At 37.1% G+C, this 431,149-nt stretch overlaps 32 protein-coding genes, 7 long non-coding RNA genes, 4 other non-coding genes and 7 pseudogenes across 59 annotated transcripts; 21 read left to right on the plus strand and 29 right to left on the minus strand.

Moving 5' to 3' along the window:
* Positions 1-14,921: 14,921 nt before the first annotated feature.
* Positions 14,922-17,980, minus strand: LOC145239084 (uncharacterized; annotated as a pseudogene).
* A 4,918-nt stretch (positions 17,981-22,898) lies between these two features.
* Trnas-gga (transfer RNA serine (anticodon GGA)) lies at positions 22,899-22,972 on the minus strand. The gene has a single exon. It is a non-coding gene; the product is annotated as a tRNA-Ser (tRNA).
* A 2,955-nt stretch (positions 22,973-25,927) lies between these two features.
* On the minus strand, positions 25,928-34,350 carry LOC145239085 (uncharacterized; annotated as a pseudogene).
* On the minus strand, positions 27,951-28,024 carry Trnas-gga (transfer RNA serine (anticodon GGA)). Its single transcript has one exon. It is a non-coding gene; the product is annotated as a tRNA-Ser (tRNA).
* A 2,343-nt stretch (positions 34,351-36,693) lies between the features above and the next one.
* Trnas-gga (transfer RNA serine (anticodon GGA)) lies at positions 36,694-36,767 on the minus strand. The gene has a single exon. It is a non-coding gene; the product is annotated as a tRNA-Ser (tRNA).
* A 2,956-nt stretch (positions 36,768-39,723) lies between these two features.
* LOC145239086 (uncharacterized) lies at positions 39,724-42,772 on the minus strand (annotated as a pseudogene).
* A 3,293-nt stretch (positions 42,773-46,065) lies between these two features.
* LOC145239087 (uncharacterized) lies at positions 46,066-47,192 on the minus strand (annotated as a pseudogene).
* Positions 47,193-51,094: 3,902 nt separating this feature from the next.
* On the minus strand, positions 51,095-53,138 carry LOC145239209 (uncharacterized; annotated as a pseudogene). The gene is made up of 2 exons (XR_013862242.1): positions 52,337-53,138; positions 51,095-52,001 (listed from the first exon to the last, which is right to left on the minus strand). The product of XR_013862242.1 is annotated as an uncharacterized LOC145239209 (transcript).
* A 3,016-nt stretch (positions 53,139-56,154) lies between these two features.
* Positions 56,155-56,915, minus strand: LOC145238452 (uncharacterized). Its single transcript, XM_080101640.1, has 2 exons — positions 56,747-56,915; positions 56,155-56,478 (listed from the first exon to the last, which is right to left on the minus strand). Exons 1-2 carry the CDS (start codon positions 56,804-56,806, stop codon positions 56,206-56,208), a joined length of 333 nt encoding a protein of 110 aa, XP_079957766.1. The 5' UTR covers positions 56,807-56,915; the 3' UTR covers positions 56,155-56,205.
* Positions 56,916-57,120: 205 nt separating this feature from the next.
* LOC145239088 (alpha-(1,6)-fucosyltransferase-like) lies at positions 57,121-58,779 on the minus strand. Its single transcript, XM_080102370.1, has 4 exons — positions 58,717-58,779; positions 58,032-58,269; positions 57,463-57,691; positions 57,121-57,313 (listed from the first exon to the last, which is right to left on the minus strand). The coding sequence occupies exons 1-4, from the start codon at positions 58,777-58,779 to the stop codon at positions 57,121-57,123; spliced, it is 723 nt and encodes a 240-aa protein (XP_079958496.1).
* Positions 58,780-62,272: 3,493 nt separating this feature from the next.
* Positions 62,273-78,185, minus strand: LOC145239089 (uncharacterized). The gene is made up of 22 exons (XM_080102371.1): positions 77,917-78,185; positions 77,341-77,484; positions 76,684-76,854; positions 76,282-76,419; positions 76,001-76,216; positions 74,421-74,651; positions 72,401-72,505; positions 72,162-72,332; positions 71,864-72,033; positions 71,501-71,711; positions 71,253-71,256; positions 66,949-67,013; positions 66,210-66,302; positions 65,676-65,810; positions 65,296-65,433; positions 65,021-65,236; positions 64,650-64,877; positions 64,272-64,376; positions 64,037-64,207; positions 63,660-63,832; positions 63,335-63,545; positions 62,273-63,227 (listed from the first exon to the last, which is right to left on the minus strand). The coding sequence occupies exons 1-22, from the start codon at positions 77,950-77,952 to the stop codon at positions 63,105-63,107; spliced, it is 3,255 nt and encodes a 1,084-aa protein (XP_079958497.1). The 5' UTR covers positions 77,953-78,185; the 3' UTR covers positions 62,273-63,104.
* A 1,659-nt stretch (positions 78,186-79,844) lies between these two features.
* On the minus strand, positions 79,845-83,014 carry LOC145239587 (uncharacterized). Its single transcript, XM_080102950.1, has one exon. The coding sequence runs from the start codon at positions 81,122-81,124 to the stop codon at positions 80,327-80,329; it is 798 nt and encodes a 265-aa protein (XP_079959076.1). The 5' UTR covers positions 81,125-83,014; the 3' UTR covers positions 79,845-80,326.
* Positions 83,015-88,460: 5,446 nt separating this feature from the next.
* Positions 88,461-93,257, plus strand: LOC145238557 (uncharacterized). Of its 2 annotated transcripts, none has more exons than XR_013862145.1 (2): positions 88,461-88,535; positions 92,984-93,257. It is a non-coding gene; the product is annotated as an uncharacterized LOC145238557 (long non-coding RNA). The 2 variants fall into 2 exon arrangements; XR_013862144.1 differs by lacking the exon at positions 88,461-88,535 and adding an exon at positions 88,550-88,601.
* Positions 93,258-101,617: 8,360 nt separating this feature from the next.
* LOC145238387 (uncharacterized) lies at positions 101,618-103,624 on the plus strand. Its single transcript, XR_013862113.1, has 3 exons — positions 101,618-101,732; positions 101,821-101,900; positions 102,059-103,624. It is a non-coding gene; the product is annotated as an uncharacterized LOC145238387 (long non-coding RNA).
* Positions 103,625-114,226: 10,602 nt separating this feature from the next.
* Positions 114,227-117,313, minus strand: LOC145238328 (uncharacterized). The gene is made up of 3 exons (XR_013862097.1): positions 117,200-117,313; positions 117,038-117,117; positions 114,227-116,885 (listed from the first exon to the last, which is right to left on the minus strand). It is a non-coding gene; the product is annotated as an uncharacterized LOC145238328 (long non-coding RNA).
* Positions 117,314-121,951: 4,638 nt separating this feature from the next.
* On the plus strand, positions 121,952-126,467 carry LOC145238454 (uncharacterized). The gene is made up of 6 exons (XM_080101643.1): positions 121,952-122,838; positions 123,422-123,559; positions 124,126-124,287; positions 124,901-125,028; positions 125,314-125,464; positions 125,770-126,467. The coding sequence occupies exons 1-6, from the start codon at positions 122,790-122,792 to the stop codon at positions 125,940-125,942; spliced, it is 801 nt and encodes a 266-aa protein (XP_079957769.1). The 5' UTR covers positions 121,952-122,789; the 3' UTR covers positions 125,943-126,467.
* Positions 126,468-127,933: 1,466 nt separating this feature from the next.
* On the plus strand, positions 127,934-133,744 carry LOC145238453 (uncharacterized). Of its 2 annotated transcripts, none has more exons than XM_080101641.1 (10): positions 127,934-128,090; positions 128,479-128,769; positions 128,863-129,003; positions 129,290-129,394; positions 129,668-129,817; positions 130,114-130,311; positions 130,928-131,116; positions 131,301-131,428; positions 132,376-132,526; positions 133,392-133,744. In XM_080101641.1, the coding sequence occupies exons 1-10, from the start codon at positions 127,955-127,957 to the stop codon at positions 133,562-133,564; spliced, it is 1,662 nt and encodes a 553-aa protein (XP_079957767.1). In that variant the 5' UTR covers positions 127,934-127,954; the 3' UTR covers positions 133,565-133,744. The 2 variants fall into 2 exon arrangements, with proteins under 2 accessions (XP_079957767.1, XP_079957768.1); XM_080101642.1 differs by having other exon boundaries at positions 129,668-129,811.
* Positions 133,745-133,975: 231 nt separating this feature from the next.
* Positions 133,976-144,999, plus strand: LOC145239090 (uncharacterized). Its single transcript, XM_080102372.1, has 9 exons — positions 133,976-133,985; positions 135,272-135,432; positions 138,752-138,902; positions 139,194-139,340; positions 139,888-140,085; positions 140,225-140,410; positions 140,926-141,053; positions 141,493-141,643; positions 143,842-144,999. Exons 1-9 carry the CDS (start codon positions 133,976-133,978, stop codon positions 144,012-144,014), a joined length of 1,305 nt encoding a protein of 434 aa, XP_079958498.1. The 3' UTR covers positions 144,015-144,999.
* A 1,297-nt stretch (positions 145,000-146,296) lies between these two features.
* On the plus strand, positions 146,297-155,653 carry LOC145239091 (uncharacterized). Its single transcript, XM_080102373.1, has 12 exons — positions 146,297-146,342; positions 146,789-146,932; positions 147,289-147,462; positions 148,274-148,401; positions 148,589-148,739; positions 149,013-149,177; positions 150,257-150,384; positions 150,867-151,023; positions 151,570-151,707; positions 154,232-154,362; positions 154,644-154,794; positions 155,399-155,653. Exons 1-12 carry the CDS (start codon positions 146,297-146,299, stop codon positions 155,569-155,571), a joined length of 1,686 nt encoding a protein of 561 aa, XP_079958499.1. The 3' UTR covers positions 155,572-155,653.
* A 390-nt stretch (positions 155,654-156,043) lies between these two features.
* On the minus strand, positions 156,044-178,408 carry LOC145237805 (uncharacterized). 2 transcript variants are annotated; one of them, XM_080100792.1, is made up of 22 exons: positions 178,214-178,407; positions 177,836-177,979; positions 177,350-177,544; positions 176,867-177,016; positions 168,801-168,871; positions 166,804-166,935; positions 166,316-166,472; positions 165,726-165,845; positions 164,937-165,106; positions 164,312-164,408; positions 163,787-163,927; positions 162,746-162,906; positions 162,064-162,241; positions 161,218-161,290; positions 160,998-161,101; positions 160,263-160,534; positions 159,086-159,198; positions 158,676-158,777; positions 158,098-158,297; positions 157,571-157,672; positions 156,513-156,658; positions 156,044-156,441 (listed from the first exon to the last, which is right to left on the minus strand). In XM_080100792.1, exons 1-21 carry the CDS (start codon positions 178,253-178,255, stop codon positions 156,551-156,553), a joined length of 2,832 nt encoding a protein of 943 aa, XP_079956918.1. In that variant the 5' UTR covers positions 178,256-178,407; the 3' UTR covers positions 156,044-156,441; positions 156,513-156,550. The 2 variants fall into 2 exon arrangements, with proteins under 2 accessions (XP_079956918.1, XP_079956919.1); XM_080100793.1 differs by lacking the exon at positions 157,571-157,672 and having other exon boundaries at positions 178,214-178,408.
* LOC145237629 (uncharacterized) lies at positions 171,408-176,822 on the plus strand. Its single transcript, XM_080100566.1, has 9 exons — positions 171,408-171,975; positions 172,404-172,574; positions 172,779-172,920; positions 173,388-173,556; positions 173,989-174,141; positions 174,567-174,806; positions 175,638-175,785; positions 175,860-175,991; positions 176,214-176,822. The coding sequence occupies exons 1-9, from the start codon at positions 171,408-171,410 to the stop codon at positions 176,273-176,275; spliced, it is 1,785 nt and encodes a 594-aa protein (XP_079956692.1). The 3' UTR covers positions 176,276-176,822.
* A 117-nt stretch (positions 178,409-178,525) lies between the features above and the next one.
* Positions 178,526-184,126, plus strand: LOC145237807 (dihydropyrimidinase-like; annotated as a pseudogene). Its single transcript, XR_013862038.1, has 12 exons — positions 178,526-178,718; positions 178,821-178,940; positions 180,098-180,286; positions 180,700-180,865; positions 181,375-181,488; positions 181,855-181,930; positions 182,035-182,191; positions 182,407-182,539; positions 182,679-182,830; positions 183,092-183,250; positions 183,378-183,466; positions 183,775-184,126. The product of XR_013862038.1 is annotated as a dihydropyrimidinase-like (transcript).
* Positions 179,740-184,495, minus strand: LOC145237808 (uncharacterized). The gene is made up of 4 exons (XR_013862039.1): positions 184,312-184,495; positions 184,120-184,220; positions 181,349-181,540; positions 179,740-180,295 (listed from the first exon to the last, which is right to left on the minus strand). It is a non-coding gene; the product is annotated as an uncharacterized LOC145237808 (long non-coding RNA).
* A 96-nt stretch (positions 184,496-184,591) lies between these two features.
* On the plus strand, positions 184,592-192,844 carry LOC145237806 (dihydropyrimidinase-like). Of its 2 annotated transcripts, none has more exons than XM_080100794.1 (13): positions 184,592-184,773; positions 184,871-184,990; positions 185,491-185,679; positions 185,947-186,126; positions 186,962-187,075; positions 187,404-187,479; positions 187,773-187,929; positions 188,114-188,246; positions 188,889-189,040; positions 189,727-189,885; positions 190,199-190,287; positions 191,040-191,123; positions 191,198-192,844. In XM_080100794.1, exons 1-13 carry the CDS (start codon positions 184,672-184,674, stop codon positions 191,290-191,292), a joined length of 1,650 nt encoding a protein of 549 aa, XP_079956920.1. In that variant the 5' UTR covers positions 184,592-184,671; the 3' UTR covers positions 191,293-192,844. The 2 variants fall into 2 exon arrangements, with proteins under 2 accessions (XP_079956920.1, XP_079956921.1); XM_080100795.1 differs by lacking the exon at positions 184,592-184,773 and adding an exon at positions 185,170-185,211 and having other exon boundaries at positions 184,925-184,990.
* A 6,854-nt stretch (positions 192,845-199,698) lies between these two features.
* Positions 199,699-201,974, minus strand: LOC145237809 (uncharacterized). The gene is made up of 3 exons (XM_080100797.1): positions 201,810-201,974; positions 200,248-200,332; positions 199,699-199,944 (listed from the first exon to the last, which is right to left on the minus strand). The coding sequence occupies exons 1-3, from the start codon at positions 201,901-201,903 to the stop codon at positions 199,788-199,790; spliced, it is 336 nt and encodes a 111-aa protein (XP_079956923.1). The 5' UTR covers positions 201,904-201,974; the 3' UTR covers positions 199,699-199,787.
* A 922-nt stretch (positions 201,975-202,896) lies between these two features.
* On the minus strand, positions 202,897-212,704 carry LOC145237810 (protein argonaute-2-like). Its single transcript, XM_080100798.1, has 19 exons — positions 212,390-212,704; positions 211,717-211,915; positions 211,393-211,513; positions 210,292-210,473; positions 209,787-209,923; positions 209,450-209,595; positions 209,058-209,221; positions 208,582-208,717; positions 208,052-208,153; positions 207,740-207,808; positions 207,417-207,536; positions 206,935-207,062; positions 206,555-206,625; positions 206,203-206,362; positions 205,840-205,930; positions 205,298-205,492; positions 204,720-204,956; positions 204,052-204,251; positions 202,897-203,755 (listed from the first exon to the last, which is right to left on the minus strand). The coding sequence occupies exons 1-19, from the start codon at positions 212,577-212,579 to the stop codon at positions 203,638-203,640; spliced, it is 2,766 nt and encodes a 921-aa protein (XP_079956924.1). The 5' UTR covers positions 212,580-212,704; the 3' UTR covers positions 202,897-203,637.
* A 446-nt stretch (positions 212,705-213,150) lies between these two features.
* Positions 213,151-220,145, plus strand: LOC145237811 (calcyphosin-2-like). Of its 3 annotated transcripts, XM_080100800.1 has the most exons (15): positions 213,151-213,168; positions 213,547-213,622; positions 213,942-214,185; positions 214,249-214,407; positions 214,495-214,549; positions 214,679-214,758; positions 214,877-214,978; positions 215,309-215,496; positions 216,069-216,236; positions 216,743-216,901; positions 217,290-217,432; positions 218,566-218,720; positions 219,109-219,190; positions 219,258-219,392; positions 219,451-220,145. In XM_080100800.1, the coding sequence occupies exons 2-15, from the start codon at positions 213,564-213,566 to the stop codon at positions 219,627-219,629; spliced, it is 1,908 nt and encodes a 635-aa protein (XP_079956926.1). In that variant the 5' UTR covers positions 213,151-213,168; positions 213,547-213,563; the 3' UTR covers positions 219,630-220,145. The 3 variants fall into 3 exon arrangements, with proteins under 3 accessions (XP_079956926.1, XP_079956925.1, XP_079956927.1); XM_080100799.1 differs by lacking the exon at positions 213,151-213,168 and having other exon boundaries at positions 213,483-213,622; XM_080100801.1 differs by lacking the exons at positions 213,151-213,168; positions 213,547-213,622 and having other exon boundaries at positions 214,129-214,189.
* A 393-nt stretch (positions 220,146-220,538) lies between these two features.
* Positions 220,539-225,251, minus strand: LOC145237812 (uncharacterized). The gene is made up of 2 exons (XM_080100802.1): positions 222,633-225,251; positions 220,539-221,409 (listed from the first exon to the last, which is right to left on the minus strand). The coding sequence occupies exons 1-2, from the start codon at positions 222,926-222,928 to the stop codon at positions 221,139-221,141; spliced, it is 567 nt and encodes a 188-aa protein (XP_079956928.1). The 5' UTR covers positions 222,929-225,251; the 3' UTR covers positions 220,539-221,138.
* A 1,662-nt stretch (positions 225,252-226,913) lies between these two features.
* Positions 226,914-232,490, minus strand: LOC145238421 (ras-related protein Rab-37-like). Its single transcript, XM_080101574.1, has 4 exons — positions 232,306-232,490; positions 231,858-232,026; positions 231,258-231,451; positions 226,914-229,449 (listed from the first exon to the last, which is right to left on the minus strand). The coding sequence occupies exons 1-4, from the start codon at positions 232,375-232,377 to the stop codon at positions 229,210-229,212; spliced, it is 675 nt and encodes a 224-aa protein (XP_079957700.1). The 5' UTR covers positions 232,378-232,490; the 3' UTR covers positions 226,914-229,209.
* A 1,450-nt stretch (positions 232,491-233,940) lies between these two features.
* Positions 233,941-238,112, minus strand: LOC145238420 (very long chain fatty acid elongase 4-like). Of its 2 annotated transcripts, none has more exons than XM_080101572.1 (6): positions 238,001-238,112; positions 237,412-237,599; positions 236,948-237,028; positions 235,661-235,832; positions 234,796-234,923; positions 233,941-234,469 (listed from the first exon to the last, which is right to left on the minus strand). In XM_080101572.1, exons 1-6 carry the CDS (start codon positions 238,050-238,052, stop codon positions 234,293-234,295), a joined length of 798 nt encoding a protein of 265 aa, XP_079957698.1. In that variant the 5' UTR covers positions 238,053-238,112; the 3' UTR covers positions 233,941-234,292. The 2 variants fall into 2 exon arrangements, with proteins under 2 accessions (XP_079957698.1, XP_079957699.1); XM_080101573.1 differs by having other exon boundaries at positions 234,377-234,469; positions 234,770-234,923.
* A 1,696-nt stretch (positions 238,113-239,808) lies between these two features.
* Positions 239,809-241,890, minus strand: LOC145238595 (uncharacterized). Its single transcript, XM_080101811.1, has 3 exons — positions 241,738-241,890; positions 241,219-241,365; positions 239,809-240,666 (listed from the first exon to the last, which is right to left on the minus strand). Exons 1-3 carry the CDS (start codon positions 241,820-241,822, stop codon positions 240,173-240,175), a joined length of 726 nt encoding a protein of 241 aa, XP_079957937.1. The 5' UTR covers positions 241,823-241,890; the 3' UTR covers positions 239,809-240,172.
* Positions 241,891-246,672: 4,782 nt separating this feature from the next.
* Positions 246,673-272,406, plus strand: LOC145237401 (putative phospholipid-transporting ATPase IA). 3 transcript variants are annotated; one of them, XM_080100249.1, is made up of 29 exons: positions 246,673-246,832; positions 247,827-247,938; positions 248,686-248,779; positions 249,041-249,140; positions 249,431-249,529; positions 249,920-250,006; positions 250,398-250,541; positions 252,902-253,035; positions 254,919-255,087; positions 255,531-255,636; positions 256,124-256,251; positions 258,309-258,475; positions 259,099-259,171; positions 259,732-259,877; positions 260,036-260,138; positions 260,427-260,592; positions 261,372-261,463; positions 261,879-261,968; positions 262,738-262,941; positions 263,624-263,836; positions 264,269-264,415; positions 264,717-264,827; positions 264,887-264,961; positions 265,312-265,513; positions 265,979-266,040; positions 266,365-266,421; positions 266,528-266,724; positions 267,299-267,400; positions 270,262-272,406. In XM_080100249.1, exons 2-29 carry the CDS (start codon positions 247,857-247,859, stop codon positions 270,497-270,499), a joined length of 3,588 nt encoding a protein of 1,195 aa, XP_079956375.1. In that variant the 5' UTR covers positions 246,673-246,832; positions 247,827-247,856; the 3' UTR covers positions 270,500-272,406. The 3 variants fall into 3 exon arrangements, with proteins under 3 accessions (XP_079956375.1, XP_079956376.1, XP_079956374.1); XM_080100250.1 differs by lacking the exon at positions 247,827-247,938; XM_080100248.1 differs by lacking the exon at positions 246,673-246,832 and having other exon boundaries at positions 247,659-247,938.
* A 221-nt stretch (positions 272,407-272,627) lies between these two features.
* LOC145237406 (1-acyl-sn-glycerol-3-phosphate acyltransferase epsilon-like) lies at positions 272,628-275,746 on the minus strand. The gene is made up of 7 exons (XM_080100256.1): positions 275,570-275,746; positions 275,059-275,168; positions 274,861-274,972; positions 274,461-274,622; positions 274,101-274,221; positions 273,778-273,892; positions 272,628-273,428 (listed from the first exon to the last, which is right to left on the minus strand). The coding sequence occupies exons 1-7, from the start codon at positions 275,674-275,676 to the stop codon at positions 273,001-273,003; spliced, it is 1,155 nt and encodes a 384-aa protein (XP_079956382.1). The 5' UTR covers positions 275,677-275,746; the 3' UTR covers positions 272,628-273,000.
* A 921-nt stretch (positions 275,747-276,667) lies between these two features.
* On the plus strand, positions 276,668-285,760 carry LOC145237405 (protein O-mannosyl-transferase TMTC1-like). Its single transcript, XM_080100255.1, has 18 exons — positions 276,668-277,186; positions 277,474-277,580; positions 277,645-277,828; positions 278,114-278,276; positions 278,581-278,751; positions 279,100-279,224; positions 279,292-279,395; positions 279,994-280,189; positions 280,393-280,555; positions 280,925-281,048; positions 281,499-281,682; positions 281,761-281,846; positions 282,305-282,552; positions 282,917-283,052; positions 283,454-283,601; positions 283,915-284,058; positions 284,291-284,476; positions 284,867-285,760. The coding sequence occupies exons 1-18, from the start codon at positions 277,064-277,066 to the stop codon at positions 284,942-284,944; spliced, it is 2,670 nt and encodes an 889-aa protein (XP_079956381.1). The 5' UTR covers positions 276,668-277,063; the 3' UTR covers positions 284,945-285,760.
* LOC145237407 (uncharacterized) lies at positions 284,649-286,381 on the minus strand. Its single transcript, XM_080100257.1, has 3 exons — positions 286,056-286,381; positions 285,762-285,823; positions 284,649-285,684 (listed from the first exon to the last, which is right to left on the minus strand). The coding sequence occupies exons 1-3, from the start codon at positions 286,258-286,260 to the stop codon at positions 285,532-285,534; spliced, it is 420 nt and encodes a 139-aa protein (XP_079956383.1). The 5' UTR covers positions 286,261-286,381; the 3' UTR covers positions 284,649-285,531.
* A 1,859-nt stretch (positions 286,382-288,240) lies between these two features.
* LOC145237402 (protein O-mannosyl-transferase TMTC2-like) lies at positions 288,241-334,663 on the plus strand. Of its 3 annotated transcripts, none has more exons than XM_080100251.1 (15): positions 288,241-288,529; positions 298,908-299,045; positions 299,315-299,454; positions 299,611-299,703; positions 299,940-300,205; positions 300,750-301,139; positions 304,697-305,222; positions 305,532-305,745; positions 306,671-306,778; positions 307,602-307,745; positions 310,518-310,665; positions 331,972-332,173; positions 332,585-332,788; positions 333,337-333,521; positions 333,950-334,663. In XM_080100251.1, exons 1-15 carry the CDS (start codon positions 288,435-288,437, stop codon positions 334,115-334,117), a joined length of 3,021 nt encoding a protein of 1,006 aa, XP_079956377.1. In that variant the 5' UTR covers positions 288,241-288,434; the 3' UTR covers positions 334,118-334,663. The 3 variants fall into 3 exon arrangements, with proteins under 3 accessions (XP_079956377.1, XP_079956378.1, XP_079956379.1); XM_080100252.1 differs by having other exon boundaries at positions 305,547-305,745; XM_080100253.1 differs by having other exon boundaries at positions 305,550-305,745.
* Positions 311,445-324,712, minus strand: LOC145237404 (uncharacterized). The gene is made up of 9 exons (XM_080100254.1): positions 324,557-324,712; positions 322,315-322,496; positions 321,678-321,841; positions 318,918-319,009; positions 316,247-316,391; positions 315,249-315,532; positions 314,741-314,869; positions 313,390-314,257; positions 311,445-313,010 (listed from the first exon to the last, which is right to left on the minus strand). Exons 1-9 carry the CDS (start codon positions 324,639-324,641, stop codon positions 311,993-311,995), a joined length of 2,967 nt encoding a protein of 988 aa, XP_079956380.1. The 5' UTR covers positions 324,642-324,712; the 3' UTR covers positions 311,445-311,992.
* A 1,699-nt stretch (positions 334,664-336,362) lies between the features above and the next one.
* On the minus strand, positions 336,363-337,978 carry LOC145238368 (ubiquitin-fold modifier 1). The gene is made up of 4 exons (XM_080101513.1): positions 337,888-337,978; positions 337,684-337,740; positions 337,254-337,351; positions 336,363-336,944 (listed from the first exon to the last, which is right to left on the minus strand). Coding segments are annotated over exons 1-4 (258 nt in total). The 5' UTR covers positions 337,890-337,978; the 3' UTR covers positions 336,363-336,843.
* An 83-nt stretch (positions 337,979-338,061) lies between these two features.
* On the plus strand, positions 338,062-355,439 carry LOC145238366 (cilia- and flagella-associated protein 337-like). 3 transcript variants are annotated; one of them, XM_080101511.1, is made up of 27 exons: positions 338,062-338,493; positions 339,019-339,289; positions 339,543-339,640; positions 339,862-339,915; positions 340,234-340,317; positions 340,382-340,447; positions 340,733-340,906; positions 343,092-343,199; positions 344,109-344,303; positions 344,854-345,018; positions 345,471-345,540; positions 345,810-346,028; positions 346,324-346,472; positions 347,757-347,908; positions 348,157-348,201; positions 348,709-348,811; positions 349,268-349,454; positions 349,889-350,049; positions 350,614-350,756; positions 351,059-351,126; positions 351,375-351,605; positions 351,955-352,182; positions 352,661-352,800; positions 353,198-353,332; positions 353,869-354,026; positions 354,615-354,823; positions 355,142-355,439. In XM_080101511.1, the coding sequence occupies exons 2-26, from the start codon at positions 339,076-339,078 to the stop codon at positions 354,805-354,807; spliced, it is 3,540 nt and encodes a 1,179-aa protein (XP_079957637.1). In that variant the 5' UTR covers positions 338,062-338,493; positions 339,019-339,075; the 3' UTR covers positions 354,808-354,823; positions 355,142-355,439. The 3 variants fall into 3 exon arrangements, with proteins under 3 accessions (XP_079957637.1, XP_079957636.1, XP_079957638.1); XM_080101510.1 differs by having other exon boundaries at positions 354,615-355,439; XM_080101512.1 differs by lacking the exon at positions 348,157-348,201 and having other exon boundaries at positions 354,615-355,439.
* Positions 343,487-343,560, plus strand: Trnas-gga (transfer RNA serine (anticodon GGA)). The gene has a single exon. It is a non-coding gene; the product is annotated as a tRNA-Ser (tRNA).
* Positions 355,440-355,925: 486 nt separating the features above from the next.
* LOC145238369 (uncharacterized) lies at positions 355,926-357,360 on the minus strand. Its single transcript, XR_013862108.1, has 2 exons — positions 357,210-357,360; positions 355,926-356,768 (listed from the first exon to the last, which is right to left on the minus strand). It is a non-coding gene; the product is annotated as an uncharacterized LOC145238369 (long non-coding RNA).
* Positions 357,361-358,040: 680 nt separating this feature from the next.
* On the plus strand, positions 358,041-359,946 carry LOC145239572 (mannose-6-phosphate isomerase-like). The gene has a single exon (XM_080102922.1). The coding sequence runs from the start codon at positions 358,135-358,137 to the stop codon at positions 359,350-359,352; it is 1,218 nt and encodes a 405-aa protein (XP_079959048.1). The 5' UTR covers positions 358,041-358,134; the 3' UTR covers positions 359,353-359,946.
* A 2,017-nt stretch (positions 359,947-361,963) lies between these two features.
* LOC145237412 (spermine oxidase-like) lies at positions 361,964-373,472 on the plus strand. Of its 2 annotated transcripts, none has more exons than XM_080100264.1 (7): positions 361,964-362,032; positions 363,410-363,695; positions 364,998-365,097; positions 366,656-367,327; positions 367,581-367,758; positions 370,266-370,359; positions 371,818-373,472. In XM_080100264.1, the coding sequence occupies exons 1-7, from the start codon at positions 362,009-362,011 to the stop codon at positions 372,156-372,158; spliced, it is 1,695 nt and encodes a 564-aa protein (XP_079956390.1). In that variant the 5' UTR covers positions 361,964-362,008; the 3' UTR covers positions 372,159-373,472. The 2 variants fall into 2 exon arrangements, with proteins under 2 accessions (XP_079956390.1, XP_079956391.1); XM_080100265.1 differs by lacking the exon at positions 361,964-362,032 and adding an exon at positions 363,284-363,343.
* Positions 373,473-373,533: 61 nt separating this feature from the next.
* Positions 373,534-380,052, plus strand: LOC145237413 (uncharacterized). Its single transcript, XM_080100266.1, has 3 exons — positions 373,534-374,087; positions 375,147-375,263; positions 379,129-380,052. Exons 1-3 carry the CDS (start codon positions 374,074-374,076, stop codon positions 379,493-379,495), a joined length of 498 nt encoding a protein of 165 aa, XP_079956392.1. The 5' UTR covers positions 373,534-374,073; the 3' UTR covers positions 379,496-380,052.
* A 9,159-nt stretch (positions 380,053-389,211) lies between these two features.
* On the plus strand, positions 389,212-390,738 carry LOC145237414 (uncharacterized). Its single transcript, XM_080100268.1, has 2 exons — positions 389,212-389,560; positions 389,947-390,738. The coding sequence occupies exons 1-2, from the start codon at positions 389,302-389,304 to the stop codon at positions 390,162-390,164; spliced, it is 477 nt and encodes a 158-aa protein (XP_079956394.1). The 5' UTR covers positions 389,212-389,301; the 3' UTR covers positions 390,165-390,738.
* Positions 390,739-397,739: 7,001 nt separating this feature from the next.
* On the minus strand, positions 397,740-405,979 carry LOC145238155 (motile sperm domain-containing protein 2-like). Its single transcript, XM_080101234.1, has 6 exons — positions 405,862-405,979; positions 405,451-405,603; positions 405,142-405,228; positions 404,462-404,671; positions 402,076-402,239; positions 397,740-398,499 (listed from the first exon to the last, which is right to left on the minus strand). Exons 1-6 carry the CDS (start codon positions 405,977-405,979, stop codon positions 398,452-398,454), a joined length of 780 nt encoding a protein of 259 aa, XP_079957360.1. The 3' UTR covers positions 397,740-398,451.
* On the minus strand, positions 405,970-407,024 carry LOC145238157 (uncharacterized; annotated as a pseudogene).
* Positions 407,025-408,904: 1,880 nt separating this feature from the next.
* On the minus strand, positions 408,905-410,422 carry LOC145238156 (uncharacterized). The gene has a single exon (XM_080101235.1). The coding sequence runs from the start codon at positions 410,058-410,060 to the stop codon at positions 409,383-409,385; it is 678 nt and encodes a 225-aa protein (XP_079957361.1). The 5' UTR covers positions 410,061-410,422; the 3' UTR covers positions 408,905-409,382.
* Positions 410,423-412,263: 1,841 nt separating this feature from the next.
* LOC145238718 (uncharacterized) lies at positions 412,264-414,367 on the plus strand. The gene is made up of 2 exons (XR_013862170.1): positions 412,264-412,295; positions 413,026-414,367. It is a non-coding gene; the product is annotated as an uncharacterized LOC145238718 (long non-coding RNA).
* Positions 414,368-415,327: 960 nt separating this feature from the next.
* Positions 415,328-417,485, plus strand: LOC145238330 (uncharacterized). The gene is made up of 3 exons (XR_013862099.1): positions 415,328-415,464; positions 415,536-415,606; positions 415,750-417,485. It is a non-coding gene; the product is annotated as an uncharacterized LOC145238330 (long non-coding RNA).
* Positions 417,486-431,149: the final 13,664 nt, after the last annotated feature.

Raw genomic sequence — 431,149 nt, forward strand, 5'->3', positions numbered from 1 at the left:
TTATACTTTGTACCTCTAAATATACTACTGATAAGAAGCAGAATCTTTTTTACATTCTATTGTCTGCGGGAGATTCCTTAGGTGACAAAAGTTTTTCAGCATAATTGGGATTTGGGATTTAGAATTTGTGTGAAACAACTAAACGCCATTTTTTAGTGGGAATGGGTTTAGTGTCTTGTTGTTGACACTGCGTTTGACAAGGCATAAAAATTAAAAAAAAGGAAAATAGCTTTTAGTTTTAATAACCCACAACAGATTTACATTACATACGTATTGAAAAAAATACAATAAAGGGGGTTTCAGGCGTTTGAAACGGACTAAAATATGTTAACTATGTAGCTAAGACAATCTAAAGAGAATTTCCCAAAGCGAAAAGAACCATACGAAAATAAGTTCCACAAAAATTTATTTTTAAGCGCTGTGATAACATCAGCGTAAGCATGAACTGCAGTCTACGGTTTCACGTCATACATATGGCTGGGATCAGGTTCACTTTTGCGCTTCTTTTCCAACGGTTTATCTGTAAAAACATCAACCACGACTTTAGGCTTATACCAACGATGTTCTCAAATACTCCAAGTTCAATACCTTCATTTTTGCTGTGTTTATTTTTTCTCTTACTTTTCTCCTTGACTTTTACGTCTTGATATTTTTGCTCCTCCAGGGCAACTTGTTGTTCTGTTGGAAAGCTTCTGTACGTTGAACAGTATGCAAATAAATTCGTAATGACAGCGAGAAATTTTCACACTGATTAAACGTTGGTTTAATTGCTTACGTGTATTGTTTTGTCTTACAGTATAAGACACAAATTTTAATTGGTTCTCTTACCTTACTGGGGTTGGATCACTTTCATGGTTCCTGGTTTCGTCGCCTAAAACTTTTACCGATTTGCCGTTGTTTTCTGTTGTAAATTTACTATCGTTCCAGTTTATCAATTCAACTTCCACCTGAGATAGTGTTCCCATCTTTTCCAGCACCCGAAATAGATAAAGTCTTCTGTTGTCCCAACTGTAATAGTACTTGTCATGTATTGCAACTTTGATATTATCGAGCGCACCGTTAATGGATATTTCGCCTGCTGCTATACTGTCTATCATCTTATTAACGTTGCGATTCTCGTGCATCTCACTATTTATGGTGGCCTGAGTAAACCTAATGTTTGACGGTTTTAACCAGATCGTATCCCCGACAGACATCTTGACAAGGTTGTTCACAGATAACTGACAAAATGTCCTTGTTCAATGTACTGAACGGACCGAAGAACCATTGTTCCTGAGGGGAATACCCTTCAACAAAACAATGGATTTATTTACACCCATCTCAAATGACTGTGACTTATCAATACCCTATTACGCTGTCACACCTTCGTGCTCGCAAAACGTATAGTATACTTGGCGTAGTTTAGTAAAGATTTTATATTCTAAACGTGTCAGCATTTGGAAAAAAGCTGTTAGCAGGTGGAAATAAAAAAAAAATTAATGACCCTCTAGCAAATGGGACTCATATTTAACGTTGTTTTATTGTTCCTACGATTCGTTGCATAAACCATATCAGTATCCAACAGAACCAACAGAAACGTACGCATGTTTTTGTCACATTACTTCCCATTTGTAGCACAATCGTTTTACAAGTTACCTTTTAGATCGAACGTTATATCAACCTCAATAAGCAAGAAAACAAAATCTTTTTTGGGTAGCAATGATTGTTTCTGTATGCTGTTAAAGCAGAGACGGCAACGTGAAGAATCATATGGAAAAATATCATAATGATTGTATTGTAAGTACAAATATTTGGAACATACAGTATACACATACGCAATTACACGTACAATATCAGTTGTTAATTTAAAACTCTGTCATAGACGGCAGATGCAGAGAGGCGGTCACAATGCAAAACGCTATGTACTTAAATACTCCGTTCAATTTTATGCTCGAAAAACCATTTAGTGATGCATGCAACCTTTTTTTCCAAAAAAATACGAGGAATGTCACAGACAAATACCCAGTCAAGCATTGCGTGTGTTCATTTTGGTGCTGGATGTAAAGTGATTACTGTTGAAATTAACATTTTGCATGTTCAGCAATGCTTTGGTTGGCACCATCGAATATTCGGTTTACCCAAGACTCCATCGATAGTTTTTTATATGGTTGTCGATATATCCACACGATTATAGACGATATAGCATCAGGAAAACTGTGGATAGAAACTGCCTTTGACAACATCAGAGTTGCAAAACGTGATGGAAAGTATTACAGTTTGGACAATAGAAGACTTTACATATTTCGTGTGTTGGAAAAGATGGGTAAATTGAGACATGTGGAAGTAAAAATGACCAATCGTTGGAACAGTGAGAAGTTTACAACACTAGACGACGGCTATTCGATTGAAGTTAGAGATGATTGCACCAGGGACCACACCTTTGAGAACCTTCTTCCACCGCGCAGGTAAAATCCAAATTATTCAAAATGCGGCGTTCGTTTTTCATGTCTCATACAAGTGTTGGTAAGTAATACAATTAGGCGGTTATATTTTAGGTTTTTTATTGTTGGTGACAATTATGCTACAGTAACGTTTTTGCATTTTTCGCATGTTATGGTCAGATTGTAAAGTTGACGTCTTGCTTTACAGTACGCCAATGAAAACGGAAAAGAAAGCCGAAGTCAATACGACAAAAGTGGAAGAAATTTGCAATGACAAAAGTAAGTCTCATTCAGTCAGATTGCACATCTATGGGCACAGTGTCTAAAACCTGTTTAAGCAAATTTCACGCGTAAAGAAACTAAACTTGCATTGAAACGCTCCATAAAAAGCTAGTTTCAACAAACGAAACATGGGATAGGTTAGTTACGATAATAAAAAGTTTTCATAACAAACCAGGCGTCGCGGTGGATAATGCTGCGGCTTCATTGGATCGGAAAGAGCCATTTTTCGCCAAACAGATTGAACACAGCGAAATCATTGAAGATGAATTGAATGCAGCATCAGGGAACAAAACGGTTGAATGTACAGAAAACAAACCAAGTGACGTTGACAACGAATCGGGCTCTTTTAAAGAAAATAAAGCGAGTAATGTCACAGGAAACGAAGTAAGTGAAATTAAAGAGAAAAAAACTGCTGCAACTACGGAGAGCGCCCATGATATAGCCAAGGAGGGGAAACATAATGATGCCATAAAAAACGAACCTGATAAATTGTCAGTGGACAAACTCGACGGGAGTGCAGAAAATACAGTAGGTGAAAAGGTTACGAAAATCGAGCAAGATACATTTACGCTTCAAGATAATAAACAAGTAAAGTTCGCGGTAATTGAATCTGCATCCGAATTAGAACCGGTTCCAGTTGCAAAAAGCATACTGCACGAATTCACAAAAAACAAACCGGACATAGTTTTAGATAAAGAGGACCAACAAGTTTGCGACTCCCTGGAATCGGATACAAACTTCCAGAAATCGGAACCAGATTCTTTGGAAACTGCTAAGGAACCTCAGAATTCGGACATAAACTTCCAGGAAACGGCTGAAAACCTCTACAAATTGAATAGTAACTTTCAAAAATTGGCTAAAAACCCACACAAATCAGAAGAAAACATACATGAAAATTTACTGGATTCGGATAAAAACTCACAGGAGTCTAAGGAAAACCTACATGAAACGAATGAGAACCTTCAGGAACCGGATAATATCCCGTTGGAACCGGATGCAATCCAAACGACTGAACCGGATATTGTAACTATTACGACTAAAATTAGTCAAAAATGCTTTGAGCTAAACAAAGTGCAAACCTTCATAGATAATAGTGCAACCTGTTTGGTATTCGATGGTAAAGAGTCTGCTGACGTAGATGGCTTAGAGAGCTCCGTCACCGAGTTTGAAAAAAATGATGACGGATCGCCAGAAGCAAAACGGAGAAAAATTTGCTACGAAGATTAGTTAAAGTGACTTATCAAATCTCTATGTAGTTATTCTTGTACATACATGTTATTTGTAGAGGTTTTGTATAGCATTGCCAGTTTAACGTGTATATAGGCCCAATTTATCGCGTACCTAATGATCAGTTGCACTGATATGATTTATTTTGCTGAGGAAAAGAGCGCGTGACGAAATAATAGCAATAACCATAGAAATATGCCCGGGTTTGCCGCCCCTTAACAGCCATAGCGAAACAGAACAGTGCACACCTTGATTGCCTCGCCCACAGCTACGCCTCAAAACACATTAAAACCCATTTTGTGACGGTCGAACTCCCGTTTCGGTGTCGGGTATTTCCCTTTGAAAACAAAAAAGGACGAGCAATGTCACAGACAAATACGCAGTGATTTAGTTAGTTCACTCGTTATGTTTCAAAGACGGTTGGATTTTGGTAGTTTGGCGAATAATATGGTTTGGCTGGCACCATCGCAAATTAGATTTACCCAGGACACTATTAATCGTGAATTATACGGTCATCTGAATGTTAACGATATGATAGATGACATAGCGGCCGGCAGAAAGTCAGTTACAACCGAGTTCGAAAACATCAAAGTTGCAGAACGTGATGGAAAGTATTACAGTTTGGACAACAGAAGATTGTACATCTTTCGTGTATTGCAAAAGATCAGAAAGCTAGAACGTGTGGAAGTAATTATGAGTCCTTGGAACAGTGGGAAGTTTACAACAAAAAACGACGGCTATTCGATTAAGGTTTTAAGAGATAGGACTAGATTTCACACTTTTGACAACCTTTTGCCTCCACCAAGGTAAAAATGTTTAAAATGTCCCTTAAACATTTTTGTGTTCGTCTGATTTAAACGGGTGTCTTACTTGCTTTGCAGTACGGCAGTAAAATTTGAGAACAACGTTAGCAATGACGGTACAAGACCCGAAAAGCGCAAAATGGAACAAAAAACGATTGTCAATAGTGAGTCGAAATCAGTCGAACATACTGTGTACATAGATGTTAATTGCACTCATTTTAATTTCACTAACTGAAGGCACTAACCTTACACCAAAACGGTCCATAAATAGCCTGGTTTTGACGTACTTAAAATGGGATAGGTTTGTTACGATATTAAAAATGTTTTTTGAACCAAACCAGGCGTCGCGTTGAAGAGAGGTGCGGTCCCACAGGAGTGGAAAAAGACGATTGTCGCCCATCAGACAATCGAACGCAGCGAGATCATTACAAATGAATTGATTGCTACATCGGGGAACAAAACGGTTGAATCCTTAGATAACAAGCCAAGTGATGCCAATACCGAATTGGTTACAATCAGAGAAAACGAAGCAAGTTATGTCACAAGCAGCAAAGCGAGTAAAATTACAACGAATGAAGGTACGGATTCTACAGAAGACATGGCTGCTGCATTTGGAAAAGGAGCTGTTGAAATACAGGACGTCCCAGATATATCCAACGAGAGGAATTTAAATTATGCCATAAATGACGAACCGGGTAAAATGGCAGTTGGTGAGCTAGATGCCACTACCGAAGACAAACAAGGTGATGACGTCACCAAGGAAGAACCGGATATGCTCACTGCTAAAGAGAACGAACTGGTAAAGGCCAAGACATATAAATCTATATCCGCAAAGTTGGAACCGGTTCCGGCTTCGAAAAGCGAACTTCATGAATCCATAGAGAAAGAACCGGGTACAGATGCAGATAAAGAGAACAAACAAATTTGCGTCTCCAAGGATTCGGATACAAACTGCCAGGAATCGGGTGAAAACTTCCAGGAATCGGATATAAACTTTCAGGAATCGGATAAAAACTCTCAGAAGTCAAAGGTAAACGCACAGGAAACAAACGAGAGCCTTCAGGAGCCAGATAAAACCCACCTGGAACCGGATCAAAACTTCCAGGAATTGGATGTAAACCCACACGAACCGGATGCAATCATAACACATAGTCCGAAGATTACACCAACTATGGCTGAATTTACAGAAAAATACAGTGAGTTTAACAAAGTGGAAATGGTGATGGATAACAGTAGAACCCGTTTTTCATCCAGTAATGATGTTTCAGCTAACGTAGATATGTCCAAGAGTTCTGTCACCAAGTTGGAAAGAAATGATGACGGACAGCCAGCAAAAAAACGTACAAAAATTTGAAACGAATAATAGCTAAAGTGACATGTCCAAATCTATTGTACATACATGTTACTTCTATAGGCCTGTACTCGTATTATCGCCAAATTCTGTATGTATATTAATGATCAATTGTACCGATTTATTTTATTTTGCCTGGCAAAGGATTGCAAGGCGAAAAGTAACAGTAATAAAGTAGAAATACATATCGGTGTTGTCTTTAGCCTATTCTGTGCTCCTGTATACATTCCAAACAAAAAAATAACTCTATTTGGGCGAATATGAAAAGATAGCAAAAATGCAACGGAGAGTTGCGGATGGTAAATAGATTCCAGTGTGGGACTTTCAATAATAATTAACCCAGTATGCCATTGTTGCGGAATTCCACGAATAATAGTTATTTTGGTTTTATTGCGTCATCTGTTGGTTCACACATTATCTGACAATGGCAATTCAAACAGATTTCAAACCAAAAGTTGATACTTGGCCAACAAACGAATTCGGTGTGCGTCATTTTTTTGCCTGAATCAGTCAGTTATTTTAAAGATTAGGTTTCGGGCGAAGAGTTCGTTGCGATTCCGCCGAAACCGAATCATTTACGAATACAGATTTAAAGCGCACAACATTCCTTTGTCTGCTTTATAAGGTGCCATACAACCTTTAAATTACGCAAGAACAAAATTCGCGCCATCTATTACGATTTTTAAAACATTATTGTTTTTGCCCACTCTAGACATAACGTCAATAATTGAAGCAGGCTGGCGAACATGACGTAGGTAACCTTCAAACCTATAGACCTAAAACGAGAATTAAACACAATTCTTCTGTAAACATCAATGTTTATCTGGTAGTAAAACATGTGTTTGAAAAACATGTACATGTCAAAGCGTATAGCGAACGGCTTCGCGTGATATTATGGATGATTTGATTGATTCCGAATTTGCTGGGCTAAAACTACCGAATGTTCGGTTTCGGTGCGCACCCGATTTAGCGGATGCAGGGCATCACCACGTCAAATATAAAAAAAAACGTAAATAATTTTGTTGTTGATAGTTTTAAAGCAGTGGAAGAAATTTCTTTTTGTTTTAATTATCACAACAGAACGTTTGAATTAACAAAAAAAAACAGTTTACAATACTTTTTAAATAAATGTAGACTGGAAAATATCGGAAAGTCAAATGAACGACTGCGTGTTTTAAGCACATTCTTTCTTAACTATTCCGTCTAATGTTGATTCCCTGTCGTTGCTTAATTAGAACTAACAATGATCGTTTTAACATGTCATTGAGTATGTTTGTGGACACTGTGGCACAATGCAAAACGTGGCCTAAAGATGGACAAAATAACTTTGTGCAAAGCGGTGGGTGAGTAAAGAGAAGGTTACCAGTTGTTGCTGAAAACGAAACCTGTACCAATCGCACTCGCGCATTGTTCAGACAAGACACCCTGGGCGAAACCCAATTCACGGTGGTACAACACTTGTTTCGATAACGGGTATTTCCCTCGAAAACAAAAAAGGTCAAGCAATACCACAGACACAACATTGTGAACGGTTTAGTTTGTGCGTTGGTGTGTTCTGTGCACTGTTGGGTTATCAACTTGGGCACTATGGTTTGGTTGGCTCCATCACAGATTAGGTTTACCCAGGATACCATCCATTCGGAATTATGGGGTCGCAAAAATGTCAACACAACGATAAACGACATTGCGTCAGGTTCAAAGTCAGCTTATGATTTCCAAAACATTAAGGTTGCAAAACGTGATGGAAAGTACTACAGCTTGGACAACAGAAGACTTTACGTGTTTCGGGTGTTGGAAAAGATGGGAAAACTGAAAGAAGTGCCAGTAAATATGACTTCTCTATGGGAGAGTAGTAAGTTTACAACAAAAAACGATGGCTACTCCGTTGAAGTTAGAGATGGTTCCACTCGGGATCACACCTTTGAGAATCTTCTTCCACCACCTAGGTAAAAAATTAGTTTTAATGAACGTATCGGCTACTAATATATGAAACTGAATACACCTGTTACTTGAGTAAAATATAAATATATATTATTGCTCATACTAAAGCAAATTGGAACATTACGTGTTTACATGTCTTTGTTAAACTTTAGATGTTTGTGATTGTTATTGTTAATCATTTTGCAACTTAGTACAAAAACATATGATATGTAAGTGTAAAGATGTATCTTTGTGTGCTCGCGGGCTTTGGTTAACGCATGTCTGTTACTCCCAAGCTTTCCTTGTTTTAAAACAGTTGATTAAAACATTGTGCTTGATACGTTTTATTTAAGCGGGAACGTAATTATTATTGGGAACAACACTAAGGTATTCATGCCAGACAACGGCAAACTCATTCATACGTATCTCGCCTACGTTGTGCCTCACGGAAGTGGTGACAAGCTTGTTTGCATCCTTAAGCAGACGCGACGTAACATAATAGTGACTCTTTGTGTTGCAGTCCACCAGCAAAAGAGGAAAGCGTAATTGACAATGACAGCACTGAAACCAGTTCACTGAACAGCGAAAAAAACTGCAATAACGAAAGTGAGTTGGTCCAGTTTTATGGGGTTAAACATTTGGAGGCATGGGCGCCGGCACATAGGGGCGAGAGGGGCATGCCTATGTGTACATAATTAATTAATACATTAATCTCTCCATGTAATTAATAATTTGTCAAAATTTGTCCGCCTTCTTGGAAAAGATTCTGCCGGCGCCCTTGTTTGCTATTCCAAAGGACAGACCCTGTTTAAACACACATTAATTGGGGCCTTTCATATAGTTCCTGCCTAAATAAATCATAAGTAGATCGCTTTAAACTTACTTAAATTTGGATATAAACTTATGTTAGGTATTTTGTGTTTTTAATCATACCAGGCGTCACTGTGAAGATCAGTACGGAGCATAATGATGAAAACGGGCTAAGTGTGGTCGAGAACAGCGTAACCAAAAATGATGACTCTGACAAAGTGAATGAGAACAACATTGGTGAAACCATTGAAAACGAGTCCAGTGGTGTTACCGAAGAAGTCGAAGCGAACCTTATTGCGGATAAAGAAGCAAGTGAAACTGCAGTAAACCGAGAGGTCATTGTTGCAGAAGTTAAAACAGTTGGATTTGAAAAGGGATCAGTAACAGAAAGCGATTTACACGAAGCAAGAGAGAGTCGACTGACTGATGTCATTGAAAACGAACCAGATAAACTGCCAACGAATCAAATCAGTGAAATTGCAAAAGGGAATCCAAATAAGATAATGGCAGACGAACCGGGTGGAGTTAAAGAGGACGAACCGGATGCTACTGGAGAAAACCAACCAGAGAAGGCCACGTTAATGGAACCTGAATCCACAGAGTCGAAATCAGAGCCAGACACGAAAGGTAAATCGCATGAAGCAATTAATAACGAACCGGGAACAAGTGCAAATTCAAAAAAAATCAATAATGGCGTTGTAGAATCGGAAGGAATTTATGTGGCTTTGGATGAAAAATTCGGAAAATCTGATAAAAACTTCCAGAAATCGGAGCAGAAAAACACAAAGGGATCGGACGAAAGTTGCAAAGAATCTGATATAAGCATCTCAGGTTTATATGATAACTTTCAAGGATCGGGTAACAGCTTCCAGGCTGCGGATGAAAACTTTAAAGAACAGAATGAAAGCAGTGAGGAGCCAGATGCCAATAATCAGATGCCGGATCTTTTCACATTACTGGGCATTAAAAAGAAGATAGCAAGTATTGTAATTGAAAATGGAAAATATTATGTACTAGGCGAGGGTGAATCCCCTAGTGACCTAGATGATTCTACTGGCACCGTCACTGTGTGGAAAAGAAAAGATGAGAATTGCTCTCCTCCAGCAGCAAAGCGAAGAAAAACTGATGATGATTATTAGCTCAAGTAACTGTGGATTTGTTCTTGTAAATACGCTCTACATTTCGAAGCCCAAGTTGCAAATAATTGAAAGAAGTCTTGAACTAGTAGTATTGTGTAACTATGAGACTTTGCTGAACAATTACACTTATGTTTTTGTTTTAAATTATTTGTAGCATTGTATTTCTGTAAGATTTTGCCGAACAACAACACTTTAAACAAGTTTTGAATTAGTTGTAGTATTGTGTAATGGTGAGATTTGCTGAACATTTACACTGATGTCTTGCGATTCCGCTTTAAACCTTAGTGGTATGTTTTCTTTTCTAAATCGTTTTCATTTTGTTTGTGTGAAATTTTTGGGGACATTTGTCTTTATCACCACTTAGATGCCGACCAAAAGTAGTGAAGTTCTTTGAAACTAGTCAATCTCTGAGAGGTCTGTATTGTTGAAAGCAAAACCCTTTGTAACGTTTAGCCACCGATTATTGTGCGATGGTTACAGCACCCTGCGACAACAAAGAGTGGTGATACTTTGGTTTCGCGATTGGGGCTTCCCCAAGTCCACGTGATCTTTTGTGACGTTTCAGGTTTACAAGGTCGGCGCTTTAAAAGTGACGTTGCATATCCAAATAAGGGCATTCATTCCATTGATATTAAATGAGTTTATTTAAATGAGTTCAAGTGCAAAACGGATTTTACAAATAGTACGAACAACCATCGGTACGCATACACTTTTTTAGCGATATTCTATGGACAAAATCTGGATAGAAATATTTATTCCGATGACAGTAATTTAAAGTTGTAACATACAATTTTTGAAACTATAAATTGCAAAAACTACCAAGAAACATTTTGAAAATACGAAGTACGAAAATCAATTTTACGAAATAATGCAACATTCTATTTTGTTACGAGGTGTAAAATTGGGTAACCTGGGCTTTGTAAAGTTAATGTCGACATCTGATCTTGGCTGAGCTGGAATAAAACTTTCATTGCCAGTCACAAACGAGTTCCTCGACCCCTTCTTCCTGTATATTTAACAAATATAGCCTATGTTTCCCTACAGTTTGTTAAAGTTAAATGTATTAATCCCACAGCAACGTTAGAGGTTTGGTACTGGTGTCAGTAAGAAAACTATGGTCAAATCAAAAGCACTACAAAACTTAGCTTAGACTATTTAAAACGTTCAGCTTAAATTCTGCTGGATTATTATTAATATTACTTTACATCAGTTTTTTGGACCAATCCTGGCCCCACAAGAGGTGGGTGCAGCCGGTGCGCTACACTAGAGCACATAACAGTCTAAGGTTCCCTATCTTATTGGTTCTAAGAATATCTATTGTTTCTGTTTCTGTAAAGCTGAACCATTTTGGTGTAATTGCTCAGTTTTGTATTTTGGCTTTCTCTTTTCATATAAATGAGGGCCAATCGAGTTATGGCCAGTCTTCAAATGGGGGCAAAAAATGTCAAGCAACAACACATGTTTTCCCCTCCAGGGCTCTGGATCAAGATAAACAACCTTGATTATACTTAGTATATCTCTACACCGCCCAGATGCAGTGATGGAAGAACCACCACTTTTCAGCGGAACGATCTGGTTTTTATCCCGAAATATTACCCTCAATTATAACTAAGCAACAGAAATAAAAACCGGAATCGAAGACTACGTCAAAAAACTATACACGGATCAGTTTATAAGTTTAATGAGGAAAAACGGCCAAAATAGACATAAAAGCGACATACTTTATTATTCAAACTTTCGGCAAATACATGCTATCATCATTGATTTTGCGTCAATTAGGGCCGTTGAGAGTACGAACCATACTCAGGTTTCTAGCAGAAAGCTGTTCCGACAATATTTTTTACCCGTTTGGCTTTTTTACCACTGCCAAGATGTCATTTGAGCGTCCTATATCATTTTCATATACCGTTGTTAAATTTTATCCCTATGTTCTTTTGACCAAAGGTGTGTCTAATTTTTGACGTAATCTTCACTAAGATAATCTACCTTAGTTGTGGAGAATTCATGGTACGGTCTCTTGAAGTTGCTGAGATATTTTGCGAACTTCCAAGCTTGTAAATGTGTTCTTCATGCTTGCACTTTCTAACAGAGGCGCTGTAAGCTTCGTTGTACGTTTTCAGTGTGCTGCATTGACAGTAAAACACAAGAAACTTTAATTCTTACGTGTTGGGCAATTTATGCAAATAGGGCATATGTCGTATCCAGAAATTAAAAAAATAATAATGTGGCGGAATTGGGAAAACGCACAATTGCACAAAAGCCTTAAACGTTCAAATTACAACTTAAAAGGGGTTTACAAATTATGCAACTGCACCAGTCATCTAAATCGTACTCTGTGTTAACACTTTTAACATTTGGTCTTATTTTGGTTGGAGTGAAGAAAATGTTCGTTGTATTGTTTTTCGTGTCATCCAAAGCCGAATCCAACATCGTAATGTTATAAGTAAGGCGATTATTTTTTGACCTAAACAACGAAAAAAATTTGACCTACAAATTGATAATTTTGACATATTTTGACTTTAAAAAACAATTCAAGTAGTTAAATTACGCATTATTGTTCAAAAAGTTAAAATATGGCTTGGCTAATCTAACTAGAGCGAAAGAATGTGCAAAAGTCTAACAGAAGGGCAAAAATCTGAACACAGACCTAACTTATTCTGAAAAGGGAATGAGCTAATTAAAAATCATTGCCAAAAAACTGCAGCTAAGACACAACGAAAATTATTCAATACATTTGTCTAAACGAAAGATACATGAAGTATCTAAAACAAAACCGAAGCTAGAGCTGCACCTAATCTCCAGCTGCCGTAAAATGACTTGGGACCTACCAAAACTTTGCACGTTTTGAGGTGTGTTGAGCATCACGCCATATCAACCTAATTATTTCACTCACTTGATGATTTATGATTCGCAATAATTAGGCAATGGGCCAATTATAACAGTATAAAGTAGGCTACAAGATGTAAAACGAATAGTTTGCTGGCAGTGCAACCTCTACAAAACCACGACAATGCAGTTTGTAAACGATTTTACCTTTGTAAAAAATTTTGACTTTGTAAAAAATTTTGACAAAATTTTGACTTTTTTTGACAAGTCAAAAAATAATCGCCCTAGTTATAAGTAACGTAAATAATGTTTCATTGAATTCTAAGTTTAAAGGCATCACTATCAATCGGAGCTGTTGTCCAAGTGTCAACAAGAAAATGAGTTTTGTAAAGCCACCTTCGGCTGATTCAAGGCGTTTACTATCTTCTAATTTAGATGAAAAACGTTTATGTAATTATTAGAAATGTATGACTAAAAATGTATTAGGTTGCAGTTTACATTGATATTTTTTACATTTAATGTATTTAGTACAAATGGTTACGTACGTATTTTCAAACAAAAATTCAGTTTGATTATAGTAGGTTTATAAATACCACACTTTCCTCTGTCGTCGCTTTTATTTAATTGGTTTGCTTTACTCTGTAAATCGGAAATTATACGTGTCTTTTGTGATTTAATAGGGTAAATTACTGATAAGTAACTGACTTTAAAGCAGGTTACACCTGCGCGCAACTGATCTTAGTACCCAGAATAAGTTTCCACGCTTATTTAAATATCTGGCATGACAATACGCACAGTTTGACATTGGATGAGCTACACCAGTGGTTCCCAACCTTTATTGACGAATTTCTCACTTAACAAAGAAAAACGTTCTCATACCTCCCCAATAGACAACATAGTTGATGCTAAACCATACAAAGAAATTAAAAAATGGGTCCTTGATTAACTTCACAGGTTACATGTCCAGAACTAAAGTGTCTATTTACAAACCACATGTATTAGTAAATTCCTCCCCTCAACTTTCAAAATTATCCAAGGGTGGAATTCTACCCCGGTTGGGAACCATTAAGTTACACTATCCTTTTGAAGATAAGCCACACAATCAAACAAATTAGCTCATATTGTGTGCCTTTTATGGTACTTCAACGTCTAACATTGTCTTTTGTTTCATTTTTACTGCAAGTTTACTGGCTTTTTTCTATTACTTTTGCTGTGAAAACGTACCTGCTGCGTTGCGAAGAACTTACAGCCTTTTCAGAAGATGGCCTTGAAGGCGTAGAGTAACTTCGCAATCTTTCAAACGTATGCTCATATGTCCTTTGCTTGTAACCTCTCATATAGATGCTGTAACCGTCGTTGTTTGTTGTGAACTTGTCAGACACGAAAATTACATCAATTTGTCTTAGCTTTCCTCTCTTTTCCAGCACACGAAACACGTAAAGACGCCGGTTGTCCAAGCTGTAATACTTGTTATCTCGAATGCAGACACGAATTTTTGGAAAATCTGATGCTTTCATTAAACCTCTTTCGATTTTCTTTATAGCCTCATTGACACTTCCACCATGCGTGAATGTATGTCCAATGGTGTCTTGAGTGAATCTAATTTCGCTTGGAGCTAACCGTATTTCATTATTACCGATATACGCCATTTCCAAAACATAAAATCATCTGCAATCTTTTCTGACTAGATGTGATCCAACTTTGAACAGTCGTAGGTAAATGAATCCTCAGCTAAAAACCGCCCACCATCAGATACAAAGTTTTCTTATTAAATCGTCATAGACCACTTATGTGTAAAGAGGGGGTATGACGTTTTTCCTGTTGTCAGTGTGAAGATCGCTTCAGTCCAGAACAAGCTTTTGCATATGGTGGGCCAAGACAAAAAACATAACGAATAATCTGTCAGTTTAATGTTAAAACCGGTAGTACCGGTTTCGTTTTAGGAAATATCCATGTCACTATTTGGTGGTGAAACTGGCGTTTAAAACATTTTATATTGTGTTATGACGTTATAGGTTATGATAAACGCCAGTTATGAAAGTTAAGTACTTTCGTAAAAGATAAACTTACCAATACTACGTGTAGTGCATTGTAGAAGTCACATTTAAAACTGACGTTACACTTTATAACGTTTAGCCACTGATTATTGTGCGATGTTTACAGCACCCTGCGCCAACGAACAGTCGGTGATACTTTGGTTTCGCGTTTGGGACTTCCTCAATTTTTCACGTGATTTTTCGTGACGCGACAACCATTCAGGTTCACCGGAGGTTGGACACTTAACTGTGACGTTTGCAACCTTTGACAAAGCAACTCCATTACGTTAATAGCATATTTTTTACTGCGTCATGACAATAGTTGCGACACCACTTCGAAGAAATAATATTTCTCTAGTAATTGTTAAGCAAGCAACTGGAATTTCTACACAATGGAAATAAGACCACTACGAAAATAGTAAAATGGCAAAAGCTGTGTCAAACAGCTCTTAGTAGTAAAAAAATATGCAACTTTATAAAGCTTGAATGTGCAATGCGCAACATGGAAAAACAAAGCCTACAAAATAATGCAACTACAGCACTTTTTTGGTTTGTTGTCAATCAACTTGTCAAAATGAGTCACATGTGTTCTTGGCTCTGAAGCCGTTGGGTCGATGTCAACTATATATGAATTCTTCAAATTCCTGCTAAAAACAGGAAAAATGTGTTTTATTCATTTGCCAAACTTGTTGCATTTGTCGAACAGTTTAGATCAGAGTAACCTTGATTGTTTGAAATTCTTTTTTGTTAAGTTTACATAGACTTAACGCGGCTATTATATACTGCGTCTTTAATACTTTTGTTGAATTTATAATATGAAATACCTTGAACGTGAAGAACTCACAGGCGTTCTTATAGCTTTTTCACTTAAAGGTACTGAAATGCTTCGCAATCTTTCAAACGTGTGCTTGTAGGTTCTTTGCTTGCGACCTCTCACATTGATGCTGTAACCGTCATTTTTCGTCGTAAACTTATCAGAGTGTGGAACTCGAACTACATCAATTTGTCTCAGTTTTCCTCTCTTTTCCAGCACACGAAACACGTAAAGACGCCGGTTGTCCAAGCTGTAATACTTGTTATCCCGAATACAGACACGAATTTTCGGAAAATCTGATGCTTTCATGAAACCACTTTCGATTTTCTTTATAGCCTCATTGACACTTCCGCCTTTTGTGAATGTCTGTCCAATGGTGTCTTGAGTGAATCTGATTTCACTTGGAGCTAACCGCATTTCATTATTACTTATAGACGCCATTTCCATGCAATCAGCTGCAATCTGGCTTTTTTGACTGGCTGACACCCAACTTTGAACAGTCGTAGTTAATTTCAGTGCTATCAAAATAGAACTACTAATGAGGCATATTGTGACGTTCTTCCTATCGTAATGTTGTGTGATTTACCCAATCCAAAGTACATAGTTTTGTCATAGACAACTTATGTGCAATGAGTTATTGCGTGACGTTTTTCCAATACGGTTTCGACTTTCCAAGTCGATATTGTCCCGTTTATGATTTTGGGTAGTAATAAGAATGATATTTGAAGCAGTAGCCCTCACGCAGAGAAGATGCCATTGAATTGTAAAGTCAAACTACTTTCGACATCACAAAAGAAAATATGAATTATATAGAGACCTTGATTCACACCGAGTATTATTCAAGAAATAGACATTGACAACCAAATAAATATTTACTTGAATAATTTAACAAAAAGCAAATCATGGTGTGTTTAAAAATCGTGTTTATCTTTCTACTGGCACTGCATAATTATCTCAATAGGACATCATAGCAATTATACTTTAGAACGTCCTACCACATACTAAACAACGGTGTAATATCCTCGACGAATGGCATTGTACATTTTATAACTTATTTTGCAATTTTGGGTGCACTTGGAGCATCGGTGATTTGTTTGTTGCTTTTAGATAGAAGATACCAGGCTAATGCAAGAACTCCAAGCCCGGCCATTAGCTTGACTTTGAATGACCAACCGCCAGAGTCACTGCTGTCTTTGCGAGAGGAGCCGTCATCTTGATTAACATAATACTCATCATGATGGACTTTGTAATCAAAGTGACACGTTTGGTAACTTTGGTAAAGTTCTGAGTCATTGTAGTAATAGTTTACGTCATAGTGGCAAAGTGTTTCGTCACAAGCCCTTGCTGACGAAACATTCCCCGTTTGTACTGGTATCTCAGGCTGTGATGATGTTTTCGGTTTCGTTGACGTGTTGCCTTGGTTACTCCTGAAGGACGAGTTTCCATAGTTACGGTCGTTGGCGGAAGATTTTTCAGATCGGTTTTGAGATCTAAAATGTATAAAAAAAATTCGGTAATCATTATAGGGAGCAAAACTTGGGTATTGCATGATAAAGATACAGTTATTCGTTTGTAAAATTGAATTTTGTCTTTTCATTCGGTCAATTTGACAATAAATGGACAGAGCTGTCGCATTTTACGTTGCAGTTAGTTGCGTACTTTTAATAAACGTTGAAAATAAAATAACAAGTGGAAATGAAAGCAAGACAGGCTACAAAAACAAATATCTTCACAACAGTATATTGCAGTTATAGCCTTATTGTTTACTTCATTGCACATTCAAACACTTGGCGGTAGAAAAATGCATTCGGAATAAAACTTAGGAAATATTTAGCTTTGTGGGCAGGAACTTGACCGAATGGTCTGGCGCGCCTGACCTACATACAGACATAAAAAAACTGATCGTGATTCGTCCCCGGGAGTGTCCTGGGTTCGAACCCCGTGATAAAAAGCAATATTTAGCTTAGTGTTAAATTGAACTAACCTGGTACGGGTTTTGAATGTGTGAAGTTTTGTATGCTCTCCTCGAACTTGAACAGACTGTCCGTCGTTTTTTGTTGACCATTTAAACTCGGGTAAGTGATTTACGAAACGAACAGGGATGCTGTTTATTTTGCCTTGCTTTTGTAAAACACGAAACACGTAAAGTCGTCTGTTGTCCGCGCTGTAATACTTTTCGTCGATTCTTGCGACTTTAATAGGTTTTATATCTTCAACCTTTAAGTCGCCGCAGCCAATTTTATTGATCAGATCATTTATAGGTTCTCCATTTTGGAAGTTTGCAGCTATGGTGTCCTGGCTAAACCGTATTTCGGACGGCGCTAGGCAGCACACATTGTCACCGGCTACCATTATTTCTTCTTTGCAATCGATCTATTTTTGCTACACCCGCTTTTGGATTTAAAATTGACAAAACGTTTTAACATGTTAAATAAGTCACAAGTTTATATTGTGTGCATTGCAAGTAAACAGGACAAAAACACAAACGATCAAAGAATGCCAGGCACTTTCCTTTTCGACACAATTGTTTTGCTAAAAACTCAATTGCCAGTGCTATCTGCTTCCTAAACGTCAAACCACATACAGCATGTATTCTTTTGCTGCTTTAATTGAATGAGACATAAGGCAATGCAGATTGCGCGATACATGCGGAACAAATGTAGCTGTAAGTCTGTAAGGGAACAAGACCAACAACAACTAAATGCCATGCGATACTAATGTTTTGCAGTGGTATTAAATTAAGAAGCTACTGCTTAATAATTAATAAATGGTGTTTGTTTTGTTGACACAGACACCACGAGTCGATAAAAGTTCTTCAAACAAAACAACATTTTCTATTTGCTTGTCAGTCAAATGTACACATATGCTTAGGGCAGTGGTTCCCAACCTATTTCGACAACTTCCTTCCCTAACAATTTAAAACATTTTCATTTCTCCCAAATATACTACATAGTAGATGCTAAATCATTAGAAGATTTTTTATCAATTTCGCGGGTCATATTCCCAGAGCTTAAGTGTCTGTTTACAAACCACATGTAAAAAAATCCTCCCCTCAAGTTTTAAAATTCCTCCCCGGTTGGAAACCATTGCTTTAGGGGAACTCTCTTCGTAAGATACGGTGGGTGAATTTACAAATTTACTTCGAATAGTTGAGGTTAGATAACACACTTTAGTGTTCTAAACGCCATTCAAATAACAAGCAGCAACAAACAAGTGCATTAAAATCACCAAACATGCCAAAGTAATCTGATGGCGAAATTTCTGTAATTTATCTCCCAATTGAAAAAACGACTTTCTGGCAATAACATAACGGTTTTTATTTTTATTTTGATCACTACATTACATTTCTGCATCGGTCCAGCTTAAAACCGGCAGCAATAAAGTAAGCTATCATACATGGTCCTTTACTGCCACCTAGGCCCAGACTCAAAATGACAAAGTTCTTCCAAAACACGTCAACCACTGAAAGACTTGAATTGTAGAAAGCGAAACCCTTCAAACCGTTTAGCCACTGATTATTGTGCGCTGGTTACAACACCCTGCGCCAGCAAACTCTCGGTGATACTTTGGTTTCGCGATTGGGACTTCCGCAAGTTGCTGCGTGATCTGTTATGACGCGACTGTCATTTAGGTTCACCGAAGGTTGGGCGTTTTAACTGTGACGTTTCTAGCCTTTAACAAAATACATCTATTCCATGGTTTGTGTATTTTGGGAATTTGCAGAAACAATATTTGTCATTCTTTGCTACTAGTATACTACAGAGCAGGTTTAAGCAACTTAGGTTTACACAATGGTGAATAACACTATTATGATAAATGTAACGAAATGGTGAAAAGTTGTGTCACAAACTTATGGTAGTAGAAAAAACATACAAAATTGTTCAATAAAGCTTGAATATACAATGAGCAACATAAAAAAACAAGCCTACAAAATAACGCAGCTACACCAGTTGTCTGGTTCTTTGTCCATTGTGTCATATTGAATCACGCTTGGCCTTGGTTTTGTGAGAGTGAAGTCAACATTTGACCTTGGCTCGGTAGGAGTGATGTCAACATTTGACCTTGACTCCGAAACAGGTGAATCGACGTCCGATTCCAAGCTTTCCATATCAACCACAATTGAATTTGCCGCATTCATGCTTGAAATTGAAGAAATATTATACTTTTATGTGATGCCAAAATCTTATACCTTTGTTAAAAGAATGTAGTTTACCTTTGTAAAGTTATATGATACAATAGTATGGCTACAAGCGTAGGCTTTTTTTTAGAATTTGTCACATTTTGCGCGACTTAAAATCTACTTTTTTGTAGAGTATTTTTTGTAGAATATATGTTAATGTAGTTAAAAGACATTTTTTTCGCAAAAGTGACAAAAGTAACAAAACACAGACAAAACATTTTGACTTTTCAAAATAATCCATTATCCTGATGAAGGTGTATTGTACGGCACGTCAAAACGTCTAATATGTCTTGCAGCAACAGCTAAAATACAAAACATACCTTGGAAGTGAATAACTTGCAGGTCTTGTGGCCAGTTCACTGAAAGGTGCTGAAATACTTCGTAATGTGTCAAACGTATGATCGTAGGTCTCGTAGTGGCGTCCTCTCACATCGATACTGTATCCGTCGTTGTTTGTTGTAAACTTGTCAATGTATGTGACCCTAACAACACCAATTTGTCTTAGCTTTCCTCTCTTTTCCAGCACACGAAACACGTAAAGACGCCGGTTGTCCAAGCTGTAATACTTGTTATCCCGAATACAGACACGAATTTTCGGAAAATCTGATGCTTTCATTAAACCTCTTTCGATTTTCTTTATAGCCTCATTGACACTTCCGCCTTTTGTGAATGTCTGTCCAATGGTGTCTTGAGTGAATCTGATTTCACTTGGAGCTAACCGTATTTCTTTATTGCTGGTATACGCCATTTCCGAGATGTGCAACCAACTGCAATCTGATTTTTCTGACTGGCTGACACCCAACTTTGAACAGTCTTAGATAATTTCAGCGCTATCAAAATAGAACTACTAATAAGGCATATTGTGACGTTTTTTCTATGGTAATGTTGTGTGATTCACCTATCCATAGTACAGTTTTGTCATCGGCAACTTATGTGTAATGAGTTATTGCGTGACGTTTTCCCAATATGGTTTCGACTTTCCAAGTCAAGATTGTCCCGTTTATGATTTTGGGTAGTAATAAGAATGATATTTGAAGCAGTAGCCCTCATGCAGAGAAGATGCCATTGAATTGTAAAGTCAAACTACTTTCGACATCACAAAAAAAATATGAATTACATGGAGACTGATTCACACTAAGAACTATTCGAGAAAGAGACATTGACAACCTAATAAATATTTGCTTGAATAATTTAACAAAAAGCAAATCATGGTATGATTAAAAATCGTCCACTCTGGGTCCGCAAGACACTTTGCCGGAATATAAAACTCTGAAAGCACAACTTTCCAAATTAAAAAAAAAAACACTTGCCGGGAACAATTGCTTGCAGTTGAAAGCTACCACTATTTCTTTGCGTTATTCGAGGAAAACAATGGTTAAATGAAGTGAATGTGTTTTACTATTATCTATTATTTGTCACAAATTAAACAACGGTATAAAATTCTCGACGAATGACCTCCCACATTTTACAATCGCTTTCGCTGTTTTTGCTGCACTTGGAGCATAAGTGGTGATTTGTTTCTTTAGTTTATCATATAAGATACCAGGCTGAAGCGAGACCGCCAATCCCGAAAATTAGCTTGACCTTTAATGGCCAACCAGTCACTGTATTTACGCGAAGAGCCGTCATCTCGATTAACATAATAGTCATCATGATGGACTTAAGTAATCGCAATGATGGTAACTTTGGTAAAGTGCTGAGTCATTGTAGTAATAGTTAACGTCATAGTGGTAAAATGCATCGTCATATGACCTTGATGACGACAGAATCGCGTTTACTGGTATTTCGGGCAGCGATGTTGTTTCCAGGTTCGTTGACGTGTTGTCTTGGTAACTCCCGAGGGACGCTACGGGTCTTTGGCGGGACTTTTTTCAGATCGTTTTTGACATCTGATATACAAAACATACAATTCTTGAGTTAAGCAAGGTGCTCTGATCAAACACTAGGGCGAAACTTTTGTATTCCATGATAAAGATACAGATAAAAATTAGGTTTGGTCTCCATTATCGATCAATTTGACACTAGACGAATTCAGTCATTCTTTTTTAATAAATGTAAAAATAAAAACATACGTCGAAATAAAAATAAGTTAGGCTTCAACGAGCAACAACAAAAGAACCAAATTAACCTGCTGCGCTTACATGTATATTTCCAATCCCTTTTTTGCATCACCTTCGTTAAGTCTCCCCGAAGAAAACAATTAGCAAATCGGCTGGTTCCGTCGAGCATCTTATTCCCTGCTTTATTACGATCGATTGCGAGATCTCAGATGGTAGTTCGCTGTGGAAGGTGCTGCTTGTCTTCGACAGGGCGTCTGATCTAAAAAAAACCTACGGCAGTTTTTTGCTCTTTTGTATGTGACCAAGTTATCTAGTTCGTTTGGTATGATACAAAGCGGTTAAAAGCAGGCCACTGAGGTAAAGCAAAAACAAAAACACACTGAGGTAAAGCAAGCAGCAAAAAATATAAATGACAAGTGTAATTTGTTTATAGGGGAACAGCTGAATTTCTGGTAAATGTGAGGTCGCGGGGGTGTTTTAGTTATTTAGGGATCGTATTGCCTAAAATAGGTGCAATATAACTTTTTTTGAAAAAGAACGAGCGTGACAAAGACTTGATGTCGTGTAATTATTCTTCCTGTGCTTTTGGACCTCGATGGCAAATTGATCTCAAGGCGATTACGGTGCTTACCCGGGCATCAAAATAATTTAGTCTGTCAGCGCTTCTGGTGTTGTTAATGTTTACTGACGTAGTAGGAATGAACAGGGAGTTGCATGTAGTAGGCATTAGAATGAAACAATTTGATCACCTCGAGTTTATAAGTGTCTTTACAATTTGAAAAAACGCAATTCATGATATAGTGTGGTAGCCCGACATCGGTACGTGCTGCGAGTGATAGCTTGCAGGATTGATTGTTACGAAGAAGGGGGCTTTAATTAATGCGAGGTAAAGGGAATGTTTTTCTTTATTATTTAAGTTTAAGACATCCCGTGTCTTATTATAGTACGCCAGGCTCATTAAAGGCGTTATACAGAACCAGGCCAGTCTTCCAAGCATTCCCATATGGCAAGGCTCAGACTAAAAAAATCTAGCCAGTGGTGGGACTCGAACCCACGACAGGAGTCTTTCCGGGACTCGCGCTCTACCAACTGAGCTACACAGGCTGTGTTTTATATAAATATAATGTCGTCAGTTTTAAATCGAGCTAGAGAAAAAGGTAAAGGCAACGATTCACATTATGGGAAATTTTGTTTTAGTTAAAGTAAGGAAAACACCACCACTACTACCATCCCCCGCAGGAGTTGTTAGTATTGGGAGAAACTGTTGTCCAAAGTAGTCACTGCAGGCTTGTGATAGTTTCGTTCCAAAACACCCAGTGTTGTTCGCAGTTTGACTGGTCGTTGATACAAACCCAAGGTATTTTGGATGCGTCGATCGCTGAATTTGCTGCAAACCTATGAAAATCTAAAACCCTTGCTTGTTAAAACGCTTGAAAGTACAAAACAGTAGATAGTTTACCTTTTTCAGGCAATAAACTGTTGTGCCACATCCAGTAATGATAATACATGTTAACAAGCATTGATGACGCCATGTTAGTCATGTAAAAATATATTCAGTGGTTGTCAAACGCACATCTACCAGTTTTTGTTGCCATGCGTTATGTCGTTTTTTTATTAGTTTGGTCTTTTCATGTTGTTACTAAGTGTTGTCAAGGGAGTGTCAAAAAAAAAGAACCCACGCATCCGACAACAAACCACCGAAGGAGGTATTCGAACTCATGACCCCTTTTATAAAATAGCCTTAATAATTTTATTTTTTGTGTAGTGTTAAAAGTTTTTTTTTACCATTTGGTTGCATTGCCCTGTTTTTGTTAGACTAGAAGTATATTTTTGTCATTTGCTTGCATTATTCTGTTTTATTAGATTAGAAGTATATTTTTTTAACCTTGTTATTTGAAATCGTATTTTAGAAACAACATACCTTTGTTGCAAAGCATATGAAGAGTTATCTTGCAATGTGTCAAACGTATGATCGTAGGTCTCGTAGTGGCGTCCTCTCACATCGATACTGTATCCGTCGTTGTTTGTTGTAAACTTTTTAGACGAAATATGTGAGACACAAATTACATCAATTTTGCGTAGTTTTCCTCTCTTTTCCAGCACACGAAACACGTAAAGACGCCGGTTGTCCAAACTGTAATACTTTTTATCCTTAACGCAGACACGAATTTTTGGAAAAACTGATGCTTTCATTGAACCCCTTTCTATTTTCCTAATAGCCTCATTGACACTTCCGCCTTTTTTGAATTCGCGTCTTATGCTGTCTTGAGTGAACCTGATTTCACTTGGAGCTAAGCGCATTGTATTGTTACCGGTATGCGACATTTCTGAGATTAAAAACCCAGCTACAAACCTTTTCTGACCAGCTAGCATCCAACTTATAACACTTATAGGCAACCTATGTGCAATAAGGCGTGGTGTGACGTATTTACTATTTTAATTTTGTGTGGTGCATTCATCGGTAAAAATGTTTAGTCATAGGCAACCTATGTGCAATAAGGCGTGGTGTGACGTATTTACTATTTCAATTTTGTGTGGTGCATTCATCGATGAAACGGTTTGGTCATAGACAACATACGTAATGAGGCATAATGTGAAGTTGCTTTTAATACAGTTTCGACTTTTGTAGTGACAAGCTCGGAAATTTTTTTCTTTATCTGGTATAGTTGAAAGTAATATGAATGACACTTAAGTCGTCGTTTGTACGCGGAGAAGATCGGAATTGTAAATGTAAATTGTAATTTGTAAAATTTTGTAATCTTTTTTTCGAATTGTAATTTTTTACTACACCATGACAAGAAAATATGAGTTATAGCCTATGCAGTGGTGAGATTTAGCCGGTTCGCACCGGTTCTATAGATCCGTCACGCGTAATTTTATGAGATCAGCGAGCGGTTAGCATTACTGGTTACTCTCAATGGAAATATAACTTTTTGTAACAGAACCGGTTGAAAAATTTGACTTTTGTGATATAACCGACTGACAAAAAATTTCAATCTCACCACTGGCTATATGGAAACTTTACTTTGCATTAACACGTATTTAGTAAAGGGACATTGACAACCAAACCCATATTTATTTGAAAAAAATCAATTAAGAAGCAAATTGAGATGTGTTTGAAAGTCGTCCACTCTGGGTTCTATAAGCACAACGTTCCCAAAATTGCAAAAAAAAATTATATTAAGGGGGAACAATTGTTGGTCAAAAAACAACAGTGTTAGCAAGTAAATGAGTTTTACAAGAATTACTTTTTTCCCTATTTTTTTCATAGATTTCTAGTGCCAATGTACTAATCTCATCAGAGACATCGTAGAATTTAACATCGTATCACATACTTAACAGCGACGCAAAAACCTTGACGAATTGCCTCGCACATTTTACAATCTCTTGAGCAGTTTTTGCTGCAATCGGGACGTAAATGGTGATTTGTTCTTTCCTTTATCATAGAAGATACCAGGCCAAAGCAAGGCTACCAAACGCGACTATTAGCATGTCCAATGGTGTCTTGAGTGAATCTGATTTCGCTTGGTGCTAACCGTATTTCATTATTACCGATATACGCCATTTCCAAAACATAAAATCATCTGCAATCTTTTCTGACTAGATGTGATCCAATTTTGAACAGTCGTAGGTAAATGAATCCTCAGCTAAAAACCGCCCACCATCAGATACAAAGTTTTCTTATTAAATCGTCATAGACCACTTATGTGTAAAGAGGGGGTATGACGTTTTTCCTGTTGTCAGTGTGAAGATCGCTTCAGTCCAGAACAAGCTTTTGCATATGGTGGGCCAAGACAAAAAACATAACGAATAATCTGTCAGTTTAATGTTAAAACCGGTAGTACCGGTTTCGTTTTAGGAAATATCCATGTCACTATTTGGTGGTGAAACTGGCGTTTAAAACATTTTATATTGTGTTATGACGTTATAGGTTATGATAAACGCCAGTTATGAAAGTTAAGTACTTTCGTAAAAGATAAACTTACCAATACTACGTGTAGTGCATTGTAGAAGTCACATTTAAAACTGACGTTACACTTTATAACGTTTAGCCACTGATTATTGTGCGATGTTTACAGCACCCTGCGCCAACGAACAGTCGGTGATACTTTGGTTTCGCGTTTGGGACTTCCTCAATTTTTCACGTGATTTTTCGTGACGCGACAACCATTCAGGTTCACCGGAGGTTGGACACTTAACTGTGACGTTTGCAACCTTTGACAAAGCAACTCCATTACGATGATAGCATATCTTTTACTACGCCATGACAATAGTTGCGACACCACTTCGAAGAAATAATATTTCTCTAGTAATTGTTAAGCAAGCAACTGGAATTTCTACACAATGGAAATAAGACCACTACGAAAATAGTAAAATGGCAAAAGCTGTGTCAAAAAGCTCTTAGTAGTAAAAAAATATGCAACTCAATAAAGCTTGAATGTGCAATGCGCAACATGGAAAAACAAAGCCTACAAAATAATGCAACTACAGCACTTTTTTGGTTTGTTGTCAATCAACTTGTCAAAATGAGTCACATGTGTTCTTGGCTGTGAAGCCGTTGGGTAGATGTCAACTATATATGAATTCTTCAAATTCCTGCTAAAAATAGGAAAAATGTGTTTTATTCACATGCCAAACTTGTTGCAGTGGTCGAACAGTTTAGATCAGAGTAACCTTGATTGTTTGAAATTCTTTTTTGTTAAGTTCACATAGACTTTACGCGGCTATTACATACTGCGTCTTTAATACTTTTGTTAATGTTATAAAATAAAATACCTTGAACGTGAAGAACTCACAGGCGTTCTTATAGCTTTTGCACTTTCGGGCAGCGATGTTGTTTCCAGGTTCGTTGACGTGTTGTCGTGGTAACTCCCGAGGGACGCTACGGGTCTTTGGCGGGACTTTTTTCAGATCGTTTTTGACATCTGAATACAAAAAATACAATTCTTGAGTTTAAGCAAGGTGCTCTGACCAAACACTAGGGCAAAACATTTGTTTTACATGATAAAGATACAGATAAAATTAGGTTTTGTCTCCATTATCGATTAATTGGACATTATACGATTTTAGCTATTCTGTTTTAAGCTGTATGTAGCGTATTTTAATAAACGCAAAAAATAAAGAAAAAATACGTCGAAATAAAAATAAGTTAGGCTTCAACGAGCAAAAGAACCACATTAACCTGCTGTGCTTACATGTATAATTCTAACCCCTTTTTGCATCACCTTCGTTAAGTCTCCCCGAAACAAACAGTTAGCAAATCGGCTGGTTCCGTCGAGCATCTTATTCCCTGTATTACGATCGATTGCGAGATCTCAGATGGTAGTTCGCTGTGGAAGGTGCTGCAGCACAAGCATGCTTGTCTTCGACAGGGCGTCTGATCTAAAAAAAAAATCCTACGGCAGTTTTTTGCTCTTTTGTATGTGACCAAGTTATCTAGTTCGTTTGGTATGATACAAAGCGGTTAAAAGCAGGCAACAAAAACACACTGATATAAAACAAGAAGCAAACAAGATATAAATGACAAGTGTAATTTGTATATATGGGAACAGGTGAATTTGTTTGGTTTCTGGTAAATGTGAGGTCGCGGGGGTGTTTCATTTAGGGGTCGTATTGCCTAAAATAGGTGCAATTTAACTTTTTTTGAAAAAGAACGAGCGTGACAAAGACTTGATGTCGTGTAATTATTCTTCCTGTGCTTTTGGACCTCGATGGCAAATTGATCTCAAGTCGATTACGGTGCTTACCCGGGCATCAAAATAATTATGTCTGTCATCCTTTCTGGTGTTGTTAATGTGTACTGACGAAATAGGTGTAAACAAGGAGTTACATGTGGTAGGCATTAGAATGAAACAATTTGATCACCTCGAGTTTATAAGTGTCTTTACAATTAAAAAAAACGCAATTCATGATATAGTGTGGTAGCCCGACATCGGTAAGTGCTGCGAGTGATAGCTTGCAGGATTGATTGTTACAAAGAAGGGGGCTTTAATTAATGCCAGGTAAAGGAAATGTTTTTCTTTATTATTAAGACCGGTCTCCCAAGCATTCCCATATGGCAAGGCTCAGACTAGAAAAATATAGCCAGTGGTGGGATTCGAACCCACGACAGGAGTCTTTCCGGGACTCGCGCTCTACCAACTGAGCTACACAGGCTGTGTTTTTTGTGTAAATATAATGTCGCCAGTTTTAAATCGAGCGAGAGAAAAAGGTAAAGGCAACGATTCACATTATGGGAAATTTTGTTTTAGTTAAAGTAAGGAAAACACCACCACTACTACCATCCCCCGCAGGAGTTGTTAGTATTGGGAGAAACTGTTGTCCAAAGTAGTCACTGCAGGCTTGTGATAGTTTCGTTCCAAAACACCCAGTGTTGTTCGCAGTTTGACTGGTCGTTGATACAAACCCAAGGTATTTTAGATGCGTCGATCGCTGAATTTGCTGCAAACCTATGAAAATCTAAAACCTCTGCTTGTTAAAACGCTTGAAAATACAAAACAGTAGATAGTTTACCTTTTTCAGGCAATAAACTGTTGTGCCACATCCAGTAATGATAATACATGTTAACAAACATTGATGACGCCATGTTAGTCATGTAAAAATATATTCAGTGGTTGTCAAACGCACATCTACCGGTTTTTGTTGCCATGCGTTATGTCGTTGTTTATTAGTTTGGTCTTTTCATGTTGTTACTAAGTGTTGCCAAGGGAGTGCCAAAAAAAGAACCCATGCATCCGACAAAAAAACACCGAAGGAGGTATTCGAACTCTTGACCCCTTTTATAAAATAGCCTTAATAATTTTATTTTTTGTGTAGTGTTAAAAGTTTTTTTTACCATTTGGTTGCATTGCCCTGTTTTATTAGATTAGAAGTATATTTTTTAACCTTGTTATTTGAAATCTTATCTTAGAAACAACATACCTTTGTTGTAAAGCATATGAAGAGTTATCTTGCAAAGTTTTAAACGTATGGGCGTAGGTCTCGGACTGGCGACCTCTCACATAGATGCTGTAACCGTCGTTGTTTGTTGTAAATTTGTCAATGTAGGTGACCAAAGTCACATAAATTTGTCTTAGCAACCCTCTCTTTTCCAGCACACGAAACATGTAAAGACGCCGGTTGTCTAAACTGTAATACTTGCTACCCTGAACGCAGACTCGAATGTTTCGAAAACCTGATGCTTTCATTAAACCTCTTTCGATTTCCCTAATAGCTTTATTGACACTTCCACCACGCGTGAATGTCTGTCCTATGTTGTCTTGAGTGAATCTGATTTTACTTGGAGCTAAGCGCATTGTATTGTTACAGGTATGCGACATTTCTAAGATTAAAAACCCAGCTACAAACCTTTTCTGACCAGCTAGCATCCAACTTATAACACTTATATAGGCAACCTATGCGCAATAAGGCGTGGTGTGACGTATTTACTATTTTAATTTTGTGTGGTGCATTCATCGGTAAAAATGTTTAGTCATAGACAACCTATGTGGAATAGAGCATAGTGTGACGTTTTTACTATTTTAATTTTGTGTGGTGCATTCATCGGTAAAAATGTTTAGTCATAGACAACCTATGTGGAATAGAGCATAGTGTGACGTTTTTACTATTTTAATTTTGTGTGGTGCATTCATCGGTAAAAATGTTTAGCCTATGTGGAATAGAGCATAGTGTGACGTTTTTACTATTTTAATTTTGTGTGGTGCATTCATCGGTAAAAATGTTTAGTCATAGACAACCTATGTGGAAAAGAGCATAGTGTGACGTTTTTACTATTTTAATTTTGTGTGGTGCATTCATCGGTAAAAATGTTTAGTCATAGACAACCTATGTTGAATAGAGCATAGTGTGACGTTTTTACTATTTTAATTTTGTGTGGTGCATTCATCGGTAAAAAATGTTTGGTCATAGACAACCTATGTGGAATAGAGCATAGTGTGACGTTTTTACTATTTTAATTTTGTGCGGTGCATCCATCGATAAAACGGTTTGGTCATAGACAACATACGTAACGAGGCATAATGTGAAGTTTTTTCTTATACAGTTTCGACTTTTGTAGTGGTAAGCTCAAAAATTTCCGGTTCTATAGATCCGTCTCGCGTAATGTTATGAGATCAGCGAACCGGTTAGCATTACTGGTTACTGTCAATGGAAATATAAACTTTTGTAACAGAACCGGTTTTAAAATTTGACTTTTGTGATATAACCGACTGCCATAAAATTTCAATCTCACCACTGGCTATATGGAGACTTTACTTTGCATTGACACGTATTTAGGCAAGGGACATTGACAACTAAACCCCTATTTATTTGAATAAATCAACTAAGAAGCAAATTAAGATGTGTTTTAAAGTCGTCCACACTGGGTTCTATAAGCACAACATTTCCAAAGTTGCAAAAACAGACTTACTTTTAGGAGGAACAATAGTTGGTCAAAAGAACAAAAACAACATTTTTAGCAAGTAAATGAGTTTTACAAGACTTAATTTTTATGTTTTTTCATAGATTTCTAGTGCCAATGTACTAATCTCATTAAAGACATCGTAGAATTTAACATCGTATTACATACTTAACAGCGATGCAAAAACCTTGACGAATAATTGTCTCGCACATTTTACAATCTCTTGAGCAGTTTTTGCTACAATCGGGACGTAAATGGTAATTTGTTCTTTACTTTATCGTAGAAGATAACAGGCTAAAGCAAGGCCACCAAGCGCGACCATTAGCATGGTTTTGAACAACCAACCACTAGAGTCACTGTTGTCTTTACGGAGTGAACGGTCATATTGTTTATCGGAATGGTAATAGTAAGGGGCTTCGTAATGGTGTTGTGACTTTCGGTAACTATGGTAAGGTGCTGAGTCATTGTAGTAAAATTTCGTTAGAGCAAGAAGTTTCACCTCGTAGAGTCACATTTCTGGTCTCAAACAGTATTTGCCAACGAAATGACTTTAACTGACACTTGATTACGTAGGTCGCCCATATACAAATGCATATTAGGCTCGGAATGTCTTTTTATTTGATCGTAACATTGGCTTAGCGATGTATGCATTTGTATATGGGCGACCTACGTAAACAAGTGTCAGTTAAAGTCATTTCGTTGGCAAATACTGTTTGAGACCAGAAATGTGACTTTACAAACTGAAACTTCTTGCTCTAACGTACATCTGTGCCAATTTATAGAAAAATATTAGGCTCGGAAGGTCTTTTTATTTGTTTCGTAACATTGGACTATGTACTGTGTATGCATTTGTATATATGCGACTTATGTAAACGAGTATCGGGTAAAGTCATTTCATTGGAAAATACTGTTTGAAACCAGAAATGTGACTTTACAAGCTCAAACGTTTTCTCCCATACCTCAAAATGTCGATTTGTACGTACCTTGACCACTCTCTATGGTTTAAAAAAATAAAAATGAAAAAATATATTTGGAAATTGTACGCAGTGGTGCGTAACGCTTATTAACAATTTTCGCACTTACCATTTCGGCGAAATGATGATGGTTCCAAACTGCAGTACTTGTTTGTTCCATAATTCCATGACGGCAGTGTCACCGTTTCTTTACTTTCCAAACGTTGCGATGACGTTTCCGGTCTCGTTGACGTGTTGCCTTGGTAACTCACGAGGGACGCGTTTCCATAGTCACGGTCGTTGGCGGCAGATATTTTAGATCGGTTTTGAGATCTAAAATAAAAAATACAGCTCTTTCGGTAAGCACTAAAGGGAACAAAGCTTTCTAATTAGATGGTAAAGATACAGTTATTCGTTTGTAAAAATGAGTTTTGTCTTTTCTTTCGGTTACTTGGACAATAAATGAACACAAGCGTCGCATTTCACGCTTCAGTTAGTTGCGTACTTTTAATAAACGTGGAAAATGAAATAACAAGATAGGCCACAACAAATTTATTATCTTCAAAACAGTGTACAGTATTGCAGTTGTACCCTAATTGTTTGCTTTGGTGAACATTCAAACACTTACCTGGGCCGGGTTTTGAAGGTATGAGGCAGCGTATGTATTCCTCTTACTTTAACAGACCGCCCTCTGTTTTTTGTTGTCCGTTTTATGTTAGGTAAGTGATTTACCAGACGAACAGGGATGCTGTTGATTTGCCTTGCTTTTGTAAAACACGAAACGCATACAGTCGCCTATTGTCTGCGCTGTAATACTTCCCGGCGATTCTTGCGACTTTAATAGGTTTTATATCTTCAACCTTTAAGTAACCGCAACCAATTTCATTTCGGACGGGGCCAGGTAGCACACATTGTCACCAACTACCATTATACCTTCTTTGCAATCAAACTATGTTTGCTACACCCGCCTTTGAAATAAAAGTTGTCAAAAAGTTTAAACATGTCACATATGTCACAATTTTAATGTTGTGCATTACAAGTAAGCAAAACAAAAAGAAAAACTATCAAAGAATGCCAGGCACTTTCCTTTTGGACACACACAGTTGCCGAATAAAAACTTGGCAGTGCTATCTGTTTCCTAAACGTCAAACCACATACAATGTATCCTTTTACTGATTTGATTTAATGAGACATAAGGCAATGCAGATTGTGCGAATCCATGCAAAACAAAATCTAACTGTAAGCCTGTAGGGAAACAACACCTGCAACTAACTAAATGCCATGCGATACTGCACTTTTCAGTGGTATTAAAGAAGCTAGACTGCTTAATAATTAATAAGTAGTATTTGTTTGGCTGGCACAGACACCACGAGTCGATAAAAGTTCTTCAAACAAAACAACATTTTCTATTTGCTTGTCAGTACATATTTTCTTAGGGCAGTGGTTCCCAACCTTTTCGATAAATTCCTACCTTAACAATACAAACCATTTTCATTTCTCCCTAACATATTACATAGTAAATGGTAACTTTAATCTTTGCATTGCATTTCTGCATCGGTTTCCAGATTAAAACCGGCAGCAACAAAGTAAGCTATCATGCATGGCCCTTTACTGCCACCCAGGCCCTGACTCAAAATTACAAAGTTCTTTCAACACGTCAACCACTGAGAGACTTGAATTGTAGAAAGCGAAACCTTTCAAACCGTTTAGCCACTGATTATTGTGCGCTGGTTACAACACCCTGCGCCAGCAAATTCTCGGTGATACTTTGGTTTCGCGATTGGAACTTCCGCAAGCTGCTGCGTGATCTGTTATGACGCGACTGCCATTCAGGTTCACCGATGTTGGGCGCTTTAACTGTGACGTTTTAGCCTTTAACAAAAGACATCTATTCCATGGTTTGTGTATTTTGGGAACTTGCAGAAACAATATTTGTCATTCATGGTTACCAATATGCTATAGAGCAGGTTTAGGCAACTCAAGTTTAAACAGTGGTAAATAAGACCATTAAATGTAACGAAAAAAACTACTAAAATGGTAAAAGTTGTGTCAAAAACTGATGATAGTATCAAAAACATAAAAAAATTTGCAATAAAGCTTGAATATACAATGCGCAAGTACATAGCAAAAAAAATGCCTACAAAATAATGCAACTACACCAGTTGTCTGGCTCGTTGTCCGTTGTGTCATATTGAACCACTCTTGGCCTTGGTTTTGTGAGAGTGAAGTCAACATTTGACCTTGGCTCGGTAGGAGTGATGTCAACATTTGACCTTGACTCCGAAACAGGTGAATCGACGTCCGATTCCATACTTTCCATATCAACCACAACTGAATTTGCCGCATTCATGCTTGAAAATGAAGAAATATTATACTTTTATGGGATGCCAAAATCTTATACCTTTGTTAAAAGAATATAGTTTACCTTTGTAAAGTTATATGATACAATAGTATGGCTACAAGCGTAGGCTTTTTTTATCAGAATTTGTCACATTTTGCGCGACTTAAAATCGACTTTTTTGTAGAGTATTCTGTTAATGTAGTCAAAAAAACATTTTTTTTCACAAAAGAGACAAAAGTAACAAAACACAGACAAAACATTTTGACTTTTCAAAATAATCCATTATCCTGATGAAGGTATATTGTACGGCACGTCAAAACGTCTAATATGTCTTGCAGCAACAGCTAAAATACAAAACATACCTTGGAAGTGAATAACTTGCAGGTCTTGTGGCCAGTTCACTGAAAGGTGCTGAAATACTTCGTAATGTGTCAAACGTATGATCGTAGATCTCGTAGTGGCGTCCTCTCACATCGATACTGTATCCGTCGTTGTTTGTTGTAAACTTGTCAATGTATGTGACCCTAACAACACCAATTTGTCTTAGCTTTCCTCTCTTTTCCAGCACACGAAACACGTAAAGACGCCGGTTGTCCAAGCTGTAATACTTGTTATCCCGAATACAGACACGAATTTTCGGAAAATCTGATGCTTTCATTAAACCTCTTTCGATTTTCTTTATAGCCTCATTGACACTTCCGCCTTTTGTGAATGTATGTCCAATGGTGTCTTGAGTGAATCTGATTTCACTTGGAGCTAACCGTATTTCTTTATTGCTGGTATACGCCATTTCCGAGATGTGCAACCAACTGCAATCTGATTTTTCTGACTGGCTGACACCCAACTTTGAACAGTCTTAGATAATTTCAGCGCTATCAAAATAGAACTACTAATAAGGCATATTGTGACGTTTTTTCTATGGTAATGTTGTGTGATTCACCTATCCATAGTACAGTTTTGTTATCGGCAACTTATGTGTAATGAGTTATTGCGTGACGTTTTCCCAATATGGTTTCGACTTTCCAAGTCAAGATTGTCCCGTTTATGATTTTGGGTAGTAATAAGAATAATATTTGAAGCAGTAGCCCTCATGCAGAGAAGATGCCATTGAATTGTAAAGTCAAACTACTTTCGACATCACAAAAAAAATATGAATTACATGGAGACTGATTCACACTAAGAACTATTCGAGAAAGAGACATTGACAACCTAATAAATATTTGCTTGAATAATTTAACAAAAAGCAAATCATGGTATGATTAAAAATCGTCCACTCTGGGTCCGCAAGACACTTTGCCGGAATATAAAACTCTGAAAGCACAACTTTCCAAATTAAAAAAAAAACACACTTGCCGGGAACAATTGCTTGCAGTTGAAAGCTACCACTATTTCTTTGCGTTATTCGAGGAAAACAATGGTTAAATGAAGTGAATGTGTTTTACTATTATCTATTATTTGTCACAAATTAAACAACGGTATAAAATTCTCGACGAATGACCTCCCACATTTTACAATCGCTTTCGCTGTTTTTGCTGCACTTGGAGCATAAGTGGTGATTTGTTTCTTTAGTTTATCATATAAGATACCAGGCTGAAGCGAGACCGCCAATCCCGAAAATTAGCTTGACCTTTAATGGCCAACCAGTCACTGTATTTACGCGAAGAGCCGTCATCTCGATTAACATAATAGTCATCATGATGGACTTAAGTAATCGCAATGATGGTAACTTTGGTAAAGTGCTGAGTCATTGTAGTAATAGTTAACGTCATAGTGGTAAAATGCATCGTCATATGACCTTGATGACGACAGAATCGCCTTTACTGGTATTTCGGGCAGCGATGTTGTTTCCAGGTTCGTTGACGTGTTGTCTTGGTAACTCCCGAGGGACGCTATGGGTCTTTGGCGGGACTTTTTTCAGATCGTTTTTGACATCTGATATACAAAACATACAATTCTTGAGTTAAGCAAGGTGCTCTGATCAAACACTAGGGCGAAACTTTTGTATTCCATGATAAAGATACAGATAAAAATTAGGTTTGGTCTCCATTATCGATCAATTTGACACTAGACGAATTCAGTCATTCTTTTTTAATAAATGTAAAAATAAAAACATACGTCGAAATAAAAATAAGTTAGGCTTCAACGAGCAACAACAAAAGAACCAAATTAACCTGCTGCGCTTACATGTATATTTCCAATCCCTTTTTTGCATCACCTTCGTTAAGTCTCCCCGAAGAAAACAATTAGCAAATCGGCTGGTTCCGTCGAGCATCTTATTCCCTGCTTTATTACGATCGATTGCGAGATCTCAGATGGTAGTTCGCTGTGGAAGGTGCTGCTTGTCTTCGACAGGGCGTCTGATCTAAAAAAAACCTACGGCAGTTTTTTGCTCTTTTGTATGTGACCAAGTTATCTAGTTCGTTTGGTATGATACAAAGCGGTTAAAAGCAGGCCGCTGAGGTAAAGCAAAAACAAAAACACACTGAGGTAAAGCAAGCAGCAAAAAATATAAATGATAAGTGTAATTTGTTAATAGGGGAACAGCTGAATTTCTGGTAAATGTGAGGTCGCGGGGGTGTTTTAGTTATTTAGGGATCGTATTGCCTAAAATAGGTGCAATATAACTTTTTTTGAAAAAGAACGAGCGTGACAAAGACTTGATGTCGTGTAATTATTCTTCCTGTGCTTTTGGACCTCGATGGCAAATTGATCTCAAGGCGATTACGGTGCTTACCCGGGCATCAAAATAATTTAGTCTGTCAGCGCTTCTGGTGTTGTTAATGTTTACTGACGTAGTTGGAATGAACAGGGAGTTGCATGTAGTAGGCATTAGAATGAAACAATTTGATCACCTCGAGTTTATAAGTGTCTTTACAATTTGAAAAAACGCAATTCATGATATAGTGTGGTAGCCCGACATCGGTACGTGCTGCGAGTGATAGCTTGCAGGATTGATTGTTACGAAGAAGGGGGCTTTAATTAATGCGAGGTAAAGGGAATGTTTTTCTTTATTATTTAAGTTTAAGACATCCCGTGTCTTATTATAGTACGCCAGGCTCATTAAAGGCGTTATACCGAACCAGGCCAGTCTTCCAAGCATTCCCATATGGCAAGGCTCAGACTAAAAAAATCTAGCCAGTGGTGGGACTCGAACCCACGACAGGAGTCTTTCCGGGACTCGCGCTCTACCAACTGAGCTACACAGGCTGTGTTTTATATAAATATAATGTCGTCAGTTTTAAATCGAGCTAGAGAAAAAGGTAAAGGCAACGATTCACATTATGGGAAATTTTGTTTTAGTTAAAGTAAGGAAAACACCACCACTACTACCATCCCCCGCAGGAGTTGTTAGTATTGGGAGAAACTGTTGTCCAAAGTAGTCACTGCAGGCTTGTGATAGTTTCGTTCCAAAACACCCAGTGTTGTTCGCAGTTTGACTGGTCGTTGATACAAACCCAAGGTATTTTGGATGCGTCGATCGCTGAATTTGCTGCAAACCTATGAAAATCTAAAACCCTTGCTTGTTAAAACGCTTGAAAGTACAAAACAGTAGATAGTTTACCTTTTTCAGGCAATAAACTGTTGTGCCACATCCAGTAATGATAATACATGTTAACAAGCATTGATGACGCCATGTTAGTCATGTCAAAATATATTCAGTGGTTGTCAAACGCACATCTACCAGTTTTTGTTGCCATGCGTTATGTCGTTTTTTTATTAGTTTGGTCTTTTCATGTTGTTACTAAGTGTTGTCAAGGGAGTGTCAAAAAAAAGAACCCACGCATCCGACAACAAACCACCGAAGGAGGTATTCGAACTCATGACCCCTTTTATAAAATAGCCTTAATAATTTTATTTTTTGTGTAGTGTTAAAAGTTTTTTTTTACCATTTGGTTGCATTGCCCTGTTTTTGTTAGACTAGAAGTATATTTTTGTCATTTGCTTGCATTATTCTGTTTTATTAGATTAGAAGTATATTTTTTTAACCTTGTTATTTGAAATCGTATTTTAGAAACAACATACCTTTGTTGTAAAGCATATGAAGAGTTATCTTGCAATGTGTCAAACGTATGATCGTAGGTCTCGTAGTGGCGTCCTCTCACATCGATACTGTATCCGTCGTTGTTTGTTGTAAACTTTTTAGACGAAATATGTGAGACACAAATTACATCAATTTTGCGTAGTTTTCCTCTCTTTTCCAGCACACGAAACACGTAAAGACGCCGGTTGTCCAAACTGTAATACTTTTTATCCTTAACGCAGACACGAATTTTTGGAAAAACTGATGCTTTCATTGAACCCCTTTCTATTTTCCTAATAGCCTCATTGACACTTCCGCCTTTTTTGAATTCGCGTCTTATGCTGTCTTGAGTGAACCTGATTTCACTTGGAGCTAAGCGCATTGTATTGTTACCGGTATGCGACATTTCTGAGATTAAAAACCCAGCTACAAACCTTTTCTGACCAGCTAGCATCCAACTTATAACACTTATAGGCAACCTATGTGCAATAAGGCGTGGTGTGACGTATTTACTATTTTAATTTTGTGTGGTGCATTCATCGGTAAAAATGTTTAGTCATAGGCAACCTATGTGCAATAAGGCGTGGTGTGACGTATTTACTATTTCAATTTTGTGTGGTGCATTCATCGATGAAACGGTTTGGTCATAGACAACATACGTAATGAGGCATAATGTGAAGTTGCTTTTAATACAGTTTCGACTTTTGTAGTGACAAGCTCGGAAATTTTTTTCTTTATCTGGTATAGTTGAAAGTAATATGAATGACACTTAAGTTGTCGTTTGTACGCGGAGAAGATCGGAATTGTAAATGTAAATTGTAATTTGTAAAATTTTGTAATCTTTTTTTCGAATTGTAATTTTTTACTACACCATGACAAGAAAATATGAGTTATAGCCTATGCAGTGGTGAGATTTAGCCGGTTCGCACCGGTTCTATAGATCCGTCACGCGTAATTTTATGAGATCAGCGAGCGGTTAGCATTACTGGTTACTCTCAATGGAAATATAACTTTTTGTAACAGAACCGGTTGAAAAATTTGACTTTTGTGATATAACCGACTGACAAAAAATTTCAATCTCACCACTGGCTATATGGAAACTTTACTTTGCATTAACACGTATTTAGTAAAGGGACATTGACAACCAAACCCATATTTATTTGAAAAAAAATCAATTAAGAAGCAAATTGAGATGTGTTTGAAAGTCGTCCACTCTGGGTTCTATAAGCACAACGTTCCCAAAATTGCAAAAAAAAAATTATATTAAGGGGGAACAATTGTTGGTCAAAAAACAACAGTGTTAGCAAGTAAATGAGTTTTACAAGAATTACTTTTTTCCCTATTTTTTTCATAGATTTCTAGTGCCAATGTACTAATCTCATCAGAGACATCGTAGAATTTAACATCGTATCACATACTTAACAGCGACGCAAAAACCTTGACGAATTGCCTCGCACATTTTACAATCTCTTGAGCAGTTTTTGCTGCAATCGGGACGTAAATGGTGATTTGTTCTTTCCTTTATCATAGAAGATACCAGGCCAAAGCAAGGCTACCAAACGCGACTATTAGCATGTCCAATGGTGTCTTGAGTGAATCTGATTTCGCTTGGTGCTAACCGTATTTCATTATTACCGATATACGCCATTTCCAAAACATAAAATCATCTGCAATCTTTTCTGACTAGATGTGATCCAACTTTGAACAGTCGTAGGTAAATGAATCCTCAGCTAAAAACCGCCCACCATCAGATACAAAGTTTTCTTATTAAATCGTCATAGACCACTTATGTGTAAAGAGGGGGTATGACGTTTTTCCTGTTGTCAGTGTGAAGATCGCTTCAGTCCAGAACAAGCTTTTGCATATGGTGGGCCAAGATAAAAAACATAACGAATAATCTGTCAGTTTAATGTTAAAACCGGTAGTACCGGTTTCGTTTTAGGAAATATCCATGTCACTATTTGGTGGTGAAACTGGCGTTTAAAACATTTTATATTGTGTTATGACGTTATAGGTTATGATAAACGCCAGTTATGAAAGTTAAGTACTTTCGTAAAAGATAAACTTACCAATACTACGTGTAGTGCATTGTAGAAGTCACATTTAAAACTGACGTTACACTTTATAACGTTTAGCCACTGATTATTGTGCGATGTTTACAGCACTCTGCGCCAACGAACAGTCGGTGATACTTTGGTTTCGCGTTTGGGACTTCCTCAATTTTTCACGTGATTTTTCGTGACGCGACAACCATTCAGGTTCACCGGAGGTTGGACACTTAACTGTGACGTTTGCAACCTTTGACAAAGCAACTCCAATACGTTAATAGCATATTTTTACTACGTCATGACAATAGTTGCGACACCACTTCGAAGAAACAATATTTCTCTAGTAATTGTTAAGCGAGCAACTGGAATTTCTACACAATGGAAATAAGACCACTACGAAAATAGTAAAATGGCAAAAGCTGTGTCAAAAAGCTCTTAGTAGTAAAAAAATATGCAACTTTATAAAGCTTGAATGTGCAATGCGCAACATGGAAAAACAAAGCCTACAAAATAACGCAACTACAGCACTTTTTTGGTTTGTTGTCAATCAACTTGTCAAAATGAGTCACATGTGTTCTTGGCTCTGAAGCTGTTGGGTCGATGTCAACTATATACGAATTCTTCAAATTCCTGCTAAAAACAGGAAAAATGTGTTTTATTCACATGCCAAACTTGTTGCAGTGGTCGAACAGTTTAGATCAGAGTAACCTTGATTGTTTGAAATTCTTTTTTGTTAAGTTCACATAGACTTAACGCGGCTATTACATACTAGGTCTTTAATACTTTGTTTAATGTTATAAAATAAAATACCTTGAACGTGAAGAACTCACAGGCGTTCTTATAGCTTTTGCACTTAAAGGTACTGAAATGCTTCGCAATCTTTCAAACGTGTGCTTGTAGGTTCTTTGCTTGCGACCTCTCACATTGATGCTGTAACCGTCATTTTTCGTCGTAAACTTATCAGAGTGTGGAACTCGAACTACATCAATTTGACTCAGTTTTCCTCTCTTTTCCAGCACACGAAACACGTAAAGACGCCGGTTGTCCAAGCTGTAATACTTGTTATCCCGAATACAGACACGAATTTTCGGAAAATCTGATGCTTTCATTAAACCACTTTCGATTTTCTTTATAGCCTCATTGACACTTCCGCCTTTTGTGAATGTCTGTCCAATGGTGTCTTGAGTGAATCTAATTTCACTTGGAGCTAACCGCATTTCATTATTACTTATAGACGCCATTTCCAATGCAATCAGCTGCAATCTGGCTTTTTTGACTGGCTGACACCCAACTTTGAACAGTCATAGTTAATTTCAGTGCTATCAAAATATAACTACTAATGAGGCATATTGTGACGTTCTTCCTATCGTAATGTTGTGTGATTTACCCAATCCATAGTACATAGTTTTGTCATAGACAACTTATGTGCAATGAGTTATTGCGAGTCGATATTGTCTCGTTTATGATTTTGGGTAGTAATAAGAATGATATTTGAAGCAGTAGCCCTCACGCAGAGAAGATGCCATTGAATTGTAAAGTCAAACTACTTTCGACATCACAAAAGAAAATATGAATTATATAGAGACCTTGATTCACACCGAGTATTATTCAAGAAATAGACATTGACAACCAAATAAATATTTACTTGAATAATTTAACAAAAAGCAAATCATGGTGTGTTTAAAAATCGTGTTTATCTTTCTACTGGCACTGCATAGACTTTCTACTGGCACTGCATAATTATCTCAATAGGACATCATAGCAATTATACTTTAGAACGTCCTACCACATACTAAACAACGGTGTAATATCCTCGACGAATGGCATTGTACATTTTATAACTTATTTTGCAATTTTGGGTGCACTTGGAGCATCGGTGATTTGTTTGTTGCTTTTAGATAGAAGATACCAGGCTAATGCAAGAACTCCAAGCCCGGCCATTAGCTTGACTTTGAATGACCAACCGCCAGAGTCACTGCTGTCTTTGCGAGAGGAGCCGTCATCTTGATTAACATAATACTCATCATGATGGACTTTGTAATCAAAGTGACACGTTTGGTAACTTTGGTAAAGTTCTGAGTCATTGTAGTAATAGTTTACGTCATAGTGGCAAAGTGTTTCGTCACAAGCCCTTGCTGACGAAACATTCCCCGTTTGTACTGGTATCTCAGGCTGTGATGATGTTTTCGGTTTCGTTGACGTGTTGCCTTGGTTACTCCTGAAGGACGAGTTTCCATAGTTACGGTCGTTGGCGGAAGATTTTTCAGATCGGTTTTGAGATCTAAAATGTATAAAAAAAATTCGGTAATCATTATAGGGAGCAAAACTTGGGTATTGCATGATAAAGATACAGTTATTCGTTTGTAAAATTGAATTTTGTCTTTTCATTCGGTCAATTTGACAATAAATGGACAGAGCTGTCGCATTTTACGTTGCAGTTAGTTGCGTACTTTTAATAAACGTTGAAAATAAAATAACAAGTGGAAATGAAAGCAAGACAGGCTACAAAAACAAATATCTTCACAACAGTATATTGCAGTTATAGCCTTATTGTTTACTTCATTGCACATTCAAACACTTGGCGGTAGAAAAATGCATTCGGAATAAAACTTAGGAAATATTTAGCTTTGTGGGCAGGAACTTGACCGAATGGTCTGGCGCGCCTGACCTACATACAGACATAAAAAAACTGATCGTGATTCGTCCCCGGGAGTGTCCTGGGTTCGAACCCCGTGATAAAAATCAATATTTAGCTTAGTGTTAAATTGAACTAACCTGGTACGGGTTTTGAATGTGTGAAGTTTTGTATGCTCTCCTCGAACTTGAACAGACTGTCCGTCGTTTTTTGTTGACCATTTAAACTCGGGTAAGTGATTTACGAAACGAACAGGGATGCTGTTTATTTTGCCTTGCTTTTGTAAAACACGAAACACGTAAAGTCGTCTGTTGTCCGCGCTGTAATACTTTTCGTCGATTCTTGCGACTTTAATAGGTTTTATATCTTCAACCTTTAAGTCGCCGCAGCCAATTTTATTGATCAGATCATTTATAGGTTCTCCATTTTGGAAGTTTGCAGCTATGGTGTCCTGGCTAAACCGTATTTCGGACGGCGCTAGGCAGCACACATTGTCACCGGCTACCATTATTTCTTCTTTGCAATCGATCTATTTTTGCTACACCCGCTTTTGGATTTAAAATTGACAAAACGTTTTAACATGTTAAATAAGTCACAAGTTTATATTGTGTGCATTGCAAGTAAACAGGACAAAAACACAAACGATCAAAGAATGCCAGGCACTTTCCTTTTCGACACAATTGTTTTGCTAAAAACTCAATTGCCAGTGCTATCTGCTTCCTAAACGTCAAACCACATACAGCATGTATTCTTTTGCTGCTTTAATTGAATGAGACATAAGGCAATGCAGATTGCGCGATACATGCGGAACAAATGTAGCTGTAAGTCTGTAAGGGAACAAGACCAACAACAACTAAATGCCATGCGATACTAATGTTTTGCAGTGGTATTAAATTAAGAAGCTACTGCTTAATAATTAATAAATGGTGTTTGTTTTGTTGACACAGACACCACGAGTCGATAAAAGTTCTTCAAACAAAACAACATTTTCTATTTGCTTGTCAGTCAAATGTACACATATGCTTAGGGCAGTGGTTCCCAACCTATTTCGACAACTTCCTTCCCTAACAATTTAAAACATTTTCATTTCTCCCAAATATACTACATAGTAGATGCTAAATCCTTAGAAGATTTTTCTAATGATTTTTCGTATTCCCAGAGCTTAAGTGTCTGTTTACAAACAACATGTAAAAAAATCCTCCCCTCAAGTTTTAAAATTCCTCCCCGGTTGGAAACCATTGCTTTAGGGGAACTCTCTTCGTAAGATACGATGGGTGAATTTACAAATTTACTTCGAATAGTTGAGGTTAGATAACACACTTTAGTGTTCTAAACGCCATTCAAATAACAAGCAGCAACAAACAAGTACATTAAAATCACCAAACATGCCAAAGTAATCTGATGGCGAAATTTCTGTAATTTATCTCCCAATTGAAAAAAACGGCTTTCTGGCAATAACATAACGGTTTTTATTTTTATTTTGATCACTACATTACATTTCTGCATCGGTCCAGCTTAAAACCGGCAGCAATAAAGTAAGCTATCATACATGGCCCTTTACTGCCACCTAGGCCCAGACTCAAAATGACAAAGTTCTTCCAAAACACGTCAACCACTGAAAGACTTGAATTGTAGAAAGCGAAACCCTTCAAACCGTTTAGCCACTGATTATTGTGCGCTGGTTACAACACCCTGCGCCAGCAAACTCTCGGTGATACTTTGGTTTCGCGATTGGGACTTCCGCAAGTTGCTGCGTGATCTGTTATGACGCGACTGTCATTTAGGTTCACCGAAGGTTGGGCGTTTTAACTGTGACGTTTCTAGCCTTTAACAAAATACATCTATTCCATGGTTTGTGTATTTTGGGAATTTGCAGAAACAATATTTGTCATTCTTTGCTACTAGTATACTACAGAGCAGGTTTAAGCAACTTAGGTTTACACAATGGTGAATAACACTATTATGATAAATGTAACGAAATGGTGAAAAGTTGTGTCACAAACTTATGGTAGTAGAAAAAACATACAAAATTGTTCAATAAAGCTTGAATATACAATGAGCAACATAAAAAAACAAGCCTACAAAATAACGCAGCTACACCAGTTGTCTGGTTCTTTGTCCATTGTGTCATATTGAATCACGCTTGGCCTTGGTTTTGTGAGAGTGAAGTCAACATTTGACCTTGGCTCGGTAGGAGTGATGTCAACATTTGACCTTGACTCCGAAACAGGTGAATCGACGTCCGATTCCATACTTTCCATATCAACCACAATTGAATTTGCCGCATTCATGCTTGAAAATGAAGAAATATTATACTTTTATGGGATACCAAAATCTTATACCTTTGTTAAAAGAATGTAGTTTACCTTTGTAAAGTTATATGATACAATAGTATGGCTACAAGCGTAGGCTTTTTTTTTAGAATTTGTCACATTTTGCGCGACTTAAAATCTACTTTTTTGTAGAGTATTTTTTGTAGAATATATGTTAATGTAGTTAAAAGACATTTTTTTCGCAAAAGTGACAAAAGTAACAAAACACAGACAAAACATTTTGACTTTTCAAAATAATCCATTATCCTGATGAAGGTATATTGTACGGCACGTCAAAACGTCTAATATGTCTTGCAGCAACAGCTAAAATACAAAACATACCTTGGAAGTGAATAACTTGCAGGTCTTGTGGCCAGTTCACTGAAAGGTGCTGAAATACTTCGTAATGTGTCAAACGTATGATCGTAGATCTCGTAGTGGCGTCCTCTCACATCGATACTGTATCCGTCGTTGTTTGTTGTAAACTTGTCAATGTATGTGACCCTAACAACACCAATTTGTCTTAGCTTTCCTCTCTTTTCCAGCACACGAAACACGTAAAGACGCCGGTTGTCCAAGCTGTAATACTTGTTATCCCGAATACAGACACGAATTTTCGGAAAATCTGATGCTTTCATTAAACCTCTTTCGATTTTCTTTATAGCCTCATTGACACTTCCGCCTTTTGTGAATGTATGTCGAATGGTGTCTTGAGTGAATCTGATTTCACTTGGAGCTAACCGTATTTCTTTATTGCTGGTATACGCCATTTCCGAGATGTGCAACCAACTGCAATCTGATTTTTCTGACTGGCTGACACCCAACTTTGAACAGTCTTAGATAATTTCAGCGCTCTCAAAATAGAACTACTAATGAGGCATATTGTGACGTTTTTTCTATGGTAATGTTGTGTGATTCACCTATCCATAGTACAGTTTTGTCATCGGCAACTTATGTGTAATGAGTTATTGCGTGACGTTTTTCCAATACGGTTTCGACTTTCCAAGTCAAGATTGTCCCGTTTGTGATTTTGGGTAGTAATAAGAATGATATTTGAAGCAGTAGCCCTCACGCAGAGAAGATGCCATTGAATTGTAAAGTCAAACTACTTTCGACATCACAAAAAAAATATGAATTATATGGAGACCTTGATTCACACCGAGTATTATTCAAGAAATAGACATTGACAACCAAATAAATATTTACTTGAATAATTTAACAAAAAGCAAATCATGGTGTGTTTAAAAATCGTCCACTCTGGGTCCATAAGACACTTTGTTGGAATGTAAAACTCTGAAAGCACAACTTCCCAAATCAAAAATCGCACACTTGCCGGGGAACAATTGCTTATCAGTTGAAAGCTACCACATTATTTTTTGCGTTATTTGGGGGAAGACAGCGGTTAAATGAAGTGAATGTGTGTTTATCTTTCTACTCCCATTGCACAAATGTCTCAGAGGACATCATAGCGATTATACTTTAGAACGTCCTACCACATACTAAACAACGTTGTAATATCCTCGGCGAAAGGCCTTGCACATTTTATTACTTCTTTTGCAGTTTTGGGTGCACTTGGAGCATTGGTGGTTTGTTTGTTGCGTTTAGATAGAAGATACCAGGCTAATGCAAGAACTCCAAGCCCGGCCATTAGCTTGACTTTGAATGACCAACCCCCAGAGTCACTGCTGTCTTTGCGAGAGGAGTCGTCATCTTGATTAACATAATACTCATCATGACGGACATCGTCATCAAAGTGACACGTTTGGTAACTTTGGTAAAGTTCTGAGTCATTGTAGTTATAGTTGACGTCATCGTGGTAAAGTGTTTCGTCACAAGCCCTTGCTGGCGACACAATCCCCGTTTCAACAGGTATCTCGGGCTGCGATGTTGTTTCCAGTTCCGTTGACGTGTTGCCTTGGTTACTCCCGAGGAATGCGTTTGCATAGTTACGATCGTCGGCGGCGGATATTTCAGATCTAAAAAAAATTAAAATGACATTTTTTTTCGGTAAGCACTAAAGGGGGCAAAACATTGATATTGCATGATAAAGACACAGTTATTCGTTTATAAAAATGAATTTTGCCTTTTTTTTGGTCAATTTGACAATAAATGGATACAGCTGTCGCACTTTACGCTGCAGTCAGTTGCGTACTTTTAATAAACGTTGAAAATAAAATAACACATGGAAATGAAATACATTCAAATAAAACCTAGGAAATATTTAGCTTTATGTTATCAACTGAACGAACCTGGTCTGACTTGTTAATGTATGAGGCAGCGTTTGATCTCCTCTTACTTTAACAGACCGCCCTTCGTTGTTTGTTGTCCATTTAACCTCGGGTAAGCGATTTACCAAACGAACAGGGATGCTGTTGATTTTCTCTTGCTTTTGTAAAACACGAAACACGTAAAGTCGCCTGTTGTCCAGACTGTAATACTTTTCGTCGACTCTTTTAATTTTATACTAGGTATATCTTCAACTTTCAGGTAGCCGCAACCAATTTTATTGATCAGCTCATTTACAGAGTCTCCATTTTGGAAGGTTGCTGCTATGGTGTCCTGGCTAAACCGTATTTCGGACGGTGCTAGGCAGCACACATTGTCACCGGCTACCATTATATCGTCTTTACAATCAATCTATGTTTGCTACATCCGCCTTAGATTCAAAATTGACCAAAAGTTTAAACATGTCACAAGTTTATATTGTGTGCACCGCAAGTAAGCAGGAGAAAAACATAAACTATCAATAAATGCCAGGCACTTTCCTTTTCGATACGATTGTTTTGCTAAAAACTCAATTGCCAGTGCTATCTGCTTCCTAAACGTCAAACCACATACGGCATGTATTCTTTTACTGCTTTAATTTAAAGAAACATAAGGCAATGTAGATCGCGTGAATACGACAGGCGAAACAAATGTAGCTGTAAGGAAACAGGACTAGCAACAACTAAATACCATGCGATACCAATGCTTTGCAGTGCCATTAAAACTGAACTGCTTAATAATTAATAAATGGTATGTGTTTTGTTCACACAGACACTTTCTGGCAATAACGTAACGGTTTTGATTTCTGTTTTGGTCACTACATTACATTTCTGCATCGGTTACCAGATTAAAACCGGCAGCAACAAAGTAAGCTATCATGCATGGCCCTTTACTGCCACCAAGGCCCTGACTCAAAATTACAAAGTTCTTTTAAAACACGTCAACCACTGAAAGACTTGAATTGTGGAAAGCGAAACCTTTCAAACCGTTTAGCCACAGGTTATTGTGCGCTGGTTACAGCACCCTGCGCCAGCAAACTCTCGGTGATATTTAGGTTTCGCGATTGGAACTTCCGCAAGTTGCTGCGTGATCTGTTATGACGCGACTGCCATTCAGGTTCACCGATGTTGGGCGCTTTAACTGTGACGTTTTAGCCTTTAACAAAAGACATCTATTCCATGGTTTGTGTATTTTGGGAATTTGCAGAAACAATATTTGTCATTCATGGTTACCAGTATGCTATAGAGCAGGTTTAGGCAACTCAAGTTTAAACAGTGGTAAATAAGACCATTAAATGTAACGAAAAAACTACTAAAATGGTAAAAGTTGTGTCAAAAACTGATGATAGTATCAAAAACATAAAAAAATTTGCAATAAAGCTTGAATATACAATGCGCAAGTACATAGCAAAAAAAAACAATGCCTACAAAATAATGCAACTACACCAGTTGTCTGGTTCGTTGTCCATTGTGTCACATTGAATCACTCTTGGCCTTGGGTTTGTGATAGGGAAGTCAACATTTGACCTTGGCATCGAAACAGTTGAGTCGACATTTGAACTTGACTCCGAAACAGATGAGTCGACGTCCGATTCCATACTTTCCATATCAACCACAATTGAATTTGCCGCATTCATGCTTGAAAATGAAGAAATATTATACTTTTATGTGATGCCAAAATCTTATACCTTTGTTAAAAGAATGTAGTTTACCTTTGTAAAGTTATATGATACAATAGTATGGCTACAAGCGTAGGCTTTTTTTTTCAGAATTTGTCACATTTTGCGCGACTTAAAATCGACTTTTTTGTAAAGTATTCTGTTAATGTAGTTAAAAAAACATTTTTTTCACAAAAGAGACAAAAGTAACAAACACAAACAAAACATTTTGACTTTTCAATATAAGCCATTATCCTGATGAAGGTGTATTGTATGGCACGTCAAAACGTTTAATATGTCTGGCAGCAACAGCTAAAATACAAAACATACCTTGGAAGTGAATAACTAGCAGGTCTTGTGGCAAGTTCACTGAAAGGTGTTGAAATACTTCGTAATCTTTCAAACGTATGGTCGTAAGTCTCGTTCTGGCATCCTCTCACGTAGATGCTGTAACCGTCGTTGTTTGATGTAAACTTGTCAATGTATGTGACCCGAACTACATCAATTTGTCTTAGCTTTCCTCTCTTTTCCAGAACACGAAACACGTAAAGACGCCGGTTGTCCAAACTGTAGTACTTGTTATCCCTAACGCAGACCCGAATTAGTGGAAACTCTGATGCTTTCATTAAACCCCATCCGATTTTCTTTATAGCCTCATTGACATTTCCACCATGCGTGAATGTATGTCCTATGTTGTCTTGAGTGAATCTGATTTCGCTTGGAGCTAACCGTATTTCAGTATGACTGGTATACGCCATTTTCGAAATACAAAACCAACTGCAATCTTTTTCTGACTAGCTGACATCCAATAGTGAACGGTGATACACCACTTATGCTCAATCAGGCATAGCACGACGCTTTTCCTCTTGTGATTTGTATTGTGTATCCATCGGTAAAACAGATTCGACTTAGGGAGTTTCCAAGTCGCGATATGCTCGGAATGTAATGCTCTGTATAGATCAGCGGTTCCCAAACTTTTTCATATTTTTTTCAAAACGGTCCCTTTGCCATTATTTCGAGGGCTCGCGGTCCTTAAGCCTAAATGTGTATTACATAAATACGAAAGTTGATTACACTATTTTAACTAGTTATGCAAAATTTGCTCATAACAGTCATCCAAAGACAGCATGTGACATCACAAACAGGACAAAAACATTACGATTGTGCGCGAACAATTGCATTTTTGATAGTTGTCATTAATAAAGGCGATTGTTTAGCAATAGAGACAGTCGATTCTCAATTCTACTTTGATTTAAACTTATTTAGTGGCACAAACTGACGCCAAATAAGATTATAGAATTACTTCAACCGCTTCGCGGTCCCCCCAAAATTGCCTCACGGACCCCTAAAGGACCGCGGACCCCAGTTTGGGAACCGCTGGTATAGATGATGGTGTTGCGTGTTTTTATGAATAATTCTTGAGATCCGTCGCTTTCACGCAAAGACCATGCCGTTAAACTAGGGTGAACTGCCCTGCCAAAAATCAAGACAAGCAACTAATAAAAACCATAAATAAAGTAGTTCTGCTACAGAGTAGCAAGCAGAACTAAAATTGTAGACCCCCGAAAAATTTTTGAAAAGACGACGCCCGAATCGGTCCCGAAAGTTGGTAAAATGTGGCTTGATGCCAAATGTAAAGTCAGAATCAATTCAAGCCCGTTCTATTGCAATAACAACGCAATAACCCGATTTGAAAAAAAGCCTTGCCCTACTTACAACTCTGCACTTTTATTCAGTGAGAGCTATTCCAACTAGAGGCGGTGACAAGCTTTATATCAATTTGAATATTTTAGCAAGAAGGCAAACCATGATACATTGCCAAATCGTAAACTATGATGGATCTGGAACCATCTTCTTTGGAATGTGAAAGTCTCTGAATGCACATGCTTTTCCAACACAGCTTTAGTTTGAAAGCATCGAGCCAATACATGGTAAGCTGCAGCCAGTGGACACTGTTTCGGGGCTATATTGACTCATATGGCCGATCTTTCGTCATAAGCTGCGCTACCATAACCTGATAGGTACAGAGTGATAGGTACAATACAGTGTGTACTGCTTTAATTTTCTTTACGACTTTACGGTCCAAAATTTCCGCAAAAAAACGAAAGTTTATGCAGGTAATTACACATCTGATGCTGTGTATTATTCACAGACAGAGATTGACTGGACTTGAACATCATTTATCGTAATTATGGCGATTATTTTGTACAGCTGTGAACAAACGATAGACCAACAATCGAATTTAAGACAAATCTCAATATTTGACATCTGAATGTTTGCAAAAACTTAAAACATTGACTTTGTATGTAAATAGATTGGCGTTTTGTTGTTTAAGTTGAGTTGATTGCCGTTTGGTTGCAATTTTTCGTCCTAAATATATAGGCTATGACTAAACCTTGCATTATGTTGCGCAACGACAACGTTGGTGAACAAAAAGCATACAAATATCTGTTGCATTCACTACGATCTTTTGTTGCCGGTCCGTGGATTTTTTTTAGGTTTTTACCGGTCCAGTGGCGTAGAAAGGTTGGGAACCACTGGTCTAAGCCAAAGGTAACTTTATTTAAAACCTAATGTAGAATACAACCCCACTGCATTTGATATCATTAGAATTATATTACCATGAAACTACAGAATTTAGCACACGTATTGACAATATACACACGAAATACAGCGATCTACAAAACGTAAACGCGAAATACACAGTGGAGTCTGTTACTCCAAACTCTGACACTTAATATATACTGAAAGAGAGTCAGTAATATTGAAAATAAGAGGGCAAGACATTTACTCAAAATAAGAAGTAGCCAGTTTACAATAGCATTATTAATGGGGCCAACATTTCTAGATAATTTCTAAAACGTGCGAACCAAATCTGGGCTTGTCCACCAACATATTGCAAATTTTCCTTTAACAGATATTGGGTGTTATGTCGTGACATGACGTACCAAATGCCATCAAGCACATCATAGCATTTATTCTTCATAACATAGTAACACTTACTTAACAACGACGCAAAAACCTTGACAAATGGCCGAGCACATTTTACAATCTCTTTTGCTGCTTTTGCTACAATCGGAGCGTAAGTGGTGATTTTTTGTTTAATTTTAGACACGAGATACCAGGCTAGAGCAAGGCCACCAATACCGATCATTAGCTTGGTTTTAAACGACCAACCACCAGAATCACTGCTGTCTTTAAGGAATGAACGGCTAGATCCCAACCTATTACTATGGTAATAGTCAGAATAATATGCTTCGTAATCGTAATGAGACTTTCGGTAGCTCTGGTAAACTGCTGAGTCATTGTAGTAATATTTCACGTCATCGTGGGAAACTGTTTCGTCACAATTCGTTGATGACGACATCGCCACTGTTTCTTTACTTTTCAAATTCTGAGATGATGTCTTCTGTCTCGTTGACGTGTTGCCTTGGTAACCCACGAGGGACGCGTTTCCATAGTTACGGTCGGTGGAGGCACATTTTTCAGTTTGCTTGCAAGGTCTGAAGTACAAATAAATTTATTTTTTAGATAAGCAAGATCCATTTGACGATGAACTTACACTTATGCTGCCGTATTTTACACTGTGTATTCAGTCGTGTACAGTTACTGAACGTGGTAAAAACAGGGCCTTTGACATGTTACAAACTTTAAACTAATTATTGACAGCAAGAATCTTCAAAAGCGAAGATAATCTGTACTCTCATTAGTACATTTAAAGCCTGTGCTGCAATTAGCGTTTAATTTGGTTTACAATACATTTAAATGGTAGAAAATTGCCCAAGGGCTAAAACAAGTGGATGGAGCCTTTTGAAATGTGTTATTCGGCTAAACTAACCTGGTACGGGTTTTGAATGTGTGAGGTTTTGTATGATCTCCTCGAACTTGAACAGACCGTCCGTCGTTTTTTGTTGTCAGTTTTACCTCGGGTAAGTGCTTTACCAAATGAATAGGGATACTGTTGATTTTGCCTTGCTTTTGTTAAACACGAAATACGTAAAGTCGTCTATTGTCCTCGCTGTAATACTTTTCGTCGATTCTTGCGACTTTAATAGGTTTTATGTCCTCAACCTTTAAGTCGCCACAACCAATTTCATTGATTAACTCATTTATAGAGTCTCCGTTTTGGAAGGTTGCTGCTACGGTGTCCTGGCTAAACCGTATTTTCGACGGGGCCAGGTAGCACACATCGTCACCAGCAACCATTATATCCTGTGGTCAGCTAAAATTAAACACCACATACGTGTCACAGGGCTATGATTACAAGTATACGCGACTGCACCACTAAACACAATCCAATGAAAGTCAGGTATATTAACTTAAGATACATTTCCCTTAAATACACCATTGCCGCTGTTTTCAAACTACACAAAGGCTTCATACTGCTTTAATTAACTGATTGAGCAGCACGGGTCTGTAGAACTCAACACTACTTTTTCAGATACACTTTACACAAACTCTTACAGCTGTTGTGCTTACATGTATGTTTCCAACCCTTCTCCCTTGCCTCTGCCTTTGGCAAGTCGCTCCGATGAAAACTGTGCGTGCGTGTGTGTGCGTGCGTGTATGTGTGTGTGTGCGTGTGTGATGTGCGTTTCTGCATGCGCATTTTGACTGAGACCGCAAGCACAAGTCGAGAAGAAATGAATCAGCTGGTTTAATCGTTTTCACATTATAATTTCTTCCTAATTGGTGCTTTGATCAAAATATTTGTAAAGTTTTAATTCTCCTTCGGGTTTGAATGCGTTTGCTAATTAAATTGGCAGTTAGCTGGTCAGCTAAAATTTATCGTAAGTCTGTTCCAATAAAAATCTTACAACACCACGAAAAACTTCTCACGTTTGTCAAAAATCTACCGGCATTTACTTTTGGACCCGGTAAGTTTTAATTTAGATGAAAAATAAATTAACGTGGTAACTATGCATTGCTTCGATTTGTGAATTTTTTTGCAGTATTTTTATCGTTGTAATTTCAATTTTATTGTGGAAATATTATCGCATAATTTTATAAACTGATCTTTTTGCACTGATGATAACAACAGTGATTGTGAAAACAAGGTAATGCACACCCAAACATTCATCCCTTGGGCAGTCCTGGATTAACCATTAGGCAAAGTAGGCACGTGCCTACAGGCCAGTCAAAAATCCAGGCCACTTTAAAATCAGTAGAATGATTTGGCAACACTGATAATTCTAATTTTTAAGTTGGCAATCCTGATTTTCGGGCCACTTATAAAATGTGCCTACAGGCCAGCAGACCCTTAATCCAGCACTGCCCTTGGGTTCAGATAAACCTAGTAAGAAAAATCATCAAGGTGTAATTCTTTGCCCAAAGACGGTAGCGGTTCTGTTGTCTGGCGTTTAAATGTCTCTTGGGACTATTTTATAAGGTCGAACAAGACCATTTCTTTTAATGAAGACAACCGCGATTCTATAGTTTTTGGTCATTTTCAGATTTGGGGTTTCGCTTTGGTCTGGTATCTTTTATCTATTAGGTTGATAGATAATTATCTAATAATTAGGCGATGCCATCAACGCTCCAAGTACAGTGGTAGAGATTGTGAAATATGTTACACCATTTTTGTACGAGTTAAATCGATATTATAAACCTAGCAGGCGAACCTTTGTTGAACAAACTCGTGTACAATTTTTACTTGACAACTATTGTGTGATTGTTTGACGGATTGTGGTCTAAAAACGCTACTTGCGGTGATATCGCAGTGATAACTGGGTTTCCAATACCAGTTAACATCTTGTAGTATTAGTATAAGACTCAGTACTTAATCACAAACATATTATAACGTTAAAATTAACCCTAGTTTCAGTTACGCGATAAAGCAGCGATAAGTACGACCACAAAGTGTTTTCGCAGTCTCCACGTAAATGCTTTGTCAACCATGTAAACCAGCAGATCGCTTATTAAACAACTTTTGTGTTACCTGACAAATAACGGGACAAGAATTTGGAAAAACCCTAACGCGAAACTGAAGTATCGTTGGTTGTCTGGTCGCAAGAACTGATCTGTGTACGTTGTTATACGCTTCAATTGACTCTTGCTTTGATTGTATTGTTCCCAGTAAGAATAGGTACCTATTGAAAAAACGTTGCTGCTAGCTCTCAGTTCATACAGCAGAATGGCATACAGCAGTCACAAGGTGATTCGAATTGCTCCAAGTCGAATTAGATTCACTCATGAAAGCATTGGAAGCATCTTCACCTCTGGTAGCAACGTAAATGAGGCTGTAGAGAAAATTGAAAATGGCGAAATGGAAGTTTCTGATTTCCCGAAAATTCGAGTCTGTGTTCAAAATGGTAAGTATTACAGTTTGGACAACCGCAGGCTTTACGTGTTTCGTGTGCTGGAAAGACGGGGAATTTTGAGAAAAATTGAAGTAAGACTTGCTGAATACGATATAGACGAACTTACAACTACCAATGAAGGCCGTAGTGTTTTCATGAGAGGTGGCAGGACATTCAAACACACGATTGAAGCAAAACATCGCAAGTAAGATTTATTTGAAACAGAGGTGGCCAACCTGCCGCCCACCGATATAAAGCGATATTCTCCATATAGAACATAAACCGCTATAGTCAGGTGATTTGTTCTTTAAGCTTGCTACTAAACATAATTACTTAAATGATTTGAAACTGAAGGTGCTTTATGTGAGCCTTTAAGATGTACATAATTTAAAAATATGTAAAATATAAAATTATTTTTGTGACATGAGACACAACCAAGAACCTCTTGATTGTAATGCACTTATAGCACAGAACGTTTGTCAATTTCAGGACTAGAACAGTGCAACGGGTGTGTTAGATATTTTGATTAAAATAAAATGTAAAAAAAATAATAATCTCGGTAGATAAGCAACTTTGACATACTAACCTGTCAAGCTTGATAATGAATTTCAGGGCTACTGATTTCGATGATTCCGAGGATTCGTCAGACGAAAAAAGGTTTTTAAAGCCGTTGTCCAATAAGAAGCATCCAAGTGCTCTTATATCTTCACGGACAGGTTATGGGAGCTGCGTTAAAAGGGATGAGGCTGCTCCTGTTAATTATCGCCAGCCTACTGTACAAGTGGTAAATGTTGTACAAGTAAAAAGGCATGTATATCAGCAGCCCCCTAGCGTACCTGAAGCTACACAGTCTAGTACTTGCTGCTGTTGTGTGATTTTGTAGGATGGTTGTGTAATCTTTTTCGATTTTAGTAAGTTCACGACTGTGATGCATATATTTATTGTTTAACGTGAAGTTTTGTTTTCTCGCTCTTTGTACTTGAATGTTTACGGTTTTGTTACTAACGCGCTTTACCATAATGCACATCTAAGTTCAATTTGTACAGGTTCGTTTATTTAAAAAAAAATAGAAAAAAACAGTCTTCGGGCCTGACATTGCACTCTGCTTCAGTATTTTTCAAAATTAATTTAACTATCTAAGTAGCCAGCTGCTGGACCTGACCTAATAACAAACAGCCTTAAAACGCCTTGTTCAAAACCAATTGTCTATTATTGTCTTTCCTGAGGCTTCTATGTATAGGTTTGTCAAACTTTCGGGGCTAAACGGGCTTCTCACAAACTTTCGGGTTCGGGCCGGGTTTCGGGATTGTACTTTGGGAGGTCGAGCTTCAACTTCGGGCTGTTTACAACTCTGCTATATTCAACATTTTTTGTTTTTACTGTGGTGAAAAACACTAAAAAATAATAATTACACTTTTGTACAATTTTGGCTAAACACATTAATAGGCAAAACATTAGTGATTCTTCTTATGTGGTAGTAGAAATGTTTGAACACTCTTAACATACTGCCTTCTTTATAACGAAACTCTTCTTCTTGAGTTTCTTTTTCATTGCCAAAATTTAATAGCTTTCGAAACTGCACGACGTACGGAACATTTTTGTAGACCTCTCCAAGTGGTGTGAATCTTGTTGATGCATCAACATGAAGGATTTGCATCAGTTCATATGCAATGCGGCAAACCTAGCATTGAAAACATTTCTTATTTATCGATTTCACATTTTATGTAAGAAAACTTTGTCAGTAACTAATGCAGAGCTAAATGAACTATTTTTTGTTACTAAGAAGCTGACAAGTGCAGCATAAGCAGGCAGGCAACGGTGCATGTGGTTCGATTTTTTGCCGGACTTAGTGCTGAGGCTTTGTAGCTCAGTTAGTAGAGCGCCAGTTCCAGAAAGGCTCCTGAATTTCACTAACACGTGTTTGCTCGACGAGTCAATCTAAGACTTACGTTTGAGTTTCCGTCGCACACGAGATGCGAGCATTTCGACAAGAGATACATATCAACCATGACTCCCAATAAACCCTCGTTCTCATTTCGGCGGGCTTTGATTTCTGCAAATTCCGACGCCTCTAAGTTGTTGAGGAATTCATATTCAACATATCTTCCATGTAATACTGATGTTTAGATGAAATGCTTTACAACCAGTTTAAGTCCAATGTAACGAATACATAAAATATGAACAATATAAAGTGATTATATATGCTCGAAAAAATAACAGTGTAAGATATTGCATAATTACCCACTCATAATTGTTTTTAGTGCTCTTATAAAGTTTACCATTTCTTTGGCCTTATAAACAACTTGGTTGATAACCACTGTACTTACTTTGCCCTCAATGCTTCAGCATTCTTTTTGCTGTCTGTAGCGAGAAAAATTCTTCTTCTTTCAAGCGGTTTTTCTCCTCTAAGAATCCTTCGTTGGTCAAAAACTTCAAACCAAGCTGCAACGAGCTCCATGTACACATTATCTTCGTATTCGTTTATTGCAGCTTTGTCCGTCCGGCGTACATGCAATCTATGAATATAGCTTACTGGTGTGAACCATGGCGCTTTAGTTTAGAAACGTTTTCTTAATCAGGAAATTTGATTCACGCTTGCTTCATTCTTGGAAGTTCTGACAAACAAAATCTTGTTTGTCATGTTCAATTTTGTTATTACCCTTACCCAAGTATTGGAGTCGAGAAGTTTAGCTGTTTCTTGACCATCTTAATTTCTTGTTGTAATCGTTCTGTGGGTCTCATAATGTACTTGACAATTTGTCCTTGCCACCAAGCTACAGGAAAGCCATGGAAAGATTGAATGTATGGGGCGACATCTTGCGGAAGCGAGGTGGTTGGAAAAACACTGTCTTCTATCCACAGGGGAGCATGAAAGGCAACTAAAGGCAAAGATGCTGCAAAAACAGTGCAATATTGTTTATTTTAAAGAATTGCTTGCCATAGTTTAGTAATAGTCTGAAACAAAGTGTTATTGGTGCGATTCTGCGCAAATTACATTATATTATGATCCCCCAGTCTTGATGTTTATAACTACTCAACGTTGCACAGCTATTTCCGAAAAGGTGAATGCGCGGTTGTGCTGCTACGATTTGTTTTCCCCACAAAATAAACTCAACTTACATTTACAACTTGCAATAATAAATAAACAAAAGTTATGATTGCCATATTTGCTTGCTCGCCCAACCAAGTATATGCCATTAAAAACAGATAAGGTTAAATAAGGTATCCACTTACATGATCCTTTGTCCAATAAAGGCAGATTCCATGCCTTTCCGGGGTCAACAAAGCACTTACTACCGTTCATTAAAACATTTTTGTAGTAATTGCCACGTTTGTAGTGAAATAAAACCACACGATTTGTCGCCAGGCCGATATGGTAGCAAGCGGTCATATGATGAACCATCCCACCAAACCCGTACTGGTTTCTGAGCAGACAGACTAACTTCTTGGCTCCGTCGCATTGGTTTGGATTCTAAATTCAAAATGGTAGGTTTGATAATTCGGAACATACCCACATTTTTTAACAAACATATTTCTCATGTGTATCCTGAACAAATTTTATTACAATGTTTTAACAACTGCAGCCGTGGTCACTGTAAAAACATATTTTTGTTTTGTTGGATATGTTTATACAAAAAATAATAGATTTAAGTTTTTATGTTGACACTAAGATTTGCTTTTGGGGGGCGGTGTTTATCCAGTGGTGGGACTCAACTTTTTTGTCTGTCGGTTCTATTACGAAAGTCATATTTTTCAGCCGGTTGCAAAAAGTCCAATGACAGTAACCAGTAATGCTAACCGGTTCGCTAATCTCATAAAATTTCGTGAGTCGGTTCTACAGAACCGGTGCGAACCGGCTAAATCCCACCACTGTGTCTATCCCTACCTGCAACTCGTACAATCGACTTTATATCTTTACCGAGAGCTGATCCACCATGTTTCGTCGGGTACTTTCCCGTAACTGTATGACGTCGTCGACCATGTTCATAGCCAAACTTTAAATCGGTAAAAGTCTTGTTTATTTAGGGATCAAATATGTCCGAGTTTCAAGTTTTGGATTTGTAATATAACTCTACTTATCTTAAAATTTATAATCATGGAAACAAAAACAGTCTTAAGCTGCAGACAGCGCACACTGTTTCGACCTATATGGTCTCATCCCAGTCTGCAGAGTGTGGCAGCTGCACGCGCGATTTTTTTTTTGAAAAAAATTTTTGCACGCTAAGTTTTGGGGTTTGCACGCGAAAATTTTGCACCAAAGGCATTTAATTGGGCTGTCTTGACCTCTTTTACTTGCTTTGCGCCTGCTGAAATTGGTCTTGCACGCGAACTTACGGGTCGTGCACGCGCGCACGCGGGACATGTAGGTCCTGCACGCACGAGATCTCGTCGGGAACTGCCATGTTCTGCAGACTGGGTCTCATCAGTGCAGCTGGTGACGAGAGATCAGCCGTATTGGCTAGCTGCACTGATGAGACCTTATAGGTCGAAACAATGTGCACTGTCTGCAGCTTATCATTCATTGGCTCGATGCTTTTACATCTTTGCAAAAACAGTCTTATTTTTAAAATGAGTTATTCTTTTGTCTACTTACTTCGTTCTAGATTGAAATTCATTGGTGTAATTTTTCCTTTTCAGCTGAAGTTGGAGATTAACCAGATGCTTGTTTAAAGTAAACAGTAGTTCGGGTGTTTGAGGTTCTATTAAAAGCAAAGATACGTGCTTGATATTGATTCAGTACAATACAAAAAATTAATGTATTGATCTTCAATTTGTTACAACTGCCAACTAAAGTGCACTTTTTTACACCTTGCTTTTCTAGCTGATTGTCATAAATTCATAACTTGGATCATCCCAGAAGCGTTTCTTGCAAATTGGCGATTCCCTACTATATGAAGCTGACATGTACAGTGCTTGTGATTCGAATTTAGGTGGACTTCTACTGAGCCTGTGTAGCTCAGTTGGTAGAGCGCCAGCCACGGTAAAGCTGTTACCACCGCAATCTTCATTTTTTATAACCAATGCCTTTTCGTATGGGGTTACTTGGACTACGGATTGGATTCGGTAATACGCCTTTTGTGGCGAAAATTATTTTTGCAGGATTTGAACCTGGGACGCCCCCGGGAACGAATTGTGATCAGTTATTTTAAATGTCTCCATATGGTATAGGCGCACTGGACCATTCGGCCTAGTTCCTGCCAGTCAAAACTTATTCTCCGTAAATTTAACTGCCCCACCACGTACGATTGTTTGTCGCCTTAGCCTCGTATTAGTCCATCTTCAATTTGTCCCCCCGAAGTTCACCCCAGTCGTGTTTACCACAATGCTCCAAAGTTACACTTCCTTGAACCCCTTAATAGCACTATTCCATCTCAGCGTTGCTAAGGTACGTATGACCTTCAACGAGCAGTTGTGCCCTCTATATTTGCCAACGTTATGTAGCTGTTTTCGGTATGATTTTTTCGGTGTGGTTTGGTGCTATTATGTCGAAAGTATTTTTTTGTTTCTTTCAGTCCATGATAAGTGGAATAAAACATGTCTCATGTAGCGAATGCTTGATTTACCTGTTTCGGATGGGGCTTTTCTAATTTCCTTTTTCAAACACAGACCACCATGTTTTCTGCTTATTCTCCATCGCAAGTCACTGAAAAAGTGATGTACACATTTTAACGAACAATAAAACCCATTTGCAGTATAGCAAGGCGGTCTAAATGACATTCAACTCGAAGTCGCCGTCAATTGTAAGTCGCATAAACTGAAAGGTAAAAAAAAACTTAGGCCGTGCCTTAAATTCAAATAAATACGGTACTACATAACAAGTTTGTAAACAGTCCTAGGATTAGGCCTGTGTGAATTTTCATTTATTGCGCCCAAGACCCGTAGCCTAAATACTTAATTTGTAAGGTTATGTGACTTGTCAATAGGCTAATTGAAGACATTTGTTGCATGTTTTCGCTAATCACGTATTTGACATATAAAGCGTCTATGTTAGCACCTAAAAGTAATGTGGTTATCAAAGATACGTTTTTTAAAAAGTGTAACACATTGTCTTCTGTACTTGCTCCATTTTTGTACATAACATATGTTGTCACATTTCTACAACCACCACTGTTTTAATCAAATATAGGCTACTTGAAGTTACAGCTGCCAAATTGTTTTAAACCAAATTGTGGTGGGGTAAACTGAGTGGGTTTGTATAAAATTTTCGGTCTGATTTTTAACACTTACCTTGTCAATGTTGCAAACAATATCAACAATTCAATGGAAACTATTACTGCAAGAACTCCAAGCGATTTCAAGACATTATCTGCTAGCGCTCTGGTGTGCATTTTCCATTAACGGTTAATCAATTTTATATCACTTTAGCCTCTAAACACGCACAGGTTCTGTTGCAAATAGCAGCAGGTGTTTGATTTAAACGTGAACTATAGCGGTAAACGAAAAAAAGTCATATACATCCGATTACTATCATCGTTCTCATATCACATTAACATTTCACACCTTTCTCACGATTTTAACCCGGTCGCATTAAACAGGAAATCATCTGTTTGTTGCCGTCGGTTAATGTTTAAAGCGGCCTGAAATTGAAACCCGAACGCCGAACGTACCAGCCTGAAGCCGGATCCCAACCCGAATCCCAGAGCTGACCCGCCCTAAATTTGTTTGTTCAAGTGTAACAGTTTTTAAAGCATATTTTTTGTCGTAAAAAAACATATCGTCATTACAGTTTTGCTTTGATTTTTATGTTTTGCATTGTTGCGCGACGACCAAAAATGCGGGAAAACTGACTTGGAAGTTTTGTTGAGTATTTCTGTGTTTCTTTAATGTGTGAGAAAATATCTTTGTTGTTTGTTTGAAACATTTCCTTTCGATCTTCTGGAACAATGCTTATTTTCAATTAGTATAAACAATGATAATTGTCTTTTACGTATATGCAAATGTAAGTTTGTAGGATAAATGTTTTTTTTCCAAAAGTTTGTGCACTGAAAAAGGTTGAGAAGCTTAGAATATTGTGTGAAAATTTCAGTATCGTATCTTTTTTCAACTTTGGTGTAATTGCAATTGTGGGCTGGTTTTACTAAGGTGGAAATAACTCCATCCTTTTTTGGTGTAGTACAGATCTGTACAATTAGTTTAAAAAAAACAGAATAGCTTCAACTGTATCTGTACTTGGAACAAACTACCTCCAATCAGCAAACAACTCACATCAACATAACTACTCTTTGTCTCCCACTATTTGGAAGTTTCAATCAGTTAAGGTAACGGTTTTTGATTGGAAGCATACAGTCTCCATGGTGATAATTTGTTTTAATTGTATCCCTTACATGTTAGTCAGCTTCGGTACTTGTCTATACTGTGTTTTGTTCTGCGTATGAAGTTTTTTTTGCTTGGTAAAAAAACAAACACAAATAACTAAGAATGGAAAACATATTCAGACTGAATCAGTCAATGAATGTATATATTTACAACACATATATTCAACCAACTGGCATTTTTAGTTCCTGTAAACCACAGGATTAAAAGGCAATAAAAGATAAATAAAACACAACAAAGTTAAGTATAAAAAATGTTAAACCGATGCCAATGGTTGGAGATGGTGATTGTTGATGACCATGCTGCCTATTGGTCGGATCTGATACTGTTCAATTCAAACATATAGCTATACAATGTAAACAATTTGAAACAATGAATTAGGATGGTACATGCTGTAGCTACAGACATACCTCATCCCTTCAGGTAAATTCTTGAACTAATTACTTTTTTACTTAGTAATTTCCTAGTAGCCTGCTTGCAAGTTCTAAGTAACAATAACGATGCTAAAACCAATACATGTTGTAACATGTAGATGTTTATTTTCAATATGTTTTATGAGTACTGACGAGTTATAGTCTAATACGAGATCTTATATCTAAAGCATTTATATGTATTGTGTCAAACTTGTAATGAAATAAATAAAAGCACTACGTACAAATACAAATTGCATTGTAAAAGTTGTAAAACTACAGTGATTCTAAGTGCAAAATTGTTGGCAAGAACAAAACTGATTTCGTTTTCGCAGTTTAACACACAATGAATTTAGATTTCCAACAGTACTACATCCACAAAAACAAATGTGCAAAAAAGGCAACTACTAAACCTTAGAAAGCAAGCATTATGCATGCTTTTACTCATGAAACAAACAGTACTTCGCAAAAAATCAGCATAAAATATCTTTGCAAAACAAATTTACTTAAAGTGCCCCACTATTAGTGAATCCTTTCTGTAGGATTTTTGTAAAGCTTTTATTTAAAAAACAATTGAACACAGCTAAGTCTTGATAGATGTTGTAGCTTTGGGTTTTGTCAGTTTTTGTGGTTCTTTGTTTGTCATTCCCAACAGGATCCAATGATTTTGATACGTGCTCCATGCTTTGGTTATATCTGAACCATTCTGAAAGAATTCAGATAGGGGTTTAAAACAATCATGAATCTTTTGCATTACTGGTAAACCTAAAATCGGTCTAAATTCAGTTGTATATATGCCATTTATGTTTTTACCGTGCAAAGCATAAGTTGTTTTAGGATTTCTTCCACAAAATTTTTAGTCTTTCCTTCCCCATGAAGAGGATATGATAATTGTGAGATGTATAACATTGAAATCCCAGTGCTTTCAGCATTCAATACTGGAGCAATTAATTCAGCTAGGTACTGCCATATTTTTGGTGTATCAAGTTCCAAATCAATAGCTTCTGTAACTACTGAAATAATCCTAAAATACATAAAACGATGTCAGTATTGTAGACAATCATCAATGTTAAGATGTTTGTAAAGCAAAAACTATGCATGTTGTTTAATTTAATTATATTTTCAATTTTTTTTTTACCCTTTGCAATACTCATCTACAGAAATTGTGTTGTTTGTCAAAAGATAAACCAACAAATTTGAGACACTTTTTCGTGAAATTTCACTGTGTTCCAGTGACATTTGCATTGCCACTTCCACAAATGTATGTTGTGTTGTTTTAGTTTTAAGTTGTTTTAAACTCTTTTCTGCTTTCTATGAATGAAAACACATGAATTTAGATTTTTTTGTTTTATGCCACAGCCAATTAAAATATTTGCTCCTTTTCTGTAGGTGTAGTGAAAAGTATTTTTGCATTATTAGTCTTTACAATATAAACAGTATATATATTAGCATAGAAGCTGAAAGGATTAAATGCAGAGAGCCCTAAGAAATTAGGACACCAGCTGTACTACTTACTTTTATGTGAGGTGTGTTGATATATTCCTCAATTATATTTTCATATTTTGATTGAATGAAAGTTTTTATACTTGTTGAAGCATTTTGGCACTGTTCCAGTTTAGCTTTAATGTGCATTCGTTCCAATATTTGAGGGTGGGGTAATGTTTTTTGGCTAGGCACCCAATCATTCTAAAGATAAATAAAATTTCATGACAGTTGCTGATCAGACATGCTAGCAACTAATAAATACAACCAGTCTTAGATCCATAACATCCTGAAGCAGGAACCGTACTCGATTTGATGTTTTTTTTTCATTGATAATTTTCCTAATGTGTTGAAAATATTGATCCATTCTTTGCTAAAAGAATAAAAAGATTGGTACTGTATATTTATTTGAATGCATGCAAAATACAAGCACATATAAGAAACCAAATGTGCAAGCATCTCTAGGGAATGAACTGCTGATAAATAGAAACTTTAGCAACATGCAGCAGCAAGTAAAGATTGTTCTTTACAAATATTAGTCTATTGTCGTACTGTATTTGGTAGTTACCGAGAAAAATAAATTTCCTTTCTTGTCAAGTATCACACAGATTTCAAGACAAAAACAAGTAAAATTTCATTGACTTACTTTTCCCTTATGGTCAAAATATTTTCCAGCTGTCTTTATTAAAACAACTAAACACTCCAGTGAGTCTTCATCTTTTCGTCTGCACAGAGCCATAACACAAAGGTGGATAACTGATCTAGTCAGCATTGAAAGTTTAAACAATTCTCCTATGAATCGTATATTTCCCAACATGCGTTTCTTTTCCTTCATTTCAGCAAGCCAAAGGTCTTTTTTTATCCCACCTTTTTCCTAGTGACAAAATATATTGTGTAAGATATTGTTTGTCAAAATTGTTGGACCTAGAAGTTCAAAAGTTTATTGCAACTGCCTTTAAATTTGGGAAACAAAATGTCGAAAAAAGTACTAGGTTTTTCAGCATGTTAATAATGTACCTGGGCACTTGCATTTGCTAGTTTTTCTCGCAACATTTTTAGAGCTTCATCATTTGCCCTGTCTTTTTCAAACTCCCGCTGACATCTGGTAACCAATGTTTTTCGAAATTCAAGAGTTGAACCTGGATTGCTACTTGAAGTCGTGGCTATTTGGAATTGTGACTGAGTTCGACAAAGGTTTGCATAGGCTTTACTGTACAAGGGCTCAGTAATTGCCTAAAAATTAAAAAAAAATTGTCATGCACATGTATTGATCCTTCTCAACCAACACTAACCTTCTCAAAAATTAAATCAACCACACCCCGCAGTCTAACCTCGGTGTTGATTTCAAGTGTTTCAAGTTTTTCCACCAAAGATTGAAAATTCTGAGCAGTGAGTTTATTTAGAATTGATCTAACTTGCTGAAGAACATACTGTGGGAAAAAAATAATGTTGACAGTATTGCAAAATGCATGTCAAGCATTTCAGAATTGACTTTTCACCATGACTTTGACTTACATATCTTACAACACTTGTAATGTAAATGAACACCAACTGTGTTTTCATAGGGAACTTTCATAACTGCTTCTGAGTTTAATTTTCAACTATCTTAATGCTTTGATGCAATACGAACTAAAAGACTTCGTGCTTTTGTATGATGGGTACAAGTACTTACATCAGTTTCAAAATCCTCATTAGAAAATTCATTTTTATTCATACTCCTTGGTTTCCAGGGATTATCTGATCTCTTCAACTCCTGTTCAGTCTCAATTGATTGCAGTTGGCCAGATATCGTTCTCTTGGAGGTTGCCTTAATTTTAAGTTGAACACTGTTTTTAAAACCTTTGAAGTTTTTAAAAAATGATATAACATGCACTGTTTCACGCCTAGGGCAAATAGCAATATTCAACTACACATTGAAATGAGTTGGTCTTTTAAACAGTTAATGTTGTAGTTGCTTAAAATTTAGCTTTTTTTTAAAAAAAGACAGTGTTACTTTCAGTTAGTTGGATTTGGTGTGTTGTATTAGGGCATTACCAACCTTTATAATTAAACAAAATGCCGTGGGTGGGTATTAGACAAAGATTTGTCCTGACAGGTGAGCATGGTAACAATCTACCTTACAAATGCCAGCATGTTTGAACATACAGTTTACAAAAGTAAAACAAAGCTACAACTTGAAATTTTTCAGTTGTTTTATCATACTCACTGCTCCAAATGCAACTTCTTCAACTTTTGACGATGCACATATATTTTCTTCCAAAGTGTCATTTGTGACATCTGTGTCAGTGGTTGGTAATTCCTAAAATTAATGGTATTTGTAACAATACTTTTGTCCATCCCCTTTAGTTAGCAAATGAAAACGAGTAAATTTGCAAACATTCCTTTAAGTTGAGTTTATCGCTTGGTGAAAGAAAACATAGTGGCACAATAGCATTAAAACAATCATGAAGCCGGAAATAGCTGTGTAACGTTTAAATGTGAAGACCACAAAAAAGTGAAGGTCATAATTGGTGGATAACAACTCTATAGGTACTGCTAACGGTTGGAATTGTTTGAGTTTTAAACAGTATTTTTTATCAGTATGAAAAAGAAAATTTTATGCATTGGTAAATTTTGGTTGAATATTTCTGCAAATGAAACATGCAACAAGTTATTTTGCAATTCCTATCACTGTAAACCAAGGGTGGGCAAATTGTGCAATGTATTTTACATTGTATGAGGCATTTAATTGCAAAATAATGAAGGCAAATAATTTTTCTGCTTCTGATATATCCATCACAATGCTTATTAATGTAGTTTGTACTCAGCTGGGTTGTCACAAAACAATTTGTTGTCAACTATAGTTTAATTTTACAAAAATGTTTGCCCACGGAATTGTGTTTACTATGATGTCTTGTTTTATTTTGCTTTCAAGTAACCACAATCTTTGTTAAAAAGTAGCATACCTCTGAAACATTTTCCATGTGCTCTGGAAATGTTGTGGATTTTTTGGTGTACATCACCTTTTGTCCTCATAGCACACTAACAAATGCTATACTTTCTGTTTTATAAATTAAAAATTTACCAGGCAAAATAGAACAAGTGGTATTAAACATAACATATTTGTTAAATAACATTTTTGTTATTCATACTATGCAACTACTCGGTTTAATCCCACGAGCATCCATCACCAGATATTCGTTTTTTCTCAATTATGTTTTCTCAATTACAGGGTGCAAGAGGCATATTCAACCAGCCTTTTGATGATGGAGTGTAAACTGTTGTTACGGTTGAGGGGATTACCGTACAACAAAACTCTCGTCTCACTTCTATTTGGTCATGGTCTCGCGAATTTGTACAATTTTGATTCCTCTCCTGTCAGTAATGCAATGTGGTAAATACTTAGACAGAAAACAAAAACCTACTTGCGGTTCTGAAATGTACTTCAAGGCTTTACCGCTAAACTATGTAGTTTGTTTGCTGCATTGCCGAGTGGTTAGCGCAAGCGTCTTGTGTTTACAAGATTGTGGGTTCGAATCCTATCTCGGTCGCTTGTTTTTCTTTGAGGAAGAAACTTGAGTGACAGTCTCCAACCAAATTGAAGTCACCAACTTCCCAATTTAAAGATCAAATAAAAAATTATTTGACAGGCTTTCAATAAAACAGGCAGACAAGGGACCGCATTTTTAGAGGTACTGAACTAAAGCTTTTGCGTTCGAATAATACAGGTCCGCTTGCTAACCCATTTTTGTCACGCTACTTAAAAATATTCAACCAACTCTTCTTGATGCGACCAAACTCGTTATTAGTGTACCATGCGAACATGTGGCTTTCAAGAGTACCGACTGAAACGGATATGTATTTTACCGTTGAGTGGTGCCAAGGTTTAAATAAAGCACAAGTTGTCCAACCCATTGGTACGCGCTAGATGGACGACATTTTGTGTCCATACCAATAAAGCAAGTTTTAGGGAAAACTGTGACTTTTTTATGGAAGCCGTCCGCCGTTAAGAATGCCCTGGGTCGAATTTTCGCCCCTTACCCCCACTGCTATAATGAAAGGCACTACATCAGTCTCTGACTGCTGATAAAATGTAACAAACAATTGTTTGTTTTTTTCTCATAAGTAATTGTCACAAATTAAAAAAAAATTGTGATGTAAAATTGCCAACACCGCAAAACAGCTTTCTGATCAAAATCTTGTAAAAAAAACACAAACATGCGTCATATTTTATCTTGTTTAACAAAACAAAAGCAAAATGAACTCCGGGTCCAGCTCATGCTCCAGGAAATACAGACTTTCAAGGGCTCTCACTTCCAACGGTAAAACAAATAGTATTTAAATGCATAAAATGGCCACAAGACAACAAATTAAATTCTACACCAGAAATGTAGGTTTATATATGTTTGCAATTCATATATTCTATGTTCTATTTAATGGTTAGCATCATTTGCCATAATTACAACTGATATGCATTTAGCACTTTATTCCAATTGGATCCTCACATTTACACAGCACTGCATACAAAAACGAATGGTTTCCCACACACATGTACATGCAAAGTGTCAAAGGTAATAATAGCGTGCATATATTTTTTATGATAGAGAAGACAAACAGGCAAAATGCAGGAAGAGTATTCTCTAAATTTAACCCTAAATTTAATTTCTAAAGGTTAAAAACTTCTTGTCCACATCTTTTTTACATCCTTAGCTTTGTAAATAAGAACAAACTTAATAATGAAAACATGCATCGGATTCAAGTGTAAACATTTAAAACATTGATTTTTTTCATACTTAAAACATTTGTTGCTTTCCACATTTATGTTGTACATGAAAACCCAAATAGTATTAAAAACACGGGCAAACATAGGTGCAACAATGACACAAACTCATTTTGACAAATATTTTGGACTGTAAAAGTAATCACTAGGCTGATCAGGCTAAAATTATAAACTACTAACAAGAAACACCCTATAAATGAATGTTTAAATTTTTAGCACATTATTATGGTGTTTATGACCCAAAGGACCTGCAAACCTACAGGCAAATACTTGGGGTAAAGGGGTGCAAAAATTAATGAATTTAACTAACATTGACAAAATGTTCTGAAACACTTTTCAATGCACCAACCACTAGTGTTCGAAAGCATTATTTGTCCCCTTCAGAAATAGATAAGGAGACTTATAATTAACCATTGCTGCAAGAAAATCATAATAAAACATCTTTGCAATGGGCTAACATAGGGGTGTCCAACCCGTCGATCGCGATCGACTGGTCGATCTCGGACTAATATCAAGTCGATCGCGAGGGATTTAGAAGTAAAACTAGAAAGGTGGTTGTCTGATACACTTCCATTTTATATATTCTATACGATATTTACCAATTTACTATACACATCATTTGATCTACACATATGATTGTTTTTGCAAGCAAAAACGAATGGGTCCCCACACGCGCGTTTGTGCGGATTTACGGTAAACAAACGTCCTGGTTATTTTTAGATTCTTAAGGAAAAACTTAACCAACTTTAGCAATAACCCAACTTTAAAAGTTTTATCTGTATTCTTTTTGCATCATTATTGTCATATAATTACAAACAACAATAAATAAGAACGGGAAAAATACTTTCAATCTAATCTCATGCTTTGACCTTGATATTGTCGTTCAAGGTCAGTTTTTAAACACAATTTTCCAAAACTGAAAATGTACTTGATAACTTAATAAAACCACATAGCATAGCTGCGCAAAAACAGCTGATTTCTAATCACCAACACGACTGTCTCGTAAAACGTCCGTCCGGATGTCAAGCTGAGCACTCCCGCTGCATTCGCCCGCCTTAATCGTAAACAAGTGAATTACTCCCTTGAGAGTTGAGACTTCTATCTGACTGACAGTGTACACATATAATGGGCTGTAATAGTAACTATTTGGCCGATTAAGGCAAAATTTTAAATACTAAACGAATAACCTACTGCAAACAATTGTTTGACATTTCAGCACATTAGGGCTTGTATTTCTGGCCTAAAACTTATTATTTTGGGGTTTAAGGGATAAAAATGGGTGAATCCAATAAAAAGTTACAAAATTCTTTAGAATATCTTACATTGCACCAACCAACAAAGCATGAAACTCTCAGATTATGTACTTTAGTCAGTACAGCTATTTTAATTGTTTTTCGTTTTGGGGGCCTGTGGGTGAACCGCTGGGTCGTTTGAGGTCAAACTTTAGGAGGATCAAATTTGGATTAATAACTAACATCTGTGCAAATTTGAATAAATTTAAAGCACTCTTTCTTGACCAAACGCATTCAACAAACCAGCGTTAGACAGAAACGAATATTTTGGGGTTTAAGGGGTGAAAATGGGTAAATTATTTTTTGAAGTACAAAATTCTTTGAAATACCCTATATTGCACCAAACAACAAAGCATATAACTCCTAAATGAAGTACTTTAGTCAGTACAGCCGTTTTAAAAATTTTACGTTTTGGTGGCCTTTGGGTGAACCGCTGGGTCATTCGGGGTCAAACTTTAGGGGGATCAAATTTGGAATAATAACTAACACGTCACACGTGTATAAATTTGAAAAAAATTGAAGCACTCTTTCTTGACCAAACGCGTATCACAAACCAGCGTTAGACAGAAAAAAAAAAAAAAAAAATACGGACAAAAACAATATGTGTCCCCTTCGTGGAAGGGGACCCACAATTATGAGGAACGTGGTTGTAAATACATGACTTTATTATGCGTATTAATCATTAGGATATGTTGATATGTTCACACCACAAGCATTCAGAAGGCGCTTTGTTATGTCACAAAAGTAATAGTTGTATGAGTAATTGTTGCTTTGTACTGGTAGTTGCTCTGTTATACAAATGGATCAAGCTCATTGCACTGTACAAACAATAAAACCCAAACCACGATAAAAAAATAACAACAATCGGAAAATGCTAGTTATCCCTTCGTAATATACACACAATCTTGCATTATATTGCTAATTTATAATGGGATGGTAAATCTGAAAGTTCGACTACCTTAAAAGCCAATCTTGCGTCGAAAAAGGTTGGACACCCATGGGCTAGCTGTTATAAAATTCTTTCTGTAGGATTTTTGATATATTTAAATTTACAAAAAAACGGGTAAAGATGGTTCATTCTTGGTAGATGTTGAAGCCTTTAGGTTTAGTCATTTTTTTCCAGATGTGGTATTGTTTATTGCTGCCAACTTGCTTCAATGATTTTGATACTTGTTCCATGTTTGCGTAGCATCTGAACCATTCTAAAATAAATAAAATTGACATAAACTAAACAAAATTATGCAAAGAATGTATTGCTGAAATAGCAATTTACTGTTGACCAGCATTCAATTAAAAACAATGGAATTTAAAGACGTACTTATATTAAAATGATTAATTGGTGGTCAAATACTAGTTTCAGTGTACTGTGCCAATTCTGTTATCTCTACATTTAAAATAAGTCTAACTTTAGTGTTAAAATGCCCTACGCCTATATATATTTCTTACTTTGCAAAGTGTAAGCTGTTTTAAGATTTCTTTGACAAAAATTTCGGTTTTTCTTTCCTCTTGTAGGGGATATGACAATTGTGAGATGTATAACATAGAAATCCCAGTGCTTTCAGCATTCAATACTGGAGCAATTAATTCAGCTAGGTACTGCCATATTTTTGGTGTATCAAGTTCCAAATCAATAGCTTCTGTAACTACTGAAATAACCCTAAAATGCAAAAAGGTGTATAGGAAGCAAAAAATCATTAAAGTCATGCAACTATTTGAAAAGCAAAAACTATGCTTGTTGTACATTTAATTTTATTTTTTATTTTTTTACCCCTCTTGTCGAAGGAACAAAATATTTTCCAACAAACTTACCCTTTACTGTACTCTTCCGGAGAAACAGTGTTGTTTGTCAAAAGATTAACCAACAAGTCCGAGGCATTTTTCCGTGACTTTTTACTGTGTTCCAGTGACATTTGCATTGTCACTCTCACAAGTGTTTCATTTGTGAGTGTTTTAAATTTGTTTAAATCCTGTTCTGCTTTCTAAACATGAATGCACATATAGTTAGTGATGCTATAGCAACGAAGGGTAAAGATTTGTGTCCTTCCATCATTTTTTTGTCCAACATTAACATTATAACTATTAGGGTGATGACAGCGTGCCAACCTACTTTTATGTGAGAAGTGTTGAGATATTCCCCAATTATAGTTTTATACTTGGATTCTAAAATAGTTTTGATACTTTTTGAGAAGTTTTGATCCTGTTTCGCTTTGTATTCTTCACAGATTTGTTCTATTGTTTTAGGATGTAGGATGCTTTTTTGTCGAGGCACCCAATGATTCTATAAACAAATGTAAAGGGCAGTTGCTGGTCAGTATAGCAATAACAATGGCAACATTCAAATCCAACCTTTTTTAAATCCAAAAGATCAAGAAGAAGGAACTTGACCCGAGAAGACATTTTATTTTCTCGAACAATTTTCTCAATGTTTTGAATATACTGAGACATTCTTTGCTATAAGTATTAAAACTTGGGTTATGCAAAATAAGGAGTAACCATCTTAAGTGAAACAGCTGATGTATTTGAACTGTTACACCAATTCAACAGCAAGGAATGATTGTTGTTCATTACAAAGTTGCCAGTTTCCCACTAGCCCCCAAAGAATAAAATATATTTGTATGTTACTGGGCACCACAAGCCAAAGATTTCTGTGGCGCAATAGTGTTATAAGGGCAACCAGTTGTATGTTACTGGTTTGTGGGTTGCTTGGTGGACGTTTTTTGCCATGGCAGTCAGGGGGTTGTTCGCTTTATAATACGGTGTAGCTGCAGCGAGTTTTGGTATCATCCACCAATTGTGCCCTTTACTGTTTTGCGCTTAATAACGTTTTAACGTTGCGCAGCTATTTCCGGCTTGGTGATTGTTTTTAGTGCTATTGTGTCGCTATATTTTCTTTCACCAAGCGAAATAAACTCAACTCAACTCAACAGCCTTATGACGTCAGAAGCATTAGCAGTTTTTGGTAAAAACACCTTTAGTGGTCAAAATTTTAAACATTTGCAGATTGGACTGAAAGTTTAAAGTACTATTAATTGAGTCATTGGGGTTTCATATATTTTTAGTTTGTGTGTCGAACCCCATTTGTTACCCTACTACCCCCCTAAATCGGTCAGTTTTTTAAAAACAATGTCGGAATTGGCTGTAATTTGGAAAGCTTGCAGAATTTACCATTCATAGAAGCTGATTGTTTTCTTTAACCTTGTAGTCCTAATTTCACCCCACTAGCTCCCTAAAATGGGTGAGTTTATTAAACAGTGTCGGAATTGGCTGAAACTTGGGCAGCACATGGACTATGCTATTTGTAGGTTTCGATTGATGTGTTTTACCTTGTAGCCCCAACAATTTGAACATTGTTAAAAAGCCCATTTTAGGGGCCAGTTGGTTAAATTGTGTGGCTACAGGGCAAAACACACCAATTGAGGACTTATAATAGTATGTTCAATAAACTTTGCAAATTTCATTTAGTTCCGACGTTTTTTAAAATTCACTTAATTTAGGGAGCTGGTGGGGTAAATGTTGGAGCTATAGGGTAAAACACAACAATCAACATTTATAAATGGCAAATCCTACAAGCAATCCAAATTTCATTCAATTCAAACGTGTTCAGAAAATACACCCATTTTGGAACAAATGGCATATTCTACAAGCTGTCCAAATTTCAGCCTATTCCGATACTGTTTAATAAACTCACCCATTTTAGTGGGCTAGTAGGGTAACTAATGGAGTTTGACACACAAACTATAAAAATATGAAACCTCAATAACTCAATCAATAGTACTGCAAGTTTAAAATTTTGACCACTAAAGGTGTTTCGAGCAACAACTGTTATTGCTTCTGACATCATAGGGCTATTAACAACCCCCTAATCCGCCAAGCAACCCACAAACACAAGTAACATATGACTGCTTGCCCTTGTAACACCATTGCACCACAGAAATCTTTCGTATGTGGTGCCCAGTAACATACAAATACGTTTACAGTTTGGGGGCTTGTTGGGTAAATGTTAGGGCTACAGGGCTGAACACAACAATCAACACCCATCAATGACATACTCTACAAGCTATCCAAATTACAGCTAATTCCGACACTGTTTTAAAACTTACCCATTTTAGGGGGATAGTGGGGTTAATACTGGGGTAATCAAGACAAACAAAGTGGGTTGCACATCTACATAACTATATCTACCAGCTGTGCAAGTTTCATCCAAACCCACCAAACATTTGATGGCAAAACAAGTCAGACAAACTTCGGGAAGAAAACAAACAAATCGAATAAAATCAATATGTGTCCCCTTCAGGAAAGGGGACCCATAATTAATGACTTGGCTTTGTAAAATGGTAAAAGAATAGGATAAGTTTCATCAAATTACCTTTCCTTTAGCATGGTCAAGATCCTTTCCAATTGTTTTTAATAAAACAGTCAGACATTCAAGTGAGTCTTCATATTTTCCTCTGAACAGAGCAATAATACAATTGTGCATGATTGTTTCTGTCAGCATTGAAAGTTTAAACAATTCTCCTATGAAACGTATATTTCCCAATGTTTGATGTCTTTCTTTCATTTTGGCAAGCTCAATCTCTTTTTTCACTATTTCTTTTACCTAATGACATAATATTTTTAAGTTGATCTGGATTGTCAAGTGTTTATTGCAACTGCCCTGCATTGGAAAAAATGTAGAACTACAAAATGAAAAATGCAAAGTTCCACAATTATACTCATGTTAGAAATCAGGGGCGTATCCAGAAATGTTTAAATTAGGGATGGGAGGGGCCAACATTTTAATTGCTGATTTTCCTAACGCTCTTTTATGTGTCTTGTTCTGCTTCACATATTGCTTTCATAAATGTGCTACAAATTAATAGTTGTAATTTACATGTCAAACAGTCAGGAGTTATTTTGTTGCCTATTCCGTTTGCCGATTTAAACGCCGTGTCAGGCAACAAGGTTTATTGTCCAGTACAAGACTAAAACCTGAGCAACTTTGGCACTTTCTACAGTTCAATGGCACTAAGGCTAAACGGCATCAGCTTCTATTATTACACATCATTAAATCGACAAAATGAAGCTTTAAAGTTTGCAGAAAACGCCACTACTCTCTAACTTTCTACAGCAAAACTGCAGCAGCAAGATAAGTGTGAGTGTCGTGTATATGAAATATTATTGTTGCTTTATCAATACAGACGGAAAGCACTAACCATCTGTTAAGTTGAAAAATTAAGGTCACAAATGCTCTAAGGTTTGTTGCAAGAAGGCATCAAGTGTGTCAAGTTATTGGCCCCCAGTGGGGCCACGAGCTGTGTTCTGGGGGGCCACATGAGTATATTCACCAGAAACACCCACAAAAAGCCATTTTCTTTTTTTAATGCGCATAACTAAGTGTGCGTTGTAAATAACTTTATTCCTAATTTAATCGACTATTTCACTCACTATTTGCCTATATTAAGGTTTTTCGCGATTACGTATTCTTTTTTACTCTATTCGACCTGTTCAACCCCGAAACTAGTACCGAATTCAAACACGGGTTGCCATTTCATTTTTTAAGGGGGCCACAGGACTTACAGGGTTACTTGAAGGGGGCCACAAGCCTCAAAAAGTTACGTGTAGGGGGCCATGGTCCACGTAAGGTTGGGAACCACTGAACTACACGTATATTAAAAATTGAAACATAGTTACTTAACAATGATCAAATATTTGCAACAAGCAACTACATATTTGGCTTTTTAAGCAATATAACACCAAAGGCTTTGAATCGTTTTGTTACTTTTAAAATTATTTAAATGCAAAATCAGTTCAATTAATTTCGAATTTAGGGCAGTTAGCCCTTAAAAATCCAATATCCAAATCATTTTCATGATTTTTACGTTGAGACAACCTACTCCCTGTTATTAGGCGGCAGAAAGCAGGACAATTTGGGTGTTATCTGGTGGATAAGCCACTGTTAAGAATTACCTGGGGACTAGTATTTGCTAGTTTTTCCTGCAACATTTCTATGGCTTCTTGATCCATTTTGTCTTTTTCAAATTCCCGCTGACATCTTGTAAGCAAAATTTTTCGAAATTCAACAGTTGTGCCCGGATCGCCTTTTGAACATGTGGCTATTCGGACTTGTGACATAGTTCGACAAAGATTTGCATACGCTTCACCATATAAGGGCTCCGCAACTGCCTAAAAAAATTTTGGATTGCAATTTGATACATGCACCAGCATTTACCTTTTGAATCAGCACTAACCTTTTTGAATATTAAATCAGTTGTACCCCGCAATCGAACCTCAGTGTTGATTTCAAGAGTTTGTAGTTTTTCCATCAAAGGTTGGAAATTCTGAGGGGTAAGTTTATTTAGAATTGATCTCACTTGTCGAAGAATATACTGTGAGGAACATCAGTACTGTCAGTAATGCAAAATTTGTTTCAGGCAGCTAAAAAAATTTGAGTTTGTTTTACCTGGTGAAAGAGATTTATAGTCACAGGACACAATTATAAAATCATTACTACATGTGCTGCAGTTACACCGTATTTTAAACTATTACGTGAGAGAGTACTACTACCTAAGATATCGCCTATTACAAAAGTCAAACTCTTACACATTGGCTGATGCACTCTCCGCTTATGTATAGGCATTATAAAAACTTACCTCTGTTTTCAATGCTTCACTAGAAACATTGGCTTCATGTTTATTTGTCCTAAGCTTGTTTGGCTTCCATGGATTGTGTGATCTCTTCAATTTTACTTCTGCTAATGCAGCAAATTGTTTGAGTTGTTTTTCGTGATCAAGCTTTTGTTGAGTGCAGTGCTTACATGTGACCTGAAATGTTGTAGATCTACTTTGGGAAGTTGTCTAAATATACATTTAAATTTTTTAACATGCATTGTTGCACTTTTACTTTTGCTGATACAGCAGGCCTAGGATAAGTTGCAAAATCAACTTCCCAGTTTATAAAACTATTTGTCAGCTATACTTAACACATAATGATTAAACAAAATCTAGATTACATGTGTTTTAAATTATTTCCGATACCCTGCACTATTAGGTCACTGTTTAAAAATAATACAAATAAATGTATATATCTTGTACTAAACTATGTCAACAGACTTGTGTGCAAGGACACACAATAAAAGTATTAATGGTTAAATGAAGTTATCAATCTTTTAATATGAATTGTTTGTCTGAATCTTATTGCAATTTCCTTTTTTGTTGGTCCTACAAAGTTTTAATTGCAACCAGTAAAAAAATGTTGATGTTGTACACATCCAGTAAAAAAGTTTTTGTTTCAGTTTGAAAAAAACTCACTGAAGTTTCTTCATCTGAATGGGAAACTGTTACAGCATCTGTAATTGTGGAAGGTTTATCTCTACCGACCGTTAGAACTTCATTCGTCACATCTTTGCCAGTGTTTGGATCCTGAATGATAACTTCCTTTCGTGTTGAAACAGGCTGAATATAACAGGTATTTTTAATAAGGTGAAAATTTGAGAAGCAAACATATTTGAATAGGTATATATTCTTGTAAAGGTTATTCAACATTGGCAACAAAACAGACATTTTAAAACCACTGTTCAAACTGTTGGGTTTAAAAAAATCTACAAAAATGTTATCATTGTTTGCTTGCATTGTCTGAAAATTAACAGACTGATGTTAATTTATGTTAAATTAAGCTTTTCGACACTGCTATTTTTCATATGATACTATTTTAAATCAAGTGTATTTGCATATGATTATATCACCCCCCTCAGGTTTTAAAACTTACACTCAGTTTAGCAATGAAATAAGAAATGTGTTTTGCAATGCGAAATATTTCTGGTATAGGGCTACTAGTAACTATTGTAGCTGACCACTACTACTGTTCAAAAGTTGCACCTATTATACCTGATAAGGAAACTCTTTTGAAGTCATTTCTTGCATTTCTTCTAAAGCCACTCAAGAAATCCTAACTTATCTACTTTTTCAGATATACTTTAAGAGCCAGACAATAGCACAAATGTGAAAAATGTACACAACGCACTCGGGTTAGTTTGAGCCTAAGTTAATCATTTGCCATGACTCATTCCACTGTTATTTAATTATGACACAGGAACGGCGACTGTGTAAGTTTTACTTGCGTATACACAAGGAAGCTTACAAAATAAGGTTAATTCATATTTTAGATTACAGTCAGTTTCTCAGTAAACATAGTTTTAACTTTATATTATGTTTCTGACATTTAAAAAGCCACAAAAACTAGTCAAAATAGTACAACCTCAATATCATTTTATTTCAATCAATAAACACCTCCCAATCCTAAGCAACAAAAATGAAATTTACAAAAAGGCAAAAAACCATTCAATCGCCGAATACCGTGGATTCGCTTGAGGGGATTACCCGCCAACAAATCACTGTCGCTAAGTTTGTTTTTGGTTAATTGAAGTTCTATACTTTTTTATTTTTTGTGTTCGGTGTTATCTGTTGCAAAAATTTTAATAAAACTTATACAAAACAAAAACAACATTTTGAAACGTCAAAAACTCCCATGTGATTTATAAACTATAACGCAGCCATTGTAGGCTAAGTGGTAATACGTCTGTCTTTAAACAACTGCTGATAAATACACAATGCCGTTACGTCAAAATGGTTTGGGTTTGTAAAAAGTTGACGCCACTTTTTTATTGCAGATTTATCAGGCTGAGACCAATGTGTTTGTTGTGGCGATTTTTTTGACCGTTAGATGGCGCTTGTAATCTAAAAATGAGTGTTTAGTATAGGGCAGGAACTTGGCCGAATGGTCCGGCGAGGCCTGACCCATATGCGGACATAAACAACCTGATCGGGATTCATACCTGGAAGTGGCCTGGGTTCGAACCCCGTAAAAAAATGTTCCATATAATACATTGCGATCTATTTTGTTCAGTTTCGTTGCCTGTCTATCGGTAGTTATCCTCCATAAACTACAATCTGCCATAAAAGTTTATTCAACTAAAACAATGCTTGAGTGTATTCTTACTGTCGGGCTCCATAGCCTACTTTGGGAGTTTTTTGTTGGTTATGCTTTTAAATCTATGCTAAGTGGATTTTTAATCGAATTTAACCAAACCAATTAGTGCTGTTAGCAACTACTCTGTAATTCTTTTTAGTTTTTACCTATCATTCATTAAAATGCTAGATAGCAACGGATAAAATTGCCAAAATGCATTATTTAAAACTTACACCACTATGACGTCACAGACCTAGCCTCGTTTGAGAATTTGATTATTGTCGTGCAATGCCGACTCGAAAGCATTGTCGCTTCGTTCGTGGTCTGCGTAGCGTTAATAATTTATGATCTTGTCATCAGATCCGCAGTTTCTGAATTATTTATTGCGGAACGAATAATAAAACTCTTGTCTTAACTCTTGAAAATTAGAACTCCATGCTGCCTTGTTTTCTAGCATAAAATGTGTAAAAAATTCAATAGCCATTGCAATATTTTTAAATGCTATTTTTTTGCTGTGTTTAATTTTTAATAAGTTTGCTTGGATTTCGGCTGCCTGAATTTAGATAATTCTGCTAAAAAAAGTAAACAGCAATTGACTGCACTCTGGCATTTTTAAACTCCATTTTACATATAGTGTACTGCATTTACTAAATTGGCTTTTGCTTAACGTCCCTAAAGTTTAAACCGATGTATGACATTGGAAACTGAATAAGATAAATATCAAATGCTAACAGTTCTGCTAACCAATGCATATGTAAGAAATATATAAAAGCTGTTACCCTGTGCTGTGGAATCACCCAATACTTTGGTAACACTGTTTTCATCATCGAACAACAACAAACAAAGCTAAGTTTTTTCGTGTTTATTTTCAAAGAAAAAAACAAAAGATGAATAAGTAAACGTAGAAAGGTAGATGAAAGCAACACATAGTGGGTGAACCTCTGTGATAATTTTACACCAAACAGTCTCCAATGAGCTTAAAAAATCGCCGAAGCACCACTCTATAAAGCGGATGACAGTTTTTAAAAAATAGCAGCCAACGACATACACCAGTGGTGTACGTTTTTCTGCGAAAACGTAAGGAAGGACAACAAATGCACCGATTTTTGAGTAGCAGTATACAAGGGTCAAAGTTTAATCCAAATTCACAGTGCCTTTTTGACCCCCGAAATGTCGGCGCTTCTGTAATGCATTGCACAGGTGTTTGGTCGTGCGGCAATAAGACCTCAATACTGATCTAGGCCCAGTCTCGAGCGGTCACGCCATTTCACGGGGCAAACATATAGCCCTTGTGTGTTTTGAGACTTGAACAAAGTCCGCACCACTCTATCACCGTTGTTTGCTGTTGCTGTATGAGCGCAATCGAATGCCGAGACTATTAAGGCTGCTGCGGCGTCCTTCGCGCATTTTTCGTCTTTGCGGCGCTTTTAAAGTATCTCCTGCGCCGTTAACATCGCCTTCACCGTCTTCTTGTTCATCTAATGTTGGTAAAACACTAGAACCTGGAACATAACCATCCGTGATCCCGCCGTAGCCGCTGACTCCGCCTTTAGTCAATTCTGTAAGTAGTTCAACCCATTCGTTGCATTGTTCTTGTGAAGCCGCCTTTAAAGTAATAGCGCTGGAACCATCTGCATCGTCCATGTGGCGGCTTTGAACAATCCAAAACGTACAACCGTCTGCGTTGTCGTCTTCTTGCCCGACTTGACAGCACCGCTTAACGGCACAGTTGACAAGTTTAACGCAAGCTGCGGGCTTAGCGTACTTCTTATTGGAATCGTGGATGACCAAATACGGACTCGCGGCTTTGGTGTATACAGCAACTTTTACCAAACGAGGCATTCTGTTGTCGCAAAAGCGTTGAGCATTGTTGCTTTGCGGAAGATTGAACGGCATTGGTTTGTCTCTTCCTGGCATGCTGAACCCACGGTTGTTTGTGTTTTTCAGATGCGCCAGTCTATGGTTGACAGTAGGGCGTGGGAGGTCCAGTGGGACTTTGCTGTTTGTGTTGTAATTGTTGTTGTGGTGGTAAAACGCACCACCGACACCGGAGCACAGTGTAAGATAGCCGATCTTCGCCTCGCCATCATAGTTTGTTGTCTCATCGTCCATCGCTGATAGAGTCATTATGATTCACTTAGTTTTGCTAGTGGTTAGTAATAAGCTTTGTCTATAGATGCTTTGTCTGTAGAAATAACAATATTACGTCATTAGTTGACCTGTTGATTTGCGAAGACAAATCATAGTAAACAACACCTTTCCGCCTATCTTTTTGCAAGGCCTCAATGCAGGCATCTTTAACACCAGTAACGGCGATTAGACTTGCATTTGCCTTTTAATTGCAACAAACATTTAATGTTTAGGATTGATTTGCGTCCATCTTACAGCCATACATCTATATGTATTAATCCAATTGCAACAAATAAGTGGCTGTCCGTTTGCATGCGTTTGTAAGTTAAAATCCTGTTTACAAAAGCCTTATCGCCTTGTGTTTACCACCTTATAACTTTAGTTGAACGTATAAGCGAACTTCAACACAAGAGACACCAGCAGGGTCTGACACATAACAACAACAACTTTACCAAGTACGTGCTATTGTCCCCATATTCATGGCTACTTTGACTCGTAAAACCTCTAGCAAGGGCAAGCTCTGTCTGCTTTGTGTCAACAAACCGCGAGACTGGTTGTTGCCGATTTTCGCGAGGTCAGATTTTGTATCAATAGGTCTGGTTACAGTTCCTCAAAGCGTAAAAGAATCTCTAAAGTTTCCCATGCTGTGTAAGCTTGGTGAAATCTATTCAACATCTGGAAGTTGTCAATCACTTTTCAAAACCGCTAAACCATGCCTAAGTTTCCCAGCGTAAATTGCGTAAAAAATGGTTCAAAATTGTATTCGACTCCTTATCAATTGAACGTGAGAGCTTCGATGCAGTTGAATGCATAAAACTTGTTTACAAACACGTTTTCGACAGCGTAAAGTCGTGAATGCAGCAAGCGCTAAGTATGTCATCAGGAAAGAGTTGACGTGTGTGTGCTGCACATCAACGCATATTGCTGAGCCTGTAAATATGCTTATCTTGTAGAACGTCGATTTAAGCAGTGGCGTATGCGCATGTTACAAAAGTATTTGACAGTAACAAGGCTCTCATGTTAGTCCGCCACATTGTTAAAACGACAGCTGTGAAAAAAGTGCCCGTTATCTGTGTTTTGACAAAGTGGTGCGATATATTAACATTACTAACAACACTAAATCAGATTTCCTTTTAAATTGCTACCGTTTATTGTTTACCAACCTAAACTGACAATACACCAACGTTAAAAGCGTCTTGTTTTAACCAGATGATACATTCATGCACCAAGAAGTTCAAATTTAATAAAACCCTGCTGTGCGCTGAAAATAACTTCAATATTTAAATTCATAGAAAGTAGATAACCCTAAATACATTCGTTCCACCGATTATGAAATGTGAGTATTGTATAATGATTTCTTAATACAGCACCGAATATTTCTGCAAGTGACAGCTAGCTTCTTAATCTAATGACGATTATACCATTGACATACTAACGACCATGGCAGGGTTAGAGCGTTTAGGAAATTACCGGATACAAAAGCCCAAAACTTGTCAATGCACGTTACACTGACGTTTTAGCTCTGCTTACATGGTGTTGTAACCAGAAAACTAGTGCTAATATGGCGTTAAAGGGATTATCAAGCCTAAAGTTTTTACAATGTGCCAAGCTAAACTGAAATCTTGTTTAACAATACTCCTGTTTGTGGTTCTGTCCCAGCTGTCCCAGTTTTCCAAACAGGCAACAGTTACAATTTATCTGCTTAAATGTGTCTGTAACTGTCACATTTTCACACGTTTTTAGCACTATTACTGCTTTTCAACAAAATGTTGAAACCTTTAAGTATCATGTACACATTTTAGACAACAACAAAGCTTACTAAACAATCTAAATTCTAAACATTCTTATACTCAGGCCAAACTGCTATGTTGCCATACTCTTCACCTCAGTGCTGTTGGTTTATCAACTGACGCCTCTTTCTTTCCGTGATTTGGTTTTATACTGCGGAACAAGCCATTGTGCGCCTTTTCCCCTCCCACGTGCTCTTTTCCTCTCGTTTGTTTCTTTTATTACTAGCCAAAGAGCACACAGACAACACTTCTTGTTGCGTCATAAGCGTACTGGAAGAGAGCATTGTTGTGTACTGGGTTGGGATTCGAAAGTGCATTGACTTGTACGTTAGAAACCAATGTTTGTGTCTTCCACCTAAAAGCTGTTTGCAGTCTATTCGTCGCGTTGTATTGATTGTTACGTCACAATGCGGCGATTGGGGAGAGAGTTCCCGTCGCACCACTCGAAGCGCTGACTGATGACATCAAAATCTCGAGAACCCTACGTAACAAAGCATACCGAACCAATCCAGATCGATTCAGGGTTTAGTCATACCGGGTTTATGTAAACAAGCGGTTAGGCGGCGTTTCCCGAGCTTTATTTGTTTTGCGGTGCTTTCGGCAAAAACATGTCCCTTTGTGAAACATTCGATTGATTTGTCCTCTGGGAAAAACTTTCTACCCTCCATATTTATTGCAAAATGTCGAACGATTGTTCTGCTCGAAATAGGTTTAGAACGTATACCTTCACCTAAATATGTTGGCTTTTTACGTCTGTTTGATCCATTATCCTACATTTGAGTATTTCTACAGAACATATCCGTGTATAATGTTCCATAATTGTTTTTTGTGCAATTTGGCTCATTTAAGATATGAGGGCTAACGTTTCTCAATGTAAAGTTTCATGAATTATTATTCGTCACATAATATATGCACGACAAAAGGGTTTCCAAAGTTGACCCTGTTGACACTCACGAATCACATTAAATTTTTATCACCGGCACCAAGGGACTGGCAGAAGCTACTGTTTAAATCAGCAAGTAAATTCAACATGGTACACATACATTTTTCATAGTCGTCTTTTAAATGTCTTTTCCAGGCCTAGAAGGCGATCAAACTCGGAGATGTTATGGCGTAAGGATCGGTTGTGGATATAAAAAACTAAGCTGCGGCAAATACGGCAATTAAAACTGGCGCTTCCTGGCCAACCACCGATCTTTACTTGTAGATTTACCCGCCTAATTACCACCTATGCCTGATAACTAGCCTTCATCGATGTGAAAATTAATAACGGCTACTTGTTAGTAGAGAATGTCGCCTCAAGAGGCTTAATTCGGTGCGAACAAGGCGCGTATTACAGCAAGCGGGCCGGGTTTAAGTGTTTTTTGGCCGGCGAACCCCATTATTATGGACCTGTTGTGGCCAGCCGAGGCACGATTGGGATTTTATTATTGGCCCAAACCTCTTGACACGTGGAGAATCATCAGTCTACTTTGGCCAGGGCTTTGTGGGTCGCTGAGTGGTTACGTTGTTTTGTTGACGCGTTGATCTAGACAAGACAACACCCTATCAATTGTAACTTACTAACGCTTAAACGCACAAGCTTATTCATAAAACATAGTTTTGATAGCCAAAAAAACTCTTTTTTCTAAAAACACTTTAGCGGAACACTGCACTAGCTACATGTGTACAGACTTTATAGTATGGTAAAATAAGCTTTACACGAAAATAAGTATGAATTTATTATTACCACCCTTGTACATAAAAACCGTTAACCTTCGCAACAGCCCCACATGCATTAATCGAATCATTTTGCGGTTTAGAGTATCCTGCATTTGATATCATGTATATCAAATTATTTAACGGAAACTCAGCTTGTCGTTTAACCACTAGAACACGTTCTCGCTTAAATTTATATAGGTTGTGGCGATGTTAACAACAGGATGTGCAGTTTGCACGTACATTACATCCTGTGTTATTTTGCCTAATAAAATTTGCGGGAACGCGTAAAAACGAAAGCCGGCGTTGGTATTTCTTAAACAGGAAGACGCATTCAAGCTGTTCGTGCTCTGATGAAATTAATATATGTCCCCATTAAATGAAATCAATATAAGTCCTTTTAAATTACACTTCAACGCTATTATTACTACTGGCATTGTTACGTAACAATAAACGATGTGTTGACGTTTCACGCGCGCTTACGTCATTGACGTCACCCCGATGCCAGGTCGAAAGGCAACGTTTAAAGTCGCTGTAACGAGCTGTTAACTGTAGGCTTCCGGTCGACTTGGAAAAAAACGTAAAATCGATTTTCTCCTAAGGCAACTTTTATTGCGGTGGTGGCAATAAAATTCGAAGATGATTATTATTGCGAAACAATTGGACTTTCCGGATGACTTTAACACTATGGGATGTGCTTTTTACTGTTTGATGTTTGTCCAATTCCGAGTCACTTTTTATAGCTTTTGTGTTGCTGATAAACGTAACAGTTTAATTTCAATTCGTGTTATATCAACCCTATAAATAGGGTAAAGTAATCCTTGTATATTCTTTTCTTATATTTCTTAAAAAAACACGCGTATGATTTATTCATTTAAATAAACGCTTTAGTTTAAAGAATAACAAAATCTCCGAAATACTGTATTTTCTTTAGGAGTTACCAATGCAAGCGCGTAAAGTGTTTTAAAAAAGTATATTTACAGAACCCAATGGTACTTTACACTGTCATCAGAAACAATGCCATCAGAAACTGATACAAATATTCGATCAAAATACCATCAACCCCAATCAGCTTACTAAGCAAAATACTCGCAGAATTAAAAACTAAATTACTTGCTTCTAATCATTATATATGAGAGTGGAGTTACAATAAAATAAGCTGTCGTGTATATTATTTCTTAAAGTAGCCCTTTGGCCCTGCCCTTACAACACGTGAAGTGATTTGATGGTAATAAACTGCCCTACTTAACTACGCAATTTGCTAATAGCTGCGTCCAGATAGCAGAGGGCTGAGCTGTAGAATCGATTTATCTATAACGGCTTAACCCCCTTGTTCCAAAGACATTTTAATTTTTGTGTTAAGTGTATGAATGTAATGCAACAGTTACGTTGCTTGAAATTTGCTTACACCAAATGTATAGGTTTCTGGTACAATGCAAATTCATAGTATGGACCTTCTGCAAATTTGTAGTATGGTTTTATAACTTACACATTTATATAGAACGGATAATTACATCGCAATTTCCCTTACTAAAAACGTTGCAGTGAAAACAAAACAGCCCAACAAAATACCATACGTTTAAACTTGTACCCCCCAAAAATTGTTAGCGTTTTTTTTTGTGTGCCAACGTGTTTATGGTCCCCTTTTTGCGACGATCATATGCTGAAGAATTGTTGCAGTAAGAAAACAATTCAACAAAATAACATTATTTGAACTTGCACTTTAAAACATTGTCGTTGTTTTTCTGCGAAACTTGTTGACTTTGCATCAGTTTACATTTAAAATTCATTATACGCCTGCTACTACACGACGCCTATCGACCGTTTTTCAATTCCATGACCCACCAAAGCGAATTACACGAAAACAGATCGAACCCGGTGGGATTTTCCGGCTGCAAATGACACTAAAGTGAACCTTCCCTTTTCTCCTTACGGTTTGGCACATTTGTGCAAACGAACGGTTGTTTGTACAAACATGCCTTTGTTGACTTAGTGAACTTCACAACAACACTGTTTACCCGTCATTAACGAATCTTGTCAAATACCTTATAACCCTATGACGGTATTCTTTGGAATAATATTGTAATGACGCGATATATGTGTGTCTCAAAAAGGTCGAGTGACTTACTGTTTTTTATGAACTTATCAATTAGATCACAGTAGCCTATTTACTATATTGCTGGAAACTTTGCAAATAAGAATTTTACCATTAAATAGTCACGTTTTTTTCAAACGATTTTGTCAAATATGCTAACATCATCATTAAAAGCATACCATGGTACAGCAACCATCAAATTAAAAAATAGCATTTTTTCACTTCGGCTGGGTAACTTTTAGCAACTACAAAAACATTTTTAATATACAACGTCAGCTAAGTGCATCTCAACAGCTTACTGTGCCTGAAAATGGATTTTACCTAGTTTGGGAATTTCCTTTGGCACGTGACACCAAATTGCACTTTCCCCTTGTCTCCAAATCGCACTTAGGGCCGCATCAGCAACAACGTAAACAACACGTGAAACCACCGTATCCTGTGACCTGACACATAGGGGTCAGGATCATTAAGCTGATGACTCAGAGTTAACTTTAACTTGTTGTGCTTGCACAGAGGTTAAATATGATACCGAAGTTTACGTGGTAAACATTAACACGGTAATGGTTTTTGTGGTGGCATGTAGTTGGCACAAAAACAAGAAACAGTCACGTACCGCACGAGGTGTCTGACACAGTAAGATTTGATTATCTTGAGATACATTGTTGGTACAGTTGCGTAAGCGCATCAAATCTAGCTGTGTTTATCTACGAAAATAGTTATTAAAACTTGCTGAAATACGTTGAGTTGAGACATTAATTAGCAAATAATTTTCTGTTATTTGTTTCCTGTTTAGGACTGACGATGCCATATATTTGGGCGAAATCGATTTCCAAAGTGTTTCGCATAAGAAATATACAGACTGATTTAAGTGTGTGCTGAATTTGTCAGCTAATTAATGTCTATATATGTGACTGGAATCGTCTGTTGAGCAGCCGTGGATCAGGTCGATTTCTGTATTAGTACATCGATATACGTTGAGTTGAGTTGAGTTTATTTCCCTGGGCAAAATCGTAGCAGCACAATAGCGCTAAAATATTCACCAAGCCGGAACGCAACGTTCAGACGTTATAAACGTCGTCCGCAATACTCATCATATTGGCCTCCAAAGGATATCTAATTGAATCCTTTGGGATAAATTAACCCCCGTTTGAATCTGCTTTGACATGACTGCTCTTACGGGCATAACGTCAGAATTGTAATTGTGACGTAAAAGCGTACCTCAGATAAAAAATTTAACGTGTACTAAGTATGAATTTTTATCATTTTCCCTACTGATAAGATCAATGTGCCCTTTTGTACGTACGGTTGAATAATTGATTGGCCATTGTTTGCAATGTGACCCCCACAACCCTTCAAACGTATTGTTACAAAAACAATGGCCATGACTCTAAGGGGAAATGACGTTGATTAATGTCGCGTCATTATTTCATCACAATGCAATTACATCAGCGGTACGAAACGAAATTCTTATGCCAGTGGTTCTTAAACTTTTTTTTGTTGCGACGACCCTGGAAAAGTTTTCTGGACTTGCGACGCACCAGCAAATAAAAGTTAATGAGGAAACTTATTATTAAAGTTATGTTTATTGATACAACAACAAGAAGCCACGAAACGCAACTATTCGTCGACGCCCTTGGAAAACTAAAACGACGCACAATTTGAGAACTACTGTCTTATACAATGGAAATTAGCTTCGTAGCATTTTCGTTTTCAATTATTTTGCACCTGCCCATTCCTATGTAGACTAACCCAGATTTTTCTGGTTGCAGACAAGAAACAAAACCGGTTTCAGCCGGTTCAATTGGGACAGTGTCGGATGTGGCAGGTTTGAAATGATTGTTTACAATCATATGACTTCTATATTTGGTGAAATTCATCCATGCATCTTTCTGTAAGCTATTGAGCTTTCCCACCGAAGACAGCTAATCATTTTAGCAGGTGCAGTTAATTTACATTGTGGCAAACAGCAGATTAAATTCGTATCTAACCTACGAATTTAATCTGCTGTTTGCCACAATGTAAATTAACTGCACCTACTGGCAAACAAGTCCAATTATTACATATTTTTGAGCTGATTAATGCGCCTGATGCTAGTTTTCGGCGATCTTACAAAATGTGGCTAGAATCAAATACGAATTATACTTGTAGTTAAGCATATTTGGTAAGAAACAAAGCAAACTCACTTTGAGTGAAGCACATGTGCGGCCCTCGATCCAATTTTGATACTTATAATTGGCCCTACAGTAACAAAGGTTGCCCACCCCTGCGTTATTCGGTCAAATTCTATGCATTCATGCCGTTTGTTTCTCAAGAAAACTAAACGCTTTCCAAATTCTGATAGACCACCTAAATATCAAAGCATAACGTTTTGTGTGCAGTATTGGTACAATTTGGCAAACCGAAACGCTAAGCCGTAATATATTTCCGATAGACTGTGCCAAGTTAAAGTCATCAAAAGAAAAAACTTCCCCAAATTCACAAATCGAATGCAGTATACTTTATCTCAACCTTCCTAAAACCACCAGTGACCTAAATTAAACGAACGACAAATCATAACAAAGGCAACGCAACCAGGCGCGTTTTGTCTAGAACTAAAAGCACACCACACAGCAGTTCATGTTCAAAATCCAAATATTTTAACACTTATATGCACTGGTATACCGCAACCCATTGCTGACGGGTTTGGGCGGAAGGCAAGGCCCCATACTTATGTAACACAATAGTGACGGACGTGTTTTGCAGTAAACAGCGGTGTATAGAGATCACACGACACGTGCAAAGCACTTCACCGGTTCAGTTGCAGGGTTGTGGTTGCGCTTGTTGGTTCAGTTAATGCGTTGAGTTCAAAAGCCGCTGCTTTTGGTGCAACCCTAAACGCGAAATGGAGGACGGGTTTTTCGTCGAAAAACCAACTAAAAAAGACTTAATTCCGAAACGGTTTACATAGTCCCAAAACTGTTGAAATCATTATAGAAGATTTAACAGTTGCTTTCCATGGTGTAATCTGTAATGCATGCTGTTGTTTTTTAGAACAACACTAAATGGACTTGTTATATATTACAACGGTAGTTACTTTTAGTAGTCAGTTTACAATGCGAAAGCTTTTAAGTCAAAAACAACTTGTTTTTTTTCATACTTTTATTGCAACTGCTACACGCGGTCACACCTTATCAATTTTCCAACAATTGTTTCTATGTTTAAATGCTAAACTTGTTTAAACTATCTTAGAAACAACGAATGGGTTTTAGGGGTAAGTTTTGTCACAGCAGGAGTACTTGTGGGTCAACAACGTGGCCACCCCTAGTTTAACCAGCCCTCATTTTCCATCTTGGGTCAAAAATTGTTTGTAAGACTTCACGGCTAAAGAAGACAGATTGACTGGTATTTCTCCTATTGCTTTGTTTTACACGGACGTGCGAATCAGGAATTTAGCTGGGTGCAATGAGTTACTGCTGTCATTTCCGAAGCGTTCGTGCTTTCTCCATAGTGGACCTCACGCGAAGGCGTTGAAAGAAGGGTTTGTTTGTGGTGGTTAGACCCGCATACCTTTGATAGCGCATGTTGTTCTTAAAAAATCTAAATTAACGCCATTCCGGTTTGTATTGATTTGTGTTTGGCATGATTTCTACCCCACCGGTAACCCCCCTTTCTAGATTAATTAGTTGTTGTTGTTTTTTCTATTGGTGTTTAAAATAGTAATGCAGATATACCCGACCGGGGGTTACACTAAAGATGTCGCGGCGAGCGTGAGAAATTTTCTCATACCAACAACAAACATAGTAAAACAGAAAAATTTGAATGCACCTCCTGTGTTTTTTTACTTTTTATTGGAAATTGAAATACAACTGAAACTCACCAGGAAATATTGCACAAAAAACCGTGAAAAAATGCCATTAAAATTGTATTAACATATTACATTTGCAGGCTGTTCAAGCTGTCTCAAAATTCTAATTACTTGGCATCGAAACCGAATTCTTTCTGGTTTAACGCGAGCAAGGTCAAAAGATTTCTCTCTAACACTCACACTTAATTGCAATCTGTCGAAATAATTTCGTTAAATTCACGACTGTCAGAAAAGTGCTGACACTGGCAATTACGCCACTTATCTTGAAACCAAAGCAAGATGTATCTGTAGTTTGCAGCCTAATTTGTAAGCTAGCATGCGGTGACACCATGAATGCAAATCGCTGCAATTTTACTGCAAGTGGAAACGTTCGAAGCGGTGACCCAATTTTTGGGTTTAGCAGTAAAGTTTCGAAAAATCATACGGGTTAAATCTTTCCCTCGAAATTGCCCGAATAAACTTAACAAGCAAGACTCAAATACTCCAGGATGTAACACTGAAGTTGTAAGTAGGCCCTAAACTCAAATCATTTGCAATTTAAAGACCCAAAGTTGGTAAAACTGGAAAAAATGATGCCTAGTTTCAAGTTAGGCTAAAAATAAGCCCATTTATTTAAAATTAAGCCCCGACTTAAAAAGCTCGGCTTGACTTTACAACCCTTGTTAATAGTGCGAAAATCATTGCCCGTAAACAATTTTATGGTGTTTTTGCACGTGTTCTGGATCTATTAATTTCATCCGTAAAAGCCAAACAATCCACATTAGAAGTTTTTAAACAGTCCATAAGACCAAACATCACATTTTAACTTTTAAATTTTCGTGGTAATTTAGCCTTGTTGTGTTAATTCAGTTCACAGTTCAGCAAAACCTAATTAACTCGTGACGCCAGCAATCAATGCTAACAAACTTTTAGTTCATTAAACACGCCATGATCCCGTATTAAGACCCTGACTGACAATAATTGCATGAGACACACGACTGACAAATCGACAGACATACAAAGCAACACAAGCTCTGAAATGCACAAAAATTTCCCATGTAGTAACTACTACTTGGTCAATTGGAAGTTGACATGAGTCCACATTGCGTCAATTGGTTCCGGCCTGAATGGCAAGTCGGGCAAATTGGATTTTTCTCAGGCCCTAGGGAGCGATGGCGTAAATAATGAAGTCATTGGGCAAATTTTGTGTCTGGTTCCATGCAAGACGCGGTATGTGGGCATTCCTAACGGGGCAGGGTTAAAATGTGTCAAGTCATTTCTTGATTAATCTTAAAATACTGCTTTATACCGGTATGGCCTATGACTCAACGCAGCTTAAATACGCTTTGCAACATGTTAGAGAGGGAAATATATTTTTGGTCTTTTTTTCTTGGAATAAATTGAGCTATAATATTATTGCATTAACACAATACATAAATGCCATGTTTGAACATTTGTTATGTGAGCTTTCAACTCAAATTTAAAATAGGCCAAGTCAATAACCGACATGTTTTTGCACGTAATCTGACGCAACCTGTAAACTCTCCCTTGGCTACTTGAGGTGACGTCAACTCCATGACGTAACCATGAAAGGCGTGAGCCGTCTTAGCCGTTAGTATGAATAAAAAAGCATTGGTTTTTCGTTAACCTTTGCACACTTTGGCAATTTGTCGCCGTAAACCATTTCTGTTTTGTAACGTAATATTTTTTACCACTGTCATATTTTATTTCTGGACAAGTCAAATTTTAACCGCATTATTTTGATACACCATAAGTAAATGTGATTGTGTTCAGTGTATAATTTTCTGTATATTTTGAATATGTGTGAGTCAGTGGTTCTCAAACTGTGTGCTTCGAAACATACGTATGCAGATATGGATTTTTTTTGTATATACTGCGGGTGTGCATGGCAACGCTGAAACCTAATTTCGATCTCATTTTTAACCATAATTACTCTTACTCTTCAAATTAATCAGGCTAAGTAAACTTTTAGTAAACTATTGCGTTTTTAGCTTGTACGGTTAACGCTAACCGAAAGTTTTAGCTATTGTTCTGCAAGCTGAAAACGGCCGAGTATATACACTGCATACTTGATTTGAAACATAAGTGGGCCCGTTTGCTGCAAAAAAGCGTTGGAATAAATTTAGGCAGCTAGAACATTATATTGTTGCCGCTTAAGTTCGGTATCATTTCTCCTTAATGGATCTAAGTAAGCAGCTTGGTGAATTCTTTCCGTAATATTGACTAATTCTAACATGAAATCCACACTAAATAAACTGGTGCCAATGTAAGTTAATAGATTTTGAGCATTACCTTTTTTCGGAGGGGTGTTTTAAAATCACCAAGCTGTCAATGGGGCGGTAGCCTACAGAAAAAATGTCGAGAAAACTTGCTACAGAGAAACAATCTGTTGAGGTGTAAACAACTAAAAACCTTTTTAATCGACACAGCTTCGATTTGTCTGATAAACCGCAGTTGGTGTTTGGTTCAACCCAAGTAAGATCAATAAAGCGAAATGCCCTTCTACCGGAAAGCAACGGTCAACGATTGATCTCTAGGATGGCGTCGACGTCGTTGTCAAGCTCAGATGACGGATGGCTGCATTTAAAAGTGCTCGACCACAACATGTTTACCGAGTTTGCCTCGTGGAATCTTGGTGGGCCTGGAGAGCGCTTGGAAAACACGTTCCAACCTTCAGATTAATAAACATGGTTCTGTTTTTAATCCTTGTGATAAATGATCTTGCACGCGCAATATTTCAAGTCGAAATATTTTGTTCATTGAATGTTTTGGCAATATGTATTGAGACCGACCGACAAAAGCTACCGACAAATTTAAATAAACAATCTATAGTAGCCGCATAGTTGTATTAACATGTAATAGGTATATAAATGACAAAGTTTGATTTTTTCTTGTTGATTTTATGTAATCTATTCAAATAAATGCAAGTCGTTCACTTTTTGCGGTATTTATGAACAAAAGTTCAACAATCATAGCAAAGCGTAAATGCGTAGCCTATGTTGGAGTTATAGTAGTTATGTACTTATTTTGTTGCCTAAGAATTTCATCACTTAACAACAAAATATTGAATTTTAAATCTGTAATTTAATTTTGAAAACTTACCACTCGATTACATCAAATCATTCATTGTTATAAATGGTTAAAATTCAGTATGTGAAGGCATTTGCCTGCCCGAGACTGGCTTGCTGTGAAACATTCAAAGTTTGTTTTGCAACAAACCTGATGAAACCGGCGACCGCCTTGTGTGAGCACGATGGTAGAGATAAAATATTTGATTGGAAACGGAATGCCAGTTCACACGTTTGTGGTTCCACCCATGGTTTGTTGCAGGGTTAGTCGCGTTAAGTTCGAATAAAACAAACTTAATTCGAGCCTGACTTTACACTTAGCATCATTTATGCCGCTTTTTAACAACTTTCGGGCCGGATAAGGGGTTATTTAGTTTGGGTCGGGTTTCTGGCTTGTATACTTTTGGATTCGGCGGGCCCTGCTAATTTTAGAACTGATTTGGTTCAAATCGTGCTCATAAAATATGACGCCAAACCCAGAATTTATTCCGGGTTAAATAAACTCTTCCAAGTTTCAATATATGTAAAACCCTTTTAGGGGATTATAATAAACATAGTAAAGATGATTTTTTTAACTGCATTTGCTACCTGAAAATGTAAAACAGCATAAAATTGCGTTAACCGCATTGTAGGCTATAAGCTTTTAATGACAATTCACATCTTATTAGCCTTAAATTTTTTGGATGGGGCCAATAACTTTATGCGTGCATACATACGCAAATTAACTAACAGATTTTTTATTACAGCGTCCAACATTTAAGATTTCAGGACGTGTAAAATATCTTAACAATTTTAATATCAAATGCATTTCACTAAGCCTTTTCTTTACCGCGTTTTCATATGATTTACATATAATGAAGCAACAAACAAGAGCTGGAAAAGTCTTCCCTGACCACAAAACCTCAGGAGTTTGAAGGGCAATGTTGGTTTGCACTGCACCTGTTCAGGGTTTTTTTAAGGTTTGGTTTGGGTGACCGCTAAGTAGTTTTAAGAGACCGCAAGTGTTTCATTTAAATACCAAAAAATAGCCATATTTGCTTAAACGAATTATTTTGGGAAACCGCTGGAGAAATTTGGGGGACCGTATCGGTCCCCCCAAACACCTTAAAAAAACACTGCACATGTTATTTACGATAAAAGCGGTTGTCAACCCCGACCTAATCTGTTCATTTTGGAGAATTGAGGCCCAGAGGGAGCTATGACTCAAATCAGGAAGTCATTGGAAAAGGTTTGCCTGAGTTGATGCAAGATTGGTCTGTAGCGCTAATTCGTGCAATGTCGTAATGTTGGTAAAATTTAACCAAAAAACGTAATGCTCGTTACCAATTTAATCTCGCGACTATTTTTAAGACGTTTGTTGCAACATTTATAGTGGATGCGAATTTATTTTTGTGCGCTATTCTTGGAATAAGCTAAGTATGGTTGTGTTATAAATCTCGTGACTATACGACAAACTGCACTGTAACAAATCCAAAATTAGTCGTGTTTAAATAGTAAGGTATTTACCAAATCTTATGAAAGTCAGAAAAAAATAAACAATTCTTTTAGAAAATGACCTGCAATGATGTAAATTGTAAAAACATACCATGAAATTACCAATTACCTTGGACAGATTTAAAGACTGCCCACTTTCAGCTTAACCAAAATCCATTTTACAAAACAAACGTACCGAAAAAGGCAGTTGCTTGTGGCTTAAACCAGCTAAGGGGCGCTAAGCGTTATTCAAACAGACCATGATTACGTCGTCCCGTCGTGCTATTGTTTGCTCACAATAACCCAATTACGTCATCGGTAATTATAGTCATACGCTTCGGTGGTTTTTGTTTTGTATTTTGTCTCTTTTGTATTTTTCCTGGAAATATACAAATTTTTCTCCAGCTCTAAACCTATTGTTACGTCATATTCTATTCGAGTGTAATTCATAAACTGTGCCATTGTTCTATAATTGTGACGTACATAACTCTGTTTATGGTACAGAATGACTCAATTGTTCTTACTCTGCGCGTGATTTGGCATAATTACATATGCAAGTTTTATTAGAAACTATATTACCACACCAGTAATGATTTAACCAATTTGAATGCCGTAGTAATTGCAACATAAAAGACTATACTTTTGACAATATGGTCGGAATAATAAAAAATTCAAAATGGTAAAGGATGGAATCATAAAAAATTCAAATGGTAAAACATAGTCAAGCAAAAAATCTTAGTAAACCGGCCCTATTGAAGCCCACAGTAATTTAAAAGGTATTTTACCCACCAAGATGATAATTAAACAATCCATCACATTTGTAATAATCCTCAGTTTCCAATTAACAAAGCTTAAGTGATTTGAAAACCCAATTTCACAAACATCAATCAAATGGAGCATTTAAAACCCTGCAGTAGCCAAAACCATATTTGGCAAACAAGACAGCTGTTTAATATTGCTAGTGATTTGTTTCATAACACTAAATACACCATGTCCAGTGTTTGCTTACAGCCCAGTGGTATGATATCATTTTCGTAAGGGACACGCCAATAAGTCAGCTGACTTGTAACGTTATCGCTGATCACCCTGTGTTGCGTGTAAAACGAGAAGCGAACGAATGACGTATGTACCCTGCCCATATTTGGCAAATACAGTGTTTACTTTCGCTGACACGATGCTATGGAATACGACCTGCTCAACATAGCACTGGTTTGAAAATTTTCCAGGGAAGTTTTTAATTTGTACTCTACCCAGGATTTTGCAAGTTGCTTCAATTTGGCGCAATTTTATAATCAGGTCCATTGCAGTGGTTCCCAACCGGGGAGGAATTTCAAAACTTGAGGGGAAATTACCTTTTTTAAATACTGTCTGTAAATAGATACTTAAGCTCTGGGAATATAACCTGTGAAAATCTGAAAAGACCCAATTTTAAATGATCTTTGTATGGTTTAACATCTATTATATGCAGTATATTAGGGTAAAATAAAAATGTTTTGAATTGCATAGAGAGGAATTCGTCGAAAAAAGTTAGGAACCACTGGTTTAATGAAACATTGCTCCCAATACACTACATCTAACCCACTGAACCTAAAGCTGTAGTAATTGTTTCAAAATCGTTAATTGAATGCAAAAGTTATGTGTGTGTTAATCCAAAAGATTTTAGGATACAGCACAAAAAACTTTTGACCCGAAGGTGATGCTGGGCCTTCACACACAAACTTAGCTATCAGTTGGTCGCAAGGTCTATGGCCCATACGCGGAACAAAACATACGAATAGTAAAATTGTACCCTGGAACATATTTTTGCCTAAGGAAAACAGTTCAAAACTAGTTTTATGTTGTATTATTATCAAGGGTATATCAAGAACATTTTTTACTTCATTTCAAATTATTGTTTTTGTATCAAAATATAAACAATATTACAAAAGAAATCGTATGGTAGACATCGCATGTATTTCTAACTTTCGAAAGCTGATGTTACATTAGTTTTTATGATAATAATTTCATAGCCAAAACCGATCAATGCTATCTATAATTTAGTTCTTATGTAAAACATAGGTCTATGTTGCGTCATAAGGAATAGCGTCTATCGCACTATTACGTAACAATAGTATTCATGAACCAAAATTGACGTCATTAAATTGGGTGCAATTGCGATAATTACGCATAAGCTGTTGGAATAATCGATATGTTCTAAATTTAAAGGATTGTATGACGTCACAATATAAACAAAGCTTTCTCATCAGGTGACGTAACAAAACGAAATATTTGTTTCGGTCTTCGTTTCTATGGGCCGCAGTTTGTTTAGATGTGAGACAACACAAATTTACAAACGCAGTTTTTACAATATAAATGGATGATTCTCAAAAAGGTTTGTTTTATCACTTTAGAAAACAAAGACTGGATAAAATAATTGAAATAACCTATCTTCATTTTCACTTGGAGAATATCACCAAAGCTTAAGACAGCATGTTCAAATAACTTTAAAATTTGTAGAAACGTTTCACAAAGCAATGTGTCTGATTGCAAAAAAATCGCTCAACGTCCAAAAAGTCTTTAAAATCTGCACTTTAGCGGCATCTAGCGACGCGCTTTGTTGCAATGTTATATTTCAGAGGTAAACTATGGACCTCAGATTAAGAAATCTTTTTCGGGTAGACATAGTTTTACAATCCTTTCAGGTATTTACTACACTGCTCTCTCCAACAAAACGAGAATTAGAAATAGATTTTTAAGCTTTATCGGTGTTCTCTGTCTTTCTACTCCAAAATCACATAACGCTTTATAATACAGTGTAGCTGCTGCGCGTTGTGCCATTATCCACCATTTGTGCCCTTCATTGTTTCGCACTCTATAACGTTTTAACGTTGCGCAGCTATTTCCGGCTTGGTGATTTGCAATTGTGGGGCTATGCTTACATTCACCAAGCGAAATAAACTCTTCTCATTATCTCAATTAGGATCAAAATCAGGAATCAATTCATGACAAACAGAGAAACATTTTTTTTCGATTTTGGTTATTTCTACTTCAAGTTCTTCATATTTTCAGAACCACAATTATATTATTGTTACTATATGAGGAAACGCATGACCGCGTTTTTCATCAAGTAAATTTAATATTTTAATCTACTTATTGTATTTTTACATTAAAACTTACAAATTTAGTTGATATATAAGGTAACGGTTAAATGTGTTGGAACGTCAAAAGGGCCAAGGGTCGTGCCGCACGTGTTTGTGATCAATTCTTTACAACAACATAAGGGTTTAAAATTTCTAAGTTATCGACAACTTTATTAATTAAGAATTATAAATTTTTGTTGTTAATTGTCGCATTTAAACCTGAACTACAATCGAATAACGTAACGAAAATTAACGTAAAATTTACACTAAAATGAATTCTTTTTTCGAAATAAATCACCAAAAATTTTGCTCCCCAATTGTTTTCTTGTGTCACATCAGCAATTGATCCGCATGACTAGACACAACCAATCAGCGATCTTTAAGTTTTTTTCCCGTGCCAAAGTCATTCCTGACAAAGTCATTTGTCTCGTGGTGTTTGAGGCGTGCGGAGGTGGTAGCATCAAGAAGTAACAAGGTAAATCCAAGTTCTGTTTCATTCATTTTACCACATAATAGGAAGTATTGCGATAATAATGTTAAGCATGAAGGTATTGGTAATTATGTGTAAACTTTTCATAGCCATGGGGCTTTGTTTTTAATTAGAGTTGTGTGGCATATTTGAACTGGATTATAATTATAAATATGTACTACGAAAATGTTAGATAGTTAAGGGCGTTATTTATAAATCAATTTCTTTGTTGTCCTAAAGTTACAAACCTAAGTATATAATGTTGAAAAGGATGGGGTTATTTGAGTGCACTAATTTATTCCAAACTAATGTTTTGTTACATATTTTATCTGAATCCTCGATATGTATAGAAAGCTAGGTAATTAATAGCATTTTTTATAAATAGCATTGCCTTAGTTATGCTGGGATTACAAGCCTAACCTAAACAGCAACTATAAAAGCTAGCAAAACAGTTCCTTGCACAAGGCTGTGGCAACGCGCTTTGGGCTTTGTGACGTCACACATGTAGGTGCGCTGTTTGAAATCGGCGCCGATTGTGAAACCTGCTACGCGCGTTTATGCTTAGGGCCTTTGGATGATCACAATTAGTACCACAGTCTGCACTTTACATAACTTCTACTTTGTTTACAGAATCCGAAGTTCTTCTACTCTACAAACCCGTCAACCTTCATTTATCACCATTTTCTTCAACTTCAATTATTAATTTGTATGTAAATATAGGAGTCTGTCGTGGGTCAACCGGGATAGCGGAATTGTTAGGCCTAACTTAGGTTAACTGGCGCTAGGGTTGAGTGACCTATTCTTTGTTCGAGGTGGACCCGTAAAGGACGTCTTCCTCGTTCAAAGAATGGTCCAAGTCTGTAGGAGTGCTACCATTTCAGCAAGTTGGCGCTAGGGCTAGATTTACAGGGGCACTCATTAACTAAGGTTAGGTTAGGTAACATAGGTGGGGTACGTTTGGGATTCGCGCGCCACGTAGGGACCTATCTTAGATCGATTTTTAGTTAGGTGTGGTGCGTTGCTAAATGGCTTTAGCTAAAATAAGGTGCGCATAGAAACACGGTCTTGGCATGGCCTCCACCGCATTGCATTGGCCGCGGTGTAGGCAGGACCTAGTAAGGACACAGCTACTTTCAATGAAGACCCAGGCTCGTGGGTCCGAGGGGGCCGGCATAGCATTTTGCCCGAAAAGTCCTGTGAGCCACCCTGATAGGGCGCAAACTGTTGTTAATTGTTTTTTCCAGCCCTGCGTTTGCGTAAAACACTTGGGTCCTTGCGGGGGGTCTCGAAGGGCAAGGGGCAGTGATATAGTGTTTTTGAGTTATACGACTTAAACGTCACTGTCTCTTTAAAATAAAACCTCTGCGCCTATGCTAACTGTAAAATTAGGGACGTTGTGGATTTTTTTCGGGTTTTGGCCAGCTTGTATTATCCATGCTTGTACATCCGTTTCAAAGTTTTCTTCACTAAGAAGAGGCTGCGACTTGGATATCAGACATGTGATTTAATAACTCATGTTATTTGCAATATAGTTTTTACAATAACGAAAATTTTTGCCGAATAAAAAGTCCCCATTTTCCCTTTTTGCTGGTCAAACTTATTTTTGTGTGGATTTTATTTATTACATATACTTCAGTTTCGTTTTCCTGCTTGACCCGGCCATCCAGTCATTTTGGGGCGATGGCATTTTGGGTGGTTGAAAACACGACAGACTCACTTTCTATTTTTCTAGGCTAATTTGCGGCGGTTGTATGCTAAACAGTTAGTTGAGGCAAGCTTGTATTGTGTACTTTTACGTCGGCCGCGCAGGGAGGATGGCGGTTCGAACGTTTTTGCAGGTCCTTATCCAACGAATCAGACGAACAATCTGTCTGTGCCGAAGATAAACGACAATTTTACGGTTTCTTTGGCAATTCTTTATCGACATTAGTATTTTTTAAACAAAAAGTGCAATTACATTTGTCTGTCGTTTTCCCTCTTTCATCAACAAAACTGTGTGCGGAGTCCACTTTTTCTATCCTTTCATTTCCTTTTAAGTAGACCAGTTCTTGGGGGGTGTTGTGCCTTTTTACATCAGCCGACAGGTTCTTCATGTTAGTGTTGTGTATTTTTTTATCGCCCGTCGCTCGCTTTAACCGCGCGAACCGCCATCGTCAAGAGATAGAACGAGAAAAAGTTTAGTAGTCCGGTTTTGCTGTTGTTCCCACCCAGGTCAACTGATATTAAATTGTAAGTTTAATGTTATTTTGCTCGTTAAATTCCAGAATCTAATTGTGTTTGTGTTTTTCAGAGCAGGAGTTACAACATTGGCACTGGGATAAAATTTATGTGAAATATGCAAAACAACAAATTGCAATTCAGGATTCGTCGGGTATTCTGAAATATGTGTTGTTATTGACCTCCTGTTTTGTTTTACAGCAAATAACCTTTTTACATTTTTATAGGTTTAAACTTGCTATGTTTTTGTTTTTCAGGTTTTAATATTTTTCCACAGGGATAACGATTTGCTTTGTTTTTCAGATTTCGAAAACCTTTGTTAAATCAAATCTCCTAACCCTTTGTTTTGTTTTTCAGGTTTTGATTTATTTTCACATTTTATCTTCAAAACCTATTTTTCTGATTTAAGAGTTTGCATAAACTTAACATTTTACTTGTTTTGTTTTTCAGATTTGGGATTCACTTTTAAAAGTTGTAAAAACATTTTGCTGTTTTGCAGGTTATAGGAAAAGAAGCATGTTAGTTAAGTGTTTTCTTTTTGCAGGTTTAATCAAACTTTGTTTTGTTCACAGATTTAGGGTTTTTAGGAATTCCTCATGTTAAAATAAACAACATTTTAAGACTGTCATAGACTCTTTTGTTTGATAGGTTATTTTTAGTAATTAACCTTTTTTCTCTTTTGCAGGTTTACCAAACTTGTTTTTGTTTTTCAGATTCCTAAGGCTTTAGTAGATTTAGAAAATTAGGTTTTCCGTTTTACAGATTCTACTTGGCATATGACTGCTGAAATATAAAGTAATAAGGAAAAAACTGGCATTTGGAAAAAACAAATGTAAGTATGTCGACGTTTATTATTGCTCGCTTTTATGCCCCCTGATATACCTAAACACGTGTTTAATAAATTTTCATTTGCTTTTCAGATGCTGAACCCTTGAATGACGTCATAGGTCGAGCAAGCAAACGACGAAGATCAAAACAATATTTTACACAAAGGCAAAAGGTAACCAAAATTTATACAGGTTAATTATTTAGGAATCATATCGAAGGTGTAAATAAACATTAAACCTATGTTGTCTGTCTGCATAAGCCCTTTGGCTTGCATTTAACGAACGATATTTGTTTGGTTCAGTGTTTAAAACCAATTTCTTTATTTTTCAGAGACATTTCCCACTACTTTGGTATCCGACAAAGGGCAGCCCTCATCGCTGGAATTGCCCCCTGACGTCATCACCCTCGTTCTGGCAACACCCAACGCAACATCCTACGTCATAGTGATGAAAATCGGGTGACGTCATCGACAATCCGAACGTGCATTTCATTTCGCCATCGCAACATATTACGTCACTATGTCGAAAAAACGTGACGTCATCGTCCCCAGGAGACTTTCTGCTGTACCGAACTCTTACATCACAGTGACGTATGTTTCTGACGTCATGTGTATGCAGACGGTAGCGAAACTGCTTCAACAATTTTTGACGTTTAAGTTCGGACTATTGGTTTTGATAACAGCGCAGCGTGTGGTTTTTGTCGCGATGTGTTTATGTGCGTTTTATTTGTGCCAGAAACGATAATTAGAGCTTTTTACAGATATGTAATTTAAACATGCATGCAACAAGTTTATGTGATGTTTATATGTATTGTAATTATAATTTGCTAATTTGAAATGGTATTCTATTCTATTAATTTTTATTCATATCGACTGATAAACCGAAATAATTTCTCTATATTTAAATCACCAATACTTCTGTGTCTTAATTATGTTTCGATGATTGGTGTTTAGTGGTTGATATTGTGCATAGGCAAACATTGCATGAAATATCGTAATTTTTTTCATAGCCCTTAATTTCTGTTTATATCGCGATCATGGTTCCGCTGGAGGCGCTATGTAGTTATGTTTAGAATATATCTTGTTCGGTCAACTAACACATTATTAAATTGTTACTAATTTGCCAAATGTCGATTACTGCATCGATGAGACGTAATATCATTTAACCAAAGAATAAATTATCGCTGCTAGGCATAATATGCTTGTAATTCATTTAACCGAATCACCACTAAAATGGCGCTTTGTAAACTTGCTCATTTATACTTTTGTTTTCACAAAACCGTTGCTTTAAAAGTTTTGTGTATCTCTGTTTAATTGTGCTTGTGCATGTATTACATGGAATTTATGCATATTATCGCTTACTGATTATTGACAATGTTGTGCTTGATACGTCTAGTTCGCACTGCTCTTTGCTGGTATACTACCTTTATCATACGTGTGTGGCAAAAACTATCCAACGTGTAACTTAGTGTAAGCGCTGCTATTAACCAACATTGCAACATAACAAAATTAAACCAAAACTACCCAGCGGTGTCTTTTGCTGCTTTTATGTATGTGCCATATCGTCGTGGTCTCCTGTTTTGTCTGTTATCGATTACAACTTGTACGTTTTACTTTGCTGGTCTCGAGGCTTATTACAATTGTATGGGAACAGTGTTGTAATTTTGTCTTTAAATTATCATCGGTAAAGAAATTTAAGCAATGTTTGTATATCCGTGACAAAATTTTATGTTAGGCGAACTCTTAGTCAAGCTATACTATCTATGTAAGTATTGTGTTTGAATTTTAATTGCGCGGTTTGCTGCTAGTCTGAATACTGTTTATGACAAACACCTTTCTTTAATATATATATTGCATTTGTTTTTTTGTCGCGAACATGAATATAAGTGAAAACAAGGTTTTACTTTTCTTTATTGGGAACCTGCTATAATATTATGGAGAAGATAAATGTCAGTAGGGAGTTATGATTAAATTATACTGGTTCGTGCCGGGTTAGGGCTTCAGTTTAAATTAAACGGGACTGAATGCACACGTGGTCACATGTACATTGTTGTTTCACCTTGGTATACGTTACTTGAAGGGATCCAATTTCCAATTCAGTTATTTGAGAGATTATTTACTTCACAACTTTGAAGTATTTGGTCCTGTGCAAGGTATGGTCAAAAACATACAATCCATGATAATAATAAACTGACAATTAATTTAGACAGTGACAGTTGAAATGAAATATAACACACAGACGTCCTTTATTACCTCATTTTTCTATTTACTTGGAATGTAAGAAAATTAAAAACAATTTTCAATAAAACTTTGTGGGTTTTTCACTTGCTTTACTTCATTACTTTTGATGCTTTTCTGTACGATGCAACAAGCTTTACTATTGAATCATCAGCTAAAAATGGACAAAGAGAATGAAGATGCGTGTTACTAAGAAACGCTACTATACAATAAGCAATAAAATGCAGAGAATGATTTAAGTTTTTTATTCTGATTTTACTGTTGTGTAATATTCAGTCGAAGTTGCCTTTTACTCAAATACTGCAATCATATTACCTTGCAAATAGCCATTACTGGACAAGTTAATGTTTGTTTGTGTTGTGTATAGCCTTAGGGTTTTTTCAAAAATCGAAACAAAATATTCCATTTAAAAACCGGTTTGAACCGGTTTGGAGGTTCGGTAGGAGGCAGAAACCAGTCAGAACCAGTTTGAAACTGGAATATTCCGGCGAAAACCCACCGAAAACCGAATTTTTTTTCGATTTTTTGACCTCCAAAAATCGGAAAAACGGAAAGGCTATAGCCTTAGGGTTTTTCAAAAATCGAGTCAAAATTATCGATTTTAAAAACCGGTTTAAACCGGTTTGGAGGTTCGGTAGGAGGTAGAAACCGGTCAGAACCAGTTTGAAACTGGAATATTCCGACGAAAACCAACCGAAAACCGGATTTTTTTTCGATTTTTTGACCCCCAAAATTCGAAAAAACGGAAAGGCTGTAGCCTTAGGGTTTTTTCAAAAATCGAGTCAAAATTTTCGAATTTAAAAACCGGTTTAAACCGGTTTGGAGGTTCGGTAGGAGGCAGAAACCGGTCAGAACCAGTTTGAAACTGGAATATTCCGGCGAAAACCCACCGAAAACCGGATTTTTTCGATTTTTTGACCCCAAAAATTCGAAAAAACGGAAAGGCAATAGCCTTAGGGTTTTTTCAAAAAACGGCTGAAAATTTTCGATTTTAAAAACCGGTTTGGAGGTTCGGTAGGAGGCAGAAACCGGTCAGAACCAGTTTGAAACTGGAATATTCCGGCGAAAACCCACCGAAAACCGGATTTGTCTTCGATTTTTTGACACCCAAAAATCGAAAAAACGGAAAGGCTGTAGCCTTAGGGTTTTTTCAAAAATCGGGTCAAAATTTTCGATTTTAAAAACCGGTTTAAACCGGTTTGGAGGTTCGGTAGGAGGCAGAAACCGGTCAGAACCAGTTTGAAACTGGAATATTCCGGCGAAAACCAACCGAAAACCGGATTTTTCTTCGATTTTTTGACCCCAAAAATTCGAAAAAACGGAAAGGCTATAGCCTTAGGTTTTTTTCAAAAATCGGGTGAAAATTTTCGATTTTTGAAAACCGGATTTTTCTTCGATTTTTTGACCCCCAAAAATCGGAAAAACGGAAGAGCTATAGCCTTAGGGTTTTTTCAAAAATCGGGTGAAAGTTTTCGATTTTAAAAACCGGTTTAAACCGGTTTGGAGGTTCGGTAGGAGGCAGAAACCGGTCAGAACCAGTTTGAAACTGGAATATTCGGCAAAAACCCACCGAAAATCGGAGTTTTCTTCGATTTTTGGGGGTCAAAAATCGAAAAAACGGAAAGGCAATAGCCTTAGGGTTTTTTCAAAAATCGGGTGAAAATTTTCGATTTTCAAAACCGGTTTAAACCGGTTTGGAGGTTCGGTAGGAGGCAGAAACCGGTCAGAACCAGTTTGAAACTGGAATATTCCGGCGAAAACCCACCGAAAACCGGATTTTTCTTCGATTTTTTGACCCCCAAAAATCGAAAAAACGGAAAGGCTATAGCCTTAGGTTTTTTTCAAAAATCGAGTCAAAATTTTCCATTTTAAAAACCGGTTTAAACCGGTTTGAAGGTTCGGTAGGAGGCAGAAACCGGTCAGAACCAGTTTGAAACTGGAATATTCCGGCGAAAACCCACCGAAAACCGGACTTTTCTTCGATTTTTTGACACCCAAAAATCGAAAAAACGGAAAGGCTGTAGCCTTAGGGTTTTTTCAAAAATCGGGTGAAAATTTTCGATTTTAAAAACCGGTTTAAACCGGTTTGGAGGTTCGGTAGGAGGCAGAAACCGGTCAGAACCAGTTTGAAACTGGAATATTCCGGCGAAAACCAACCGAAAACCGGATTTGTCTTCGATTTTTTGACCCCAAAAATTCGAAAAAACGGAAAGGCTATAGCCTTAGGTTTTTTTCAAAAATCGGGTAAAAATTTTCGATTTTAAAAACCGGTTTAAACCGGTTTGGAGGTTCGGTAGGAGGCAGAAACCGGTCAGAACCAGTTTGAAACTGGAATATTCCGGCGAAAACCCACCGAAAACCGGATTTTTCTTCGATTTTTTGACCCCCAAAAATCGAAAAACGGAAAGGCTATAGCCTTAGGGTTTTTTCAAAAATCGGGTCAAAATTTTCGATCTTAAAAACCGGTTTGAACCGGTTTGGAGGTTCGGTAGGAGGCACAAACCGGTCAGAACCAGTTTGAAACTGGAATATTCCGGCGAAAACCCACCGAAAACCGGATTTTTCTTCGATTTTTTGACCCCCAAAAATCGAAAAAACGGAAAGGCTATAGCCTTAGGGTTTTTTCAAAAATCGAGTCAAAATTTTCGATTTTAAAAACCGGTTTAAACCGGTTTGAAGGTTCGGTTGGAGGCAGAAACCGGTCAGAACCAGTTTGAAACTGGAATACTCCGGCGAAAACCCACCGAAAATCGGACTTTTCTTCGATTTTTTGACACCCAAAAATCGTAAAAACGGAAAGGCTGTAGCCTTAGGGTTTTTTCAAAAATCGGGTGAAAATTTTCGATTTTAAAAACCGGTTTGAACCGGTTTGGAGGTTCGGTAGGAGGCAGAAACCGGTCAGAACCAGTTTGAAACTGGAATATTCCGGTGAAAACCAACCGAAAACCGGATTTTTCTTCGATTTTTTGACACCCAAAAATCGAAAAAACGGAAAGGCTACAGCCTTAGGGTTTTTTCAAAAATCGGGTCAAAATTTTCGATTTTAAAAACCGGTTTGAACCGGTTTGGAGGTTCGGTAGGAAGCAGAAACCGGTCAGAACCAGTTTGAAACTGGAATATTCCGGCGAAAACCCACCGAAAACCGGATTTTTCTTCGATTTTTGGGGGTCAAAAATCGGAAAAACGGAAAGGCAATAGCCTTAGGGTTTTTCAAAAATCGAGTCAAAATTATCGATTTTAAAAACCGGTTTAAACCGGTTTGGAGGTTCGGTAGGAGGTAGAAACCGGTCAGAACCAGTTTGAAACTGGAATATTCCGACGAAAACCAACCGAAAACCGGATTTTTCTTCGATTTTTTGACCCCCAAAAATTCGAAAAAACGGAAAGGCTGTAGCCTTAGGGTTTTTTCAAAAATCGAGTCAAAATTTTCGATTTTAAAAACCGGTTTAAACCGGTTTGGAGGTTCGGTAGGAGGCAGAAACCGGTCAGAACCAGTTTGAAACTGGAATATTCCGGCGAAAACCCACCGAAAACCGGATTTTTTCGATTTTTTGACCCCAAAAATTCGAAAAAACGGAAAGGCAATAGCCTTAGGGTTTTTTCAAAAAACGGCTGAAAATTTTCGATTTTAAAAACCGGTTTGGAGGTTCGGTAGGAGGCAGAAACCGGTCAGAACCAGTTTGAAACTGGAATATTCCGGCGAAAACCAACCGAAAACCGGATTTTTCTTCGATTTTTTGACCCCAAAAATTCGAAAAAACGGAAAGGCTATAGCCTTAGGTTTTTTTCAAAAATCGGGTGAAAATTTTCGATTTTTGAAAACCGGATTTTTCTTCGATTTTTTGACCCCCAAAAATCGGAAAAACGGAAGAGCTATAGCCTTAGGGTTTTTTCAAAAATCGGGTGAAAGTTTTCGATTTTAAAAACCGGTTTAAACCGGTTTGGAGGTTCGGTAGGAGGCAGAAACCGGTCAGAACCAGTTTGAAACTGGAATATTCGGCAAAAACCCACCGAAAATCGGAGTTTTCTTCGATTTTTGGGGGTCAAAAATCGAAAAAACGGAAAGGCAATAGCCTTAGGGTTTTTTCAAAAATCGGGTGAAAATTTTCGATTTTCAAAACCGGTTTAAACCGGTTTGGAGGTTCGGTAGGAGGCAGAAACCGGTCAGAACCAGTTTGAAACTGGAATATTCCGGCGAAAACCCACCGAAAACCGGACTTTTCTTCGATTTTTTGACACCCAAAAATCGAAAAAACGGAAAGGCTGTAGCCTTGGGGTTTTTTCAAAAATCGGGTGAAAATTTTCGATTTTAAAAACCGGTTTAAACCGGTTTGGAGGTTCGGTAGGAGGCAGAAACCGGTCAGAACCAGTTTGAAACTGGAATATTCCGGCGAAAACCAACCGAAAACCGGATTTGTCTTCGATTTTTTGACCCCAAAAATTCGAAAAAACGGAAAGGCTATAGCCTTAGGTTTTTTTCAAAAATCGGGTAAAAATTTTCGATTTTAAAAACCGGTTTAAACCGGTTTGGAGGTTCGGTAGGAGGCAGAAACCGGTCAGAACCAGTTTGAAACTGGAATATTCCGGCGAAAACCCACCGAAAACCGGATTTTTCTTCGATTTTTTGACCCCCAAAAATCGAAAAACGGAAAGGCTATAGCCTTAGGGTTTTTTCAAAAATCGGGTCAAAATTTTCGATCTTAAAAACCGGTTTGAACCGGTTTGGAGGTTCGGTAGGAGGCACAAACCGGTCAGAACCAGTTTGAAACTGGAATATTCCGGCGAAAACCCACCGAAAACCGGATTTTTCTTCGATTTTTTGACCCCCAAAAATCGAAAAAACGGAAAGGCTATAGCCTTAGGGTTTTTTCAAAAATCGAGTCAAAATTTTCGATTTTAAAAACCGGTTTAAACCGGTTTGAAGGTTCGGTTGGAGGCAGAAACCGGTCAGAACCAGTTTGAAACTGGAATACTCCGGCGAAAACCCACCGAAAATCGGACTTTTCTTCGATTTTTTGACACCCAAAAATCGTAAAAACGGAAAGGCTGTAGCCTTAGGGTTTTTTCAAAAATCGGGTGAAAATTTTCGATTTTAAAAACCGGTTTGAACCGGTTTGGAGGTTCGGTAGGAGGCAGAAACCGGTCAGAACCAGTTTGAAACTGGAATATTCCGGTGAAAACCAACCGAAAACCGGATTTTTCTTCGATTTTTTGACACCCAAAAATCGAAAAAACGGAAAGGCTACAGCCTTAGGGTTTTTTCAAAAATCGGGTCAAAATTTTCGATTTTAAAAACCGGTTTGAACCGGTTTGGAGGTTCGGTAGGAGGCAGAAACCGGTCAGAACCAGTTTGAAACTGGAATATTCCGGCGAAAACCCACCGAAAACCGGATTTTTCTTCGATTTTTGGGGGTCAAAAATCGGAAAAACGGAAAGGCAATAGCCTTAGGGTTTTTCAAAAATCGAGTCAAAATTATCGATTTTAAAAACCGGTTTAAACCGGTTTGGAGGTTCGGTAGGAGGTAGAAACCGGTCAGAACCAGTTTGAAACTGGAATATTCCGACGAAAACCAACCGAAAACCGGATTTTTCTTCGATTTTTTGACCCCCAAAAATTCGAAAAAACGGAAAGGCTGTAGCCTTAGGGTTTTTTCAAAAATCGAGTCAAAATTTTCGATTTTAAAAACCGGTTTAAACCGGTTTGGAGGTTCGGTAGGAGGCAGAAACCGGTCAGAACCAGTTTGAAACTGGAATATTCCGGCGAAAACCCACCGAAAACCGGATTTTTCTTCGATTTTTTGACCCCAAAAATTCGAAAAAACGGAAAGGCAATAGCCTTAGGGTTTTTTCAAAAAATGGGTGAAAATTTGCGATTTTAAAAACCGGTTTGGAGGTTCGGTAGGAGGCAGAAACCGGTCAGAACCAGTTTGAAACTGGAATATTCCGGCGAAAACCCACCGAAAACCGGATTTGTCTTCGATTTTTTGACACCCAAAAATCGAAAAAACGTAGCCTTAGGGTTTTTTCAAAAATCGGGTGAAAATTTTCGATTTTAAAAACCGGTTTAAACCGGTTTGGAGGTTCGGTAGGAGGCAGAAACCGGTCAGAACCAGTTTGAAACTGGAATATTCCGGCGAAAACCCACCGAAAACCGGATTTTTCTTCGATTTTTTGACCCCAAAAATTCGAAAAAACGGAAAGGCCATAGCCTTAGGTTTTTTTCAAAAATCGGGTGAAAATTTTCGATTTTTAAAAACCGGATTTTTCTTCGATTTTTTGACCCCCAAAAATCGGAAAAACGGAAAGGCTATAGCCTTAGGGTTTTTTCAAAAATCGGGTGAAAGTTTTCGATTTTAAAAACCGGTTTAAACCGGTTTGGAGGTTCGGTAGGAGGCAGAAACCGGTCAGAACCAGTTTGAAACTGGAATATTCCGGCGAAAACCCACCGAAAATCGGAGTTTTCTTCGATTTTTGGGGGTCAAAAATCGAAAAAACGGAAAGGCTATAGCCTTAGGGTTTTTTCAAAAATCGAGTCAAAATTTTCGATTTTAAAAACCGGTTTAAACCGGTTTGGAGGTTCGGTAGGAGGCAGAAACCGGTCAGAACCAGTTTGAAACTGGAATATTCCAGCGAAAACCCACCGAAAACCGGATTTTTCTTCGATTTTTGGGGGTCAAAAATCGAAAAAACGGAAAGCCTTAGGGTTTTTTCAAAAATCGGGTGAAAGTTTTCGATTTCAAAAACCGGTTTGAACCGGTTTGGAGGTTCGGTAGGAGGCAGAAACCGGTCAGAACCAGTTTGAAACTGGAATATTCCGGTGAAAACTAACCGAAAACCGGAGTTTTCTTCGATTTTTGGGGGTCAAAAATCGAAAAAACGGAAAGGCATAGCCTTAGGGTTTTTTCAAAAATCGGGTGAAAGTTTTCGATTTTAAAAACCGGTTTGAACCGGTTTGGAGGTTCGGTAGGAGGCAGAAACCGGTCAGAACCAGTTTGAAACTGGAATATTCCGGTGAAAACCAACCGAAAACCGGAGTTTTCTTCGATTTTGGGGGGTCAAAAATCGAAAAAACGGAAAGGCATAGCCTTAGGGTTTTTTCAAAAATCGAGTCAAAATTTTCGATTTTAAAAACCGGTTTGAACCGGTTTGGAGGTTCGGTAGGAGGCAGAAACCGGTCAGAACCAGTTTGAAACTGGAATATTCCGGCGAAAACCAACCGAAAACCGGATTTTTCTTCGATTTTTTGACCCCCAAAATTCGAAAAAACGGAAAGGCAATAGCCTTAGGTTTTTTTCAAAAATCGAGTCAAAATTTTCGATTTTAAAAACCGGTTTGAACCGGTTTGGAGGTTCGGTAGGAGGCAGAAACCGGTCAGAACCAGTTTGAAACTGGAATATTCCGGCGAAAACCCACCGAAAACCGGACTTTTCTTCGATTTTTTGACACCCAAAAATCGAAAAAACGGAAAGGCTGTAGCCTTAGGGTTTTTTCAAAAATCGGGTGAAAATTTTCGATTTTCAAAACCGGTTTGAACCGGTTTGGAGGTTCGGTAGGAGGCAGAAAGCGGTCAGAACCAGTTTGAAACTGGAATATTCCGGCGAAAACCAACCGAAAACCGGATTTTTCTTCGATTTTTTGACCCCCAAAATTCGAAAAAACGGAAAGGCAATAGCCTTAGGTTTTTTTCAAAAATCGGGTCAAAATTTTCGATTTTAAAAACCGGTTTGAACCGGTTTGGAGGTTCGGTAGGAGGCAGAAACCGGTCAGAACCAGTTTGAAACTGGAATATTCCGGCGAAAACCCACCGAAAACCGGATTTTTCTTCGATTTTTTGACACCCAAAAATCGAAAAAACGGAAAGGCTATAGCCTTAGGGTTTTTTCAAAAATCGAGTCAAACTTTTCGATTTTAAAAACCGGTTTAAACCGGTTTGGAGGTTCGGTAGGAGGCAGAAACCGGTCAGAACCAGTTTGAAACTGGAATATTCCGGCGAAAACCAACCGAAAACCGGATTTTTCTTCGATTTTTTGACCCCCCAAAATCGAAAAAACGGAAAGGCTATAGCCTTAGGGTTTTTTCAAAAAACGGGTGAAAATTTTCGATTTCAAAAACCGGTTTGGAGGTTCGGTAGGAGGCAGAAACCGGTCAGAACCAGTTTGAAACTGGAATATTCCGGCGAAAACCAACCGAAAACCGGATTTTTCTTCGATTTTTTGACCCCCCAAAATCGAAAAAACGGAAAGGCTATAGCCTTAGGGTTTTTTCAAACATCGAGTCAAACTTTTCGATTTAAAAAACCGGTTTGAACCGGTTTGGGGGTTCGGTAGGAGGCAGAAACCGGTCAGAACCAGTTTGAAACTGAAATATTCCGGCGAAAACCAACCGAAAACCGGATTTTTCTTCGATTTTGGGGGGTCAAAAATCGAAAAAACGGAAAGGCTATAGCCTTAGGGTTTTTTCAAAAATCGGGTGAACGTTTTCGATTTTAAAAACCGGTTTGAACCGGTTTGGAGGTTCGGTAGGAGGCAGAAACCGGTCAGAACCAGTTTGAAACTGGAATATTCCGGCGAAAACCCCCCGAAAACCGGATTTTTCTTCAACTTTTTGACCCCCAAATATCGAAAAACGGAAAGGCTGTAAGCCTTAGGGTTTTTTCAAAAATCGGGTGAAAATTTTCGATTTTAAAAACCGGTTTAAACCGGTTTGGAGGTTCGGTAGGAGGCAGAAACCGGTCAGAACCAGTTTGAAACTGGAATATTCCGGCGAAAACCCATCGAAAACCGGATTTTTCTTCGATTTTTTGACCCCCAAAAATCGAAAAAACGGAAAGGCTATAGCCTTAGGGTTTTTTCAAAAATCGAGTCAAACTTTTCGATTTTAAAAACCGGTTTGAACCGGTTTGGGGGTTCGGTAGGAGGCAGAAACCGGTCAGAACCAGTTTGAAACTGAAATATTCTGGCGAAAACCCACCGAAAACCGGATTTTTCTTCGATTTTGGGGGGTGAAAAATCGAAAAAACGGAAAGGCTATAGCCTTAGGCTATGGCAGGGGTGGAGAACCTGCGGCCTGAAGGCCGCATGCGGCCTTTTAGGGCACTAAGTGCGGCCTTCGATGTCAGAATACAATTTAGGATGTTGATAATACACACTGCACCAGGCACTAAAAACTAGACAGATACGTATTTTTCGATCTTTATTCCACATTACTATTTGATTGGTTCTAGGTCAGCGGTTTTCAAACTAGAGCCAAATTGTTGCGTACTGGTACACAAAGCGATTTCCGTAGTACTGCCAAGAGACTAAGGTTCTACAATCTTACCTGTGTTGCAAAAGAACAATTGTTTGCGCATATTCGAATGTCTTAAACTCGTCTGTGATGTGACAAGCTGCTCTAAGATTGATATTGATAAACAAGCGAGTTTCTGTGTTAATAAAATCCTGAATGTTGTAGTGAGGGTGGATATGTATGTAGTGACGAATTTTATTTAGCTTGGACCGTCCAATAGCACATCAACCATTCTGTAAGTCAAAAAAGTAATGCCACTGTCCTTGGCCTGAGAAATAGTCTGTGCGGCCTGAACGAGGGTCGATAAACCGTTTGGCGGCGTTTACAAACAAAAAGTTTCCCCACCCCTGGGCTATAGCCTTAGGGTTTTTCAAAATCGGGGCAATTTTTTCGATTTTCAAAACCGGTTTGGAGATTTTGTTGGCGACAGAAACCGGCTAGAACCAGTTACCATTTGTATATACTGTTTTATTTAATGGTTAACCACATACACATTTGCAAATCCTAATTTCGTTCCCATTTCAAACTCTGTCTTGCGGTTTATTTATTATTTCTATTGATCTTTTCATGATTTGATTTCGTTATCAGTACGACTGACTTAATTAAACAACTCTAGATTTTGTGCTTTCTTTTTTTTACAACAATGTTTACTGGAAAAGATTATGTACTTAAAAAGCAATATATTTGGTGAATAAGGTAAATAACGATTTTGAAGCAAAGAAAATCGGTCGCAATTGAATGAAGTTGTTAAACTTGACCTGATAATAGTTTACAACCACTAAGCATTGTGAATTGACATCATTTAGTACAGAAAAGTAAAAACCACAAAAAAATCTTTAAATTACGTGATGTTTATTGAGTTGAGTTGAGTTTATTTTCCGTGGTGAAAGAACTCATAGCGACACATTTGCACTAAAACAATCACCAAGAAACAGCTGCGTAACGTTAAAACGTAATGGAGCGCAAAACAGAGGAGGACACAACTGGTGGGGGATATTATTGTTTAACAAAATAAAAGCAATTCGCTGTAATAAACTTCGTCAGCATTTTCTGTCTAAACAAGATACTGATGATTTATTAATGTGTCAAATTAGCATCAAAAATCACCAAACTTTAGCGTCTAAAAATACGCTGCATGAGCTCGGTTAATATTTTTGCCTGGAGTTTTATTTCCTGTGTCCCCTATTTCCTAATTGAAGATCTAAACCTATTTACAAAGCCGGATTGAATGTTGCACCGTTAAGATGCTTTAGTGTTTATCTTTCTTTGACCATGATTTTACAGTGAAGCAAAACTGGCATTGTCTAAACTCAGCATTAAGTTTTCCAGTTTCATAGAAACAGGCACAAAGTTGTAAACAGGCTTGAAATGTGGGACCAAACCTATAAGTACCAAATCCTATCCCGAATTTGTGTAAAAATGCCTATTTATTCCCTAAATTTACATTTATCAAGGTGAAATTATGATGCCAGTTTCAACTAATTTGAAGTCAGACCCAAGAAATTATGTTTTATTTTTATTTAAACTTAACAAACTCGGCAAGAACATGACCCTACTAAGTATGGTAGAGCTACTGACGGAGTGCCTCCTAGGAGATCCAAAAGTGCTTAATTTTTAAAACGGTATATCTCAAAAAATGCTAACGGTTAGTGCTATTAGGGTCGGGGTAAGGTATTAGCATTTAAAATTCAATAAAACTAACCCAAAAAATTAGTTACTAATGTAAAATTTTTAAACATTTGCATCTTAAACCAACCCTCTTTAGCCGCTAAATAAATAATTCAGCTCTTTACGCCACCTATCGAAAATTAAGCACTTTTGGATCTCCTAGTTAGCACTCCGTCAGTAGCTCTACCACTAAGTATTGGTGAACTACATAAAGATAAATTATTTCGGTTTACCAGTCAGTATGAAATAAATCAGTAAAATAAAATACCGTTTCAACTTAGCATAATAGATTTAAAGTGGGTAAGAACATAGGCGCAAATAAAATTCAAACACAACTTTTTCATACAGGCACATAACACTGTCATGTAAAGTTCGACTAAGAGTAAACATTAAATGTTGTCATCTTATAATTCACACGCAGGATTTATAAGCATCGCATGACTTGTGTTACTTTAATGATGATGACATGAGTTTTGTTAAAATATTTCAAAGACAAAACTACGACATTGTTACCATACAAAGGTAAAGCCTTGGGACTAGCAAACTTTAAGTTGTAAAAACAAGCTGCAATTGTGGAAGACAACATAAGACATCACAGATCACAAGGCGCATGATACAAAAACAACAAACGGTATTGAGAATTATTTGCGGTTCATATTGTTACGTTGCAATGATCGTGAATAGCAATTATTACACTTCACTTCACTTCACTTTGGTTTGGTTAGTTTAGCCACACAAGCAGCAAAGAGCAGTGCAAGTTAGACAAGTAGTATAGAAACCGCATGAAGCACATGTAAAAAACAGCTGAGACCAGTAAGAAAGCAGTAACATGTACGAGTTTAAATAAATGATGCACAAGTCCAACTAAACAAGAGGTAAACAAAATACCCTCGAAAGCAATTGTTGGGGGTGCAAACTAAGTCTAAATGTGCCAAGTTATGAAGCGCCATTTTAGTTGTGCATTCGGTTAAACGAATTACAATAATTTATCCCTGACAGCGATAGTTTACAGATTAGTTAAAATGATATTACGTCACAGCGATGGTTTGCAGCAAACTTTACAGTAATCAACAGCTGGAAAATTAAACATGTGATTGCCAAACCAGATATGTTGTGCACATAACTACACAGCGCCCCAAGCGGAACCATGGTTGCAATATAAACAGAAAACAGGAGCTATAAAATAAAACATGCATGAATGCAAATGTTAAAACAAAACATGCAAAGTACACCCATGCGAATAACCACTAAATACTAATAGCCAAAGCACAAATGTATTGGTGAACTACGGTAAACTACATAAGATAAATTATTTCGGTTTAACAGTCAATTTGAAAGGAATCAGTAAAACAGAGTACCATTTTAAATTAGCACAATAGATTTCAAGTAGATATAAACATTGGGTAAAAATTAAAGGTTTGTTGACACGGATAAATGCAAGGTTAAATAACATATCTTTCGAAAGCCTCAAAATATTACGTTTCTGGCACAGCTAAAACGCACATCATTAAAAATACGACACTTTCTGCACATTTGCGCTGTTGATGAACAACTACATCAATTTGTAACAACGCTGTGTTAGTGTTTGCAAGCTCTCGTGCGAACAAGCGATAAAATCTTGCACTATCTAGTCAAAATTGTTAACCAACAGCAGTTTCGCAACCAGCTGCAAACACATGATGTCAGAAATATACACCATTGTGACGTAAAAGAGCAACCCAGCAGAGCGTCACCCGGGGCCGATGACGGAATAAGACCGTACCATGACGTCACGTTCTTACGCCATAGTGACGTAACGTCGCTGGTTCGGATCGTTGATGATGTCACATTATTTTCGTGACAGTGGCGTGGGAAGTTGCGATGACGAAATGAAATGCTGCGTTGGATGTTGCCAGGACGACGGTGGTGAAGTCAGGGGGAATTCCCGCTGCCGTTCGTCGGACACCAAAAAGTACTAGAGGACGGTCTCTGAAAAATAAAGAAGTTAGTTATACTCTCTGAACGAAACAAATCAGGTACGTTAAATGCACAAATTCTGCCTATGCAGACAGAAAAAAGTGAAATGTTTATTTACACCTTTGGTGTAATTCCTATAATTAACTTGTATAAATTTTGCTTACCTTTGGCCTTTGTGTAAAATATTGTTTTGGTCTTCGTCGTTTGCTTCATCTACCTATGTTATCATTCACTGCTGCAGCATCTGAAAAATCCAAATGTTTTAATCACTTGTTTAGGTATGTACATACATTAAAGCAAGCCATAATAAACGTCGACATACTTACATTTGCTTTTCCAAATGCCAGTTTTTTCCTTATTACTTTATATTTCAGCAGTCATATGCCAAGTAAAATCTGTAAAACAGAAAACCTATTTTTCTAAACCTACTAAAGCCTTAGGAAGCTGAAAAACAAAAACAAGTTTGGTAAACCTGCAAAAGAGAAAAAATGTTAATTACTGAAAATAACCTGTAAAACAGAAGAGTCCATGACAAGTGATTAATTTTAACTTCAATCCCTAAAAACCCTAAATCTGTTAACAAAACCAAATTTGGTTAAACCTGTAAAGAGAATAAAACCTTTAAAAAATGCTTGTTTTCTTATAACCTGCAAAACAAAACAAGTTTTTTACAACTTTAAAAAGGTGAAACGTAAATCTGAAAAACAAAACAAGTATATTGTTAAGTATATGCAAATTCTTAAACCTGAAAAAAATAAGTTTCAAAATATCCATTGTTATAGATGTCCAAAACCTGAAAAAAAAAGTAAGTGTTAGAAAATTTGAATAATTTTAAAAACATTTCGGTATCTGAAAAACAAAACAATTTGTTAATGCTGTGGAAAAAAATTAAAATCTGAAAAACAAAAACAGAGCAAGTTTAAACCTGTAAAAATGTAAAAAGGTTATTTGCTGTAAAACAAAAACAGGAGGTCAATAACAACACATATTTCAGAATACCTGATAAATTCTGAATTGCATTGCATGGTTTTGCAACAGTTTTTGAATTTGTTTTTACATTTTTCCATATTTTTTTAAAAACATACAAAACCAGTACTTAGACGGCAATCCTGAAAAACAAAACCACAATTTGAAATTCTAGAAATTAGCGAGGTAAAAAACATGAAACTTACAATTTATTATCAGTTGACTTGGGTGGGAACAACAGCAAAACCTGACTACTAAACTTTTTCTCGTTCTATCACTTGACGATGGCGGTTCGCGCGGTTAGAGCGAGCGACGGGCGATAAAAAATACACAACAATAACACGAAGAACCTGTCGGCTGATGTAAAAAGGCACAACACCCCCAAGAACTGGTCTACTTAACCAGAAACAAAAGGATAGAAAAAGTGGACTCCGCACACAGTTTTGTTGATGAAAGAGGGAAAACGACAGACAAATGTAATTGCACTTTTTGTTTAAAAAATACTAATGTCGATTAAGAATTGCCAAAGAAACCGTAAGATTGTCGTTTATCTTCGGCACAGACAGATTGTTCGTCTGATTCGTTGGATAAGGACTGCAAAAACGTTCGAACCACCATCGTCCCTGCGCGGCCGACGTAAAAGTACACAATACAAGCTTGCCTCAACTAACTGCCCTGCATACATCCGACGCAAATTAGCCTAAAAAAGTAGTAAGTGAGTCTGTCGTGTTTTCAACCACCTAAAATGCCATTGCCCCATAATGACTGGGTAGCCGAGTCAAGCAGGAAAACGGAACTGTAGTAAGTAAATGTAATAAATAAAATCCACACAAAAAATAGGCTTGACCAGCAAAATGGGTAGGGCTTTTTATTCGGCAAAAATTTTCGTTATTATAAAAACTTTATTGCGAATAACAAAGGTTATTTAATCACATGTCTGATATCCAATTCGCAGCCTCTTCTTAGTGAAGAAAACTTTGAAACGGATGTACAAGCATGGATAATACAAGCTGGTCAAAACCCGAAAAAAATCCACAACGTCCCTAATTTTACAGTTAGCATAGGCGCAAAGGTTTGTTTAAAAGGACAGTAACGTTTTAAGGCGTATATCTCAACAACACTGTGTCACTGTCCTTGCCCCACGAGTCCCCCCTCAAGGACCCAAGTGTTTTACGCGAAGGCAGGGCTGGGAAATTTAGCAACAGTTTGCGCCCTATCAGGGTGGCTCACGAGACTTTTCGGGCAAAATGCAAAGTCGGTCTCCTCTAGCCCACGAGCCTGGGCTTTCATTGGAAATAACGGTGTCCCTACTCCGTCCCGCCTACACCGCGGCCAATGCAATGCGGTGGAGGCCGTACCCAGACCGTGTTTCTATGCGCACCTTATTTTAGCTAAAGCCATTTAGCAACGCGCCACACCTAGCTAAAAATCGATCTAAGATAGGTCCCTACGTGGCGCGCGTATTCCAAACGTACCCCACCTATGTTATCTAACCTAACCCTAGTTAATGAGTGCCCCTGTAATTCTAGCCCTAGCGCCAACTTGCTGAAATGGTAGCACTCCTACAGACTTGGGCCTTTCTCTGACCGAGGAAGACTTCCTTTACGGGTCCACCTCGGACAAAGAATAGGTCACTCAACCCTAGCGCCAGTTAACCTAAGTTAGGCCTAACAATTCCGCAATCCCGGTTGACCCACGACAGACTCCTATGTTTACATACAAATAATTATTGAAGTTGAAGAAAATGGTGATGAATGAAGGTTGACGGGTACGTAGAGTAGACCAACTTCGAATTCTGTAAACAAAGTAACATGTTAAGTATATAGTGTACACTGTGCTACCAAGTGTGATTATAAATCTACAATACGGTTGAATCCAAAGGCCCTAAGCATAAACGCGCGTTGCAGGTTTCACAATCGGCGCCGAATTCAAAAAGCGCACCTGCATGTGTGACGTCACAATGCCTAAAGCGCGTTGCGACTGCAGTAAACTGTTTATTTGGCATTTATAGTTGCTGGTTGAGTTAGGTTTATAATCCCACAAAAACAAAGAAGCAATGACAAACTATTATTCTCTATGAATTATTATGCAGTTAAATTACTACACTTCAGTTCAAAAAAACCGCATGCTTTTCAACGTTATGAACTTCGGTTTGTAACTTTATTTCAACAAAGAAACTGATTCATAAATAACGCCCTTAACTATCTAACATTTTCGTGGTACATATTTATAATTATAATCCAGTTCAAATATGCAACATAACTCTAATTAAAAACAAAGCCCTATGGCTATAAAATGTTAACACATCGTTACCAATAACTTCATACTTAACATTATTATCACAATACTTCCTATTATGTGGTAAAATGAATGAAACAAAACTTGGATTTACCTTGTTGCTTCTTGTTTCCACCTCCGCACGCCTCAAACACCACGAGACAAATGACTTTGTCAGGATTGACTTTGGCACGAGAAAAACTTAAAGATCGCTGATTGGTTGTGCCTAGTCATGCGCGTCAATTGCTGAATATGACACAAGAAAACTATTGGGGAGCAAAATTTTTGGTAATTTATTTTGAAATAAAAAACAACCAAAAGGTTCATGTTGTTAGTTTTAAGATCATAAAATGTCAATTTCTCCCCCAACAAGTTGACATTACATTCAATAAATTAAACAAATTCGATTACACTTATTTCATGCCAACACAAGTTAACAACAGAAAGCTTAGATTCAATACAGTCGCTCGAAAATAAAACGGGAAAAAAATCAAGCAGTACATCCAATAGACGGCAAATTCCTTGGCTTCAACAAAATCAGTTTCATGGGAAAGAATATATATTTCAAACATAAAACTGACTGATCTTGTTTAATCCAAGGATTTTGCCGTTCATTAGTTTTACTCTTTTAAAGTAGAAAAGGGCAAACAGTGATCGTCAGTTTAAGCCTTGTGATCCATTACTAAAACTATCGTTCTCGAAACAATAAAGTAAACGTTGCTAAAATTGTGCTTGATGTGGAATACAAAAACATACTTTTTTCACGGGATTTGAACCCAGAACACCGTGAACGAATTCGAAATAGTTTTTAACGTGTGTTTGAGGGCCAGGGAGGCCGGACCATTCGGCCAAGTCCCTACCTAACTATAGCTGCAAACAGCGACTTTACGCGGCCGAAAGAACGTCCAGGACAAACTGGTTTAAGCTTTGCTTTTCGGAAAAGTAAAGTTAAAGCGACGTGTTTTTCTGTAATTTGCAAGTAGCAAAGTCATGGCGGACGGAAAACCACAAAACGGAAAAACTGTTTCCAAGCCGTGTTTCCGCACAGTAGACTTCTAAGGGGTTTTCTTGCTTGTTTAAAATGCAAAACATGTGTACAATACGACGAAATTCAAGTTTATTTGCATACTCTGTACATGGAAAATCAAAAACAATTCGATAAGGATTTGATATTTGGTCGTTCCAGCGTTGTAAGCAGGCCTAAAATTGGGGTCTGGGATCAAAAAAGGTAAATCAAGGACCGTATCAGACCCGATGGTTATTGAAATTGTGGCACAAATAAGGCCGAGTGTGACGTCAGGCCCAAATCAAGCCTTTCTTGCCAAATTAAGCCCAAACCCGACCTTAAAAAGCGACTTACAAACACAAAGGGTCGTTACGACTGCCCTTCGTCTGTGGAATGTTGGTTGATCAGAACGCAAAAGTTCAAGCGGTGTGTAGCGAGCATGAACAGTGTTGACTTTACCGAAGGTTCTTAACCATGAGTCATTTTGCCAAGTGACTGGCTAAGTGAGTTGTGAAGCGTGTTGTAGCAAACGGGAAAGTCGAATATCGTTGTAATTCTATTAGGGCCTGAAATCTTTTTTATGCTTACCAGAAATGTTGTAGCACTAGAACGACACAATGCGTTTCTTTGTAATTGCATATTATTTGGGCTTTTTTGGCATTTATAAAGGCTTTGGAAATTGTACTTGATTGCACATTTAATATCTTAGATTCCAAATATTCCGCTACGAAAAGTTTCTGTGGTGTCCCATTGCTTGCTGTCGTAAGTATGTGCTTAATCTGCCAAATGGTATATCTGATGTTTATTGTTAAGTGGTACTGAATGCCGATCTAAAAATATGAGTTCCAAAATGTTTTCTAAGACCAGATTCGTCCGCAAAATTAATTTTTGTATCTTATTTAAAGTCTATTTGTCAACTGAAACTTATGTGATAACATGTGGTCCCATGCGGCACCATTTTGTACCACGCGGTGTCTGCGGTGTTTAGAACCATCGATTATTGTTTTCAACTGAGACTTGACGCAGTCGGCAGAACGTACGGGTCAATCGAGTTCAGTTTTTGTTTTTCAACAAGTCTTGTCGAGTTAAAGCGAATTGTTTTCGCAGTTATCGAGCTACTTGGTCGTCGCCGGCGGAAAACGACAAAAGGGAAAAACTGTTTCCACGTCGTGTTTTCTTCATACATTGTCAGAGCTTTGTTTTTCCCAAATGCCAGACATGTCGATATATTAGCTGTATCTTGAAGTATTTCATCGCTTTAGTTGCGTACATTCTATGGGATGGAGGTAGGATGTCTAGTACTGCGCAAATAAATTTGACAAGATGTTTTAGTTAACCACATTTGCATCATAATATGTACTTTATCTTCACACAGATCGTTGCTAAACTAAAGATTTTAGGACGTTTTTTTGTGCTATTTGTTGACTGCTTTTGGAGTCATTAAGATTATAGTTATTCGCAGTGTTTATATACATACAAAAATTAACATGATTTTTGAGTAGACCATTTCTAGCCAGTAAGGAACGTTGCAAACTGATGTCAGGACGTTTTTGTTTTTGTTTTGCGCAATATTTTGCTTCTTGTGTTTTTAAGACTATAGTTGTTACTCGCAGTGTTTATCCATATATTAGGTGTATAGGACAGGTTTATGACAGTGCTCAGTGGAAATGAAGTGGATTTTGTTGGCATGTTTATCTTTTGTTGCAATATCGACTGGTAAGTGCAATCTGTTGTTTATTGTTGTTAGTTGTTTACATTCGTTGGCGTCGTTACAGCAATAACAGTTTTGGTGAAGCCCGTATTAAGACCAAGCCGAGTTGTAAGTCGGGCCGGGTTCGGGCTTAGGTTTTTTGAAACACGGGCTTGTTTCGGGCCTCACTTCACACACTGTGTCCGTATTTTTTTCAAATAAAAATTACCTCCCAAAGTAGCCAGCTGCTGGACTTAACCCACAGGTCACAGCTCTAAAATTGCTTGTTCAAGCTATTGTTTATTACTTTCTATTGTGTATGTCTTGTTTAATAAATATAGGACTGTCAATTAAACTTTCGGGGTTTTGGGGGCTTCACAAAAACGATTCGGCTTCGTCCCCGCTTACAATTCTTAGGCCAAGGATACACGATTTGTAAACATGCCACAAAACTGATTCCAAAAACGACTTGGGTAACAACATCAAAACTAAACGGAGTGTTCGTATATGGGCGTATAGCATAGTAAACATAGATGCAAACACACACTGTATTGCATACTGCGTGTAATTTAATACGCTTTGCTGCAACTTGTTTGCTTGTTCCAACAGTGGCGTCGGATTCTCGATGCATCCGACAGAACGGAAAGTGCGTGGATTGGAGATATAATATATGTCCAGGTGGTGTCGCTCGTGGGATGTGTTCTGGAGACAGCAACAGAAGATGCTGCCTGTACTGCAGCTCAACATGTAAGTGCAATAACTTGACAAACAGGCTTCATGTGAGCAAACATTATATCCACGCGGAATTTTGTACTCCATTTGTTTTCTACGAGGAAGTAAATTTGCATACTATAAGCACAACCGCCTTGTGGTCCACAGTCAGACGTTGCCCGCCCACCGAGTATCAAAAAGAACACAAACAACTTAACAGGTGCATCCTATGGAAGAAACGACAATCATGCCGTTCTTGCTAGTTAGGTTATGGGAAGATGTTTATGTGTTCTCTAAACTGATGGTACTGACTTGTGGCACCCGAACAACTCAAAGTTTGTGGACGCAATACTTTGTAGGCAAGAATCCAAAAAAATGTTTTCGGAAACACAAATCAAAATTAGGCTCTTGCGTTGTTATTCAAATCAACGTTTTGTTAACAAGCCCCAAATCAAGTGGTAAGAGACAAGAGTAGCACTCTGTGTTTCGTAAAACGTATCTTTTCCGGCAAACTTGAACTATTTTACACATTTAAGAATGGCTGAGACGTAAGAGTAATTAATGAGGTAATATTAAGTTACTTTTCATAAAATTATTTTCAGGTGAATGGAGCGAAAATAATTGGGATTCCTGCTGCGACTCAAGGTGCAAAAACGCCGGTGGAACTTGCCAGGTCGACAGCAATTACTGCAGCGGCACCTACAGTAGCGGGTTGTGTGCTGGACCGAGTGCAAGAAAATGCTGTAAATCAAGTTCAAGTGGAGGTAAAAGCATGTATCTGTAGTAAGTTTTGCCATGGTGGCGGTTTTCACGCCCAATTGGGCTGGTTTCTGACATCTAGTTGCGGGTTTTTATTACTGGTTGCGGATTTTTGGGTGAACTGAAAAAAATGAGTTTTTTGGTATTTTATATGCATGTGTTTGGGCGCGCAGTTAAATGACGGTCAAATTGTGCTTGTTTTTAATTTAATTGGCAGTTTTGTATTGGTTTGGATAAGAAGAGAGATTTAAGTGGCTGTTGTTATTTTTTTGCTATTAATCATGTTTAGAAAGATTGATACCACGCTTTACCGTAATTCGTCGAGTTAAGCAACTAAAAATATTTCTGTCATTCGAGTTTAAATACTGCACTCTATTCCTATAACAAGTCTGTCGTATTTAGTCTATAGTTTCGTAGGCCCAAAAATTTTAAGAAGTACTGTCGTATGCAGCAAATCACTTAACTTTTACAAAAAGTTAGTTTGCATGAACCTATTTTGGCTACGTTGTGTCAAATTAGCAATCGCTGTGCGTACATTCACACAGACAGTAGCCAACAAATAAAAAATGTATGTGTGTCTGAAGATGCTACATTTTAGTTACATATTTTTATGCGCAGTTTGTCCTTTGGTGCCGTATGTCAATACAAACATTGTTGGGTACAACGGACTTACTATAAAAATCGAACCTGGGTTCAGGTCTTACATGGATCAAATGAACAACTGGGCGATATCGTGCTCCGTGACAGTAAGTAATTGACAAAAACTGAAATGAACGTGTTTAAGTTTAAAACAAATACCTACACGTATATCTTCCCACCAGCTGCACTTATGAGACCTTGTATGTTGAAACAGTCTGGACTGTCAGCAGCTTAAATATACAGTCTAATCCCTGATTTTACCAAGCAAGAGGTTCGTTGTAGTCTTCATCCACCATGCAACGAGCTGTAAGATTCTAGTTTAAAGTAAAATATACCGTTTAAACCCTGATATTCCCAAAATTACACAAACAATTGAGTACTTCGTTATTTAGGTTTATGTGACACACGCGTTTCGGCTGGATGGACAGAATCTAGGCAACACAGTTGTACCTCCAGCGACTACTTCAAACCATCTTGTCGGACACGCCATAGACATGAATCTCCAAACTCCATCTGGATGGTGCAACTCTAAATGTTTGCAAGGTAAAATTTCTGAAACTACCTCCACTTACCATTGCCATACAATCGTATTTAGATCATAAGGCTGTCTGTACCTTTTTTGCTGACTGACAACCTGTATTACTTATTGTTTACTGTTAAAATTATTTTTTTTTTAAATAAGAAAACAAAAATAAAAAACCACATTACCCTGATGAAGACGTCCAGAATGAGACGTTGAAACGTCGGATAAGTTGTTTATAATTGCCGGTTGAACAGGAAAGGAAAGCTTACAAATTATGCCTGCTGGCAACAACACTATAGTTATAAGAAATCACATTCACTTCCAGGTCAAAAGAACTCAAAAGCCAATTGTTTTATCAACAAAGTTAGAAACGGTGGACTGCGTTGGGGTGGCGACTTCGGTACACCCGATTCTGTTCATATTGATGACGGATTGAATAGAAACAATAAAAGCAAATGGAACAATCTATACTACCTGTTGCAAAGAGTTTGCAAATAAGCGGATTGTATTGTTGCAATGTTGCAAATAAGTCCAAAGATGTGTATTGTAATTGTCATCTAGTAATTGTCGTGCAAAATATATAACATTCAAAAATAGAATCACCCAGTTCGTTGCTTTGTGTATTGTGGATAAAGATTTTAATGAACCTAATGTTCGTACATTTTAGTTAAATAATTGGAATTGTATATTGCATGTTGTAATTGTCATCTAGTAACTGTGGTATTTCAAACTTAAAAAATATGAATCTCCAAGCTCGCTGCTTGGTGAATAAAGACTTTAATGAACCTTTTTGTTTGTAGATTTAAGTGCATGAAAAATGTTTGGTTGTTCGTACTTAAGATTGATAGAAATAAGTTTCGCCTTAAATTTTAGCCTTGAATTAGTATCACTAACTTATTCAAATAGAATCATAAACTTTTGTTATGTTGTGCAGTACTTTAGGCGTGTATTAATCGGATGTTACTTGTCATTAAGTGTTGGTTACCTAATAAATGTGTTTGTGATTTTGGATTTGAATAAAACTGTGCGTGAAATTTTTGATTTTGTTGTTATCGGACAAATGATGATTTTGTTTTTTTGTTTTTCGCAGTTTTAAACGAACAGCTGACTGAATTAAGAACATGTTTACAAAAACAACCATGTACAAATATTATTATTCAGGCAACAAAAGAGTACAAAAAGCACCAATTAAACACATCAAAGGGTTAAAAAGAGCCACGGTATAGAGAAACAGAATCTTGAGACTTAAAAATGTTTACAATGTTGCCGAACAAAAAAGCTGATTTAGCGTACATCACGTTTGCAAGCAAACTGTGTCATTTGTTTTATAGAAGTTTAGTTGTCAACAGTAGCAGCTAAACCTCGGCTTCTTCGCGTTTCATTGCCTGAGAAAACTTATGCACGAGGACCATACCAGTTGAAGTAAAATCTAGGCGCCCTGCAAAGACCTTCATAAGACTTTTGTTATTGCAGCATTTAATATGTCCCGAAGCAGTTTGCACAAGCACGTAAACAAAGCATTTGAGCCACGTGTTGCAGCAAAATTCCAATAACAGCCCCCTGGGGCAATTTGTGTCCAACAATGGACGCACGTTTTTTCGGAAAAGTATGAAACCTTTTATCCAGCTTTAGTGAACGCAAGAATCTTGAGCATAGCGAAGTAGTTTGGCCTTGCAGCGATAGAGATATGTAGATGTTGCAATGAAGTCTTTTGTTAGTGAGGGCTATCTTAAATGATGATTAGAGAGCATTTTCGAGGTTGTTTAGATAATTTAAAACTCCTCGCTTCAAAGTTGTCATTGGGAAACTATATATGCTTTAAAATCATACTTTAAAACTCTTTCCATAAGATTTTGAGCAGAAAGTTGGTTGATTTCCGAAAGTCTGAAAAACTAATAAAATATTACGGATTCGGAAGTTTTTCACAATTTGAAATGCACGAAATTATTTTTAACGCGATGTTTTTAACGAGGTTCACAGTAAAAAAAACGAGATTTTTACAAAATCGTTAATGACATGATTGCCGCGCATCCAATTAGGACATATTTGCATGTGAGACAATTACTGGAAATTATCAGGCATGCAAACCAACTTTGGAGTACCAGGGCGAACTTTAAGGGGCGGAGAAATTCAGCTCAGAAACACGAAGCAAATACGATTATTGCCAGTCATACCAGATAAGTACGATATTTAAGTATTAATTACAGCCTGTTGAATTTGGAGGAATGTGTGTCTCAGAGTTAAGGTCCGAAGACGAAAATGCAAACTTTAATCAGCCTAAACCCGATTTGTTTTATAAATAAAGTTCGTTTAGGCCCGAAAGTTAAATTTACCAAGATAAAATTACGACACAAATTTGGCAGAGTGTAAAGTCAGGCCCGAATCAAGCCAGTTTTATTTAAATTTAGGCCCCAACCCGACTCAAACCCTTATAACCCAGATATGTCTTAATATAGATATGAGAGATCTATTCGACAGGTATCGACAAATATAGTTGAATAGTGAAAAACATGGTCGAAGTGGAAAAGGTTTTCGTATGTTTTGTGACTTTAACGGTCTCAATTGTGCATGGACAGTATCCGGATTTTGACGAACAGTTTGAATATCCGTTTAATCTCGGCGGAGGGAACCCGTTTTATCCCGAAGGTAAACCAAAAACTATAATGTTAAAATGAATTACAGTCCGCTAGGCGTTTTTAAGGCTATTTGCTGTAACAAATAGCATAATTTTTGTCCGTTGCAAGTTCCGTGCCGTAATTGCAAAATAAAAGATTTGGTTTACTTTTTTTTTAAACTTTGTTTGTTTGTTTGTTTTTTCATTAGATTTAATTCAAATAGTTTTTTGCAACATACACTTAATTGTTTAGTACAACGTTATACCCGACAATACCAACACCCCTAATTTCTGCAATAGCTTTAATAGTAAATATCGTAGTCTACTGTATTCCGAAATCCAAAAAGAGTTCGCGTAACCTATAGCATAGCATGCAGAGTGAAAAATTCTGTTTGTAATATATTCGTCTCATTTTTTTAGGTTGGCCGTTCGTGCAACCACCTTACTTTCCCCCAGAAACAACAACCACTCCCGAACCGGTTACAGAAACAACAACCACTCTCGAACCGGTTCTAGAAACAACAACCACTCTCGAACCGGTTCTAGAAACAACAACCACTCTCGAACCGATTACAGAAACAACAACCACTCCCGAACCGGTTCTAGAAACAACAACCACTCTCGAACCGGTTCTAGAAACAACAACCCCATGGGATCCTTTCCCGATCAACAATTTTCCCCCGAATTTTGGAGATGGATTTAACTTAGGAGGTTGGAAACAATGGCTTGATTAAAGTTAACATGCAAAACTACACTGGTTTAACTATTTCTAATATATTTTCACCCAAGGAATTTTGCTTTAAGATTTAAACCTTGGTGGTACCAATTTGCCACCATACCACCCACCTTTTCCACCAGACTTGAACTCAGATTTGGCGATTTTGATTCGTCTGTTGAGTGGAGGACATTTTCAATATCCTTCCCAACTCTTACAGTTCTTACCCTGTAAGTCCAGTATATTCGCCACCTACAAATATCCAGTTCAAAAATTACTAACCAGTACCGTATATTGTTTATTCATTGTAATTTAAGTCTTCCAAAAAACAATCATGGAAGCATTTTTAAAGTTTATGGTCTCTTTTCACCATGGCAAACGGCGAATTTTTTTTTTGAATTAAACTTCCTATGTTTTACCTGGTGACACTTGTAGCCATAAAGACAATCTTTTAGAATTTTAGTACTTTTCCTCTCTTGCTTTTACTACTTTTAAGTTATTATTTGCCCTTATCAGATTTTCAGACTGACGAAGGATTAAATGACAACACGTTGTTGTTATATTTTCTTTCTAATTTTTCGGGATCTCTTATGGAGACTACAACACCAACCCCTCCGCCAGGTAAGAAGGTTTTTGAAATTAAAAAAAACTTTACATTTTGTTATCTTTGCCCACATGAAAATCCCACCTAAACCCACGTATTTTGTTGTTGTTTTTTAGACAAACTTATATAGTTGGCAAAGATGCGAAACCAAGGGGTTAAAGTAACGATAAAATTATTGGAAACTCCTGTTTCTTGCCATTGTTAATTTCAAAACATTAACCATAGCTTTTCCGAATTAGTCAAAACCATTGTAACAACGATATTCGTATTTTTTAAATTGTGTTTTGCAGAAACACCTGAAAGCACCAACAACACCAACTCCTTTCCCTGTGAGTCTCCACTCGTATGTATTCCTGACGATGCCGCAACGGACGATTACAACTGCGTGTGTCCACCCGGTCAATATTGCTCAAACAACTTGGCATTGCCTCCTGGTACAGGTGCTGTTTCCAATATTTGTTATCTAAACATGTTTCATATTTTTTTTCGTCAAGTATTAAAGGGGATATGAGAAAAAACCTGTTAGCAAAGCCTTCTGCTCAAAGTACAGTAAATCATTGGGAAAAAAATACAAAGGTTTTGTAGTGACCATCGGCTAAAACTAAGGTGTAAGCATAAGTTTGAACAAACTTTCACATTTCGGCATCACTGTTGCCGCATTTTAACTGACTTCCAAGCAATATTCGTTTTTTCTGACCTACAGCTCTAGCATATGACAAAATTCTGTTTTCGTCAGCACATCTGGGTGGAATTTATCCTCTTCAAGGAAACCCTTTCGGTCCTCTCTTTAATGGTCCCTTGGCCCCCTCGCAGTGTTCGCTCAGAGGTGGAGAGTGCGTGGATTGGAGACATCGGGTTTGCCTGGGTGGAGTAGAGCGCGGTTTGTGTCCTGGAGATTACAACCAGCGATGTTGTATGCCTTGCGATCCAGTATGTAAGTAGCAACAACGACTACTAATTGGAAAAGCTACTAACACAGGAATTCACAGCAAACAAGATTTTCTAAATACGGATAGATGACTTAAAACGCGCATAAAAATACAGTGAGACTGGAATAGGGTTAGATACTAGATTTAACATAAAGAACTGGGTTTTAGGTTGATTTCATTGTTATTATTATTAGAAAACCTTAGACCAACCCTAATAGCCCTAACCGTCAGCATTTTTTTACGGGGTTCGAACCCAGGACTCTCCCGGGGACGAATCCCGTTTAGGGTTTTTCATGTCTGTATATGGGTTACACAAAGTGCATTTTTTACACAAAAAATACTATTATTATTTTTTTTTTTTTTTTTATTATGTCAAAAAAAAAAAAAAATCAGGCGCGCAAAACCATTCGGCCAAGTTTCTGCCCTGTCAGCATTTTTTACACAAACTGCATTTAAAATATTTGACTGCGCCCCATACCGGAAATTAGCAAACCTTCTGCTGTGAGTTCCTGTTTTATTAGCTCTACCCTACAAACTGGCATGGTGGTCTGAATGTATCAAAAACGGTGTACGAATTAAAATTTATGGAAAACACATATTATAACAATTTATTTTGAACAGGTTTTGCGAACGAAGCATTGTGGAGTGGTATTGGTGACAAGGCTTGTCAAAACGCTGGTGGGTCATGTCAATTCATCAGTAACTACTGTAGTGTACCATATGCTCGCGGCATGTGCGGGGGACCTGCAAATCGACAGTGTTGCAGAGGTGCACAGGCGGCTATGAATGGAGGAAATAACGCCAAAAAAGGTTGGTGTAAGGTTGTAAGGCCAAAACCAGGGCAAAGTTGTACAGCGGGCCCGGCTTTTTGGGTCGGGACTGAGCTTCAATTTAAACAAACGGCCTTGAAGCCTATTTTGATCCAGAAACAGCCTTGTTTTTATCGTGTAGTAAACTAACTTTCAAATCCTGACAATCTTTGTTCTGTTTGCAGGTTGTACTTTGGTCGTGTATAAAAACAAGCAAATTATCGGTCTTAACAATCTAAAGGTCAGAGTTGAACCAGGCTTCAAACCTCACATGGACAAAATGACCAAGTGGGCGAATCAGTGTTGTGTGACGGTAAACGTTGCTATTGGTAACCAACATTCTTGGTCAGTTAGTTTTTGTTGCGAAGTATATTTGTCACAAATTGACAGGGCTGGCTAACGAGTCCTATCAGTTGAGTCGCAAGTCAAGTCAAAGAAAACTCAAGGCTCAAGTCAATCAAATAAGGTTCGAATCTTAAGTTAAGTCAAATCAAATGAGATTCGAATCTTAAGTCAAGTCATTAGGGAGTCGAGTCCAGGCAAGTCCTGAAAAGTTCTTATAAGTAAATCCATCAACGGCGTCCCTTTCTTTCAGAGGAGTCCACTTAAACGAAACATGTTGATAGGCACTTATTGAACTGCGTGGACAACAACGTTAAACCTACGGAGTTTTTAAAAACCCAAAATTCCTATTTTTACTGCATCGGCTAGTAGAACGTTTGCACAGTAAAGTATGCAATTAAAAGCAAATACTTGGTCTTGACATGTACTACATTTACTTAAACCAAGCTGCAACTACAACGCTTAATGCCAGCGTAAGAAAGTTTTGCATGTAGCAGTGGCTTTGCTACGTGAAAATTAAGCACAATTAACTACGCATCGCACAATAAACTGCTGCAGTTGTTTGGTTGAAGACAACTGAACGGGTTATCTGTTGAGAAATTTCCTTAGGGTTGGTGGTAGACCGGGTCCAAGTCAAGTCTTTTCACAGGTGACTCGTGTCGTTTAACCGGCAAATTTTGCCTAATAAACGTATCTTTTTTATTGGTCATTTCAGTTTTTAAGTATAAAGAAAGACAGTTATTTCTAAACAATAATGGGTACCGGTATAATAACTTATTCACATTAGGCAGTGATTTCAATATTGACATTATGATGCTCGGTGGGCCATTTTCAGCTATCAATTCTGACACGAGAGGCGCTAGAACGCTTCAAGGGGCAAAATGTAATTTTCTATTAAGTTGATTATATGTCGTAAAGGTACACGTGACACACGCTTTTCGAAAACAAAAGCAGAAGTTGGGCAACGCTATTGTCACCCCCGCTACAAAATCAAACCACCTAATTGGGCATGCCATTGACTTCAACCTCAATACTCCTACTGGGTGGTGCAACTCTAAGTGTCTACAAGGTAACAGTTAAAATACTATACGAACATTTTGGATAGCTATATATAATAAAGCTAATGCAAAAAATATGTTATGACAAAATACTACACTAATGCGTTTGTATTGGTACGGTGTAGCTGCAGCACGTTTAGCCTTGATCCAGTACTTGCTCCGTTCACTTTTTTGTGTTCAATAACGTTTTAACCTTGCGCAGCTATTATCGGCTTGGTGATTGATTAATGCAATTGTGTCGCTACAGATCTTAGTCATGATCCACCAATGGGGGTATAACTACAGTAAGAACTCATAGATCAGGTTTGCTAAATACTGATTGAGGGCGTAAAGAGCGCAGCTATTTAAAATGAAAGTGATACTGGGATAGGGTAAGGAATTAACTTTAACATAAAGACCTAGTTTTTTAGGTTGAATTTATTGTTATTATTACCATGAAACCTTTGACCAACCTTAATAGCCGTAACCAGTGTTTTTTAAGGTGTTTTGGGGGACCGTTTCGGTCCCCCAAATTTCTCCAGCGGTTTCCCAAAATTTGGACTTGCAACTACAACTACAGTTTTTGGTATTTAAATGAAACACTTGTGGTCTCTTAAAACTACTTAACGGTCACCCAAACCAAACCTTAAAAAAAAACCTGGCCCTAACCTTCAGCATTTTGTATACATACTGCAGTTAAAAAATGCGTCACGTGTTGGAATTTTGCAAACCTGACTACTGTGAGTTCTTACGTTAGTAGCTCTACCCACCAATTGTGCCCTCCACTGTTTTTTGTTTCATAACGTTTTAAAGTTACGCAGCTATTTATAGTTTGGTGATTGTGTGTATTCTTCCATAGATAAACTTCTTTCAACTCAACCTAATTCATATTTTTAGGCAAACGGAATCCTGCCGCTGTATGTTTCATCAACAAAGTGAAGAAGGGTGGTCTGAGGTGGGGAGGGGACTTTAAAAAACGTGACCCAGTTCATGTTGATGACGGAATGAATAGAAACAATTTGAAGAAATGGAAACTTCTGTTTGCCAAGTTACAAAAAGCCTGCAAATGAACATGTTCAAATAACCAACATTTTAAACAAACTTTTTCAAAGCAAGTTTGGGGTGTGCTCACAATACTTTGTACATTGGCTTGCTTATCGCTATGTTTAAAATTCATGCACTGCATAAACTCGTTTTCACTACTTCTTATATTGTCAAAGTCGGGCCGGGATTTTCCAATCGGGTTTATTTAAAACTGGTTTGCTTTGGACCCCAATTCACACTCTGTCTGGCCCATTTATATCGTAGCCGCTTACAGATCTGATATTGATTCCACCTTCCATGTAGTAAACCATACTATGTTGGCAAATAAATGTAATTATTTAATACCCAATTGTGTAAAAACAGCCGCCATGGAGATAGATGTTAACACGGTATAAAACTCACAAATGAAAACAACATTGGTTAATCAGATGTAAACAATGACAACGCGTAAGTCAGAAAAAAACAGCACAACGTTGGAGCATTTCGAAGTCTGCAAATATGGATATAGTTGGTCGAAGATAGACGAGCTGCAGCTAAACCGTTGTTACAAAGCATTGTGTGACAAGGACTTTAATGCGACGAATTGCGGGTAAACACGGTTAAGGGAGCAGTTTATGCAACACATTGCTAAAACACTTCTAAATTTCATTTTAAAACAACGCAGCAAGACAGTCTAGACCAGTGGTTCCCAAACTTTTTTATATTTTTTTCAAAACGACCCCTTTGCCATTATTTCGAGGGCTCGCGGTCCTTAAGCCTAAATGTGTATTTCATAAAAACTAAAGTTGATTGCAGGATTTTAATTAATTATGCAAAATTGCGCATAACAATCATCCAAAGACAGCATATGACATCACAAACAGGACAAAAACATTACTATTGTGCGCGAACAATTGCATTTTTGATAGTTGTCATTCAATAAAGGCCATTGTTTAGCAATGGAGACAGTCGATTCTCAATTCTACTTTGATTTAAACTTATTTAGTGGCACAAACTGACGCCAAAAAAGATTATAGAATTACTTCAACCGCTTCGCGGTCCCCAAAAAATTGCCTCACGGACCCCTAAAGGACCGCGGACCCCAGTTTGGGAACCGCTGGTCTAGACCAAGAACCAGATTGTTTTGGCAATATAAGCCTATATACAATAAAAATAATTGTGACGATGTTGTTCTAGCGATCTACTGAACTTGCCTAGTAACACTTCGGGTTAATTTCCGGTAACGTTCAGTCGACATAGTGGTATAAAGTAAACAGTTAACGAATTAATTTTTTACTAAAGCAGCAGAAGCGGGGTGCCTTTGAATACTACACGTGCGCTAGGTGCGCTTGGTAACTTTTTTTCGTGCAACGTAACTTAAAAATATCGCAGGTAACTCGCTTTGGTGCGATTAAACTTATAATCGGTGCGACGTGACTCGAAAATACTGCAGCTGCCCTGATTTTATGCGACGACTCGTAAATACTGCAAATAATGCTGGAAAAGTGTTACGATAGTCCCAACACACACCCTAAACCAGTGGTTCCCAACCAGAGCCCATGCCCCCCCAGGGGGGACCACGAGCTGTTTTTTTTTTTGGGGGGGGGGGGGGGCAGTACAGATTCACCAGAAACAATCACTAAAACCCATCTTATTGCTAAATGGTAACCTCTTTATAATTTAAATTATTTGTCAGAAGTTAACTTTTAGATGAAAAATACAATGATAAAATAAGAAATCACATTCAATTGCAGACCAAGAATACCCAAGAGCCAATCGCTTCATCAACGAAGTTAGAAACGCGGGACTGAGTTTGACTGGAAACACCGATGATCCCTATGTTATTCATATTGATGATGGATTGAATGGGATCAACAAAACCAAATGGAATGATCTTTACTACGGGATGCAAGCAGTTTGCAAATAAGCGGATTGTAGTGTTGTAATGTTGCAAATAAGTGCAAAGATGTGTATTGTAATTATCATCTCGTAATTGTCGTGTACAAAACATAAAATTCAAAAAAAAGAATCACCTAGCTCGTTGCTTGGTGGATGAAAATTTTATTGAACCTAATGTTCATAAATTTAAGTTAAATAACTGTGATTGGATATTGCATGTTGTAAATGTCATTTTAAATTAGCATTTCTACCTTATTTAAATAGAATCATAAGCTTAAATCGACATGTGATGTTGTATTTTAGGCGTGTATTAATCAGATGTTACTTGTCATTAAGTGTTAGTTACTTAGGAAATGTGTTCGTGATTTTGGATTTGAATAAAAGTGTGCGTGAAATTTTTGATTTTGTTGTTCTTGAAAAAAAACACGTTTTCCGCATTTTTTAACGAACAGCTGACTGAACCGATAAAATATTTACAAAACAAGCGTGTACAGATATAGTACTCAGGCTATAAGAGAGTACAAAAGCACAAAATAAACATATCAAAGAGTTTAAAAAGAGCCACGGTATAGAGAAACAGAATCTTTAGACCTAAAAATGTTTTAAAAAATGTTTACAAAGTTGCCAATCAAAACGCTTACGTGTATATCAGCAAACAGAGTAATTGGGTTTATGACAGTTGAGTTTTAATTCTCAACAGTGTTGGTAAAAAATCGACTTACGGTGCGTTTTATTGTCTGAAGTTTTACAAAACTTACAGTAACATTGCACCATACCAGCTTAGATCAATCTAGGTACACTACAAAGACCTTTGAAAACGTTGTTTTTGCAGCATGTAATATGCCCAGCAGCAGTTTGCACAAGCAGCAGTTTGCACAAGCAGCAGTTTGCACAAGCACGTAAACAAAGCATTTCAGCCACGCGTTGCAAAAAAATTCCAGTAACAGCCCCAGGACAATTTGTGTCAAACATTGGATGCACGTTTTTCAGAAAAATATGAAACTTTTTCTCCAGCTTAAGAAGGCACAAATGTTGAGTATGGCGATGTAGTTTGGTTTGCAGCGATAGAGATATGTAAATGTGATAAAGAAGCCATTTGTTAGTGAGGGCTATCTTAAATAATGATTTGAGACAGCTTTTTCGAGGTTGTTTTGATAATTTAAAACTCCTAGCTTCATAGTTATCATTGGAAAACAATAAAACTTTTAAAATCATACTTTAAAAGTCTTTCCATAAGATTTTGTGCAGAAAGTTGGTTGGTTTCGGGAAATCTAAATGATTATTAAAATATTACTGATCCCAAAGTTTTTCACAATTTGAAATCCAAAAACGTACTAGAAAGCTTGTTGAGGCCCGAAAGTTAAATTTACCTGAGTGAAATTACGAAACAAATGTGGAAGAGTGTAAAGTCAGGTCTCAATCAATTCGGTTTTATTTAAATTTAAGCCTAAATCCGATTCACACCCTTATACTCCAGGTATGTCTTAAAACAGGTATTAGAGATCTATTCAACAGGTAGACAAACATAGTTCCATAGAAAAACATGTCTGAAGTGGTAACGGTTTTCGTATGTTTTGTGACTTTAACGGTCTTAGTTGTGCATGGCCAATTCCCCGACTTTGGCGATCAAAGAGGAGGCAACTCGTTTTACCCCGAAGGTAAACTAAAAGTATACTGTTAAAATTGATCACATTACTCTGGGTGTGTATAAGGCTTTGTTACTAAAGCAAATTGCAAAAGTTTTTGTTTCTTAATGTTTTTGTTTTCTTGCTGCATTTCTTTAGGCCTCTAATCCTCGTAAAAGCTAATCTCGCGTTTGCATGTGTAGCGGTCACTCCATACGGCCTAGTAATCGTCATTTAATCAAACTTGTTCAATGGCCAACAAATATGAACAAATATTTTATCAATGGTATCATCTCAGAAGCGTACGCAAATGCTACTAACAGAGTAATACTGAATCAAACCGGTCTCCCCAACATTCCCTTATGACAAGGCATAGGCTAGAAAAATTCAGTCCGCGGTAGGACTCGAACCTACGACAGAAGCCAATCCAAGGCTTGTTTTTCTTTGGCATCTCTTTGAGGCCTGGCAAAGCTGTTTCAAGTGTTCGCGTTGATGCTAAGTTCTGCTTTGACAACTAAAGCCCGTAGCCTATGCATTTTTGACTGTAATATCAGAATGCAACCTCTCCCATTTGGAGTCTCGTAGATTAATCTCATGTGCAATTGCGCAATATCAAGTATTTGTCATAACAGGTCAAAACTCTTCCTGGAGTTGTATATATTCTTCCTATTAGGTTGGCCGTTTTTGCAGACACCTTATGTTCCCCCAGAAACAACAACACCTGAACCGGTTCCAGAAACAACAACACCTCAGCCGACTCCAGAAACAACGACCCCTCTCGAACCGGTTCTAGAAACATCAACCCCTCTCGAACCGGTTCTAGAAACATCAACCCCATGGGAACCGGTTTCTTTCCCGCCCCAAAATTTCCCCCCGAATTTAGGAGATGGATTTAACTTAGGAGGTTGGAAACAATGGCTTGTTTAACGTTAACCTTCAAAACTACACTGGTTTAACTATTTCTAATATATTTTTACCCAAAGAATTTTGCTTTAAGATAACCTTGGTGGGACCGATTTTCCACCTTCCCATGACTTAACCACCGATTTGGTGAATTTGATTTGTATGTTGAGTGGAGCACAATTTCAGTATCCTTCCAAACTTTTACAGCTCTTACCCTGTAAGTCCAGTATATTCAGTATATAAACACTTAGTTCACAAATTACTAACACAGAATTGTAAACGGGCCCGAAACGCGGCCCGAACCCAATTCGTTTATGAGAAGCCCGTTTAGGTCCGAAAGTTTGATTGATAGGACTATACATTGGAGCCTCAGGAAACACCAAGACAACAACCACAACAGACAATAATAGAAAATTGATCTTGAACAAGAAGTTTTAGGGCTGTTTGACATCAGGTCAGGTCCAGCAAATGGCTACCTAGCTAATAAAATTTATTTAAAAAATACTGACACAGAGTGTAAAGTCAGGCCCGAACCCGGCCCAAAAAGTCAGGCCCGCTGTACTAATAAGTACCGCAATGTAAAATCTGAACTGAACATTTAGACGTATATTGTATATTTATTGTACTTTAAGTGTTGCAAATAAACAATCCTATATCCATTTTTAAAGTTGATGGGCACCAGTATATCCAACCGTTACCATGGCAAACTCTTTCCACCATGGCAACGGCGAAATTGTTTTGATTAAACTTCTTATGTTTTACCTGCGGTGTACAGTGACACTTGCAGCCATAATGACAATCTTTTAGAATTTTGCTACTATTCTTTCTCTTTTACTGTTTTTACCTTTAACTTATGATTTGCGCTTATCAGTTCTTCAGACTCAGGAAGGATTAAATGAGTTGTTGTTATATTTTCTTTCTGATTTTTTCGAATCTGCAACACCAACCCCATCGCCAGGTAAGAAGGTTTTCTAAACTTCTAAAACTCTTTTATTATCAATGTGCTATATAAACTTCCACCTAAATCTGCGTAGGCCTTTTTCATCGTTTTGTTTTTGGAGACAAATTTGAAGCGTTAGCAAAGAAACGAAATTCAGATATAACGTGAAGATAAAATAGATTAAAACTTTTATAATATCCAGTTTCTTGCGATTTTTAATGATGAAAAAACAATCACTCATGTTTCCTTATTAGTCAAATCCATTGTAACGATGACGATAAAGTTTGTATATTTCAAAGTGTTTTTCAGAAACACCTGAAAGTACGAACTACAACTCCTTTCCCTGTGAGTCTCCACTTGTATGTATCCCTGATGATGCTGCAACAAACGATTACAACTGTGTGTGTCCACTCGGCCAATATTGCTCAAACAACCGGACATTGCCTGTTCGTACAGGTACTGTTTCCATTATTTGTTTTCTTTATATGTTTCGTATTTGTTTCGTCAAGTATCAAAGGGGATATGGAAAAACTATTTGCAAGATTAGCAGTCTTCTGCTCAAAGTACAGTGAATCAATGTAAATTACAAAAAATACAAAGGTTTTGTAGTGACCATCAGCCAAAACAAAGCTGTAAGCATAAGTTTAAATAAAACAGGTTTGATTCGGGCCTGACTTTATACTTTGCTCATTTGTGTCGTAAGTTCACCCATATTAGATTCCTACGATGATTTTTCGAATCTAAGACAGGTAACAATAAATTTATGTGGTGATTTACAGTTATTTGCAGTTGCTATGATCTAAAAATGACGTCGAGCATGTTGTTTAGCAAACTTATGTCCGCAACGAAAATCGCAGTGTAAACGGCTGGGGTCGCAAGGTAAGGTTGGGTTAGGCGCCACTAAGCATAGGGTACACGGGTTTGAAGTAGTTGCATCTTGAGCCTTGTTTTTTTCTTGCTTATAACACAACTTAAAAAAATTACAAAATTTTGGTTTCTTCAGCATATTTGGGTGGAATTCGACCCCTTCAAGGGAACCGTTACGGTCTTCTGTTCTATCGATCCTCGGCCACCACACAGTGTAGGCTCTTAGGGGGAAAGTGCGTGGATTGGAGACATAGGGTTTGTCTGGGAGGAGTAAAGCGCGGTCTGTGTCCTGGAAATAACAACCAACGGTGTTGTATGCCTTGCGATCCAGCATGTAAGTAGAAACAACGACTACAAACTGTTAGAGCTACTAACACAGGAACGAGTCATACGTCCTAGATTGTCGGTTGAAAATTGGTTAAAAAGTTTGGTAACACAAAAAAACATATATATTAATAATTCACTTTGCACAGGTATTGCGAAAGAAGCATCGTGGAGTGCCAATGACAAGGCTTGTCAAAACGCTGGTGGGTCTTGTCAACTCACCAGCAACTACTGTAGTGTCCCGTATGTACGCGGCATGTGCGGGGGACCTGCAAATCGAAAGTGTTGCAGAGGTGCAAAGGTGGCCATCAATGGGGGAAATAACGCTAAAAAAGGTTGGTGCAAGTGATACCCAAGAGTAGGGGTTAACGAACAGTTTGAGTTAAAACGAAATAAACACTGATTATTTTGTTGTTACTATATGCACTGCTATTTTTAATTTTAGTAAAAAAACTCGTATTGATATAATAGCAATACGGCACATAGTTGTTTACTGTTGATAGTTGACTTTTTTGCATTTTTCTTCAAAAAAATCTTTCAGAGGCAGTAAGGCCAAAACCACCGCAGGTTGTTAAGTGGGTCTGGCATTTTAGTTTTAACAAACGTCCTTGATTTGGGCCAGACTTCACACTTGGCATTACTTTTTACCAACTTCGGGCCTGATACGGTCCTTGTGTTTTGTTTTTTAATCGGATTGACCGGGTTGGGGACCAAACTTTTTTTTTAAATCGGATTCGGGCTTGTAATTTAGTGTTTTAACCGGTTTTGGAAGCTTTTTTCGGTCCAGAAACAGACTTGTATTATCATGTAGTAAACTCTCCCAATCCCGCAATCTTTATGCTATTTGCAGGTTGTACTTTGGTCGTGTATTCGAACAAGCAAATTATCGGTCACAACAATCTAAAGGTCAGAGTAGAACCGGGTTTCAAACCTTACATGGACAAAATGACCAAGTGGGCGATTCAGTGCTGCGTGAAGGTAAACGTTGCTATGGTAACCAATATATTAACTCAGTTATTCTTGTTGCGAAGTATGTTTGTCACAAACTGAGTCAATTATCGTACATCAAGTTGCAATTCACACCTTATTCATTATAAATCAGTTAAAAATGTCCAATACTAGAATAGTTAAATAGAACTTTAGGATAAATATTAACTTCGTTTAACTGGCAAATTTCGTCCAGGAAATTTATATTTTTACTGGTTATTTCAGTTTTTAAGTATAAAGAAAAACATTTAAGTTTTAACAATAATGGGTACCGTTACAATAATAACTCATTCACATTAGGCAGAAATTTCAATTTTGACATTAACATGTTCGGTGGACCATTTTTAGCTATTAATTTTGACACGAGAGGCGCTAGAACGCTTCCAGGCGCAAAATATGATTTTCCGTTAGTTTTTTATATGTTGTAAAGGTACACGTGACACACGCTTTTCGAAAACAAAATCAGAAGTTGAGCAACGCTATTGTCACCCCCGCTACAAAATCAAACCACCTAATTGGGCATGCCATTGACTTCAACCTCAATACACCTACTGGATGGTGCAACTCTAAGTGTCTACAAGGTAATGTTTAAAAAATTATCGGATTGTTTTGGGTAAGCTGAGACAATAAAATGCGCATGGTGGCGCTGGTGAAATAGTTATAAAGTTACAGCCAAGAATTGGTCGAATGGTCCGGCGCGCCTTACCCCAAAACAGACAAAAAAAAACTTTATCGGGATTCGTCCCCATGAGCATCTGGGGTTTAAATCCTGTGAAAAAATACTAGGGTTAGCACGCCAATCCTTTTTTATTTGTACAGTATAGCTGCAAAACGTTTAGCGTTGATTCAGCAATTGTGCCCTTCACTAATTTGTGCTCAGCAAGGTTTCCACGTTGCGCAGCTGTCTTTGGATTGGTGATTGATTAATGCAATTGTGTCGCTACAGATCTTAGTTGCGTAAGAACTCACAGATCAGGTTTGCTTAATACTGATAGAGGGCGTAAAGACCGCAGTTATTTAAAATGACAGTGAGTCTGAGATAGAGTTAGGAACTAATCTTAACGAAAAGACTGTCACGTTCCGTTTTCACGGGTACGCAAAAGTTTGGGACTGACTATCGGAAGTTCCTTAACAGCTAACGCTCGTGTACTCTGATCGGCAGCAAACCTTTTTTTCTACATTTATTCACGTCCAACCACACGATAATCAAACCAACAAAAACAACAATCCAGCATTACTTTGCAGTTGTCTCTATATTCTCTAAATCAGCGGTTCCCAAACTGGGGTCCGCGGACCTTTAGGGGTCCGTGAAGCAATTTTGGGGGGACCGCGAAGCGGTTGAAGTAATTCTATAATCTTATTTGGCGTCAGTTTGTGCCACTGAATAGGTTTAAATCAAAGTACAATTAGAGATCCACTGCCTCCATTACTATACAATAGATAGCCTTTATTGCATGACAACTATCAAGAATGCAATTGTTTGCGCACTATCGTAATGTTTTCTGTCTTGTCTGTGATGTCACAAACCGTCTTTGGAACGTTGTTATGTGTAATTTTGCATACCTAATAAGCTAAAATTCTGTAAATCAACTTTCGTATTGCTAAAATACACCTTCAGGCTTAAGGTCCGCGAGTTCTCGATATAATGGCAAAGTGACCGTTTTGAAAAGCAATGAAAAAGTTTGAAAACCACTAAGTTAGAAAGTTGTTATATTAAAAAAAATCGTGACTGCACTAGTGTACTATAAGAAACAATGGTTTTCATTTTTCCTATAGCATTCTTTGATTTTTATAGGGCCGCGAAATACCAAAATAATTACAAAGGGTCCACCAGGCAAAATTTTTAGAAAAGTTTGGGAACCGCTGCTCTAAATCATTCTATGTTATGTTCTCTAATCGTTAGATGGGCGCTCTTATATATCTTGCATTACAATGATCGGGAAAAAGGCGTTAACTCGCTATGACGATTTCCTTTAGATAAAACAATGAACACTGCAACGGACAATGACAACACAATAGCGCCCGCAACGATAGACTCTAGACCAGTGGTTCCCAAACTTTTTAATATTTTTTTCTAAACGGTCCCATTGTCATTATTTCGAGGGCTCGCGGTCCTTAACCTAAATGTGTATTTCATAAAAACGAAAGTTGATTGCAGGATTTTAGCCAGTTGTGCAAAATTGCGCATAATAATCATCCAAAGACAGCATGTGACATCACAAACAGGACAAAAACATTACGATTGTGCGCGAACAATTGCATTTATTATAGTTGTCATTTAATAAAGGCCATTGTTTAGCAATGGAGACAGTCGATTCTCAATTCTACTTTGATTTAAACTTATTTAGTGGCACAAACTGACGCCAAATAAGATTATAGAATTACTTCAATCGCCTCGCGGCCCCCTCAAAATTGCCTCACGGACCCCCAAAGGACCGCGGACCCCAGTTTGGGAACCGCTGCTCTAGACGTACATAAATTACCCGTGATGCGTGGTAATTGGGTCGTGGGATATTGTCATGGGGCGGTCTAGAATATTTGTGACAAAGACCTAGTTTTTAAGATTGATTTATTGTTATTGTTATGCGTCACGTACCGGAATTTTTCAAACCTGGCTACTGTGAGTTCTTACGTTAGTAGCTCTACCCACCAATGGTGTGTTCTCTACTGTTTTGCGTTTCATAACGTTTTAACGTTACGCAGCTATTTATAGTTTGGTGATTGTGTGTATTCTTTCATAGTTAAACTTCTTTCAACTCAACCTAATTCATATTTTCAGGCAAACGGAATTCTGCCGCTGTATGTTTCATCAACAAAGTGAAGAAGGGTGGTCTGAGGTGGGGAGGGGACTTTAAAAAACGTGACCCAGTTCATGTTGATGACGGAATGAATAAAAAAAACTTGAAAAAATGGAAACTACTGTTCGCCCAGTTACAAAAAGCCTGCAAATGAACATGTTCAAATAACCAACATTTTAAACAAACTTTTTTAACGCAAGTTTTGGGTGTGCTCACAATCCTTTGTACATTGGCTTGCTTATCACTTCGTTTTAGTTTTATTCACCGTATAAACTCGTTTTAATTCTACTGGTAGCGCCCAAGTTAAATAACGACCAGAGCTTTTTTCAAATCGGGATTTGAGTGTGATTAAACGGGCTAAATTCTGGCCTCAGTTCATACTCTGGCCCATTATCGGGCCCGCATACAGCTCTGGTATTGATTCCACGCTCCATGTAGTAAACCATACTATTTTGGCAAATAAATGTAAGATATAGTACCAAATTGTGTAAAAACAGTGGCCAAGCTGTTAGGGTGGTATAAATGAAAACAACATAGGTTAATCAGAAGTAAACAATAAAATGTTTAGACCGAAAATAACTGCACATATGTAACGCTTTTATCATTTTTACGATTTGCTAAAACACAAAATTTAAATTTTAAGCAACTTAACAAGTACATTTTAGGCATACAACCATGTTTGTTGGTTGAATTAACAACGCCATAGACCCATATATTTGAGTTGCATAGCAAAACAAGTAAATATTGGGGACATTATGCACAGATCCACGCATCAATTTTATGACGTTAAGACTTGTTTGGCATGTGTTTTATTACTATTGTTAATTAGTACACAGTTTATTTATTGCAAAGTCACCTTGTTGTTTTACATGAATAATTGTGACGATGTTGTTCTAGCGATCTACTGAACTTGCTTAGCAAACACTCCGAGTTAATTTCCAGTAAATGTATTTTCAGTAACTTTCAGTCGACAACGTGGTAAGTAAACAGTTAACGAATTAATCGTTTACAAAAACAAATAGAAGCGGGGTGCCTTCGAATACTACACGTGCGCTAGGTGCGCTTGGTAACTTTTTTTCGTGCAACGTAACTTAATAATACCGCAGGTAACTCTCTTTGGTGCGATTAAATTCATAAAAGGTGCGAAGAAACTCGAAAATACTGCAGCTGTCCTGTTTTTTTTTGTTTTTTTTTGCGTAAATACTGCAGTTAACGTTAAACACGCAAATAATGCTGGAAAAGTGTTACGTTAGTCCCAACACACACCCTAAACTAGTAGTTCCAAACTGGTGGTCCATAGACCACTAGTGGTCCATGATGCCTTTTTTGGTGGTCCACAGGACGTCTACTAAATTTAGTGATAAACTGGAGATGATTGCATATCACATGTTAAAAAAGTATCAAAATGCTAGCTGTTAATAAATGTATCTCACTTCTTGAAAATCGGTTTTAAAAAAGTATGGCGCAAGCCCAAATGGTTGTTTTGTATGCGTACTTCAATCTTGCTCATAAACAAAATGGTCCATGATATTATTTTAACCAGGTCAGTGATCCATGGCCCGAAACGAGTAAGAACCACTGCCCTAAACCATAACCCTAGCCCTAACCCAACCTTAAATGCAGTACCTACAGCAACATTACGTTAAGTCGCAGTAACCACGTGTTTATTCGCTTCGAAAAAGGTTACCTGCTTTATTTACGGGCTTTGTTGCATTAAAACAAGTTAACTGCAGTATACTTAGCGAAGTACCAAGCGCACCAAGCGAAGTGCCTCGCGGACTAAGCGCACCAAGCGGACTTGCAGTATTTAAAGGCACCGGTAGAAGCGATAGTCTAATAGTCTAGAGCTATGTTTAGAAACAACAAACAACAGCTGTGTAATTTCCCTGCCTGAGTCTATCAAAAGTGTTGAAACTAATCGGCAAAAAGGGGGCTACATACCCCCCTGAAATCACAAAAACATGTACGTTAATAAACATATACATATACTTTATTTGTTTGGTTTTCTCTTATTTTACAGAACACTAATGCAGTTTTTCTGTAAAAAATGCGTATAAAGACGATTATTTAACTAAAAAATGATCTTAATGGGTGTAGCCTACATTGAATGGGTGAGTAAAATGCTCCTGGATTTACAAAAAGGTACTTTACTAAATATATCTTGTTCGTTTTTTCATATCAAAGTATAAATTATAGACAATTCTACCATGTATAATGCACAAATGGATAATTACCCAACTAAATACCGAAATATACCTAAGATATGTGTATGGAAGTATGCCCCCTCTTGCAAAATTTTCTTCCGTTGCCTGCTACCATCCGTAAGCGCAACAGGTGCAATTTTTCACTGGCATCGGTTAAACATAAGTCTTCAATTTGAGTTCAAACGTTTAAAGTAGTCACTGAGGTGTGAATACATTGCGGAGAAAACCCATCATGAAGATTGTAGCCATTACTCTGCTGCTTGCTACAGCCGTAGCAGGTAAGTGAATGAATTGAAATCCTTGATTTTAAAGGTACTATAACGCGGCGACATAGCCAGGCCTTTGCTTTAAGCCTGATTTCGGTAAAATTAATTGTAATTACACGTGCTAGTCTTTTTGTTTGTAAGGCAATGCTTTAAAGCACAAATTTTGTTCACTTTAAATCCAAATATTATTAGTTTAACTCCAATTTTGGTTTGTCTATCCCACTGCTAACGTGCGTATCATAATACGTTCATGTTTCCAACTATTTTTTTCGCTTATAAAGATTTATATTAAGCTTTAAAAGGCGCCAAAATGCCAATCCAAACTTAAAGCCTGAAAGGTGGTTTATATTTGCATACAAATAGCAGGACAATTCTAGAAAAGAGATATACACTCTACTATCCATGTGGGCATTATCAATCAGTTGTTAAATTAGAATCGTTAAATTGACGTGTATTTATCTTGCTAGCATCCGACTTGTCGTGCACAATCCAAGGAGGGACTTGTGTTGATTGGAGATATTACAAATGTTCGGCTGGCGTAGAAACCGGTTTGTGTGACGGGGACAGCAATAGAAGATGCTGCTTGGATTGCGAATCAGGATGTATGTGTTTTTGCTGTTCATTTTTTGTGTCGTTTTACCAACTTTTGTTTTCACACAAATTCTTGGGTTTTAGGCAGTGGTGGAATTCAGCCGGTTCGCACCGGTTCTATAGAACAGTCTCACGAAATTGTATGAGATCAGCGAACCGGTTAGCATTAATGGTTACTGTCAATGGACTTTTTGTAACAAAACCGGCTGAAAAAAATGACAATTGTGCTAGAACCGACTGATAAAAAACTTGAATCCCACCACTGGTTTTAGGTTTGCACTTTCTTTTTCGGTGCCCGTTTTCGAATCTACTTATAAACTAGCCGTACAAATATTAGTGTGTCCTACAAGTATTATTGAATATCCAGGTGTTGCTGACGAGCAAAACTGGGCATCTTGTTGCGATTCTGCATGCACGGGAGCTGGTGGAGTGTGTCAGGATAACTCCAACTACTGTGGAGGTTCCTATTCCAGTGGTTCGTGTGGAGGACCCAGTTCAAGACAATGCTGTAAATCCGGCGGTAGCAGCAACGGAGGTATGTGTTAAATGTTTTTGCTCTGGTGGTTTTGAAACAGTGGAGGAATAATGCTGTTACCGTATCGGCTGGTGTCTGTTAATATCGACATCGAAACCATCAATATCAAAGTCCAACCCTAATTATTTAAGATGAACATAAATTCATAACTGGCCCTGAAGCGTCTATGCAGAGCAGCGATCACGGCACACTTATATAGAAAGACTGCTGTCGTGGGTTCGAATCCCACCACATGCTAGATTTTTCTAGCCTACGCCTTGCCATATGTTGGTAAATGCTTGGTGGCCGGCTGATTTGGTATGGCGCCTTCAATGGGTCTGGCGTACTTTGATCAACACTAATTAAAGCAGAATCTCAGAAATAAAAACAGCAATTAAAAGCCAAATACCATAAAAACAAAAGATTGTAAAGATTGTAACTAAAATATCTAAAGATTATCTAAGTATTTATGATATAGCCGACGCTTGTGGTCTTGCAGAATCTTAAGTAACACCTGCCTTACAAGCGTAACACAGTTTAGTAGTTACCGCCTTTAATTATTATAATATAGGCAGTATTTTATTTGCTTGTTGACATACATTATGTTTTTTATTTGAAACACCTTAATTTATGCGGTCGAAACGACATTTTTCACAGGCATTTTTGGTTCAAATTACTGAGCATTTATTTTTTAGGAACACTATACACGGACTTGAAAAGTAGTTTAATCACAAACATTTTTTTTAATTTTTTTTTTAATTTACGACTTAAGAGAGCTTTATCCTACTGTAATTTTATTCCCTCTGGAAAAAGTGTTAGGATTTCTTGTTTATTGTAGATTGCACATTGGAAACCTACTCCAGCATTTACGTGAAAGGATACAACGGACTTACAGTAGAATACGAACCAGGATTCAAGAGTGCGATGGACGACATTAACACGTTTGCTCGGCAGTGTAGCGTCACAGTAAGTATTTTTGTCATATGTTTTGTTATTTTTGTTTTGTTATAATATGGTGCTCTTACTTATTACTGATTGAATCCAATGGCACTGTATCAAACACACAGGCCACATCCCCCATTGCTTACCAGCGAAAATGTGTTTTTTTTAGCCTAACACAAATTCCCCAGCATTACTGCGTTTTGTTTTTTAGGTATGGGTTACTCATGCGTTCCGTGAGGAGGGTCAGAACCTTGGAGACACAGTTGTACCTCCAGCGACTACGTCAAATCACTTGGTAGGACACGCTATTGACATGAACGTTGACACACCGAACGGCTGGTGTAACGGAGATTGCTTGTACGGTAAATCTTTAGTTTCCAAACAAAAATTTTGATTTTTGATCAGACCTAATAAGCCTTTTTTACTGATGGTGGCATTTCTACTTTAAACATTTTTGTAGGAAAAAAAATAACTTGGTGATACGTGGTAAGCCAATTTTAATTTAATTCCTAATTTCCAACTGCAAAGAAAAGCGCCTTTTTTGTCTCTAAGCATGTTGTCGCATTTTTTAGTAAAATAGAACCATTGCTTGGTGGTAGCCAAATGTGACACATCTGAATGTTCATCTTTCACAGCTGGGTACAATAGCTACGCGGAATGCTTCATCCAGAAAGTTATGAATGCTGGTTACCGTTGGGGAGGTATTTGGAGCCCTTCTGACCCTGTTCATATCGATGATGGGTTGAATGGTAAGGACTACAACCAATGGGAAAGTCTCTACTATCAACTGCAAGGAGCTTGTGCATAAGTGATGGTGTATTGAAAAGCCGTGAAAGTTAATTCTAATTCGGCTTTAAGTGAGAAAGTAATTTGCTTGAAATAAAATCTGTCACATTTAATTGTTTGCTTGTATGTGTTTTAGGGTAGCTAGTTTACAAAAGGGCCAAATATGTCAATTTGGGGTGAAAGCTTCGGCTTTTAGATTAAGGGTCCAAGAAAATCTTTTAGTATGGAATTGTAAACAATCTAGTAAGCGAACATAATTTTACATGACATGTTACTATTTATGTAGATTTGAAGCTTATTTTTTCATTTAAACTTAAAATATTTGCATTTAGCGTGCATTATAATGCTTAAATGTTGGAACCCAAAAGTTTATTTCAATTGTCCAATCAAATTGGCGTTAAAGCCCACCAGTTGACCGAAATCAGACAATTTATGTATTTTTCCTAAAACCGTATTATTATTTTGGACACAAAATGGCGTCCATGTTTGTGAGAAAACAACACACGGTTTCTTAACAAGAAATGAATATTATCACACAGCACCTTATGACGTAACACACATTTTAAACAATGCCACACATGGCTCAGATTTTCCAGTTCGCTTTTTCAGTTTACAACAGAGGCAGGGTAGACTTCTCATAGCCTTATTGCTGCAAATGTTAGGTAGATTTCCTTTGATTTCTTTCTTAGACAGTATAGTAGTTTAGGCTACAGGCAACGCATTTTTTTGCTAAATACACTATACACGTAGATAGTTACTTGTGTTTATGTGCTAAAAAATGGTAATTTTCTGCCAGTTTTTCGTTTATAAAGGTGCATTTTTTCCCGTAATGTGTTTTTAATCCACGCCAGGTTTTAAAATGCTCAAAGTAGTCACTGAGGTGTAAAAAATTGCGGAGAAAGTCAATCATGAAGGTTGCAGCCATTACTCTGTTGCTTGCTACGGCTGTAGCAGGTAAGTGAATGGATTGAAATCAAAGGCACCAAAAATGCTTATGTATGTCAAGCATCATCGAGTTTCTGTTTTGCCTTTCCCACTGTAGTCAACTCAATGAGTCTTACTGAAATGTATTTATTCGTCTTGCTATTTGTAGGTTGTACTTTAAAGACCTACACCGGCAGTCATGTGAAAGGATATAATGGGCTTAAAATAAGATACGAACCAGGCTTTGAATCGACCTTGGACAACATTAACAATTTTGCTCGCATGTGTCAAGTAACAGTAAGTCATGTAACTTCTGTTTATGTAAGAAGTATATGAAAAACGATGAGACGTTGCAGGTCGAAACAGTGTGCACTCTCTGCAGCTTATCATGCTTTTAATAGAAAAGTGCTGTAGGAAACCATTCCAGTCTAAATTTACCCACTGCATTTCTTGCTAAGGAAATGAAAAAAATAATGTGGTAAACGTTACTCCTGTAACAAAATCTGTAGAAATGGCACGAAAGATTCATAACTCCTGGCAAATTCAGATTTTTATTGTTGTAGGGGCTGTTTTTTGTACCTAAGTATTGTTTCACAGCAAAATATCGATGGCTTCATTTTGAGCCCTTGGCATCATTTTTAGATCGATTTTTGCACTGCTTCTTGAAACACACACCTTCACAATCAACCTATATGTCACTTATGCAAAAGCAACCACCATGCGACAAACGGTCAAAAAAAGAAAGTTATTTTGGTATGAAACCACGTTTGTTTTTTCAGGTCTGGGTTCTTCATGCGTATCGCAAAAAGGGCCAGGATTTGGAAGACTTTTTGGATGATTTTCTTCCATCGCCTACGTCGAATCACTTGGTGGGACACGCTATTGACATAGTTGTTGACACACCGAACGGCTGGTGTAACGATGACTGTTTGTACCGTAAGTTATCAATACGTTTTTGTTATTTTTTATTCTATACAAATAAACAAGTTCAATAGTAAATTTTAAGTAAACTCGGTAAGATGCTCACTAACTTACATGTTATAATCTGGATTTCTGGACCACAGACATTTTTATTGGCTTAGCTGTTTATAGACTGTACTGGCCTATTTTGTTGTGTAAAAATAAGTGAAAAAATTAAAATTATATATTTTTTAAGATCCTAATATAAAATGAGCAGCCAAAAGATTTTAAACAAATTATTCAGAGAATTTAATATTTGCAAAAATGAAGTGTTTCGTTCAAAAAACAAAACGTATAATACTTTATGAAGTTTATAACGCTATATCATGTTTATTAAGCTAACCTCCTACACTATTTCTGCATTACCAAACTTTTTTTGCTTATGTTGATCCACGCAAAAATGTTAACCTTTGGGTTTAAACCCGGCCAAAAACATTAGTTAAAATAAAACTGCGGTATTTAAAGGACTATATTTTGGGTAATAAGTTGACAACAGTATAGCCTAAAAGTTGTCTTTCACAGATGGTCTCAACTCCTATGGGGAATGTTTGCTCCAAAAAATTTTGGATAGTAGATTACGTTGGGGAGGTTTATGGCGAGTTCCTGAACCTTTTCATGTTGATGATGACTTACGTGAATCAGACCGCAGCGAATGGCAAAGTCTGTACCGACAACTACAAGAAACCTGCGAATAAAGAATCCACATGCATTTTATTGAGAGGCCCTGATCGCAGTTATGAAATTGTGTTCATCTTAACTGAGAGGTCCTTGAAAGTTAATCTTGATTTGGCCTGAAAATAAAACAAAAAAAGATTCGTAATAAAATTGCTTCATAATGACTAGTTTGTTCGGTGGTTTTAGACGAATGCAGGAGCACCAAATGTCTATGACCAAAGTATTTCAGTCCAAAACATCATGACAGTTAGATTGCATTGATAGCAAAACAGCAAGCGCCTGTCTGGTGCAATGATCTAAAATCTAAATTATGTGAAAGAAAATTTAGCAAAAAAACAACTAACTTCTCAGGATTATACGAAGACTGTAAAAGTGTTACATGAGGTAGGGTACAGTTCATTGAAACTAAACTGTAAATGCTTTTGTTTACTGCACGTTTTGAGGCATTCTCCCGTGGCCTTGAAACGTCAGAACAGACTATTACATGAATAGTGGTGAAAATGTGTTCATTGCTTGTCGGGTAAACTTCGTCCCAGTAAATTTCCATTAGATGTCTTTCCAGTAACTATTACATATCTTTCCAGTAACTTTGCGGGCGTAATACTGAGCTAGCAGAAAATGAGTTATTGCTGACACCAGCAGAAAAGATGAAGACAAAAGCTAAGTATAGAGCTGCCTTGTTTACAATTAAACAACAGCTGTTAAATTTCCCGTCTAACAGACACGTTAGAAAACAAGGAGCACTTGCCCCCTAAATAAACTCCCAATAAGTTTGGAGCTGCCTTGTTAGCAGCAAGGATGGCAGTAGGCCTACGGTACGCAGAAAATTTCTTTGAAATGTACGGTACGCAAAGAAAGCTGAGGTACGGGTACGGTACGTGGTACGGACGTTCACTAGACTAGACCAGTGCTTGTCAACCTTTTTTGAAACTGTACACCCTTTTAACGTTTACTCAAAATTTGTACACCCTAGTGAAAAAATTATTCAACCCTGTAACACACTAAATCTGTGGTCCCAACAGAAATAATGATGATGAGCACAACACCAACAAGCCATAATCCATAATTTCAAAAATAACTACCATTAACAACGATTATCAAGTGAAATATTGAATTATGATGTCACAAATAAAGTTTTGTAACTTAAAATCAACGTACACTTGAGATGCATGTTGTGCCATATATTGTACACTCCAGTCAGTCTGTTCTAAAACTGAAACCTGCCTATTGTGATGCCTGGGTCATAGGTATATTATATTTTGTATCTGGTACACCCCAGTACACCCCATCAAAATGGTACACCCTTTAAAAATTATGGTACACCCTGGGGTGTACAATACACCCGGTTGAAAAGCACTGGACTAGACCACCGTACTGGTACGCATAATAAGCGTTGATTAAACGGTCATTTTGGAATCGTTACCATTTGCAGAGCATATCAAAATTGTATGAAACTTGAATTTAAATTGTTTATGACATGATTTTATCACAATGTCCCTGTACGAAACGAGGACTAAAAAAGTTGACGAGCCTATTATCCAAACGCACACGTGACAAGAACAGAGATCAACTCGGCATTTGTAATTGATTCTCAAGTTAGTTAAAAAAGCTAGCTAGTGCTGTTGTCTCTTTTGCAGCAATGAGTTTGAGAAACATGCTGTTGAAAGTTACACACTATCACTGTACGAGCCCACCGTAGAAAACACATCAAACTTTTATTTCGAAAAAGCTGGTTGTAGTTGGGCAGCTTGTTTACGAGACATCTCTCATTTACGTGCATGTCATGAAATGTATCCAACCTAATCTCGATTGGTTCATTTGAAGGTACGGTGGTACGGTACGTTTTGATTTTTGACATTTGGTACGGTGGTACGGTACATTCCACGTAACGAGGTACGTGGGACGGTCAGTACAGTACGTACCGTACCGCCCTCCTGTACTCAAACAACAGCTGTTAAATTTCCAGTCTAAGCCTATCAGACAAACACGTTAGGAAAAGGAGTAGCACTCGCCCCCTAACTGAAATCCCAATAAAAAGGGTGAAACAGATAAGTTTGATTTCTTTGTTTTTCACAGTATTGTAGTTTACGTGATGGGCAACGCATTTGTTTGTAAATACAATATGCATGCAAATAATTACTTGATATGTCTGAGTGTTGAAGTTGGCACCCCTCTTAGAAAATTTTCTGCTGGTGACCTTGCTGTGGCTTTTGAAGTACAACAGGTGTGTTTTTCCCTGGAAAGAGTTTAAGAGCAGTCGTTCAACCCACGCTGGATTCATACGCCCAAAGTAGTCATTGAAGTGTGAATACATTGCGGAGAAAAAAATTATGAAGATTGTAGCAATTACTCTGTTGCTTGCTACGGCTGTAGCAGGTAAGTGAATGGATTTGAATCAAAGGTACCTTATGTATAGCCTACGTAGCATCACCATACTTCTGTTTTGATTTCGCCACTGAAAGAAGTCTCACTGAAAAAGTGGTTAATATGACCATCTTGCTATTTGTAGGTCAATGCACCCTCAGGACCTACTCCAGTTCTTACGTAAAAGGATACAACGGACTTGCAGTGGAATACGAACCAGGATTCAAAGATGCCTTGGACGATGTTAACGGCTTTGCTCGCCAATGTGGAGTAACTGTAAGTCGTACAACTTCCACAAAACGAGTATGATTTTTCAAGTTTATAAAGCTTTTCTGGCAATGATTTTTATTTGGATTTGAACTGAGAAATTGATGAGACTCAGTAGCCAAATTTTCAACTAGTCTATGCTGTTTTCTCACTGTGTGCACTTTTAATGCTATGAAAAAGTAATGCGATAACTTATACACATGCAATAAACCCTTCAGCAATAAAACGCACATAGTCATTGGTATAAAACATTATTGGTATGTAGCCGATGAAAATGTGTTTTTTCACAGGTGTGGGTCACTCATGCGTATCGCGAGGAGGGCCAGAACCTTGGAGACACAGTTGTACCTCCAGCGACTACGTCAAATCACTTGGTAGGACACGCTATTGACATGAACGTTGATACGCCTGACGGATGGTGTAACGGAGATTGCTTGTACGGTAAGTTGTCGATAGAAATCTACATTTTTTACATTTTAACAAGCTTTTTTTGCGGCACTTGTCCTCATTTCGTTTATGTCTGCTGTTTTAACAGATTGTTTTTTATGCTTTTTTACATTTTTGTGAAACTTTTAAACATTGTAGTTAGTAAGTCACCAACTGATCTTAATAAAAATATGTAGGAATCTAAGCATCAATACGTTTAGGAGCCAGTGCCTAAAGAGATTATTTTGCATGTCAACCTTACCACGATGCGTGAATTTACCCTGGTCAAAAAATTGCGAAATGAAAAGGGCGATGTTTTGTGTGATAAAATAACACTATATAGATCAGATCCATCAGCAGCCTGTCTTAAACTGACGATCACTGTCAGCCTTTTTAACTATATTACATTAAAACCAATGGACTATAAACCCTTGGTTTTAGTGTTTTTATTTATTTTAGCATCATTTTTATATCGATTTGTACTTCGATTGCAGAAACGGATGATGTCAAATTGGCGAAATACATATTCCTTTATTTGAACCGACTGATTTTGTTTCACCAAGGATTTTATAGTCCATTGGTTTTAATGTCTGTTAGCCTAAATGTTTGTTTTTCGCAGCTGGGTACAATAGCTACGCGGAATGCCTCATCCAGAAAGTTATGAATGCTGGTTACCGTTGGGGAGGTATTTGGAGCCCTTCTGACCCTGTTCATATCGATGATGGGTTAAATGCTAAGGACTACAACCAATGGGAAGATCTCTACTATCAGCTACAAGGATCTTGCAAATAGATATTCGTGTTGAAGTCTACCGATAGGTCTTTAAAGTTAATTTTTAATTTGACCCAAAAAGCAAAATAATTTCTCCGAATAAAATCTTTGAAAATCAATTTTTTGTGCGGATTTTTTCAGACATATGTAGAAGCACCTAACAGAAATGATCGTAGTGTGCCAGGCCCATTAAGTCGTCATACCGAATCAGCCGATCACGAAGCATTTTCATATTGCAAGGCGTAGGGTAAAAATATCCAGCCCGCGGTGGGAGTCGAACCCACTGCAGGAGCGTTTCCGGGACTCGCGCTCTACCAACTGAGCTGCACAAGCTTAGTGGTCAAATCACAAGCACAGTTGCCTGCCTCGTATGCTGCACATGTAAGTTTTTGCAGTATGAAAACGCTTGGGTAATGGCTCGTGACCAAGAAAACCGAAACCTGGTCTGGAAAGAAATTCAAGCATTGTCAAATAATGAACAGTCAGTTTCCAATCAAAATCAAAATGTCTTGTTTTTTTTTTGCCATTTCTTGTGTTATTATTGCCATGGGTTTTGCTGGTGTTTCAAAACCAAAAAACTGCTTTGTTTTACAAAACAATTAGAAATTGTCGAATATTCGCGATATATACGAACACATATACGAACAACAGCAAATTAGACACTCATAAAATTAACACATGGAACTAGACGTTAAGCGACATTTACACACAATATAAGTTATTAGAAAATCACATGCTGCCTTCCAAACAAAATTTGACAAATTCCCAAACTCATCAGATTTCTTGACACAAAACTCCTCATTATTAAAAGGTTGACTTCAGTCATATTTGTTTGTATTTCCATGAGCCAATATGTTTGAAATAAGTTTTACATTTGCCAAAAAAACAACCCTGCAACAAAAAAATCGAATTAACTTCTGAACAAGAGTGAGAAAGAGAATTACAATAACCCTTGACCTCACCTTTGGTCTCTCGAGAGGCGAGTTACCTGCGGCGAAATTCATGTTTTCTTGTCAGGCGTAATTTTGCGCTTACGAGCGCGTCCCTGTTTCCCGTTGCTATTGGCAACGGAGCTGGTAAGCTGTTGGAGTTGCTGGGTGAGGGTCAACTGCGGGGTAAAAATAAATATTTGAGGTAAGAATATAGGGGGGTTAAGCCAGTTGAAGTTGAAATGGTCACTAGAAAATGCATTGGGACGTTGGAGCTGCTAACAATAATACATTACGCTTAAGCACCCTGTTTCTAATTCTTGGGCAAGGCCAAAGTTTATACAAACCACAAGTTCCATTTGTTACGCGATAAAGCGCAAGTCGTCATTTTTTGTCCAAAATGACACAGCGGGTATAGGAAAAATCACAGAAATTGTCTGATTTATAAAAACTGGAGATCCAAACGCGAATTTGTTTCAACAAATTGAATAAAAATTTCGGGTTCCAACATTTGAGCTTAACATGGTAACAGTGGGTTGGAATATTAACTTTATTTATGTACCCTTTAGCCACGACAAGCCTGACTGAGGTTTCTGTAACTATTTTAACAATTCCCTGGGCGTTTGAAATAGCTATAATCGCCAACAGAGTAGACTCAAATCAAATCCGCATTTCGCTATTTACCAAAATTTATCACATGTAACTAATGGTGTTGGCAAATTCAATTCTGGGACAAAAAAGTATACAAGAATCTTAAGGATTATATGATTTTAATCCAGCAAAACCTTTTTATGCAGAAAATTGTGCAAGGCTGTGGCATTTCACTAAGTCAAGCTAACACAATAATGCAAGCAATTTTACCGGACAAGTAAACTTATGCAGTGGTGGGATTTAATTTTTTTGTCAGTCAGTTCTATCACAAAAGTCTTATTTTTCACCCAGTTCTGTTACAAAAAGTTCATTGACAGTAACCAGTAATGCTAACCGGCTCGCTGATCTCATAAAATTTCGTGACACGTTTCTATAGAACCAGTGCGAACCGGCTGAATCCCACCACTGGACTTATGTCTTGTATTCGTGGGGTGGATCACCTGTGGATTGTTATGATCTGGTGTGGCTGAACGAACCGCGTTGAGAACGATCTGTTGGGGTTTCCCCTGATTTCGTACCGAAATTGATTGAATGTTGCCTTGCTGTGGGTGACAGATAATAATTTTAACACAAGTAACATAGAATGTGTTGCCAGGCAAGTAAAGACTAAATATTAACATAGGTAATACCATAGCAACAAATCTATTATAAGATGTTTATTTATAAAAACGAGTTATTCAACCAAAAGAAGAACAGGTTTGGCTTTACCTAAGAGTACATGGGCCTATGTGCTTTGTTGGCTGAGCTTAGTGAAAGAAAACATGGCAACATAACTGCACTGCAACAATCACCACGCTGGAAGTATAGCTGCGTAACGTTAAAAGGCTAGTTCGAGATTTGACTATCGGCTAATTCGAGATTTGTAAAAAATGGGTTCCGTGCGGATTTCGGGTCTGTACTTCTTGGGTCCCTCTTACAACCCTGCACCAAACATTTACAACACAACAGAAAACAAATGCCGACCTACCGCACCGACTTGTAGAATCTGTACTGGTTGTTGCACGGCACTTGTCCTCAGGTTAACTAACTGTGTGCGTGGGTTGATAGTTATGGTGGTCGACTTGTTTCCACTCCCACCACCCTCCACTTGTTGGAGAAGCTGAGCCCCAGAGTGTGACGTCACAATGCTACGGAACTGATGTTGCTGTTGCGTGCTCTGTGCCGCTCCTGGTGGTGGGAAAAAGTATACAAACATAAAACTATAGATTACAAATATCGATAAATTCGGTTTATCGCATATACGTAAATTGTCTAATCCGTTTAACTGCATAGGATGAGTATTTGCCACGGTAGCCCATTTGTTAAAAAAACTTAACATTAATCGCATAATCTGAAAAATTGCACAAAAAGCTGGCAAACTGGTTATGCGATTAACCGGATTCGTCTGTGGTGACGCAAATTCAAGTGATCAAACCCGCTAATTAAACAATCGCTTTTTAACAAATCGCTCCTACAATAAATTCGTTATGTAGACAAGTTAGGCAACTATTCAGCGTACTGGTTTTATATACTTTAACATTTAAAATGAAAAAATCTTTTACCGACCTGCATTATTGTCGTTGGTAACTATGGTGATGGGCGATGACGTGTTCGGACCCCCCAGTGAGATCTGATGGGAATTGCCCGCGCCCCCTTTGTCCTGGTTTACTGCAAACAGGAAAAAGTTTAGAAAAATTAATTTTCTTGATGATAAAAACTACCATAATGATGAAGAATAAACTAAAAATTACAAACTGTTGCCTAACATAACTTATATTACACTATTGTACAATTATTAAATAACATCGCTCTATGTATTTTAGGTAGTTTATGAGAACAAACTTTATATTGCCCTTCATTATACAAGCGTTGTATTAGTTTGGTTTAGTCCTCAAAAATATGCAAATAAATTTTAATAAAACATAGCTGTTTGATCGCCATTGTACCAAAAGTTTACTACTGTTATTTGTACTTACACTGGGCAGCCAGTTGCATAGCGAGATTGGCTGGAATGGTAACAGTTCCCGGTCTTGAGCCTGGTTGAAGTTGAATTTGCTGAACGGGGGTGCTCAGGACATTGCGACCTCCACTGGACAAAACAAGTGGGTTCAAATTGTAGTTGACTACCAAAAATATTGCGAAATGGCCCAGTGCAGGTTTACCTTGTTAATAGCAACTCAAGCTTAAGCGATCAAGGGGATTGCAATTAACCAAATTATAGTAAACTTTCAAGTCTATAGAGCTGTTCTGGCAAACGTATTTTATTCCGACGTTTCGACGTCCTATACAGGTCGTCTTCATCAGGGTAAATAACACTGAATGCGACTAGAACAGTGCACGATAAACAAAGGAAAAAAAGGATGAAACGCAAGCACGTCACAACGCAACGAAAACACCGCGCGATAACGAATGATTGGGCCTCTAATCTTTGAGCAGGTGCCTGTTCTAGTCGCATTCAGTGTTATTTACCCTGATGAAGACGACCTGTATAGGACGTTGAAACGTCGGAATAAAAATACGTTTGCCAGAAGAGCTCTATAGACTTGATACTATGCCTGGCAGCAACAGCTTATTTATAGTAAACTTTGTTTAAGCCGATTCGGTTATTCCGGATCTTCGCCTAATTCGGAAATGTTTTTTGGTCCGAATGGGCCCGGATTAACAGAGGTTTACTGGAGTTTGCAATACTGTTTGCTAGTAACATTCCTCAATGTAGGTCATAGTAAATTTTTAGGCACGTTTTCCTTTGTCAAGTAACATTCGGCACAGTTCCATTGATGCGTTTTCAACAAACGTTTCTAGGTTGAATCATCTGGCACAAGGGGACTGTCAAGTAATTCATATTTAAGAATATTTAAAGCCTTTTGCATTTCGGGAAATTTCTCAACATGCAAAGTATCGGAAATTATAAAAGCTTGGCAAACCGAATTAAAGACAATGGCAGACCCTAACAAGAGTTTTCTCATTATAAAAAGCCCCAAGGAGGCCCAAACGTTTTATCGAGGTGGTATTACGGCACAAATGTAGTGTAAACTCGGGCCTAAATCAGGCCCATTTAACTTAAACCTAAGTCCTAACCCGACCTGAAAAGCTCATATCTCGGATCAAAAGTGGGAATTAATGAACAACAGTTAAAAATCGTCTAAAACTCACCCAACCAAATTGATAGTAGTAGCCATCTGTTGGCTGCCACTAGGGGCGGATACAGTCCCACTTGCCGTAGCAATGGAAGCAGGCAATCTTATCACAGTGTTTGGTGCGGCCTGGTGAGGCTGAATGCTGATGTGTTGTTGGTTACCAGTAGCCATTTGTATCTTGGCTTGCAGTTGTATGGGTTGCTGACCGGCTACTTGCTGCTGCTGCTGGGGTTGAGCTTGACTTGCGATGGTCATTGTTAGTGGAAGCTGTAAGTTAACTGGTCCGCTCTGTTGAATTATAAAGTTCGAGATAGTGTTGTCAGGTCAAATTCTCAAAAAGCACAACCCTTCCTTTCAAAGCTAGCCCAAAAGACGCAACTACCAAGAAAATTAAAAATAATCCCAATTATACTGCACGTAAAAAACACATAAATGTATTTTGGCTTACAAAAACACAACACACAACTTATAAAAACAACCAGAAATTAAACAAAAGCGCCGACCCAGGTAACAGTGCTTCTTGATGATCAAAAAAAGGGTAAGTGGAAAAAACGGTTGAAGGAACGATAAATTGGTCAAAGCTTTATTGTTTACAGCAGGTGTACTGACAAATTACTCCGAAAAAAACTGAACACAACAATATAGGTTCTTGTGAAATAAACAACAGTGTTTTGCCACAAAATAAATCATTTTTTCGTGGCATAAATATCACTGAGTGTATTTTATAACCTCAGATCTTTCATTTTCTCACCATGTCAATATTCTGTGCATTGTTATTCTGGTTGTGGTCGTCATGGAGAAGTGACGTTCCAACACCTGCCAAGTTGCCAAGGTTACCGCCAGACTCGTGACCACCTACGTCACAACAACATACGTCACAGGTTAGCCTTTCCTCGCAAATATAGGTCTTGTTAGGCGAAAGATAGAAACGTAAACAACAGTATTGTTACACAAACAATCGCGTCTATCACCTGCTTGTGACGAAACAATAGTGAAAGTGTCGTGTGAACCGCTGAGCAATCTTCCACTGTTTTCCGACGATGTCTGTAAAATTAAAATGAATAATTTAAAGGTAACAGTTCTCCTTTAAGCCAGGTAACAAGTTTAACAATGACGGTCCCTTTAAGTGGCAGAACCACTTCCAAAGGGAAAGATGTAACATGTACTCAGAAGAATAGATTAAGAGATTTAACAAAGCCTTAGAACAGTTGTGACAACTCGTTTAAACCAGGATGGGCAACCAGCCCAATTAAAGAAATATTGTGGACCAATCCATTTTTTGAGTAAGAATAAAATGAGCATAGCCTGCAGGAGATTTTGGCCTAAACTATATTTCTACAAAACAGAATTTCAAGAAGTGACATATAATATTTGACAGCTAACACTTCCAACTCCTAAACATTTCTTTCGAACACAATTATGTACTACTATTTCCAGCTTAGCACCGACTGTTATGGACATCTAGTTGACTATCCAAACAGTCATCATAAAAACACAGTTGAGAACCATAGCCTTGAAGAATACCGTAGGCCAGTGGTTCTCAAACTTTTTTTGTTTCGACGCCCCTGGAAAAGTTTTCTAGGCTTGCGACTCATCAGCAAATAAAAGTTAATGAGGAAACTTATTATTAAAGTTGTGTTTATTGATACAACAACAAAAAGCCACGAAACAGAACTATTCTGCGACGCCCTTGGAAGATTGAAACGACGCATCAGGGTGTCGCGACGCACAGTTTGAGAACTACTGCCGCAGGCGTAGAGGGTTTGCCTAGTATTCATTGTCAAAGTAGTCAAATATATTTAACCATGAACTTTTACCTCTTTCAGTTGATAGAGTGAACCATCTCCAGTTATCAAGTTCAACGTCTCAGTGCTAAGTCTGGGACCCAGAAGTCGTGCAAGTGTGGGAGCTGAGGTTGTACTTTGAGAAGTTGCAAGTTGATTTGAACCAGCCTGTTGTTGCTGCTGGGTTCGTGGAATCGGAAACATGAAAGCACTAAGCAGAAAAAAATATAGGTATGTTTAAAAACTATACGTTAGGGTAGGACGGAACGTTATTATGCTTTGCTTGTTTATAACAGAGGGCAAAATAAGTACAAATGGTTTTAAACAAAACTTGAAACACATGTGTTGATCTAAATTCAAAAAGATTTTACTAACAAGTTTTTATTGATAAAATGAAATTTTAAAGAGTGCATTTTAGAAATTGTGTAAGACAGGGACATAATTTAGGCAAAAAAATAAGAACGTAAGGACAATTTTATTGCAAATCAAATCCGGTTTTTGCAAGTTTTTGTTTTATTGCTTAAGAAAAAACAAACATATTCTTAAAGAAAGCAAAAAATATTTAAGCTTATGGCAAGAAAAAGCATGATAGTTGGATTGGAATTCCAAATAACCCAAAACCGCTAATTAAACAACAAAAAGCTGACTTTAAAAAAACGGAAACACATCACGCAATTCATCCAAAAAAATGTTAAAGATAAACGATCGACTTTACCTCTGTGTTCCCGGTTGCAGAGTGACAGTGTTAAGTGTCGGAGTTGTTACACTTGAAAGTTGAACTGTGGTCGTGTTGTTGCTTGTTGAGGGTGGGGGTTGGGGGCGTTGGGTCTGGGGCGGAAGTGGGGGTGGCCCCTGGGGTTTGGGAACCACGGTGTCCTGGATAAAAACAAAAATGTTGCAATGCCCCATTGTGTTTAATTCCTTTGAAGATACTGATAAATCGTAAACGCAAATGGAACAATATCTTTGATTACCATTGGGGCAAACTGTTCGAAACTTATAAAATCGTGCAGTTTACGTGTTTGAAACAATAACGCAGGTCGTGACAACCCATAATAACGTTTTACTTTTTTTTAAACAATGTATCGCAGTGGACACTGTCATTAGAGGCCCAATCATTCGTTATCGCGCAGTATTTCGTTGCGTTGTGACTTGCTTACGTTTAATCTTTTTCGTTTGTGTATCGTGCACCGTATTACGCACATTCAGTGCTATTTACCCTGATGAAGGCGACCTGCATAGAACGCCGAACGTCGAAATAAAAATACAATTGCCAGAAGAGATCCATAAACTTGATATTATGCCTGGCAGCAATATCTTATATACATATTAAACATCATTTTATTGATGAGTTTTACCAATTGATATAGTTTTCATCGGTGCATCTTGCCATTATTCTTTATTTATTGTATACAGTTGAGATGAAAACAAATTTAACTGGGAGCAGCACTAAAGCGTTCATGCAGACCAACGTACGCCTTGCCATATGGGAATGCTTGGTGACCGGCTGATTCGGTATGACGCCTTTAATAGGCCTGGCGTATATCATTTTCATTGTATACAAGTAATATTGCTACTAGTTTTGACAATATATGTATGTTTTTGTTTATCAGATTGGTTAAACAACAAGAATATGTCTTAAAACACAGTCATTTTATTTCATTTTTCCATAGAGGCGGACTCAATGGCGATAGAAACCATTGTAACACGTTGAAATGAGTAAAAAGCCTTTCTGCGGTACGGAAAAAGTACTTACGCTGACTCTTAGTTCAGGCCAGTGTTTGATCGGGATGTTATTAACGGAACCGACAGCGTACAAGGATTTGTCTTGCTCCAACTGCCACGGTTGCTGTAGCAACGGAATCTGGTACTTTGTGGTCGGTTGTAGAGGACGAGTCTATTAAAGGAACAAATGTAAATATAAAACAATACGAGAGAAATCCGATTAATGGCATAACCAATTTTTCTATGCAATTGTCCGAAATATGCAAAAACGAAACGATTTTCTCGACAAATGGGTATTTGGACTATACGATCGGTATGTAATTAAACAAATTATTTTGTTAAACGGTATGCTTTTAACTGGATTTGTTTGTACCCAAAGTTGGTGTATTTTGACGTCGCAACAATATGGTACACGAAACTGTTACCAGGACGCAGCAATAGGTGCAACGGGACGTTTTTAGGCACTTTTTAAAGTTGCAAGAACGATGAACTTCTTGACCTATTAGCTATCGTTTTAATATTGCAGCGCTGCTATTCAATCGCTACATAAGCTTACCACAGTAACAGTAGCAGGTCTTCTCCCGTCTTCAGCAAATAGCTCCTGATATTGTAGAATGTAAAGGTTGGCTCTGTGTTCGGTACCGAGCGGAAACCTGGAGTTTAAAAACATTACTTTTAAAAACATATTTCTTGGCCCAGAAGCTTTTAAATTAACCAAAACACCAACATTATTGATCCAAAATATGCCAAAATTATTAATTGTCCATTTTTTGAAGGATGTTTTTACAATCTTAAGGCTTATAACGAAATCTGAATTTTTGACTAAGTTTCGTTTGGCGTTTATTCCTGTAGGTGTAGGCAGGTTTTTTTTTAAGGTTTGGTTTGGGTGACCGCTAAGTAGTTTTAAGAGACCGCAAGTGTTTTATTTAAATACCAAAAAATATCCATATTTGCTTAAACGAATTATTTATTAGGCTACTGGCAAATTTTGGGAAACCGCTGGAGAAATTTGGGGGAACGTTTCGGTCCCCCAAAACACCTTAAAAAACACACTGGGTGTATGCCAACTTATACTGAGTTAAATAACACTAACTTCGAATAACTTTTTTCCGTTTTGTTTTCTCCAGATCGATACAAAAACTTCCTTACTCCAATTCTTTGCTCATTACAAACAATGTCACCTGCAGCTACTTGAGATTCCACCCGTAGTTTCAACAACTTGTTGGAAATACTTGTTAGATTGCAACTTGCCGAAGTATTGCATGTCTGAGGGCCGTTGCAGGATTGTTATGAGGGAATAAACTTCACGATTTTGTCCTTCCGACTTTAAGTGAATGTGCTGAACTTCAAGCTAATATGGGAAAAAACAAAATATGAAACTGTGACAATCTTTCGCTTCATAAGCGAAATGTCTCGGCCAAGTTTTGCAAATTGTTTTCGTCATATCATTAAACTACATAAACAAAACGATTTTGCTTTCGTAACAAGCATTAATCAAGCGTTGGAGAGTTTAACACTTAAAAATAAAAATAAAGAGCAGTAATAAGAAACGGGAGTTTTATTTTCACAAAGTGCATTTTTACGTTTGCTACTGAAACAAAAATCGAGTGATGTGGTCCTATCGGGGAAAGGGAATTATAATAATACATTCAACCTATCAATAACAGTTGCTAAATTTTCACTTTATTTTACATATTTTTGTTGTGTAGTCTAACAAGGTTTAAATAATTTTTAATTTTAATTTTTTTAAACTTTTTGGTTCGTCTTTGGGTTCCACTGGGTTGAAGCAATAAGTTTATTGCCCTGGGAAACACAAGTGGTCGACACAGGATTAGAAGCCACAGCCTTGTGAACACAAGACGGTTGCGCTAACCATTCGGTCATCTTAGCAACCGATTAGAAAAACGGTATTTAATTCTTTTGACTGTGATAGGTTTTACACTAAGTTGCAAAATAAGCTATAAACATACCATGTCGGTGTCAGATATAGATTGTGGTTGTCTGTTGAGCATTTTCACGCAATTCTTAATTCCCAAACCGCTAGTGGGCAGTGAAGAATCCACTGGGTTCTTATGCCACAAGTCGGTTATCTGTAAAATGGAGAATAAACTTTTTTACAATGACTGGTGAATATTGCAGACAAACCTATAGCCAAACCATAATAGTCAGAAAATGTAACAACTTTTTCCGATAAATATAATACAAATATACAGTAGGTATAAACACTCTTTGGAATTCTTACCTTATGGTATAACAACACATACTGCATTCGCTGTTAATGTTACAGAAAACCTTGGTTAATCCGGCCCCATTTGGACCAAAAAGTTTGTCCGGATTAAGCGAAGATCCGGATTAACTGATGTCGATTAGTTCAAGCCTTATCACATTACAAATCATTTGTACCTCAAGTTTTGTCCGACTTAAGCCAAGACGCGGATTAACCGAGGTATACTGTATTACGAACGGGTTCTTGACATTAAATACAAGATCAGTTTTTTTCTCATTTACAACTAGTTTTCTGAGCATTAGGAAATTCAAAGCACTAACATGTATCACATACGTTTTTCGGGAGTCGAATATCGTTTGAGGATGACGTTTTCTCACTCTTCTCTTTCCTCCTCTGAAGAAAGTCGAAGAGCTTTAGAGCAGGAGGAGCAGCTCTACTCCTCTGCTCTTTTCTCCTTCTCATTGCGTTCATCCCATTTCTCCTAATGCATCTGAAAAAAGTACAAAAGAAACCAGTGTTTATTTACAAATTTGTCAAAATCTATTTTCATTTCAACTAAATTGGGATTGCCGTTGTTAAATATAATGTAAAATAGCAAAGATACCGAAAAACTTCTCCCTGTTTATCCTTAATTTAGTGTAAAAATGATTAGAACAAACAAGAAGCTCCTTATCCACAATAGGCTAAAATTTCTACAACACCAACGGTTTGCTTTTTTTAGTTTAATTAAACCATAATTTTTTAACGAAAGAGACAAACCGACAAAAAAAATACATTTGCCTGCTTAATGAAAGAGAAACAATAATTGATTTTCACTGTACCTTCTCATTGGATGGGTCCTGAACGGTTTATTTTGCTGCTCGGCAATATTTTTGATCACCGCTACAGTAGGTGAAGGGTCAAGACACAGCGGATCCGAAGTGCTCAGGATTAAAAAACTCTCAAGAGCCAATCTAAAAAAGAAACATACGGTGTTAGTACAGTGTTAAGTCTCGGACAAATCTGTTTCTTTTCTAATACACCGTTAATGAAAGGTGATTTTATACAATACCCCGCCAGGTTCGTGCGGTCGGTTGCGATCCTACGGCAGAAAACATCCAGAAAACGGAATTCAACCAACATTTAAATAACAGGACACTTGACTCGATAACCTACGTTTTTTCGGTGTCCTTGCTGTTTACTTAACTGCTCAAGAATGGAACTGTGATGATGATGTGACAATGCAAATAAAATCTTGACTTGACAATTTCTCTGACATTTTTAACAGTTATAGTAAACCCCGGTTAAACCGTATTTGGGAAATCCGGATCTTTGTCTAATTCGGACGAACTTGAGGTAGAAACTAGAAGGGTGGCTTAGCACATATTGCCCTTGCATATACACTATAACCTATTTTAAAACATAAATATATTTCCTTTGCTTATTTTGTATTGGGTCCCATATTAGCCATCGTCTTTTATAACTTTAGTCGTTTCTGCAGGCAAAAACTCATGGGTCCCCACACATGCAAAGTTGAAAATAATGCAATTCAAGAGATAACCATGAGAAAGTCTGGTGTTGTAAGGTAAAACACAGTGATCGGCACTGGGCTTAAATAATAATACTATGTAGAATACAAACTACAAAATTAGATTCACCCCAGATATTGTTTGAAGTATGTCCTATTTAATGTTTTAAAAAACTGACCCATTTTAGGAGGCTAGTAGGGCAACTAATTCGGTTCGACACACAAACTAAAAAATATATAAAAACCACAATGACTCAATCAATAGTACTGCAAAATTTCAGCCCAATCCGCCAATGTTTAAAATTTCGACCACTAGAGGTGTTTTGAGCAACAACCGTTACTGTTTCTGACGTCATAGGGCTGTTAACAAGCCCCTAACTGCCATGGCGCAAAAACAACCACCAAGCAACCCACCAACGAGCAACATACAACTGGTTGCCCTTGTAACACTATTGCTCCAAAGAAATCTTTCGTCTGTGGTGCCCAGTAACATACAAATACGTTTTACACTTTAGGGGCTTGTGGGGTAAATGTAGGACTACAGGGTTGAACACAACAATCGACACCTATAAATGGCATACTATACAAGAAATCCAAATTTCAGCCAATTCTGACACTGTTTAAAAACTCACCCATTTTAGGGGGCTAGCGGGGTAAATACTGGGGTTATCAACAAAAACAAAGTGGGATGCACATCTACATGAATATATCTACCATCTGTGTAAATTTCAGCCAAATCCATCAAACATTTGATGGAAAAACGAGTCGGACAAACTTTGGGTAAAAACACCCATTTTAGGGGGCGAGCGGGGTAAATACTGGGGTTATCAACAAAACCAAAGTGGGATGCACATCTACATAACTATATCTACCATCTGTGTAAATTTCAGCCAAACACATCAAACATTTGATGGAAAAATGAGTCGGACAAACTTCCGGGAAAAAATACCCATTTTAGGGGGCTAGCGGGGTAAATACTGGGGTTATCAACAAAAAAAAGTGGGATGCACATCTACATAACTATATCTACCATCTGTGTAAATTTCAGCCAAATCCATCAAACATTTGATAGAAAAACGAGTCGGACAAACTTTGGGAAGAAAAAAAAGGAAGAAAAAAAAAGAAAACAAAACAAAACAATTCGAGTAAAATCAATATGTGTCCCCTTCAGGGAAGGGGACCCATAATGATTGTAACGTGGTAAGGCATTAACTAATCGACATCGGTTAAGCACGATCTTCGCATAATTGGGAATTTTTGGTTTACTGTATGTGTGTTTTTAACAAACAACGAAGATGTTATTTGACCGACCTGTCTTCATTAGTCCATTGATATTGGTGAGAAGTCTCGTTGACTATCGAGTTCACATCGCCCAATAACGTCTGTAACAAACAAAATACGATGAGCTTAAAATTTGTTGATATTCAAGTTATATTTAGGTTAAAAATAATCAAGCTTTTGGTCATTTATTAAAAATTCCTATTTTTCAAAATTTATGTTTATTGATAAAAAATATTGACCGAAACAAGGTAATTGCATGATTGTTAAAAATTTGGTATTTTTTCACACTGTTTCGCATGGTTTGATTGCAGTGTTTTGCGATGCTTAGTCAATACGGGTAATAATAAGATGCCTGTTTTGTGTAAATTTTTGTGCGTGATTTCAATGATGGTGGGTGTTTTAAAAACCTACAGGAATTTTAATGCAGGTCTGAAGACTTTGAAACTCACATGACAAAAAACACGTTTGATGGGCCTGTGAGTTCAATGATGGGTTAACCGAGGTCAAAATGTACAGTGCGTAAAATCACACACCATGCTGTAACTTGTGCAACTTTGAAGAAGTTTAAACCATTATTTCTTGACCAAATTTACTGAATAAACTTGCGTGAAACAGTCCAATAACAACACCACATAAATAGGGTACAAACTTGTCAATATGTACTGGATTTAAAACACATAAAAGCCACCAAAATCACCACAAAAATTCAGCGAGTTTTGCACATAAAACCTTCGTGGGATTTTTTATTTTCATTTGTACAGGATTACAGGCCCCGTTGGTTAGGGTGGTACTTCACTGTGGCAAGCACACAATAGCTATCGAACCTCAATTTAATTCGATGTGGCCCGACATTTCAACACAAGAGTGCCAGTGTCAAGGGTTATTAAGGTGGCCGCGATAAACGGATAAAGGGATGATTTTATTGCGACTTCAGCTCGGACAGTTATAATAGAAACATATTACCGTTAGCAGAAGTTCAAAATTGAAATTTAATATCGCTAAGGTTAGTGCTATAGCTACAATAGTAAATTGCACGCTTAAAGCAAGATTTTTGTTGGTTAAAAAAATCGCTATTGGCAATATGGTGCACAAATCATAAACCATTTTGGTATAGAAGGCCAATTTTATGACATTTTTTTTCCTTTACCAACAAACATAAGTTTGATTAGGTATTCTAAGTTTAAAGGCGTTATGAAGAATATATATTTGTGCAAACTTGACCAGCTAATAAACCTTCCAGTTAGCTAAATAGAACAGTATTTACTTTGAAATTCGCCTTTTATCGCAGAAATGTCCACTATTATGCTTTTATATATGTTTTGGCTTTGATAGGAAAACCACAAAAACTTTAACTTCAATTTTTGTGTAACATTTTTTGCAATTTTAGAAATAGGGTTTGGTTTTCTGTGCATAAGTGTATAAAAAACATCTGTAAAACAAAGTCACTGGTCTTGCGTTGCGGCAAAATGCTAGAGAACACATTGACCTTTTCAACAGTAAGAATAGCGGTAAGCCAAAGTCGTAACCACAAGATTGTAGCTATTGTTGCTTGAGATTAAAGTAGTGTCAACAATTCCGCTTTGAGCCTATTGTTGTCCAAATCAGATTGTTGGGGCCGAAACCGACTTTAGATGTTTTGAAGTGGACAGAACGAAGCAATAAGTAGCCGGATGTAAAGCAAAGGAGAAAATATGAGGCAAAAATGTTTCAACCCAACTATGAGTGTGATACGTTCCCACACCACAGTGATGTATTCAATACTGGGCTTTTGAAGGTTGGGTTTGAAGCTAGTATATTAGATTCTCAGCTTAGAGGAACAGTTACTTTGAGGAACAACTGACAAGTATTTGGATTCTAAGTCAAAGGAAGAAAAGTACAGTTAACATCGGTTAATCCGGATCTTTGCCTAATTCAGATAAAACTTTCAGATGATTTGTAGTGTGGTAAGGCTTTAACTCATCGACATCGGTTAATCCGTGTCTTCGCCAAATCCGGACAATGTTTTCAGTTGGGTCCGGATTAACCGAGGTTTACCGCATTTGAATAAGACGGAAGCAGTCAATGCCTTTTATAGGCGAAATAAATGTTTCTGTTTAGAAAGTTTCACTGACGCTGATCGTCTGCCGCTCTTCTTGTGTATATTTTGTATATTTCTTAGGTCCGTCGGTCACCACCCTGTTACACAGGCTGACTCGTGTAGTCTGTTATGACATTTTACTTACAAGGTTTTTTACAAAGTAGCCAAGGCGCAAAACCCACAATAAAATCGCAGAAGGTGATAGTTTAGCAAAAGTTAAGAAATAAAGTAACTTTGAGATAGTAAATTTTGCTTTCAACTATCATGAAAAGACGATGCAAAACTAAAAACGGTCACAAAGATAGCGGATACAAGTGAGTTCAAATACCACCGTTGGCTAGATTTCACCAACTTAAGCTTTACATTCAGCCGTGTACACGAGTAAGGTTACAGCAATTGTTCAACAATTATTGGCCAGTGTTCAATTTATGTTAGTGTGAATTTAGTACATATTTGTCTGTTTGCACAACAAAATTTTTGTCTTTGCAGAATATGTAGCAAAAGATCTATAAAACTATATTTATTTCAAAAAATCTGAAACCTTGATTTCCAAATTCACAATGATTGGAGCAGCGTTTCAGACCCTTGTATTTGTCATCATTACGACAAGTACGAATGCTCAACAAACAGTCGATATTGTCAAGCATTGCCCGTCGTCGTGTATGTGTGACAACGTAGAACGATTTGTAATGTGTGACGAAAAACAACTTTCAACAGTTCCGGGGCCTCTTCCTGAAGGCACAAAAATGCTGGGCCTTTCCAAGAACGCTTTCCAAACTCTGACAACTGCTACGTTCAAGGGAATAGGCATCGGGAGCACTCTTAGCTCGTTAGTTCTATACGGAAACTATATCAGTGATATACAGCCCGGGACATTTGCAGGGCTTGAGAATTTGCAATATATTTGGTTGTTTAAGAATAGATTGACCAGGATTCAGGCTAACACTTTTGAACAACTACGCCATCTAACGGAATTGGATTTAAGCAGGAATCAGTTGACCCTGATTGAGAATGGAGCCTTCAATGGACTTGAGGAGTTAAAGATATTACAACTGTGGGGAAATCATTTGACTACGTTGTCACCTGATGCGTTCGTTGGCATGCCAGTATTGGGCAACCTTACGCTTGGTACAGTACTTCACAAAAATTCCTAAATTTGTTTGCTACAATAATTTTTTTCATTTCAATTTATTTTTACTTTTTTATTTTTGATAAAAAATTCAAAATACAGTACAAAATTTTAATATTTTGAAATTTGAGTGCCTCAACTTGCATGAAGAAAAAAACACAGCTTTAAATTTAATGGATTTAAACTCAATATGAAAAAATTCCTTGTTTGGTAGGGATAATATTTTTAAAAAGGGTAAAAAGCACACTGCCCAATGATAGAAGGCTTTTTTAGTGCACATACTTTATACTAAAAAATTGGGGAAGTTCAAAGCTACATTCACTGCAAAATCAACAAACAAGAAATTGGTCATTTTAAAACAACAAGTGCCCTATTTACTTCTAAACAAGATGTTTTACAGCTAATACAAATACGTCCTTCTGTTTAGGTGACAATCTTATGACTGAGATACCGACCTCATCTTTCAAACCACTTCGCAACCTAACTTCCATTGAACTACTCAATCTACGTATCACACACATAAGAGCGAATGCATTTAGTACTTTAATCAACTTGGAAAAATTGCACATTGGAGATTGGCCATATCTCCAGTCTATCGGTAAGTCATGAAATATGACTATGGTTTACTTAAGTTTTACAATGCAACATTAATGCAGTTCAGTGGTTCATACTATATGTTATACTTTTCTAACTTCAGGGAATCAACAACAAAATGATCAAAACTTTTCAATTTCAAGATAGCTTTAAATTTAGACAACAAATATGAATTTTGTTTAATTGTTTAAAATTCCTGTACAATTAGATAATCAGGCTTTTGCTGGCTTGGAAAACCTACAGTATATTTCACTGTATAACTGTCAACTTAAAGAGGTTCCACAAATTGCATTGCAACATCTGCCAAATTTACAACATCTCATGCTAAGCAATAACGAAGATCTACACCAGTAAGTCTAGTTTAGGCAGCGTTGGGCAACATTTACATTCCAAATACAGTAACACTCATTTGACCTGGACTTATTCTGAAAAAAAACTGTCCGGATTACGCAAAGATCCGATATTGATTGGCCTTACCACATTACAAATCATTTGTAACTTAAGTTTTGCCTGAATTAGGGGAAGATCCGGGTTAACTGAATACTGTCCGAGGTTTGCTGTTTATAATCAAAATATTTACTGTTTAATTTCGCTTAAAGAAGGAGCTATACATTATTTAAATAGCAACAATTGAATCATATATATACCAGTTTTTACTCAAAGAGCACAAGTTTTTCAGGATAAATGAGTAGATATGCATACAAGTCAAATGATATGGACTTACGTCGCTTTGTCAAATCTAGCAAAAAAATCTTCCAAAATAGGCCAGTTATATATATATTGTGCACAAAACATCAACAGAAATGTTTTTTTGCAGTTTAAAAAAAGATGATTTCATCCACAACACAAACCTACAAGCATTGTTTCTTTCCAACACAAGTATCATTACAATGCATGAAAGTCCATTTCGACTACTGACCAACCTGCAACACCTGGATTTGTCACGCAACAAAATAACTATTATTCCTACACATGTCTTTTTCCAGGTATGACTGATATAAATTGCCCACAAAAAAACGAACAGTTTAAACTGTCATAGTTATTTTGCATATAGATTTTGAAACATTGTGTTAAAAAACTTGGAACCAATATTTTTGTTCAGTTTTGCCGAAAAGTAATTAAAGTGATTGTAAAACAGGAATGGAGTACTCAAGACCAACTTTTAACCAATAAACGTTTAGTCAGCGAACAATTTAAATGAAACAGCAAACCACCAATGACAACCAAGCACAAAAAACTAAAAACTATTCTGCATGTAAAAATTCTAAAAAAAACATTTTCTGACAATTTTTCAATCATAAGTCAAGCTATATTATTATTTGTACTTGGCACATCAACAAACTTGTCAACTGTTTAATTAAACAACAAGACACAAAAATGGATTTCAAAACAAGAATCTACTATGCTTCATTTTGCAGCTTGAGAATTTACAAGCGTTGAATTTGTCACATAACAACATAAAGGAGCTTTCCTCCGGAGTTTTTTACACACTGAAAAAACTGACTGATGTTGATCTGCTGGATAATCCACTGGTTTGTGATTGTGGCATCAAATGGCTGAAAGCCTTGCAGGTAATTTTATGAATTGAACATGTTACAAATTTCAAATAGAGAAACAAAATCATAGAAGTAACTATAACATTGGCATGCACATTTTTTAGCTAACTTTGTCAAAATATGAATTTTTGCGCATCTTTAAATTGCACTTATGACTTTGCCATTAAACAATTTAAATTAGTTTTGGCACAAAACGTTTACTTGTCAGGGCAAAAACTTTAATTAAGTTAAGTTGATTTCGGTTAATAGCGACACAATTGTACTAAAACAATAGGAAATAGATGTGCAATTGTTAAAATGTTATATACCACAGACAATAGAGGGCAATTGGTGGCCAACTGACCAACGATGAAATTATTATATGCAAACATTCCATTGAAATAAGGTCAAAAAAGGAGTGAATAACTTAAGCAAGCTTACTTAATACTATTCCTTTAAAGGTTGTAAAAATTCGAGAACACTTTAATCTTCAAGGAAAATGTGCAGACCCATACAGTGGCACTGATATCGTGCAGTTGTCGGCTCAAAAATTTGTTTGCGAAGTTCCACAATTTGTAAAAGATGAACAAGAGACAATTGTGGCACTTCTTGGTACTACAGCTTTTCTGCCTTGCAAACCTGACCATGGTGTACCAACTCCAACAATAGAATGGCATTACCTGGATGCTACCACACCTGAAGTAAGTTAATCTAATGCTCATTTCATTTTTTTTACCGTAAGAGCGCACTTACAACACGCAAAATATTGAAGGTCCTTTGAACTGTGTACTACAAAACGCATTGGAAAAAGACTAGTTCTGCAAGGTTGTGTAGGTAAAGAAATATTGGGTTAAGATAAGATGAACGTAAATTCATAACTGGGATCAGCCCTGAAGCGTCTATGCAGACCAGCGATCATGGCACACTCATATATAAATCACAGTACGCCAGGCCCATTGAAGGTGCCATACCGAATCAGCCGGTCACCAAGCATTCAACACCATATGACAAGGCGTAGGCTACAAAAATCTATCCTGCGGTGGGATTCAAACCCACGACAAGAGTCTGTCCGGGACTCGCGCTCTACCAACTGAGGTGGTGTATGCTTGGTGACCGGCTGATTCGGTATGGTGCCTTCAATGGGCCTGGCGTACTGTCCTTTAGGTTAAAATATATACATATTGCTGGCCAAGTCTAAGTTCATGTGATTTTGGTATACTAAATCTAAAACTGTTGAACCCTGTTTAATGAGACGGCATATTTTGATCAGTGCTTTAAAAAGTACATGACTCAAAATTATGTCTAACCATGAAATACAGTAAACCGAATTCAGTTAACCCCGATCTTCGCATAATGTTGACAAAACTTGAGGTACAAATGATTTATAATATGGCAAGGCTTTAACTAATCGAAAATCGATCAGTCAATCCATACAAAATTTTTGGTCCAATAGGGTCTGGAGTAACCTAGATTGCTGTATAGCCAAAGTCTTCAACAACAAAGTACAAAATATCACAAATTCCTTTTTGCAGAAGGCAACCCACTATCAACTGTTGGCAAATGGAACATTAAGAATCCCATCGGTAAAAAGCAAAGATTATGGAAAATATATGTGTGTCGCAAGCAACAGACTTGGACAAGCAAATCAAACTGTTACTCTCGCTCAATTTGCACCACCAGGTAAGAAAACAGCTACAAACTCAACATTGTTGAGCTTGTTTTAAGTATGTATTTCACATATGCGTGTTTTACAGATCAGTCAACTGGTGGATCTAGCGCTGTAGCTGGAGTACTAATAACACTTGCAATCATTGTGTTACTAGTTTTGCTGGTTTTGTATGTCTACAAAAGACGTTCCTACAAATCACTGAGAAGTGGACTTTATGGTAAGACACAATGTCCCTAAGTTGTATACCTTTTTGTAAAGCAAAAATCAATGATTAAAAAGAAATGTTTACTATTCAAGATTTTAATTTTTTGTATAAATGGTTGGGAAAGTGACTTGCCAGGCATTTGCATATTTTGTTTTTATTTGCATTAGGATTGTAAATTCTGCAGCCTCTTGTTTAGAAAATCATGGGTAGCACACTAACTGACATATTCCACAGATGTCATGTCCGGGGACACAGAAAATGAAAGAACTTCAATCTCAAAACCGAAAGAAAAGTAGCACTCAGTTAATTAAACTATATTGAGTCTTGAAGTGCAATTGCAAAAATTTATGCATGAAACGCAGCTTGAAAAGAGTTTTGGTAATTGTTTACTTGTTAAATTGGCATCAGTTGTGTAAAAGTTTAAGAGTGAACTGAACAAGTAAAAATATATTCTATTGATTTATGGTTGCATGTGACATTTGTAAAGTGCAACGTTGGAAAGAAAATGTGTCAATTTAGTCATAATGGTAGTGTTTGTGGTGAAGCTATTACCAACAGTAATGTGTACTGTATATTTTATTTGTAATCTATTTATTTCGTTATTTGTATCACATAAAATTATGTTCCCCTATTTTATTGCACAATGTTCATTTCAATGGTCATGAAATTTTGCATTCCTGCAAAATTATAAGTAGTACAGTAGACAGGGCAACATAAAATATGAAAATGGCCTACTAGACACATTTGTAACTGTCATAATCTGTGTCATGTGTGCTTGCTTTATGGTGATTTAAACTAAATGTGGTATCTACATGTTTTGGTTTGATGATTAGAGAATATAAATCAGAAACAAAGAGCAAAACAAAAAAGAGAAAAAATGTGCAGACCTGTTGTGTTGGTCGGAGTAGAACATATTTTGTATCAAAAAACTCTGGACCGGCAGCGATGCGGTAATCCCTGATTTCAGCTACGATGCAACCTGATGTAAACATCCCACCATGGAAGTTTTCAAATGTCTCAATCAGCATAGGAGGGATCTAATATTTACAAAATGTTGTAAGACAATGAAATAAAACTAACATGCATGTTTTCAATATATATGTTTTAAATGTAAGTACTGTAATAGTCAATTCCGCCTTCAATTGAATATGACACTTTAATTACTTTAGCCAATTCCTCTTACAGTATGCTACATCACACAGAAACATACTTTTTAGCAAAGGTTTTTTTTAACAGCATTTGTTAATGTGTTGAACGAAGGTTTAGCCATGGGCAAAACCCAGGGTTTATGCTCTATGACGATAAACATAGTTTAGGCACTAATTTGCATCAGGTCAATTTTGTGTGAATAATTTTTTTTAGGTATTTACCTCTCCATTGTCAATGTGTTCAAGAATTTCATATTCCTCGTATGGCAGTGGTTTCGATTCAGTGCAATGGCCTGTTGCTGTTTTAAACATCAGAGAATATCCATTTTCCAGTGGAAACAAGTTGACAATCAATCTACTTAGGTCTTTGTTTTTCTTGTACAGTTGGTGTAGTGGATTGGTGTACATGTGAAAATGCTGAAAAAGTGACAACAGATAAATATTACTTAAACATACACAATTTTACATTTACAAAAGTTTAGCATAGTTGCAGAATTTGATAAGCGGTAAAGACTACATATTTTACACCACTAAATCAAAACCATTACTATCTTCCTGATTTAATAACACAAAACAAATAGAAAATGTTCAACTAAACTAAGAATACAAATCATAACAGAAAAGTCAGAACTACTTATTGCTTTTGAAACATTCCAGCACACATCATGTACACAGGAGCGAAATGTAATAACTATTTTGGAGACCAACCTTTGAGAATGGTTCATGTTCATCATCAGAAGTTTCATCTCGTTCTTCAGCTTCAGCAAGTTGACTGTACAATGATCTCCATTTTGTTGATGTTGTATCTTTTTGCACTAACTTTAATCTCTTTTCTGCACTTTGCATCAGAAACTAAGAAACAAAAATATGTTGAACAAAAATAGTCACTTTTTGGTTTAAAATGGGCTAATTAACAATTGTTTATGCCTTTAAAGCTGTTAATTGAAATTTTTAGTGATAAAAAACGACAAGAATGACACTTTAACGTTTTACATGTTTACCTGGCTGTCAAGCAACATATATTTCGAGAACATGAGCTGAAACAAAACATCGTGTGCAAATAATGAGACATTAGAAACAACTTACTTCTGCGGAACTGTAGTGGTTTTGTAGCACAGGCACCGTCATGACATGTAGAAATACCGCTTGCCACTTGTAACATGAAAACTATCACAATACGAGAGCCAAAAACACAAAATTTCTACCCTAAAAATTTGCCAAATTCGTTCCTGTCTGATTGTCAACAACTCAACAGTCAACACGCGCGTAAGAAAGGTAGCTCACAGCGCCACCTAATGTGCGCTTTAAACAATAACATTGAAATGTTTTTTCCCCCCAATCAATACCAACGTTAACATCCATTAAAATGCTGAGAATATGCGAAGAAGATGCTGATTGTATCTGGCCCGCAAATGGGTAGTTGCGGTTTTTGCTTCTTTTTTAGATAAGTTGCAATTTGAACAAAGTAAAATCATAGTCAACTAGTAAAATGACCACCAAACATCGTCTACTAGTGAAGGGTGGAAAAGTTGTTAATGCCGACAGATCATTTGAAGCGGATGTTTACATTGAAGATGGAAATATTTCTCAGGTATTTTGTAGGCAAAATAACTAATGTAGTTTTTGTGTATTCTTATAAGTTCGCATTTTTGCAAAAAAGTCTTAATTTAAGCTGATTGCTATTTACCTGAAGGTTGGAAAGAATCTTGAAGTCCCTAGTGGCACACGGACCATCGATGCAAGTGGAAAAATTGTTATGCCAGGTGGAATTGATACCCACACCCACATGCAACTGCCGTACATGGGAATGTGTGTGAGTTACAACACTCAATTCTGCTTTAACGAAGTGGTATTTTTTCAGTTGTTGCGTAAACGAATATGACATTTTTCGTCAGTTTTAACAAGTAATGGGTCAAAAGTTGAAGGCGCCCATATGGTCGAAAGTTTTAGCGACCCAAAGTTCCGGTTTCAATGTTGGTCATTGCCAAAAAAATATGCCAGCATTAGTAAATACATATTGAATCAATATCCAATATTATCTGTATAGTTACATTTCGCATTTCTTTTTTTACGGGTTTCGAACCCAGGACGCTCCCGGGGACGAATCCTGGTCAGGTTTTTGTGTCTGTATGTGGGTCAGGCGCGCCCGGCCATTCAACATCAATCAAACTTTAAACACGTACGCAACAAACATAAAACGCTTTTAAAAACCTGAACGCGATAATTTGAGGTCGCACACTTTTGTTCTCTGTCGCACGTTTGAATGCAAACAAAGCCATTTTAAAATGTGCTTTGTGACTAGAGGCAGCGCCACTTGAGCTTGTCTCAAAATACGCATGTGTAGATATCTTCCCAGAAAAGCGTGCAATCGCTACTTGCTCTGGTTAAATTAATTGTTTTTAATGCTTTTTTTCCGGCTTGGGTCGAAACTTATGCATCCGGTTTCAATGTGTTGAGGTAATGCCGTTCAAGTTTACTGGTAAGGGAAGCATAAGTGGGTGAGAACGGATTAGAACCCACAAACTTGTGAACAGGCTAACCACTTAGCTATATTGTTGACTTTAAATATTCATGACTATTCTCAAATAAACATATAAAATGGGACCCATGTGTTTATGCATACAGAAAAGTTTTTTCATACTGCAGAAAAAGACAGGCAATATAAAATTGAATGCTCTCTGGTTGCCACAAGGGGCCATTTTCTCACAAGGAAGGATTTTTATTTGCTCACATGAGAAGCTGGGGTAAAATTGCACAATGAGGTCGGTTTCGATGGGATGAACTTCAGTTTGCAAAAGCAAGTTGCACCACATTAAGTATATTTGTGCAGTGGTGGACTAAGGGAGGTGACCTTAACCCACACCAAACATTGTGCAAAAAGATCAAATAGGGATGTGATCTTTTGCACATCCTAAAATGAAAAACGTTGACAAATTTCTGTATAATTCAAAATATGATTCTTGTCTGTAGGCAATAGATGATTTCTACATTGGAACAAAAGCCGCCCTTGCCGGGGGCACAACAATGATCATTGACTTTGCAATTGCCTTCAAGGGGGAGTCCCTAAAAGAGGCTTTCATGAAGTGGAGAGGTTGGGATGACCCGAAAGTTTGCTGTGATTATGCTTTGCATGTTGCTGTCACATGGTGGAGTGAAAAGGTGAATTTCCTACAAGAAAAAAAAATATTTAAAAATATTGATTAAAATGGATCTGCATTTGATTGCCATTTTGTGTGCCAACCATTTACGTATAGTAAATTATTAGTTTTGCAACATAGTACATACACATTGTTAAAGTACATATTTTTTTATTTACACTTTTTACTTTTTGAAGCAGACAAAGCGATTAAATTAACACCATTTTTTTTCAACACCATTGGCTTAAAAATGATTTTTTTGTACAAACACATTTGATTTTTCTGCAAACAAGTACAAGTAACATTTTGAGAGTAGTTGGTGATTTTATGTTTAAAGTTTTTTAAACTTTCATAGACATGTTTGATTCTTAAGTTTTAAAACGTACAGTATTTTTTCGACATATCAAATCACCAAATTAAATTGAGAAATTTTAGGTCAGTGAAGAGATGGAAGAATTGGTCACAAAATTTGGAGTGAATTCATTCAAGTTATACATGGCATACAAAGATCTTGTCATGGTTGGTGATATGGAAATGTATGAGACAAGAACTAGGAGCAATAGTTTTATGTCATGCAAAAAACGGGGAAATTGTTGACCAGGTATATATTCTGCAGTGTTTTTAGGTAATATTCTGTGACTTCAATAGAGGTTTTAACACCAATAGTTTGTTAATACCTATGACATACTCATCCATAAATCATAGTACACTAGGTCCATTTAAGGTGCCATACCAAATCAAGTCGGTGTCACAAGCATTCCTGTATGGCAAGGCACAGGCTAAATAAGCATGCAAGGCAGGCAATAGTGCTTGTGATTAAAGTTTCAGCAGTTTGCCATGTGGGAATGCTTGGTAGACCGACTTGATTTGGTATTTGTGGCAATGTAATAATTGCACACTGTTTTTCTTGAATAAAGACTAATGCATGCATTAAATAAGTTTGTTTTATTCATGCAAAGACTATATTAAAGCCCTTACAACTTACAGGTTAATTTGATGCAGTTCATTATTAAATAAAAAATGGAGTGTAGAACAGGTTAATCAATGATGCTTCATCTGCAATAAAGAATAATTTATCCAATACCGTATCATTTATAACCCTTTGTTTAGGAGGCAAAGAAACTGGTTAAACTTGGCATCACAGGACCAGAGGGACATGCAATGAGTCGGCCCGAAGAGGTAGAAGCTGCTGCCACTGCTCATATTTGCATGATCGCAAACAGGGTAAGTGTAAGTGAGTAAATCTGCTCCCAGCTAATGTGTCTTCACTGACAGCCTAAAAGAAAAAAACAGAAGTGACGATTGATTACTGTTTAACAAAAGTTTTGCAGGAAGACATAATTAAAACGGTAACTGCCTGTCTGTTTGTGGCATAAAAAACAATAAATATGTGGGTAGTTGTTATAACTTCAAATTTAACACAGTATGTGCATTAAAGTCTTACAAATGCTTCAAATACTAACATCTTCATTTGTACTTAAAAAGTAACACTTTTTGACACACCAACATCTGTCTACAAAAGTGTCATTTTGGCATTATGTTTTAGACATTTTTTTTGTTTTTCATGTTTGTTCTCTTAAAACATTGCAGTTAAATTGCCCTCTGTGCATTCTTCATGTAATGAGCAAGTCTTCAGCAGATGTGATAATAGAAGCAAGAAAAAGAGGTATGGGTAAAAAGATAAAAAAGGTATTTTATGGGAACTTTTGTTTTAACGTTTTAATACTGTTCACTGCTAGAAGTTTGTTCAAAAACTCTTTTTCGTTGCAGGCAATGTTGTATTTGGGGAATTGATTGCAGCATCTTTGGGCACAGATGGAACGAACTACTGGCACAAATGTTGGAGACACGCAGCTGGGCATATTATGACTCCACCACTAAGACCCGACCCTACTACACCAGAATATCAAATGAGGCTGCTTGCAGGGTACAAAACTGGCTTAATATACATTAAAATAGATGCTTTCTTCACTGAATCTTCGTGAAAATGCTAAATTACTTATACATGCCTTTCCAAGCAACAGAAGAAATTAATTGAATGTTTAGGTTTGCAAAATACATTACTCGTAATGACCAATTTAATGTTCCACTTTATTGCCTGAATATCTTGCATTGCCCTGTTTATGTTTACTCCTTGTTTAGTGGCCAAATAGAATTCACTGGTACTGATAATTGTACGTACAGCACCAGTCAAAAAGCACTAGGAAAAGATAATTTTACTCAAATTCCAAGTGGAGTAAATGGAGTAGAAGACAGAATGTCAGTGATTTGGGAGGTGAGATAACAAAATAACTCCAAAAGACTAATTTTAGTTGACATTGTAATATAATTTAACTTGCTAGGTTTATTGTGGAATCACATAAGGTGGTCATAGAAGTCACTGTGTCTACATGCATGGTATCTTACTTATACAGAAAGGTGTGGCAAAAGGTATTCTGGATGAAAACAAATTTGTAGCAGTGACTAGCACAAATGCTGCCAAGATTTTCAACATGTATCCACGGAAGGGGGTTATTGCACCTGGTTCTGATGCAGATATTGTTGTGTGGGATCCAAATGCAACAAGGTAGTACAGTGAAGAAAAATACACAGTCTTGTATGTGTGCACATACACATACAGTCCAATGCATAAATTTTTTGGTTTCACTATGTCAATGGTTATCAACACTTTTTTCTCTCATTTGCCCCTTGGCGGGTGTAGAAAGTAATATTTTCTTCTGCAAAACATCGGCTCTATGTAGATTGTCTAATACATATTAAACTGGCCCAAATGTTTGAAAATATTTCATTTCTTCACTTGCATATGCTCTGTTTTGAAAATTATAAGGACCATCTCTGCAAAGACTCACCACCAAGCAGTGGACTTCAACATATTTGAAGGGATGGTTTGTCATGGTGTAACTGTCTACACAATAAGTCGTGGAAAAGTGGTTTACGAAGATGGAAAGTTTACTGTTTCAGCTGGTGATGGAAAATATGTTCCAAGGTACCAAAGAATGTGAAGACACAAAAATATAACAAACACTGTTCGGCCATCACAAGCCATTACTTAGGTTGGCTTTTGGCAATTTAGAAGCTGGTTCACCAGTACCTAATTTTGTCTTGTTTTACAGAAAACCTTTTAGCAATTATGTGTATGACCGTGTACAGAAACGGAAAGAATTGTTAATGCCGGTTCCAGTCAAACGGGAGCCATATACAGGTTTGTATATATATACATTTATTTTGCTAAGATCATGATTGAGGTACCTCATTCTCTGCATGGGTTGACAACTAAAAAAATGCAGTTTCTATCATCAGGTGCATCAGCATCTACAGAAGTTTACCTAGATGTATAATGGAACACTAGTATATAATGATTAATGAGGCTTCCGTTTAAAGAGCTCTGGGGCATATATTTTTTTGGACAAATATGGCTGTAAAGAGTGTATTGTTTCTAGTTGTTTTCTGTCTTAAAGTCATGAATCTGAATGCCCTTGTGTATTTGACCTCTAACAAACTTTTATGCAGGACCTATATATGGACCCAAAGACCAACCTACACATTCTAGTTCAGTGAACTCACACCCCGCAACTGAGACTAATCAGTGACATTCAAAACACTTGCACTTGAGTTCTGGTGCCCCAGTGTGATTCTGTGAACAATTCCAAAATCAAGTTCAAATGGTTTTTAATGACATATCCAGAAAATATATATAAACAGACATAGTTTTGTACATTTTGTTTAACTTTTTTTGCTGCATGGTATACTTCTAAACACTTTGCTACAATGTGTCATTTATTTAGGACTTTTGTGTCTTTCAGTGTGAGTGTTTTTAAGTGCAATAAACAAACACATTAAATTATAAATGCTTACTTTGGTGTCACTGTGATCAATAATATCTTCATCTCTTATGTCAGCGAGTTAGCTTCTGTGTTATACTGATGTTTTACAATGCAAGGTCTCATTTGAATTCACTAGAAACAGATTTAAAAGTTTATAACAGTAAACACACAACATTTTACATTAAATAAGAATAACAAAAAAGCAGAAAAAACTCAAACTTACCGGATCATATTTAGTGATATGTGAACAAAATGTATTTTTAATGCAAAAGTGCTGCTACAATTTTTTAACAGAGCAAAAAACTCAGCCCAACAGCGTTGGCTGGCGGTTGCCGCACAAAATAACATTTAAATGTATTGAGAAAATCCCCCCTAGCAAAACCGGTATAGCACGTTGCAAAAAAATTGTGTTTACATCAACCGTTGACGAACGTGTTCTCGAAATTGATGAAAGTTTACAGCCGTTACCAACATGAATGCTTGCGCGCAAAAGAATCGCTATTTTTTTATTTATCAGTATTTTTTTAGTTCTGTAGATTGCAAGTTGCAAAGTTATATAATATTTTGTTTTAAAGTTTGCAAAATGACTACCAGAAATCGTCTGCTTGTGAAAGGTGGAAAAGTTGTTAATGCCGATAGATCATTTGATGCCGACGTTTACATTGAAGATGGAATTATTTCTCAGGTATTTATCGGAATAATCTTTTAAAGTTTTTTTTGTGTGTGTGTTGCAAAATTTTTGTGTTAAAAATTAACCATTTCCTTTATGCTTTTCTAAAAAGGTTGGAAAGAACCTTACAGTCCCTGGTGGTACTAGAACCATCGATGCAAGTGGAAAGATTGTTATGCCAGGTGGAATTGACACTCACACCCATATGCAACTACCATACATGGGAACATGTGTAAGTATAATTAACACCTTTACAAATAATTCTGGTTATTTGCTTATTACATGCAAATTCAAAAAACTTGTAGTTTTCATTTGAGTTGATATTGTCGATTGAAACAAATTGTAACAGCTTATTTGCTTTGAAATATTCACCATGCCGTAAATAGCTGTTACCTGATTTCTTGTGGCCAGATATGATTCCGATTACTCACCGAAAAAAGCTTGTCACATTAGGTATGTGATTGACCAAATTGATTTGTAAAAAATTGGCATGCTAAATTTACTGTTTTTCATTTTTGTTAGTCATTTATGATTTGTTGATGTTTTTTGCCCATTTATATGTGGTTGCTTGTTTTGATTGAATCATATGCTTCAATCAAACAAATGTATGTATTTTATACTTGTTGCACTTGATGTGTTTTATTTGGGATTTTTTTTAGATCAATACACAATTTCAAAAATTATATATTTAACATTTGTATAGCTCAATAACGTTTTTTGGTATGTCCGCAGGCAATAGATGATTTCTATACTGGAACAAAAGCAGCCCTCGCTGGCGGAACAACAATGATCATTGACTTTGCACTGCCCTTTAAGGGCGAGTCCCCCATTGATGGTTTCAACAAGTGGAAGAACTGGGCAGACCCAAAAGTTTGCTGCGATTATGCTTTGCATGTTGCTGTGTCATGGTGGAGTCAAAAGGTGATGCAGCATTTTTTTAAAGTTGACTATATTCGATCTGGTTTCATTGCAATGTTGAACTTTTTTTAAGTGAGAGACAACAAATCAATAAACTTTGCCAAAAAAGATACAACAATTTTTTTTTTACTGTTTACCTTTTATTTTGCATAAGCGTGGTGTTTGACATGACCATAAGTAAAAAATACTGATTTTTAGCTATGATGAGTTTTTGTTGAATTGGAATGAAACACATTTTGAACATTAAAAAAAATTGTTTGCAAAATTAAGGTCAGTGACGAGATGGAGGAGTTGGTCACAAAGCATGGAGTAAACTCATTTAAGTTATACATGGCATACAAAGATCTTCTTATGGTTGGAGATTTAGAAATGTATGAGACATGCAAACGCTCGCAAGAAATTGGTGCAATTGTGTTATGTCATGCAGAAAATGGGGAAATAATTGACCAGGTTCGTATTTTATGATATTTTAAGGCAATTTTCAAAAACATTATGTCACCCTTTCATTGGTTAGGATATACCTGTGTTTTTACTGTTGAACTCCAAGACATTACTTTTGGTGTTGTGTTGTTGTAGACAAAGACATTTGTAAGATTCAGTGTTGCTTTAATGCAGGGGTGGGCAACCTTTGTCACTGTGGGGCCAAATACAATTGCGATAATTAGATCGCGGGCCGCATCTTTATATAACACAAAATGATTTTACTTCGTTGCATATTAAAAATGCCTTACTACAAGTAAAATTCGTATTTGATTCTCGCAGCATAAGTCGTAGAAAAGTAGCATAGTTTAAATCAGGGGTGTGCAACCTGCGCAGGGCCCGCAGGCCGAATGCGGCTCATTGAATAAAGGTTGTGCGGCCCGTAGAGATGCTTGGATTTTAAATGTACTGGCAAACAAGTCCAATTATTATCTATTTTTGAGCAGATTAGTGCGCAGGGTGTTATTTTTCTGCGATCTGACAATATGCGTCTAGAATCAAATGAGAATTTTACTTGTTAACTCAACATAGGCACATTTGGTATGCAACAAAGTAAAATCACCTTGTGCTATATAAAGCTCTGTGATCTAATCATGGTAAATGTATATGGCTTCACAGTAACAAAGGTTGCACATCGCTGGTTTAAATGATAAGATGTCCACAAAATAAAAATAACTGTTTTCATATTAAAATGAACTTTGAGTTTCATTACGCTTTAATATTTACACATTTCAATCAACCCGTAATTTTTGAGTTGCCTTTCTAAGAGCAATTAACAAGCTACAATGATTTTTTTGGCATTTAGGAATCAAAGAAACTGGTTAAACTTGGCATCACTGGACCAGAGGGACATGCCATGAGTCGGCCAGAAGAGGTTGAAGCCGCTGCCACTGCTCATATTTGCATGATTGCTAACCAGGTAAGTGTTACTTTATTATTAATTCCCTTTAGAGCAAATTTGTTTATACCCACAATCTGCTAAAATGGACATAAAAACTGTTGTTATTGTTTTTCTCTGCATTGTTCTATAGAGTGCAGTTACTGTGTTGAAACTACTTTTCCAGGAAGACAATAATTAAAACTGTTAGCAGATGGCTAAAACATGCAGATGTTTTTATGAAGGAAATATTTTTATTTTTCCTATATATATATATTTGTAGAGATATCATGGTTAAGAAATAGGTTACCAGATGAACAACTGTTCAAAGATGCTTTTCAAGCCATTAACTGCATTTTTGTTATTGCAGTTGAACTGTCCGCTCTACATTGTCCATGTTATGAGCAAGTCCTCGGCAAAAGTGATAATCGAAGCACGAAATAGAGGTGACACTTACATTAATATAACAGTCTACTCTATATGGTGTTATCATGTACAAGTAAAAACAATATTGCATTATCTTATGGAAAATTGGCATACTTAAATTGAGTTAAGTTTATTTTGCTTGGTAAAATAACAAACAACGACACAATAGCACTAAAACAATCACCAAGTCAGAAACAGCTGCGCAATATTAAAACCTAATGGACCAGAAAAAAATGAAGGGGGCAATTAGTGGAAAATTAACAAGGAATTGTATTGCTGTAATACCAAATCTGATACTGTTATTACTTTTCAGGCAATGTTGTATATGGAGAGCCAATAGCGGCTGGTCTTGGCACAGATGGTACAAACTATTGGCACAAGTGCTGGAGACACGCGGCAGGACATGTCATGGGTCCGCCACTACGACCCGATCCGACTACCCCTGAGTATCTGATGAGATTGCTTGCAGGGTACTTGTGTAACTAATACTTTCTTTGTTTTTTTATCCCTGGTGTGCAGCTCCTAAATGTCAATGCTTACAAAAAGTCTGCCTTCATGCTGCCTGCTTTGTTACAATGTCTAAAAAGCTTTAAATTTTAGTGCTTTTTATCTTCTAATTTAAACTTCAAATCTTTAAATTGTATTGCTTTATAGTGGTCAATTGGAATGCACTGGTACTGACAATTGTACGTTCAGTACACACCAGAAAGCATTGGGAAAAGATGACTTCACCCAAATTCCAAATGGAATAAATGGTGTGGAGGACAGAATGTCAGTGATTTGGGAGGTAAAACAAATAATACATAAATATAACGTATAAATGTGTATGTATAATGTATAAATGTGTTATGTATAAATGTACACACTAATACATAAAACATGCCCCTAACAATACAGCTACCACAAAGAATGTAAAACAGCTTTAATATGTATATATATGATAAGTGAATTGTCAACAGAATATTGTATTTTAAAAATCATACAAAAAATTGGGTTCTTGAGTTCAGTTTTTTTTTTTGCTTGGTGAAAGACAACATAGCGACACAATTGCACTAAAAAATCACCAAGCCAGAAACAGCTGTGTACTGTTGAAACATTATGGAATGCTAAACAGTGAAGGGCACAGTTGGTGGACCATGGCTAAATGTGATGTAGCCAGGGTTTTTTTAAGGTTTGGTTTGGGTGACCGCTAAGTAGTTTTAAGAGACCGCAAGTGTTTCATTTAAATACCAAAAAATAGCCATATTTGCCTAAACGAATTATTTATTAGGCTACTGGCAAATTTTGGGAAACCGCTGGAGAAATTTGGGGGACCGTTTCAGTCCCCCAAAACACCTTAAAAAAACACTGGATGTAGCTACACTGTATTATAAAGCAGTTGCAGTTTATTTATCCCTTTAGTTTTTCATTCAACTATTTACTTTTACAGAAAGGTGTGGCAAAAGGTATTCTGGATGAAAATAGATTTGTAGCAGTGACAAGTACCAATGCTGCCAAGATTTTCAACATGTATCCACAGAAGGGGGTCATTGCACCTGGTTCTGATGCAGATATTGTTGTGTGGGATCCAAATGCAACAAGGTAAAGTAATGAAACGGGCATAGGCTTGTAAATATATGTGTACATTCGCAAACATCACATGTTAACCTACTAGGCCGAAATGAAAAAAAAACTTTGGGCATATGTGTTGATTCTGTTTGGCCTAAGGTTTTATACATTCTGTTTTGGACCATGCGCATATGTTCGTTTTTTTGTGGTGGTGTTACATAGTAGGTTGCAATAACAAAAAGCACATAGGAAAGCAAAGCACTTTACAAACTGTTAGTACTAGGAACTGCATGGTGTCAAATGTCAGGAAAAATATAGAAACCAATAGATTATAGGCAACTACTTAATCTCCATTTTAATTGCTATTAATTGATATTTCTGACAATCATTAGTTAAGTGGGAAGTAGTATTGTTACATCGCAAATTACTGTTTGTCTACCGTTTCCCCATATTGTAAATTTCAGTGTAAATAGCGCTATCATGTGGATAGTTTCGCGCCTCGTATTCGACAAGTTTGCTGGAAACGTCGGTAGTTCGATTCGTGTGTCTAGGAAACTACTGTCGTTTGTATTTTGTTGTACCTTATTCTCCTAGTTAAATTGCCACCACTAAACTCTGATATGGGATTTGCAATTTTATGTTACAGCAAGAAACAAAAAGAACTTCTATACCAATAGCTGTGTGTTAAAAACAAGTTTTTAATTTTGTGAAATTATAAGGACCATCTCTGCAAAGACTCATCACCAAGCAGTGGACTTCAACATATTTGAAGGAATGGTTTGTCATGGTGTAACTGTCTGCACAATAAGTCGTGGAAAAGTGGTTTACGAAGATGGAAGGTTTACTGTTTCAGCTGGTGATGGAAAATATGTTCCAAGGTAAATAAGGCACTTAATACTAACACCTCGTTGAGTTTATTTCGCTTGGTGGAAGAAAACATCGGGATAGCGACACAATTGCACTAAAACAGTCACCAAGTCGGAAATAGCTGCGCAACGTGGAAACGTTAGTAGATGATGGCCGAACGCGCTGCAGCTACACTGTATCATTTTTTAGACTGTATTTGGAGTTTTGCGATTATGTGGTTTTTGTTTTACCTTTAGATGTCGCCACTGAGTTGAAAGGCAACGTTTTTCCACCATAACATTGTCATGATCCATTCGCGAAAAATAACCAGCTCTTTTCCCACAGAAAACCGTTCAGCAATTACGTGTACGATCGTGTGTTGAAACGAAGAGAAGCATTAAAACCCGTCCCAGTCGAGAGGGAACCATATACAGGTATAGTCCCAATATATACAGTGCAAACCTGCGGCCCGTGCGCCAAGTGCAGCCCATTGATTGAAGGTTGTTCGCCCCGTAGAGACGCTTGGATTTCAAATGTACTGAAAAACGAGTCCAATTATTATCTATTTTTGAGCAGATCAATACGCCAGGTGCTTTTTTCTGTGACCTGACAATAATGCGACTAGAATCAAATGCTAATTTTACTTGTTAAATCAATATAGGTATATTTGGCATACGACAATGTAAAATCACCCTGTGCTATATAAAGGTGCGGCCCGCGATCTAATTATGGTAATTGTGTTTGGCCCAACGACACCTCTGTTCTAGAAAAAAAGATCTCATTGTGACTTTAGCCGCTGTAAGCACGCGATTGCACGAGCTATAGTGTTTTATAGTGTAGCAGTTTACTTTAAAAGAAACATAAAAAGGTAAAAACTATTCCATCTGATCCAACAATTGTAAATACAACTGAAACGCACATAAATGACATGTGCAGCACACAAAGCAGACAACGGCGCTTGTGATTCGATATTCGACGGCCTCACTATATGTGCCTGTGTAGTTTAGAGTCGCGGGTTCGAATCCCACCGCAGACTAGTATTTACTATAGCCTATGCCTTGCCATATGGGAATGCTTAGAAAACCGGCTTGATTCCGTATGCCGCCTTGAATTGGCCTGGCGTACTATGACTGTAAATGCAATGTGTGACATTTGACATCGTTTAACACGTATGTATTTAACCCAGGAGCTGTGTATAAGCGCAAGGAGGAAAAACCAGCGCCTCCCGCTTCAGTGAACATGCACCACACCACTTCCATCAGCAGCGCCGGTGAGTAGTGACTTCATGTATGTGTGACGCGCATGCGCACTAACTGACCTTATACACACGTGACACGTTTACAGGGCAACACATCGAGAGCAAGCTGTCGCCCCGAGCCCAGAACACTTCCACTAAGGTTCTAGCGCCACCCGGTGGACGATCACAGATTCAATTTTAAATGAAATTTTCCAGTTGTTTCTGTGGAGAGGGATATTGTAAATTGCAATTACATATGGTACCTTTTTTATTAGTCGTAGCAATTTGTTTATTACTTAGATCAATTGTTTAAAAAAAAACGTAAAACAGACCTAAATCATAGTCAAATCATACGAACTCCTAAAATGTACTTAACTGTCATAATCGGCAGAGCTACTAACACAGTAACTCACAACACACAAGGTTTACTAAATACCGATAGATGGCGTAAAGAGCACAATTATTTAACTTAGCAGTAAGATAGGGATAGGGTTAGGGACTTAATTTAACATAAGGAACTTTTTTTATTACTATTAATGAAACCTCAGACGAACCCTAATAGCCCTAATAGTCAGCATTTTTTACACAAATTGCATTTTAAATATTTGTGAGGTTTTGTCTCAGTAGCTCTACCGTCTTATTTGTGTGCTTCTACCTTAACGGCAAATTTACTGTAGGTTGTTGTGGTATTTTTTTATCCTACTGCCTTGCATTGTTATGTAGTTTGTCTACGCAGTTCTTATTAATCAAAAAAAATGCTTGAGTTTTGTGCTGCTTTATGCTATATCATGCAATCATGGCTCTTGTGCGCCACTGAGTGGAGACATTTCGCAATTTTGCTCAAAAAACACATATGCATTTGTAATCACTAATCAGACGTTATTCTTTAAAATATTAAGTTTTAAAATCAGGAAATTGGGCCTTCATATGTTATGTGTTGTTGCATTTTTCCGTTTCGTTTTGATGATTTTGTTATAACTGACAATTAAATTTCACTACTGTTTTGATGCAAGACGTATTTTCAAGCCTTGTGTTTTTGCAGGAATTACTATTAGTTCATTAAGCACATTTTTTACCTGTGTCTTGCCGCCAAATAACACATTTAATTAGTAATTCATAATTTCCTCACACGAAGTATCATTAACACGCTTTTTTGCTATGTGTGACGTTATAGGCAGATTAGGCTATAATCACTTTATGTCACTATTTGAGCAATTCGTGTGTTTCGAAAAGTTTCGTCCAATTTTTAAATCGTTTTAATTTTCGCCAATTTTTGTTGTTTTCCCATCATTGTGGTAATTGCATTGAATTTGCACAACAATTAGATTATGACGTTGACTTGCATTAAGAGTTCCTGAACAGAGAAATGGATTTTTGTGTAAAATCGTTCGTTTTCATTTGAGAAATAACCAATTTCAACACCTAACCAAAACGTGTTCCTTTTAAAGACATTTTTTGGTTGATTGACGTTTTAATGCTTTATTGCATCATTGCTCAAGTCTCGTTAAGAAACCCACTATAAGTGGTGCCTGTTTAGACTAGTAGAGTGTAATTCGTCCTTTTGTTTTAGTGTGTTTTTATGTGTGTGTGCTTTAAAAACTAATTCATTGCTTTTGCATTAACACTGCCTCCAATATTGGTTTTCTGTAGTCCAGTAGTTTGTAGATGTTTAAACTCAGAAAAAAGTTCGACTGCAAATTTTACTATGCTCTTTCGCTTATTGGACAAAATATATCATGGAACGCGTGCCTTGATTGGATTTTATTGCAAATCGCGGACGAAAACCTTTCTGAAATTGTTAGTAACGGGGTGGAAAGTAGTAATGTATTGAACCAAACACAGACAAAATTGATCGAATGTGACCAAACTGCCAAACAGTGGAAGCAGTAAAATCAACTAAATCTTTTTCCAAAGTAGTTTTTCGGCGGCACTGTAGGTTGTCTCAACCAATCGGGGTGATTTCATTTATTTTAAAATTTACGCTTTAGTTATTTGTCTCGCGGTACTGATTACAAAGGGTTGTTGACAAGAAAAGGTTAAGAATTGCGACTCTAGGGCAGCATACAGCTTGGAAACTACTGGACTGGAGTCATATTAGCCCAACTATAGTGCTTAGCAGCCAATAGCACTGATTTGAACTGAAACAGTTTCTGAAAAAAAACAGTAGGCTACACATTAATGGTATCTTAGGAATAAAAAAATGCTCCAGGTTGATCTTCTAAGAAATGTTCGTGTTTTTAACTTTAGTCCTTAGTTTCTCGTAGTTTCAACAATTACTAGTCAAGTCCCTGCTACACGTAAAAGTAAACGTTGACCTGAGCTGTTGTGAGATGCACGAAGTATTTTCTACGAACAAGGAGTTGCTGGAACAGATTTTTTTCTGGCAGAAAATACGACATGTGATATGTCATGGCTCGTAACAATGCAAAAATTTGTTCAAAGCCGTTTCATATAGTATGAAAATTTAATGTTGTGGTTGTCCTTGTTTTGGGGTCCATATCGAAGCAACGCTGTGTAGAGGGCTGCTGGTATCATATATTGAAAGGCGCCACGCCAGTGCTAACAAGTTTTAAATATCTTGTCTACCGGCAAAAGGAGGTCCTTGAGTCTAAAACTCACGCCATTGTCTGTCAAAACATCCCATATACGTCGTACAACAAGACTCCGCAATTTCGAACTACTTCACGTGACGCCGCAGCCAAAATAAACTCGCCCGACAAGGGAGAAAAAAGGCTGTCACGCTTCGTCGTTTCCATTGTTCCGTCACAAACAGCGAGCGTGAAACGTAACGAAATTCCTGACTTACCTACGAGTTACGACTGCGGTGCCCTAAGGCGTGGCGAGCGATTTTGTTTCATCCGCCTTTCAAGCAAACAGGTCAGTTTATAATGTGGACAGTTGTTAGCTGGTTTCGTGCCTAATCAGTTTAGACTCAGTTTTAATTTATCAGCAAGACGACGTGATTTTTCTTGGCTTAGGTTTGGATAGATTTCAGTGTATCCGGTTTCATGCGAATAAAAGGCTTTGAAACGCTTAGGTTTCCGTTTAAAAACGGTTGTTTAAGTGAAATATCAGATGTACAACGTGGTGTACAGTTTAGAAACCTTGTGTTGAAAACAGGTTAACAGTCAAGCATTTTGTCGCCGAAATTAGAAAATGTTATTTAAAATACCTTTTGATCAAGCTCTTTCTGACACAAGCACTTCAGTTTGGGTCTGTTTTTTGACAGAAGCATTTGCTGTTCTGGAGTGTTAAATAATGCATCGCCTTCATGCCAGAAACGACTCTAATGATGTTTATTAACGTTTTGTGGTTTTCTGAATTTGAGTTTATTAGCTATGTCGCCTAGCAGTATAGTCTGGAACAATGTTGTGTTGTTTTGTCCTCGGCCTATTTCAATTAACAAAAGAAATCTTTTACTGCAAGTAAGCAATCGAATTTATTGGACCCTAATCAATTTGAAATGGATTTAAAATGTCGTTTACAATCAACAGCAATTTACTGTCTGCTTTTGACGTACAGCCCAACTAGTAATCGGGTAATCGTATAAGTATTGATAATACCCACGTTATGTGGTTTAATATGTGCTAGGATTCAGTATAATAAGCAAGATTAGCAATTAAGGATTTGGTTTATACTGTAAGGTTTCAAAATTTGGCAACATTTGTGAAGAAGTTTAGGACAAAAACTGCGAACATAACGTTGCTTGTTTTGATACAAACCGGGTAATGGCAGTTTAAGTGGATTGAAGAGTCATAACTTCAAACTTTTCTCAAAGTTTTGATTCAAAAATTCCAAAGTAGGTATTGATGTTCCAACTGTGTAGAGATAAGTGGTCTTTGTTCGTTTTCCAACACCCGCTATTACGTCACAGACAGTGCTTTAACGAGCTTTGTTTGATTTCTTTGTGGGAAATTGTCGCCTAAACACCTGGCTAATTTGAACGGGACTTCGTTGCTATTATGATGTCACTTTGGTTTTGTAATCGTGTGTGTGTGTCAGTCCTTACAGCGAAATCTTTTGCCGAAGTACCGTTTCTCAGATAACCACTCCAAGGCCGAGTCATGCCTTATTGGGTCAATTAGATGAAGAACTAGGAAAATTGGTGCTTAAGCACAGGTTTCAGTAGGAACTATTGCGAAAAATGGGTTCCGTAAACTGTGTTTTTGTTTCGCAAAAGTGTAATTGGCTGAAAAATAGTTCCTCAAATCGTTTCCTTCGAAACTTTTGTACTGGTTCTTGTTTTTATCCATTTCATCATTATGGCGGCCTGTTCTTCTGTAATGCGTTGAGCTATAAGAGCTAATCTCTAACCCCTGGTGTTTTATCCCAGCACTAAAGGCACTTTTCCTCTATGGATTACGTCACATTTGATCACGTGCTGACAAATTGACGTCATCCCCACACGTTAAGGGTGCGAATTATAATCCGACTAAACGTTTCAAGCGATTTAATCCTTTGAATCACAGCCATGAAAATTTGTGTTTTTTACAACCATAAACTTTTTAACTTCCAGTTTGTGGCGATGTACGTTAGTTTCGAAATGAAATATACCTTACAACAGTAAGCAGGTATTGAGAAACATCTAAAGTTGTTTAAAATCTATTCTGCTAAAAGGGAGTCTGTATTCTTTTTGTTGATATAATTACAGTTGCCAGTCATAATAGTTTGCAAATATCACGACAAAACAATGATGCAATATATGTTCTTGACGTCTGCCAAATAAGCACTACTTACAGCTAAACCGAAGATTTTTGCGCAGTCGGCTTGGTTTGTAAAAAAAAACGAACCTGTCAACCACGTTTCAACGCGAATGACATTAAACAGGCCTATAGTGAGGCGTTGTTTTGCTTTTGTATCAAGAGAAATGTGCGTATACATTCGGTGGATCATTTGTTCGAAGTCATAAAAAAGTTTTGTTCGGCCAGGGCTATTTATAAGCAAGTGAAGTTGATATGTAAGATTTTTTGGAAATAAAGGTTTAAAAGCTAAACAAAACTTTAGCACATCTGAAGTCTACCAAATTTACATGACACGTTCTGTAAATTTGACAACACCCAGGAACAACCTCTGTTTTTATTCTGAGATTTGAAACGATATGTTTACATCAATACGCTGTTTTCAGTTGTGGCATTTGACATTAAACAAAGGGTATATATTCATACATTGAGGCTACTACATAAAGCAATTTAGGGGCATTAATGTTGTATGTATGAAACGTTACTGTCAGTCACTTTACCGGTCGTTTGCTTCATTTTGCCCAAGGCATTACACTTCACAACAATTATCCCGGCGTCAGTATATACCTCTTGTAGGAAACTAAACGCTTTATGAACTGGTATGCGGGCCGACAGCGCTTTTTCATGCTTCACAAAGTTGTTCACTACCTATAATTGAGGCTATTTTGTGGTGATGTGCGCAGATTCAGTTACTAGTAATGTTGTGTTTTGTAGAAAATTGTTGAAAGTTAGCTACATGGCGTGCTCGGTAGATTATCTGCTGTGAACTGTACATAAAAAAACATTTGTGCTTGCTATATAAGGCTTAGATACACTTTTACGTTGAATTGTGTTTGTAAATATGATCGACAAAACTATTCCTTGACAATACCTGTTACGTCACAATGCACTTTTGTACGTCACAAGCAAATTCGAACCCATTCTCTGTCTTATCGCTAGGCACTTTAGAGCGGGCCTATAAAACCGGGTAATATGTGTTTGCATAGAACCAGACCACCTTATTAATGTGTAACTAGTCGTGTATGCCTGTGCCTATATAACCAACATCGACGGTGTGTATTATTAGCTGGCTGTACAGTCCTCTACAGCTGAATAGAATATATTTTTGTGTCGTAATACAGGTAATACAGTACGTAGAATTTGGAGCTTATCTGTAGAAAGGTTTTTCAGATTTAGCACTATCTTATATTAAAAGTCGTTTTTGAGTATTTTAATAGAATCTGTGAGTGCTGAAAATCGCTGACGATTTGTCTGTTTTTGCTGAGTTAAAAAATGGTTCTGTAAGACACTATAAAGTAGCTTCAATAGGCTTGGCGTATTATGAGAAAATACAGTCGTGGAGCAAAAAGCTACAATAATACTGACAATGTGTAGACGTCTTTTTAGATGTTGAGGCTCAAACTTAGTTGTGTCAGACATTGTACCTTTCCTATTCGTGTTATTGTGCAGTTTAAGCCTACAACATAACTTAAAAGTAGGAAAAGGAATTTACTGTGAAAATCAAAAACGAAATCAGAACCTAAAACAACCCACCTAAAAGTATTACGTCATTTTTTTGCGATCCAAAATTCCGCGAATCGATTTTAGACGCAGCAGGCTAAATAGACAGCTCATGCACCAACTGCTGTGCGGCTGATTCACTAAAAACGCTAGGGTTGTTAACTTTTGTGACGCGATGTAGCATATAGTGACGGCATAATGGAAGGTTATTTGACAACGCTGTCAGCCTTTATGAAGTAATATTCCAGGTTGTTTGAGCTGCTTCGTCTCGAGTTATTGAATTTCACCAACAGCGGTGAGGGGCAACCATTGGCATTGTGGCGTAATAATGAGAAGTAGAATGTCGCCATTGTCCTTTTGTGACGTACATTGTGATGTTGTTATGACACAAAAGCAATGGAATAGTTGACTAAATATCTTGGACAATGTTCCTGTTGTAGGTTTTAAAAGTGTAACAGCACTCAATTTTGTTATCTTTTGCAAAATAGATTGGTTTTAGAGAGTTGTTCCTGGGTGAAAATACGCCTCTTTACTAAGATTGGGTCGTTTTAATGTTGTTGTTTTTTTTATGTCGAAATATATAAATGATAGCAGCAATGTGAATTGATGTTGATAGTTTAATATTGTTTACTATTTTACAATGACCTGTAGGTCTTTTCGAGACCCTTGAAAATAAGCATGTACATTTTTACGTGTATCTGAGCCATTATATTCCTTATTACCTAATTCCACTGTTCAAAAAGAATGCTACCTTTTTGGTCTGAGGTGGCGCACTTGTTGTAAACTGCCACCGTGTCGACAACTGAAAAAATATTTACTATTGACTTATTTGTTTTATTGTGACAATTTAAAAAAAAACACAATTAAATATATTTGTTCGTTTTTCAGATTTTAAAACACAAACAGCAAATACTAGAGTTGCTGTTTAGTCTTTTACATCCAACTGTAACAATGGGTGATAATAACACTACAGCTCCAACTCCAACCGCTGCTCCAGGTCCGCCGCTGGAAATTATCCTGCCAGCAGTAATAGGCGGTGTCGTTCTCATCGTTGCCATTATTGTTATTGTCTGCTGCGTGTGCAGAATCAAGAAGAAACGAGCATTTGAGGGAAAATACAGTCCATCTGGTAATGAAGAAAAAGGTGGGGTGAGGATGAACGATATGATGAACGTTATTCAGCCTCCGCCACCCGAAAGACTTATCTGATCCGAAGAACTCCGAATCGATCCGGAGTTTTCCGAACTGTGCCGAAAACACGCGAGGAGTGGGTTTTGTTTTCCGAGGCATCAGGATGGTCAAGAATGCCGAAGAGCACTTTAAATTAGGACACAAAATTATCGTGAAGACAGCTCTACTTAACTGCTTGTGATATATAACTTGTTTTAACACAACACATTTCAAAGTGTTACATAATAAGTGTATGCATAACACACCTAACAACTAGGAATTTACTAAACTATCTTCAAAAATTGTCTGTTGCCCTTGTTATTTTACAGATGGCATTTTGTTTACGTTATGTCATGAATACCAACGGATTTTTTTGTGTTTTTGATGTCTTTTCGCCAAATACGATTTCTATGCAATTATATTTTTCGTTTTTTATTTCTTTGTATTATTTCGTTTATAGTTATACCATTTAATGCACGCCTTAAACTAACTTGACAAACGCACACGTTTTTTGTGAATCATGGTGATGTCACACAACAAAAGATAATCCAGTTTTGTTTTCCTAAAAACCCTAATTAGTACGTAAAGACAAAGAGTTGCCGAAACCTCCAATTCTAAATAACCCTGTCATATTGCTTCCACTTGGTGATCTTTTAACCGATGATTTTATTTTAGAATTCATGTACTTTTTGCCGCATAAAAGAGAAGTATTACTTGGTTTTCTGGCATTGCATTTTTGATTTTGCGAATACACATAACTTTTACCCAAGACTAGTCGTCGCACAAAGTAGGTTTCCATCAAAGGCAATACGAATCAAAGTTGTAAGTAGGGGTGGGTTCGGGCCTAGGTGTTTTAACAAACGGTCTTGATTTAGGCCTGACTTTACATTTAGTTTCCGTAGCTAGTTGCTGGACTTAACATAATGTCCAACAACCCTAAAACGCCTTGTTAAAGCCATTATCTGCTTTTGTCAATGTTCTCTTTACAATGCAGGTCTCTGAATTAAACTTTTAGGCCTAAACGGGCTTCTTGTGATACGGGTTTATACTTTCGGGTGCGGGCTCTAATTTCTTGCCCGTTTGCAACTCTGTTACGAACAGGAGGGGACAATTTTTCAAAGGGCTCAGTGTGCATGTTTTTTTCTCAGTCGTAGATTTGCAGCCGACCACACAAGCCAATCTCTTGCACTTTACTTCGACACAACACAAGCGTTCTATATATTTACAAATAGCACAGTGACGACACAATAGGTCTAAGCGAACAAAGTTTAAATTGCAGGGGTAGTGATTAGTATTGTTGGACGTAGTTGATCGAAGTGTAGCGATTCTTTATCTTGGCGCTGTACTTGCCCTCTTTCGCCATCTGCCGGCTGTCGAGTTCACATTGTTTTCGACACTGGATGTCGCAATTTTCCCGATGGCTTTTGATCAGTTGCGCTTGCGATCTGGGATAATACAGGCTGCTACACGTTAGTAGATGCAATCATAAAGCAAATGAGAGAATAATATTGAGTATTGCCATAAAACAAGGCAAAACGGTTCAAAAATTGAAATTAAAACTTATTAAACCTTTCTAAACGTAAAATGTGGATAGCAAACAAAAACATATGTTTTTTTCAAATCTAGAGACATGCCAAATATGACTTACTTTCTTGCGTTAAACGTCGTTTAAGAGCTTATTTTTTACGAGTTTGAACGCAAAAATTGCGCGAAATTGGTTGTAAATAAATGTTGCAAGTGATATAGACCTGTGCAACAGTGATGAAGTTGGTGTCGCTGGGTCAGCCGACATTTTCTCTGCTACTTCCAAAATCTTCTTTTTTTCATACATCACTAAAAATACAAATTCATTGTCAGTAACTGCTCATAAATTGATATGTAATAACCATTAATACATAAAAGATAGTATTTTTTGTGTGACTAAATTTATACTGTAGAAAGTACTTTAGTTTGCCTATTTTTTTCTGACGGTTTAACCTCAGCGATAACAGTTCACAAATTTCAGATTTCATGTTAAAAGTGGTCAATTTAACGTAAACATTTCACCAAATATTATACGTTGGGTTAGTTAGTCGATAAAGAAGTAAATAGCCGAATTTTCGTTGTAGCTGTTCTGTTTGAAAGATCCATATATATTTTTGCACTCCCCAATTTCCCATTTATTCTCCAAAGCCCCTTCATTAATGCAAAATATCGCTGGGGCCCCCTTTCATAACAACTGCATTAAAACAATGTGTACGCGTGTTAAGTGTAGTTTTAGGGCAGGCACATATCGGTGTGATGCTTGAACTAGTGCATTGCTCTTTTAGCGTCTTAAATTGTAATGTTTGAAAATATAGATAACCCTTAACGATGAAACATTACATCGTGCCCCATGAGTCCTAAATATGTTAGAACACCTTTGCTGTGGGCAAAAATGGTATATTTGTCGGTCGTTACGCATCAATAATCATGTATCTTTTAAATCCATAACTGACAATCGTTTGTTTGGTAACAATGGTGTCACTGGCCTGTTCATATTTTTGTGACAATGGTTCTTACTAGTGTTTGAAAGGCGATACTGGCTTACAAATGCCATCTGGAAGATGTAACACATGTCAAATACCTACTGGTTTGTTTGACCCCTAAACATTGCAAATATAAGCCTACATCCAAATTCATACCCAGAATTCAAAACTTTTTTACAGTTTAATGAAAAACTTTTAATAGTCACTAACATGCAGGCCGACTTCTTGACATCTATTAGTTTAATGAAGAGATTTCAAAATCAGATAAACTATAAAAAACCATCTCTTTGGTAAAGAAGTGTGTGACCTTTGACACCAGGCTTTAAAATAGGAAACAAATTCGTTTAACTTAATTGCAAATACGGAATAAATTTGTGTCAATAAATAAATCAGTCCTTCAAATAATTTTTGACATATTTATCACATCGTCAACGCATTTTTATTTGCTCTTCGCAAGCGTAGCTACCGGTTACAACACATGACATGAAAATTGACGTGTTTAAATATTGGCAGTTGCAAACCGCAATGGCCCTGTTAAGCCGAATAAAACCTATACCCCTAGATTATCATACTTTATTATGTGTTTCCCTGTGGTTTTGTGGAAACTAAAGATGCCTGTTAGGCGAAATATATATACTACATGTAAATTCTTTGACTGATTCTGTCTGTAAACTATTTTCCATTCCCAGTTACCCCTACATTAAAGAGAAAATTTTAGCAAAGCATTAATACTGTTTAATTCCAGTACTAAAGAAGTGCTCTTACGACAGGATGTTAAAACAGTAAAACCATACTTCTTCTACCGTTTGCATCCAGTTCTTGCAATTTCTTTTGTAATTCCAGTTTGCTGTCGACCACAGCCTGCTTCCGTCTTGCCTCCCAATGCAACGCCGACATGATTTTTACATTTATTCACCAAATATTTCACAAATTCACTGCCTTACAGCTTATAATCCTAGTTAAATAAAACGTAGCACGTCCCTCCAGCCTTGAACAACCAATTCACTCTGTCTCGGGTTTTGTCAACGCACAATAACCATTATGACGTCATAAAGCTAACAATAGTCTCAATCACAGGCGTTCTGCTGAATACCGAATGTGCGTTCTAAAATGACATCTTTAACAATGAAATCAGGCTAGAAAGGTTAAAAATAACATCCACCAGTCGAATCTACCTCCGATAGCACATTACTTTGTGCTTTGTTGGTGCAACTGGTAGAAGGCCACTTTTTTGGTCTGCTGATCAAGTTGCCTAAGGGTTGAGGACTAGTTTTAAGAGTGCTAGAACGGTTTTAAGCCAATCAAAGTGGTGAACTAGTCTTAACTATCTTCAGGTTTAAGAAAGCACGTAGCCTTAAAAAACAGCTGCTCATTGTGTCAAGAAGTTTGAAGTTTCAGTATGACAAAGGTTTTTGGCATTCTGTTTATTGATGATATTCACATGTTACACTTTCATTACGCATTCCACACAAAATCTACATCACGCAGGGAAAACCGTATTACTGTACGAATCACTCCTTCATTTTTCGTTGTCTCTTGCAGCTAGCTAACACACATGGATGGGCATTTACAAGCAATGACTGTGACGTCACAAAGGGGTTTATATACATCACAAACTAGTACACAGGGACAGCACAATAAATACAAACCCGGAAATCAGCTCAGCGGGGTAAAACGGGGGTCAAGCCTGGCCGCTAGATACCCAATCCAAGCCGGGGCTTTTCACAGGGGTCACTAGGGGCACAGGCGATCCCCCAAAAGCGGTTTTTCCCCGCCAGAGGGGGCTGATTAGCCGAGAAGGGCTGGGGGAACGCGCCCACCGCCAGACAAGAGGCCCGCGAGCAAAGCCAAGTGCGCCGCAGAGCAGCAACCTCATCGCTTCAGTTACTGGTTGCTATGACGACGATCTCTTGCCTGGCGGCGTAGTCGTGGCGACGCGGGTAAGTAAAAACAAATGCAGAGGGGGGTTCACGGTTTAGGGGCGCGAAAAAAGGCGAAGAACGCATGTTAAAACGCACATGTACAAATATGTATATCCGTTTAAACGTCGACAGGCGCAGATGACAATAAAAATGAACCTTGTATTTCATCGTAATCATAAATTAAGGATAGTAGTAGTATAGCGAAGGGCCGTACAACATTTACACGTGTTAGTCTAGCAAATTGCCTATTCACAAACAAGCACACACACACAGGTGTGTTATATGCTGCCGAACGTCGAGTTAGCGAAGTATGTACAGCAAATGACGTCATTATTTACACATGTGACGTAATCGGCTGGTCACATGACTGGTGAACTACGGGAAGGAATCGAAATGAAGAGCAAAGTCGGAATAATTTTGGACGCAGTGTAAACGCGCGCGCGTGCAGAAATTTTGGTGTGCAAGGCAATAGTGACGTCACATTGAAGTCACAGTGACGTGTTACTGGCAGATAATTCAGTCAAAAGGGGGGCAGTCGGACCGCGGAAATTTTGGTTGTTGTGTACAGCTTGGCGTTGGATGTGTTCATTGGGAAGAACTTGATCTAGCCTTGGATGTCTTGTTCTATCGGTGATTATGACGTCACAAGTAGCATTGACACACAAATAAAATAAAAAGGAGCCAGAAATTTACACACAACAGTCGCTTGTTAGGCGAAGTACATGTTGCGAACTGTGTTTTGGTGCACGACCACAGCTTTCGACATTGCTTGGAGTTGGGCGTCTTGATCGTGTTGGGTATGGCCGCTCTGAAGAGATCCTTCACCACTGGAATCAAAAACAACATGATTTGAGTTTGGGTCAAAAAGTGATATTGTGAAAGAGGGGCAAAAACTTAGGAAATAAAGGACTTGCAATTTTAGACAACCATTTTCGATTAAAAAAATTTCGGACTAAACTGTTACTAGGTTTATTTGGAAATCAACACATAAAACATACAAAATTATTTTGAACTTTAGTAAGAATTTTTCTTTCTAAACCACAAACAGCATTGAAAAAGCTATTCACTCGTATTGTATATTTAAGCAATGGAATCGCTTTTAACAGAGATTTCATTTTCATACCTGTCGTGGTCTTTGTCTACGAGATGATATCGTGCTCTAAACGCCACCAAGTGGGCATAGTAGGCAGGAGCCGGGATGGATACAGATCGGGTGCAACGTACATAAGTATGGCATAACTGGTATGTGAGTATCTGTAGTTCGTCTGCCATGAAATTATTGTCATCCCACAAAACGTGGTAGTGTGACGGCCGGGAAGTACCCTGTTGTGAGAATAAAATATGAGCTTTGTGTGCAAAAGAATCCACCGATTTCTTTTTATAGAATCTACTAGAGTTGTGTAATGTTTTCTGCACCAAGTTGTAGTCTTTAAATCAATTTATTTCACCGATTTTTAGAAAGTATTAAAGATATCAAATCAACTATGAACTAAGGCGGTATTTCCAAACTGAAGAGGAATTTCAAAACTTAAAGGGGCAGAATTAACTATAATTTTTACATGTGGTTTGTAAATAGACACTTCACCTATGGGAATATAAACTGTGAAGTTGATAAAATACCGATATTAAATGATCTTTGTATAGTTTAGCATCTACTATGTAGTCTATTGGGAAGGGATGAAAATGTTTTGAATCTGATTCTGAATTAAGTGAGCACTTCATCAATGAAGGTTAGGAACCACTGCACTTAACCTTATAACCAATACGTTCAACCCACATAAACAACATTACCTGAATTCCAGCGTGACTGCAGAGATAAAAGTCAAACTCAGTTGGATGGCAAATTCCGACATCGACAGTTGTACCAGCAGGTATGTTGCCACTCTTTCCACTGCGGTCCTCATGGTTGCGACAGAAAAGTCTGGTGTGATGCCGCTTCTGTACCACTATAAACGTGATGCCAGGCTGATAACCAACCTCCAGCATCGTACAAGCCTCACGAATGGCACGCAGTTCAGTTGATAGCACCTGGATAGAGTAAAGACATTTCTTAACATCAAATTATTTTCGTCAAAATGAATGGATTAATTCCTTTTTTGGAAGACAGTTACAGTTACTACAAAAACACTTTGATGGCGCCATCACATTTTCGTATGACGCTTTGATGACGTCATCACACTCACATTAACTTTGATGACGTCATTACATTTTTTAACACAATCTTTCAGAATCAGATGCTTAAAAATATTTCACCATTTTACAAACTATACAATACATGAAGCACCGTGTTTAAATGGCGTCATTCGAAACAAAGCGATGACGTAGGCCACCACGTCATCAATATTAAATGTAACCATTGTCTAACGGACCTGCTGAAATTGTCCCTCGGATACACCGTCTCTGTACATGATCACTCGGACGGGTTTGTAGTGAGTGGACTTGTAGAACTCGATCATGAGATCACGAACCATCACGGCGAGGTCACGAATGATTTCTTCACGGTGAGCTTGTACCCGCACGGTGGCGCTATAGCGCGACGGGTGGGCATCCATGCTGGCTACAACCTAAAATGAAAAGTACACGGAATTAATTTTATGGAAGAATCCTGCTGGAAGACACGTACGAGCATTTGTATCAGTTACGTTTGTGACGTCATTGATGATGTAACAGATGGAGAATAGTTGCCCACAAGAAAAGTATGGATTAGTAGTAAATCCATTTTATTACTATAAAAGCATTAAGCCAATACGTGCCAAGTAAACCGCAGAGAGTGCACACAGTTTTGCTTCATGCTTTCGTGCCGTAAGGTTGGCTATACTAGCTATACGGCGAATGTCCTGTCACCAGCCGCACTGATGATACCTTATGAGCTCAAAAGTGTGCACTTTCTGCTGGTCATTTTTTAACTTACAGCAGCTATTGAAGGTTTCCTCATATCACCAGCTGGTGGGTGTGTAACGTCAGCACCAAAGAAGATCACAGGGTCATTGAACACTTTGGGTCTGAAAAATAAACAAAAAAGTTATTACATGATACAAAGCTTTTGTACAAAAACTTAATGGTAGTATATAGAGCAGTGTTTCTCAACCTTTCTGGGCCTTGTACAATTTTGGCTTAGTATAACCATTCAAGGAAAAAAAGAATGTGAAGTAATGAAATAGTCACAAACTCGCAAAAACATTTCAAGGACATATTTCAGTTTAAGGATTAGAGCTTGAGATGCTGCCATGAATGTAAACAGAATATTTTTTTGAAAGACTCTAAAAATATTTACCTGAGCGAAGGTACTAAAATATTGTTGACTCCTCCAAGTTTCACGTTGATTTTCAGACAGAGATTAGAAAGGGTTTGTGGCGAGGTTTTGACGACGTTTTTCACTTGTACACACTGGGTGGCGATCCCGAGCAATGTGTCACCAACACGCTTTACTTCAGCTGCGATAAATAAACAATGATGTGAAAACGGGCTTCATATACTGCATAAAATCAAACTGCTAAAACTGCATGCCATTCATAACTGGATGATTCCTGTAGTCTGTTATGAAATTTCAATGGCTATTCAACACTTCAAAATTTTATGTACTTTATAATAAGGATTATAACAATTCAGAAGCACATGGTGCTCACCATAAACTGGCGTTTTTCCTGGAAGTATGACAACAATCAACTGCAAAGCACGAAATTCGTCGCACAGATGTCTGTAACAGAATAACACAGATAAATATGTGTAGAAATCATAAACAAGTTTGGATAACATAGACGGCAAATTCATAGTAAATAGGCATCTAATAAATTACAAAATTAAATATTATAGAGCTTAAAAAATTTGCAAGATATTTTGTAGAGTAACTGGCGAATTGTCATTGAATCATAAACACCAAAGCAATTTAAAATCTTAAAACCCCAAATTAAAACCAGAAATTGGTATGTACACTGGTTGCTAAATGCTAAACAGTAGCCAAAGTGTTACTACAAAGAGAATGAAAGTTTTTGTAAAAAGTTTTTACCTGAAGAGAGGCTCTACATGTTCAGAGCCTTGAGCATATTTACAAAACACAGGAGTTCCTCGAATTGGCATTCCAGCGTCTTCCGATATCCGCTGGAGGTTTTTGATGAATGTGCGCAGATGTTGATCCTGTTAAACAACATTAAACCAAATGGTTAAAAGTCAAACTCTACTGAGACCCAATGAAATTGTATATTCGCAATATCACTCCATAAAATCAATAAAAATGTTTTTTGAGTTTTCAATTATAGCAACTGCACTTTGGGTATTGTAGGCTGTTTATTTACATCAAAACAAAGTTAATTACTTGTGATGCTTAATTGAATCGCAAATTCCAACCATAGCCGTTTGCTTAAATATTCAGCCGATTAATTACATAATCCAGTTAATCACACAAAAACATTGACAAATCGGTCATGCGATTATACAAATTCATATGTTATCCACAGTTTGTATCAGTGCAAGATGGGTGGCAATACTTACAGAGCACATTCGTTGATGGGCAAAGCAAGCGATGGCCCAGACGTCGATACTTATGCCAGAGTGGAACTGTTTGCCTCGCATATCCCACACACCCTGGTTGGGAGTAGCCTGCATTCGTGTCTGCAACAAAACTTGAAGTTATGAGTCTGAAAACGTGAAGAGGCATACTTTTACAACAGGAAGTGATTATATTAAAGTGGAAAGTATAGAAGAGGGTTCAGGAGGTAGTAAAGATACATAGGCCTTTATAGGTCATAACAAGCATGGTGTATAAACCTTATATAACCGTAAAACATATTGGTTGCTTATAAATGTATACTTACATCACCACCGTATTGAATCTTTGGGGCAGGAAGAACTCGGCCTCGTACCTCAGTCATTTCATCAATAACCTGAATATATTAACAGGTATTACGATACAATATGCTTGTATTTTACAATATACCACAATTCTAATGAGTAACATCTACTAATTGATGGTCTGTTTGAAGAAGAATTGGCACACTGCAGCATTATGACTTAGGATGTAACAATATTTTTGTATCATGCTTTTAAATTTAAGAGAAACTTGCCAAGTAATTTTGGGTAATTATTTAGCAAACTTGTACAATGTAGTGGCATTATTTGAGTTTTACCTGTATACCGAATTCCTTTACATACGGATCATTGTTGAACTGAGCTTTTCTTACAAGTTGTGCAATCTCTTTCTCACGATCTGGAGCTGACCGTGCTGTGGCCTGCGGAAGGTAGAAAATGTTACTAACAATGCTACACAGGGATAAAAATTAGTCAAAGTAACTTTTTTCCTACAGCTGTAGACATCTTGAATTGAGTAAATTTGGCTTGGTGAAAGAATACGTAGCATCACAATATCACTAAAACCAATTACCAAGTCGGAAATAGGTGTGCAATGTTAAAAATTGGTGGACCATGACTAAATGAGCCGCAGTTACAAGATATGATGAAAAGTTTTGTGGAAGGAGCGCACCAATGAGTAAGTTTGGCGCACTGTAAGTATAACATGACTGGGGGAAACACTGGTGGGACCATTTAAAGGGGGCCTGGAATCTAACCACCTGTGTAACATAAGTGAGTGGGACTTACATGTTTTCCACTGGTTATTTCATTAGGAAAAAATTGTTGGATTTTAGAGGGATTGTTTTACCTTGATCATAGTTGAGGTCTGGCTGTCTGTTAATTTCTTGATGCATCTTTGTCCTTGCACAATGTTACACACTTCAATTGGAAGGTAAGTGTGTTTCTGTTCCTGGCCCACTTGCAAGCATGGCAGGAATGGAAATCTGGTGAAAGTTAAACACTGTTTTTACACAAAACATTACAATTTGGATTGCAAGACATCTAAACCATCCCTGTGACATAAAAACTGTTTATTTGGAAGCCAAAATCCAGCTAAAATGGTACATATATAAATTTGTTTGACAACAACTCTATCAGTTTCGCCTTTGCTCTAGGATTTAGGCAGCCATATAACAGTATTTGCTGACTAATAAATCATTAAAATACATAATACATACTTATTACATTTACTTGATTATTTTTTGGGGGAGAAAATTCGCACTTTATAATGTTAGTTTTCAATACAGTCTTCTTATACAGCAGTTAAAATAGATGTTTCCTTACTGAAGAGTTTTGTTGTGTTTCTCCTGGAAGTATCGGGCGACAGAACATTCGATAGTTTGTCCAGATTCAAGTTGAAGAGGAAAAGTTTGGGTCGAGGCCGGACGGCGAGTGACGTTACACACTCGATATTTTCGACGCATTGTTCCACAGTGGGTAATTTCGACCTTTGAAGGCAAAAATGTTAACAATTACATATAGAATGTACTGTTCTGAAATGAACACTTTTTTGCACTGGTTCCCAACCAGGGAGGAATTTACTTCAATTTTGTCATGCGTTTTTGTCAGGGAAGGGTTAGGAAGAAATTCATCGAAAAAGGTTGAGAGCCACTGGTAAAGTTTCTGATATGTATGAAGAAACTGTTAATAAATATTGTGCCATCATTTCCACAAACCTTAAGGCCACGAATCTCTTTAGTGAATTTGACTCGCTGTGAGTCTGTGAGACCTCGAATCAGTCGCAAATCTTCGACACGAAGTTCAAGGACGTCACAAAGGAACTGCACACACGACTGGGCACGGTAAAAGGCAGTGGCAGATACTAAAAAAAGAAGTACGTTAAGAATTTGAAGGCAACTACATACTGTACAACAAAAAAGTGTTGCACTGTAGATTTCCCAAGATTACATTTTGTTTTACTATTTTTAAAGCAAATTGTGTGCATTTTAAGCCACTTATAAACACTATAAGAGTAACTTGGAAAAATTCTGTTTGTTGGTTATACAATCTTACCATCAATGTTTAGCATCATTTTCCACTGCGACGGTCTCATGGATTGATGGAAACCAAACCACACCTCTCTGCCTCCACCAAGTGGTGGTGTGTAACCTTCAGGAGCGGAGAAAAACGAGCGTCCAACTGGAGTGTATCTGAAACAAAGATATGCACAAAGTTACTGGTCAGATGCAACAAAATGGAATGGTAAAGGATTTTCTCCTAAATTAGTTCCTCTTTTTGAGCAATTTTAAGGGAATTTGTTGTTTAGCGCAAAATTGATATTAAACCTTAGGAAGTTTCATTTCCTCTCAGCAAAATATATCATTGGCATAAATACATTTATTACTGGAAACTGAGAAACTCTTTAATAGTATCCAGGGCATACCTTTCCAGCTGTTATTAATAAGTTAAATATGGGTTGAATTCATTTACCAAGTTAAACATTTGGATATTGCCAAAACATAAAGCAGTCTTGCTTTTCTGCCAGGTTATTAAATATGTAAAAAAACTCCTGGAATACCTCATGGATGGCAAATGACGCATGACAACATCCAAGGCTTGTACAGTTTCGAATGGAATGCCATGCATTTTTCCCTCAAGGGCAAGCTTCAGGGAGTAGAGTGACACACGAGAGACCCATTTAATGGCAACAGTGAATGTACGGTCGCGACCTTCACCTGGTAAGGTCACTTCTACTTCGAGCTGTGAACCAAAAAAATCAATTTTGTTGGCTTTTGTTTTGTTTGAAAAACTTGCGTTTAGATTAGGGGATAAGTTATACGTACTCCTAAAATTGGATGAAAACTTGTACTTGTTTATGAACCCATTTTTATTTTTTCAAGGCTTTTTATAGACCAAACAGCTCAAGAAGTTGAATAAAACAAATACAATTTACTGCAAAAAATCCAATAATCATTGTTGTCACTGTCAGTGCAAAATTATCTAGTCCTCAAGCAATTAACTAAACTGTTGGAACTAATACAAATCAAAATATGGGGTTGGGAGCTGATTTTTCAAGCAAATTACCCTTAATGGCCCCCAAAATTACAAAATGTTATTCATTTTTTACTTTGTATTATTTCACAATGGTGTGAATCATTCTGGATAAATGATAGGGGCAAGTGTAGGCATGTTAGAGTCTGTACTACTGCCAATGAAAAATCACTTAACCCGATAAATCATGTCTATTCTTGTCTCAGTAATTTAATCCCCACAACGACACGTCCACTGTGATAGAAATTGCACCAAATATCAGCAACCCAGTTAATACACATAGCCTGTTTTGGTATAATGATTATGTTGCTGTACAAAATGCAAAACAGGAAATTGGGTGGGTTGGTAAATTGTACCATAGCTTATATGTCAGGGCAATGATAGGTGCCCATTCATCAATTTGTCAGCCACATTTACATACACCAGAATTCTAAATGCCACAGATACATACATTATAAACCCATCAGTCAGCTGTAAGATTTGTTAAGACATATATATATATATATGTATATATCTTGTTTCACATAAAATTATCCGTTTGTAGGATATAAAACCACAAAAAATAAAATTTTAAGCTATTTTATCCAATTTTTACTGTATTTAACCAAGGAATGAATTGATTACATACCTTTTGCTTGTCAATAGGTAAGGGTTGAGCTGTATAGAGGTTTTTTCTGCCATCGAAAACAGGCTTCCTGTCTTGGAATATGGCAGTGCGGAAATTTTCTACCATTGTATTGATAATGTCCCTGAAATAAATAGGCCATATTAACAGAATGTTACAATATGTGCTACACCAAAGACCAAAAATATAGGCAATAGTGTGATTTTTACTTAAACATTGTTGGTTAAAAATTACAGGATCTTTGCCCAAACAAATTGTATTTGTATGAACATTAGAAAACAAAGTGGTAAAAGCCAGATTTAACTGTTTTAACATAGTTCAACTTACCGATTTACCCTTCTTGGGCATTTATCAGGTTTTATGTCGATATCATAGTGATGAATATCACCATTGGGAATGGTCACTTTGAAATAATTGGCTTTCAACCAAATAGGTTTACCCACTTGACCTTGATTGGGTCGGGGTGGAGGGTGGAAGTCAACATCATGTGTAGGGGCGGCGAGTGGAAATCTTGGGTCCATCAAGGCTAAAATTTAAAAAATAATGTGTTTTGTAAGATACAATTAAAGACAGGCTAACAAAATAATGATTGTATACAATATTGGGGTCCATTAAGGCTAAAGTCCAGTGTTTATTAATTATAACATCAAAGGCAGTCCAAGGTACAATGTTCAGTGAAAACAGCGATTTTTAAAATATGCTAGATTTACTGTAAGAACAATTGAAAGAAGTAATTCATTATTTTTTAACCAATTTTTACAAAAAGAAAGTAAATAAAGCACTTTGGAAGTTGTACCATCTGTAACTTGGCTTAGTTGGCTTGCTACATGCAAAGGCTGACCCTTTAGTTTAGTCAATGTCCCAGCAGTACAAAATTATGTGAGCACTTTTAGTTGCAAAAAATGCCAAATTTAGTGTGTTACATAATTTTTACTTCACTTAAACATGACTTACTACGTTGAGTTTAAACACATGTATTACAAAAACAAGACAAATGTACCTCGACCGTTTGGTGGTATCATAACGGGAACCGGGGGCTGAGCCATGACAGCAGGCGGGATGCCTTGTGCTGCTGGCTGGGGTTGCGGCATCCCCCCCAATGCTCCAAATTGGGGGATCATGGGCTGCCCCGTCTGCCCTTGTTGACTAGGAAACATGGAACTACTAAGATTGTTTTCTGTATACTTCATGCACAGAAGATGGCAAATGGCAAGGTACTGGCGGACTTTCCGTCAGTAACAATGCGTTTTTGGTAAAAACACAAGAAATTAAAAATAAAACACACACTTTTGTTTCTGCAGAAAACAACACAAAGCTTAATAAAAATAAAACAGCACAAACTTTTATCTTAAAGTAACGTTCTATCGTAAATATTCCAGTGCAGTATGTACACTAGATTTCCCAAGTAACATGAAAAAACATAAAATTATAAACAACAATTTATCAATTCAGCTCAAATTTTAAAACAATCGCAAAACTTCTGTTTAAATCGACAAGTGGTTAAGTAACAACAATTTGTTTAATTTACAGTTTAAACAAATATAAAATAATTAAAATAAGAAAACGTTATTATTTACGACACTAGTTTCAACAAAAAATCTCCAACAATCGTTCTACGTTTCCACAACACGAAGCTTCAAGCCAACGGACAAACCGACAAAAGACTCCTAGCCTCGAAGCAGCCGTTTAAAGAATAATCATGTGGCCACGAGATTCATTATTTCTTGGTTGCGTCATTACATAATTCGCATGCTTGAAGATGTGTAGCAATTTCTAAAGGTAAAAATGTACATTTACAACCTTTACAACCACTGTTATGAGGTTAAAAGATAAATTGACTTTCCTATCAAGTTAATATTGACCTGCAAAGTTCTGACTTGCTGTTTTTGGGTGTGGTTAATTTTGGTCTTGCGTTATTGCATAAATTGCACTTTCTTTTGTTGATTAGCCAGATGCCTTATGTTTTATGTTTGCTTTTAAGCTGACAAAATTTGTTTTTTATTAAAACATTTGAAATGATGACAAAATATTAATTAACTTTTTTTCTGGATATTGACGTCATACCACAACCGCTTGATTTAGGTTTTGGTTACACGATACGCGATTTAATAACATTCAAGCGTTTCTTTCTTACGTAAACATTTGTTTTATATTCAGTATTTTGATATGACCAAATGACTGCAAACGTTCAAAGTGACGGAAAAGGAAAGTTAAAATCTCCAAGACCTGACGGGTAAGTTTTTTGTCTGAATGTTTATGTATATTGCTATTTTTCTTTTGTTGTTATTTATGTCTAAATCCACTATTTCACAGCGAAAACAACAACCTACTATATACTTTTGTAAACCAACAAGTATACATTTGCTTTTAACAACAGCAAGTAATATATTTTGATCCTGCAAGTAATAATTTGTGTCAAAGTCAAATTTAGTTTTAAAAGGTCTTAACAAAATTTTTATAAGCTTTTGTTTTGTACAACTTTTACCTTTTTATACAATACATCTTAAACAGTTTAATGCAATCAATCCTTACTTTGAACATTATTTATCCAGAGTTCCACGCCTGCAACTAGATGCCATAGTGGGAGATCACCCTGAGGATCGAGACTTGGAAAACCCAATTGCGAAGTACAAAACTTTTCACACTCCTGCATCAAAGTCAACTGTAAGCTGGGGAACCCCCCATTCTCAACCTTATGCCTTGACACAAAAAGACATTGAATTCGGTGGAACAGTTTATCGCCCCTGCACACATATTGGCCACCAGCGTCCTAATTCAAGGAGACAACAGCGAAATGTTGGTACTATTATTTATTGTATGTGTTGTACAGTCATGTTATTATGATAATTATGCTTTTAGCCTATAACCCATGAGGAAACCCCTCATCGAACATCTCCTCATTCACCAAGGCAAAAAGACCAATCAGTTACAGAAAACAAAAGACAACCAATTGTTTCACAATCAGAGTATTCTAGAAACGCAAAGACACAGCCTCTAAACAAAAGCATCAGTCCTCGGGTAATTTGACGGTCAATTAAAATTTCTTTGGATTACCATAGACATAATATGGCAGTGGTTGCAGCTTCATATGTTTTCTTGATGCAGGTAAAACCTGCTTCACCAAGACAAGAAATGATAAAGTCACCTCTGCAACAAAAAGGTTGGCTTTTATGCTGTTGTAAACATAGTATTTGAAATGAACTTCTGTAGCACTGCCCAATGACTGTTTGTTTGTTAGTGTAATACAGTACAATTGTAAAAAAAGTGTATATATATATTTTGTTTTCAGTTGGGTTTAAATCTCCACCCAAAAAAGGAGAGTATTGGTACCTTGATGACCATCTTAAACCAAAAGCCCAATCCCCTGAGGTAAGACCATGTTTGGACTTCATTAGTCCACAACTATCTTTTATCAATGTACTATTGATGCAAAATGATAATTTGGATTTTATGTGCTTTGTAATTGGGTGGTAATATATTCTTTTAGCCAGAGGAAACCGGTTACACAATTGATGAGTTGGCACAAATGCAAGCTGAAAACACCAGCCAACCATATACTGGACTTCATGGAGCAAGAAAAAGTGCTGCGGTGTGTATTAAACTTTTGCATTGTCATTACTTTCACACAACAATAAATAATGTTTTGAAAGCTCATAGTACAGTTTGGATTGAAATAACAAGTATGTTTTAGTGGTTTCAATTTCTGATAAATCTTAACCAAAAATAAAAACCAAACAACAGAATTGGCTAAATTGGGTTCAAACTGAAACCGGATATGTGGCAGTTTTGCTGAATAAACTCAGCTGATTTAACGAATCTTTTATGAATGATACTAAATCTTTGTAAAAATGGCTGATTTGCTGAAAAACATTTAGTACATCACTTAAGCGTATTACATAAAGTTGCAACTGTGCAATAGGAAGATGACATGGCCAAAAAGCAGAAAGAAGAAATCATGGAGCAAGTTTTGGTCGATCAACTGTCTCGTCATGTGATAAGCGACGTTGAACAAGATCGCGATCCAGCAAGACAAAACCCAGCTGATCCTTCTTCCATGTATAACACTGCCCCAATTCGATTCAGATCCCGACGTCTTCATGACACCAAGTAAGAAATTACAATGCCAGGTCAAATGAGATCATGCTGGTTAAAACAAATTGTAGTTGACTCTTACTTAAATGTGCGCACTACAATGGTTTAGATCAGTGGTTCTCAAACTTGGTTTTCAGGGCCGCATGCGGCTCCCAACTACTTATTTTGCGGCTCGCTCCAGACCTCAGAAAACCACCAAACATTGCTATTTTAGCTTTCAAAGTCATCTTCTTTAGTGACTTTCTCAAGGTTTCGTTTTTTTGCGGCTCCCTTCACACTTAAAAAATACCATTTGGCCCCGACAATAAAAAAGTTTGAGAACCACTGGTTTAGATGCAAGAAAAGTATTTGAAAAATATCTGGTGGTTTTTGAGGCAATAAACTTGCTACTAGATCTAGAGATGTAAAAAATCTAGCTGTTAAGCAACCAATTTAATGAAAACAAAACCATATTACAAACATTTGTCTTTTTCCAGTCGATAATATTGTTTAAGTGTGTAAGATTTTCATGTATTGCTAATAAGGTGTGAAGTAGCACATCTTAATCTACACAATATCTTGTGCAAAATTCTCTTGTTAATTTTCAGGGTAAGTACAGCAGGTGCAGTAACAGAATCCAAGTTAAAAGACAGAATCACGTTTGGAGCCAGGTTACTTACAAGAAACGGCCGAGACGCACTGAGAGATTTGTTTGGGTTTTATTTTCACACTGATCAAACTCTCACTGTATATGAGTACAGACTGTTTGGCAAAAAGTATGTGCTTGTTTTTTGCATTTGCATAATTGAAATGAGTTGTTGTGACCAGTTGTTTCACTTATGGAGTTGGTAACAGAATATCAATGTTTAGTGCTTCAGTGTATGTAGACAATCATATTGCCTGTTACAATCTACACAAATACAAGAATCTGACTTTTAGTTAACACAACATTTTCATATTAGTGTGGTATTGACATTATTGGATTCCAAAGTCATACTTTTAGCAAACTGTATTTGCTGATAAGTAAACTGCAGACAGTACACACTGTTCAACCTACAATATCTCATCCGTGCAGCTGGTGCATGTTATAGATGATGGTATAGACCACTAGTGTAGCCGTCATGTATTTACTGGATACTAATCAAACTTAATATCTTAGTTCTGTGGACGATAGTAGTTTCTAAACTACACTTTTTACCGAGTGAATTTTTACCACATTTAGATATGTTTGTTGCTTACAATATGAATAGGTATTTGATGTAACCTTGCCTCATTTTCACAGCACTAACAAAGCTCTCCCAGTTATTGAGCGTGGGAAATACAGTCATGTGGTAGGAAGAAGGAAGGGAAAAAAATATGTTACGGAAGATATACAGGTGGGGAAAAACCTGAGCTTCAACACAGCAAACCAACCAAGTCTGCCTGACTCCATGAAAAAAAGGTAACCAAGCTTTTAGGCATGTGATCACACTTTTAGTTACCTGTGTCAATTTTCAACTTATTTCTAGTTGATTTTATTTCACTGGGTGAAACATATCGTAGCAACACAATTGCCCTAAAATATTCAGCAAGCCGGAAATATACAGCATTGAGATGTTATATAGTGCGGCAAAATAGAGAGCACAAGTGGATAGTTGGTAAACGCACTGCAGCTACACTGAATAGTTTCAAAAGGGCGAGTAACCTAATAGCCACTTGGCAATCAAAAACTAATGACTTTTTCACAAATAACTGAATGTCATAACAATAATGCAGATTTTGCTCGGACATGCATGCTGCTATGTGGACTGTGATCATATGATTCTATCATTTGTTTCCTTCTTATATAGCCCTTCCATTCTCTTTCGGATATATGAGACGAGTTCTTCATCATCTTCATCTGCTGGTTGGGACATTCCCTCCAGTGACAGGGATGGGGGGTCGGACACTGCCCTCGAGAGGAGAGACAGAAAGATTACTAGTGAAGTACAAAGTAAGTATAAATAGAATTTTTTGTAAAAAAACAGTGTCACCTTCCAACTGTACGAACCAGTGTTAGTTGCAACACATTTGTTTTCTGGTTTGTTTTATTTTTATCTTTGCCTAAATGTGTTATGCCCGCAATTAGTTTGCGCCTGCCTCCTTGCAAGTCTATTGTGTCACTTAATGTTAATTTCACCTTTAGGGGTTGGCGGCATAAACTTTATTCAAGTGTACCTGGGACAGTGCCGCTCCGGGCAACAATAGCGGTCGAGAAAGTATTAAAACTAGTGATGTGCCGAATCGGCGAAATTTCGATTCGGCCGAAACAGAATATTCGGCGGTTTTGCCGAATAAATTCGGCCGAATCAACCGAATCATTTATGACGTCACGCCAAGTCGTACCCTACGCGTTTGACATGAAAACATAAGTTTATCTACCTGGCAATTAGTGCAGAATGGTTGTGTTTCGTCCTTATTTCAGTTCTGTGGGGTTTAACATTGCCTTAAGCATAATTTCCAACCCGGCAATGAATTACTGATTTTTTGTCTGCAGTTGGAAAAGCGATATTGTGTTAAAGAATATAATGATAGACGCGATTTTCGTTGGTACTAAGCAGAAAAGACTACGCTTTAAATGTGTGTTTGTAAAAGATTCTGTAAAAGTTTGTAAAAGAATCTTTACAAAAGTAAATTCGGCAAACCGAATATTCGGTACACCTCTAATTAAAACCTTGTGAGCACAAAGCAAGATAATGACTTTTTTTCACGGGGTTCGAACCCAGGACACTCCCGGGGACGAATCCCGATCAGTTTTTTATGCCTCTATGTGGATCAGGCGCACTAGACCATTCGGCCAACTTTTTTTAATGCTTTAGATTAAATGGCTTAATACACCGCTGGTGGTGTAAGGGACCTTGGAAGTATAGCGTGAAAACAAAGCTAGGGTGGAATTGGGAATGTTTCTGACGTCACAACGCACCAAGCGTTTACGTAAATGCTCGATGTTCCACCAAACAGAACATTTGCAATTTTGGTCCATCCCTATTACAAACCTTACAAACCAATAGCAGTGGTTATGATTCAAAAGTGTTTATGGATGATCGTTCGTATTTCATATTTTAATGCTTCATATTTTTGTTTAAGGATTTGTCCGAGACAAGTTGCAAGACCGCAGTGTCAGTGTGTTGGTGGGAATGGGAAGGATGTTCCGCTCACTGGACACAAGCGGCGACGGTCTTCTTAGTAAGGATGAGCTGTACGCTGCATTGCAGGAATTTGATATTCGTTTGCCAAATCAGGTAACTTCGATTTTTCTATTATTTAAAAATTGCTGTCGCGGCAGGTTCATTTTTTGTATGCTATCTTAAAAAAGAGGGTACGAAAGCGTCCTAGGTCGTTCGTTTTTCTATGGTAGATGTCAAAAATCCAGTTTTTACTGGAGTATTTGCCGTTACTAAAATGACCGTTCATATATTGCAGTACACTCCTTGGATAGTCGATTTTAGTTAAGCGTTCATGACTACGAACGATTTGTTTCAGCTACAGTTATGATGGTGTAGCTGCAGCACGTTTAGCAATTATCCACCAAATGTTTCCTTCAGGACATTTGACGTTCCGCAACTATTTTGGTGCTTGATAAATGTTTGAGACAAATGTGTGGTTTAATGTTTTATGTTTTTCGATCAGGACTTCGAAGCTGTCTGGCGGGTTGTCGATGAAAACAATGATGGAGCGATCGACTATGGTGAATTTATGCGAGCATTTATCGGTAAGCCAAACTGTTTATGACGTCATATTTTTTCCAACAAAACCATTATCTTCTTGTTACGTCATAGGCGAAATGAACGAGGTACGTAAGCAGATCGTCCGTAAGGTTTTTAAGAAACTTGATCCTCACAAATCGGGTTCTGCCAATCTCTTGGATCTGCAAAAACTCTACAGCGCGAAGCGACATCCGCTAGTGGTCGCAGGTGAGTCGAAATTAATATTTGTTTAGGGGTTGGATTTTTCTAAAAAAATATTTTTTAGGCAACTTCACGCAAGCGGAAATGGAAGAGCAGTTCGTGACGTCAGTGGCCGACGTCACCGGGTCACGTGACGGTCGTATATCGTACCTCGAGTTTGTGGATTATTACGAGGGACTGAGCCTCGCCATGATGAGCGACGACGATTTTGTGAACATGATGCGAAACTGCTGGGGCGTGTGAGGGGTCGGGGGCGTCAACCTAATGCTGGGTGTAGACAAGCTTGTCGGCATTGAAGTCATGCTGATGTAACGCTGTAGAACAAGGAGTTTTTGCCGTTCTATGAATTTAAGCACTGAAGGCCTTTGCAAACAGCAACCTTTGCACGCCGCCTATAAAGCTTTTTAAACGAAAATGCACAGTTTGGGGATATTTTGTATCAACTATATAACCTTTATAAGTACGAAAGTCCCAGATCTTTATATTAAGTGGTGTTATCAAACAAGGGTTGAAATCTAAAGAGAACATGTACTTTGCGCAGCAAACGTACACGTGACACTTTTCGAAAGTTTCTTATCGAATCGGTGTCTTATGATTTTAGAAAATCATACTTATTTTTTCATTTGACACCAAGAATCTATTTGCCACGAAAACCGTGGTGTTTTGGTAAAAATCTGCACTTTTGTTTTGTTTATTTACTTGTTATTTCGCAATAGATACATAGCGCGTTGATCATTCCAATACATCCTGTTTGTTGTAGTGTTTGTCCTAAACAGTTTCCCACTTTCCATGTTGCAAAGTCTAGGCATGTTTTGTTAGCCCCTAGATTTTAATCTTTGTGGGCATATCCAAATTATTGCGATTTTATGACAAATACTAATATAGTCCGCATTTGCGATTATTTTTTTTCCAAACGCTGTAATAACGAAATAAATTTTCCAGACTGTGAGTCTATAAGCTCGTTGGTTTTTAAACATTTTTTTTAAACACATTCACTCTAACCCGGCAATATATAGACACCCATTGACAAATCTTGTTTCCATCTAAGAAATATTGATAACGTTTTTGAAAACGCAATGGTGTGGCATTTGGCTTTAGAAAAGCAAGTTGTAAATTGGTGTCCAAGCCAAGAAAAACTTTTGCAACTTTACCTAATTTGCATGCATCATCACTTTATTTTAGCAAGGGTGTTAAGCGAAGTGACTTTTCGCCAACAACAAAAAAATAAGCAAAGAATACACACAAAGATAACAATTTGTGTGAATAATAATAAATAGTCAATTATAAGTTAATTTTTGTCTCAACAAGTCAATAGCCAAGATTTGTGTAATATATTCGGAAAATGACGCTAAATTCATACTAACCGTTAGATTAAAAGAACAATTTCTTACATCAAAGTCGTTAGTCCAAGCTTGCGTATAGATTTCATTCTTATAAAGTTTTTTATAACACTGGTTTTAATTGCTACCGCAGACGAACAAAAAGCTTAACACGAAATAAATATTGTAATTGTTACGTATTGCAAAGTGTGTGACGTCACTTGGCATTTATGTCGCCGAAAACAGACGCGACATAATTTTTTTTATGTTCAAGAAAAACTTTTTGAATATGGTAATTAATGTATGTTTATAGCACCCGCTTTAAAACTCAATACTGCCCGTTCTGGCACAAATTGATCAGTTCCACAGGACTTCTCCTAATCTAACATTATTAGAAGTTTCAAACTTTCATGTGATCAAACAAACTCTTTTACTATTTTGTTGCATCATGAACAACAATTTCATTAGAAGTCAAAGTCCTTTGCGTTGGCGGGTGGCTTGAATATATGACGTCATCGCTGTCGTCATCAATTTCGCCATTGTTCGTGAATGCTTGATAATCGCTTGACCTTAGATCTCGGTTTACCAGAGGATCGCGCTCGTTGCCATGATTTGACGGGAAAAAATGCGTCGTGTCCTCGCCAAGAGATACTGTTGTGTTGTCGTCACCCTCATCGTTGTCTCGGCGCATACATTGACGAAACCTACGTTAAATTAATTATTAAAAACATCAGGCATTCAGTCTTATAAACAGGCGCTATGGTTTATTCCATGCCAGGGGCTTATAGGTTAAAATTTGTCCAAGGCCACTTTTTGAACTAGCTATAGGAGCCGCGGGCTTCAATGACAACACATATGAGTATACGTGAAATTGCTCCCAAGTAAATGACAACATAAGTTTGATATTTGGCAAATATAAGCTTAACTAAAACACACACAAAAATGAACGTTTTTTTAAAAAAGTTCACGCTTTGAGCATAATCGGACTTAGTTCGTATTATTTCATTTTTTGTTCCTACGTATCACAATGATGAATTGACCATTTTTAACGTGCGGCGATAAAAACGTTTGAAAAAATAAAATTCAGAGGGTACGAAGCAGAGGGTACGACATGCAGGGTGAAACTATATGCTATTTAGGCCTATTAGTGAAGAATGCGTAACAAGTTACTTTATTACATACAGTTTCTAGAACGGGTTAGTTTTGTACTACTTACAATACTGTTTTCATGCTTGCATTCAACACCCAAGTTATACACTGAGTTTAATTCCTATTGTTACAATTTTATTTACTTCTGTCGGCCATTTTAGACAGGGGGTACGAGAAAATTTTAAGAAAGCTCAAATGGTACGAGCGCAAAAAAGGTTAAGAAACACTGCTCTAGGGCCACATCTGGGAGTGCAGGTCGCATGTTGGTGATTCATGTTCAACATTTTGCTGCCAGCTATTTTACATGCAAATGAGATGTTTTTTCACCTGTTAAATAACGTGGAACCTCAAGTCATGTGATTGTGACAATTCATTATAATATTCGATTCGGCTTTACGTAGAATCATGCTACGTCTGGCCACGATCTAAATTGCTTTGCTGTTGGTGGCTACTGAATAAACAAACTAACCAAAAGTCTGGCCTATTGCTGCAAGTAGAATCCGGAAGAGCAATTCGCGAACACGCAATACACTTTCCTATCCTACATCAGAGGCCCCTAATCGGTTTATTCTTTGCAGATCTAAAAGATTTTACCTATTTTTTTGAAACACTAATCCCAAGGCAATGTGTTACTATGTTTGTTGCTTCAAGATGTGCGTAAACAAAATGCAGTACCATACATGTATTGGTTAATATACCAGGTCAAAAAATGGAAAAAAAACTAGTCCCCGATCAAAAAAATAATAACAAACAGAGTGTGACGCAACAACACACTTACCCACAAAGTCGAACAATGATGCTTGTTGAAAGGAATTCTTCACCGGTTACTCCATAGGAAATATGCTTTGAGCCGATTTCACGTTGCTGTCTTTGCTTTAAAACTGAATTATAGGAAACGAGACAGACGCAGCACACTAGAATAATTGTCAGTACTGCTACAAGCATCATTAGTGGCGTCAAATTAAGATGAGCAGCAATGTTTGCTGGAGTAGTAGTAGTTGCAACAACTGTTTTTTGTACAGACTGTACGATGCTGCTTAAATTTAGGGATTGTGCATTTCCAGCAGTCGCCATATTTGCTTGGAACCAGGCTACCGTAGAACTAGATTCCTTGACGAAAGACTTTCTTAAAAGTTTTGGTTAATGTAAGCAGATTTAATAATTTTTGTCTGTACATGCTTGAAAGAAAACAGAATTAGGTAAAAACAGTAAAAATAAAATATCAGACTTCAGTATGTGAACATACATTGTAATTTGAACCCAATACAAAGGCATTGCCCAAATATAGGCTTGCAAAGTTTACAATGGCGTATTTAAACTACAACATAATTGCCTTGAAAACATCGATAATTAATCTTTTCACAACGAAAGGGTAAAATGTTCTCAAAGTTTAAAAATAAACTATAGTCAACTTTAAAAACGACCTCTCTGACCTAAAACGCTAAGTAAGGAAAATCAACATTTGCGGCTTAAAGAATGCGTCGTCTTACGCATTTTTGTTTATGGATGTACATTCGCGTTGTAAGAAATGGTTACCTTGCACGAACGGACGTATTACCCGGAAACTAAATTCAAATGGGCACGTTTTGCCGCAAAGCTTTTCCAGTAAAGCGCGCGCATGATTCACAGCGGTTATTCCTAAATAAGAATCCTTAAGCGATTGTTTACTTAAAAAATTCAAAACATTGTTGGTCTGCGATAAACGTTTTTGAAGAAGACTCTGCATAACAAAACAAACACGGTTTACTGAGAACGTTTTTGTTGCAAAAGATACAAAAACTTTCTTCTCCCACTCAGCTTTCCCTATTATCCATACTTCAGTAAACCAGTATTTGATTATCCAGTCGGATAATAAACGGTTTTATGAGATGACAATATTGTAAAAACAAAGTACAAAACCTTGTACTGTAAACTTTATGTTTCAATCTTTAATGCATTGGTAAAAATGATCCTATATCTTGCAATCTTGAGAAAGGTTTGTATTGAAAAGGCAATGTTAAACTTAGAAAAAACGTTTGTTTTGGTGAAGGCATGCTGAAGGTGCGCTTTATTGTACGAATTCAATTATCCCTTTTTTACTTATTCAGTTGTTTTCATAAAAACCTGCTCCCAAATAGATATCGAGGCAGCACTGTATTTTAACAGGAGTAACTGTAAATCTTTTAGCGGAGAGCTTGGCTTTCACATATAAATGCGCACCAACTTCCGGCATTAGGAACTGTTCTTGGTGGTGTCGTTATTTCTTTCAACATGTTACTAAAGCTGAGAAGTATACACGAAACAACTGCTAGGTCTGCCAACATCACACACTTGCTTTAAGCAGCTATTAACGCGTATCAGAACGAGCTTTGTGCAACCAAGTGTGAAAGCAACTGAATGGAAATATAATTCAAATACCAAGTCCCTTAACGTTCTGCACATATTCGTGGGTAGGTATATCTCGAAGCTTGCAAAATCTGTAATCGTACAGTTACGCAAAGCATTGTCTTGTACGTTGTACCACTGGCCTAAACTGAATTGAACTGTCATAATCCAGCTTACAATAACACTTTGATGATTAGACGTTCGTTAGGGTTGCTATTTACATTTTCCGTCACCATATGGACCTTATTAACGACATTTAAACAGCGGGGCTAATTGCTAATGCAACGAAACAATGACTTTTGTTTGGAGCGTAGGCCGGACGCTTAACGTTTTGCCGAATCATCAAAAATCAAAGAGATCAAAGTTATCAGTTTAAAGCAGTGTTTTTTACAACAATTTTACGCAGGTGTTTTAATTTAATTTGAGTCTATTTCGCTTGGTGAACTTTTTTAACCGTATTGACAGACAAAGCTTTTCAAAGGAGCCTTTTAATGCCCGAAAGCTACGTTATGTCCTGCTGGTTGATGTTTCCACATTTTGATATTAGACACTATTCTTAATTGAGATATTTTTACAAGCGAATTGATTACAAGAAACAAGCTTGAAGGCCCTGTAGCTTTGTTCATTTCTGTATCTTTTTCAGAGCTTTTACAAAAATTGGACAACGCAACACAATTATGAGCATACATTTCCACACAAAGCTTGCTAGATAATCAACTCTCTGACATTTCTTTTGCACCGATTTTCACTTGTATGTTCTGCCTTCGCCATTCCTTCTGCCCTTGCACTTTCTGTCATTTCTTCTGCACCAAACTGTTGCGTGTATTAAACTAAATGTAACCGATATAGTATCCGCATTTGTTGACACTTGTGCGCTCTGTGGAATCGGATAACTGTGAGCAAAGGGCTACGCGGACGTGACGCAAAGGACACCTCGTTGTGTAGGATTAATGAGAAACTTCCCCTTAGATTGAAACCGTAACATTGCTTATCTTAGTCTGTGCTGAAAACGTATATTCAATATAAGCTGAGTCAAAACCTCGTGCTCTAAACGCTGTGCTGTTATTAACAACTCGCCAATGGAGATTAGAGAGAGGTGTGGCAATTGGGTACTGCCCCCGGCTTCAAACCTTTTTTGTTTTAAGAGCTTGGAAACAAAGCGGTTTTCTCGTTGATAGGGTTTATCACATTTTATTGTCAATATGTTACCAACAGAATGAATACTAACACATTATTTCGCACCGTTATATAGCACACCATAATTAGTTACATAATACCATTAATTCATACAGAAAACAAATGTAAGGTGTCATCTGCCGTTTAAACACAGTTGAAATCAGCTACAATTTTTGGTTGACAATCGCTACATTTGGCCAGACTATTTAGACCTGCTTTTTAATTAAGTCTATTAGATCTGGATGAACCCTGCCACAAAGCGAAATAAACTTAATTTTGTGTTTACAGGATTTCACTGCAACTATTGCATACCTTACCCCTAGACCAACTTGGTACATTGTATTGAAATAGATTTAAATATTTTTCCTTTAAGCGCCAAACTACAAGCAAACTTCCTATACTGTCAACCCACCAGTTTCCCATGAATTGTGTCTTTAACTTAATGCACAAATGCTGCGGTAGATTCCTAGCGCGTATCAAACAGTTTAACTCCTTTTTACCAACAAAACAGTTACTGCCCAAACAGCCTCAAGTCACTTGGTCCAAAATGTTGTCAATGCGTTGTACACATTACCCTTATGGCTTCCTCAGTACAATTACATTATTGCTTTATACAAATCCAATATGCGTAGGAAATATAGTGTTGGACTTGCGTCGGGTTTGCTTCAGGAAGTTATACATCCTTTGCAACGTATGTTATAGTAATTGACCACGACTTGACCTTGATGTAGCTTTTGTCAGATACTTTGACCCCAAAACATGCACCGACCATATTTATTTGTTACATTCAGTATATATGATTATAAGAAAGCAATTTATAGTTTATTTGTTACATTGGTTTTAGTGTAAAAAAGGCTGCCGGAAAGTGTGACCAATAAGAATTCCGTGAATGTTGAAAAAGCTAATCCGAATAAACTGTGCAATTGAAGAGAAAAAATGCGTTTAAAATGGATATACTCGTGTTCTGGCATGAATTTTGTCAGTGTAATTAACCGTTGCCCTTGTGGCGACTTCACGCTGTCTATAAACGCTTGTAGGTGTAGTTGGGCGCGTTTATAGCCATGATTGAAGTATGAAGTTCCATAATGTTTGGCAACTGTTTCCGCCCTGGTACATGTTTCAGTGCAATTGCGTTGTTATGTTTCGTTCACCAAGCGATATAAACATAACTAATACGCCGGAGCCGCTCACTTTTATTGCAACTTATCAACAAGTCACGCAAACGTCAAGCCCACCCACACAGAGTAGTTTTTTACCACAAAATGCGCCAACCTCAATTTTTGTAAGCCTCTGTCGCACTACGGTGTAGCTGCGGCGTATTTAGCCATCATCCACCAATTGTATCTTTCACTGCTTTGAGCTCCATGACGATTTAACGTTGCACTGCTTTTTTCCACTTGGTGATTGTTTTAGTGCAATAGTGTCGCTATGATATTTTAACCACGACACTGGGTGGCGCCACTTGTTCTCCTGTCGCGCTCTGCTTATTGGACGTTCGGTTAAGTCAAGATCCGTAATATATGTTAGTGACCAATATGTATTGTTGTATAGCGGAGGATATATATATATATATATATATATATATATATATATATATGTATATATTTGCGCGTGTTTGCGAACATGCACTACTTAAATGTCAGGCAAAATGTACAATAACATATCATGTGCAAAAGCAACGACGCAAACATTGTACAAATGACAGATAAAACGAGTTCTCAACACAAAATGTGCAAATTTACACCAACCAAAAATGGAAGAGCGATTTGAGATTTTAGTTTATCAGTTATGTGCTAATATGACTTGGAAAACTACAAGATACAGATATGCTGTGTTAAAACAGCAAACGTTTGTCCGGATTAGGCAAAGATCCGGATTACCCAAGGTTTACTTATGGATATTGTAACATAAATGAATGGAAAGTATAATTATTATTACAGAAAAACTAATTGCATTGACCCAATACATTGCAATATATGGTAAAGCATATAAACATTATATATAGCACATAAACAGTATACAACACATTTCCTAAACTATTTAGATTTTGTGTCTCACTCCAACAAAATTGCCAAAACACAATAAACTTGTTTCTTGAAACTAATGATTAGATAATTTCGGAAAGTACCTGACATCAAGTCACTATAATCTGTTTCAAAATTGTTGGATATGGATGGATAGGAACAAAATGTTTGAAAAGCGGCAACAATAAAAGCGCAGTATCAAAACATTTTGGACAGGTTCACACAAAAAGATGTAAAACAACATGACATTTACAACAACGAAATCTAAGAGTCTTGAAATTTCCTCAACACAACAGCAAATAGAAATATTCGGGTTATTAAACATGCCCTACAAGTTGAGGGTATGTGTTGCACTTGACTTAATGCACAGTGAACAGAAGCACATATGGAAGTTTGCAACTTGTGAAGAGATATGAACAGCAAGTGATGAACTGTACAAGCAACGAACTGAACAACAAGCACCTTTGATAAATTAACAAGGATTTCAATAGAAACAGTTGGAAGACATTGCCGAATGGGGTTTACCAAAAAAATAAAGAAAAATTCGTTCTAATGCCTAGATCAGTGGTTCCCAACCGGGACAAAATTTAAACTTAAAGGGAGAAATTTTCCTTTTAAATAAATGTGGTTTGTGAATACAAGTTTTGAGAATATAACCTGTGAATTTGATAAAAGACCAAATTTTGAATGATCTTTGCATGGTTGAGCAACTACTATGTAGTCTATTGGGGAGGAATACAAATGTTTTGAATTGTTAGGCAAGGAATTAGTTGATTAAGGTTGGGAACCACTGGCTTAGATGATATTAGCAGATTATATTTTTTCTATTATTCTGTTATGGCCTCTTGGCTAACATTTACGAACAAAATTAGATGTAAAATGACTACAAAAGATAACTTTTTAGTTTGGTATCATCACAATAGCAGACTATAAAATGGTAAAATACTTTGTGTTGTAAATGGTGATGTTTTTGATATTAGGAAAACAACTTTACACAAAAGCTAAAAAACCCATAAAATACTGAAAATGTACAACAAAATCACCAAATGAATATGACGAATTATCTGAACATACTGATTGTCATAAGAATTCATGATTGAAGACTAAGATAATACAGATAGTGCCGAATACACACAATACAAAGCCTACTGATGACAATTATGATATGTTTGGATGCAATACTAACAAAAAGCAACTTTAATGGTTTTCAAATTTTGCTTTAGGCAGTTTTCACCCAATTGCACCAAAAAAAACCTGGAAGGAAATAAGTAAATTTCTGAGTTTTGTGTATTGCTGGTTGACAAGGGTTTAGCAAATTACAGAAAACAAAAGCACATTTGCCCTGTAAAATATTTTATGCAAGCTTGTATCTTACAGTTTGATAACATATACATATCAACCACACACATGTAAAACACAATGTTTGCAAGAAGAAACCAAAATGCCATAATTGTGGATTAAAACATTTTGAACAGTCACCACCTATCAAGTGATGTTTTTACTCAGTGGTGGGATTCAGCCGGTTCGCACCGGTTCTACAGAACCGTCTCACAAAATTTTATGAGATCAGCTAACCAGTTAGCATTACTGTTTACTGTCAATGGACTTTTGTAACAAAATCAGCCAAAAAATGGAAGTTTTGTGACAGGACCGACTGACAAAAACTTTGAATCCCACCACTGGCTTTACCCACTTCATGGACTTACTCAAAACATACAACCAAAAATTAGTTCTTTTCTTAAGGTGTATTTGAGCCTTTATGTACTAATGCCTTTGACATCTTTTGAACCTTTATCTTCTGCCACAACATCCTGCCGGCTCTTTTTCAGTTTCAATGTAATCTTTAAGATTAAACTTGTTGTTAGGGTCCCTGTGGGTTCCAATATAGTCTGCAGCAGTCAGTGATTTCTGGAAAAGCTCCTTTGCGACTCCCATAAATGCCACATCAACATTCGAACCAGTTTTTGCACTTGTTTCAAGGAATGCAATGTTGTTTTCTTGTGCTAGTCTTTCACCGTCACGGTAGAGCACCTATATACATAAACAAATAATGCAATTTTATTCAACATTTTAAACACGAATAATTCTTTACAAGAAGCTGTTTTTATATGGGAATAAACACATTTCCAACATTTTTTTTTTGGCAAAACAATTTAAGTGGGCCCAAAAAACACAGAACTTATCAGCATTTAAAACATATATTGTACTTCAGGCTGATGATATACGCATGTTTGGTATTTTGGTTGGATTTTTTCAAATTTTGGTTGGTTTTCATTTTCGTTTTTACTTGTACAAAACTTTTGTTAACATCACCACACTTGAATTTATAATGTGATCTTTTCTTAGGTCTTCAAATCTTAATGAAAAATAAAGATAGCACTTCTGCTAGGGGACTTCAACAAGGGGTGAAACACAAAGTGTAACTGAAGTAGCAAATCATTTCAAAATCACTGAAGCACAGTAAGTTCATGAACAACTTTGCACGCATTGTTTAAAACTAAGATAGTACAACCTTAATTATTTTTTCTTAATATATTACATTTATATGTTTTGGATGAAGCAAAATTATTCGGAAGCTTATAATTGCAAAAGGATACAACTAAGTGTAAAATCAATCAAGGGGCTTTTGAGGTTTTAAAAGTGTTCCAGCTCAATATAAAAGTTTCAAATCATTCATTATTTATATATAATTTGATCGAAATAGAAATCAATTGCTTTTTCTGTAGGGAATATATTTCCAAATGCCCCATTTAAAACCTGCCTTACAGTGACCACAGATGAAAAAATCAATATTTTTGTCAGCTGGACAATTGATATTGAACTGTTATGGCAGAGAAAAACAGAAATGCTTTGAAAGGCTTTTTGAGTATTGTTAATCCCTCTTCAATAAAATTTCTATCAATTCACAAACAGGTAAAACTTATTCTATTCGAGTTATAGTTAACAGTGACACAAAAATATGTACAATACTATTTTATTTAAAATGTGTTTACACAAAAATTAATCATATCATATATAAAAGTTACTCATTTTTCACTAGTTAGTTAAATATTTGCTATTTTTGGTCTTTATTACGGATATTTTTATGTAGGCAAGTACCAAAATATAGGGGTACGAGTCATTAGACTATTTTAACAATAGATGTATCTATAAATACGCATAAGGTAGACATAATGTTACAAATATTGCAAAAAGTCTACATGTACAAACTATTGAGTAATGTTTGCTGTGTTCAAAAATATCACATATCTATACAATGGGCGTTTATACAAACAAAACTACTTCAAGCATATTTGTGATACTAGAGTAGTGACGCGTTAAAAGGGAGTTGTTTGAACAAGCGGCATCCCACTGCTTAGACTTCAACCATGTGTGGAATGAAACATATCACGTTTGAAAAGGAATTAACAAAAATGTGTATACATACATGTTGAAAAAATTGTAGTTTGGATGATGATATTTTCTGTGCAATTAAATCAATATTTTTGCTTAAAAAAAATTGAATTGCAATAAATGTGAAAAATTGTTCATTCAAACGTAACTCAAACTCTCAGTTTTGTGTAAAATTGTGACCAAGCTACCCCCCTAAAAAATGAAAATAACAACAAACGTTGCCAACAATATGCAAATAACATGTACTTTTTGCTTCCAGCTGGAGTATTGATTTATAATCTCCCTCCCCCTACATTTTGATTTAATTCTCTCAAGCATGAGATAGTATAACCATGGCTAAAAATTGATAATTTAACAATTTAGTTTGGTATTTCTGACTGCCACAACACAAGTTTGTTAATATACTTTCTGTTTATTAAAAGTTGGAACTCAATGCCAAAACTTACTTCACGTTTTGCTGAACAATCTGATTTATTTCCAACCAGCATTAAGGTGACTTTGGGTGCCGCATGTCTTCGTATGTCACTCATCCAGCCCATGACATTTGAAAAGGAAGCAGCATTGCAGATATCGTAGACAAGGATTAGGGCATGTGCGTCACGGAAAAATCCATGGGTCATACTGCGAAACCTTTCTTGACCTAAGTCGGACAAACATATTATTCAGCAACATGGGATAACCATTTCTGTGGGCACCTTTTTGTAATTGATTACCAGTATACTACAAAGCTGACATGTGCAGCATACAAGGCAGGCAATGGTGTTTGTGATTCTGCTTTTGATGGGTTCACTGCTAAGCCTGCATAGCTCAGTTGATAGAGTGCGAGTCCCGGAAAGACTCCTGTCATTGGTTTAAATCCCACAGATTTTTTAGCCTACGCCTTGTCATATGGGAATGCTGATTTGACCAGCTGATTCAGTATGACGCCTTCAATGGGCCTGGCTTACTGTGATTACCGGTATAGTTTTACAGACTATATTTATTTAGATTGGTGCTCTAGCAACTTTCACCACAAATAAAATTATTTAATTCAACTATACTTATACCTGCTGTGTCCCATATCTGCAATTTGATTCGTTTGTCCTCCACTGTAACAATTTTATTCTTGAAATCAACACCAACAGTTGAAATAAAATTGCCACCTAGGAATCCGCCGTCTTTGTAACGGACAAGTAAACAAGTTTTTCCCACACCAGAATCTCCAATTAACATGACCTAAAACAGTTTCACAAATTATGAATTTTTAGAACTTTTTGTGTATTTTTGGTACATTTGGTACATCTGGAACCATGGTTTTGACGCGCGACCCAAAACAGCGAGGCAACAAATTTTACTACACCAATGAAAGAGAAAAAAATTGTGCAAGAAAAAATAACAACCACCTGCCATATGTAACATACGATATGACAGATATTATACCAAGTCAGAATACAGTTCCAAAGCGGCACATGGCTTATTTTAAATGTTACACTTTTGTCAACTTGTATCATTTACCTTGAAGGTGAGATCAAATTCAGTCGATGACCTGGACTTCGGAAGTCCATTATTTCTGCTTCGACCATTCATTGGTGTCAGTCAATTTGTTTTTCACTTGATTAATTCCACATTGAAAGGTTTAACATACACAGTATGACAGCATTTAAATCATGATGTAGTATCACTTCCCAAAGAAAAGAAACATATGTTAATATACAAAAAACACATACTAAAAAGTAGCGTAAATACAAGCAATATTGCTTTTAAAGTTACACGAAAACGTTTTATTTTTCTAAAAAGACAACGTTTAATTTGTTTTTGGTCTAATAAGCCTTCTAAAAGCTAGGTCTGTTAAAAATCACATTAGCGTCTAACACAACAATTAACCAACAAATATTAAGCTTTATCATGCTATCTGCAAAAAACTATATATAGCTGAAACAACTACTTTTCTAGTTAAAAGCCATTTCCGCATGAAAACCGCTCTGACAAAAATGCGGAAAACGCAGCATTCTAAAAAGATTCACCATCTCTGACGTATTTACCGCTATCAAATTAACCGTCACGGCTGACTGCGTTTTGCGCTTCGCTTGTTGCCTAGGCGCTAAACAAGCGTAGCATTTTGTCACCACTTCCGAAGAAAAAATAATGTACAAACATTTTGTTCAACTACTATTTGGTTTAACTTTAAATACAGTGGTGGTATTCAGCCGGTTCGCACCGGTTCTGTAGAACCGTCTCACGAAATTTTATGAGATCAGCCAACCGGATAGCATTACTGGTTACTGTCAATGGACTTTTGGCAACTGAACCGGCTAAGATGTATGACTTTTTTCATAGAACCGGCTGACAAAAAAAGTTTGAACCCCACCACTGTATAAATATGCTCATTGTTTAATGTTTGGGCTTCAGCCGTTTTTCCAATGCTTTGATAATTAGGTAACTAGATGCAATGCACGGATTCTATTAAGCCCGGTTGTCACCAAAATGTTACATGATTGAGTTCAGAGAAGTTTATTTTGCTTGTTTAAAGAAAACATAGCGACACAATTGCACTAAAACATTCACCAAGACAGAAATAGCTGCGCAACGTTGGGACGTTACGAAGCGCGAAATAGTGGGTATAGCACAATAGGTGAATGGCCTACAGTTTTTACGCGCTTTTATTACTGAGCAATTAGGGTAGTTTACATGCTTTTTAGTTGTTTCGAAGTGTCAAATCTCAGTTAAGTTGTATACGAACGACATGCATATCCAAGATACAAACCAAAGGTTTTATTTAGGTTGGCTAAAGTTCGACCTGTAAGTTTGTCTACTTTCCCACCAAACATGCGGAGACAAATATATTCGCGGTTTCAGGGTACACTGGTATAATTGCCGTATTTTGCCCGTGTGCTTTAACATATGGCTTCTCATGCCATAAACCGGTCAGTGGTATTGCTATAAAAGAGGCCTGTTACGTGAAAATTGGTTGCGTTGTTAAGTAGGTTAAGAAAATATCATTGGTCTTTAAAGATTTAACGTTGCAGCGGCTTCTTAATTTATTCCTGTTGGTTTGTCTGTTATAATTCCTTGGTAATCAAAAGCAAATTTCAAATCTTTTCTGTTACTAATTGCATATTTCTCAAGGGCTAAACCAGTTCACACTGCAAATTTGCAACACATATCTTGTATTGGAATTAAATCTGCATACATTACATGTATAAACTCTTTAAAATGAACAAAAACGAAAAAATTGTGCAAAAGTTTTGACTTAAAATAGAGAAATTTAATTGTGGCCGCTTTATTATTTCAATGCAATTAAAGCATGTTCAATAATTTAGCATAATGGGTATAATCCACTAAAAGTTGTACACCCCTGACTTAAACGGTACATATTTTACTAAACAGGAATGTAAGACATATAGGCTATATAAGCTACTGGTGCCAAGCATAAAATAGTAATTGTATTTAGTGTATCCTAGAAAAGCTCCATAAACTTAATACATGTAAAACATTTGAGGTATTACTGGGATTTCAGCCCACTTTGCTTGGTTTTTGAATAAGCATGTTTGTAAAAGTTAACAAAGAGAACAAATTGCGAAATTGCATAGAAAATCGACATAATGTTGATCCAATCAGGAAAGTCGCAGTCAACACAGAAATTCACTGTTGAATGCGCTAAAATGGTGACGAATTGTATCTGAAAAACAAAACGAATACAAACAGACGAAAAATACACCATACCTCACGTCAGCGGTACATTATAAATTTCGATAAGTGGCACAAAGAGCACGAACAGCTGGTTGAAACTGAACGTAGCCTACAAACATGACTTTGTTGCCAGCAAATAAGGGGCAAAATGAGAATCTAGTTCGCCCCAGTAATTAAAATGACCGCACAAGAAAAATGCATTAACTTTAAAGTTGGTTTTAAAATAGCACCCTTAATTTTTCTAATAATGTTTGACATAATCTACTATGTTTGTGTAAGGTATATTTACGTTTTAGAAAGACTAAATATTCTTACAAGTTGCAGAGTAGTGAGATATTTCTTCCACCAGAGGTGTTTTCTTACTTCAGGACCGAAAGCCGACAGCAAATAGTACAAATACATTATAACGTGGATGAAAGAGTTGGCAGCGCAGATCAAGAAAACTGAAAAGGGTAGGGTTGTTAAAAAACTTATACGACTTGTAGCGCAACATTTAGCCCTATAAGGCGTGGCACATTAAAAAATTATAGTTTTGTTCGGGCACACTTTGTAGATGAATACGCACAAAAATGTTGAAAGAAAACAATTTACTGTGTTGGGCAGACTGCGTTTGTTCACAAATAAGATCAAAACTAAGTTGTAACGTTGAAAGTGTTATATGACTATGTTGGTTGTCAATTTCAAGGGCGGATTAGGGTCGTATGGAGCCTCTAGATGAAACTTGAAGGGTTTCCTATACTTATAGGCAGGTTTTTTTTAAGGTTTGGTTTGGGTAACCGCTAAGTAGTTTTAAGAGACCGCAAGTGTTTCATTTAAATACCAAAAAATAGCCATATTTGCTTAAACGAATTATTTATTAGGCTACTGGCAAATTTTGGGAAACCGCTGGAGAAATGTCGTTAGTAGGGCAAAAACGCAATAAAACATAGGGATTGGGGGGGCATGGTTAGGCTATAGCCCAGCAGCCGTCACCCCATAAGTCCGCCAAAGGTATTTGTCGTGTTATGAGGTAAACAGAAATGATCTAATTAGGATTGGAAACGTTTGTTTAATGCTAAAATCAGTTAGTTTTCGTGCAAAAAAAATATATTTCGCTTATACAAGAATCTTCAGTGTCTTATTGAAAAGTATAAGAATTGACTTGTCCATTATAATAGAACATTGTTTATTAATTTTTTACCTTGACCCCCTCCGACGTATTTTACTCCCAGCCACCCGTTAAATGCCATCGTAAGATGGTGGTAAACATGCAGGAAGGTCACTTGACAAAACTTCTTGCGAAGTACGAAGAAAACCGTGTCAAGCATCTCAACAAACTTGGTGAGGTAGTAAATCCAAATAACCCGTGCCATCTACGCAATAACAAGGTTCTGTATCCAAAGTTAAACAAGAAAAATAACGGCCCAAATCGACGTAAAAAGCGATATGCTTTATTAATCAAACGTTTCGCACTTTTATTATTTATCTTTTACTTGACTCAAGTGGTTACAAATGGTTGCAACCAATGTGGCCCCTCATATTACTGATGATGGCATGAGCAATTGCCGAAACGTTTCAATACCAAAGCATGTCGCTTTTTTATATATTTAGGCCGTTTTTTCATTAAACTTATAAATAGATCCGTATCTAGTGTTCCGAAGGTTTTGTAAATTAACACAAAGGATGCTTATTTCGATTTGCTTGTTCGAAACGCAAGGTTGTATTTAGTATTTGGTGAACCAGGTTTGTGAAGTATTTTTAGCAATAAATTGTGCAAGGGCACCATGAAGGCTTTGACTGAAGTCGAAAAACTTCTAACCGACTAACACAACCCATCAGTTAACAACTTTATTGAAATGGCTGGACTTTGTAGCGAACCTGCGTTAAAAGTGTTAAGTGTTAAAGAGGCAATTCGTGCGTCTTACAGCAACTAATTACATGTTTTTCTGCGTCAATACCGTACATACATCGGCATATTTAAAGTAGGTCTATACTGCAATAAATAATGATCAGCGCACGATAAGCTGTTACAGATTTTTTTATGGTCCTGGTTTTAACGTGTAACTGCTGTGACTCGAGCGCAAACTTCAAAATCCGGAAGTATGTTTCCGGTTGTTTACAGCTGTCGCATTCAACAAAACATTATCGCGGTAATTCCATCACAAAAATGGTGTATTACCTCCCATGACGACATTTATTTTACAGCCCATTAAGACATTTATTTTTAACAGCAGTGCTGCAAAATTTAAAAAATTATGAGCCAAGCCTAAAAATGGGCAAGTTTTTGCTGTTAAGTCGCAATAAAATTCTGCGATGAATTTTTTAAACAAGTCAACTTTTAAACGAGCCATTGCAAGGTGTTTTAACAGCTAGAATGATTTCAGTTATTGTACAAATCACACGGGTGTGAACATAACAACAAAGTATTTCAACATATAGTTATAGGGAACATAGCCTAAAGTTGAAATCAAAGACGTTTTCAACTTACCCTTAACGCAAGCGGACTGTTGGAAAAGTCCACTGGTTGACACACGAAGCTGTAGCCGGAAAGATACGCCACCGTAACACACTGAAATTCAAACACAGATTAAGAAAAATAATATTGGTGGGTAAAAAATCTATCCCTCCAACAGTAGGCTTGTAAATGTCAACGACAGCTGTGTATAACCTGTTTAAACAGCAACACTGAAGTAGCAACGTTTCTTACTCAAAATAAGCCTAAAACGGAGATATATATATATATTTCCCCTGTTAAGGCATCGTCAGTATTTAAAAAATCTTATTCAAATAGAGTCAAAATTGTGTTTAAAAGAAGATTGTTTGAAGCCTGCTGCAGATTAACACTGAAATAGTTGTTCGCCAGAAATGAAGCATGAAATAATCTTTCAAAAGACATGTGTTTTACACATACATTCTTAAATCATTCAAAATTTTCAATTATAATCTATTCACCTCGTAAACGGTGTAAGCAGACACAAGAACCATCACCATATTGTAAGCCATCAAAACTTTTTTGAACTCGAACGCCGGGCGTTTTTCCATGAATTTCTTGCAGTTCACGCAAAACCACAGATAAACTGCCAACACCATCACAACACTCCATGGCCCTTCCACCATAAACCAGTCTTTTGTACGTTCATCTGCAACACAACAGTGAAGCTATTCAATACATAAGATACCATATCTGTTACGTATTCTTCGACGTTTCCAAATTACGAATTATTGTAGCAAAAAAGATCATGACGTGTGTTTTGAGACACTTTTAGTTTGCGCCAGTGGTTTCAAACCTTCTATCATTAACTTATATTCCCAGAGCTAAGATATCTATTTACAAACACATAAATTTCTCGCCTGAAGTTTTAAATTTCCTCCCCAGTTGGGAACGACTGACTTACGCTTAATATTTGGGTTCACACAAAAAAGGTAACACTGAACTGTAGGCCTACAGGAGTTTTTTCTCTGGACAGCTTTATTTACTTACTTTTATGTCGAATAGAGAGGTTTTTGCTTAGATTTTTTTTAACACTGTGAGATGACTTACCCGGTTTTCGGTCATGAAAGTTCTGTAGTAGATAATTCACAGTGTTCCACATGGTGGCAGTCAATCTGATTTTGAATTATCTAAACCAAACCTAAAATATGACACTGGTTACTGGTTTGGCCGATGTTATGTATTGGAAGAATTTTGAAGAAAAACGAAGACGTTCAAAATGTTGGACGATAACGTTTGCACCATTTTTACTGAACTTTTTAAATGATAGCACATTCGTGACTGTTGTAGCGTTTTGCAAAACGTTTAGTCAATGTTTTCGCTGCAATTTTAGGAAGCACTTTAGAGCAACTACGTGCTCTTAGTCGTTATAAAACATATTTTTTGAAGGACTGTTGTTCAAACAAGCGCTGACAGCGATAGTTGAGTGATTTTTTTTTCAAAAACCTCATTGTTACGCCTTTTTAGATGACCCGCAATTCTTTAAAAAGCAGAAATGCCAAAACCACAATAGACAACCAGCAGCAACGTTTTTCTGATTTAAAGCAACAATAGTAATGCTTAATTGCACACCAGTTAAATCAATAAGACTCCTCAGATCGAAAATAGTAGGCGCCACAGGGCTCTGTTTTGCGATACTCCGGCTGTTGCCTACACCCTTTCCATTAAGCCTTTTGGACCCTGGTTGCAAACTGCATTGAAATATAGCAATGCGACCAAGTATTGAAGAAAAACTTTTTACGAACACGACTTGTTAGATTACAGCCTGTATGGAAAACATGTTATGTCTCAGCGAAGAGGTTTATGAGAAACCTACATCCTTCCTGACAATCTGGTTGCAGACGCATCAACGCATGGAGATTACGCGGTAAGGTAATTCACGTAAGTTATAAATAAACAGCTAATTTTCCCTAACTCCTTATAAAAACCTTTACCGTAAAAATATAAACTATTTCCCTACATTAAATATACAGGTTTGTAGAGCTCTTCAGGTAATTACGCATACAGTGCTATTTAGGCTACCCTGATGATGACGACCTGTAAAGGACGTCGAAACGTCGGAATAGAAATGCATTTGCCTGAAAAGCTCTATAAACTTGATATTATGCCTGGCAGCAAACGCTTACATACAGATATACAGTTTGTTTTAACCGGTATAGCTAATGCCTCATAGGCTAGGCTAAACATAGGTGGTTGCTACCTACAAGCTGACAATACCATATAGCAGAACCCACGTGTAACGTATGGCTTTCTTTTCGACAAGGTTTAAGCCGGTAAAAGAGTGTTACGGCCCGATGACGCTGCTTACACTGACATTTTGTCCAGTGTTAGTCAGCAGTTTTATACGGCGTCTCCTCGTATAGAGTTGTTCGTTATGCAACCACGTTAAACACACTTAAGATTACTTAGGCCTATATACAGCCATTATCCTTTGTGTCCTCAATGGGCGAATCGTTTTTTATTTGCTTAATATTAGAAAATGAAAGGCTCGTAAAGCGACTTTTAAAAGTAAAATCCCTCATTTGGCAAAAATATAACAACCTTTTTTACTTCAAAATGACATACCGAAGATTTGGAATTGTTTCGAGCCAAAACTACAGTTTTGCCGTAATTAAACTATGTACTTATTCTATCTCTGCATTTAAAACAATACCACTAATTTCGTTTTGTCGAAAATGTTTCGCAGTGTATTGAAGTGTGTGGACTTTTCAATATTCCTAAATAATACTGCTTTTACCAAAGTCAACATCAAGCCTAAACTGCCTGCAAAATGCGATAAAACGTGTCTGGCCTTATGTACGAAGCCTCATTTGAAAGACGACACAAGGGCAAAAGACAAAGCGAGTGCTTTGTTTTATTGTTCAAACCACTGAACTGTAATTCAATACAAGGAACAAGCAAGACCAAAAGACAACATTGAAAAGAGCCATGAAATTTTCAGGGGTTTTTGATACATTTTTTTGCTTTCGTTGTGTTTGTAATTCACTAAATGCCAAATGTTGTAATTACGTTTGCTACTTATCACGTATAAAACACAGTTATTTTATTAACTTCAATTTTAAAGGTCCATACGAGTTTTTGAACTTTATTAATATTGTTTGTAGTTTGCAAATTGAGCTGCTAATTCTATTGTCTTTTTTTATTTATAAATTTGCATTCAGGAATTTTTTTATAACACCACATTTTCACCACTAAACAAGAAATATTTGCCGTTTCCACAATCTACCATCTTTTGTTGTAGTTGTAGTGGTTGTTGTTGGATCCACCTGATTTTGAGGAACCGGATCCACCACGTCCAGATTTGGAAGAACCGGATCCTCCGCGTCTTCCTGATTTCGAGGAACCGGATCCCCCACGTCTTCCTGATTTCGAAGAACCGGATCCCCCACGTCTTCCCGATTTCGAGGAACCGGATCCACCACGTCTTCCTGATTTCGAGGAACCGGATCCACCACGCTTGCCTGATTTTGATGAACTGGAGTTACTGCTCTTTCCTGATTTCGAGGAGCCCTTCTTTGGCGATTTCGAAGATTTGGAGCTTTTGCTAGATTTGGATGATTTGGAGCTTTTGCTGGAACTGCTGCTACTTGAGGATGAAGAAGAGCTAGAATCCGAACTGCTGTCAGATGAGGAATCGCTAGAATCGGATGAATCATCGTCATCGTTGCTCGGTCTTGGCGACTGAACTGGATTGCTTAGTCGGGGTGGGGAACATACTGCAAGATATAAAACGGGAGTTAACGAAAAACAAGTTGCAGTGAGCAGTAGTATTGGTGGTGTAGACCGGGCTCTCCAAAGTCTAATCATTTTTTCCCGCTAAATATTCGATTTAGGGGCCTCAGGGATGGACAAGATTAAGCTAGTCTTGTAAAAGCGTCGAGTCAATAAATGATAAGCTGCAGACAGCGCATCACAGGCTAGTCTTGCATACAGTTTGGAATGTTTGGAGTTGATAGACACAGTGGATACGTTTTTTTGATAAGGTGTTATCACTAAGTTCAAGTATTAGTGGTAAAGGCCGGTTGATTCCGCCAAAAAGCTCGGCGCCCAAGTGGCTTGACAAGAAGTTTTGTCAAAATTGGTTAAAAAACGCCTAAAAACATGCCATACCAAATCAGGAAGTAGGCTACACCTTACTAAAAAAACGTTTTACTTTAAAATCAGCAAAACCAAAAAAGAAAGGCAATCAGTTTATTAAAATTAACTTGATTTTGTATCCAGCAATTGCCTTAAAAATGACTCAACCAAGTGTTAAAACGAAGACGAACCTTTGATTTCGAAGGATGAACAACGTGTAATACCAATCCGGTACAAAACTTTTCGCCATCGCATTTTGCAGTAGGAGTTATATGGTCTACATTGCTGGTACCGTTTACAAGTTCCCCAACCGCCCCATCGGGATGTGACGCATCGAACTGCAATAAATAAAATATAACTTGACGTTGAAGTACCGTGGTTAATGTAATTTAATGACATTTTCGTTAAGATATAGATATAAGCAGTGATCATTAAGTTTTGGTTCAATTACCTGCTTTTTATACACCATAAAATTCAAGCTTATTGTGTTTAACACATGGATTTGGAAAAAATATGCTCGCAAGTTGTTTGCTTTAAAATTTAATACGAAATAGCGTTAAAAAATAAACTATACTTTTAGTTAGCAGTCCAAATAGAAAAGTTGTTTCATTTCAGGCCTAACAGTTTAAAACGAGTTATAACGTCGGCTGCAATGAATTTGGTAAAATTTAAAGAACAATAATTGTAAGAAATAAAGTTTTTTAACAAACCATCCGATGAACTGAGACTTCTTGTCGATTCCACGACGGCGATTCCAATTAAAGCCAAAGCTGCAATAAGCAAAAGACGCGCCATGACCAAATTCCAATGGACTTGGGTTTAACTGCAGTAGGAAGAAGCTGAATCAAGAAAATATGATTTTTTTAATCCCAAGCGCTGGGTTTTATAGAGTAGAACTCCAAACAAGGGACGCTGATTGGTCAGGCAATTATGCACGGCAACCGGCTTTCATGTGAGCTAGCGCCGTGGGCCGTGGGGTCATTAAATGTGCGTGCGTGGCAGAATTGAGCGTTTAGCTTAAATCACTACAGTATTGGTGCACGTTCCAGGCTAATTAAAATGATTATTGACGTCGCTGATTGTTGATACTGAAGCCTCGAACTCGTCGCTACACATGTTTGTTTGTTAAACGCTTAATTACTCTAGCTTCATTTCGTCATGAGTAGCACGATTTGCAAAAGTTTGTTTTCGTTGCAAACTTGAAATTCCTTTGACATTTTAGCTCAGCGTGTTTCGACAGCCAAAATGTAGTTTAATTGCGGCTTCATTATTGACTTAATGTGGTGGCTTTTATGCGTTACAACTTCAATTTGTAGTGCTCTACATCATCGAAAGTACTTTCTCGTGGCTGTACACAATGAGCAGTGCTAAACTGCTTTCGTTTCGTTTTGTAATTATCGATTTGTTTGCCTTAGCATAAAGAATTATGTTTTTGCACTGCCATATTGTCTAAACTAGGCGATTTAAAATTTACAAAATTTCATTTCCCAGGCAATTTTGATGCAAAGGTTGTTTTGTTTGTTAACTAATATTTATACATGACACATTGTACGCTATATAGTTTTGCACATACGCCAGCTGCCTTGGATCAGCAACATTTTGTGGAAAACGACAGATGATTGCAAAGCAGTGCATTATAAAAAAAATTGGTCTCTTTATTTTCAGCGATTGGCGTATATCCAGGGAGAAAGGGGCTTAAACCCCCTTACCCTTAATTAAGTTACTATAACATGAGAACTCAAATCACAACAGTTTGCTTAATTCCGAAAGATGGCGCAAACGCAGTTACTTTATAGTGATAGGGAAATAAAGGTTTATGAACTAAATTTTAGGTTTAGTATTGTTATTCGTATCACAAAACCTTTATGTTTTACCCAACCCTAATAAGCCTAACCGTCAGCATTTCTTACAATGCTTTTAAATAATAATCGTTTATGCCCGTTGAGTGACCCATTGGTATTTTGCAAACTTTTGTAAATGAAATAAACTGTTGCTGCCAGGCATAATGTATTAACGAATATGTGCCTCTTTCAGTAGTTTTTACTATAACAAGCCGACGTTTCGACGTCCGATACGAGACACCACAAAGTATGTTTTGTGAATTAGGTTCTCACGTTAGAATTCTCACCACAGTGTTGTAAACGGGCCAGAAACTTGAGCCCGAACCCGAAAGTAGCCTAACCCAGTGCTCTTCAACCGGTGTAGGGTGCACCAAAATATGCATGGGGTGTACCAGTACGAAAAGGTATACAAGGGTGCATCACGAACTTTTAATGAACCATTACTCTTTGACTTTCAAGATATTAGAAAAAAGATGTAGGTTTCAACTTATGCATAACCCAGGTAAACTTTTTCGATGATTTATCCCCGTGTCTAATGTGATAGTGGCTGTGTTACATTCGGGTGATGTTAGGATATCGAGTGTTGGTTTTTTCGCTGATGTTTCATAGAAAATTGGCGAACATATGGTTGGAGTTAACTGACAAGATGATATGCATAACGATTTTTCATATCGCTTTTTATCTCAGTTTACCTTTTAAGTAAACAGGGTGCATGAGTTCGTCACAACGACTTTAAGGGTTCACCACACCAAAAAAGGTTGAAGAGCACTGGCCTAACCTGCAAGTCCGAAACCCGGCCCGAACCCGAATCGTTTTTGGGAAGCCCGTTTAGGCCCGAAAGTTTGACAGGCCTGTACATTGAAGCCTCAGGAAAAACCAAGACAACAAACACAATAAACAATTGGTGTTAAACAAGGCGTTTAGGGCTGTTTGAAATTAGGTCAGGACCAGCAACGGGCTACTTGCCGACACAAAGTGCAAAGTCAGGCCCGAATCGAGTCCGTTTTTTAAGAAATCCAAGCCCGAACCCGACTCGACTTACAACTCTGCCTTACCATATCCGTTGCACATCTAAGGTATACCCTGCTGGGGACTTTTGTTTAATTAACTGGCCTATATAGCCAAACATTTTAAACTGGTTACCCTGGTTCCTGACAGACCCTCTTTTTTCAACAAATCTTACATCACAATTTCTGTATTTCAATATTTTTGTTGCGTTTTGCAAGTGTTGGGCAAAAATATCGATTGTTTTTGCATCTTGTTTTAATTTTTGAAACCTATTGTTGTTTTTCCAGCGCCAATTAAAGTGTTTTTTCTAACACAAATTATTGTAAGTGCACTTGGTTTTATTGTGCGTTTTTTGGTTGGGTTTGTCTCTCCTGGTAACTGATAACAGAAGGTCTAAATATGACTTACAATCATTCAGGCCAAACAATCCTTGATATATTCTTGCGAAGCATCATCTAGCGGTCAGATTGTGGCATATATTTTGACGCAAGTGTTCTCAGGTGTTGGTAAAAAGCCTTTAGTTGGGCAGGAACTAGGTCGAATGACCCGGAGCGCCTAACCTACACATAGACATAAAAACGATCGGGATTCGTCCCGGGGTTGTCCTGGGTTCGAACCCCGTGAAAAATATATTTAAAAAAAAACTTAACTTGGTCTGGCGCGCCTGACCCAAATACAGATATAAAAAAACTGATCGGGATTTGTCCACGGGAGCTTCCTGTGTTCGAACCCCGTAAATCTTTATAGTTGTAAATAAACAAACAAGACACCTCATTTCGATTCTTAGTGCGATTTTAGTCAAACCCCATGCAGTTACGACAAGCGTGTCGTTAGTTTTTGACTAAAAACGCATTTCATTAGTCTAAAACTGGACTAAATTAATTTTAACGTCATGAAATGTTAGAAACAACAGATGCTTGCAAAGCCATGCATCACCAAAACTATAGGTACAACGGAAGGTCCCATGCTGAAATGGTGTTCAATAATTAATTGTTTTGGGCATACCAGACAGACAAAAGTATACCACAGACTGTAGAAAGGAAGGCAGCCCAATCTGTTCGACTCGCTGTAGGCGCCTATGTATCGCAGAGCAAATGCAATGGCTTTTAATACAACGTTGTTGGTGCGCAATGTACTCAACAGATGCCGTTAACAATTTTATGAAGATCATACTATACCTTTATTTAGCTGCATTAGCGATAGATGAAAGTTGAAGTTGTAGAAAATGTAACAAATTTCTATTAAGAGTTGTGATTTTCTATAGTTTATGTTTACCCCAAGCTAAAAAATATGATAAATTTTTTTTCAGGCAATAGCTAGTCGTTATAGCGAAAACATATCAATCATTTCAAAATACTATGGTGTCGTAAAATTTGGGCGCTTTACTTTCGCTTAGTTTAGTGATTAATTTGTTTTGATGTAAAGAATTGAGGTTTAACTTTCGAATGATTATACGGCATATTTTACACTCATACTATTTGTAGTGTTAAGCAATCTATCAAACGAAAGTTAGGCGGTGATCTTTACTTTCGAAAGGTAAACGCTGGTGCCTGGTGGTAACCCATTGTCCAAAAATAACCAGTTTTCTGAAACTAGTTTGCTATTATTATCACACAACCGATTGTATATGCATTGGTTTCGATTGATTTTGCCCAAAATCTTTGTAATACATAAGTATTTTAAATTTTTTCAAGATGTTGTTGTCAAAATTGCTTACATAGTACACAGAATTGAAAATTTGGGTTTAAAGTTCAAAGTATGTTTACATAAAAAACATCAGTGTGATATTTATAGCTTTCAGTCACTAAGAGAAGCTTTAGTATTATTGTATATTTTTGCTCAAATATATCCCTTAGTGATGGGACGATACCAGGTTTTCAAGCGACCGAGTACGAGTACCACATGTATATACCGAGTACAGAGTACGATTACGGATTACTTAAGTGTAGTGTTGTACTTAGTTGTATATCACTGACTAATTTATCTGCCATGGTCGGGGGCACACGCACATGCCGAAAAATGTAATCTTCGCGTGATAGCGAAAAATATATACGTAACCCGGCAGAACTTTTTCCCGATTTTGTGCTGTCCGAAGCAAATATTGGCATAAAGTTGCCCGTATTCTTATGGTGTAAATCAGCCTTCGGTACTCGCACAGTGGTATCGAAAACTGAGACAAAATATTTCGATACCGAGTACGAGTATCAATACCACAGAAATCGTTCAATACCGAGTAGCGGGTACTCGTCCCATCACTAATATCCCTATACTTTGCATTTGTTATGTGATCCGGACAAAACCGACAAGCTGTGTGCCTAGCACACAAACAAACTATTAAGGATCTTTAGCTTGAAGTATTCAATACACATGGACAACTTTCAGGGTTTTATTTAGAATTTCATTTGTATAGGGTTTGGGTACAGCATTCAGAAAATACTGAAATAAACTTAGTCATTATCTATAATTAACATTACTTGGTAAAATATGTGTGTGTTGTGCTAAGTTTATTCTCACTTTTTAAGTTATGGCCATTTCTCATACTCAAAAACTACAATACATTCTGTAAAAACAATGGTGTTTGAATTAAATGCATCTGATTTTTTTTTTTTCGGGAAAAAAATTTACATATCTCTAAACAATAAATTATAAATGTTTATTGCCTGCTTTGTTAGGTGCATGTGTACTGTGTGTTAAAAATAATAAAATCAATTATATAGTCATTTAAATTTTATAATTTTGACCTCTGTTTTGCAGCATGCTACTGATATTACAATAATGTCGTATTTTTGCAGATATGCACCACACATGCACACAAAAACGGATTTAGATATTCATTTGTGTTAAACTTGGTAACGCTAAAACTCTGCAAGCAGCTGGTGTAGCAAAGTTTTATTTAATTTTTGATGCTTCTGATTTACCATGGACAAGATAAGAGTTCAGTTCAGAAAGCTAAGAGGTAAGACGACAATTCCTTCCATGTCAGGCTTTATGTTAGTCTGTGTTTTTGGAGGGTGGGTTTGTTGTCATGCATGTTAGTAGTTCTCTGTGTGTTTGTAACCATAGCTTATTTGGTTGTCAATATGATTGTTCATTTAATTTACTCACAGAATATAAAGCTATAGTTGACACAAATCAAAAGTCGTATTTGCAGGTTAACTGCTCATAATTATTCATCCAAAAGTGTTGAAGCTTTTCGCTGCTTATACCTTTTTTTGCTAACATGCCAAACCTTTATTTGTTTTTTAAAAAATCTAAAAAAAGTGTTAGAAAATGGAATTTTGTTGTAGTATTTACTCAGGAAATTAAAGTCAACCTATGCATCCAATAACCTGTGCAAATAAGTTGTGAGGTATTAGCGTGTCTGTATCATGTAATTGTGGGAAGTGAAGGATGTCGGAAACTTGTCAAAGACATAAAATCGCTGGTTGTTGTAACATACTTTGGAGCATGTTTTCTCCTAGTGATACGTCAGCATGCATGACACCCCATAATGACTCCCTATTGATTTTTTGCTTGATGCATGTAACACCTATCCAGTTACACGGAAGCGAAGTAGTGTAAATTACTTGTAAGCCAACAAGCAAACAGACTAGAGGGTCAGTGAAAAGTGTAGTTCAGTATTTATGAGGAGTTTTCACCAAAACCATTTTTTCTTTCCAAAGTCATTTTTTAAAATGCACTTAAAAAAACATGAACATGCTAATGTAGGCTAGTGTAGTAAGACTTCCCAAAGTGAAAAGAGGTTTGTAGCTGTCCTGTGCAATCAGTGCTACATATTAGGTTGTTTTTTGTGTTTTTAAGGGGACATAGTTTAACTGTAAAATGTGATATGTGGTGGGTAAAAACTGTTGCATGCCGTTGCCAACATCTCATGAAATTGTAGATGTTAAAGTCAGGAGTCATGTAGTATATGACGGAACAGATTTTTCATCAAGAAGTACGCATTTCAGGCAGCAGATATTTGACGCAGATCTTTAGTTATGGAGGATCCCATTGAGTTAGAAATCATCATGCCATCAAACAGCATAGCCCCAACCCCAAGTCGGGTAAAGTCGAATCAAGGCAAGTAGATTGATTTATTTTTCATTTTTTATGATTCATTTTACTTTTTAACACAGCCTAATAATTTAGCTATGCATTGATTTTTTCTTTTGAAACATGGTTGGTCATTTTTTATAATATTGGTTTTAACCTTTAATCTGCTTGAAGTGTGTAAATTCGATTGATCTGATAAGTCTACTAAGCCTGTCTGGTTTGAAATCTAAGCTGTCTGTTTTAAGAAGTTTAATCTCATAGCTTAGTTGTATGAATAATTTTATAATTAGGTAGTTTTTGACATCAGCTTTCTTCCAAAGCACCTTTTTGTATCCTTGCACTTAGCACCACTGTTATTAATTCAAAATGTCTTAATTACATGCTTTTGCTGTGTCTCTTGTGTTATGTTGTTTGCTCTGTATACAACTAAAACTTTCCATAACTTTGCTTAATGGATTTTGGCATCCTTGTGGTAAAATAACATTCTTGCCAAAACGTTTAACGGCGTTTCTTCACATAAAGAAAGCGAAAAGGTGGCTTGCCTGTATTGCATGTTATGGGTGGCAAAACTAGAGTCATATCAGCCAGAAGAGTGTAAATTTTGGGAAAAAGCCCTCCATTGCAACAATAATATTCTGTTAAATTTAGATCAAACAATTTGTGATAATACTGTCCCATTTATATATCATTTCATATAGCTCTCAATCTAATTCCAATCAAGTCAGTAAATAGGTGTATAGTTTTAAACATTCTATATCATCTTATGCTTTATAGGGGAGTCTTCTTCAACGCAGGAAGATTTGGGAACGCGAACGTTTCGTTTCAATGATCCTATGACGCAGCAGAAATTTCTGCACAACGAGATAAGGTAAAACATATGGCATTGCTTTTTCTTTCCTGAAATACAATTTGCTTACTGAATATGCTGCATTTTACACATGTTGCATTGGATAACTTTCTGAACAATTTTGTTGATTCAACAAATTTGAAAAATATGTGTACTGTTTCAACATGTGTATTGCATTGTTCCTTAATATGTTATGTATGTAATATCTTTTAGGCTGCATAAAATGGATACCTTTGATTTACAAAATTTGTTTAAAAAAAATATATTCCCATATTTTTTCAGCACTGGAAAATACAACTTTCTCACCTTTTTGCCTTTATTCCTTTTCGAGCAGTTTAGAAAAGCGTTCAACATATTTTTCCTTATTATTTGTGTGTTACAGGTAAGCTGGGTTAATATTAAATCCCTACATGTAAAAACATTTTAAATTTCTTATCTATTGATATCTACAATGTGGAGTTTAGTGTGCAATAAAAAGTAACTTTTGATTACTCAAAACTGTATTTCTTTTGTTAATCATGAATACAGCAGGCTAAATAGATGTAAGAGCAACATGCTTTATGATTCAAACGATTAGTAAATGCTCATGCCATCATTTGTGACATTTCTTGTATTATGTAAGACTTTTATTTGAAAGACAAATTGAATACAGATGTGTTATTTAACATTCAGCAAATCCCTGGAGTTTCACCAACAGGGCAGTTTACAACAATCGTTCCACTCACGTTTATTCTGCTCGTTGCTGCGTTAAAGGAAATAATTGAAGATTACGTAAGTCTTACCATAAAATGTTTTGAGCTTTTTGAATAAAAAAGAACACATTTAACACCTCATTGTTGGTCATGGCTAAGCACTTTTAATTAAACCATAAGACATTTTTTATAGAATTTGGACATTTTATAAGATATATATTGGGAATAATCATTTGTGGTTTACCTCAAAAAGTTTTAATGCTAAAATTGGTTTGCTTTTGAGGAATTTACAAAAAGCTTTTGCAAATGCTTATGGGAAAACAAGAATCTTAACTTAGCAACCTGTGACCCCTTATCATCTTATGACAGTTATGAACTACATTGTCCAGTTTGTTTGCAAATGTTGGAGACTTGAAATGGCAACTACTGTTCAACATTTATATAATTAATACTTTATCTGTTTATCCAGAAACGACATAAAGCAGATGATGCTGTTAACAACAGAAAAGTTGAAGTTTTCAGGGATGGAAAGTTTAACGAAATAACATGGACGCAGGTCAGTTAAATTTCTTTCTTCAGCAACATTTGCCACAGATGTATATGATGCCATTGTTAAACCTTGCATTCCTTCAGTTTTGCAAAAAGCAACCGAAAACGCTCACTAATCCATCAACTGTAAAGCACAACAGATTGATGTTGAAAATGTTTCCTGTCAGTATTAATTATTTAGAGTCCTAGCTTGTCTACTCAAAGCTAAAAGCCCTGTATGACTTTAAATACATTTTGTCATTTAAAACTATTCAGTACAGTACAAACTTTTGTTCTGCTATCACTTCTGGTTTGAACTTTCAACAATGCTCAGCATAATATTGGAGTTTTTGAAAACTGTTTTTTATTTTATTCGTTATTGTTTGTTTTGATAAAAAAAATTGTGTTTTTTTTTGCAGGTGTTAGTTGGTGACATTGTAAAAGTAGTAAACGGTCACTTCTTTCCCGCCGATCTTGTTTTATTTTCGTCGAGCGAACCACAAGCGATGTGTTATATCGAAACTGCAAATCTTGATGGCGAAACAAATCTAAAGATTAGACAGGTAATTGTGGTCTTTTCATACAACACCTACTGTCTAAAAACAGAAACCCCTTCATGTGCTTATCTGTTTTGCATGTATAATATATTTGGGCATTTTTTCTTCAAATATTACAGATAGATTTTAACACCACAAAAAAATAACTATGTGCTAAAACCTATAGTAATAAACAGTTTTTTGTTTACAAAAAGGAAATGTGTTCCTTTTAGTTAGGGATGGCCCGATAGTACTGTAGCGGCGCCTATACCCGATGCTTCGAGCAGTATCGGTACTCGTCCGATACTTTAGCAGTATCGGTACAAGTACCAATACTTTTTTTGAGACTTTATCATGTGTAAAATTGAAAATGAAAGGAGGCAAAAAAACAACAATCATCGGCTGTGATGAAATATTTATGGGACTACATTTAAAAAAACGCGTTCGTTTTGGATTTAATGAAATAATATGACCTAATTCGCTACAGCGACTTAATAACGACTAAATTGGAAGCTTAACAAAGCAAATTTTCCTGCATTAAAATGTTTTTAGGCCTGCCATCCAGTAGTGTTGCTTGTGAGCGATTATTTTCTGTTGCTGGTAATATTGTGTCTCCTTTAAGAAACCGTTTGTCACCAGAAAACGTAAACAAACTTATTGTCATCAAGCACAATGTGTGAAACGATAACTGATTACTCATTTCAATTTCTGATTACTGTAAAAAAATGTTTAGTGCCAGTAGTTGAGTGTTGTTTCTTGGTGTTAAGACTTAAATGGTGAAGTGTTTTGTTTAAGTGATTTATTATACTGTGTGCGTTGTTAAATTAACTGTGATGGTAAAAAAGCAGTTAATGTGTTAGACTCAGTATGTTGTTATATTAAATGTGATGGGAAAACACATTACAAATACATCAGTTTGAAAATGTTGTTGCTTGTTTGCAAAGTATCGGGTATCGGTATCGGATCGCAGTACTTTTGGGGTAAAATATCGGGTATCGGTATCGGTTCAAAATATTGGTATCGGGCCAACCCTACTTTTAGTATTCTACTTTTTTGTTGCCTAAACACAAAATTGACTTGTTCACCAGTTCAGTATTTTTGCTATTGAGTCCACATTGCCATTACTTGGCTGAAAAGCATCCTAAATTCCAGTGACGATAGTTGTTTAACTGCAGTAAGCCAACCATAAAATTGTTGTCTTTATATGCCTTCTAAGAGGACGCCTCCGCACTAATAAATTTATTTTTGTCGGAAAATACGTTTTTCAAGTAACTTGAGAACCAACGGGATTAAGGTTTACTGCTTGGCTCTTTATTTTTTCACTTATTGCAGGATTTTCTTTAAAAAAGTATAAGAGTTGATAAAATTAAGCAAAAAAACAATTTTGTGTTGGTATATATATATTATGTGGTGGTATATTCTTGACAGCAATGTTAAATTCGCAAATATGTTTTCAAAAATAAGGTTTACACTTGTCACCTGGAAAAATATAAAAAAGAAAGCATTTACACTTTCTTCACATAAGAACTCCGGGGGTCTTTAAAAATAACTTTATTAAAGTAATCTGAGTAGCTTTTCTCACATCTGTGGCAAATTCTCACCCACATAAAATGAACACACAAACTGCTGCATTGACAAGTGTGGGTGTGCATTTATTTCCACATTGGCGCTTCCAACTTGATACAGCTTCTGTTTGTCTTTAATCTTTTGAGCATTTGACAGCTAAAACTGTTTGCAGAGCTGATTTATTACTCAGCTTCACTTGTGCTAAACATTAACAAGCCATTATGCAATATTAAAATGCTGGCCAATGCATGTTTGAGTTGGGATCTGTGCACATAACACTTTTATTATGTGACTCAGCAAAAAAAGGACCCAGATTAAACAGCAATTTATATCTACTTACATTGTTTGCTGTGCTGTTTTAAATAAAAGCATTTTTCTTAAAACCATACCCAAAAACATTGCACTTTTACACATATACTTATCATTGCCCTCAAAGTTTTTTGTCAATGTTTGTACAATAACCTCACCCACAACCATACTGACCCCTTCACAACCATACTGACCCCTACCCACAACCATACTGACCCCTTTACAACCATACTGAAAATCTAAATCTGTAATTCTCAACCATTTACTGATCACGAACCACCTGACGAATTTTCTATCAATGCATATGACCTAAACCCTGTCCAAATGGGTAGAACATGAGCTAGGCCTGTTCTTCTTCACTAGGGTGGCATTTTTCTGAAATCGTGAAGTTATTCCTGCCACAGGCTGAGAACAACTGGTCTAAGTTGTGGTTTATTGGAATTTCTACCTGTTAAAAAACTCAATGGAATATCTAGCAACAACATTTGTAGTTAATTTTTTTAATTTTTCAGGGCCTCTCTGCTACCAGCATGTGGCAGCAAAGTAGTCAACTGAACTCAATGAGGGGTCAAATCGAATGTGAAGCACCCAATCGTCATTTATACGACTTTACTGGAAATATCAAACTCGATGGAAATGCTGAAAGGTGCGTCAAGCTTAAATGTGTTAGTACCTGCTCAAAAAAACTAGAGATGTACCGAATATTCCGGTTGCCGAATTTTTTCGGTCGAATCGGCCAGTTTTGCAAAGATTCGGTTTCGGCCAAATAAGTTGATGCGATCCGGCCGAAACCGAACCTTATACAAACACACATTGAAAGCGTTAAACGTGTCTTATCTGCTTAGTCCCAACAAAAATTGTGTCAATCATTACATGTTTTAACACATTATCGCTTTCCCACTGCAGACGAACAATCAGCAATTGTTAAACACCATAGAACTAAAATAAGGACAAAACACAACCATTCTCCACTAATTGCCTGGTAGGTAAACTTATGTTTTCACGTCAAACACATAGGGTACGACTTCGTGTGACATAAAAACAAACAAAAGTAAGCACTTTTGCTCTTAAGTTAGACTACTGCATTTCAAAATACACATATGTTGTCAAGTCATTAAGTCAGTGGTTCTCAAACTGTGGTACGCATACCACTAGTGGTACGCCAGGACTTTTCCGGTGGTACGCGAGTAGCTCCATCATACCTAATTTAAGTCTGAACTAAAATTGCAACTTAACTGACCCAATTGATCAGTCCTGGTTTGGGCGAAACTTGTGTCTTGTACAGTCTTTTAAAATTACGGAATATGCTAAACTATGTCAGGGCGAGAAAATGGGCCTATTTCTTGGTCTATCCATTCAAACAGGTTTTAGAGGTGGTACGCAGTGATAAAAAAAGTTGTCAGGTGGTACACGGTCCGTATAAGATTGAGAATCACTGCATTAAGTGAAAGTTCTATATCACTGAACATGACATTAACATTTGTCGAATTGTTTGAAAATGTGAAAATGTAACATGTGGCTTTGTACATTCATTTGGGCAATTGAACTCCTCATAATAGTAAAGATTGTTTGGGGTTCAGAAATCGCAACGCAATTAATCAGATATAGCACTTAACTGAAACCATTTTAATCATGTCATTTGTATTTGTATACAAGGTCTCAAACTAAGTCTTTGATTAAAAATGATTGTAGTTTGTACTTGAAATATCCTGTTCAGTGGGGATTTATTTATTCAAACAAAGACCTTTTACACCCTTGTCATGAAACCAGTGAAACTCGATAGGTTTGACAAACAGAAAGTACAAACAGGAAAAATAGGCTTTGCAATATCAAGCCTTCAGGAACGAAACTCATTTTGGCATTGTTACACATGCTATAAGTTGCACAAACAAAACTAATTATTATATGTGGCCGTTCTTCGGAGCAAATTTGCTTGCACATCTAAAAGATAAAACAATTTGAAGCTATATTAGTATAAATGAGATAGTTGTGCAATTTTAAGCAAGGGCCATCTGTTTCTTAAAGTCTTTCCTTAGTGTTTCCTGTTTTTACGTCTTTCGATGCAAAGTTGTCTGTGTACATCCTTAAGGCATTGTTTTTTTTCCTTTGTAGTTTCATCCCCTACCATATATTTCCTTGTATGTGCTAAGCCATATGTCTACCACACACTCAAATGTAAAACCATAAAAATAGTCAGAAAATATAATATACACAAGTTATTATTTCCAAAAAAACAAATAAATCATTTAAAAACAAATAGCTAACACTAAAAATTAAACCAAAAGAGTTCCAAAGGCAAATATTCATTTGGAGTCATAAGCTTTTTTGAAGGTGATTGTCTTAAAACAGTGTCACTTATTCCCAAGCATCTGATATATGCAACTTAATATTTCAAAATACAATGGTAAATCATTCAAAAACGAATAATAAATTCAAGTATTAAACTTCTTAAAAGGTGGTAGTCTCAAAATGGTTGACACTTTGTATCGAACATGTGCTTTATATTCAGGTTATTTGATTTCTCCTTAGGTCTATTCCCCTCGGCCCTGAACAAATGCTCTTGAGAGGTGCCATGCTTCGTAACACACAGTGGATCTATGGAATTGTGGTTTATACAGGACACGAGTCGAAACTAATGAAAAATGCCAAGAGAGCTCCCCTGAAAATGTCCAATGTGGATAGAACCACCAACATGCAGGTGTGGAATATGTTTTTGATTTACAAATATTGTTTTGAATTAGTTTTCTTTTTCAAAATTTTCATGTCTTGATGATTGGGCACTTGTCCAAAAAATAAAATAGATATTTTTTTTGTGTATGTAAGTAAAAACAGATTTTCAGAAAAATAAAGAGTTATATATAAGCAGTACAGTCATCCAATAAGGGGAAATCGATTGTTTTGTTTACGTAGTTTACAGCAAAACATATTGACCATCTTTGTGACAAGTTTTAACATTTTATCAAAATCAAATGAAACAATAAACAATGTGTTCTAAACAAACCAACTTAAAAATTGAAAATTATGCTGAAACTTGAAAATTAACGTATCATCATATTTTGTACTAACTACTAATGTTTTATTGGACTGTTTTTGTGTGTAATTTATCATCCATTTAACAATTTGCCATCTTTTATTTCACAGATTTGGTTTCTAATGACAGTGCTCATTGTGATATCACTGGCATCGTCAATTGGCAGTGAGATTTGGAAGAATCAGCAACCTAAGCGTTGGTACATATATGGCGATGGTAAGCCAAAATGTCACATCACAAAACTGGAATTTCATTAAATAATCAACTTAAAAAGCTGTGAAGTTTGGTTTCTAATTCATTTTCCACCTTTATTATGCTTTTAGTAAATATTTTTTTATGTGAACCTTAGGGAACATGATATTATTGGCAAATTTGTTGTCAAACAGTTTTTATATCTCAGTTGTACCTTATCCATCAAATAGCTTAATTTTGTCTCATATATTCTAAAAGATATGTACAGAATACACTTTGCTTGCAATATACAGATTTTAAAGTGTTATGTTTGCTGAACATGTATGCCCAGTTCAAGTCAGAAAATACTATTTCAAAAGATCCACATTTGTTGTGATAAATATGTGACAAATAAATAATCAAAATGCAGCCTTTTGTCATAATTTATCTGATTTAAGTCAACATGACCACTGGACTGTTATTACCCAATTCTATCAAACAACTAAAAGAATCATTTTATTCACATTTGCAGGCACTGGGGCAAAAGGCTTTTTTATGGAGTTGCTGACATTCATCATTCTGTATAACAACCTGGTTCCTATTTCGCTATTGGTTACGCTTGAAGTGGTCAAGTTTATTCAAGCTATCTTTATCAACAATGTAAGTTGGAGTGGTAAATTTTGTGGTGAAACTTTGTATATACAGTAAACCGGAATCGTTATTCCATGTCTGCGCCTAATTCGGACAAACTTAAGATACACATGATGTGTGATGTGGTAAGGCTTTAATTGACACCGGTTAATCTGGATCTTCGCCTATTTCGGACAATTTTTTTGGTCCAAACTGGTCTGGATTAACCAAGGTTTAGTGTATTTCAATATATTTTCAGTACCAGAAATATATGTACATTTTTTGCTGTTTTAATAATGTGGCAGTATTGTAAACAGCTTTCATGGGAAATAGAACAGACTGCATGCAGTAATATTTTATGCCAGTTTTAAATAATTCATAAATTGATGCCATAATTGGATGTAATTATCCATAGAACATAGCATGAATATTTCACCAGTGTGTTAGAAGCTTGTTATACATTAGGCTTAGAAATGACTTGCAGTGATGTAATTACACCACTGAACACCCGCATGCATTTCCAGAAACTTTCTGTCACTGCTTTAGGAAGTTGGCAACATGCCAATTTAAAAACATGCTTCCTAGACTAAGTGTTTTGCTGCATGTACTGTCTAATAGGGATTTTCCTAATCATATTTTTAGCCCACGTTTTTGCCTGGCAGCAAACTATTGTGTTTTAGTCTAATTCACATCAAGATTTTGTACATTTAAATGGAATAATAATCCTTATTTCTAATATTTGTCCTTATTTTGAAGGGCAATGTCTTACAAAGACATATTGTCCTTATTTCTAAGAAATGTCCTTGTTTTTGACTTGAGTCCTTATTTTGTCTTATTTTCAACAATTGCAAGTCAAATCCCTGCTACAAGTAAAAGTAAACCTAGACCTGAGCTGTCGTGTATGAACCAAGAAGTTGCTGGAACAGGTTGTTTCTGCCAAAAGAATGGCCTATGATATGTCATGGCTCATATAAATGCAAAGATTTCTTCAAAAACTTTTGTTTCGTTACGTATAAAAAATATTTTTTCGGTGGTTCTTATTTTAGGGTCCATGTCGATGGCAACCCTGTGTATAGCCAAATAAAATAATTATAAATCTTTAAAGGAACTGTTCCACCAATGTGTATATTATATGTTGACAATCAATCAGTTAACTTGCAAACAATAACAATAGTGAATCATTGCTGTAAACAATTTGTTTCATAAGACATATACTCGTATATGCTTCTCTTTTATACTTGTTGTTAGTCTCGTACTAAAATTGACAAAAATAGGCTTTAAATGCACTTTCTTTGAAAAATGTATTTTTGGGGGCATAGAACTAGACAAAAAACTTTTTGGTAACAACATGCTCTTGTTTATCCTAGAACAGCGGTTCTCAACCAGTGGGCCATGGAAGCATTTTGATTGGGCCACAGACCAATTAAATAGAAAGCCGTTTTTAAGAATTTACTTTCATTTATGTCGCTACACTCTGATTTACAAAAATAATGGCTTGGGGAGAAATTGAGAAGGGATGTAAATTAATTTAAATTTAACTATTTACGGCATAAAGTTACTTTGAGTTTCTGCAACACTTTATGTTTATGATGTAATAAACTACTTTGGGACTACAATAAAGCCAGATAGCAGCATATCCATTGTCCAATTATTCGGTCATAACTGAAAGTGCTTGATTAAAGAAGGGAAAGTGCTGTTTTATGATTTTTTTTGCATTAAGTTATTTTAAACTTATAATCTGTTTGAAAAATGTTCTGCTTTTTTTCGGAACCTATTTTATATTTGTTTTTTATTTCATAAAAATTTACTGGGCCACAGAATTTTTGAGCAATGAAAATGGGCCACGAAAAAAAAAAGGTTGAGAACCACTGTCCTAGAAAATTAGATTTCTTTTATGATTTTACTTAATTTTTATGACCAAATTGCTTTTTTATGTATTTTTTGAATATTTTTTTATTATCTCAACTTTGTTATGATTTTGTCAATACTGCTTCGTGGGCTCAATTATGATGGAAGTTTTTGTTTTAAATCCAGTAAACAAAAAAACATGTTAAAACAAATGAATTTAATTATCTTTTTTTTCTCAGGATTTGGAAATGTATTATGCCCCAACAGATACACCAGCTATGGCACGTACTTCAAATCTCAACGAAGAACTCGGACAAGTAAAATACATTTTCTCCGATAAAACTGGAACTCTCACTCAGAACTTTATGGAATTTAAGTTGTGCTCTATAGCTGGGGTCAAATATGGGTGAGTTATTTTACGAAAACTGTAACTATAACAGCTCTGTTGCACGCTAGATTAAACTGTCGTTATAAATGATATAATGAACCTTGCACTAATAATAATAGCGGTAATTGTTTAAACTTTTGCATTAACATGTATTTGCGGCATACAATTTATGACCAGTTTGGTCTTTGGATAATATGATATTACTATAAAAACAAAAGGAATTTATGATGAACAAATAACAGAGTACAGTAAACCATGGTTAAACTGGATTTAGTTAATCCAGATCTTCGCTTAATTCAGACAAAACTTGAGATACAAATGATTTGTAATGTGGTAAGGCTTGAACTAATCGACATTGGTTAATCAGGAGTCAGGACAAATGTTTTGGTCCGAACGGGTCTGGATTAACGGAGGTTAACTGCACAAGCATTTGACATCTTAATGTACTCAAGTTTGCAATGTTCGTTTTGTTGCCCTCAAGACATAAAAAGACGTTGTCATGAGTTCACATTAAGTCACATTGCTATATTAAACGTTTTTGCAAGTTAATTAAAAATTTTCAAGTGCTCACTGGTTTTAGTGGTGGTGAATTTACAGCTGTCTTGCCACATCTAAACACATAATTGTTGTTTCTTTTATAGCAATGACTTTCCTGAGGAGAGCAGCACATTTTTTGAGGATGAAGAATTTCTTAAAAAACTGCATAATGGCCGGGTGTGTTGTATGTTCAGTTATATTGGTGGTTTTCAAACTTTTTAGGCTAGCTATACTCTATATATTGTGGGGGGGGGGTAAACTTTTTTAGAAAACAAATCATATTTATTAAAATGATACCGTTGTTGTGATTTGAATTTTAACTGGTTCACTGCTAAGCCTGTATAGCTCTGTTGGTAGAGTGAGTATCGGAAAGACTCCTGTCATATAGGATCGAATCCCACTGCAGGCTAAAAGTTTTAGCCTACCCATGCCATATGTGACCCTGTTTCAGTGATACACCTTCAATAGGTCTTGCGTTCTTTGATTGATATTGTAGTATTGAGGTGCATATAATTTTTCATCATGCCCCGAAATCATAAAAAAGAGTTACTTCGCAAACACAAGTATTTTGTGGTCCACTTGAAAAGCTGTGGTGGTGTTATATAGTACTTATTTTATGGGAATTTTTGTAAGGTAATTAGTTAAATGCAAATACCTTTGTTTCTTTGCTTGACTACATAAAGTTTCATTTACAAGATAGAAGGAAAAAGTTGTGAAATAATGGTTACATTGTACAGGATGGGAACCGATATGTTCGCGACTTTGTTACCATGATGTCAGTGTGTCACACGGTGGTGCCAGAGAGGCCAAGAAAAACTGTTGAAGAAACAACTCCAAATAATCGCGATGATGTTGATCAGAAAATGGATGATGATTGTATTGAGTAAGTGACTCAAAACTTAGTAGCAAATGTTACAAATTAATTTCATGACTGCCTAAATGTGCAAAATTTTATACACATTTTCTCTGTTTAATTTTTGTAACATGTAATTGATATAATTTGCTGGGAATAATGTTTTTTGTATAAATATTTTGTGTTAGGTATCAATCTTCATCACCGGATGAAAATGCAATTGTGAAAGCTGCAAGAGCAATTGGATTCGTGTTTTATGAGCGAACTCCAAATTCTGTCACAATCAGAGCCGTAAGTGACAAAGTTCCCAAAATTCTCCACATTAGTAAGGCCTATGCCAAACTATATGTAAAATTTTATGAAGAGGTCAAATTTTACTTATTAGATGAACCATACAAAGATCATTTAAAATTGGGTCTTTTATCAACTTTACATGTCATATTCCCAGAGCTAAAGTGTCTTTATATTGTATTATATTGTATAATATATTATATTATAGTATAATATATTACTTTATATTATATTGTATCAGTTTAGTGAACACACATTCATCTATTCTTTAATTTTGTATTCTTACAGTTGGATAAAGATGAAAGCTATGACATTCTTAATGTGTTGGAATTCAGCAGCGATCGTAAACGAATGTCAGTTATCGTCCGATGTCCGGATGGAAAGATTCGATTGATGTGTAAAGGAGCCGACAATGTCATATTCGAGCGACTCTGCGATGAATCAAAATTTAAAGGTGAAACTTTTTGGGTAGTTTTTACATTTCATTTGGCAAATATGTGTAAATGGACTTACTCCAGTGCAGTGGTTCCCAACCTGGGAGGATATTGAAAACTTTAGGGAAGGAATTCACTTTAACTTTTACATGTGGTTTGTAAATAGACACTTAAGCTCTGGGAATATAACTTGTTGAGTTGATAAAATACTCAATTTAAATTGACCTTTGTATGGTTTTGCCTCTACTATAGAATTACAGTGGTTCCCAACCAGGGCCTATGGCCCCCCAGGGGGGCCACGAGCTGTGTTCTGGGGGGGCACAGGAGTATATTCACCAGAAACACCCACAAAAAGCCATTTTCTTTTTTTAATGTGCATAACTAAGTGTGTGTTGTAAATAACTTTATTCCTAATTTAATCGACTATTTCACGCCTATATTAAGGTTTTTCACGATTACAGATTCTTTTTTGCACTATTCGACCTGTTTAAAGCCAAAATTAGTACCGAATTCAAACACGGGCTGCCATTTTAATTTTTTAAGGGGGCCACAGGACTTACAGGGTTACTGGAAGGGGGCCACAAGGTCAAAAAGTTACGTGTAGGGGGCCATGGTCCACGTAAGGTTGGGAACCACTGGTCTATTAGGTAGAAAAAAAAATATTTTGAACTGTTAAGGGAGGAATTTGTTGAAAAAGGTTGGGAATTGCTTTAGTAACAGTTTATACTCATTGTTGCTCCTTGGTGTATGACTTGCTGACATTATTAATAAAAAATAAGCAAAAAAAATGTTTTTATAGATACCACTGAGTGCCATTTACGAGAGTTCGCAAGAGAGGGATTGCGAACGCTGTGTTTTGCACAAACTGTGTTGGATGAAGCATTTTACCAAGTAAGTAAAAATGGTAAGACCCAAAACGACTATATTCTTTGTTGCTTCCAGTATAAATAGCAAAAAAATGTATTGTAAAGCAAATTTAACCACAAAAGATTCAGAATTTGAAAGTTTTTAAATGCTTCTTAGTGTACTGGAAATGTCAAAATAATAGTGACTTTGCATACCAACAGTTTTATATGTGCTAGTAGATTTTTTCATTTTCTGAATCACTTAATAGGCGATTAAAATCAACTTCCAGGCTTTGACCTTTAACCTAATTAACCTTAGCATACGTCAGGGTTTGCCAAACTAGAACAATATAACTTTCCATTAAGCAGCATTTTTTTAATATTTACCCTCAGCATTCATTTGATACCTATTTTAATAAGTTATATTCCCCCAGACAATAGGTCAAATTGTTTTATTGCAGGAATGGAATGACGGTATTTATTACAAAGCAAGTACGTCTGTCATTGATCGTGATACAAAACTAGCAGCAGCATATGAACTTGTTGAAAAGGTACCAGTATAAACATAGAACGCCAATTCATTTGGAGCTTTACCGAAAATGAATTGCTCAATACTGGGCTAACATCTATTTGTTTGTGGCTAGGCCTTTTTGAAATTAATCTTTTATAGTTGACCAAAATAACATTAAATACATTTTTCCTTGCGTTACTAATTTGCTGTCTTTGTCATGTTATTGTAGGTTAAGTCAAAAAATTTGCAATATTTTGAATGCTGTGCTTTGTTAAAAAATCTAATTTAAAGAACACTTACTGGGCCAACATAGAACTGAATAATTCTAGTGTTAAATTTTGCCTTGTTTTGTTTCACTTTTTCACTTCTATAATGGACAAAAATGTATGTTTGTTACTTATATTTCTTGGTGCATTTATAATATGCCGGTGTCATTTTACTCTTTGAAACCAAACTTTTATTCATGTTAATTAAACATAAACACTATATATGGATCTGTTCATAAGTTTAACGGTGAAAACAACGGCCCAAATAGACGTAAAAAGCGACATGCTTTATTGTTCAAACGTTTCGGCACATGCTCATGCCATCATCAGTGATGTGAAGTCCACATCAGTTACACCCATTTATATACACTTGAGTCGCATAAAGGAATGATAAAAAGGTGTGAAACAAGCGTCGCATAAAATCGATAGATAAAAAGGTGCGTAGAATGTTTGAACAATAAAGCATGTCGCTTTTTACGTCTATTTGGGCCGTTATTTTCACCATAAAACATAAACACTTGTGACAAAAAATACATAACTTAGGATCTGGAGTTAATTGGAGCATCAGCAATTGAGGACAAACTTCAAGATGGGGTACCTGACGCGATAGCCACCCTCGCAAAAGCTGACATTAAAATATGGATGCTGACCGGAGATAAACAAGAAACTGCCATCAACATTGCGCACTCGTGTCATCTTATAACACCCTCCATGTCATCCATTATATTAAGTGAAGGGTCACTAGAGGTCAGTTATTAAATTAATTTTTGTAACAAGCACCGACAGTGCACACTGTTTCTACCTATAAGGTTTTATCAGTGCAGCAGGTGACAAGAGATTGGCTGTATTGGCTAGTGTAGCCATCCAATGGCACTCCAGTTTGTTGGGAGCAAAAGCCAATGACGCACCTATTCTGTGCGATGCCACAACTGGGCATACACCACAGAGGAAATCGGCTAACAATGGCCTTTAACTGGTTTGGAACCAAAGTATAGGTTGAAACATTGTGCTTGTGCACTGTCTGCAGCTTATCATTTATGGGCTTAATGCTTACATTAGTGTTATAAAATTCAGGATTAACCAGGGATGTATAAAATTGTGGTTGTTGTGGGATTTGGAAACATAATTTTACTGTGTTTAAATCATTTGTACATGGTTTCAATTGATTGTAATTTTTTGAAATAATTTGCTAAAATACGAAAGTTTAATAAAATGTATTCTTGTAATAAGTGCCAAACACTTTTTGTGGTGATCTTTTGTAGTTTAAATGGTTTGATCAACAATTGCTAATGTACTTTTTAAATACATTGTTTCAGTGTGAATTGCTTTGCAGTTTGTAAAGTATGGCCATTGAATGTCTCATTGTAATATGCTGTATGTCATGACTTTCAACTACTTATTTATAAACACATTATGAACGCATTGACAGGGCACAAGACAGACAATGAACGATGCCGTCAACGAAATCGGCCATGAGTTTCTTCGCATGGAAAACGACATCGCTCTTGTGGTAACGGGAGCCACGTTAAAATATGCACTAAACCCTGAACTACAGTCAATGTTTCTCGATCTGGCTCTCTCCTGTAAAGCTGTTGTCTGCTGTCGAGTGTCACCAATGCAAAAAGCCGAAATCGTTGAGTTGGTGAGTTTAGAAAATTGGTTCTCAATTTGTTTAAATTTTTGTCATAACAGTCCCTTCACAATTTTTTTTTTAGCGCTAACGGTCCACGCTAAATATGTTTATGAAAGTGAACATGCTTACATGAAACAAAACCTGTAGTTAATAACTAAAAGTCAATTTATTCCTGGCAAAAGGAATGCCGCAACAACATGCAAAGTGAATTTAGTTTAGTATGAAGAATTTACTTGAACTAGTCAATAACGACATATATCTGATCACGAGCTGCACTGATGAGACCTTATCGGTTGAAACAGTGTGCACTGTCTGCAGCTTATTATAGGCATGTTATCTAATAACTTTTAATATGAAATGTTCAAAACCCTATATCTTCCCATGTTACCACATCTAGTCTTCTGTTTGCACTTTTATCATGTTTCACCCATTTCGGCACAGGTGAAGACACACTGTAAGGCAATCACGCTAGCAATCGGGGACGGTGCTAATGACGTTAGCATGATACAAGCTGCTCATGTAGGGATCGGAATAAGTGGAAATGAAGGCTTACAAGCTGCCAATTCATCTGACTACTCCATTGCACAGGTGGGTGGTTTGTTTTGGTAACAATAAAAGTAACATGTTTTACTGAAAAGTCTATGTTTTCCTCTTTTTTTACCAAACATGTTGAGGAAAATTTTTGTTGTAAACACTAAAAAAGTTTATGGATTTAAAAAAAACTTTTAAAGTTAAAAGTGTGTTTTAAGTTGACACGAGAAATGTTTAGTCACTTAATTGTCTGTGCAACTTAAATACATCTTTAGATTTTTGTTTAATTTTTTTGGAGTCGTTTAAACCTGAAACATTTTCTGTTACAAGAGTTAAAATTTTATTTTTGATTTTCTAGTTTGCCTTTCTGCAAAAGTTGCTGCTAGTCCACGGTGCATGGAATTATAATCGAATTGCAAAGTGCATTCTGTTCTCGTTCTACAAAAATATTTGCCTGTATCTAATTGAGGTAAGTGTTTACTTGTAAATGTTTAAAAAATGTGTTTTTAATTGTTTTATTTTTCACAGCTATGGTTTGCATTTTTTAACGGCTTTTCTGGTCAAATTTTATTCGATCGTTGGACAATTTCATTTTATAATTTGGTAAGTAAATTAGAATTTAAATGTTTTGCTCTTTTCTATTTAGGAAAAACTGTTAATGCTAACATGTGTACAGCAGAAAAACGGTGAAAACATGTAGTTTAAAAATGAGTTATTGATATATTGTTATGCAATTCTCTTTGCCATGTTTGTTTACAATCTATCTGGTTATCTACAGTGTTTCATGTTTTTACTGTATTTAAAAAAAATTCAAATCTAAATCTGTGGTGTTAGCTATTTAAAACTTCCTCACAAACCAAATACAGAAAAAAAGTTAAGTTATAAGGTATGACCTTACTTATCAGTTTTTTCTTGACTTTTAAAAACTAAAATTAATTACAACTTTCTTTCAGTTTTTCACTGCCCTTCCTCCTTTTGCTCTTGGTATTTTCGAGCGCACATGTAGTTGCAAGGTGATGTTAAAATACCCTCAGCTTTACTCAATATCACAATCAGCGGTGAAATACAATGCTCGCGTGTTCTGGAAAATGTTTCTCAATTCAACAGTTCATTCCCTCATGCTGTTCTTTCTTCCTGCTCTAACACTGTGGAATGGTAAGAAACCCATGTCTTGGACTTATTTTTTTGAATAGGCCTATCTCTAGTTTACCCATCCAAAGGGAGTTTAGTTGGTATGCAGCGATAGAAAAAGTGTTCAGGTGGTACATCATCAATATAAGGTTGAGAACCACTGGCTCGCTGATAAGGGGTCTAATGTTATAAACAGGAACATACAAAAATCATGCTGTTTTAGTACAGCGGTTTCCAACCTTTCTGGTGCCGTGACCCCTTGATAACATTTGCCAAGTTGCGGTGACCCCACGGATATAATTAGTAAATCGTTTTTTTAATGTAATTTGTACAGGATTGCCCTTTTTAGTTTAGAGAAATAGTCAGTTGTTTGCTTATGTCTGCATAGACGCTTCAGGGCTGATCCCAGTTATGAATTTATGTTCATCTTAATTGTTTGCTTATGTTAATGCTTTCTTGTGTTAATCTTGTTTCATTGTTTTGTTTTAGATATTGCATTCTCAAACGGTATGACAGGCGGTTACTTGTTTCTTGGCAACTTTGTTTACACAGTGAGTCACTAAATGCGGAAAAATATATTTCCACAAGATAAACTTTTTTTGCTGGTGACACAACATTTTTGGGGATTGTTCTTTTTCTTTTCTTTTTTTTTTCTTTTTTTGACTTCAATGAGTTTGTACCTTTTTTGGCCAAGTAAGACTACTTTAAACTTTTCTAAATTGGATGGAATTTGAAGCCCTGTGGATATTTCCCAGTTGACCCATCAACTAAAGGTCCCTTAAACAGAAAAAATAAGGCTACTATGCTGGCTTTATCCATCAGGTTTTGCCAATATTTGAAAAGAAATTTACTGATGTTTTCTGTTCACATTTTAGTATTGTGTCATCACTGTGTGTCTGAAAGCCGGGTTGGAATCTTCAACTTGGACGATAGTAAGTGAAATGATATTCTTTACAAAAATGTTAATTATATTTTGTGTGAAATCCAGTAATTCTGTTTCCACAATTTTTGTGTCATCTCTTTTTTGCAATCTTTTAGTTCACACACATAGCAGTATGGGGAAGCATGTTATTCTGGTTGTTTTTCTTCGGTGTTTATTCCCACTTCTTTCCCGCGTTCCCAATCGGAGCAGAAATGCTCGGTCAAGCTGACAACGTGCTTTCGTGCGGGATTTTTTGGTTCGGATTACTGTTTTTCCCAATCACAGTGCTGTTCAGGGATTTACTCTGGAAAGTGTAAGTTGTTTAAAAGATTATGTTGAAATTATTACCCTTAATAAAATAACAATACAAATCAAGTAATGTGGTGGTTTATAACAACTGCTTACTGTTTGCTACTTGTTACACTGTTTATTTTGTCACATCGGGTAAACCAGATCTTAGCCTTATCCAGATGGATTTTGTGATGCTATCAGATTCGAATTAACCACGATTTACTGTAAATACTATGAATGGACTGAGTTGAGCCAGAACCTCAGTACTCTGTACCGAGCATCGCTGTTTTTGATGCTCGGTGCTTGGCCGAGCAGTTGCACAAACTGACCCGAGCATTAAATTTGCATATTCATGCCCTGCTAACATACAAAACTGGTGTTCAAAAGGGTATCCAAGAACACAGATGACTGTTTTAGATGGTGAAAAATGCAGACTTCTGGGGCCTGTACAGCTTAGTGCACCATTGGTGACGTTACAGACCTTGAAAATCTATAATATGTTTACACTAAATGTATAGAATTTGTAATTTTTTTTTTTGGTAGTCAGATTGGAATTTGTAGAGCTCAAAAGTATCACAAATTTTTTTTTTGAACAGATGCCGGCGACGGTTTATGAAATCAGTTGTAGAAGAAGTTCAAGAAATGGAAATGGAACACCTGGACCCAAGCCAGACTATAATGGCAGCAGCTAGACAAAGGTATGTAATTGTTTCCCTAAATGTAGGAATTTTACCTTGTAAACCAAGTGTAAGATCATTGTTTTAACTGTAACTGTACGTATTTTGTTTCTCGTTAAAAAATTTTGACAAAAAAACTGTGCAAGACTTACGCCGTGCTTGCTTTCAGTAGAAACAAAATCAGCAATGCTGAGCATGAATGATTCTTAGCATGTCGTGTTTCCACAAAAACATTTCTTCCACTGTCTTCGTGGTAACGTTTTGTAAAGTTTCAACTAACAACATCAGTTCATGTGAAATCACTGAGCTCATTGCGTTCTGCACTTTAACTGACAGATTTTTGATTTGATTGTAAAACCTTCACACAAAAAATGGTTGTGTTCCAAAACATTGTGTACAGTTAATTCACAACCAATTGACAAAGTTTTTATCGCAAGTAACCGTTTTGTGAGGATAACTGTACAATATTTGTCTGTATTTCAAATAGAGGATATGCAGCTGCTATGGAACATTATAAGGGCTCTATGTCAGTTTCATGACATGTATGAAATATGCAAAACCAATATAATATGTACGTCTTTACTCCAAAACACATAGGCATCAAGTGAACATTATATGATTTATTTTTATTTCAACTATGATAATAGCAATATATTTTGATTTGGGCACTGGGGATGTGATTTAAGCATCGACAAAAAGTAAGAGAGTTGTTTATTTTTCATATGGGTTTGTTTTAAGTTGATTTCTGGGCACAATCTATTTTTTGCCAGTTTGGCCTCCCTCTTTTTTGTATTCCCATTGATCATTTGAAGATCAATTCATGATACATTTGTTAACAAGCTTGTCAACCTATTATGCCCTTGTTATTTTTTCACAAAGTTCTTTGTTTGTCATGAATATGTAAACTCTATACACCATCTGCACAGGACAATCATTGCACCCAAAGAATAAATGGGTATGCATCTATTTACATCTTGGTGTAATCTTTTCGGTCTGTTTTGATTTGGAAAGTGTACATTCTAACATTTTGATGCTGCATTAGATATTTTTACTGGCCTGTTTATTAGAGACTACCAGAAGTATGAATATGATCGTATCAAACCGACTGCCTGATATTTTGGTGAGGTTCAAAAGGTTTAATTGAAACCTGTGATTTGGCTGTAGAGGAAATTAGCGTTTACCGATTTTTGCAGTGACACAATTTTCTATTTTTGCTTGGTGGGAGGATTAATTTCCATTTGCATGTCTAACATCACATTATGATTGATCTTAATTGACTCAATTTTATTTTTAGGTGTTTAAAAAGCCTTTTAAAGACAGCATTTAGAGATACTAAATGTGTAAGGACGTCTAGAAATCCACAGTGCCAAATACATTTTGGGTTTAAATACATAAATGCATACACAATCGGTTAAAGCGCTTTAATGCAATGCAGACATTTACGTTTGATTGTGTTTTAAATGATGACTTCTCAACCAATAATTGTACTAATTTACATTAAATAGAGTTTATGCAAATGTATAGTTAAGCCAATATTTCTAGAAAAACATATTTATTCAAATATTTTGTTTTCAAGAAAAGACAGTGAATGACAACACACACTCAAGCTGTAATTAGACTTTTTTATTGTTAACATTTAAAAAAATCTATGCATTATTTGCATACATTATGTAAGGCCTTTTTTCAACTTTTTTTCTCATTTAAATATATCAAAAAACACATGCAAAATGAAAGGCAACCACCCCTTTAAACATTGCAATTTGTCATTAATTTTTCAACCAATAACTGTTGTGCCCCAATTCTTGCAACCCATGGGTGCATTGACGCATAAGCAACGTTTAATTTGAGTTTGTTTCCTTGAATATGTTTTAGGTGTTGTTCTTCTGAAACTATACTTACCAATACAACGTGATTCCAACATAAAGCTTCATCAATTGTGATTGTGATTTGGGTATGAAAATAGACCGAATATTTTCATCTCGACTGCATGAAATATGTTTTGCATTATTTCACCATGAAAATCACAAAATTCATCTCACCACATTCAAAACACCAAAACTGCAGAACTTGAGTTTGCTCATACCTGATCAATGTTTTGCAAAGTTAGACAAAAAATGAAAAAAATATAAAAAAATAAATAAATTATCCACCAAATTTGCCACAACACGTTTTTTTGTAAAGCATGTTCTCAGTAACTTAAAGAATAACTTGTTACAAAATGGTCACTACAAAATTATATTTTAATGCATAAAAAACAAGAATTCTTGTTTTTATACTTATTAGCAGTGGGCCTTAAAACCTTCAGGTATTTGATAATTTGGGGTTCATATATAGGTAAATATTTTGAGCAAGAACAATCACAAAATATTACAGTTTGCATTTGTCTCTTACAACAGATTAAAAGTTTTCATGGTTTGCTTTATTAGTTTCTTCAGCGCAATATTGCATGAAGGCGTAATTTGCATGCAGCATTAGTAGTCAATTAGTTTGTGCTAGCTGCAAATTAAAAAAAAATATCTTCTGTGTGTTCTACCTAAATTACTGTTACTGATAAAGGTAAGTTTTCTATTTTAAAGAGTATGTCATTTTCTTGCTTTTGTGTTAAAATGCCTATTGTCTTCAATATTCTGTAGTGTGCCAAAGTCGTAGGTCATTGTTTTACATCTAATACTTATGTTGTTAATTTTAACACAATCTTAAACACAGTATAACCCTGATGATTATAGTTAATCACATTTATTGCATATATAACCTAAATACCAAGTAATCAATTACATTTTACAATAACCCAAAAGCGTTCATAGAATTTTTAGTGTGTCAGTTACAAGCTTTTAATACCAGTTAAAAAAACATCTACAATGGTGCTTCATATGTTTTTGTAGCCTAACAGAAAAAGCTCACCTTTTGAAAAACATGTTTGGAATGGCAAGTCGTACAAGCCAGGACGATTCGGAGTCAAGATTTGGTTTAAATGAGGAACGAGCTCGCAGTTCGTCGGTACGTTCACTTCCCGACGCCAACCATGGCTTTGCATTCTCCCAGGAAGAAGGTGGGGTAGTTTCACAATCCCAACTTATCAGACAATACAATACGAACGTAGTAAAGCCGTTGGGAACATAAACAATCAACAAATTGTTTCCATGTCTGTGCCTCCTGCGTAAGAATGACAAACCTGCCTATCAAAGTATTTGAAACATGGATTTTGACCTAAGGAAAGAAATTTATGATTTGGGTTGCATGAAATCAAAAGCAGATTCCATGACTATGATGACATATGAGTGCAAAAAAATCTATTTATTATTTTAATGCCAAACTGGAAAAATTGCAAGGTGTTTATATCCAACTCATTATTAAGCAGTGTTACATAAAATTGCATATTTTTTGCATATCTCACAAATTACAATGATTTCAGAAAATCTTTTTTTTTTTAATTGAAAAAGTATATGTCTTTTATTGGGTATCAGTAAAATTATCAACCGTTTTACTTTCAAAACTGTTTCTACAAAAATACCCCATTCCTATCTTTACTGCAAAAGAAAGATTTTATTCACTCAATTGGAAATGTAAAACTCCAAGCACAAATACATTATTTTAATGTAAAAACAGCAATATATTGTTTTTGTTACCATGCACACTGGTGTATTTGTTATATACCTAGTTGTCAATGCTTTTTCATTCCTGTACTTTTCGATCAATTTGCTGCACTAAAATTCTACCAAAAGATATTTTAAAGCATTAAAGAAAGTCTATACCTACCTTTGCGATTTTGTTTACACTTTTTTGTTGTAATGCTTCAGTGTTACAAAATTATACAAACCAATAGAACACAAACTGGTTGATATTCATTGTAATGAGTCAAGCCATTTAATGCGATTCTTACACATGTTCTTCAACTAACTCTCTAATTTCTTGTTAAAATTCGACACTTTTAACCATATGTGATGTTTAACAATGTGGTTTACCTATTTGACTTTGCTTGTTTTGTCATTGCTTTTCTGTATTGGACTCCTTGCAGTTAGAACAATGAAACAAAAATTTAACCTAAAATTATCACACTAACTCGTCCTTGTAAAATTATGTCATTCTCTGATCCCTTATATCGATGGTTCCCAACTGTTTTCGACAAATTCCTTACTTAGCAATTTGTGATATTTTCATTCCTCCCCAATAGACTACATAGTAGATGCTATACCATACAAAGATCATTTAATATTGGGTCTTTTATCAACTTTACAAGTCATATTCCAAAAGCATTTTAAGTTACAAATCACATGTCAAAATTAAAGTTAATTCCTCCACGGTTAAGAACCACTTTTAGTGTACTCATTTTTGATATTAACTAAAATAAAATGCAATTACACATTTTGATAACCTTAACTATGCCCAGAATATTGGTAAAATTTGTACACATACATGCCTTTCAAATTGTAATAGACCCAAGTCTTTTATTCTGCAAGGAAGTCTCTAGTTTTAACACCGACATACTATTTGTTAATGTTGTAAACCGTTATGCTGCATAATACTAAAGGTCATGTTGAATTTGTCATTAGCCTTGATCTAGTTTAGTAATGAATAAGCTTTTTGTTCAAGCACTTTTCTTATCGCTTACTCTTTCAGTATGATATTGCTTAAAGGAGAAATATTGATTTATCTTTATGCCCAGATGTTGGTTGTCTATCGACGATAAGCACCTTGGACTTGTTTTATTGCAATACATGTCACTCATTACATATGGAATTGTTTATCTAATGTTTAAAGTGCAATCCTCCAACTCTTTATATTAGCGGTGGAGACCATTTCTAATAGGTTGTTATTTAGTAAACAACCTAATGTGGTGATGATGCCAAAAAAACAGTTGGATTTTAACAAATTTGGCAGAATTTCCCGACTTGTCATTATGTGACATATTGCTATGTGCGTCGCATCAAACATTTAATGTGTTGTGTTTTTATTTACCTTTTGCGCATGATTTTATTCAAACATCTCCTATCTGTTTTACAGAAATAAATGCTACTAGTTGTATTGCAGCTGAAATTTCATGTGAGAGAGATGTATTCATGTTAGTTTTGTAATTACAAGCCCTAATGTAGCAACTTAAGACTTATGATTTAGATGTACTGTACAGTTATCCTACCTAGTCAGCTAATTCGTTGAAGTCAATACAGATTAAAGCTCATTCTAACTTATTTTCAGAAAATAGGCTAAAACAACATTTTGTGCTTGACCAGTACTTGTCCAACAAAAGCAATAACAAAACAGTACTTATGTATTGTGCAACACTTTTTGTGCATATGGGTACAAATTCATACTGCAACAAAATATGTCATGTATCAGAGCAGCGAAAAACACAAGCTTCATGTTCTTGGCAGGACGGGACAACGATTGTGGTGAAGCAGTGAAGACAGAATAGAAATGAAATAGCAAAAGTTCAGTGCAAAACAGTTGCATATTAATCTGTACATTTCATCAGCATTTGTCACCTACAACATCAGCTGAAACTGGTTTTGCAATTCATTTCATGACTTATGATGTTTAAGATGTGCATGCTGTAAACCAGTTGTGAGGTAAAACTGTTTATGACAACTTCCAACTAGAAGCGCATCTGGTACATGTCCAAATCTTCACAAAAACAGCTTAGCGTATCCCATTCCCAGAAGGCTGCCACCAAGCAAAACACAACCATAACCCATTCTGCCCACTGGGTGGCATGTTACACCCATTAGTGTTCCAGTGTAAAAAGCAGCAGATGGTAAGGTTTGTGAGATCGGCAAATGCGATGGCTTTTCATCAGCTAACTGGTTTTCGTTAATATCCATTTGTGTCACAACTCCAGCAATAGAGGGTGATTGTTCAGTTGGGTACTCGATGCCAAAGTGTCTGCAAATTGCTTGATCCTTCATTGCGTATCGGTGATGCAGCCAGCGCATTGTAGCGCGCTGGGAAGAGGTGGGAATGTTTTCGATTGGAATTCGCTCAAAGTGAATGTGAACCTTTGGTGAATCACTATTAAGAAATGCCCACATGTTGGGAGCTGGTGTTCTTTCTCCAACTGGTTAGATGAAAAAAGAGTAAGTTACTGAATTACAGTAAAACACAGCCTATATATAATAAAGGAAAAGAGAGCAAACAGTGTCTGGTGCACTTTGGTAGAGTGTTACCAAAACACAAGTTAACAACATTTCATATGCATAAAAATTAAAGCTATAGTAAATTGTTTTTTTTTTTACTGAATTTTGCAAAACTTTGAAAGAGTCCGGGGTTATTACCCAAATTGAGAAAGGGTCTGTGTTAAATCCTTGTTTAAATTCTGTTTTGAATTCTCGCAAGATGACAAATAAACTAAAATGGACAACAAGAGACATCATCACAGACTGTATATAAGGGTTCTATTTTGTTACCTCTTTTGAGGTTGTCTGCTGATTCGTAGATGATTGTTGCATCATAAACAGCGTTGAGGTATGTTTTCATGGTGCTGATTGCACAGTAAAATGCCTTGATTCTGGGTGTCAAAACCTAAATATAAAATTGAAATAAATCTGTATCCCTCTTTTGGAACATGCAAATAGATCAAGTATATATGTCCTATTTTATCTTATTGACATAATTATGGTTTGATTAGGATTTTTGTACTGTCATAGAATAGAAAAAGATTTGTTTATATTGTCATTTTTAACAGTACTATGACATTTTCATAGTTTATTCAATTGTAAAAATATTTTACTTGGTTGAGTGGTTTAAGGTCATTTTCTATGGCATATTGTTGACTTTTGGCAAGCAGCTCCTTTCGTTTCACAGAGAAGCGAGTTCCTTCAGGAAATATGACGAAGTACATTTCAACACGACTGCAAACATAAAACAAAAAGTTGGGTGAGTCAAGTGCACTTCTAGTTTTTCAAATTTTTTCATGTATATAATTGAAATATTAAAGCATAATTTGGAATCAAAACTATTGCTTTAATCTGAATACTGTTCAGACACTTTGAAACAAGAAAAATAGATGAAATAATTGAACCAGTCCCATTGGCATATGTTTAAGGAATATCTAACAAAGCAATTTTACATAGATTTTTTCTGCACTTACTGTTTCATTAAGTAGGTAAGCACCCTTGTCATATTTCTTTCATTGTACGATCCATCTCTCTTTACAAACACACCTCCGTGTACTCCAAACACATAACCATACAACGGCCAGTATTTTATAGAATTCTTAAAGACATATCTCATGTTGCCAATCATCCCCTGCCTAAATGGGAATAAACATGGCAGAAAAGTAGGATATGTGTGCAATTTTTAACTTGATATGTGTGTAATTAAGAAGATAAATTATAACGATATTAACTGATTTGGGAAAACGAAACAGGTATAGGGCAATAAACCTTATTGGGTTTTGCCCAAAGCAGTTTGCTACCCAATCTATGCCACCTGTTAAAAATTGAATTCTTATTAATTGTAATTACACAAAATGCTTTTTAATAACCTACCTTGCAGCAAGGAAATCTGTAACAATCCAATCCATGCTACATTGGTGATTGCAAATAAGGATAACATTTTCTTTATTTTGTGGAATTTCACCAGAGATGTTTATTTCCACTCCTAAAAACAAACAAACCAACTGTTTACCCCAAACCCGAAGCTGTCTTTTAAAATATATATGTCTTTTAAAATATATAAATTTTTACCTGTGGTGTGTTCAAAAAAGAAAACAATCAATTTCTGATAGCTCCCCCATAAAAAGTCGTCACCTTTGTAAAACCACCTTCTGGGCATAAGAATAGAAACTACCCGCCACCTGTTAAAAACAATTGCAGTTAAAAACCTTTTTATCTTGAATATTTCTTTGCCACAAAAACATAAAAACATGTTAACAATTATTACAACATTAGGTTGACATAAAGCATCAAGCCAATAAATGATGAGTAAGCTGCAGACAGTGCCTAATATGAAACGTATAAATTAAGGTTATACAATAAAACAACTTTTTTCACTGATTTTGACAAAACACCCTTTGTTATTGCCCAGAAAATTGTGTTAAACGCTTGTGACATGCATGTGTAAGTTCTGTTTTTAAATTTTAACATGGCGTCTAATAAGCTTTAAATATAAACTGAAAGAAAGTATGTTCGCACATTCGCATGTTAGCAACAAACCTACCAAAGCGTGTTAACTTATTTTAGGTAAAACAAAACTTACCCTGTATGAATAACCAGATAAATCGGTGCAGTTGCAAACATAACAATAGTCCCAAATGTTCCGCGAACATATCTCATACATGTTCGCAAAACGCTTAACACAGACATATTGACTCTACAAATTCAACATGCGCAAAAACAAAGCGTTAAAAATCTTTACTTTCGCTTAATTAACCGTCAGTTGACCTTATTATTATTGGTTACTGTGGTGGTGACCCGGATTACGATTTTTGACAAAGATTCTAATTATATATTTAAGGGTCAGTCATTTTATTTTAAATTAAAAGCATTTTTTTGTTGACCACGTGATATTCTTAACACGTTTTCTTGCTGTGTGTTTAAAATTTGTTTAATTTTATGCGCTTTTAAATACTGGGTTTGCAACAATCTACTGTTCCGCTTTGGATAAAATTACACGCCGTCCTTGGGGAATTACCTAGGCTAGGGAAATCACCGCTACGATAGAATTTGCATTTTTTGTTTCATTTTTTTATTGTTTTGCCATTTTTTATTGTTATGGAAAGTTAAATTATACAGTTATCATCAAAAACATAACTTTTTTCCCATTTTAGCGATTGTTAATAGGATATCGTGGGCTATTGACCAAAACCTTTTGTTCTAAACAATTTAATACAGGGGTTCTTGACCAGGGGTACGTGTACCCCTTGGGGGTACGAAGCATCAAAGCAGGGGGTACGACATGCAGGGTAAAATTATATGCTATTTAGGCATATTTGTGAAGAATGCGTAACAGTACAATACTGTTTTCATGCATGCATTCAACACCCAAGTTATACACTGAGTTTAATTGTTACAATTTTATTTACTTCCGTCGGCCATTTTAGACAGGGGGTACGAGAAAATTTTATGAAAGCTCAGGGGGTACGAGCGCAAAAAAAGGTTAAGAAACACTGATTTAATACAAGCCCTGTGTTCATTGAATTGTCAAACTTCCTCATTGAAAAAGTTTTTTAAAAGACACTATCGACTAAAAATTTGTACTTTGTCAGGTCACAGCTTTTCGGAAGCCGGTTTGGTTGCAGATACTTCATAAAGCGCCTCAGGCATTAATGGCTTTTCCGACGATCAGTGCAGTCTATTCCAGCACGCGCCATCACAGGTAATTGTAATGGAGTTTTAAGAGCTTGTGTGCCTTTTGATACATTATACATGGTAAAATGGTTAAGTTTGAATGCATGCAGGTAGTTGCCAAGAATATATGGCCAAGTATAGGTTGGTGATTTAGGTTTTGTTGAGCTGTAGACTTATGCTGACATTTGTTATTTCGTGATGATCGGATGTTTGCAGTATTTGCAGAGCACCACCAGCAAAATATAATGCTCGGTGTCTGAAGTATTTTCGAATATCGTTCAATTTGATGTGACATATGTAACAACGTTTACTTTACCAACATCAACATAAGTTATTCCACCTCGCTTTTTCTGAAGTCAGTTTGGTCAAGCAACCTCGTTTCAACGTAACAATGTAAAAAAACATGAACAATTTGAAAGAGAATATTATAGTTTTCGGTTTGTCGATTGTAACTTATGGTGGCGTTGCAACGGCTCCGTTTATGTACGACGATTTTCCTGCAATAAAAAAGAACGCAGATGTCCAGGTATAAGAAACAGTTGCATTTTAAAATAGTTTGGCTCATGTTTTTTTTTCTGTTTGGTGACGTTAACAATGACGTTTACCGGTGATGCTAGCTAGCGTAAATTTGCAAGGTATGGAAAATGAATAAAAAGTAATATTAATCGAATGTGCTTTGTGTTGCTTCGTCGACAAAAGCATCGATTCCGTTTGCGAGATATTGGAACCAACACAAAACGTTACACTGATCCAATAGGCGTTGTGTTGCTTATTAGATTAAAGCATCAATTCTTTACATATGTTTACTTTCAGGGAGTTACTCCGATTTATCAAATATGGTCAAACGACTTCTGGGGCTTTCCCATAATTGCGAACACAAGCCACAAATCTTACAGACCTTTGACAGTTCTTACATTTAGGTAAGTTTGTTCATTCAACCTTTTTATTGACAAAATCAGTAATTTTAACAACATTTGTGTTCAGGGTTATCTGTTTCGCGTTCGGTGATTGGTCCACAGCGTACCACGTGACGAATATCTTGCTTCACGCAACAGTGACTCTGCTTTTTACGTCAGTTTGTCGACGAGTGATATTCAAGCACGTGACTGATCACGCTTCGCTGGTCGCGGGTATTTTATTTTCGCTTCATCCAATTCACACTGAGGCGGTAAGAGTTTGATCTAGATTCGAATTTACAATTTAAAGTAAAAGATTGAAGATGATACTGATGTAAAAAATATCTTTATCTTAGAATCTTAATGACGAACCTTTTTTATTAAATTGAACCTACTGACATAAAGGTCTTTATTTTTCATCTTTCTTTCGGTCACAGCCTCTTTCAAATTTTTTAGTCACGACACCTTGCCTATTAAGAAGGAATGTAAATTGATAAATGTTTCAACGTGTGACAAATACTTCGATGTTCCCTTTTTACAGCTGTCTTGTGTTTCAGGTGTCAGGTGTTGTTGGAATGGCGGAATTGTTATCATCTTTCTTTTTCATGTCGGCGCTGTGGTTGTGTAGCAGCGAACCAAAACCTAATCCAGTAAACAATAAGGATGCTATGACTTTAAACAAGAATAAAAATAACGGATTACCCGTTCAAGAAAACGGCGGTGAGCAATTTTTTTCTACCAGTGGTTTCCAATGGTGTTAACTTTTATAAATCCCGAAAAAATATTGTAAGTATGTTTGTATTATCTTACGATAAACCCACAAGAGGTGTAGCGGGCCTTTCATCAACTGCTTGCTACGAGGTTACAGAATACAAATGTGGCTTTCAGTGGTAATTTCGACCTTACGACGATCACGTAATAGATGCAGAGGGTTTACCTAGCTATAATGGCTCAAAAGCACATTAGTACACATTCGTTTTAAGCCTGGATACTTTCATTTGTAACATACAGTTCTTGTTTTTAGGATTGAAATTTCGTGGCAAACGTGATCGTGGAAACAAACAAACTGCTCATGATCCTGAAGTGGTTGCAGTCTGTATTTGCAAATACGACCACAAGAAGTATAATCTTCTCTGTTGGAGGACATTGGCTAAGCTGATATTGGCCGGATGCGCCATGCTAAGCAAGGAGTCGGGTATGTGTAAACAAATTGAGCAATTTCGTAAACGAAAAATGCATCAGTGGTCTGATTTGAATATTCATTCAGTGTCGCTAAAACAATATTTTACCAGTTTTCGAAATTTAAATTTTTAGCATCCAAATACATGTATCCACCGATATGATGTCCTAAAAACATGCAGAATACCTCTTTCCACATACCCATTTCCACGTTACATTCTTTTTCGTAAATTTTCCCAAAAACACAAACCTTTAACTTAATTCTCGGTAGTACATGAAAAAAATTATTAAAAAAATTAAAAATTAAGTCAGATTTTTTTGGCAAGATATAAAAATATATCTTTTAAACTTGTTACTATTACAGGTCTAACTGTACTCGGGGTTCTTGCTGTTAACGAAGTCGTCTTATTCGTCGAATCTTTGTATTGCAAGCTTCACAAATCTAATGTCAAGGGAACTTTGATCAACTTGACTGTTTTCACATCCTGGGTATGTTCTGATTTACATCATTGAAACATTCTGTGTATATACAACTTTGGTCAAACTTGTGTTGCAGTGCATATTCTTGTTTTGCTTACGTATGTGGGTGATGGATTGGACGAAACCTGTTTTTGCTGAACCAGACAACTCAGCTTCGTACGCGAAACACAAACTTACAAGGTAAGTAGAAATCTTTTTTTTGTTTATTATTATCGTTCTGCAGACATCCCACAAACATAGAACAGCTTGCTTTACTTTGCACAACCAAGTTTAAACAAGACTTGAAGCGAACTTTATAGATATAGAAGCTTTCGAATTTAAAGTGGCAATGCAAATACTTCTGTCGGCAGGATCGAGGTTTTCTAATTGCTGCGCCAGAGTTTGGGCCTGAACTTTTCTCGGGCTGAAGTTTGAATAAAACGGGCTTGATTATCGGCCTTATCTGTGCTGTAATTTCGTGTTGGTTAATCTAACTTTCGGGTCTAACTCGAGCTTTTAAAAAACTAAATCCGGTTCGGACCGGGTTTTACTTTTATTTAATAGTACTACTGTGAAGTGCTGGATTAACCATTAGGCAAAGTAGACACGTGCCTACAGGCCAGTCAAAAATCCAGGCCACTTGAAATGTTTTGACAACACTGATAATTCTAATTTTTTAGTTGGCAACCCTGATTTTCGGGCCACTTATAAAATGTGCCTACAGGTAAGCAGACCCTTAATCCAGCACTGCTACTGTGGTTTGCTTGGCATATAATAGATCACAAAATTCTTGTTTCAGGTTCCTTACCTACAGTTGGCTGTGCTGCGTCAACTTATGGCTGCTCATTAGTCCGGTTGTCCTCTGCTATGATTGGTCGTATGCAACAATACCTCTTGTGACGTCACTATGGGATATCAGAAACTTTGCAACGTTGCTGTTTTATGTCGTATTTTGTGGTGGAATGCTATGGCTGTTTTGGAAGAAAAGGCGAAAGGTAAGTTGTACAAAAATATGTTTGTAGTCAATGATAAGTTAATGATTGTATTGAAATAGAGCTAGCTAATAATAAACCTACATTTCATACGACTTTGGAAAAAATAAGTTGTGTGTTTTTTAATTTGTATTTTTTGATATCTATGTACTTTGTTGTTTTACTTAATTGTAAAATGTAATCAAGTTTTCTTCATCTTGTCTCAGCCAAGGATTTTTCGACCACTTGCGTTTGGGATTTCCCTGTTGGTGCTTCCCTTTCTTCCGGCTTCCAATCTCTTTTTTCCTGTCGGATTCGTGGTGGCCGAGAGAGTGCTTTACCTGCCCAGCTCAGGATTTATTGTCCTGCTTTCTCTAGCGTGGAGCAAAGGTAAATTGCACACTAAAAGTGTTTTCTTTTTTGCATACTAATGCTTGCAAAAATTACTTAAATGAATGAAAATGAAATGAAAGATTTTCTGCTTCCTGAAAACGTATAATTACGTTGAATTTTCTAGCCAACGCACAACTGCATTTTAAATGACTCTATATTTTGTGATGCAAATAAGTATGCGCCAGACTTGTACATTATTCTTAACGACGTAACTTTAAAAAAACGGTACAGTCATGATTTAAGCATACTTTTCATTCAAGATACTGACCTAACTTATAGTTGCCCGCGCTTTGTACCCATATAGAATATTACAAAGCCACTGCATTGAAGCTATATTATACACACAATCCTGTTTCATTTTTACAGGTCGAGAAACTAAACCCAAACTACGCAAGATGTTTGATATTTTCGTCTCGATTATACTGATATTCTACTTTCTACGAACTGTTACGAGAAACCGCGTATGGACGTCACGAGAAGCATTTATGAGGTAAACAATGTAGAATCAATTTCTTACTTGAAACCTACAAAGGCCTGTAACAAACACGCGTTGCATACTTTAAAAAGTTTCTGTAGATTTGGGCACAAATAAGGTCATTTTTGAAATACGTTGGACCAAAGCATTGCAGGCTAGCTACAGAAAAACATAATTGAATAGGGAAAACTCGTTTAACAATGCGCTTTGGAAAGGGAAATTTTGCCCAATAACAAAAACCACGATAAAGCGATTGACTTCAGAAAAGTGTTTCCCAAAATTTTTGCAGTAACGAAAAAATTCTTCAAGCCTTTGAACTCCAAATTTAATTCTCCCTTTTTGAAACAAGAAAATCTTGCTGGGGTCTTCTTACAACCCCTAAAAGGACCTGAACCCCTATTTGGGGTCTACTGCTTTCGTGTGATAATAATAATATTCTCTACACTTCACATGTTTTTTTTCCAGTGCCGGAGTTGAGACTTTTCCAGAAAACGCCAAAGTTCATTACAACTGGGCAAACTACCTCTACGAGCATAACCGGACGCTAGAGGCCGCTGCGGAGTACGAGAAAACAATCGAACTTTACCCTAATTTTGTCAGCGCTATGAACAACCTAGCAACTATACTAGAAGAGAACCCAAAGACCACGGTAGAAAAATACCCTTATTTTGTCTTGTTTCATATGTTAGATATTTTTTGGTATTTTTTAGTATTTGCGTATTTGCAGGATAAAGCGCATGAGATGTACGTTCGTATCATCCGAATTCATCCTCAAGGATCAAACGCGTACAATAATCTCGCGGCTCTCTTGGTGTAAGTTATATTTCTTAAACCTCTTACGTTAGGTTTTCGCATTGCAGACCATTGCAAATCATTGTCCAAAACCTGGAAATAACATCAGAAGCACACAACAACATACCACCATAGTAATGCCTAAGTTTAATCACTTGAAACAGATTTTACTGACAAAGTTTTGCTATGTGATTTTCTTACAATTTTAGTTGACATAATGTACATTATTGGTTCAAGTTTTATCATTTTAATAAGTTTGCAATTATCAGGGCCGCATTTCGACCTTTAGCACGCACCTATGACTTTGGCGTCCCATACAATTGTTGCTTCGCACTGAAGGGTGTATTAGTGTAATATTGTTGCAACATTTACATTAAAGCGACGCAACATTACTGCCATAAGCATGTGATTATTTTTTAACAGGTAATTCAAGCCCCCTGATATTGATTTGTATTTCATTTAATACCTTGTGTTGACAGAAAGCAGGAAAAATTCGACGACGCTTTTCGAGTGGTCATGCGCGGAATCGGTTTGCTTGGTTCCGATGAAATCCCGGCAGTTATCCCAGTAGCACGTGCGTTGGTGAAGCATGACAAGATCACCAAAGCAGAACGCCTGTATCACGTGTCACTTGGCAAGCAGTGCGTGACGGAGGAAGGATTGAAAAACTGTGAGGGTGTAAATACTACCTTGCTGAACGATTTTGCCATGATGTTACAAACGAAAGGTGAATAGACTGGTTTTTTATTGAGCTCAAAATTTACTTGACGTTGAATATGCAATGATGTTACGTAGATAAAAGATGTTTTACCCAATTACATTTGACTTAACGTTTTTCGTAAGTTTGGCACCGACAACATGGTCTATTTTTCAATCTCAAGCCTTCATATGAGACATAGCATCTAAGTTGAACATGTTTGGTTATAATTCGTAATCTAAGAATATATGTGTTTCTTTTGAAGATCATATTATTGTATAAAACACATGGACTGAGATACCTTCAATACATTGACAGAAATCTAGACAAAAACACATTTCATGAAATCCGAAAGTTAATTATATTCTTAGTAAAACTTTTTTAAATTTTACAGGAGAAATTACCCGCGCCATCCAAGTCTTAAAACGGAGTTTGAAGCTTCAGCCGTTGGACGCAGAAACTCTGGTTCTTCTCGCAAATTGTTTTGCTTCTGTTGACAAATTTCGCGAAGCCCAGGAAACAATATTCAGGTGAAAATCTAAACAACGTTAAAATGATGACGTTTTTAAATTTCAAAACTCCGCCGTTAAAATCTTTACTATTTTTTTACAACGGATTTCAATGGTTTTTATTTACGCTACCTCGGAAAAGTTTTCAAACAAATTGTAGAAGTATCTGTAATTTAAGAAATTGAGATGCTTGCAATATGAAAAACGTCGAGGTTTGTAACCATTGCTTTTGCTGTTTTTAGGGCTGTGGCAAACAATATTGGAAACTATGCAACATTTCAAAATTATCGCTTTGCAAATATCTAGTATTTTGAACGATTGAATCCCAAGTTTTGACCAGCACTGGTGTCATCCTATTTTGTGATTGATGTATAGATACTTCGATGTACTAACTGATGTTACAAGTATTTTTTCTCTTTTAGGTCTGTTGAAATCGATCCTTCGAAATCTCACCGCATGTGGGCGCTAGCGTCATCACTTTTTAATCGTGGAAAACTGTTGGAAAGCGTGAGAATTTACGAACGAGTTTTGAAACTACTTCCGGATAACCTGGAAGCAGCTGGACAATACGTAAGTCATTTTTTAAGACGAAATTATGCTTATTTCCAAATGACTTAAGCTAGTGTATTGGATGTCAATAATGCTCTGAAGGTGATTTTATTGCTAATACAAATGGCCCACACGATTGTGGCTTCTTATTTAATGGTATCACGAATTTAACTAAAATATCTCTCTTAGTAATTATTTACACACTTGCTACCCCCAAACCACTACACGCCATGATAATACCACGGCTAAGCGCGATATTGGTACATTCATGCTTGGAACGCGGCCATTTGTTTTGCACAACTTAAATTATTAAAACCATGTTTTTATCATGTAGGCAGCTGTGTTGTTTGAATTCGGCAAACCCGAAAAAGCAAAAGAAATTTTGGAGGACCTAACATCACGTGACACGGAATGCAAATTCGATCAAGCGTGGAGAAATTTCGCCGGTTTGTGCGGAAAAGAAAGGAAATTTGAAAAGGTAAATCAGTATTGTACAAAACTCCATGCATTTAGATAGCAAATTCACTCTTCAGTTAATGTCTGACTTGACTGGATGTTAAAGAGCTTGCCATAAATGTTTGTTTGTTATAATTGCTTCGGTTGACTGCACAAAGCTGGTGTAAAACATTTTTTTGCGTTCATGAAAAGGACAAAGATTTTCAGCCTTTTACCGTTTTTATTCAGTCAAATCTATTTTGTTTCTTTTTTAGGGCATTGATTTGTTGAAAACTTGTGCCCATCGAATCGAAAATGCGGCGATTGTTACGTCAGAGGACAAGACGCGGTGCGCCATCGTGCGGTTACTTCTTGCCAAACACGAAAAGTTGCAAGCTTATCGATACAAGGAATCGGGTGAAAAGACCGAAGCAAAACGAATGTGGATTGATGCTATGCATGTGAGTGAACGTTTGCTGTTTTTCTTTTCAACCTAAATAATATAAAAGCTGCACCAAAACCAACAAACATGACTACTGGTACTGGTTGAATAATACTACTGTAGTTGGTTACTTAGTGCCTCTTTTTTGCACCAATGCGCATACTTAATATTTTTTTACACAAATCCAGTGGTTGACTATGTCAGGTTGTATATTTCGATATTTAACACTAGTAAAAAAAGCAGTGTCCGTCAACAAAAATAAAAAATATTTTTCTTCACCATGCCTAAGGGCTAAAAATTCCATTGAAAAACTGCCAATCCAGCAAAATTCAAATGACTTATATACTTTACACTCTTTTAAAAAGGTAATAGCAATTGCACATAGCAAAGTAATTTCAATATTGCACAGAATCTAGAAAAGGCGATTGCACTTGATCCCAGTTTGGAGGCAGCAAAACAAGAACTTGTGGCAATGAGAAACAAGTGAAATTCAGCAACAGAAGGCCCTGCACATTGCACACATCAAAGAGAAGCTGGGTTAAGCGATGAAACAAGAGTGGAAAAACATTGAACATGCATTGGTTACTCAAATGCGTAAAAAAATCATGTAAAAATGGCATGTGATGCTTATAGATAATTCTGTCAACAATCAGGATCTAGCTAAAGTTCTGTTTTAATTTTTGTTAAATCCACTTTTTGCAATTTCTGTGGTCGATTGGATGTTTTGTTTCAACAGTGCCAGAATAATAAAATTTATGGATATTTTCCAATGTTTAAATTGCATTCAAATGTCATGAATGAAGTATATATATTTATGAAAAAATGACCAACAATTAATATTAAACTAATCATGTATTCTTGTTTAAGAAAAAAAATATTTATTTTTGTAACTTTACTTTTGACAATAAATCATAATCATCAAGGCAATTATGCATTGGTGTACATACTTTCAATTGACGAATTACATCAAAAGTGATTTTCACAGTGACATAAAATTGCACGAATTCAAAACTAACACTTGCATTAATTTATAAATCCTCGAACCCGAATAAAGATGTTATGTGTTGCTTTAGGTTATTTGTTGTCCCATTCCAATTGCATTTGATCATTTTCTGAAGTCATGTTTCCTACAACCAGATCAAATTCACGATTTAACTTTTCTTTTTCCTTTTCTGATTGTATTTTCATAACTTCAAGTTGTATGCGAAATGTGTGACTGTGTTGCATCTGCAATTGAAACATTATGAATATCAAAGATTTTTGCTATGAATTACAGAAATAAAAAAATCATAAAGCAAACTTACTTCATTTGTTTCTGCTTCTTCTGTCTCCAATATCTTTTCACACATTTGCAAGCAGACAAAAGCTAAAACAAAAGACATTGTTTTTTTGTGAGGTAATAAATTTGCTACTACAATCATGTAATTTTCAGACACTTCGGTCCATCAGGTTTACACATTATAAGTTAATAATTGAAACATGAATTATGTACATCAGTAAATAATAATTTATATTTTTGTTGTTGTCTTGGTGCATTCAGTACCACTGCCTCATAACCTGAAAGTAAAAGCATCATATACCATAAAGAAACTTTGTACCTTTCGCTTGAACCTGTACTAGATGGTCAGAGACAAGTTTTTCTGATGTTGGTAACGTTTGGAAAGCCAAATGTGTTGTACTTTTGGACATTGCGTTCAAAATTTCTTCATCTTTTTTTAGTCGTTTGTCAAACGAATTTATCATCAGGTTTACCTCCCCCGATACTACAGGTCTGTGGTTAAACAACCTTCCAACTATTTCCATTGCTTATCAATTACATAACTTATATTACAGAAATAGATTTAGCAAATAATTCGGTGTTAGCAAATTCTGTTTACAAATGCACGGTCTGGTGCTGCCAGGTCATGCGTGACGAATCACGTGCTAAGAGTAATTTTTTTATCAAAACGACTGCATTTTGGCTGGTTCCCTTTTAGATAAAAAAAATCATTTCATTATTTTATTTCATCAAACAGTTTCAGTGTTATTTTTATAGATATTTGCAGGGAGAAACTGCACAATTAAAATTAAATTTGGCCGCATTATGTCGCTATTGAGCTTCTAAACACATTGTTACCGCATAATGGAACAGGCCGTCAACAGTTTTGCTCGAAAAAGGTTCTGCTGTGATTGTGTACAGAGGTTTTGTCATAAGTACCGCGCGAAATTTGAGCAGTTGTGCGTTTACCTGTTACATTGCTGATAAATTAATATTAATCCTGGTGTAGACATGTAGAGAAAGATGAAAGATAAGTTGATTTGGAAAAAATCAATGCAGTTTTAGGCTGACAAAACGATTTAACCTATTACTTTCGAATCTTAAGATAAGGACGGACTATGTTTGAGGTATTTAAAAAAAATGATAGTCAATAAGCAAATTAGTTCATGTTCAGCATGCTTGAGCAAAAAGGTTTATCGTTTAGCTAGTTCTGTACTTTTGTATGGGTCTGTTAAAGGACATCTACTCAATAGATCTATTTCTGCCGCAATGTTAGTCTTCATTTCCCGCTGAGTACTTAACTGAACCTGGGGACTTCAAAGCGAAATATGGTTAAAATACTACGAAGTTATAATTTTGACTTCCATATTTTAGTTTGTTATAACAATTTAGTAGTTTGGCCACAACAAAATGTGAACATATAACTATATGTTTACCTTTTAATGTATTACTGTGTAATGCTAATGTGCTTAGTAACTAAGTAACATGCGCGGAAATCTACAATAGTTGTTTATCTTGGTGCTTAAGTTGATTGGGAAGTCATGCTTTGCTGTCTAGAGACAAATCTTGTCCACAAACAGTTAATCAAGCAGAGGTACCTCACGTCGTAATTACTTTTTGTTCGATGCCGCGCTTACTACACTCCAGACGTATCCGCCTCTCGCCTGTATAAAACCAGAAACTGTGGCATGCACGGTTTTAAACTACTGGTCAAGTCTAGTAAGACTCACAACAGAACTAGTCCATTCATTTCAATGTAGAGAATGGTATCAGAAAAACCTCATTATGAAGGCGTTTGTGCATGTTGTTTACATAACAATCGCCGGTTGTGACAAAACAATGCATGTTTGAGGAGTATAGTTGGTAATGAAATGGAACATTTGAACACCTTGTTGTATGTAGCAGATTGGTGACTTTTAGGACAAATTGATGTTTCTGGCGTGCTAATTTAGACTGTGCAAGTAGCTTCGAGGCGACAGGCCGTCCCAGAAGCATTGATTGTAGTTGCGACGTAAAATCAATTCAGCACCTTCGGTTAGCCTTGGTTAGCAGTCAACATGCTTGGTCTTAAAAAGGTCACAGAAATAGGAAATGCCCCATTAAGGTCAATTTAACTTCTGCGCTTGAAAAGGTTGAGTTTGTAATCGATTTTTATCAAAAAAAATTCCATTTTTTGCCACTTGGAAAAAGCACATTTTAACTGAAAGAACAACTGTTTTGTTGGAACAGTTTTTAAAAGTCTTGTTTAAACTAGATGAGATGTTATATAAAGCTTATGTTCAAATTTATGAGTTAAAATAATAACCTGATATTAAACAAAAACAGTCTTCACTATTAAGTCTAAACATAAAAGCATAGTTTTATACAACCCGATTTTTGTTTAGGAGCAAAATTTTTGTGTGTGTAGACTTTAATGAATGAGTGAAGTCTAACCAGATATGAATCGTTTATAAAACACAATTTCCTCATTGAGTTTGTAACATAAGCCGACCGGCTGAAGCTCAAGTGTGCGATTTGACTAATTATATGTACCTCTTGTATCACATAATTAAAGGTTTAGGCGTATGTAAGCCGTTTTTGCTTGGAAGTGCAAAGCCATACCGCCGACTTTAAGCTTTTGTGATTCGGATTTGATTCCACTTGAAAGCTGTGAAAGACAGTCTGTAATGCTTCGTGGATAGCCCATCTTCATTGTCCACTGGTTACTACATCACAAGGCATGAAGGGGTCCATTTCGACTGGTGCTGTTTGCGCCACAGTTGCAGCACTGGTCTACAGTAATACCTTCAATGCGGAATTCGTATACGACGACAAGTAAGGATATTTCGTTTTGTTACATGTCCAAACTTACGTATTGTAGTGTTTTAGATGCTGTCGGTTTGTTTAACTTAGGGTGGATTTACAGAAATTGTTTGATACATTACGTTTAGATCTTGCAGTACTTTATGTCTAATGTCGCCGATAAAACGTTTTATCACTCCATTATAGTTCATTTGTATGCTGTCAGTTTGCTTGCAATTGTATTAAACAGTAAAAACACAGAATCCAAAGGCTTTTCTTCGATACTTTCGGTAGTTTTTACATTTTTTTTGGAAAAGGAAATTTTAGGGCTGAATTTCGTTCAAAACTCAATACTTTTAATATAACAATATAAAACGGTAAAACGATATTTAAGATTCTACCAAAATCATCAACACAAAATTACCATTCTCTCACACAAGATATGACGTAATAATTAGCAGTTGTCACGTGTCAAGCCGAGGTGCCAGATGGTGGTTGCATGGGACTTTTGGATAATGGGCACTTATAAAAGCGGATTAGTTCATTCCGAACACTTAATTGTTTTTTCTCATTCTTTGTCTTGTCTCTATAACTCAAGTCTAAAATTAAAGTGGTTATCCTAAAGGCATGTTTCGCATTTTGAAACTATCTATTTACGCCTCCTGCGGGTTGAGTTAACTTAAAATATTGCAAATATGCAAAGTCTAAAGTAAACCAACTTCGTCAAGCAGGTCGATGTGTAATAAGGATAAAATAATAAATGAAATGTTAAACATAGCGGCAAAAAAACTAGATGAAACCATGTTGATACTGAACCCATGCCATTCCCAAACAAACACTAACCTCAACCCCAAAGAATTTTTCAATTCAGTCGCATGTTGTTACTTTGTAGCATCAAAGTAGCTTGCGACACAAACCGTTTGCATTATCCATTTAGACACCTTTGATTTACTTCAGTGAAAGTTACGAATCTTTTTAATTGGGCGCCATTTATCCAGCAAAGTTCTAACGTCGCAAGGCGGACCTGTGGTGTCAAATGTCAGAGTTATAATGTTACAAGGACGAGAAAGATCCCTTGTCAAGCCGATACGCTCGTGTTGATGTGACTACTGGAGCGTATCATGTTACAGGCGGCAGTGTCCGTTACTATATCGGACTTTCTAGCGATTGTGAATTTGCGAAATTACTGTAGCTGCCTATATTGATCCGGTCATATCACTATGAGGGATCATGTCCGCTAAGTCGATAGTTTCGTAACTTACAGCGCATTTCATTTTTTCATGACAAACATTCCAAATCGTGGGAATTTTGCTTCGAGTAGATGCCGAAATGTGGTAAATGTTTCCTTCTTTGAATACATACGTATGGACAATTGAGGAAATACTAATACATGCTAAGCCTCAGATGTGACTTAAAAAAAATCGGGGCTACATGCTATGTTTAAAATAACATAATATCATGTCACATGTTAGTGCAGATTTGACATGAATAAATTTGAAGCAAATACAATGTGCAGATCTAAAATTACTTTATAGCCAATTTTAAAGAAGTCAGGCATATGAACTTGATGCCTAAAGGCAAAAAACACGCTTCAAAAGTACACGTCTATGTAACTGACAATTATCCATTTTGGCGCAAAAAAGACGTAAGAAACATTCTCTATGCAACCTAATTGCTCGTTGCTGTCAAGCCGCAACACGAAACACACGTAATTGCCTTGGTCCTGGCATATGCCCCCCTCTGCACTGTTACAGGTCATGTATCCAGGCTGTAGCAGTTCAAACCACGCGTATAGGCTGGGGTTATGAGTTCAAAACTCTCCGCAGACTAGATTTTCAGCGTGGGGCAGCCTTCATTGATTCAAAATTGTTTCTGACAGGTTCCAGACCCGCAAAAACGACCAGTGAGAGTTTTATGGTTGGATATAAACCCAAACCTCTTGAAGCAGACTAGACTTTTAGTGATTTTGTCTGCGGGGTGAACCTGTATCGCTTTTCTCTGACATTCACCAGGCCTCAGCGTTTCAAAATTGCGGTTCTGAGGTCTTTTTGGCCGGCCTGGCAAGTCACAGACACTGCTTATTATACAACAATAAATACTGTATGTGTTTAGTTGTCTAACAACCCATATTCACAGCGAAAATGCGTCCGATGTTTTGCAAGAGTAACGGCTTTCGTTTATCCTTTCAAACGATAAAACCTCTGTAAAAAATGATTAAAATAACTACAAAATAGCATATTAATACCATTAAATTAATGTTTGTGTTACTAAAGTTGTTTAAAATGTTTTTAATTCTTTAGTTGTCTTATTCAAATAGAATCTAATTTGAAATAAATTACGTTTTTGACGGCCTACCAAAATTATCGATTTGCTTTTGCTTAGTTTTTTGGTCAACCGAATTACAACGGTTATCCCTTGAGATAACAATGCCAATATATCGTCACTATTCCTCTGGGCAAGACAATATTTGTGACCAATATTCGCTTGGTGAATAGCCAATTGATCTTCTATCGAGTTGTTTCACTGTAACATGTTACGTGGGTATTGCGGTTAGCTTTGCGTCCCATGGGTGTTGTTTCTTTTTTTCCTTTGAGGATTGGTGAATATTCAGACTGCTTCTCATAATTGGTAGAAAACATTTGAAACCATGTTTCTCTCCCACTAGAACGCGAAAAATATTGTGTATTGCTGAGTTTTAAAAGCTTTGGTCGAAACTTTTATAAGTTTTAGGCCAGGGGTGGGCAACCTTTGTCGCTGTGGGGCCAAATACAATTGCTATGATTAGATCGCGGGCCGCACCTTTATAACACAAGGTGATTTTACTTCGTTGCATACCAAAAATGCCCTACTACAAGTAAAATTCGCATTTGTTTCTAGCAGCATATTGTCAGGTCGCCGAAAAATAGCACCGAACGCACTATAATCTGCTCAAAAAATATTATAATTGGACTCGTTTGCCGGGACATTTGAAATCCAAGCGTCTCTGCGGGCCGCACAACCTTTAATCAAGGGCCGCATATGACCCGCGGGCCGCAGGTTGCCCACCCCTGTTTTAGGCATATGTATTTTTTTCAGGAACTTTTTGCTTTGGGTAACTGTAACTGTGATGCTAACAGACCAGACTCAATTTCAAGTGGTATTCTATTAAACACCAACGCGATGTCATAAACCAAAATAAAAACCGCGATAGAAAGAAGGTTTTTGGTGCCGTGAATTGTGTTCCAATGTTTCGCCATTTTGCAACTAGAAAGTTTTTGTCCACCTTTAGTAATTTATCGTTTACAGTAAAATTTAAAAATTGGCCCTTGAGCAGCCTCTAAGTCCTCATATATACTGGTTTAGTCCTCTTGAATGAAATACGGTACTGATATTAAAACTAGTGATGCACCGAACCCGCCTAAAAAGGTTCGGGCCGAAACCGAATATTCGGCCATGAGGCCGAATAATTTCGGCCGAATCAGGCCGAACCTAAAATCCCCGTTTTTTGGATGGTTTCAACTGAACCTTGTGTTGTTGATGCGAATGAACTCAATTTTGACAAACTAAAATCACTTTCACACTGGGTAAACTTTGCTAAACATCTAATATTTTGCAGACAACGTGGCTGGTATTTCATAGATACAACAAATAGATAATTTATCATGTTTCGTATGGGCGTAAATGAAATTAAAGGCCTTAATTCAATGCAATAAAAAAGTTCGGTTTCGGCCGAATTTTCAAAAAAGTTCGGGCCGAAACCGAAACATTGGAAAACAGCGGATTCGGCCGAAATGTTTCGGCCAACCGAAACTTCGGTGCATCACTAATTAAAACATAAGTATCGCATTAACTAATCCTCTCAAAATCGCCACATGTTTCTATATCCTATAATCTTTTCCAATGCGATTATCTTTTTTCACGATTTGTCCACATCTGCAAAGATCTACTTTTGCCGCTATACTTGATCTCAGTAAATTTGTGGACTTGATTTCATTCAAGTTTAGTGGTTTGGACAATAAAAAAGCAGAATTTTTTGAAATTGTTGTTTTGTCGATTTTTTGTTTAAAGCAATGAAAAATTTAAAATACGGTTCTGGACGTTTGCTATATTGTCTAATTTTGACTACCACGAAAACGACCATGCTATTGAATGCACTACATTTTCAAAAACCCTGTCGGATTTAATGTTCTAGATTAAACAAGTGTAATTTTGTTTCTTGTCTAAACTCTAATGGCTTTATTCCATGGCACTTTGGTCCGGCGCACCACAAAGCGCAACGTCATTTATTGCAGACCAGGGAGTAATTTAGGGAGCACGTTTAGCAGTGGAGTCATTAAAAATTCATGCCAAGTCAACTTAAAGCCACTCAATCTTAAACGAATTTTCGACTTCCGCAATCAATGCACAGATATGCATTGCGTGGTTCACAATCACAACGCATATTTTCTCAACCGTTATCTTTAAGCGCCATATATTGTGGTAAATATTAGGCCAAAAGTGTTATCTCTATATCAGAGACTTTGTATTGAAATTGGCTAACCCAGTTGAATAGTCCAATTTCTTTTTGAGGCCGATAATCTGGCAGCATTTTTTGCCCCTTCGTTGTTTTGGATATTTCACAATCGACAAATCAAAATTGAACAGTTTACAGTACTACAATACCCCCGTTGTGTAGTATGTTTAACAGGGCTTCTTTGAAAGCGTAAGCTACATTGGTGCAGTCGGTCAATTTGGGATGTGAAATTTAGGAAGGTTTGGTGTGTTTTGTAAAGGTTAATTAAGAGCTTCTAATCTCCAAAGTAAACCAAGTTGGTAGGGCATTGACATTTTCATTTTAAAAAAACAGTCATTAACATTTAGGGTTAGGTTTCTAATAGCTAATTTGGCATTTTCTTTGCCGCTCGGTGGTAGGAAAGTCTAGTAATAAGTTTGCATAACCTCCCATGCTCCTATAATAACACAGTCTTCCGAAATACTAGGTTATTTTAGTGCCGCTTAAATAGCTTGGATATTTGTGTAATGACGTTTTTTGGAACTTGTGCACCAGTACGTTTATTAAGCCAGCTATTTTGTTCGTATTTTACTTTCTTGTACATGAAGTAAGTTAAAATTCTCGTTAAATATTTTGTGAAAATACCATCCTCGCCTATTATGTATTTGTTTTATAAATGAGGTAAATGGCTAGTGTGTATAATTATAATACGTTGTTTGCCCCAAAAATTGCATTGTTTTATTTTTTTGCTGGTTAATGTTTAAAACATTGCCGTTTAATAGTCCACTGTGATTTAACGTGGGAAAGAGTTTTCACGTATATTTTTGGGCTTAAGGACGTGTATGACTTTTCTTTTAAGTTTAAAATTTAAATGAAATGAAACGTTTGTGTCTCAAACCGGACATTTAACAGTTCATTTGCGTCAAAGCGAATCCCTTGGGGGTGTGAGGAACATTTTTCAATGCGGGGAAAATCAATTGCCCCAATTTACCCATCCTGCGGGCATTGTGACGCCCAACAGGTCAATTGTAACGCAACAAGGCGTAACAGTGACGGAAACATCCCGTTATAACTAAAACCTTGTCACGGCAAAAATGTGAAACGACCCCTTTGGCCCGCCATATTTTTATTCAATTTACTCTCTCTTGAATAGTGGGTAAATTGAATTTCTAAATCCGCTTGGTATTACATCAAGGGGTAGGGGGTAACAATTTTCCACGGTAGCTTTTATAGCTGCACTGTCGCCTTGAAATTGTGGGAATAATGAAGTAAAAACTGCCACAAATATGAGGACCCAAGCCTGCTGAACTGAAGCCACCAATTTCACTGAACCAACAGCCACGTTTGGCCATTTAAAGTCTTACCGGCTTTTTGATTTGACTTTAAAAGATTACAGTTGCAGTATACTTTGCATCGTTTTGTAGCGGCAGTTTTGTGTACCATTGAAATTGTTAATGGAAATCTTTGATTTTGGAAAAGAAAACAAGATTAAAATTTCCTACATGGGTTTAAAACACGATTGCAACAAGAATACATTTTACTTAAGTTTTAAACAAAGCGCTTTTCAACAGAGCCAGAGTTATAAGGGGTTGCCTAACCCTAAAGTATAAGTTTAAAACCCGGCCCGAACCCGATTTAAAAAAAAGTATAATCCGTATTAGGTTCAAACGTTAGACTTAAAAAGGTAAAGTTACGACACAGACGTTGTCCAATGTGAAATCATACCCAAATCAGGCCCGTTTTAAGTCCGAACCCGACGCAAAAAGCCTTACAACTCTAAACAGAGCCATTTATTTTCTGCACAAATGTATCATTTTTTCAGTCGTGACTTTTAATGGTTTTTTGGCATCGAAACCGAACAAAACAAACCATGGCCTTGTGGATGTCCCTTCAAAGTGTCGGTGTTGCAAATACTTGCGACCCGTGTCGTGTTTTACTTGTAACTCGCATCACTGAAGTGGTAGGGGTGTTGCTTTATGCCTCGCCTCACTCACGTAGCAAAAGCTTGTACATCAGCTCTCGCTGTTTCCTCACGTACAACTTAACCTTGTGTATACACTGCAGTGCACTTAAAAATTTTAAAATTTTAAAAGTAGGCCCTTCCCTATTTTACCCTAAGACGTGTTTTGCGTTTGCACAATTAGCAAATTTATCCTTAGCTTGTTGGCACTGGTTCTTTTGCCAGCTTAAAGTTGTTTAATGCAATATTTTATTGCTTGACATTATACTAAACATATAGGCTTAAGTAGTATTACACATGTACAAGCTTAGATTAATTATTGCACTTACACAATGTGGCCCCATAGCCTCCCTTTTAAAGGGCGGGTTTGATTTTACTTGCCACAGTAAGCTGAACAACGCACCACCCCTTCCAACAACACCCCCTTACATTTTATTGGACTTAGTTGGTTAGAAATGAACAACTAATTGTGTTTCGATCTATAACACAGATGAGGCAAAAGGCCGTCGATTAATTAGATCAGCAGTTTCGCTCTGGTGGCTGAAATAATGGCGTATAGCATGTTGGGGAGAAAGTCTATGTTGTTGCCAAAATCGCTTTTCGAATGTGTATGTTACGATTCTCTTTCGTTTCCAAGGGTTTAGAACTGTTCTGTTTATGTGATTAACTACAGAAAGAGTGTCTCGCTTACCCTACTACTTATTAATACAAAGTTACATTTACTAATTAGGAATTGTATTTCTTCACACTGTCGCTAAAATGTTGTAAAGTAAAATTTCTGTGTTCAAATTGCCTACTGGAATCAAGAGTTTGATAATTTTGGCCATGACTCGCAAAAAACTCAAAAAAATAACAAAGACATGGCCAATGACAGTGTAAGTGATGCTTACGGCCGTTATCGCCAATTCCGGGCTCAAATAATAAACATTCAATCATCAATACAAAAGTTTATTTTTTTAACAAACGTTGGCATTCGGTCTAGCCAAACATAGTTAGTGATATTTAGTGCTGTTAGAAAGTCTACAAATCACTTCTCATCCATCTTATTCGACAAGTGTTCAGACCATTGTTTTCCCAGTTAATGCATTTAGCTTTAAATCCAGAAAAAAATTGTCAGTTGCCAAAAACCTCCCCAAATTCTTGCAGCTGTGCCCTAAAAGATAACGACACCCATAAATCACCCTTGATGGGTTTTCAACGAAACCCGTTAGCGCACAGACATTAGGGGGTCTCATAAAAGCCCACTTTTACCCACGCGGCCCCACTGAAGCCCCACGACTTGGGGTTGTTTGTTTTGTCACGGCGAGCTCCCTTTACCAGTCGGGGTGGGTTACTGATAGTGTGCAACGATGCATGACCATCATTCGACGTCCAATTGAGCCACACATCCGTCAAATTGTGAAACTACTTGGCGATAATTGATGTCAATTTTTGCCTCTCAATCAAAAAGGTGGTGCACACCCCAAAAGGTTTTTTGGGCCAGTTTTAGCCTTAACAAAGCAATAGCCCATGTATTGAATGAAATAGCATTTTTTCGAGGCTGTGAAAAAAACAGGAATTTGTGTGGGCATTTATAGTAAAATTGTGTCGAAAACTCGTTGGTATTTTGTTGTTTAGTGTATTGTCGACACCCTTTAAAACGTTTGACTAAAAATAAGGTCCCTAAAAGCATAAAGCATGTTCTTTTTTCAACTAAGGATGTTGGTTTTGTCTTGGATCAAAATGTTTTTCCTTCACATTCCACAACCTAGATACCCAATTTCTTTTACATCGCTTTTTCAACCCTATTTCCAAACTTCTCAAGAACAGCAATCATATCTTTGTGCACTCAAGCCCCATTGGAAGACCACTCAGCTCGAAACGAGCACCACTCAGCCGCACGTAGGACCACTCACTCAACGCAATAAGGCACTCATATCATAACTCAAACCGTCTGAGTGTTTTTACAGGCTCCAAGCACAGTTCGTCTTTTTGGTGATTAAATCAACACGGCGCCACCAGCTCGATTCGCCCGATGAAAATGCTGTTGAAAACTATATCTAGGGCGTCTTGTGTGTACAAAGGCTTCTGGGGCATTCAAATAAACTTTGCGATAATTGTGCTGCATCCTATAGTTTCGCATTTTTCCAGCTTTATGTAATTAATTTGTATCTAGAAAATCATTCATTTTGCAATAGCAATTTGCATCTTTAATAAACTATTCCATGTAGGGGACAAGTATTTGTAGGCATTTTTGCCGTATAACGCGTTTTTGTTGCGTTGTTTTGTTGCAAAAAGTGGTTCAAACTTCTTAAAGTGGTTACTTAAGGTTGTGTATTGTAAAGCTTGACCCCGGCTGACTTTTTCCCAACCGGTTAAATTTTTAGTTTGTAAAGTTTGGCCCCGGGTGACTTTTTAGTTTGACCCCGGCAGCATTTTACCAACAGGTTGGCTATATTTTGTAATGAATAATTTGTTTCGTATTGTCGTATTTTCAAAATCTTTGGCGAAGCTAGAAGTGCAATGTTGTTTTGACATGCAAAATGCAATTTAAATAATACTTTAACATAACTAGACGAAGTGAAAATTGACGCAGTCAACAACTTTTTTTATAGATCAGAAAAATCCCCACACAAAACGCTCAAGGTTACATACACAATCCCATAATCATTTTCTTTAGCATCACCACATTAGTGAGATCCCATTGCTACTTGTTATACCGGACCAGCTTACACATGGTTTACCTACTCGCTTTCGGATAGGGTTTCTTTGATTTGTTTGCGTATGGGATTGTACCCAAGATAAGCACGACCGTGTTACACCAGTGTTCGGCCCCTTGGCGACATCAACTCAACTCTCTACGTGCCTTCTACCTGTTTACCTGCCTTTCAAAAGCTTATGCCAGCTGTTACAGCATGTCCCACTGTTTACTTGTTACTCTGCTAAATGGGCTACGTTGTGAATGTATTGCGAATACAAGAGCTTCTTTGACGGGCGTTGAAGCACTCATGTTTATCAACCTGCTTTATGACTTACTTTTACAATGTTGAAACTTTTTTTCTGGGACTAATGAATTTATGTGTTGGTAGTTAACCTGCAGACCCTTTCATCATTATTTATTTTGGTGTGTAAAATGTGGCTTGAAAAGTGCATATTTTAATGTTTACTTAACAAAAACGTTGGTATTAAATCATCAAGCCAGTACATGATAAGTTAAAACGTTATTGTTTGCTAAGGTAACAAAATATTCCAAGGTTGCATGAACGAAACTGGATTTTAAAATTTGCTACTTCCTTGAACTGCTAGTGACCACCCGAAAATACTTTTCGTTCGTTGACATTAAATCTCGGAAAATGCCGGTTTGACACGACGTTTAGACGTCATGCAGACAAATCGGTCACGTGTTTATTGTTGCAAGAGATAAGAACGTCGTGGCTTGATCTTTTTTGGCGTCATGGCTGTCGCGAAAATGTATCCAATTGTTGTTTCTTCTGCCGACAAATGTTGAACACTTTCATGTGGTGCTGATGTTAGATTTTCCGAGGAGAATTTTAGCGCCATTAACTCGCTATTGTTGCCCGATTCTGTTATGACAAGATCGCTTTATGCTTTTTACTTGGCGTTGTGTTGTGTCAGACATATCAAAGTGTGTTGATTTTGTCGTTGCTTTGTTGTATCTCTGTGGCCAAACATGGATCTAACATTTCACGTTGAAAAAGCAACAGTTCATGCCCACTTTCAAGCTAAGATCTGTTTGACAAAACCTTCTACTTTTCATTAAATACTTCTTTCAAAACACAAATACACAGTTCAATAAACGATGTTGCCAATTCCTTATTCAAATAGAATACTAGAAAATGTAAATTTGATTGCCAGAGGTACATAACCCTGTTTTAAAGCTAAAATAGTTTATTCTTGTAACTACAGAAGCTGACCAAACCATTGTTTAATTTTCAGTTAGTAAATAACTTTTAGTAAACTTGGGTTATTTTTTTTCACAGCCGTGCGATCATAAGTAACCCGGATGTTGTTCAAACCACTCCGGTCTCCCACCTTTTCATCAATGACTTTTGGGGAACTCCCCTCAGTCACAGCGGCAGTCATCACTCGTACAGACCTCTCACTGTGCTCACGTTTCGGTGAGTGTTATGGCTAGCTGTTGCATATTTTGCTGTTGTAAGCGTGGAATATGTTTTATTGTCAAAACTCGTCAACATTTTTGCTGACATAAGCTAATAATTTGCATCACAAACTTGTAATTTGGTACAGTAAATACCGATCTGTGAGGATTCCAATTTAAAAAAGTGTAATATACTCATAATGGCATGCGTTTGCGCCAAAATCTGTAAAGTAAACAGTACAACCGTTTTTTTACTCAGCATCTAAAGAAGTATTATTATTTTTCTAGTCTCACCCATGCACTGTTTGGACTCAACCCTTGCGCTTATCACGTGACCAACGTGTTTCTTCACGCTCTAACGACGTTCCTCCTGTGTCACGTGATCTCATCTGTCCTCCGCCTGTCGAATGCAAAAGTACTTCTAGCAGGTTTGTTTGTCCCTCTTTAAAAACTAAACCGGACACCAATTTATCGAATACTTCCATTTTTTCAAGAAACAATTTGTTGATTTTTGTTACTTCTCAAAATATTGTGGATTTTTTAGTTGTTTTTGAATTTTTGCAGAGCATTGTCTTGTATTTTAGGTTTAATCTTTGCCTTGCATCCGATTCACACTGAAGCTGTGGCTGGAATAGTTGGTAGAGCTGACGTCATGGCTACCTTGTTCTTCTTGGGAAGTAAGAGAAGCTGGTTAAATGAATTATGCTGCAAGAATATTTAGAATATTTTTACATAACTACATCTTAGTCAAAGTTGAACAGTCGGATGCAAAAACATTTTAAAATGCCTTGTTGCTTAGGGTGATTACAAGGTTAAGGTTTTAATCCTTATCAACAAATTCTACACGAATTACAATAAATGTCTTTACGTTTTGGAAAAAAAGATTAACCAATATTCCACTTTGTTATTTCAGCACTTCTTTGCTATCACAAAGCAACTGGAGAAACGTCACATGCTGGGGGAATACCCTTACCCGCAACTGGGTCTTTGCTTCCGAGGTCAAAAGTTCAGACACTGACGCATCGGAACAAGACGCTGAAAGGGAAGCGGAAACGGAAGTCCGGTAAACGCAACAATAGACAAATTTGGAGGGAGTGCACGATAGGGGAGCGAAGTCACACAGCGATATCGAGTAGTCTGCAAATGGAATATTACAAAACCGACCTTGAACCTTTTAAGGTAAGAAGATTAGCTTAAAGAATTTACATATTTTTTATTTTGTCCGTAAAACGTTTTTTTACGAACTTGTGTGTGTTCAAGAAAATTCCCATCATATTCTATTCGAATAAGAAACTGACCATGTCATTTCAAGGTGAAATCTATATCCCCAAGTTGGTTACATCAACTGATTTTGTTTCTTAAAAATATGTTTCAAAATCAAGTTAATATATAAAAAATGAATAATAATAATTTTTTTTAAGTCTTCAGTTAACCAGATTTAGTCATTCAAGATGTGCAGTGTATAGTTTACCAAATTTATACGCGTCTATAATATCTGATTTAAAATCTATTGTGTTAGGTAAACAGAGTTGATAAGTTGATTCTGAACTGTATATTGAACTGCTAGTTTCATTTTAAGCATTTTTTGAAATAATGGTTTGACAATTTCTTAGTTTTTATTAGTATTGCAAATTTTCAGCCTTCAAATTCGTATAAGTTGACACTGCAGCTTGTGGTCTTTCATGTACTGCACATTTCAAATAGATTTCATGGACATTTTTAGGTTGAAAAAGCCACAGAATCAGACGATTCTCATACGACAGCTGATACTTACGACAGCATAAGTTCTTCGTCCAGCATCATTAGTGAAGAAGACGCAACTGCTTCCCTCTTCAGCGAAATCAAACCACCAAATTCTGAACTAAAACGTCGCCAGTGCATGGACAACGCAAACAATAACGTATCCACAGAAGGCTGCACCCAAGGTTTTTCAACAGAGGTGGATTTTTCTGGAAGGGAAGTTTTGTTTTTGGCTCTTTCGTTCGTCTTAGCCACTGCGTCTCTACTGTCGAAGGAACCTGGTTATTGCGCTTTACCAGTATGTGTCGTATACGATTTATGGATTCGTCATCGGTTGGGCATCTTTGGAGCTTTGAAGGCGATATTAAGCAAGGTTGGTGAAATAATATTATGTGTGTTTGTGCAATTACATTAGAGAAATAATAATATACCACGGGGAAATTTAACTTTAACATGCAAGTTTCATAAATGAAACCTGTCTACAAACTTGGTTAGTGAAAATATGTCCCTTGTCTGTCAGACCTAGAAGCCGCTTAACAATGATTCAAGTCCAGTTAAACAAAAATTTGGGTTGAGCAACAATAGCAATATTTCGAAATTTGGATGAACATATGTATATATATATATTTATTACTGGGATCAGTCCTGAAGCGTTCATGCAGACCAGCGATCACGACACACTCATATATAAATCATAGTACACCAGGTCTATTGAAGGCGTTATACCGAACGCCAAAATGAACACTTTAAGCATTTTGAAACGTCAGGTTATGACTTCATGTCGCAAAACAAATAACAGAAGTAGTTTCTCCATGTGAGCAACGGAAGAACATTGCTACTATAACCTAAACTATGCCATTGGTTCCTCCCGAACAATCTATTGTAATTGAATTTCGTAAAGCCCAGTGCGCCGAACAGTTGTGCGTGGGTTACGGGCGCCACCACTTAATATATTTTCACAGCGGGAGAGAAATTTATAATCACCGTGTCTGGTGGTCGTTACTTCTACTGACAATAGAACGAGGTTACGGGGTTTGCAGAACTTATAAGTCAATTTAGTTTTGTGGTCACATATGTTGCAAGGGCAATTTTTTGAAAAGCGCAACTTACTAGCCCAAAAAAACGCCGCTACAAACTGTATCAAAAACAAGCCAAATTTTACTGTAAACTTATAAACTGCAACAATAAATTAATTGACAACCCGCCCAACTAGATGTCAGAAACCAGCCTAATGGGGCGAGAAAACCGCAACCCTGACAATCGCGGCCGCCCTTTAACAAAGTTGTAAAACTTTGATTCAACTTAAAAACCTTTAGCTTGTTTTTTTTTCGAACGGAGGCTCCCTGGGAATTATGTTAGCATTTAATCTCAAAACGTATACGTCCCGGTAACATGGTTGTCGACCCCTGGTCTAGATGTCTTAAAAACAAAAAAACGGTGCATTCAATGGCTTTGGGCGCAGGACAGTGCCTAACGTTAAATTTCTTACATTTGAGTGGATGTTTGCATCATATTTTTACAAACGGGAGCATCTTTTCGAGTGTTTACTGACCTTTGACTGTGACGGAACGGTTCTCCACGCAGCGGGTGTCAAATGTAACGCTTGTTAATTTATTTAATCTCACGTGGCGCTTATCAAGTGTGATAATGTAAACATTCTACCACAATGACAGCTGCTATATATATATATATAGTTCCCTATAGGGAACTGTTTTTTTATTGTTGACCTTTATGGCCATAAAAGTTCTATTTTAAGCTCCCTTGTTTCACCACAAAGCCTTAAATGTGGAAGTATGTTTGATAATTTTCATCAAAAGCTAAAAGAATTGTCAGCTAGAAAATTTCTTGCATTAACATAGCATGAGTTACTACAATTTTGTCGCGACGCTTATACGGTTTATTTTCAAGTATAGGCTTTAAAACAAAACACATACAGATATAGAAGCATACGTTATAGCATTAATTTAAGGTAATTGTAAGTGCCGGGCTTTCTTTTTTTGCTATATCCCCAATTTTTTTCTTTATAAATACTATTTAGGCAGAGAGTGAAAAATGAACTGAGGGGTGGTTTACAGAGAAATATAGCGGGCGATTTTTTCCGTGACCTTCAATTACCGGGCCAGTTTGACCTTGAAATCAGCGCATCGACCTCTAGGGTACCATGAAGTTTACATTCAAAACTTTTTCCGCAGGCGAAACTGTCACAAAAAGCGTTGACTGGCCCGCTGTTGGTTAACATATGAACCATAAAATAATGGCTAGTGTTATTTAATAACATCTGAAGATAATTTCTTCAATGTTGTATTGCCTGCTTACATAAACGGCGCCAGTTCAATTCAACGGTTTTTAAACTGCTATGAAATTTAAAAAAATATGAATCTACTAATTATTGGGTGAATTTACAGTTAAATTTTTATCGTTGTGTCATAATTGTGGATATTTAGACCTAAGTGACCCCATATGCCTTTGTTTCATTTTGTCTGTTTTCACAAATTCCTTTTACGTTTTAGATTGTAATGTTTTAGTTTAAAGGAAAACAGTCTCAAATATCGCGTTAGTCATACAGTAAGCGCCTATATACCTACGTTAACCCTTATTTCCTATTTTAAACAAACCTAAAATGCTTCCAATTGTTCAAACCAAATAGTCTGAAATCAGACCGTTCTCTGCAAGGCTCATTAGACAAGTGGCGACAAATCACGCCTTATTTATAAGCACAAACAAACTGGGCCACGAAATGACTCAGATCTCGCCATCCCCAAAATGGCATCCACCTGTCAGTCGGTAAAGAGTGATGGATGAGCTGTGGACGTATCGTTACCTGACGCAGCAGGACAGTGAAAAACGTCTGCCCCACACTATGTCTAGCTGTACATTTTAAAGCGGGTTTTTAAACTAGGTGCGGTGCATAATAAGTAGTATTTGTTTTTTGTTAAAAATCTTATTGTGGCGGAACAGAATAAATGTTTTCCTCACGAAGTGAAAAGGCACACATTAAATTTCGTTTAACAATACGATTGTATATCAGTTTGTTTCGAAAAACGTGTGACTTGTCTCAGCGTTTTTTTGACACGCTTTTACCATTTTAATGCCAAAGCTATTTTTTTTAAGAAATTTCAAATTTAGGAAGAAGCGACCCTAAATGAACACAAAATAACGACAAAAACACCAATAAAGCAACAATCACACGGAAACAGCAAAATAAACAAAACTGTTTTATGTTAAACTAAGCACTCATCATATACTTGCTATTTTTTTAAATAAAGTTTTAACAGGTTGTTAATAAAACTGCGAAATGAATAGTTTGCAGGCGCCGCTGAAAAACACTAACTTGGTGGCCCACTATAATTGTCATCAATTTGTGTCAGAAAGGTTACTGACACGAAAACCATTTGCCAGTGTCACATCAGTTCTTTGCACCTGCTTCTGCCATTGCTTGTTGTTTTTCCAAGTAAGCCTCAAGGCTGTTGTCTGCTTGGTTGTGTTTTTTCCCCGGAGGTTTTGATTAAGTGCGGTGATGTTACTGTGCATCAATACGAGACAAATCCTTGGCACCGCTTGTCACAATGTTTTTCTTGCAATTCTGAAAAATCTGTTAGTGTGTTGTATTTTGGTGAAGCTATTTTTCTTTCAAACGTAACAAATCGGTTTTGCTTAAATTTAAAATCAGTTCTTTTTTACCAAAATACCGTCATCTTTATCAAACAATTTGTTCGGGCAGTTAACTAGTTGCTTACACCATAATCACAATGGTTGTCCTGCACCCAACGCTTGTATCACACTTAAAATCAGAACACATTGAATCGCCAATCCTTATTCAAATAGAATCAAATTTATCTTGTGCGTGTGCTTTGGGACTATTTCGGTACGTTCACACTATTCAATCTGTTTTTAAGTTTAATGTAACCAAGTTTTCTTTTGTATTTTTAGGATCCAAAATGGAGAGCTCTTCGCATCCGCATCTTTTCATCACTTTTCTTCACAACATTCCTCATAACAATGCGTATCATGCTTCCGATCATCTTATCAGAAGGAAAAAGTCGCGTCCCCGGCTTTTCGCCATCGGATAACCCGGCGGCGGCGTGTGAAAATTTCCCAAGTCGCGCTTCAACATTCACTTACCTGCTCGCCGTAAACGCCGCCATGTTGGTTTTTCCAATCAGGCAAAGTTTTGACTGGAGTATGGGATCGGTCCCTATAGTGGAAAACTTTTCAGATCCAAGAAACTCTTGTACTCTTGCGTTTTTTGCAACATTTTTATGGCTTGTTAAAGTTGTTTGGGATCACTTGAGAAAGTTGGATGTCGGTGATGATGTAAGAATTGATGATGATCACAACAATCTGAGACGTTATAGTTCCGCTAGTAGCTGTGATGAAGAACATTCCATGGAACAGAAAAAAAGCAAAGATCTGTTTCCAGTAGTAGAGGTCAAAGTTCACCACTTGACACATTCAGGTGAGCTATTTTTATGCAAATTCTTTTTTCAAATGGGATTTGTTCTGTTTTTTCCTGATTTTTCCCAATTTATTATGTTTGTTTTTTTAATTGCATGCTTTGCTTTTTCTAAATGTTAGTCTGTTTGCAAATTTAGGGCATTTTCCACAACATTAAGTCAAACAAAATGATTTTTTGCAATAATAAATCAGGATTTAAAAAATTATTCAACATTTAGACCAGATTTTTCAATTTGTTTTCTTTTGATGTAAAATGGCTTTAAACCAAGGAGAGTTAACATTTTCCATTAAAATTACAAAAAAAAATTAGACTCCCTCTCATCAGCAGCCAGCATCACAATCCTCATTTTCTCTCTCATCACCATGCTCTTCTCCTTCCTCCCTGCCTCTAACCTCTTCTTCTACGTGGGATTTGTCATCGCTGAACGAGTCCTCTATCTTCCCAGTATCGGGTCAACCCTCCTTATCACCCAAGCGATTTTCCTGACTCGAGATTACATGCGTAGGAGATATCCCAACCTTGGGTAAGTTTGACTGTGTTTAGTTTTGTTATCATAAAAATATGTTTTATTTTTGAGTTTTAATTCATTTCCATGATGAGAACACTTATGGTTTTTGTCAGTATTCTGTAGGCCAGCAGTTCTCAAACTGTGCGTCTCGACGCCCTGGTGCGTCGTTTGAATTTTCCAAGGGCGGCGCAGAATAGTTCCCTTTCGTGGCTTTTTGTTGTTGTATCAATAAACACAAAGTTTCCGCATTAACTTTTATTTGCTGGTGCGTCGCAAGTCCAGAAAACTTTTCCAGGGGCGTCGCAACAAAAAAAAGCTGTAGGTCAGTGGTTTCCAACCCCTTTTTTGACGCGACCCAAATACTTCCCAAAATTTTGTTTTGAGGTCTCTCGCGACCCATGGACATACCTTCTTACTATTTTGGTTGTATTTTTGTCTCTAAATCACGAAAGTTTTTGAAAAATTACTACGCCAGTTTTGAAAATTAAATTATCAAACAAATAATAATCGTTTTATCGACCAAACATTTCCATTTAGCCCGAACTTGAGAACTGGTTCAAAGCATTATCAGCCAGACAACGCTCAACAGTGATCTAACACATATTTTATGACGTCACAAACAGAATTACCTATTATCACATCGTGTTGTCACAAAATTATTATTTGGCAACAATTTAAAGTCTTGGGAAATAAAATAATAACACTACGAAACAAAGTTAAATAGTAGATGTTTTTGTTAAAAAAAACAGGCGACCCATAGGTTGGGAAACACTGCTGTAGGTCACTATTTTATACCCACGTTTTGGCCCACAGAAGTGTGTTCAAAATTAAGCATTGTACGTATGTACTGTAACGTTTTAAGCCATTAATTTCCCCGCGGATCTCTAAAACTTAAGTTTTTTATTTTGTGTTATTTCTAAAATTGTCTTGTGTTTTGCAGGTCTCATCATTTCGTATTCAAATCCGTTCTTTTCTGCGCTTTAGCTTGTCTTGCATCGCGAACTTGGACACGAAATTACGCCTGGAAAAATGAATTGAGTTTATACAGGTGTGTTGATATACCTCACATTATAAATTAATTAAGCTTTACTGTTTCGAATATCTACTTCCATTTTTATTAATGCAAACAGAACAACAAATACTTTTGATTGTCATCAAAAAACATTAGATTATGATGATATTATTAAGGCAATATTATTGGTATTAAGGCAAACACCATGGCCGCTTATGTACAAATATAAGCTTACGTCTTAATAAAAAAACAACCTAAATGTACTTTTTCCGACTTATAACTCAACTGCGATTGCGTGTTGTGCAGTAACCTCGCCACACATGCATTTCCCACAAATGTTAATGCAATCATTCACTTGTCAGTTAAGCCTTTGTCTGTCACACCTGGCTTTAAGGTAATGGCTTCGTTCTATCGGCCCACCCGTGTTGCTGTAAGTCTTCGTCTTGATGGATTCTTCCAACCAAGCCCCGCTAATATTTTGACTAAAGTTAAAGTTTTATGATGTGTAGAAATGTATGCGTAACTGATTATCTAATCCGTTAAGTTTTTGGTTAAGGGCAATTTATCAATTATGAGATTGGGAATTTAGGCAATGAGGTGTAAATAATCCAGCCTAATACAAGTAAATTATCTGAACTTATGTTTTTAACCAAATAAGTTGGCATTTTTAGCTGAAACTTTTTTGGCGTTTTTTAGGTATTTTGATATTCTTAAAAAACTGTTGTAATATTTAGAACGATATTATCTTTGAATGGTGTTGTAAAAAATAGTGTAACCAAGACCAATGCTGAAAAAAGTGTCAAAACTTATTAAATATATTTTCGGCTAGAATGCTTATATGTGTGTATTTTGTTTTCAGTTCGGGAATTGATGTGAACCCAGCTAAGGCGTGGGCCAACTTGGGGAACGTCTACCGCTCTCAAGAATTACGTCACAAAGCAGAGGAGGCCTACGTCGCAGCGCTACGTCATCGACCAAATATGGCGGACGTTCATTACAACCTGTAAGTTAAAGCAGTTTTTACGTCGTTTAAAATTTTGAACGAATTGTTATGTATTGTATTTTTCGGATTGTCTTCTGATGACAGCAAGAGTTTAAAACCCTGTTGCGCAGTATTTTGTCCTAATTCTGGGACCGTTATGTAGTTTTTGGCCTAAAATTTGTCAGCCGAAATCCATGTTTTTAAACATTCAACCAACATTGCTATAAAAAATTGGTGTAATCTTTGAGTGTTTGATCAGTTTTCTAGATTTTAGCAAAATATTTTACCACAATCTTAGCAAAAACTGGAACTAGTTTGCATTTTAAAGAAGTAAATCTTTCTCCGACTAATGAATTATTGTGAAAGCGGTGATTTAAATATGAGGGATGCGCAGGAAACAAAAACCGTGACCTTGAAGGTGACGAAAAATGTACGTGATATTATAACCGAATTTGAGACCGAAAATATTATTCGTGGGATTAGAAAATATGTGCAGATGGATTTGCGATGGGGATGCGTGGTCTTTGGCCTTTTTCATGAATTTGCCTGGCCCAAATGAACACTATATTTCAGGAACTGTAACTTTTCCTAAAAACACACAGCGTTTAAAAGTGTATTTTTTGTGTTGTTATAGTTATTGAAAAGCTTCAACAATTTAGTTTATTGGGACAATTTAAAATCGTTAAGGTTTTTTTTTGAAGTTTGAAAAAAATAATATCGCTATGTTTAAAAGGAAATCACTGAATATGAAAGTATGTTTTAAAAAAATTATCAAAACTTATATATTTGTCTCAAAGGCATCGTCGGTTTATTATTCAAATAGAATCTATAGAAACCTAAAACAGATAAAAAACAACAGAGTTTTAAATAAAAACGAATCAGAAACTTATTTAATTTTTTTGCAACCAAATATTATGTAAACAAATCGAGCCTACTTCAAACCAGTCATCAACACTTCACAAACAATAGTTTTGCCTGAAATCTGCCTCAAAAAGCACGGAGGCATTTCGGCTGAATCAGAACAAGATGTCAACCCAGCAGCAAAAACCAATCGATCAGACCCTTCCCATGGATGCGTGTTAATGAGCCATGAGGCGTTTGTCGTTAGAATCGGGGTCGTTGGACGTAATTACGAGTTGCCTTATGTGAATGAGTCAATTTTTGTGTCGAATTTTTCAGTTTTTTTGCCTACGTTTTGTTTTGTTTTGTTGAAAATTTGTTGAACAACCTTTAGACAACTGTTTTTAAAACCAGTTTGTTTAAAACCCATTGCCATAGAGCTTGTACGTATTGATATAAATTTGATTACAACATCAGTTGTTGAAACATTAACAAAAATGTATTCTCTGTATAACAAGTTCTCAATTTGTTTTCAAATTTGTTGGCAATTTTGTTTTTTAATCAACCAACACACAGACATTGAACAACACCTGATTGCAAACATCCAAAGTTTCACCTCATAAAAACAATAAATATCGGTCTACGATTTTGTGGCGATATTTCGGCAATTTTAGCTGATGATATAACCCGGCTAATATTCCGTGCTTGTGTATTTGGTTAGAATCAAAGATATAGATATCGTCGAAGTTTGTGCAGTCAAGTACTCCTAAGTTGAAAATATTGCATATTTTAACGCAGTTGTGACACCTGGCGGCCATTTTGTTTTGTTGCTCACAGCGATTGGGTAAAAGTTAGCCAGAACACAAAATTTTGAAAACCTTTGCCAGGTTGATTGAAATAAAATAAGTAAAAATGATCTTCACAATTTTTCACAAAAGAAATAATAAAACATTACATTAGGCTTTCAACTAACTTTAACACATGATCTTACAAACACTGTGGACACTTTATCACGCATTTGCAAAATCACATTCAAAACTTGCGTAGTTTTGCTTTTAACTTTTCGTACAGGGATCTTTTATGACCCGAGCAGCCACAAACAATCCATTCTTTGACGCCACGACAACAGAACCCTAATTACTTGCCTTTTATGTGAAAACAGAGGGCCAAAGCACTCAACTATAAACTGTGGGAACGCGTAGGCTTATGTTGACAAGCGAAATACCCGCAATTCTTTTCGTATGTACGTTCACAACCGTGCGTCCATTCTTTCGCCATTGTAACCCTTCCGTCGTGTTTACATCACTGCTCGCGCGCAACCTCTATGACGTCATAGGTCAGTTGTTCTGTCACGTGTCGTTTTCGCTCCAGCGAGTCCGGATCGGGTTTCCTCTTGCCGCGCGGTGGCGTGCTTGTTTAGTAAACTTCGCGCTGTTGTTTTTGCCGGGTGCTGACGCTGCGCTGATGGGATAAGGCGAGGATTAGCTACGAGATGATTGGAGTTGTGCAGTTTGTTGTTTGACCAAATTTGTTTGATTTGGCCGCGTTTTAAGGGGCCTCGTAGCTTACAACAGGCTTGTTGGACTTAAGTTTCGACTTGATTGGATAAGAACAAAAACTGGTTAGTATTGATTTAACTTCTAGCTCACAAGTCACAACACTTCACATCACTTTGCCACAATGTAAAAAAATCCTAACTTCGGTTTAAAAACGTTTAAAAGCCCCTTTACTTCAGTGTATGTTTTAAAGGCCTTTCTTCACTATAAACTATAAGCATGTGCTCAAATACAAAGCAATGTGAGCTGTTACTTGTACAATAGCTGCATGGTTAGGAACATTGGATAAACCTTAAATTCTCAGAAGTTTCGTTGTTTTACATATAACAATTGTCCATTCTTGATGTCATTTTAAAGTCTTTGTGTCTTTCATACATTTGTTTTTGTTTTCTTGCAGAGGTGTTCTTTACCAAGAAGAGAAACGATATCGGGAAGCCGAACAACGATATATTGACGCGATAAAGTATCGCCCCAAACTTGTCCTGGCTCATCTCAACTTAGGCGTCACACTGAGCGAACAGGGACGAAAGCAGGAAGCCAAAAAGGTAGGAACTTTTATAATATTTTGCGGAAATTTTACAACCTTTGACTTTAGGTTTCTTAAAATTTTATCGAACCTAACACAATTTTACTGAGGTACGTTTAAGAAGATCGCAATTTATTGACAAATACAAACTCTTGTAGTCTTGAATATTAGTAAGTTCAAATATTGCTGACATTTGATTAAGTAAAATCAAGCTTGTTTGGCTTGAATGCATACGAGAAACTTCAACTAATGCTGGATTTGTGCTCAATTAGGCTTTAGTATTATATGCGATGTCTTGGAAAAGCTCATTGTCTGTTATACCACGGAAAAAGTTTTTGTAGTAAGGAGGCTGAAAAAAGAAAAATGTTAAACTTTGTTCAGTGAGATGGTGTATTGAAAACCTTTAACGTTGTCTTTGGATATTATAACTTGATAATCTCCTCGTATCTAGAAATGTCAAGCAGTGTGACAAGTGTAAAGTGAACAAACATTTTTTAATTGTTTTAGTTTCTTAAGCGGGCTTAACAGATTTATTGTGTACAATTGAACTTTTGTTTTAACTGAATGAAGTAGAAGCAAAAACTGGTTGATTGAAAATAATTCATTTTTCTATAAAGTACATTTTTCAGTCCACTTAGCACACAGACTCACAATTTGACTGTGTGTTTTGGCAAACCATTTTTTTACACAGCAACAAGCTATTGTTAATCTCGACTGAAAATTGTCTACTTTTTGGCTGGATGTTTTTTACATTTTTTCATATGACTCTATCTTCTGACACACAAAGCGAGTTGTTTCTTGTCATATTATCAACACTGTGGCAAACTTGTAACAAAAACAAACAAACATATCAGAAAAGCTCATTGCAAAAAAAATGCGACGGTTGATCGAAATGATGAAAAACGGAACGTAAGGTAAGGGGACGCGAAAACTGCATTGGAATAAAATGAAGAGAAAAAGGTTTTGAAGAACAAAAATGTAAATTTCAAAATGGCGGCGCATGCTTGACAAGATTTCATCTTAAAAAATTGGAACGTTTTGCATCATAATATTTCAAAACGGAAACCTTGCAACATGATATGTTCACTAAAAATTCACCATAAGCAAATTGCTTTGTATTTTGAACCCTACCAAACAAACCAACAAAATTAAAACGCAAAATGCTGTTTGTTTAGTCAATTCTGAAAACCCCAAAACAAATTTGATTTGATCTAAAACTGCAAATTTTTTGACTTACTTCCACACCAGTGAATGCTCACAATAAGCCACCCTATCTTTCCATATTGCTTTAGCCAGCATTTGGACACCATGGCTACCAACAACCTACAAAGGGTAAAGAAAAGCAATCAAAGTCTTTGCGGAATTGCACTCGGTCGTCTGGCACTTTCCCACCAAGACGATGGATTCCACGATCTACTGTTTCTTATCCCGCTAGTAATGCTCATCTGTGAGCCCGCGGTGTCCATATGCCCCCTAGAGCAGCAGCCTAATCTCCAGCAATACTTCAAGTCGTGAAGCATTCGCCTGAACTCCAATCGGTACTTCGGGTTAAGAAAGCCGTAAAGAATAGGATTTACCACTGCATGGCACCAAGACAGCATTCCGGCAGCAAATTTTACTGTAGCTGTGATGCGGATCTTTAAAATCCCTGCAAGGACACTGATGACAGATGTAGGTAGGACACAAATAGCAAAAGCAGCGCATATAATCAGACCACTGTAAGCTAGATGCCTTTCAGCTTCCCGCCGTCTCTGTCTTCTCCTACTGTCGGTGGACGTGCTACTATGCAGGGAGGAGTTAAGAAACGATTTTCGACGCCAGTTAGTGTATATCGACTTATGTCGGTTTAGTTTAGTCTTCTTAACAGGGATTCCAATATCATTGTTGGTTCGCGACGGGTTTCTTTGATAATTGGTTCGCGTCGTTGTGTACTCGTAACCCGCACATGACAAAGAGTCCTGTCGGGAAGCGACACCGTCGTCGACACCGCCGATAGAGTAGCGATACAAGCGACTGCCGACCGATCCCACCGACACCCGGCGATCTTCGCAATCACTAGTGGGTCCTGGGATGTCAACTGAAAGTGAAGAATTTTGATTCTTTAAAGATGAGGACTCTGCATCCAGCTCCGAGGTAGGATGCTTCACACTAGCGATGCTGAAGCTCCTATCTACACAATCTCGGATGTCATCCTGCTGTGCCCCGTTAAAGACGCTTTCTCGCTCCTCATCTTTAGCCGCATCCTGGTCGCTTCTTTCCTCTTTTGCGTCCGGAACCGAATTGCTCCTGTAGTTTTTCAGGATCTTCCGCATGAAATTCTGACACCACCTGCACTCCTCTTGGGATTTCTCACGTGATTTGTACCTGTGAAAGAACATTCTAGAATGAAATCTTGAGTTTGATAACGACTATACATATGAAGCAAGGGCTCCAGCAGTTTTTATAATGGGTTGTTTCATCATATGATAGTCACATTGCTGTTATTTCATCACATGATAATTACCTCAATTTAAGCAGAAATTTTCAGCAGGTATTGGTATATCATACATTACGATGTTTTTTTTTTCTATCTGACACTATGCTACCATGAAATTACTGCTTTGTAATAATGAAACCACCATTCGACAAAACTACATTTAAAAACATAATGGTAATATAACTCACAAAATACTTTGAGATTACAACTCTTGGCCGAAAAAGCAACCTTCAAAATGGTACTAAAGAAAAAAAGAAATTCTCTAACCTTCTCATCCTGTCACTCCTCGCAAACGCAGCCACCAAAGATGAAGTGCTTTCCTCATCCCGATCCTGGAACTTGCAGTTGTCATGGTTACAGGTGTAGCTAGTGCGTGCGTCATCTGACGTCGCATGATCGATGACGATTTTTGGAGTCGAGTTCTTGGAGCTGGTCATCACCCTTTTAGGAAACTTGTTGATCCCGACTGATCTTGCTCTTTTCCGTGATCCCCTGCTCCTCTGGCTCCCTGATCTTGAGTCGTTTCTTCTTATCGGAATGGTAAAACTCCTCTTCTTCATAAACTCTTGGACTTGCTCTTTTCCCACATCGCAATCTGGGCAATTTCCCCCCTCACAGTTTTCAACGGGTTTTTGAGCGTTTTCTCGGCTCCTGATGATACCCTCCTTGACTCCACCTATGCTCATGATTCTCTTTAGAGGTCTTAGCTGCCTCCTAGAGGATTCTTCATCCTTGAGATTAAGATTGTCCTCCAGGATAACAGTAGGAGATAAGTGTGATGAACTTTGAATTGACCCCTCTTCTATATTTTTCTCACATCCAAGTAGATTCGGCCGTTGGTGGTTCACACCATCCTCTGTGCCTAGTGACTGTGGTTCCCTGTCACCTGAAGTAAGAAGACTTGAACTTTTCATTGCGATCTTCTCATTGGCTGAGCTTAAAGGCGCCTCAACTACTGTGGCTCCCTCCTCTGTTCCAAAGTTGTCGTTGTGATCAACTGACATTGCTTTAGATGTTGGTTCCGAGTCGATTGTTGAGAGAATTGTAACGTCTTGCATCCTTACCGTGGAGTTCAAAGTGTGCTCCGAACGCATTCGAAAGATTCCGTTCTTTAAGGAGGTGGTGTCGCTATTGTCTGGAATATTTAGAACTAATTAATAGATTCCACACAATCCAAAGTATAAATGTGACTTATAATGAGTGAAAAATCTGATGTATGTTTTTGAGACCCATTATGTTTAGGCCTAGCAATACCCATCAATTTGACGTTAACAACAACTTTATTCAAGTGTAGCTTAGTTGGTAGTGCGCGAGTCCCGGAACTCTCGTGTCGTGGGTTCGAATCCCTCCGCAGGCTAGATTTTTTAGCCTAAGCCTTGCCATTTGGGAATGCTTTGTGACCAGATGATTCGGTATAACGCCTTTAATTATGATTTAAATATAAGTGCGCTGTGATCGCTGGTCTGTATGAACGCTTCAGGGCTGATCCCAGTTATGAATTTATGTTCATATTTGCTGCATGAATCCTTGAGAATTTATACCAAGCGCAGAATTCAAGTAAATTTTACAGGAAACTGATAATCCAGTGTTTCAATGGTTATTAGTTTGTATCACTTACCTCCCCAACTTTTCCTTCTTGAAACATCTTGCTTGGTTCGACTCCCTCGGTTAAATGAATCTCGTTTTCCGCCTGAGATGAAAAGGTCTGGAGATGACATGGCTGTCAGATGTTTTCCATTTCGCTTTTCTGCGGAAACACACAAACATATTGTGAGAAGATGAAAGTACTGAGTTTTGTTGTGCAACGTTAAAACAAAATATGTTTTAAGTTGAGATTATAAATTCAACTGAAAATTGTAACTGAAGTTGGCAAAAAAAAAGAAGTAATGATAAATGTCAACGTGTTTTTTTACTGTTATTTAAACATAAAAAGTTTTACTGCTACTGAAGCGTATAGCACCTCGAACAATGGAGAATAAAGCAAAAATGTATTGTAAATTTGGAAACAACTAAAAATTGTAAGGCCAAAAGTGTAACAAACGAAACAATACCAAAAATTTGAGTAATTTTTATCAAAAGTGTGCCTGACCAAACACATCAGTATCACGTAGTCGGAAAATACTCACGTGCTTCTTTGGGTTCGGATTTTTTGTTTCCTCCCTTCGTCGGCGTTGCCATGGGAACCTGTAGATATGACATCGACCTTTTCTCTGGCGTGTTATTCGCGGTTTGTCCGCTCGCCGACTCATTTGTGACTTTCTGTGGCGACGGCGGTCTGCTCGTACTCATGCGGCGCCCTCCAGTGACGCGAGATAACTCGTTTTGGTCACCGCCAGTGGGCGACACAGAGAACGGAGTGGGGTAGTGTTCAACCGATTTGCGACACTTCTTCACTTTGCGGAGGATTGCCCTTATAAAAGAGAAAAACCTTGTTAATGAAAATCCGATAGCAACAAATACTCTCCTATTTAGTTTATAACCAGCTTTTTTGTCCATTAACATTTTACGTCGGCAGCGACATAAATCGATGATGTATTAAGCCAAACCATGGTCGATATACTTTCAAGCCTCTTGTGTCAAGATAACAATCAAAAAGGTTTCATTAAAATCACCATGAAAAGGCAAATCGATGTATTGTGTCTAAGGTGTCATTCTTTTGAACTTTAATGACTTGTCATTCCTTTTTGCCCTTCAAACTTTATGCAAACTCAACTTTAATTTTTTTCCAATTATAAGTTTACAAAACTCGGGATTTCGTATGTTACGTTTTATATGACGAAAATAATTTTAACGTTAAAAATATTTTTACGCCTTATGTATATCAATAAACTTTTTGTGTAGTTTGCAATGAATACCTTTTTATACTAACCCTGTTTAGAAAGTTAGAAAAGCAACTTATTTTTTCATTTTGAGGTAAAGTTAGACATTAACATTTTTCAAATCAAGTGTATATTTCTGTCCACACAACGACTTCAAGGAAAGTTAGTAAAAAGTGGACCAAACCTGACTTAAACCTGCTTAGAATAAAAGCAATCAGTCAAAAAAATGTTAAAACTAAAAACATAGACATAGAGCAGTTGCCAAACTTCGCAGTACATTTGAACTTGCAATGTAAAGTCGTTACCTGTACAGCACTATAAGGGCGATTGCTGGGATCAATTGCAGTAGAATGTTGACGGCAATTTGGTAAAATTTCAGTGGAGTCATTCCCAATTTGCTTGTCGACAGGGCGCATCGTAAACTTGACTCTCTCCATGAGAAAGCATCAACTATAAAACATTCACATTCTAAATGCGAAATCACAAATGGAAAACAAAATCACATATTGAGTACAAAGCACATATTAAATACTGATGGTATACGTCTAAGGTTACTGTGAGTCTGTTTGAGTTTGTTTTTTGTTAATATCGGTCATTGCAGACATATAGCTGATGAAATATTCTCCGTTTTTCGTTTCTGTTTTTAGCTTGTGTGCACGTATTTGTGCAAAAAGTGACACAACAGCCCTTTCAGTGATGTAAATATGCCTTTAAATGTCTTCTGTTTTTGCATGAAAGTGCAGCAATGGGTTTTTGCAGCAATTTGAGTGTATGACTGCACGCATGCCACTTTTACTAACCATTTGTGCGCCAGGGTCTTTCTAAATGCATTTGTGCGGAAAACTGTAGGATAGGAAAACGTGCCGTCATCAGTGCAAATGTGCAAGCAGTGACTCCACCAACACGCAAGTAATAGTGAACAACTTGTCAACGGTGCGCCGCACATGCCACTGTATCTTTTTCACATATGACACCGACAAATGTTACAATGTCAGGTAGGGAAGTATTCGTGAGAACTCAGGGTTGCTCAACGACCCTTGCCAGTCGCCAATATCCGCTCTTCAGCGCCAACTTCCGGCCGCCTCGTGGGACAAATTGACCGCAATAATTGACATATAAACCATTTGACCTTGCAACCAGAAACCCATGCATTATTTCCAGCCTCCATTCGCCGCGGAAAAACGTGCGTTTGGTTTGTAGTTGATGCAAAAATACAATTCTCCGCACCATTTTAGCTGCCAGTGACGTAGTGTGGGCAAGTTTCTGACGTTATTTGCGTGTATTTTGAATCTAGCATGCGGCTGTTTCATGCGCATGTCAATAAATGCTTTTTTTGCTGCCGAAATTGAGTTGTTTTTAAATTAAGCTAGCTTCCAAAACACCAAACAGACAAACAACTAGACTGTGAATTTACGTTAAGCCATGACTCACATGCTTTACATAAGCTTCCCCCTTGCCAAAATGGGACGTTGTTAATTTGGCGTGACACATGTTGAAACAATATTTCTACTTTGTCTATGTATTATTGATGAGGCTTATGTTTGTATTGGATAACATCGGCGCCACAGGACAACTGTTTTTTCACTGTTGAACCCCTGTTACGTAGGGTGTAGCATAAACGCTTGAGGTAAAAGTGTGTATTGTTTAGGCTGTTCGGTGCCAAAGTTTAAAATGCTGAACTTGCCCTTGCATATGTGTTTTAATGGAAAACGTTTTAATTGCTATTTGCTTGCAAATATTTGTGCTTATCTGTAGGTTTTGGCAACGCATAAAAGCATTGTTGCATGGTAAAAATATAAACAATGTCAGCTCATCAAGGCAGCTCAGCAGAAATACCGGAAAATTAATACATCATTTTCAAAGAACATGTTGGTCTATAAACTGAACTTTGAGATCAAAAACATAGCCAAGTTGTTTGTGAAATAGATTGTTCCTTTTCATTTTTATCCTCGTGGATTCAATAACGTCCAAAGCGTTACGCTCACAATAAATCCACCATCGAGCTGCTTGCCTTATCACAAGTCTAAATTAGATTATGTTTTATTTGCTATTTGTGACCTGCATGCGATTTTAATATAGTTTAGCTCGTTGTGTTTTCTTAGGTAGCCTGGTTTTCGGTTACATTGGCCAGTGCTTGTGATCTGTTTATTAGCATTTCCAGTAGATTAAACTTCACATTTTTGTAAAAACTGACATTTGTATTGTTTGCAAAATATGCAGACGTATAGGATTTGTTCTTGTAACGAACTGACAGATTGAATTTAAGTGCACCGTGAACGTTGATGGAAGTCGAAAAATTTGAAAAGGCGTTGAAAATAATGAAGGAAGTTGTCAAACGAGTTGGAGAATTTGCTGATTTAGTTATTTTACCTGACAAAAGGTTACAATGTTACTGATGTAACATGCAAAGCGGTTTGCCCTTTTGTCTAATTGTGTGCCATAGTTAACAGGAATGCCCAATTTAAGATAAGCTTTTGACTAAGTTTCTTATTTAATTTTTTTTATTTTGCAAGCGGTTAAAACTTAACGCTGTTTTTTTGGAACTCACACAAGCTCCCTGTCAAATAAGAGCACCTTTCACTAACTGTTTTATATTGTCGAAACTTTTTTACCGTTAGATAATTTAATCATAAAAGCATTTGTTATCAAACCAAATGCACAAGCCTAAAACTGAAACAAAAAATTGAAATTAGGCCCGAAAGTTGGTGAAGTTCTGGCACAAATGAAATCGAATGTGAAGGTTCATATCAAACTTGTTTTATTCCAACTTAAGCACAAATTTGACTTGAAAAACTTGACTTACAGACTGCTTTAAACCTATATTTTTGTATTTGAATAATTAGATGAATTCTGTCAAACCCGTTAATCTTTGTCGAAACCAAGATTAAAAATCATTGCGTTGCATTGATTCGTTTCGATTTTGTCATGAGCATTGGTAACGAGTATTGGGAAAAAATTGATAAGGGCTCTACTTACATATTAGGAAAGGCATGTAGAGAATTGGTGCTGAAATCCACACTGCCACTAACCACCATTTTATTCGGTCCTTGGAAAAGATCTTGCGATATCTAAAAGACAAAAACTACTCCTTCAAAAAATACTCAAATTTTTGCCATACTTTAGTACACACATAATGTGACCGACTGATTCGGTATGATGCCTTTATTAGATCTGGCGTATTATGATTTACATACGTTGAAAAACTCGGCGCATTTTGCGGTAGTCAGGTAAAATACCAAGGATAAATAACTTGTAATTTTTAGGTTTGAACTTTAAATATATTTTCGCAGATATACAATTTTATCATACTTTTGTGCACACGTTCACCTAAACACGCTTTAATATCTTGATGAATGGTATTCCAGGTACACAGTTTTAACCCTTTCACTTAAAGCCATTACTAGGGTGAATTATAGTTTTAATTCATTGATCTATCGAACAAGCAGCGTTAAATACAAAGCGTGCAAGCCTTTTGTACACTTGTGAGATTTTAATAGCTAGTTATCGACTATATGTGACAGCTTAATCAAGCTCCATCATTTCTGTTCCCACAGATAGTTAGTTGACCTCCATTAATATTTCATGTACTGCGGACCAACCACTGAGGTTATGTAAGCCCCTGTACCAGGACTTTGCTTTTAAGTGCAAATGTTTCATGTGTATAACTGCTACAGTGTATAGGAATGCATAAATTAAATAAAATGTGCTGAAAAAGTACCATCCAAAAATCATCTTTTTTGATTTTTTTGTCTTACGGGAATTTTTTTGGTCACGAAATAGTTTTTTAAACTTTTTCAAATTGACTCATTTTATGGATATAAAAGTTGTTCACTAACAATTTTTTACCCCAAAATATTAGATTCCAGTTTTATGTAGCAAATTACAGTAATTAAAATGGACAGATATTTTTTACGTTCTTAAGGCGCTAATACAAAGGAGTCAGAACTCTACAATGTTTCTCATGTATCGGTATTTGATACTGATTGCTTGAGATTCGAATCTATACGTTTTAAGCTTGGCATTGTACCCAGAGCGCCAAAGTCCTGCGGTTTGTTCCGCTATCTTGTACGATCTTAGCAAAGCTTTACTTTCACTTAGGTCTTCCTAATCTTACAAAACTATACCACCAGCTTATGTATAACTTCTATGTGTAAGAATTAGGTCAAAATATACAAGTAGACAATGCACGGTATGCTAATGAATTATTTCTGACCATAGAAGAGCTTATCTATGGGCCATTGTCTGAGATTAATTATGCCATAATGAATATGTCAAAAAATCGAAAGCATGATTCATAAATGCCAATGGCACTCTATGCTTGAAAAATTGCGTTTTCGTGTTATACTGATAACGTATGGGAAACTGGAAAAATTCCAGATGACGTCATTGTGATGACGTAGGAAACTTGATAAGAAAAGACTAGTTTGTATTTTTGATAAAATGTTTGGAATCCAATTCCTCTATAACTATGCTATAGCAGTGCGAGTTGTATTAAACTTCAGCGTACTAAATCTATGCACAATTAGTTACATTATTGTGTTTAATATGTTTATTAATACGACGTTTAATTTTTCTTGTTGGACAAAGAGTTAAAAACGTTGATACGTTTGAAATGGCTTGGCGCATTTTTTGACGTTTATTTTTGTTAAAGTAGTGCTTATTTCGAAATTGTAAGGTCTTGGTAGTAAATGTGGTTGTAATTTTGCCTTTTTCTTTATCTTACAAGCTAAAACTATCGATTCTTAATGCATCCATAAAATCACCCATCAGCTAGTGAAAAAATAAATACACCCATGTTGTCAGTTTGATTGTGATTGAACTGGAAAGCTAGAAAACGTTAAAAGCCCAAACTGCCGAGAATAGACTCAAAAGGCCAGCATCTATTCATAGGCCAACCCATGTCCCCTTTAAAACCACTAAAAGTGACTTGAATACAGCCACAAAGGTGATAGCGTGTCTTCGGCTATTTTTGCGCGATCGGTTTTACGTGGAAGAGTTCGCTATAAGCTGAAGATTGTCGTCCACCGAAATTAACATGTGACTTCTTGCATAACCTTGCCACGCTTTACGGTCCAGCCGAACTGGCGATTAATAATTCATTGCGTGAATTTCCATTACGAATCGTAATAAATGCGTTGTAACTTTTTGTACTGCGCACGTCTTTTTGTTCGACAATGGCATCGAGTGAAGGGACGGTGACATAAAATAATTCCTTTTTTTCTTTACGTTAAGATTTGATTTATAAGATTCTGAGTATATTTCGCTTTTTTGGCGATTAACAACTATTTTTAAATGTACCCACAGCAATTTTATGTACATTGTCACCAATTCAAATGTATAAAAAACCTCTATATTTTGAGCTGGATCTAGACTACGTTTTATCACATGTGTTTACCAAAGATTTAGTGTCTTAGATTTGGTTTGGGAAAAATTCAAAAAATAGTTTAGGCTTCCCAGTCTAAAAAAAGACAAATTGTTGCTGTCTGCGAAAACCCAAAGCACACAAAGGAATTTAACAACACCTATTTGCTGCCTAAAGTTATGAAATCTTCATAGTTTTACCACGTATAGTCGTATAGCCTATATATGACCACGATACTTTTACAAAGGCATTTTCTAGTGTTTAACTGACGTTAGGTTTTCATGCAAACATTTTTTCATGATGATTTTTGCCGGAACAATCTCGCTGAATACGATTTTTTGAACTTAACTTTTTGACTCCTCCAAGCTACTTACTTTGAAGAATGGACGATTCCAACGTATCGGTTGAACGCTATGAAAACCAAATTGATAACAGACGAAGATAATGTCCAGTAATACACAAATCCCAAAGCCGTACAAAGTTGACGTGGATAGAAATCGTCTCCTGTTGCTACGAGTGGTAAAATCATTGGCATCACCTGTGAAGGTACGCACAAATGTAATGTACATTCAACTTAAATTACCTAAAACCAGAAAGGTCAGTTTAAGACATTGAAAAGCGTCGTGGGTTCGAATCCCACCGTGTACCAAATCTTCTTGAAGATTGAAGTCATTGAAAACACAGTTTTGATGTGTGAACCCTTATGTACATTTTTACCAATTTTAAAAGTCTATTTTTTTAAGTCTCTAGCAATCACAAACCCCCCTTGGACCATTTTAGAGGCTTCTTGGGGTCTACGAACCCAGTTTGTGAACCCCTGTTTTAAATAAGACAACAATAATGCTATATGGTGTGTGGACCCTTACGGGCAGTTAACTGCATTTTTGAAAACTATGAAGTCATTAATTTTTTTTACAATAATGACCCCCTGTGACCGCATCAGGGGCATCTTGGGGATCCACGAATCCCAGTTTGGAAACCACTGCTTCGACAAAAAACATTTCTTCTCACCAATACTGAAAACACGAGATCCACGATGCACAGATTAGTGATTAGATGATTAAATGATGTCTGAAGTTTTCGGTTGCGTCTGTAAGCTTCGATAGTGACACTGTTTCCAAAAATCCCAAGAACGGAGACGACCACGCCCACTGCCACGCCAGTTAACGCCATCCAATCAGCAGGTGTTGTGTCTGTTACGTATTTAAATGCAAACATATGTCAAGTGGAAGTTTTGTTGATAAAATTGTGGGTCACTTGATTAAAGGAAAACTGTTGCTATTATTTTTGCTTGGCACATTTATTTCTCTTATTAAGTCTTCAGAAAGTTTTACGAAAAATATATATTGTCATAGCTAATCGCACAATTCGTTATTGGACGCGCTTTAGACGTGTATTATTTCATTGTAGTGAACGAACCACCATGTAACATGCAGCATGGCTGATCTAATAATGGTTTTGTCTAGACTTGCGATTGCTTTCAAAGTTTGCACTCTTTATAGGAAATCTTTATCTGTGGTAACAATTAGAGCGCAAATCTAAATAACCGACATTCAATTCAGACACCACTTAAGAGTTCGCCATATTTTTCCTTTTCAAGCCCACTTGTAATGACAAAACCCCCTTGTTTTGTCACAATGCTTTATGACGTAGATACTACGTAACAGTAAGGCGTTGAAGAGCTTGATAGATTGTGTTGAAGTGCATTGCAAACTTCAGTAAGCGTCCTTGTCGTGTACGAAGTCACACTTTGAGAGCTTGTAAGCACGTGTCGTATGCTGGCCCGGTTAAGATTTATGCCCCGATGACATCTTGGCGTTTAAACATGGGTTTTTAGGTTTTTTAACGTGACATTTGCGTTCAAACGTCGCGTTGGTTGTGCAAAACCTTCCTAATGCGCCGGTTCTACGAAACCTTGAAGGTGATATATTTGTTTTGTTTGATATGACTTTCAATTTTGCGAAGATAAATCTGAGTTTTTTAATAAAATTTGAATTTTTTTCTTAGAATTAACGCGTCAATGCCATTTGATTTTGGGGCTAAACGCTTTGCAAACAATAAGTCAAAAGAAGCCAAACCAAATCACGAATTAGAAGGGTTTTTAACACATCAAACACTTTTTTTGCCAATTAGTCTCTTGACTGCATTGGAAAGTTAGACTCCTAACTGTAAAATTAAACGTCTAATTCTTTCGACTTTTTCGGTGGTTTAACCCTGAAGCAGTAAGTTACGTTTCTGCAAACAAACCTCTTCGGTTTCATGTTTAACAAGGTGAAAGTTGAATCACTAAACACGGGTGATATCAGCTCGTTGAACCCAACCCAACTCGTGTTTGCTTTCCATTCCCAGTTCAATAATCGCGCGCGTCCTGCTGTAACGTGGTGCCGGTTGTTTGCAGGTGTTGTATGTTTGTGATATTAACACAATTTATCACGTCAAGGTTTTGTTTCCTTGAGCAAGCGACCGAGACGCACTGGGTAAAATCGTATTTACAACTCACACAATAGTTGTACTTTCCGGTAGGGTTCAGGCTTCTGTTTTTATAACGCAGGTTTGGGCCTAACTTCACATTTTGATTACTGTTACACAATTTTACCAACTTTTCGGTCTAATTCGGAAAAATCAGGTTTTGTACCGGGTTTTGGGGAGTTGTACTTTAGGTTTTATACCCGCTTGCTACCCTGTTTTTACACAATATCTTATCCAAAACAAAAATTTTAATTTATGTCTCCATTGGCAACTGACAGTCTGCAGGTGCACGATTTGAGCGGATGTTTTGATTTTTGCATCATCTTCTGCACTTGACGGGTTGTCAACTACAACGTGGTGTTATGTCTTTATATTACTTTTCCATTGTTTAAATACAGTACTGTTTAAGCTGGATGATAGCACCAACCCCGAATTTGTGCCGTTAGTTTGGCGACCAGCACTTCAGTCAAACAATATACATCAGGTTACGTTTAATGCTAAAAACCTTTCGATTTAAAATGAATGTGAGAAACCCTGGTCTAAGATTTATCACCCTTGTCACAAACAGCGCACCACGATTTCAACAAGTAGTCTTAAATTTTTTCCCTCATGAAACTTTAATAGCTCGATGCTGCGATCCCATGCAAAACTCTTTTTTAGGATAAAGAAACTGTTTTGAAGTGAGGATGCGTTTGTTGCCATATACACACCGCAAATTAGCAAGACTTACACAACTTTTTTATTGTGCTCTAAGGTTAAATAGCACATTTAAAAAAAACTCTACCTGACGATGTCGAATTCCATCCATTCCCGAATTCGCTTGCATTATAAAATCCAGTCTCGGGTATAATCCCCGCGGATGACGTCATCCTTGAAGCGTTTTTCACTTTTCAAATTCAGGGTCATTTGATTTTCAGTGACCTTTTTATGTTACACTATCACTTGCAACACAATAGCAACCATATATATGTATGTCTGATTCTTAACACTTAGACATATATATATATGTACAATTTTAGAAAGAAAGTGCTTCAATTCGTGCTCAGCGAATTGTCTGATCAAAATAATGTGTGAACTTGAAAACGTTGCGTTGATCAATAAACTACGAAATATGAAGAAGAAACATAACACAGTTGAACATTAGAAGATAGAACTCTAATTAAGCACCATCATCGCCTTTTCCATAGTGTTTCTGCTGAACAGGGGAAAAATACTATACGCAAATATTGTCCATGCAAAATCGTTCTAAAACCCAACAAAAGGCGATATTAAATATTATCTTCTTTAGATGAATAACATTAACAAAAATCAACATCCACAGGACCTTACGATTTAAATAAGACAATATTAAGCCGTCCTTTGAACTGTAATTCCATATATTATCATAGATCAATACTCTGTTTTATCAAACGTCAAACCTATAAGCCATCTAAACATGAGTAGAGCATCCTTAAAAACAATTGTAAATCGCCAGAGATTAAATTCTAATCATCCCAAAATCCTCAGCTGAAAGTCGGATAAGCCGAATGCCATTCCTCCGAGGTCGTGATAGCAAAAGAGTAAATTAATATGCTCTGCATCGATTTTGGTACGTCTCGGTGGAGGTTTGCTGTGCGGTTTTGGTAAACGCTTGTCAGTGCGATTTTAAACAGACGGTTGTGCTTTGACAGCGGACCAAAAACATCCATATCCAATTTGTGCAGCTCTCATTTACGTTGTGTTGCAGAAACCCTTACCTTAAAGCTCTGGCTATAATTCCTATTAATCCTTTTTTTGCTTTTTCTTAAGCTGCATTACGGTTTAAAGCCCACTATCGTTTATGCTGGATGCTAAAAGCCCACTTATTGTTTGAACTAAAAGCCCACTTATTGTTTGTGTACGCTTTTATCTTCTTGAGTCTTTTTCGCTTGTGGCTTAGAAAGAATGGTTTAATGTAATAAATACTCGTGATAAATAGCTACCCGAAGTTGACCTCTGTAAACTTTGACCCCGTATGACCTATCAGTTATCACACAGGATAAGAAATACAAAAAATAATAATGATATAAATTTGCCTAGTTTTTATTGTATTCGGTCAAAACAAGATATATAGCTATTCTTTACCACAAACAGTCGCGTTTTGTACAAAATAGAACCATAGGTTCAAAAATGATTCATAAAATTTAATTAAAACACGCTCATTAAGTGTTTAATTCCTGCCTTAAAATCAGTTATTACAAGAAGTTCCCCAATTTTTCAACGAAAATACTTCAACAATGTCAAAATCGAGTGTTTATGGAGACTATAATATTCATAACAATAAAGAATCAGTCTAAGAACCTGTTCCAGCTCCCAGCGAGAATACTTTTAAAACACACCAATACCTTGCACTAAACCTGGTCCCGTTCCAAACTTTTACTCTATTTAACTCTCCCTCTAACTACCATGCGTTTTATTTTCTGCATTACTTTATCCATGCGTTTTATTTTCTGCATTTCGAAGCCAGACTTCCAACGTTTTGCGAGGAAAGCAACTGATCGCTCCCGTGCTTTTCGTTCAACTCTTTTACGTACAACGACTGAGGCGCCTTTTTTCTTTCAAGTCTGCCAGCGAGGCTGCGACAGTGGGGAATTCCCGTCAATGTAGCGTTATTTGGCGTTTGGACAGAGCGTGGTGCACGCAACGTTTGGCCTTTGCAAGCCTCTTGAAGCTGGGGGGGGGGGGGGCTGGGGTCGGCTATTGTCGCCAACTTGACTCACCCCGTCAAACCCATTAGCGGATCAGTTCTCCCCTCAACACCCACTTTCCCCCTTATCCCATCTTTTCACATATTTAATTTGCGGATTTTTTCAGTTGCCACTACTCGACTTGTTCCGCTTTGCATTCTCTATGCTGGTTTACGAACTAGTGAAGTGAAACAGACCGTGCAGTTTTTTTTACATAATACACTTGAATTTAAGAATCCCCTACACACTGATATAGAAAGTGTGTATTTATAAAGGTCTTCCGCAAACGAATGCAAACAAATCGTGCTACGTGGCGTAGACATACTGTCAACTCCTATTGAATTACTTGTTGTGGTTTGTCTCGATATATATTTGGGACTTTTTTACCCTTGGGTACTTTTTACCCAATGCTATGTATATATATGGGTACTTTTTACCCAGTGTCGTATATATTTGAGCAGGTTTTACACAATACAACCTAATAATTTAAATTTCTACAGTGATTTGGGCATATTTTGCCAAAACTAGATTCAAATTGTCAAGCGAACTTTGAAGGCTTTAATTATCACTTCTGAGCCAAAGCCACGACGTTTGCCCTTCACCAGTCACAATGCCCATTGTTACATCATAATCCGGAATTAACCACCCTTGAAAACCTATTTTACCAACCTGTTTTAAACCCATCTGAACCGGTCGCTTTCCGTGCATTGTGGCGTCATATTAGGGCTTTTGTTTGCAATGAATCGTGTCTGTGACGTAAAAGTGAGTGAAGAACGTAAAACTACAAGATAGGATATAATATCGATATCACCGATATACATGGGTTGTTTGTAGAAATTACTATGTCAATAAAGTTTATGCGTAGCTGAAATAAGTCTGTCGCCTAGGTGCTTTCGCAATAACGTCTGTAATTTCGTTTCTGTGTGACGTCCACGTTTTACTAGTTTTTGAAAAAGTTTTGCCAAATATTTTTGACAGATGCAATATTAATGATACAAAAAATCTGTTTACAGTATAATAAATAGAATCCTCAATATATGAACGGTTGTCAGTCCTGACTGAATATTAAAGTGAAATCACTTGGTGTTTAAACTGTCAAATATGTTTCATAATTGATGCAGTTTATAGATTAATCTACAATCTTTCTCCTGCGAAAGCAATAAACCGTTTCAGATTTTTCACATAACGCCACCTTTAGCGTATAGAACACTGTTTCAAAACTCCATGCACTTCAATGCCAAAACAACTACATATTCCACGTTGTTAACCTTATTTTCCTATCCGTTTTTTGTTTGAAGTGCGTTTAAACCTGTCCATAATGGTAAACAAAACAGTTTTAACACAAAATAGCACAAACTGCTATGGAAATCATAAACTTGCTGACGTAACTTTAGCAATCAAAAACCGACTCAGGCGCAACCGTGCGAAGAGGATGACTCAGTGCGTCGATTTTCCAAAAAAACAACCTAACATTATCATCGGTTTTCAAATCTTCGCTATCTGGGTCAAAACGACTGCCCAGCAGTAACGTCGCATGCATGGAGTTTCACGTGAAACGACCTTTGCTTGCTCAAAGCGGCGTAAAATGTTCGGCTATAGATCAAAGCAAACTACTGGACCAAGTTTGGAACCGTTTCATTGTTGCTCTACTCTTACACAATGGTTTCCAACCCATTAACCTCAACGTCAACTTGATAAAATATTGTGGTAATTTATAATGTTTGGCCCACAATTTTTATTCATGAACGTTTGCGACAGTGTCACCAACGTTATGAGGCAAATTCTAATCTTCTCGGGGCAGATTTTTAAAGGCTGCCTTCTATTTCTTCTATCAAAAACTTTATCTTGTGAAACAAGAGAATTCACTTTACAACGCATAAGTTTTTACCACATTACCTTTATAACGATTGAAACATGCCTCTAATTTATAATATCTGGCCCTGCAGAGGTTTTGCCCTGATACTGGGTTTGGTGTTTGCGGTAACAGAAGAAGAATCCGATTGGCTTTTGTTGCACGACATTCGGCAAATATCAATGCTACAGAAACTGGTAAGAAAAGGTTCACGGTTTAGGCGGCAAATATATCTGTGAACAGTTTCTGAAACCACTACAAGTTAAACAAGAAGTTTGGAACGACAAAATTTTTTTTTATTTTTTTTTATTTTGTAAGCGACCTTCACATACACCTGTCGTTCATTTACTGTACACAGCAGCAAAATAACCCTCTCTTTATCTTTTAGACAAAAACTTTCAGTATCCCCAAACCTTGCGACCTATCATATTGGCCTAATCCTCAAACTATAACTTAGGTAGAAAGCCAAATGACAACGTAGGTTCAGAGTGCGTTCACTCTCTTTACGAACTGTCACCACAAATCTTAATTCATTTCATCAAAACCTTACATCCTCCAGCAAACAAGTCAAGCGTAATAAATCACCTGTTGCCTTCTTTCTTTTTTCTCTCGATTTTAAAAAATGGGCTGCTTTCGTAAGTGTGCACGATTTTCAGTAACTGTGACTGGAATATACTTGGTGACGTCATTTTACGAATAAAGCGGGTTTGGGAACGAGCTTTGTTAACCTAACCGAAACGAACATTGCAAAGTTTGCCAAAAAATCAGCTAACTAAGATAAACAAGGTATAGATAATGCTGTTTTTGCGACGAATTGTATTCATATAATTTATGTAGCAGGAAAACATATAATTTACATAGAAAATTTATATAACAGTAAATGAACACAAATGTAGAAAATACATTTATTGCGAAGTTATTTTCCGACCTTGTAGATTTCTCTTTCATAGCACAATTCTAAATATCGTTGTGTGCAAAATATATGCCCGTGTTTAAACTGTTAACTCAGTATAAAAACGTTATTTTTTATTATTGTTCCGACGAACCCCGTTCACCCCGTTATTGTCTGATCGCGAACAAAACAAAGCGAGTAAATTCAATTTTACTTGAACACAATGTTTTGAAGTCACCACCAGACTAGGGATCAACAAGGCGAAATCGAACTAAATAATACTTGACATTCTAATGCAGACAAAAATATCAAATTCGACTTTATCTAAATATACAGCTTTCTACACCCGGTTTAATACACCCAAAAGCAAGACTATTCCACTAAATATATATATATATATATTTCAGTCAAATAAATGCTCAAAAATGTCAAATCTATAACGCCTTAAAAATATATTTTCCATCAATATATATTCTCTACATCCGGTTTAATACACACACAGGCAAAAACAATCCTTTCTAAAATAAGTGGTTTCGTCAACCGATCGAAACATTTTAATTTTTCCAAGATGAACTATGCATCTACATGCAGAATACAAAATTACATTTTAACCATAATTGCATAACTGACAGGTGTTTGGCTTTGACTTGTGCTATTTTTGTGCAAAAACCAATCAACAACCTGATTTGATGGTGTTTACAAACATTTATGTAACGTTTGATAAAGCCTTTTACATAAGAAACCTTTTCTGAATGCATTTCAGTCACTTTATCAATGCTAAATGATAAATGACTTGCCAAAGCCGCGGCAAGGACAATTATTTCCCTGTCCCTTCTCGACAAGATACTCAACCTCCCTATACTGTGTCGGCTTGCGAGTTGCTTTAGCTTAGGAGGGAAGCATTAATTATGCAGCAGGACTCTAAACACTCCCACTGCCTTCAAACTTTTAGCGTGTCAAAGTGGCGTTGCTTACCTTGGCAACCTCACAAAATATAGGGCTTGTGGCGATAGAGCCATTTGACTGCCTTGCTTGGGATGTAATTTGATGATTTGATAAGTAACCAAAACGGGTTTAAAGATGCACTTTCTGGATGGAACAAAATATGGTTTGGTGAATTTAATTAAAAATGACATGCTATGCTGCTTACGTGAGACCAATTCTGTTGTTAAAAAGTAACGTTTTGTAGTAAACTTAATCTGTAAAAAGAATTATATGGCTGACCGGCCACTGTGGAAAATTTGTTTCAGGTAGTACGTTTTCATTTCTTGACCCACGTTTGTTTGCAAGTAGAATCGCTTGCAAAGGCAAATGCCCACACTATTGTTGTTTGGTGGAACTTAAACTTCAAGATAGGCCAATTAGAACAAAATCAATCCTGATTGCGAAAGTTTATTGTTTGAAATATTTATATTCCGGGAAAAACTGAATTCCGGAAACACGGGTTGTACCTTGGACTCGGGTCAATTCTCAATGCTGGCAATCAAAGGCAATGATGCAATGGAGACCTGGACTGGAATTGTTTGCGGTTTTTGATGGAGAAGTAAACGACCGACCTAGTTTCCTAGCCAAAAATACAGTCCTGCCACAAGGCAATCCAATTCCTCAATTAAAAATGCCATCACCAAAACCAAAGCCCACAAACGAATCATTAATTGCTAGAAGTAGTTGTTTTCTCGGACCAAAATGGCCTTATCTCGAGTCTACAATGTCAAGCTTGTAAGACAATGTACAGCTTCCACATTTAAGTGACCCTTTGTGACGTCATGAATCTTCATTGTGAAACAATCGATTGATTTGCATGACAAGTTAGTGGTGGCGTTTGCCTTTTTCTTTTTTCTCTCGCGTGAGACTGAAATGAGAGAGTATGGCAGAGAGTCGATAATTTTCTCCTTCTCACACGCGATGCACGCTATCGAGTGAAATAGGATAGGACGAATATTGGGGATTGGGTTAAAAGCCGTGCGGGAGACGAAACAAAAACCTAACCCGGTGATATATGATGCCAGATATCGACATACTGTGGTTTGTAAAGGGAAAGAGGCCTGCAGCAATGAGCTTATGCACAACACGCTTTTTGTATGCACTGTTTTTGAACATACAAGAACATTTGCAACAAACTTTCTCGTTGTTTTCTTCCGTTTTCAAATCACCGATGCCTGTCATTGTTTCTCGTACAGGGCATTTGACAATTATTGCGGAATTGGTCTTCCGAATTCCGAACAGTTGGTATCCCATTAAAATGTGTTACAATTTTGTGAGGTCATTGGTTCAAATCTTAACTCACCTGGTTGTGCAAGTTTTTGACGAAAAGTCTTATCTGACCAGAAAATAAAGATGATCATAGAAAAACAATAAATTGTATAGTAGTTTACAAACTATTTGGTAGCTTTACCTACAATGATTTTTTTTTGCTGGAAACAATTAATTGGTAATGGACACAGTCTAAAAATATGCTTGGATAAAAACTGTTAATTATGCGTTTGTTGAAAACTTGCAAATGTGTAATCCATCATATGCTAGTTCTCTAGCAGTTGTGTTTCTTTTTTCTGTGCAGTGCAGTGCATGCCATTTGGCCAAGAAAGGGTGCTTTAAACTTTTTTTAGAGTTACAAACCTGACAATTAGTTACCAGAAGTAATTTCTCTTAAAGTTTGACCATGAGTGACCCAGCGGTTCACCCACCGCCCTTTAAACGTTTAGGATAACAATTGTATGCTGGTTTAATCATCAAGATTACTTGTATTACAGGTGTACAAGCAGGCTGCACTGATTGACGATGAAGATGTTCGTGACCCTCGTGCGCACTCTCGTGGACGAACATCGTCACTTTACAATCTTGGATGCTTATTGGCTGACGAAGGACGTCACGTGGAAGCTGTTTCAGCCTATCAGAGAGCACTAAAGATGCGACCAATTGGATATCAAACTCATAGTCTTCTGAATATGTTGGGTGGGTTTGAAAATAATTATCCGGCGTCTTGACAATGTTGGAATATTTTTTTTCTTAATTACAATTTTACTATTTTAAACTCTGATCCGCTGATATTTCTGGAAAAAAATAACATAGAACAAAGCATGAATTTATGACGACACAAAAAATATACTTAAAAATATTGTTTCAATTTTATGAACACATTTAGTCATTCATACTATGAATTTAAGACATATATGTATTTCACCTTCACAGCATCATCGGTATCGTATTCAAATAGAATAATTCTTAAAAATAAAACAGTTAAAATATGCGTATAAGCTTACTTCTTCCTCCTGTGTGAAAGTCTGTTTGCTTAATTTTAAAACATCTGCAATGTAATAACAGTTTTACTGAAAATTAAACAGTTTTTTGCTACGATTTTCGTAGGCCAATCTTTTTTCCACTTGGGCCGTTACGAAGAAGCCGAGCTCACTTTTGACCAATCACTGTCCGCTAAACCTGATCACGTGCTTACACATCTGACGTACGCGCGACTTCTGAACCACGTGGGCCGTTTCGACCAATCAGAGCGTCTCTACAAGGCCGCATTAGATTTGGACCCTGATCATCTTTCGACGTATCAACATTACGGTGAGTTTTAACAAAAGTCTAGATCGAAAACGGTTGCTTGATTCGACCAGGTTATTGCAGTGACATTTGCGTGACAATTTAGGCATATTAAACATTGAAAAGGTATGAATTAAGACGTTAAAAGTTTTTTCGAGGAACAAGGTTAAGCCAGAAACTTAGCTAATAGAGTGGGATTCGAACCTACGACCAGAACCTTACAGCAACGTTATGCGACATGCTTAAATCCCTGGCTTTTATCGCCAAAACGATTCCAGCAAGCCTGATTTACTCGGATTTGTTTATGTTTGTGCCTTAACCGTTGTTTATCACCAGTTGATTAGTTTCCAGTGACAAAATTGCTTTCTCGTATAACTTAGTTGCCCAATTACATGCTTACGTTGAAAAGTTGGAATTAAGTACAATTTGTTGCGAACGACTACATAGGTTCTACCTAAAGAGACATTTCCACGCCTAATATGAAACTTTCTTCTTTTCATCAACGTATGACGTCTAATACAACAACTAAGAATATCGCAAACACGACTATTAAATGTGTTTAATTATTGCAGGCAACTTTCTTACCGCGAGGGGTCGCCACGGAGATGCAGCTAGATTGATGACGCAAGCGGTTGCCTCTTCTCATGGATCACGTGATTACGAAGTTGTGATGAACGCAGCCAACGCCTACAGACAAGCGAAGTCTTATTCCGAGGCAGAAAAGTATTACAGAATGGCAACACAGATTTCACCCCAGGTAAAAGATTATTTTTGTACTTGGCGAGTCACTGATGGCATCGATGATGGTACAAGGTTATTGTTGTTTGGCACGTTATTATTTTTTATATTGGGATATTAAGCAATTGCTGACTGTGGGTTTTTTTCACATTTTCATTAAGAGACAAAGAGATTTGGGGAGTTTCTTAATTCAATTAGTACACTAGTAGCTTGAGATACAACGCGACATAGGCCGAAACGATTTTTGTTGGTAAAATTGCAAAAAATCCTTAAAAGCTGGTATATTCTAGTTTAAAGCTACCATGGTGAAATACAGAAATAAATAAATTTCATTCTGCCGATTTGTCAATGGATAAAAAGCACTTTTCGATTTAACTTCATACCAAAATTGATTCCAACTTAGCCATATTAAAATGAATAAACATAACTTATTTGTCATTTTTTCAGTTTGCATCAGCTCACATGAATCTCGGCGCGATTCTGCACTTGCGCGGTAAATATACGGAAGCCAAGTCGAGTTACGTCACGGCACTGTCAATCAAGCCCGATGACGTCATGATCAAGGAAAATCTCGGAAAATTGGAGAAAATAATGAAAAATCAGGACAAACAATAAAAAGAAATATTGTCGCTTTCTGCTTGTCAGATGGAAAAAGAAATTTGGTGAACTTCTCGTGGTCGAGAGCCACGGTGGAAGAATCAAGCGATTCTTATGTGATTAATGGGGGAATGAAATAAGAAAAGTGTGATTTCTTGAGATTTGTGTCGAAACCAAACGTTTTGTTGCGAAAACTTGCTTCAAGAGACCAATAACAAAGAAAGATTATCAAAAATGGAATTGGCATAATGGAATTGGAACTCATATACTTCAAAATAACAGGCTTTCTCACATATTCTGTCAACCAACATATTATGATTCATTCAGCCTCTAAACTTCTAAGTTTTGCGTTAAAGGTTTTTCTTTGAGAAGCCCATTGTCACTGTTAAAAATGCAGTTCTATTTCTTCACTACATTGTTTTGATTTTTTGCGTATTTTGTTGTATTTTAAATTCCAATTAAATGTATTGTTTCGATTTTTTAAGATGTGCTTTATAATCTTTGCGTGAGTCTGTTTTGTTTTTGGCACGAATTATTACTGTGCAATAAATCATACGTACTGGACATACTTCCTCTGATATGAAGTCATTAAAAGCCTTTACGAAGTAACTGGAATCCTAAACAATTAAATAGGGTCGTTGTCAGCAGGGAGTCGAACCGCTTGTCATATGGGTTCAGGTTCGGTTCGGGTTCACTTGGTTTTGTTTTTAAGGGTTCCGGTTCCGGTTCGGGCCCAACACCAAACAAAATATGGGGTTCAACTCCGGTTCGGGTTTTTAGAAAATCGTAATTAGCGGTTCGGGTTTAAAGAAATTAACCGCTCAAATCGGTTCGCGGGTTCGGTTCCGGTTCAACACCCTGGTTGTCAGCGACAAAAACCGTTTTTACAACTTACAAAATGAGCCGGTAATGCAGTTAGTTTGGGGCTTTTCGGGGGGGAATTCCCGGACTGACGAAAATCAAACCCTGGATTTCAGACTTTTTCCAAAACCAAAAGTCCTTGCCTTCTACAAAATGCGCAGGAATATTTTTTTCCTGTCAAACTCGGTCCCAACCTATATCAACTGACGTGCATCGAGTGCGTTTGCAGTGCCACCAGAATTAAACGAGTTTTAGAAGGTACAGTAAAACTTCGGTTCATTTAATCAGTGTGCTTTTCTGTAAAAGTTTAACAAAAAAGCAGTGTAAAAATTTTTGCCACATTTTACACAAATTAAAATCACTGAGGCAAATAACAGTACAGTAACAGTCTTCTGAACAAGTCATTATGGTTGAGTAAATAAAGATGAAAGAAAGCAGCCTTGTATTGGTGTCAAATCAGCTCTTCGTTTAACATGGTTTGGTGGTTTGAAATAAATAAAGTGTATTCTGCATCAGGGCATTTAACTTCTTACATGGCCTAGATTCATGTTTGACAGTTTTGCAAAATAAAGATTGATACTTTGCGGTTCATGTCCAGCTGTGAAATTGGGCAGATTTAGTGAGGCATAGTTTTTCAGGCTGTTAATCCCGACTGTAGTGGTATAATCTGGCTACACGAACTTTTGCATCCAATGTCTTGTTATCAGCTGCACTGATGAGTTCCTTTTTAAGCAGCCATCAAAACCTAGACATCATTTTCTATGGTCAAATATTATGTTTGTAGAGCATTGTAGAAAGTACCATAGATAAAAACACAAAACTTACAAAACTTTTTTTAGTGCTTGGGGCAAATGCGATGAGTAATATAGGTTTCTTCAAATCGTAACAAAGTAGTAATATTGTTTTTTTTTTCAAATTGCAACAAAGGTTTGCAATTGCTTTGCAAATTTTTTTATGTTTTTACAGTAAGATGAAGTGCTTTAATGTTTCCATTACATCTATACCTTTCTTTATTATTGATTACCCAATAACTGGTCGATGAATTGGTGGCCAATGCTTGACCTTTCATTGACCTGTCACGCAACTAGACTCTTTTGTGTGTTGCTTCTCTTTCTTTTAAAAGTGTGATAAATAAATGATTGATTAATTTAATTAAAATTTTTAACCCCACCTTTGTATGTATTTGAGGGTAATGACAAACTTGTTTTTAACCATTGTAATTGCTTTGTCAGCTAGAAGATATGATGCTCTATAAACGGAAGTCAATGGGAATTCATATTAAGCATATTATTTAAGTAACTCTTGTTTGGCAATGTGCACCATAGTGATAAAAGTGGAAGTTTGATGCTCACTGTAGCAGAGTCAACTAAATAACTGACATAAAAATTTACCAGACATAAAGTTTGGTCAACGTTGTTTATTCATGTTCTGGTGCAACATCAAATACACACACCTAAGTCTCTGGATCCCCACACAGAAAATGCAACTATTAAGTCATTGTGGCAAAATTCAAATTCTGGGCATTTCCAACAAAGGCAAGTAAGCTAAAAGTAGTTTTTGTTTGTGCAGTAGAAATTCAAAAAAACATAGTTGTATCTGCACCAACACAAACTCATGGATTTTGTATGATATCAAACAGCCAAAAATTTAGGCTGTATGTTTGCAACTTGCATGTCATTCTTAAATAAAGAGAAAAATATTTCAAAAACATATTTCTTGCAATGTTTGAGTATTATTTGTGTGCTTATAGTGGTTTTAAAACATAAATACTTAAATAACTTTTACAACATTGAATTTTAATGAACCCAATATTGCACAAATTTGCCACAATAATAAAGCTTCACCAAAAACAAATAAAATACATAAAAATGATTTCACTAATATCAAAGAAATCCAACCCTATCTCTAGGAATCAGTCGTAGTTCTGATCCATGTTTTAAGAAAACGTTGCCAGCGTTTTGTGCAGGGTTGATTCCAATACCATCTGAAACAGGAAAACAAAACTGCTAAATTGTTTGTTTGTTTGTTTGTTGGTCCTTTATCTTAGCAACTAGATTGGAAAAATAAAAGTATGACTCCTAAGATAGTGGAGACAAAGTTTTTTTATTGCAGGCGAAAAGTTGACATATTTTTGGCGATTTAGATTTTGGGCCAATTTTTCAAAGGGTGGACAAAATACTTAATGAGTGGTGTCGAATTTTTTTTAACCAACTCCACAACCATTCCTTAAACCTGTTTTGGTTGAAGATATGATACACTAAGTTTACAGTTAACACACTTAATGGCAACCAACCATTTGTTATGATGGCACTTGTTGCTGGTGGAACCTGAAACTGCTCAGCAGCGAATTTTAAAACTGCTGTGAAGGGGGTTGTCTCAGGAACAGATAGTCTACAAATAAATTAGTATGTTATCAACCAAATGTTATGAATGTCATATCAAATTTTAAGTCTAAACTCTACATTTTTGCAATTTTAATTTTATTCAGTTATTGCTCTGAATCAAACAAAAATATTTCATTTTTACCCAAAACAACTTGTTAAAAATGGTTTAGTATATATTGGTTAACAAACAGCAGAAACAAAGCTTATATTTTAAGCAAATGTAATCCCTTGGGTTGAGTCAGTTCCTGAAATTTTGGTCTTGACCAATGTTAATCGACAAGGTACAATGCAGAATTTCTCCATCTTAGTTGACTAAAATACCCAAACAGATATACTCACACTTTAAATGGCAACTTGGGATCTGACGTCAAAATGATTTTAAATGTGACCTTTGACCTGTAAAGCAACGAAACCTGGTTAGTTTGGACTCCAGAGAAAGACCTAAAACCCAAAGTTTGAAAAATGTCCAAGTAATTTTGATCATTGTTGGTTAGTGTTCACAGTTTAAATAGTTTTCTAGAGACGATTAAAAAGAATACTTACATGTTTACAGATTTCCAATAATCCTGTAGAAAAGCCTAAAAACTTTACAATTCATACACACTAGTTAACAAACAGCTGTTCGCTCAAGAAGTAGATAACTGTAAAATGTCGGGATGACGTCACCAACACAAACGCACGTTACAGCTTTAATCCAGACCAGTGTGGATGAAGAATTTCACCAAATATTGTACGCGTTTGTTGTTTTTTGCTATCTTTAAAGGGTTGTATTTTAAAGTAGGTGTACTTGTAAACAATATCCTTACAAGGCAAGAAAATCAAATATCTTGTCCTCAAACTGTGTTTTCTGTTGTGCAACAAAATTACAAAATAGGTCAGACTGGAACATTGAAACATTTAGGAAAAGACTTTCCGACTAAAAACTTTGCGATTGTCAGCCAAAATAAATGTGTATGTGTTTATTTTAATATGTTGGTTCGGATGTCTGGTTCCAAGCAGTTTTGCGAGAGAATGTCAAAAACGTTTTCTGCCATCTACCGGTTATAACGCTGGAAACAAGAGACGCTACTTTGTTCAGGGAGTTTGTTTTCATCTCTCTCTCCTTCCTTCAAACGTAAACTGCGGCGTTTTGAATGCCAAAAAGCAAATGTAAGTAACAGGATGAGTATTAAAAAGTCTGATTGTAACCAGACTATTTTCAAAAATTCTATGTTTGTAGTATTTGACTTGCTAACTACATAAAACTGTTTTGTTATATTTTGCAACATTAAACTGGTTTTAAAAAGTATTAGGCATTTTTTTAATAGGGTGTTAAACTATTGTGATGTCATTTCGTAAGCTATAATTCATATGTTTTGTTACACTTTCTGACATTGGTTGTACTGTCACACTATAAGTAAAACAGCGGAAACAAAATAAGTGTTAAAAGTTTTTTATTATTAACGCAAACCCATTTGATGTGGTATTTTGCATGTGCATTCAATGCAGCAAAAAGCTTTACTTAAAAAACATGTGGTAAAGCCAGCAATGAGTTTCTTAAATGGATACCCATTTTATGTCAGTTGTGTGAGAGTAACAATAAAAAGTTTGTTAAATACAGTCACAAAATGTTTTCATATTCAAAGTTTTGCAATTGGTTGTTTTGACATTGTTTCTAAAATGTTTCTTTGACAGATGCCTGCAATTGCTCAATAGCACACAAAACTGACAAAGAAATCATTCATCGAAATCATGATCCGTGCCACAACTGGACGCCCTCCTCGGATTTCAGGAAAAGATGGTGTAGGAATTATTCGTCCATCATCTGCTAATGCAAAATTGCAGTCCTATTCTTACTCCAGCCTCACCAATGAAAAACGTCCGGCCACTTCAGCAGTCACTCGAACTCCATCAGTGATTCCAGTTCAAACTAAAACCCCAGAAAAAGTAGCACCTCCTATACTTGGTAGGTTTTCTCTGTTTATGTTGGGTTCCTTGGCTTGAACTGTTTTTTCTTCCATATTTGGAGCATGTCTAAATACCCAAGTTTCATAGAAATAACATCTGAGCTAGACATATTTTTACACTATTGTTATAGAATTGAATACCTGTTATATATGTCTAACTTAGTAAAGTAACATGATAAAAAACTGAATAAAAAGATCAGTTATGGTGATTGCAATTCATAAAAATAAGGAGTAATGTTAGTATTTTTATAGATCGTCGATTAACATTGTGCACTGTCCATGGAATTGGAGAAAATGCAAAAGTGCTTACAAGACTTAACACACCTGCTAGTTCTATGAAAAAAATTAAGGTAACATATTCTATGCATTTTTCCACAAATTTTCAAAAAAAAGCTGTCCACTAATTACTGTTTTAAAACCCAAAAGATAGCATTCTTTTAATGCGTTTAATGAAAAAAGCAGACAAATTTACATTTTTGCTCTATTTAGACAATATTATGTGTGAAAATCTACAAATTTTTATTTGTCCTCTTGCAGTGCACTCACTCATGAATAAACCTTTTAATCACAGATTGAAGAAAGAATAACTCTAGACCAACTACACAAGATCAAAACAGCATTTGAAGTATAAATTTGCATAAAATTTTGCTTAAACTGTTAAACGCCATGCAACTTTTTCATTTAGCTTTTTCGGCCACTGCTTTTCACCAACTGAATTAGAAACTGAACATAAAATCCTAAAGTCCTTGATGGCGTTTATGTGAAGTACCCATCATTAGTTGTTCAATGCCACTTAACATATTGATTGAAAGTACTGGCGAACTCAATTACGTATTGTAAAATCTCATTGTACAGCCCAGCCTGGAAAATGTACAGTTAGCAACATGTAAAAATGGCATCGATTAATTTATCAACCTTAATGAGTGCACTTGTTAAACTCCAGGAGGCAGATACGGATGGAAGTGGAACTTTGGACATTGATGAGTTTAAAATTGTTGTCAAAACCTGTCTTGGTGTGAAAGGAAGGGTAAGGTTATTTGCACTGTTCTATTTCGATTACATGCATGTAAAAGTGAATTTGAATGTTCTAGAATGAAGAACAGATTGTCGCCTTGTTCATGAAAATTGATTCCTCATCTGATGGTGAAATCGATTGGGTAATATTAGTGTGCCTGTTTGTCATTTCAAGAAATGCTGCTTCTTGTGTCTAAAACGTATACAAATGTTTTAGTTCGCTGGAAAAGTTTGATTTGTTGAAACTACTTAGACATGTGCGTCTTAAAACTTGGGAAAATAGTTTTCTCAACTTGTAATTGTTTTTAAATTTGTGAAAGTTTTTGATTCCTTTTGGGTTTGTAGTTTAAATGATAAAAAAGTTTTTATTGGTTTTTCTGCCAATATCATCTCCAAATCTGATGTACCTTAAATAAATCTCTATCTAGGATGAATTTTGCACATACATGCAATTGGAATACGCTGAAAAAGAAGAAGCCATATTAAGATCGAAAAGAACTGGATTTATCCTTCCCGCTCTGTCCACCTCCACTCCCCATCACAAGGCTCCGGTACTGAGGATTATTTGCCTTCCAGATTCATCTTACATGTGTGCAGGCCAGGTATATCATATTTTATTTACCACAGTTAAATACGACTTCTAAATATTAGAATGTATCAATCACAATTTTTAAAACTTTAGATTATGGTTGTGGCCCCAGAATTTTCAATGTTAGCACCAGCCACCAACCATATAGAAGGGCCAGTTAGAAAATTATTAAATAATGTGGTTTATCAAAAGGCCTTTGCACTTTATTAAATTATAACCACTGGCTACAATTTGATGTAAAAACATCAGCATAATTTATAATGTATATCAACACATATACATTAGTTTGCTCGTCCCAAAAACTTTTAAACTTATCATGCAGTATGTAAGTTGTGTAACTTATTTTTTTTTTAACATAAGAATCTCAAGTTTTTTTTTCAAATAAAGGTTGCATTTGCAATCTAGTTTCACCAGGTATACTTTGCCATGGTCTGCAGTAAAAAAAAATATTCAAAAAATTGTTATGTCACCCTCAGGGTTTATGAAGCAGCAAAATTTTATTTACCTCCTGAAAACGCCAAACAACATTTAAACTAATCAACGCAGCTTGCCAGAGGTCCCGCTTGGGTCAACTTGGCAACATCCAAGTAACAATGGATGACAATACTCGTGTATCCATCGTATTGTCTAGCGAAGCTATTTAACACTATTCAGTTACGTCGGTTTCCATGTTTCAAAGGTTTAAAGCGTCCATAAACAAAACCCGTTGGAACCCCGCGTTTTTGAATTGTCGTTTCTGCAAATGTGAGTGTTCGTTTTGCAGTTTTCATGCATACTTAATAAACAATCCCATTTTGTAAAATACCAAATATGGATTCGAAAAGTACCTTAAATATAGCCTAAATTGAGGGTGGTACACATTTAGGATTGGCAAGTACATGCCGGTACTCTTTTGCATTGAAGAACTGACTTTGCTGTTCTGATTGAGTTCATGTTTTGAGGCCCTCACACAGCGCGAAAAAGTCCTTATTGCCTCACAATAGACACATATTGACTTGCAATTTGATGAATAACGTCTCATTTAAAGTTATACCAACAGCAATCCCTTTGATAGCTGTATACAGAAAGCGTTTGTGGGAAGCACAAAGGCTACCGTCGGGAGCATGCTTCCAGCGTGACAGGATTAGGACCACTTAGGCCTAACCAGTGTCGGAGATTTATACTAAGTTTGGAAATATAATATATTTACAACTTGAAGTTTTTCTTAGTGATATATTTCTTGTCAATTTCGCAACGTTTTGTTGAAAGAGTAATTTGAGATTGAAAATCTCCCCATTCGGTCAAAACAAGTTTGCATTGTTTCTGTATCTAATAGTTTTAAACTGAAAGGATTATAAGAAAAAATAACATTGCTTCTCATAAGCGGCTTAAATAATTCGTGTTCAAACACGGTTAACAAAGATATTGCTGATTTAAGTTGCTCAACCATTAATCCTCTGCTATCCAAACTTTTTCATCTTACGCAAATCATCACACTCTCAGCCACGTACAATAATATTATTCTAGTCCTATTTGACGAAGACATCCCAGACATTTATCCTTTATTCTTTGCCACAACAAAGCACGTCCCAATGTCAACAGTATTAAAGCCTGTCTGTAGGCTTAAAAGGTCCAAAAAGTCCCATCAATGCCCCCCATTTAAAATATCGGTTGTCTTCGTACAAGATAAAATGACAGACCTCTTAGAATGAGGAGGTAAAATACCTGTTCTTTTCGAAAAAAGTGACACGCCGGTTCTATTCCAATAAGGGAAAATGGCGATTTTTTTTCAAAGACCTTTGAATGCCAATTCTGTTTAAATGGGGCAAAATTCCGGTTTTCTTTGAAAAAGTTAAAATGCCGGTTCTGTTCGAATAAGTTAAAATACTGGTTCTATTCGAATCAGTTAAAATACTGGTTCTATTCGAATTAGTTCAAATACTGGTTCTATTCGAATTAGTTCAAATGCTGGTTCTATTCGAATTAGTTCAAATGCTGATTCTATTCGAATAAGGTAAAATCCTGGTTCTATTCGAATAGGTTTACACATAAAATCTTTTCGCGAGCTTCTGCAAGAAACGATTTAATCTGGTATTATGGTTTATCTGAACTAGGCGCTCCAATGAGGTATGATTGTACAAATTGCAACTCACGCAAAAGAACAAGAACCGCCATTCAGTAATGCAGTAATGTATATTTTGTGTTATTTTTCGTTTCAGGATGGCCTTCTTACATTTTGGTCGCCGAATCTCAAACTGAACCGTAGCAAGTCGATCTTAGAAAGTTTACCTGCAGAACGACCAGCTTTTGTCAACAAACCATCAGTGGTGGGTTGCGTTAAAGTGTGAATCAAATTTTTTTTTATGTTTCGAAACTTTTTAAAGCATGACTTCGAATAATGTTTGTGCATATTCAAGAAAAACTAAACTTTTTTTACAAAATTGTTGCTGCACTTGTAACTAAACTATAGGTTAGGCTGATCCCAGTTATGAATTTATGTTCATCTTAACTGATACTGGTCAATCTGGCGATCCCCTACTACGAAGCTGACATGTGCCGCATACGAGGCAGGCAACGGTGCTTGTGATTCGACTTTCGGCGGATTCTCCACTGAGCCTGTGTTGCTCAGTTGGTAGAGCGCGAGTCCCGGAAAGACTCCTGTCGTGGGTTCGAATCCCACCGCAGGCTAGATTTTTCTAGCCTACGCCTTGCCATATGGTGGTGAATGCTTGGTGACCGGCTGATTCGGTATAGCGCCTTCAATGAACATGGCGTACTGTGATTTATATATGAGTTTGCCGTGACCGCTGGTCTGCATAGATGCTTCAGGGCTGATCCCAGTTATGAATTTATGTTCAACTTAACTAAACTATAGGTTATTCTACGCATTTGTTAACAGAAATGAAAGTGTTACCATGCAGTACATTTGCAACTACTGCTTGTGTTAAGGCACGACTGAACATTTACTGGAGTTGTAAATCGGGCCGGGGTTTACGGGTCAGACTAGCGCTTGAATTTGAATAAAACGGGCTTGGTTCTGACTTTGTCAAACACTCTGTCAACTTTTGTATTGTAATTTCACGTTGGTTAATCTGACGATATGGTCTATAAGATTGAGTTCAGGCCTGGTTTGTGACTTGTACTTTCGGGTTCTGGCTACTGCAATAAAGTTCAACATATTTGAATACCGACTGCTTAACTCGCACAATACATTAAATTTCTCAATACCTTTTCAGTGGGTTACCGACGCTGCCATGGTTACCGCGCACGGCAAACTGCTAGTGGGCACTGGAGAGCGCGAAATTCACTTCTATGACGTCATGACGTTCGAATTTTATTGTCAAATTATCGGGTTGGACGCGGTGCCTCTCAGGATCGACTTGTGCCAAATGGAGAATGACGAATGTCTCATCGCATATGGAGATGACCAGGTGGGAAGGAGGTTTTGAATTGTATTCGTTCACATACGCTGTTGCACGAGGAAGTTAGAAAGACTGGGCATGTGGTACGCCAGGCCTATAGAAACCATGTGCAACGGATCTTCTGAGGTAAACTTTACCACGCGACAACGCCTGGGCTAAAAAGACTAGAAGCCTGCGATTGGATTCAAATCCGCGACTGGAACTTATCTGGGCCGATTTTTATTACATATAATATTAGCTATCGTTTAAAGATGAATAGATTTCGACCTTAACAGTATAACTGAGCAATATTTGTAGGCGAAATTTCGTTTAATTCACATAATATAGAAAAAATAGGAAAAAAAAGAAAAATCATTCTATGGTTTTCTATGAAAAGGCCACTGTCTTTATTCTTTTGAAACTTTCTTAGACCCTGACAATTAATTTAAAAACGTAATGTAACTATTTTTCAACAATGAAACGAAAAAAGTGTTTTTGCGTAAAAGTCAAACGATGTACTTTTATTGCAAAAAGTTTTATATTGTGCATTTCTTAAAAATGCAAATGAAAAATTGTTCAGGGTTGCATCAGCATTCTTATGTTCACATCGATTGGTGATACCCTGCGCACCTGGAAGAAAGTTGCCAAAGTGAACGGGATTCCAACCGTGACGATGCATGACGTAGCAAACGGAAGTGGGACGTCATTTGTTAAATGGAAAGTTCACGAAGATTGGGTGACAGAGGTAGAAGAAATTTTGTGTTTTGTAGCTGTATATAAAGCTTTTGTTATTTAATTGGCTTTTTTTGTAATTGAGCAACCTATACTATAGCTGCATAACTTTTATGAATACACCAAAACCCAACACATTTTCGTACGTCTGGTCCGCGAGAGACGCTATTCTGTGCCAAGTTAGTCCCCTAGGCATGCCCATGTTGTATAATGCGTTACCATGACAAAACTAGACTGTGGTGGGATTCGAACCCACGACAGGAGCCTATACAATTGCATTTCTCCCCTTCTCAAATGTGTTACAATTTAGAAAACAACTCAAGTTTACAAGTCTGTTTGTTAAACCAAGGTTAAGAATCACCAAACTATATACGGCGTTAAATCTTCGGACGAGAAAGACATTACGTTGTTCGTTTAACATGGAAATAAACACGAAATTATTACACTCAAAATATGTTTTTACAGTTACGATATTATCACGAACTTCGCTCAGTGATTTCAGCATCCAACCATGCAGCAACTGCTCTTGTTCGAGGTAAGTACGTCACTTAATATTTTCATGTTGCTGCGCTTGCGCATGTAATGTGTTGGTTTATCTAGCATCGACAAGTTGCATTCAACAAGTTAATTTAAATAAAGTATATCTTGTTAAAAGATTAAACAGTCTTTTTTAGTACATTGCTCTATCTATAGTTTACCACGTCACTTAAAATGTCTTTCGGTTTGATTTAAAATTTTGTTCCCCACAAATTGTATTCAAATGAAAGGTTACTCTTCCACGTCTAACATACGACTTCTTCGTAGGTTGTACTTTAGCCAGCACAGCCCTGGACCGACCACGCCAGGGACCACTTGCTCCCAGCCACTCGGTGACGCCCTCCCAGACCGGCCCTAAACCGACCCGACGTAATCACAGCATGGCGCCTCAGAGGCGCCAAAAGACCGACCAATCAGTTTTCTATGTTTACAAGGGAGTGAAGACCTTCGACTTTTGCAAGGAAAGCAACATAATGGCGTCGGGAGGTGAGACCATGTCACAGTTGTAACTTGTGACGTCAAAATGCGTAAGTTATGACGTCATAATGTTTCATCAACGTCATAAACAACGCATAGGAGAAGTGTAACGGCATTATTTTTCTTTTTGCGTATACACAATGACTCCATGAAAAAAAGAAAAATGCAGAAACGTGATTTTTATTTGAGTCGAAAATTTCGAATAAATAAGCAGACAATAATCCGTACTAAGTCATGTGTTTTTACTTTTGCTTTAAGAATTACGATTTTTGTAAAAATTAAAGAAAAACTATTTGTTTTGAAGGCATGGACCGAATTGTTCGATTGTGGAACCCGTACGTTCCGCAGAAACCCACAGGTTTATTACGTGGTCACAATTCGCCTATTGTGTTTATCTCGATAGCTGGCGAAGATGGGAGGATTTTCAGTGTTTCTGCCGATAAATGCGTCAAGGTGAGAATTTTATTACTTAACAACTGTCTTGTAAAATTAAGTTTGCATTCTAAAAAAAAACACGAAACGGTTTAAAGTAGAATTGTCATATTGATTTTAAACGATTGCATGCAAAAAAAATTCCAACACTTGATTAGTTTGCAACATAATACTGTCACAGAAATAATCTATAGTTTAGATCACGCTATTTTTCAGGTCAAGCGTTTCTTGGGGTTTAAGAAACGAACTCTTTAAAGCAGTGTACTTGGTATTGTTGAATTTCCCGTTACTTAGCAAAAATCAAAAAGCGTACGCGTGTTTTAATTTAACAAGTTAAATTTTTAGGTAGATTTAAACCGCATATTAAACGTGTTAAGCTTTTTACGTGTATACCCTTTCAGGTCAAGCGTTTCTTGGATTTTAAGAAACGAACTCTTTAAGCAGTGTACTTGGTATTGTTGAAAAAAGCGTACACGTATTTTAATTTAACAAGTTATATTTTTAGGTAGATTTAAACCGCATATTAAACGTGTTAAGCTTTTTACGTGTATACCCTTTCAGGTCAAGCGTTTCTTGGATTTTAAGAAACGAACTCTTTAAGCAGTGTACTTGGTATTGTTGAAAAAAGCGTACACGTATTTTAATTTAACAAGTTATATTTTTAGGTAGATTTAAACCGCATATTAAACGTGTTAAGCTTTTTACGTGTATACCCTTTCAGGTCAAGCGTTTCTTGGATTTTAAGAAACGAACTCTTTAAGCAGTGTACTTGGTATTGTTGAAAAAAAGCGTACACGTGTTTTAATTTAACAAGTTAAATTTTTAGGTAGATTTATACCGCATATTAAACGTGTTAAGCTTTTTACGTGTATACCCTTTCAGGTCAAGCGTTTCTTGGATTTTAAGAAACGAACTCTTTAAGCAGTGTACTTGGTATTGTTGAAAAAAGCGTACACGTGTTTTAATTTAACAAGTTAAATTTTTAGGTAGATTTATACCGCATATTAAACGTGTTAAGCTTTTTACGTGTATACCCTGTCAGGTCAAGCGTTACTTGGATTTTAAGAAACGAACTCTTTAAGCAGTGTACTATGTATTGTTGAAAAAAAGCGTACACGTATTTTAATTTAACAAGTTAAATTTTTAGGTAGATTTATACCGCATATCCAACGTGTTAAGCTTTTTACGCGTATAACCAAAGTTTAAAAAGTTTTCAAGGGATTCACAGCCCTCTTGCAATTAAATGGAATGTGTGATTAGTCGATATGCAATTACACAGAATCGTATATATTTCATTTTTTTCAGGTTTGGGATTTGATGGAGCAAAATTGTTTGGTGACTGTAAACCCGAAACTTCACAAGATACGCGGAGAAATTCTCACATGCGCTTATGCCCACCACTGTAGAACTATCGCCATATCCACAGACCAACTTGCATTGCTCCGAATAACGCAGAAGTAAGTTGAACGAACTTGGTTTTGTACATTAAGCAATTGTGTCCATGCGAAAGTGAACTTTAATACAGTTGGGATAACTATTTTTCATTTTCTGGATTTATTCGATTACGACTTCAATGTTTTGAAAACTAGTTCATAGCAAATTTCGTAAATTTCATTTAAGGAAAGTATTCCGGGTAATCGCATAAGTTAAAATTAAAAAGAATTGTGTATGTACATAGTTATGTCTCAAACATAAATTACCACAGAAACACCCAGAAATTGCCGCCATCGATGGCTTTACGCCTAAAACAGTAAGTTTGGTAAAACTTTGATACGAGCTTTGCAGTGAAATTCCGTTGAAGTTTTGCGTGGATGTTGGTTTGGTTTGAAACGTTTTTTCCGTGTTTGGTCAAACCGTTATGTGGCTTTGCTTCCACGAGTGCAATTTTTATTTTGTAACTTGCAGTCACATATGTTATCAAAACCTTTCACAGAAGTTGTGTTGGTGTGTTAGAAATTTGATATTCTTTGGTTAAAAAGTTTTCGTGTGTACCATTTGCTTATGAATTTCTTACGGTAATGTTGTAAAAAGGTTGTTGTTTATCATTTTTGTGATGATTTGATGCTTTACATAAGTGTTTATTTCGTCTTAAAAGTGCAAACATTTCTTGTAAACGTTTATCAGACTTGATTTACGATTTAAACTGTTCGAACAATACTTTTTTGCTGACATTGTTGCTTTATAATTTGATGACATTCATTTTCAAAACCCACTCGTCGCTCAAATCCTGAAAACCAACGATTATTTTGTTTCTCAGGGCGAAGTTATCTGGAGAAATGTCAGTCACCCACAGTGAGGCAGTCACGTGTTGCGCTCATAACCCAAGCTTCGGTCACGTGATCACATGCTCAGAGGGATCGGTAAGGATTATTTAGGCTTTTGTTTCACTGTGAAAGGTCGTTTTGCTTTCTGTATATCTTGACGAAAGTTTTGTACTCAGTAGAATCTCGTTATTACTACATAGTGGGGTAAAAAACACCATACAACCGGGTTAAACATTGACAAGGACCATCCACAGAAATAAAACGCTTCTTTTGTCCAGGTCCTACCGAATCTCTTAATTCTGCAAAAAAGCGATATTGAAAGTTTTTTGATAAAATTTTGAAACGCACATGTTTTGGGTTGAACCAACCTTCTAAGAACCAAACATCTACGAAAAGTAAACGAAAAATACAAACGGCCTTTCCAGTCACTACTTTATTGGGTTAACATTAGAATAGAGGCATTTCAACCCAAATTAACCAAACAATGTTTAGTCATAATTTAGTGAAATATTCGACTTCAATTTGTTTTTTGTTTCACATCGGTTGGTGCAGGTTGTGAAACTTTGGGATTTTGAGACTGGAACTTTCATGTTCGAGTTTAACAAAGCTCACGGTGACAGCGCCATCACGAGTTTGACCTTCGACTCATCCGGCAGAAGGTTAATCACTGGAGGGCGCGATGGAGCAGTGAGAATTTGGAATTACAACAACGGACATTGTCTACGGTCACTTGAACGAGGTAAGTTCAAAAAGACATTCGAAATTTTTTTGATTCATCCTTTTAAATCGCTAAAACTGTTATTTCCGACAAATATTGTGATGAACTTCCACTGTATATGTAGAAAATCGAAATTTTTATTCATTTTTGTCTGAAACGGGTTTCTAGGCACACACCGGGGTGGAATTCCTCGCAAGGAAAGAGTTTTGAAACTTTAGTGGAGGAATTTTAATTTTTTACATGTGGTTTGTAAATAGACACTCAGGCTCTGGAAACATAACCTGTGAAGTTGATAAAATGCCCAATTGTGATGATCTTTATAGGGTTTAGCATCTACTATGTGGTATATCAGGGAGGAATGATGTTTTGAATTGTTAAGAAAGGAATGCGTCGTAAGGTTGGGAACCACTGATTTAAGCCACCAAATTATGTAATATTTTTCTACTTTTTTGTAGAAAATTGCGACAAGGAGGTTTCTGACTGTGTGTATGTGGAGATTAACAAGAACCGTTACGTCATAGCTGTAGGATGGGATCAGCGCGTCAACATATTTGCTGATGAAACCGATTTCTTTCATCACGTGCAAAGGCCGTATCCCCACTGGCCTGACGACCTGGTGCGTTTTATCTTTGTTATGTTGTAAAAACTTGGTGTTTTATAGTACTGCAACATTAAACTACACTAAAAATACTCACGTGTAACATCATCAATATGTGTGACATGTCATTTATTAATTTACATTTCAGAAAAAGTTGATTTTATTGAACAACACAGGTTTTCTTGAATAAGCTTGTGAAAGTGACCTATTATTTTGTCAGAATGCAACCTTTTTTATATTTGTATTGATTCTATACCATCCTTGAATACGTTTTTTAGCGAGCAAATCATTCAAAACTATTTTTAGCGAACAAGTTATTTAAAACTATTTTTTAGCGAACAAGTCATTTAAAACTATTTTTCAGTTAACAAATCATTCCAAACTATTATTTTAGATAACAAATCAATCGAAAAATGTATGTTTTATAACCTTTACACACGATAACATACAGCAGGCACATTTTTACTGTGTTTTCGGACAGTAATAGTATATAACGTGCTTATTGCATACAAGCCACTTGAATATTTTATTATGGAAACATGTTATTCAATTTTTTTACCGATTCTGTTTGTATTTACATAGCGTCGTGGTCACACTGAAGACATTGTGTCGGTTGCGTTTGGTTCACCCAACTTGCTAGCTACTGTGTCATATGATGGACTTATTATTGTGTGGAATATTGTGTCTGGTCACAGCGTAGCAAGAATCGCCTACCCTAAAAATCGGTAAGACGGAGTTATACAACTGGTCACGCCTGCACTAAAACAGCTTGGGACTTCTATAAGTGAAGCATCACATTAATCATATCAGAGTTTTTTTGCGAATATGCTGATAAAAACACATTAGTCAAAAATGAATACTATAGTTAACTATTTGTGGCACATACTAAACCAGATATTGCATATTTTCTTCATGAAAATGGTTGCTTATTTTAATACAGGAATATTACTAAAAAGTTTTTAATACAGATATATTACTGCTTTCTTTACGGTAATAAATGGTTTGAACTTCGATATTTTATTTTTAGTCTTCCTCGTGAAAACAAGAGCGATGAAGAAGACAGTGATGATGGTGACGAAATCAACTATTTGAATGGTAAAAATCTAACCAGAAACATTTCTTCATGTCATTAATCAAACGGGGATAATAGTGTTTACTTTTTGCAATATGGTAGACTGACGATATACTTTTTTCCTGTGGCTTTAGTGGTTAGCGTACAGCTTTGTGCTCACACGGCTGTGGGTTCTAATATCACTTGTGTTTCCCTGTGCAAAAAACTTAAGCGGCATTGCTCCAACCAACAGACACCGATAGGTTGAACTAAACTTTGTTTTTTTGCATAGATTCCAGTGATGGGAAGCAGGCTGTCAACAAAGTAGTTTTCCTACCCGATCGAATTGCTGATAAAGACAACGCGGCCCTTGCAGCCGGATGTTCTGATGGATCTGTCATCCTGTGGAATATACAAAGTTTTAAAGCACACGCTAGGTGGCGCGCTACTCGACGTGACGCTTCTATTTGTTCCATGGCTGTGACATCAGACGGTGCGGAACTATATGTGGGCGACCAACTGGGTAAGAAGAAATTTGCTGCGCTTAAAATAAATAAATAAATCGTAAAGGTACTAACTTGTCACAAATATTTTTTAGAAGCAAAGTAACCATTAAATGTGTTTTTCTTTTGTTTTCCAAATATGCTGTTTTTTGTTAATGGGCAGAAAGATTGTCTGATAATAAAGTGTTTATCCATTTTGTTGGAAAGTAAATTACCAAAATATCGTTTTTTTAGTTAAATGTGGCCAAAAATGTTTGTTTAACATTTGTGTTCAATTCTTGACCATTGGGACCAAGTAATATTACAATATGAGCTAATACAGTTCTTGTTTTAACTTTGTACATAAAACGCAACACCTCGTGTGTTCAGGATTTGTGACAGTTTGGAATCTGGAGCGTTATGCAAATCGCCCACTAGAGGCGCTAAGTGACGACCAAACTTGTCCGGACATTACGTCAGCGCCGTCACGCATCGCTACGTGGCGCTGTCACGTGCAACAGATCACGTGGTTACATTTAGTGGAGGCGTATGATATAGTCTTGACGTCATCGACCGATTACACTTCGCGAGTTTGGACATCTGATGGGCTTTATATTGGTGAGGTTTGAAAAATTGAAACTACTTTGTGTCATAAAATCTGCAAGGAGTATAATGGCCTAAATAGGCACAAAAGACACATACCATTAGTAAACCTTGGTTAATACGGACCCGATTGGCGCCTAAAATTGTCCAGATTAGGCGAAGATCCAGATTAACCGATGTCGAATAGTTAAAGTCTGGAGCGGGGTTTACTGTTTACTGTATAATGTGTGGTGGTTGCTATTGAAATCGCCTGTAAGTTGGGTTAGTTTATTGCGTGGAACTGAATATCTTTTCAAGTGGTAGCCCTGACGAAATTGGTGATAACATTACACAGTTAAATCCATTCCGTTAACATCTACGCATTATAAACATAAACGTTTGTTCAGTTTAGGTTTCATACAAAGTTTAAACGATATCCACTTAGCCTTTCAAAAGTTCTTGTTAGAATTACAATGGCAAAAACAAGTCCTTTTAATCCCTATTTTATAAACAGGAACGTTTGGGCAGTCGAAGCCTTGGGACGTGCACGATTCTTCCACATGGCAACATCCGATGGTTCCTCCCGAAGTCCTCCTTGATCCGCTCAGTATGCCGGAACACGATATACTGAAAGAGAGGAACACTATAATGGGGGTAAGACTAATACGTGATACGCAACATACTGCCAAATAAATGCATAGTTGTTCGCATAATCAAAGGTCTCTTACTCTAATGCACACAGGTTTTTAAAGTAAGGGGATTTTTAAAGTTAATTTAAAGTAAAAATCTGTCCAGAGGTAGGTTCCTGTCGTGGGTTCAAATCCCACTGCAGGCTAGATTTTCTAGCCTATGTTTGCCATATCGGAATGCTAAAGAGGTCGGCTTGGTTAGGTACAACGTCTTTAATAGGCCTGGCAGTTCCAAATGAGGTTTACATTTTGCCCTTGTGATCACTCTCTTATTCAAATAGAACTAGTAAATTGTAATTCTATTTTCAAGCATGAACTATTTTCCAACTGTTTTTATTCATTGAATTATATTTTGACGACAGGTGATCTATTCGGATAGTTCTGATTCTTCTGATGAGGAAGAGATTCAAGAAGAGGAAAAGAAGGACACCGTCAAGGGAGGATTGAAACCTGCAAAATTACAAAAATCTTCTTCTGTCCGCAAATCGTCGGGTTCGGTAGGGTAACAAATTTTCATTTTGTGATGTTATATATTGTTTGGTTTAAATATCTTTTTCGTTTTTGTGATCTACGAAGCTTTAATGTTTTCGTCCATTTGAAATTTATTTTGTAACACAAGCAGCTATCCTTCAAAGAATCCGTTACAGTTTACTAGTAGAATATTCACAGTATACCAGACATACCAACACACATATTTTGTTTAAATAAGGCCAAGAAAATACTACACCAACTGTAATTAAACGGTTTATTTGTCGATGTTTTAAGGTGAGACTGTTGCTGTATTTTTTGTATTTTCTTTGCTCTTTAGACTTGCTTTTTTTTGTCGCAGTTATTTTAATCAATAACCAAAATGGCAGAGACTTTCTTGTAAATAGAGACTACATTCTATTCAAATCGTTTTAACAGCTGCAATTTACATCTTCAGTGCCCTTAGTGGATTTAGTATTTACAAGATCTCTGGAAGTTTTTAGCAATCTAATTTTGTGTGTAGTGTTCCATTGTAAGATTTTCTTCAATGTTTCAATTGTTGCAGTGGTTTGGTGGAGGCGGAAACTCAAGTGATGCTTGGCGACGTCGCCTGTCGCGTCGCTTGTCGCGTAGTGTCGTCACCGACGTAAACTTCTACAAGAACGATGAAATGAAAATGCTTAACGAGGTTCGACAGAGCATGAAGTCAAGCTCGGGAAAACGGTTCGTAATAGTTTGCAGTATTGTCTAGAACAGCGTGCGCTAACTATGGGCCACTTCTTATTTTTAAATTAGCTCTGCTCTGCAATTTTAGCTAGTACGTGAACTTAAATGCAAATGGTAAAGCCACTAAAATCATAACTCACGTTAGACACACATTTAGATACATTTCGATAGGTGGCGCTGAGAGCTGAATTATTAATTTGGCAGCTAAAGAGGGGTAAGGGTTGGGAAGTAAGTTTTTAAAGATTTTACTTTCGGAACTGAGTTTTTAAGTTAGTTTTATTGAACTTTCAATGATAATATCTTACCCAAACTCAAGTAGCCCTAACCGTCAGCATTTTAGGAGATAACGTAGCGCAGCTATTTCCAGCTTGGTGATTGTTTAGTGCAATTGTGTCGCTATGAGTTCTTTCACCAAGCAAAATAAACTTAACTCAAAATAGGTGTTCGTGCTCTTTGTGCCATCCATAAATTGAGCTAAATGTGCGACTGACGTGATGTATAGTGGTAGTAGATTTTCCAATACAAACGTTGTCTGTAATAATTTGGTCCTACCAAGTAGAAAATTTTACTTGCGTTCTAACCCAGATTACGTCACGAGAAGCTAGTCGCTCAACAGCGCCACCTACGGGCTTCACGTGATACGAGCGCGCACGCTTTTCAATCCCTCCAGTACTTTGACCTTGCCGAAGCACCCAGCGACGTCCACAAGCCAAATCCCAGCGCCCATATCGATGACGTGTTTCAAGTCGACGAGCGAAGTGACGAGGTTGACACTTGACCGCTGGATGGCGCTGGTATGTCTACTTGTGTGATTTCTATGTTATGGGTGTGTATCGTTTTTTACAGTTTGTATTTGTGTTTAAATTACCTGTTAAAAGAGATTTTTTTAAACAGACGTTTTTTTCCTTCGGAGGCCATATATATTTTTGTATTGTTTCTTTTGTATAACATTTTTGCATGATTACACAATTTTATTTTTGTCTTTTTACCATCTTTTAACAAGTATGTTACACCAATGTTCTTATACCACATCGCATATTCCTTTATATCGCATGTAGTTTCACGTTTGTGAGAATGCTTCCACCTTTTTATAAGTTGCCTATTTGTTACAGGAACTTCCAGCACCTTAACTTTTTTTTACTTCCAAATGTGTGTATTTTGCGAATGATATTGCCCTTCCAAATCGCCCACATCCTTGCCAGTGCGTTTCGAAACAGTTCTTTTCTCGCATATTTTTCACGCAAAGTCGAAAGTTGAGACAAAGCTTAAACATTACCAGATCTTGTGATGTTTAAAATTTGTTTTAACTGCTTTTTAATTATTGCATTAACATACAAGTGTGTACATTTTTTGGATGCAGGTAAAGACTAAGCGAAAACTAAGATTAAACTTACTGTTATGTTACGTAAACCAATTTCTGTTATGTTGGTTAAATAAAAGTTGTTGCCTAAGCCAGACATTGTTTAGCCCTCAATATTGCGGTGCCTTTCAAAACATTTATTCAGAAAAAAGGCCGAATATTACACCGACTACATTATACCGATAATGTATTTGATTTTCGTATGGAAGCCAAGCCAAACTGGTGTTGTTGTTTGAACTGGTTATCTCATTGTTCGTCAATAGTTAGTTCCACTGATCGAGGGGCACATCCAGCAAAAACCGGAAGATTATCTTTTCAAGGGGTTTTATTCAAAGTCCGTCTACCACAACCGTATTGAGTGATTATCGGACATTGATTGAGAGTTGCTATAGTAACCAGTTTGTTAGAGTTGCCCCGTGTTCTCGCTACAGCAAACGACAAAGAGTTACTGTGCTGATGCCTTATTGGCGTTTTTTACGAAAGATTGCATCCTTTCCTTGATATAAAATATATATGTCAAACTTGTTAATATAACTGGCAATTTAAAAAACATTTAAATATTATTCACTATTGTAACGTTTCTTTTTACCAAAAACAGAAAATAATGATTGTTATAATTGATAAAGTAATATTTTATTCGGGTATTTGAGTGCTTGTACAAGATGCTTTCGATGTGAGAGACAATTCGCAATTACCTAATCCGACTGTGCATTAGACAAAAGCGAAAATAATACGTTGATAAATCCAACAAGGTTCACACGAGATGAAAGGGAGTGATTAAAACAAGATTACCACTTGATACCTTCCATTTGGAAGCCCTCCATATGTCAGCCAAGCGGATTTATGTTTCAATTCGACTTGTTACATTTTACATAGACTAAAAATGTGATACAACAGATGCTACAGCAGGATTGGCATGATTAAAGCGATTTCCTGTAACGAGTTCAGTCCAGTTAACTAAAGAACTCTTCATAAATGTTTTAGTTCAAAAAGTACTAAACAAAATGCATCTGCAACCATTTTTAGCGTGTAAGAATATGTAGACTACAGGGAACATATTAATGGGCAATTATTCCACACGTGTGCCATAAGAGCTATTGCTTTCATTATACTACTTACTAAAATCCTAGAAATTCATAAAAAGGCAATCTAATATAAGCATATTAGTACAGTGGATATAAAGATCTTTCGGAAATTCGGTTTCGGTTATAGATCGCTGTGTTGTAAATTGTCCAGCTTGTAATCTAGGACTTCAACTTCTACATGTTCGCCTAGTGCTTTAGCCAGATTAGCTTGCACTATTTCCTTGCAGTCACCACCTTCACATTCGCCGTCTTCAATTGTTAATTGGTATCTTAGTTTTCCGTCGTTCGCATTGCCTGTATAAAACAACATCACAAATGTTGCCGTATTTTTAAATGACCTTGAGAGTTTCTTAAACCACTCGTCTTGTCTTCAGTTAATGACGACAAACATACCTAGCTTAGCCTGCGTAAAGGCTGATGAATAAAATAATATTTGGAACCGAAATATCAAAGGGCCAAAACGTTTTTAGATCTAGTATTTTGCCACATTACGCCGTTCCTAAAGAAACCATAGATTACCTAAGATCGTTTTTGTTTGTGACTAACTTATTTATTGTTTATTCGGTTTTAGGTTTGTCATCTCGGTATCTATTATTTTTTCGAAAAACGTTAACTAAAAAAAAAACATTGGTATAGAGCAGCGCACTTTGTTTTAATTCGACTGACTGTCAGATGACTTGACTAAGTTAACTTAAAAACCATCCTTAATATCGATAACTGATACATGACCCTTACCTTTTGAAATCAGTAATATCACAATGGCCAAGACAAACAATAGACGTGATATTTTTCCACTGGTAAACTCCATGTTACTACGGCTAGCCAACTACAATTGTAGGCCTACGTTAACCTGCAAACAAAATGTGAAGAATAACTGAGAGTTTTATTTTTGTCATATTAAAACACATTTTTTTGTTAAAACATGTTTTTGATTCGGTTATTTTTTTAGGTAACGTTAAAAGGCTACCGCTTTTGCCTTTCCTGTGTTATAAGGCAAGGCTAGACTACACTGCTAAACACTGATACTGGAGCACAACAAAGTCTACATAGATTGGAACATTGTTATTAAAAACCGTATGTGATCAGATTTTCAATAGGTCGAGCTTAAGTCTCTTCAAGATAGCTTAAGTCTAATTCTCAGGTCAAACTCGTTGGCAATCGAAATTTCTTACTCGTTCTGGCGCGGCAACAACATAATCGCTATGAACTGGCCCAACCCATGTCTTTACACAAATCCCTCGCCTGAAAGGCCCCAGTGAGCAACGAATGACTATATTTTTTCATAGGCTTTGCGCAAGACTGATTCACTAAAGAAAAAAGCGACCAAGCGTTTCTTGTTGAAATATTTAACATAATTGGATAACATTGTAGGAAGATATTTTTATAGTCTAATAATGTAATAGGCTATTCAAAACGAGTAAAATTTATAGCAGTTGTGTGGATAAAGTTAGATAAAAGATTGTTTCTATGTTTTTCTATGTTTAAAGATTGTTTTCTATGTTTTTTGCTAAAGCGTTTAATAACACGTCATGCGTAACATTTTTTTATTGGTCAAAATTAAGTGGGAGTGTAAAATTATGATGTGGCGTTTTTAACTTACAGTTATTTTTTGCATTTACATTTCTGCATCTTCTTGATTTAGGTTTACATTTAGTCAAAAATGTCCCCTGTTCACCAAATTAAGGGTGCTGTACAAAACTATGCATGGGGAAAGGTAGGCACGGAGAGCGCAGTAGCCAGATTGTGTTGTCCAAGCAATGTTGAAGAAAAGGAACACTATGCAGAATTGTGGATGGGAATCCACCCCAAAGCACCGAGCACAATGGCTGATGGGAAATCTCTTGCTGAATTTGTCAAAGAAAATATTGAAGTATTAGGTGAAAAGTTGCTAAAACGGTTTGGAACGTTACCGTATTTGTTTAAAGTGCTTAGTGTTGCCAAATCATTATCCATTCAGGCCCACCCAAATAAAGAACTTGCTGCTAAATTGCATGCTGAAATGCCTGAAATTTACAAAGACTCTAATCATAAACCTGAAATGGCAATAGCTCTGACACAGTTCGAAGCATTATGTGGATTTCGTCCAGTGAAAGAGATTAATGATTTCCTTGAAGCTGTGCCAGAACTAGCTGCTGTGGTTGGTGAAGAAGCAGTAACTTTATTAAAGAACGATCACCCAGTTAAAGGAAAGTCTACAAGTGTTGCATTAAAAGCTTGTTTTACCAAAGTTATATTATGTGAAAAAGCTGTAAGGGAGCAGCAATTACATCAGTTGATAAATCGTGTGCAAAACATGCAAGAAAATAAGTTGGATCTGACCAGTGTAAATGGAGAACTGCTTCTCAGATTGCATTCTCACTTTCCTGGAGATGTTGGATGCTTTGTTGTATATTTTTTAAACCACATATTTCTGCAACCTGGTGAAGCCATGTTTCTAGCAGCTAATGTGCCCCATGCTTATCTTTCTGGTGACTGTATTGAATGCATGGCTTGCTCGGATAATGTGGTTCGTGCTGGTTTAACACCAAAACTTGTTGATGCACCAACATTATGTGAAATGCTAGAATACCTTCCATCTAGCATAGAGCACCAAAAGTTCAAACCGATCACCACAGATGATCCATTTGAAACAGAATACAATCCACCAGTTGATGATTTTGCCGTTGTTTGTTTAAAAATTCCTGCAAAAACAAGTGACTATTGCTTCCGAAAGCGTGACTGTGCCAGTATTGTTTTGTTTGTGTCTGGAAATGCCACTGCAACTGGTATAGATGACGATATTACCAGTGGCAGTATTTTGTTTATTCCTGCTAACGAAGTGGTTACCATTACCACACAGACAGATACACTTCTATACCAAGCTACATGTATTTTTTGATTTAATTTTGTGTGCACATCCAATGCATATATGTTAGTTTATGTACACCAATTATTTAGAACTTGGTTATTATTACATTCTTCAGTTTGCATTTGGGCTGAAAAATATTGTGTTTCATTGATTGAACATCCTACTGTAACAAATGTCCTATTGTCAATGCCTTCAGGTTATTGTTTATGTGTTTTAGGTTGTGTACATATTCTATATCTGCTGTAACATATATTTTGTTGAATATTGCGTATACTTTTATTCAAATGCAGTCTTCCAAAATACTTGCTTATCTTTGCAGTACAATTCTGTCAAACTCAAAAACATACAAGATATTTTTGTCAATACGAAGAAAGCATTGCTATTAAACTCCTTTTCGTATTCGCTGTTTCTGCAAAGTCATTGTTCTTTAGTGCTTACTGAATTTTTTTCTGCGATACACATTTTTTTCTGCAAACTCATTTCTCAAATACACTTTAAGTGCTCAAGGGGTGTAATTATGCTTTCATAGTTGAAGTCACGAGCATTCCTGCGACCACTCCCTTTAGCGTTTTTCTGAGGTTGTTCATACGTGAGAAAATACAGTGTGGTTTTGTACTGAACAGACCAAGTTTGTATATTTTGTTGCAGCGCATTATGCAAGGAATTTTAGATCATTAAATAGTTTCTGGGACAACAAGGAAAGTCAACATTGCAGCGCCTGGGGCGACAATAGGGCAAGGCACGTTACTTTGCATTAATAATAATTTTCATGATTTACAACAGAACTTTATGCCTACGAAGAGACGCTATTATATTTTAAAAGGTGAAAATGTGACCGAATTACGTTTAAACGATAAGGTGCTGTTTTCTAAAATCTTAACTGCTCGAATTTGCCCACAGAGGCGGTGTGGTTGCCTATAAAGCAGTGATTTTCAACCGGTGTTCCGCGGAACACTAGTGTTCCGTGAAAGATCGTCAGGTGTTCCGCGAGAAATTTGCTGGTTTGAATATAGGATTCTAATGTTTTGGACTTCTATGGTTCGAATAGTGTTTTATGTCAAACACCGGTCGAAAATCACTGGTTTAATACAATAGGCGGAAATAGGTTTTCTTATGTGAAAATAATGATCCGCCATCCCCGATTGGAATGTTCTGTAGTGATTGGCTTCATTTATTGTTGTGTAATATTAAGACTCGTTGTCTAATAATGAAATAGCTGAATCGCGGGTAAATTGCTGACCGTTGGTGCAATTTAGCTTTGGGTGATCTTCAAAAATATAACATTTAAACGCTGTTTCAGTCGACACGAGATTCAACAAATTTTCTGACGTTCAGCATAATTGCTTGCGCGGAAAACGATGAATCACGGAACAGTCACTGCTAGGCGAATATTGTTTTTAGGTAAAACACTAGTTTCAATGATACGTTTTCGTAAAACTTCCCCCGACTTTAATAGCGCTATGTAGCGCTTTTAGTGATTACGTGATGTGCGATTTAGCGTTTTAGTGTCACCCTGAGCCTATAGTTGTTCATTGCATCAAAATTTCGTTTGGTGTTCCGCAAACATATTTTAATGTATAAAGTGTTCATCCGTGGCTCAAAAAAGGTTGAAAAACACTGCTTTAAAGGCAGGACTTGGGTATTGATAAAGGTGATGTCATCTTAGTTGTGTTAACTTATAATCTCTGCTCTTTACCCTTTTTTCCTAAATTTGCTTCTGAAGTGTTAGCTGTCCGTTGACAAAGAGCCCACACACATGTACGTACCGCAAGTGTCTCCAGTCACTGTAAATGAAATACATTTGTTTTGTTGTTAAGTTAGTCTTGTTCAATGAGTGACACAAAGTAATTGACACAGAAGAAAAGCAGGACACTGAGCCACCGCCACCAAGATATAGTTAGAAACCGCAAAAACGCATTTCAGATGCATATCATTTTTTCCAGGCAGCAATTTTGGTAGATGCAGAGGCAATTTGACATAGAATTTCACGAGGGAAAAATGTTACGCGAATTCCCTGCACTAAAATCAGTTTTTATATTTCTGTGAAACGGTTTGTTTAGAAATTTCCTGATTTCAATAAAGCTTTGTTTCTTTTTAGTATCCATTGGTTTATTTTTGAATTACCGTATTGCTTACATCAAGTCATTGAGCAAGTTGAAACTTAGGAAAGAAACTTCTTCTAAACATGACCAAAGTTTAAATGCGGTCAGAACCAGTCAAGCGTGCATTCGTGCAGGCTCAAACCAAAACAAGAGATTTATGAGCTAGCCTTGCCTGTGTCAAGTGCATTAAGCATACTTTAACTTTTTCGTTACTATGCTGATTGCGTTTAGGTTACCTTCCGCGGCAGATAGCTGTCGCCAGTTCGCCCGGAAAATGTCTAAAAAAGTTTATTTCCAGACTTTTGGGCAGCTGAAAATATGACATGACTCAAAAAGGCCGGTTCTTTCTCCTAAAGCAAGTTTTCTGTGGGAACATTTTATGATCGTTTTGACATTTCACTTTTGAAGATTAGAAAACAATAACAAGCTCCTCAAAAGAAGAACAGTGCTCCGGCACTAACGAAAAACGGTGGCTAAGAGACATAAAACCATGGGATCGGCTTACTGGTGCTTATTCGATGTTCGGGATCTAGTGCCTGCTGTATAGGCTACCTGGAACACCGACTTAGACAAGCAACCTCAAAATGCCTCATCTCGTCACGCCGCAAGTAAATATGTAATTTTGTACTTTTGTGTGTTAACATAAGAACTTCAGGCTAAAAATGCAATCTCACCACCTCTTGTGGTAGAAGTTGCTTATGACCAAAGTGGTGTGTGATAAAGAATGAAATAGTTCTAAATTAAAAACGTGGAGTAATACGATATTCAAATTATTCTTGCACATATCAACACGGAGCAGAAAAGAAAAAAAAAGGTTTCTTTAAATGTGTTAGAGGCGTTTTGTCACGATTTACCGGCGGCTGCTGTGAGTTGTTAAAACTTTTGCAGTTGTGTTAAGCCCAGTTCTTATTCACGTTAGTGTCATTATCCAGCTAAGCGTTTGTTTAAAGTTTCCTGTCATTGAAAAATAACTAATGTTCGGGCACAGCGGAACAGTCATTTCGGGTAATCTAGTTTGCCTATTATTGAGCTTTGCAAAAAAAATGTTTTCGTTACAGGGTTGAGTTGGGCAAACTTACCTACCTGTTACATTAAAACAGGTTACACAAATCAGTAAAAGCAGATTTTAGAGCAGACTACTTATTCCTATTAAGCTTTAAAGTTGTTTATTTCACAAAAAATAGTTGGAAGTCACAGTATGAAAGGCGCAATTGTTGGATTAACGTTAATCGCGCTACAGCTGCACCGTGTTATGGGTTTCCATACCACTAGTTCCAATGGTAGGATTCAAATTTTTTGTCGGCCGGTTCTATCACAAAAGTCATATATTTCAGCCAGTTCTGTTACAAAAAGTCCTTTGACAGTAACCAGTAATGCTAACCGGTTCGCTGATCTCATAAGATTTCGTAAGACGGTTTTGCAGAACCGGAGCAAACCGACTGAATCCCACCACTGACTAGTCCACAGCAAATTTGGTTTGACGCAATAAGTCTAATAGTTGGCCTTTGGGCATAAAGATCAAAGTAAAAAAAACTGGGCTCAAAAGTCCATTACACATCTTCATATCCCACGAAAAAAACGCATGAGTTTTTTTGTACTTGATGAAGAAAACATGGGCTTCGTTAGCTAACGAAAAAACGTTGCTCAAAAACCGTTTTCGTTGCTTATACAGCCCGTTTTTTTAATTTGAAACAAAATCATATTTGCTGCGTACATGATTTGCAAACCATTTGTGTTGACAAATCACTTTGCTGGTGCTGACTGAAGTGTTGGTTTGGTCGGGGTCCGTCCAGCCAAATCGCTGATGCGAGAATGTAGTGAAAAAGGCAATTGCACGCCACCGCTAGCCAACAATTTGCATTGTTCGAAGCAAAAGCGTTTGTTTACATCAGCAAATAACCGGCTGCGCCATTCTGAATGTAAGGCAACGTTGCTGAGAAACCTGCACTATTATTTGCCTCAGGGAGTTGTGTTTTATTTTGTAGTTACGAAGACTTGTGTCTAGCGCTCACGACAAGAACTTGTTGACGAAAAGACTTCCTCCAACTGCCAGTTTTACAGTACACAGTCATTGTACAGCAGGAAAGCACTGCGCTATGTTGCAAGGCCAGAAGGCTGCAGCTAGCAGTAAAGGACCTAAAGTAGTTATTGTTGGTGCTGGTATTAGTGGCCTAGCTGCAGCAGCCAAGCTTTCAGCCAACAATATCAACAATCTGCTGGTTTTGGAAGGCAAAAATCGAATTGGGGGCAGAATTTCAACCATTAAAATTGGTATGTTATTGATTATTGTGGTGCTATTGAATGTTCAAAGCTGTAGTAAACCCTTTGTTTGGTATTTCAATTGCTTGTGTTCAATACAAACCATATTTTTATATTGTAAACATTAAGCCTGTTCGCACTGAACAGTTGTCTGTCTGACTTCCTGCAGTCACTCAAACCCTACACTACAGCATTTGAAATATTCATGATTTTGTTTGTTGTGTGAACAGACCCAAAATTAGTCCTACAGGTTTAGGTCTTGAAATATGTTTTGCTGAAGACAGTCACTTAAGTTAACAAACCATGCTTTTCACATTGACACAAACAAGTCTTTTATTTTTTGGCGTTTCATGAATAACGTGAGGCGTTTCATGAATAACGAACGTTTCATGAATAACGTCACGTTCCGCTTCGTTAAACAGTCGGTAATACGAGAATTGACCGCATTGTGACGAGAAAAAGGAGTTCGTCTCCCCCATAAAATTGCGGTTTTCAGCCTATCGGGACTAGTCAAAAACCAAAAAATCTAACATGCTTCAGAACGTAACCTTCTACCTGCTGTTTTAATTGATTTTTTAACAGCGGGTTTATTAAACTTTACTGCTTAACCGCGAAAGTTCTAATATTAACGACGATACTGTTTTATTGAGTGACCGAGTCGTTAAAAAGACAGATATGTGCTTCTTATGAACGATAAAAGCTCAAGGCAAAGCGCAGCTTTTGTTATTGATTTAGTCTCTATTTTAAGTTCCTTCTTGCGAAACGTTCATGTGTTTTAACATTCAATACAAGCATTTAACTTGACTTTAACAAGTATTTGTAAAAACGATGCACACAAAACTCTAGCACCCCCTGAACTTCAATTGTTATTAATTTTTCTGTCGAAAAAGAAGGTGTAATTTATCTGTAAAAAAGTTGATCATGTTCTAAAACGGGGGTGTGCAACCTGCGGCCCGTGGGTCAAATGCGGCCTTTAGAGACCCTTGTATGTCAAATATACTGGCAAACGAGTCCAATTATTCTATATTTTTAAACAGATTAATGCGCCTGGTGCTATTTTTCTGCGACCTGGCAATATGTGGCTAGAATCAAATGCCATTATGTGGCTAGAAACCTTGTGTTATATAAAGGTGCGGCCAGCGATATTTGGCCCAACAGTGACAAAGGTTGCACACCCCTGTTCTAAAACATTCCAGACTTTTTTTCATGCGTTTTTTGACTGAAGGTTTATAAAAATTTAAATCCAGGGGGTTGCCAAAGTTTTGAACCCTATAGGTGATTTATTGCTTACCCCCTGTTGCACAACGTTTACAGGCGATCGTTTCGTGGAGGAAGGAGCTACTTGGATTCACGGTGCAGATGGAAATCCCATACTTGCAATCGCCAGAAGTATTGGCGCAAAGGTAGAAGTATGGTGAGTAAATTGCTAAGTACCTTGCGTATTTTTGAGTTCGAGTACATTATTTTTTTCCAATTTAACATTTTTAAATTCTAGTGAAGTCTTACATCTTACGATACCGGCGACGAATCATTGCAATAAGTTATTGAAAAATCGCGTATTTGATTGAAAAATCGTTTTGTTAACAGTAGATTCGTTTCGAACTTTTTTTATTTAAAGCACAATTTCCGTTGGCAAAAGCAACATAATAAGTTATTCCTGCCCTTAAAGCGTCCCCAGCGCATTCAGATCACATAGTTTGAACTTTACACTGTCGGCTTACAGAGTACAGACCGCGTAACTTACCCAGCAATCCTGATTTCTGCTGAGTCAGCAAAAAAACAATCTTCTTCCTTATTTTAACACAGCAAAGCGGGGCGTGACTCATCTTTCTTGCACCATACAATCCACTTATACCGACTAAGTCACAAAGTCTGGTGGTTTTGTATCTGGTTTGGCATTAAGGCATATCAGTACATGCACTTAAATACACACTTAATGGTTTTGGGTCGTTTTCGCAATGTGGTCAACTTTTAATGTCAAGTTTTTAGGTTTGTTAAATTGCAGCAGAATACAATTAGTAGCAGGGTAGGTACAATGCTTTTACCACGAATCTGCAGGCTCAAATACGTGAAAAGTTAGCGTGACCACCTAACCACATGCAAACTATTTTTGACTCGCAAATGTTTTTAGTGCTTCACATTTACAGCGCTTCACATTTACAATAACATTTTGACCGTGTTTATCTCTCAGAGTTCGTAGTAATTCACCAACTTGAATAAGCAATCAATTTTGAACCAAAAGGAAATTACTGACAATCAATGTTTACTTTAAGCTACGCGTATGTGCAATGGCGCAGTGTTTTCGGTGTGTGATCCTGTATACCAGTGGTTCTCAAACTCGGTTTTCGGGGGCGCATGCGGCTCCCAACTACTTATTTTGCGGTTCGCACCAGACCTCAGAAAACCACCAAACATTGCTATTTTAGCTTTGAAAGTCATCTTCTTTAGTGATTTTCTCAAGGTTTCGTTTTTTTGCGGCTCTACACACTTAAAAAATCTACACACTTAAAAAATACAATTTGGCCCCGACAATAAAAAAGTTTGAGAACCACTGCTGTATACTCAGGGCTCTTGTGTGTATGTCCAGACACATGAAAATCTATGCAACACATGAACTATTGCGTGGCCGCAGCATGTTCATCTAATGTTGTTCATAGTGGTTCTAAGTGTACTCAATGAGCTTGTGCGTATGCCAAAACACATGGAAGTATATACTGTGTATAAACTGGTGTGTGGACACAGCGTGCGCATGAGCTTGTGTGTATGCCCAGACACATAAAACCTATACTACACATAAACTCGTGTATGACCACAGCATGTACATCTAATGCTGCCCACAGTGGTCCTCAGTGTACCGAAGGAGCTTGTGTGTATATCCACACACATGGAAATCTAATATTGTGCATAACCTAGTCTAAACACATAAAGTAATGGAGTAAACACTTGCTAACACATTTATGTTTTGTGTGAAGGGATTACGCTGAGAAGATTGAAAAAGCAGGATGGCACAGGAAGAATGGGCGAAGGTTCAGTAATGCAGAGATTAAAATGTTGCAAGAAGCCTACAAGACGCACCTAGCTATCATCGAAAACATGATCTTTACAGAATGCAAGGACGAAGACTTTCTTCACGAGCACAGGCGTCAAAACGTGCTAAATTTCTTCGAAGAGGTGTGGGAGGAGCAAATCCTCCGGGGGAGAACTGGGGAGGAGGAGGAAATCCTCCGTTCATCCTTGCGCCTCTTGTACCATAAAGAGTGCCAGGACGCCGGGGTGAAAGACATCCGAGATTGTGCTATTCACTCCTTCGCTGTGTACGAAACCCTGCAGGGATACGACTCCGTTCTTCCTGGGGGTTACGACAAAATCCTGGAACCCGTCGCGAGGGAGATCCCCGAAAGCGCGATCCGACTGAACAGCGCGGTTGAGCGCATCGAGTGGAATGACGGCGTCGGTGGGTGTGGTTGCCACGACAACGGAAAGAAGCCGGTCCGTGTTATTTATAACGACTTGGCGAGTGGAAGAAAAGAAACTGTGTACGCCGATCACGTTATTGTCACCGTTTCGATCGGCTGCCTCCACCGTTACGGCCCATCAACTTTCTTTCCTCCGCTGCCTGAAGACAAAACCTCAGCATGTAAAAGGTGTGTTGTTATATTTAGCTAAATAACAATAAAGAGATGTAATAGGCTGGGTCGGACTTTTTAGGTCTGATTTGGGCATTAATTCAAACTCTAGCACGTTTTGTTTTTCTTTTTTGCGCTAACAGTAGGTGCATTGATTTGTTGTGTCCAACCGTACCCATACAGCCCGTAGATCTGTATGTAAGCTTATCTGACAAATACGTTAATTCGATGACTTAACTACACCGAAAACACACTAACAATTTTTGTGCAGATTATCATTCGACACTGTGAACAAAATCGCCCTCGCGTACGACCAGCCTTTCTGGTCACGTGACCAAACCGCCGTCATCCTACTGGCCGATGACGTCACGCTGGGCAAGGGCGAGCACTGGTCACGTGACCTCATCCAATTTAACGTCCGAGGTTCTGGCGACGCTCGCTGGCTCGAAGTGAGTAACTTTACCTTTTTATATAGCTTAATCGGATGGTTTACCACGCGGCATCCAATACAAGATACAGATGTGTTGGAATTGTACGTAAGAATGTCCTAGATGTGGTTCCAGGAAAAGAGTGCTTGCAACCTTTAGCAACATTGCTTAGATCTGTGGTCTCAACCTTTCATGGACCGTGGCCTCCTAAACGTAGATTTTGGGCCTCGTAGCCCCTTTTAATAACAATGTAAGATCTGGCCCCTTGCAAATGAAGTAAATGGCAAACTCGTGTTGAAATTTATTAGTTTCGGCTTTTAACTAGTCGAATAGAGTAAACAACAGTTTTCTCTGGGAATTGTAAAGCGTTTTCAAATAAAGCAATAGAAAATTACTCACAGTCAAAACGAAGGGAATTATCGAAAGTAGTCATCATTCTGCCCTCGAATGGAAATAATATCACGTATTTCCGCCCAAAGCTTGCATATAATTAACAAATGTCATTAATTCACTTTTTGACATTTCCTCACCCTGATGACAATACTTGAAAAATATCACGATTATATGCAAATACACAGGCCCGAATTCATGCCTAATTATGGGTTCCCTTCCCTGAAGGGGACACATATTGTTTTTGTCCGTATTTTTTTTTCTTTTTTTCCGTCTAACGCGGATTTGTTCCCACGTTTTGATCAAGAAAGAATGGTTCAAACTTTTTCAAATTTACACACATTACAGATATTGGTCTAAAGATGGTCCATGTGAATTTTGACCCCGTTTGATCCCTCGATTCACCCACAGCCCCCCAAAACGTAATTTTTGCTATACTTGCTAAAGTACTTCATTTAGAAGTTATATGCTTTGGTTTTTGGTGCAATATAAGGTATTTCAAAGAATTTTGTACCTTAAAAAAAGATTTACCCATTTTCACCCCTTAAACCCCCAAAATATTCGTTTCTATCTAACACTGGTTTGTTAATTGCGTTTGGTCAAGAAAGAGTGCTTTAAATTTATTCAAATTTGCACAGATGTTAGTTATTGTTTCGAATTTGATCCTCCTGAAGTTTGACCCCAAACGACCCAGCGGTTCACCCACAGGCCCCCAAAACGAAAAAAAATTAAAAACGGCTGTACTGACCCAATTACATAATCTGAGGGTTTCATGCTTTGTTGGTTGGTGCAATGTAAGCTATTCTAAAGAATTTTGTAACTTTTTATTGGATTCACCTATTTTTACCCCTTAAACCCCAAAATAATAAGTTTTAGGCCAGAAATACAAGGCCTTATGTGCTGAAATGTTAAACAATTGTTTGCAGTAGGTTATTCGTTTAGTATTTAAAAATTTGCCTTAATCGGCCAAATAGTTACTTTTGCAGCCCATAATATGTGTACACTGTCAGTCAGATAGAAGTCTCAACTCTCAAGGGAGTAATTCGCTTGTTTACGATTAAGGCGGGTGAATGCAGCGGGAGTGCTCAGCTTGACGTCCGCCGGACGTGTTACGAGACAGTCGTGTTGGTGATTAGATATCAGCTGTTTTTGCGCAGCAATGCTATGTCGTTTTATTAAGTTATCAAACACATTTTCACTTTTGGAAAATTGTGTTTAAAAACTGACCTTGAACGACAATATCAAGGTCAAACCATGAGAATAAATTGAAAGTATTTATCCTGTTCTTATTTACTGTTTTTTTTGTAATTATATACATGACAATAATGATGCAAAAAGAATATGGACAAAACTTTTAAAGTTGGGTTAAGTTTTTCCTTAAGAATCTAAAAATAACCAGGATGTTTGTTCACTGTGAATCCGCACAAACACGCGTGTGGGGACCCATTCGTTTTTGCTTGCAAAAACAATCATATGTGTAGATCAAATAATGTGTATAGTAAATTGGTAAATATCTAACAATGATTGTGCCCTATTTTTACTGTTACCAAATCGCATATGCATATGTGTGGGGACCCATTAGATTATGCTTGCAGAAACAATTATGTTATAAAGTGCCAGGAAAAAGATAGGGACCCAATGAAATGTAGGTGCCAAATATATATCCTTTATAAATATAGTAAATGGTATATGTGATACATCGTTAAATATGATATAGTATATGTAAACTGGCAATATATAGGAAAACCACTATTCTAGTTTGCATAAAGGACCTTGTTTATCGTCAACAAATGTCATTTGTTCTATTTTATAAATTTTCCTCCCCCTAACAACAGTTGCAAATCATGTACAATGAACCAGGTGTATTTAGGTCCTAAATTAGGAGTTTTTTTAGTTTGTGTTTGGGTAATACTTTTGGAATAAACACACTGTAAATATTTTTGCAATTGATTTGCCCTATATCAGTAGAAACAAAGTACTCAACCGCTAAACACATATTTCCTAGTGATAACCTTTCGTAATTGATTTCGTTGACCTAAATTATCTCAGCGGTGCCAAATATTATTTTTGAGTGTTGAAACAATATTTGGACAAATCACTGTCTGTAATTTTGCAGCAATTTTTTTATTTGTTATCAGGGCTGGTTATGTGGAGATCACGCAGACGAAGTAGAAAAGTTAACGAATGATGAAGTTGGGAAAACATGCACGGAATTGTTTCGAAAGTTTGTTGGTAAATTACTAGGTTAGCTCAAGGAACAAAATTACTCACTTGCTTTTCTAGATTAGGAGTTCTTTGCCGGGGGTAATTAATTATCTTTTGGGGGTGAATGTATAAGTAGGCATAATTGTTGGCATTCCTAAAGAAACGAAACATAGATTTTCCTGATTTAGTCCATTAAATCAATATAAAACCGTCAAGCCAAAAAAATATGTAAGGTGTGAACATGGCACACTGTTTCGATCTATGTGGTTTCATCAGTGCATAAGACCGTATTGGCTAGTATAGCCATCTAACGACACTCCAGTTAACAACAACCAACAAACCATGCCTCACCAAACTGTTCGACACCAAAACTAGAGACAAACCACAGTCCAAACCGGTTCATAATTGCCAAACAACTGCAATTCCTAGCAATTCACTGTAAACAGGTTAACTAACAAGAAACTTATCTAAACTTTGTTTTTGCAACACTTTTAGTTTGTCACTATTGAATCCTGGGGCTCAAATTTTTCCAAGCTACAAAACGGTTAAGTACCCCCGTTTTAGAGATATCACAAAGTTGTCTCCTTGTGTCCACTTGTTTTTCTCGCCTAATGTGTTTTTAAATGTCATTTTGAATTTAAACAGCAGCGTTTAAAACAGAAAAGCTGCATTTGCTGCCAAATTTATGAGCAGCCTCTTCAATTTAAACAGCACGAACCATGGGTTTTTGAAAACTTGATTTCCTTGTTTTGAAAACTTGATTTAACACCCGAGCTTCTTGGAAGGCAGTGATTAGTGGTTTCCTACATAGCTCAGCTCTTTAGATGTGTAAGATGGTGCAAGACGCTATGCTTAGTGGTCCTTTGAAACAGTTTTTTCTGGCTGCAACAAGTGACAGACCCAGTGTTTTTTTAAGGTGTTTTGGGGGACCGAAACGATCCCCCAAATTTCACCAGCGGTTTCCCAAAATTTGGACTTGAAACTACAACTACAGTTTTTGGTATTTAAATGAAACACTTGCGGTCTCTTAAAACTACTTAGCGGTCACCCAAACCAAACGCATGTGGGGACCCATTAGTTTTTGTTTACAAAAACAACCATATGTGTAGATCAAATGATATGTATAGTAAATTGGTAAATATCGTATAGAATATATAAAATGGAAGTATATCAGAAAGCCACCATTCTAGTTTTACTTGGAAATAATTTTTCATTCTCTCTTACACGACTGTTTTTTTTTTCACCTTATTTGCCTAAACTAGTGATTCTCAAACGCAGCTCCCAACTACTTATTTTGCGGCTCGGATCAGACCTCGGAAAACCACCAAAGATTGCTATTTTAGCTTTCAAGGAAATAATCTTTAGTGATTTTCTGAGGTCTCGTTTTTTGGCGGCTCCTTTTGGCCCCGACAATAAAACAGTTTGAGAACCACTGGCCTAAACCAAGCGATGTATTTGTTTATTAACTTCCACCATACTTCACAGGTCCCCACGTGCCTGAACCCACGGTAACACACGTAACACGCTGGGGTTCGGACCGTTTCTGCCATGGCTCGTACGCCTGCCTCAACAGAGACACCACAGGCGATGACATAGACAACCTGGCGGCCCCGTTGCCAGGCAACAAAGACGCCACACACCCGCTGCAGTTGCTCTTTGCAGGAGAGGCCACAAGCAGGAAATATTTTGGAACCGTCCACGGTGCAATGTTTAGTGGTCAGCGCGAAGCTGATCGGATATTACGTCATTATTCGAAAGCTGTCGGCTCGGTCAAAGGTTGCAATGGCGTCGACTCGAAAGTGTTGCAGCAGCTGTCCAAGGTTTAGATTAGTGATGTACATAATTAACAGGAAAAGTTTAAACTTAAAGTGCAATATTCTTTTTAATCGTTGAAATGGATGTTTTGTAACTAGTCGTATTTTGATAATGCAAATTGACTTGTTTATGCCACTTTAAATAAACTGAAAAAAAATTAAATAAAATTAAAAAGGTTTATTTCGTTGAAATGTTTCGGCCAACCGAAATTGAAATGATTTTGGCCGAAGGTGGATCACTTGTTTAAATTGCCTTTCGTCAATTTTGTCCTATTTTGATTCGAAGTGCAATACCACAGTCCGACAAGTTTATGATTGTAAAATCGACAAAAACAATTTCGTTTCTTGCGTTTTGATTACTTTTTAACAAAAACAACATTTTAAAACAGCAAATTTACAGAAAACAATATGTTGCGTTAATTTTTAACCTATTTAAAATTTAAGTTTCCCAACATCAGATAAATCTTTACCAACGTTTTTTATGTATCATACGTAAATATCTGAATGCTGTGTTAAAATTGCAGTTTTCTGAACCTGCGATTACAGCGTTATATCAACTTTAGATAAAAACGCATATAACCCAATATTTTTAAATTGCTTTGACAATACAGGTATACCATGCTTCCAGTTCTACGCTTATATAAATCTGACTAAAAATGTTAAACTTATATATATCGTTCTGGTTAGCATATAAATCCAAGTGCCCACTACCTTTCTATCCATGGTTAAGCTATGCTGCTTGACGAGTTGTGTTATTTCACTTATGTGATAATGTTTTTTGCAAGCAAGACAATCTGATCATGGAATATTTAGGTTGCCCAAATTGTATTTATTTTGTTGCATTTTTGACGGGTCTCGATTATAGTACACCAGAAATTGCCTTAAAGGATATTTGAATATGTGACTTTACTGAGTGACCTTATTGTGAGGACAAAATTGTATGCGGTGATTGGTTTATTTGTAAAACGTTACCTCTATTGTTATTTTGAACATGCTACCTTTGCCTATGCGCCATTCGTTCTGTTTCAAAAGTATTTCAATGCAGACCGTATTAATTCGATTTAAAAATCATTCCTGCTATTTCTTTGTGCAAAACACTTGTTTAAGTAAAAATTACGCATTATTTAATGACACTGAGCGTATGCAAATTAGCCTTCAAAGGTTGAAAATAAAATGCTTTTGTTTAAATCTTCAGTTTAATGGTAGGTCCAACCAAATGTTTAGTCTTTTCCACTATTACCATACTGCTTGGATTAATGCAAACTGTTGACATGATCACGTGTGTGTCGCTTACCAAACAAAAGAAATAAAAAGAGCATTAGCATGGTTGTTAAGTAATAAAACTAAACAGTTAACGATTAGTTTATTTGTGACCAGAAATGGGTATTTAACCGTTTTTTTTTTTTGACAAATTATAAATCTTTGAACATTTATCGTACTTACAGTATATACACCGGCAGTGGGCGTCATGAGTTTTTACATTCAAAAAATACTTTGCCCCGTAAGCTGAAATAAATAAATCTCCAATACAGCTTCACAATAATTTTCGGAAACCCTGTTTGTTAACCAATTGCCTGCAACAAACATAGCTGTTTTCACGCTTCTAGCACTAAAACAAAGGCACGAACCTAATCAATATCATTCCTGATTGCTGTTTCTGGCGTTTCTTGACCTGGGGCAGAAAGTGCTTTATTTGTGACAAGAACCCTTGCAACATTGCTTGTAGTTACCACGAAATAGCCTCATGCAAACTAAAGACTGCTGGTCAAATAGCCAACTAGTTTGAAGCCTTTGTTGTTTTCTGAATTGTTGATTATTTCGTCATGAAACAACAAAGACAGTCAACAATCCCACAATTCCTTGCGCTTAACCTGATGCAAGCAGCAGGACAAGCAAGCTGACAAAGAAACATTTAAGCAAGCACAAAATGGACCCGAAAAGGTATGTTTTGTCGTTTTTTTCCACGCACTCATATTCTATGACTTTGTTTGCATATTGTATGATCAACTTGCTTAACTAAATTTTAACAGTGACGCATTTATGTGAGTTTAAACCATGATTTAATTGGCCTTATTTGGTTTTTTTGTGTGTAATGTTGCTGGTTGTACAGCAAATTACTTCCAAAGTAAAAATTTACATGTAAAAAAAGTAAAATTTTTAAAAATTTACAAGCACAAAAGTGAACCAACTAAGCGAAGATTTAGTGTTAGTATTTATTCAGGTAAAATGTTTTAAAACATGTCGCAGCAGTCAAGACAAAAAAGCAATGACTGTAGTTATTTTGCTGCCTTTTATGTGTATTGTTACATGACATTTTTGGTGCAAATTCTTCGCTTGCGTTTTTAGGGCCTCGTTAACATTTTGCAAAACTATATGTTGGTTGTCATATTTTTGGTGCCTGCACACTCATACATACCTACATAGATATTATAATGCATTTAAGATTTTTATGTTATAATTTAAGTTTAATGCAAAAAAGCATGTCGCTTTTTAGTGCAATTTGTACAAATCTAAATGTCATTAAATTTAAAAAGAATGTTGTTAAAAGTTTGGTTTGTGAAAGCTTGTTAGTATACAACAGGGGTTCTTAACCTGGGGTGCACGCACCCCCAAGGGGTGCGAGAACTGTTCCTAGGGGGTGCGGGGATGCTGAATCATTAAGGTTGGTTAGGTCAATTCTATTTAAGCATTTACAGAAGGGGGAGCGAAAATTGGTTAGTGATTTGTAAGGGGGTGCGAAAATTGGTTGGTGATTTGAAAGGGGTGCAGCAAGGAAAAAAGGTTAAGAACCACTGGTATACAAAACCAGTTTGGCTAACTGGACTGTTTGTTGATGTGACATATTTTGCATAAAGATAAAACTAAATCAAATAGTTCTAGTGTGTTGTTAATTTTTATTTTCCAATCTTCTATACCTTGTTTTGTGGCCGCTTGGTGGTGGTGTTGTGCCAAATTTTTAGTTAGGCCCACCAGCTTTATGTTTTGTTGTACATGTTCTAGGCATAACTTCTTCAGCTACTCAAGCTGGAAAAACGACAGACTGGTGTTGGCCGTCGGTCAAGAGTTTGAACACCGACGTAGTTTCTATTTCGATGGCCGAGTGCGCGCGTGTAATCGGTAAATAAGCTGATCGTTTGTATTTAAACATTTCTCGGTAAGGCCTTAAGCGAAGTCGAACACTTTTATCTGAACTTCTAACTTCAACTTTACATGATTTCAATGACTGTTGCGACACGAAAATGGACGCTTAAGCCATTACGTAACTTAACTGTGCACGAACTTTGGAGGGGTGCGGCTCATTGGGCAGGCGTAACCGACAAAGTGTCTACGTCACCAAACAAAGTTATGACGTGCGACCTTGGACCTTTGTAGTCTCAGGCCTCTCACAGTCTCGAGTCTGTAACGAGTTTGATTGATGTCCCTGGCTAATGAGTTAAGCAGACGGCGGACAAACACTTGGCCGATAAGTAGCTGTAGGTACAATATTATGTGGCGTAATAGGCTGTTTTGTGACTGCCGTTTGCGTGTTTGGTGAATGGAGAGCGGCAATTAGTAAGTTCCCACCTTAGCGTTGCACGTGCGCTTCGAACCAGCGTGATTTCTGTGCTAGTTACCGACGGGTCGACACTCCCACCATGCCAAGGCACATCACATGTAATCGAGCGACTTCTGTGAAAAAGCCATTTCAGAGAAACCTAGTACACATGAAGAGAGAATGATGTACAAGGCTCTCGCTGGGTCGCAATAATTTTGCGGTACGGCTTCGTCGGAAATTTCGCCATTTCATTATAAAGTGCCGTTTTGGGTCGCGTTTCGGAGAACAATCGTCTGAATATGTAGTGAAATCAGCACCATTGGAATTTTTATTGCATAGATGGCCATTTGGCGGGTAAAAATCAAAACAAACGCTTTATAAAATCTCAAAAGCTTTCTTGTGTATAGTGTGAATTTTACTAGTATTTTATTCCTTATGTACTCGTTGTATTGATTTTGTTTTGCTGCTTGCATGGTTTTTAAGTCAAATTTTACACGATAGGTAAATCGGCAAATATGCAAAAACATTTTCCGCTGTAAGGCAACGTAAAGCTCCCCAACTGTGTCAGATCGACAATTTGTTTTGTAATTACTTTCGTATTTTGGAAAACCTGTGTATTTCCACCCTCTTCGACTCATCGGCACTCTAGAGTTTAGACGAGATGTAAGCATTGTTGGACTTTGGCGTCTGTGATTCCAAAAGGATAGATTTATTTTAAAATGCTTTGGGGCGTTGTACATCAAATTGCACCCCGGTTGGTAACCATGGTTAAACAATTACAAAGTAAGTAAACCAACGTTAAAGACGAACTTTAAGTACTTTGGGTCACGGTTTCAAGGCATATGATTCAGTTAAGTCTTATTGCGCAGACACTAATATCCTACGTTAAACGCTTGACAATGTTATGGAAAGGGAGTTTAATTTCGGTTTTCGAGTGGGCTACTCCATTGGGTTTGGCGCATGAATTAAGGCGTTTAGTTAGGGCTTTCCATACGTGAACGAATGGGCGTCAACCTGAAAATATTAATTCGTAGAATCTGTCCATTTTAGTGCGATTAAACGACGGTTTGTGGCGTATACGGTTTGTGGCTACCGGTTAAAAAGTTTCAGAACAAGTTGTAATTGCTGAATATCACCAGGTGCTTACTTATCTTTGGCGTCGATTCAACACTAATTACTCTGTTCGCTTGGCGCCCTTTTCATATCGTCGCCACCGTTGCGCTATTTAGTGGCCGAAAATTTACATATGGATAGGGTTTAATTGCAGCGTGTTTGTGACCGCTACGTGAGATGATGAGTACAGATGCTAGGTTTAAATCCAGTAGCTGCTACCTTGTTTACCACAAATTATTACCTTAGCAGGGTTATGTAACAACCGCAATTTTATTGAACCTAATTTACACGTGCGAGCAAACGCGTTTAAAGTTAAACTGGTTGTTGAAATCGTCCACGACTTCCGATTTTTGGACTTGTAATAAAACTTCGTTTTACTGATTGCTAATAGCAAGCAAATTGCTACGCCGGTAGATTGTGATTTTCTCAATTGTCGAGGTTTTTAGAATTTTACACTGATTTTTGTTGTTGATACATTACTTTTCGAAAAACGCATGTAATTGAAATTTACATATTTAACTTGTTGTGATTTGTCCAAGACCTTGACATGAAGGTCGTTGCCCCCAGTGATTTACGTCACAACTTGCGATTCAAACCACCCACCCTGCAAAAGCGTTAATTGGATGCAAGTCGCGCGACCCTTGAAGACGTCGTAATCCCTTTTACAAACAAGTGCTGCTGGAAGCGGCAGGAACCAATTGTGTAATGACGCACAGCGCGACTCGACCCTATCCCTTTATGACGTCACAGAAGATACCCTTGGAGATGAATCGACCGAACTCAACCGACCAGAACGTCAATATTGCACACGCATGCGCAAAACGCTTGAATAATCGTCACTTGTCGTTTTGCTTACTTGGCTTTTAACCATAGAACGAATGGTCAAGAAAAAAAAATTGCGTTTGTTTGCGCCTAAGTTGCACAAATGAGTTTTCGAATCACATCTTGAGATGTGTTCAATTTTTGCACCTAGGATTCGCGATTGTTTTATTTTCAACGTTTGCAAAAGTGATCAAATTGTTTGGTTTAAAATATTACAAAATTCGGTTCTTATGGTTCCTTTGTCTGCTTTTGAATGCAAAAAAATCGGACTTTCGTACATGCCAATATGCCAGTGTGTGTGGTCCAGCATACAAACATGTTTCCAATTGCATTTAAAGAGCGTGTCAGGCGTTAAATACGATGCCACACGCATCGCTTCAGATGAGAAATATTTGAAATTTATATTTCTCAAAGATGTGTAACAAATTTCTTGTAATCTGTGTATTGAATTCGGGACACATAAGTTCAACTAAAAAACTTTGAAAGTTCATTTGGAAACGTATTTCAAAAAGCGCGGTGACTTGCGATTGTCAAGAGTGAAACTGTAAATCGTTGGATTGACGTTTTTGACCTGATTGACCTTGGTTTTGGTGTGAAACGTGGTCACATAACACAAATCCATTTCCTAAAAAGATAGCACATGTTATCAACTACGTACAAGGCCAACCAATTAGGATGTCAAAAGCAGTCCAGGGCGCAGTTTGTTAATTTCCGCTTCTCAAACCGTGTCATGGTGGCGGAGTGCGTCAACTAGGCATTTTGCACACAATAACATTGTAATAATAGACATGGAATCCAATTAGTAGATTGAAATTAAAAGTGCGATGTGGGTTCATCGAACTGAGCTCGCTGATTTCGGACCACTCGGCACCTAGCACAAAGTCAAGTCAAAAACCATTGAGAATGATTATTAGAAGGAGTGTGACGATATAGGGCGAGGTATGTAGGTTAGCATAGGGTCGTTTCGTTCTGCGCCACGCTCTAGCACTTCAATGTTACCACATCACCTTGTCAGCAAAGACAATAAACTGTTGGTCACCTTCAGGGGAATACCCGTTCGTGACACCATGATGTTTGTGTTGCTGAGAGCAAGCTGTCATAGAAAAACACCGCTCCTAACGAGCGTGCTGTAGTTGGTCGTTGGTAACGTCAAACGGTTTAAAAACGAGATTTAACTTTGTTTTCATGATCAATGTTTTGCTTATAAGTTTCTTTTTTTTACTCTAGTGTCTAGTCCAATTTTTATTCTCTGTCGTAAATAAAGTTTACAATTTAAAATATTTTTGATCAAGTTGTGCAATCTCATTGACATGTCTTGTCTAAACAAGGTCATTGACAGTTGTCTTATACTGAGAGTTAAAATTGACATTTAAAGTCATACATTTCAAACCACATCAATTGTACGTGTATCATACATGTTTTATTGCAAATGGGGTAGCCGCAAAATAATGTCACTTCGTACGATTTTTACGTTCAATCGGGTTTTCCTTTAAATGTATTAAATCTTTGCAGTTTTCCTTTAATCCAATCACCACGTGTTGCATCAGGATTAAACCCGACCGCAAGTTACCCTGGAATGACATCAGTTAACCCCTCGAGCCAACAGAACCGCCCACAAGTTTGTTATCGATCGAAATCTGACCACGCGATGTATTTACGTGCGTACATGATCGTCACTTGTGTGTCATATTCTGCTGGGATACCAGCTACCACCTGCTGTGCCAGATGCCTATTAAGCCGTCGTGTCACTGGGATTATGTTAACGCAAGGCGGCTTTTTAATTTTAAATTCGATTTTATCTCGAGCTTATGTAAGCAAACAATTCGTGTCTACGATTTTAGGTTTCCATTGCACACAAAACGGCGACATTTATATTTAGTCTGAGGAACTCTTGCCAAATAAGGAGTGGTTAGGTTAGTTGATCCCCACTTTGTCATCTTTTATTATTGAATAACAATACCAAAATTAAAGGCCAAATATTTTCTGCTACAAAACGTAAAAAATGCAAAATTCAAAGACCACAGTGCTTCTCAACTTTTATTTCTGCCTTAGTTTTAGCAACATGTGTTCCAACACCTGTAAAATCCTATTTGAGCTTGTTACGATTGTTCGATTTTGACAACGTCATTGTGTGATTGTTTTACGTCATAAGATCGTATTGTTTTGTGACGAAGCAATTTTTTTGCAAGTCATTGCAATTTAGTCCAATAAGATTTATAGTGTGGAAGTCCTGGTACCTTGCGGCTAAAACTTTGTTCAAGAGAAAAGTATTTGTAAATAATTTTAAGCAACTTGGTTGGTAAAACTCCCCAGACACTTGTACTTTTTTTCCATCGCAAACAGGTTCTTCTATGAAGACATATTTGGAAATTTGAGTGCGCAAATTTGTCTACTGTGTAAAAAAATCTGTCTTCACGTCAGATAAAATCTTCAACGTTGTACACAAAGTCCGACATGCTTGTTGCCATACTAACCGTTGACCGTGACCTTACATGCAGTGGAGCACGTTCGTAGCTCCTACTACATGCAGATTGATTATCACGTTGTTGTGTACAACAGATTTAACGTAAGGAGAAAGGATTTGCTTGCGGTTTGGCTTGACTTGGTATGATCCAATGATCCAGTGTAATACGAGAGCGCGCTTGACGGCTAAGCTGGGAAAAATCGGAAATCCTGCAACAGGATGTACAACCGTGCTTTAAATATTGTCGCTAAGTCATGGATATTAGCGTTTGCACGAGAGGAAATGGTTTCTTTTTGTCCAGGTTGAATTGCATTTGTTTCGGTTCTTTAATCTGTTACTTCTGTTAAATTGCACATTTTTCATTTGTCCCATGCCTGCGAACGATTTAGATTTGCCATTTGATGTTTTGGTGAGCGACTTGAGACTTTTGAACGCGTTTCAACTGTTACTGTTTCACTCGAGTAATCAAAGGGCATTGTGACGTCACTTAGAACCCTGAGGAACCATTCCAGATGCACGTCGTCGATTTTACACGTCATGCGCAAAAAATCAAATACATTTACTACGATTCAAATTACTACGATTACCTCCGGTCACGTCATAACCAGTGATGCGAAGCGACAAAGTGTAACAAATCAGAAGATTATCGGGCTGCGTGCTTTTCGGAAGCCAGAGTGATTCACTCGCTGCCCAAAGTCGCCTGGTGGAATGAGATCAATCGGAATTGCCGAGTCACAGGCGCACTGCGGTTGTTGTGACAACAGAAACGCTGAGTCATCTTTGGTGCTTTCCGACCGCAAAAGGAGAAATTTCTTTCGTTTTGCGCAGGTGCACGCGAGAAACATACACAGTAACATGCAATTACTGCTTGTGGGAGACTTAAAAGCATGGGTGTGGGTGCGCAAGAACTAGAACTCATTTGTGGCGGGTTAGCAGGTTTAAAATCATTACTGGCTACTGGCAACACGATACCGAGAACTGAATGCCGGATATTTACCCAATTTTGCGTACTGGTCGTTATGCGGCACTTTGCGGTACGAAACTTGCAATTGAATACAGGCAACCTTTAGTTTCACTAATCACTCATACGTTCGAAAGCCTGGGCTTAATCAGTGGATGATGAACAGAACTTTCTTGGTAACTTGCGATAAATAGGACGCCCAGGTTTCACTTTGCATAGCTCCAAGATCGATACGCTTATACTTTAACTTATACTTTAAGCAACGTTAAAACGTGAGAATTTTATGCAACATTAAACCTAAATTTAGTATTTCCATCCATAAATTTCGCGTCTTAAATTACAATCTAGAAAAAAAAACACTTCAGCTTGAATGCACAATTACTTTATACGGAAGCAAAATGAAACTTCATCAATGCAAAACTTTCAAAAATATGCACATTTCGAGACTTACTCTGCATTCATAAAATTGTTATGGGTTGTACGAATATTATTGATAAACTTGTTATCAATTAAACTACCTGGTGTGGTGTTCTGATATGTAGTTGTAAGTAATACCTGTAATTATCGAACTTTTAAAAATTCCATTTGAATAAGGTACCGACGATAATTTTTTCAGCGATAACGCAAAAACAATGGATGACCTAATGTCTTTCTGAATTTGAGTTGAGGAAAAACTCAATAGTGCAATTTAATTTATCCCACCGCACGCAAAGTTCAAAAAGGCTCGTCAGTTCACTTGATGCAAGTGCACCAGCAACTTGCTCAGGGACCACACCTGACACACGACAGTCCGCGTGACCCCATGAAACACTTGAATGCCAGGCCTTAATCCAGGTCATCCACCGAAAGTGCGTTTTTAATTTACCGGACTTTCAAGATTAAAACCCTGGTCTTAATTGGACGCCTTCTTCCCGTGGCATTAAGCGCGAGCGCTGGTACGGCGGGGGCGCAGTTTCGAAAATGTCAAACTAAATCGTGAAGATCTGTGTGGGCTTGTCTATAGGCCTTCCTGCACGACTCGAAAGGCCACCAGTGCTATGTGCTTGACTCGGAGGCAATTTTGTGCTGATGTAATGACAGTTGAACAGTTATTGTGTCGAATAACTTGATGCTGGCTAATAAGTGCAAGCAATTGACTTGTTTTCAAGAGCATTGCGTATTAGTGGGTCACGACTTTCTGGTAAAATATGTATTTTAAAAGACTCTTCTTGTGAATATCAAGTTTTTACACACACAAAAAATGATCAAAATTTACAAAAAATATGACAAGTTAATCTAAAACTCATTAAATTGTTACCATTTATTAGTTACATTTGTTGGATCATGAACTATTTTTGTTGCTGTATGTAGTGTTGCATGTCTTATCAACAAAATGGTGGGGGTTGAATCATTTATTTCTGACATTAAACGCATTCAATATCAAGAATTGTCAGTCTACATATGTCAATTATTTCAATAAAACAATTAAAAACGAATAGTAGACAGATTTTTCGGGTAATTTTGCAGTTCAATTAAAACAAGGCAATTTGCTTTAGTTTTTCCATAATTTTCATTTCATTTTTGACCATATATGTCTCCAACGTACTCCAAACTGTTGGTTTAAACTTGCTCTGACACTCATTATAGGATTACATAATGGCTTGGGTGAAAGCTGGTAAAAACGACATGACGAAATAAACCAGTTTAACGGGTTTTGTTGTATTACGTCTAAACACGGCAATTATGACCTCATTTCGGCACGAAGGGTCAATTTTGAAGCTTATGAATAGATTCAATGCAAATCCACATTCCGGCCATTCCGTCATCTCACTTCATAGCGGGGCAAGTCTTTAAGTAGAAAATCGCAAAGGAATTTGGCCGATTTTCGGACCGCCATTGTTCTTAGTGCTAACTGCCTTTGAATTTTAATGGCCATTTTGTGTTTAATTGAGGCAAGGTGTGTTCCATGCAAAAGTAGTGAATACGTGACACCGGGAAACAATTTCACAGAAAAGGAAAGTGTCTGAGAAGAAGCTCTTCCTTCCTAGAGAGCAGTTTGGACTCCTTTGATTTAGATCCATCGAAATTGAACTTGAATCTGTCAACAGAAATGAAACCATGCACAAGATGGGCACTTTAAAGTCAATTTGTAAAATCAAAAAACTTGAAATACTGTTCGATTTATTAATTAAATTCGTCAGCAATTTGCTTCAACGCTACGAAGGCGGTCATTTCTTTCAAAACACTATTTGCTCCACAAAAGTGTGACGCTATTAAACACGTCCAAGTATACACAAGGAAAAGTTTTCACAATCATGTTCAAAACTAGATTACCTAGGATTTTCTGTTTACATTTCTGTTTACATTTTTTACATTTATATATTTTGTGCGATATAAATCAAGTTAGACGCAGTACGACAAACTGAACTTTGTGTTAAACCAGTCGCAACAAGCTTGCACATTTGGTGGAAATGTCAACAATACAACGTTTGACGTTACAAAACTGTCAATGGTACTGTTATACAAATTTAATTCATAACTGACGTTGGTTCAAATCTCAGGCCTAACCAAACATATTGTTATTTGTAAATGCTTTTTTGTACCTTTTTGATCCGTAATATTGCAATTGTAAGAAACGCGATGTGTTATGAAAATTCTCATGTTGTCAGCTTGAAGCTTAGACAGCACGTAAACTTAATCCTGAAAAATCCATGTCTCTTATACGAACTATAGCAAATTCGCATGACAGACGCGAATGTGGTGGCAATCAGTTCAAGAACTTGCTCTTCGGTTTGAACTTGACGCCAAGACGGTGGTTAGACGCTGCTCTAGCCATGTTCCGACGACGTTAGTCCACAAGATACGTCAAATGAAAGATTTGCACGCGTCTGTGAGCGCATGTAATACCGAAACTCGTATTGGTTTTAGTGAGAATCGCTGCACTCAGCACTGCATTGCGGCTCGCGGTGCGACTTGCGCGTGGGTGTGAAGGCACGTTTGGTTACAATAACACAATTGACCAAAAAATTTGTTTTCTGTTTTGCAAAAATGCTTGGTTTCAAATTTCGTTGACTGGAGAAAAGAACTTAAAATTGTGTAATTTTTTACACCAAATGTGAATTGACTTTATTATGGAAGTTGGTCTGTAATTCTGTATTCAATATTTCAACATTTTATAGTTTTAAATTGTTAGACTTCGTTTACTCAAAATATTGGTTGATTCAATAGCCAAATACAAATTTTGAGCGTTTACACGTAAAACAAATACCACCCGCATAGCCACAGTATACTTTGCATTGAAATATACACAAAACAACACACATTGTTTTTTTTTGAAAGCCTTAAAATATTGTAGATTGCTTTTCGTTGGATTAATTGAGAAACGGTTATAGTTTTATTGACTGTGGCCTGTTGTAGGTTAGTCACTGCCATTTCAATGACATTTGTTGCTTGAAAACTTTACCGATTTTTACAGCAAGTGACTAACTTTGAGTTAGATACAAATTCTGTTACTTCCTTTTTCCATCACAGCAAAAGTTCAACTGGGATCAACATTGTAAGGTCGTGGATGTACCGACAATAGAAATCAATACAACTGTGATTTGTCGAAGATTAACTGTCCTATGTGTAAGAAATTAAAGAAATAGTTGCAGGAAAGTGAACTTTTGTTTCCGTACTAAAACAAATATGTTTTGATCTTCATAGTACGCTGTGATCGCTGGTATGCGTGAACGCTTCGGGACTGATCCCAGTATGAATGTATATTTATCATCTTTACTGATGTTTTTAATCTTGGTTGTTTTGATTGTCACATACCAAAAAACATTCGCTAAATACTCAACCGTAAAGAATACCGGAGATTTTTTATCTACAAGTGGAGATGTAGTTCAGGAGATAGCGATACATATGTGGCATTGTTCACCCCGTCATCAAAATAATCGATTCCAGATTTTACTCTAGTCATTGTTTGGTGCTTTTACTGGTGTAGTGTAGTGGATTTTTTTCTATTGTGTTCGGTCAAATCCAGTCAAATCTGCTTTTAACAAAAAATGTTCGATGATCGCATCAACGGATCTCGCTAAAATTTTCTCTTTAACAAAATCCCCCTCGTATCGGTAAAGTAAACGTTAAGTGCTCTCCAGGACACTTCGAGGGGGCCAAGAATTACAATAATAAAGAGCCACTAACTACGCAAGGCCCTCCCAAGTCGATAGGAGAGCGAATGACTCTTAATTGCATCACCTCTTTTTCTATGACATCCGGTAGTGACAGAGTGTCAAGAAGTTTTGCGTAAATCGGCAACGTTTCGAGGCCTCAAAAGCCGGCGGCGGTCGCATGTGAAGTTCGATACCTCGCGAAGCAGGTGCCCCATAGGCGCATGCACGTCAACTGTTAAGGTGACTCATATTTGTTTAAGTGCCGTTACTAGAACATGTACAAAGCGTTCGTGATCTACAGTGCATGCGCTGGCAGTTTGACAGATAAGGAGAATGCTGAAATGCGTTTGTTTACGCAGAGAAATGGGTCTTTATCCTAACCCCTAATTTTCTCCTGTAAACAACCGATCCATCAGTGTCAAGCCGTACAACAACAAACGCATCTATTGTTAACTCTCTGGTCGGTTTGGGCTTTTATCAATAGCGCGAAGGCCACGTTTTGCCCGTACCCACCAACCTTCGTTTCAAATTACAGACCGCAGCCTTGCTTCGATGCATTCCGATTGATGGTTAGAATTGACGCGAAGCGAGGCACCTTCATCGAGTAATAGCTCCGTGTCTGATAGTGGAGCATTCCTGGAGGTTTACGGTTTTTCTTGTGCACACAATGCAGTAATCTGTGCGTAAAAATGACATTGATTCAACTCTGTGGTTTCAATTGCCGCCTAATCACAGCCCGCAGCTTGTGTTCACAATACGTTTCAATGGTTTTCCGGCGCCCTGAGAAGAGAATTAATGCGCTGACACAATTGGCGAGTGTTTACTTCAGGGTCACGGCCAAGGTGAAGGCCTCAGTGAACCGTTCGTGCGTTTCAACCAAGGGTTACGGCTTCGTACACTTACCATTAGATCAAATTAACGAAGACACAATGCGAGTAATTACAAGTGCGCGGGTAGAAGACGATCGAACGGCCGCAAAGCCAGAGGCCACATCGCGGCGATTTGGATTTTTAAACCCGGCCGAAGGATAAACAAACGACTCGGGACGACATGAAATTGATTGATAATTGCAGCTGCAATCGTTTTATCAGTTTATCGACCACCTACAGTTCATGGTTTCCCACGGCCTGAGGATTGACACCACTGGACTGACGTACGTCACTGGCGAGAATTTCAAAAGTTAACGCCGATAAGTTAAGTTAAACAGGATGAATTTGAAAGTTTGATCTAAATCGCGGTTTAATGAATCACTGGCGCTTCTTTAGGGCTTTGGGTGACATTTAAAACGGATCTAAGGTAATGTTTCGTTTCTGATCGACCTTTATAACGTCTGAAAAGACCCTCTTTGCTGATAGCATTTGAATTGTTTTGTGCTTGACGTTAAAAGCAGACATGGGTGACTGCACGAAGCTCGCCAGGAAATCCGCTTCTTTGTGTAAGATTTCTGTGCAATTTTATAGGGTTATCTCGTACATTTTTAAAGCAGCGTTGTAATGGTATCGCAATGTACCTCAACCAACCCCTTGATGTAACCCCCGGTACGATAATGTGCCGCGGAAATCTGTCTGGCGCAAAAATGCACGATGATATTACTGCATGAAAAATACCTGCATTGTTATCAGCGGAAATACCTGTACACAAAAATACACAATGATGTTACCACATGAAAAATTACGGCAAGGCAATCAGCATGCGATGATACTATACCGGACACCGTTTGAAAATCGTGTACCTCTGACAAAGCTTACAGTAAACAGAGTCAACTTTAAAACAATGTGCCACAGGATGGGTTTAATTACATTTCTGATAAGCCCTGTCAATTTTTCTCCACGAGTTGCGCCGCAATATTCCCGGTTCGAGTTTTGACAACACGTTAACGCGGAAATAACTTTGACAGACGCCGGCAGCCACATCCCCCGCGTCCCGATCCACATCCTATTAGCGGACGATCGAGTTACTCTTTTACGTCTAACGAGGGCGAAAGAAACTAACGGTTACTACAGGTTCCGCAGGCACGTTGAGGTAAATATACGACAAGACGTAATGCAAATAAACTAAGCGCTTGTGATGTACAAGGCAATGTGGTAGGTAAATATTAAGTCCAATCTTATGTAAGATTCACGTGACACCCAAGGGAAAAAAGAGCTTTTTGCTTGCTGAAAGAAAACATAATTGCTCACTAACGCCTACACAGCTTGTCGTGTGAATATTATGAATTTTTTTGAGAGGTTACAAAACACAAGCCGTAATAAAATAAAAGATGGCAATGTTGTTTAATCTCTTGAGAAAATTAACGGTATGTGGCTAAACACCTCAAGTTGAATTGGGCTTATTTTGTTCGTTGAAAGTTGCACAATTGCACACTAACACCTGTATATCAGCATTTTACGTGACCAAACAATATATTTATTACTCATAAACTTACGCTGTTAACACTTATAGTTTTTTTGGTAGAAACATCTTTGTTTGCTTATCTTTTAATCAAGAATGTTACAGCATCGCGCGAGTGTCATGTGTTAAGTGGTGACGGAAGCGGAAAGGAATTCACGCGCACTATTGTGTACATAATGGGAGGAGGGTCATTGACTGCTTCGCACATACTACGCTCAGAAAAACCGTTTTGTTTGAAAAGGTCGCGAAGAGAGATTAAAGCGTAAGCGAGTTTCTCTTCAGGCCTCTTTGAAACCGAGAGCTTTCAATCAAACATTTCCACAGGCCCTCTTCGCGCCACGCCACCTTTTCCAGTCAATACGCCCTTCGTAGAAAAGAACCACTAACCACGCCTACTACACACCCTCGTGCTGCAACCAATGGGCAACGGTTCGGCGAGAAACGCGTGATGTAAGTGTGACGTCAGTGCATGCCTGAATGCGTAAAGGTGTTTATAAGACGATGTGTTTGACGAGTTTTTCATAGTGTGGACGTGACAACATAGCAATGCAGATCACTAGTACTACATGTGCATGTGATGTCCCATGCGCTTTCGAGATGTAGCATGTTGTGGCGAGGTGGTGATTGTTCAGCCATACAGCGATGATACGACAGCTACGTTCTCCGATTTCGTCAAAAGCAGTTACAAATGTTTAAAGATAATGATTATTTAGTCGAGGCATGCGTTGCTTGTTACATTAGGAAAGGCATTTTTATTCCGCAAAATTTTGGTTTCGAGGCCGCAAAAATGCTTTGTTGTGGTAATGCGCCATCAATACTAATTACAGAACGTTGCCATTTAAATCGTAAAAACGTCGTTTCGGCATGCCGCATTACACAGACGTTGCAATTACATCGTAGGAACGAAAATTACTCAGAAATCGGCATCAGTTTGGAAACAACAAGCAAAAGGCCACGTGTCAAAATCGAAATTAATTTCAGACAGAATTGCGCCCTCAAATACCAAGGGAAGTTAACGTCCCTTGATCTTGCAGGGAAGGCGACCACGGCGCGGTTTTGTCGCGAGTTTTGGAAGCTCAATTACCCGAAATAATCTGGCAGCACGCGACACTGCAGCCGTTCGTCCTTCGTCGCCGTTGTAGCGATGTTTAATCACCCGATTAATAGCGTTTGGACGTCCGCATATAGCGGTGTTAGCTGGACGGCTAACCTGTGATTTCGATTTATTTATATCGGTCGCGATCTGTAACGACCTTGTCCGTATTATCATGGCAAAAAGCTCCTAACCACAGGATCAATCCTGCCCTCAGGGTCGCTGAAAGTGATGCTGACTCAACTGGTTGACGGAAGCTCGAAGCTCGATAATAATGACTGAGCTTCTCGCCTCAGTAACTGATCGAAACCCCGAGCAAAGTCTGGAAATAATGTCGAACTTCCGCGCGTTTGACCGCGGCGAGTGAAAAACTGCGCCTGGCGTATATAAGCGACGCTTGCTCGGCCTGAAGGGTAGAAGCGCAGAACACCGCAGCTGCGGAACTGTATGAGCCAAAAGATTTATATCGCAGAAGAATTTCAAGCTGAACATAGCCTGAACAGTTTTATTAGGATAAAATATAGGCTATTATGTTTATACATTATGTACAAATGTTTAAACTTTGGTATTAATTAATTTCAGCATTGATATTCTTTTAAAATACTGTTTTACAAAGTCTGAACAAACGTTGCAATCAACAATGGCACCATCATCAAGAAACGTCTGCTTGAAATCGATGATGAATTCTCGCGTCTTCGGCGTTGCATTTGTCTTCCTCGTTCTATTCAGTTTTCTTCCAACCTCTGTGGACGCAGCCGCCGTCAGACCCCGATATGCTGCAGTTCATAGGAGGGAGGCATTCAGGGAATCGCACTGCGGTGAGAACGCTGTGAAGTTTATGAGATGGTTCTGCAAAGATGACTCCTTCCGATTCCCGTTCCCGTTCAACCGACCACACTGTAAGTAGATTTAGCAGCGATTTTTAATAATGTTTAACAATGACTTTTTAAAAGTTAAGTCAATTAAAATTAGTGATATTTTAATAGGTAAGCGAAAAATTGGTTTGGCGCAAAAAATTAAACTTCAATTCTGCCAAACATTTCTTCTCTGCAAAAACTATACACAATAATAACTTATTTTAATAAACTTAATACACATAGATATTAAGGTTTGAATGTAATTTTTAGGTAAAACTTTTTTTTGTAGGTTAAGCGGTTGATTTTGTAAAAAAATACGATTATTAAAATGATGTTTTGTTTTCAAACATTTAAAAAAAAGTTTAACAGCACAAAAAACATTTGCTTTTTTAAACAGTACAAAAAACATTGTTTTTTTTATTTTTCAGTGATCCGCAAACAAAATACTTTCCCAAGTCGAGTGACCCACCCGTTCCATCACCAATATGTCCGTTGTTGTAAACACGACTGTGACACACCAGAATACACATGGATGTGTGATGTGCACCGCTCTCTGAAAAAATGCAGAAAAACCCCCAAGTCGCCCAAACGCGCCATGTGTGAGAGAGATGTCCTGAGAGCGAACCCCTTGCCGTACAGCAAATGAAGTTTTAGACGAAAAGAATAAAGAAAAAAGGGTGCTTGTACCTCGTAAGCCCCTTATGTGATGCAGCGGTGAAGAACGCCTGAACTGCCGGTGCACGGAAAAAATGCACACACAACTGTAAATACTGGAAACTTTGGCGAGGTCGACTTTAATCCTGTTGCCACCATTTTGTTTTTGTTGTTGTTCTGTCACTGTGATTTTTGTTATTATTTATTTATTGCGTCATGTATTTAAACTCGTTCAAAACACAACACAAGGCACCCATCAGACCTTCTACATAAATCCAACACAGCCTTTAAATGACTCCAAGGCGATAATCCAAAGCATATCTATATGCGATACTGCTGCTATATATCAGCCTGTGCTGCTCAACAGGTCATTCTATTTAAAGTGGTGCCAACTATAAGTTGCAAAGTTACCTTAACTTTTGTTACTAATATGATATCAGTTATCGTGGTCTTTTTTGCCACCGTATTTATTTATTTTCGCTACTTTATTGTGTGTACATTTTTGGCACCTACATTGTTCTATTTCATTTCTTCGTGTGTGCTTGTCTGTAATAAAACGACCGACAAAAAATTTAACTTTACTTGAATTTTTGATGAAGGCCAGTTGGACGACTAAAAAAAAAATAGAAAAAAAATACAACAAATAGAAAAAAAAGTGAAAAAAAACACGATGACATAAAAAGAGAACAATTTTACAAAAATGCGTTTCGCAAAATTTTGGGTTAGTGCTTTATTTTTAAAAATTTAAAAAGTTTAACAATTCTTCTAAGAGAATACACAGATGTTTTTCTAGCTGCTTGACAAAGTATGTTGGGGGGACTGCATTTAAAACTTAGTGTTGAGAACCTCTCTGCATAGCAATATTGTGAAATATGCCGTTGGTACTGACACTATTTCATTCACATTATTAATAAAAATAGCTATGGTCCACCATGAGAAAGCGTTAAATGGCGGCGAGCTACCTGTAAACCACGTTGTCGTTGCCAAGAGTTATACTGCGAATGACGTCCTTTCGATAAATCGTTCAATTTTTTGCTCAGGCACTTTAGGAGCCTACCAAGAACAATGTGTGTCATATCGAAGCGATTCGTGACTTGTTAAACGCATTCGGACAATTACAGTCTTCACTGGAGGTAAGTTATGTTATTTTTTTCTGTAACAACGCTAGTGGTCACATATTTGTTTTGGTGTATGCATTCAGGTTTTTAATTGAAATTGTGAAAGCATCGGACCACCTTTAAGGCGGTAGTAGGTGAAAACTGGTGGTCCGCTATATTTAAATGTTAATGTCTTGTTCTATTTTAAGTCAGCGTTTTTTACACATCTAGCACACTTGCAAAAATGCATCCCCCTTGCCGTGAAATTTATTTAGAAAAGATTTGGGTTTAAAGAATACATTTTCTCCATTTTTCCCGTATTGTCTACTGTATTTTTTTTAAAAAACTATGGAGTTTTTCAATAGTGCGACACTGATTTAAGAATTTGTTATGGAAATGTACGGATAGAGTAACTTTTCCAGCAATGTCAAACTATGAGAAAAATTTACAATCCCAATACGCAAGCCGCTTTATTTCCCTTGTCGCAAAGAAACAGGCAGTTACACACTAGGTGTCGCCAAACAGTGTTTAGGGCCATGCTTTTTAAGAACCCAAGTTTGTACACAAAAATGTGTTTAGCAGTTGTTGGACAACTAACATATAGCATCATCGTTAAATAAATGTAGTTGGGCCTTGACCGCAGTATGTTGCTGATAGGATGTTTGTGGCTGATGAAATTGCTGCTTGAACCAGTTATCGACTTGGTAATACATATTTATTTGAAAAGTGTTTCGCGGTAAACACTAATTAAGTTGTGACAGAGTGGCACCATCAGTTAAGTGACTGCTTGTGGTTTAGTAGTTGACGCCAACATTCCAATGAAAACTTCTTTTATGACCGTGGCCGAGTTAATTTTATTTCGCTGGGTGAAAGGTGAAACACAATTGCACTAAAACAATTACCAAGCCGGAAATAGCTGCGCAACGTTGGTAAAACGTTATGAAGCGCAAATATGTGGCCAGTACAATTGATAGACACTGGCAAAACCGGTTTGGAATAATTTTAGGTTTTTTAGATTGGCTGGATTTTAGGACACTGCATTGAACAATGGTATAATTGAGTCGCATTTTGTTCAGACCCAAATGTCCTAATGATACAATAACACCAACGCAAAAACTTACGCATAAACGTGTTTGAAAGGCACGAAGCGTATGTGACAAATTAACTTTCAAATTGCCAACTTCACCAAAAAAGTATATTGTAAAAAAATGAAGACTCGAATACTTGATAATAGGCTTTTTAAGATCTAAGTTGGCACGACACATTTCGTATAACAGTAGTAGGATTTCAGACGCAACACAATTTTACGGTTTAACCAATTTCAACTTTTTTTTAGCTTCATAAATCGAAAGGTCATTGCAAAAACAACATTGGGTTCATTTTTGTTCGAAAACCATGTATTGATATCGGAGTATCGGAGCTTAAATATACGACAAAGCTTAGAGGTCACACGTTTTTGATCCAGGACGTATCGTTTGGCGTTGCATCATCATACCGGAGTTCGTCCTTGGTCGCTCAAAATAGCCCGAAACCAAAATACAACACAGCACGACGCGCGTAGTAGTAGTGGCGGAGATGCGTGCCTTAAAAGAGAGCAACCTCGCAAAAACCCGACCTGTTCGGAAGCGTTGATAAGGTCTATTGCGTCTTTTGTCGGCAGCGTCAATCGGTATTTTGAATCCTGATCCGTGCGCGGCGTCGCTTTTAACCCGATCCAACGTGAAACGGAAACTAGCGACATTGTATACATCCGCCTTTCTACGCAAGGAGAGCCGCGAGCGCTATCCGGTTCCAAAATAACCTCATACGTGGGAGCCGCTCGACTGTAGTGGAAAATTTTCGCACCTAACGGCAGCATTCCACTCTCGCAATTAATCAATGGGGCAAAAAAGCGGGCGCTTGAAATTCTATTTCTCCTGCTTCGTGCTGGCGCGCGATTCGCCACATCGATAACGATTCGTTTCGGAATGTTTATTTAAAGGTGAAAAAAATCCCGCCAAAAAGGCCCGACATTATTGCCACATGACGTCATCGCATTTTTGCCCAAAAATTTCCATTGTGACGTCAATGATCGCTATCTGCGTTCGGAAATAGTTTCTTGGTGTTGGAGACGTCGTCAAGGCGCCAAAATGTTTCGGTTTTTGGAGTTTGTTTTTGTTCGTCGTTTAGTCATGTCTTTTTGAGGTTTAATTGAGTTGAAAACGCCTGAACATTCGGATGGGAAAATATATTCCCACGGAAAAGCTTTAAAATACTCCACAGTAACTTGGTAGGTTTACAAGCCAGCTTTTTTATTAGGTGCTTAACCCTGTTATTTAGGTTCGTTCACACATTATTAGGCGAGAAAGATGAAAAACCGTTTTTTTGTGTTTGCGTTAAAGTGGTGCTTCCTAGCCGTTTATTTGCCGACGCAAAAATCACTTTTAAAATCTTTATGCCTTCCTTCTGTGTAATTTAAATCATTTTTTAAACAAAACTTACTTTGTTTCGACCAGGAAAGTTCAAAACTCCAACTACTATATTTAAACAAGCATCCTAAGAACGTGACATTTAAAACTAGAACGTAAATAAACAATCATCAGTTAAAGTTCCTAGGAAGACCTCGTTAGATACGCCCAATTGACAACGAAACATCAAATTGCCACACGTTTCTGGGTTAAAAGCAGACTGTTTACAAGTGAAATTATGCATGAAGTTTATGTAAGACCATTTCAAACACATCACCTTCAAGCAACTTTCCATAAATATGTGGCAAATTTATTGTTGGATGTTTTTGCAATTTGGTCGTTTCACAGTAGAAAATTAGATCTTGTGGTTATTTTCTTGAGAAAAGAGGGTCACGCTTTTATTCAAACTCGGCCCAACGGCAACATTCCATTATAGAAAGTGATGGTATTCAGCGAAACAGAAGCAACAAACTTTCTGTTCACTGTTCTGAAACGAGAAGTTGTTTATGCCAGTTGCCTGGCAACATTGGATTTTTAAGCGTGAAGTGTGATGTTGACTTTCGATCATTTGAGAGGAACACGTTTTTGGAAAATCCAAATCGAAATTGCCCTTGTCCGCGTTTTTGAAAAGTTTTTGCAATTTGTCATGAAGTCACGTGGCTTATGGCGTCATCACATTTTCAAAGCGTAACTAAAATGAGAAAAAAAATTGCCTGACATTTTGACCATATTGGCTGCAGTCGAACCAGTTCACCCCGTATAAAAATAAATCACTCTGGCATCATGTACATATGTAGGTACAGTTGGCCACCTGCTCCAAAGCAATGGGCATCGCGTTTCAAATTTGACGTCACTGAAATACGTCATAAACGTACCGAGGGTCTTTTTGGTCTTGTGATTTGGAATTATTTTTGCGTTTGTATGAATCAAAAAGTTGGTGGACATATACCTTTTTTACATTTACGACTGTCCACTGTGTTGGTAAAACTTACATAATTATGTAACTACATCCATATGTTACTGAATACCTGGTTTCGGTCCACTTTTTGATGTTAACGGTTTATGATGGTTTATTGGTAGTGGTGTTGGTGACGGTTTAGTAGTTTCAAGAGACCGCAAGTGTTTCATTTAAATACCAAAAAATAGCCATATTTGCTTTTTGGGAAACCGCTGGAGAAATTTGAACACCTTTAAAAAAACACCTTAAAAAAACACTGTTGGTGCAATTGACAATTTGATGCATACGAGTTTTGTTGCCAAATAACCAACCGGCAAAAAAGGATACATTCAGAGTGCTTTTAACAAATAGTGTTATAATATCTTGGTGAAATTTAAGCGCATAGACAACAAAATAATAGGCTGCTATAACTTATATAGGTTGCTATAGTCTTAGGCTGCATAACAAACTTTGTAATTGTTAAAGGTTTATAAGCCATTACAGCTTTAATGTAAGCGCTCTTTGTTGCCCTACAGTGGCCACACAAACATTTTGACTGACAGACGCATTTAATGGGATAGCGTTACCACAGTTTGCAGCACCAAATTGCCACTCTGCCGACTGAAAGTGGCAATTTCGACAATCTCTATTAAGCTAATTTACCCAAGTTCGCACGTGCGTGCAGCAGATTACAAAGCTTGCGGTTGGTTCGGGTGTTCCCACTGAAAAGTCGCCCAGCTGTTGTGTCAGTTTATGACTTTGCGTTTGCGGGTTGATAATAGCGCGTGGGTTTTTGCCAAGACACGTACCTGCTGTTGTAGGAATAGTGTAAAGTAACCTTTGTCCGATATACATAAAAAGTTGAAGCCTGATTTGATCGGTATATAATTTGCGGTGTTAAATTTAACAATCCGGCCGCTATTTATGGACAAATAAAGCACGATCTTATGTAACCTTCTCAAAATGATAACCGCAATCAGGAAATTGCATCACAGTTTTGCTTATAAACGGTAGATGGGGAAATTTGTTTCCTTTCATTAGTTCTAGATTTGTTTAATAAATTTACTTAACTTTCTTAATGCTTCTAATTAATCACGTAATTTTGTGTTGGATTCTCTACTTTCTAAATGCATTTATTTGAATTAAAGACTAAAATTGGTGACGTTTTCTGGAGAAACCTTTTCAGTGTTTTTTAACGAATAACTTACAAACAATCGTCAAAGTAGGACGGTTTAAAATAAGCGCTCTGTTGAGATACAAGTTTTTTCACCTTTTGTGTACATATATATTTATGTGTATAAAATTTCACGAAGGTGGTTCGTAAACCTGCTGAAAGCTGCACGCATTGTTAAAATATCTTATGTAATGTCGTTTTCGACTGGATGTGGTGTCCTATAGGCAAGTTAGGAGTTTGGAGTGAATGAACTTTCAACGACATTTAGGAAAACAAGTACAAAAGGCGCCATGGTTCGACAACAAAACGGCTCGTTAGCGAGAGACCGCCACACCATTGTAGTAAAACTCAAGAGCTTGTTTGTTTTGGAGTCTTTACGCTACTACGAATTGTTTCGACACAAAGGACGTTGTGACGTCACTGTGTCAGGTGATCTAGAGGGGGTGTGCGCCCTCCCTCCCTTCATGGTGTAAGCGAGTGAAATTCAAACACTGAGAGGTACGCGGTTTTAGACTGCTGGAATGCCAACCATGTGTATTTATGCGCCTCGTTTTATCTTCTTTGGTTATCTGATCAACGGCTGAAATTTAACTATTCATCCCGTTAGTGTTCCCTGCGAAGTCACCTCTATAATATATACTATGTTTTTTGGCTTCATAAATTGTGGATTGTGTTTTGGGGCCATTCGTGTATGGGCACTCATTTCTTGCTTACTTTGTTACGTCTTTTGTTAAAGGGTTTAATTTTATTTGCAAATGCATTCTTGAGTATAACTTTTATACCTCAAATCATATCTCGTTTCATCCTACATTCAATGGTAATTGATTTGGTAAGGGGTCGTTCGTAGGTACTGTCATTTCAGTCACAAAAAGTTACGTACTAGCTTGACTTCTTACCGTCAATGGAGCCTAAAACTGACGCCAATTAAGGTAGACTACAAATCATTGTCATTTGAGGATTAAGCAAACCAATACGTAATCCTCACTCCCAGAATTGGAACCTTACTTAACCCCGAATTTTGGTTTAGGTGTTAAATCCATTAAACTCTTACGGTAAAAATCGTGAGAGGCTTCAGCTATTTTTGAAAACTGATTTCAGTAATCGGAGACAATTCGTTATTGGAGTTCACCGCATAATAATAGCCTGGGTCGACCCCCATTTTAGCAATAAACTGTAACCGTGGACTCAAAAGCTGCATTGTCATGCCCTTAAAAAGTAGCAACCCTGCCCTAATCGCCCAGAAATAACAACCTACCCCAACCAAACGATGCAACATGTAATCATATCAACTAAGTAAAGCCGATTTCGGTCAAAAACGCTTACAAAAATGGCCTATGTTTATTTTGACGGCAAGGTGCGGACTTGTAATCTTACGCACGTCGCCGGAAAGCCAGAAAAACGTTATAGGGATAAGCCCTTGCCCCTATGATTTATTCTTCCGTTTGTCATGTGTAACTTTATACCTGTACAGTCACTTAGTTGAGCTTGTGTTTCGAATGCCATTGTACCTGTAGATAGATGTGTTGTCATTGTAACGGTGAATGGAAGGTAGAAACCACGCGTTCAATGCGTGCATGGTGCATGCTTAGGACGTGACAGCAACGTTAAACCAAAGCAAGGTTTTCAATCGTTTTTTTCTCTCTTCAACCTCGTGGTAGACTGTTGCGATAAAATTGAGCCCATCCTAAAACACTCACCATACAAAAATGGCTTGCGGATTTAATGGCATCGAACAATGTATTACTCCTTGGGTTAGTCTTCATTAAAATATGGCTTCTAAGATAACTTTCTGGACAAGAATAACAACTTTGAAACAATGACCAAATGCTAACTATGAATAACCTGCTGAAGTATACAAGTGCAGAAACTTTTAAAGCAAAAAACGTCCTTTTGGTCGTTGTTAAATGTCCAGGTCTATATAACAAAGCAAGTTTTCTGGTTGCAAAGTTCGTTAAAATTTAATTTTCCTAATTACGAAGTGTTTGAGAGCACAGCATCAAAAATGCACACGGATTGATAACACAGTGCAAGTGCAAATTATGTGAAAACACAACACCGTCACATAAAAGGTAGCAAACCGATAGGACATGTGTTCTAAACCCACAAGGGTGTCATTGTTACAATAGCACGAGAACGCTTTATAACTCACTGAAGGATTATCACAGAAAAACAGTACGTTAGGAGTAATTGCGTCATTTTGGTGCATATTGAGAAAATATTAAATATTGAATATAACCAAATTTTTATTGTAAACAATATTGCAAAAAGTTATGTAGTGGCTTGATACGTAATTTTCATACTATTTTACACAACGTGCTTGTAATAATTGGCGAAAAACTGGCTAGAAAACGCTTCATACGCAAATTTTATGCATTCGTAGAATTTTGATTATGTCATAGTACAAATAAATGTGATAAACACGCTAAAAATGGCTAGAAAGTGTGTTATGATTAAATACAAAGTTTTGATATATTGCATACTGGGCATGAAATTCATTCTGGCACAATATATTTGCATAACAGCTACAAAATTCATGTTGATTGCACACATTTGTGAAGAATATCAGTAACAAAAATCTGTGCGATTATAAAGTTGATAAAACAGTACAAAACAGAATAAACTTGTCACTCTAAATCGTCTGGAAATGGTGGGAATGAGTATTCAAATTTCATCTGCAAAAAAATCAAACAATTGGTGGTTTTCTAACTTGCAAGAAGGTTGCGTTTTAGATCGCTTCAAACAAATAGAGTGTGTAATGTAATTTTCACATCATGACGTTAAGGGTCGTCAAGGTTCAATGCCACAAACGGTCTAAAGTAAACAACCGTGAGAAAAATGAGAGACAAAACTTCACGCTCCATTAAAATCACGTGACCGCACAGTGATAACACAATTACTTTCGCTGAAAAAATTCCCAACGAAGCAACGAAACAATAACAAAAACCTCTTCTCACGGTTCAAACCACGTCAAACGCTATGCATGATAGAGAAAAACAGAACATCTTTTGTCTTGGAAGGCACGAATGATAACCGAAGCGCCGTTTTCTGCACGAACGACGCCAAAACTAAGCACTATAGACACAACATTATAGACCATTGACGCATACAGTGGTTGTGCTACGGTATTGGACTTTTCAAACGAGATAGGGGCTCACGTCATTGGAATGTGTTTCCCATTTGAAAGGTGTAATACAAGGCCAGTGTGGAGGAGTAACTCTAATTTCAGTTAGATGATGTTTTTGGAGGATTTCTGTATGTCAGAAAGCTGCTGACTAATAAGACAACTATTTTAGTAGCAGAATGTTAGGCGTCGGAATTCCTAAAATAGGTTGGTGTAAAAATAAACAATGAAGGTGTAAAAAATGTCCTTGTTCAGACTCATCAAAGGTTAACTATTTGCACAAGTATTACCTAAATCGAATTTTTTTTAGTTCACTGAGTATTGGGTTCAAAAACTAAATTGCTTTTTTGGGCTATATATATATGAAAACTATAGTATTTCCATTTTTTGTGGTCCTGCTTTTAAGATTCCCCAAAATGCTTAAGATCCAGTAAGCTCCAAATAATTAGTCCTTATGACATTGCCAAATTTTTGATATGATTAGGCTATTTTTGACAGGTTTCCGAAAGTTGATTTTGCGCAACAATACACGTGATATACGTATTTAACTTTCAGACCCCCAATGTATCCAAATTACCGCTTTGTGAATCGTGCGCCTCATGTTAAAATCACGGGTTTGACCGGTGGAAGAAAATCGCCTCGTGAAGTTAGTAGGACGTCCACGGACGATTACGTTCCGGTCATGGGACAGGACTGCGTGTAATGTCGCGGTACATTCTCCCCCTTGAACCACAACCTACACCATTTCCCCTGCAAGTCTATTTTAATACGGACAGCTTCTCTTGTTTCAAAGTAAAAATACACACCGAGAACCATTATATATTGAGTCATATACCTTCGGAGACAATAATTACACAGACTTTAAGTAAAGCGCCGTTTAGGGTTACAGATTTTTTGTACTTTTTCGCTAATCTGTAAAGGTTTTTGACGCAGCGGAAAGGATAACGGAGATTAACCTACAAAATGGTTTCCTGAAATAGAAGTAAACTAATAATTTGAAACGTGAATCATCAAATGCAGAATACAGTGTCTGAATAGTATCTGCCTTTTCTTTCAAGTTTATTACACTTAGACACTGTTTTTTACCTTGACCCATCATTTATGTACGCTGATTACATTGTTAAGTTTATTTTGTTCGCATTTGGGAGGTTTTAAGAAGTTTATTTCTTGCTTTTTAAAAAGATTAGCGGATAAACTACTAGTTTTATCTTGTTTTATTGTTGGCCGTTTTCAAAGTTACAAATTTCCCCCATTTTCAACACACCAATCCTCCAAAACAGTTGCAAAAACAAAATTTATACGTTAGACTCATAAGTAAAATCAGAGTTTCAGTAAAATTTTGTTTCTTTGTCAAAATGTATGATTATAAGAATGTAGCTTCTTTACTGCATTACAATTACAAACATGTCAACTTTACTCTTAGGGGTCCATTTGGCCTCGGTTAAGAACCTGTGTTGTACATGAAGCCATCACGAACCAAGCTATGACGAGGTTCATAACACATTTTAAACACAACAACAATCAATACCACGCGTACTATATTTCCACAAGAAGGTCACCTTAAAAAAAGTAAACGCCCCAAATAATCTGGCATCCCAACCCACGTTTCAACCGACTTTGAAGTTTCCTTTACAGACAGCACAATAGCGCCACCCTATGTTAACAAGCAGCGAACAAACTCAAACACGTGTTCACCAAGATTAAAATAGAATCCCAGCTTTTTGAAGCATGTGTGAATTGGGCGTGCCATAAACAAAGCCCTTTAAATTTAATACCCGATTTCGAGCAGTACAATACTAAGAAAGGTTTCTAGAAATGTACATATTCGTGTCATTTCGAAATAAACACATGACCTACGAATTTTGAAATACAATCACATACACCATTGCAACACGATTTTAGGGGGAGTAACTTTGGGGTTTGACACCCCTTGAATTCGATACCACGATTTCAAAAAGTAGAATAGAGAGGTTGGCGTTTCCCAGGTGTTGCGAGGGCGGTTTTAAATTGTTTCCAGGTGTTTTTAAAGTGGTAAAACAACTTGGGTATTGATTTAGAACGGAAGTTTTTGGATTTCATGACAATAGCACTCGAAACGTGTACTTGTTAATTTGCTACTGTCAATGTGTGTGGAATTTGAGATAATGTTGTTGGAGTATTTGCTGGTTTGTTGCTAGGGGTGTGTGTGCCACCATAGGTAGTTACGTAATGTGTTATAGGCTAAAATAGTGCAATGTGTTGTTTGAAATTCAAAATGCGCTTTAAAAGATTTCACACGACGCTGATCGTCTTCCGCTCTTCTTGAGTATATTTTGAATATTTAGATCCGTCAGTCACCACCCTTTTAACAGGCTGATTTCTGTAGTCTGTTTTACTCTGTTATGACATTTTCACTTACACTTGCGCTTGCGAAGGGATTTTATAGAATGGAATCGTTCTGTCTGTATTACAACCTCAAAGTCGTAATGCATTTTGAAAACATTTTTTCGTTATATCGATGCCCTTTTAAAGAGTTCAAACGATTTCAAACAGGGTTTACTGAATCAGGGAGCAAAAAGTTATGACACGTTTCATGTTAATACAATGTCGTTGTAGTCAGAGTTCATATTTATGGTTCATTAATAGTTGAACGCAGTATGTTTCCTGTTTTAAGGCTCTAACCTCCAATGCGCTATATGTGAACAGTGGGTTGGGTTTTAAATTATTGTGAAACGGCTGTGGTAAAGACTTTCCGAAAAATATCAACCCGAAACACCGTATTAAAACTTTTTAAACACGATCTGATAACTTTATGTTTTCAACTTTTTTACGAATTAAGTTTTAATGGTAAATAAGGCTATGTAACTAAGTTTTAAGTTTGAATGATGCCAATGGTTGTAACGATACACTACTGGCCGTACCCATTTGTTTCTTAAAAACTGCTTATGTTTGTTGCATATTATCTCCGGAGAAAATGTAGGTTCGGACTGTTCGTTCTATTGTAATACGTTGGGCCATTAAACTGCATAGCTTAGGAAATCATGCAAAACAGAATTGACATTTAGTTTAAAAGTCATGGTATCACGGGATACATGACTCCACAAAACGTGCAAGTAATGCAAAAAGAAAAAAAAACACGCTGACTTACTTGTCCACCCATAGATTCTGGCAGATTGTCGTCGTCAACATATTTATTGATTTCGCTTCGACCACAAAGTACGGTGGCGTCACTTTGCTCTTTGGATAACATTTTGCTCACCAGCTTCCACATAGCGTTGAGAATCGACGGAAGGTTGTACACAACGGTTCGTACTGAAATGTTCACAAGGTACCTTGGTTAGGTTTGAATCTGAGTGAGTTTTAATTGTACACTAGGTTAAAAGCCATGCACCTCAAACACGCTTTTAAACTGAAGTTATGGGGCAGATTGAACAGACAGTAAGACTACATAGTTGCCAATGTGCAATGCATTTGTTTACTTTATGGTTAACCAAACACCACCGCAATAGTTGACACAACAAACAACCGCTTAGCTGTATGCCTGTTACGTCACAATGCGCCAAACAAAGTTGTGTTTGTTACCACATTCCGCACTTTCAGGTAAAAGATTGTCGAAAAGCAGTTTCCTCGACATGTCCTTGAGCCACATTTTTACAATACATTAGTAGAAAACATGGCAAAGTTTCTACCGGACTGTAACATTTACGTTTTGTAAGCACAAGGCCTTGAAATTAACTGTCAATGTTTATGTGTCTGCTGATTGAAGCCATTTGATTTATTCCCAATCAAAAATTTAGCGTTTAAAAACTTAAAACGATTTGCTATGGCGCCTCTAAGGTTCCTGACGTACTTCGATTTAGTTTGACGTTTCTTTAAAAATTTGATACAAAACAGTTTAACTTGCATGTGGCACAGTTGATTCACTGTTGGGTACGGATACGACCATCAAAATTTCGTTATAATTTAGAGTGTGCACACGAATTACATTTAACATTGGTTAATGTTCAACGCACAAACAATCGAGTTCCTGATGTTAGCGGATCAGTTGGCAATCTGCCATTATCTGAACTAAGGTTCTTGCAGTCAAACACGTTTTGCAACTTTGCGAATATCTACTATAGTAGCATGCCTTAGTTTATCCACAACCGGACATTGCCAGTTAAACCCACTTCATTTCACCAAATGTACTGCTCGGTATTTTTTGGTTTACAAAGTTAAGTTGAGTATCGAGCATGCGTGGCTATACAGAGTTGAACGTCGATGTCCATAATTTTAAAGTGTAACTAATTTTTCGTGCCCTACATTGTAAAGCGGGTTAAAACATAAACGACAGCATTTGCAAGCCAGACGAGTCATCAAACGTTTATACAAACCGGAAAAATTAAGTTTTCCTTACTGCATTCTTGCCTTATCTTTTGGCACGTTTTAAACCCGTGAGCAAAAACTAATATCCCGACTCTACCTTGATGTATTTGTGCACAAAGGGGCCGTTTGTCATTGCATGGAGGTTTAAAGATGTTTTAACAGGACAGAGTTCGGCGTATAAAGTTTGCGTCTAACTGAATGTTTAGAACCAAACAGCAAAACTAAAGGGTTTCCGCCTAAAAACGCTGACGAGAGATGTGCAGTCAACCACCCGACCAAAGGTTGTTTACCTTTTTACAGTTCGTGACCCCCTGAAAACCAGTGCCCCTGTTCACAATAAAGAGCGTAAAATTCTGTGTATTTTTGCAACAAACTTGGCATTTGTTTTAAACAAAGCGTTGTGGTCTAGACTCTAGAGAACAAGCCCTTTATGCCACGATTTGGGTTTTGCATGAACATGGTTTAAGATTAGTTCAAGCAAATAATATAGCAAACATCAACTGAAGGTTGCTATGAAATGCCATGTTTTTCTTTTGTAATCCTGTTTGCACATTCATGTAATCACACACAGCTGTTCACATTATTTTGTACAGCTAATATTTTCTACTCTAGACTCTGGAACCCATAGTGGCAATGGTTCCCATCAGCGTATACTTCCTATTTCCGCTTCAAAAATGTTTTACATGATGTCTTGTTAAGTCCATGGCATGTGTTAGGTTGTGTTGATCATTGGGTATTATATTTCTGCCAGAGTTATTTTATGTAACTTATGCACACTGATGTTTATCTCAATTAATTTAGAGATGATGAGAAATTAAAATCATGCATTAGTTAGGCTTTAGGTAAATACGGGATGTTCTAAGTCTATTATATAACCCAAATGTTTTTTTCAAAATATTGCACATGCCTATACATGCAAACTGCAATTTAAATTTCTAAAGGTACCATGAAAGCATGCCATGCCAATATAACATTGTTTCACTACCACCTTTTTGGCACAAGCTTTTTTTAAAAAAAATATGTATGTCCATAGTGAATTTTTAGTAACATGCTCTCATAGTAAGTAAGTATTTCCGGCTTGGTAAAAAGTTTGCTTTGATTTGTTGTCACCTGGCAAATTAACTCAACTCAAATGGGCATGACAAAAAAGAAATCATGATGAATCTTACCTAACATGCATGGAAAATAAGAAGTGAAACATTCGATGACGAACTTAACGAATCCCATATCGCTGTTTGTTAACCCGCTTCCAGTTGTGTCCATGATAAAAGTTACTCGTTTTCCTGGTTCTTGCCGTTGGATTCGCTCCAACCAGAAGATGAAAAGCTTTGTGTTTGCTTCCTTGTCCTTCTTCTGCATTTTGCCGGTTCTCATTTGAACTATTTAAACAGATTGAATCTTATGCCAACACTGTCATTTGTTTTTGCAATTGTAGATTTCGAATGGTAATAAGCAACTCTCACTTTAAGTTGTACATTGCATGCATGTTTACAGTGCACAAATAATCTATGATCATTTTGTAAAACATTTAACACTAACTGCAAATTGAGTGCACATCTAATTGCTTATAATGGTTCTCAGTGTACACATGGAGCTTGTGAATATTGAAAGATACATTTAATATTGGAGAGAACATTGGTTGCAAGGACAGGTTGGTTAGCCCAAGCAGGGATACACACTCATAAGTTGTAAGTCACATTTGCATACAACATTAACATATGAAGTAAGTCTATTGTTTATTACTTTAGTCACATGATGATCAAGTGGACTACAGGTTAGGCAATAGCAACCTGTTTTATTTAACCTGCTTTTTTACAACATCATTTTTAATAGATATGTTTATACTTACACACTCTGTTTCCAGCCAGATCTCTGCCAAGAAGAAATATGTACCCTTTCTTAAATGTATCTTCACCAATATTTTCTACTGTAAGATCTGAAAATATAAATTGGATGATTGCTTAATGCACTCTTAATCATTGCTATTTAATAGCATACAGAGGGGATATCCTATTAAGGTTGTTTTATATGCTTTGTGCTGGCACACATCAATCTTGTATGCCAGTTAAGGAAGTATAACGCTTTCAAGAATATCAACTTTAACCAGCCATATGCAATCAGACAAATTTCCTAGCACATCATACTTGCTAGTTGTTACCATTCACAGCATTCTCTTTTCTCCATTTCAAACATTTGACAGCCAGATTAACAGCATCTTGGTCGTTCTTAGACCATCTTAAAAACAATGATGTGTAGGAGCTATCATTGAGAATGCGATCATGGTCTCTTGGGTCAATAGAAGCTTTTACTTCTGCAAAAACAAGACCTTTATTACACACATTTGCAGATGTTAGAACTTATGCGAGTGTTCTAAGTTTAAAAAGTAACATAACATTTATATACCTATGGTATCTGTGCTAGTGGGTTAAGTTGACAGGAAAACAAAGTTATAGAAATTTAAATATAGTCAAAAAATACAAAGAAAGCTTAGGAAGTCTGTTGCCGTTGCATTTAATAAATATGCATTGTTTATTCATTTAAATTTAATGCAAAAACAATAGGTTATTACCATTTAGTGGCTCTTTCAACAACTTTTTGAATGCTTCAATGCGTTCTGGTGTTGGTGCAGGTATTTCCATTTGATTCAATACAACTAGATTGCATATACTGCAAAATCCTGTATACATAAAAACACAATTGTTATTGAACTTGCATTGAACTCAACAGCATTAGCACAAACACTTGGTTTGTTGTTATTTCTGAAGCCATACAGTTGGTGTACTCACAAACCTACTGTAAGCAGCAGAATAACAACAAATGATTCCAGTACATTTTCCATACAAAATGTTTACAAATGCACCATCATAATCAAGCATTTTGCAAATGCAATGCTGTTTATATATCCTGAGATTAGATACACCTAACATAATCAGAAACACAAAAACATACTGCCTTTTGAGAAATAGAATGAACTATAAGGTAGATTTATTGGCCCTACTAATTGTTACTTGACATGTAAATGAGCAGTGTAAAAAAAGTTTTTTAAAAAGATATCCATTTTATTGTAGGAGTTACACAAATTAAACAACTGCATATGATTAGGTTATTTGGCAACAAAAGAAACAGAGATTATGCGGACTCCTTAAGGAGGGCTTCAATGTCCTTTGCGATATCCAGTGGTTTGGTTGTAGGTGCATAGCGATTACGAAGATGCCCTTTTCGATCAATCAAAAACTTGCTGAAATTCCATTTGATAGAATTTGTAAGAAAACCGGATCCTTTTTTATGTGACTTTAGGTATTTGAAAAGCGCATGTGCTTCATTTCCATTCACTTGAGTTTTCTGAAATAAATCTAACTTTGCTTTTTTCTTGTTGAAGACAAAATCTTTAATTTCTTCGCTGGTTCCTGGTTCTTGAGCATTAAATTGGTTGCAAGGAAAAGCAAGGATCCGAAAACCCTTCTGTGAGTACTTTTCAAGCAACAAAGGAAATTGTGAGTAATTGTTATCGGTTAAACCTCATTGTGATGCAACATTGGTGATCAAACACACGTTGCCTTCGTATTTCGACAACGAAACAGCGTTTCCGTCAATGTCATTTAAGGTGAAACCATAAATTGTTTCTGGAGCACTTGCTTGAGCCATTTCGTCTTCCTGATCAATGTAATCCGGCAGCCAATAGGCCACAAGTCCAGCCAGTAGAACACCCAACAATGCTAAACGCCGCAGCATGTGCAAAAAGCTCAGTTATTTTTTTCCGGTTGCATAATAAATAACGCACGCCTACAGAAGAGAAGTCTTATTCCGTTGCGCTAGGGTAAACCTATCCAAACTAGTAGAGCTAGATTTATAGATGTAAAAATGCACCACCCTTGTAAACATTTTGCGTAGGATAGTTATAGTACGGTCAAGCCTATTAAAGCCGTAATGCCAAATCAGTCAGTAGCCTAACTAAGCATTTCCACACATGACAAGGCATAGGCTAGAAAAATCTAAACCTCAGTGGGATTCGAACCCATGAGAGTTGCCTTTCGAGGTTCGCGCTCCACCAACTGAGCTACACAGGCTCCCAACTCCTGCGGATAGTGAATCATATTTCTTAAATATAACCGTTTTTGCAAACTGATCTTTTAGCCAAGCCAATACCAAATGTTGAGAGTTTCCGTATTCTCAATTCAGTGCAAAACTTTACAAAGCGCCCATCTAACCCAAGGCAAGCGTGCAAAAAACTTTTTGCGTCATCTCATTGTCACAACATGGCGAAGATTAGAGCAGTGGTTCTCAACCGGACCGGCACCGGTCGGTCCGCCAATTATATTACAACTTTATTTCTCAATTGCAAAATGCAAGATGTTGAAGGCAAAGAAATCGTGTGGAAGTCAACGCTCTACTTCCTTGCAGAAACTTCATTAGAACTGCGTTTAACACGTATGATATCAAACAGACAGCAGCAAACTTCTCATTAAATTGAATTTTCATACTTCTTGTGAATTGCATATTCCTTGTCGTGATTACATTTTGGGTTGATTTTGAAAGCCCACCGGTCCGCAAAATTTGTTTTGAAAGTTTACCGGTCCGCAAACCTAATAGGTCGAGAACCACTGGATTAGAGCATTTAGAACGTTTAGAATTTAAACTGTGGCCGTTGCTGCTATAGATCTTGCAACAAGCAAATTAGGAAGATTCGAGTTAGATTGCGGTATGTGACCAGCATGCAACGTATAATGAAACTTTGCTGCACTAAGATTCAAATAAATCAACCTCTGTAATGTAATTCTATTGATGTACAAAAACAACGACTGCAAATAAACCCTTACTGTTATTCTAATATTCAACAAACGGAGCGTTTGATCAAGATAACTTAAAGAAGCGTTATAGGTTGGAACTGATGGTAATAAAAGAATAGTGACAACGTGGTATTTTAACCTGGGGCAATAGTTTACAACAAAAATGTTTTATAGTTATAGTGACCAGCAAGATATTTTAGAATGCCAAATATAAAAAATATAAAACATGACATAAACCATACTCATAGGTACAATGACCTTTGTGTTATGTATAAATAAATGGGTTGTTAATATGTGCTTCAGAAGATATATGGCTGTAAGCTTTTGGCGGTCAATTCGTTGGTATAGAAAAGTAGGCTATATTGTTCCGAATAATTTAAACATTGTCGATCTAAAGTTACTGCTTAGAATCGTGTTCAGTTAAATATGTTTTCTTTTTTGCTTTACTAAATTGGGCGCCCCTTGTGATAAATCGTGTTGACTTTATCCGAATCAAGTACGAAATAATGAGCAGAAAAGATGCTCTCTTAACTAAGGCCTTTAGCTGCTCCAGACGAATAACAGGCTGGCTACAACCTTTGCGCCAGTGACCAATGTTTATTATTTAATCCATATTTGTTAAACTTCAGCCAACAGCAGCTTTAATGTTAGAAGTGCCCGATATGAAAACGTTTCCAACTTGCTTTTGATGAGTTTGCTTGGCGTCTTGAATATATTTACTAACGGCCGAAAGGGTGCAATGACGCTTAGTTTCGGGACGCACTGCAGTGCATCCATGGTTTAAATTTTGTATTTCGGCAGGATCTTGGTGGAATGGTCCAGAGCGCTTGACCCACAAACAGACAAAACATAACTTGATTTGTTCGCGGAAGTGCCTTGGGTTCGAACATCGTGAAAAAATGATGAATAAATAGAGTTGTTTTATGTACTGACATTTATTCTGACACTTAGGTTTACTTGAGTTCTTTTTACTTGTTAAAAGAAAACGTAAAAACCCAATTGCACTAAAAACAATCACAAAGTTGCTGCGCAACGTTGAAACGTTATGAAGCAAAAAAACTAAACACACTAAAGCAACACAGTGAAGTGTCTGGGGTTCACAAGAAAGTGAGGTATGGCACATTGTAAGTAAACACGAGTGGGGCTAGTCGAGGAGGTCTTACAAAGTCAGTAAATACAACTGGAAGTATGTCATTGTTGTAATGTGAAAGTGAATAACGTTTCAGGCAAGCGAAGTTGATTTAAAGTTAAAACTTCATTTTCATCACAATATCAAGTTCAACATTAGATTTGAGATTATTTTTTAATTGATTTTTTTACACATGAACATTGCACTGGTGTGAATTTCGGACAAACTTAAATCAGGCTTTTCACCTGTGATTGGATCAACGTATTCCCAATACTTGACTTCTCTGACTACTAAGAATCCCGCTTCTTTCAAAATTTTCTGGGTGTAATTGCTTACAGCCGAACTTACCATACAATCACATTCATTTTCACGAGCAAAAGATTCAAATAAATCGTAAATTTTCATTGTTTTCCACAATCTTTGCCCATGATAGTCAGGGTGCCCGGTACTCATACATAAAAACATTATCTTGTTTGCTTTAAGGTCAGAGAAAACGTCTCCTTCAAGAAAATATAGAAACCTCATTCTTGCTTGATGTTTTGGATACCCATCTCCAGTTATAGCTGGATACTGGCAAATTTTGTTTCTCGTTTGTATCTCGGCCATATTTAGACGAATCATTTTTTCATTCCTGTCGAACACACCCAACGAAACATGATCACCGATAACTTCTTTCGCCCTTGTGGTAGTAAACAAGGTGTTGAATTGCAAATCAACTTTGAACATGTGCGCCAAGCTGGCCCTCGGCGTGTAGTACGTTGCAATGAAGTTTACAATTTTGGGAAGATCCCTTTCGGTTACCTTTCTGCAAGTAAAGTCTTGAAAGGTTGACATTTTATATCCTTGTTTCATGACTTCCAACAAAAAATATTTACAGAAGGGTAATTGGTTAATTTAGGTGCCAGCAGAAGAAAAAAACATTTTTGTAAACTTACATTGGTCTGCTTTGAAATTATGCCAAAATAAATAAAGTGTGACGTTGAAGTTTTAAATGTACAGGTCTATTTAGGCTTAGAGCGTCATACCAAACAAGCCGCTCTTTCAAATATGAGTGTCTTTCTTCTTATGTGAGTGTGCAGTGATTGCTGGTCTGCACTAACGCTTTTGGTTAAATCCTATACTAATTCATAAATGTTTACATTTAGCTGAAACTTGAAACAATACCTATACCGAGGCACACAAAAAACTATAGACTAGGATACGTACTATTGTTTTGTAGACACAATTAACACTTCCTAACGTTTCACAGATCAAATGTGCATGCTTCCATATCAAGAACCTGTCATTTGCAGAGCTTCTCTTTACAAAAAATACTAAATCGCCTGCAGCAATGTATCAACATTAAAAAAACAATATGTCTTTTTGCAGCTAAAGTAGTTGGTACAATGTCATTTTGGCTGTATGCCATAAAATAAACTGACTTAAAACCAAAGATTCCTGATTTTGTTTGCCTCAACTTAAAAATGTATCGGTCAAACCACTTGACTTTTAAATCACATTGATTTTAAACCTTTAGGGCCGAATGCAGAAACAAGGATTATCTCCAGTCACGGCTTATGCAGAAACTTGGATCAGACTCGGCTCAGCCTAGCCGGGGATTTGGTCTGTCTCGCATCACTGACGCCAAATTCTCGGTTGTGACTCAGCGTTTGTTTTGGCGCGAATGGGTTTAGACGGTAAATTGCAACAGGAAACTTGTCCCTAACATTTTGCAGTGGACAGAAATTACGCAGACTCCGGCGAAAAAAGTTTAGACAGTACGGAAACCGTTTTTTGTGGTCTTTGTATAGGATTGTTACCTAATTTTGACAAAAAATGTAATTGTATTATCTCGACTCTTTGCTGGTATGAAGTTCAGTGTTAATAGCTTTATTACTAATATCTGTCAGCTAACAGTTGTGTATTTTCAGGCACTATATATTATTATAGAACTATGTCTTCAATAGAAGTTTGCAGCAAAAGGACACGCCACAGCTTTGATGATGCTAACAATGAGTGGTTGGCAGCTTTGCTCATTGTTTCGAAGTACCACTTCAGTGACGTAAATAATCCGAGGCTCAGCGATAATCCTGGTTTCTGCATTTGGCCCTTACAGTTCGTGACCCCCTGCTCAACACCAAAAATGTAGAACTGTGCGCCTTACCAGAAATGAGTCACAAAGAACAATGGCTTTCTTTACATTGTACAATAAATAGTCATTTTTGACCACTTGACAGTAAAAACATGTTGCTTCAACTCACTTCGCCGAAAACAATTCTTAAACCCGAACGTTATTTCGACCACGTGAAGTCCCTGTGTACAGCTTTGCAGGAACTTTGTGCTAGGCAAGAACTTGGCCGAATGGTCCGGCGCACCTGATCCACAACGCACCTGAAAAAAACTTTGATCGGGATGTGTCCTTGTGAGCTTCTTGGGTTCGAATCCCGTGAAACAAAACTTGCGCTACGCTTGTGTCTCTCTCATTATTCTAAAAAATGCAACGTATGCTTTATTTTTTCCAAAACGACAGTTTTAGTAATGGATCAAAACCATCAACAGCAGAGCTTTAACTGATTAATTATCACTGCTTGCCTCTAAAAACAGTAAAAGCAATAGACGGAAAAATTCTTGGATTAAACAAAATCAGTCAGTTTCGTGTGTGTAATATAAATTCTTTCCCATGAAACTGATTGATTTTGTTTAAATTTAAACCAAGGAATTTACCATCTATTGGTTTTACTGCTTGATTTTTTCCAGTTTTGTATTCGAGCGACTGTACTGAACATACACTTTCTACCATTAACTTATGTTGGCATGGACCAAGTGTAATCGAATTTGTTTGAATTTATTGAATGCAATGTCAACTTGTTGGGGGAGAAATTGACATTTTATGATTTCAAAACTAACAACATGAACCTTTGGTTGGTTTCTTATTTCGAAATAAATCACCAAAATTTACGTTCCCAATTGTTTTCCCGCGTCACATTAGTAATTGATACGCATGACTGGACACAACCAATCAGCGATCTTTAAGTTTTTCCCGTGCCAAAGTCATTTGTCTCGTGGTGTTTGCTGCGTGCGGAGATGGAAACATCAAGAAGCAACAAGGTAAATCCAAGTTATGTTTTATTGTCTTTACCACATTGATGAAGTATTATGACAATATTGTGTAGCATTCAGGTATTTGAACTGGAGTTTAATCATTTGTCTGTGTAATAATTCATTGTAAACAAACGTTTTGTCGCATATTTAATCTGAATCATAGATGCGTTTATTGAGAAACTAGTCAATTAGCAATCAAGGCATTATTTGTAAATCACTACTTCTTTCATTGCTTATACTTCATCACAACATCAAGAAGCATTAAAGTAAACCAAAGTTCTGTTTTATTGACTTTACCACAAATTGAAGGATACAGTGTTGACATTGTTAGACATTTAGGTATCTGAACGGGATTGTAACATTTTATGATGATATTATGTTATTTTAAGAGAGGCGTTGTACGTTTAAACTAATATGTATCACGACAATATTTGATAATTACCATTGAAGGCATTATTTATGGATTACTGCTTCTTATTTATGCTGGAATTGCCAACTTAACTCAACCAGCAACTCTAAAAGCTAGATAAACAGTTTCTTGCACGAGGCAGTCGCAACGCGCTTTAGGCATTGTGACGTCACACATGCAGGTGCGTTTTTTGAAATCGGCGCCGATTGTGAAACCTGCAACGCGCGTTTATGCTTAGGGCCTTTGGCTGCAACCGTGTTGTAGATTTATAATCACAATTGGTAGCAGAGTGTACACTATATACTTAACATGTTACTTTGTTTACAGAATTCGAAGTTCTTCTACTCTACAAACCCGTCAACCTTCATTCATCACCATTTTCTTCAACTTCAATAATTATTTGTATGTAAACATAGGAGTCTGTCGTGGGTCAACCGGGATTGCGGAATTGTTAGGCCTAACTTAGGTTAACTGGCGCTAGGGGTGAGTGACCTATTCTTTGTTCGAGGTGGACCCGTAAAGGAAGTCTTCCTCGGTCGGAGAAAGGCCCAAGTCTGTAGGAGTGCTACCATTTCAGCAAGTTGGCGCTAGGGCTAGAATTACAGGGGCACTCATTAACCAGGGTTAGGTTAGATAACATAGGTGGGGTACGTTTGGGATTCGCGCGCCACGTAGGGCCTTTATCTTAGATCGACTTTTAGCTAGGTGTGGCGCGTTGCTAAATGGCTTTAGCTAAAATAAGGTGCGCGTAGAAACACGGTCTGGGCATGGCCTCCACCGCATTGCATTGGCCGCGGTGTAGGCAGGACCAAGTACGGACACCGCTACTTTCAGTGAAGACCCAGGCCCGTGGGTCCGAGAGGGCCGGCTTTGCATATAGCCCGAAAAGTCCTGTGAGCCACCCTGGTAGGGCGCAAACTGTTGTTAATTTTTTTTCCCAGCCCGCGTTTGCATAAAACACTTGGGTCCTTGAGGGGGGACTCGTGGGGCAAGGGCAATGACACAGTATTGTTGAGCTATACGCCTTAAAACGTCATTGTCCCTTTTAAACAAACCTATGCGCCTGTGCTAACTGTAAAATTAGGGACGTTGTGGATTTTTTTCGGGTTTTGACCAGCTTGTATTGTCCATGCTTGTACATCCGTTTCAAAGTTTTCTTCACTAAGAAGAGGCTGCGAATTGGATAGCAGACATGTGATTTAATAACTCCTGTTATTCGCAATAAAGTTTATATATTAACTAAAATTTTCGCCGTATAAAAAACGCCCTACCCATTTTGCTGGTCAAGCCTATTTTTTGTGTGGATTTAAGTTTATTTGTTACTTCAGTTCCGTTTTCCTGCTTGACCCGGCCATCCAGTCATTATGGGGCAATGGCATTTTGGGTGGTTGAAAACACGACAGACTCACTTTCTACTTTTCTAGGCTAATTTGCGACGGTTGTATGCAAGGCAGTTAGTTGAGGCAAGCTTGTATTGTGTACTTTTACGTCGGCCGCGCACGGACGATGGTGGTTCGAACGTTTTTGCAGGTCCTTATCCAACGAATCAGACAAACTATCTGTTTGTGCCGAAGATAAACGACTATTCTACGGTTTCTATGGCAATTCTTAATCATCATAGTATTTTTTAAACAAAAACTGCCATTACTTTTGTCTGTCGTTTTCCCTCTTTCATCAACAAAACTGTGTGCGAGTCCACTTTTTCTATCCTTTTATTTCTTTTTAAGCAGACCAGTTCTTGGGGGGTGTTGTGCCTTTTACATCAGCCGACAGGTTCTTCATGTTATTATTGTGTATTTTTTATCGCCCGTCGCTCGCTCGAACCGCGCGAACCGCCATCGTCAAGTGATAGAACGAGAAAAAGTTTAGTTGTCAGGTTTTGCTGTTGTTCCCACCCAAGTCAATTGATATTAAATTGTAAGTTTCATGTTTTTTACCTCGCTAATTTCTAGAATTTCTAATTGTGGTTTTGTTTTTCAGAATTGGCGTCGAAAATACTAGTTTTGTATGTTTTTAAAAAAATATGGAAAAATGTAAAAACAAATTATAAAACTGTTGCAAAACCATGCAATGCAATTCAGAATTTATCAGGTATTCTGAAATATGTGTTGTTATTAACCTCGTGTTTTTGTTTTGCAGCAAATAACCTTTTTACATTTTTACAGGTTTAAACTTGCTCTGTTTTTGTTTTTCAGATTTTATTTTTTTCCACAGCATTAACAAATTGTTTTGTTTTTCAGATACAGAAACTTTTTTAAATTCAAATTTTCTAACACTTTACTCTGTTTTTTTCAGGTTTTGGATATCTATAACAATGGATATTTTGAAACTTAATTTTTTCAGATTTAGAAATTTGCATAAACCTAACATCAAACTTGTTTTGTTTTTCAGTTTACTATTTTTTGTTTAGGAAAGTTTTTGTTGTTTTGCAGGTGATAGGAAAACAATCATTTTTGTTAAAGTTTTTTGTTTTCTTTTTACAGGTTTAACCAAACTTTGTTTTGTTCGCAGATTTAAGGTTTTTAGGGATTGTAAGTTAAAACAAACAACATTTAAGGACTATTATAGACTATGTTTTGCAGGTTTTTTTAGTAATTAACGTTTTTTCTCTTTTGCAGGTTTACCAAACTTTGTTTTTGTTTTTCAGCTTCTTAAGGGTTTAATAGGTTTAGAAAATTAGGTTTTCTGTTTTACAGATTCTATACTTGGCTTGTGTCAGCTGAAATATAAGGGAATAGGGAAAAAATGGCATTTTAAAAATCCAATGTAAGTATGTCGACGCTTTTATGTCCCTGATACGTAAACACGTGTTTAAAAAATGTTTATTTGTTTTCCAGATGCTGCACCTTAGAATGACGTCATAGGTCGAGCAAGCAAACGAAGACAATATTTTATACAAAGACAAAAGGTAACCAAACTGTGCAAGTTAATTAGATAGTGTACATAAACATTAATTATTTTCTGTCTGCATAGGCTCAAGTTTCGCATTTAACGTAAAGTACCTTATTTGTTTGGTTCAGTGTTTATAACTAATTTCTTTCTTTTTTTCAGAGACTGTCCGGATTACTTTGGTGTCCGACGAGCAGCAGCTTTTATCGCGGGAATTTCCCCTGACGTCATCACCGTCGTCCTGGCAACATCCAACGCGTAATTTCATTTCGCCATCGCAACTTACTACATCACAGTGACGAAAATCACGTGACGTCATCAACGATCCGAACCAACGTTTCAACCTGTTTTTGCAAGTTACGTCACTATGCGTAAAAACGTGACGTCATGGTACGATGTTATTCGGTCACGCTCTGCTGGGTTGCTCTTCTCATACGTCACAATGACGTATAGTTCTGACGTCATGTGCTTGCAGCCAGTTGCAAAACTGCTCAATAATTTTGACTAAAAAACAGTGCAAGATTTTATCGCTTGTTCACACGAGAACTTGGAAATACTAACACAGGGTTGTCATATACTGATGCAATTGTTTATCAACAGCACAATGTGCATAAAGTGTAATGTTTTTTATGATGTGCATTTGATCTGTGTCAGATACATGCATAGTTTGTATGTTTCGAAAACAATGCTATTTAAGCATCCATTAATCCGTGTTAACAAACCTTTTAGTTCTACGCGATGTTTAAACCTCTTTTAATTCTATAATGTTACTTTGAAATGGTATTCTATTTTACTAATTTCTTTCATGTTGACTGTTAAACATTATCTAATGTAGTTCACGAATACTTTTGTGTCTAATTTTTGCTTTGACTATTGGTGTCTAGTGTTTATTATTGTACATGGGCAAACATTGCATGAAATACGGTATAGTTTTTGTTGCATAGCTCTTATTTTCTGTTTATATGGCGATTATGGTTCCGCTTGAGGCGCTATGTAGTTATGTGCACAATATATCTGGTTCGGAAACCATTTTATTAATTTGCCAATTGTTGATTACTGTCAAGTTTTCTGCAAACTATCGTTGTGGTGTAATATATTTTAACCAGTCTATAAATTATCGCTGCCAGGTATAATTTAATTGGAATTGATTTAATCGAATGCACCACTAAAATGGCGCTTTATAACTTGACACATTTATGCTTTGTGTCCACAAAACAATTGCCTTCTAGGTTGTTTTGTGTACATCTGATGAGTTGTGCTTGTGCATCCATTATCTAAACTAGTACATGTTATTGCTTTCTTACTGTTCCCTATCTATAATGTTGTGCTTCATGCGGCTTCTATACTACTTGTCTAACTTGCAACGGCTTTTTGCTGTTTTACCCGTGTGGCTAAACTAACTAAACTAAAGTGAAGTGTAATAATTGCTATTCACGATCATTGCAACGTAACAATATGAACCGCAATTAATTCTCAATACCGTTTGTTGCTTTTGTACCATGCGCATTATGATCTGTGATGTCTTATGTTGTCAACTTGTTTTTACAATTTAAAGTTTGCCAGTCCCAATGCTTTACCTTTGTATGGTAACAATGTTGTAGTTTTGTCTTTACAAAACTTGCAAAACTCATGTCATCATCAATAATGTAACACAAGTCATGCGATGTTTATAAATCCTGCGTGTGAATTACAAGATGACAACGTTTAATGTTTACTCTTAGTCGAACTTTACATGACAGTGTTCTGTGCCTATGTATGAAAAAGTTGTGTTTGAATTTTAGTTGCGCCCAGTTACTTGTCCGAATACTGTTTATGTTATGGCACAAACACATTTGTTTAATATTTATTGCTTTGTTTTTTCATCGCAAGAACCTGGATACAAGAAAAATAAGGTTTCATTATTTTGTTTATTGGGAACATGTAGGCTAATTTAGTTCGGGCGGAGATAAATGGCAAGGGAGGGAGCCATCATAGAGAAGGGTTTGTTAAGTCTGAATAAAACATATACAATGTTTTTACCCACTTTAAATCTATTATGCTAAGTTGAAATGCTATTCTATTTTATTGATTTCTTTCATACTGACTGGTAAACCGAAATAATTTTTCTTTATATAATTCACCAATACTTAGTCGGGTCATGTTCTTGCCGAGTTTGTTAAGTTTGAATAAAAATAAAACATACTTTATTTGGGTCTGACTTTAAATCGGTTGAAACTGGCATCATAATTTCACCTTGATAATGTAAATTTAGGGACTAAATAGGCATTTTTAAACAAGTTCGGGTAAGGATTTGGTACTTATAGGTTTGGTCCCACATTTCAAACCTGTTTACAACTTTATGCCTGTTTCTATGAAACTTAAAAACTTAATGCTGAGTTTAGGCAATGCCAGTTTTGCTTCACTGTAAAATCATGGCCAAAGAAAGATAAACACTAAAGCATATTAACGGTGCAACATTCATCCGGCATTGTAAATAGGTTTAGATCTTCAATTAGGAAATAGGGGACACAGGAAATAAAACTCCAGGTAAAAATATTAACCGAGCTCATGCAGCGTATTTTTAGACGCTAAAGTTTGGTGATTTTTTATGCTAATTTGACACATTAATAAATCATCAGTATCTTGTTTAGACAGAAAATGCTGACGAAGTATATTACAGCGAATTGAGTTTATTTTGTTAAACAATAATATCCCCCACCAGTTGTGTCCTCCTCTGTTTTGCGCTCCATTACGTTTTAACGTTGCACAGCTGTTTCTCGGTGATTGTTTTAGTGCAAATGTGTCGCTATGATGTCTTTCACCAAGGAAAATCAACCCAACTCAACATGCGTCAATTATTTCAAAGATTCTTTTGTGGTTTTTACTAGTGATGTACCGAATCGGCGAAATTTCGATTCGGCCGAAACCGAATATTCGGCGGTTTTGCCGAATAAATTCGGCCGAATCAACCGAATCATTTATGACGTCACGCGAATTCGTACCCTACGCGTTTGACATGAAAACGTAAGTTGTTCTACCAGGCAATAAGTGCAGAATGGTCTTGTTTCGTCCTTATTTTAGTTCAGTGAGGTATAACATTGATTGCCAACCCGACAATGAATTACTGATTTCCGTCTGCAGTGGGAAAAGCGTCAATGTGTTAAAAAAATATAATGATTGACGCGATTTCGTTGGTACTAAGCAGAAAAAAACACGTATAACGCTTTAAATGAGTGTTCGTAAAAGATTCGGTTTCGGCCGAATCGCAACAAATTTTTCGGCCGAAACCGAATCTTTGCAAAAGTGGCCGATTCGGCCGAATAAATTCGGCAAACCGAATATTCGGTACATCTCTAGTTTTTACCCTTCTGTACGCGCCAAATGATGCCAAAATTCACAATGCTTAGTGGTTGTAAAGTTCTCTAAGCTCTAGTTGAACATCTTCATTCAATTGCGACCAATTTTCTCTGCTTCTAAATCGTTATTTACCATATTTACCAAACATATTGCTTTTTAAGTACATAATCTTTTCCAGTAAACATTGCTGCAAAAACAAGAGAGCACAAAATCTGGAGTTGTTTAATTAAATTGGTCGAACAGACAACGAAATCAAATCATGAAATAATAAATAAACCGCAAGACAGAGTTTGAAATGGGAACGAAATTAGGATTTGCAAATGTGCATATGGTTAACCATTAGACAAAACACAGTATAAACCAAAGTTTTTTTTTTTAAATCGGGTCAAAATTTTCGATTTTAAAAACCGGTTTGGAGGTTCGGTAGGAGGCAGAAACCGGTCAGAACCAGTTTGAAACTGGAATATTCCGGCAAAAACCCACCGAAAACCGGATTTTTCTTCGATTTTTTGACCCCCAAAAATCGAAAAAACGGAAAGGCTATAGCCTTAGGGTTTTTTCAAAAATCGGGTCGAAATTTTCGATTTTAAAAACCGGTTTAAACCGGTTTGGAGGTTCCGTAGGAGGCAGAAACCGGTCAGAACCAGTTTGAAACTGGAATATTCCGGCGAAAATCCACCGAAAACCGGATTTTTCTTCGATTTTTTGACCCCAAAAATCGAAAATACGGAAAGGCTATAGCCTTAGGGTTTTTTTCACAAATCGGGTCAAAATTTTCGATTTTAAAAACCGGTTTAAACCGGTTTGGAGGTTCGGTAGGAGGCAGAAACCGGTCAGAGCCAGTTTGAAACTGGAATATTCCGGCGAAAACCCACCGAAATCCGGATTTTTCTTCGATTTTTTGACCCCCAAAAATCGAAAAAACGGAAAGGCAATAGCCTTAGGTTTTTTTCAAAAATCGGGTCGAAATTTTCGATTTTAAAAACCGGTTTAAACCGGTTTGGAGGTTCGGTAGGAGGCAGAAACCGGTCAGAACCAGTTTGAAACTGGAATATTCCGGCGAAAACCCACCGAAAACCGGATTTTTCTTCGATTTTTTGACCCCCAAAAATCGAAAAAACGGAAAGGCTATAGCCTTAGGGTTTTTTCAAAAATCGGGTCGAAATTTTCGATTTTAAAAACCGGTTTAAACCGGTTTGGAGGTTCCGTAGGAGGCAGAAACCGGTCAGAACCAGTTTGAAACTGGAATATTCCGGCGAAAACCCACCGAAAACCGGATTTTTCTTCGATTTTTTGACCCCCAAAAATCGAAAAAACGGAAAGGCTATAAGCCTTAGGGTGTTTTCAAAAATCGGGTCGAAATTTTCGATTTTAAAAACCGGTTTAAACCGGTTTGGAGGTTCAGTAGGAGGCAGAAACCGGTCAGAACCAGTTTGAAACTGGAATATTGCGGCGAAAACCCACCGAAAACCGGATTTTTCTTCGATTTTTTGACCCCCAAAAATCGAAAAAACGGAAAGCCTTAGGGTTTTTTAAAAAATCGGGTCGAAATTTTCGATTTTAAAAACCGGTTTAAACCGGTTTGGAGGTTCGGTAGGAGGCAGAAACCGGTCAGAACCAGTTTGAAACTGGAATATTCCGGCGAAAACCCACCGAAAACCGGATTTTTCTTCGATTTTTTGACCCCCAAAAATCGAAAAAACGGAAAGGCTATAGCCTTAGGGTTTTTTCAAAAATCGGGTCGAAATTTTCGATTTTAAAAACCGGTTTAAACCGGTTTGGAGGTTCCGTAGGAGGCAGAAACCGGTCAGAACCAGTTTGAAACTGGAATATTCCGGCGAAAATCCACCGAAAACCGGATTTTTCTTCGATTTTTTGACCCCAAAAATCGAAAATACGGAAAGGCTATAGCCTTAGGGTTTTTTTCACAAATCGGGTCAAAATTTTCGATTTTAAAAACCGGTTTAAACCGGTTTGGAGGTTCGGTAGGAGGCAGAAACCGGTCAGAGCCAGTTTGAAACTGGAATATTCCGGCGAAAACCCACCGAAATCCGGATTTTTCTTCGATTTTTTGACCCCCAAAAATCGAAAAAACGGAAAGGCAATAGCCTTAGGTTTTTTTCAAAAATCGGGTCGAAATTTTCGATTTTAAAAACCGGTTTAAACCGGTTTGGAGGTTCGGTAGGAGGCAGAAACCGGTCAGAACCAGTTTGAAACTGGAATATTCCGGCGAAAACCCACCGAAAACCGGATTTTTCTTCGATTTTTTGACCCCCAAAAATCGAAAAAACGGAAAGGCTATAGCCTTAGGGTTTTTTCAAAAATCGGGTCGAAATTTTCGATTTTAAAAACCGGTTTAAACCGGTTTGGAGGTTCCGTAGGAGGCAGAAACCGGTCAGAACCAGTTTGAAACTGGAATATTCCGGCGAAAACCCACCGAAAACCGGATTTTTCTTCGATTTTTTGACCCCCAAAAATCGAAAAAACGGAAAGGCTATAAGCCTTAGGGTGTTTTCAAAAATCGGGTCGAAATTTTCGATTTTAAAAACCGGTTTAAACCGGTTTGGAGGTTCAGTAGGAGGCAGAAACCGGTCAGAACCAGTTTGAAACTGGAATATTGCGGCGAAAACCCACCGAAAACCGGATTTTTCTTCGATTTTTTGACCCCCAAAAATCGAAAAAACGGAAAGCCTTAGGGTTTTTTCAAAAATCGGGTCGAAATTTTCGATTTTAAAAACCGGTTTAAACCGGTTTGGAGGTTCGGTAGGAGGCAGAAACCGGTCAGAACCAGTTTGAAACTGGAATATTCCGGCGAAAACCCACCGAAAACCGGATTTTTCTTCGATTTTTTGACCCCCAAAAATCGAAAAAACGGAAAGGCTATAGCCTTAGGGTTTTTTCAAAAATCGGGTCAAAATTTTCGATTTTAAAAACCGGTTTAAACCGGTTTGGAGGTTCGGTAGGAGGCAGAAACCGGTCAGAACCAGTTTGAAACTGGAATATTCCGGCGAAAACCCACCGAAAACCGGATTTTTCTTCGATTTTTTGACCCCAAAAATCGAAAATACGGAAAGGCTATAGCCTTAGGGTTTTTTCAAAAATCGGGTCGAAATTTTCGATTTTAAAAACCGGTTTAAACCGGTTTGGAGGTTCGGTAGGAGGCAGAAACCGGTCAGAACCAGTTTGAAACTGGAATATTCCGGCGAAAACCCACCGAAAACCGGATTTTTCTTCGATTTTTTGACCCCCAAAAATCGAAAAAACGGAAAGGCTATAGCCTTAGGGTGTTTTCAAAAATCGGGTCGAAATTTTCGATTTTAAAAACCGGTTTAAACCGGTTTGGAGGTTCGGTAGGAGGCAGAAACCGGTCAGAACCAGTTTGAAACTGGAATATTCCGGCGAAAACCCACCGAAAACCGGATTTTTCTTCGATTTTTTGACCCCCAAAAATCGAAAAAACGGAAAGGCTATAGCCTTAGGGTTTTTTCAAAAATCGGGTCGAAATTTTCGATTTTAAAAACCGGTTTAAACCGGTTTGGAGGTTCGGTAGGAGGCAGAAACCGGTCAGAACCAGTTTGAAACTGGAATATTCCGGCGAAAACCCACCGAAAACCGGATTTTTCTTCGATTTTTTGACCCCCAAAAATCGAAAAAACGGAAAGGCTATAGCCTTAGGTTTTTTTCACAAATCGGGTCAAAATTTTCGATTTTAAAAACCGGTTTAAACCGGTTTGGAGGTTCGGTAGGAGGCAGAAACCGGTCAGAACCAGTTTGAAACTGGAATATTCCGGCGAAAACCCACCGAAAACCGGATTTTTCTTCGATTTTTTGACCCCCAAAAATCGAAAAAACGGAAAGGCTATAGCCTTAGGTTTTTTTCAAAAATCGGGTCGAAATTTTCGATTTTAAAAACCGGTTTAAACCGGTTTGGAGGTTCCGTAGGAGGCAGAAACCGGTCAGAACCAGTTTGAAACTGGAATATTCCGGCGAAAACCCACCGAAAACCGGATTTTTCTTCGATTTTTTGACCCCCAAAAATCGAAAAAACGGAAAGGCTATAGCCTTAGGTTTTTTTCAAAAATCGGGTCGAAATTTTCGATTTTAAAAACCGGTTTAAACCGGTTTGGAGGTTCCGTAGGAGGCAGAAACCGGTCAGAACCAGTTTGAAACTGGAATATTCCGGCGAAAACCCACCGAAAACCGGATTTTTCTTCGATTTTTTGACCCCCAAAAATCGAAAAAACGGAAAAGCTATAGCCTTAGGGTTTTTTCAAAAATCGGGTCGAAATTTTCGATTTTAAAAACCGGTTTAAACCGGTTTGGAGGTTCCGTAGGAGGCAGAAACCGGTCGGAACCAGTTTGAAACTGGAATATTCCGGCGAAAACCCACCGAAAACCGGATTTTTCTTCGATTTTTTGACCCCCAAAAATCGAAAAAACGGAAAGGCTGTAGCCTTAGGGTTTTTTCAAAAATCGGGTCGAAATTTTCGATTTTAAAAACCGGTTTAAACCGGTTTGGAGGTTCAGTAGGAGGCAGAAACCGGTCAGAACCAGTTTGAAACTGGAATATTCCGGCGAAAACCCACCGAAAACCGGATTTTTCTTCGATTTTTTGACCCCCAAAAATCGAAAAAACGGAAAGGCTATAGCCTTAGGGTTTTTTCAAAAATCGGGTCGAAATTTTCGATTTTAAAAACCGGTTTAAACCGGTTTGGAGGTTCGGTAGGAGGCAGAAACCGGTCAGAACCAGTTTGAAACTGGAATATTCCGGCGAAAACCCACCGAAAACCGGATTTTTCTTCGATTTTTTGACCCCCAAAAATCGAAAAAACGGAAAGGCTATAGCCTTAGGGTTTTTTCAAAAATCGGGTCGAAATTTTCGATTTTAAAAACCGGTTTAAACCGGTTTGGAGGTTCGGTAGGAGGCAGAAACCGGTCAGAACCAGTTTGAAACTGGAATATTCCGGCAAAAACCCACCGAAAACCGGATTTTTCTTCGATTTTTTGACCCCAAAAATCGAAAATACGGAAAGGCTATAGCCTTAGGGTTTTTTCAAAAATCGGGTCGAAATTTTCGATTTTAAAAACCGGTTTAAACCGGTTTGGAGGTTCGGTAGGAGGCAGAAACCGGTCAGAACCAGTTTGAAACTGCAATATTCCGGCGAAAACCCACCGAAAACCGGATTTTTCTTCGATTTTTTGACCCCCAAAAATCGAAAAAACGGAAAGGCTATAGCCTTAGGGTTTTTTAAAAAATCGGGTCGAAATTTTCGATTTTAAAAACCGGTTTAAACCGGTTTGGAGGTTCCGTAGGAGGCAGAAACCGGTCAGAACCAGTTTGAAACTGGAATATTCCGGCGAAAACCCACCGAAAACCGGATTTTTCTTCGATTTTTTGACCCCCAAAAATCGAAAAAACGGAAAGGCTATAGCCTTAGGGTTTTTTCAAAAATCGGGTCGAAATTTTCGATTTTAAAAACCGGTTTAAACCGGTTTGGAGGTTCGGTAGGAGGCAGAAACCGGTCAGAACCAGTTTGAAACTGGAATATTCCGGCGAAAACCCACCGAAAACCGGATTTTTCTTCGATTTTTTGACCCCAAAAATCGAAAAAACGGAAAGGCTGTAGCCTTAGGGTTTTTTCAAAAATCGGGTCGAAATTTTCGATTTTAAAAACCGGTTTAAACCGGTTTGGAGGTTCAGTAGGAGGCAGAAACCGGTCAGAACCAGTTTGAAACTGGAATATTCCGGCGAAAACCCACCGAAAACCGGATTTTTCTTCGATTTTTTGACCCCCAAAAATCGAAAAAACGGAAAGGCTATAGCCTTAGGGTTTTTTCAAAAATCGGGTCAAAATTTTCGATTTTAAAAACCGGTTTAAACCGGTTTGGAGGTTCGGTAGGAGGCAGAAACCGGTCAGAACCAGTTTGAAACTGGAATATTCCGGCGAAAACCCACCGAAAACCGGATTTTTCTTCGATTTTTTGACCCCCAAAAATCGAAAAAACGGAAAGGCTATAGCCTTAGGGTTTTTTCACAAATCGGGTCAAAATTTTCGATTTTAAAAACCGGTTTAAACCGGTTTGGAGGTTCGGTAGGAGGCAGAAACCGGTCAGAACCAGTTTGAAACTGCAATATTCCGGCGAAAACCCACCGAAAACCGGATTTTTCTTCGATTTTTTGACCCCCAAAAATCGAAAAAACGGAAAGGCTATAGCCTTAGGGTTTTTTCAAAAATCGGGTCGAAATTTTCGATTTTAAAAACCGGTTTAAACCGGTTTGGAGGTTCGGTAGGAGGCAGAAACCGGTCAGAACCAGTTTGAAACTGCAATATTCCGGCGAAAACCCACCGAAAACCGGATTTTTCTTCGATTTTTTGACCCCCAAAAATCGAAAAAACGGAAAGGCTATAGCCTTAGGGTTTTTTAAAAAATCGGGTCGAAATTTTCGATTTTAAAAACCGGTTTAAACCGGTTTGGAGGTTCCGTAGGAGGCAGAAACCGGTCAGAACCAGTTTGAAACTGGAATATTCCGGCGAAAACCCACCGAAAACCGGATTTTTCTTCGATTTTTTGACCCCCAAAAATCGAAAAAACGGAAAAGCTATAGCCTTAGGGTTTTTTCAAAAATCGGGTCGAAATTTTCGATTTTAAAAACCGGTTTAAACCGGTTTGGAGGTTCCGTAGGAGGCAGAAACCGGTCAGAACCAGTTTGAAACTGGAATATTCCGGCGAAAACCCACCGAAAACCGGATTTTTCTTCGATTTTTTGACCCCCAAAAATCGAAAAAACGGAAAGGCTATAGCCTTAGGGTTTTTTCAAAAATCGGGTCAAAATTTTCGATTTTAAAAACCGGTTTAAACCGGTTTGGAGGTTCGGTAGGAGGCAGAAACCGGTCAGAACCAGTTTGAAACTGGAATATTCCGGCGAAAACCCACCGAAAACCGGATTTTTCTTCGATTTTTTGACCCCCAAAAATCGAAAAAACGGAAAGGCTGTAGCCTTAGGGTTTTTTCAAAAATCGGGTCGAAATTTTCGATTTTAAAAACCGGTTTAAACCGGTTTGGAGGTTCAGTAGGAGGCAGAAACCGGTCAGAACCAGTTTGAAACTGGAATATTCCGGCGAAAACCCACCGAAAACCGGATTTTTCTTCGATTTTTTGACCCCCAAAAATCGAAAAAACGGAAAGGCTATAGCCTTAGGGTTTTTTCAAAAATCGGGTCGAAGTTTTCGATTTTAAAAACCGGTTTAAACCGGTTTGGAGGTTCCGTAGGAGGCAGAAACTGGTCAGAACCAGTTTGAAACTGGAATATTCCGGCGAAAACCCACCGAAAACCGGATTTTTCTTCGATTTTTTGACCCCCAAAAATCGAAAAAACGGAAAGGCTATAGCCTTAGGGTTTTTTAAAAAATCGGGTCAAAATTTTCGATTTTAAAAACCGGTTTAAACCGGTTTGGAGGTTCGGTAGGAGGCAGAAACCGGTCAGAACCAGTTTGAAACTGGAATATTCCGGCGAAAACCCACCGAAAACCGGATTTTTCTTCGATTTTTTGACCCCCAAAAATCGAAAAAACGGAAAGGCTATAGCCTTAGGGTTTTTTCAAAAATCGGGTCGAAATTTTCGATTTTAAAAACCGGTTTAAACCGGTTTGGAGGTTCCGTAGGAGGCAGAAACCGGTCAGAACCAGTTTGAAACTGGAATATTCCGGCGAAAACCCACCGAAAACCGGATTTTTCTTCGATTTTTTGACCCCCAAAAATCGAAAAAACGGAAAGGCTATAGCCTTAGGGTTTTTTCAAAAATCGGGTCGAAATTTTCGATTTTAAAAACCGGTTTAAACCGGTTTGGAGGTTCCGTAGGAGGCAGAAACCGGTCAGAACCAGTTTGAAACTGGAATATTCCGGCGAAAACCCACCGAAAACCGGATTTTTCTTCGATTTTTTGACCCCCAAAAATCGAAAAAACGGAAAGGCTATAGCCTTAGGGTTTTTTCAAAAATCGGGTCGAAATTTTCGATTTTAAAAACCGGTTTAAACCGGTTTGGAGGTTCCGTAGGAGGCAGAAACCGGTCAGAACCAGTTTGAAACTGGAATATTCCGGCGAAAACCCACCGAAAACCGGATTTTTCTTCGATTTTTTGACCCCCAAAAATCGAAAAAACGGAAAAGCTATAGCCTTAGGGTTTTTTCAAAAATCGGGTCGAAATTTTCGATTTTAAAAACCGGTTTAAACCGGTTTGGAGGTTCCGTAGGAGGCAGAAACCGGTCAGAACCAGTTTGAAACTGGAATATTCCGGCGAAAACCCACCGAAAACCGGATTTTTCTTCGATTTTTTGACCCCCAAAAATCGAAAAAACGGAAAGGCTATAGCCTTAGGGTTTTTTCAAAAATCGGGTCAAAATTTTCGATTTTAAAAACCGGTTTAAACCGGTTTGGAGGTTCGGTAGGAGGCAGAAACCGGTCAGAACCAGTTTGAAACTGGAATATTCCGGCGAAAACCCACCGAAAACCGGATTTTTCTTCGATTTTTTGACCCCCAAAAATCGAAAAAACGGAAAGGCTATAGCCTTAGGGTTTTTTCAAAAATCGGGTCAAAATTTTCGATTTTAAAAACCGGTTTAAACCGGTTTGGAGGTTCGGTAGGAGGCAGAAACCGGTCAGAACCAGTTTGAAACTGGAATATTCCGGCGAAAACCCACCGAAAACCGGATTTTTCTTCGATTTTTTGACCCCCAAAAATCGAAAAAACGGAAAGGCTATAGCCTTAGGTTTTTTTCAAAAATCGGGTCGAAATTTTCGATTTTAAAAACCGGTTTAAACCGGTTTGGAGGTTCGGTAGGAGGCAGAAACCGGTCAGAACCAGTTTGAAACTGGAATATTCCGGCGAAAACCCACCGAAAACCGGATTTTTCTTCGATTTTTTGACCCCCAAAAATCGAAAAAACGGAAAGGCTAAGCCTTAGGTTTTTTTCAAAAATCGGGTCGAAATTTTCGATTTTAAAAACCGGTTTAAACCGGTTTGGAGGTTCGGTAGGAGGCAGAAACCGGTCAGAACCAGTTTGAAACTGGAATATTCCGGCGAAAACCCACCGAAAACCGGATTTTTCTTCGATTTTTTGACCCCCAAAAATCGAACCAGTTTGAAACTGGAATATTCCGGCGAAAACCCACCGAAAACCGGATTTTTCTTCGATTTTTTGACCCCCAAAAATCGAAAAAACGGAAAGCCTTAGGGTTTTTTCAAAAATCGGGTCGAAATTTTCGATTTTAAAAACCGGTTTAAACCGGTTTGGAGGTTCCGTAGGAGGCAGAAACCGGTCAGAACCAGTTTGAAACTGGAATATTCCGGCGAAAACCCACCGAAAACCGGATTTTTCTTCGATTTTTTGACCCCCAAAAATCGAAAAACGGAAAGGCTATAGCCTTAGGGTTTTTTCAAAAATCGGGTCGAAATTTTCGATTTTAAAAACCGGTTTAAACCGGTTTGGAGGTTCCGTAGGAGGCAGAAACCGGTCAGAACCAGTTTGAAACTGGAATATTCCGGCGAAAACCCACCGAAAACCGGATTTTTCTTCGATTTTTTGACCCCCAAAAATCGAAAAAACGGAAAGGCTATAGCCTTAGGGTTTTTTCAAAAATCGGGTCGAAATTTTCGATTTTAAAAACCGGTTTAAACCGGTTTGGAGGTTCCGTAGGAGGCAGAAACCGGTCAGAACCAGTTTGAAACTGGAATATTCCGGCGAAAACCCACCGAAAACCGGATTTTTCTTCGATTTTTTGACCCCCAAAAATCGAAAAAACGGAAAAGCTATAGCCTTAGGGTTTTTTCAAAAATCGGGTCGAAATTTTCGATTTTAAAAACCGGTTTAAACCGGTTTGGAGGTTCGATTTTTTGACCCCCAAAAATCGAAAAAACGGAAAGGCTATAGCCTTAGGGTTTTTTCAAAAATCGGGTCAAAATTTTCGATTTTAAAAACCGGTTTAAACCGGTTTGGAGGTTCGGTAGGAGGCAGAAACCGGTCAGAACCAGTTTGAAACTGGAATATTCCGGCGAAAACCCACCGAAAACCGGATTTTTCTTCGATTTTTTGACCCCCAAAAATCGAAAAAACGGAAAGGCTATAGCCTTAGGGTTTTTTCAAAAATCGGGTCAAAATTTTCGATTTTAAAAACCGGTTTAAACCGGTTTGGAGGTTCGGTAGGAGGCAGAAACCGGTCAGAACCAGTTTGAAACTGGAATATTCCGGCGAAAACCCACCGAAAACCGGATTTTTCTTCGATTTTTTGACCCCCAAAAATCGAAAAAACGGAAAGGCTATAGCCTTAGGTTTTTTTCAAAAATCGGGTCGAAATTTTCGATTTTAAAAACCGGTTTAAACCGGTTTGGAGGTTCGGTAGGAGGCAGAAACCGGTCAGAACCAGTTTGAAACTGGAATATTCCGGCGAAAACCCACCGAAAACCGGATTTTTCTTCGATTTTTTGACCCCCAAAAATCGAAAAAACGGAAAGGCTAAGCCTTAGGTTTTTTTCAAAAATCGGGTCGAAATTTTCGATTTTAAAAACCGGTTTAAACCGGTTTGGAGGTTCGGTAGGAGGCAGAAACCGGTCAGAACCAGTTTGAAACTGGAATATTCCGGCGAAAACCCACCGAAAACAGGATTTTTCTTCGATTTTTTGACCCCAAAAATCGAAAATACGGAAAGGCTATAGCCTTAGGGTTTTTTAAAAAATCGGGTCGAAATTTTCGATTTTAAAAACCGGTTTAAACCGGTTTGGAGGTTCGGTAGGAGGCAGAAACCGGTCAGAACCAGTTTGAAACTGGAATATTCCGGCGAAAACCCACCGAAAACCGGATTTTTCTTCGATTTTTTGACCCCAAAAATCGAAAATACGGAAAGGCTATAGCCTTAGGGTTTTTTCAAAAATCGGGTCGAAATTTTCGATTTTAAAAACCGGTTTAAACCGGTTTGGAGGTTCGGTAGGAGGCAGAAACCGGTCAGAGCCAGTTTGAAACTGGAATATTCCGGCGAAAACCCACCGAAAACCGGATTTTTCTTCGATTTTTTGACCCCCAAAAATCGAAAAAACGGAAAGGCTGTAGCCTTAGGGTTTTTTCAAAAATCGGGTCGAAATTTTCGATTTTAAAAACCGGTTTAAACCGGTTTGGAGGTTCGGTAGGAGGCAGAAACCGGTCAGAACCAGTTTGAAACTGGAATATTCCGGCGAAAACCCACCGAAAACCGGATTTTTCTTCGATTTTTTGACCCCAAAAATCGGAAAAACGGAATCGGGTCGAAATTTTCGATTTTAAAAACCGGTTTAAACCGGTTTGGAGGTTCGGTAGGAGGCAGAAACCGGTCAGAACCAGTTTGAAACTGGAATATTCCGGCGAAAACCCACCGAAAACCGGATTTTTCTTCGATTTTTTGACCCCCAAAAATCGAAAAAACGGAAAGGCTGTAGCCTTAGGGTTTTTTCACAAATCGGGTCAAAATTTTCGATTTTAAAAACCGGTTTAAACCGGTTTGGAGGTTCGGTAGGAGGCAGAAACCGGTCAGAACCAGTTTGAAACTGGAATGTTCCGGCGAAAACCGGATTTTTCTTCGATTTTTTGACCCCCAAAAATCGAAAAAACGGAAAGGCTGTAGCCTTAGGGTTTTTTCAAAAATCGGGTCGAAATTTTCGATTTTCAAAACCGGTTTGGAGGTTCGGTAGGAGGCAGAAACCGGTCAGAACCAGTTTGAAACTGGAATATTCCGGCGAAAACCCACCGAAAACCGGAATTTTCTTCGTTTTTTGACCCCCAAAAATCGAAAAAACGGAAAGGCCTTAGCCTTCGGGTTTTTCAAAAATCGGGTCAAAATTTTCGATTTTAAAAACCGGTTTAAACCGGTTTGGAGGTTCGGTAGGAGGCAGAAACCGGTCAGAACCAGTTTGAAACTGGAATATTCCGGCGAAAACCCACTGAAACCTGGATTTTTCGTCGATTCTTTGGCGGTCAAAAAATCGAAGAAAAAACGGTTTACAGTTCTTTTTGCGAAGTATAATTACTCGATGTGTGTCGCTCACACACTGCTATTGGTTTTAAAGTTGCGATGTTGATAAAAAGAACCCAAAATTTTGAAATAAATAACGTTACCCGCTACCTACTAATATTGCGTTGTTTTCTTTGTTCATACCCAGAAAATGTTTAATGTACCGCTGCGGTGATTTGGCATTCTTGA

This window comes from Phallusia mammillata, chromosome 7, assembly GCF_965637545.1.
Source record: "Phallusia mammillata chromosome 7, kaPhaMamm4.hap1.1, whole genome shotgun sequence".
Taxonomy (NCBI): domain Eukaryota; kingdom Metazoa; phylum Chordata; class Ascidiacea; order Phlebobranchia; family Ascidiidae; genus Phallusia; species Phallusia mammillata.

Coding starts and splice junctions, on each gene's coding strand:
- LOC145238452 (XM_080101640.1), bottom strand. CDS start 56,806: ATGGTTGATATGTATCTCTTGTCGAAATGCTCGCATCTCGTGTGCGAC. Junction 56,479..56,746: donor TGTGCGACGGAAACTCAAAC/GTAAGTCTTAGA, acceptor TTTCAATGCTAG/GTTTGCCGCATTGCATATGA.
- LOC145239088 (XM_080102370.1), bottom strand. CDS start 58,779: ATGGTCGACGACGTCATACAGTTACGGGAAAGTACCCGACGAAACATG. Junction 58,270..58,716: donor ACATGGTGGATCAGCTCTCG/GTAAAGATATAA, acceptor TTTTGAATTTAG/AATCCAAACCAATGCGACGG. Junction 57,314..57,462: donor TTCTCGACTCCAATACTTGG/GTAAGGGTAATA, acceptor CTATATTCATAG/ATTGCATGTACGCCGGACGG.
- LOC145239089 (XM_080102371.1), bottom strand. CDS start 77,952: ATGCAAGAAATGACTTCAAAAGAGTTTCCTTATCAG. Junction 65,434..65,675: donor ATGAGGATTTTGAAACTGAT/GTAAGTACTTGT, acceptor TTTTTCCCACAG/TATGTTCTTCAGCAAGTTAG. Junction 65,237..65,295: donor TTGATTTAATTTTTGAGAAG/GTTAGTGTTGGT, acceptor TTTAATTTTTAG/GCAATTACTGAGCCCTTGTA.
- LOC145239587 (XM_080102950.1), bottom strand. CDS start 81,124: ATGACTCTATCAGCGATGGACGATGAGACAACAAACTATGATGGCGAG.
- LOC145238454 (XM_080101643.1), top strand. CDS start 122,790: ATGAAGTGGATTTTGTTGGCATGTTTATCTTTTGTTGCAATATCGACT. Junction 123,560..124,125: donor CCTGTACTGCAGCTCAACAT/GTAAGTGCAATA, acceptor AATTATTTTCAG/GTGAATGGAGCGAAAATAAT. Junction 124,288..124,900: donor TAAATCAAGTTCAAGTGGAG/GTAAAAGCATGT, acceptor TTTTATGCGCAG/TTTGTCCTTTGGTGCCGTAT.
- LOC145238453 (XM_080101641.1), top strand. CDS start 127,955: ATGGTCGAAGTGGAAAAGGTTTTCGTATGTTTTGTGACTTTAACGGTC. Junction 129,818..130,113: donor GGCATTGCCTCCTGGTACAG/GTGCTGTTTCCA, acceptor TGTTTTCGTCAG/CACATCTGGGTGGAATTTAT. Junction 130,312..130,927: donor TATGCCTTGCGATCCAGTAT/GTAAGTAGCAAC, acceptor TATTTTGAACAG/GTTTTGCGAACGAAGCATTG.
- LOC145239090 (XM_080102372.1), top strand. Junction 140,411..140,925: donor GGGAAATAACGCTAAAAAAG/GTTGGTGCAAGT, acceptor TGCTATTTGCAG/GTTGTACTTTGGTCGTGTAT. Junction 141,644..143,841: donor CAACTCTAAGTGTCTACAAG/GTAATGTTTAAA, acceptor TCATATTTTCAG/GCAAACGGAATTCTGCCGCT.
- LOC145239091 (XM_080102373.1), top strand. CDS start 146,297: ATGAAGATTGTAGCCATTACTCTGCTGCTTGCTACAGCCGTAGCAG. Junction 146,933..147,288: donor CTTGGATTGCGAATCAGGAT/GTATGTGTTTTT, acceptor TTGAATATCCAG/GTGTTGCTGACGAGCAAAAC. Junction 148,402..148,588: donor CTCGGCAGTGTAGCGTCACA/GTAAGTATTTTT, acceptor TTTGTTTTTTAG/GTATGGGTTACTCATGCGTT.
- LOC145237629 (XM_080100566.1), top strand. CDS start 171,408: ATGATTGGAGCAGCGTTTCAGACCCTTGTATTTGTCATCATTACGACA. Junction 171,976..172,403: donor ATTGGGCAACCTTACGCTTG/GTACAGTACTTC, acceptor CCTTCTGTTTAG/GTGACAATCTTATGACTGAG. Junction 174,807..175,637: donor TGGATGCTACCACACCTGAA/GTAAGTTAATCT, acceptor TCCTTTTTGCAG/AAGGCAACCCACTATCAACT.
- LOC145237805 (XM_080100792.1), bottom strand. CDS start 178,255: ATGACGGTGCCTGTGCTACAAAACCACTACAGTTCCGCAGAA. Junction 168,872..176,866: donor TACTCCGACCAACACAACAG/GTCTGCACATTT, acceptor TGTTTGTTACAG/ACGTTATTGGGCGATGTGAA. Junction 164,409..164,936: donor GGAATCTCAAGTAGCTGCAG/GTGACATTGTTT, acceptor TTTAAACTCCAG/GTTTCCGCTCGGTACCGAAC.
- LOC145237806 (XM_080100794.1), top strand. CDS start 184,672: ATGACTACCAGAAATCGTCTGCTTGTGAAAGGTGGAAAAGTTGTTAAT. Junction 185,680..185,946: donor TGTCATGGTGGAGTCAAAAG/GTGATGCAGCAT, acceptor TGCAAAATTAAG/GTCAGTGACGAGATGGAGGA. Junction 189,886..190,198: donor GATGGAAAATATGTTCCAAG/GTAAATAAGGCA, acceptor CTTTTCCCACAG/AAAACCGTTCAGCAATTACG.
- LOC145237809 (XM_080100797.1), bottom strand. CDS start 201,903: ATGTCGGCGTTGCATTGGGAGGCAAGACGGAAGCAGGCTGTGGTCGAC. Junction 200,333..201,809: donor GCAAGAACTGGATGCAAACG/GTAGAAGAAGTA, acceptor TTGTATTTTTAG/TGATGTATGAAAAAAAGAAG. Junction 199,945..200,247: donor ACTTCATCACTGTTGCACAG/GTCTATATCACT, acceptor GTATTATCCCAG/ATCGCAAGCGCAACTGATCA.
- LOC145237810 (XM_080100798.1), bottom strand. CDS start 212,579: ATGAAGTATACAGAAAACAATCTTAGTAGTTCCATGTTTCCTAGTCAA. Junction 208,718..209,057: donor AAACACAACAAAACTCTTCA/GTAAGGAAACAT, acceptor AACTTTCACCAG/ATTTCCATTCCTGCCATGCT. Junction 203,756..204,051: donor GTAGACAAAGACCACGACAG/GTATGAAAATGA, acceptor TTTTGATTCCAG/TGGTGAAGGATCTCTTCAGA.
- LOC145237811 (XM_080100800.1), top strand. CDS start 213,564: ATGACTGCAAACGTTCAAAGTGACGGAAAAGGAAAGTTAAAATCTCCA. Junction 214,979..215,308: donor GAGCAAGAAAAAGTGCTGCG/GTGTGTATTAAA, acceptor ACTGTGCAATAG/GAAGATGACATGGCCAAAAA. Junction 216,237..216,742: donor TACAGACTGTTTGGCAAAAA/GTATGTGCTTGT, acceptor TCATTTTCACAG/CACTAACAAAGCTCTCCCAG.
- LOC145237812 (XM_080100802.1), bottom strand. CDS start 222,928: ATGGCGACTGCTGGAAATGCACAATCCCTAAATTTAAGCAGCATCGTA. Junction 221,410..222,632: donor ATCATTGTTCGACTTTGTGG/GTAAGTGTGTTG, acceptor AATTTAACGTAG/GTTTCGTCAATGTATGCGCC.
- LOC145238421 (XM_080101574.1), bottom strand. CDS start 232,377: ATGAATGGTCGAAGCAGAAATAATGGACTTCCGAAGTCCAGGTCATCG. Junction 232,027..232,305: donor AATTTGATCTCACCTTCAAG/GTAAATGATACA, acceptor AAACTGTTTTAG/GTCATGTTAATTGGAGATTC. Junction 231,452..231,857: donor GCAGATATGGGACACAGCAG/GTATAAGTATAG, acceptor TGTCCGACTTAG/GTCAAGAAAGGTTTCGCAGT.
- LOC145238420 (XM_080101572.1), bottom strand. CDS start 238,052: ATGTGGAACACTGTGAATTATCTACTACAGAACTTTCATGACCGAAAA. Junction 235,833..236,947: donor ACAGTCCGCTTGCGTTAAGG/GTAAGTTGAAAA, acceptor GTTATTGCGTAG/ATGGCACGGGTTATTTGGAT. Junction 234,470..234,795: donor ATCTCACTACTCTGCAACTT/GTAAGAATATTT, acceptor TTTGTTTTTCAG/ATACAATTCGTCACCATTTT.
- LOC145238595 (XM_080101811.1), bottom strand. CDS start 241,822: ATGGCGCGTCTTTTGCTTATTGCAGCTTTGGCTTTAATTGGAATCGCC. Junction 241,366..241,737: donor AAGTCTCAGTTCATCGGATG/GTTTGTTAAAAA, acceptor TATTTATTGCAG/TTCGATGCGTCACATCCCGA. Junction 240,667..241,218: donor TTCATCCTTCGAAATCAAAG/GTTCGTCTTCGT, acceptor TATATCTTGCAG/TATGTTCCCCACCCCGACTA.
- LOC145237401 (XM_080100249.1), top strand. CDS start 247,857: ATGGAGGATCCCATTGAGTTAGAAATCATCATGCCATCAAACAGCATA. Junction 258,476..259,098: donor ATAGCTGGGGTCAAATATGG/GTGAGTTATTTT, acceptor TTTCTTTTATAG/CAATGACTTTCCTGAGGAGA. Junction 267,401..270,261: donor ATGGCAGCAGCTAGACAAAG/GTATGTAATTGT, acceptor ATGTTTTTGTAG/CCTAACAGAAAAAGCTCACC.
- LOC145237406 (XM_080100256.1), bottom strand. CDS start 275,676: ATGTCTGTGTTAAGCGTTTTGCGAACATGTATGAGATATGTTCGCGGA. Junction 274,222..274,460: donor CTTACCTACTTAATGAAACA/GTAAGTGCAGAA, acceptor TTATGTTTGCAG/TCGTGTTGAAATGTACTTCG. Junction 273,429..273,777: donor AGCAGACAACCTCAAAAGAG/GTAACAAAATAG, acceptor TCATCTAACCAG/TTGGAGAAAGAACACCAGCT.
- LOC145237405 (XM_080100255.1), top strand. CDS start 277,064: ATGAACAATTTGAAAGAGAATATTATAGTTTTCGGTTTGTCGATTGTA. Junction 278,277..278,580: donor ACCCGTTCAAGAAAACGGCG/GTGAGCAATTTT, acceptor TCTTGTTTTTAG/GATTGAAATTTCGTGGCAAA. Junction 280,190..280,392: donor TTTGGAAGAAAAGGCGAAAG/GTAAGTTGTACA, acceptor ATCTTGTCTCAG/CCAAGGATTTTTCGACCACT.
- LOC145237407 (XM_080100257.1), bottom strand. CDS start 286,260: ATGGAAATAGTTGGAAGGTTGTTTAACCACAGACCTGTAGTATCGGGG. Junction 285,824..286,055: donor AGTACAGGTTCAAGCGAAAG/GTACAAAGTTTC, acceptor CTTTTGTTTTAG/CTTTTGTCTGCTTGCAAATG. Junction 285,685..285,761: donor AAGAAGCAGAAACAAATGAA/GTAAGTTTGCTT, acceptor TTTCAATTGCAG/ATGCAACACAGTCACACATT.
- LOC145237402 (XM_080100251.1), top strand. CDS start 288,435: ATGAAGGGGTCCATTTCGACTGGTGCTGTTTGCGCCACAGTTGCAGCA. Junction 300,206..300,749: donor CCGACCTTGAACCTTTTAAG/GTAAGAAGATTA, acceptor GGACATTTTTAG/GTTGAAAAAGCCACAGAATC. Junction 307,746..310,517: donor GCGGACGTTCATTACAACCT/GTAAGTTAAAGC, acceptor GTTTTCTTGCAG/AGGTGTTCTTTACCAAGAAG.
- LOC145237404 (XM_080100254.1), bottom strand. CDS start 324,641: ATGACGTCATCCGCGGGGATTATACCCGAGACTGGATTTTATAATGCA. Junction 322,497..324,556: donor ATGGAATTCGACATCGTCAG/GTAGAGTTTTTT, acceptor AATACGTAACAG/ACACAACACCTGCTGATTGG. Junction 316,392..318,917: donor CTACATGCCTTTCCTAATAT/GTAAGTAGAGCC, acceptor AATGTTTTATAG/TTGATGCTTTCTCATGGAGA.
- LOC145238368 (XM_080101513.1), bottom strand. Junction 337,352..337,683: donor CCCAAGTTGCCATTTAAAGT/GTGAGTATATCT, acceptor ATTTATTTGTAG/ACTATCTGTTCCTGAGACAA. Junction 336,945..337,253: donor AAGTGCCATCATAACAAATG/GTTGGTTGCCAT, acceptor TTCCTGTTTCAG/ATGGTATTGGAATCAACCCT.
- LOC145238366 (XM_080101510.1), top strand. CDS start 339,076: ATGATCCGTGCCACAACTGGACGCCCTCCTCGGATTTCAGGAAAAGAT. Junction 340,907..343,091: donor CTTACATGTGTGCAGGCCAG/GTATATCATATT, acceptor TTTTCGTTTCAG/GATGGCCTTCTTACATTTTG. Junction 350,757..351,058: donor ATCGCCTACCCTAAAAATCG/GTAAGACGGAGT, acceptor TTTTATTTTTAG/TCTTCCTCGTGAAAACAAGA.
- LOC145239572 (XM_080102922.1), top strand. CDS start 358,135: ATGTCCCCTGTTCACCAAATTAAGGGTGCTGTACAAAACTATGCATGG.
- LOC145237412 (XM_080100264.1), top strand. CDS start 362,009: ATGCCTCATCTCGTCACGCCGCAA. Junction 362,033..363,409: donor CTCATCTCGTCACGCCGCAA/GTAAATATGTAA, acceptor TTTATTTTGTAG/TTACGAAGACTTGTGTCTAG. Junction 367,759..370,265: donor GCGACGCTCGCTGGCTCGAA/GTGAGTAACTTT, acceptor ATTTGTTATCAG/GGCTGGTTATGTGGAGATCA.
- LOC145237413 (XM_080100266.1), top strand. Junction 375,264..379,128: donor CGAGTGCGCGCGTGTAATCG/GTAAATAAGCTG, acceptor AAATCTTTGCAG/TTTTCCTTTAATCCAATCAC.
- LOC145237414 (XM_080100268.1), top strand. CDS start 389,302: ATGGCACCATCATCAAGAAACGTCTGCTTGAAATCGATGATGAATTCT. Junction 389,561..389,946: donor CCCGTTCAACCGACCACACT/GTAAGTAGATTT, acceptor TTTATTTTTCAG/TGATCCGCAAACAAAATACT.
- LOC145238155 (XM_080101234.1), bottom strand. CDS start 405,979: ATGTATACAGGATTTTGCAGTATATGCAATCTAGTTGTATTGAATCAA. Junction 405,604..405,861: donor GTTGAAAGAGCCACTAAATG/GTAATAACCTAT, acceptor TTGTTTTTGCAG/AAGTAAAAGCTTCTATTGAC. Junction 405,229..405,450: donor AAAAGAGAATGCTGTGAATG/GTAACAACTAGC, acceptor TTATATTTTCAG/ATCTTACAGTAGAAAATATT.
- LOC145238156 (XM_080101235.1), bottom strand. CDS start 410,060: ATGAAACAAGGATATAAAATGTCAACCTTTCAAGACTTTACTTGCAGA.